Source organism: Girardinichthys multiradiatus, chromosome 7 (assembly GCF_021462225.1).
Source record: "Girardinichthys multiradiatus isolate DD_20200921_A chromosome 7, DD_fGirMul_XY1, whole genome shotgun sequence".
In the NCBI taxonomy this organism is placed as follows: Eukaryota; Metazoa; Chordata; class Actinopteri; order Cyprinodontiformes; family Goodeidae; genus Girardinichthys; species Girardinichthys multiradiatus.
Window position 1 is genome coordinate 30270119 of NC_061800.1, and position 576716 is coordinate 30846834.

General features: G+C 40.1%; 16 protein-coding genes and 1 non-coding gene across 37 annotated transcripts; 10 read left to right on the forward strand and 7 right to left on the reverse strand.

Annotated features, from left to right (window-relative positions):
* Positions 1 to 3198: 3198 nt before the first annotated feature.
* On the reverse strand, positions 3199 to 76908 carry fmnl2a (formin-like 2a). 6 transcript variants are annotated; one of them, XM_047370225.1, is made up of 28 exons: positions 76297 to 76908; positions 52815 to 52898; positions 48746 to 48826; positions 42339 to 42415; positions 34577 to 34660; positions 33603 to 33758; positions 25596 to 25704; positions 25331 to 25407; positions 23869 to 23962; positions 22660 to 22734; positions 19794 to 19904; positions 19424 to 19573; positions 19037 to 19138; positions 18452 to 18773; positions 18079 to 18267; positions 17497 to 17517; positions 15676 to 15800; positions 15397 to 15599; positions 15079 to 15313; positions 14920 to 14988; positions 14753 to 14833; positions 14538 to 14667; positions 14277 to 14440; positions 14068 to 14169; positions 11388 to 11483; positions 10957 to 11080; positions 5703 to 5802; positions 3199 to 5337 (listed from the first exon to the last, which is right to left on the reverse strand). In XM_047370225.1, coding segments are annotated over exons 1-28 (3276 nt in total). In that variant the 5' UTR covers positions 76411 to 76908; the 3' UTR covers positions 3199 to 5336. The 6 variants fall into 6 exon arrangements, with proteins under 6 accessions (XP_047226181.1, XP_047226183.1, XP_047226185.1 ...); XM_047370227.1 differs by lacking the exon at positions 5703 to 5802 and adding an exon at positions 8235 to 8355; XM_047370229.1 differs by lacking the exon at positions 17497 to 17517 and having other exon boundaries at positions 76297 to 76907.
* Positions 76909 to 83013: 6105 nt separating this feature from the next.
* sumo3b (small ubiquitin like modifier 3b) lies at positions 83014 to 89337 on the reverse strand. Its single transcript, XM_047371632.1, has 4 exons — positions 89181 to 89337; positions 88554 to 88682; positions 88337 to 88408; positions 83014 to 84038 (listed from the first exon to the last, which is right to left on the reverse strand). Exons 1-4 carry the CDS (start codon positions 89199 to 89201, stop codon positions 83976 to 83978), a joined length of 285 nt encoding a protein of 94 aa, XP_047227588.1. The 5' UTR covers positions 89202 to 89337; the 3' UTR covers positions 83014 to 83975.
* A 21995-nt stretch (positions 89338 to 111332) lies between these two features.
* pttg1ipb (PTTG1 interacting protein b) lies at positions 111333 to 118395 on the reverse strand. Of its 2 annotated transcripts, none has more exons than XR_007038903.1 (7): positions 117993 to 118395; positions 117642 to 117697; positions 116365 to 116473; positions 114536 to 114638; positions 112513 to 112593; positions 112236 to 112282; positions 111333 to 111920 (listed from the first exon to the last, which is right to left on the reverse strand). XR_007038903.1 is itself a non-coding variant. In XM_047369775.1 (7 exons), the coding sequence occupies exons 1-7, from the start codon at positions 118195 to 118197 to the stop codon at positions 111877 to 111879; spliced, it is 630 nt and encodes a 209-aa protein (XP_047225731.1). In that variant the 5' UTR covers positions 118198 to 118391; the 3' UTR covers positions 111333 to 111876. The 2 variants fall into 2 exon arrangements, 1 of the variants encoding a protein (XP_047225731.1); XM_047369775.1 differs by having other exon boundaries at positions 112528 to 112593; positions 117993 to 118391.
* A 3743-nt stretch (positions 118396 to 122138) lies between these two features.
* myo10l3 (myosin X, like 3) lies at positions 122139 to 205229 on the reverse strand. Its single transcript, XM_047370595.1, has 41 exons — positions 204954 to 205229; positions 178555 to 178653; positions 169059 to 169217; positions 166934 to 167121; positions 166673 to 166807; positions 165138 to 165262; positions 165022 to 165035; positions 164823 to 164907; positions 164541 to 164647; positions 164116 to 164245; positions 161021 to 161139; positions 158142 to 158288; positions 156511 to 156611; positions 156161 to 156227; positions 155532 to 155624; positions 154311 to 154379; positions 151556 to 151638; positions 151356 to 151464; positions 148678 to 148758; positions 146747 to 146871; positions 145504 to 145618; positions 142867 to 142973; positions 139113 to 139514; positions 139008 to 139038; positions 138085 to 138915; positions 136483 to 136606; positions 136049 to 136292; positions 135109 to 135204; positions 134831 to 134924; positions 134482 to 134537; positions 131718 to 131860; positions 131375 to 131569; positions 131100 to 131257; positions 129480 to 129603; positions 128939 to 129236; positions 128641 to 128848; positions 125353 to 125489; positions 125073 to 125196; positions 124530 to 124985; positions 124141 to 124332; positions 122139 to 123690 (listed from the first exon to the last, which is right to left on the reverse strand). Exons 1-41 carry the CDS (start codon positions 204972 to 204974, stop codon positions 123586 to 123588), a joined length of 6297 nt encoding a protein of 2098 aa, XP_047226551.1. The 5' UTR covers positions 204975 to 205229; the 3' UTR covers positions 122139 to 123585.
* Positions 205230 to 218661: 13432 nt separating this feature from the next.
* Positions 218662 to 230498, forward strand: glb1l (galactosidase, beta 1-like). Its single transcript, XM_047371150.1, has 16 exons — positions 218662 to 218882; positions 219104 to 219273; positions 220031 to 220181; positions 222567 to 222627; positions 223882 to 223976; positions 224051 to 224231; positions 224325 to 224383; positions 224466 to 224587; positions 225582 to 225622; positions 225711 to 225829; positions 227032 to 227106; positions 227187 to 227276; positions 227399 to 227512; positions 227671 to 227802; positions 227896 to 228123; positions 229977 to 230498. Exons 1-16 carry the CDS (start codon positions 218823 to 218825, stop codon positions 230178 to 230180), a joined length of 1902 nt encoding a protein of 633 aa, XP_047227106.1. The 5' UTR covers positions 218662 to 218822; the 3' UTR covers positions 230181 to 230498.
* Positions 230300 to 241936, reverse strand: ankzf1 (ankyrin repeat and zinc finger peptidyl tRNA hydrolase 1). Of its 7 annotated transcripts, none has more exons than XM_047371147.1 (17): positions 241822 to 241936; positions 241631 to 241675; positions 241352 to 241482; positions 239817 to 239917; positions 239627 to 239729; positions 234385 to 234593; positions 234181 to 234293; positions 233922 to 234075; positions 232512 to 232734; positions 232316 to 232414; positions 232060 to 232242; positions 231850 to 231978; positions 231469 to 231742; positions 231147 to 231258; positions 230904 to 231071; positions 230756 to 230826; positions 230300 to 230678 (listed from the first exon to the last, which is right to left on the reverse strand). In XM_047371147.1, the coding sequence occupies exons 3-17, from the start codon at positions 241461 to 241463 to the stop codon at positions 230552 to 230554; spliced, it is 2178 nt and encodes a 725-aa protein (XP_047227103.1). In that variant the 5' UTR covers positions 241464 to 241482; positions 241631 to 241675; positions 241822 to 241936; the 3' UTR covers positions 230300 to 230551. The 7 variants fall into 7 exon arrangements, with proteins under 7 accessions (XP_047227103.1, XP_047227101.1, XP_047227102.1 ...); XM_047371145.1 differs by having other exon boundaries at positions 231469 to 231745; XM_047371146.1 differs by having other exon boundaries at positions 231850 to 231981.
* A 2353-nt stretch (positions 241937 to 244289) lies between these two features.
* Positions 244290 to 253953, forward strand: LOC124871588 (hatching enzyme 1.2-like). Of its 3 annotated transcripts, none has more exons than XM_047371012.1 (9): positions 244290 to 245798; positions 250932 to 250974; positions 251062 to 251124; positions 251222 to 251377; positions 251483 to 251600; positions 251724 to 251902; positions 252006 to 252087; positions 253393 to 253517; positions 253630 to 253953. In XM_047371012.1, the coding sequence occupies exons 1-9, from the start codon at positions 245652 to 245654 to the stop codon at positions 253644 to 253646; spliced, it is 930 nt and encodes a 309-aa protein (XP_047226968.1). In that variant the 5' UTR covers positions 244290 to 245651; the 3' UTR covers positions 253647 to 253953. The 3 variants fall into 3 exon arrangements, with proteins under 3 accessions (XP_047226968.1, XP_047226969.1, XP_047226970.1); XM_047371013.1 differs by having other exon boundaries at positions 251237 to 251377; XM_047371014.1 differs by lacking the exon at positions 244290 to 245798 and adding an exon at positions 250740 to 250849.
* Positions 246014 to 246086, forward strand: trnak-uuu. The gene has a single exon. It is a non-coding gene; the product is annotated as a tRNA-Lys (tRNA).
* Positions 253954 to 254479: 526 nt separating the features above from the next.
* Positions 254480 to 258756, forward strand: LOC124871691 (high choriolytic enzyme 2-like). Its single transcript, XM_047371160.1, has 9 exons — positions 254480 to 254713; positions 254830 to 254899; positions 256351 to 256410; positions 256484 to 256636; positions 256718 to 256835; positions 256926 to 257104; positions 257191 to 257272; positions 258153 to 258277; positions 258382 to 258756. The coding sequence occupies exons 1-9, from the start codon at positions 254642 to 254644 to the stop codon at positions 258393 to 258395; spliced, it is 873 nt and encodes a 290-aa protein (XP_047227116.1). The 5' UTR covers positions 254480 to 254641; the 3' UTR covers positions 258396 to 258756.
* Positions 258757 to 260497: 1741 nt separating this feature from the next.
* tra2b (transformer 2 beta homolog) lies at positions 260498 to 267542 on the forward strand. 4 transcript variants are annotated; one of them, XM_047371127.1, is made up of 9 exons: positions 260503 to 260638; positions 263264 to 263498; positions 263836 to 263975; positions 264071 to 264233; positions 264636 to 264824; positions 264910 to 265025; positions 266505 to 266627; positions 266767 to 266837; positions 266913 to 267542. In XM_047371127.1, the coding sequence occupies exons 4-9, from the start codon at positions 264201 to 264203 to the stop codon at positions 266921 to 266923; spliced, it is 543 nt and encodes a 180-aa protein (XP_047227083.1). In that variant the 5' UTR covers positions 260503 to 260638; positions 263264 to 263498; positions 263836 to 263975; positions 264071 to 264200; the 3' UTR covers positions 266924 to 267542. The 4 variants fall into 4 exon arrangements, with proteins under 4 accessions (XP_047227081.1, XP_047227083.1, XP_047227082.1 ...); XM_047371125.1 differs by lacking the exon at positions 263264 to 263498 and having other exon boundaries at positions 260498 to 260638; XM_047371126.1 differs by lacking the exon at positions 260503 to 260638 and having other exon boundaries at positions 260673 to 263511.
* A 3310-nt stretch (positions 267543 to 270852) lies between these two features.
* Positions 270853 to 347660, forward strand: igf2bp2a (insulin-like growth factor 2 mRNA binding protein 2a). Its single transcript, XM_047370184.1, has 16 exons — positions 270853 to 271309; positions 272366 to 272426; positions 312360 to 312408; positions 317278 to 317329; positions 320774 to 320837; positions 323102 to 323392; positions 323543 to 323677; positions 328134 to 328256; positions 332898 to 333033; positions 334877 to 335020; positions 335454 to 335522; positions 336479 to 336601; positions 337215 to 337289; positions 337459 to 337590; positions 338933 to 339046; positions 339891 to 347660. The coding sequence occupies exons 1-16, from the start codon at positions 271135 to 271137 to the stop codon at positions 339987 to 339989; spliced, it is 1842 nt and encodes a 613-aa protein (XP_047226140.1). The 5' UTR covers positions 270853 to 271134; the 3' UTR covers positions 339990 to 347660.
* tmem41aa (transmembrane protein 41aa) lies at positions 347657 to 358933 on the reverse strand. The gene is made up of 5 exons (XM_047370186.1): positions 358487 to 358933; positions 355807 to 355957; positions 355406 to 355567; positions 351368 to 351506; positions 347657 to 349884 (listed from the first exon to the last, which is right to left on the reverse strand). Exons 1-5 carry the CDS (start codon positions 358660 to 358662, stop codon positions 349664 to 349666), a joined length of 849 nt encoding a protein of 282 aa, XP_047226142.1. The 5' UTR covers positions 358663 to 358933; the 3' UTR covers positions 347657 to 349663.
* Positions 358934 to 360804: 1871 nt separating this feature from the next.
* ehhadh (enoyl-CoA, hydratase/3-hydroxyacyl CoA dehydrogenase) lies at positions 360805 to 374767 on the forward strand. The gene is made up of 7 exons (XM_047370183.1): positions 360805 to 360957; positions 363114 to 363217; positions 363391 to 363560; positions 363971 to 364082; positions 368602 to 368706; positions 371346 to 371687; positions 373375 to 374767. Exons 1-7 carry the CDS (start codon positions 360884 to 360886, stop codon positions 374622 to 374624), a joined length of 2157 nt encoding a protein of 718 aa, XP_047226139.1. The 5' UTR covers positions 360805 to 360883; the 3' UTR covers positions 374625 to 374767.
* Positions 374768 to 377970: 3203 nt separating this feature from the next.
* Positions 377971 to 413767, forward strand: zgc:162707 (UPF0524 protein C3orf70 homolog B). The gene is made up of 2 exons (XM_047370185.1): positions 377971 to 378614; positions 410116 to 413767. Exons 1-2 carry the CDS (start codon positions 378431 to 378433, stop codon positions 410784 to 410786), a joined length of 855 nt encoding a protein of 284 aa, XP_047226141.1. The 5' UTR covers positions 377971 to 378430; the 3' UTR covers positions 410787 to 413767.
* An 81656-nt stretch (positions 413768 to 495423) lies between these two features.
* Positions 495424 to 509301, forward strand: nme9 (NME/NM23 family member 9). 3 transcript variants are annotated; one of them, XM_047369937.1, is made up of 16 exons: positions 495424 to 495776; positions 495867 to 495924; positions 496525 to 496628; positions 496731 to 496802; positions 497093 to 497209; positions 501357 to 501441; positions 501597 to 501679; positions 501782 to 501874; positions 503269 to 503423; positions 503708 to 503904; positions 504797 to 504941; positions 505016 to 505123; positions 506378 to 506529; positions 506615 to 506759; positions 508657 to 508910; positions 509102 to 509301. In XM_047369937.1, exons 1-16 carry the CDS (start codon positions 495744 to 495746, stop codon positions 509173 to 509175), a joined length of 1875 nt encoding a protein of 624 aa, XP_047225893.1. In that variant the 5' UTR covers positions 495424 to 495743; the 3' UTR covers positions 509176 to 509301. The 3 variants fall into 3 exon arrangements, with proteins under 3 accessions (XP_047225893.1, XP_047225895.1, XP_047225894.1); XM_047369938.1 differs by having other exon boundaries at positions 495425 to 495750; XM_047369939.1 differs by lacking the exons at positions 506378 to 506529; positions 506615 to 506759.
* A 5759-nt stretch (positions 509302 to 515060) lies between these two features.
* On the reverse strand, positions 515061 to 530556 carry smarcal1 (SWI/SNF related, matrix associated, actin dependent regulator of chromatin, subfamily a-like 1). Its single transcript, XM_047371206.1, has 17 exons — positions 529895 to 530556; positions 529515 to 529824; positions 528722 to 528772; positions 528360 to 528620; positions 528228 to 528278; positions 527958 to 528141; positions 527647 to 527797; positions 524612 to 524773; positions 524429 to 524494; positions 523621 to 523761; positions 523015 to 523233; positions 519931 to 520001; positions 519632 to 519734; positions 518280 to 518462; positions 516109 to 516209; positions 515803 to 515899; positions 515061 to 515666 (listed from the first exon to the last, which is right to left on the reverse strand). The coding sequence occupies exons 1-17, from the start codon at positions 530198 to 530200 to the stop codon at positions 515469 to 515471; spliced, it is 2655 nt and encodes an 884-aa protein (XP_047227162.1). The 5' UTR covers positions 530201 to 530556; the 3' UTR covers positions 515061 to 515468.
* A 4556-nt stretch (positions 530557 to 535112) lies between these two features.
* On the forward strand, positions 535113 to 562810 carry marchf4 (membrane associated ring-CH-type finger 4). 2 transcript variants are annotated; one of them, XM_047369613.1, is made up of 5 exons: positions 535113 to 535445; positions 535780 to 536511; positions 557062 to 557217; positions 559211 to 559403; positions 562196 to 562810. In XM_047369613.1, the coding sequence occupies exons 2-5, from the start codon at positions 536068 to 536070 to the stop codon at positions 562615 to 562617; spliced, it is 1215 nt and encodes a 404-aa protein (XP_047225569.1). In that variant the 5' UTR covers positions 535113 to 535445; positions 535780 to 536067; the 3' UTR covers positions 562618 to 562810. The 2 variants fall into 2 exon arrangements, with proteins under 2 accessions (XP_047225569.1, XP_047225570.1); XM_047369614.1 differs by having other exon boundaries at positions 535979 to 536511.
* Positions 562811 to 576716: the final 13906 nt, after the last annotated feature.

Genomic DNA, 576716 nt, shown 5'->3' on the forward strand with positions numbered 1-576716 from the left:
ACCGCAGCCTCCTGCCAGAGGAGAGAGTCTCAAAGAGTCTGTGACCGGGGTGGGAGGGATCAGCCAGAATCTTCCCTGCCCGCTTCAGGGTCCTGGAGGTGTACAGTTCCTGGAGTGACAGTAGACTGCAGCCAATCACCTTCTCAGCAGACCGAATGACACGCTGCAGCCTGCCCTTATCCTTGGCTGTAGCAGCGGCGTACCAGATGGTGATGGAGGAGGTGAGGATGGACTCAATGATGGCTGTGTAGAAGTGCACCATCATAGTCTTTGGCAGGGTGAATTTCTTCAGCTGCCGCAGGAAGAACATCCTCTGCTGGGCTTTCTTGATGAGGGAGCTGATGTTTGGCTCCCACTTGAGATCCTGGGAGATGATGGTTCCCAGGAAGCGGAAAGATTCAAAGTGTCAATTGTGGAGTCACAGAGGGTGATGGGGGCAGGTGGGGATGGGTTCTGCCTGAAGTCCACAACCATCTCCACTGTCTTTAGAGCGTTGAGCTCAAGGTTGTTCTGGCTGCACCAGTCCAACAGATGGTCCACCTCCCATCTGTACGCGGACTCGTCACCATCAGAGATGAGTCCGATCAGGGTGGTGTCGTCCGCAAACTTCAGAAGCTTGACAGACTGGTGACTGGAGGTGCAGCTGTTGGTGTACAGGGAGAAGAGCAGAGGAGAGAGAACACAGCCTTGGGGGGAACCGGTGCTGATGGTCAGGGAGTCAGAGACGTGCTTCCCCAGCCTCACGCGCTGCTTCCTGTCAGACAGGAAGTCAGTGATCCACCTGCAGGTGGAGTCGGGCACACTCAGCTGGGAGAGCTTCTCCTGGAGCAGAGCTGGGACGATGGTGTTGAAGGCAGAGCTGAAATCCACAAACAGGATCCTGGCATAGGTTCCTGTGGAGTCCAGGTGCCGGAGGATGAAGTGAAGGGCTAGGTTGACTGCATCATCTACAGACCTGTTGGCTCTGTAGGCAAACTGCAGGGGGTCCAGGAGGGGGTCGGTGACGTCTTTTAGGTGTGAGAGCACAAGGCGCTCAAAGGACTTCATCACCACAGAGGTCAGGGCGACGGGTCTGAAGTCATTAAGTGCTGTGGTCCTTGGCTTCTTGGGAACAGGGACGATGGTGGAGGACTTGAAGCAGGCTGGCACATGACATGTCTCCAGTGAGGTGTTAAAAATATCTGTGAAGACTGGAGACAGCTGATCAGCGCAGTGCTTCAGGCTGGCTGGTGAGACAGAATCCGGGCCAGCAGCTTTCCGGGGGTTCTGTCTCCTGAAGAGTTTGTTGACGTCCCTCTCCTGGATGGAAAGAGCCGTCCTCGGCGTGGGTAGGGGACTGGTGGGGGGGAACTTCAGGGTGGGGGTTGGAGGTGCCAAGGCCCCTCTTGAGGTGGGGGTGGTGGATTGTGGCTGCAGCTGTTGGGGGGTATTGTGGGGGATGGTTGCAGGACTGTCCCTTTGTCTTTCAAAGCGGCAGTAGAACTCGTTCAGGTCGTTGGCGAGGCGTCGGTCGTTGATGGAGTGGGGGGCTTTCGGCTTGTAGTTGGTGATTTGCTTGAGCCCTTTCCAGACAGACGCAGAGTCGTTGGCTGAGAACTGGTTTTGGAGCTTCTCAGAGTACAGTCGTTTGGCCTCTTTCACTGCCTTGCCAAACTTGTACTTTGCCTCTCTGTATATGTCTTTGTCCCCACTCCTGAAGGCCTTTTCCTTATCCAGTCTTAACCTTCTGAGTTTAGCTGTGAACCAGGGTTTGTCGTTGTTGTAACTCACCCTGGTGTATGATGGTACACAGCTGTCCTCACAGAAGCTGATGTAGGAAGTCACAGCCTCTGTGTACTCGTCCAGACTGTTGGTAGTAGTCCTGAACACATCCCAGTCTGTACAGCCTAAACACGCCTGGAGATTCTCCACAGCCTCACTGCTCCACTTCCTTGTCGTCCTCACAACAGGTTTGCAGAGCTTTAGTTTCTGCCTGTATGCAGGAATCAGGTGGACCATGATGTGGTCGGATTGGCCCAGTGCAGCACGTGGGACGGCGTGATAAGCGTCTCTGATGGTGGTGTAACAGTGATCCAGAATGTTGTCCTCTCTGGTCGGACATTTTATAAACTGTCTATATTTGGGGAGTTCGTGGGTCAGATTACTTTTGTCAAAGTTGAGGTAGAAACAGATTCCTCCACCTTTCGCTTTGCCGGAGAGTTCCGTGTCTCTGTCCGCTCTGTAGAGCTGGAATCCTGCCAGCTGCAGCGCAGAGTCCGGTATTAATCCACACAGCCACGTCTCCGTGAAGCACAAAACTGCCGATGAATAAAAGTCCCTGTTTTTCCCCAACAACAGTTGTAGTTCCTCCATTTTGTTGGGAAGTGAGCGCACGTTAGAGAGAAATATTCCAGGTAACGGTGTTCGTAGTCCACGCTGGTGAAGTCGTACCAGCACCCCAGCCCGTTTCCCTCTCTTCCGGTGTTTCACCGCGTGAACAAAGGTGAGCGGAACCTTTGACCAGAATGTCCAAATATTCCAGAGCAGTAGGCAGAAAAGTTGGAAATAACTCCTCTGGTGTAGTAGCCCTGATGTTCATGAGTTCTTCTCTGGTGAGAGAGCTCCGGGTACCATCACAGAAGACCGTTTTAAAGCAAAAAACAAAACAAAACAATGCGCACCAACACGCCGAGGCGACCATCTGCGGCGCCATCTTGGATAGATGGTGGAATATCTCACATATGTATAATTAAACCCTTGCCTGGCCAAATACTATCATCAATTAAAAACCAATTACTACTAAAATTGGGGAAGTTTTAAGTTCTGATTTTGCATCAAGAGTTTGCCAAAAATCATTGCCATAGGACATGATGCATCACTGGCTTTACTTGAACCGATTTTTTCCCCCTCTGTTACTATATTATTCTTTAAAACATTTTAACACCCGTAGCTATTTCTGCTGTCAGAATTAGTTTTTAGTTGATTGTAAATTGCCGTTTTTCTAAGGAACCCCATATTCGTGCAGATTAGTTCAATTTTGTGACTCTTTTAAGGTTGTGGTTGTAATACAAAAAGTGTAGTTCAAGCCAAAAAAAAAAAAAAGAATTATAAACCACCAACAATAGAAAATGGACACACATGCTTTAATGTGATTTTGATTACTGGACTCAGGAAAACTGTAAGAATAATGCATAATAAATGTCAGCACACAATCTTTTATTCAGTGTAAATCATTTATTATAGATCTTTAAAATCTCTTATCACCTATTTTAAAATAAGGTTATTTAGAGCCGAGAACAGACCAACTGTCTAAAACACCTCTGTAGTGAGGGGAGAACCAAAATGCCAGTATTACCCAGGTTGGAGCATCATCTAATTACACACTGAAGCTGAAAGAAAAACAAGCAGGATGGCATCACTGTGTCAGTTCATTACAGGCCAACTAACAGTTTTAATGGTTAGTGTGGCCATTACACTGGCAGGTGTTAATGCTTTATATCAGATCATTTAGCTGTTTGTGATGCACCTGCGACCCAAACACAAACTCAGTGACCCTCTGACTCCTGCGCAACAGCAACATGTTCTGATTAAACACATTGCTGTGGATTTCTGGCTGCATTTGGCTTATTTAAATACATAAAAACTGAAAAAAACTATAAGTTAAAAGAACATTCAAGTTGTATAGCACAAGGCAAAGAATACTTGTTTTAACAATATATACAATTTTAACCATTTGACAATGTAAGTTAAAAAAGAAATTGTAGAAAAATATCTATACAGGAACCTTTTATGTTGTCATGCCTTTGACGCCGAAGGTCACACAAGATAAAAAGCTTTAATGGTTTGTTTCAGTGGTTAAATACTATACATTAAAAATACAGTAAAGTGAGAAGATAGTAGCAACCTAATGCTCAATTATGTCAAGTTTGACTAGTCATTGTGTAGGATGCTGTGCAGTTCAAGATCATCATAGGAAATGTCATTTTATAAGCTTCTTTAGTTGTCTTAAATTGTTCCTAAAACCACGTGCATTTAAAACTAAAGCCCAGTTAAATCGAAGTTAACGCAGGACCTCTTATCAGTTAAGAGCTACCAAATCGAATTCAACCCATCTTTTTAATTAGATATAGCAGAAGATATACAGTTCCTTGCAAAAGTGTTTGTATCCCATTTTGACACGTTATTAGGATTTTATATGATAGATCAACACAAAGTAGCATCTAATTGTGAAGTTTAAGGAACATTTTGCCTAGTGTTTATATGTAAAAAAATAAATATATGAAAATTGTGGTGGAAAACCTAAACCACGAACAGACTCTCACATCTCCGCTGTGAAGCACAGTGGTTGCAGCGTCATGCTGAGGGATGCTTTTCTTCAGCACAGAAAAATGTGACGTGCAACGCTGCTAGGGACATGGTTCAAAACACTTGCCCTTGATTTTTATTTAAAACCATGCTTCCCTGTCCTTCCAGTTCACAATTATAAATCAGTGTGTGTGTCAGTCTATCACATAAAATCTCAATAAAATACATCAAAGTTTCTGGTGCCAAAAAGTATAAGCAGTATGAATACTTTTGCAAGGCACTATAGAAAGTATGTGGATGTCTGGAATAAATACAGTTCACATTAGTGGTCTTTCCTCCCTGCACCCCCCCACCCAACATATTTTTTTCTCTTTTTAAAATATATTTTAGTACAAATACAGTTTTAAATATATTTTGCACATTTTTTTCATGCCAGTTCACCCTGATTAAAATAAGAGCTAGATGATTAAAAAACAGATTTGCGAGGAATGAATGAGAGCACCGGAATGTGTCAAACGTTGTTAAAAAAAACAGTGAAAAGAGAGGAAAAACTTCCCATACATTCTACTCTAGTTTTTCCAGGGTAACATCATTTCACATGGCTTCTAAAGCCGCTGCATGTCCAGTTTTACATCTCATTAACATTAAAGCCAGCTCAGGTTTGTATTGCTTAAGGTGGGGTTAATTAAAACATTCAAACTGAATAAAAAAAAAATCAATCACAAAACAACAAAGATATTCAGGCACTTGGCTTGATTTCTACGTTAAATTCAGTCCCAACCACTTCTCAGTCCTTCATTGTTTGATATTAGCGTATATATAGTCCTCTCATTATTTGCTACAAACGCCCGCTATCCTTTGTTCTGGATCAGACTTTCTTTCACACCATCCTTCCAGGTTCCTCTCCTCCCATCCTCTCCTGCACATCCTCTGCTCCCCCTCTTCACATGACCACTTCTCCATTGTTCACCGGCCGCAGGTTCTGATCATCGAAGCGCCTCCTGACACTCCTCCGCACGGCGTCCGCTCGTCTGTAAGGCTGATTTCTCAAATCTGGGAGAAGCAGGGCGAAGAAGGGATGGGATAGGAGAGCTATAAGTTAGGTTATCTTGTCAGTGTTTTGTTCTTTTTTTATGAGCTCACACAGTCAGGAGTGCTGGTAGCCTAACTTCCCAAAGCAACATGAGATCTAAGCACACAGAATAAAACTAGTCTGGCTGAGATGGTTTTTATAAAAACCGTCTGCATGAATCTTCTCATGGATCTGGTGAATCCAAGATGCATACAATTTTATTAAAAGATTAAAAAAAAAAACAACTAAAGAAAGCAAGGTTTCTAATATTCAGGGTAAACAGATGGAAGTGAGGAACCTATAACAAAATGTGAAACAGGAAGGGAGGTAATAAAGAAATGCTTGCCAGGTTTGGGACACATCCACCACTACAGGGGTGCTACTGGAGGACTTCCTTACCCTCAAGTAGACATTTGGAAATTTAGTAATATTATTCTTCTTTAGTTCTGGATGAAGAAAAGACAAAATGAAGGTTAAAAATAAAAGGAAGAAGTGGGTTGACCGGTGCATGTCAGCTCGACATGTTTACTTTGGCTTTGCAAACTGCGAGAGCAAAGCAGAGAGGCTGCAGGAGGAGAGGCTCAGAGAGGACAGAGCTGGATGATGTTAACTGGTTCAACCGCATAAGATGATAGAAGCTTGTTTTATTTCTGTTACTAGACCCAAACTGCTTTAGCAAAGTGGCTACCAGTGTATAAGGAGACAAGCCCATTTCAAACCTCCAGTTAGGAGCGACTGTAAATGAAAAAAGGATGGATCCAAACACAAGGCAGAGTTGTTATATTAAGCAGAACCATCACCAAAAACCAACCAAAGCATGCAAGCAGCCAAGGATACACTGACTAAAAGCAATAAATGAGCATAGAACCTGGTTGCATTCGTCAGAACACACAGACAGCTGTTAGAAACCATCATGCGGAATATACAGTGGCTTGCAAAAGTCTTTATGTCCAAATATATATATTTATTTATTTATTGTTTTTCCCATTACTACCACAAACTGATTTTATTGGGATTTTCTTTTTTTTTTCTGCAATATTCTGAAACAAAACATTGCATAATTGTGAAGTGGAACCCATTATGTAATAGTGAAAAAATATTAAAAGTAAGCCAGAGAAGTCATATTTGTTGTTTGTCCCAAGTCATATAAGGAACAAACATGTGGAAGAAGGTGCTTTGGTCAGAAAGGACAAAAATGTAATTATTTAATCAATACGCAAAACTCTGTGGCAGAAAGCCAAGGCTGCAAAACATCCTAAACTCACCATCCTAATACCATGGTGGTGGTAGCATCACAATGTGGGGACAATTTTCTTTATAGTGCCCTGGACTATCCTGGCGTGGTTCATCTTTACCCTACACTTCTCAAAGAGCACCAAGTTAACTGGACAATGTCATGCAGTCACAACTGCTACTCATTTGGGGAGCTATCTTATGAGCAGCGAGTCCATATGACAAGTTGCTTTAATATCTCTGGTTTGCTGGACAGTCTAGTGGCTATCCCACTGTAGGCTAACTGCAACAAGGGTTAACAAACCCTCTTAATGGGAAACAAACTCTCATCCCTTTGAAGCAGACTGAACTGCTCTGATGTAGAAGCCCCTGAGAGGTTTACTCCCCTCATGTTCTGAATTTACCTTCATAAATCTCCCCATCAACTCTGAGTAGCTTCCCTGTGCATGCTGAGAACCATCCTCCCAGTATGATGCCACCACTACCATGTTTCACCGTAAGGATGGTGTGTTCAGGATGATAAGCAGAGTTCGTTTTCCCACCACAAAGTGTTTTCCATACATTTATATGACCATCGCACCCCCTGCCAAATCTTTGCCATGTTCCCTACATGGCTCTTACAACACGCTGCAGACTTCACTTCTTATGGCTTTCTTTCAACAGTGTCTTTCTTCTTGTTACTCTTCCACACATGTGTGGATAGCACAGCTGGAGTCTTCAGGGGTAACAGAGTATAGGGCACTGAATACATGTGCACACCACACTTTTCAGACTTGATTTGTAAAGAAAATGTGTAAATCAATATATCCTTTTCATTCCACTTCAAAATTATACTCTACTCCATGCCAGTATATCACATAAAATCCACCAAAATACATTCAAGTTTGTGGTTGTAAAGTGTAAAAAGCGTAATATAATAAATAAAACTCTGGGTAACGAATACTTTTGCGAGGCACGGTAACAGCACAGGAAAGCAGTAAAAATGCTAACTAGAAGATCGAGAGTGCATTGTGGGAATGCAGCAAGGTTGAAGCCAACAACATGCAAACAAACTGTATCAACAGTGGTGATGACATGTGATAAATGAATACGCACAATGATTATATCGTTAAAAACATTGGAACACACAAACAAGCAAGTGATAATGCCACAGGCACTTACACATCATAGTATTAGTCATACCTGAGGTGTACATATATACATACTGTATGTGCTACTAAATATGACTGAGCTTCAGCATGCTGACCATGTTAGATAGATGGCCACCAGATGGCAGCACACACCCTGACCTTGGTGTTGCTAAATGAGGGAGAAATGTTCACCCCTTGGGATGGTGATCTTTCTGTGACATTATGGTCTGCTGTGGCGGGTAAAATGATGATGAAAAATGTGGGCGTCACGCTTCATGCAGGTAGACCGAGAAAACCAGCTCCCGAAACGCATCGTCATGCTTAAGAAATAAGAAAACATACACAACACACACTCAGACTTCAGTGAGAGTCCCTGAGAGTCTCAGGAGTCCCTGAGAAACCATAGTGTCCACACTGTGAGAGTGTAAAGGGTTAAAGGGGCTGGGTGGGGTCGAAGAAGCATGCAAGGGCGGGGGGGGGGGGACATAAAGAAGAGAACGTTTTGTTCCAGCAACCTTTAAGAAGAGACAGAGATCTACAAGCTTTAGTAATGGTACTCCTCATTGAGAGCGGGCTCGCAGAAGAACCGAGACCCGCGCTTGGCTGTGCGGGCGGTAAAGGGCACGGTCTTCAGCACTGTATTGAGAAGGACAGGGAGAACAGCCAGGACACAAAACAGGACAAACACAACATGAGAAAAGCAGGTCTTCTCTACAGAGTTTAGCAACGGTTAGCACTAAGCAAGTACCCAACTACAGCAACAGGACCCCTGGAGAAATGTTGACTGTTTGGAAGCTAATTCTAAAACCCCACTATTATTATGCTAATCATCTTAAACCTCAGACATCATAAAACAACATACCAGATGCTCAAATAGGCTCAAATAGGGTAATACGTATTAATTAAAGATACAGTGCTGTGCAAAAGTAACCAAGCTTTGTTGTGATCTCTAGAAGTGGTCAAGTCCAACTGTTCTCTAGAACTTCTGATGATTATTCTAAGTTCTCAGAGTCTGGATGTTTTTTAAAATAATTTTTACTCCAGTACCTAAACGTTTTCAGATAAAATGTAGCTTAACTCTCATCTGTTAAACATTTAAGTATAAACAGGCATATTAGCACGGATTGAACCAGTGTCATGTAAGCACATAACAGACAAGTTAGCAAAGCATTTTTCAATTGGATCTTCAGAGATCTCATTTCCTGCCACAGTTATGTCATTATAGAAAGTACCCCTGGATCAGTGTGTCTGTGTTTCTTGTTTTGCTCTGTCTTCTCAAACCCCAAGTTGGTCATGGCAGATGACCACTAGCACTGAGCCAGATCCTGGTTCTGGTCTGGTTTCTTCTTTTTCCTTTCTGCTGTCGCTAAATGCATGCTAGGTATGAGGGATGGCTTCAAAGTCAACATCTTATTGCCACATTTGCTACATGCAGCCTGTGGTTCTGCTGAGGTGTAATAGAAGCTCAGGTTGCTTTGATAGCGGCCATCAGGTCATCTTCATTGTTGGGGCTGGTGTCACACATCTTCCTGGTAGATGGCTGCATTGACTGTAGACTTCAGAAAACACAGTGGAGCAACACCAGCAGATGATATGACACCCAAATCATCACTGACTGGAAACTTCACACTGGACTTCAAGCAACATGGATTATGTGCCACTCCGCTCTTCCTCCAAACTCTGGGACCTTGATTTTGAAATGAAATGTAAACTATACTTTCATCTGAAAAGAGAACTTTAGACAACTGAGGTTGCCCAGTTATTTTTCTCCTTAGCCCAGGTAAGATGCTTCTGATGTCTCTGGTTCAGGAGTAGCTTGACATGAGGAAGCCCATTTGAAGCCCATGTGCAGGATCCATCTGTGCGCAGTGGATCTTGATTGAGTTGACTCCAGCCTCAGCCTGAATAAATTTTGCTTGACAATCCTCTCAAGGCTGCGGTTCTCCCTGTTGCTGATACACCTTTTCCTACCAAACGTTTTCCTTCCTCTCAATTTTCTAGGAATATGCTTGGATCCAGCACTCTGTAAACAACCCGCTTCTTTAGCAATCCCCTTTGGTGGCTTGCCCTTCTTATGGAGGGCGTCAATGACTGTCTTCTGGACATCTGTCAAGTCTTCTCCCATTTTATGTAATATTTAAATTTTTTGAGACACTGATTTTGGGATTTTTATTATCTGTAAGCCATAATCATCAAATTTACAAGAAATAAAGGCTTGAACTAGTTCACCTTATGTGTAATGATATTCACTTATTTAGATGTACCAGTGTATGTCTTCCTGTCAGTGAGCTCATTTAGCTGATTTTACTGCAGTTTTTTGTTATTAGAGATGCACAGGTCTCAGATTTAGTGACCAAACTCCTCTTTTTGTGAATTGCAGATCTGCCAATTTCAAATGCATAAAACCTCTCTTGAAAAATGATAAATAACTGGATTCAGCATATTTTCTTTCTACTTTATCGTTGAATTACAGATTTTAATCTAAATATTTTTATAGTAAAATCATGATTTTTCTCAAAAAGAGCACACATTCTCAGAGCTTTCTCTCTCTCTGCATCACTGAAAATCTACAATTACAATAAAAAAGCTCCAGGGTACAGAGATATCTATAAATAATGTCCAAGTGTAAACAATGTGAAAGCGTCTCTTTTATAAGACAGACTGCTGCTCCATTATCTATATTATCCATTCATCCACCTTATATAAATTTATGCAAGCCTTAAAACGCAGAATTGCTCTTTATCACTAAATTATGGGCAATTGGTTGATTTCAATCGACCAATTGTCTGGCTGACTGATCAGCGATCTCCATTTATTAGAAATCATTAATAAGTGTCAAATTAGTGTAAAAAAGTGCAATTGTTTCTCCTTTGAAGAGAACCAGAGTAAAAACAGCAAATAATTGAAGCTTCATCTCCCCTCGTTATGAAAGAAAAAGAAAAATGATTTTCTCGTTTTGATTGACTGACTGACATTCAGAGAGACAGTCCAATCCTGGCCCTGCCTGTGCGCAGTACAGATGATGTTACAAAGCAAAGGCGGAGAAGAGAAGATAAGCCATGATCATCAGGAACCTTGAGTTGCCTCATTTGGTCACAAGCTGAACTTCAAAAAGAGCTGAAATCATTGTGTTAGTTGGCTTAGAAACCCTTTGCTTCAAGCTGAGGTTATCCTTCATGCAGAGTTTGAATGTGTGTGATTGCGTGTGTGGCTGCAGACTGGATCTGGTGATGTTACCCGTGATGATGTCCTCGATGGCGCCGTCTTTGCCCTCGTAGACGTGTCGGCTGTCCTTCACCTGCTTCTTCCTGAGCTCCTGGATGAGCTCTTGCTGCTGCCGCTTGCTTTTACGTGAAGGAGACTGTGGAGCACACAGACAACAGGTTTTATCGCCAAGAACCTTCCTCTCCCACATCACATCCCTCCATTCTAGTGTCCTTACTCATGCAAGGTAATTGAATAATCACTGATCCTGACTGATGCTCCTCAGTAGGGAGTCTTACTGTAAGAGCTAAATACAAGCGTGCACAGCAGGCAGCTGCTCAACGAATCCTCCAAGCAGGAATCTGGAGGATGAAGCGGAAGGGACGAAGTGGACCTGGATTCTGTTCTGGTAATTGTGATCCTTTGGGGAGGGAGCAGAAGAGTTTGGAGAAAGATTAACTTACCTTCTGGTCTTCCTCCATCATGGCTTCTTGTTCTAGAAGTTTCTCCATCATGAGCTGCTCCTGCCTCTTCTTCTGCTCGTTGTCCTCCTCCGCTTGCTGAAGAGCCACAGATGAATTATTATGAAAAATCATTATGAATAAAATTCACATCATAGCCTGAAACAGATGAGATTTTACTTCAGTGTAAATTCAGAAAATGAATCAAGACAAATTCCGTCGAGAAGCAAAACAACCGAAAGCAAAGATCTGTAGCGAGACTTGGACTAAATATATGCACGTTTAATAAATCAGTAGAAGAAGGCTAATAACCCACCAGTTCAAAGAGGTTTTTATTTCTTTCAGTATGATTTTAAAAAATGCATAATTTTAACTAAGCTCTCTAGAGGGCACAAGGGAGCTTTTCATAGACACTGATGTTAGGAAAACTTACTGATGAGCTGGTAAATTGACGATGTGTTTTATTTTAATTTTTGGTAGGTTTCAAGTTTTGTAAACTTGTTCACATGCTGCCATGTTACACCATGAACATGTATATTATTGGCATTTTATGTGACAGTTCAACACAAACTAGTTCAGAACTGTAAAGTGGAAGGAAACATTATACACAGTTTCCAATCATTTTTCACAAATAAAAATCTAAAGAGAGTGGCCTGCATTTGTTTTGAGCATCCTCATTCTCTGTAGAACCATCTTTCTGGTTGGGTATACCTACAGGCATGTTTGGGTACGCCTCTACAAGTTGATCTACAGTGTTGAGTTTTCTGCCACAACTAGGAATTTTAGATGTAGGCCAAAAAGTTACATTTGACGCACGCGGTTATAGACTCGTGCCGAGGCCCCCGTCCTTGACGCAGATGTCCCGGGTTAGACTCCAACCCGGCAAGGCCTTTCCTACATGTCTTCCCCTTCTCTCTTCAGATTTTTTTGGTGAAAACATGTAACCTTATCCTTCTACTTCAAAATTATGTTGACCTAAGATGTAAAATCCCAATAATATACAGGTCCTTCTCAAAATATTAGCATATTGTGATAAAGTTCATTATTTTCTATAATGTAATGATGAAAATTTAATATTCATATATTTTAGATTCATTGCACACTAACTGAAATATTTCAGGTCTTTTATTGTCTTAATACGGATGATTTTGGCATACAGCTCATAAAAACCCAAAATTCCTATCTCACAAAATTAGCATATTTCATCCAACCAATAAAAGAAAAGTGTTTTTAATACAAAAAACGTCAACCTTCAAATAATCATGTACAGTTATGCACTCAATACTTGGTCGGGAATCCTTTTGCAGAAATGACTGCTTCAATGTGGCGTGGCATGGAGGCAATCAGCCTGTGGCACTGCTGAGGTCTTATGGAGGCCCAGGATGCTTCGATAGCGGCCTTTAGCTCATCCAGAGTGTTGGGTCTTGAGTCTCTCAACGTTCTCTTCACAATATCCCACAGATTCTCTATGGGGTTCAGGTCAGGAGAGTTGGCAGGCCAATTGAGCACAGTGATACCATGGTCAGCAAACCATTTACCAGTGGTTTTGGCACTGTGAGCAGGTGCCAGGTCGTGCTGAAAAATGAAATCTTCATCTCCATAAAGCTTTTCAGCAGATGGAAGCATGAAGTGCTCCAAAATCTCCTGATAGCTAGCTGCATTGACCCTGCCCTTGATAAAACACAGTGGACCAACACCAGCAGCTGACACGGCACCCCAGACCATCACTGACTGTGGGTACTTGACACTGGACTTCTGGCATTTTGGCATTTCCTTCTCCCCAGTCTTCCTCCAGACTCTGGCACCTTGATTTCCGAATGACATGCAGAATTTGCTTTCATCCGAAAAAAGTACTTTGGACCACTGAGCAACAGTCCAGTGCTGCTTCTCTGTAGCCCAGGTCAGGCGCTTCTGCCGCTGTTTCTGGTTCAAAAGTGGCTTGACCTGGGGAATGTGGCACCTGTAGCCCATTTCCTGCACACGCCTGTGCACAGTGGCTCTGGATGTTTCTACTCCAGACTCAGTCCACTGCTTCCACAGGTCCCCCAAGGTCTGGAATCGGCCCTTCTCCACAATCTTCCTCAGGGTCCGGTCACCTCTTCTCGATGTGCAGCGTTTTCTGCCACACTTTTTCCTTCCCACAGACTTCCCACTGAGGTGCCTTGATACAGCACTCTGGGAACAGCCTATTTGTTCATAAATTTCTTTCTGTGTCTTACCCTCTTGCTTGAGGGTGTCAATAGTGGCCTTCTGGACAGCAGTCAGGTCGGCAGTCTTACCCATGATTGGGGTTTTGAGTGATGAACCAGGCTGGGAGTTTTAAAGGCCTCAGGAATCTTTTGCAGGTGTTTAGAGTTAACTTGTTGATTCAGATGATTAGGTTCATAGCTCGTTTAGAGACCCTTTTAATGATATGCTAATTTTGTGAGATAGGAATTTTGGGTTTTCATGAGCTGTATGTCAAAATAATCCGTATTAAGACAATAAAAGACCTGAAATATTTCAGTTAGTGTGCAATGAATCTAAAATATATGAATGTTACATTTTCATCGTGACATTATGGAAAATAATTAACTTTATCACAATATGCAAATTTTTTGAGAAGGACCTGTACAACGATGTTAGTAACAAAAAGTCCTTGGGTTATGAGTACTTTGCAAGACAGTACATGCAACCAACTTACCCTGTAAGCCCTCACAAATCGCACAAACACCGGGAAGAAAACTGACGGCGGTGTTGTTTTAGAGTTCTCTCCGAAGAATTTCACAGCCTCGTCAAAAGCATCCTTTTTTTTTTGTTTGGAGGGGGGGGGGATGGACGGACAACAAAGCTAATGATTAAATATTTAGACGATCTCTGAGTGAAAAGTGGGTTTCTGTTATTCAGCGTTACCTGTGCAATTTTGGCATCATCCTGCAGCTTTTTTAGCTTGCTCTCATTGTGAGTGATGAAATCTTTGAGCATGGTGTTGTGACCGTGCATGCTGTACTCTCTCCTGGTCAGCTCCATGCCTCTCTGCAGCTCCTTAACGTCCAGCAGGACATTCTCCAGCGACACTGTGACCGACACACGCAGCTTTGTGTCACAAAACCCCAGAACAGCATTGAAACTGCACATGGAAATATTTAATTTACAGATAAAGTGTTTGCTCACCTGCAGCTGCTTTTTCAACATAGTGCAACTCATTGTGGAAGGGAGACGCTTGTGGGTATTTCTCTTTCACAACGTTGGCGATGTAGTGCAGCAATGTTATCTTGCGGTCTGTTGACTTGGTATCAAGCAGCTGAGAGAAACATGCAAGAGAAAAACAATGTTTTAGAAGAAGCAGTGATGAGGTTTCACTTTAACTGCCATCAGAACCCGCTCACCAAGTCTAAACTCTGCAGCTTGAATCCATACACTGCTCCTCTCTTGCTGCTGTTCATGTAGTTTCCAAGAGCCAAAATAATCTGTAGAAAAAGTAAGCAGGGATCAAAAACTAAACCATGCATGTTCAGGACATGAGGCTCTGCTAAGACAAAAATTGTCCAGTTACCTCTAAAATCTTCTTTAACTTCTGTGACGACTTGATGGACACAGACGCTGCAATGACGGCATGCAGTTGCTGCAGACAAGAAAACAGATTGACGCGTCAATTTCATGACTCGGCAACCTCAGAAACTACCAGGAACAACTATGAGACCGTCTTATTCACCGGCGTGAGCATCTGCACGCTTTCGCTGAAGTTTCCAATGAAGGCCATAATGGTCATCTTCTGCATGAGCCGCTCGATCTTGCTGAACTGCATCATGAAGCGGTCCTCGTCAGTCAGGCTCTCGAGAGGCTTGCGGTCCTTCTCGAACTGTCGCAGGACTTTGACCTCGTTCTCGGTGGGCTGGAAACGCATCAGGCACTCCACAAAGTCTACCGGCAGAGTCCGCAGGTCGAATCTGGAAAATGTAGCACATATAAACTTTCATCTAGACATATTCTTATGTATGCATGGATGGATGGATGGTTGGATGGATCTTACAGCTGAATGGCCTTGCAGATCTCCTCGGTTGTCTTGCCAACTTTCCTCAGAGTGATGGCCAGGTTCTTTGCCCTGTTGGAGTCCAGCAGGGCCACCTTGTTGGGTCCCTTATGAGTTACCTTTTGCTTACTAATGGTGACATCGATGGACGGGCCCTGAGCTTTAGTCTTAAACATTTCCTCAAACTCATCAACATTTAGGTCCTAAAAGACATCAAAGTTATATTAGAATGGGAAGTAGATGGAGTTAGAACCCCGGTTCTGAGTGTGTTCCTTGTACCTCAAGTATCCTCTCATCATCGATCTCGTTGAAGACGGTCCCGTTGATCTGGTTTGGTTTCAGAGCAACCCAGTTGAAGACAGGCATGCGGAACTTAGTCTTGATGGGTTTCTTAATCTTAACAGCTGAATGACACAGAGGAAGTACAAATATGACTTGATCGACAGTAAAGGTCCACAAAACATACACAAACACATGCAGGAGAAGGGGAATATGGAACAAGAAACATCTGATCTCTAAAAACATACAACTGCATTTCATTTTGAGCACTTCAGATGTTTTAATGGCAGATGTAGATGTCCATCAAATGAAACACATAGGATGATTTCAATCTTTTCTTTATTGAAGTTGAGCCTCCTGCCTCCTGGCAGAGGAACAAGGCAAAAGGCTACATCCATTCTCTAAATTGTGCATAAGGTCCTGGATTACTCGGCAGGCCTGAGGCTAAACTATTTATTGGGCAGATTAAAGCTATTTGTAGCCACCACATCTGCTCCGTTGAAGCCGAACGTTGAGGTGGTGCCCTGCATTGGCGTACAGACAAGGTGTCAGCAGGAACACAGGGAGAGATAAGGCCGTCATGGGAAAGGTAAAGAGCATTCTGTCTGTACACTATCACTTTAACCCTCTGCATGCCACAGCAGGTCAATGGGTCTCTGCATGCAACAAACGTGTTTTTAAGAAGTGTACACGTCACTCATATAAAGTCTCAGACAGCCAAGAGTGAAGGTAATGCATTCAGAAGTTTTTAATGTGGTTTTGTCCTTTTTTAAAGGGTTCACAGCAGATCCTTATGTTTTGGATACTAATGAAAGTGTCTTGTGAGAATCATCACGTTACAACCACAAACTATTTTACTGGGAAACAGGAAGGAAAATTATATGATTTTTCTTGAAAATCTAAGTGTGCCATGCATTTGTATATAGCGCTCGAAAGTCAGGACCACCTCTACCATCTAGTAACTGAAATATTTGCTCTTTGTTCTTTGCAAATCAGCTCAGGCTCAGACAGACTGGAGAGACTTTTTGAAAAGCAATTTTCAAGTCTTGCCAAATATTCTCAATTGGCTTTGAGTCTTAGCTTTGACTGAGCCATCTCAACACGTTAACATGCTTTGATTTAAGCCATTCTATTGTAGCTCTAGCTGCATGTTCAGGGTCGTTGTCCAGGTAAAGATAAACCTCCACCACAGTCTCAAGTCTTCAGCAGCCTCCAACAGGTTTTCTTTCGGTATTGTCGTCTATTTAGCTCCCTCCATCTTCCTCTTCTGCTTCCCTGTCCCTGCTAAGAAAACGTGCCCCCAGCATGAGGCAGCCCCCACCATGGTAGGGATGGTGTGTTTAGGGTGATGTACAGTGTTAGTTTTCCACCACACAGACACCAAAATAATGTGGTCTCATCTGACCTAAATACATTCTCCCACATGTTTGTGCCCCTATGACTTGTGGGTAACTCTTCCTTCCACTTCAGAATTACACACTTTGTGTTAGTCTATTACAGTAAATCTTAATAAAACACACAAAAGTCTGTAGTTGTAAGGTGACAAAATCTGAATATGTTTAAGGGGTTTCATCGCTTTTGTGAGGCATTAATCAACATCTGAATGATAATAATAATCAGTTAATAATCCTAGTAGATAATCCTCAATATGTGAACCCCGAATGATGCTGCAATCCAACAGAGGAACGAGAAAATCTGTTTTCGGTTCCAGAAGGATACCACATTTAAAACCTATGAGAAACCACCACAGGGGACAGAGGTGCTGTAAATAAGGGAGGGAGGGGTGGGGTGATTGCACCAGACTGAACAGCAAGAACCTACAGAAAAGTTTGATGGGTCCCTCTGGTTGGCAGGGAAAGAAGACAATTCAGAGAGAGAAGATATTAAACATTTGCTAGAGTTAGTGAGAATGATTGCATCAATCAGCATATTGATCCACAGCAAACGCTTTTTACTCAGAGGTTCCAGCTTTGACAGGGCGCCATTTTGGCTTGAGAACATTTAGTTTACTCATACATATACACACATGTATACACAGCAGCAACAATACACCCACATGCATCCAGATCGGACAGGTTTTTCTGGATGCTGAGGTCATTCAGAGTGGTATTTCGTCATATGCAGGATGAGTCAGTCACAAAAACATTCAACCTCTAAATATACCAAAATATAAAGAACTGAGATCTAACTTAAGACTCATTAACAGTAATGTTAATAATGAGAGGGGGTAACATCACATGAGCTTCAATGTTTGCACTTAAGGAATTTAACTCAATTTGTTTTGTTTCCATTTAATCTTTCATTTAAAAGCCTAACAAAGCTGTCAATACAAGTCAAATAAATAAGGTACGAAAACTCTAAAACACTTTTAGCTATATTATGTAGACCAAAGAATAACCTCACCTGCCAGCCCTGAGTTCATGATAACAGTGGGCGTCCCGCATCCGGGCAGAGGGGGCGCCATAGGAGGGGGTGGAGGAGGCAGAGGGGCAGATATCTCTGAGGGGAGCCCAGGGGGTGGAGGGGGAGGGGGAGGCGGCGGTGGAGGTGGGGCAGCTGCAGCTGGAATTTCCATCGATGGTCCATTAAGCACTGGGAGAGACAGCAAGAGATTGAGGAGAACAAATGTTTTCTTTTTAGACAGAACAAAATGATGAAGCTGAACAGCTAAATGCACGTGATGCAAATAATCCTCCGAGCTTGAGTTTTCAACACCGCTATTACTCATCTGGGTTTTAATATTTGAGGCAGGCAGCTGATTCCGTTATGAACCTACGTTGTCCGTTGACTGGCGGCGGAGGGGGAGGAGGAGGTGGTGGAGGTACAGCAGGCATACCTCCTGCAACGCCTGCATGGTTCTGGTCAACAGCTGCACTGTTTGCCCCCAACATGGCACCCGGCAAACCCCCCACCCCAAGAGGGGCAAAAGGCAGGATCGAAATGTCTCCGTCTCCCTTCTTTTGGATCCGGATGGTTCCCTGCTTCTCCAGCTCGTGGATCTTCTTCTCCAGCTTACTCTGGCGCTGGATAGCCTCGTCCTTCTCTTTCAGCATCTGCCTCAGTGAGTGAATCTGTGAGGTGGTATCTTTGTAGACTTCCTGTGTGGAGGAGGAATGACAGAAGAAGAGCTAGAGCTGTTAGGAAGTCAACAAAAGCTGCATACAATGTGCTTTAAAAACCACTTTAATCTAATGGATAATACTTTCATATTTATTTAACTGGGAAAATGTAAAAATGTATTCCCATGTTTGTTCCATTTCACAATTATGTATTACTTTGTGTTGGTCTATTAAAATATATTGATGTTGTGCTTGTAACCTGAAGATTTAAGAGGTTAAAAGAAGTTTAGTGAAGAACTGACTTTGATGGCCTCAAGCTCCTTGTTCCTAGTCATCAGCTGCTTCTCCAGCTCCACAATCTTGGCCATAGCTTCATTCTCCATGTCCTGCAGCTTCTCTGTCATCTGTGAGAGTGAGAGGAGAGAAGCATGTTACAGAGACAGCGTCTACCTCAAAAGGCCAAAGACATCCAGAGCAGTGATGTTAAGCATTTATCATGCTCCTGTCTTCATGGGTTAGAAATTATCAGGAGCTTAACGTTTGGTCTCTGCTTTGACGCTGCATCCACATAGTTTGCTGTTGCAGAGAACATTGTAACAAACATTTATCCAACAGAGGAGAACATCAGATCAGGCAGCAAGTTTGTTCAAAATGTCCGAGCATTGACATCAACACTTGAGGGTTCTCACATGCGACATGTTCTCCTCCAGCTCTTCCACTCGCTCCAGGGCTGCATTTTTGGTCTCTGCATCCTCAAGCAGCGCTCCAACGTCAAACACGTTATCCAAGTAGGCCTGGATTTGAACCTGGAGCTTGTCGCTCTCGGTGTGCTTCAGTTTCTATAAAACAGACGCAAGAAACAATCGTTTTTTGTTTTCCACTTTCTTTTCCAAGAACTGTGCCAATCTCATCTATGCAGATTTACAAAAAAACCCCCAGAAAAGCCATTATTGACGGCTTCTCTGAGGTGGACGTCTCAGGGGTGCAGTAACTGCAGCATAAATTGTGGACTTTAGACTGGAAGTACTCAGAGGGATTTCTGTGTAAACCTCAACTCACGTCCAAGTAGTCGTCCAAGCCCAGCTTGGTGAAGTCGTACTGTAGGTGAACTCTAAAGTTCATGTCCTCCACTGAGTGCACAACAATGTTGATGAACTGCATACATGCAACCTGAAAAATACAAAGGAAAAGGCAGAAGACAGCCAGTTAAACAGCAGGAACAGAAATATATACATATTATATATATAAATATAAATATACATATGTTTTTATGACATGCAGAGGTGATAAGGTGTAATTGAAGAAATATAATGCTAGGCAAGGAGTTTGTTTTATGCTCACAATTGTAACGGACATAGGCCAGCTGGAGATTCTGACAGTATAACAACAATTATTGTGCCTCAAGCATCAGAGGTCTCCACCGTACTTAACAGTGGGCATGAGGTGCTATAGTCTTTAGTCTGATTATTTGTAAGTTTGGGTTTTGGGATTTCTTTGTAAATAGGCTATCTTCTGGTTGCAAAGGGGAACACATACACGGTAAGACAATGATCACAATCGTAGAATTCATTTTGAAAACAGTGACTTTAATAATATCAATAATGCCAATGAAAGATAAATAAATACTGAATATGTCCACTGGTTTTCCGTTTCTCAGCCCGGCTGGACTCTTACAGACAGATGAGTGTTTATCTCAAAAGTGGAAGGACAGGTTGTCTTTTCATTGTTTATTGGAAGGTTTAGTCTGACAGGAGGGTATCTGCAGTGCTGTTCAACATGTTTAAATAGTTGTAGGTGCAAGCACTTGAGAACTCATTAATGTTAGGATTTTATTTAGTCACAGCCTGTTCCTTGTCACTTTCTGTGGACCCATCTCATCCACTACTCATTCTTTATCATCAAAACTCTAAAGAAAGTGAATCATTCAGCCTGTGGATCTTAAATTTATTTTATTTTTATTAAAAATCACATTAGAATCACTATTAATTCAGGGAATGGTGGATTACTTGTTTTAAGGTATTCCAAAGTTTAAATAGTGTGCTTTCAAAACTGCTAAAAGGATGTGTCATACCGTTCCTACAGTTTAAATTCCTTTTAATGACTTTAAACTATCACTAAAAGCACCTGTTGCTGCACAACAATTAGTTGGCTAAGGCATAGCTTAAAGGAGAGACTAATTCAGCTGTTTTGAGACATTTTCAATCCCATTAAGCCTAGAAAGCTAAGGAGTAGGAAGCAAGGAAGAGCTTGCATCACTCTTAATAAAGTAATAAATATAAAGATGCAGCTGGCAGGCTAAGAGCAGCTGGCTACCGGAGTAGACAGCCAACTAACTGACTACCTAAAGGTAGCTTGTTATATTCATCCTAGGAAATTAAAATATAACTGTTTACATTCAAAAAGTGAAAACCATCTACTATTTAGATTCATCACACACAGACTGATGTATTTCAAGTGTTTATTTCTGCCGCAGTAATGGGGGCGTTGTGCCGGTCCGTTGTGGTGAAGAGAGAGCTGAGCCGAAAAGCGAAGCTCTTGATTTACCGGTCGGTCTACGTTCCTACCCTCACCTATGGCCATGAACTTTGGGTCATGACCGAAACAACGAGATCCCGGATACAAGCGGCTGAAATGAGCTTCCTCCGTAGGGTGGCTGGGCACTCCCTTAGAGATAGGGTGAGGAGCTCGGCCATCCGGGAGGAGCTCGGAGTAGAGCCGCTGCTCCTCCACATCGAGAGGAGCCAGTTGAAGTGGCTCCTCTCGGGCATCTATACCGGATGCCTCCTTGACGCCTTCCTCGGGAGGTGTTCCAGGCACGTCCCACCGGGAGGAAGCCCAGGGGACGGCCCAGGATACGCTGGAGGGACTATGTCTCTCGGCTGGCCTGGGAACGCCTTGGGCTCCACCCGGAGGAGCTGGAGGAGGTGTCTGGGAGAGGGACGTCTGGGCGTCTCTGCTGAGTCTGCTGCCCCCATGACCCGGTCCCGGATAATGCGGAAGACGACGAGTACTTCTGTCAATATTGATGATTATGGCTTACAGCTAAGAAAAACCCAAAAGTTAGCTTCTCTGAAAATTCTAATATTATATGCAATTAAAAATGCTATGGCCTACAAAATAATGGGAAGACTCCTGGCATCTCCAGCAGATAAAGAAGATGGCTATTCACAGAGTACAAAATAAAAGCATATTAACCATGGAAGGTTTAGTGAAAGGAAAAAGGTCTGCAAGCAACAGGGACACCTGCAGTCTTAAGAAGATGGTGAAGTAAGCTATTTCAAGAAGTTGGTGGATTTTGGTTCAAGTCAGAGCTTCAAGAACGACCACACACAGACGTTTCTATGACATGGCTACACTAGTCCAACAATGCTGACTGTCGCTGATAAAGAAAACTGGGCTTCCTTAAGATCTTAGCAGAGCCGCAGGCTGATCACTTCCATGCCACGCTGCACTGATGCAGTAAATCCTGCAAAAAGAGTCCCAACCAGGTATCGAGTGCATATACTGTACAGAACACGGACAGTCTCTTATTATTATTGGTCTCGCAATAAAATATGCAATATTCCAATTTTTGGAGAAACTGAATCTTAAGTTTCCATTTGCTGTAAGCCATAGTTATCAAACTTATCACTTGAAAAAACACTTTAAGTGTTACTCTGTCTGGAATTAATATAAATGTTTTCATTAAGTTTAATTTTCTGAAATGAATTACAATACATTTATTTTTAGATGATATTTAGATTTATTAAGATGCACCTGTGTAAAGACATTATTCAAATATATTCATTATTTTTTACCTTTTTCTACATCTATGTACCAAATTCAAACAAAGGCAAACAAACATTTTAGATATTTAGAAGACATATTTGTTGCTTTATCTTTTACTTGTGCATCTGTATAATTATTAGGATTTGTATGAACTCACCATGAAGTCAATATTGTTGTCTTCATTCTTGAAATACTCCATAAGCTTCTCAAACCGCTGTGACTCCATGCATACCTGCGGAGCAAAAATGGTGCAGGAAGGGGTCAAAGAATTGGTGACCGGTAATTATTATGACACCACAATCATAAAACTATAAGGAAAGAGAAAAAAGTACGAAGAGTCAAGATTTCAGCAGTGGCTGCATCATATAAACCACCAGTATAGGTGAAATAACATTTAAAAATAGTCTGCTGATAAATACTCTTCAGCTTTAACCAACCAGGAAAAAAAACACGACCAGTCTTCAAAGCGATCACTGCTGTTATAAATTATTCATACGCACCTGCTTTCATCTTATTTGCAGATAACATTGCATACTTTTGACAAACGTTTTACCCCAAATACAGTATTTTTGGGCCAAAAAGCCTACTTAAAACACAACTTGAAATACAGAAAGATGAAAAAAATGGAACAGAGTGATGTTTGGCTGTTCAGAGAGGTCACTGGGAGGGCAACGACGCAGACTGGGAGAGAGTGTAATAAAGAATTCATTAGAAGTACGAGGCGTGTTTATTTAAAAACCTCAATCTTCTGCCTGCAGCCAGTTCTTTTAAGAGCAAATCAACTCCAGCAAAGTAAAGCGGCCTAAAAATGAAAAAAAAAAATCTCCCAAAATCTGTGACCGTCCTGTTGCGGTTTCACACCATCAGAAGCATTTCTCAGTCTCATTAGATAAGCTCTGCTCTCCCACTAATGCCACCGTTGCTGAGAGCAACACTCAATATTTCATTCAGAGGTGTAAATATTACATAAACTGCACTCGCTCTATATTTTTAAGATGTTCGCTACAAAATGAGGCTGCAGTTAGTTCCCTCTTATCTCCGGCTGCCAGGACACCTCCTCCAGACAGCTAAAGGTCAGGAAGGGCTATCTCGAACATCTGCTGGCGTGCCTTTTCTGAGCTTTGATGCGCCTGACGAATTTTGTTAACATGCAAGGAGCGGTTTTCTCTGATGGCTGTGTGGGTTATCCTGTGTTACAAAGACAAATCAGTATCTCTGATCCCTTTGAGGCAACGCCGAGAGGGAATCTCCTGGAGAAAGCATTCCTCCAGGGCCGAGTGATTGTTTGAAATGACACAGTTGGGATGTAAAGACACAGAGGTCTTCCTAAAGACCCCTGGTTTACCTTTTTCTAAGCAGGTCATACCTCCTTAAAGTTGTCGAAGGCGGAGAGAATGATTTCATGGCCTCCTCTCACGAGACAAACTGCTGCCAAGAGCTCCAAAACTAGAGCTTTGGTTCTGTAAACCACAGAGGAAATAACAGCAGGAGAAGTTAGTAAATTACAATTTACACTTTAAGTTGCCAATAGGGAAGCCACTTAAAGTGTAAAGAAACTAGTGTTAATTAAACGTCATGTCAACAGTGAATAATCAGCACAGGATGGATCTACACAGTAATTACAGTTTATTACAGTGAATATCACCGTAATGAGCCCGCATTGACAACCACTCTATAGTGCCTCGCAAAAGTATCATCAATGTTTCCACAGCACCACATTGCAACCACAAAAAATGTGTTTTTATTGGGAATTTACGTGATTTGATGTTCACAGGCAAATCAAATCTGACTGAAATGGAGCCATTTTGCAAAGAAGAATGGACAAAGATTTCCAGTTTTGAAGCTATAACTTCAGGAAAGTGTTTCTATACAGAACTGAGTCAGGAAGGCTGAACACAAGACAGAGAGGGAGCCACACTTGGACTTTCATTGGTAAAATATTGTAACAAAATGCATAATTTCCCTTCTACTTCTCAAGTATGCACTACTTTGTGTTTGTCCATTACCTAATATCCCAATAAAATACACTGAATGTTGTGTTTGTAATGTGACAATATCTGGAAGTGTTAAAGGGGTGTTGATACTTTTGCAAGGCACTGGTGATTGTGATACGAGCATTACATCATCATCGTGTCATTTGTTTGGAGTTTGTGTTGTTTTCACTTCACTGACAAAGGTTTTCTCTGGCTGGATGAGAGAAAATCAGTCATGTGATGCAAAGAGGTTTCACATCAACCTTTCAGGACACCCTGTGACCTTTGGGCATGATGTGAGAACTCATGCATCAACACACACTAGAGGCTTTCTGGTGATCTCTTAATGCATCGGTCTGTGTAGTCGAGTCTGCAGGCAGAGCTTTTTAGCTTCCTTCCTTCCTGATGGATGGCTCTCAGAGCAACAAACGCACTCCGACAGAATCACATTGCAAATGGACTGACACTACGGTTGTCACAATACTAAAGCATTAAACTCAAATAGATACTAAAACCACTCTGTAGGATACTGCAGAAAAACTGTTAATTGCTACAAAAAAAAAAGAAGAAAAAAACCAGAGGGAATCTGGGCGGGAGCAAATACTTTACTGTCATGGCAGGAAGTTTTAAAATACTTCATCATAGTCAGCCAAGGCTCTTGTGCTCAGCTGATAGGGATGATTTGAGTTTTGGTCTTTCCTCAATAAAGACTGCAGTTCTAACACTGATCTGAAGCCACCGAATAGATATCTAATTAGTTGCTAACTTTTACCGTTGATTAATCTCTAAAAATTAATCTTTCAATTACCCTTAGTCTCAGTTACCTGGATTTCGCTACTTTCCTCTTGAACTTACCGTGGATTTTTATTGTTGAGACTTAGTGCAATTTCATTCACAGCATGTGGGTGTGACATGACCATGTTGAAGCCATACTGCAACACAAGTAAGATGAAGACAAATAAGTGATTAAAAAAAAAATAGAGAAGCCTTTAAATATTCTTGTACATGGTAAATGAACCGTGGAGGGACAGCAGGGTATTAAACTGAATTTAACTCCAGATAGATGGATGTGCTTCTGGCTGAAAGGTCAGGTAGTCCCCTTAGACCAAAGAAAGCTCACCTGATAGTTCATGATAGCACGTAGGCACATGATGCAAACATGGACGTCGTCCTTTTTGCAGACGAGTCTGGAGTTTTTCAGCGTTCTCCTGATTGGCAGCGTGCTGCAGCTATAAAACAAAACAAAAAGAAAAGATAGTGAAAATGGAAATACTGCATGCTTTTCTAAACGGAGTGTCAAGTCGGTTTGTGTTACTGAACACGCGAGTGTGGACAGCTTGGATAAGCAAGAGAACAGATGCCGTTTGTAAATGTGTACCGTTACACAGCGCCTTGTTCGTACAGGCAGGCTGTCAAAGTGCCAAGCCACTTTACAATGCCACACACAAAGGCTGTATGATCTACTGCCACACACGGGGCCACAAGATGGCTTCTTTGTTTTAGCTTGATGTCATTCACTTACGTATCAATCACAGCTAACATAATAGCAGCCAGTCATTTGCATGCAGGACGGTGACTGTGCAACTTTATGAGGACAAGAAAACAAAAACAAGGCCTCTGTAACGACGGAAGTGCTGATCCAGTTAAAGTAAAACTGTTTATATGCACACTTTAATTATCATTAGTTTCAATTTCCGAGCCCCGTACAAAAACATTTCTTCAGACTACTGCTCAACGTGCTGATTCCTGTCAGACTTCCTGCCTGCAGGCGTGACTTATCAGTGGGTCACAGCAGAGCCTTGGAGTGAAATATGGTTTTCTTTAAGAAGGGGACAGCAGGTTTTAGGATGACAATTAATAAGTACGCATAAACGTTAAACTTGTGTCTCAAGATGTGTTGTGTCAGTGTTCAGGCAAGTGTCCCATGCAAAAGCAAAATGTAAAAGCTACATATAGGACAAGTTACCAAAAATAAAAACAGAGCGGCAAAGAAAAATATTGTCCTCTCCCGATTAATGAACATCTGAACTGAGGTGAAGTGAAATTAAGAAAACGTGAATAAAGTCACAGGAAATGACTAAATGATTACTCAACTTCAGCTAAAAGAACTTGATGTGCTTTGGCATGCCTGAAAGAGTTCAACTAATCTATGTTCTCTCTTCTATTGAGCAAATTTATAACTCACAAAATGATGGAATAACTACCGTCAGTTGTAGTCTACTCAAGGTGAATCAGAGCACCTCATATTAAAATCACAGTAAGAGTGAAAGTAAATTTCCTTTGTACATTTTAATGATTCTATACTGTTATGTCAAACATAACATTACTTTGTTTAAACCAAAGTATCGGCCTTGATTGGTCCCGATAAAAGCATTTTTAAAAGATTGTAACAAAACTTAACTTCTGATTAGGAATGCAATTTTCAGACTTTTATCGGCCGATACAGATTTCCGGTTTTCTTTAATCTCTTATCTGCTCATTCCAACTGATTTAGCTCTTTTTTCTTTCTAATGGGTATAAAAAGAGAAAAAACTGCTAAAGTTACTTGGATAGAGGCAACAGCTTCAAGCTAACAGAAAATGAAGGAATTACAAGAATATCCCCATTCATGCTTCGAAGCATGTGTCCTTAATCTTTATTTGAGTTTTGTTAAACCCCGAAGACTGTAGCGAAGTACATTCTCCTTGCCGTTGCGTTTCCAGACTAAAGAAGGTGGAAGTTCCTAGCTTTGATCCAGTTAATTATAATTAAAAATTCAAATGTTTTGGTATTCGACCTGATAATCACAGATGACAGCAGGTCAAGGGAAAAATGTCAGATCCAAATTCTTCGGCAAACTGTTTGGTGCGTCTCTACTCTCAATCCCTGTTGTTGGTGCACTGTCTGTGATTTAATGGCAACTGCACAACCAGTGATCTATGGAGTCATGTTTTACACAGCCCGGTTTTTTAAAGCTGGGCCTATTTACGTCTTTAATAAAAATTAATTATAACCATTTTCTTTTTTACATTCTTCACCTGAATAAATAATATTTTGCATTAAAAATTAGATAAAAAGCTAAGATATTTTAGCCCTAGATCAAAAGCTTTATGAATTGCAGCATTCGAAGATCCAAATAATAATATTTCTGTCCTACTTTCATTTAAATTTAAGACATGCCTGTCATCTCTGTCTTATGTTCACTGCTTTGCACGGAAGTAGAGCAGACTGTCATCTGCGTAGTTGTACAACACTCCATGGTTTATTTTATGCTGCCTTTAAGTCACATGCATGCAGGTGCAACCAACTTCAATAAAACCTGGGGGCAGACTCTGTACATGCTGGTAGGACTGACCTAGGAAAGCCTTGAGATTCCCAGGATGAGTTTTAGAGTGTCACTAGGGAGATGGATCTCTGTATTAGATCTGTTACCACACTACCTCATTTAAAAAAATGGAAGGCAATGGAAAACAGCTAAGAACGGATTCTTGTGATAAAGAAATGAGGACAGGGATGGCCATTGCTCCATTGAAATGCAAAGGAAATGTTTGAGATTCTTAAAACAAAGCTAGCCATTTGAGTTGATCACAACAAAGTTGAAAGTGTGTGAGCATTTACACAGATATGACCTGTTTGAAGAGTTTTAGTCAGGCTTCAGAGCTCATCATAGCACTGAAACAGCTCTGCTGAAAGTCACTAATGATATTCTTGTGGCCTCCGATAATGGACTTTTGTCTGTATTGGTTCTGTTAGATCTCAGTGCTGCATTTGATACAGTCGACCATAATATTCTTTTAAAAAGGCTGGAATATGCTGTAGGGATCAGGGGAACAGCACTAGGCTGGTTTAAATCGGATTTGTCTGACAGATTCCAGTTTGTTCATGTAAATGATAAATCATCTTTAAACTCCAGGGTTAATTGTGGAGTACCACAGGGTTCAATGCTTGGGCCAAATTTCTTCACTATATATATGCTTCCAATAGGTCAAATTATCAGGCAGCATAGGATAAATATTCACTGTTACGCTGATGATACTCAGCGTAACAGTGTACTCACATATAAAGCCCATAATGATCTAGCTCCATCATACATCAGATATCTGATTGTTCCATATGTTCCTAACAGAGCACTTCGTTCTCAGACTGCAGGTTTACTGGTAGTTCCTAGAGTCTCTAGAAGTAGAATGGGAGGCAGATCCTTTAGTTATCAGGCTTCTCTCCTGTGGAACCAGCTTCCAGTTTTAGTCCGTGAGGCAGACACCCTGTCTACTTTTAAGGCTAGGCTTAAAACTTTGCTTTTTGATAAAGCTTATAGTTAGAGTGGCTTAGGTTGCCTTCCTCCCTCCCTGTTGGTTGGAGTAAGGGGGACTCAGGTTTAGCCTAAACCGGCTCAGTTTTGGTTGAGGTGCAAACACACCCTCCATTTCTGCTACCTGTATGACCCCTTCTCTTTTCCAGTGGTTATAATCAGTCTGACAGAGGGAGGTATCCCAATCCTTGTGGTTTTTAGTGACCATCAGTGGGACCCTTTGTGAGGTGCCTTGAGACGACATTGTTGTAAATAAGTGCAGTTTAACTAAATAATCTGAACTGAAACTATCTGTGTAGTTATGCTGCTATAGGCTTAAGCTGTTGGATGACATAATGATCACTTTTACCCTCTTCGCTACATTCTCACACTACTCTCCAATTATGCATTATTTGCTGTTATTTCAGCTTTTAACTTTATGTTCTCTCTCTTTTCTCTACCTAGAAGCTACACCTGGCCTGACTCTGTGTCTACATGTGACACCTTTCTGGAGAGGGGAATTGTCCGAGCTTCTGCTGGCAACAACTTAGTGCTCACCCTCTACCGATGATCCACATGGCCCTGTCTTTCAGTGTTTAACCCTTTCTCTCTCCTAGACATGGCGACTGACTGAGCTTTTACTGTAACTAATTATATGTGCTCTCTTTCAGACTCTAACCTTGAAAACTGGCTCAGAGTTTATCTGTTCTTTCTTTCTAGGTGAAACAACTAAAGGAGCTACATCCATTAACATTTGCTTTTCCTTCCCATAGAAAGTACTCCTGGATCAGTGCTTCTGTGTTCTTTTTGTGTCTCTGCTCTGTTCTCTTAAACCCCCAGTCGGTCGTGGCAGATGGCCGCTCACACTGAACCTGGTTCTGCTGGAGGTTTCTTCCTGTTAAAAGGAAGTTTTTCCTCTCCACTGTCGCTACATGCATGCTCAGTATGAGGGATTGCTGCAAAGTCAACGCCAGTGACTGTCCACTGTCTCTACATGCTCATCCAGGAGGAGTCAATGCTGCAAGTCACTGACTGGATGCAATCTGCTGGGTTTCTTTAGATAGAAAAACGTTTTATCCAATTTTAATAAATAACTGAATCTGACTGTACTGTTCAATGGTTAGAATTAATTGGAATGTATGTACCTGACTGTTGTGAAGTGCCTTGAGATGACATGTGTTGTGAATTGGCGCTATATAAATAAACTGAACTGAATTGAATTGAATGAATCTGGGTTTGTTCCCCTTAGAATGATGTCTGAAGTGCGAGAGAGACCGTGCTGGCTGCTTCAGCTTGCTGTCTGCCTGAACAGAAGTCTGTCCATCTAGGTGAGAGCAGAGAGCAGCTAAAAAAACACTAGGCATTAATATTTAAGATGTTAAATTCACAAAATTTTTGAAGTATGTCAACAGTACTAAAACATATTAGAAGCTAAATTATCAACAAATCATATCAAAATGAGTAAGGATGCTAGCATTAGCCTGGCAAACTCCACCAGATGGAAACATCATAAGCAGGAGAGAGATGTGGGTTTATTAAAGAAGGTAACTGAATATGTAAAGTGAGTCCGATGCATCTTTAGAAACAAATGATAAAGCTATGTGTACTACAGGTGAAATAGTGTTAACATAATCACAACTTCTTACAAGAGCACTGTTTACTAAAACCAGCCGCCACAGAGACAGTTTCTTCCCCCAGGCTGTTTCTCTGATGAACATTCAATAGAGTACAGAACAACAGCATACAGATGTTGCAAATGCACCTTTTCTATTAGATATGTGTATATTGTACATTGTAAATTGTAAATTTGTATATTTTGTAATGCAAAAACAGAACAAAAGAGCAAAGTGTACCGGAGGCAAATTCCTTGTTTGTATGTACGAACTTGGCAATAAAGCTGATTCTGATTCGTTAACCCCGTGACGGAGCAACATAGTGAAGCTGTCCGGCAGAAACTTGAGTTAAGATAAAATAGACATCACTACCAAGAACATGACAGCCCAGCATCTGAAATGTACCTGGTGAGTGATTTAAGTGAGACACAATCATGATACTAATGCTGGCAATCTCAGATAGAGAAAAGTCGTTATTTTACTGCGCTTTACAGCTACAGAGTTTTCATGTATGTACCTTGTTGTAACAAACTGAGCTAAAATAAATGTCTATTCCTAAATGGCTTCACTGGGAACAGAAAATCCTGATTAACAACATGCGAGTTAGTGACTAATTTAAGAAGAGGCTAATGTGCAGTTTGCTCACTAAAACATTTGACTCTTGTTCTAGAAAAGGATAGAAAAAGTTTGAACATAAAAGATTTTTATGTTTCTTTAAGAACAAGTCTGCATTTTCAAATATTCAGACTATATTGAGTAAAAAGCATGGTTTAAACGGCACCACACAGAAACACTTAACACTAGAACTACAGCGACAGGCTAAAAGACACAGGACTAAGATTTCTACATGTTACTAGTATTCCCCTTATTCCTCAGACATACCATCTCATCTGAGAACACTTTGGACAGTTCAGTGACCCCGGCATCCTACAAGAAGCATTTTAAAGAAAACAAATAAAAATGACTTTGGCTTCAATTAACTGGTCATAGATTGTATGTATAAATCATAGATTCAGTATAAATCTATACTGGCCATTCGAGAGTCTAGGCTAAGTTCTCCACAGGAATGTCATTCGAGGAGCAACACAGGCAGCACACAAACAGAAACAATGAGTGGAGAATAAACCATTTACTCCAAGGGAAGCACAGTTCAGTCACAGGAGAATGAGGAGGACTAGGAGAAGGGGGCAGGCTCAGAGAACAAATAATTTACATCCCTGGGAGACAGCAGGACAAATTAACCGGGCAGCTCTAACAGGGAGGTAAGGACTACAATAAGGCAGGGGTGCTATGTATGGGAATGTACATGTGAGCGCCAGTCCGTGGACGCATTGTGTGTGTGTGTGTGTGTGTGTGTGTGTGTCTAAAGAGGGAACAGGGAAGTGGCGACCTGCCTGCTGTCGAAGAGTGGCGGACAAAAGAGCAGATGACTACTGAAGAAGACGGGGACAAAAACAGAAGAGACAGTCAAGAAAGCTGAAGACATTTACCATTTTCACATGCTGAACATAATTGTGAGCAGTGGCACAACAGAGACAGCACTGTTGTTTTAGCTGGTAGAAATAAGACCAATAAAGCACTGGAATAAAGTGTTGGAAGACACATTTGTACAGTCCAGAAATGTGGAGGTTTTGTAGGCAGCTGTGGGATGTCCCAACACTGGACTTCACATTTTGTCATGTTAAAACCTTAAACTTCACATTATTTCCTACTTGGATTTTTTGTTACAGGCCAACACAAAGTAGCAATAAAGAAAGAAAATAACACAACTTAAAAATCTGAAACGTGTGATTTGCATTTGTATTCGTTCCTTTTACTCGGATACCCCTAAATAAAATCCAGTTTTCAAAAAATCCCCAAATCCTCTGGAGGAGCTGCAGATTATCCACAGCTCAGGTGGGATAATCTGTCAACAAGAGAACAATTTGTTGTGCACTCCACAAATGCAGGCTTTATGGAAAAGAGGCAAGAAAAAGTCACAAGAAGTCCTATTAGCAGTTGGCAACAAGGGATGTAGGGAACACAGCAAACATGTGGAAGAAGGATCTCTGGGCAGATGAGACCAAATCTGAACTGTTTTGCCCTACTTGCAAACAACATGTGTGGTTGAAAACTAACCCTCCACATGGTGGTGGCATCATCATGATGGGGGGATGCTTTTCTTCAGCAGAGAGACATGGAAGCTGGTTTAGAGTTGATGGGAAGATGGATGAAGCTGAATACAGGGAACATGATGTTAAAGGCTGCAGAAGACCTGAGAATGGGGCAGGGGTTCACCTTCCAGGAGCTATAGCCCGAACTACAATGCAGTGGTTTAAAATGGTCCAGTTGAAGTTCGGACCTAAATCCAATTATCTAAGACTGGACTTGAAAATTAAAGTTCACATTCTCCAAGAAATCTGACTGAACCTGAGCTGTTTTCCAAAGAGAAATGTTCAAAAACGTCCGTCTCTGGATGTGCAATGCTGGTAGAAACATTCCCAAAAGACCTGTGGCTGTATTTACAATATGTCTACTCGTGGGGGCTGAATAGAGATGGATTCTAGACTTTTCAGATTTTTACTTACCGCTGTGTGTTGGTCTATAACAAAAATAATTTCTTATAATAAATAAATATTTCACTTTTTTCTTTCCAGTTCAAACAGAAAACTCACTATGCATTGTCTAAATATTGTTATGTGCGAAGGTCTCAAGAGGACCCGTGGCCTTTACTCCGTAATGCTCTTTGTGTATGAAGTGTTCAGGTAAACCTATTCAAACTAGAGATTAGAGGCAACAGACGTCAGTAGGACTTCTGTGCTGAAATAATAAAACCATGACAGGGAGGATTAGAAGGATTAGAAATAATGCATGAATGAGTTGGATTTGGGCTTCAGACCATATATTAGCCTGGGCATTATGAATAAACTGCAGTGACATCATCAGTGCGGAAGATTTGGAGTTTGTTTGGCGTTTTTAAAAATTGCCCACCCTTCAAAAAACTAACCCACATAAAGATGTTCAGTGTGTCGTCTGAAAACTTATCAGTCATGTGTCATAATCATGAGTCTGGCCAGCCAAAAACAAACACACACATTTTTCCCCTTGCATGTGTCTTAAGCCATTTAAAGTCTTAGAGACCACATGACTTCACAAAGAGGCAGCTGAGGCATCATAAGAAATGTGTGACTTCTCAAAATAATCACACTGCTTCAGCCTAACACTGAAAACAAAGAACGATCTAAATCTGTAGCTTTGTTTGTCGTACCGTAACGTGGAATGTCGCCCGGCTCGAGTGATGCCGTTCCCTGTGATGTGGGCTGGTAGGGTACCTCCTCTGTGTAGGTCTTCTATAGACCGGCTCCAGGTCTTGGACTTGTCCATCATGGCCTCTGTGTTGTTTTCCACACAGTCACCATCATACCTGGAAAATGAGACATAGAGGAGTCGACAAGCTGCACAAAATCTGTCCCACTTTAATTAGCAATTATTTAGCAGTCTGAAGGCAATCTGTCCTAGGCCACAATGAAGGACCACCCAGAAACCCAACAACTCCACTGAAGCACCAGAGTTATTCCCTAAATGTCACCAAGTTTAAACAAAATACAAAAACAGCTTTGTTAAAATTCGGCACTGCTGCTGGTCAGTTCAAAATGATGAAACAGCTGTTGGTGGGCATGTTCCTTTTCTGCACAAATGTGAGACTTTTGTGTTGTTTGTTGTTGTTTTTAGAGCTGGCCTTCAGTATAGTGTTTAATGACCTAAAAGGTGACAACACTGTGGCTTTGTCCATTTAAACATGCTGAGCCAAATAATTGAAATGTTTGTTGCAGCTGGTAGCAGCTGAGACATTTTAAACCAACCTGTTCCATAAGCCTATGTGCTGCTCTATAGTACTGTGTAAATATAATATGACAGCCAACCATTTATAATGTGGACAGACCATAATCACACATGTTGAAGTGAAGCGATGAATATAAAATAAAACAAAAAAGCTACTGGGGCCCGAACAGGGACTCTCAGGGTGACTAATAATCAGCCAGTCAGTTCATGAATAGCAGCATACGGCCGTTATAATACACAATCTGTCAGCAACGGTCAGCGCGTGACTCCGTGTTTCTGACGGCAGAGACAGTGGAGCTGGCGCTGAGTGGAGAGGCATCAGCGTCTGGGCAGAATAGCGGCGTTGTGCTGATTCGTCTTAAACACTGTGGCCCATAGAGAGTGTATGTAGAGACTCACGTGACAGCATACTGTGCGAAGGAAAGGTACTCCACCAACACATCCAGACCTTTGTTCTCTTCGTTTAAGAACTCCCTCACCCACCTGAAAACAAACAAACATATATATGTTTATTACAAAGTAAGGTTTTTACAGATAAATTGTTGTGGCCATCAACTACATTCTAAAGGGCATCAAAAACACAGATGTTTTGGACAACTACAGGATTATAGTACAAGATGATGCTGCTAGGAACAAAAAGATGCATTGTTTTCTTGTATAAAACGTGGTACAACGCTGTTTTGCGGTTCCTTTTTTTCTAGGGACACTGTGATTAGGCCTTGTTCTGGCCAATATCGCACTCGGATTTTCTATGAGTTCTGACTCATAGATTTTACTTGATACCTATTTTATTTCCTTCTAAGGACTATACGCAAAGTGGTTTTTAAATGTTGTGAGTTCTTAAAGGATGCATTGAACAGGAGGAAAATAACCTTTCAAATAACTGTTTTTCAAAAACTGGCTGACCGATTGGTGCAAATGTAGCTTTTGCTAGTTTTATTGTACTTTTAGAGTTTGGAGGCCTTGACCATTCACAATAGTGCATCATTACTGAGTCAGCCTCTCTTTTTTTCCTGATTCTCTTACACACCCAAAGTAGGCCCTATCTTTTGCAAGCGCAAATCCAAAGAATGCCAGAAATGCTCTTTTTTAAAGTCCTCTTTAAAAGACTAAAGTGGGCCATCCACTCAGTATTCCACAAGCTTTTATTTTTTGTACTGGACAGAGAAAGACTATTTCAATGGATAACTTCTTCCTTCCTTCCTTCCTTCTGTATTTGCTGGCGTTCTTTTCTACCTACAGTGCTTTGCAAAAAGAATGTACGCTCCTTGAACTGTTTCACATTTCAACACAGCGACAGCCACAAACTACATGCATGACATATTTTAATATGATGTTATGTAATAGGTCAACAGAGTAGTAGAATTGTCATGGAAAAAAATTTATACATTCTTTGATTTTGTTTTCTACAATTTAAACTCTGAAAAGTGTGGCTTGCATCTGTATTGAGCCCCTTTTTACTCTGAAGGCCTGCAAGTTTAAAGAAGTATAAAGCCAGACTTGTAAAAATAATATCCCAAGCTTTGAACATCTCATGGAGCACTGTAATCCTCGTACTCGTCGTCTTACGCTATATCCAGAACCGGGTTGCGGGGGCAGCAGACGACTTCCCCGTCCCCACATACCTCCTCCAGCAAACGTCACTCGGCTGGCCTGGGAACGGCTTGGGGGGAGCCCAAGCCGTTCCCAGGCCAGCCAAGTGACATTTGCCACTTGTCCACTAGCTTGTTTTAGCCGGCGCATCTCTGCACCACTTGATTTCGCTCTACTCGGTACGGTAAGTTAACTGTTGTGTTTTCACTGACCCACCAACGGCTGAAGCTATGGTGGCTGAAGCTCTGCCTCCAGCCATGAGTGTAGTGCTGCTATTAATGTTACTGTGTTACATTAAGGTAATCAGCGTAAATGATAAAACATAAATAAATTAAATACTAATAACGTTTGCATTAAAGTATATGCACGAATGTCTTATTTATGTTTTTTATGTCTGAAATGCTCCACTGGGGGCGCGGCGCTGATGGTGTAGGGGTTAAACACGTGACCATATACGGAGGCTACAGTCCTCGAAGCGGCCATCCCGGGTTCGAGTTCCGGACCTAGGGACATTTGCCGAATGTCTCCCCCTCTCTCTACCCCTCTTTCCTGTCTGCCTACTGTCAAAAAATGAAAAATAAAGGCCTCTAGTGCCGCAAAAAAATATATGAAAAAAATAAAATAAAATAAAATGATCCACTGGGATAATTATCTGGACCACAGCCCAGCCAGAACTTATAAAATAAGGCTCAGGGGTTCTGATGTGGCAGGAGAAGCAGAGAGGAGAGACGCTGCTGTCTGGATGGTGAAGTTCCAAAGCTTGCCTGAAGAAGTTACAATTGTGGGCATTATGAAGAAGTTTTTGTCTCAGCCATGGCAATAACGAGGACAAGGAATCAAAAGTGCAAAACCGCAGACTTTTGACCTTCAGAGTTAGTTTTAGGTTGGATTTTGCATATCCATGCTCTGCTGATTCAGCAGGGTCATCCTCCCTTTTGGTCTGATGCAGGCAGTCTGATTACGGGCAGCTGCACTCTGCCTGCTCCCTCCTCCTGCAAACACTGATTTGCTAAAGGACCGTCAATTAATGTCCGAACCAAACACGTTGTTTTATGGTGGTATTGTTTTGTGTGGGTTTTGGGGGAAATGTTTGTGCCTCTGAGCAGCTGATTTTATGTGTGATCAACTGATTTAGTTATTACATACAGTGCTCTGCCTGCGTGTAATTTAGAAAGCTGATTTGTCCCTTTTCTTTTTTGTCAGCCTTCAGGCATGATTTATAATCTGTAAATGGTAAAATTAAATGTATGACATGCTCTGGCAATATTATTGTAGTTGCTCTTGGGTTTATTAACTTTTCCCTGCACTTTCTCAATGAAAACCTTCTGTAATGGAAACGCTCATAAAGCGAGATGAGCAGAGTCGAGTAGGGTCAAATCAAGCCAGTGGAAAAGGGGCAATAGGCCTTTAAGCGTGTCCTGCGTCAACCCCTGGGCCTCCTCCCGGTGAGACATGCCTGGAACACCTCCCGAGGCAGGCGTCCAGGAGGCATCCGATATAGATGCCCGAGAGGAGCCACCTCAACTGGCTCCTCTCAATGTGGAGGAGCAGCGGCTCTACTCCGAGCCCCTCCCGGATGGCCGAGCTCCTCACCCTATCTCTCAAGGAAACCCCGGCAACCCTACGGAGGAAGCTCATTTCAGCCGCTTGTATCCGGGATCTCGTTCTTTCGGTCATAACCCAAAGTTCATGGCCATAGGTGAGGGTAGGAACAAAGACTGACCGGTAAATCGAGAGCTTCGCTTTTTGGCTCAGCTCTCTCTTCACCACAACGGACCATCACAGCGTCCCCATTACTGTGGCAGCAGCACTGGTCCGTCTGTCGATCTCCTGCTACATTGTCCCCTCACTCGTGAACAAAGACCCCAAGATACTTGAAGTCCTCCACTTGAGGCAGGAACTCCCCTCCAATCTTAAGAGGACAAGCCACCCTTTTCCGGTCGAGAACCATGGCCCGGTTGGCCAAACTCCCATGAACCCCCCCCCCCAGAGTATGACCAAAAATGTCAGTCTCTTCTGAACTTTTTGGCCTACTCGCAGAACACTAAAACTAACCCTGAACACATCATACCCAGTTTGACACATGGTGGTGGCAGCATCATGCTATGGGGATGCTCTTCTTCAGCAGGGATAGCGAAGCTGGTCATAGATGGTGGGAAGATGGATGGAGCTAAATCTTTCAGGAAAATAATTTAAACGTGCAACTGGGGTAGAGGTTCACTGTCCAGCAGGAAGTACAGCCAGGGCTACAAAGGGATGGTTTAGATCAATGTTTTTCAACTTTGGTTCTCAAGGCAGACTACCCAACATGTTTTAGAAGTTTCCCTGCTTTAACACACCTGAGTCAGATAATTGTAGTTCAGCAAAAGCCACACAACCAGGCATCAACTGAAATCAGGTGTGCTGAATAAGGAAATCATCTAAAACATGCAAGGCAGTGTGCCTGAAGGACGAGGGTTGATAAACAAAGGTTTAGATCAAACCATATTGCTTTGTATTAATGGCCCAGTCAAAGCCCAGACTAGATCCAGCCAAGGCTCTGCTGCAAGACTTGAAAATTGTTTTTCATAGATCTTTCCCTATCCAATCTGACTTAGCTTGAGCTATTTTAAAAAGAAGAATGGTGAAAAATGTTAGTCTCTAGATGTGTAAAACTGAAACATACCCCGAAAGACTTGCAGCTGTAAATGCAGCAAAAGACTGGTTCTATAAAGTATTGATTTAGAGGTGGCTAAATACAAATGCATGCCACGCCTTAGAGTTTTGTTTTTTAGAACAATGTATAATTTCCCTTCCTCTTTGAAATTGTACACTGTTTTCTGTTGGTCTATGCAAAATAAACAAAAAAGCTCAAGAGGTAAAACGTCTTTTGAAAAGCATCGTTAACTGAATCAAACTATATCTCTACATAGCTGCAAACAAATCTACAGAAGTGTCTTTTTTTGTAGCCACAAAAGCTTTTGAGAAACACTGCATTCATGAAGACGTTTCAGAGATCCAGTAGGTGCATCTTTGATTGGCTCCCCTGTAATGTGACTGCATGGAGCTGAATAATCTTGTAAAGTGGTGCCCGGCAGGGCCTGTTGTCTTAAAACAGACTGGAGTAGTGGCTTCCTTGTCCATATGGTGGTCATTGCCACAAGATGCTGACAGTCCTCCCATTCTCCACATGTTGGTGACCACAGTGCAACATGTCGGACACAGATAGGCAGGCGTGGAGCCATGGTTAGCATCAGCAGTGCACGCTCAAGGACAATCTGCCCATTATATACATAGCTTGATGATCAAATTTAACTCTTTCACTTCTGAAAGGAAGCAGCAGATTTTCACCATCTCAGTGGGTGACACTGTTGCTCCATTCTAATCACCAGCTCCCACCCTTTCCATACACCCCCCCCCCCCCCCCCCCCCTTCATTTGTCCAACAGAGACCGCCTTCATGTAAATCTAGTTTTCTACACGACATCTTCAAAAAGACTTGATCCTTATAAACAGTGATTCAGCTGCGCTGTTGTCTGCGGCTGGAGTTGTGTTTTGGTTTACAGAGCAGAACAGAGTGTAAACAGTCTGTAGGAGTGCAAGAACCGCAGCTGTCAGGCATATGAGATAATCTATGTGAGTGTGGGTGAAACTGACAAATTGAAGTATGTATGTGTGTGTGTGGGAGGGAGGGAAGAGAAGAGAAGAGAAGAGAGGGCTTAGGAGACATAGTTTAGACTGAAGAGTGTTTTTGCTGTTACAATAGTCTTTGGTCACCGGATGCTCTCCTGGCTGCATCCTTCATTCTTTGGCAGGATCTCTAGATCTGCTGCTACCACCTGCTTAAAATGCTCATCTGGTCTCTACCAGGTTATACAATTTTTTAAACCTTATTTCAGGTCCCTAAAAGCAAAGAACAGATTACCCTAATGATATTTATTAAACAAAAAATGAAGCCAAAATGGGAAAGCCATCAGCATGACCAGTGACTCGCCGTTCTAAACGACTTTGCATCTGTCACAGCATTTCAATCAGGTTCACTTTAACTAGGCCATTTTAACATGTTTTACTCTTTCGTTTTTCCAAGTCATTCTGTTGTAGATTTTCTGCTGTGTTTGGGATCACTGTCCTGTTGACCTAAATTAAGGCGAGCTTTAGCTTTCAGACAGATGGCCTCAAATTTAACTCTGAAAAACTCTGGTAGTCAGAAGAGTTCATGGTCGACTCACAGACTGCAAGGTGCCCAGGTCCTGTGGCGGAGAAACGAGCCCAAATTCATGACCCCTCCACCACTGTGCTTAACAGTTGATATGAGGTTGTTAGTTGCTGCCAAACATGGCATTGTCTATCAATGCCAAATATTTGTCCAAACAACATTGTTTCTTTCAGTCTTTCAGTTTCGCTACTCATCCAAACAAACAGTACTTATTCACTCTTTTACTAATTCTACTGTCATGAATTTTAAATTAAAAGTTAATTGGAACCTGTGGAGTTTATGGTGCAGCTCTTCGGGTTTTTGCACAGTCTCACCTTGGATTGCATTTGCTGGGACATCCACTAATGGGAGGAAAGCTTACAGTCTTTACGCTTTCCCATTAAAGAAAACTCTTTTATACTTACAAATGATGGAAGAATTTGAAAATGGATTTGTAACCTTTCACAGATCAATGAGCAAGAACAATAAGTTCCTTGCTGATGTCTTCCTTCCTTGGCATTGTGTTGATACACGCCTGTATGCTCCAGAGCAACAAACTAAAACCTAAATATCCTGCTTTTATAGAGGTGATCACACTTCTAATCCTAATGATCAGTTAATCATAGGCTTTTGGATCATACAAAAGGCATCAAGGGTTTCTTTGGTGTTCCACACAGAGATTTTCCATTTTTGGCTTCATTTATGTTTAATAAATACTGACAGCATGGAATCTGTAGTGTGTTTTGAACCCTTGAAGTTTAGAAACTGCCTTCATATGTAAAACCTTAAGTTTAAAACAGGGTGTCATGTTTTTTTAAACGAATGTTATCTTCAGAGTCATCCACATATCCTTTGTTTATAAATGGGCATAACTAAGGACCATGCTTTTTTCTGAATAAAAGGCTTCCATGTTGTAAGAGATGTGGTTTTAGTAAAACATTTTTTTCTTTATCTGATTTCAAAAGATTTAAGAGCTCTTCCAAACGCTGCATTTGAAGTTTTACTTTCTGTTCTGATTGTGTTTGTTTTGGTAAAGTTTGCTGCTGCGGTTGCTAAGAACATACGCCCCCCCGTTTACACCCAGGTTACAGGTTCCTACACATTTTCATGTAAAGATTTCTGACATTACCAGGCTCACCTTTTACAGTTTACAGTGCTTTATGCTCATTTTAAAATATAAATTATTAAGGAAGGAAGGAAGGACACAGATGGAAGAAAAGAAGGTCAAAAGGAAGGAATGGGGATAGGAATTAGAGGAAAGGAAATAGAAGAAAGAAACGAAAGAATAAAGGAAAAAAGCAAAAGACACAGATAGATGAAAAGGCGGACACAATAATGGAAAGAGGGATTTACACAATGAGGAAAGGAAGAAGGACCCAAGGAAGGGATGGAAGTAGGGCACAAAGATGGAAGGACAGAAGCAAGCAAGGAAAGACAAAACAAGGTAAAGACATAAGGACACAAGAAAGGAACAAAGGACATGAGGGAAGGATGAAGGAAAAAGGGACACGAAAAAGAGAGGAAAGACAAATGAAAGCACAAGGTACAAAGGAAGAAGGAAAAAAAATTTCTGGGGCAGTGCTTGGTATAGAGGTTGAGTGTTGCGCACCATATACAGAGGCATATATATGAGTCTTCAACGCAACCGTCTGGGGTTCAATTCCCGACCATGGGACATTTGCTGTGTGAATTCCCCCCTTCTTTCTCTGCCCATTTCCTGTCTGTATACCATGAAATAAAGGCCACTAGTGCCACAAAATAAAAAGAAAACAGCATTTCCTTCCAACTATAACAGGAATTTGGATCCAACATATCCCAGCATCCATTAGACCTTATTAGTAATGCAACAATCACAGTCCTTAGAGCCCTAGAGGTGTGATCCAAAGCATGAAGAAAAAAAACACAGACTTTCTGGGAGATATTGATCTGCGCTCCAGGCTGACTGTACAGCTCTGAATCTGTCTCTGCTGCCACAGGTTGAGACCTGTTATCTCAAAATACCTGACATAGCAGATGAATGCACCACTGTTTCATCTGTTGTGAAATTATCGTCTGTGTAGCAATATCCATATTGATATCCCATCACGACTGTGGACTGAAACAGTGGCGCAGCCAAACTACAGTGAGGGAAAAAATGTGTTTCCAGAGGCTGCTCATGTGTCAGCTGCTTCGAAACAATCCATCGATTCATCTTTTCGTCGCTGCCACATGGCTTTCGGTGTAATATTAGGTCACAGCGCAGATTGGAATGGTACAGGGGTAGGGGGAGGTTGGGCTTAGCGTTGACGTCTGCATCTTCGAGTGTCTGGAATGCCAGACTTTCCCCCCTTTAAATCAAACACAATCAGGCAAAAGACACGTTACACTACACAAACGTCAGCAGTCTGTAACTCACCCTATGTGATTGGTCCGCAACGAAATTTCCAGTTCTCTCAGGACTTGGGTGGACTCCTGTACCCTCCGTCTGAATTTCTGAGGAGGGAAAATAAAATTGGTGGGCGGTTAAATTTCATCATACCCCAATAAATCAACGTGTGGTAGGAAAATAGATGAGGGATGTCTTGTCGGTTGAGGAGAGCTTTTTTTCTAAAAGAAAGGTCAGACACAAATACAGATATATGGAAGTGAGGAGGAGGAGGGGTTCAGCACATACTGATTATAAAACCCGAGGATAAAAAAATAGGACCGAGTTCTCCCTCAACAGAAACGTAGCTATTAACTAGGCTATTAAAGATGAAGAGCTGACTCACTGGAAAAAAGCTACAGTTCCCTTTTTATTCTTCTTTTTTCCTACATTTTACAACTCATACAGTCAACCTCTAAAGCACAGACACCCTTGCTAAATATCCAGGTTTTTGTGACTTAAGAAAATGGAACGATGATGAATAATTTCAACACTTTATCCACGTCTAATGTGACATATATCCTGTACAATTTTAAAAACTAATACTTGAAGCACCTTCTGATACAATTTCAGCATTCAGTTTGACCTCTTAGAAGGTCTCCAAATATATCAGACTGAGGACATTTCATGTCCACAGCCATTGTCGGGTTTAGTTCTGAACTCTGGTTAGACCATTCCTGAACTTTTGTTGATTTTGTGCTGCTTTGACTCACTGTGATGCTGAAAAAACAAAATTCCTCTTCATTTTGAACCTTCTAGCAGACAACTGAAGGTTTTGGTCAAAACTTACAGCTATTTTTAATAGTTACTAATTTCATCCGCCTTGACTGAAATCCACAGATCTAAAAGAAAAGTAATCCCAAAGCATGATGCTGCCACCACCTTGTTTCACAGTGGGCGTTTCTTTTGTTATGATTGGTGATAAAACCTTTTGGAAGTATGGCCCAGCAGTTTATGTTTGGTTTCATGAGATCAAACATGTTTGAAGAACACAATCAGTACTTTGAAGAAAGCACCACAAGTAAGTACTCTGCAATCCACCATTGTTTTGTTGATATCTTTGTCTGTTGTGGGTTTTAAACTGGTCGGCAGCTCCTATGTTGTGCGCTTGTGCATTAATTTCTACTGATTTCAGTCATACCGCGCATAAGCCAGGGCTTCCCCATTGGGAAGATTTCAGTTTTTCCCATCTACACGACAACGGAGACTGAGACGTTTTCAAACCATTACACTCTGAAACCCGTTCTCAAATTGTAAATTTCAGAGAAAATGGGTGCCAAGGGCCAAAGGTTGGACTCACTTATTCAACTATTTATCTTTTATTTTCATCACAACTGATTTGTTTTTCAGTTGTGTTGTCCATGACAGATGAAAAAAAGGTACATGTAAAAAAAAAAAAAAAAAAAAAACCTGATATAATTTATCACGATCTATTTCTGGCAACACAAAAACAAGTGTAGTAAATAATGCTGGTTCAACTTAAATGAGTCGATCCTTGTTATCTAAGGGCAGTAGATTGTGTCTTGAAACAGCTTTAAGACACTCAGCAGCTACCTAAACACACACAGAGATTCCCTGGTGTGTTACTGGGGCTACAGCTGCCATAAAAGCCTGTGGACAAGTGAAGGTGCGTCCCAGCTCCTGATCGAGACAGAAAAGAGGTTCCTATGCGCTTTTTTCATTCTGACTCGAGTCATCTGCAAAACTGTAAACAAGAGGCCGTTTAGGCTGTTACACAACCACAAGAACAAGAACAAAACAAGCTGAGCGAATGACCCGTGGCGATCAAATGGGCTGTAAAATGATGGAGAGAGAAAAATCCCCTGAAGAGAGGGACTGAAACTGTTTCATGATATAGGGGACACAAGGAGAGCAGAAAACTAAATGTAACTTTGCTTATTGCACTAAATATCTCTGTTACCTTTACAGTTGGGCATGAGTCACATAAGATTGTCACTGACGTTTTAACCAATCTGATGACAGGAGGAAACAGGAATTAGGCGTAACAAAACATTCAGTTCAGGAGAAAGAGACGAGAAGAGATTTTTTGGATCTATGGAATACATTAATCCATCAATGGGAAGACGGACGGATGGATGGATGAAAGAAACAAATACAATGTTTGGAATAACGTTTGGAAATAAATCTACTTTTCCCTTCTCCGTCTTATATTTCAGCTCCTCCTAATGTGAACTAGAATATACTTTGGCTAAATTCCAAGATTTTCCAGACGTTTTCAGTACAAGCAGGAACCCTGTGTAGGTCACCGGTCCGATCCCCCAACCCTGCCCTGAATTAATTTGCCACATCAGGCAAGAGGCACAGTCAAGGAAGATGCTTGTGTGAATGGGTGAATGATCAACACGCTGTAAAACACTCTGGAGGTTTAAACGGTGCTATAAAAGTGTTGACGGAGAAGAAGAGACGAGACAAATCCGCCCCATTTCTTTCCATGATGCGTTTATATCAGGGAGGAAACACAGCTCAAGGCGGTGTCAGCCTATTATTAACATCCACAGAGAAAGCTGTTCCCACAGCTTTATCTCTCCGGTGGATGTCTCTGGGACCGGGCGGCGTGCGTTTGGAACAAGAGGAGATGAGAAACAGAGTGTTTTCTATTAAGGACGAGCTCGTTTTTTTTTTTGTTTTTTTTTAAAGCATGTGGAAATCAGAGAGGACATTTCGGGGTACTGCGCAGGCTCCCTGAGCTCCCACCAAACACCCCGCAACTTTAAGTGCTACCAGCTGCATCACAGAGAGAGCAGGAAGAGACAGGGGGAGAAAGGGTGAGAAGAAGGGAGGAGGGAGTAATGAAGAGAAGACAGCAGTGAGGATGTCAAGGAGGGGAGAGTGAAAACGTGAGGTTTGAGGAGGTGTTAGCAGAGGAGGGGTCGTTCTGGAAGCAAACCAACGGCTGATACATTCTTGGTGACTAGTTGGACTGGAGCTCTTCCTCTTTGGCTGCTTATTGGCTGGGAGCTGCTCGGAGGAATGCACAGGAGCCTGCCTATGGAAAGCAGAGGCAATGACCTCTAGCTCTCTCGCTGTGGCACAAAGTGGTAATTGTATGAGTTGGAAGAAAAGGGGGATGGAGCAGGAATGTAGAAAGAAGCTCATAACTTTCTTTTCCTCCGTCCCCTCTTGTGCTTCGTGTTTTTGTCTCTGCCGCCGTCTGTCCATCTCTCACCCCCCCTCCCTTGATAAATTCTTTAATTCAGCACCTCTCCTTCCCTCCCTCCCTGTTGCTCTGCTCGCTTCGGTCTTTCATCCTGTTCCTGTGTGCCTGTCTACTTCAAGCTTTCAATCAAGGCAAAGAAAAGGTGCCAGACTCATGTAAGGCTGATTTTACACAACAAGCATGTGGCCACTGAAGCTAAAAACAAGATGGAAGAGAACCGAAGCGACCTTCAAACACATCTCTTATAGACTGTGTCAAACACTTTTAATTAAAGTTAACTCTGAATGGAGAAAATGTGGGACATGAAGTATCAGCTCATCTAGATGATCTCCAATGGCAATATTGAATGTTTACACTCAGGAAGACGGTGACCATGTTGCAACCTATTTCAAGGAAAGGTTTACCATGCTTTAAGGATCACACACCTACTCTAACTGATGCTGAGATCAAAATGTTTACTACTTAGATTACCGTTAAACCTACTCTAAACATGTAAAGCTCACTAAATTTAACTACGGAGTCCCAGAGTAAGAATGTTTAAAACCTTTAATTGCTTACTGTAATTTTTTTTATTTAGGCCCAGGTACATCTAAAGCTGGAATAACACTGAGAAGCTAATTTATTTCAGTAACTATGTTGAACAGAACATATATATTCATTACACAAGGAATGGTTGACTTAAAGTATTTACTTTGGCAAATTTTGATGATTATGGATTACAGCTAATGAAAACTCAAAATTCAGTCAGTGTTGAAAACAGGTTTCACAGTGTAGGGCAGGTACCATGTCCCAGAAAATAAAATGAGCATCTCCATAGAGCTTGTCAGCAGATGGAAGCATGAAGAGTTTTTAAAACTTTCTGGAAGACTGACTGCCCAGATGTTGGGGTTGGTAAAAACAGTGGACCAACACCAGTAGATGACATGGCGTCCCAAATCATCACTGACTGAGGAAACTTCAAACTGGACCTCAAAAGACTTGGATTCTGTGCCTGTCAAGTCTGTTTTAAGATTTTGGGATCTTGGTTTCCAAATGAAAATACAACATTTACATCCGAAGAGAAGACTGATCATCTAAAGAGTGGACAGTGGACCACAGAGCAACAGTCCAGACATATATCGCCATTGCCTAACTCAAGAGTGTACGATGGCTTCTGACGCACTGACTCCAGCTGCAGGCCACATCTTGTGAATCTTCCTGCCACAAACTCTTGAAGAGCTTTGCTTCTTTACCTTTTTTAACAACACTTTTTCCCTCCTATCAAATTTCCATTAATATGGTTGGATACAGCACTTTATAACAAGCCATCTTATTTAGCAATATTCTGGCTTTTCTTGTGGAGGACATAAAGTCTGCCTGCTGGAAAGCTGTCTTCATAGTGACTGTGTACTGCCATAAGAAAACATTGCTGTTTTAAAAATCCCTTTAATTGGTCTTGTATGAAGCAAATATGGGGTTTTCATTAATTCATTAAAATCATCAAAATTAACAGTAACATTTATTTTTACTCCGGGTCTATATCATATGAATTTTACATTTTGAATAGAATTAGTGAAAGAAATGAACTTTTCTTTAGTAATTAATATTACCGAGTCGAGAACATAAGGTTAGTATCGCAACAGCAACACTGCATTGTGGACATTGTTACTGCGGGAAAAGGACTTATGCATTATTAATTTCAGTGAGGTGTTTTAAATTAAACCATAGGAAACTGAGATGTTCAAAAACCACTGAAAACTAAACAGTTTTTACAAGAGATGGACATTTCAACATGGCTATGGTTCATTCAGGTTAACAGAGAATAGAGAGTAGGACTTTCAGCAGATAACAGGAAGGCTTAACGGACTGCAGTAAAGTTGCTCTGTTTTATACTTTTGAGGCATCAACCTCGTTCATACAGGAACATGCTGAATTTGGACATTTTGGCAGCCTTTTGGAAATCAAACAGCTAAGAGTTACTGCTGTTTTTGTAATCCTAATCTCGCTCATCACCAATATTAGATGGTAAAGTCGGTTTTTGCAGTGACACACGCTCTGTGACACATAGGTCAATAGCGTTAAGAGATATCAAAATAACTAAAAATCGGGTTCAACAGGTCGAAGCTTCACAAAAACAGATGATCGGAAACCAGCCCCAACACTCCAATCAGTGCATCTCTAGTCTGGAAGTTTTAACACTGAAACTGCTCTTGCAGAAAATATGATTTAACTTCGACACCGTTAGGTCTGTTATGCCTGCTTCTACCTGAAACCCTCTGCTGTCACCTCTAGTCTTTATCAGACCTTCAGAATGGGTGACAGTAGGCAATAGATATGCCAACAGCAGCACTGTAGGCCACGACTCAATCTGTTATGTTCGAGACACCGTGCCGTTAAATAAATCATAAGGTTAGGTTAATAGGATTATGGAAGAGGAAACTCAAATTATCTTGGAGATATGTTGTTAGTAATTTGTTATGTTTTCTTTCCATTTGCATTGCTTTGTCAAGCCTCCAAAATAAAAGTCTGCTGTTTTCCTCTATTTTACAAACATAATCACAGTTCCTGCTTGCTTTAGTTTTTTTCATGCAGCTCTAGTCGTCTCATTGCGGTTGAAACTTTTAACCACAGAAGCTTCAGACTGAATTATTCAGTGATTTGTTCCGGTTTTTTGGAAGTGTGTGTCCCTTAATTTGTTTATCACAGAGGCAGGTCTCCCGACGTTCCTCTCTATGGCTGGCACATCCAAGGCCAAAAAGACTTAATTTAGGCAAAGCCAATGACGTTTGGCTGATACTTGTGCACATGAAGCTCTTCCCTTGCCTCCTACTTTCCTCAGCTACCTCTCATGCAGCCAAAGAAAACAGCCAAAAACTGGGTGCTGAGGCAACAAAAAGGCGTCTTTAGTATATAGTTAATGCACTCCTGATTATTTGTTTCAAGCGCCTGCAAAGCTGAAAGAAATTAGCTTTCTTTAACACAGTACAGCACTAATAAAAACTGGCCAGAGGTTTCTCAAACCAGGGCGTTCCTGATAAACAACTGTCTCCTTTTTCACTAATCCGCAGTGTTTTGCAATTCAAGTTCCTGAGCTGTCTCCCAGGGAACTCCTGAGAGCAATCTTTCCTCAGCTGTGGGGATATCCTGAACAAAAGATAGAAGGTCAGCAGGTTGGGGGCACGGTGAGATAGAGGCTGCCAGGCCCCCGGAACAGGAAAGCATGTTAAGACTGAGTGCTCACCTTTCGAGTCACTGCAGGGTCTAGATAGCTCCTCAGCTTTTGGAGATACGTGTGAGGCGGGTTCTTCACTTGGAAGCGTTCCTGTCAAATGGAGAAAAGAACATGGGATTAGAGGGCTGAAAGGGAAAATGATGAGGGGCAAAAATAGAAAAAAAACCCCCACAAGAAACACATATCTGAATTTTTATTGAGAACTAGATGATTCAGATGACCACACACAAAGTAAAGCAAAAATACATCCACACCCTCATTTATTCCCAGCACGCTGGAAACTTTAACACACAGTGAGTAACTATCCTTTAGAAAGGAAGTTTAGATTGTCTTCCACTTTAAGAAGAAGACAAAAATAAACAGTTCCTCCATTCAAAAGTGGTTGCAGACAAAACCTCACATGACTCGTTTCATCTAAGTAGAAGTTACAGAAGTCATCAGTCACAGAATAATGTTTTCTGATGAGATTTAGTTCTAGTGTAAGGACTTCTGCATGTATTTTGTTAAAGGTGTAGTTCATGATTTTAGTGAAGTTTATTTTTACAATAGAATAGAGTTAGAAGGGAACAGAATTGAACAGACCTTTATTTGTCCCCCTGTGGGGAAATATATAGTATAAAAGCAACAAAGCAAACAGAACACACCACATTGTACACACTAAGTAAACAAAAAAAAAATTATAAAAGTGGATTCAACAAAAAATAATCACTAAAACAACTCCCAGGAGGCTTTGCTGTGAAAATCCTTTTCACTGTGTGATTGTACATGTTCCAAGTTCAACCAGCACCAGGTTTTAACGTTGCACCATTGTGCTCTAAATATAAAACAGGAGATAAGCCCAGGATTTGGATCAGTGTGTTGAGCGGGAAACAGTATTCATTTCAGGCTAAGAACAGCAGCACGGCATATTATGGAGTGGTAAAACGTCAACAAGTGGTAAACTAAAAACAAACAGAATAAAGACATATTCCTAAATGAAGACTAAGCAATTACTTCTGGTTAGTGTTTGCAAACACAATCTCCTTCTGCTCCACAAGCCAGAGAGCAGCGAGGCAGCAGCACTGTCGAAGAGACTGGCTGCAGCTTATTCCAAAACAAAAACAATTAAATCCTGATTGCATATTGTTCTGAGGTTGTTACGTTATGAGACACAGATGTACAAACAGACAGCAAAAAATGAGTAGGGAATGCAATGGATTATGTCTGCATTACTCCACCATTTTTATTCTTTATTATTTTGCATTTCTTTCATTTCCAATTCTTCTGCATTGTGCCCCTTTGCTATAAAGAGCCAGTGACTTATTCCATCATCTTGGAGAAAAATCCAATTAATAATGTAATTTCTCTTTATTTATATAAATTTAAATATATCTCAGATGAACATCCCTAAGAATGGTTCACTTAGAATGGTTCATATGAAGCATGTGGCCTTTAAGCAAATAAGTCCATTAGGAAGTCACACATGCACTAATCAGCTCAATGATGACTGTGCATCTGATTGGCCAACTTCAAGCTAGATAGCTTGCACAAAACTGGATGGGCAAGCAACCCTACTTTAGCATTGTGGTGATGATGTCAAATTCACACTTTTGTATATTGTGACTTAGTTGTAATTCTTTTTACACTAAAATCTTTCAAATTATTTAAAAAAAAACATGTGCAAAATAAATAATAGGATAGAAAGGTAAAAAGACAAAAAACCTTGGAAGTCAGAGTAAAATCAATAATCTAAATTTGAGCCATTTCCAGACATTGAGTTTCTAAAAAGGCTGGTTCTTTTAATCGTGCAGCAGTTATACTGGGTTGTGAGGTCAGAGTTGGGGAGAAACCTCCAATTTTTCCTCCTGCAATTTCAACTTCATCGGACGTCATGTCAATTTATTTTTCTCCAACTTGGGGCTTAGAAATCTTGACACCCGAGCAAAAACCTGAGAGCAAACTCTAACTGCACCTTTAACCAAACATAGCGCAAATGGATAAGAAAAGTATTTCAGTTATTTTCTTATTTCGTCTTTAAGAAAAAAAAATACAAGCAATTGAAAAAGTCCAACTCCTGCAGTATTATTGTTAGAAACCCGAGTATTTACTGAGCTGATACTTGTAGAAAGTTTAAGAACTACTGGTTTAGAAAATCCTGCATCCTTGACTTGAGTCACGGATGTCCACACAGTGCTGCTGCACATGGTTCCATGAAACATGACTGAGTTCATAGTGGAACATCTCCCATAACAGGTGTTTCTACCCACTGCACACAGATAGTAAGAGGAGATCAGCATCTCTACGTTTATCAGAGCTAGAGAGTCTTTTACAGAAAAACAGGAAATACAAGATAGGAGCAGTCAGGACAGGAAGTGTCTCTCAGTGGACAGTAAGGGACAGGCAAGACAACTCAGCCATGCCCAACTGTACCCCAAATGTACCCAATACTGCAAAAATACAAAGAAGTTGACAGATTGCTGTCCAGATCTTGTTTATGTAAAACAATGCAAGTAATGCAAACAAACCTTTAACACACATAGTTCCTAGAAGCCTATATGAGCAACATTGTCTGGGCAGCATGTTGAGAATTAATCAAACTTTTTCTCCCTAAATCTTAAGAGTTAGTTCAAATAAAACAAGTCAAGCAGTGGTTTGCATATTGTAGTTATAAACTTTGGATGTTTACAAGAACATGGTGTGACTGCAGTAGGGTGAAACTGTCTGGAAAATGTCTTGTTAGCAGGAAAAGTTACAGCAACAGGATCTGGCTGTTGCTTTATCTGTGACTTAAATTTTTTTTTAACCTTTCTAATTTAAAAAACTCCTCATGCTTGCAGCAACAGCTTAAAACATAAACCTAAGGGGAGATTGGTGGACAAAAAGGATCTACTTTTTGCTTCTGCTTCACTCTCTCACCGTTGCGTGGTTACTCTAAGGGATTCACGGTAACTATGGACACAAAGGACATCTTATTCCCAGAGCTGTGTAAGCTGTTACAGATATAGGCTGGTAGTGAAAGCAAAGGGGGGGGGGGGGGACGTGACATCAAGCAGCAGACCTATAAGCATTAGCTTAGCAACCAGAGAAGGCCTTCTCACCTAAAAAGATGGATTTCAATAAGCCACTATGCAATCCTGTGGGATAGTGATTTGAAAACTCCTTCACTGGCACTTTGGTGGGCCATAACCAGCTTCACTTTCAGTATGAAAGGTTACTGAAAAGTGTGGCGCCCATGCTGGGTGAATCTTTGCTGGTCACTGGCCCGGTTCTCTTTAGGGTCACCAACTCTTGACACAGTTTGAGTGGGAGGGGGTTATGATCTAGTCTGTCCTTTTCTTCGCTACTCGAGGAGGCAGAAAAACTCTGGCACAGGGGCTGCCGTCACACCGCAGCTCACTGCTCAACATGCGCACTCTGTTATTTCCTACACGCAGCATTGACGCCAATAACAGGCTGGAAGTTTTTTAACTGGCTAGCTGATGTCTGCACCCTGCTGTGCCACTTAACCCACTTGACCAAGAATGTTAAGGTAATCTGTGAGCATAAGGAGGGGCCTGTGGGGTAGAAGCAGAACAGTGAAGCATGGAAATGTTATCAGCACAATACTTGCAAAAGTATTCATCCACTTTTTGGAGAAGTTAAAGGCAGACCTAGGCCATAAAACAATATCTCAGGTCTTCAATCCATTATCTGAAAATGGAAAGCGTGTGGCACAGCTCCAGCCTCTTTAAGACATGGCCATCCACCTAAACCGACAGACCGTACAAGTGGCAAGAAGTTTACCTTCCAGCAGGACAGCAACCCCAAACATACAGCCAAAGCTACAATGCACTGGTTTAGACAAAAGCATTTATGTGTTAGAATGGCGCAGTCAAAGTCCAACGCTAAAACTAATTAAAACTCTGTGAGAATTAAACATTGTAATTCTACAAAGTGTTAATTCTTTGGGCTTTCAAGAGATATGAGCAATCCAAAACACTGTATGTATCGTTAGATTTGTAACAGAAGGTTCAAACAGTCAATACAACTTGCTCCAACTGTGTCCTCGGTGTGAATTATGTAGAAACCACAGAGTATAATACTGAGGAGATATAGTCACCTGATCGCAGATTAGTTCCCATTTCTTTTCACTGTCATACTGCCGCAGCAGTCGAGCCTTGTCTGGAGGAAGATTCATTGAGTTCTGAAAGAGAGAAAAAGATCAGAGTTAATTACCTCAAGGAATTATTTATTACAATTAGAGGGCCTAAATAGTGAATGAAGCAAAGTCTAAAACCATTACCTAACCTTAGAGACGAACTGCTTTTTTAACTTTGTCTAGCAGCGTGAAACATATTTCTACTCATGATATCAAACGTATGTGCCGCATAAACACACGTTTATATTTAGAGAATGTGATATTGGTGCCTTGCGATGGATTGGCGACCTGTCCAGGGTGTACGCTGCCTCTTGCCCATAGACTGCTGGAGATAGGCACCAGCTCCCCCGTGTCCCACCATGAAATGAGTGGTATAGAAGATGAATGAATGAATGAATGAATACATGAATGACATGGGTGATTACTGAGTATAATAAAAACAAACAGTTGTGAAAATCATTTAAAAAAAACAATAGTGTTGAGTGAGTGAGTTGCATGTTTTCCCCGTGCATGCGTGGGTTCTCACCGGGTACTCCGGCTTCCTCCCACAGTCCAAAGACATGCCAGTTAGGTTAATTGGTCACTCTAAATTGCCCTTAGGTGTATGAATGAGTGTGTGCATGGTTGTTTGTGTGTTGCCCTGCGATGGACTGGCGACTTGTCCAGGGTGTACCCTGTCTCTCGCCCATAGACTGCTGGAGATAGGCACCAGCTTCCCCGCGACCCACTATGGAATAAGGGGTAGAAAATGACTGACTGACAATAGTGTTGAGTTTTGTTGTCACTGTGGGATTTAGATGGGTAGAACTAAACAGAGAAACAGAAGTATAAAGATCCGGATATGAAACTGGGAATTAAGCACGGTCTACAAATTGCAACAAACAGATATGATGCTTCAGATTAACTCCAAAATCAAATTTTAGATTTTGAATTCAGACTTTCCTGTCTCTTTTTGTTGTCATTATATAACAGTTACATTTAAAAAAAGCTTTTTTAATCTTAATCTTGGAACATGTTTTTCCTCATGTTACTTTGTTGATGGTTCTAAAGCCCTCCTCCCTCCGAAAATGGGACTTATTTTAAGTATAATTGGACTGCAGTGCAACGTTTCATTTTCAGTTGTTGAGGAGAGCTCACATCTGTGTAGGAAAGTTTACTGGTTCTTACCATTTGTAGAAGTTAGAATCTGTCCAACCCAAAACAGTAGCACATTGACGACCCCCCACACACAAACAGTGCAATATCTGAGAGGAAAACTGTGCATGGATTGCCTCAACTGACAAAACCAATCGGAAATTCATGTGAACTTCCATGAGAAACAAAACGTTTAAATAGTACGTTCAGCCATAACAGTCAGTCAGCTGGGGTAAAAAACCAGAGGAATTGCCATGCAATTATAGTGAATATAAGTGCAACAGTAAATAAATTCTTAATTTTGCTTTTGTCAATATGTTAATGCAGATTGTTATAAAAGAATCCAGCAGAAATCAAAGCTTAAAGTCCTTAAACTGCTGTCCTACAAATCCATTTAGTCTCTGAGAAATTGAGCAATCTATTCTATTGCCTATCCACGGTTCCAGTGATTCATTACTAAGTCCTGCTAGTTGCATTATCTTATTCTGAAAGGTTAAAAGTTCTTCTGAGGGAATCCCAACACAAGCAAAAGAAAGCTGATTTATCAGAGATTCGGAGCAATCAATGATGTTCAATCAATCACAATAAATGCTTCTTTGATCTATATCTGCAGCAAAAACATTTGGATCAATCAGCATCATTTCAGCTAAGCAAAATGTAAGGTATGAACCAGTCAACAACAGTATGTTTCAGTGTATTTTTGTTAGATACTCTATCTCTGTCTTTTTGTAAATGGTGACTGCACTGCATATGTGTCCAATACCATGAGTTTTCATTTTATTTGTCTCCAAGGAAGTCCAAAAACTACCTGGGTACATTTACTAATATGTACAACAAGGTTAGTTTCTATTTGCAAAACAAAACTCTTGTTTGAGTCAAAAACATGGTTTTCTGAATTCATTAAATGTTAAAATGAAGTGAAATCAAGAGGCGGTGAATATGCTGATTTTACTCATTTCAGACGTGATTTAGCAGTGTTTTTAAGAGCTCCAAACTAGATTTTCAGGAAAAGGAGTCTTGAAAAACGTCCCCTGAGGTTTTAGTGTAGATAACCAATGCACAACCTTTTAAAAAAAATAATGATGCTATAATCCCGTTTTTAACCAAACCTGTGACATTCCACGTGTTTTTGTTTTTTGGGTGAATATTTGTCTTTTTATAGCACCTTAAACAGTCTTGATGTGATTACTGTAGCATTTTAACAGGCCAGGGATCAGAATAAAGGGCAATTTTTCTTGATTAGCTCTGATAGGTGATCAGCGGGTCCAACACAGAAGAATCTGGTGGGTTTTATTTGCAATTCACCATTATATTCTTGTAATTGCTTAATTTTCTGTTGGATTCAAAACTACTACCTCTATCAAAGAAGTATTTTTCCCCCTATTTTTTTGTGCTTTAGTCCCTAGATGAAAAAAATAAGTAAGTCTAAATTGTGATTGGCTAGAGGGGAAAACATTTATTCATCTCTAGTTTTGCATGCTTTCGTTTCAGGAAACAATGTTGTGCTTATACAGAAACACAAATACAAAGATGCTGGTAAGACCTTAAAATGAACAGTAGGAACAACACTCAGAGAGAAGTAATGTTTTTGCTCTGCAAATTTCCTTAGGTATGGAAATGCAATGCAGAAATATATTCTGATAAAGCAGTTTCAAAATGATTAATTATTAATGTGTTCTTAAAGAAGTTTGCAACATACTCCTAAATAAAAACTGTTGCCCGTTCAATCCTGAACTAAAATATCAGGACTTCCTCTTCTTAAAAAGGGTTGTTATCAAAATATATTTTCCATATCCTTCAAAGCAGTTTTATCCCTCATGAGCTAAAGACAAAATCCTCTTCCACATCAATGTCAGGTAGTGACGCAAAAGAGATGATTTTTTAATGATATTAAGATCTGCTTCCAGCAAGAACACCTCTGCAGCTTTACAGAGTCATGCTTCTTTAAATACAACCCATATATGGACCACAATAGCTTAAAGAAATGTAAATCCTGATTGAACCACCTCCAGCACAAAACCTTTCTTCTTCAAAGAGAATGAGGGGAATGGACACTGGTTAGTTTTTTTTTCTCCTAATGCATCATCTTACAGTCTGTAAAGTGATCAGCTGCTATTTTTTCTCTTTTGTGTGTTGTTAAGCAACAGCTCAATATTACAGGTAGCTCTGTACACTTGATCCTCAGAAGTCTTGTCGTCGTTTTTGACAACTTAAAGTCACTTGAGGCTATTTCAAATTCCTTTTATCGTTTAGGAAATCCTTCTGAGCTCCGAGTGCTGATGTCAAAATCCTAACTCCATATTATGATTTTTGTCTATGTTTCAACTTGCCTGGATTACTGTATTATTTTAGAACAACTAAATACATATTCTATGTAACTGGTGAATAATCACTACTGACTCCAAAAAAAGCAGCTGAGGGCACTTATATATACATTTTTATTATATATACTTATATAGCAAAGCCTTCAGTTCGATCAATAGCAAAACTTTGCCTGCATTTCATCTCATTTAATTTCATTTGATACATTATATATTACTTTATTTTCATATGATTTTGTAGTTTAATTCATTGTTTGCTGTGAGAAGGACTTTGTGATTTTTATCTTTAAAACGTGATATAGAAACAAACTTAACTTTTATTTAATGCCAGCGAAATGTGGGCCCGGGATGGTTTGGGTGAGTAATTGAGTCACTTTGGGTGAACTGAGCAGCAGGCTTAATTATTAGTGAGCCTCCAACTAAAGCAAAGAACCATTTCTAGCAGCTTTCATTTCAGCTCAGTGCTAACGAGTTGTGACGGCCACTCTGCTCTCTCAGGTTGGGTTACCCCATGTCTACAACCACACCACCCATGTCTCTGTTATTAATATGCAGGGTATGGGGGTGCTAAGGTGGGTCAGGGAACTTTTTTGCCAACACCTGAAGTCAGACCACCCAGAAGGACACAAGCGAAACCAACTAAATGTACTTGATTAGTACATTTACCAGTAATTAAAGTAGGATTGTTCGATGACATAATACAAAAATATATAAATATTTTACAACCACAATTTTAAAATTTAATATTGATACATGACAAAAACAGAGTGAATCACTGTTTACAAAAAGAACAAAATATAGGCAAATATGTCTAAAAAGTCTTTAAATAAAATTTATTTTATTGCACTAATATTATCTCACTGAAACATTTAAAAATAGTCCAGCCTTGGAAAAAGTATTACCATCCTGAAACGTGTGGCGGCCAAATGTATTCAACCCCCTGATTCAATGAATCGCCCAGCTTTGCACACACAGAGACTGGGACAGCTCAATCTGATTGGATGGAGACCATCAGTGAATATCAACTTCATATCAAGTCTTGACAAAACTTCCCAGTTAGATTTAGGTCTAGGCCATTAAATCAGATGAACATGGTTTAACACCAGTCCGTTGCAAGCCATGAATTGTGGATATAATGGGTTCAAGGTTTTAAGTTTTCTGCCAAAGACGGCATTCTCCGTGTAGGTCAAAAAGTCAAATTTTAGTCTCATTTAACCAGTGCATCTTCTTCCTCATGTATGCTGTGTCCTCTACATGTCTTTTAGCAACATACAGAGAGGAATTCTGGATTTCTGTCAACAATAATGCCACTCTTCAATAAAAGGTCAGCTTTATGGAGTGCACAACTAATAGTTGTTCTGCCAACAGATCATCTCACCAAAGCTGTGATGCTCTTCTTGTTCGGCCTCTCAGTTAAGGTAAATGTCCATGTGTTGGTTGGTTTGCAGGTGTTTCATCATGTTTATATTTTTGGATGATGATGACAACGACATCTCCCCTCCTTGAACCGCCACCATAACGTGTTGGAGGGGTTTGAGTGCTCGAATGATCCTAGAGGCCACGTTGTCTGGGGCTTAAATGACCCTGGTAGGGTCTCCCATGGCAAACAGGCTCTAGGTGATGGGTCAGACAAAGAGCGGTTCCAGAATCTTTCACGAGGATTAGTACATCGAGGCACCCGACGTTGCCCGGTACGGCGGAGCCGGGGTTTCACCCTGGAGCCAGGCCTGGGGTCGGGACTCGCCGGAGAGCGCCTGGTGGCCGGGTTGTTCCTCGCGGGACCCGGCCAGGCCCAGCCCGAACGAGAAACGCAAAGCCATCTCCCAGTGGGCCCACTACCTGCAGGGAGAACCGTGAGGGACCGGTGCAAAGAGGATTGGGTGGCGGACGAAGGTGGAGACCTACGCGGCCCGATCCCGGGATGCTTAGGCTGGCTCTAGGGACGTGCAATGTCACCTCACTGGGGGGGAAGGAGCCTGAGCTTGTGTGGGAGGTAGAGAGATATCGACTAGAAATAGTCTGGCTCCCCTTCACGCACAGCGTGGGCTCTGGAACCCATCTCCTCGAGAGGGGCTGGACTCTCTTCTACTCTGGAGTGGCCCACGGGGAGATGCGGCGGGCTGGGGTGGGTTTGCTTGTTGCCCCCCAGCTCAGCCGTCTCGTGTTGGGGTTTACCCCAGTGGATGAGACGGTCGCATCCCTGCGCCTTCGGGATGGGTACAGGTCTCTGACTGTCATTTCGGCCTACGGGCCAAGCGGTAGTGCAGAGTACCCGGCCTTCTTGGTGTCCTTGTCGGGGGTGCTGGATAGTGCCCCTCCCGGGGACTCCATTATTCTGCTGGGGGACTTCAATGCCCACGTGGGAAACGACAGTGACACCTGAAGAGGCGTGACCGGGAGGAATGACCTCCCCGATCTGAGTGGTGCTTTGTTATTGGACTTCTGTGCTAGTCACAGATTGTCCATAATGAACACCATGTTCAAACATAAGGGTGTCCATCAGTGCACTTGGCACCAGGACACCCTAGGCAGGAGGTCAATGATTGACTTTTTTGTCATATCATCAGACCTTCGGCCACATGTTTTGGACAATCGGGTGATGAGAGAGGCTGAGCTGTCCACTGATCACCACCTGGTGGTGAGTTGGATCCGCTGGAGGAGGAGAAAGTCGGACAGACTTGGCAGGCCCAAGCGCATAGTGAGGGTCTGCTGGGAACGTCTGGCAGACCCCTCGGCCAGGGATGTATTCAACTCCCACCTCCGGGAGAGCTTTGACCAGATTCTGGGGGATGTTGGAGACATAGAGTCCGAGTGGACCATGTTATCCACATCTATTGTCGATGCTGCTGCCCGTAGCTGCGGCCGTAATGTCTGCGGTGTCTGTGGCGGCGGAAATCCCAGAACCCGGTGGTGGACACCGACAGTAAGGGATGCTGTCAAACTGAAGAAGGAGTCCTATCGGCTGTGGTTGGCTTGTGGGACTCCTGAGGCGGCTGATGGGTACCAAGCGTGCCGCGGCCTGGGCTGTGGCAGAGGCAAAAACTCGGGCCTGGGAGGAGTTCGGTGAGGCCATGGAGAAGAACTACCGGTTGGCCTCGAAGCGATTCTGGCAAACCGTCTGGCACCTCAGGAGGGGGAAGCAGTGCTTCACCAACACTGTTTATAGTGGGGGTGGGAGGCTGCTGACCTCGACTGAGGACAATATCGGGTCTTGTTCACGAGTGAGAGAAGAATGGAGCGGGAGATCACTGTTGTAAAGCAGGGCAATCACTCAGTAGGGGGAAATACAGCATTAAGAAATAATGATTTTAATAAAACCTAAAAACCGCCATAAAATAAATGTAAATGGAACGTTTTTATTTCATAGTTTATCAGAGTATCTACTTTGAAATAGTATGGCTTGTGGTTGCCTGATACAGAATTATGTGAAACAGGGACCCATTTCTTTTAGCTATACGTTAAAATGAGTAAGACAAGAGAACATGCTATTCAAGCAAGACAAGTGTGTTGATCTTTAGAAGACAAGAAATGGCTTCGAGAAAAGCGATTCTTGCCTAAATTGGTCCGTATGTATAGTCAGAACAATTATAAAAAGGTTTTAAACAAATTAAACTAAAACAAGCAAGGCTGGACCCAGGTTCTTCTCATTAACATATTGAGAAGAAAATGGCAAGGGAGGTAGAAAGAAAGGAAAATCTTAAAAATTCACCATGAGAACCATTATGTGATCATGCCACTGCAATAAAATATATATTTATTTACTTTTGTACATCTTTACCAGGGGTGCCAATATATGTGGAAGGTGATGCAACACGTTCCCATAAAACTTCATATGAATATGAGCATGCAATAAACTGCAACCTTCTGGCAATACATCTGCAAACTGTTCACAGAAATGAAGTGTCATTTTAAAAACTTGTAAAGCAGGATTGTTTTAACGACATGCGACATATGGCAGGGAAACCATAGCAGCTGCATTCCTTCTGGTTTTGTGTCACCAGTAGATGGGTTTGTGCTCAATATGGTATGCCTGAAACACTGTGACAGGACACGTTTTGTATGTGTCAGATCCATATTCGTTTCAAAACACAATTTATTTAGGTATAGAAGGATCTTTTAATTGTCCCTCAGTAGTAAAATCTATTTGCATCAACAGCAAACAAAAGCACACAGTGGCACACTAAAGTTAAACAATTATAATAAGTAAAATAATTGCACGACTGAATTAAAGAATTTAACATAATCACTTATGTTATAATGTCTATTGTTTTGCCAAACAGGCAGGTGACACTTGTCCCCTAACTATTGATTTGGCCAAAATAAGGAAATTAAAATGTTTTCATATTGCAATTAATCATATTTTTTGTTCTCAACTAGAATGACCCCTGTGCCTTAAAAATTTTTTGCCAGTGTTGAAAATGGTATTAAGTATTTTTCTTAGTAACGATATCAAGGTTGACATTTCACTACCATGACAACCCTACTAGACATACATTTAAATTAGGCAATAAAAAATGTCAATGGAACATCATTGATATGAAGCAAAACAACTACAGACCGAGGACAGATCCCTGGGGAATACCTGCACACAACTTAACAGCAGGTGATTTTTAATTCTGTTTGTGGATCAGCTAAAATTGATTCGAAAGGTTTGTTTCTATCTAACGTAAATAAGAACTTGGATACAAGAACTCCATAACTAAAAGTGCTAAATGTTTCATTGTGTTTAAGAGCTCCAACAAAATCACCTCTATCTAGAGGAAATGTTATGTTCTCTAGTAAACTGGAATCAGCTGTCTCAATTGAATAAATAGCTCCGAAGCTAAACATAAAAAAAGAATATGACCGATTATTCATGTGTTACATATTCAGTTGAGCTATCCACTTCTTAATAATCTTAACCATGGTAGGTAAAATACTGACTGGCTTTAATTAGAGGTAGAAAATGGACTCCTAAATCTGCATACTATAAAATGTTTCTCAACACAATAAATGTCACAGTGCAGCAGTCTAAAATGGTTGTTTAGCAACCACAAACTAAACTTTTCTCTTTTCTACCAATTTGTTACCATGCTTAACTCAGAAAAAAAATAAATAGAAAGTATTAATGTTCACTTCTCCACTCATTAGCCAGCTGCAGTTATAAAAGTAGTAAAAATAGACAGTCCTGCAGCCACCCACCACTTTCCAGGAGGTCTACACATATTGGGCGCACAGCTGGCTAGAAAAGCAAACACATAACCCACATGAAGGGCCAGCTTCAGCTAGTAATGCTGTGAAAAAATACAACCTATGTAGACAGAGTAAGAAGAAACCTGCTTTGATAAGGGTAAGACTTCAATCAATTGTTTTACATGCAGACAAACAGACCTATTTGTGCCAGTGTACTGATAGTAGAGTTTGTTAGAGCAAAAACTAAATCTAGACCAAACATTTTTAGAAAAGCAATATAGCTATAAACCCAGCTGCAGCTCAGAAGAGCCCTTCAAACATGTCACTGAGGACTTGCAAAAGCAAAGCACCTGCATGTGTTAAAGCCCTGTAGAAGAAAACGTTTCAGTGGAGGCTAAAGGCAGTCAGAACTTTTTTTCTTTTTTAAATGTTGCCTCTTTAGGCTCCAACATCCTTTAATAACTTGGAATATGCGTTCTGATGAAGCTCTTTTGTCAGATTAAAAGTATCTTTTGAATAATAACCTTTAAGTGTACTTTTCCCTAAGCCCCCATTTCTGTATGTAAATTTTTTTTATTGCTCTGACATAATATTCTAATCTTAAATATCATGTTTTCATTCACTTTAAGAAATAAAGGCTTGAAAACTGTGTGCATATGATGTTTTTCTCGTCATGTATTGAGTTACTGAAATTAATGAACTTTTCAATAATAATAATATAGTGGAGTGGAAGACTGAATGAATTTGCACTGAACTGAAGGGTGGGTAAATGGATGTGAACTTAATGTTTGTTTTGTAATGTGCTTTGAGACTGCTTTTGTTGTAAATTGGTGCTAAATAAAGAAGCTAGCCTGAGAACTGAATTATTTTTTTGATATCACTTTATATCACAGTAATGAGGCAAGGTGTGATCTTAAATGGGTGCTGAAGGCAGTGTGGATATCTGTTTATCAAACAAGCATCACACGTGTAATCTTTTGTCCTCCCCACTTGTTCCTGTTCTCCGTCTCACTCAGATGAGTAAAAGCAGAGGAGCTCTGAGCTCTGTGACTAAAAAATATTTACCAGCAGAAGATCGTTCATTGTTCTTTTAGTTTGAACAGCAGTCACCCTGTCATAAGTCCGGCCCATATGGGAATATGGACATTTAAGGTTACGAGATGGAAGTAAGAAGGGACAAAATGGTAACTTGTGGCCACAATTGTTGGTAAGGATTAGCAAAAAAATACTATACCCATGATCCAGTATATACACTTATTATTCAAAACAACAAAAGTCTACTACAGGGGTTGGACAATAAAACTGAAACACCTGGTTTTAGACCACAATAATTTATTAGTATGGTGTAGGGCCTCCTTTTGCAGCCAATACAGCATCGATTCGTCTTGGGAATGACATATACAAGTCCTGCACAGTGGTTAGAGGGATTTTAAGCCATTCTTCTTGCAGGATAGTGACCAGGTCACTACGTGATACTGGTGGAGGAAAACGTTTCCTGACTCGCTCCTCCAAAACACCCCAAAGTGGCTCAATAATATTTAGATCTGGTGACTGTGCAGGCCATGGGAGATGTTCAACTTCACTTTCATGTTCATCAAACCAATCTTTCACCAGTCATGCTGTGTGTATTGGTGCATTGTCATCCTGATACACGGCACCGCCTTCAGGATACAATGTTTGAACCATTGGATGCACATGATCCTCAAGAATGGTTCGGTAGTCCTTGGCAGTGACGCGCCCATCTAGCACAAGTATTGGGCCAAGGTAATGCCATGATATGGCAGCCCAAACCATCACTGATCCACCCCCATCCTTCACTCTGGGCATACAACAGTCTGGGTGGTACGCTTCTTTGGGGCTTCTCCACACCGTATCTCCCGGATGTGGGGAAAACAGTAAAGGTGGACTCATCAGAGAACAATAGATGTTTCACATTGTCCACAGCCCAAGATTTGCGCTCCTTGCACCATTGAAACCGACGTTTGGCATTGGCATGAGTGACCAAAGGTTTGGCTATAGTAGCCCGGCCGTGTATATTGACCCTGTGGAGCTCCCGACGGACAGTTCTGGTGGAAACTGGAGAGTTGAGGTGCACATTTAATTTTGCCGTGATTTGGGCAGCCGTGGTTTTATGTTTTTTGGATACAATCCGGGTTAGCACCCGAACATCCCTTTCAGACAGCTTCCTCTTGCGTCCACAGTTAATCCTGTTGGATGTGGTTCGTCCTTCTTGGTGGTATGCTGACATTACCCTGGATACCGTGGCTCTTGATACATCACAAAGACTTGCTGTCTTGGTCACAGATGCGCCAGCAAGATGTGCACCAACAATTTGTCCTCTTTTGAACTCTGGTATGTCACCCATAATGTTGTGTGCATTTCAATATTTTGAGCAAAACTGTGCTCTTACCCTGCTAATTGAACCTTCACACTCTGCTCTTACTGGTGCAATGTGCAATAAATGAAGACTGGCTACCAGGCTGGTCCAATTTAGCCATGAAACCTCCCACACTAAAATGACAGGTGTTTCAGTTTCATTGTCCAACCCCTGTAAGTGTGCAGTGCAACATCTCACAACCTCCTCTGTTATCCATCAGAACGACCCTATGAGACATGAGCTGTTGAGTTAGAGACACACTCATTATTTTCTCTTTCAACTATCCCTGCTAATGGAACGCAAACAAAATTGTTCCCATCAAATATGCAGAAATTTGTGATCCAACTCATTAAAACCGGTTTCTCAGCCCTGTAAGCAAACAAGACATGAGGCAAATGTCAAACAAACGAGCTCAACAGTCATCGAGGTCCAAAGCAATGTTCCAATCTAGTTTGATTTTGGTTTTATCACCTCTTCTTGTCCTTTGACCTAAGCCATTTAAAACGAATGGGTGCCACAACAAGAAAATCTCAGATGACATCAGTTTTATCAAGTCGGCATGCAAAATATTCCCAAGTTACTCAATACACCGGAAATTAGTGATTGTCATACTGTTCTTTACAAACGCTTGCTTCATTGACTACTTTTTAAATCATGTAAGCGTCATTAGGTTTGCGCTGCAGGACATATAAAGAAAAAATCTGCTTGACTGCATAGCTGCATATAAATGTTGCATCTAAGATGTTTGTGTTTTTTTATCTTGGTTGTTGTGTGGGGCATCTATGGAGCTCAGATATACAAGAATAGTACAACCCTGCTAAAAGCAACACATGAGTAATGGCCTGCCACAGTCATAGTAAAGGCTCTGAAGCATAAAGGACCTTCTAAAGGGAGAAATGAGCTGCCCGACTCAGACTCTGCGGCATCCAAAGAAGGCGATCCCCTGCTTATTAGCTCAGTGTGGCTCCATAATCTTCTGCCTCCTTTTCGGGGGCACAGGTGTCCCCTGTCTGTCCTCAGATTATCTTTGTAATCCCCAGGACCCCTCTTGACTCGGCTTCAGCTTTCATGTTTGTGAAGCTGTTCATTGGAATGCAAATGTGGATATCAGATGGACTCTTTTTTCCCTCATTCTAACGGCCTTCTATCCGTTTAGCTCTGTGTGATGAGTAATAATCTCACGTAGGTTCAGTCTGTCACAATTTATATACAAGCAACTACTTTAAAGGAAAGCAGCAGAGAAATTTAGTTTCTCAGAAAATTTAACTATTGCATAAGACCAATGAAAATAGGATTTCTAAAGTAGAAATGTCAGCATACTGCAAAGTATGTCCATACACTGTACACTACATGTACATTATACTTGGTCAGAGCTCCTTTTGCATTGCATGTAATTACTGCAGCAGTGCAGCATGACATGAAGGTGATCAGCCTGTAACACTCCTGAATAGGGAGTGGGAACACTTTCCACAATCCTCTCAAGGATGTAGCTACTTGTGTACCTTTTTCTGCCACACTTTTTCCTTCCACACAATTTTCCAATAATATGCTTTCATACAGCACTCTGAACAGTGGATTAGTCTACTTGTGAAGGGTGTCGATGAGTTTCTATTGATTGTTTAGCCCATAACATTTCTGTAATTAACTTCACTTTTTAGTGGTTTGGTGAAATATTCTAGTTTTCTAATCATTTTTCTCACTGCATTTAGTGATACTTTGTAATACATGAGTTTCAGTTTTTGAACTGAATTAATTAAATAAATTAACTGTTCATGGAGTCAACAAAATCAAAAAACCCAGGAAACTAACAGTAAAGGGACTTGAACAGCTGCAAATGGGAGGAATCACATTAAACTTCCTCTGCTTACGGCTTTAAATTCTAAGCCAAGCTGAACCGACAGCTTTTTCCCAATACTCCATAAGATATTACGTTTAGAAAACCTTCACACTTCATTTGTGTGGTGGCTAAATGAACATATGATCACATACAGTTGGGTGAAATGCTTATGTTGTGGACAATAATGACTTTGGCCTGATAAAACATAATCGCTTCATGTCATCCAAACACCGGAAGAACGTTACGGACATAGTTTGGAGCCGCAGGGCGCTTTCCAAATAAAACAAGAGATACATGGAGACACAGAGGGCCAGACCAGATGTTGTGAGATTGCGAAAGAGTCTGTACTGAGGTGGTGTCCAAACTGGATTCCAGCTCTGCAACTGATGAATCAGAAAAACAGTTTATCAAAAACAAAACCTTTTAAAAAGGTCAAGGAGAGTGTAAAAAGTCTGTACATAAGTCCAGGTTAAATACAACATGTTTGGACCATAGCCTTTACATACGTTTCAGGTAGATGGGCCTCTGTGGGTACAATTTAACATAAAGTGAGAGCAGAGTCAGAGTTTCTTCGGACAAAGAGAGGTTTTCAGCTAATAGCCATGTTTTAACATTGCTAAACATTTTCAAATATTCTCATCAATGGGTTTGTAATATACCAGAAAGCTTTACAACTATTTAAAGTGTAAAATTAAACTGCTGATAAGGCTGCCAAAATCTTTAAGAGCAGGTCAAAGCTTTACAAAAACCAAAGATTAGAAATAAATGCCACAACTTTACGTGGTGCATCTTTAAAAAAAAAGTGCCACAGCTTCCGTGGTAGAGATTAATTGTTTTGATTCCAACAGGAAATAATGGGATTACAAGATTATCCCCATTCCCGCACCAAAGCACGTTCCTAACCTTTATCTGATTTTAACCAACCCCAAAACAACATGCACTAATAAACCTGCAGTTTGTTAATGTGTTCACAGACAAAAACATGGGAGTTTTTAGTGTTAATGCATTTAACGAACAGATGCAAAAGCCTGATTTTTTTAGTATTTGGTCTCTCTCATCATTGCTGACCAAGCAAAATTTTGATCATAAAAGTATATCTCCCACTTTTGAAACCATCCTCTTATAAAATTTCAACAATTCTTAACAGAGAAAAGTGAGGTCACTTATTCCATAGAAAAACAACAGTGTTATTACTGGCAATTCAAATGGAGGTGTTTTTGTCAAGCTTTTAAGACTTACTGGCATTGCTTAATCTGAATCCTTAGCTTTAGTTTCATATTAGGGGTACAGAAGCACATAATATGTCCAGTAAGGGCTGAAACAGTGTCCAATCAGCATTGAGATTCATGCAAAAGCAACAGGACCTCCCATCCCGCACTGTAGATGTCAATCTGGCAAGTCACTTACCACCAGAACCTGGTTTTTAGACTCTGACAGCTTCATGAAGCCTTACAATGAGATTTTTATAACCAATAGCAAATACACCAACATGTTCATGATTCTCTGACTGACTTTCGAAACAAACTGAAAACAAACTAAAAAAAACAAGGTCTTTAGAGCGTGAACGGGAACAACCTTGGCGCTCAGATAACGCAGTCCCTGATGCCACAACCTAGTAATTTGTCACAATGACACAGACGTTTGAAGATCTTGCCGAACTTCTTATCTGATAAAACGTAACAGCTTGAAATTTAAATAATTTACAACAAATAAAGCCTGTAAGGGTTCCAACACATTTTCCATCTTAAAATCCCATACTTTTCAAGGCTGTGTAGAAACCCAGCTCTATTGTACGGGTTGGCTTATGGAACAACAGGCACTTTGGACCCTGATCAGATCCTGACCATAATGCACTTCTCCTCTGAGTTGGGTCTCTGTTGCTCTTTTGTGTCAACTTGGACCAGACCAGCTGTATAACACGGCCACTGGACTCTGACACCGAATAAAAGAACTAGGCTGGTCTTTTCAAGGTTGTGTAAGAGAACACCTGCAGGGGAAAAACCACTAAAGCTGAGATAAACATGGGCAAGTCAAAACAGTGACTGGGAGTCGAAGTCAAACTTGCAAGGACATTTCTGTTGATAGTTTCTTTATTATTTACTAACCAGAGTTTTGGGAATTGGTTCATCAGCAGCCATATGAAGGTTAGGTTATCTCATGACTACAAATGTTCAAACTGAACCCACACAGGGAAGAAAAAACCTCAAACAAGATATCAAAACAGAACTGAAAGTAACAAGACTGTTTTCAGCTCAGCATTGCCTAAATAGAGCTGACCCCGAGCCAATCAGAACACACCGTTTGACTATGTATTGTGATTTCAATCAGTAATTTATCTCTGAATGCAGCAGAACCGCACATCCACTCTAACGTTCAGAACACTTGACCGATCTCACCACTCCCCGAGCATTTCATGCTCAACTTAGTTGTGGCTAATTGGAGGGTGAGCATCCAACAGGTCCCACACAGCAGAAACCCACCCACAAGTACGCACATGTACACAAGGGTGTGAGCGGTGGTCTTTCATAGGCTGTCGGCTCTGGGTGCAGTGCCAGGCTCCGTCTTGGGTACCCCCGAGAATAAAGAGCAGCTCTGTTCTGTGGAGCTGACGCACGGGATTCAGCCTCTGCTCACCCTCTGCACCTCAGACAACAACCATTGTTCTGCTTTTTAATGAAGAAGAGTCGACATGGAAAAAAATAAATAAAGAAGGTTAACTTAGTCACTTCCTGGGTTCCATAAACGGGTGGTAAGACAGGCACAGTGGATGTGGGTTACACTGCAGGCCACATTTATTGGCACCCATGCTATGGATGTGTAAAAAGGAAACATAATGTAACCATTAATCAACACAGAATCTTTAACACACCTTTAATGTCAATATATGTATTCAGTGGAAAAACAAAGAAATAATTGTACTGTCATTACTTGGCACAACTCCCTTCTGCCAATAGAACAGTACTCGTTTTCTCCCATAAACTTTCCCGAGATCGGAACGTAGAGACAGATGAATCTTTGAACATTTTTCTTTGCTCAATCCTTTTAGAATATCCGGAGACCTCTCTTACGCCCTCTTCTCTACAGCTCCCCCCAAAAGATTTTGTGTGGTATTTAGGTCTAGGGACTTGGGAGGATGTTTGACAAGGTGTCTGCGGAACTATATTGTGTTTTGGATAGTTATCATACTGCATCACAGATTCACCACTGTACTTACCAGTTGACATGACGTTCTTTTACACATATTCAACCTTTCTTTTATATCAGACCTAATTGTGGAGTGCTTATTGCAGAAAAAAAAACTCACCGTTAGTCTCATCTAAATAAAGTGCACAGTTTGAGTTAAAGTCCCAGAAGAATTTAGCTAACTCTCTAAGTTTACGTTTATGGTTTCAGGATAGAAACTGTCTCATTTGTCCATGCATCGCTGCCAAACAACCTTTTGGTCTGTATATGGTGTCTATTGATAGTTCTGGAGACGTGGTGACCCCAAGAAGCCACTCTTTGGTGCATTAAGTTATGAAGATTTGTTATTTAACTCCCTTATTGTTCTGTGGATGGTGGAGGCTCGAAGTAGAGCGCAGGTAACCAGCCCACTCATTCTGGACCCGTCAGAGTGACAAATGAGGCTTCAGTCGAACATGAAAGCCCACTCTTGTGATTAATCTAGAGTAGATTTCAGACGCAGTACCCCACAACGCAAATACCTCCTGGCACTTCAGCAGCCTTCAAACAAAGCAGCTTAGATGTAATCTGGACAGAATATTGAGAGGAGCAGCAACAACAACAACTGCACCTAAGCCAGCAGTCCCCCATATGGCATTTAAACATGTAACCTCTTTACATCACAGATAGCAGCAATGATATCCAGCTAACTCGAGGAGTTCTTAAGTGCAAACACATAATGGATGTGGGTGCAGTTTAATTTGACGTCAGCTCTGTGGTTACCGGGGCCAGAGAACAGGCGTCAGGCCTGCAGCTAGTTTTTCTGAAGCATAAATTCTTTATAACAGACTGTGAGAAACAAAACAATGCAGTTATGTTTTGTACAGTCAAAAGCTCATTTTAAATAGACCGAGCAATAAATGTAGAGTAAATCAATCTAATGGACAGTTTCTATTTCATCATCAGTAAGAGATAACAACTAGCGGCAGTGTAAAATAAACAGAGCTAACTGATAACTATGTGTGCTGTGCAGCAGATATAAGGAGGTTTAACGTGACATGCAATCTCACAGTATTACGTTAATATATTTCTCATCTAATCCTGTCTGATGAAGCGCTATCCATCATGTCCAGCGTTGAGTTTGAAAATGCTTCAACATATTTTTAATTATCTGTGAGCCATTTTGGGGCCCCGACAGAAACTTGACTGATTCAGCGTCGGCATCACACCCAAAACCATAATTCTTGGATCAGATACTAAGCTGAGAACACTGCTCCAAATGGTCCTATGTTGCTGAGGGATGCAGTTGGGCTGAATTTACTATGGATATTTAACCTGAGCCCTAAGAAGCTGTTTCACACTTTGATATTCTATGACTCATAGGATTCTCATAAAGTGTGCAAAGCAGAGGTTTCATTTATATGAACAGATATTTGTTTCTTCTCCGGTTTGTCAGACAACCTAAACTTTAACCGGGTGAGTGTAGACCATTGATGGTGGAAAGTCTGGTGCTCCAAAATCCTTCACATTAGATTTAAAATATAAAATACTACAATTCACCATAAATTTGTGGTATAGGGCAGGCTGTAAACATGAACAAACCACTAATTAAATGGATGGATGAATGGATGGATGGATGGATGGATGAATGGATGGATGAATGGATGGATGGATGGATGGATGGATGGAAACTGGGATGCAGAAAAAAGTTTGTATTAAGTATTTATTAAGTATTTTTCACTTCTCTGTTTTATATTCCTACTCCTCTTCCTCAGAACTGGAAAATACTTTGGTTAAACTTAGAATTTTCTAGACTTTCCAGAATGAGCAGGAACCCTGGGTAGTGGCTGTCTTAGAATTGTAAACTCAGGGGTCCGATCCTCTAATCCTGCCTTGTATTAATTTGCCAAATCAGACTGGCGATGCAGACAAGAAAAATGCTGTTGAGAATGGATTAATGATAAACATGTTGTAAAACATTGTAAAACTGAAGGAAGGAAGCAAAGAAGGAAAGAAAGAAAGGAAGGAAGATAGGAATACAGGAACATTAAAGGATAGACACAAAGAAGGAAGGAGAGACACAAGAAAGACATGATAAAGAAAGATAGACACAACATCTAGAAAGTGGAATAGGGAATTAAGTCTGAAAATACAAAGCTTATTTTCCTTAACCAGAATTTGAAAACACAGAAATCAAATTACAGACTGCATTGAGACCATGCTTTAAGACTCAAAGTTAAGGCAAAAAAATACAAAACAGCTATTCGTTGTTTTTAACAAACATTTAAAGCTTTGAACGTTATGCTGGATTGTTACAGTACCAATAACTGAGAAGAGAACTGGTAGAGTGACATGCAGGGCCCGATATCAAGTTTTGTGTCATCTTGGGAGCTGAATGTATCTCTACACTCTTGGTAGACATACATCATAGATAGATACTATAGCAACCAGAAGAGTTACAGACTTCCAAGTTTAATCACAGACATTTAGACCCAATCCAGGAGTTTAAGGGAATAACACATCGTCTTTTGGGTTTGTACTTTAAGGCTGCTGCCCTGCTTTTCATCTCACTTTTACTTGGTGCATTATATAGCTTTTTTTGTAACAAAGTCCGTCCTAAAAGGAGTTGTTTTCTTTCTACAGAAGATGCTCCTTCCATGTTTGTTGTCCAGCTTGTTTTTCCATCATTGCTCTACAAAATACCAAGGAATACATGATGGCTGGCAAGCAAATGGTGTTGTACGCCTCAAACTATGAACCTTAAATTCTCTTGATAAATGAACGGACCTGCAAACTAAGCTTTAAATGTAGCCGTGCAAACTGCAAAATGCATACTGCTCCACAGTGTACTTTAAACAAGAGACTATTTGGGTTAAAACCTCTACTAACTTCATGGCCAAGGCCGCATGCGTATGAAATACTCACATCAAGGCTGAGGAATTATAATACAATTTGCCTTAGTCTGTTTCAAAGAACAGGCAAAACTTCCAGGGATTCATGAGACTGACTTCAAGGGAAGCTTTTTATTTGGAGGAATCTGCAGACTCAAACACAATCTTATCCAGGACTGGGCGGGTTAAAATTTAACCTACTGCAGCTTTGTAGGGTTCCTTTGAAGTTATAAACGTCACAGAATCTGGAAATGCATTCATGTGAAGGCTGGTTGATACTTAAATTGCCTTCCCAATAAGTTGTGATTTTTTAAAACTGAACTTAAATAAAACATCACAGACTCTTAGTCCCTACTATTGTCAACAGTGAATGTAAGCTGTTTATTTGTGTGAATATGGACATAAAACTTGGCAAACAACTCTGCTCACCCTGACAGGTTTACTATAAACCTTAAAGATGTAATTTGCTAAAACAACTAATTGACACTGTAGAGAAAATTTGTGCAGAGTTAGACCAGCTGCTTAAGCTTTGAACCAGAAATGCTCCGAAAAATTGGCTGGTGGCTGGAATCAGACGGTTTTCAGCTTAATCAGAGAAACTAAAAGTAAATTGATCTTGTTCTGAGTCAGAGACAAAATAATTTACTGTTTCCTAGTCAGTTAACACTCCATACTGTACATAAACGCTACCAGATGATGGTAGCAATGCTGCTCTTCAGTGTGGAAGTTGTTACTAAAGGAAGAAGCATTTAAGTTAGCTATTTTTAGTCACAGCGATGTGTAAATGAAGTCAGGAAAGATGTAAGAAGCTTTTTAAAAGGAACTGTATTTTCAACAGTCATGTGGGAGTAATACTTGGCAAATAACAGGAAGGGAGTATAGCAAAGTCACTATATTTTATCCTTTTGAGCTTTTCACCTACATTTTCTTTGGAATGTGCTATATTTGGAAATCCTATATAGCCTTTTGGAAATCTCTGAAATAAGGTAAGGATCTATATCTTCTAAGGCAATTGTTCTGAATCTGTGGTACAAGTGTCACTAGTGATGGTGCCTGAAGTGGCATCAACTGTTATCAAAGCTAACTAACTGTGATGTAGCTAATATTCAAGCATTGGGACCTTTACTTTAAACAGATACAAAAGGGAAGTGAAACAGGGAATATATGGATAACTCCCAGTATAAAAACTGAAAGGTTGGTGGGTATGCTGCAGTTTGGATCTGGGAATGATGTCAAACTCAGTTTGTTCGTGTTTCACTTGCGTCAGAAAGAAAACAATTGACAAGATAAGTTAACTGCTATGCTCAATGACAAGCTAGCTGCTATTAGCAAGGAAAGCTAATAACATTTCTCTGTAATAGATGTTACAATGCTGAGTGTGAAAGATTTAATGAGACACAGGAGTGAAAATATCTAGTTAGTTATCACTAACGTTAAACGTGTAGCAGCCATGTTGGATTTTCGGGTTTGGGTTAGTATGGAAACCAACTTGGAATTCCATGTTTCCAAGAATATCTCTGACCATTGCTTTCCAACTAGAAAAGTTTTAAATTTTAAGTATAACTGCCTCTTCCAACTAAACTAATAAGCAAGAATTATGTCTATGAAACAAAAAAAAAAACACAAACTGTTCTGATTTAGTAGATTTCAGTTAGTGGGGTGATACTTGGAAACTCTAGCATTACCCTAGGAGTAATCAGTAGATCAAAGCTTTAAAACACCCTGCGAGAGGCTGGAAGTTAATATTTCAGATGAGGGCTTTTCACATCACACGGTGTGGAAATTCAAATTCAGTGTAGCCTTAATGAGAAATTCAGCAGACCGCTTAAATGTGGTCACGTACAGTCTTTAATCCCATCAGTTCCCTGCTGTGATGCAAGGGCTTGTCAGTTGATCAGACCTATTAAGACTGGCGAGTAAACAGTCCTGCAGCTACTCTTTGATCAACAGGTTCCAAGTATGAAGATTAGAGAAAAACAAGACTGATAAAAGTGCAAATTAGTCAGCTAGATTATTAATAATGGTGGAGGTGTTAGGAAGGCAGGAAGTGATTAATGAGTAGTGAAAATGCCATTGAACAACAGCCAAGTAGAAATCTTGACTCATCAGCACTGGAAACCTCTTAGGACACAAAGAAGCCTGAGAGGGATCATGCTTATCATCTGCTCCTTGGATCAGAGTCACACAGTGGCACTCAAAAGAGCCACCCGACATCAGCCACAGCTGAAACACATTAGCGTTTAGAGGGTGGTAACTAACACTAAACGCTCTGATAATGGCAGCAAATTCTTCTGATGCCGAAGGGCTTCCATCTCGCCAAGAGATGAGGCATCATGCTGTCAGCAGAAAGGGAGAGAGAGACAGAGGGGAGGGGAGGGGAGTTCCCCGACATGCTATATCGGCTTTACTGTCAGCCACCCAGGAAATCCTCAGTTTAGACAGGTAGGTTTGTTTCTGGAAAGCAGCATAATGAGGGATCATCTAAAGTGAACTTTATGGATCCTAATCATTTTAAATCTGCAAATGAGAGGAGGAAGAGGAGTTCTGGACATTCAAAAGGACCAGTACAAATAATCCTTCAAGCAGCGTGATGTCAAAGCTTTCTGACCCCCCCAAAACAGTCTGAAGTTGACTCTGGCAATGAATTGGACTCATCTGTGTCTGACGAGTAGTAATCACACCCTAAACACAGCCCTGGCTGTTTGACCACAATCCCACTTCCACCTCTGAGGTTTTGTTTTTTTATTTGCGTAGGTAGCAATCTTTGCAATGTTTTTATACCTTATTTCAATGTTATCATGAGAACTAAATCTTGCCTTGCAACTGAAACAAAACTGAAAAGTTAGAGGTAAAAAATGCTTACTAAAGTTAAATCTTTCTTATTAACACCTGATGTATGAGACACCAGGCCAGGCAACAATCACGTCTGACCCACATTTTTCCAGCTCTCAAATTTCAACCTCACTATTGCTCTGCGCAGGTCCAAAAAGAGACTACTTATCCACATCAGGGGCTTACCTAATAATGCCTGAGTGAAAAGATGGCATGTTACACTTCTAACCCCAACTACATCGAGAATTTGTGCACACATGCAGCCAATTCAAAGACATGCCCTTGTCTTGGCCATGAACAGCAGCTGGAAGAGTTTTTAACGTCCTCTAACAATGCAAGATAATTGTTGACAGATCAACTGGCACTTTATGATGCGACAGGAGTTTTTGCAAAAACCTGCCATGCTAGGCACTTAAAACTTGAGCCAGTGTCTGGACTCATAAAGTTAAAAAACAAATGGGGCAATAAAGCCAATGACTTTTAATTTTTTTTAACACTAAAGGTATCTCCTGGGTCTGAGTTTGGAAATGTACAGCTCAAAAACGTTTGGTAATACTCCAGTGATATTTAAAGTATTTCAGCTTTGTTTCAGATCAGATTAAATAGTAAAAGAATTATACAAAGCTAGATCAGTTTCTTATTACATTCATTGCCTCTGGAATGAACCACTGACGACCTAAGGATAGCTGAAAGTGTGGAAATCTTTAAAAGTAAGTTAAAAACTAGTCTTTAATTTAGCATTTGAGTTCGTCACTATCCTGTATAGAGTTCTGCATGATTTTAATACAACGTTTTGACTTAGTTTTTTAGAGATGAGGTATAGGAGTAACAATTTTATCCATGTGTTTACCTATCTATTTACTTTTAGATAAAATTCTGCAGATAGATACAAGTCAATCTTTCAGAAGATTTTAAAAGGAGTCCCCCAAGGCAGAATTTTTGGCCTCTTTTCATTTTTCATTTGAAATAATATTGGAAAGAGTATGTTTGGCACTAAAGGACACCATTATACAGATGACACCATACATTACTCAGCTGGCACTAGAGGCAAGTTGTTTTCAGTTGATGTGGACATCTCCGTATGGATTTGAAGTGCGTTCTTAAATTGAAGGACACAAAATTAATGTTTGAAGTTTAACTGAATTTATTTGTGCAGTGCACATTAATCAACGCATTCCTATATCTTCCTATACAATACCGAGTCCCGAATTTTTCCAGAATTTGGTATAGCTGTCCTCTTACTAAATAATGTTCACAACACACCAAAGACTGATGGTTTTGTCTGTCTGAAAAGTTTCGATCTCCCATAGCTGAAGAGTGCCGCTATTCCTAAAGTGAACCTTTTTACTTGACTTATTTACATTTTTTTATGAATTTTGGCATTTTTATCAAACTTTAGACATATAAATAGATAGATAGCTCTGCATCACTGTGTTGTATTACTGCTTGATATAAAGAGGAACACAGTCCAGCTAAAACATTTGTCAAAACAAAAGTCAAAAACAAAAGTTTTTTTCCCCCAAACACAGATAGATTCCTGAAAAGAGGTGATGTTTTTGTTCAGAACAGCCGCTTTCCCCCTAAAATAGCCAAGAGATTTTTCTCAGGCTTGCTGGGCAAACAGAGGTCCACAGCTGTCCTGTCGCAGGACACTGGAGCGTGGAGAGAACAAAGAGAGGAGACACATGGACACAACTTTTTTCTCCTATTCTCTTACCAAAACGTGTGCGAACCTCTCCTCCAGCTCCCCCGGCTCTGGCATGGGGAGTTTCAGGGGCATGTTGTGTCCCCTCAGGTCGGTGTGCTGGTCCATGCTCCCTGCGTTCCCCATATTTGCTCCTTTAAAAAAAAAACACACACAAGCAGGCAGCCACAACTTTCTTCCTTCTTGTTTAGTCGAGAAAAATCCCCCCGGAGTTTATTGGAAATATATATCCCATACACCCTTTGGTTTTCTGCCTATTTACACGGCTCTTATCGGGCTCATCCAGGTCAATGATTCTTCTTCTTTTTCTTCTTTAAAATAAAACACATGAGAGGTGGGCGGCATAATGCGACGGGTCCAAACACCAGCAGCGGAGTTCCCGAAGAGGCATATTGCACAAGGAAGAGCGCTCGGAGCGTGACTCGATCCACCTCTCCTCCTCCTCCTGGTATTATCCGTATCTTTCACAATTTCGGCTCCGCTTCCAGCCGGCACAAATGACGGGCATGATTCACGTTAGTTTCATTCCCCGGTGTGTCTGCAGTGATTTAGCGGAGCTGGATTTCCTAATCCCCACACTGCTGACCAGTTTGTTGGAGAAGGAGGGGGGCTCTCATGGAGCCCTTTCAGGGGGCCAAGCCTCCCACTTCTTGGGGCGTAGCTCCTAAACCCGTATCTAAGGAGACGATATTTACGGTGTTGCATTGTGGTAGTTGGAGTTCATTGGAAAAGAAAACAACTTTAGTGCCCCTCCTGTCCGGCTGCTCGGCTTTGTTTTACTTTTTTGTAAAAAGTACCTATACCTGTCTAAGCACATCTGAGTTTAGCTGTGTCTCTTTCCTGGAGACAGGAATAGACACAATAACTGAGCAATTGCTTTTAATGACTGTTCAATATCAGTCCCATAGAAAGTACTCCCATTGCCGGTTTTTCTTAAGGTTTAATCCTTTTTAAAAGGGCACTGTCGCCCCGTGCTTCGTCAGGATGAAGGTTTGTTTTTGTTTCATTTTTTGATGCCTCACCTATTAACCAAAATGAGTGATGTAGTCCACCTGACTGGAAGGGATTATCAGGAATTTAAGATCTTCCTCTCACTATGAGCAGCATTGGGGAAAACTAAAGGACCCAAGATACTTCTCAGTAAATTGGAACATACGTTTGTTGGATTAAAAGTACGTTTTTAAAATAACTTTCAAGATGGTATTAAAACATACTTTTCATTAAGCCCACGTTTCTATATAAAAAATGTTCTTTTATTGTTCTGATTGAATATTGTAATTTTCTAAGAAATAAATTGTCGCGTTTTAACTAGCCTTAGGCACATAATCATCGTAATTAAAAGAAGGACTGGGTTGAAAACATCAGTCTGTGTGTAATTAATCTATATTCTGTGTTTCACCCAGTGAACTGAGTTACTGAACAAAATGAAATGCAGATGTATGTGGTCTAGATAAAAATCTTGTTTCACAGGTAACATACCTGAGGTATATTTAAATTTAAAACCCTTTTCTGTTGAAAAATGCTTTCATTTAATCACATGCCTATAGTTGAATTAAAGAAGAATTGAAAACTTTTCAAAGGTGGGATTTCAATGAGAACTATCTGTAATAAAATCATTAATCTCTGAGATAATTTATTTTTTTATTTCCATCAGTTTCAGAGCTCAAATGTGTGTTGTAATATTTTTATGTTGTTACGAGACAAATGTTGGTTTATGAAGGCTTATTGGTGTTAAAGTAGTTATTTTTCTAATTGTAAAATCTCTGTTTATAGCACAGTTTAGGATATTAAACTGAGTTCAAGTACAGATCTCTAATTAAGGCAGTAACTCTTCATCTGTGGAGAGAACTGATTGCATTTTCGGTGGAACTCCAAGGACAAACACTTGTGGCCACATCTTTAACATGCATTGAGAAGAAATCTGATCTGTTGTTCAGGGTGGGGACTGGCTTCAATCTCTAGAAGGTGACATCAGCGCGCAGAGATCTGGAGATGATCCAGAAGTTCTACACATGCACGGTGGTTTCATTCAGGCTGCTGGACTGATTCCACAGAAGAGGGTGTCACATTTGAGTAACCTCATGAAATCATTAACATGTTTCTGATCTAGAAGTCCCCTTACTGTGTAATGAGCACTTTTTTATACTTTATACACTAACGTTTAAAGTCCATTGAGGTTGTCAACTTAATGGAGTCTCTTGACTTAGATGATGCTCTTTTAAAACTGATTATCATGCATGGATATATTCAACATTAAGCCTAAATCAACAAGAGGATGGCATTTTGCCCTACCTCTTTAAATAGCCTTTACTTCAACTATTCAACATGAGATTGTTAAATTGTTTTCACTGTAAAATATGTGGCCTGTTTGGGTGTGATGGTGGTACTGGAGTAGAGCATGTGAGACCCATGTTCAGAGGCCTTAGTCATTGATTCAGCCTGTCAAGAGTTTGAGTCCATGCCCCTTGACTTTTGCTTGTCTTGCCCTTCTCTCTCCACCCCATTTCCTGTCAGTTCACTTTCAAAATAAAGGACACAAGTGCAACAAAAATAATAAAAATAAAAAAAAGAAATATCTCGCCTTTTACAATTTAAATATGTTACAGAAATGTTGAGTTGTTGCAGAAATAACAATGAAATCAAATAATTATGCTGTAAATTTCTTGTATGTAGCAGCTATTACTTCAAAGGCAGATGTAAATAAAATAGTCCTTCCTGTGAAGTTCTACATTTTTGCCTTGTGATAATCTGATTTAGCTGAAACAAATTAATTTCAGAAATGTTAAAAATTAAACCCAATATGAGGATCTCAAAAATTATTTTAACAAATCGACAATCATGAAGACACTGCCCTGAGATCATGCAGTACAACACACTTCAAAAGCATACACTGCAACCACAAACACTACATTTTCTAATAGTTTTCACCATCCCCACCATAAAACAAGGAGGTGGCAGCATCATGCTCTGGAGATGCTTTTCTTCATTAGGGAAAAGGAAGCTGGACAGAAGATGGATGGAGCTAAATACAGAATAATCCTGGAAGAAACTCATTTAAAGCAGGCAAACAAACTGAAACTGGGGCAGAGATTCACCTTCCAAGAGGGGAATGACCCTACCAACCAACAAGAGCCACAATGCAATGGTTTAGATAAAAAAATATTCATGAGCTAGAATGGTCAAGTCAAAGTCCAGACCTAAATCCAATCGAGAATCTGTGGTAAGACTTGAAAATTGCTTTTCTCAGATACTCTCCATCTAATCAGACTGAGCTTGAGCATTTATAATGAGAAGAATAGGCAAAACATCAGTCTCTGGATGTGCAAAGCAAAGCCCAAAACAAGGTTGTTAAACACAGAATTATTTCACAGAGGATGAATACAAATGCATGCCACACTTTTCAGTTTTGTATTTGTTTTTCTTTTTTTTCCCTTCACAATTATGAACTACCTTGTGGTGGTCTGTCAGATAATATCCAGATAGAATATATTGAAGTTTGTGGTTGACACCATGACAAAATGGGAAAAAAAATAGTTTAGGGGTGATAATACTTTTGCAAGGCACTGTATCTAACTATGAATGTCAATATTTTAGGTGGTTACATCTACTCATATTTAACCATTTTCCAGAATAAGGCTCCTTAGTGTAAATTAGGGTCAATAATTAAATCCAATGTAAAATATATTTTTCTATATGACACCACACAAGTTTTTCTCAATACCATTATGTGACTGTGTAACTGGAGTCAATAAACGACCTATTATCCTCATAAATAAGCAACCCTTTCACCTCTGTCACAGCAGAAAAAGCATGACACGAGCTGCTCAGTGACTCAACACTTCAACAATAACAATCAAACAGTGTAGCTCTCATACATGCACTATCAAACAAATGAGGGTGTGTAATGGGTCATGAGTGCGCCTGATATGACCAGCAGTCATATAATTGACTAAAAACTCAACGAGTTCACCCATGGTACCTCCAACAGTTTACATAACCAATGTCAATGTTTTTTTTCCATGTATAATTTTAGAAATGTCTCATAGTCTGTCTCTCCAAAGATGTTCCAGAAAGCAACAGACCAACTGTGATCAGTCCATAGCAAAGATTTCTGCTTCAGCCATCAGCAAGAGGTTAAATGTATAGGCGGAGGGGGCATCTCCCAGCTGCTTTTCTGAGCTATTTGGGGAGTTGTGACTGATATTTAAAACCCGTCTGAGGAAATCTGAAATTCAAAAATAATGCCAAAAATAAATGTAACACAATGAGACCTCTATGAGCGCAACCTCAGGGGGGAGTTCACTTGGCTGCTGTTAAGTAACATCTGTGAAATCCGGTTTGCTTAAATAAAGGAGGAGGTTTGTGAAGTTGTAGCTCTTAAGTGGAGCAACAAATATGCTCTTATAGTTGAGGGCTGCAGAATTCAGTGTTTGAGCTGTGACAGAATCAACCTGAGGCATAAGGACGCCCTCTAGTGTATCTTATTCGTAGTAAAGCAAAAAGAAAAGGTCCACAAACATACAAGAAAAACTCAAATTCATTTCCTGGATGCTTTGGAGACGATTCTCTTATATGGAACAATCTGTGGTCATCATCCATTTTGTAAAATAATATCCTTGATCTAGGTCCTGAAAAATCATTTCTGATGTTTTCTCTTGTCAAAATCTTTCTACTGTTTAACAACACAAAGCCAGCCCAAAGCATAAGCCCTAGAATTCTTAAAAAGAAAATAGATCCCAAAACAGTCTATCTGCAGTCAAGCGAGAGAGGAACGAGACTTCTTTAAAAGTCCCTGCGACATTTTATTAGTAATATCAAAATTTGAACGGACTTTGCTTTAAAATTAAAATTTCAAGGTTGCATTTATCCCCTCTTGCTTGTGCACATTTTTCTATTAAACTTTTTTTCCACTCAACTTTCCATACTATTCTTTGATAAAGGATTCTGTTCCCAGTCAGTTTCTTTTGCAATGGTCTTAGTCACTTATTCCCATTTTGAACGCAGCCTTTTCAGATATAAAGCCCTTAATGATCTAGCTCAATCATACATCAGAGATCTGATTGGTCCATACGTTCCTAACAGAGCACTTCGTTCTCAGACTGCAGGTTTACTGGTGGTTCCTAGAGTCTCTAGAAGTAGAATGGGAGGCAGATCCTTTAGTTATCAGGCTCCTCTCCTGTGGAACCAGCTCCCAGTTTTAGTCCGTGAGGCAGACACCCTGTCTACTTTTAAGGCTAGGCTTAAAACTTTCCTTTTTGATAAAGCTTATAGTTAGAGTGGCTTAGATTATCCTGAGCTTTCTTCCTTATTTTTTACCTCCATCTTCTTTCCTACCTGTTGGGTGGAGTAAGGGGGAGTCAGGTTTAGCCTAAACCGGTTCAGTTATGGTTGAGGTGCAAATACACCCTCCATTTCTGCTACCTGTATGACCCCTTCTCTTTTCCAATGGTTATAATCAGTCTGACAGAGAGAGGTCTCCCAATCGTTGTGGTTTTTAGTATAACAATGACCATCAGTGGGCTCTAGATGGACAAACTGTCTACTTTTAAGGCTAGGCTTAAAACTTTCGTTTTTTATAAAACTTATAGTTAGAGTAGGTTAGGTTATCCTGAGCTATCTGTGTAGTTATGCTGCTATAGGCTTAGGCTGCTGGAGGACATAATGAACACTTTCACCTTCTTCGCTACATTCTCACACTACTCTCCAATTTTGCATTATTTGCTGTTATTTCAGCTTTTAACTTTGTTCTTTCTCTTTTCTCTTCCTAGAAGCTACACATGGCCTGACTCTGTGTCTACATGTGACACCTTTCTGGAGAGGGGCATCGTCCAAGCTTCTGCTGCCAACAACTTAATGCTCACCCTCTACCGATGATCCACATGGCCCTGTCTTTCAGTGTTAAACCCTTTCTCTCTCCTAGACATGGCAATTGATGAGCTTAACTGTAACTAACTATGTGCTTTCTGTCAGACTCTAACCTTGAAAACTGGCTCAGAGTTTATCTGTTCTTTCTTTCTAGGTGAATCGACTAAAGGAGCTACATCCATTAACATTTACTTTTCCTTCCCATAGAAAGTACTCCTTGATCAGTGCTTCTGTGTTCTTTTTGTGTCTCTGCTCTGTTCTCTCAAACCCCCAGTCGGTCATACTGAGCCTGGTTCTGCTGCAGGTTTCTTCCTGTTAAAAGGGAGTTTTTCCTCTCCACTGTCGCTACATGCATGCTCAGTATGAGGGATTGCTGCAAAGTCAACGCCAGTGACTGTCCACTGTCTCTACATGCTCATCCGGGAGGAGGGAATGCTACAATTCTCTAACTCAATACAATCTGCTGGGTTTCCTTAGACAAAAAAACTTTTTATCCAATTTGAATAAATAACTGAATCTGACTGCACTGTTCAATAATTAGGATTAATTGGAATGTATGAACCTGACTGTTGTGAAGTGCCTTGAGACGACAGATGTTGTGAATTGGCGCTATATAAACTGAATTGAAACCTTTAGGTGACAAAACTACAGAAAAAATAAAATGTAATGGGGTTAAATACATTTTTACAGTAGAGTATGAAGTAAGATGTGTTAAATGCACATTGTAAAATTAAAACTGGTCCTGCTGTGTTGACCCAGTGGGTTCCTAACACAAACTCTGCACAGTACCCCAAAACAACCTGCTGGTGGCAATATTTATCATAACATCTTTACAACAGCTTCCCACAAATGAAGGTCGGACAATTCAAGAGGTATCAAACTATATTTATTGTGTACAGAATAGGGACAACAAATAATGTACAAATTAGGAAGAAAAGCCAATGTCCCTACTTGTTCCTAAAAGTTACATTTAGAACACCAGAGGACATTCTCATAACAAAAAAGTAATCAAACAATACACAGCAAACAAAACAGTAGATGTGATGAATTCTTTACAAACTCATTCAAAAAATTGTCAACACAGTTTGTATGACTTCGTATGTTTACAGATACGCCAGTAATGGACCGAAAGTTTTTCCACTCTAAAAAAGGTTTGGTTAGATGTGAAGAAGTCAGTTTACAAGTGAAGGACACGCCCCTCCCTCCCGTACGACCAACAACGTACAGTAATGTATAAATCTACAACCCTTAGAGCCACGTTTTTGGTCCAGTAAACCATACATCATCATCCATTTAGATCTGCTTTAAATATAATATGAATATTTAACCCTTTCTTTGAACAAGATTTTCTCCTGTTTATGTTTGAACGTGTTACATGGTTCTTAAAATGTTACCAGACATCAGAATCTGGCTCAAACGGAGAAGGGTTTCACACACAATCTTAAACCAGTACGTCAATTAAAAGACTTCTGCCCGTTTTAAATTCAAATGCTTAGAAATTGGGAAACAGATTAACATAATGAAGCTTATGATTCAAGAGTCATGAGCACATCTTGTCACAAGATCCCCTTCCATTACAACACGTCAGATCTGAGATCAGCCCCAGCTTCAGACAATTGTTAAATAGTTCATTTAGGAGAATAAAACGCTTTTAAAATGGTTTCCCTGCATTATTTAATAGTCAGGATTTGCCCCCTGAATGTCAGCCATAAACATGAGCCTGGCATTAAGCCAAGCACAGAAAAGGGAAAAAAACAAAACTTATAATTGTAGAAATAAACAATACAACAAAAAACTTGACGTTACACCAATAGTCCAAATGCCATCTAGTAGACTCCTCCTGTTTGTTGCTGAAATACATCAATAGTGTCCTCATCTTCCATCTCCAGCTGCAACAAAAAGCATTTAAAAGTCAATCACCCTACAAGTAAACATATACAGAAAGGACAGAGATCTGTTCTGCTCAAAATAACAGCATAAATATTCATACACACAAATGCACCTTTTATTCCAAAGTACAACACAACAAGAAAATTAAATGTGACATCTTTCTACAATAAGTGTGGAAAAGGGTATATTAGGTTGTTCTGTTCTGCATGGAGTTGACCAACCTCTGGGAACAAGCAAACAGGTTTTCCAGCCCAGGACGATTGGACTACAGTCCACAGTTCCTCTTCCTGGTTTGTCCTCAGCATGTTTAATAGCTGGCTGGTCACTCCATAACATTAATCTTATTGGTCCAGGACCAAGATGCTGCTTGCATACAAGTGTGTTGTCTTGTAGAACCACCCTCTCCAGAGACATTTCCTCTTTGGCATAAAGCAACAAAACCTGTTCAAGTACTTTAATGCCTCCAACCTGATCCAGGACCACTGGTATGCGTCAAATAGGTCCAACACCTCGGTGTAGGAAACATTTTGATATGTTTGAGCCAACATGCTTCAGCATATTGTTGATTGAATTCTGCATTTGCAGACGAACTGTCTCGACCCAAAAAGAACAATCTTGCTTTAATTAGTCCACACAATGTTGCACCATTTCTCTTCAGCCCAGTCAGCGTATTATTTGGCACACTGTAGACCTCCTAAACATGTTTTCTAAAAACAATGGCACTTTGCTGGGACTTTCTGACAATGGCGTGGCTTCATCTCCGCATCTTCTAACTGCTACTGAACTCACAGATAACTGGAGACCTTCTGTGATCATCCTGGAGATGCTCATTGGCTGAGTTTTCACCATCTTGGTTATTCTCTGATCCACTCGAATTGAGTTATTCTGTTTTCTTCCACACGGTTCTTGTTTGTTTCTTGTTCTGCTCTTCTTTATTAAGTTTTCCCCTCTCCAATCCACTTTCTCAAAGTTCTTCTCATTCTTCTGAACAATGTCTGGAACGACCCATTTTACTGAACACCTGCTACCTTTGTCCTTAAATTGGGGCCACCTGTTTCCTCAGAGACCTCACTGACAGAACCCCACACTGCTTTTATTTAAAAAAAAAACATGCCTTGCAATCACACAGAATTACCACTGTGCATGTCATAAAATTACTCTACAGCACCTACTAGTGAATTATTTGTCATGCAGAAGTAATTTCTACCAAAAACGGTGACTGGTCCGATTAGTGATGTTTGACTGTCAAATGAACAGTCTGAAATAAAGATGCACAGTCTTCAGGTTGCCATTTTGGAGATGTCTGTCAAAAGGATTCCTTCCGAGAAGGTCATGTGGTTGTTTCCAATACAACTCTGGAAACCTAAGCGCTGATGTCATCCTTTCTACTAAAGAAAGCTTTCATGAAGGGATGAAAGCACACTTTGGTTTTAATGACCACATTTTTTATGGTTAGAAATCCCATTTTAAAATTAAAGTTAAAGGTATTTTTGAAGGCACTAGTGGCCTTTATTTTAAATTTTTTTTTAAAGTAGGTTGAGAGGAAATAGCGGTCCGGGATTCAACCCCGTGAAAGCCTGCACTGAATGGGTCACACGCTTATACCCCTGCGCCACCAGGACTGCGCCCTTTAAAATTAAAGCTACAACTAAAACCGTATTCAATAACCAAGTTTTCTAAGTTCAGGTTTTGAAGGTAGCTTCTCGGGCGCCAAGTGAAACGGGGAATTATTTAACCACCAAAGAGCACCAAGTGTTGAAGGCAGCAAAAACTTGGAGGTTAAAAAGCTTCAAGGGTTCTTAAGAAACGTCCATCTTTCCTGAACTAGCTGCTGAGCAAACAATGGAAGATGGCAACTTTTAATCAAAGGTTTGCAAATATTCAGAACAGTTCTTCTGTTCAACTTTAACGAACCACCAGCGCTGGAGACGAAGGAGCAGCTTATGCTCGGATGGAAAACAGCACGACGCGTTTATTTATCCTGAAGTCGTTTGATGACCATCTAATTTGTGAAACTGTCAATACAGCAGATGAACTGAAGAAACTTCCTGCAAACCCTAACAATAATAATAATATAATTTTCAAGCCGATTTAAACAGCTTAAAGTATTTTCCTAGCTCGTTAAAACAACAGTCTGAAGGCTGAATGCTTTGTAGGCTTGGTCTGCAGTTTTCTCTGCAACATCATTTTATTATGAGCAGCTGTTGAATTTGTTAATATATAATGTAACTAATAATGTTGATAAATACATTTTTTGCTGCTGGCTTTAACGGTGATAAATTACTTTCAGTCTGTAAAAATCCTTTTTGCATATTTCTACACGTATTTTAGCAAACTGATAATACTGGTAAGTGGGATGAATTTGCACACAGTAATCATGATGATAAATGTTCCCACCGTTGCGTGGATAATGTCATCTCATTATATACTAGGATGTCTGATGAAAATCTAAAATGTAGCCCCTAGTTTGTTTTCCTTTCTTTTTTGCAGATTCTGAGAAAAACGGCTGACGTCTGCCCACCTTAGCATTGACCGCACATCATTTCTGAGCCGGCGAGCAGAAAGGCGTGCAGGGTAGGAGGAGTTTGCGGTCCATTTTAAGCAATGCATCAACAGACGCATATGCCAGACGCGCATAATGCGGCACCACGGTCGAGCAAGTGAGGGGAACAGAAAAGGCCACTGGAGTGTTCCTGTTCCACTGCAAGAACGAGGCTATGGACATCAGAGACTCCTCACACTGACTGCATGAATGTTTTGACATGCTGCCATAAGGCAAACTGGACCAAAATACCAGAAGGAGAACCACCAGACTGCTACACAGCTCTCTGCCTCTAGCTGTTAAAATGCTGCCAAGATGTTGCTCAACATATTTTGTGTTTTTACATATTTGTATTTTATCTAATATCGTTTACCACTAATTGCTGAAGATCCCAGAGAAATGCCTTCTCGTCTGGTTGTAGCATATCAGCTGAACAATCGCAGGACTGTGAAACTTTATTTTTTTTATTTTAAAATTAACAAAAGCAGGTTTTTGAGCATAGAGATAAAAATGCCTTAATTCCTATAAAAAGTATGTGACTCTACAGATCTCCAGGCTGGGTATTAACCAGCAACAGATCTCTGGAGGTTTTTAGTTCAAAGCTCATTTATATTTTTAGCAGTTAATGAATACAATTTAACAGTCTCCAAATTCCTGCTGACAAATGCTTTGCCCACAGTTTAATAGAAAAACTCCTCCCTTTCTGCTTAATCATCCCTTCACCAGCTGACTGTAAAGGAACGCACCCGAGAGCTCCACATCATTAAATGGCCTAAACCTCTGCTTTAATATAATGTGTTATGTGCTGCTGTTGAGCTATTATTTATTTCAGATAAATACAAATCTTTTGATACATAAATCTCCTTTACAAAATGCTTACACTGTCTAAGGATAAGGTACTATAAAAGAGTGGAATTTGATTTTAATATTTTCCAGTTCTGTATAAGTTTTAAAAAAAAGAGGAAAAAAAGAAAATATGTATGAAAAAATATCAATAAATGTGTCCTTCCCACCTCCTGTCCTCGTCTCAATGTCTTCTTCTCATCCTTCCTTCCTTCCTTCCTCCCTCCTACCTACCATCCTTCCTTCAGAGTGCACTTCCTCTCTTTCCATGTTTGGGTCTGACCTCCCTTCATTCCTTGTGTAACCTTTCATCATTACATCTTTCCTTCAGTCCTCCCTTATTACCCATACTTGTTTCCTTGTCTGGATCCTTGTCTCCTTTTCAGGTTTGTATACTAAAAGTCTACCCTTCATAGAAGTATCTGGCATGAATCCGTGGTGAATTTTGCAAATGTGACGTTTTCTGTTGCCGAATTGAAATAAATTACCCTGAGATTTCCTACACCCAAAGTTTTTTTCTTATGTATTTGGACACTGCTTTAAAGAGCATCAAAACCTCTTTACAATTGTAGAAATGGCTAGAATCTGGCGAGTTGAGAGCTCATTCGATTCCTTTATCCTTCTATTTAAGCAATGCAAAATAGGTCAAGAGGTAGGGCTGGGTGCATTGCAGGTTTAGTTAAATCATTATGTGTAGATTTGTGGCAAGTTTTCTAGATTTCGCACAAATCAGGACTGAATAACTTTTGCTTTATCGAGTTTGCATGAAATGTAAGCAGTGTCGGACAGCGCCCGTCTTCTTGTTACCATCAAACATCACTGAAGAAGCAGAGGTGTACAATGCATGATGCCGACTGCTTAAAAGACTTAAAAAAACCTTGCTTTCACCACAGTGTGTGATGTTATACCAACCTGTGCAGGTGTGTCTGTTTCATTGATCGGCTGTCCATCAAACCTAAACCTTATCTGACGAATTGAAAGCCCCTGTAAAAAGAAAAAAAAAAAAAAACCAATTCAGATTCAGAAATCACAACTGAAACCAGATTTAATGATGTGAAGTCTGAAGTCCAGAAAACAGTTCTGGAAAGAAGCGGGGTGTACATCACTGTGTAAAGGGGGCAGAGCTTGCCTGTCTTTCGCAGTAAGCCTTCATGAGTTTGCTGAGAGGAGTGTGCCTCTTGATCTTGAACTGGACCACTGATCCATCCTGACCTGCTACCTTCAGGTTGATGTGGTCGTTCTCCGTCTTCACTCCTTCCTGCAACAAAATTAGTCATCATCACCATCCTCATCCTCATCCTGAGGAAACAGACCAGCCGGGAGCCCACAGAATGAACAGCTGCAGCTAATTAGCAGATATGATCAGTGGTGAGGCAAGGTTTCACACATCCATTCCGCAGGGGGGTTAGCTTAGCATGCTAGCCCACGCTGAAAACTGGCGCAGAGAGCCACAATGGCGCAAACGCAGAGGGAAAACGCAAACGCGTTTACCCTATAACCATCCCCTATATTAGCATCTGAAACCATAGCATACTTTAAATGCAGCTTAGTATCTAAAACCAGTGATAACCGAGCAAACAGAGGAAATGTAGGCGGAATGTGCGCACAAACCCAGAATATCCGCAAACCTTTGTTTTCCCCGTCTACGCGCTCAAAGACGGTTGCCGCAGCCTTTAGCGACAACTTACTGGGGAAATTATCAGCACTGAACATTGAACCTGAACGGGGCTCTCGGTGGTAGAACCCTGGTACCAACCTTTGGCTTCTCCTCAGACATCCTGCTACTTTCTCCGGAGCCTGGAACAAACGTGGGGCCTGGTGTCGGTGCTGCTGAGGCGGGTTATTCTCACCTCCTACGGCCCGGCTATTTCGTTTGGGGCAGGAGCGCGCACCGCACAGAAATTTAAAATCTGATTCGCCCTAACAGGATCACGTGTTCTGGAACTTCACGGGGCCGCGGATACGTGAGCGCGGACGGAGATTTTGCGCACTCCCGTGAGAGAGTTTAACGGGATACGGCGCAAGACGAGAAACAGCCCGTCTAAACGCAACATACCCAGCTCCAGCCAGCAGCAGATAAACTGGATCAATAATCCACATACGTCATATTGACTTAAATCAGTATAGCAAGACTGTTCACACTGCAAAGCTGACGTTTTACTTGTTTAAAAAGATGCAATTTAAATAATACAAATGTTTTTTTCTTAGGAGAAATACATTTGCAACAAGATGTTTTCTGTATAAAATAAAAATTCTGCAAAAAAAAAAAAAAAAAAACATACATTTCGTTAGTATTTAGTGGAATTGTGTTTTAACTTTACCCTTCTACAAATCTTCTGGATTTCTTTTTTTGGCCCGTTTCTCCTGAGAGAACTGCTGTAACTGAGTCAGATTTGTAGGCCACCTTACTTGCACACAGCTTCTCAGGACTGCCCACAAAATTCTATGGGATTGACTTCCAGGCTTTGTGATGACCACAAAGCTCTGGTGGTTTTACCTTTACAGCTGAAGTGGTGTCAGGCTTGCAAACGTCCTCCTTTTTGTCCTCCAAATGTAATTATCGTAATTATGGCAAAATGTTTACATTTTACGTTAATCAGGCCATGTCTCCAAACTGAAACTCTTAATGCATGCAAAAACTGTAATCTGGCTTTTATGTTGCTTTTGGAGTTTTGGCTTCTTCCTCGCTGAGCGGCCTTTCAGCCTGTGTTAGTAAGGGATATGTTGCACTGTGGATAACGACTCTCTCCTAACAGCTTCTTCCAGGGTCTTCACAAGATCTCTGGCTTTTGTTCTTAGGTTGATTTGCATATTTCACACCAAAGACTTTTATCTCTGGGACTCAGAACCCGTCAGTTTTCTGAGCAGTATGATGGCTGGACATTCCCATGGTGTTTATACTTGTGTATAAACGTTTCAACAGATGAATGTGGGACTTTCAAGCATCTGGGAATTGTACCCAGAGATGAACCAGACTTGTGACGGTCCACAATTCTCCCTTTTGTTTTAGTGTTTTTTTTATAATGTCCAGGAAGGAGTGTGTTTTGAGGGTGTTCTATAAAACAGGGATGCCCCACGTCCAGTCTTCAAGAGCTAAATCCCTGCAACTTTTAGAAATAATCTCTTTGCCAGCGCACCTGCAGAGCTGGATGACATGCTGATGCCTGATGAGGGAATTCAGCCATTTGACTCATGCGTTGGAGAAGGGATCTAAAAATAGCAGCATGGTAGCTCTTGAGGACTCAACTTGGGCACCCCTATGTTTGTATGTACAAACTTGGCAATAAAGCTGATTCTGATTCTGATTCTACTATAATGTATTGACTCAGGGGGGCTAAATAGAAATACTTGCCACACATTTCAGATTTTTATTTGTTATAAAATGTATCCTTTCCTTCCACTTCACATACATGCTCTACTTTGTATTGGTCTGTCATAAAATCCCAATAAAATAAGTTATAGTTTGTGGATGTAAGGTAATAAACTTACAGAGTGTAAATACTTTAGCAAGGCTATGTAAGTGATTGCTAAATTTAGGTCCAAGTCCATAACCACACCCTGGTTCCTGGCATACTCTGCAGTTTCCAGTCTCCTTTAGAGTGCTGATGTGTGAACTTTTGATCACTTTTAAACACTTCTGTCTTTCCTGCATTGAGGAGGAGAATAGTGGTTTGTTTCAAATACTGTGACAATGTTTTGTTCTCCCACTACCTACTTTTCTAAAGACAAAAAAATAAATAAATAATGGAAGCCCAATGGAAAGGATTTTGTCATTTCTGTCCTTGGATTATTGAGCCAGCCTAGCCCTCGGATTATTCAGCCTGGAGTCACTTCTTACCTGTGCTGTGGAGATCACCCCCTGCCGCCCACTGAGGTTTCCCCTCTGGGTTTCAAGTTCCACTCAAGACAAAAGCAAGTTAGTGGCTTTTCTGATCCCTGCAAAATCTGGAGACTACAAGTCACTAATCCCTCTTTCTCCATCAAGCACTGGGGTCGGAGCTGTATTAAGCCAAAGAGGTGAGGATGATCGTGTTCACCCATGTGCCTTCTTTTCAAGGACTCTGTCACAGGCTGAGCGGAATTACGACGTGGGAGACAGAGAGTTATTGGCTGTCAAGTTGGCGTTGACAGAGTGGAGACATTGGCTGGAGGGGACTAAGGAGCTGTTTATGGTGTGGACTGACCATAGGAACTTGGAGTACCTGAAATCAGCAAAACGGCTAAACCCCAGACAGGCTAGGTGGGCTTTGTTTTTTGGTCGTTTTAATTTCTCCCTATCTTACAGGCCAGGGAGTAAAAATGGCAAACCTGACGCCCTATCCCGGATTCAAGAGCCTGAAGAATCTCAGTCTGTGGGTGAAGAGGAGTTTATCATTCCTGAAACCGTCAGGTTGTCTGTGTCCAGATTGGAAGTGGAAAGGGAGGTCCAAGAAGCCATTAGAGATCTGCCTATCCCACCATCATGTCCACCTGACCGCTGTTTTGTCCCTGAACGCCTTGTGCCTAAGGTACTGGAGTCTTGTCATTGCTCTCGTTTAGTTTGTCATCCAGGAATCAGCAGAACCATTCAGACAGTTCGAACTCAGTTTTGGTGGCCATCGCTGGTCAAGGATGTCAAAGACTTTGTTGCTGAATGCACTCAATGTTGTCGAGCCAAGCCTTCTCGTCGCCCCCCTGTGGGGTTTTTGCACCCTTTGCCAATTCCCCCTCGCCCTTGGTCACATATTGCAATGGATTTTGTGACAGGTCTACCGGTTTCTAATGGTCACTCTGTACTACTAACCATAATTGACAGATTTTCAAAAATGGTTCATCTGGTGCCCTTGGAGAAGCTTCCATCTGCTAAGGAGATGGGTGAGATATTGACCCGAGAAGTTTTCAGGCTCCATGGAATCCCAAATGACATTGTTTCCGATAGAGGACCCTAATTTGTGTTACGTTTCTGGAAGGAGTTTTGTTTGTTGTTGGGAATTTCTGTTAGTCTTTCCTCAGGGTTTCATCCTCAGTCTGATGGCCAAACCGAGAGAGCCAACCAAGAAGCTGAAACCAAACTTTGTATATTTTGTGAGTCACCATGTGGTCACAAAATTTGCCCTGGGTTGAATACGCCACGAGCTCTGTGCAATCAAGTGCCACTGGTTTGTCTCCTTTTCATGTTGTGTTTTCAGTTCAGGAGAGAGAAGCTAATGTTCCGTCCGCTCAAGTAGCTGCCCTAAGGTGCCAAAGAATATGGAGAAAGGCCAGGAGGTCGATGATCAGAATGTCACTGGTTCAGTCAAGAACGGCCAACCGGAGACAGATCCCTGCCCCTAAGTACCAGGTGGGGCAGAAAGTTTGGCTCTCCGCCAAGGACCTCCCATTAAGGGTAGAATCCCGGAAATTGGCACCCCGATTTGTTGGACCTTTCCCAATCTCCAAGATCATCAACCCTGTCACTGTACGACTGAGATTACCCAACTCCATGAGGATTCACCCCATGTTCCACGTTTCTCAGGTCAAGCCCTTCGTGGAGCCCCGACTCTCATCAAAGAATTGGACAGTTATTTTTGTGGACAGTAGAGACTAAATGTACATCCTTCAATCAAACGAGGTGTGAAAACTTTGACAGGTGGGCGGGACCTCCGGTGGCTGGGACATCCTAGGGCGGGACTTCCAGTGGTGGGTCTTCCTGTGACGTAACCGGTTATCATCATTAATCGGATGTTGTCATCAGCCGGATGTTGTCATTAACCGGATGTTGTCATTAGCCGGATGTTGTCATTACAAGGAAGCGAATCTTTCTAATTGTATGTTTTTAGATGTTTTTTACATCTAAAAACAAAACATGTAGTTTATCCACTTTAAAAGGTCACTCAGGTTAATGCAGACACACCACACAAAATTCTGATAAAAAGAGAGAACCTGACAGAATTGTAAATTCATTTTGTTTTAACGCAGGGGTTATTTAGATGCTATTTAGAAAATAAGGATGAATTGGCTTTTGTTGTAGAGATGAACTGAAAAAAAAAAAAAAACATGTAGTTTATCCACTTTAAAAGGTCACTCAGGTTAATGCAGGCACATCACACGAAATTCTGATAAAAAGAGAGAACCTGACAGAATTGTAAATTAATTCTGTTTTAACACAGGGGTTATTTAGATGGATGTTTTTACATCTATAAAACAAGGAGACAAAAAGTAGATACAGAACCTTTCTTCCTCTGCTCAAATGTTTGAGTAATCTAATCTGCACCAGTAAATTGTAAAGATGATCTAAAACAGAGAAATAAATGAACTGAAAAAATAAAAAATAAAGGTTATAAAATCCTCAGTCACTGTTTATTGAATTAAGGCATCGCAGCTGTTTCTTGTGTATTGTCTCAGTCAATATACATCCACTGTTTAATGAATAGGTGACCAGACCTCAGACATCCGCAGCTGTTTCTTGCGTATTGTCTCAGACAGTCTTCACACCAACTGTAGTCAAAGTAATTAAGATGACCGTGCTCCTTCCTGGCCCAAAGTGTCGAGCATTGTCTGACAATTCCCATTCCCTGTTTATTGAATTAACACGTCTGTGCTGTTGCTGGGGTGTCTCGGGGGGGTGTGGCCAAGGGGTGTAACTATGCGCGCTGATAGGATTTCGTCATTAGGGGGCGAATCTAGAATCAACGAATTAAAAAAACAGAGGGGCGTTCTTCATTGTTTGTTTTAAATACTAGCGGAAAACGCAACAATTTACCTGCAGCATTCGCTGGAAAAGAACGCTTGTTGAACAATGGTTAGAGTTAAGAGAGTTTTTCATCAAACCGGGGAGAAAAGCAAGGTGTGCCAAGATGATGAACAACCATCTACATCATCTATTTCCTCGTCTGAGATACCTATCGGAATTCCTATCGTAACATACTCTGCAGATGATGATTCAACTTCACCAACAACAATGGATGAAAAACAGGCCTCAGGTCAGCTAAGACGTACATCTCTTCTGTGTGAAACCCCAGTAACCGTCTACAGGTATACGCGCCGTGAATTGGATGCCCTGAAGAAATCAACATATTACCTATGCAAGGTACAAAGGCCTCCATTTGACACTCTGCAGGAAGAGTGGTCTTTGGAACCATATGGACTGAGCGGTAGCTGGGGGTATATTTTCATGTACGAAATAGGAGAGCTCTGCCTATATCAATTGGATCAAGACGAGGTATTTAATGGATCATTGGCTCTGTGTACTCTCACCCACAACGACTGGGCTGTGTTACGGTTGGCAATCCCACACCTTAACGATAACCCTGAATCAGTCTCAGTGTATGAAAGGGAGGATGAAGATGAAAGCTCTCCTCGACCAGCAAAAAGGATGAGAATGTGTCCTTCCGATGTTGAAATAGCTGCGAGAGAACCTCTCTTTAGTGCAGTGTGGGGGTCAAAAACCACAGCAAATGGCCGCTGGTCTTTTCAGGCAAGCAAACGCAAGAATAACCAGACGACCCCCTCAGATCTGTTTGTGTTGGAGGCATTCAATCAGAACTGTGGTGCATTCAAGACTGTGCTGGCTCTACCGTATGATGCTTGGGTTGAGAAGATGAATGAAATTGGACAGCGTCTTTCCAACCTTTTCGAAAACTCACGCTGCTGGATTGATGTTATGTCAGTGAAAAGAATCCTGACGTTCCCTGTTGTGGATCTAAACCCCACCCTCTTTTGAGGACCCACCCTCTTTTGAGGACCCACTCCCCTTCTTGAGGACCCTCCCACCTTCCTGCGCTATATATCAGGGTCTAACTGCGAGCTCACAGACTCTTCTTCTTCATAACGGCGGGCGGCAGACCTTGAGAATGTATGGAGCGTACGGGAAAACACCATATTGGGACCTCTACAACCAGCAAGAAGAGACCGTCTTCTCTCCTGATCATGATGATGAAAGCTTCAACACCGGGCCATATCATCCACCTTCTCCAGACCTCTACTCACCAGCCACCTCATCGTCGCAGCTCTTTGAGTCCCTATTCAGTCCAGGGACACCGACAGGATACAACCTCAGATCGTATCATCCGCCTTCACCCGACCTCTATTCACCGCTATGCGTGGCTGAGTCTGTACACACAGATATCCAACCTGAAGACAAGAGGGTGATCGTGGAGGACGAGGCAACCATCAGCTACTCACCCTCCCCACAAACTCCAGACCCGATACCTGCCCCTCAGCCTTCACCAGAGGAGGAGGAGAGTAATCAGTGTGATGAAATTGACGGCTGAATCTCAAGCGCTCTCATCAATACGGTGAAAACAGCAATACTTCATTTATTCAACATAACCTGTTTGAACTATATCAAAGAAACCTGTTACGGGTGCATAACAAACCACCCGAGCCAACGACAGCATCAGTGCCTGGAGATATTGGAGGAGGAGGATTACCAAGTCAACTTTCAACGCATCGTGCGACAACTCGTAAACCCCAAGCTCCTTCCTGCTATTTGGAAACTTCTGACACTTCGACGCATACAAGCAGATGACCTTAGAGTGAAAACGATTGCAGAGACGGTTTTATATGAACTGAAATCGGTACAAGGCTTCCATAGTGCAATCACTGATATGTACGATAAGATGAGCGGTAATGACTGTCTCAAGCAGCTCAACTCTGTCTCAGAGTGCTACGATCCGATCTCAGATGATTGATGACTTGTTTTGTCTTTTCTGTATTCTCTCTCAGCTTTCTACTGGTATACATATATAACAGTTTTGTTTTTTTAAAGATTGCAATGTGTGAATTGATCTTTATTATCTAAATGTGTTTTTTTTTTTTTTCTGTTTCTCTATTAAATACGGGTACCAAATAAAAAAAGAAGTATAAATATACCCTCAGGTGTTTGTTTTTTTCATTATTTAACAAGTAGTCGTCAGAGAGCATAAAACTGGGATGTCTGAAAGAAGAATCATGAAAAATGTATATTACAACCCATCAAATCCGGGAAGTTCAGGGGGTTTAGAAAGGTTGAGGAGGGTTATACAAGATGAAACGGGGAAGAAGGTAGCGGTTGAAAAAGTTATAGATTTTTTATCGGGAGAAGATACCTATACTCTACATAAACCTGCAAGAATAAAGTTCCCGAGAAACAGAGTTTTTGTCACCAGACCATTGAGACAGTTCCAAGCTGATCTCTGTGACATGCAAGCTCTGGCCAAGGAAAATGACGGTTACAATTATTTATTAACAGTCATTGACATCTTTTCAAAGAGGGCGTATGTACGTGTTTTGAAGAGGAAAACTACTACAGAGGTGCTAAAGGCTTTTGGATCAGTTTTTAAAGAAAGTCAGGTCCCAAAAAACCTTCAGACTGATGCAGGGAAATAATTTTTTAACAAGAAATTTAAGCTTCTAATGGAGAAACACGATATTGAACATTTTGTTTGAGGTTTTACAGGTGAAGTGTTTACAGTGTATGAGCGGATACCCTGATCTCCTCCTGTATACAAACTCAACGATTTGGATGGAGAACCTATTGAGGGTTCTTTTTATGCTGAGGAACTTCAAAAAGTAAAAATATTTAAGGACAAGATGTATCAAGTGGAGAAAATATTAAATCAACGCACCGTCAAGGGTGTCAAACAGGTTTTTGTACGCTGGAAAAATTGGCCTGAGAAATTCAACAGTTGGATCAAGTTTGATGAACTACAAAACGTATAAAATAGGTGTGTGCTAAAACCTAACGATTCATACAGCATCATGGACAGCAAGGCAGAGGATGACGGTTTTTACATTACCCTTCCCTCTAACGCTAGCATGGAAGTGTTTAAAAATAATAACAGTTCGAGTTTCTGTGTAAATTTAGCTCAGCATATTGATTTAGAAGGCCAATGGATGGTTGCATTAGCAGAGATTTCATACCTTCATACATGGCATAATTTACCGGATTATGATGCCTACTTTGAATGGAGGAAGGTTGGCGATGTGGAGATCAATACGCAAAGGATCAGAAGTGGCTACTATAACAGCGTTATTCAACCCGAGACAGAGATGGAACTGTTTTTCAAAAAAATGAACTCGGGTATCCGCATTAAATTCAGCAAAGTTCAAAGGAGATTTGCATTTCAAGCAAGCGGTCCATATGAAATACGCTTCTTCAACACTCTAGCTTATATGATGGGCGTGAAACCAGGGGAATGGATTCACGTATCTGAACCAAAACTGGCTCCTTTTCCGGCAGATATAAAGGCTGGTTTCTATCACCTATACTGTTACAGCGACGTGGTCAGCCCGCAAATAGTAGGCGACACTTTTGCGCCTTTACTGCGGACCGTCAAAGTACAAGGCGACTTCAGTGATATGGTTACTCTGACGTTTAACCCCGCCCACTACCTTCCAGTTTCCAGAAGACATATTGAAAATATCCATATAGAAATTAAATCGGACCAAAATGTTCCTGTAAATTTAGTCTATAGTAAGATCATCGTGAGACTACACTTCAAACCGGTGATATCACAACGTAGCCTGAGATACATTTTATTTGTATAAACAAGATATATATAACCTCTAAGACTGATTGGTTATTATTCATATTACCCTGGTCCTTCAACACTGCATCAAGCAGGCAAGAGAGAACATGGCACAGCTAAGTCTGAGACGTGATCCAAATCGCTTTGTAAATTACTATGTAAGTCAATCAGGCGGTAATCTGCCAGGGTTTTATGGGGCCCCGGTCATGTACGGACGCGGAATTGGATCATTATTTTCAAAATTATTCCGCTTCGTATCCCCTCCGGTTAAAAAGGGATTTGCTATTGCAAAATCCTATCTTAAATCGGCTGCATCAAATATCGCTTCGGATGTCATCGGTAGAGCCGTGAGTAAAATGAGTGGTTCTACACACACCGAAGGTCAAGAAGGTTCAGGAATTATGGTTTTATCCAAAACCCCAGAACAAGTCCCCCTGGTGATTGTTTAAGGACGGTTAAAAAACAACGACAAACGCGAAAAAGGAGATCAGTTGGAGCTGACAAACGAAGAGGAAGGAAGTCATCCGCAAGTTTTAATATATTTAAATAATGGCTCTTTTACATAACAAATCATCAGAGTGCACGCTGGCAGAGTTGGACTTATTTTCTGCCCCGATGACGCAGCTATCCATTGAAGATAAAATTTACACCGAGATCCAGCCTTTATCGGCAATCACCGATGGAGGCCCGATCGAGTTTTTCATTCCGGGAGATGGAGAAAAGTATCTAGATCTCAACGATACGCTGTTGCATCTCAGAGTGAAAATTACTAACGAGGATGGAACAAACCTGCCGGATGATGCACCTGTAGGGCTCATCAACTACCCGTTAAACACCATCTTCAGTCAGTGTGACGTCACTCTCGGAGATCGATTGATTTCACAATCCAGCGCTACACATCCATATAGAGCCATGATTGAGACATTGTTAAACTTTTCTGAGGATTCTTTAAAAAGCCAGTTTAGCTCTGGTCTTTTTTATAAAGACACTGCAGAGACTCTGAACTCTATTGTTACAACTAACGGCCCTAACCAAGGTCTTAACAGCAGAGCAGGCTTTACGGAAAATTCCAGGGAGGTACATCTCCTGGGCCCCCTGCATGCAGACATATTTTTCTGTGAAAGACTTCTTTTAAACTCTGTTGACCTCAAAATTAAACTTACAAGAGCCAACGATGCCTTTTGTCTCATGGCCGCAAGAGACTCTACTTTCAAACTCAGGATATTAGGAGCATCTCTTTTCATCAAAAAAGTTACCGTCTCTCCAGCTGTACGACTGGGTCACACTACAGCTTTAATGAAAGCAAATGCTCTCTATCCACTTTCACGTGTGAATGTAAAAACATATTCCATCCCTGAAACTTCAAGGGTATGCAACCAAGAGAATCTTTTCTTAGGCGTCTTTCCCAAGTATGTGGTGATTGCATTACTGGATCATGACGCTTTTACAGGAACACGCAATCTCAATCCGTTTGACTTTAATCATTTTGATATGGAATATTTAGCTTTGTGTAAGGATGGCAGACAAATTCCAGCTAAGGCCTTCCAGCCCAATTTCAACCAAGGTCATTCAGTGAGAGAGTATTACAACTTGTTTACGGCTACAGGACGACATCTAAAAGATCTTCCGCTGAGTATAACACATCAGGAATTTAATCAAGGATACTCTCTATTCACATTTAATCTTAACCCGGGTGAGGACACAGATGCTCTATCTCCAGTTTCCAGTGGGAATTTAAGACTGGAAATGCGTTTCAGAAACCCGTTGCCTCATACCACCACGCTGATCATCTAGGCTCGTTATGACTCTATTTTAGAGATTGATTCAAAGAGGCGTGTGCTGGTGGATTATTATTAATCTAATCAGACATGAATAATCATGAAATTGAGAACCTGCTGCATCATCTGCTGGGAGATTTGTTTTGTGGTGTATGGCCGTCCGACCAGCTCCCGCTGCTAGCTGACAAATTCCCAGGGCCGGCCTACTTTATTGTGAATACACATCCTTCACACATGCCGGGAGAACACTGGCTAGCTCTGACATTGGATGAGAATGGTCAATCCAGCTTTTTTGACTCTTATGGATTCTCTCCGGATTTCGAGTTCTACCCGTCAAGCATCGTAACATTTTTAGAAGACAGATCCTCAAAAATATTGTATCATAATAATCAGCTTCAAAACACTCTGTCCACTGTGTGCGGTCACCATTGCATTTTTTATCTATGTCATAGAGCGTGCGGATTATCACTGCAGCAAGTGTTGTCGAAATACACCGGAGATGTGATTAAGAATGATTTAATGGTATCTAACTTTGTGAAAAAATATCAGAAATGTGTCATTAATCAAAGTTGTACATTTTATACTCACGGAACATGCTCTTTGGAGATGTTTCTGGATTGTTATGGAATTTAAATTGTCTTTTTTTTTTTCCATTGTTTGTTTTTTCTTATGATTTAATATTTGTGTAATGACATCATATGTTAGTGTGTGAAGTAGAGAATGAAGCTAGACTTGAAAATATAATCAATAAATATTTTATTGAATAAAAGAAATAGGCTACATGTTTCATTTTCTTGTAACGGTTTATGGTGAAAATGTAATCCATCGGGGTGGTAGTGTCGTCTTACGAAGATACTTTTTTGACTTCCCATCAGCATTTTTATCTTCCAGCTCGGATCTCGACCAGTAGGGAGAATGAGTTATCTGCCTTCTTCTTGTTCTTCTCTGGTTAACGCTGGGGGTGTACCCCCATTTTCAATAGATTTACCCCCTGTTTTGAACCGTCTATATTCATCACGAGCATAAGGGTTAATGACTGAAGATATGGGGATGTTTACCTCTGACAAGGTATGTAGAAAGTCTGACCACCCTTGGGGTAGCCATGCTCCAGATTTTTTAAACGGAAGGATGAGATTTTTCAACAAGTCAATCATGTGGGACCCCTTTACAACATTGCCTTTATATACAAATTCACCTCGCGAAGTCCAACTCTCACTTTTTTCGGATAATTTCATCAAAATGTACTCAGCATTTTTACGGTTATGCTTCGGTAGGCTTTTCAGTACATCCGTAACAACCTGATCCTTAGGGGCCTCGTCCTGCCCCGGGCCTTGTTTTTCTTGGGACTGCTCATGCTCAGGAACCTCTGTGTCACGCTGCAGCGTCAAACTCACCCGCTGTTGTTCTTTTACACCTTGCTTGAGTAGAGTCAAATACCTCTGCAAAAGCGCATCGTATTTCTTGATTTTTTCATAAGAAGTCAAACTGGGCTCGTTTAATATCGCTCTCATTTCAGCATCCAAATTCTCCTCCGCCGTCTGTCTGATGGACGTGTCTGACTGGGTCAGACGCTTGAATTGATGAGGTGAAATGAGAAACATCTTCTGCGATGTTCTGAGAGACATTATCTCCTGATTTTACCACCCACTAGATCACCGATCAAGGGAGCAAGAGCCGTTAAGATGGGGAGAATAAAACCACCTCGTTGCCTTTTGAGAGCCAGCTGTTTAGTTTTTATTCCGTTTTCTTTATCACCCAACAATCTGATGATTTTTCTTTGCTTCTTCAATTTCCGGTGTTGAGAGGGTGATAGTTTAATGTTACCTTTTAAAATATTCAGAGCAATCTCACACAGAGCCTGAAGAAAGTCGGGTGAGCAGTGTGCGAGAATATCTTTACGTTTCTGCGGAGTGGCCTGGTACAAAGCTCTGAATAATGGTACATTCCTTTTTATACGTGCAGACATGATGACTTACTTTGTTTTGGGCACATACACAGCAGGCCACTGGTGAGGAAGTATGCCCGTTCTTAGTCTGAAATGTTCTGGGCAGGTAGGCGTAAAATCGATGATTAAATATCCATGAGCTTCTCTCGTCGCATCTTCAAAACTCTCCAAGAAGAGACCCTTTTGAGATGGAAACATTTGACGGGCCAGTATGTTCAGCTGGAGTTCATCTCTCGGGTTTTTAAACAACACCATATAATTACAGTTCAAACTAATAGTGCGACTGAACTTTCCCTGATGAAAAACATTCTGAGTCAACATCATGACGCTCATATTACGATGGTGACGAAACTGGGTAAAGACCTTCATCACGTTTTCATCATCTGAGGCTTGAACGATAACATCGTCTAGAATAATCAGATGATTCTGATCAGGAGGAAACAGGTTTTCATCTTCAAAAGAATGAGGCAATCCTTCCACAAATTTAATATTTTTATTCATCTTCTGCAATTCAGCATACATTGGCTGAAAAGATGTGTAAATCCACACAATATTTTCTGGAACAACATCCATGACATGGTTACAGTTCTGCAAAACACTTTTTACAAAAAAGGTTTTTCCACAACCACTGGGTCCTATTATCATACATGAGAAAGGCGCTCTAAATCTAGGATCAAAATCAACCTCCTGCAAATCCATGTGACTTTTTATTTATTTTTTTATTTTTTAATTTTGTCTTTCTTCTTCTTCTTCTTCTTATGCTCTAATAACCAAAAGGCAGAGTTGTCCTGTCAGAAAAAAGGCATCTCTTGTCATACACCAACCGAAACCTTTTAACAAATGCAGAATTTCTTAAAAGGAAACTCTTTTTATCCCTCCTGATCGTGTGCTGAGGGATTTCAATGACACTCTCAGTTGACCCCTGTAAGTAGCCCTCGACCAGCCCTTTGATGCTGTCTGATGCTGCATTAATGCGTCTGAGTGATACCCTTAGCACGTATCACTAGCTTTTTCTGGTTTTTGGTTTGATATGCATAACTCTTGGGTCCTGTTGATGCAAACTCCGAAATGCTGTCTCCTGCGAGCTCGTCAGTAAGATCACCCAGATAATTCCCCAATTCCAGAGGAGTTTCACCACTTTTTGTCACATAAATCAAATTGTCCGTGTCAATATAAATCAATCTGTCCTGTAACTTCTCCATGCTGCTGAGAAGCATAAGCGGTGGTGAATGCTGCAATAAACACATTGTTTACCTTGCTTGGGGGGGAGATGACACATTTGCTGTTGTTCCACTGCACTACACACATTTCAGTGTTGAAGAAGTGGAAGTAGTTAACCCTGTATTTACTCGAGAACATGAAGCTGAAAAACTCATCGGGGTTAGTGATGACTGTGGTCTGAGACAGATGAATTCGCTGCACAAACTTTCCCCAAAAGCTGTTTAAGCACAGTTTTGCTACCTTTCTTTTGGCAGGGTTCACCTCGATTTTGCCTGCGTCTAATTGGATACCCTGGTGGAGTTTGTAGTCTGCTACATACTTTGACCTGCTCTCCTCATCCACCGCTTCAGATGGGTAGCCTGAAGCCTCCTGCTTACCCTTTAAAAAGCAGTGAATGTAACCTTTAAAGATTGTGTCACTGGTCTTCTCAAAATGCCAAACTTCAGTGATTTTGGCGAGGCGATAACCACACTGCATCGCTTTACAAAACTCTACACTCACCCACACACCTGTCAGAGCTCTGTCCTCATCATTATGCCTGCAGGGACCTGACTGGTTATTCATTTCAGTGCATGTGCAGCAGAGAGTAAACACCAGTTTACCTTGGGATGTTCTGTAAGGCAAAACAGGGAAAAAGAGCCCTCGTGGGGTTAGACCACAGCTCTGACGAGGCCAAAGTAGCTGCTGGGGTCATCAAAATTTTTGTAAATGATGGTGGGGTGCCCGAGGGGAAAGACGCAGCTAGCATTTACATAAGGGTACAGAGATGTGTAATCCACATAGTGTACAGTTTCACCTGGCCCCGCTGTGTACCTCAACCTCATAGGACAGGTGCGTCCACCATACAAAGCATCTCGGGGTGATAGCGGTTCGGGTGCATTAACTTTCTCAAGAAAGCTGATCACCCCTGGGTCTGATTTTTTCATTTCAGTCCACTCATGCTCCCAGATGACCTCGAGACGAAGGCCATACACAGTTTGGAGTACCTTGCTTCTCTCAACAGTGGCTGCATAAAACTGTTCAAATGCGACCCCTCTCAAAGGACACTTGTCATGAGGCATGTAACACTTTTTACAGCCGTGGAAAAAACAGCCGTAAAATTCAAACGCAACTTTGACACCGTTAATCTCTGCATACCCATCCACAGAATATGGACCAATTTTCTTTTCCCCCATGTTTAATGCATGTTCGATGTCAATTGTTCTGCTGTCTGAAATCCAGCCAAGCCATTGAATGGACGTGCTGGAAAACGTCTTACTACCACGCCTGTAGTCCAGAGGTGAGGGGATGGCCAAGGTTTTAGGAGGAAGGAAATTGGTTACAAAAACCTTCATGCAGGCTGAGGCTATCGTGACGCATTTAAGCGGATCCACACTTGTCTCCTTAAAGAACTCATCCCTGAATTTAACACAACCTTGATAAAGAATGTCCACATCATTTTTACAATAACGAAGAGCTTCCTTCTCAAAGTCAAAGACCCCTTTGCTCGCTTCTCTGTACCAGCTGTTAAACACCTGTTGTTCTCGAAGGCTCATGCGTTCTACAGCGTAGGAGGATGGAGGAGGAAAAGACTCCACATACTGGAGATGTTGTTCAGACGAGAATAGGTGGGGGAAAAAACCTTTGGTCTTATCACTAAAACCTAATGCTTTCGGCATCACACTAAGCTTCATACAGATGTAGGTCAGGCTATCAATGTATTTTAACCTGTAATCAGGGTCGGTTAAACAGAGAACTTTACTTCCCTGCATGATGAGATGAGGTTTAATGCCTAACTGCAGCATAGCTGTGAGAATCAGGTAGCTGTCATATCCACGCGCGTTATGAGCTATTAAGGTAAAGCCTCTGTACAACGGTCTCCTGAAATGGAGAAGTAATTTTTGGGTGCAATTCAATCCATAAGCATGCCATTCCTCACCTTTCAGCGTTTTAACACAGACCAGATAGGGGATGTGCACACCGTTCTCGTCAATGAAGCATTCAAAATCATAAAAAAACCAGTTTATCATCTAACTGATTACAGGCTTGGGCGGTTTGAATGTAACACAGATGACCATCGCACGTCACATCTAAATCAGGAGGTATATTCTCACCGCAAATATGGCATTTTACATTACACACGTGTGGTTTATCCTGCTTGCTGATTGGAATAACGTATATCCTTTTGCACACCTTGCACAGTTTTACCAACTCACATTCCCTCATGGGCCTGTCAGCACTAGGTCTTTTGCGAGGTTCCCTGTGTCTACTGACACAAGAAGAGTTACGACAGATTCTGTGACAACCTGCACAGGCGACAGGTTCGTTAATTTCACGCATACACTGGTATGAGTGACACACCGGACAATAGCCTTCACAATGGTGTGTGTCTGGCTTTTCATAGCTCCCGTAACAATATGCACAGATGTATCTCGATCCTATAAAACCCTTGAGATTTTTTATCCCATAGTAGTGACCTTGAAATAACAGCAGAAAGAGAGGGTTTGATCGATCAGGGAAACTGGTCTCAGATTTACACAGAGCTGCAGAGTCTGTAACGGTTCTGTGAAACACTACAATTTTTCTCTTTAGAATGTTTTCAAATTTACCAATGTCGCTGAAAGTTACTGCTGTCTGATCATCTAAACCAGCCCTGTGTTGCCACTCCCTCCCCAGCTCTAAAGCCTGATTATCAGTAAGGTTAGAGTCAGAGACGTGTGCAAGACTTATGGCAAAGCATAACTGATTACTGGTATTATCTACAATATACAGGTGATGCTTTTTCTTATTAATCAGTTCACAGTTCCTTTAACCTTACGTTTTGACCCTCCTGCAGGGTCATTAACTACCTGTAGAACAAATTCCAGGTTATTATCTGCAGGCATTTCAGCGTTGGACTGTACTAACTCATCCAGAAAATTCTCAAAAGCAGGCAGAATCATATTCCCATCATCGTTAATGGTAAACGTGACGTTACGGTTCAGATTTTCCCCGACTAATTCTAGCTGCACAACATCGTTACGTCTGGCTAAAGATCTTGCAGTATCGGCTAATTCAGTGAGAATATGCATGATGTTTATATAGATTGCAGCGAGATCAGGGACATTCCCAGGGCAGGGATGGTGAAAGTTTCTCCGTATTTCAATGTTATTAAAACGTTCACGTTCAACAGTCGCAGGAGGATCTCCCTCAATCTGATCAGGGTTGACTGCAACCTCTGGATTGAAATTGCCGCCATGCTGCCCAGTATGATCAGCGGTGTGTGACGTTGAAGGAATTTGTAAGTCAGCTGATTCATTTTGCTGAAGGCTGGATGGAGACGGTGTTCTATTTAAATCTTCAACAGCCTGTTCTAATGAGTGTAAAAAGTCATCGTGCACATTTTGATTTATTACATTTTCACTGTTAGCAGGAGATGCATTTAACCCGATGTTATCTGCTACATCAGCATTAACAGGAATTTCATTAAGTTGAGCAACAACATTCCTTATATCATTCAGTGCATGTGTGATCTGGCTTTCCATATTAACATGAGTATCAGAAGAAGCAGAAGAAGACCCAGGGATCAGTTTAAATTACCTTGATATCAGCGCAATGTTTCAGTAACAATGTCTGACATGCTGCCAGAAGCGTTAAACATGATGCTTTATTACAACGGTCACGTAAGGATAGGGGAACTCTCTGTCTGCGCTGTTGCTGTCCAGGTCTCGATGAAATCTGCTCCACCATCAACGTTGCCTCTGGAAAGATGAAGAAAAAAATTTATTAATGAAATATGCGAATTAATTCAGTAGGTAAATGAGTATAAGAAGAATTAAACTTACCATTCAATAAACCTCTAACAAGCCTCGCCCTGGTATACAGAGCACAGAGTCGCTCTCTTTTCTTCAATTTAAGATATTCTGTGAAACAAAATAAAGTTACCTTACAATGCAGGTCTTTTTGAAAAAAAAAAATCTGGTTTCTGTGAAGATTTGGATAGAACAGAATTTGAATATAACTATAACTTACTCCGTACACGGGGTATTTGAATGGTTCCGGGCGGTTCCAGCTCTTCCTGCACTGAACTGGTACAGTTCTGCTGAATGTTATCCAGACTTGGGTTCTGGATTAAATCATTCGATATATCTGTAGAATATTTTAGATTCAGCTAAACAAAGAACTCCTTCAATATTACATCCTGCATGGGAATACAGCAAATACATCTTGAAATCTTTATTTTTCTGAGAGAGTCTAACTATCAATTATCTAGAATGCAACCAAAACACATAAGCTCTTAGAAAAATTAACCTGTGGATGTACAGCTTTGTTCTTAGGTGATCCACAGCTGGGTTCTTGATCAGTAGGTGGAGACATCTATAGTTATATATAAATGAATGACAGACTCAGATGTTAAAATACCAAAGAGACTTATGTATGCATAAACCTCTAATATCTCAAAAACCAATACTTTACCCTCTTGCGACATCCAGCAGTCGTCAATTTAAAGGGGTTTTGCCCTGTCAATACATAGCGCTCTCCTTGATATCTCCAAGATCGTTGGCGGCCATCATTCCTCCTCCTCCTGAATCAGCTTTCATCAGAGAACAACACTGAGACCCACTGGACCCTCATCCAGCGTAAATGCTCCCTAGTCCATGCAAGGAGATGATGTCTGTGCCTAGTGGCGTGTTCAGGTACCCTTGCAAGTCGTGCACCACGCAAACCACGCTGATGTAAATGGCGTCGAATGGTCTGACGTAACACTTGGGGGCCTCTCACCTCCTTTAAATGTGCCTGGAGTTGAGTGGCATTCATCATCCGGTTACACAGAAAACTGTAATCAATGAAGCAGTCATTAGTGTGGGATGTGGCCAATGGACGTCCACTTCTTTGCCTTTCTGTGACTCTTCCAGTCTCTCTGCATCTCTGTTGCAACCTGGTGATGACACTCTGTGACACTCTAAGCTCAGTGGCCACTTTTGTCTGAGAACATCCTGTTTGAAGCCTTTCAACGGTGAGGTACTGTTGATCAATTGTTAGGTGTCATCTAGGTCTCACGATGTCAAAATGTGACCAGCATGATGAGGAGGACTGTTTAAATACCAGTTCTGATTGAACCAGGAAATGTTTTGGTCACGGGCTGTCAAGCTCCTTGAGAAAAGCAAATTTTGCAAAAAGTACTGAAACACTGAACAGTTGGACATGTGCATTCAAAAGGTCACATTAAGTTCACATGTAAAGGTCAAAGTGCATTTTATGTTCATCCTGAAATTCCCTAACTTTTTGTGATTAGTGTACATTCTGAAATTAAATTTAAAGTCTTGGTCCCCATCAAATGTGGGGCCTATTCCCTCCCTGCCCCACTACCTGTCAGTGGTTGGTCTCTCTGGTTGTCAGTACCTGGGGCTGGGTGCTTTGGTGTTTGCTGGCTCACTCCCGGTGGCTGCTTGCCGGAACCTGGACCCCTGGACTTTGTTGGGCCTCTGCTTGGGGAGTGATAAGTCCCGGGGTCTTGGGTCTCTGGGTCCATGGCTGGTTCTGCTCGGGTGTAGACGGCTGCCGGCGGGGCCTGTGGGCTCGTTGCTGCGGCAGGGGTTCTCCTGGGGTTCCTGTGCTCTGGGGGGGCCTTTGGATGTCTGTGGCTCGGATCTCCTCCGTATCTGTCCCGGGTCCAGGGGGGGGCGGGTCTGTGGTTCCTCACACTCATTGCATATTTTTATGGATAAACCTTGTATACACAAGCGTGCTCACACTCAGACCCACAGGTGTTTAGATTCAGGCGTTAACAGATACACAAATGTTCTATATTGAGCCGCGTTTACCACTAAATACATCTTGCATTGATAAGTACCGTGCACCTTTTTGGTAAAAAAGCTGTTAATATGAACGTTTCTGTAGGTGTAGAAGCAAGCAGGGTGTTATTTTGTATTCTCTTCATCCTTCTTTCTTTCCTCCATTCTTTTCCCCTTCTCTCCACTTTTCCGTTTTGCCCCCCTTTCTCTTTTTCATTTCTGTCTCCGAGTCCGTAACAACTAAAATAATCCCAAAGCAGTTTCTAATAAAGTTTCTTTTTAAGAATATCAAGCAGAGCTTTAAAGCATTAACTGTAATGCTCCACTTGTGAAAGTAAATCTGTTGGGCTTTTTCTTGGCACTCAGACAACAATTGTGAGCACTACTCTGCCAGACAGGACACGGTTAAACAAAATAGACCTTTGTCCCTTCCCACGCACCTTGGAAGTAGGTGAAGTTATTTTGGATATTACCCTATCACACTGACCAAGAGCAATATAATTTTGAAGCATCACAGAGATTTTATGCCTACATCCAAATCACCAAGAAATTACTTCAGACAATTTGCTTTATAGATTCAAATTGCCAGACTCCACAAGAAATTCTGTGAACAACCCTTAAGAGAGCTGCTGATAAATGATTTACACAAAATGTCCCTGATTTTCTGAATTTAATGGTGACATTTATTTAAAATGGTCCCACACTAAAAAACTCAGAACAAGGTGGACTGAATGCTGATTCCACAAAGAAAATTAGAACACTAAAGCTACCACATTCTTTTATTGTATGCTCTCCATCACATAACATATTTGATATTTTTTGTGCAATTAAATTGTTAAACTTCTAGATCACCTTTAAAAAGAACAAAAAGTCAAAAATGACTTAATTTAATCTCAGTTCCTACATAATTTTAACACATGTTGAATTGTAGGGACACTGGACTGTACAAAGAGGCATGCATTCTACAATGAAAAACATGATGAACAACTCTTAGCATCCTCTTTCCAACAGAGTGAGTCAACAACAGTTTTTTCAGTGAGATACTTCTTCAGATCCACAGCAACACAGACCACCATGGGAGGTCCTTCATGCTGACAACCATCACCATCTATAATGACTCTTTGAAGAAACAGAGCATGTGTCATATATGTTTAGAAATAGATGCACAGACAAGACGGTGGCAGCACCATTTTTGTGGTGATTTTATTTTGAAGAAGGAGCTCACAGAACAAAAGAGAAGATAACTTCTAGGAACAGCAAAGCAACAGGAATGCTGGAAAACTGTTATGGAGAACAGACAATGATAAACAGAAGACATTAGTGAGTAAGTGAGAAAACATACAGGCTTAAGTTAACTAATAGGAGAGTTATTTAGCCACATGAGAACCAGGTTTGACTAAATGGAAGGATGAGGAACAGCTGGGAAAGAACCAAACCAGGAGACTGAGGGAAGATGACAAATAAACATTAAAAAAAAGAGGGAAAAAAGATATTACTAAACCAAAAGAGAAATATTTACAACTTCAGCTAATGACTTCTTTACAAAAAAGAAAGAAATGACTGATGTGTTTTAGTTCTTCTAAAATCAGAGATCAATAAATAATTAAGCTCATTGGATAAATCAAATTATTGTTGTAGCCAAGTCTCTTACTTAATTTCTGTATGCTGTATCGCTGGTATGTCCTTATACAGTCAAATATAACTCTGCTGCGATAATATGACAGTATAAGCAGATGCATCTCAATAAATTAGAATATAATTAGAAAGTAAATCTACTGTATGAACATTGCACAAAACCAATGAAAGGCTTGATTCTTATTACAGAAACATTACGTCATGGCTATGCTATGGACTACACAGTCATAGGGAAGGTTGCTGATTTGACCCTTCTAAATAAGCTGGCTGTTCACAAATAGCCGAATCCAAGAATATTAATGGAAAGTTGAGGGGAAGAAAATAGGGCTACATAAAAAGGGACACTTAAGACAACAGGGATAACCACTGTCCTGAGAGGATTGTAAAGCAAAACCCATTTAGGGGTTCGGGGAGATTCAAAAGTCAATGCAGCATGAGAAGCATCTTACCTGAGATAGGGAGGAAAGATGAGACTAAATGTTCCATTTAATGTGGAAATCAAGGTCCCAGAGTCTGGAGGAGGAATAGAGAGGCGCAGAGTTGCTTTAGTTCGAGTGTGAAGGTTTTGTGGTAAGTGATAATTTATGAAGCCAAGTCATCTAATGGTGGTCCACTGTTTTATCAAGTCCAACATCAACTTGAGACACTTCATGTTTCCCCCTGATGACAAGCTTTCCAGAGATGATTTGTTTTTTCAGCAGGACCTGGCACCTGCCCATGCAGGCAAACATCCAAATACCAACTTTAATGACAATTGTATCACCGTGCTTGATCTGACTTAAACCCCATAGAGTATTTACAGAGTATTGTCAAGAGGAAGATGGGAGACATCCCAATACAGACAAGCTGGAGGTCACTGTTAAAGCAACCCGGGCTTCCTTTATACCTTAGCAGAGCCATAGGCTGATTGCCTCCATGTCACACCACACTGATGCAGTAATTCATGAAAGAATAAGGTCTGACGAAGTACTGAGTGCATATACTGTACAGTTCATGGACATACTCTTCAGTAGGCCAACATTTCTGAGTTAATCAACTCAGAAATGTTTCCGAGTTAATCAACTCAGAAATGTAATTAATATATAAATCAAAGAAAATAGGGCAAACAATTGTTTATTCTTTTTATTTTCTTATTTATGATTACCTGCACAAAGATCTGATTCACATGTGATTAAAGGACAATGATGCCCTGTATTCATTTTAAAACTTATCTAGTAAGGGTAGTAATCCAGACAAATAAAAACCTGTTAGGGGCCCAGCAGACGGCAGCAGTGCTGATGCAGAATGAAAGTGAAGGTTTTGAAACCTGTGAACAATGGTGGACCGTGTCAGAAGTTACAATACTGCATTTTGTGTAAAATCCTTCAACATGAATGTTTTAGCTTATCTTGGATGACAACATTGTGCCTCAACATGTTTTTTCTTACAGCTTGTTTTACATGTGCCCAGAAAACCATATTAGTTAAACAATCCTTTTAATCATATTAGAGATCATTTATTTGTGAAACAAACATTAAGAAAAGAGAAGATTTTTGTTTTTAATGCTGTCATGCTGAAATTAATCCAGGAGATCACAGTTTGTCAACAGATACTGGTATGGCTGTATCGCATTGTTACTGGCATCAAAAGATCCTCTTCGCTGACAGTCCTCCTAATGATCATCCATGCGAGCGTATGGATTTTCCTTTGCTATACCTATAAAAAATTTGAACAAAGAATACAATATAGAAAAAAAATTATGGTTTAATAATAATAAATGTGGATAAAAAAAAAGAGTTTCATTGATAGGAGATTTACAGTTCAGTCTTTATCCACTAGATGGCAATGCTGACTATTTAAAAGAAATTTGTTTTTTGTATTCTTTACAGATTTTGTTATTGTTTCTCTTCTCTTTCTCTACCTACTTAAAACTTGCACATTAATAAATTGGCTATATCCTTAATCCCTCTCTGAGTTTTCAACTTTCATCAACCCTCTTGATAAGACACACATCGAAGGAACAGGTCTCACCGTATTTCTGCCTGATTTCATCATGCCTCAGCTGGATCTCTGTTTTCCTAAAGGGAAGGAAAACAAGGACAAACTATTGACTCTGATGGCTTGGATGGGTTTATTTGCACACCAAGCCATAACTTCATATGTAATTCACAAGGTTTACTGGATGTGCAGAGTATATTTGAAATAGGGAAAAAGTGTCATTAGTGAAAAGTATGTCAAATTAGAGGTCACACCAAAAGAAAATGGTGCAAACTGGAAAGAAAACATGATTTGATCAGGTTCTACCTACTCAACAGCCATTCACCTGGCTTTCTGACGGGCCTTCCTCGCTCGGGTCTGTCTCTCCACCTGCGCATCTTCTCTTTTGTTTCTGTAAAATATAAATCATGCATTAATATTCATCACAGTTTTCTTTATATATACAAAAGCTTAAATGTTTTAAAGCTAAGATAAAATCCTAAAGAGATCAGGTGCCTTTTGAACCTTTTCACATTTTGTCAGATTACATCCAAAAACTTAAATGCATCTTTGCAGGGATTTTATGCAACCGACCACACAAAGTAGTTCTTGATTAGTGAAGTGGAAAAAATATATTTTTTTACAAAGAAAAAGCTGAAAAATGTGACTATTTCTATTCTTAACTCTGACACCTCTAAACAAGCGTAACTATGTGCTTTCAGACATGTCATGATCACTGAACAGGGTCAGCCTGTTTGTAATTTAATCTCAATATCAATACTGATGTTCTGTGAAGGCCTTAGAGGTTGGTTAGAGAACATTATAGTGAACAAACATGAGAGCACTAACCATTGATAAGCTTTTTATTTGTTTGGGTAGTGTGAAGTGGCCTGGTTATCCTTTCATGAGCAGCACTTAAACTTTTAGCACTCTTTTTAAAATCAAAACTTTTTTTCTCTCAGGTGAGAAGTCAGGGATAGAGTTTTGGAGAAGTTTAAAGCAGGGGTTGGTCCCAAGCTTTGAACACTCACAGAGGACTAGTCAATTCATTATCTAAAAATGCAGAGTATGGCCCACAGCTGTAAATCTACTAAGACGTCACCATCCACCTAAACTGTCAGGCTGTGGTGGTAACTCTGTAGGAGCTGCAGAGATTTATAGCTCAGCTGGGAGACTATTACGAGACATCTATCAGTCATGCACTCCACAAATCTGATCTGTATGGAAGAGAGACAAGAAGAGGGACATTGTTGAAAGAAAGCCAACACACATCCTCCGTGCCACAAGCCATGTAAGGGACTTCTGCTCCAACGAGGTCAAATTTGAACTTTTTGGGACAACATGCATAGTGCTATATGTGCTGTGGAAAACTAACACTGTACATAACCCTGACTATAGCATCATCAACATAAACTATAGTGGTGGCAGCATCATGTTGTAGGGATCCTCTGCTTCAGCAGAGACAGGGAATGGTTGATGGGAAGATGGATGGAGCGAAATGCAGTGCAGTCCTGGAAGAAAATCTGTTAAAGATTTAAGATGGCGGCAGAGATTCATCTTCCAGTGGGACAACGAGCCTAAACATACTGCCAGAGCTACAATACAATGGTTTAGATAAGACCTAAACCTTTTTGAAGATCCATGTCAAAACTTGAAAATTGCTGTTTCATCCATTTGTACTGCACTTGAACTGTTGAAGGGAGAAGAATAGTCAAAACTTTAGCCTCTAGAAATCCAAAGATGGTAGAGACACCAAAGGTCTTGCAGCTTTGGTTGTAGCAAAAAGTATTTGAGGGGGCTTGAATACAAAATTCATAACACACTTTTCAGGTTTTTATTTGTAAACAATTTCTGACTACAATTCTGGCTACAATTACATAATACTTTGTGTTGGTCTGTCATGGAAAATCCCAATGAAATACATTAAAGCTTGTGGTTCAATATGGAAAAATGGAAAAAAGTTCAAAGATTATGCATTTTTAAAGGCACTGTGTCTTGGACTTTTCATGAATCAGATGTTGTCTGATTAACTATTCTTGGCTAACAAATTAGATTATCCTGACTCTATCAAGGAATGTTGCTAAAAAACAGGAGGCCTATTATTTCTGACATTGAAAAAGTTAAAAACACTGAGCAAAAAACCCACATTACAGTGAAGTTCTTCTTTTATCACCCATTCTCTTACAAGAGGCTGTTCCTGAAATGCAACAGTGAGAGAAAGTTCTTTGGAGATAGTGGTGTCAGCCCAGCCCTTCAGAATAATGGCCCATTGTGTCCCCCTCACCACCACTCCACCTCCTTTCCTTATGAACCAGACTTCACTGCCAGTGTGTTTCATGTGACTCGTAGCCTACCCAATCCGCTCACACTTGCAGCAGCAGAAGCAGCAGATGAGAATGGCGATGATGATGACTCCAGCCAGCACAGACATTGTGATGATCAATATCTGGAAGTTGACTGTAAATTTAAAAAGAGAAACGAGTAAACTCACCTCATAAAAAGCAGCCAGCTATGCAACAATCTGATCTCTGACCTGAGGGTTTATGACCCCACTAGCAACTTATATGACACCAGTCTCAAATATAAAATATTTGATTTTAAATTGTCAGAAAAACAGTAGCAATTCTCTACAAAGTTGCAATATTTTAAGGCACATTTTCATCTTATTTTTCTGAAACTGCTGACAAGGTTTGAGAGACTGAGAACTGCCACATTATCTGAATAATTCTGCCAATAGTTTGACATTCCAGGCAGCGCTTACACATGGGGCCCATATAGGCAGTGTAGGCTTAAATGGGCCCCAGATGGGATAATCCATGCCTGACATAATGCCCCAATTTGCCAAAACAGTTTTGATGCAGGGCAATTCTGGGTAAAAGAGTCTCATCCACATGATTTCTAGGTGTGTTGCTCCGTTTGAACGGATTTTCTTAGTACCCGTGAAGACCTAATGAAGACCAACAGATGATGTCCAACTGGTTTCACGGATACAGATTGCTTCATTCAATCCGAGCGGGTCCCATTCAAGAAACCCATTGTCAGCCGAGATCGAGCTGGAACCTGTGCGGCCAGATTATAATCCATATGGAGCACACATACTCATACTGGCTGGTACCAGCCACCAAAACTCTTGCCACCAAATCCTCGGTTTATCATTAATCAGTTTCACAATGAAGTATCAGAGCTCAAAGACACTAAATGTGGAGTCCCACAAGGTTCAGTGTTGGGGCAAATTCTATTTAATTTTTACTTTAATGACATTTGCGAAATACCTACTTAGCCACCTTTTTTGTGAAACAAAAACTTTTTTGTTCTGGAAATAACTTTAAGTTATTGTAAAGAAACATGTGGCTTGTGAAGTGGGGAAACTCAAGAAGTTGATGAATGTTAAGTTATTTTTAAACTGCAATAAAATACAATTTTTAGATTTGTTTGGTAAATGAAAAAAATGAGGATTTGATTTCCATGGTGATAGATGGACTTTAAGTACAAAGAGTATCTGAAATTCTTAAGAATTAATTTTTCATTACGCACCTTAATGGAAATCTCATACAGTATATAAACCAATCAAAACACTAAAGCATTGCAACTCTAAAGGCTTTTCAGTCATTAATACTTCATATTTATTTATTTTTTAAATTCTACAGTAACTCTTCTTTGAGTTACAGTATAGAAGAAATTTGTGTTTTAAAAAGAGGACCCACAGTCTGTTCAAGTCAGATGTTGAAATTTCAAATTGTTTTAAGTTTTGTACAAAGCTCAAAAGAAACTAATGCCAAATAATTTGCAGAAGATCTATGTATTAACACCCAATAACAAAGATCATAATATTAAAAACCGACTAAAATTGTGAGAAATTGTATTAAGAAAAAAAATTACGAGACATTATGAATAGTAAAAATGAGAAAGATGATATAGTTGGCAGTTCCTTTGTTTTGGAGATAGTTTTAAACAACAATTTGGATTAATTATGCTGTAAATTGTTATTAGATGCACCTGTTAGATATGATTTTTTTCTTTATTTTGCTCTTTTTCTTGTAAGTTTATACATTTGTTTTAATTTGGCCCAGTTTGAATTTGTGAGGTGAATACACCCACTATTTTAACTAAAAAACATCCTTCATGCTTGCAATATACTAATAAAAAAACAACACAGATATGTGAAAAGCTTTTTCAGTCTTACCCCAACAAACCCCCCATCGTGCGTCACTCAGGGGGCAAACACTGCTGGGGGGCAGGATGTTCTTCACCGGGTAGTCAATGCACTGTTGGGTCGAAGAGCACCACAAGCACTGCAACAGCAAATAAAGCCACAAACATTATCATTGGTATGTATGGCAGGTCTAACTATGACAGGTTGATGTGATTAATTAGATTTTTTCATCAGAATCCTGCAGTGAAAAACACAAAAAGACGAGTCGGTGTTGGATGTGTGCTATAAAATATAAAATAACAAATTCAAGCCATTTTTACTTTTGTGCCCATAAACAGATATACATTTTGTTTGATATTTTTTGTATATGTTTTATAAAAATAAGGTCCCTTGTGAAGAGAAATGAAAAACTGACAAGTTTCTTTATTTATATTCCTAGACAGACACCTGATTCTGTGACCATCATATGCTGTGGTTATAGTAGGAGCTGTTTCTCCTTGAGGTTGGGGACCTTTTTTTCCACTAAATAAATGTATATGAACAAGAACATAAAAATAAACACATATATAAAAATATGATGAGTCTGGAGGAGGTTTGTTTTTTTTCTTGTAATAGAGATTGCCAGATTCTTTAGTGTCATTGTAAACTGGATGTCCACAACACCCGGCCCTACCATATATGGGCAGCGACATCATGAGGTGAAGAAGGTGAGGTGTGGAAGGTGTCAAAATATAATCAAATGTGGCAATTTTTTCTCATGTTTTATTTTGTATTTCAATGTAATGTTTTCAAATTAAAGTCAAATGTACATTTGGTTTTATTTTTATTTTAATTTATGGTGGGTCCAGTTACCAATGAGCCATTGCCAAAAAAAAGGTAGGGTTGAATGTTTTCAGTATAGGGCACTATTGCATAAAAAAATTCAACAAAATTAGTTGAAAAACATGTTCCTTCAATCAAACTGATTAAACCTGTAGATGTTTGTGTCTGTCATGTGTTTTGGTTACTCTATATTTGTTTTGTGGTGAAAAATACAATCCTGCAGGTGTACAGAGGAAACAGCGCCTCCTACAGTCACGGTACATACAAGTTGCAGAATTAGGCGCAAGTCTGAAAATATTTTAAAAAAGCATTAACGACTGTTTTATTTGTTACTTTTGGCAGGTGATCGTTTTTTTAATTATTATTTTAAACTTAAAAATAGCACAAAAAAAAAACAGAAAAAAGCACAAATAAATTTTTATGAAAATAAATCGCAGTTATGGCAACACATAAAGAAAGTGGAAAGTGAGGGGTGGGAAACTTACAGCCACATTCTGCAAACATTCATTGCAGCTACTGTTGGATTTCAGGCTGCAAGGATCTGAAACAGAGACAATCTGATATCTAAGAAATGAAATGCAATAAAACAGAAGCTTGTGAATGTTTGACCCTCTGTTCTTTGTCTGTTGGGTTGACTCCGACTCCAAAAAAACAAGAAGGTTCACTGTTGAATGCAACAAAAGCCCCGTTTAAAAAGCTTATGAGCAAAATAATCGCTGAACTTTGTTTTTACTCTGTACAAATCTAATTTGCTGATGTCATGTGACAACCGCCTGATCACAATGACTGCACATGAAAAAAAAACAACAATTCACAACAGCCTGAAGAAAACGTACCTGCAGCCGGAGTTGGTGTCTGCGCCTCTGCTGCAGCAATGATAACAATAATGACACAGATGTTAAAAAATAACGCAATGGCAGATGAGGGTGAGGTGGAAAACCCGACCATGGTGCCACCAGTAGGATCTGTGGAAAGGAAAAAAGGCTTCTGTGGGGAGTCAAAGTGAAGGCTGGACGTCTGCTTTACGACGGTGGACGTCATGAGCAGCTGACGCTTCTGTCATGAAACAGCTGCAGAGATAATAATGCTTCATAGGGTGAAAAAAATGCTCATTGTAAACCAGCACTATGCTTATTTCCCCCAATGGATTTCAGACTAATAAAAACCTAATTGTCAAAAATGAGAACTTCACTTATTTTAAGTACAGGGATCATGCTGAACCAATTTAGGGTGAACCATAAAACACACACGTTTCCAGCTGTAACAAATAAACCAATCTGCTGAGTTTAAAGACGCAGCTTTTTATTGATAATGGGTAAAATATTAGAGCAAAATGTAAAATTTCAGTTTTAATAGTTTATTTAACACTAACATGTCATTGGTCAAAAGATGATTGATAAAAGATTATTCAAAGCCTGTCTATATCTGCAGACAATGCCTATCAACAGCTTGCATGAATAACATCAACATGCCTAAATAGTCCTTCTGTTGATGACAAGTTGAAGCTAAATTGACATCAAGAGAGGTAATGATTTTACCTGCAGTTTTAATTGGAAATTATCTGAATGTAAAACATTGGTAAAATACTGACTTATCTATTTAACTGTGTTAATCTCCTAAATGAAGCCAGTAAAGGAGCTACTGCTCCTATTAACCCTTTGCTTTTTCTTTAGAAAGTACTCCTGGATCAGTGTTTCTTTGTTTTTTTTGCGTATGTTCTGTATTCTCTGTCTCTCAGTAGGTCCTTCTCAAAATATTAGCATATTGTGATAAAGTTCATTATTTTCCATAATGTCATGATGAAAATTTAACATTCATATATTTTAGATTCATTGCACACTAACTGAAATATTTCAGGTCTTTTATTGTCTTAATACGGATGATTTTGGCATACAGCTCATGAAAACCCAAAATTCCTATCTCACAAAATTAGCATATCATTAAAAGGGTCTCTAAACGAGCTATGAACCTAATCATCTGAATCAACGAGTTAACTCTAAACACCTGCAAAAGATTCCTGAGGCCTTTAAAACTCCCAGCCTGGTTCATCACTCAAAACCCCAATCATGGGTAAGACTGCCGACCTGACTGCTGTCCAGAAGGCCACTATTGACACCCTCAAGCAAGAGGGTAAGACACAGAAAGAAATTTCTGAACGAATAGGCTGTTCCCAGAGTGCTGTATCAAGGCACCTCAGTGGGAAGTCTGTGTGAAGGAAAAAGTGTGGCAGAAAACACTGCACAACGAGAAGAGGTGACCGGACCCTGAGGAAGATTGTGGAGAAGGGCCGATTTCAGACCTCGGGGGACCTGCGGAAGCAGTGGACTGAGTCTGGAGTAGAAACATCCAGAGCCACCGTGCACAGGCGTGTGCAGGAAATGGGCTACAGGTGCCGCATTCCCCAGGTCAAGCCACTTTTGAACCAGAAACAGCGGCAGAAGCGCCTGACCTGGGCTACAGAGAAGCAGCACTGGACTGTTGCTCAGTGGTCCAAAGTACTTTTTTCGGATGAAAGCAAATTCTCCATGTCATTCGGAAATCAAGGTGCCTGAGTCTGGAGGAAGACTGGGGAGAAGGAAATGCCAAAATGCCAGAAGTCCAGTGTCAAGTACCCACAGTCAGTGATGGTCTGGGGTGCCGTGTCAGCTGCTGGTGTTGGTCCACTGTGTTTTATCAAGGGCAGGGTCAATGCAGCTAGCTATCAGGAGATTTTGGAGCACTTCATGCTTCCATCTGCTGAAAAGCTTTATGGAGATGAAGATTTCATTTTTCAGCACGACCTGGCACCTGCTCACAGTGCCAAAACCACTGGTAAATGGTTTACTGACCATGGTATCACTGTGCTCAATTGGCCTGCCAACTCTCCTGACCTGAACCCCATAGAGAATCTGTGGGATATTGTGAAGAGAACGTTGAGAGACTCAAGACCCAACACTCTGGATGAGCTAAAGGCCGCTATCGAAGCATCCTGGGCCTCCATAAGACCTCAGCAGTGCCACAGGCTGATTGCCTCCATGCCACGCCGCATTGAAGCAGTCATTTCTGCAAAAGGATTCCCGACCAAGTATTGAGTGCATAACTGTACATGATTATTTGAAGGTTGACGTTTTTTGTATTAAAAACACTTTTCTTTTATTGGTCGGATGAAATATGCTAATTTTGTGAGATAGGAATTTTGGGTTTTCATGAGCTGTATGCCAAAATCATCCGTATTAAGACAATAAAAGACCTGAAATATTTCAGTTAGTGTGCAATGAATCTAAAATATATGAATGTTAAATTTTCATCATGACATTATGAAAAATAATGAACTTTATCACAATATGCTAATATTTTGAGAAGGACCTGTACATGGAACCAGGTTCTGCTCGAAGTTTCTTCCTGTTAAAGGGCAGTTTTCCTCTCTACTGTTACTACATGCTCGTTCAGGAGGAGAGATTCCTGCCAAGTCAGTGACTCGAGCAATTGTCTGGGGTTCCTTGGAAAACTTTACCAATTTGATGATAAACTGAACTCGACTGCAATGTTTAATAATTAGGATCAAATTGGGACGCTTTTAATTGACGTTATATCTGATTGAACTGAATGGAATTCAAATTTCTGTTTATCTTTTATCTGTTTATGGATCTGATCTGTTTTTTAAAGTCCCTTGAGGTGACATTTGTAGCAAAATCTGCACCTAAATGAAAAAACTGAACTAACTTAATCTGTAACATAATAATCTGTAACATAATATAATTAAATATGATGCAGCTGTGCATTGGTGTGTTAAATAATCTGAGCAGATGAATGATTGAGCAACACTGGTTAAAACCTGATAATTCAAAGCTATATATACAGTAAAACACTGACAATCTCTGTTTAAAACAATGATGCATATTTTGACTGATCTTTACACCAGAATATATCATGCACTGCACATTGTCTAAAACCGATAACCATAAGCATGGCATTAGATTAGTCAGAGCTGGTTTGATGGGACCTTGAGCAGAACTTCATTTTAGGGCCCACTTCCAATTAAGCTCATCACCCACTAGTTAGCAACACTAATCCCTATTTTCTATTAATCATTTGGGTTTTACCAGATTCATTTGTAAAGCCTGCCTAAGGCAGCAACATCTGCTATAAATACATAATGAGATTTTGTATTAAAAAATTTAAAGCTAATGTAAATGATTGTGAACTCTGGAACATTAAGCCAAAACAAAGTTTGAGAATTTTAATGAAAAATGTGTAGGAATCCTGAATTAAAGATATGGTCTCCTTTACATTTTTAAAGGACTTATTAATAACCCAGAGGCAGAAACATCAATTAATTCCGATTAAAAAAAAGCCTCTCCATACATTTGAATTTATTCAAAAGGTAAACTGTTACTGTCATTCAGGTAAAAAAGTGAAACATGTATTAATATTTCCAACATTTTGATGGGCTTTATTTCATAATTCTCTCAAAGCTGCAGTCACAAGCAACTTGGATGTTGCTTGTGAACATTTCTTTGTATACAGTTTTTCTTCTACTAATATTCTTGGATAAATCTGTATGTGAACACCAAGCTTATTTAGCAACTACCTTTTGTGGCTTAAAGATTGTGTCAATAAATGTCAGACAGATAACTACTAAATCAGCATATCTACTCTGACCGCAATGAATCTATACATATGTCTTACCTTTTTGCTGTGAAATAATGAAACAAATAATTTTTTTGGGATGATATTCTAATTCTAACATTGTTTACATGTACTTTGTATGTATCCAAGCGATATTAGCTGTGACCTGTCATTGTTGTGTTCGGGATAATTAAAAAAAATAGTTTTCTAATATTTTTTCCTGTTTAAAGAAGAATAAATAAATCTATGAGCGCATAATAAATAAATCAGGTTTAATTTAATTGTAATTTAGTCATAGTTGCTGCTCGGTGTTCAGACATGTCCAACCTTTTCTTTACTATATTGTCAGGCATGAAATCACAACACAAACAATGTTTCAAATACAATAATTTATTAAAGCATTTTTAAATTCTGATATAAAACATTTTCCGATTTTTTTTTTTTTTTTTTTGCCTCATCAAAACAATCAGAAGTCTGAAAAATACAGTCATCATCAACGGCAAGGTGGCTCGCTCTCTGGTGTGGCCGCCGGCAGCTGACCAGAGCGCCCACAGAAGGTGAAAATGATCGGGACACAACGGAGGACCGTGATCTAGTGAGAGGTAAATACTGAGCTCATTATGTTGAGATTATATTACTCTAAATATGAACTATACGGTAGGTTGGTTGGCATTGTCTTGATAATAAAAAAAATAGTTTTCAGTATGTTTCTAACAGCCAGAGAAGAAACACGGCACAAAATGGAGACAGTTCAACATTTTCACCTCAGCATCATTTTCTGTGTCCATAAAAGCGCAACTAAAACTAACAAATCATTTGAAGGACATTTTACTTCTTTGTCTCTCAAATCCATTGAGTGTTTTAATAAATAAATACTACATCCTCACCTCGCTGCTGAGATGCGTAAAAGCAAAAAAACACACAAGCAAACTATGCTCACAAATGCAATGAAATGCTGTCGTGCTTTCGGTCTAAAACACACATTTTGGCTATCTTTAAACATACATTCAGTTCACATTTGTTCTTATTCTGGGACATAAGCTCAAATATTCTGATATTAGTAAATTTCAGCCTTGTTAAAAAAGGTTTAGACTTTTAATTGATGCATCCAATTCCAATCAAGTTTGATCTGTTTGAGTTATATTTTTAACCTGTTAGAGGAGTGTTTTTGCCTCACACATGTAAAAAAAAAAAAATCACAAAGTAGTTTATATTCTGCTTCTACAAGGCCACATTCACGCTCTTAGGTAAGGCAAGATTAAGGGACTTGATAAATACCCTGAGGGGATCTCCATTAAGAGAACATTCATTAGAAAGGGGCCCAATATTCTAGCAAAAAAATTAAAAGATCTAGTAAATGAAGGTGCCATCTCTGTCAGTGTGCGTTTGCCACTGTGGCACATTCAAAGAAGTTGTCTGAGATTTACTAATTTGGTGATTTAGATGTAAAGGTGTTTCAAATTATGTCAAAAGAACTCAGGATGTTTAAATAAAATTAAAAAAAGATACCTGATGTCTTCTTATTAAAGAAACAAGTGAAATGACCATTGTAATTCTCTCTTATGTTTAAGGTTTTTTGGAGATTACATGGAATGAAGCAACATTATGAAGATTCAAGGAGATAAACATTTAGAATCTCTGCCCAAAAAGGTAGGAGAAGTAACATGTTTGAGTAATATTAGGGAGATTTCTGAATGGAGTATGTTAATGTCAACTTAAAAGCTTTGCAGCAATATCCCAGGTTGTTGTTCTTCTCGTCTCTCCATCTCCTCCGCGTGCTGGTTATGCAGCTGGGTAGGTGCGGCGTCGGTCTCCAGCGGATTACCGGATCCAGTTGGTTCCATAACTGGACACAGATTTGACGCTGCAGCGCTTCTTCACGATCATATTTATGTAGGCTTTCATGATCTTTGTGATCTCTCCGACCTGACAAAAATGCAGCGCTTCAAAGTGAGGGCAGTGGCTATGCATGTGTAAAAAATAAAAACGGACAAAACTGCACCTCAAAAGTGCAACGCCTTGCAAAGTAATTTATACCCCTTCAACTTTGTACATTGCACAGCAGCAACCACAAACATCCATGTATTTTATCGTGACTTTTTGCTCCAAGCCTTGCAGGGGACACAGCAATTATATGTCATGTGTGTCACATCACATGAGACAAAATTTGAACTTTACAGGCAGGATGCAAAACATTGTGTGCAGGTCCTTTTAAGAATGATACAGTCTTGTTTTCAGCTACCATGTAAAATTCGAATAAAAAAAATACAACACAATGGTTTACGGTTGTAATGTGACAAAATGTGAAAAAGTTTAAGGGGTATACATTTTTTCCAAATCACTGAGACGATAAAATGAAAGAAAAAAAAGGTATACCTCTGGTGTCTCGAAGAACATTTCCCTCTCATCCACAGTGATCTTGTAGGTGCAGGGTTGTGGAGCACCGAAGAAGATGATGTGCTCATACGGGAACGTCTCCAGAGGCTTTGGCTCGCCTCTCTTGTAGACGGACACATTCTCGGCGCTCACGCTTAACCAGAGGTCATGTGGGAATCCTCCTTCTTTACACTGTGAAGACACAAACATGAGACTCTCATCACATAAAAAATAAGAACTTTATAGTCAGACAGTTTAACAACCTACAGGAGTAATTTAAGGGAATTATAAAGACTGATATAAATCTACACTTAGGGCTCAGTTTTAAGGGTTAGACAGGATCCAGATCTTCTTAGAAGTAGTCTACTGTCATGGTACATGAAAATTACCTCAACATCAAACAGTGTGGATCCATATCCAGGCCATTCCTTTATGATGCTCATGTATTTGAGCATGGCCTGGTGCTGATCCAGACCCTTGACGTGGGACCACTTCTCCACAATGCTCGCCCTGGTGGAGGACATCTCCTCCTTTATCCACATCTCCAGCATCTGCTCCTCCTCCATGCGCTGCTTCTTCAAGGATCCCGTCTTCAGCCCCCGGCGCAGGGTCCCGTCCAGGAAGCTGGTCCTCCTTCGCTCTAGAGTCTGGCCCGACCCGGAGGCTCCGCCCGCCTTGGTGAACTGCAGAATGCGGCTGCGCAGGCGGCCCACGGGGTAGACGTTCTCAAGGCTCCAGGTGATCCGGGCTTTGTCTCCAAACAGGAACTGCAGTCGCAGACCGGCGAGGTGTTGCAGGGTCTCTTCACGAGCAGGAAAGTGGCCATGGGTCAAACTCTCATGGGCCTGACATAAACCAAAACACATACTATCGTAAACATAACTGTATTTTTAAGCATTTTAAAATTCTTTTATTAAATCAGTAAAACAAACCTGCTCAAACATGAAAGCAAACTCCACTCCTTCCTTTGGCATGCTTTCAACATCCAAGAAACAGTAGAGTTTAAAATACAGCTTCCACTGGCCCTCATCCCGAGCTTCCTCACTGCCAGCCAGTCTGGGGGGAAAAGCCGCAAACCTGTCACTCCCAGATCTGGTTTTATCTCATTTTATTACCTTATCTTCATATTATTTTCACCCAAAGGACAAAGATATCTGTGTGCCTGTGATTAAACAAAGACAATATCTGGGGGAAAAAAAAGTTCAAACAAACCTTTCAAATTTAGCCAGAACATCAGCTACAAGCACCCTGCTTTCCACAGCTTTGTCAACAGTATTGTTGTGCTCAAAGAGAGCAAACATGTTTCTGCTGTCCTCCATGGCCAGACCTCGTATCAGCTTCTCCACCACCTGACAAAGAAGAGAAATGCAATCATATGTTCAACAACGCAGCTTTCGCTCTCAGCAACACCCCTGGTAAAGATGTGTAAAAATATTTGAATAAATTTATGTTTTTTGTAATAGAAATATCTCACACTGTAAGGTTTAAAAATGTATTTAGTGTAGGAAAAATCAAATTTTATGAGATAAAATGTAACAACATTGCTGGTCATTAATATATTCTCTATCTTTTAAGCTGATCAGATGTTAGGAACTTGAACGTAGTAATCTATATCATCCTGTTTCCCTGGTGTATACATGACGTAACACAGAGCCCCATTTCCAATAGAAACTCTTTAAATTGGAAAGACAAGACAATATGTGAGGTGAGAATGGTAAGCTAGGTAGAAGGAAATCTCCAAAACAGTTCTTAGATACTATGTACAGGGGTTGGATGATGAAACTGAAACACCTGTCATTTTAGTGTGGGAGGTTTCATGGCTAAATTGGACCAGCCTGGTAGCCAGTCTTCATTGATTGCACATTGCACCAGTAAGAGCAGAGTGTGAAGGTTCAATTAGCAGGGTAAGAGCACAGTTTTGCTCAAAATATTGAAATGCACACAACATTATGGGTGACATACTAGATTTCAAAAGAGGACAAATTGTTGGTGCACGTCTTGCTGACGCATCTGTGACCAAGACAGCAAGTCTTTGTGATGTATCAAGACCCACGGTATCCAGGGTAATGTCAGCATACCACCAAGAAGGACGAACCACATCCAACAGGATTAACTGTGGACGCAAGAGGAAGCTGTCTGAAAGGGATGATCGGGTGCTAACCCGGATTGTATCCAAAAAACATAAAACCACGGCTGCCCAAATCACGGCAGAGTTAAATGTGCACCTCAACTCTCCTGTTTCCACCAGAACTGTCCGTCGGGAGCTCCACAGGGTCAATATACACGGCCGGGCTGCTATAGCCAAACCTTTGGTCACTCATGCCAATGCCAAACGTCGGTTTCAATGGTGCAAGGAGCACAAATCTTGGGCTGTGGACAATGTGAAACATGTATTGTTCTCTGATGAGTCCACCTTTACTGTTTTCCCCACATCCGGGAGAGTTACGGTGTGGAGAAGCCCCAAAGAAGTGTACCACCCAGACTGTTGCATGCCCAGAGTGAAGCATGGGGGTGGATCAGTGATGGTTTGGGCTGCCATATCATGGCATTCCCTTGGCCCAATACTTGTGCTAGATGGGCACGTCACCGCCAAGGACTACCGAACCATTCTTGAGGACCATGTGCATCCAATGGTTCAAACATTGTATCCTGAAGGTGGTGCCGTGTATCAGGATGACAATGCACCAATACACACAGCAAGACTGGTGAAAGATTGGTTTGATGAACATGAAAGTGAAGTTGAACATCTCCCATGACCTGCACAGTCACCAGATCTAAATATTATTGAGCCACTTTGGGGTGTTTTGGAGGAGCGAGTCAGAAAACATTTTCCTCCACCAGTATCACGTAGTGACCTGGCCACTATCCTGCAAGAAGAATGGCTTAAAATCCCTCCGACCACTGAGCAGGACTTGTATATGTCATTCCCAAGACAAATTGACGCTGTATTGGCCGCAAAAGGAGGCCCTACACCATACTAATAAATTATTGTGGTCTAAAACCAGGTGTTTCAGTTTCATTGTCCAACCCCTGTATATGCCGACCATTTGTTTGGGACAAACAAACCTGTGGACTTGAACTGGAACTGTGTGCTTAAGTCAGATGGATTCAGCTTGGCAGAGGATCTGTCATGATGTGGGCATTTTCGTTCGTAAAATCTTAGTCATAACGTTCAGAGATTTACATGGACATACTCTTTCTTATGTTGCTTATTTAATTTAGCCATCCACTTTGCTTCGCAGTCTGCGGTCATTTAATCAGAACCTTTTAACAGTTCCTCATATTTGTTTCAAGACATGAGGAGACTGATGTTTCCAAACAGTAGGACCCAGACTGTGAAATGCATTTCCTTTATCTTTAAAAGTTTCGACTCTCTGGATATTTTCATTCATTGTTTCAAAATTGCTTTTTGTTAGACTTTTACATTTCTGAATTATTTGTGTTGTGCATCTCTGTTTTATGTATGATGTTTGTGTATTTTATTGGGTTACTTTCTATTAAGCACCTTGAGACTTTTTTTTATGAAAGCTGCTTTATAAACAAAAGACTTTCAGTGCTTATTCCTGTAATGATTAAGGACTAAGGGTTAGACAGGATTGTGGAATTACTCTGATGCTGTGATAACATACTAAGCAAAGTAAGCAGCAACAGTGCAGAGAGCGCAAAGCAATCAGATGATCCTCCGGTGTCCATCTAACTTAAGAAATAGATTGGTTAGCAGAATATGATCACGTAAAATGAAGAGAATTGAGTACTTGTCAGTACTTTGTATCTGTTTATAACGCATTTGGACACCCTGCATGAGAACTGAATACTGAACTCAGTCTGAATACAGGGGAAATCCCCTAAATGTTTTTTATGCATATTGTTCAGTAGAATGGTGCTGGATTGGAGGACCTACCTGTTTGGTTCCACAATGCCAGCTGCATGTTTTTAAAGCACACACCACCTATGATTTCAGCAGATCAATTTAAAAAATGGCACAAGGACCCATAGAGGGGTTTTGTGGTTTATTTCTAATCAGAATGATGGTCTTAAAGGGGCTATTGACTGTTTGAAATACCAGTATATCATAAATAAAAATCTGGTGACCTCTACCAGAAAACAAAGGAGCTCATCATTGGGTCTTTGATCAGGACAATGATCCAACCTACATGGCTAAATCCACCTAGACATGGTTTATCAGACACAAAATCAACCTTCACCCCAGTCCCCAGACCTAAACCCTTTAGAAAGGAGTAGGCAAAGCCAAAGAGAACATAGCAAAAGAGAGAACCCAGGACTGGACAATACAGACAGAGTGCAAAGAGGAAAGGTCAAAGATTTCTCTATTTGTATGCTCCAACCTTGTGCACTTAGTTTTAGGAAGAGACTAAGCATTATCCTGTTGGCAAAAGGAGGAATTATAATCTTCTAAAACTGATTTTGTAAAGTAAGATTTGTTTCCCTACCAACAAATTTACTGTTTAAATAAATGAGCAATGATTGCAGCCTGCTTACCTCTCCAGCAGTGGTGTGAGAGTTGATGGAGATCTTGCAGGAGCCTCCTCCATGGCAGTAGACTGTGGTAGTCATTTCCTGTCTGGTGAGAAGTGCCATGATCTCCTCCTGCGATGGAACAAATTCTCTCGTCTTTGTCTTCTTCAGAGACTCCCCAGTGAAATGAGCAAACATTTCAATTTCTGTCCCAGGAAACAGCTCCTTAATCCTGAAGAATATGCATAGATACAAAGAAAGAAGCTTAGGCCAGAGCTTAAGCTCTTTATCTCTTTACTGCTTAGTCCCAACTGTTCTTCACCTTTTCAGATGAAACCTGAGGTAGCGCAGAATTCCTCGGCTGGGCAGGAAGGTGCAGCTCATGCAGGTTAGGAGATGCCAGTGGGCACGATTGGCGGGACTGTTGGGGTGCGGGACGTGATTAGTTTGTTTGATCAGCTGACAGTAAACCTCATCTCTTAACGGCCTCAAGTCTTGACAGGTCTGCAGGATTCCCTGGATGATTGGGACAGGGTCTGAAACAGCCTCCATCTCCTGCAGAGAGTTAAAAATCTTCACGGCTTCATCCTGCAGGCTGGTATAACCCTTTTCCTTTTGCACTGAGAGATAGAAAGGGCTAAAGTTATTTTTTCCAAAGCAATAACAATGGCTGAAAACCTTAAACTAAAACACCAGACATACTAATAGACTTAGTAAGACAGAATGCAGTAAGAAAACAATGGAAAGGTAATGATACACAAAACATTACGTCGTCTGTGAGCACAAATGGTCAAAGTCAATACAAAGTAAACTTTTTTAAAACTCTTTCTGTGCAAACAGTGGCTCCAGGGATGAGAACTCACAGTGGACACTGACATCTCCATAAGGCAGAGGTAGAAGAGGGGAGTGCAAAGGATGCTGGGTATATCTCAGGATGGGGTTCCTCCAGTACGTCTGCTCCACAGCCTCCACATTCAAACTGCTCTCCTGTCCATCAAAAGAGCAGATTAGTGACTATATGCCTTTATTAACTGATTGTTTCTCACAAAGCACACTTTACACCAGATTAAGAATGTCCTAACGTCGCCACAATTATTCGAACATGGCTGGAATGCCGGGAAATTTGAAAATATCGTTTCATTGTGAAGGCAATCATGACACTGCTATGTTCTTAGCAGTCAGCAAATAAGTTTCCTGTGCTACTTTCCCAGCCATCCTCCCACAATGATACAGTTAATGGTATCATGTTGAAATGAGTTTCCTAACAGATTTTAATAAATGTACCTATTTACATTGGAGGTTTCTGCACCACCACCATCAACGTCTGCCTTGCTGAGGATTATGCAATAATTTTAACAACCTTAGTCTGAAGGACTCATCCAGATAATAAAAATTCAAAAGTCTTTGTATGTGTCACTGAATATAGTAAGCCAATCAAATTGGGGCTCCAAAGACTGAAGTTTAATTTTGAGTTAACTTGTGATTATTACAAAAATATTTCACAAAACCTATGATATGGGGCTGGCACTTCTTCTTCTTCCACCTACCCTTTCATGGCTACTAATGAACATGAACCTATAGCTCTGGCCGCATGAAAGTTACACTACACATTTGAACTGTCTGAAAAACACTTTCTTCTGTCTCACAGCAACCAGCACAGCCAAGTCTGCACGCAATTTGAAGGTTTGTGCCCTGGAAGCCAGTCTCCTTTGGTGAGGCGAGTGAATACCAATTTGTATGATGTGCAAGGTCTCTAAGGGTAGTGCAGCATTCATTGTTGTGGAGATTGTTCACTGCAGCACATAGCAGTTGTGGTGCCAAGAGAGTTACAATAGTTTTCTTGGAGCACCTCCGGGCCATTGTGGGTGTGATGAGGTCGTAACCTTGGAATGAGGCCAATGCAACCCTGCTTTAAATTTCCTGATGATTAATCCACACCACAGTACTGCTGCCACCAACTCCCACACAGCTCACCAAGTACCCTGAGATGCTGCCACTCTGATAATAAACCAATACAACCTCTGTATAGAAAGGTTCTGCATGCTAAAAACAGTCACACAGAAAGAAGAGCACACTGCATTTTTCATGAGCACTAGAAGACTTCCCCGAGACCCTGTTGAGCTCTTCGAAGTTCTAGGTCATTTTCAACATTATAATACAATCTTAGTCTGGTGTAAATAAGACATTTGTCCTAAGACATAATTAAAAGAATTATTACAGAGGAGTTTAATGTCAGAAAAGTCTGAATTTATAAGAAGAAAGTGGTTTTGTTTTGGAAAAGCAAAACTAAATGCACAGCACACAGTTTAAGTACCTCACTTCACAACCGTGTTTGTCCCTGCCAAAGGTTTGCTAGACTAGAAAGAATATTTGTCATTGCTCATATCTTCCTGAAACGTTTGGCATTATCAGTTCTGAGAAAAATCAATAATCAATACATCAGGACTGTATCACAAAAAAAGTCAAACGGAAAGGTTTATTACCTTAATGTCTCTGATGAGTTGCTGAGTTGGTGTTTCGATGGGAACTTTGTTGTCTATCACTCCCTGTATGGCATTGGCCCACCGCATGGCTTCATTCAGCATCTTAGTATAAAGTCGATACGAGTGTTTACGCCCATAAACAATAATATTCCAGTAACCTAGGAGGAATGGAGAGAAAAGACACAGGATGCATGAAGGAGTGAGGTCAAGATTTACAAAAAAGATTGGAAATGCTGCAAAATCTGTATTATAGTGTTGACTGATGTTATACTTACCAGTGTCCTTGAAGACTTTCTCATCTGGTTGCACCACAGAACAGAGGCTGTTTAGGACCAGCGTTCCCAGTTTAGTCGCATTGCGCTCTGATGACTTGTAATAGTCGAGAGAGTTTGTGGTGAGAACAAACCAGCGCTTCTTCAACTTCAGAGAAGTGCTCTTCACTCCTGACTTCATCTCTTTATGCAGCCAACCTGATAATTAAAATAGACATGAGGTCTTGCTTCTTGAAAGGAAACTTATTTCAATATTAAATTAGATTCCTCACTTTAATTTGTTTTATGGAAATCTATCAGTACACATAAACAGGAATTATCTCAAACCCAGGTTTATCTGACTGACCTCTGACTAGGAACTCCTGCCCATCAACTCTTGTATCTCCTTTAGATTTCTGCAGCAGGCCAATCCAGTGATGCATCTCCTCAGGTGTGTCTGTGTTACAGTGGATCACTCTGTTGGCTGTGATGATCACAAAGGAGTTTGGTCTGGAGAGAGAAAATTTTATTTTTCTTTAAAAACAGTGTTTTTCAACTGCTAAACCACACCCTATATCTATATATTTTCCTTCTAAGCAGCGAGACCTTCTTCATATGTTTTAAATGGTCTTGTGAAAGAGTTCTTTAAGCTTTCAGAAGGATTTGGTTTCTTAACTATTCGTTTTTCAGTACCTGACCATTTTCAGGGGAATGTTTTTTAACTGTTAAGCCACTTCAGGTGCTAGTCATTTCATCACATTGCTATTTTGTTCTAGTGCAGTTTTAATAGTTTTGTACTGACATTTTCTGGAACTGCTGCTATGAGACGATTTCTAACCTTTTTGGGGGGGGGGGGGGGGGGTTTGGACCCATCCTGACAATATTTCATTTAAAGTCATTTTCTCCAGGCTCCCTAAAATATGTTTTGCTTATTTTGGTTGTAATATATAGCAAATGGTTGTATAACAAATCTGGGTGTAAGATAAAATCCTCAAACAGCAATTTGCAACCAAAGTAAATTAGACCAGATATGAGCTTCTTTTTTCTCTGCAATTTATCTAAATTACCTATCAAGAAAAAATAAACTAAAAGCTTTTGACGTCTATTACAAGCCTATTTTTGTGCATACGTCTTGCAAAACTGTATCATAGACATAGTCCCTAAGTTTTTAGATGTGCAAACAACTTAATGAAGCTAGAAAACAACTCTTTCTGCATGTTTCAGCTGCATGTGATTTACTGGTACTGCACTGAAACATTGTGTCAGCTAAATAATCAACAAGTCATTAAACAGAGAGGAAACATGCTAATGTTAGCATTAGCTTGGCATTTCAGTAAACTGCTCTGGATGAAAACATTGCTAGCATTAGATTAGAAAGATGTAAGTTTTTAAAGACTGTTCCTGTGTTAGGAGACTGTCAGAGAATTAAAGGTTTCCTGCAGTTCCTCTAGTTTTGAACAACACATCTGTCCTGTCAATAAAATAGTGATAGTGATTGCAGCCTTGTGAACAAAAGTGGGAATTGAGTGGAATGGGCCAGAGTCACATTACTGGTAATGTGTACCGTATTTTCCGCACTATAAGGCGCACCGGATTATAAGGCGCACCTTCAATGAATGGCCTATTTTAGAACTTTTTTCATATATAGGGCGCACCGGATTATAAGGCGCATAGAATAGAAGCTACTGCAGTCAAATGTTTGACTGGGGTTGCGTTATGCATCCACTAGATGGAGCTGTGCTAAAGAGAATGTCAACAAAACAGTCAGATAAGTCAGTCAGTCAAACTTTATTAATACACTACAAACCAGCGTTCTGATAACTCCATTCACTCTCATGGTAAGGTCTCCTCTACATAGAATTCTATTGAATAGAGCCAACCGCACGTTAGGAATGCATTGGAGTCTATGAAGTTGAAGTTGAAATCAAACGTTAGTTAAAACGTGAAAGGGAACTTTTCCCTGATTCAGTAAACACGTAAAAGAAACAGTTTGATGCACTAAATCAAACGTTAGTACTGTTAACCTTTCCTGTTTCTGTCCCCTGACCGTAGTCTGATGACACAGGGGAGACGCTTTCTCCAGGGCCGAAGTTACTAGTTTCCTCGGGGTTAACTCCCTCACTCATACGTTGCTGAGTTGAGCATGAAGAAACAGCATCAAAACACTGAGTTGTTGACGAGATTCGGGGTTCTTTTTAATGACTTTGCAGCACGTAAAAACACAGGGTTTACAGACTCATACACCGCTGCTCCGGTCGCCGTCTCTACCCACCCCACACACACAATAATACCGACGTCACTCCTTCACTCTTGATTCTCAGCTACGGCAGCACACAGCGCCACCTCTGTCCGGAGGAGTAATGTCAACATATTCCATACACACACATGAAACATACACCCCACACACTGAGCTTCTAATCACATATAGTTCAGGCAATTCCTGCAACAGTACATTCAAACATTATACACACACAAGTGGTGTTGGACTAGGAGTAAGCACAGTACAGGTGTTTACCGCTATTACTTCGGCGACGCCCCTGACTACGGTAGCCGTAATGCTGCAAGCGGTGCGGCTTTGTAGTTTACCAGTCGTACTGAAACATTTTGACAGAGCGCCGTGTACAACCAGTATGGATCAACCAATTAACCAATTGATCCATATATAAGGCGCTCCGGATTACAAGGCGCACTGTCATTTTTTGAAAAAATTAAAGGTTTTTAAGTGCGCCTTATAGTGCGGAAAATACGGTACTACATATATAAGGCATGGATTTTAATGACTATATTGGCAAATATATTTTCTTAAATGAATTCGATCATGACAGCTCTGCTTTTGGATACTGTTTATTCACTATAATTATGCCTTTGTCTTCCCTTTGTTTACTTTCCACATTTTAATAGGCCAATCAACCATAACGTTGTCATAGAGAGGTACCAAAACATGATTAAACGTGAATGAGAGCAGCCCAATTCTAAATAAAAACTTTGAAATACCTTCATAAACCCTGGGAAACTGTTGATCAAGACCAAATTAAAAGATTAAAGAAAATCTGATTCCTTGGCAGCAAAATGTAATGAAATTAAAGCTGTTTTTAAAATCCTGCAAGAGGAATGACTATTTAGAAACTCACCTGTCTGGGTTGTCTGATGCACAAACAGAATCAATCAAACCCACATCTAGTGTACCCTAAAGAGAAAAGGATCATGTAAAAAAATTAACTGCATTTTCAAGCCAAAATATTATCTTTAGCTACTGTCTGCTATTAAAGGCAGCAATAGAGAAGCTGTATGTCAAATAAATGAACCTTGGAGCCGATCAGAGATACAGTTTCAAATTCTTCGAGTAAAATTTCCTAAATTACAATCTAACCTCAAAACTGGACTGGACATTCATACTTTAGCAGAATCAATTCCATGTTTCTTCACTACTGGCTTTAAAATAAAAAAAATAATAACTGAGGCTGGAGCCGAGGCACTCACCACAGCATTCTTTGGGTTGGCCTGTTCGTGGTGCATCTCCAGGAGCTGCTCCGGGCTGGCGCTGTGAACCCGACTCAGCACATTGAACCAACCACTGAATGGGTCAGAGGGAGTTCAGAAAGCACAAAGTCAGCAAACACATAATTTCAAATTAAACCATGAAGCTCCACCGGGCAACCACAAGGGGGAACTTAATTTCCACCCTTTTAGGTTGAGACAATAAAAAATCAGCACTTGGAAGAGAGCAAGATGTATGGGAAAATGGGAATATAATTTACCTGGCATCTTCAGGAGACTCTGCATAGATGTGATAAGTCCTTTCCTCAGTGACAATATTCAGTGCATTTTCCTTCTCATGATTGTCCACAATCTCCCTTCATAAAGACCCAGAGTTATTTTTTGACACAACCAACACTGCATTACCTTGAGAAACAGTTGATACCCTTTGAACTTTTTAGCATGTTGTCCAGTTACAGCCACAAATTTCAATCGATTAGATTGGGATTTTATGCGATAACCAACTTCAAAAGAGTGCACAATGATGTACAAAGAAGTGAATCATTGTGATTTGGAAGGAAAATGATGCATCGAACTTTTTCAAATAAATATCTTTATTTGAATTCAACATCCCAGAGCCAGTACTTATACCGAATACTGTAGAATTTATATTCCCACAGCATGATGCTGCCACCACAGCATTTCAATTGTATGCTAGGCATGGTGTGTTCATGGCGATGTGAAGTGTTAGTTGCATGTTGCCCAAAAAGTTTAGTTTTGGTCTTATTTGACCAGAGCACCTTCTCCTACATTTTTGCTGTGTCCACAACATGGCCTGTGGTAAACTGCAAACAGGACCCCCATACCATCAAGGGCAGATTTTTTTGAGAGAACAATTTATAGTTGTCATTCTTACAGATTATTGACTAAAAGGTTACCTTCTAACGAGAGCTTGTTCCACTTGATTTAAGGGTACTAGAAGAAAAAGAGGTCTGATTACAAATGCACGCCACACTTTTCAGATTTTTACTTGTAAACTATTTTGGAGCCCTATTTTCATTTACCTTCCACTTGAAAGTTATGCACAACTTTGCGTTTGGTTATCTCTTAAAATCCCATTAGAAGACACTAAATGTTTGTGGTGTAATGTGTCAAAATGTAAAACAATATCATGGGGCGTGAATACTTTACACTGTCTGACATTTATTCAACGTGTCTCACTTGGCTGCACGGATGTCTATTGTTCCTTTCAGCTTCTCTTCGCTGTCATTCTCAAAGTACATGAGTTTTGCCTCGCGCAGAGCAAACCAGCGCATCTTCCAGTTGCGGCGAGACAAAGTGGACATCCCTCCTCCTTTTTTGTAAAGCCAGCCGGACTTGAGAGAGTCCTGTTTGGCCCGGAACCACATGAAGGTCTCGTCTTTGAGCACGCACCAGCGCCGGCGCCACGGGATCATGAGTCCACCTGTGATTTTAATGCACAATTTCATAATATATAATATTTGACATAAAAAAAATGCTTCAAGTAACTAAAGATTAAAAAAATATCAAGCAGCAACAGAGTCTGCAAGACACAGCCAGGCTACACATTTAAGCTGTGCTCCAGCTGTACATTAATCATTTGCATGCCTCCTGGGCAGCGGCTCGGTGCTCACCCTTCATGTAGAGGTAGCCATGGAAATATGGAGGCCCGCTGCCATTCAGCAAATTCACTCTCCCATTAGAAATTTCCTCATCTGTGTCCACATAGCCATCATTTTCCTCGTCACTGTCGATGAACTGAAACACAGCAGCATTGTCATGTTGCTTCACTGTGGGTGAATGTAAAATACACAGCAAATCCTTTTTTCATGCATAACGTAAAAAAACGGCTAACACACAGAAATGTGACCAGCAAATTTAATGACCGCTTAAATTAGACCTGCACAATTTTTGCAATTTCACTTCTGTCTGAACTTGAGGACAGAAATCTTAGAATGCCATCCCTTCACACCGGCACTGGTGCATGTTCCTACATGCCAATACATACTATCGTTCTTTTCCTTTGACATTATGCTGATGTGACAGAGTTCAGACTGAGGGCTCTGCTAAGCCAACAGTGTCTTGCATTTAGGCTCAGATGCACATCTGCGGGGCCAAAGCAAATGATTTCAACTCAAGTTTCATTGTTATTACATGTGAGCTGAGCCTTATGGTAACTACAAAAGACTACACAGCAAAGGACCACGTGTGGAGAAGTCATATGCAAAAGCAAAATAATAAACAGGACATTCTTGGTGTTTCGGTGTAAGTAAAACAACCTCAAGGATCTCATGTTTAGGTAGGTCAAACTTTATTATATATTTTTTAAAGCTGATTTCAAGTTTCTTTACATACGATTTACTCTTTTAGATTTCCTTGCCTCAGATTTTACTTCAACCAACTTGAATTATACAACATTGACTCGCAAAGGTATTTAAATCTAACCACAAACCTCTATCTATTTTATTTTGATTTTATGTGACAGACCAACCAAAACTAGAGCATGACTGTGAAGTTTAAAACATTTTTTTTTTCTTTACAAATAAAACTTGTTATACCGCCAAATAATATCCTTTCATCCAATTATTCACCGTGCAGAAGTCACCCAGTAAGTAAATCGAGTCCACATGGGAGCAGCTTGATCACGTTATAAATACAGCTGCTCTGTGATGGTTGCAGAGGTCTGTTGGAGAACATTAGTGATCAAACTACATGAAGACCTAGGAAAACACCAGACACATCAGGGATAAAGTTGTTGAGAAGCTAAAAGCAGCATTCAGTTAATAAACAGTATCCCAAAAGTTGAACATCTCACAGAGAACTGTTCAAAATGGAAACCGTGAGGCTCAACGGCAAACACCTAAACTGTCAGGCGAAGAGAGACTCAATCAGAGAAGCAGACAAGAGGGCCATGGTCACTCTGGAGGAGCTGTCGAGATCCACAGGTGAGAGAACCTCTTGCTAGGACAACTATTAGTTGTGCACTTCACAAATAAGGCCATGGGGGAAAACTAACACTGCACATCACACTGAACACCGCAGCCCCACAGTAAAACATAGTTGTGGCAGCATTATGCTATGGGGAAGGAAAGGAAACTAGTCAAAGCTGAAAAGTAGATGGATGAGCTAAACACAGCGGTTTTGGAAGAGCCCTAAACAATGTGGCAAGAAAGGAAAATGGGTGTAAATTCAAGACAATTATTCAGTAGCACTGAGCAATATTTGCTGTTTCTTACCGAGTCTGAGCTGCCCCTGAAGGAGTCCAGGCTGTTTTGGGTGCAGGAGGATTCCCGTAGCACCTCCTCATCTGTGATATGGCCATCGTTGATACTAACACCTGAGCTTCCATGAACCTCCTCAAACTCCTCCTGATCATAGTCTGATTCTGCGTCTGGCAATTTTGACTGCGATGGCACATCATTCAAAGGCACAAAATCTGATGTTCTACTGGTTCTCTGGCATGGCTGCCTATCTCCGTTAGTCACTATACGAGGAGACTGAGGAGGGTGGCAGGTTTGGGAGTCTGTAAGAACGGAGGTGTGATTGAATCCATTAAGGGTAGCGATGGTGAGTTTTTCAGATGCAGAGCGAGCAACGGGGGATGGGGAAACCAGGACTCCTTCTGCAAAGCCAGGAGGAGGAGGAGGAATACTCTGAAACACGTCCTTATCAAGAGGAACCGCAGCTGGGGGAGGAAAGTCTGGTAAGGGAACACACTCGTCCTCGGTGGGGAAACCCTCATCCACCTCGTCCTCAGCCAGAGGAGCTGCAGATTCATTCGCTTCATGGAGATTTTCCTCGCTTGAGAGTGATGGCTCTAACCCTCCAAAGTCCAGCAGCTCCAGGAACTCTGTTGCCACACGAGAAGCCTCCTTCTCCAGCCTGTAGATCTCAGCGTCCCTCATCTGACGCATCTCCTCGCGGGAAACATCCCCAAGCAGGGAAACGCCATCCTCCTGCTGCTTCTGCAGACGCTCGATCTCCCTTTCGAGACGCAGGATCTCCTCCATCTGGCGGCTCTCCTCCTCTGAGGTGTCATTGTAGGATGGAGTCTGGGTAAGCTCCTCCTGTTAACCAGATGAGTTCAAAAAATTCAAACATCTGCCCACAAATCTTGTCTGAGTTATTATTTTAGTTACAGGAGATGAAATGGAGTTACCTTAGGGCAAGCGCCATTCACAAAGGAGTTCCTACAGATAAAATATTGATTTAGAAGTCAGACCATAAAGAAAGACACAAAGGAAAAACAAAAACTACACTCTACCTTGTTTTATCCCCTTTAGCTGCCAATTTCTGCTGTTTTTCTTTCTCTTTCATCAGTCTGTGCTCCTCCTCTTCTGCTCTCCTCTTCCTCTCCTCTTCCTCTTTTAGTCTCTCCTCCTCTTCTCTTTTTCTCCTTGCCTCCTCCTCCTCCATCCTTTTCCTCCTTTCCTCCTCTAGGCGCCTCCTCTCCTCTTCCTCCTCTCTCCTTTTCCTCTCCTCCTCCTCCTGCCTCCGCTTCTCCTCCGTAAGCCTGTGGCAGAGGGAACGAGCAAGTTGTCCCCTGTGATGTTTCTGCAGGACGACGGCAGCAAGGCGCAGGCGCAGGAAGGTGCGTCTCCAAAAGTGAGCGCGGTAGTTCTTCTGGATGGTAACAACGCTGGACAGGACCCTCTTGTATTGTTTCCTACAGACAGAAAATAAAAAAATAATAATTGGTGAGAAAAAAACAAATGTCAGAACACGTCGATGACATCACAAACATTTTAGGTCATATGCGTCAAGAAACCGGTTGTTGACCAGAATCTGACAATTTCCAGCTTTCACGCTGTTCAGTGTGGAAGTTCTTACTGACAAAAGACTCAACGTTAGGTATTTTCAGGTGTTAATGTGTTTAACAATGACATCATAAGGAGTACAGAAGATGTAAGAAGCAATTTCAAAGACAACTTTGGGTCTTTTTTTGTTTTCTTTCTAATTATGTAGTTAACATCTATGTTCAAACTGTCTACTACTTCACTGTATACTGCACTATATTGGCTTGGAGGGGAGTCTGAGGATTTTTAAGATAATTAGAAACCATGTTCTAAATGTAAATTTAAAACATTGCCAAGTTTAAACAATAGAAAAAGCTCTAAAGAATGCCATAAATAACAACGTAATAAGTCAAGTCCCTGACCACGAGTCTAAGTCAAGTCTAAAGTTTTTGCTTTTGCAACTCAAGCCCGACCCGGATCTGAAGCTCCAATCACCATCTCTGACAGTTTCAAGGGAGTTCACTGAAGGACCTCCGTTTTAGTCAAACTAGCAGCACAAATGCTAATTTAAAATGCTGCTGATGATAATCATTTTATCTTTGTTTTAAAATAGCAAGACCCTTTTTTGCAGCAACTGCACTCACACACACATCATGACATCGCATCTGCTCCTATTACAAATAATTAATGACCACTCACAGCAGTAAAAATGGCCTAAAGGCTGTTCTTAAAAGTTCTTATTTTGTTGTTTTTAAAGAGAAATTAAAATTGTCTAAAATATGTTTTGACAAGTCAAAGCTTTACAAAACCTATACAATTCTGATGGGTTCATCCTAGTTTCTGCTGATGATCTCTGTTTAAATAAACACCCTGGAAAGAAAAAGGCCTGTATGTCTGATGAGGTTGTGCCGATCATCTGTGGGCTGTAATGTTTAGCATTGTGACTCAGCCCTAACACCCACACACAGCACATGCATTAGATGCATATAAGCATGGACATGTTCAAACAGCACATGACTTTCTGAGGACCACACACGCACACTGCCCCGACACTGTGACCCTCAATCTGACCTATTCTCCAAATTAATCACAGCACTGGCTTTCTCTGGTGTCAGGACAGACTCTGAGCTGATATAATGTTACATGTAATAACACAAAGGCTGTACTTGTGTCTTTAGGGAACTTCCCAAGGCTCTGCCTTCAGTATGGACGAGTCAGAGGGGAAGGAGACCAACAACCTGAATGCTGTCATCAGCCCCATTATACTCTCGCAGCAGAGCTTTTCACGGTACTGTATGTAACCTTATATATGGCTGCATGCAGGTGGAGTTCAGTTAGATTAAATGCCTATGGGGTGCCTGCAAGTGCAGATGTTTAACAACCATTGTGAAGAGAAGAGAGTCGAGCTGTGCAGTTAGTCAAATGTTTATTGCATTTTTGCAGATTCCCCTTTAGTTTCCACCATATAGAAATCCATTGTAAAACTCTGAACATAGAGGATTTTGTAAATAGATGTTATCTGTCGTCACACTGTTCCTCTCTTGGCATGGATGTTTACATATTGAAAAATGCAAGCTGGGTCTAAAGGTGGGGAATAAAGTGTATTTTGTGAAACATAAAGTCTACAAAGTCAGTCAGTCATTTTCTACCGCTTATTCCATAGTGGGTCGCGGGGGAGCTGGTGCCTATAGACTGCTGGAAGTCTACAAAGTATACATGTCATTTCTATTGCGTCCCATTTTGTGTAGTTCATGGATACTGGTATGATGAGTGTAAAATTCACAGAGGTGTATAGTGTTAGGACACATTACACTGCTTTTGCTTTGATATCATCATTTTGTTGAATTCATTTTTTCATATTTAAGGATCAACTGACCATCTGGGGATAAATGTTTAATGCTACATAAGTGCTCCAAAGTGATTGGATAATTAATCGGAAAGTAGATCAGGCTGCTGACAGTTGGAGCAGATTCAATACTCTGGGTGCACAATATTAAGAAAACATTTAATTGTTATACTATTGCTGAGTATTACAATGATGATATTGATGATCATAAACCCACAGTTTTCTGGTTCTTTTCTTTATGACTGTTATCACAATGCCCCGCCACTCTGGGTGAGCTTTAGCATCTCAGCAACTAATAAGAATACATCCATTGTGGGTAACAATAGCATGAAAAGTTCATCCAACATGCTAAATGTATCATTGACATGATGAATTTCCATGTCTGGTACTGGTAACTGTTCCAAATATTGCATCCAAACAGAAATTACATAGATGGATATAGTGATTGTGGAGGATTGCTACTACCTCAATTTAGCATGTAAACGTTTTTGGCCTAAAACTTTACCCGTATTTTGCAAAACAGCTCAGAAAGGTTGGAATTGGTTCTAAGTTGGATTTAGGACCGGGTTTTGACTGGGCCACTATGACACTGCAATCTGCTTTGATCTAAACCATTAATTTATTGATCTGGCTGTATATTTATGGTTATTATTCTCCTAGAAGATAAAACTCTGACACAGTCTTAAGTCTTTTCCAGCCTCTATCAGGCTTAGTTCCAGGACTGTCCTGTATTTAGCTCCACCCATCTTCCCACTATCTTTAACCAGCTTCTCTGTGTCTGCTGAACCAAAATATCCTCACAGCATGATGTTGCCACCACTCTGGCGGGATGTCATAAATGTTGTAAATGACCACTGTTAGGTTGTTGTGATTGGAATGAGTTCAGTGTTATGAATACTTTGGCAAGGCAATGCTTATAGGTAACAACTTTTTAATTAGTAACAAAACAGGACAGATTTTAACTAGTATGCTTATTTGATTCTTCTAAATAGGAAGCATCTTCAAAATAATTACTGTTACTCTAGCTGTCCTGTGGTGTATGCTAATAGAATAAAGAACACAAATAACCATGTTAAGTCAGGCTGTTAGAGCTTTATTTATGGTAAGTTTGGAATTAAATTGCACCTCAAAAGATCCCAAATGAAGGCTCTCAGGAGACAACCAGAAGTTCTGCAACAATGATTGGCTGTCTAATAACTTGGCCATGTACAGTTCATCAAGATCCGAGTCCACAAAGCACTCATGTACATACAGGGAAGAGATAACTCTGCCAAAGTCATGCATGAAAACACCTAATCCACCCTCCACCTCCCCCATTTATACACACACCCACACAAGCTGCATACCTCCACCACAAAACAAACACTGACAACTGCCGCTGCCACTCAGTCATCCAACCCACCTTCTCCTCACCTACCCCCTGCCCAATCACTCACCTTGCCACATAGCTAAGGATGTGGGCGCGGATCACCATGCCAGCCCTGCACCGCTCCTCTTCCCTCTCCTTCTCCAGCCTCTGCTCCAGCACCTCCTTCAAGAACACCTGCAGAACGGGCAGCGCCACGGCCGATGTGGGGGTGACAGGGAGGTGGGATGGAATAGGGGGGTGACAAAGAGGATGGGTTAATTCCTACTCCTGGTAAGCCTGTAAATAAAAAAGGGGGGCCCACAGAGATGTGAAGGGCGCCTGTTTTCTGTTGGTCACTGCAGAGAAAGCTGTGCTGCAGCTGCAGCTACCAGGCAAGCTGCTCTTCCTGACTGCAGAGCAGAACAGACAGGAAAGCTGACTGAGAGACTGCAGCGTTAGTGCTGCTGCAGAGCCTCATTGTGTTCAGGGCGTCCTTCCTGAGCTTTCCTCTTCTGCTGCTACCGCTGCCTTGGTAGCTAGACTGACGTATGCAGGCAGAAAGGCACAGAAACTGAAGAGTGGAGTAGCAGGGAGAGGGAGGGATGAAGGGAAATGAGGGGGAGGGTTAGTGGCTGTTGTCCAGATAGAACGCCACACCCCTTCTTGGTCTCATGAGGGAAGGAAAAAGTGCCTTAGTTAACCCTTCCCTAACTCCTTAAAACTTTTTTCAACATTTTCACCTTTGCTGTAAAAGATTGGAAAGCCTGCAACTCTGTCAGAGTTACAAAACAGTTTGTGTGATAATTTTACACCCATGAAAGAGAGTTTTCATGGGTGTAAAATGTTTGTATGTTTGTTTCCCAGATGTTCCACTAATCAAAGGACCCCACAGCTGCAGCTCTGCCCGACTCTGTGGAGGAAGCTTCCCCTTCATCTACATCCTTCCCCCATCTATAAAACAAACGGCTCTCAAACAAATGCACAACCCGGCAAACACCAACCCTAGTCCCTTAATTCAGGACGCACACTTCCCCCTGCACACAATCAGTGCCTTCATAATTACACACAGCTGGTTCCACCAGAAGGAAACATAGACCCCAAGCCTCATTCCCATAACCCACACAATATAACCAGGAACCCAGGAATAACACACTGCCACCAGAAACACAACTTCATGAGCTGAGCGATACATTAATGCAATAGATTCAATGTATTGCACTGGGATTTTATGTGATAAACCAACACAAAGTACCACATAACTGTGTAGTGAAAGGACAATATACATGATGTTAAACCTTTTTTTTATCTCAACAGAGTCAAAACTGTGGCGGCCGACATGTGCACACACGCAGCAAACACATATATGTTGCAAACGCCAGACAAATGCAAAAGAAAAATGTGGTGTGTTCATGGGGGATGTGCAGTATTAGTTTTCCACCACTTCCAATTCACAATCATGTATTACTTGGTGTTGGTCTTTGACAATAAATGCCACAAAAACACATTGAAGTTGTGGTCGGAATGTGACAAAATGTGGAAAAGTTCAAGTAGTATGAACACCTTTGCAAGGCAATGTCAGCTTAAAGTTGACCCGCCTCCTCTGGGTGCGTGTGTGAGACATTTAATTTATGTGCACATTAGCGATCATGCACCAATTACATATTCAAAGCAAGCCGTACATATGGCTTACATCATTTTTTATGTCTTACCATATATTTTGTCATGCCATGTGTGCAGGCTGACACTGTTCATAGAATGTCAGCCAAGTGGGATATTACAAGAAAAGTGTCCATAAGGGAATCTGAAAAGTCTCACAGCCACACAAGAACCACAACTGAGAGCCGGAAGGAACAGGGGTTCAGATGCGGATTTAGCTGATTTCAAAAGAACTCCATAAAAGCTGTTTTCTTTATGACTTCACTTGGCTTTGCGCAGCCTGATCGAACAAACCGGTCAAAGTTGATCTTTCTTTGAAATGAAGAGCCGAATGTGCTTCAGACTGCAACACAGAGCTATTAAAACTCTTCAGAAGCAAAGGCATGCAGCATGTCGTGACTGTAGGTCTGCCTCCAAGTCACTCACACGAAGAGTTTGTTTAATGCACAGCACTGTGTGTGGAGAGGGGAAACACTGGAGCTCCTACAGGATTGTCTCGAGATTACTGTAAGTCCCTGTTCTGGGTTACAGTAACAGTAACAGATTCGGGATTTTCTTTTTTGGAAGAGGAAGTCGTCAACATGAGAGTTGCAGCTTAACCACACTGGTCAGACAAATCTTTGGGACATGACTCACAGAGACTGTGGTGCACATTAACAGTTTAAGAATGAGAGAAGCTTTGAACATTTTCTCAAACCTTCTGCATTTTATTTGGCAAAAAAGGCTTGTTTATGGACTCTGGTGTATAAAAAAGAAAGTCTTTTGTAGAACATGTTGCTAACCGAATGGTATACTGTGGTCTTAAAGAAAAACATAAACTGACTGTTCAACTTCTCCCTGAGCCTATCCAGTTAAACCTTCCTGTCCATTTTGAGAGACCAAAAACTTAAAGAGCTAATATTTTCTTTCTTAGCTAAGGTAAAATGTGATATAAAAAGTTGAGCTGCGGTATTGTTTGTGGTTACTGGAAGTAACCAGGGCATGAATCTACTGCAAGTCACTTCAAAGTGACAAAAAAAAACAAGTCTGGGCATGTTTTTTTTTAAATGTGTGTGTATGGGAGCTTCACCTTTGTCTTCCCCAGCTGCCACTCTTTCTTGGTTTTATCATGAAGTGTGAGGAGCTCTGAACAGCAGGTCTTCTCTTCATCTGAGAGGTTTTTGTTCTTCTGGATCATTTTGTACCTGTGGAAACACACAAATATGGAATAAATATTTTTGAACACCTTATTTCTTTTCCACAAACAAAATCTTTTTGTATCAATCAAATGTTGTAAAAAATTGTCACTAAGTGACGTAAGATTGAAATAAATTGTTAACAAACTGTAAACAAAATTTAATGGAAAACCTTTAGATTTAAACAGAGGCCATTTTTCTTCTTAATAAGATGCCCTAGATTTGTAATGCAAATTAAATTACAGTCTCATCCTTAACAGAATAAAGTAGAACATTATTCTTCACTATCGAGTTAAATTTTTTATACTGTGGTGCCCAAACTGTAAATAAAATTACAACAACTAGGGTGGTCTGCAATTGTTGGCAGCCCGAGAAAAGGTGTAAAACCTCTTAAAATTAATTAGTTTTTGCTGAAGCAGTATCGTCCCACGGCATCTTTTATTATAAGTTTAACATTTTATAGATCCATCTATTCAGTGGGGAAAACTGCCTCTAGATTTGTATTTAAAATATCATGCTATTGTAAAGACTTCATACTTCTTTCTATTAGAAACAGGACCACAGCATCACAATCCTCCACCCTACTTAACAGCTGGCTTGAGATACTTTCAAATATTGTTTTTTTATCCAACCTGAAAAAGCTTAATCTTAGTCTCACCAAAATGCATGATGGCAGTTAAAATACCAGAAGCGTTTATCAAACTCTACACATTTACATTTTTGTTATTTAAGTGGGTAGGACAGACAAGGCTTTTACTAGACATGCAGTTCTCTAGCAGAAAGCTTAAAAAGTTTCTCTTACCATCCTCCTTAGTGTGCGCGGTGGCAAGTTAAATTTAAGTCCTCGTCCAGGCTTGTTTGTAAGTAAGTTTGTAAGTGTAAACTTAAAAAAATCCTCTGTTACATTTATTTTAAAACAATTGTCAGGGATGCCAAAATTGACGTGGTTTTTTTGAATAAATACTTATTCTTATTACTTACGTAATTTAAACCTTAACACCCCTTTACTAACACTAAGTAGTTTTCTTTTACAAGAAAAACCTAGAAATGGCTCAGTTGGTTTCATCTCTATAACAAAATAAATGCAGCCTGATGTAACTGCACAGTCTGAGAGTGGTTTACATCCAGTTTTCCTACCTGCTGAAAAAGTCTTTAAATGTTCTGCGAACAGGAAATCCAGCCTTTCGAATCTTTACAGTTTCCAGCATCCCAGAATATCTCAGCTGGTTCAAGACGACATCAGGGTCAAACTGATTAGCCTTCTGTCAGAGACAAACAAGCAAAAAAACAACTTTTTTATTCACGTCCAGCAATAGAAGCAGCAGTAAATCAGTTTTATGATGTCATTTTAATAGAAGAGTGGTGCAGTGTAAATGCATGGCTGGTGTTTTAGCATGCAGACATGTCCTCTTTCAAATATAACCTTCGCCTCTCAGTGCAGCTAAAGAAAGTTATGACACAGCCAAATGCTGCAGGCAACACCCACTCAAACTACCTCTCTGCTGAGTCAAGTTTAACTTGAACTAGAAAGTAAATGACCACAAAGAGCTCCATCATTTTAACATTAACAGTCGGGTTACTGAAGGGAAACACAAACACCATCAGATGGGAAACCTGAGCTCTGTTAGGCAAGACCTTGGCAGCCTGGGCGGTCTTCTTCTTCCTGGAATCCTCAGCTGTGTGTTACCAATAATCCTCGGGTCTGCTTACCGGTGACGATCTGCGATATCTGCCGCCTCACTTCAGAGGCTGCCAGATCACTGGGGTCCACATGAAGGCCGTTTGTCACACGGAGAGCCCACAAGGGATGGTGGCATCCTTCTACAAGCCAGTCTTATTACAGGCTGAAAGTTGTAAGCATGGACATTTGCACCTTTGCATGTGTAGTGTTCATTATTGAACACACATTTATAAACAAGTGGCCCTTTGATTTCTGAATTTTGCTTCTCTGCAGAGGATTTCGGAAGCCTACAGAGGTATGACATGTTGATCTGGTAGCATAAAAAATGAGCTCACCCTCTGACATTCATTCCAAGAAACTAGCATGTAAATCACACAAACACGCAGTTTACATTTGTGGGTCTGCACATATTTGCATGCTTTTCATTTTGTTGCAGGGCAGGTTTAACAAATAAACTCCTTGTGTCATGTTGACCAACCAGAGCCAGATAAGGGAAGGTGAGGTGGGGAAAATGACTGGGAGGTGTCTATCAGAGAGCAGCGAGAGGTGGGTAAGGAAAAAAGGAGAGAAGAAACAGGAAGAGAATGTGCTTAATCATATACAGGTAGGAGGAAACCACTTACAGTGTCAATGCCACTAGGTTAAACTATCAATACATAAAATAAAAACAACAACACAATATAATTAACCATCTACATTTTAATTACTGGAAATTTTAAACAGCTTACATCAATGTTATAAATACAAGGTTCCTACACATTTCTATGTAAAAAGTCTCTCGTTTTGGCTCATTTAAAAACTTGTCTTTGACAAAGATCAGAAGTTTCAGACAAAGGGACATCAGTAAAGTCTGAAAATGCTACTATGGATTTCATGGTCTATTTCCTTCTTCCTTATGTTTCCACACTTGGAAAACACTAAAATCCAACTCCAGACCTTTCCAGATTTTTCCTGACTGAGTAGGACTTATAAAGACCATGTACGTAACCGTCTAAAACAAGTGCTGTGTTTTTATCTCTGCATTCCACATATACAGCCCGATCTGCAAAGCATCAACTACAACTGGAGGAGCCAGTCATCATCTCTGACCTCTGGATAGAAAGATATAGTGATAGGAATGTGTTGGGACAATGAGAGTATTTGCACCAAAACAGAGGTCATGTGTCAGTAGAATATCTGCAGCTAAACAGAAAAGCTATTTTGGAGTGAGAAGCTTTTATTTGTTTTTTGGAGTCATCAGAGCACAGAGCCTGGATCAAACATATAAGCTCTGGGTGCAAGAGGAACTAAGAATAGCACCAAGGAGGTTTAACTTCGCATACGACCTTGACGAGACCTGGCAGGGTTTCAAACTTTTTTTCTCTGCAATTAAATTTGCATGACTTACCTTCTCCATGTTTGGTTTGATGCAGCGCACAAAAAAAGGATTAGAAGCACTCAATGTGGCCATCAGGGAATGGAGAGAGTCCTGAAAGACATCGGCAGAAAGAGAGAAAAGATCAAAAATATATTTTTTAATGGAGTTTGTATTTTGAGATCAAAATTACATTTTTTGGGTAAAGTAGAGATATGTTTTCTTATCTACATTCCACACCCAATTTTAAACTACAAATTGTTTTCCTGAACATTTTCCCACTCTTTACGGCATTTCCCATACATTTTAAATAGGAAAATTCAGTCTTTTTCAAGCTCAAGTGTCTGTATATGTTTCAGCAGATGATTGGACCACTCTCATGTATAAGTTTAAATATTTAAAGTAAATTAGTTTAAAAAACTCAAAAAATCAGTGCATGTGTCCAAAAAATCCTGTGCATCTCTGTTTCCCTCACCCTGTTCCCTGATCCTGCTATTATAACGTTTACCTGTAGGCATTAGAAATGAGGCTGGGAATTTTGTTCATTAATAGTGATGGATAAAAAAATCTAAGTTATAGAGTATGAACAAATGCTAAGGCCTGGTTCATACTGCAATATTTTTATGCAGGTTTTTGTCCCGATTTTCCCCTTCCGACATGCCTCAATCATCATAATGGTTCTTCAGATAATCTTATGAGATATTGCTGCTGTGTGTGCTGTGTTAAAAGTGATCTAGTCTGCTCGGCGAGCATGTTGGATTGTCTTGGCCCGATATCCTACCCTGTGGGGACAAACAAGCACACAGCCTGCTAAACGTGATGTGTAGCCAATCAGAAAGCGAGGTGACAGAAACACGGAAGGGAATTACTCTGAACTCACGTTTGATCTCCAGAGGTTTTGCGAGACTTCCCGTCTGACATCTGAATGTCTGTGAGTATAATATGTTCGTGTGCGGTGTGTTGTGCTTGTCGCGTGGCTGCATACAACACACTGTAGGACCAAACCTGTTATGTCTACAATTTTTTATTGCCATGTGTGGAGCCTCTCAGGTTTTGAAAATCAACAGGCAATTTTAAAATCTTTTTGTGTGAACTAGGCATTAGTGTGTGGAAATCCAACAAATTTAAAGATAAAGAAAACATTTCACTTATTTGTTATTCAGTTTGTATATGTATCTAAATATACTTTATGAAAGAGAAAAAGAGACAAATACACACTCTGACAATCCTTGAACCTCCTAGACTTTTGTCACTACTTCAGACACTCGGTGTCCAGCAGGACCTGGCCTGACAGAGCAGGGCACGATTGGCCCCTGGTCGGCCCCTCTCTGCCCAGCCATCAACCCTAATCCTCTGGATTTTTTGGACCTGTATGCCAGGGCGACCTGCCAATCCTCCCCTGCTCGCTCACTCCATGCTGCAGCTAGGACATGTTTAAACGGAGTTCCTTGTGGCATCCCCTCCTCCACACACTGCACAGCTTACAGCTGCGTTTTTCCTCTAATTTATCACCCATCATCTTCTGGATACACAACAGTCACCATTCTCCTCCCCCTCTGAGTGTTTTACTTCTCTAGTTTAAATCAGTCTCAGTTTTTTGTAAAGCCTTGACCTGCCTTCCTACAGATTTCTCCTGTTTCTGTTTTTTGACAAACCTGAATGTTTAAGATCAGCAAATTTTAATTTTGGACAAAGATAACCTGAGTGAACAGATAAAACTGCTTTCAATTGATGATTTCCTCTCTTAAGTGAAAAACTATCCAAACCACCCTGTGAAAAAGTAATTGCTAGCTATGGCCCCACCAGATTTCTGCCTGAGCTATAGAATCAAGAAATCAATTAAACTGAACATGTCTGACAACATGAAATACGCTAAAAGTAAAACAAAAAAAGTCCCCACCCAAAGAGGTTTAAAACAGAGTCACTGACGTCTATCTGGAAAGGGTTACAAAGACATTTCCAAGGCTTTAGGACTCCAATGAACCAGCATGAAAGCCATAATCCACAACTGGAAAAAACATGGAACAGTTGTCAAACTTCCCATGGCCAGCCAACCAAAATTACTTCAAAAGCACATCCACAACTCATCCAGGAGGTCACAAAGAAGCCCAGAACAACATCTGAAGCAAAACAGGTCAGAGTTCATGATTCATAAAAAAGAAAGAGACTCAACTGGAGATGCGCAAACACAAATGCCTGTCCGATATTTGCTGAAAAAAACCATCTTGATTATCCAATTCTGGAAAGTAGGGCGGGTTAAAACTCCTCCACGCAATGTAAGAGACTGATTGCCAGTTCTCACAAGCATTTGATGGCTGCTGTTACCGCGAAGGGCAACACAACAAGTAGTTTTGTCAACAGAGGACCAACGCGCAAAAGGATAAAACACAGATTTCTTCTTTTGTGCATCCTATGTATTAATTTTCAAACACTTACCTAACTGGAAGTAACTTTGAGTCTTTTTGCCTCAGTAACAACTTCCACATTGAAAACTGTTTCGGTTTGGGGGTCCTGGCAGCACTTATGTAATCTGATTTTTGAGTTTTTTACTGGCGGATCATCGGTGGCATCCAGTTAGACTGAACATGAGTCACCAGCAGATTTCGTGGTGCATCACTACAATGTGCTTGTTGTCAGTGTGATCTACAAATACTACAGATATGAAAAAGGAAAACTAATGTTATCCAGGGCCTTGGATGCAGCTGCCTCACCCTGAACTGAGAGCTGACGGTGGGCTTCCGACGAGCAGTCCCCATCTTCAGAGTCTCGTCTCCACTTCTGCTGCCGACGCGCTCAAAGAGGTCATAGATGAAGTCAACCCTGAAGATGCACCAGAATAGGACCGACGGTTAAAGAAACTGATATTACTAGTGTGCAAGTATACCGGATTCAACAGAGGGCTCATGCTCACCTGCTGTCTTTGAGTATGAACAAGATGTCATCTCTGAAGGTGTCTCTGTTCTTCTCCAAGATACCTCGCACATCATACAGCACCTAAAAAATGAAATAACAAAATATATTAGCAACAGTGATAAAACCAACATAAAAATATAAAATATGAGAACAAATGTGCAATTCTGAAACTTCAAATTTATCCTGGTTCAAGTTTTGCAAATTTGTATTGTAGTCTGTGTCTAATCTGAAGATATAAAAAACATAAAGCAATAAGTCGTTAGGACTTAACTTTAAACTCGTTATATCGAAACTGCTTGGCACCACGATGTGGAGGGAACTTGTATAGAGTTTGCATAATGTTCAGGTGAACTTATGCTCTTGCAAACCTTGTGATTATAAATGCTTTCATACAAAGTTACCTTTTCAGAACCATAACTTCAACACTGAGAGTTTCAATGTTATTCTGTTACAGAGTGGTCCTAAATATGCAAAAAACAAGGTTGTCTTTTAGGGGGGGGAAGCAAATTTTAGATTAAATATAAGGTCAGTCTAGCAAGCAAACACAAATGGTTTGAAGTATTTAGCTTTTTATTTTTCATCAAGGTGTGTGTCACTTATAATATGCAAACAATTTGTTTATTTGCATATAACACATGCCTCATTTCTGTAGATGTGTATTTGCAAGCCTGGAGGCTCTAGATCCAAACTTGATGAAAGGTGTACACACAAATCACAGAGGGACTAATTAATTTCATATACACCGCTGTTTAAAAAGGAATACACTAATAAATGTATCTTCGGTTCCACTATGTTAACTGGCTCATAATCAGAATTTCAGAATAAAACCAAGTTACTGAAAGTGAAAGACAATTTAATGAAGCAAAAATGGCTGCAATAACTATTGGATCCTTTACTAAAATACTTTTATATGCTTTTTTGCAACAAGTTACCTGGAAAATGCAGTTTTACTTTTAAGACTTACAGTTCCCTGCAAAATTATCAACACCACTTGTATGTTTTCATATTTCTTTTTTAATTGCAACCACAAACATTAATGTGTTTTATGGGATTTTTATAATCTTCCAACAGGAAACTTTGTATATTGTGAAATGAAATGATACTGTTGCACCTTCAAGTCTTTATGGGGTATGTCCCTACCAGAGACTATCATTTTTGTCCATTCTGCAAAATTGCTCATAGTCAGTGAGATTGGATGGACAGCACCTCTGACAAGCAATTCATGGCTGGACTTTGACTGGACCATTCTGCTGCATGTAAATGCTTTGATGTAAACAATTCCATTGTAACTCTGACTGCATGTTTGGAGTGTTGTTGTCCTGCTGGAAGGTGATCCTCTACCTTAGGTTTAAGTATTTTGAAGCCTCTAAAAGGTTTTGATCCAGGTTTCCCTTGTGTTTATCTCTATGCGTCTTCACATCAATCCCAATTCGCCATGTTGTCATTGCTGAAGAAAAGCAAACCCACAGTTTGACTTTGTGGATGATCTGTTAAGGGTGATGGGCAGGTGTTAGTTTTCTGCCACACATTGTGTTTTGTATTTAGCCAAAGAATGGGCTCTGGTCTTATCTACATGCCTGCTGCGTCGCCTATATTTGGGGTAAACTAAAATCGAGACATCTTATGGTTTTCTTTCAACAACGTTTATTGTTCTTTATTGCTTCTTTATTGCACAAAGGTCAGATTAGTGGAGTGTGAGACTAATAGTTGTCCTTTGATAAATATTTCACCAAAACGTAGACCTCTGAAGTTGACTGTTTCTCTGTTTAATGCTTTCCCTTGTCTTCATGATGGGGTTCTTCACCAATGTTCTCTAACAATCCTCTGAGCCCTTCACAGAGCAGATGGATTCATAGTGATGTTACAATACACCCAGTCTGGCTCCTATTTACTAATAAGATGACTTTTACAAGTAATTGGTATAATTTATCTTTCACCTCACGATAGTGCACGCAGATTAAGTTCGTCTACTACATAAAATCCTAATAAAAATACATTTAAAGTTTTGGCTGTAACATGAGGAAAAGTGAAAAAATTAATTATAGTTATCCAAACCATTGATGACTTTGGTTAATTTCTTAAAACAAATTTCTTATAGAAAAGCAGAATATATTTGATTTCAGAGAGCAAGCTTGCTTGAGGTATTTTTTGTTTGTTCTGTTTTTATTGTTTTATATTAGTTCACATGTGGTGTGGATTTAGTAAGAATTACTTTTATATTTAATACTTTGTCAATACTTATCAACGGTTGTTTCTAAGTGGTATACACTGAAACTTTTTTCAGATAACAGAAAGAGAAAAAAACCTGCTGATTAGACAGAGGGCCTGGCCTGCCCTGGCCTTTCGTATCTGAACCGGGTCATTACCATGACTGTCTCTGCTTTCTGGTTGAGTTGCATGTTTTGCACTGAGGAGACCTTGTAGGAATCACAAATCCATTCTTTATAAAGCAAAACCTTATCTGTGTATTCGCTGATACATCTTTCTCCTCTTGCTCATTTCCTCACTTCCACCAGGAGTAATTCCTGTTTTAATGCCAGCAGAGGAAGGAGAGGATGACGACGAAACCGTTTGTCCTGACTCAGGGAAAACAGACGTAGGACAGGTGAGACATCAATATCCTAGAGACGATTTTGGCAAAGAAACCCTTTTTGTTCATCCAGCAGTTACCTAACTTCGCCTGCATTGAATCCACAAAGAAAAAGACGCTGATGTGTGTCTCTGCATGTGTTGGTGCAAGAGTTGTTAATCACCTCTCCAGCATAGTGCTTGATGCCAAACTGGTGGTCAGTCACTCTGGGTTTCACATAGTACGGGTTTGTCTGGGAAGAAAAGACAAGAAGACCACTGATTTCTTTTAGGCATTAAGTCCATGTCTGCCCCATGAGCTGATTAGGAAAGACAGAACTCTGGGTTCTCCAAGAGTTCAGCAGGCAATTTAATGATCCTGAGGGCTGCAGCCAACACAACTGTTTCACTGTGTTTTCTAAAAGCTGTTTTTTACAACCTTTGACTGTGAAATTCTTCATATCGTAGCTTGATTTCTTAAATATTGACACATTAATACCGGTGTTGTTGTCTAAGACATATGTAAGACACATGTCGCTCCGTTTTTTTAGGTTTTGGGTTTCTTTAATATAAGTTTACACATGCTAAAGTCTTAAAAAATATGAATACATTGAAAAATCTGGACTGATTTACAGTGCTGGTGAGAAATTTACATACACCCATCAATGTTCTTTGGTTTGAAAGCTTTACCTTGACTCTTCTAAACATTTTTATTGCCAGGTGATCAAATAGGCTCAATTTTTGTCTCCTCTGACCATAAAACCTATCCAGCCAGATATATGGCATGGTCTTGTTGATGGCTATGACATGTGACTACCAAACTAATAAACAAGGTTTGTTGTGTGAAGATATACTATATTTTTACCTGTGTGTACAATCGTGACCCTATACGATTAAGATAAAATTCACAATAAATTCAACAGTGACTGAAGCTTTATGTTCTATAAAAAGAACGCTTAAAATTAATCCTTGAAGCCCCCAGAATAAATTAAATGTATGTGTGTTTAAACTTCTGACTGGAAAAAAAGCCCAGCACAAGGCTCTACAGAGTGGGGAGAGACATCGGGGAAAGCTCAGGTCGTTCTTTTAGGTCTTTCCGTTTAGTCACAAAAAAAAAAAAGTTCTGAGAAAGGTCTTTTCTCTCCTGCACACAAAGCTCATCAGAGCTGGAGAATGGCTGATCAGATTTCAGCATTGTTATGTGTAAAAGCGTGCAGGGAGGGGTTTGCACCAGGTGCAACAAAGACTTTTCAGCTCAGCAGGCGAATCACCGGCCAGGACGGAGGTTTAACCCCTTGAGGATGCCAAATGAACTCCTTCAGCTTCTTCGGAGAGTTCCAGGTGGATTGTTTTGGTTGGAAACTGCGAGGGTTTAGAGATAAACCTTTTTTACAGTGTGGACTTACTGCGTGTCGGCTGTGCAGTTTCTCCAGAAGGGTGTAGTCGGTGCCTTTTGGGAAGCGGCTCTCCTCATTGATAAGAGCCAACATGCCCAGTTTCTAAAGCAGAGACAGACAGAAAAAGAGGGTGAAGCACTCTGCAGTCATGATTGAACTAGTTATAATCATAGGGGGCCACATCTGGCAGCTTCTGTTATAACAATACTAGAAGGAAACTGTTAAATCATTTCCTTTTATTTCCTCTGGTTTGATTTATATTTTTGTTCATGCACAAAATTCCATTAATGCAGCAGAAAAAAGGAAATAGAGCAATAAAAATCTGAGGAATGTGCAGAAGTAAAATGACTACATCGTTCGTAACCTTTGCAAACACTCAGTTTCAACATAATTTCTACCTCTGGTGGTAAGATAACAAATTGTTGTCGAGCTTTACCTCAACCCTAACTCCATCCACTGACTGGTGTGTATTACTGTGAAAACAACATGCAAACTGAGACTCTGAAATGATAGATTGGAAGAAGGAGTCAGTGTATGTAAACACAGTGTGTCGTCTGGGTCGGCCTGCTCCAGCATGGCGGGCGGTTAGCGGTCTATGCCGGCGGTGACTGTGCTCGCTCACGTTTGGACTACTTTACCTTCTCTATGAGATCCAGACACTCTGCGTTATCCATCCAGTCTATGGCTTCCCACTGGATCCCCTCCCTGTCAGAACACACACACACACACACACCATGTATATACACACAAATACAACAGCAACCAGAGGACACAATGGCTGTGTTATCCAGCATCACATGTGGAGTAATGAGCCATGTCCATGCTGCTGGTCTATTATACTAGAAAACAACAGCCCGAGGAAGAAACTGAGTCTGCTCCAAATGCCTGGTAGTTCACCCTGAAGAGTCCTAGCTCCACTTTAACTAACGGGTCTGTCTAAGTCTTGTTGTATGTTCAAATGATGTGTATCGGTGCGTTTTGTTTGGACCTGTTGTACTCCAGCTGCTCCAGCGAGAAGATGTGCTTGTTGAAATACTCCTGCAGCTTCTCGTTGGCATAATTGATGTTAAACTGCTCGAAACGGTTCACCTGCCGGTCAGAAGAACTTCATTGAAAGCAAATCAGTTCAGATTAAAGGTAAAAAACAGTTCAGATAAAAAAAACAACTATATCACTTTAACATTACAACCACAAACTTTAATGTATTTCATTTGGATTTTATTAAAAGTATTAAAAGCTGAGAAATGTAAATAAAAAGAAAAGATATTAAGATTTATTTTACAACTAAAAATAAAAAAAAATGAGTTGTACATTTGGATTCCATCCTCTTGGGTCAAACTCTGTTAAACCACCTCTTGTTGCAGTTATAGCTGCAAGTCGTCTGCACATCTAAAGACTAGAATTTTTGCCCATTCTTCTTTACAAAAGCGTTATAGTGTCTTGGAACTATAATTTTCAAGTGTTCCTGCTAGTTCATCCTGACAAGGCTGGACTTTGGGCCATCCCTGTGCATAAATATGCTTTGATCTTAACTCCTCAATTGTAGCTTCCAGCTGTATGTTTAGTGTTGTTGTCTTGCAGGAAGGTTAACCTCTGCTCCAGTCTTTAGTGTTTTGCTGCATCTAACTGGTTGTACTGCAGTATTGCCTTGTATTTAGCTCATCCATCTTCCACATCAGCTTTCCAGCTTTCCTGTACATGCTAAAAGAAACCCGTCCCCACAGAATGATGCTGCCACCACTTTGTTTCAAACATGAGAATGATGTTTGCAGGGTGATGGGCAGCATTGGTTTTCTTCTAATTATAGGTTTGTTTTTTGTTTTTTTACATAGGCCAAAAGTACAGTTTTGATCTTATCTGACCACTTTCTTTCAAATATTTGGCTTGGATTTGTAGAGTTCAGGGCTAGTAGTTATCTTGTTATATAAACTAACTGCATCAGACTTCTCCACAACCTTCTTCCTGACCTGTCCACTGTGTTCCTTGTTCTTCATGACGCTGTTTGTTCACTAATGTTTGTAATAAACATAGGTAAACTCTTTTTACTAATTAGGTGACTCCTCAAAGCCATTGTATCATTTTCCTTTTACTTCTCAGTCGTGTACTACTTCGTATTGGTCTATCAGCAAACAGTAGCATATTAAACTTTGTGGTTGAATCATGATAAAATGTGAAAACGTTAAAGGTGTGTGAAAACCTTTTAAAGGTACAATAACTACATCTTTAATGCAAAAACAGTTTAAAAACACTCTGATTTGGAGCAAACAATTTCAGTTTTCAGATATTTCTGATGAAGACAAGGCTGCAAGGAATGAGGTTTGGAAATACAAATATTTTTCCATGCTCCTTTTTCATTTTCCATACCTATTCAAATCTTATTCCAGACATTAAGACTGTTTAGGAACCTTGTTATGAACTCTGTGGAAGATGTTATTTTAATAAACATAGAGTAACATTGTTAACTCTATTTTGTGAATTTCCAGGTTATTTCTGTCTGGTGATAATTGTTATTGGTGCTTACATCTTCTATGTTATCTAAAACCTTCTGGAGGAGCAAAGAGAGAAATTGAAAAAATAAGCCAAAAAACGCAGTAAAATGTTTTGTGTTGCTCTTTTCACCTCAAAATTCTCAAAGCCGAATATGTCCAGGATGCCGATGGATTTGAAGTTGTTTTTCCCTTTTATCTTCTGGTTGATCCTCATTATGATCCAGGAGAAACACTGAGAATAAAGAGCCATGGCAACAGAGTCCCGCGAGTCCACCGCCTGCAGATGATAGCACAAACAGATAGCAGATACAATGAACACCACATAATGCATATTTTACAGGAAAGAGAAGACTGTAGACAGTTTTGCAAAATCAGATGTAAATCAACACAGAGAAGATATTTAATTGGTTCTGACAGATGGTGGTGAAGTAGATTAAAACAATGATTTGTCAAACTGATGCTGTGTGAGGCCTCGACAAATAGAGGTTTGGAGACAAAGGTGTGTTGTGGCAGCATCTCTCTGATGTCTGTTGTCACAACAGAAACTGTTTATCACCTACATATCTTAGGAATCACACACTACAGGTATGTACTGCTATAAAAAAAACAACAAAGACATTCAGAGAAATGCATTAGTAAGCTTTCATGACTTTCATGCTTCAGTCCTTTCTGGTACTTAACACAATATAACGACAGATCTTTATTTATTTATATTGATTTCCTACAGGGACAAGAAGAGCTTATAATGGTAGACAGCAATCTGGTGTGTCCCACTAATAGCTGTCCTGTCATCAGATTCTTCCACCTTAGCTAAGGATCTCTATAGCTCCTCCAGAGTTACCATGTTGCTCTTAACTGCTGCTCTGATTAATTCTCTCTGTACCCAGCCTTTCAGTTTACATGGTCTGCTGTGTTGCTTGGTCTTCATGACGCTGTTTGTTCACTAATGTTCTCTAACAAACCACTGACATCTTCACAGAACAGATGGACTGATGCTGCGTTCCTTGGAAGTATGAATTTCCGACCTCTGAGTAGGAAATTTCAACTGGAATGCTCGCGAAAGTCGGAATTACAAGTTGGAAAGTTGAGGCAACACTACCATACCCGACTTCTCCATTCAAGATGGTTAATACTCGCATCCAAAATAGTAAAACTTTCTTACTGTGACTGTTTTCAGCAGTTCTTTACATTTAGTCGGTCGTACGCGTACTACTTTTCAGCGTGTATAAGACGAGATGTTTCAACGCTGTTTATATGCACAAAATACTGCGTAGAATAGTGTTATTGTCATTGTTACTGTTGTAAGACTGCTGTTACAGTAGCTAGCAATACGAACGTAAACAAGCAGGAAACTGGAACTCTACAACTCGGAGATGACGTAAACTCCGACATCCCGGTTCTGAGGTTAATGGAAAGCAGCATTATACTGAGATAAAACTACACACAGCTGGACTATGTTTCCTGATTAGTTGTCTTCTGAAGAAAAATGATTGGGATGGATTTTATTTAGGAGTTACAGAGTGTATGGGTCTGAATAGAAACGGCAAGCAACACAGATTTGTATTTGTAAAGCAATGTGAAAACCATCATGATCTTTCACCTAAAATCCCAATAAAATACATTAAAGTTTATGGTTGTGATGTGAAAAAATTTGAAAAAGTTCTAGGAGTGTGAATACTGTAGGCAATGTAAAAGAATCTAAAATATAGATTTACAAGACCTCATTCTGGCCTCCACTATTCCGGCTTCCTTTCCTAACCACATTATGAACTGTATGGAAACATGGTAAAATCAAAAAATAGAAAAAACAAGAAAATAAAACAAAAACAAACCCCCAGTTAGACTGAACCCAACAGTCTAAAATCTGATTATTCCCAGGCTCATTGAACCTGACCTTCCAGCCAAGCTGCATCTATTCACAAAAATAAATAGCTCAACCTTCCCGCTTACACTTCCTTCACAGGTATTATGCTGCAATTGAAAACAAAAACAAAACGAAGGTGGCGTGTATTTTGCTGTAAATGAAGTGACAATGCTCCAGGACTTCTTCGTAATCCATCAAGCTTCTTGCTGCTTGCAATTATGAAGAGGACGCTGGTGGCTCCAGGATCTCCGTCACAGGGGTGAGAAGAATGGCTGTTTGTGCATGATGGTGGGGACTAAAGACGTAGACAGGGGGGTATGGTGGGGGTGGGGGGTTGTAGTGGGGTGGGGGTGTGGGGGTGACCTATGGCCATTGTGAGAATAAGTCCTTCTTGTAAGATTCCAGGACTAGAATAATGAGGTCTTTTAGGGAGAAGTTGCTTTAAAGGCCAAGCACAATGAGCACAATGAACAGCGGCAGGACGACAGTACCAGCTCTTTGTCTGCTCATGAAAAGCTGTCTTGTGGCTTTCGTGTTCCTGTGATAATAGCAAAGGTTTGTACTGCATATTTACTGACATTTATAAGCATGAGTAGGCTGAGGAGGTTCTGCTCTGGCCAAAACAAAAAAAAAAAAAAAAAACATGGGTGGTGTCATGGCCCAAAATGTTCTTTTGGCATATGGTAAAAGGGTCACTCGCAAATGACGACTTAAAAAGTATTCACATTAATTACAGGCGACAGCGTGGAAATTCAAGGCTTCAGAGAGACATTTGTGAATTATGGTGCCAACTTTTCGGTGCCTGGCTGCACTGCCTCCAGAGGAGATGACTCTTACTTCACTGCCCCCCTATTGTGCATTTGACTCAGATCACTATCGCCAAGGCTTTATTGTGCTGGGAATCTGGCAGACAAAAAGCAGGAAATAACTGGGAGTCACGCAAGGGATCCAGAGAGGCATGTGGTGCAGAGGGCAGCAGAGTAAGGCTCAGCGTGTTACTGTGTGAGTGCCAGGAGCGTACACAGAGGGACAACAAATACGCAGATCAACTATCATCCCATCCTAACAGCAGACACCAAACAGGACTATTGTAAAGCCAACCTTACAGGGTTGTTTAGTGGAAGATGGGTCAGATGTGTCGTTACCTGCTCCACAGTGAGGGGGGAGCAGATCTCCTCTCCTCGTAGGATCATAGAGCGCTGGGTCAACACCTCTGACAGCTGGAAAGTGTCCAGACCGAGCAGCTCGCTGACATTACTGACCACTGAAACACAAACATTGTATTGAATGTATAAGTAATGCAGAACACAGGCGGTTCACATGTACAGATGATAAACAACAGATATAGAGCACAAACCTTCAAAGTCTAGAGGAAACTCTACTCTGCAGTCTGGGCACCACTGTGGTTTACAGGTTCCTCAAAAAAGAGGTCAGACGCACCAAACAAAAAAGCCTTGAGCTCATGTTACAGCCTGTTCAGGACTTAGTCTGCCTGTGTGAAGTCAATCAAACGCAAGGGAAGACTGGCTCAGTGGTCCAACATTAATACAGTCTTCCTAAACACACTTGTGTGTGTATGAAAAGTATTAAATTTCTTGTCTGTATTTCCAAAAACTTTTTTTTACCAAAATTTCGAAAAATGTGTGGTTTAACATGATTAGTATGGATGTTTCATATGCTAGCTACATCATCAGTGTTAGCTTGAGATACAAGACGGTTTTTTTAAGGAAATCACAACAGGTTTCTGTGTGCACAGTTAGCAAAACGTGACAATAAGGTAGGGGTGTAGGAAAACATCTAGCTTTTGAGACGAGACAATACATGATACTGTCACAACAAGACAGCATCAGATTTTAGCAAAGTTTTGGGGAAAACTAAGAATAACAGTTTTTTAAATAACCTACTAAATGTAAAATAATTCAGTCTAATTTTTACTAGTCCATATAATGAAATTCGTAGGCTTGTCTAATTCTGAAGTGGCCCTAAAGCCATAAAGGTATTGAAAATGCTCCTGTTTGTTTTCACATAAGATTCATTTATATAAGGAACCTCAGTTCAGTGCCAAATTATCCAGTTCAGGTTCAATCACTTCAAATATTTTAAAACTTGAATGACAGAGGTTCAAAGGCAGTCCTATCTAATTGTTTTTTGGTTGTGTCAATTCAACACAGTAAAGCAGGAAGTATAAATAAGAGTCTTAAACATAGATGGAACAGGGTTTCAAGCTAACATTACCGTCCTTGATACCAGGGGTTTCACCAGGCAAAGTCACATGATGACATCAACTAAATTACTGACTCATGAAATATTATGCCATTTTCACATAGCACAAGATCTTGGCACGTCTACTATAAGTCTTACAAAATATGTTGGTGCTGTAAGAAATCTATAATTTCCCATAAAATTGAAAAATGTCTCCCTTCTCTAAAATAGACTGAATTTGGTGCTGCAGCTTCCTGCCTTTCTGAGTCATGTGACCTTCTCTGTGCTAAATGACGTTCAAAGCAAAGCACTAAGTTTATAAAGCAAGACAACTGCTTTTTCTTTCAATTTTTCCTATCCATGTTTATCTGGAACTGCACTGAAATATGTAAGGAAATAAGTTGTAAACAAGTAATCTCAAAGCAGACAGGAAACACGCTAACATTAGCTTAGCGCTTCAGATAACTTTTCTGTGTGAAAACATCATTAGCAGGAGCAATTTGCGAGTTTATTAAAGACTATAGGCCTACCTGTATGTGTAGAGTCAGAAAGATGTTTAAAAACAAATAAAGTTATATACGTTTTAGGTGATGCATTGCCAAAACATTATAGTAGTGTGTTTGGACAGAATCTTAAGGGGTTGTTCCCCAGAAACTAGAAAATATCTGTCGCCAAGAAAATGGAGCGAGTTAACTGGGAGTTTGAAGCTACTGAGTTTTCAAACATAGAAAAGGTTTTATAAACTTTACTGCAAACAGTAAGATTTTAAAATTTTGAGGAGCATGAATATTAAAATATTCAGTTAGAGTTCACATAGAAATCAGGTGGTGATTGGAATCAGCTTGATCAGCCCCAACGAGTAACCAGATCGGAAATTGGAAGTGAAAGCACCATTTTACTACACAATGACTCTTCAGGGTGGAAGTTGTTACTGCACGAAGAAGGTTCAAAGGTATTTTTACTGTCAGTGCGATATGTTAAAAAGAAGTCAGAGAACACATAGATGTAAGAAGATTTTCTTTAAAGGACACGGTTTCTTCTCTGCAGGCATATGTTATGGCCCCAGGCCTGTGTTTTCTTTCGTCTCATCTAAAGTGCTTCTCCACATGAGAAGTTTCCTGCTCCAGGTGCTGATTGGCTGCCACCCTCTGCTGGTGGATTTCCTGTGAAGACTTTCAAGGATTACCTGTCCAAAGATGATTGGCTGGAGCAAACCTTGGACAGCACCACCCTCTCCCCTGCAGCTGCCAATGAGGGAAAGTCAGGCCACATTAGGGAGCTAATAAAAGCCACCTCAATCTTCCAGTCAGTGCTGCTGTGCTTGAGGTGCAGTATGCCACTGGGTTTTTTGAGTGGATTGTCTTTGTTGGGGACTGTATTGGTTATGGCTGTTTAGAAATCCTTGGTAGTCAAGACTACAATTTTGAGAAACCCTATTTCTGCTTTAAGTCAGTAGTTTTGGGTTCATCATTTTAGTTATAATAGACTTCGTGTTTTATTTTCCTTTGGGCTTTTCTATTTGGGGTTTTGCCCTGGTGACTTTTCCTAGTCTATTTCTTTATTTTCTCTTTTTTGTGTACAACAGTTATGCAGTGTTTCAGCTCATTTGTGGAGGAAATCCTCTTATTTTTGTTGTATTTTGTTTCTAGTGCTTTGCTCTGGAATTGTAAAAATAAACTGTAACTTACTTTTTTTCACTACATTTTTGGGTCTTGTAGTTTATGCTGCGTCCTTCACGAGCCAGGGTGTAACAGCATATCATCTGTTAGTTTAGACTGCTACAACAGGCTAGATTTCTGTGGGTGCTGGTCCTTTCACACCTTTACCATTTTGTACTAAGTTTTGTTTTTGCCATGTAGCTAACTTTTTACATGAATATCAATTCACACTTGACTTGGGATGTTTTGTGGAGTTGGCGAAGACGCAAAACGACCCAGAGTCGGTTTCAGTAAATACCAGGAAGGCTGACATATTAGAGTGTTTTCACATCTGCCTCTTGTTGAACATTGTGGATTTGGATGTTGAGGCTTTTCTCTACCTCCATTTGAAGTGATCTGAGCTCCTCCAGCAGTCATGAATTCAATGTTTCCCATCTGGAGGACAGCAGACAGCAACCTGAACACATCTCTGATCTCCTCCTCACTGAATTCCATCACCTTAAGAGCCTCCTGTAAAATAACACATCATGTTACATTTCGGATTTTTCAGACACAGTAAATATCTCAGGACATCTGCTAAACCTTGTCATTTCCTCAGAAGAATTGAAGCACTTTATTTAAACTGCATTTAAAAATATTGATGATTAATATTTTTCCCATTAACTTGTGTACCCTGGAAGTACAGGCAAGTCTTGCTTGATAGCTTTTCTTTATCATCAAGGTATATGGCGTCCCCTGGGGGTGAAAGTTAAAACTGCAGAGAAATAAATAACGGCAGAGCACAGAAAGTTTTTCATCTCCTCACCATCACACTGTTAAAAAGCTGCTTGTCATCCAGACTGCTGTCCTGAACGCAGCCTGCTTGGCTCAGATAGTGATATGACTCTGGACCTTCAGACAAAAGGTACGTGTCTACAACACAAATGAGGAAAAACAACATGTGACACCTTTCCAAATTGGAAATTGGAAAAATTGGAAAAGCAGCTTTTTCCAAAATTTACAAACATTTTTTGGTGACAATAAAACAGTGGATTGGAGTTGTTGAAAAGACCAGACCAGATGTGACTTAAAATCAGGAGGAACCAACCTCTGTGGTCTTTGTCTGCTCCTGCCAGCAGTGCGTAGAAGATGTGGTAATTTCTCTCACCTGGATTTTGCCGGACCACGCGGTTCTATTGGAAAAAACATGATTAGAATCCAGGATCCTTTGTTTCTATTATTCTAATTACCGTCTGTGATACTACAAAAAAAATCCCTAAATACTTCTACACTCTAAAAAAACTCACCTTTTCAAGTAAATCTGATGACTAGAAGTCAAGGAAAATAAATTCAAATGAATCTATCAAGACCCACATAATAAACCTGTCTTTTCAGTATGTGCTGGTTATGTTATGAAGGATACAATCAATGATGCAGCCTCCCTGAATGTTCCCGTTCTGTGAAAAGTGGAGTTGTATGAACTTCCCGAAGCGACTGGAGTTGTTGTTGTAGACAGTCTTTGCATTCCCAAATGCTTCCATAATGGGACTGTGGACAAAAAAAACCCCCACAAAATGATGCAGATCGAACACTGATGTCTTTGTATTTTCACTATTAGGATGGAAACCTTTGGAATGCGTTCGTTGACTAGACGCCGTTGCTGATGTGAATCCAAATCTAGATTCAACATATCTCTATCATTTTGATGAAGCAATTCTCTGTTATCTGGTATGTCAATATCATGTATGGTATTTAAATGTCATTTATTTATACTGGAATTAACGACATCTGAGCATGTTGCAACTAAATACAGAGATTTCAAGTAGAAATACTTTTTTTTCTTTAGAAAAGAAAGTGATTTAATTGAAGTTAATCAACAAAAGATAACCGTATTTTACACATTAAATAAAAGATACCAAAAGTGTATTCGGGCTGACGAAAACGTCGGGTCACCCTACCTCAGTCCTTGGGTCAGTCCTCAGTCCTTGGGGGATTTATTGGTATGTTTGGTCATTGTCATGTTGCAAGGTCCAGCTCTGGTTCAGCTTTATTTATTTATTTTGTTTAAGATGCTCTAACAAAGGATCCCCAAATCATGACTGTTTCACCTTCATGCTTCACAGTGGGTATAAGGTTATTTTCCTGGAATGCTGTATTTAGTTCATGTCAAACACGTCCTCAGTTCTGGTGTTCAAATAGTCCAATTTCAGACTCATCAGTCCAAAGAACATTGATGTTTTTCTTAGAGAGCAAAGGGTTTCCTCCTTGCACACCTCAAATGAAAGTAAAACTTGTGCAGACTCTTTCTGATTGGACAGGCATGCATGTTCATATCAACAGCAGCCACGTTCTGTAGATGACATTTTAGGATTTTTTTAAGGGTTCTTTTTGCGTCTTGCGGCCTGCTTTCAGGGTGAACTTGTTTGGACGGCCAGACCTGGACATGTTGGTAGTTGTTTTGAATATCCTTCACTTGTAGACTATTTTCTGTACAGAGGGATGGATGATTTAGAAGTATTTTGAGATCTCCTCAAGACCTTTACCAGACTCCTAAGCTGCTAGTATCTTCTTTCTGAAGGCTTCAGACAGCTCTTATAATTTCACTATTTTGTTCACTGTCGCTTACAGTCAGGAGCACACCAAATAAAACTTCTGAGGTTTAATTAGGGCAAACTTCCTTCAAAATGATGAGTAATGATATTCTAATTATGTGCACCTGATAGACACACATGAGTGTATTTTTAACTACTTCAAGTGGGAAAAGGTGGGAGTGTACTAGTTTATTAGTCTTCAGAAATAACCTTTTTTAATAAGATTTTACAAAACATTTGTAGGGGAATTTCTTCCATTTTATTATATATGTATTCTTGAATTTTATAAATGTTGATTCAGCTTAGACTAAAATGCTGCTGCATGCATCATGTCAGATGTTTCGGGTAAGGGTTGTTCCCTCCGTACCTGCTCTGGACGAGCGCTTGCTCCACCCGGGTTGTCCTCTCCGAGAGAGGAGTACCAGACGAGTTCTGGCTCATCACTGAGAGGAACTTCAGCAGCAGCTTGGTGCTTTCTGTTTTCCCAGCACCGCTCTCCCCACTAAAGATTCACAGACACACACAAAAAAAGTTTTTTACCTTGTAATCTTTCTCATTACACACCTAACCTTGATGGAAAAAAAAATCCCAGAGGAGTTGCCTATTTCACAGGGTAGTCCTCACTGACCTGATTAGAACGCACTGACTGTCGTGTCTCTTCCACAGGCAGCGGTAACACTCGTTGGCTACAGCAAAGATATGAGGAGGGAGCTCCCCCATCTGGTGCTTGCTGTATAGGTCAACTGCAGTGGAGTCATACAGGCCTGCTATCTGTTTGTAAGGATTTACAGCTGCCAGAATCGAGCCTATATTGGTCTGTGTGAAGGTGAAAGGAGAAAGCAGAGAAATGAATCAGTGAAAGATAACAGAACACTCATGCTCAGCATTTGGAAATACTTGGTCAAGCTTTGAGCTTTTGTATGTAACTCTCCAGTAAAATTTGTTTGCTCTACTTTGCTCAGCTCTGTAGATAAACCCTTCCTCCGATACAACACCCAAAGTCAGAGAGACTCTTCAGCTACTCGGTGTGTCCTAGTTTAGAAGGCTGCTAATATTTTAGGATCCACTCGTCCTGCTCTAGTAATGCGCTTTGGGGAAAGTGCCTCTTGAAAGTGTGTTTGTGGGTCATCATGCCACAATGCTGGCATTCTGCAGGACAGACTGGGTGGACGCTCTGAGATGAGATTAGAACATAGGATTTCTGAACGAAAAATAAAAACGCATCATGTGATTATTTTAATCTGCAGTGTTTCTGCAGAAACACTGAAAGTTTGGCATTGAGAGCAGATAAGACAAGCAAGCAAGGAGTTCAGAGATAAATATTCAAATAAAATCACTTTATTCCAGGGTTTATCTTGATTTTATAAAAGTTCCAACATCTTTAACAAAACATATAATCATAAACAAATCACAATTGGCGTTTACATTTTTTATGGCAGAAAAGTAATTTTAACAGTTCTTGTTATGTTGATGTATTATCTGCATTAAAATGGACTATTACTGCACATTGGGGAGAAACGTTTTTGGAGAAAGAAGGCCTTTTTATTCAGAAAATGTTAAAATGGATGTGTGGCTACTTACTTTCATCACAGAAAAATTAAGTGAGCACTTTTTGCAACAAGGGTCATCTATGTAGGAAATAAAGAGCTCCATAGCAGTAAACAGGTGAAGAGGACAGATTTCTCCTTATCCACAAGGAAAGCAGTCTCTCTGTTGGAAACACTTTTGTTCCAGGATTATGAAACAATTGAAATCTTGGATTTGAAATAAGAAAACAATGTTGTTCATAACATGGCTAGGACAGATAGCTCAAGCACAGACAATAACTCAACCACGAATGTTGTTTGCAAGCTTACCGTTTATAGGGTACTGCTTTCATTTTTTGTGTATGTTCTGTCAACACAAAATATCTGCTGATGTTCGAAGATTGCATTTAATCAATAACCAATCTCTCCAAGTGACCCTTCTGCATGTTAAGCCATGATAATAACCTTCAGCGGTAACTATTTTTTTCCTTGTGCCTGAGCCAAGTAAAGGAGAGCGTGTCAGTATTCCTCAGTTCATCAGCTCAGTATTTTAAATTTACTTCCATGAACCACATGTATAGCATGAGATTGAAGTGACTGATTAGGATCAAGCATGTTGCTTCAAGGAAACTAACTGCAGTAGACCTATAGATGTTGACTGGCATGACAGATGGTGTCCTCAGAAAAACGTTTTCACAACTACAGCCAAAGTCCAGGTAAATTTGGTCTGACCATGCAAAGAAAACTACTTTATGGCTCGTTAAGATAAAGCAGGCCTATCTGATGGGTTGTTGGGAGAAGCATACTGATGAGTAATAGTGTTGATCAAAACCAGAGCAAAAATGACAATAATTATCTGAATGCTGCAAAAATTGTAATGTGTGGTAATACAGTTTGTTTACAAGTGGGCATTTGCCAGGCAGACTGAGTTTACAACAAAGTTTTTAAAATGCCATGCAAATGAATATAACTACTGTGAGCTACAAGCCTTATCAAAGTTGAATCGGAAAGATTCCAAATATTGTGATATTTGCCCAGTCAGCAAGTTTCTGCAATCATTTTCCATCAGTGCAATTCAGTTTTTTATACTTCACTATATAATCAACTTACAGCATAGGATGCTCTTCTACTCCCACCAGTGCATATCATCCTGCTCCAAACCCACATACATATAAATTGTTCCTCCTGATTAAAAGATACAAGTGGACTCACTGATTAAAAACTCACATAGATGTTGTTTTTCTGATAGCGCAGAAAGAGGTTGTGCATAATGGCAGCTTCATGCAGCTCTGCCAGTGTGGACATGTCTTCGACTCCATTGATGCTGCTTGGGTGCATCGGGTACACCGTCTCCCTGTTCAGCTCCTCTCTCTGTAGACAGATCACCTGCATCGGCACAAACAAACATTTAGCGTTAAAAAGACGTAATTTAGAGAATTTATATATCGCATTTGTCTTATTTGACCAAGAAAAGGCCAAGAAACTACTGCAGATTGACAATCCGTATTGTTCAAACTGTTTCCCAGCTCCTAAAGCCAGTATTTAATTTTTCTTGTCTCCTGTCTGAACCTGTATGTAATGCATTTATAGACAGAAAAAGCTACAGCACTGTGTGATTAGAATAAAACATGAGGCAATCCTGGTCAAACAATCCCACTACTTAGTAAAAAATAATAAATTAATAATAATAATAATCATGCATTATTTACAATAAAATCGTTTTCTAAATTCTGTCTGATAGATAGTGAATATATATATATATATATATATATATTTTTTTTATTGTTTTACTTTAACCTGCTTAATTAACACATTTAGGCCCCCAAATACCCAAATTTAATCTAATAAATATTGAAAAAAATGTACTACTTCTGAAAACAAAAAAAACCAAATATGGGTAACGCTGAAATAAAGTAAAGATATATTTAAAAATCCCATAACAACATATACCTTTTTAACTTGTCAGGTTGACTTAAAAAAAAAAAACTATAAAAGTATAGAGAACATAAAATATAACCCAAAGTAAACACTAGGAGATTCAGTGTATCTATCTCTTGAAACTGCTGGGCAAGTTTACTCATCTCTGTTGAGAAAAAGGAAGAAACAAAAGGCTAATCCCCATCTCTGGTTTTATGGTTTTCCTCGGTTGACCTCCGGTTTCACGATTTTGGCGCCCCCTTGTGGTTTATTTCAGACCATTGTGGTATAGTCACCATGCACATCATGTAACGCCTGCTCATCTCATCCAGCTTTTATGCTTGAATAATAAATCCATGCAATCAAATTAAAGAAATCATATCTCTGGTTTTAAATGGTAAAACCAGATGTATCAATACCAAACTAAAACATGGAAAGAGTTTCAAATCTGCCTTTCAAGTGAAGATGAGAGCAGTTTGTTTTTGAATTCGTCAGGCTACAATAATCATGTCGGCGTGACTCCCAAGACTTAAATCCAGATATCAGGAACCTTTCAGAACCAAAAAACTGTATCAGAGCATCTATAATGCTGAATGTTTACTGTCGCATTTAAGGGGTCTGAAACATTAGAGACAGAAAAAAAATATGTCAAAAAAACAGTTTTCATTCTAATGATGAGAAAAATAGATTTAAATAAATATTACTTCTACTTAAGTGTCATTCTGTTGAGGAAATTTAATGCAATTACTCCATGAAAATAACTGAAAACTGCTAAAACCTGCATTTGTTATATCCATATTTCAAAACATAATGTTTAGCCAAAATTATTAAAAGCCATTGTGGAAGGTCCAAAGAGTCACTTGTGACTCCAGACCCCTGTCCTAAGGCCTATACATACTCTACAAGGACCCAGAAATGTGTCCTTTCTCCCAGAAAGAAGAATGACGATTCGTCTCTCACAGCTATTGTTTGGGACTCTCTGAGTTTGTTCTAGACACATCATCTGTGCAGAAACTTCTTCCTTTGCGCTGTACGACCAAGGCTGTGTGATTGGTCAGAAATTCAAGGTGGGCATGGTTAATGCGGAAAATGTCTCAGGAGTTCTGCACTTGAGTTTCTCATGAAGAATAAAAAAAATAATGAAGAATTGTTCTTGCCACAGATTTTAATTGAAAATAGTTCTTGTGTGACTGAAACTAGTAATACTGCAGTACAAAGATAAACAAGATAACTGAACCTGTCTTTTAATAATAATTGTGCTGTACAAATTAGGCACAGTACAAAGAAAATACGCACTCTGTCAGTTCTCAGTTTTGTATAAACGATCTGGTCTGCATGGTGGAATCCAATACAGATTCATAAACAGTGCACTCTTATATCTGAGGTCTTCATAAAGCATGCAGGTTTTTGTATTAAAAAATGGAGAATCTGATAAAACCCACGCATGCAAGGCATGCAAACTCCACGCAGAAAGGGCCGTTGAACTGAGATTCTACCCTCCTGCTTTAAGGAGACACCACACCACTGTGCAGCTGTAAACTCATATTAAATTACACACACTGTTGATCAAGGGATAACTTTGAGAAATTATATCGGGGTTATAATGGCAAAGAAATATGACCAAAAGCACCATCATAGAGGTTGGTGCTGGTGGAAAAGTCGTGAAGGTTGATCATTTTTCTGGCACCACCTCCACATTCTTCTGCCCGTATTAATAACAGGCTGACACACAAGCTCAAACAGGAATGACTGAGGTTAAATAAAGGTAATTCATGTAAAGCTTGTTTGTACCCGCTGTCATAACTTCAGTCCTTGAAGGCCGGTGTCCTGCATGTTTTAGGATTGTCCCAGCTCCAGCACAACACATCTGATTCAAATTACGGATTTGCCTCACCAGTATGCCATCAAGGTCTGCAGAGGCATACTAATTAAACACTCATTAAGAGATTCTCCACGGAGTCTCTGCTAAACAAATCTTACACCATGTGACTCGGCTTTCACAAATCAACGTAGATAAAGCAGCAAAATAAACTTTTTTGATGGCGATAGATGAAGAACTAAGAGACTGTCACCTCTGAATTATGGAACGAAGTCAGAGAAACATCCACATTAACCAACATTCAACCACAAACAGTCTCATGGACCTTGTGGCTAACAGAACACTAAAGTCCCAGGGATGAAATCAGAGGACAGACAGACCATCTCTGTGTCGGCCACTTGATGGGAAGCTGAGTCCAGATCGATACTGATGGACTTGAGGCTAGGATTGTGGCGTCCCAGAGCATTACTGCTGGCTCTACTGGCCTATCAAAGTGTATCCCAGTTGAGGGGGAAGGCATTTCATGGAACTGCTGAGTCAGCACAGATAGGATGCAGAATAGCTGATGATAGTTCCTGTTTAGAAGGACTTGGTTGATTTTTTTTTTTTTTTTGAGGACACAATTAATAGGTCTGGGCTTCAGCAGTTATTCTGTAATGGATGAATTATGTTTGATTTTGAGTCAGGCAGAACATAAATTAACACAAAGGTGTGTAAAAACTATTTTAACCACATGAGGGAAGAACAGGCAGCACTCACCTAATACATTTCTGCCTTGTAAAATCAATATGATACACCAGACATGGAGCAGGTCATTTCTAGTCCGCCAATAAATGGCTAGTATTGACTTCTGTTTATGCTTTTTATTGGCATTCATTATCTCTTTAGGTTAACAACAACCAGCTGTAGATTGAAGCTGGGCAGCGTAAATAAAGGTTACGCTCATCAAAATTTTATTTATTTAAATATAACTCCTTAGGGGTGCTAAAATCATATTAAGGTGTACAAAAAACATAAGATTAAATTAAAAACAACAGGGGTATGACATGAAATCTGTCAGCATTCTTTACATTCCTAAAAGCTGAGTATAAAGTAGCATTAGGGTCAGGCAGCAGATACGATTTAGTCCAACAGAGAACTGAAAGTGCTAAAAGGCAAGATTACGCTCTTAGTTTCAGCTCAGGTTTCAGAAAGAAGTGGTAGTGACTCCAATGAGTCCTGCATATTGCTCTTCACTCCATCTCACAACAGTCTTGCTTACATTATTAAGTCTCCTGCTTTATACAACTGGTTGACAGAAAGAGAAAATAGCAGAAAACAACCAATTGCACATGAACATTAATCATTAAAATCAGAAACTTTAGTGTTTTCATTAGGATTTTATGCGATATTCCTCGACAAAGAAGTGCTTAATTAAGTAGGGGAAAAATGAAACATGGTTTCCATTTCTTTTTAAATCTAATAATCTAAAAAATCTGGCATGCATGTGTAACCCCCCTAAATAAAGTCCAGTGCAGCCAACTGCCTTCAGAAATTGCGTATTCCGTAAACAGAGTCCACTTGTGTGTAACTTAATGTCAGTTTAATTCCAGCTGTTCTGCGAAGAGCTCAGAGGTTTCTTAGAGAACATTAGTGAACATGCATCATCCACGAAGACCAAGTAACACAGCAGATCAGAGATGAAGCTGTGGAGAAATTTAAATCAGGGCTAGATTAAAAAACTGTATCCCAAGCATAGAACATGTAATAGAGCACTGTTTAGTCCATCTCCTGAAAATGGCACGATCAGGAATTTTCATGAAAAGCTGATCTGGAAATTTTGAACTTTAAAAAGGCTTAAATTTTCTTCGTTTGTTGTCAGAGGGGTCTGAGTTTCACAGTTGGTTATATCTCAGTGCGATGGGTCATTGAACTGTGTTACTGTAGCTAGTCATTGTTCTTTGCTATCTAAATAAAAGTAATCGAATATATAAAAATTATTGAACAGGATCTGAAATAAAACTTTCTACAAGCTTGTGACATTCACTGATGTTTACGTAGAACCATAATAACTGGTTCTCGCTCTACTGAGAAGCTACTTCAAGAAAACAGAAGCTCTTCAAAAATCCCAGCCACCTCTGCGACATGAGATGAACGTGGTTTCATGGATGTTGGCGATTAGATGTGGTGTAGTGGCAGCCAGATACTGCTTCAGGCCATTTACAACTACATGTGATTTAGGATTGATTGGTGAAGCTGTGTGATGCACTATTCAATTCTTTCCAAACAGTGTTGACTCTGAAAAGCTGGAAACCTACACTGCAGCACACATGGAAACAGACATAAATGTGGAGTTAGCTCCATCAGACTTGTGATTTTACTCTTCAAGAATCAATAGGTTGTTTTTTCTTCTGATTGATTTATTACCATTGTCAATTATTATATATATATATATATATATATATATATATGGAAAATAGATTTACATGATATTAGTAATACATTTGATTATGACACTGCTGTTAAATATTACAATGTCAATATTGATTACAATGAATCCACATTTTCCTGACTCTTTTCTGTCTTCTCTCTGATTAATATTTCCCTACCATTTTCTGTTGATTTTAGCATCTCAGCCAAATATTTTGTGGTGCATTTAAACTTTATAGAGAATGTGATGTTTTTCTTCTTTTGTTCCCGGGTTCCTGAAGCCCCACCCTGCTGCTGCGCTTTGTTCATCCAGTCCCACTTAATATTCACACATGCTGTAGGTGGAGTCGAGCTCTGCTGCTCTGACATGTTTTCTTTAAATTCAGCCCTTCAGGAGGGACGCATGGACAGACACAAACACCAACAAGCTCTGGGCCACGAAGACAAACAGTCTGTCTTTGTTTGTCTTCTTTTTTTCTAAAGTGTTTCTGACTGCCCTCCGTCTTACAGTGACTCCATCAGCTGCAAAAGGGATCCCGCCTAGACCCTGGAGGAAAATGAAAGGGTGATGGGTGGAGGTGTAAGAAATAAATATTAATGGTAAATAATAAAATAATAAAATGTAAGAACAGAAAAAGACAGAGGGGAGAATTTACACAACAACATTTGCTTTAATTTGACCAATAGAGACGCAGATGCAGGAAGCAAGTCGAGTCTTTTTATCCACTCATGACTAAAGCCTGATTGGCTTCCCTCAAATGAGTTACATGTTGCACAAATGTTGAGAAAAACATCCAAACATCTTTACTTCATACCAAATATAATGTAAATGGATCACAATAATGTACCGCTTTCATTATTTAAAAAACTATTATTATTATTCATTTTTTTAGGTGTAATCAAACGAGATATTTTTTAGGAAAACACCTACAAATAGGAGAGACATCACCAGTTCTTTAGTTCAGGCGACAGCTCTGCTCCTTCTTTTCTTTATACGCACTCCTCTGGGAATAATAACAACACTGTCAGTCCAGCTACGTCAGACTCAGAGAGCCATCTGGCCACACAAGACATGCAACAGAAAGTCTGATTCTTAAGACAGACGCTCTGTTGGGCAGGTAGAAAAACTGAAATCTAACTTAGCATTGAGGTAAGTAATGGATGATGTTGTATCCCACCCCTCCAAGTTTACATTTACAAAACACACATCTGACATGCTACAAAGATGTTAATCGTAAACATCGTAGACATGGAGCACAGGATGTCAGGACTTAACAGAGAACATGGGTTCCAAAGAACTCTGGTTCACAAAATACTGATAAATCTCTGATAAAACTCACAAATGGAACGGAGGATCACATGAGGTCAGTGGAGGATACGGAAGATGGAGACGGGCTGCTGCTCAGTCTTACATTCCTCCCATTCCTATTACAGAATGTTTGTACAGCAGAGAAGCCCATATGTTTGGCCTGATAAACAAAATGATCTGCTCAGATGTTGCAATAACACGAGGCGTTCCAGGATGGGGTCAGATTCATATGTTTTCCCATCAAAAAAACATCACCATTAACTCACTGAACATTTACAGGTCCTAACTGAGGGTTTTGAAATTATTTTCAGCTGAGAGAAGCGTAGTTTTCTGCTGCCCTCTCACACTCCAGTTATTCCTACCACTGACCACAGAGACATCATAAAACATCTGAAAGGTCACATGGAATATATGTGTGCTCTGTCTCGCAAGTCTTTTACATTCAACCTGACAGGAGACCCTCAGTGCAACTACTGTGCAATAACTTACTGACAGTATATGAGTAGTGAGCTTCAGTGCATGCAGGCTTCACTTATTACAGCAGAGTGAGGAACACGGAAAATTTGTTTTTCTACAGATCAGTAATGGATCAAAGGAAGAATCTGAATCCTTTGGGGTAAATGTGTTGCCTCGTAAGAATTAAAAATTAACTTCTAGATCAAACATCCACCACAACTACTATTCACTCAATGCATGTAACAGCGAGAGATTTCAGTAGGAGATGATGAAAGGATGCAGGGGAGCATGATTTTGGAGTGCACGACAGAGACAGTATGCTAAAAAAAAAAGGCTGCGTTCTGGAAGTATCTTCTTGTTTAGAGCATGAAAAGTGTCCGACACCTCTTTATGGCTGGTTGCAGTTAACGACAACCAGTGTTGTGCATGAACAAGTTCAAATGAATGGAGTGAAGCACCATTTTTTGAGAACTATGAACTGAAAAACTCTGTTTGTACGTGATGAACCTTGAAGTAAGTTCAGCTCATCCAGGCCTCATTTAAAGGCACTCTATTGGGCAAAATTCACACCATGTTAAAGGTAGCCCAATTTTATCATTTAAAATGGTGGGAGATACAACAGAGATGAGCTGAGAAGCTGCAGATGCATTCAGTCACTTCTAACATTTGTGTCAGACCACCTTACAGATAAGTACAGACCAGAATAACGGCACAGATGTTTTCTTTTATTTACATAACTTAAAGATTTTGTCAGCTAATGTGCCTGAACAGAATCACAATTTTATTAAACCGGAGATACATCGTTGTAGTGTTTTAAAAGTAAACAAATTTTATTTAAATGAACCCATTTATGGTCAAAATTTCAGACTCTTTTCTTGCTTTCCAACAACAAAAACTTTACCACATGTGTTTTGGAGCAGTTGTTTTAGAAATTCAGGCATTATAAAAAACAGTTTATGGGATCAAGGACATCAGGAGAGAACGAAACAAATGTAAAGTGGGGAAAAAATGGTAGGTGATTATACTATTAGTATGCTAATTGGGCCTTCAGTTAAGGTTTTAAATAGCCACCAGAGTCATGTTATTATGTCTCTGAAAACATTGTACTCCAGCCTTGGACAAACAGTGTGGAACTGATGATTCCAGCTGTAGAAAAAGAGCGAGCTGGTCCAGCTTGTGCCAGCTCTGGAACCAGATCTAGATTTTCTCAGAGCTATGTTACACCTAACCTCTAATGATATAGTTGGGAGTTTATAGTCAGCATTATATTTCCTGAGATCCACAAGTCCATGCTCTTTGCATTCAGAAACAAATTCCTGTTCCTTTATCTGGGCCAGGTACCACACCTCCCCCTTTGTAGTCTGATCTATTGTTATCCAGAATTAGTCCAACCACTGGGGTGTCATCCACAGCTTCGATGACGCTCTAAGAGCTATCAACAACTTTGTTTGTGTCTCACTTAACAGACTGGAATGTGTTATTCAGGAAGTTCAGTGTCCAATTTCTGCCAACGTCCTGAAGACAAACATCTTGGATTGAATGAGCAGTACTCCCACAGTGTTATTAAAGCAAGTTGTTGCTGCGGACGTCTCCTCTGAAGTAATGTTAATACATTCAGCAAATTGGGATGGGTCAAAATGTGGAAGATAGTCCAACATTGTGTAGGCATGGGGATGACAATGGAGAGGAAGTTGTTGAAGCACAACACATCAGAATTCATTGACATTACATGAAGGTTAATGTTTAACAGCATGTAGAAGCAACAGTCTGGGTCAGTGACAGGCTGAATATTATGGTCAGGGAGGAATAACAATGTGCAGTGCATCTTTTCTGCAAATCTACACTGGATGAGTAATGCATTTGCAGATCAGAAAATTGAACGAAAATTAACACCAGATCTATACATAGGATTAGTTTAAAGGATTAGTTTAAAGGCCAAATATATATACATTATGGCCAGGAGACAGAAGAAGATTGAAAGCATAAAACATAGACAAATCACGATTGGCCATACCTCTGTTTTTAAAAACAGATAAATAATTTCAAAAGACTTTTAGGACAAAAATAGCCTTTCAGAGACATGTCTCTCTAAAACAGGGAGGCATAACCATATATTGGTGATCATATGGCATGGAAATAATTATAACCATTATGTGGTTCAAGCCCTGGGAGGGCTTTTGCTTCTCCATATTTCAAACTTTCCCATCACGTTTTATTGGACTTTTTCTGTTACATTAGAAATAGTGGGCATATGATCATTATTAGGAAGACGCTTTAAGTCTAAATCCTGTGACCAGAAGTCTTTTTTCCCTGAGTCTGAACACTCATAGACTTTGTGGATTTAATTGCACACTGTACAAAGAAACTCCATGAGGTTATTATTAAAAGCTTCTGATTTGCAGCGTTTGACACACAGACATCTCTCTGCTTCTCTAACAGGATTTCCTCCAGACACAAAGACTACTACATACTGCCAAACAGATAAGCTCAGCTCAATGACTTGTCTGTGTGACTTCATTCTTGCCATTCTTGTTTTTTTACAAAAGTTGTTGATCCCACTGCAGAGACATCAAATGAAACGCATATGAGAAAACAATCAGCTCGCTAAGCAAACATGCACAATGGTCAATTTCCCCTTCACATTATAACAAAACTGAGCGGAAATATTTCATGCACACAATGCGTTAAAGCTGCAGCTTGGATAATAAGATGCAGTTTTGTTTGTGTGGACTTGAAAGAACTTCTTGCAAGTCATGTCAGTGCATCAGGCTATTGAGCAGCAGTAAAATGAGGAAGAACAAAAATCGTCTTACCTTCCCATAGTCGGTGGTGAGAACCAGGGACAAGTCATCATAAGAGCTGACAGTGGAGGGAAGGAGCTGCTCCTTGTGTCTCAACCAGACACGGGCTCTCTGCAACACAATAACCAACACAATAAACTTAATATATGCACACAGTCTGTTCTCATGTTTTTCTCAGGAAACAGGGTTTTTGCACTAAAAAATTAAACTGGAAGTCTTCCATCTAACATGTTAACAAAAAAATTATGCTTTATGGTTGTAGGTTTTCTACCACCACAACCTAAATGTGGCACAGCCAAAGGTGCTCTTCATCAAATCTAAGAAAAAACACAATGTTGTAAAAGGTCTTCAACTTAAGTCACATCAGACATTTTATTACAACTACTAAACTACGGCTCTGATTTAAAGCTTTGATGTTTACCAGAAAAAATAAGATTGCAAGTCCCAGAATAGCTATCTAGCACGAATATGTGTCTTATCCCACCAATCTTTGTCAATTTGTCAATTTGAGGACCTTCTGCCTAATTAAATTTTATTATTATTATTTTTTCTTTTGTTTGTTTGTCAGAAATTAAGAAACGCTGAATATATCCTATTTGTTTTTGTCTCTAAATAAACTAGAAGTAGTGAGCTAGGCAAAAACAAAAAACTATCTTCCAGCAGTACTAATAGGAATCTATATGTCTACTTTCACTTTCAAGGAGTGTGGCTTACTAATAATCTTTTAAAGCTCCCTTCATGAACACACGATAATAAAACACAATGATGGCAAATCATGCTTTGGGGATACTGCTGTGGGAATCTAGTTAGAGATGATGGGGAGATGGATTGTGCTAAAATCAGGACAATACTGAAAGATAACCTGCAACCTTAACCTGTCTTAAATAACCTGTCTTTTGCAACCTCAAAGGTTGCAAAAGACTTGATATTCATGCATTAGAATGGCCCAGTCAAAGTCCAAACCTACATCCACTTCTGAATCTGTGGCAAGACTTGAAAATACATGATTACAAACATTATAGTCCATTCAGACCTAGCTTGAGCCATTTTACAAAGAAAGGGTACACATCTCAGTATCTAGTTCTGCAAAGCTGGTTAAGATACACCCCAAAAGACTCTCAGCTGTAACAGGAACGGTGATCCTACAAAATATTTAATAGGAATTTTCAGCGACAAATTTTGCACTCCTTTGGCTATCACAAAAAATCTCAATGATATAAATTGACGTTTTTGGTTATATGACACTATGTGAAAACATTCAAGCTGCATGTTTACTTTTCATTGCATTGTAAATACAATATAATAACCTTCTAGAAGCAAAGACAAACAGATCCCATTAAAAAATTCTATCAAAATGGTCAGGGAATTAACAGAGAGTGAGCAAAAAATCGGCAGTCAAGGTAAAATAAAACCTATAAAACAATGCCCGTAAATCCTGAAGAAATGTCGCTCAAGTCAAATTTAGAAGATCACGAGAAAGATCGGCTCCATGGAAGCAACATAGAAAGAAAGGATGGGTTAGTTAAAAATTTACATGTAGGATTTTAGCTAAACACCCAAGTTTGGTGCATCTCAAAAAGCTTGTTTCTAACCAACCATCAATCATCAGAATTGCTGCCCATGAGGCGGTTGGGGGAGCGTGGAGCGTAAATGAATTGTGTGTCCAACAGAGCATAAAACTGAAAGGATCAATATGCATGGATTCCACTAGGAAACCTTAGACGAGGTCACCACTTCCAGACATCAATCCTCATTAACAATTAACAACAGGCTGCCATGGAAGCATGCACTCTCATCCATGCTCATCCCATCCAAATGTATCTAAGAAGAAATATCAAGATGCTTCTCTATGATATCCTTTGATGCTTAAGAAACCCTAGCTACTTCTGCAGTTTTTCTGTTACAAAATCCAGTAAATGTATTGCCTTAACAAAATCCAGTAAATGTATTGCCTTAACAGCAGAGAAATGATTGGCCTTGCATTGTTGTTTAACTTGAAATTTAGTCCTGTTTTATGGACAAAGAACTGCTAAGTTCAACCAGCCAGTTTAAAAACCCTCTTACATCAAGCACTTTTTTTCCTTTCAGCTGGCTAATGGAGCAGAGCTAAAAGTGGCCCTCAAGCCTCAGGGGACGACAGACAGTGGGTTAAAGGGGATGCTATAAATTAGGAAGAGGCTGAAATGGAGGAGTGAGGGTGAGGGTGAGGGGAAAAAGGAAGGGTGTGTGGAGCTGAGAATGTCCCGCCTCCTATTGTATGGAAAAGGAGACAAACACGTGTACAACGGAGGTATTCTGCAACATGTGACCTCACATTAACACGAGTTCATTTCTTTTTTGTGACACGATTAGTGAGGTCCACATCAGTGTCGGCCTGGTACCATCTCAGTGTACAAGGCTGAATCCTGGAAAAGCTGCTTCACGTGAGACAAGCGAGGGGATTAATCGAGTTCACTGTGAGGATTTTAAGTAAATCTGTTAGTGTTATGTAACTGTAGAGACGAGGAGCTTTACTCAAGCAGACAATTATTTTACTTTTCATCTCCCACAGGTTCTTTGTGATAATGACACTGGTTATAAAGCTGATAAAGAGGAAAAAGATGGACTTATGTTGTAATGCTGAATATTAAAAGGCAAGCAGACAGCAACAGTGGGCAAGTAGTAACTTGGAAGGTGTTAAAATGGCTCATGGATTCATTTTCCACTCCCAATATCCAGTGTTGAATCAGTAGAAAATTCCAATCATACAGACATTTGGGAAATTTTTTTGTTTCAGGTGACTCAGTTGCTGAGAGACAGACCCAGATGTTTTACGATCATCTTTTTTTTATTGCTGGCTACATCTCATAAACAAATGGTTTAAACAACAAGATGGCGCCAGTGTGTGTGGTTGCTCGTCTGTCTCTGCTTGATTGCTTTTTGTTAGTGCTGCTTCTAAATCTGGTCATAAGAAAAACTGGTGCATGATCGCCAAACATTGCTGAATCTCCAATGGGACCCATCGCCTGTGCCCCCTCCAGTTCAACGTGCGACCGGGAAATCTCCAAAACCTGAGGCCACTGCACCATTGTTCCCAGCTTGAAGAAGCCTACGCACCAGCTCCAGCTACTGCCAGGGTTGGTCTGGCAAACACCAGATCCCTGGTAAATAAAACTTTTATTCTTTAGAATTTCTTCCAGTCCCATAAACTGGATTTTCTGTTTGTCACATGGTTGAGGCCTGTGCTCTATCTAAACTTTTATGAGTAGACTGCTGCTCCTTTAATTCACCACAGATTTCAGAGAGAGGAGGGGAAACAGCGACTGTCAGCCTTCGATTTTCAGCTTTGAACCAACCTCGTTAGAGATGAGTTGTACAAACCTGGTTTTATGTGCTGTTATCTAAGGCCACACTAAATACAATAGGAACTTCATAAATGATTTGGAAGGCATTCTTACTGGATTCATGCAGAACTAAAATTATGTTGTGATTGTTGGAGATTTTAATATTGTGATGCGTTTTAGGCCTCATTGACTCTGTTAATTTGGTATAGTTAGTAACTGGCCCCACACACAAACGTTGACACACTGTTGGGACCCACAGCCATGGATACAACATTACACTCCAGTACGGACTTTTCTGGAACTTTCAAAATAAAGTGCATTAACCTCCTTCTGGCACAGCCAGGAAACGGGATAACTGCGGACTTCCTGTGATGCCACTACTCAAATAAAAGCACAGCTTTTGCTACATCCGCCCTCTTTCCACACGGCCTCTAGTGGGACTGGTCAGGAGAGGCCCAGCGCGCTAATGTCTTTTGCTGGCAAAAAGACATAAACTCTTCAAACTGGATCCAAGAGTGTCATAAGATCACGTGATCATATGCACAAGTTAAGTATGAGTGAAGCACTGTTTGTGTACCCGGTGATTTCATTCATAAAGAGGGAAAATTAAGGTATAAGCATTGCTTACTTTCTCTCCGAGGCCTGCCGAAACTGTGTCGCAGACAAATCCCCAGTAGAGAAGCTGTTTCTACAAGCCGAGTCTGAAGGAAGGACAACGGCCTGCATCACCGTGGGTACGGCAATGAACAGCTGGTTGACGGACAGAACGAGCAGTCTTTCAAGCCACAGCTCCGGAGGTCAGGTTAGTTGAAAGCTAACTGCTTGTTGACTGTGGACGTTTCTTCAAACTTTGCCCCTTGGACAACGTTCCCTCAGCATGGTCAGAGGTTAGGTTTGGGCAGAAAACTAATAGAAAGATTTAGATTGAAATGATCTAAACGTTTTCATCTTATGAAGTTTGTTTTGTTTGTGTGAAACTCGGCTATCTTAGTGCTAGCAGGCTATCTGCAGCACACGTGCCCTGTTTGTGTTCTGTGTTTTTAAAGTTAAGTCAAACTTTACTTCAAGGGTGATTTTAAACACAGAAGATTGCTCATAACGCGCCGTCCGCGCTTATGCATTTTAACCCTTATATTAACCGAGGTATTTTAAAGGTATGTGTTTGATTCTGGTGCTAAGCTATCAGCTTCTTTAGTTACCTCAACGCTAACTGGTAAGAACACGTGCTTGCTGCTACAGAATATTTAACAGAAAGGTTGTTAGTTTTCAAGCTAGTGAATAATAGTCCCTAAACATTATTTTACTAAATCTGATAACTAAGTAAACATCATTAAGCCCCATTTCTCCAGAAAGATTTGGCTCTTTCCAAAATATTCCCTTAATAATATTTCTTTAAATATTATTTCAATCAGTAAAGGCAGCTAATGAGACGCCGTTGAGAATTAGTCATCCAGAAGGTTGGTTTTATTCAGCAGATCATTCTTAAAACATTATTTTATTAAAATAATATTTTATCTGATCTTGCATTGTGAATGGTTGTCTAAAGGTTTGCTGATTATTGCCTAAGTTAGTGCCGAGACTAACTTAACTTCCAGATTCTTCAAGATAATCCTTGGTTCTCAAACATAAATAAAATTTCATGGTAATGTTGCATCACTCTTTTGATCATGATTTCAATCATCTTTAATCAACTTGTTTATATTGTACATAGCTCATTAGTCTTCTTTATTCTTTCATTCTGCTTGGTAGTTTAGTTGGATTGTTTTAGCATAGTGAAGAGTTTGTTGATTGAAATATGTTTGACTTTGAGTTGACTTATTTTTGTTAATAAATTCTTGTATTTTAAGAAATTGTGTGAATTCATTCCATATATGTGCAGAGTTTATGCTGTTCAATAATGTCAGAGCTAGTCTCACAACTTTCTATTTTGTCCTAATACCATCACCTTACGGGGCTGGTATTCAGAGGACAACCCTTAACAGACCAAAATATTATTTGATAAAATATTAAAATATTAATATTAAATAATATTCTCAGATTAATAATCACAACAACACACTGGATCTGTTTTTTTCATATGGTCTGCCTGTGTATGACATCTGTGACTCTGGACTACCTGTGCAGTTTACAGTTTATTTTAAAATTCTTACTTTAGTTTTTAAATGTGTTACTGATCATGCCCCACCATAACTCTCTGAGCTTCTTCATCCCTGCTTACCTTCTCGCTCCCTCAGGTCGACAGAACAGCAGCCCCTTCAGGTACAAAGGTGTATGAGGAAGCTCAGAGGGTGCATGGTCTTCTCTACTGCTGCTCCCCAACTGTAGGATAACCTACCCCTGCACATTATAGAGGCTCCTTCACTGCCTACTTTCAAAACCTGTCCTAAAACCCATTTTTGTTGGCTTTCAACCTAAGCAAGACTTACTTCATTTATTTTAATTGGTTTTATGGTGTTTAGTCTTTTATTGTTTTTATGCCATATTTATATATGCCCTTTCTTTTAATGTGCATTTATAGTTTGCAATTATGTGCAGCACTTTTTCAGCTGTGGTTGTTTTAAGGTGCTTTATAAATAAAGTTGGTATCGTATGTCTGGTGAATACTTCCAAAATTCATTAATGACAGGAACACTTGTGAAGTAAACAAGTCCATATTCATTAATTTTGCCATATTTTGTCATTTTAAAGCCACATACATCAAATTTTGGGACACTTTATGTGATAGATTACCACAAAGGAATCCATAATGGTGTTAGTTTTACATCCTCGCCGGGTTTAAACACATTATATAACAAATACATCTGCCAGTCTTTTGGGTTATTTTCCTAGTTTTGCATCTCTGACTGAAAATTTTACCAATTCTTCAATTCAAAAATGGCAGAAGCTCAGTCCGATTTCACGGAGAGCACCTGAACAATTTAAGCCTTGCCATTGATTCTCAATTGGTTTTAGGTCTGAACTTGGACTGGACCATTATAACATATCAGTGTACTTTGAATTAACCCCTTAACATTCCCCCCCCAAAACCCCTAAAAAGAAAACCCATTTCAATTAGATGCAGTGGGGCAAATGTAGAAGCTTGGTCTCTTTTTAAAGGTAACCCTCTGAATATTCAACCTGAGCAGCCAAACCTACTGTAACTTTAAATATTTGGTACTTACTAAAGGTGGATTACACTGAAATGTATTATTTTTATTTTTGATTTTATGGAACTGTACATGGAGGGCTAAAGATATGGACTCAGAAATTAAATGAGGCATGAGATACCAGTCCTACTGACTATGAGTTCAAATTTGATAACATAGCAAAAGAAAGACGATTCTGGAGAAGTGTTTCTGTGGGTATGTACTTGCATTTACCAAAGTGATCAAAGAAATATATAATATAATATATATATATATTTATGGACACACCTTCTCATTCAAATAGTTTTCTTTATTTTCATGACTATGAATTTTGTGGTAATGTGTTTCCCACTTTTTTGTTCAGTATATAATTCCACATGTGTTAATTCATAGTTTTGATGCCTTCAGTGTGAAGCTACAATATTCATAGTCATGCAAATAAAGAAAAGTCTTTGAATGAGAAGGCGTGTCCAACCTTTTGATCTGTACTGTGTATATACAGGGGTTGGACAATGAAACTGAAACACCTGGTTTTAGACCACAATAATTTATTAGTATGGTGTAGGGCCTCCTTTTGCGGCCAATACAGCATCAATTCGTCTTGGGAATGACATATACAGGTCCTGCACAGTGGTCAGAGGGATTTTAAGCCATTCTTCTTGCAGGATAGTGGCCAGGTCACTACGTGATACTGGTGGAGGAAAATGTTTCCTGACTCGCTCCTCCAAAACACCCCAAAGTGGCTCAATAATATTTAGATCTGGTGACTGTGCAGGCCATGGGAGATGTTCAACTTCACTTTCATGTTCATCAAACCAATCTTTGACCAGTCTTGCTGTGTGTATTGGTGCATTGTCATCCTGATACACAGCACCACCTTCAGGATACAATGTTTGAACCATTGGATGCACATGGTCCTCAAGAATGGACGCGCCCATCTAGCACAAGTATTGGGCCCAGGGAATACCATGATATGGTAGCCCAAACCATCACTGATCCACCCCCATGCTTCACTCTGGGCATGCAACAGTCTGGGTGGTACGCTTCTTTGGGGCTTCTCCACGCCGTAACTCTCCCGGATGTGGGGAAAACAGTAAAGGTGGACTCATCAGAGAACAATACATGTTTCACATTGTCCACAGTCCAAGATTTGCGCTCCTTGCACCATTGAAACCGACGTTCGGCATTGGCATGAGTGACCAAAGTTTTGGCTATAGCAGCCCGGCCGTGTATATTGACCCTGTGGAGCTCCCGACGGACAGTTCTGGTGGAAACAGGAGTTGAGGTGCACATTTAATTTTGCCGTGATTTGGGCAGCCGTGGTTCTATGCTTTTTGGATACAATCCGTGTTAGCACCCGAACATCCCTTTCAGACAGCTTCCTCTTGCATCCACAGTTAATCCTGTTGGATGTGGTTCGTCCTTCTTGGTGGTATGCTGACATTACCCTGGATACCGTGGCTCTTGATACATCACAAAGAAAAAAAGGCCTTGTAGTGAAAAAAGGCCTTGTACCACTTCGTACAGTTAAGTAAAGCACCACTCCCTCCCCCGTGCACATGCACACACGGATAAACATAAAAACATCCCACCATGCGCTCAGAGACGTATTTATTTGCATTTTTTAAAACGGTATATCTCAGCTAAATAATCCACAGCTGTACATAAATGTTTCCACTTACTGGTCAAAGATAAAATCCTCTCCTTCTAAGTCTTCTTCTGCCCAGTTGGCAAATATTAAGAGTCTGGTTTGGTTCGGTCCTTCTGTGGAAGGTTTCTCTCCCTTCTCTGCCTACCTCATTAGGGGTTCAGCTGTTCTTAACAAAATGTTTTGCCATGATTTGTTTGATAAAACCCTTCAAAAGTTATCTAGTAATGCTATATGCACAATTACGCACTGAGGGTGCAGAAAAAAAACAGTTTGTGTTTGTGTTTTTCAAAGCAGACTTTGAGATCGGCTCCTCTTTTTGTCTGTAATAATGACAAGAATTTCACTGGATAAGTCTAATGATAAAATGTTTCTGCATTTTTGAGATTTTATGATCTGGGGTTACTTCAAAATGTTCAAGTCACATAATTTCAAAAACAACCATCACACCAACTCTTTGGCCCACTTCCATGCGCTGCTTCAGAAAAGCCTCTAAGCAGCATGCTGCTGCCATCACTGTGATTCAAAGCGGGGAATAGCATGTTCAAGTTGATGCGCAGAGTTAGTTTTCAACCATACATGACGGCCAAAAAGCTTAGCTTTGACTCATCGGGCCCTTCCACATGCTTGCAGCGTCCCCTACATGGCTTGTGGAAAACTGCAGAAGCTCGGTCCGATTTGACAGAGAGCACCTGAACAGGACTTATGAGAGCTTTCTTTAAAAAGGTCACATTTATGGAGTGCAGTGTTCTATTAAGAAGATTTTTCAAATTTAAGCACATTTTACCTGCACTGATTCAGCAAAGAACTGTTTAAACATTGTGACTTTTAAGTAGCACTTTTAGTACTATTTGTCCATTTATTGGTGTCTCTGTAGGTCTGAGCGTGTGTGTGTGTGTGTGTGTGTGTGTGCGTGTGAAGAGTCTGAGGCAGGAGGGTAAAAAGTCAAGATGAATTGTCTCAGCAACAGATGGCCCGAACAAAACTTCTCCCTGCACTCGTCTATCCATCCTCAGGGGCTCTGTCACTCAGTCAGGACAAAGGCTGCCTCCTTTAACTGGGTTCAGAAGTTAACCAGGCGGAAATGTCGCAACAAAGACCAGCTGGGACACAAAGGGGGCACGGGTATCAGCTCGTGTTTTTAAGTCCCTGACGCTTGAATTACCTGCGGCTGCTGCACGACCAACCATTATAACCCAGTAAAACAGACACTTCTTGCATGATAATTCTTGGAAAGTACAGCTCACATTTGATAATGAAGCAGTCACCTCTGGGTTTAATTACAGGGTGTCATTTGACTCCACTTCTATGTTTCTTGTAAGCAGATGTTTTTAAGGGCTGTATTGAAAAAACTAAACTAAACTGTAGCCACTTTATTTTCAGCCAAAACTCATTTTAGATGTGTCCTGACCACATGCAGCAGCACTGAGGCTAAACCAGTTGACAATAGTAACTCAAGCCACCACAACAGGCGTCACAGCGACGTCCCATCATGCTTTCTGACACAGAAACCACTCTGACTGAAAGACGTGATGCCAGAGCTCAAGGCTTGAGTTTCCACGGCTTGTATGATGACATCCAGCTCTTAGATTTTCTAATGAATGCTGCTTTAATATTCAAGGACATACACAGCACAAGGTGCCACTGCTCTCTCTCAGTGTTCAGCCAGTATCAGGTGATCAGATGAGTCGCAACAAAGGAAAGCTAATTAACTCATCTTGAGGTGGACACGTTTGAACAGTTAGTTATGAAGGGCTAATTTCTTGGATCATGGGGTGGATTCAGGGAAGTGATGAATGAGTTCCTTGTTTAGCGAACACCATTCAGCAGCTGCAAGTGCTGCAGAATGAAGCCTGAGTGCACACAGCTGGTTCCCTGAAAAGTATTTTAATTGGGGTCTTAGATGTGGTGGATCTGCTTCAAATGTATTTGGAAATTTGCACAGTAACTGTTTTTGATACTGAAGAGAAGAAGTGGTACAGTCATGGAACACGACCTTCTGAACGGGCCTAATTCACTGCAGTTCACGAGATGCCTTTTTGAGGTCTAGATGTATAGTAAAATACGTTGATTGGCCGTGGACCACTTCAGGTTCTTTGGAACCACCATCTCTGAGGACCTGAGATGGTCTTCACACATAGACACTGTTTGAAAGAAGGCCCAGCAGAGACTGTACTTCCTGAGGCAACTCAAGAAGTTCAACCTTCCACAGGAGCTGCTGGTCATCTTCTACACTGCCATCATTCAGTCTGTCCTGTCTTCATCCATCTCAGTGTTGTTTGGCTCATCCACAAAACAGGACAGGTCCAGACTGCAACGAATAATCAGGACTGTAAAGAGAATAATCAGGGCTGACCTTCCCTCCATCCAGGACTTATACAGGTCTAGGGTCAGGAAGAGAGCTGCTAAAATCTCTGCAGACCCCACACACCCTGCGCCAGCTGTTCATTACAAAGAGAAACATGCAAAGCCTACATCCCTTTTCACACCTGCCATCAACGTGCGTCCTGGCTGATCAGGATGTAAGTAGACGAGCCTAACAATGACCATTCACACCTGGCATTAAAACCTGTCCAGGGTGATCAGATCACAGTTAGCCACTTTACGTGAAAATAAAGATATTTCCACGTCAGAATGAGCCAGCTGAGCAATACATGAATGGATCTACCGATGGTCCTGCAACATCACATACAATCACTTGAATTATGAAGTTATTCAGAAATTAAGACTGTTATAATTCATTTGATTCATACTTTTGTGGAGTTATTTAAGCTAAAAACCTCTTTAGAAGTGTAATAGTTTAGCTTAACAGCGAGGAAAATGAGGACAAACCAATGAGGCTCTAAATAGCTCAGCATCAGCTCACAGACATTAAAGATTTTTTTAAAAAGCAGCAGTGCATTAAGACAGCTCACTTGCATTCACCTTTAGAGTTTACGCACACTGTGCTTTATAAAGCACCTTGAAAGTCCACATATAGAGAGATCTTGTGTTTGTGTGGTTCACTTTCTAATGTGACCTAAGCGGGTTCAAGCAACTCCAGAAAGAATGTAATTAAACTGCATAAATATTTGCCTGGAATCAGGGATTCTGCTATTAGTCGGCCTTACCTAGGAAGTCTCCTAATTGTGGATGTATGTGGTGAGGGTGTAAATGCACCTGTAAATATTTAATCCTGTTATCTAGCTGTAAAAAAAACTGTGGTGAGCTCTGTTAGTAAGCTCACTCCTATTAGTTCCCCTACATCTTTAAGGTTATTTTAATCTCCATAGAAAACCATGCATGGAGTCAAGTACAAACAGAAAGCAGAAGCTGTGAACCTGTTTGATGTCACTGCTGAATGAACCCTTAACCTAAACTACTCCAGGTTACATAAGGATATTGTAATTTTCCAATGGAAAGCAAAGATGAAGCTTCGTTCACATAAAGTCAATTTAAAAAATCTACTTTCTATTTATTTGTACTAGTAGAATATTCAAAAATGCATCCATCAGCTATATCTGTGATTCACAACCCGGTGGGCGAGCTCCCCTAAGAGGAGCCATGGATGGGTTTAGGTCTCCCTGGGCGTAAATGCTAAAAAGCCTGTTAACATGTTTTGCACATATAAAAAATATTAACAAACCAAATAGATGAAAAGGAAAAATGAAACTTTAAGCGCATCATGTGCTGCTTTTACACAAAGTTCTGGCTATATGGAATGGGTTTACTGAGTTAAAAACAAGACCGAAAAACAGAAAAAGAAATAAGAACATTGTATCTAATATGTTGAACTCATATTTTTTATATTACAACGGCATTGCATGTGCTCATATTTACTCTTCATAGTGAGAGGAACAGACATTATGCTGAATCAAACAATATGGAAAAACAGGACCAAAAAAGTTTGAAAAACATTTCATGCATGCATTTTTCAGCACAGGTTTGTAACATGATTTAGGAGAAAATTAAGTCTCATTTTATTGAGTTTAATGTGGTTATAAACACATAAAATAATTGTTGAAAGAAAGACATAAGAGTTCCTGTCCATCAAGAGCTTTAGGACTGAATTGGAGAAAGAAAAAAAAAAATTCAGAAGGATATCAACAAAAAGGCATGCGTGTGCTTTAAATTGGAAACAAGAGCAGAGAGAATAATGGAGGGATGGTAAGAGCATCTCCTGATTTCTGTTAGAGTGGAAGGAGCAGAAATGTGCCAAGTAGCTGGTGAGATTAATTAAGTAGGCTGAATTAGACTAAGAGGGGAATCTGGGCAAAGGTCCCACTGGAGTTAAGATTTTCAGTAGGTCGAGAACTACATGTTCTACAAAAAGCAAAACTTTACTGGCTTTCCTTGACATCATAAAAATAGGAGCTGTTCCACTAACTTTAAATAATTTCTCAAACATGTGATGCTTATCTCTCACATTTTTCCATTTCTTTGTTTCTGTCCCATCTGCCTCGTGTACGCAGCACAGCCAAGCGCTTTTAAGCTAGAAATGTGATGGGGAGGGGGGAGGTTGGTGACGGAGGGGGAACATCAGATGATTAAAGGCAACCTCTAACATCTGTGCAGGGAAGATGTATGAATTAATGATAGAGTGAGCAGCTGATCAGAGAATTTGCTAATGGAGTAGGAGGAGTCCCCATGGCGCACAGGGCTTCCCTGAGTCTGCGTCTGAAAAAAATCATCAATTGTTCCTCATACTTCACAGCAACTAGAACCCCCCCTGCTGAGGAGACTATAAACATGTTTAGAGGACCGTCTGGAGGCGGCAACCGTTCTTTTGTGGTACAAACTGATATGAGTCTGATCTCATTCAGAAAGGGTAGAAACTGATTAACATGTGTCACATGCTGGAAGACAATCAAACACATTTGACACAGCAGCGTTTTTCAGTTGTCTGTATTTAGACCTTGTTAGATGTCTGTGTGTGTGTCTGTGTGTATGTCAGTGAACAGACCCACCCCGTCTGGAGCGGGTGAAAGGGGTTAAAATGCTCCACCCCCATCATCATCCGATGGAGCTAATCTACTGTGTTGTTAATAAGTGTATTGAAGATCATTTGCATAACAAACCATGTCTTTAGGAGCATGGCAGACATAAGTGGAGTACTTGACTCCCTGCCAGGCTCCTGGCTCGAGGTCCTGCCTGTTATCTTCTGTGAACATATTTTCAACCCATAGAAATCAGAACATTAAACTGTATTTTTATATATATATATATATATATATATATATATATATATATATAACAGAGAGGTTTGAAGGCATGGGTGAAGCAGCCAGAAATGATGCGATTACTATGAGTTTGATTGGATATTCAGCTAAGCTTCATGAGTTCACCGTATCTACAGAACCAACTGGCTGACCCCTTTCTGTCTGTCTTCTACATATCTGACCTCCTCTGGACCCACCTGACTTTTACAGAGGGGGGTCACACAGCAGGGATCCTGGAGGTATTCCAGGAATGCTGCTCAGCTAGAACTGTCAGAGACTTTGGGTGTGTTTGGCTGACTGTGGGAGACATTTGGGGCATGGTCAGTGGGATTGTGGGAGGTGTCAGTGGATCCATAACAGGTTAACCTGCCTCCTGCTGTTCTGTATATGACATTAAGTCATGAATAAAGTGGTGCTGTTCTGTATTTTAAAAGATAATGTGATTCTCAATTGGTTTTACCTGGACTTTGACTGGGCCATTGTAACACATGGATATTCTTCAATCCAAACCATACTCTTGTATGTGTAAGGTGAACACCCTCCTTGTCTCAAGTTTTTTGCAGCTTGATAAAATTTTTTGTTACAGGTTTGCCCTGTATTTAGCTCCATCCACCTTGCCGTCACATCTGTTGAAGAAGAGCATCTCCGCAGCGTGATGCTGCCACCACTGTTTTTCACGGGGGAGTTTGGTGTGTTCTGGATGTTGTGCAACGTTAGTTTTCTGTGTTTTGCTTATCGGCTGAAAATTTTTAAATTAGTCTGACCAAATCACCTTCTTCAACATATTTAATTTATCCATTACATGGCTTGTAGCAAACTTTAAACTGAAACTCTTATGGCTTCTTTCAACAATGGTTTTCCTCTTGTCACTCTTCAACAAACGTCATCCTCTGTGCAGCTCCTCCAGAGTCAACAAAGGGCTTTTGGCTGATTATTAATCTCCTTGCCTGGCCTGTCAGTTAAGGTGGATGGCCATGTTATGATAGGTTCAGAGTACCACAGTATTTCTGTAGTTGGAAAAGAAAATGTAACAATAATCCTTGAAATGTTGAAAGCTTGGGATATTGTCTGGTATGTTTCTTGGTGTTCATGATGCTGTTTGTTCACTAATGATCTCTAACAAACCTCTGAGACCTTCACAGAGCTGCTGGATTTATACCAAGACTACATAACACAAAAGCGGACGCTATCCACTAATTATTTTTGCTTTGGGAACATATATGATATGTCAAATTGTTCCTGTCATACAACCTGCAAACCAAGACATTACATTTAATTAATAAAACCCTAACCATAACCCTATTTTTTAAAATATTGCTGATTTTGTTTTAAAATCGGAAAAGGCAACAAACTAGAGGATCTAATTAACACAAAAAGAAAGCTATCAGATAAAGGAGCCACTACTACGTGCGGAGATGAAATACACCTTTCAACTCTCATATATAAGTGGGAGACATGCATTTACCACCTGTCCGGTTTTCCTACGCAGAGAAAGATCAGTTCATAATGAGTGATGTTGCAGTGAAAAGAAAAGGAAAACTAGGAGTGCACAAACAGACAAAATATCTCCATCAGCACTGTGTTAGTGTCTCACTTTAAATTACAATGTACAGTTTAATAATTGAACAGACTGAAAGGAAACACAAACTAGCTGCCAAAGAATGCATTAGTCCAAGTACCCAACAATGTACATGGCTTTGTTAATTTTGTATGACTAACAGAAAGCAGAAATACTGAAATGTAAAGTAGAAATGCTCCACTAAGGATTTTAATTACATTTGTTCCCATTCTCAGCACTCATCTCCTTTCTTTTCCAACATCATGATGTTTCCATCCATCTACAGGAGCTGTAGCACTCACTCATATAAATCTTTATCTGTTGTTGGCATCAAGGACCGTGAGCGGCCATCCAAATGGTCAAAGTATCTTATTGTCATTTACAGAATTTATTCATGGCATTTTGAAAAACGTTTCAAGAGCTGTTGAGCTATAAATGCAAATCCTTGGTTTGGAAGTTGTTACTGAGTGAAGAAAACTCATTTTAGTATCAGTAAGACCTTTCATATTGAGTGATGGGAAGAACAGAGTTGGAAGGCACGTTTTAAAGGAAACCACATTTTTAATGAGGAGATAGACATTGGCGAGTGCCATTTTGTATTTTTGACATCATGGTGGTTTCATAGCTGACTTTTTGCCATGACAAGTAACCATAAATTTGTACCCTGCTTGGTGATGTTTTTTCAAATTGATGAGGGAGCCAACTTCAGTAGATAAGAGGACGGATAAACGTATTAGAGCAAATTCAATCAGTTTCGTCATTTGAGCTTTCACCTCTGTCAAAATACAGACTGGATTTAATAATGTCTAAATCCCTTTGGAAATCCCAGAGATAAGGTAAGCATATACATCCTCAGTCCAATACACACAGACACTGCTCCTTACAGTTAATGATGCTAACCAGGCTAATTGGGCAAATCCCTAATACCAACATGCTAAAGATGGTTTAAAAGTCAGTTTTACAGCAAGTCCTCTTGTTCGCATTGTTGCCTCTGCAATAAATCATTATTGACTACTCACAGCAAATGATTTACAATGAAGGAAGGAAAGATTTATAACTAATAAATATTTAATTTATAGAGAAAATTACATCATTATTTTCAGAGGAAAACTTTACAAAACTAGAAATCAGCCACAAATCTTAAATGATGCCTCTCTAGCTAACCTAAAACAGTTTAAACAAAACCTATTGACATAAACAACAATGAGGAAATGAGAATTTTGTATGGAATAATTTACACTCTTAAAGCAAATCCAAACTTTAAAGTAAACCCTGGATCTGAGTAAGAGGGAAATTTGTAACAAATACATATTTTTAAATCCTAATCTGCAGTTGTGATTAGATGTTTAAGAAATTATGGGATTATGCAATTTCAGGAAAAACAGGAGAGATTTTGGAGAAAATTTTAAGTATGAGCAAAACGTATAGTACTAAGATATTTTTTCAAAAAGTATTTTTGCAATTGGTTTAAAACAACAGGTTTCTTCTGGGTTTTTTTGGTCACACTTAATGTGTTTTTAAATGAATCAATTTATTGCGGGGGAAAAGAGCCAACCGAGCCCTCTGAAACATTTCAATGTGACACAAAAAGCAGAAACAAGAAAACTGTAAGGGGTAGAGAGGGGTGTACCTTTTCCAGCACTGTACAATGACATCTTCAGATCACAGCAACTGAGGGTCATTCAGAGAGATACTTACTTCAACCCTGATGAATGTTTGGCTCACCGCTTAGATCTGAAACTGCAGCTTTGGCAGTAATCTCATCATGGGATACAAATGCTTACAAATGTTTTTTCCAAACCAGGCTGTATTTCCATGGAGTTAACCTACACTCATGGGATAGCGTAAGTTAGAGACACACATGCCCCATCCTATAATAAGCTGCCTCTCCACTAACGGAGTAATCATAGGAGGTTAAATAAGGAAAGTTAACATCTGGGCAGGAAGCAGTAATCACAGGTCAGCTGTTATTAAGCTGCTTGACGGGACTTCTGAACCAGAGGATTTAAGAGACGGGTTACCGTTACACAGCGTCTGCATGTCTGTAGGTACAGGACAGCAAATGTGATGGCCAGCAAGCTTGTTTTTCTTGTGCTGATAGGATAAAATACAGTAAATGTCACGTCTCATTTCCAAACATAAATCATGGAAAAAAAACTAACTGTGCACAAATCTGGAAAAATTTATTTCTGAGAGTAGATTCAAGCTCTGTTACACCTGCCTCTGAAGTATGAAGGGATTGTGGAAAATCATTTTGAGGTGTGAAAATGAGAAAAGGCTGTTTCAGTTATCCTGCAACTTTTAGATGTAACCCTTTACCAACACACCTGAATCAATGGCTGAATTCCCTCATCAGACTGTGTCCCTCATGATGCCCTGTGGGGGGTGCTCCAGGAGTACGGAGTCGGAGGCCCTTTATTAGGGGCCATCCGGTCTTTGTACAAGCGGAGAGGAGTTTGGTCCGCATTGCCGGCACTAAGTTGGACCTGTTCCCGGTGCATGTTGGACTCCAGCAGGGCTGCCCTTTGTCATCGGTCCTGTTCATAACTTTTATGGACAGGATTTCTAGACGCAGCCAAGGGTCGGAGGGGGTCTGGTTTGGGGACCAGTGGATTTTGTCTCTTCTTTTTTGCGGATGACGTGGTCCTGCTGGCCCCCTCTAGCCAAGACCTACAGCATGCACTGGGGCGGTTTGCGGCCGAGTGTGAAGCGGCTGGGATGAAGATCAGCTCCTCCAAGTCCGAGGCCATGGTTCTCGAACGGAAAAGGGTGGCTTGTCCTCTTCAGGTTGGAGGGAATTCCTGGCTCAAGTGGAGGAGTTTAAGAATCTCGGGGTCTTGTTCATGAGTGAGGGGAGAATGTAGCGGGAGATCGACAGACGGATTGGTGCGGTCACCGCGGTAACGGGGACACTGTGCCGGTCTGTTGTGGTGAAGAGAGAGCTGAGACAAAAAGCGAAGCTCTTGATTTATCGGTCAGTCTACGTTCCTACCCTCACCTATGGCCATGAAGTTTGGGTTATGACTGAAAGAACGAGATCCCGGATACAAGCGGCTGAAAGAAGCTTCCTCCGTAGGGTGGCCAGGCACTCCCTTAGAGATAGGGTGAGGAGCTCGGCCATCCAGGAGGAGCTCAAAGTAGAGCCAGTAATCCTCCACATCGAGAGGAGCCAGTTGAGGTGGCTCGGGCATTTATAACGGATGCCTCCTGGATGCCTTCCTCGGGAGGTGTTCCAGGCATGTCCCACTGGAGGGAGGCCTAGGACACGCTGGAGGGACTATGTCTCTCTGCTGGCCTGGGAACGCCTTGGGCTCCCCCCCAGAGGAGCTGCAGGAGGTGTCTGGGGAGAGGGACGTCTGGGCGTCTCCACTGAGTCTACTGTCCCCGCGACCCGGTCCCGGATGAAGCGGAAGACAACCAGTATGAGTACAAGTAAGTCAGGGAAACAAGCTTTGATACATAAATGAGGATAATCCATCAATCCCTTAATTTTCAGACCTACTGATTTAAAATCAGTAGGTCTGTCAAATGAAACCAATGTTTGTTACTTTTTATTGTTGAATTAAAATAAGTTCACAAAGTTTGTATGTGTTAAAGCTGAACCTCATAAAAACAGGAATTGGTATGGGTCAGTAAAAGTCCGATTAGTGAACATCAAGCACTGGCTACATTGTGGTCCCTTTTATGTTTGCCAAAAAATAGCGCAATTAATTAATAGCTTTCTATCAACCTGGGTTTAATAAGATCTTCTCCAGATAGATTTGGTCATTTAACTCCAGGCAAGATTTATTTATAATGTAGTAGAGCATAACACTGAAAGGTGTCATTACAAAATAAAAGAAAACACACAATCACATGCAGACACTGGACCTGGGTCATGGTCCTCCGCTCACAATGAAGGACCCAAATGCAAGGACGAAACAGGAGACAGGTAGATGAAAAATTAAAAATTTTCACAAAAAATCTGGAGCTTTCAAAAGCTAGAGTCCAAGGAATATCCAAAATAGTAAATCATGAGAAGACCAAAAAGACACAGGCTGGTAGCAACAAAAGGAGGATCTGGCCAAGAGCTGACTAACTGAGAGATTTTAGCTGGAGAGTCGATTACTAAAAAAGGAACTGAAGTTGAACTGAGGCAATGGGAGGAAATGGATGAAAGACAGAATACAAAGGGGACCAGGTAACCACAGAAACAGAAACCAGAAAGTATAAAAACCAAAAAAAACAACCCATCATAAGAAGTAAATAAGATTCAAACCCCAACGTGACAAAAAAAGCACAGAAACAGAAGCAACCAGAAAACATTGTAAACAGAACACAGACCTCAAAGACATGCCGGTTTTCAGAATAAAACAAAAACTAAACTCTACAGAGGACAACTATAACTAAAGACTGCATCTAGGAGTGGATAGGTTAAATAAAATACTACAGTACAGAACAAAAGCATGAGAACTCTTAATTGGGTGCGATAGAAAGATATGTTAAAGGTCATTAAAACAGAGGTTCCTACTCCATTAAGGTGGAGTAACGTCTACCAGATGCAGCCTTGGTCTAATAGAGTCAATCGTGCAATTAGAATACCATCTGATGCTTATTGTAGAGGAAAGCTACTCAGGCACATGTAGGCAACCAGATTCTCCACATGGTATGTACGCAAAGTTCCCCCTCCCCGCCTGTTGATGTGCTCTGCCAGTTAGCTAGCTGAAAGAAGGCTACTACTCTTTTTCCTTGCTTAAAAAAGAGAATTTAGTTTTGTATAAATATTTCCTGATAGCGGGACAGTTGGAAGGTCGAAAAACTGAAGGAGCACCACCTATCTCTTAACATAACACTGCAGTATAGGTTCCCAGCAGGCTAAGAGCAACATGTGCATAATGCAGCTGACTAAATTCTCTACTTGAGCACTTCACCAACTACCCTACCCAGTCGCTGTTTTTTTCTATATATTTTTGACTATGTCTCTATATATAACCAAAAATAAATGTGAATAAATAAATAAATTGTTATAAATGTAGTAGTCATTACATCAACAACGGCCGATGCCGAGCCGAGAACATTAAAAAAAATAATTTTATAGAACAATAAAGTTGTAGCTTTAAAGCAAACATTTGTCTATAAACAGCTTCAAATTTATAATAAAACTCCTGACTCTTCTAAAACTCTCTCCAAGTGGATTAGCGGATGTGACCAAGAGAGACTCCAATTGCGGCAATTGTTTGTCCATCATCAAGACCCCAGCAGACAGGAAGCCACGCAGTCTGTGCTCCGTTATTTGTTACTTGTGAAAACCTGTTGAAGGACGAGCGTATATATTTTCCTGCTATGAGCACAAACGCAGATGCGTTTGTATGAGGAGCTCAGAGATGTAGCTGATAAAGCCAAAGTCAACAGCTTGGTGTCAGCGGGGGGTTATCATAGCATTGAGCTCCTGACATAAGGCTGAGCTCACTGATAGACGTGGGGGTCAGATTACTGATACAGTTATCTCAAAAGCAAATACAAGCTGCCCTGCTGAAATTTATCATTAATACTCAATGGTCCGTAATATTCATTACATCTCATGAGCTACACCAGCTCACCTGATTGCCGTTCTGAGTGAGGATTACCCACATTTTCTGGTTTGTGGTTAGACAAATGTTTGTTGCTAATTAGCCTCTGCGCTCCTGTGACAGATTACACCAAATCTGGACTAGAACAAAGCTGCAGGATAGCTGCTGACGCACACACAAACTACCGCCTTGGTAATAATGCCCTCCATTGTTAAATCCTAAACAATTAGTGCTGTAAATTCACCACAACTTCAGCAGCACAGTTTGACAATCCCCTAATTAGACCTGATAATGCTTACCACAACCAATTCATGAGTAATTAAGACTTAGCAGAGCTGTTTAAAGTAGATTTACAGGAATGCAGGCCCCATTTTCTAACCTTTCCTTCCTTACTTCCTTCCTTCATCACATCTGAGCTTCACTTCGTGACTGATTTCCCCACTTCAAGGACCATCTGCATGGAAGTCTAGTCAAGATCATTTGCATAGCGTCATTCATACAGAACGTATTTCAAAGTGCTTTATAGGAAAAATAAAGGAACAAAGATAAAGAAAATTACATTAAAAAACCAGAGAGTAAAAGTACAATTTAAGCATCACCTATAGAGCAAGAGACTGTAAAATGCTAATTTAACAAAAGTAAATAGATAATCGATCAAGTAGAAACACTGAGGGGTCTAAATGGTTCATATCTGACCAGTAAAGTCTAAGTGCCTTACAGACCAAGACAGAGATTTTAAAGTACAAGTACAGTACAGTTACTGGTATAATATGATGAATTTTGCTGGTGTTGGTCAGGATTCTGGCAACAGTACTGACTTAGTACTATGCTATTGGATGTTAAAACGTAGGTTTCTTGTGTATTTTGTGGTTTTTATCCTCACTATGCCTGAGTTAAGAGATATAGAATATATTTTGAACTGGTGGAACTGCTGGAAGCATTTAGATATAGAATAAAAGTGACCCACAAATCGAGCTTTAAGGAACCCCAACTGTGATCTTTCTTTACTGCGATTTTTATAATTATTAAATGACTCAATGTAGCACCCATCTGGACCAATTTAGAACAGCACCAAAAAGTACCACATTCCACTTAATCAATCCAGAATGTTATAATCAAATATGCAAAAGGCAGCACTGAGATCCTGTAATAACAAGACAGACGCTTTAGATGCATATGTAAAGATAATGGTTTTAAATGAAAATATTATTTTCATTTAAAACCTTTGCAGACTCAGTGCTGAAGCACTAAAGAAACCATTTTTCTTTATAAAAACGCAGAATATTTGTTGATTAACTGTCTTTAAACGTTGTCTGCCAAGAAAATGCTTGGAGGTTGGAGCAGAGATCTCAGATTCTCAACACTTAATAGCAGGAGATGCAAGAAATGACAACTGAACAGAAAAGATGCCGCCACTGAAGGAGAAAAATAGCCCAGCGGCTACATACAGGTTTCACACATTATCGGTGTCGTGAATGAGTTTTACACAGAGCTTGCAGGTCCATAACTCTGACTTAGGAGAGCCAGGCATAATCAGCTCATCTGGTTCTTAGGGCTGCTTTAAGTATGTGAGTCTATATCTGTGTGTGGAAAGGTGGCGGTGTGAAACCTAAAGCCTTGCCACTACAGCACTACAACGCACGGATGACAGAAAGCCTTGACCTGGAATTTGGGGGGTCCGGGTCGGGAATTTGGGATTCTCTCTGTCAGAGTATATTTAAGTGTTAGGAATTTGCAGTGTAATGTAAGGAAGGAGTTAACGGGCGTGGTAAACTCTCTGTGTGGCTTTACAGTGTGCAGCTGCTGCCTCTGCTATAGGAGAATTGACAACCAAGTTTAGAAAATAGCTGAAATTTTACTTCATCAGCAGGAAGTTTCACAAAGGAATTTAATATCTAAGGGGTCATCTCATCTGTAACGGGTTAAAAGTGAGAAAAAATTAGATCTTTAATGAAATCTTCTAATGAAGTCAGATATATATGCTACTACCAGATCTAGCAGGTGGTGGGCTTTAAAGTAGAGTCACATTCACTCAGAGGATGGATTGGGTGTCGAGGTTGGTGGTGCTGAGGTGCTGAGATTTTTATGGTGTCGTGTCAGCTCCTGAGAGCTTTCGCTGATAGACAGGATGGGCGTTCAGGATGAGCTCTTAGAGCACACGCCCTTGTAGTCCAAACACCTCTTGAAAGACTGCCATGATTGCCGCCGTGTAACTGTCTTCCCTGACACAAAGAGCACCATGTAAGGAAGAAGTCAACCTTCGCAGGATGACATGGGGCGTCTCTAGAACCCTTTACGTATAAAATCTTCCACAATTATGGCACGTTGGACAATTTAATAATGGTGAATTCAATTAGTTAATTGAATAGTTATTAAATTAGCTGCTTGTCCTTATCTATAATAGGTAATATTGCAATTTCAACATATTTGAGATAAAAGATCAAAGGCTAATGTACGTAGCAAAAATAGGGTTCGGTTATAAAACAAAATGTTGAATCCATTTTCTGAAAATAGTTTGGCACAGCACTAAACCTACCAAGACATGGATGTCCCCCTAACCTGACAGGATGGACAAGTATAGTCAGAGATCTACAGTATTATAACTCTGGAGGAGCTGCACGTTCCACGGCTCAGGTGGGAGAATCTGTCAACAGGAATGCTGCGCTTCACAAATCTGGCCTTTATAGAATGGTGTCAAGCAGAAAGCTGATGTTGAAAGAAAAACATTAGATGTCCTGTGTACAGTTTGCCACAAGACATGAAAGGGACAAAAGAAACGTGAAAGAAGGTGCTCTAATCTGAACTTCTTTCCCTGCATGTAGCGTGTTATGCATGGCAGAAAAGCAACACTACACATCACCCTGAACATGCCCTCCCCACAGTGAAACATGGTGGTGGCAGCATCATACTGTGGGGATTTTGTTTGTTGAGGAAGAGGCAGAAAAGCTGGTCAGGGCTGATGGGGAAGATGAATTAAGCTAAATAAAAGGTAATCCTTGAAAAAAAAAAAAACGTTGTTAGGGATATACCTGAAAAGACTCGCAGTTTTAAAAAGTATTAATCAGAGGGATAAAAAAAAAATACATGCCACACGTTTCAGATTTGTATTTGTAAAAAATCAGCAAAGCCATGCATAATTTTTCCTTCCATCTCACACTTTAATGCCAAACTCTATTTTCACCTATCAAATAAAATCCCAATAAAATTATTGAAGTCTGTGGTTGTAACGTGCCAAAATGTAAAATCCAGGGTGAAAAGTTCATGGGGTGCCAAAACCTTTGCATTCATCGTAATGCTTGAAGAGCCTCAGTTTCACGCACACTATTTACAATTAGAACAACATTATTGAACACAGTGAAAATAATACTAGATAATTTATGAGACGATACTGGCCACAGGTCATTAGATTTGGGTTTGTGAAGGTTGTGCTGGAAAGATGAGCAGACTGCAACAATTATATTACAACTTTGTTGCTTTTCAGATTGCAAGACCATCATTAATGAATCCTGCTTATCCTGTTGCACTTAGTTTGACAGTGTTGAATTTAATCTCTCTTTTTGCATCTGAAATTCCTGCTTAATTAAATCCAAACTGTTGCTCTGCAGCGTTCAAGAAGCTGGCTCCCTTCCTTTCCAAAGGTCACTTAAAAAACCAGGACAGTTCAGTTGATTTATCTCTAACACAGTTTTAATGAGAGGCAGCGGCAAAAAAACGGCTTTGTTGGATGTTCCCACAGTTTTTTTTCACATATTCTCTGTAACAAAATAATGTCAAAGATTACTGTTAACTTTAAATAGCCAGAAAATGACCCAAAACACAACAATGATTTCATGTAAAAAAAAAAAAAACATTTAACTAAAGCTTAAATTAAAGATAAACGTAAAACAAAAATCCAAAACACAATAAAATCGTGTTTTTAAATAACACCAACTTGTTTTTGCTTGTTTCGTGTACTTTTTAAAGTGATGCACTGAGCTTGGAGTCAGTCCTACATAAAAGGAAAAAAATACACAGGATAAACATTAAATTACAGATGATCCTAAATATTAATCTTCTTCTGCATAGGATATCACTCTAATAAAGTCAGATTATCCAGCATAATCCAGCTCAACTCCATCTGTTCGCAACACAAGACAATTTAGACAGCTACATTTTGTTTTAAAAAATGTAGCAGGGTTAAATTCATAATTCTTTCATTATTCTAAGACATTAGAGAGTATAAAGGAAACCCTGTTTGGAAGTCACGTTACTTTAGATTAAGAGAGCCTTGCTAAACCATTCAGATCAGTTGAACTTTTTCAGATTTTATCCAGTTACAACCACAAACTTTAGTGTATTTCATTGGGATTGTCAAGAAAATATATTGCAGATGCTGCATTATCCCACATTTTTCAGACTCTCTTTTTTTTCTTCCTTGCCATTACACAATGTCCCCAACAGTCTCTAAACTTCAGCATCTCAGCCACTAGAAAGAGACATCAGGTGTAAGCATTCAGGGTGGAATCCAGTCCGTTCAACTGGAAAAGAAATGTATAAATATGCAGAGCTTGAAAGCATGAAACTTGCAATACAACACCACACCAAACAATGCACCAAGCAGTCCTTTGTGATTGCAATATTCCACACATTTGATATTTTGTGCAGCTCTAATTGTGAAGTAGAAATAAAACGTTTTTAATATTATTTACATATACAAAAGTGTGCTGTGCATTTGTATTCAGCTTCTTTACTCTGATACCCCTAAATTAAAGATCCTTGAAACCTCCTTATTGGTAGCAGAGTCCGCCTTTGTAAGATCCACAGTTCGGGTGGGAAAATCTGCTAACAGATTCCACAAATCTTGTCTTTGTAGAACAGTGGCAAGTAGAAAGCTATGTTGAAAGAAAGCCAGGAAGTCCTGCATCCATTGCCACAAAAAATCAATCCATTTTCTATATCCGCTTCTTCCATTCAGGATCACGGGGGAGCTGGTGCCTATCTCCAGGGGTCTACATACGAGAGGCGGGGTACACCCCGGACAGGTCACCAGTCCATCGCAGGGACACACAAGATAAACAACTGTGCACACACCCATTCACACCTAAGGGCAATTGAGAGAGACCAATTTACCAATTAACAGTCATGTTTTTGGACCGCAGGAGGAAGCTGATGTAAAGAACCCCAAGAAATGTAGGGGACAAACCAAGTATGTGATCATGTGGACTTTTGCATCCCAAAAGACTCGCTGTTGTAATTACAGTGTACTGTAAAAAACTTCCCAAGTTTGTAAAGCTGTAATAACATGTTAGAACCTCTGATATTGTTCAGCTGGTCAGTTTTAGACTGGTTAGGAGACATCTTTTTTGGTAGAAGCATGATCTGTGAGCCGACGTTGAGTCAGAAGTCAGCATATCACTGAGAGTCGAGGCTGATGCTGCCAACTGAAGGTACAAGAGGTGAACACTGGGAGGAGAATCATACCAGTACCAACACACTGTCTCTGTTTGAGAGACTGGGCTCTCCTCTGAGTCACAGGGGGATGACAAATCAGACCTACAGCCATGATTTCCAAACCACCCTGAGGTGTTAAGAGTGAATGGCGCATGACTCCAGTCAGCATGGGACATGCTCAGGTACTGCCAAAATAGTATAAAATATCCTTTAAATCAGGTTCAGATAATGGCATTAAGTCTGTTGGTCCTGTGAGTGGCTATTCTTCAGTAGTTAGATGCTAGTAAATAGTTGAGTTTATTGCATTTTTATCAGAGGCTTTTTGTGCTTCTTATCTTCCATTACAGTCCAGCTCGGAGGAAGCACCATGTGTATAAAATATAATAACAAATGAAAAAGTATCACAAGAACCAAAAAACCCACAAGCTACTAATAACAGCCTATAGAAAAAGACACACGACTGTTGCGATAGAACCAAACAAAGAGCGTGGGGGGGGGTCCCACAGTCACTCAGGATTCACACTAAAAGTGACGAGCTCCTAAAACTGCGTTTAATGTGAGGGAAACTGATCTGACTTACCTCTGCAAAGAAGAAATCCATCTCCAACAGAGCCCGACCTCTCTTCTCTTTGTAATCTGACCTTAGGGTACCACAGCTGAGGAGGAGAAAAAACCCAAGTCCCGAATAATTCCCATCCGCCTCCTTAGGGCGAATAAAACTTATTCTTTGTTATTACGCTGCTTGTTCACAGGACTCTGTTGGTTGAATACAGTCTCTTTTCCATTCCCACTCTCGGACACTTTAAGCTGTTCCACTAAGCGGTTGTCCAGTGTCCCGACTTGAGGCAGTGAGTCTGTTTTTCTGCTGTCTAGTCATTTCAATGAGGCAGCCGGCATATTATGCAGAGAGGAGGAGTCTGCAGGCAGAGCAAACCTCCCCTCGGCATACGCCCTCTTTGTTTCTGCTCTATGTAGGACTCAGTTATAGTAAAATAAACCACGAGCAAATTCAACACGTCATTAAATATTACCTCATTTATGCAGAAAAAATGTTCACCTCAATCTAAATCCAGATTAGGGTGTGCAATTAAGGGGATTATCAATTTGAATTCTTGTTATGATGAAGATTTACTGAGAAGGAAGAGAAACAAATCGCAGGTCGGTTGTTGCTTTCCAGTAGCACAATGAAATCTACCAAAAAATATTAACCAAAACAGAACAGACCCATTCAATAAACAAAAATATATTTAAAAAGTTGACTTATTTCAGTAACTTCGTTCAATAAGTGAAACATAAATTATATAAATTAATTACGCACAAGCCTTTATTTCTGTAATGATTTCCCGATTCCAGCAAATGAAAACACGACATTCAAGATCAGAATATTACATCAAAACAATAAAACAAACATTTTTAAAACGGAAATTTGGGTTTATTGAAAAGTATGTTTAATACCTGCTGAAAGTTGTTATTTTCAAAAGGTAATTTTAATCTGACAACCGCTTTTTTACTTTATTGAATATGACTGTACTTGTACATTTGGTTATTAGGCTATCATCATGTGTTTTTGTTTTATATAAGCATCGCTGTATTTGGGCTAAATTAGAAACTACATTTTTAAATTCTGATGCATTAAACAATGTTTCTCTCCTGAACTTTAAATATAGCTTCATTGCACAGAGGTGTTGGTTGATTTGCACAATATGGCTCTCCACGGAGGGCGCCTTCCTGCCATGGGGCGGTACCAGCACTCCAAAAACAACTACCTATTCTTAAAGACCAAATGATCTGTTCGGTATTTGCTTGTCCATTCAATGAGGAAAGGGCGCCCCCAACTAGTGTGTGCAGTGTAAAGCACTATAAAAAATGGATGTGTATAGGAATGGTGAAGAAGGCACGTGACTCACGGCTTCTAGCTTAGTACAAAATTAAATGACTGTTTCAATGTTTCAAGGACTCTGGAGTGCATCTGATTATCTCTAGTTCAAAATCTAAAATATATAGAGTGATCAAACCTGGACTTTTAGCGTTAGAACCACTGCAGTGCATAGGCTGGTTTATTAAGTTGTAGCCTATATAAAAGGTACAAAAAGGAGGGGGCTAAAGCCAAAAACTGCTTGGTGACCAACCCTGATAGACAATTCGATAGGATACATCTGTCTAATGCTTTAGCGTGCTCAACTGAACTCACCTGAAGCTTCTGTGATAAACTATTTGTTATTTAATGTACTTTTGAATCTCTATTAGTGAAGATTTTGATATGGTATCTTGTGCATAGATTAGAGGTTATGATGTTATATATAGCTGGTAGCCTGGTCTCAGGGTAATGCAGGTTCACCAAGCTATATAGCTAGTCTAGATTGAATGATGTGTCCAATTTACGCTCTCTAATCAGAATTTATGAGTTTTGAGTTTGAATATTTAACTATAAGCACCCACTCAAATACCATAAGTCATAGGAAATGTTTATATTAAAGGAAACAACCTTTTTCTATCTTCAGGTCTAACAGTTTTCAGAAAAGCCACAAATGTGCACTTTAGTTAATAATGCTTAATCAGCAGCTAGCCTTCTGATATCTTTATGTTATTGTTAATAAACAAAAGGAATTAACATGTGTTGACTTTGACCCCTCCTTTTAGGGTAGGTCCTCACACCACGTAATTATCACACTGGTTGAGAACACATTGCTACTTAATTAAAGGTTCTTATAATGTTTAATACATTTTGCGTCTTTAAAAACATTTACAAATCTCAATAACAATAAAACATATAACTTATTTTTCTTAGTTTAATTTGATTGCAGGTGTAACATCATTGATTCAATAAAGACAAATCTGAGCACTTACCCTGTTGAAACACTTGGGTTTGTCCTTTAAATGCTGATGATTAATCAGAACTGATATTTTGAACAGTTTATCAGATCACCATTAAAGCATAACCATCATTTTTACTCTCTTTTTATGACACTGTTAAATTATAATCAACTTGTTTAGGTACAGGAATGGAAAAGCTTGTTGTGGTGCATTCCTAATTGTTGATTTTAAGGTTACAGTAAAAGCAGCTTTTCAGTGAACAGTCAAGCCATGGCTTTGTGTTCCCGTAAGGATTAATACGGGATCAATTCTTGCAGTGCCAAAAGTAGTCTGCCTCTGGGAGAGCTCCAGACTGGTAGTGATGACAAATAACTCGTCACAGAATCATCTGATTCTCTGCTGAATAGAAACCTCTGTCTGGTTCTTTGCCATTTTATTCCCAGTAACATTGTAGTAACTAAATAAACACAAAAACAATTAACACATTTTAAACTTTTCTACAAAATATCAAAATATATATAATATCTGGTGAGAAATAAATTAGAACCCTCTCAAATTTATCCTATTTAGGATGGTTGAAATTACACACATCCATATCACATCAAGTGAGAACATCATCACTCAATATTTTGAAGGACGTTTGTCTTGATCAAACCTCAGACATTTAGTTTAGTGTGCTGTTAAAGTGAGACTGAACACCATGGTATAATCCACAGAACTGTCTGGAGCCTTCAGAAAGAAAACTGTAGCAGCACATGAGTCTGGTAAGGGATTTTAAAAGATCTCAAAGAAATTTAAAATCAGCCACCCCACTTTCTGGAAAATCTACAAGTCTACAAGTGGAGGATCAAAAACAACAAACAATTGCCAACATGCCCAGTTCTGGCATTCAAAGAATAATTCACCCTGAAAGCAGACTGCAAGATCCTAAAAGAAGTCTTTAAAAACACATAAAATGTAATAAAGGGACCCACATCTGGCTCATGCAATTGATAAGAACATGCATGCCTGTACAGCAATAAGACTGCACATGTTTAACAGCCATGGGAGGCGCGGAAGATCTTCCTTTGTTCTCTAAGGAAACATAAGTACCAGACTAAAGTTTGCATGAGAGATAGAGGGCAAAGAAGAGAACTCTCAGAATTATGTTCATTGGACAGATGAGTCTAAGCTTGAATTACTTGGACATCTGGACAATTTGGGTTAAACCAAATACAGCATTCTAGGAATATAACCTTATAGCAGCTGTGAAGCATGGAGGTGGAAGGGTCATGATTTGTTTTGGGGTTTTTTTGGTGCAGTGGGACCTGTCCAGGTCAGCTTGAAACTCTCTCATGGATGCCGTCTTTGCTTAGTTTATTTCTAAGTGTTGTATCATGAACAATGACCATGAGGCCTGGAGCTCTTTAGATGTTGTTGTGGGATCTTTCGTAAGTGCTTTGGGAATAATTTGGGTCGGCCAGCCACTTCCGGAGAGGTTCATCACTGTATCATCCTTTAGAAACAGCTTTGTAACCCTTCTTCATCTGTTCTTGAATTTTAGGGCATGATTCTATGGGTATTAAAATCTTAAGCCTACTTCATGCTGTCAGGTAGGTGTTATTTAAGTGATGTCTTGATTCTACAGGTCAGGCAGTAATCAGTCATGGGCATAGCTGATAAAACTGGATCCAGTTTTCCAAACAATTTGGTTATATCAGGATCTGTCTGTGTTAGGTTTTGAGTTTTGGTTCTTTGTTGGTTTCTCTGCACTTCCCTGTCTGTGTTTTTCAAGTTACTGTTCATATTGGATTAGGTTCATGATTTACTTTTGTGTAGACTACTTTCTGGATTCCTGTGTTATTTGAATTCATTTATATTTTCCTTATAGATCAGGTTCCCCCTTGTTAATGTTCTTTAGTTAGTCTCATTGTTTACTTGCTCCAATTCATTTAGATGTTTTTCTTTTACCTACCTGCTCATTTGTGTTAAGTAGTCATTCTCCCTCAGTAGTCTTTAGGCTCCGTTCCACCAGTTACTACCGATTCTCTCCCTGATTATCCTCCTCAGTTCATTATTCCATACTCCACTCCACTCCCCTCAGTATTTAAACTCTCTGCTTTTCATTATTTGCCACTAGTTCCTCATGCTGTCTACCCTGAAACTGTTCTCAACTCTTTTGCTACCCTGGATTCTACCTCGCCCATGTTCAGTGTCTTGCCATCTTGTAAGTTCCTTGTTTATTATTATTATTAAAATAACTCTTCAACTCACCATGTGGCTCCCTTGCTATGCTCTGCACATTGGTCCAACTTCAAACCAGCATAACGTGACAGGTTAATGCCAATTAGTTCATGATTTAGCAAGGAAAGAATTTTATGTTCAGATAGGGCTAGGTTGGTTTGGATAGCTTTTTCATAGTTAGTAAAATAAATAATAATTTGAAAACTGTTTGTTATATCTATTCAGTTTATATTTGTCTTCTTTTTAAATTTGCTTGATGATCTGAAACAAAAGACATCTGTAAGGGGCCATAAAGGTTTTCACAGCATTGTACACCATTATACAATATTAATTTAAGGCAGTTACTTAGGCCTATGGATCAACAGCGGGAAACTCCCCTTGCCCACATTATAGTGGACCCAAGGCAAAGTCATACAGGTCACCTTAAGGCCCCTTTTGATAGCTCATGTCAAATAATTGTTAAGTCTGACCTTGTGACGTCTGCTGAGGCCTCCGGCTGGCTGAAAGTCAATGGTTGGTATCTCTAAAACCTTAGTCACAGTCAAACCATAACACTGGTGTGCTGGAAGTTTTTGGTTACATAAAGCCCCCCCGTCCATGTTTGCTGCCTAAACAGTGGATGCTATTGATCCGGATTGAGTTATGTCATCATAGCAGCAGCCGCTTGTTGTAATTTATGGATCAGGTCAATAGAGGCCCTCTCAAAAATGAGCCTTTTTTATTTTACACACAGAAAAAGCAAGTAGTGGTATGTTTCAAACGAAATATCACAAAGGAGCGTGACTGATGCTGAAACTGCAGACTCTAAAGTGGCTCAACATATATTACGGGCATGATGATGGAAGACGTTGAATTGACTAATTGGTGACTTCGCACAGAAACTGGAGTACTGATGTAACGATTGTTCCTTGCTAATTTTATTAGTGAAATTAACAAGGTTCATCGGTCCAGACTTGATTATCTCTCACAGGATGGGACCCCCTGGAGTGAGGGGAGCAGTGGATTAAACTATTGGACACACCCACAAAACAAAACAAACAGGAGGAAAGGTGGCGAGAAGGTCAAAGCTGATTGAATCTGATATAATTCGACAAAGCTAGAAGAGGTAAAAAAAGAGCAGACACCCTGAAATATAAACAGAACACTTAACAGAAGTGATTCAATACTTATTGCATCACTCCAGCAGGCAGCAACACATTAAGGTGTAAATATGGTCGATGATAAATCTGTCTGCATCGTTTATTAAATTACACGGAACATGACAGGGCCAGGCGGTCTCCAATTGAAAACATTACTCACACCTATATCAAGAATATTTGTTGGTGTTATGAGACAGCGAAGGGTCCATGAAGGGACATAAATATTGTGTAAGTAAAAACAATTAGATTATATTTGATTTTTTCCTTAATATCAAGGCTTTTGCTGTCTTCTGTTTGCTGCCATAGAGATCCACATATTAGCAAAATGACCTCTGAGAAATAGAACCGTACAGGTTGCTTACTTTACACTTGAGGCATATGTCTCATTGTACAATCTTCTGAATGTTACGTCCTGCATAAAGGCAGCAGACAGTTTAAACACATTTCAGATTGAAATGACCAAGTTTTGGGTCTCAAAACCACATAAAACGTTTCTTCTTAAAGTGGTTCAGTGTTTTCACCTGGTCCTCTTTAGGTACACCTGTTCACAAAAGGTCAATGTGCCAATTCAAATGTAAACAACGTCATGCAGTAAGGCATCTATTTACGTTCAAGATGGGGACGAAAGGGCATTTCATTATCTTTGGACATGGAATAGTCGTTGATGCCAAATGAGTTTGTCTGAGTATTCCTAAAAACTGCTAATCTACTGCGATTATTTTTTCTTCACACAATCATCTCTTGGGTTTACAGGGAATGGTCCAAAAAAGGCTTTCCCTTTATCAACACAGCACCCTCAAATGGCTGCCACAATGACCAGATCTCTATCCAATAGAGCCTCCTGGGATGTAAAGGTATGTTTTCAACACCTTGTTGAATATATGCCATTAAGAATCAAAGCAGCTCTGAACCCATACAGGGTTAATTCCAGTACTAGCAAAGTATCTAATTAGGAGAAAGCTGAAAAGGTGTACAGTCAGTTACTTTTGACCTGGCGTCACTGTCTTTTTCTATTTTTTCAATTTTTCCATATTTAATCATTAGCTGACCATCTTGGGCTGGAAGTTCTGTGCTTTTACACAGTACGTGAGCATAAAAATAAAAGCGATTAAAAAAAGTTATGTTCAGGTAGAACTTGTGTAACATTTGTAAACGTGGTGCATATGAATGATATACAAGGTGTCTCCGAGTAAAAATCTCTTTCAGCTTTGCTTAGCTGGAGATTAAATGATGTACACTTTAGTATCTGTGCATGAAAAGACAATGTTGGTACAATATTTACTTCAAGCCATGGATTCCCAACAGAAACACAATAATGTTAAATAGGTCTTACTAACCTCAAAAAGTGCAAGGCAAAAAAGCTAAAGTTTCTGTGACATATATCCATTACATAGGAATGATCCAGTTTTCCAGCCTGCATCTGTCATATTTCCAGCTCTGTGTTTTAACTTTCAGCATTTTCTTGTGATCAGCATAAGAAAATATGGGCATAAAGTACTGCCCTGTTCAGGCTGACATGAATGTACTTAAATGTTCATATAATTGGCTTAAGAGCATGAGATGCTTGACTAATACCAAGTCAAATATTGAGCCAATACATTTCAACATCCAGTGGCTGAAGCATTTTAATGAGATAAATGTAAGTGAACTGTTAGCTTAATGTATTTACTAATTATATGTTTAAAACTTTATGTTTCTGTTTTAATGGTCTGACAAGTTCAACAGTAGAGCACTCCTGCTGCTGTGGCAGCAAACTAACAAGAAAACTGGGCCTTACAGTGAATATCATTTAATATTCAGTTCATGTTGCTCACTGGAATTGGATCACCAGATCCTCACTGGTGCTTGAAAATTGGAGGGGTATTTCTCACTGGTTGGGCCATAAAGAGGAATTCGTGTGATTCATTCAGGCAGTAGAAGAGCTTATTTTGTGCTATGATTAATCTCTGTGAGTTCTGTGGAAATAAATTTCAACCACAAACAGTCCTTTTTAGACATGCACGTTCCCCAAAGCCATACCATACCTTCCTGAAGACCGAAGAATGAGAGGCAACTCATATTCTTCCCATGCTCCCCTACAAGTTCAGCTTCCTGTTTGTTTGTAGAGTCGTGTGTTTTAAAAACTCCCACACTGAGATTGCCCTCTAATTCTAATCTGTTCATATTTATGTCTCAATTACTCGAAGAAACCCAGAAAATGATGCCTGATCTGCAAATGTCATAAAGCACAAACATAGCAGGGGCATTTATTATTGGTCTGGTGAGTTTTTGTTTGTTGTTTAGTTTCTTGGAGCTTATTCCTCATATATTCCAGGGTATTAGCCCAGCAGTGACTCAGGGGCCATTCAGAGCCTGAGAACATAGAGAAGGTACATTCCTGATTGTATCCTGAGCTCAGGACTGATATGGAGACTTGTAAGGAATTCCCCATCTCTGTTTTTCACCGTGTGATTCAACTCCACTGTAATCACTTCAGTGAATCAGTGAATTTAACATATGTGTTCATATTATGATAATCGTGCACAAAGATATTTCGTCAATTATTATTGGCCGGATTATGTCTCTTTCTGGGTAAAGTGATATATATGACTCTAAGATTAAAAAAAGATCAAATAATTTATCATAAATAAAATAAAATAAGAGTTTAGAGCAAACTAACCTTAGGTGACTTTATAAGCCATTCCAAAGAAATTTGACCCTAATTGTAAATGTTCAAACAATCAACTCTGCTCCGAATTGGAGTAAAAACACCAAGAACTGTACGAAAAAAAACAATAAGGTTTGTCCATGATACAAAGTACTAAATATGTTTTAAGCTTCCTCAGACCTTAAGAAGAGTAAAGCTGTGTTGTTTTTCAGCTGTGTGAGCTGCAGCATTTTGTTTATTTTTCTTGTACTAAACCTAATTTGACTTCAGTACTTTAATCTCCATTTATTGGCTTCAGTGTAAAAAAAAGTCTTCAAATAAACTAATCTTTTATTGCAATAGGATATTCTCACACAGAAATACAGTAGGACAATCCAACCTTTAATTTAATTGTATGTATTCAGGTGGGGAACAAAATATTCATCGGTAATAAATAATCATTCTCAAAAAAATCACCACTGCCACAGTTATTGACACCTCCACAAAATCTTTGAAATGTCAGGACATTTAATAAAAATCAGGTGTGCCCTGGCAGAAAACTGAAAAGATCATGATTGGCATTTCAGCAGAGTAATGATCCAGAGCTTATCCAAATCAACATGGTTCACCAGAAACAGGTGTATCTTCACCAAATACAGCCTATTCACAAGGCTGAAGCATGTCCTCAGCATGTCATCAAGTCCTGCAGAGGCCTGGTTATGACCCATCCATTTGGGTCAAGAGTGTTAAACCAGAAAACATCTAAAACACACCTTCTGATTGTAACTAAGCAAAGAGGAATGATCAAAAATATCTCTGCCTCTATGCTCCAAACATCTGAATTGTTAATGGAGAAGACTAGTGTGCAGGAGTTTTATAAAGTATTAAGTACAGAGATGCCAATAAGTGTGGCACTGGTTATTTGTGGAGAGTGTTGTACGTTTCTTAGCTGTAAAATTATATATTCATTCTTTTAGAGAAATATAAACATTAAGCCAATAAAAGCCATCCTCACAAATCAAACACATGCAAATATGAATCTCAGAAAGCCATGCCAATCCATGTGGTGAATTATTGTAAATTAGTCAAATAATTTGAACTGCAATCAGCAATACAGTCACAAGGTGTTTAATCAAAATCTTATCTGGACAGTCTGGGATCAGTTTAATTTATTTATAAAGCACTAATCTATAAGAAATGTGATCTCCTGGTTCTTTAAAATACAAACAGGTTCAATTAACATGCAAGCATACAAAGAGATTTGGATTCAATTACATTCATTCCATTTCAGTCCTAGTTGTAATTCATTGCAGTCTGATTCAGTTTTTAATGTCAACTTGGTAAGATGTTCAATATCTACGGCAGGGGTGTCCAAAGAATGATACAAGAATGATACCAATTTGGCCGTCAGCACAGTTGGTTTATGCAGATGGATACTTTTTGTTTTTAATTAAAGCAAAAATATTTTTACAGGGCTGGATTAGTAGGTAGCACTGTGCTTTTCAATATCCTTCTGCCTGTTCTGCCCGTGAATGTGTGGATTCTCTCCGGGTACTCTGGTTTCCTCCCACAGTACAAAAACATGACTGTTAGGTTGATTGGTCTCTCTCAATTGGCCTTAGGTATGAATGATTGTATGTATGGTTGTTTGTCCTTTGTTGCCCCGGAATGGACTGGTGACCTCTCCAGGGTGTATCCCTCCTCTCATCTATAGACCGCTGGAGATAGTCACCTGCTCTCCTGCGACCCTGTACTGAAGAAGCCGGTATCGAAAATGGATGAAGAATATTCTTTTAACACAGTGCTTCTGCAGCTTTCTGCATTGTCTTTAATTTTTAAGTAAAAAGGACCACATTTATCCAGCAACTCTTGCTCAAAATGAAATTTGTGCACCAAAATCTGCTTCTAATTCATTTATTGAACTTGACTAAATACAGCAAACCTTCTTAAATAAACAGTGATTAAAATCCTGTTCTTATTGCTGAGAATAAACAACATTGTCTTTTATTTTCATAGTTCCTAAAAGAATTTACAAACTGGTTGCCTTTCTTTTAATAGATCATAAACTTTTTAAGTATCGAATCTACACTGTTTAACCAATCCCTTTCCTACAAAACAATTTTGACTTTATTTGTTTAATTTAAACAAATAAATGCACGGTTTATTGTTGAGTCGGTAAAAAACATTCACAATATACTTTTTTGTGATTTTAGTTTATCAAAAATATGGGGTTTTTTTTGGTGTGCGAATATTTTGACTTGACTATTTTGGCCAACGTGAAAAAAATGTTTGGACTAGTTTAGGACTAGTTCCACCGAAGAACCCTAAAAGTTATTTTTAAAGGACAGAGAACCCTACCTGATGCTGCTTTAAAGACTGCATATTTTTGGTTTAATTGGATAGTTCCCTTTATTTATCCTTATTTGTCAAGGTAAAACAGCAATGCAATAAATGTGTTGCCCTGTCAATAATTCAGCTGATTATACATTTTTCATTTATTTTGGAGCAATGCTAGATCCCTGTTTATATACTAAGTGAGCTTACTGGTTTCTCTTATAAAGGGGTATTTAGATGTAAACAGTGGGGGTCTCCTCTAACATCAGCTGCTCCCAATAAGCTGGACTGTACATGTGGGAGGTAGGGGCTGAACGTTTGTGAATACACCTGCTTCCAGCAGAGACAATAAAGAGGCCCTCACCATGGGGGTGGTGGCATAGAGGGGTGGGTCCAATATAATTACAGACTCTGGGGATATGACTTCATGGAGGTGACGCCCAACCCTCGGGTCAGTGTTTTCATGCTTCTGCTTGCAGTAGCAATGACAAACTAGACTATAATGTACATGTACAATTTTGTGTTGTTTTTAATCATGTACAATCTCTATTAGTCATTCTACTTCCACTTCTTCCCTGGTTGTTCAGTAAGTGCTAACACTCTCAGTGCATTAGTAACTGCAATGTTTTTGTGGTTTGAGCATTCATCGGGACATCTTCAACAACGGCGTATGCAGGCAAGGTCTCATCAGGCACCATCATGCTAATAACCAGATTACAGGGCAGCATGTTCTGTTGGTCCTGTCATTCACAAGACAATAAAGTGCCTCTAACAGTGGGCTAATGAGCCATGAAGCCATAACATTTGTCCTATCTGCACTCTAGATCTTGTCGTTGGCCATTAGAGGGCAGGAGGATTGGACTCTTTCAGGACTGAGCGTAATGAATGAAGAGACAGATAATAACATTAGAGTTTATGTTACTGGGAAAAATAATGATGATGGAACTGAAAAAGAAAGAATAAAAGCATATTTTTTTTAACTATAAATACAAGCAATTTGGGTGATGCAGCCATTTATGCCTTGTTATTACAGGTCACACTGAGATAAACTATTGTTCTTGTTGCAAATTAGCACAGTGGCCGATTCCCTCCCACCTGAGAGCTCTTTGTAACCACAGCGGTGAGCTCATGAGTTCTGGGAGCAGCTTGGACTTATTTAATTGAGAGAAAACGCCATAACTCAATCAAAATTGTAGATAACATATATATATTTTTTTATTTTTGTTCCAAAAAATAGAACATTTTTGTTTAATTTTTACATCCTTTTTACGATTCTAGACAAATTTTATTTTGTAGCAGCGGGGGCAAACATGGCTTTTTGAATTGAAAAGGTTGTTGACCCCTGCTCTAAAGCATCTAGATTGTCCTCTTGAAGTATTAAAGCGCCATCTAGTGTCGACCAAATAGCATACAGATGGCTCCTCATAATTCTGGTTGGTGACATTAACATTAAATATTACCATGAATTATATGTGTTTGAAAGCAACGTTTAAACGTACAGATGAGCACGAAAGCTATATAAAGAACAAATCTTTTGTTAAATTACAGGTTTAGTCAACATGTTTTCAAGCACCCTTAAAAGGACGTTCAGGAAGAAAACAAAACCAGCTCTGAAGCTAAAATAAAGCAAAGTGTTCCTGAACTGGCTGCTTTGTTATTTTCCCATGGTGAACATAAAGGCAATTGTCCTCAACGTACATAATACATAGCTTGACAGCAGGTTGGGTGAGCATTATGTCATATAGTGGCTAAGTGTTCCCTTCATCCATACAGCTGATTTATTTAGCTTTAAACATCTGTTTCAGATAGAGCAACAAACGTCAATGTATTTTATTAGGATTTTTGTTGATAGTGAAGGAGAAAAAGATGGAAAAAAAAAAGATGCATACACACAGTTAAGCATTTTTATAAATAAAAATCTCAAAGGTCTGGTGTGCATTTGTATTTAGGAAAGAGCATGTCACAACAGCACATATGGTCATCCAAGGAGCAGAGGTGGGTACTAACTAGTTACATTTACTTGAGTAACTTTTTTAAAGAAATATGTACTTGTAGGAGTAGTTTTACTGCACTGTACTTTTTACTTATACTTGAGTAGATCTGAAAATGTTTGTTTCTTTTGCCTGGGTTTTTAAATTATGATAATATTTAATTATTTAAAAACCAGAACTTACAAATAACTATATTTTAGATATCATATATTTTATTTTGTATATAATTTCAGATATATATCTGTCTGATTCACCCTCTTGTACAAATTCAGTCAGATGTTATGAACAGTTACTCAGTACTTAAGTAGTCATTTTAGCAAATATTTTTTTTCCTCTTACTTGAATAAGTTGGTGGATAACTTTTTACCTCTACTTGAGCAAACATATATTGAAGTAATGCTACTCATACTTGAGTTCAAGTTTTGGCTGCCGTACCCACTTCTGCCAAGGAGCAAGGAAAGCATTAATTAGAATTAATTAGGGAAGGAGCTAAGAGGTCCATGGTAACTCTGGAGGAGTTGCAGAGATCCACAATTTAGGTAGGGAAATCTGTCAGCAACACAACAACCAGTACTGCACTCCAAAAATCTGGCCTTTATGGAAAAGTGGCAGGATCTAAAGCCATTGTCATAAGTAGACATGCTAGCATTTTGCCTCAAGCCATGCAGAGGAGACAGTAAACATGTGGAAGAAGGCGCTTTGATCCTATGATCAAAAATGTTACTACAACTAAAATGCTACATGCTGTTCAGTAAACTACCACCGCACACCACTCTATTAACACCATCCCCACAGGGAAACATGGCAGTAGCAGCATCATGCTGTGGGGAGTTTTTCTACAGCAGCAACAGAGAAAGAAAGCTTTTTAGGAAAATAGATGCAGCTAAACACAGGGAAAGGATCACTGGAACCCTTTTTGAATCTGCATCTTTAAACTGCAAAAGTCCATGTCTAGAGGTGCAAATCTGGGAGAGACATAACACTAAAGACGACTGCGGTGAAAGGTTGCTCTACAAAAGATTCACTCAGAGGCTGAATACAGATGTGCAAAAAAGAAAAAACTCAAAACCAGGCATCCCTTTCCCTCCACTTCAGTTATGTGGATTAACTGGCGATAACAAGACAGGCTTTAGGACCCTGTCGCAACAGACAGTGATAATCACATGACAGTTGCAGTGAAGCGGGCAGGACATTGACTGAAATGTTGCTTCCGCAGTAAACACACATGCAGGTGAAACAGAACAATCAGTCCTGTGGAAAGAGGACGATAAATGGAGTGATGTTTGTGTTTTAGGTCAAACTGATCCAAGGAGGCAGCGGACATGGCTGCTTCATTCCTCTTTGCAGTGACCACGGTGCTTTCAGCTCTCTGTGGAAGTTGGGTAAGAAGGAAACTTTACATACACTAAGGTCCTCTGAGTGTTTTTTTTTTCTAACACTAAAAGTAAACACCATGTTACAATCCTGGTTTTACCCACTAACAGAGATTTAACAGCACTGACCAACATCTCTGTGCTTCCCTGTTTAAATTATGGAAACTACACCCAGAAGTGACAAGATGCAGAACTTCATATCACTTTGCGTGCCGTTATCTTTCTCGCAGGTCTCTACAACAAGATCTTTTTCTATAGACTACAAGAACCACTGTTTCCTAAAAGATGGGAAGCCTTTTCAGTACATCTCAGGTAGTATCCACTACTCCAGAATCCCACAGTATTACTGGAAGGACCGGCTGGTGAAGATGTACATGACTGGACTCAATGCCATCCAAGTGTGAGCAAAACATCCAGCTTCATGCTATAAATACAGATCAACTTATTTTCTGCCTGTTGTGCAGTGCTTTGCATACGCCTTTAACTTTGATCCATTTTGTCTGGTTACTACCACTAACTTTAATGTATTTTATTGGGATTTCATGTGACAGAACAACACTAAACCGTGGTTTATTGTGAAGGGGAAAGAAAAGGATACTTGATTTTCTTATTTATTAATATAATAAAATCATGCATATCTACTTAGTCCCCTGGCTACTCCTGGTAAGAAAGAGATTGTCACAGCATGATGCTGCCAACGCCATGTTTCACAGCAGGGATGGTGTGTTCAGGGTATCGTGATTCTTTTTGGTCTCATCTGACTGGAGCGCCTGCGTTCATGTGTCCGCAGTGTCCCCTACTTGTAGCAAAACCACAAACAAGACTTTTTATTGCTTTTTTTGAGGCCAGATTTGTAGAGGGGCACAACTAAGGCAATTATCTGAACTAGATTTTAATCAGAGGGATCAGATTAAAGGAATAAGACTGCACTTTTGTTTTTCTACTTTTAATTGTAAAAAACATGTGAAACCATATTTAATTTTCCTTCCAGCCTACGGTTATTTTGTTGGTTCTATCACATAGGATTCCAATAACATGCATTGACATTTGTGGCTGTAACAAGACACGATGTTAAAAAATTCAGGGGATATAAATACTTGTGCAGGCTACTTGCATATCTGTCCTATAAGTCTTTCGTTTTCTCCTCGTGTTTTCAGATATGTCCCCTGGAACTTCCATGAAGAAGTTCAGGGAGTCCACAACTTCACAGGACACAGAGATTTGGAGCATTTTCTGAATCTGGCCAACCAGACAGGCCTCCTGGTGATCCTGCGTCCAGGACCATACATCTGTGCAGAATGGGAAATGGTGAGAAACGTAACTTTGGTCATGTCCTACATTTAGTTTTTGACACCACAGGCTAAAGAAGTAAAAACATATCAGTACAACAAGGCCTACGTTATACAGAAAATAACAAACATAATACAATCCTTCTGTCAAGTTATTGTTACAGCCATCAAACCATATCAAAGGCTACACAACATAAACAAATAAAAATCAACAATTCAATATTGAAGATGACAAGGAACGATGTGTTTTTATAAAGCTGCAATGTGCTGCTAATGTGATGCAGGAGAGAGTACAAAGATGATTGGCCATCCGGCTGAAAGCTCTGAAGCCTGTGATAGTCAGACATGCAGGTGGTACAGTGAGAGAAATAGAAAAGGTATACCCCAGAGTCTGTGAAGGTATGTCAGTGTGCAGAAGATGAGAGAGATACACATGTTAGAGGTTTATGGAGACACTAGTAATGTTTTACAGGAAGCTGATGAAGCTGTTGGGAGTACCGAACTACTACAGTACAGACCAAAAGTTTGGACACACCTTCTCATTCAAAGAGTTGTCTTTATTTTCATGACTATGAATATTGTAGCTTCACACTGAAGGCATCAAAACTATGAATTAACAAATGTGGAATTATATACTGAACAAAAAAGTATGAAACAACTGAAAATATGTCTTACATTCTAGGTTCTTCAAAGTAACCATCTTTTGCTTTGATTACTGCTCCGCACACTCTTGGTATTCTGTTGATGAGCTTCAAGAGGTAGTCACCTGAAATGGTTTTCACTTCACAGGTGTGCCCTGTCAGGTTTAATAAGTGGGATTTCAAGCCTTATAAATGGGGTTGAGACCATCAGTTGTGTTGTGCAGGAGGTGGATACAGTACACAGCTGATAGTCCTACTGAATAGACTGTTAGAATTTGTATTATGGCAAGAAAAAAGCAGCTAAGTAAAGAAAAACGAGTGGCCATCATTACTTTAAGAAATGAAGGTCAGTCAGTCCGAACAATTGGGAAAACTTTGAAAGTGTCCCCAAGTGTAGTCGCAAAAACCATCAAGCGCTACAAAGAAACTGGCTCACATGAGGACCGCCCCAGGAAAGGAAGACCAAGAGTCACCTCTGCTGCGAACGATAAGTTCATCCGAGTCACCAGCCTCAGAAATCGCAGGTTAACAGCAGCTCAGATTAGAGAACAGGTCAATGCCACACAGAGTTCTAGCAGCAGATACATCTCTAGAACAACTGTTAAGAGGAGACTGTGTGAATAAGGCCTTCATGGTAAAATAGCTGCTAGGAAACCACTGCTGAGGACAGGCAACAAGCAGAAGAGATTTGTTTGGGCTAAAGAACACAAGGAATGGACATTAGACCAGTGGAAATCTGTGCTTTGGTCTGAGGAGTCCAAGTTTGAGATCTTTGGTTCCAACCACCGTGTCTTTGTGCAGCGCAGAAGAGGTGAACGGATGGACTCTACATGCCTGGTTCCCACCGTGAAGCATGGAGGAGGAGGTGTTATGGTGTTGGGGTACTTTGCTGGTGACACTGTTGGGGATTTATTCAAAATTGAAGACATACTGAACCAGCATGGCTACCACAGCATCTTGCAGCGGCATGCTATTCCATCCGGTTTGCGTTTAGTTGGACCATCATTTATTTTTCAACAGGACAATGACCCCAAAGAAGTTTATGTCGTAAACCAGAGGGCCAATCAGAGCATGTTCAAGAATAACAGTACTGTTAACAGTAACATGGAAGCATGCAAACTGGGCTGCTATTGAAAATATAAAGTCCCATTAAAAATGACACCAAAGCTCTTAACTTGGCAAGAAAGAAGGATGGGTTAAAGAATGGTCAACAGAATGAGATAATTTACCAGGCTTACACAGAACAAGTTCCCAGGAGTTTTATTGTCATACTTTAATTTAGGAAAGTTACTAGATGACCTTTATTTAATTTCACATAGACGGTATATAAGGGAGGAAAGATAGAAGAGTGGAATTTGGTTTTGGAGACATTTGGAGCTAGATGTCATCAGGTATAAACATGCAGAGGTGTACCATATTTCCTAATAATGTGACCAAGAGGTAGAAGATAGAGAATAAAGGGAAGGGGCCTTGGGACAGCCCTGGGGAACTCCACCGACAACAGGTGAAGAATGTGATCGGAAATGTTTTAACAGAACATAAGTACTATTTGAGAGATGAGGTTTAAACCAGGTGTGACGAGCCAATACCAATTCAGTCAAATTTCTTTAGGAGAATTTTATGACACATCGTATTAACTACAGAACTCAGATCAAGAAGCGGGGATATGGTTTCCAGCCCAGAGTCAGCTGCCATCAGGAGATCAGTTGTGATTCAGCAATCATTTGCAAAAACCAAATGTCTTTGCTGAATTTATGTTCCAGGGTGGATTACCAGCATGGCTTCTTCAAAAACCAAACATCATTCTTCGCTCAGCAGACACAGGTAATCATGCACCTACAGGGGTTAGACAATGAAACTGAAACACCTGTCATTTTAGTGTGGGAGGTTTCATGGCTAAATTGGACCAGCCTGGTAGCCAGTCTTCACTGATTGCACATTGCACCAGTAAGAGCAGAGTGTGAAGGTTCAATTAGCAGGGTAAGAGCACAGTTTTGTTCAAAATATTGAAATGCACACAACATTATGGGTGACATACCAGAGTTCAAAAGAGGACAAATTGTTGGTGCACGTCTTGCTGGCGCATCTGTGACCAAGACAGCAAGTCTTTGTGATGTATCAAGAGCCACGGTATCCAGGGTAATGTCAGCATACCACCAAGAAGGACGAACCACATCCAACAGGATTAATTGTGGACGCAAGAGGAAGTTGTCTGAAAGGGATGTTCGGGTGCTAACCCGGATTGTGTCCAAAAAACATAAAACCATGGTTGCCCAAATCACGGCAGAATTAAATGTGCACCTCAACTCTCCTGTTTCCACCAGAACTGTCCGTCGGGAGCTCCACAGGGTCAATATACACGGCCGGGCTGCTATAGCCAAACCTTTGGTCATTCATGCCAATGCCAAAAGTCGGTTTCAATGGGGCAAGGAGCGCAAATCTTGGGCTGTGGACAATGTGAAACATGTATTGTTCTCTGATGAGTCCACCTTTACTGTTTTCCCCACATCCGGGAGAGTTACGGTGTGGAGAAGCCTCAAAGAAGTGTACCACCCAGACTGTTGCATGCCCAGAATGAAGCATGGGGGTGGATCAGCGGTGGTTTGGGCTGCCATATCATGGTATTCCCTTGGCCCAATACTTGTGCTAGATGTATCCTGAAGGCAGTGCACCAATACACACAGCGAGACTGGTGAAAGATTGGTTTGATAAACATGAAAGTGAAGTTGAACATCTCCCATAGCCTGCACAGTCACCAGATCTAAATATTATTGAGCCACTTTGGGGTGTTTTGGAGGAGCGAGTCAGGAAACGTTTTCCTCCACCAGTATCACGTAGTGACCTGGCCACTATCCTGCAAGAAGAATGGCTTAAAATCCCTCTGACCACTGTGCAGGACTTGTAAATGTCATTCCCAAGATGAATTGATGCTGTATTGGCTGCAAAAGGAGGCCCTACACCATACTAATACATTATTGTGGTCTAAAACCAGGTGTTTCAGTTTCATTGTCCAACCCCTGTATATGTTGTGTTTAAGAATATATTAATACATTAATAATTTGCTTTCCTCTGTTCCAGATTATTTGGAGGCAGTCAGCAGCTGGCTTGCTATTCTCCTCCCCAAAATTAAACCTTGGCTCTACATCAATGGTGGTAACATCATCACTGTCCAGGTAAAACGGCTTAGTAAGCACTGGTAATGTTTAGCGCAGGACGGCAGGCCCTAATGAATCAACTTTAACGACAGATTGAGAATGAATATGGAAGCTATTTTGCCTGTGACTACAACTACATGCGTCACCTGCGGACACTGTTCCGCTTCTTTCTGGGCGAGGACGTCGTTCTCTTCACCACTGATGGAAACACAGACAAGGAGATGACATGTGGCACATTGGATGGGTTGTTTGCCACGGTGGACTTCGGCACAGGTTGGTGGTTTGTGACTATGTGTATCGAAGATAGCAGCATCATATTTTCTTTATCGGTAGAGATAAAATGCATAATTTATTGTTTATCCCCAGACACCAACATAACTGTAGCCTTCAACCGCCAGAGAAGATTCGAGCCTCAAGGACCCCTGGTTTGTTGCATACCGGTCTGTCAATCATCATCTTCTCACCTGGTGATGATTTATGTATGTAACCTGTTTAAACGTCTTGCAGGTGAACTCCGAGTTCTACACAGGCTGGTTGGACCACTGGGGAGATCAGCATGCCGTGGTCAGTGCTCAGAAGGTCAGCAGAGTGCTTGAAGAAATGCTAACCATGGGGGCCAACGTCAACATGTATGTCTCCCTGAACTCCCAGGCTTCCAGCTTTCCTTCTCTCTGTACATTCTTCATTAGTCAGCAGTCCGAGGCATGGAAAGAGATTATCTGCGCCTTCTGGGCCAGCTATATACTTTTAGTAAATAACTAGTATATATTATTCACATATGTTAGGGTATACATTTTTAGAAAATAATGGAAAGAGCTAAATAACTGGAAGTGAAACAGTATTGTAGTGTTAGACCATTCCTAATTTCTTTATCCTTTGCCTTCAAGCAGTCAGACTTTCTTGTTATATTTTTAAGTGCCATTAATCTACACTTCTCCAGGCTTTCTGAAGGTATTAAAACATTTTACTTCGGACTTTCTTCATCATTTCCTACCCAGTCGTTGTACTAGATTCTTAAGGTGTCAGACCTAAAAAAGTAGTTGAGCAGTATCTAAAAGTCATGAAAAAACCTGATCACAGACACAGGAGCCACTTCATCCTTAAGTTGGTGACTTACTGTTTCCCAGGTTTTTATTCCCGGGGAATCAGCTTGTTCAATCCTAAATGACTCATGGACGTTTTTTAGAGTTAACTTAAATGTGAAGAAACCTGGTTCCTTGATAAACTGTCTTTGTGTATACACAACACAGATTCATCCCTGGGGTTTTGGGGGAGGCCTTTAATGTCTGAATGTTGCATATGCTAGGGTTCAGTAGTTTAAACCAGCACAGTGAAGCTTGAAGAAGAAAATCTGGCGTTTGGAATGCCATATATAAAATAATATGCTCATTATATTATTTTAAGGACATTGTCTGCCCTAATAGGCCCAATCAACACTTGCAAAGGGGAGCAATGCAGAATTAGCATTGGCATTTTAATGAGACTGCATTTGATAGTAGGTTAACAGCCTCATTTTCCACCAACATGAGGTAAATTTGGTATGAAGACAGAGAAAAATCCTTACAGCTTTTATCAATGGTATCTTTCTCAGAAATCATGTTCTCTACCCCTCTTTCCTCTCAGGTACATGTTTGAAGGAGGAACTAACTTTGGCTACTGGAATGGTAAGTATCTTTTATTTTCATTATCATCCCTCAGTTTATTTAACTTTGATGCAGTGATCTTATATACTGATTCACTCCTCTCATTAAGGAGCTGATCATGACACCAGTTTCCGCTCTGTGGTAACAAGCTATGATTATGACGCCCCACTGACTGAGGCAGGAGACCCCACAGAGAAGCTGTTGGCTATCAGAGATGTCATAAAACAGGTGAAACTGACAGAACCAGTCAAGTTACAAGTATTTCTCAATAAATTATATAGTCGCAAGGTTCATTTATCTAATCTAAAAAGGTGAAACCCGTGCAAAAATTTTGTTGCACACTGAAAAATGTGTTTCAGTCATTTATTAACTATGATGATTAGAGATCACAGCTAATGAAAATCCAAAATTTGAATGTTACAATATGACAATATTTTTAATATGGCCTGCACTTGTATAGCGCTTTAACAAGTCCCCAGAGAGTTCAATTTAATTCAGTTTTATTTATAAAGCGCCAATTTATAACATGCCGTCTCAAGGCACTTTACAAAGTCAGTTCAATGGAATCATATAGATTTCAGGCCAGGTACATACATTCCAGTTAATCCGGTTTCAGTTCATCATTCAAATTGGTTAAACGTTTTTCTATCTAAGGAAACCCAGCAGATTGCATAAAGTACTGATTATAGTGTAAAGCCCCAAAGCGCTTTACACTACAATCAGTCAACCCCCCATTCATTCACACTGACAGTGGTAGACTACATTGTAGCTACAGCTGCTCTGGGGCAGACTCACAGAAGCAAGGCTGCCATACAGTCGGTGGCACCGGGCCCTCTGACTTCCATCAGCAGGCAAGGCAGGTTAAGTGTCTTGCCAAAGGACACGACTGAGACACACAGAGCGGGGGTTCAAACTGGCAACCCACCGGTTACTTCTACCACCTGAGCCACAGTCACTCTTACCTACTGAAACATATGTTCATGTACTGTAAAGTACATGTGCTCAGAATTTGGTCAGGACTTCTTTTGCATGAATTACTGCATCACTGTTGAATGGGCTTTGCTTCACAATCCTCTCAAGGCTTTTTCAACACTAGTTTTTTCTTCCACTATATTTCACCATTGATATGCTTGGTTATGTGAACAGGAAGTGTCTTTAGCAGCGATCTTTTGAGGCTTACCCTCCTTGTAGACGGTCTGCTGGAAAAATGTCTAGTCACTAGTTTTCTCATGATTGCGTAGGCCACTCAACATGACATTTCTAAAATAAAAACTATTTATTGGTGTAACATTCTAATCTATTACTGAAAACTGAATTTTGGGTTTTCAATCACTGTAAGCCAAATTTATCAAAAAAGAATATAAATAATTTTAAAACTAACTTTTCAGTGATATTTTGAAATATTGAGATGTCCTGATATGTTTCATTAGTTTAGAGACGTCCCCTCCGGCTCCATGCCACCAGCAACTCCTAAATTTGCCTATGGCTTTGTGAGGCTACAACAGGTAAAAATAATTTAATAAAGGTTTTGGCCAAAACACATTTTTTTATGTTTATAGTGTCTCATTATGATCCATTTTTACAGGTTGGAAACATTAACAGTTTGCTAGACACACTTTCTCCTGTTGGGCCAGTCCAATCCAAGTATCCTCTGACCTTTGAAGAGATGAAACAGGTATGGTGCTGGTCAGGGCAACAACAGAGAAAAGGCTAGCAGTGTAGAGACAGTAGATCTCTTGAAACAGAGTAAACTTCTAGATTGTTGTGTCTGCAATCTGTCATGTTTATTGTGTCCAGTACTATGGATACATGCTGTATCGGACCGCCCTGCCCCAGGACCTCTCAGAGCCCACGCCACTTATCTCTCCACTGAATGGGGTTCATGACCGTGCATATGTGTCGGTCAATGGGGTAAGGGCTTTCTTTGAACTTTTGTTTGTCTAGCCACCCAGGTTTCCAGGTCAGTGGGGAAAGCACAGGTTAAAGACAAGCTTGCCTATTTATGTTATGAATCCAAATACAGTATGCTGTACTTTTGTAGGTTAATGAGTGTAAATGTGTACAAACAGGTTTTCCAGGGGTTGTTGCAGAGAGATACTATACTGGTGATGAATGTAACAGGAAAGCAGGGGGACACACTGGATATTCTTGTTGAAAACATGGGCAGAGTTAACTTTGGCAGCAAGATCAACGACTATAAGGCAAGGCTACAACGTTAAATATATGACTAACCTGAGTAAAACTATGCATATAGAAACTAAGGCTGTCTGGTTAACACCATTTCTGTGTTTTAGGGCCTGCTGAGCAACTTGATCTTAGGTAAAGACATACTGACAGACTGGAAGATGTACCCACTAGATATTGATGGAGCCATTTCTAGAGGATGGCCTCATTCAAACGGTCAGAAGTCCATCCCATCCCTACAAAGAGAACCTTCAACTGGACCAACCCTCTACATGGGGACCTTACAACCTAACGGACTAGCATGGGACACGTTTCTCAAGCTTAATGAATGGACAAAGGTAATTCGTTATTCCTACAATACCCTGCACAACTATTGGCTCCTGTGGTAAAGATGTGTAAAAAGCCTTAAATACCTCATACCTGAAAATTTGGATAAATCCAAAGTTTAATTTGACTACATTCAGCGGGGGAAAAACCTGATTACCAAACTAATTAAAAAAAAATAATAATAATCACAGATACCACATTTATTGGCACCCTTAATAATTCCTACAAAATAAATGTGTCTGTATTTCTAATATATACCTTGATTTTCAGTTGATCAGGGTTCAAGAAACTATTAATTAGTAATCCATGACTTCCTGTTTCTCTAGAATATAAACATGATTTGGGGGCCCATCTGTGGACGCCTGTTTCTGCTATGCAAGACAAAATAAAAGCCCCACAAGGAGTTGTAATTATGTGTTTTAAAGTCATAATTACGAGTTTTAAACTCATAATTACAACTCCCTGTGGGGCTTTTATTTTTCTTTCATAGCGGAAATGGCCTTCAATGCATTTCTCTTTGCCACTCTTAGAAATGAGAAAACACAACAACGTGCTATTGAAGGAAGGCAGTATATGTTGATCTGCCAGAGGAAATGGCTATAAGAGAAAAAACAAAATCTGGAGTGATGATTAAAACAATTACAACTGTGACAAAGAAGGCTGCACATGAACCAGAGTTTATGTTTACTGCCATGCAGAAGGTGAAGGATGATAAGGAACACAAAGGTCACTTAGAGAGTTGTTAGAGAGGCATGCCAGGAACAACATTTTTCTGTTCTACCACCACAGATGCAAACGTGAAAGATTCTTTAATGTGTGCTTAGGTTAGCTCAGAGAAAGGTTGAGCTTTTCAACAACACTCCACTTGGATCCATCTGGTATGAAACAAACTATGAATATGGAAAATCTTCCTATGCCCACAGTTAAACATGGGGTAGGACCTGTAATGCAAAGGCCAGTTTTTCTTCTAAAGGCCGTGGGACCTTTGCCATTATAAACTCTCAAAAAAAATGGGTCATTATTTGGTTCTTTAGCAGGTTCTTCAATGATGTTTTTAATTTTGACCTACCCAGATACGAGGGGAACCAGCTTCATACTGAAAATTCCCTTCTGAACCTAAAGTTAGCTTGGTAAAGCACTAATACTAATTCTTGGTACGCTCCTTGAACTGGTCTGGAAGTAAATCAAAAGATGGATACGTGGAAAAAGCACCTCATGGCCACTGTTAAGTAAGGTGGAAGATCTGTGATGCTGTGGGCCTATTTCTCCTTCAAAGGACCTTGCTAGAGTAAAAAACATCATGAACACTTTGAATACCAGGACATTTTAAATAAAAGTCTGCTGCTCTCAGCTGGAAAACTGAACATGGTTCACCTTTGGGACTTTCAGTCCAGTAATGACCTAAAACATATGGCCATGTCAACCCAGACGTTTTTCACTAGACACAAAACCTTCCTCAATTGCCATCTCAGTCCCCAGACCTAAAGTCTTCTAAACAACTTGAGAGGTGAGCTGAGGAGACCATAAAAGAGCCCAGCACATTGTCCAAAGATCCTCCTCCATGGGGAAGACAGAGGGTCGCCCTTTTGACAAATGGAAGCTCTGCAAAGTATTAGACATTCAAAACAAATATGATACATGTCATTTCTGAGAATTATTTCTTAATGTAGGATCATTTCTCCGTTGGCTAATTATACTGAGCCCATATGTTGGATTTTTCAGTGTGAGATAATGCTTCTGCAACAAAACACAAATTTTAAGGCTGTTTACACATTTTTACCAGGGGATCTAAGACGTGTGGAGAGTTATAAATGGCTTTAAAATGTGTTTTTCTGTGAGAATGATGATAACTGTTTCTAATCAGGGCCAGATTTGGATTAATGGGGTGAATTTGGGACGATACTGGCCAGCGAGGGGCCCCCAGCAGACTCTATATGTCCCTGGACCCTTGCTCAGCACCAGTCTGCCCAACAACATCACATTACTGGAGCTGGAGGGAGCCCCAACACACCTGCTAGTTCTCTTTATGGACCGGCCTCAGCTCAACGTCACTGCTGGGAAATCCTGACTCCTGTATTTGTCTCAGCTCCTCTATAGAACACCTGAACACATTAGGTGTGTCTAATGTGAATTACAGGAGGACATATTCTTTGCTTCATTGTTGCAAATTCTTCATCAGCCCCAATGTCTGGTTCTTCAATCAGCTTTATTATCATGTCACCTGAATATTACAGTATTATAAGATTCTTTGCCACAACACATTCTGTAAATATTCTGTATAATAATTTCATTACAGTTTTTAAAGTGAGTTTATCCAACTATCTTAAATCCTTTTACAAATTTGACTTTTTTTCCTTTACTAAAAATAAAAAAGGTGAAAAAGCAACCTGAGCAGCCACAGTCACATACTTTCAGCCTCCCACCACCTAGGTTCATGTGCTAGGACTTGCTTGGAGGAGCGTTTTTTTTCCGATGTGCTTGAACACATCGTGGCGTGCAGAATGAATACTCCAGGTAGTTAAACGGGATCTTCCCGAGCAGAGATTCCCCACATGACCAGCACCTCCTGTTGAAGAGGACAAATGACACCAAATACCAGAAACATTTTAAAGATGCACCTGTTAAAGATTGTCGGGAACTTACTGGACACTAGAGAGGCTGACTCCTGATGCGGCCGCTTGTTCTGCCAACCTTTTCTCTGCTGCCAGAGCTCTCTGTGATCAAAGAGCAAACAGTTAACATATTCAAAGTCGTTTTGTAGAGATTACAATTTCGATGAATCTTTGCTCACCTTTTCCCGATCTGTCAGAGATGCAAACCTTTTCTTCTCCTCTGCCTCAAACTCCTGTTTCCTCTTTTCCTCCTTCTGTTCTTTCTCTCGCTGTTTTCTCTGAGCTCTTTGGGCCTTTTTCTTCTCCACCATTTTGGATTCAGTCGCTGCTGTTAGTGGCCCAGGGATCTGGATTTGCACAGCGGGGAAACAGTCAGCTTTCCTGTTTCCATTTGAAATTCACAGAAGTCCAATTATTCTCACCTGTGCCTTGCTGTAGTCATACTTATCAGGTTTTTCACCCATGTATTTACGGAAGACGTTCCTTGTGTCTTTGTCAGGGGCAACTATATATGGCGTCTGGCATTTGTTGTCCCTGTAAAGAGATGTTGCAATGTCAGTAAACTGGTTACAACCATAAACTTATTCTATCAGGGTTTCCACACAGTCTTGAATTTCATTTCCTTTGTGTTGGTGTGTTACATAAATTGAAGTTTGTGATTTGCAACATGACAAAATGTGAAAGAGCTCAACGGGTACGAACACATTTGCAAAGCACTGCATGTGACTACAGAGTTCCTGATACCTGCATGCAGGATCTGCTCCTGCCTCTAGGAGCAGCCTGACGACAGCCTTCTGTGCAGCAGCTGCAGCGACATGCAGCAAAGTGAACCCTGAGGAGTCGATGGGTTCATTCAGGAGGCTTAAAGGGACCCTGGAGGAGTTTCCCTCCATCTTTTCAGGATGGTCCACCATTTCCTGAGGTAGCTGAAGGAGACTGCAGAGAACACCTACATCTCCAACTTTGCATGCAGTAAACAGAGCATCCCTGAGGCCATAATCAACTGACTCATCATCAGCTTCTAGAGAGAGGTGGAAAATAACAGATTTAATGAACACAGTTTTAGGGCTTTGCAGTGCTGGAGAAATCGAGCTATAACAGGCAGATAGAGGTATCTATACTCACCATCTAGTTCTTCTTTACTGGCTGGTTTCTTACTTGTTTTTACAGATTGTTCTTGTTGAGGGACCTCGTCCTCGTCTTCTGCATGTGTAGCCTCAGGCACCCTTTCTTCTACATTCATTCTTCCCGTTTCTGCTGGATATGGGATTTATAACCTCCCATGTTATGAACAAATGTTAAAGCCATCTAGAGGTCACACTGACGTAGACCAACCTTGACTCTGCACTTTGGCCTGCACCTTCTTTTTCTTTCTCTTCTTCCTCCGCCTGGAGGGATAAATTTCAGACTCTCGGAGGTCCAGGGTTCCTATCGTGAGCTCCACCATCTCCAGCTGGATCTCCTCTCCCTCTTCATCTGAGCTTTCCTCATGTTCTTCCCCTGATGCCAGCAATATATCTATGTTTATGTTTAACAAATCAAATATTACTCAATATACCAACACAGTTCTCTCATAGAGGTTTTCACGTACCTTTTTCTGTACCTGGGATTTTCTGTGCAGCAGGTTTGGCCGTGTTTTTCCATGCCTTCTTAGACGGACTAAGAACAGCAGACATGTCCACGTCTTTCCCTGCACAGTCATGGTTTGGATTATTAATAATTACACCCTGGCTTTACAGAAATGGCCAGACAACATGGTGTTGTTCTAAACATGTAATTAAACATACCATACACCTGGACAGTAGAGAGGACCTCATGCACCCTTTGCACTTCCCGAAATGTCGCCCTGCGCGTGGCGAAGGGCAGCGAACGGATCCGGGGGTCATTCTTTTGGAGGGGACTCCCACGGCCTCCGAAGAAGATGGTCTTGTTGTAGCTGGGAGCTCGTACAAACACGGCAGAGGCCCCGTTCAAATGTTCAGTCCAGGTTACTAGAAGATCCTGAATGTCCTGCAGGGAGTTAGGGAAGCTTTGAATAATCTCCATGTTAAACAAAACCAGACCTTATAGAGGTGCATCTTGGTAACTTGGAATATCGTTACAAAGTTACAATTCAAAAATGAAACCTCATTTAGATTCGTCACACACACAGTGATACATTTCAAGTGTTTATTTGATGATTATTGATTACATCTCATAAATTTCCAAAAATTTAGTTTCCAAAAAATGGAATATTACTGTGTATATTATAAAATAAATAAGAAAAAAATACAACCAACCATTTTTAGTAAAGAAATATAATGACCTACAGAATCATAGGGAAGACCGCTGACTTAACAGTTGTACAGAAGACAGTCAGTGACAGTTTCAACAGGAAGGGGAAGACACAAACATGTATTGCTAAAGGTGCTTTTTTACCAACTGCTGTATCCAAGCAGTTAATGCAAAGTTAAAACATGTGGTTTTATGTAGTCCAGTCAGAGCAGCCATCAACCAGAAAACTTTAGAACCCTTCATGCCTCTCTCTGCTGACAAGCTTTATGGAGATGCCGGTTTTATTTTCCAGCTGGAAAACCACATTGCTACAGGTACCAATCCCTGATTTAATGACCATGGTGTCACAGCGCCTGATTTGTCAGCAAACATGACTGATCTAAACCACATGGAGAAGGAAGATCGGAGACAGCAGACCCAAAAATGCAGATGAGCTGAAGGTCGAAAATAAAGCAACCTGGGCATCATTAACACCCCAGAAAAGCCACAGGCTGATGGCCTCCATCTCACGCTGCATTGATGCAGTAACTCATAAAAAAGGAGCACAGAGCAAGTACTAAATGCATATACTGTAGGGTATAAGGATGTACTTTTCATTAGGGCTGATATTTGAGCAGTTCTAATTTTCTAAGAGGCTGAATTGATCAGTGTTTCACCCATCATACAGCTAGTGTTAATTGCAGTAAAGTTTTTTTTTTCTACAGCTAAAACAAAACTGAATGTGAAATTAAAGTGGTTGTCTACATGAATTTCTTTTCACCACAAAACAAAGAGAGCTGAACAGATCCATTAAATATCTAAACCTGGATGACTTCGGACAAGGAAGACATTGACATACTCAAAGATAGGGAATTATTTGAATTATAATAATGCATGTTTAGGGTAATCAGCTTTGATAACTTTGGAGTGCACTGCAATCTTGCCTTAACGAGCGCTGCCTCGTTGTATCTCCTCAGAGTCGCTCCTGCGGATTTCGCCATGTGGCTGCGGTTCTGGGAATCTCGCAGTCCTTGGGCAGTGCCTCTCTTGGCTCGCACCGTGTATCGATGGATAGTCTTGTGATGGAGAACTTGTTTTCTAAAACACAAAAACACCAGGATTATTTAATGATAATGCACTGTTTAGCCATCTATTGTGCTCGCAATTACAGTGATCAAAAAGATGAACAAGCGTCGGATTCACCCTTCAAAGACGGCTCCAGCAAAGTGTCCCCCGCCTGTCATGAGAATGACGCAGACAGTTTTCTGATTTATAGACTTCAGAGAGGAAACTGCATCATGCTCATCAGAATCTGACTGAAATATGAGATTAGAATAAATCAGTCCACAATGAGCAGTAGCAGTGTAATGAGTAGTACCAACATGAGGTGTATGTGCTGAGCCTCACCTTTCCCATGAGCATGCAGCGATACACCGACAGATATTCTCCTGCAGAATTCTGAAACACCACCTTACTGGAGAGCCGACCAGTTAAATAAGGCTCAGCTGAACTCTCGTCGTCTGTTCCATTGATGGTAGTCCCTGTTTCTCTGCTGTCACCGTCTACGTCCTCCTCATCTGAGTCAGACTCGGAGCCTGAGATACTCGACAGGTCTCCTGTGAAGTAAAAGAAACAGTCGTGTTTCCTGTTTCCTTCTGATAACCTCCGGACTGTGGAAAGCTGATTGTGTAAATATTAGATATCTTTGATATCAGCCATCATTTTTGAGACTACGCTGCACTAGCTAGACAGTTGCTCAAGCTGCAGCTCAATATTTTGCGGCACTAGTTCAAAACGGGCTGCACAGGTTGGTGCAGGTGGTAACACTGTTGCCTTGGAGCAAGAAGTTCCTGGGTTCTCTCGGCCGGGGGTCTTTCTGCATGGAGTTTGCATGTTCTCCCCGTGCATGCATGGGTTCTCACTGGGTACTCTAGCTTCCTCCCGCAGTCCAAAAACATGACTTTTAGGTTAATTGGTCTCTCTAAATTGCCCTTAGGTGTGAATGAGTGTGTGCTTGGTTGTTTGTCCTGTATGTCTCTGTGTTGCCCTGCGATGGACTGGCGACCTGTCCAGGGTGTACCCCGCCTCTCGCCCATAGACTGCTGGAGATAGGCATGAAGATAGGCTCCCCTATGACCCACTATGGAATAAGCGGTATAGAAGATGAATGAATGAATAGTTCAAAACAGATTCTCAGTGGTACGTTTTTAAAGATTTTGTGGCACTTGTGGCATTTGTTCACAGTAATCAGAAAAGAAATGGGCAGAGACAGAAAGGGAGAAGACATGCAGAAAAGGTCACGAGGTCAGGAATTTAACTGCTGATGGTTGCGTGAAGAACCGACATGGATATACAGGGGTTGGACAATGAAACTGAAACACCTGTCATTTTAGTGTGGGAGGTTTCATGGCTAAATTGGACCAGCCTGGTAGCCAGTCTTCATTGATTGCACATTGCACCAGTAAGAGCAGAGTGTGAAGGTTCAATTAGCAGGGTAAGAGCACAGTTTTACTCAAAATATTGAAATGCACACAACATTATGGGTGACATACCAGAGTTCAAAAGAGGACAAATCATTGGTGCACGTCTTGCTGGCGCATCTGTGACCAAGACAGCAAGTCTTTGTAATGTATCAAGAGCCACGGTATCCAGGGTAATGTCAGCATACCACCAAGAAGGACGAACCACATCCAACAGGATTAACTGTGGACGCAAGAGGAAGCTGTCTGAAAGGGATGATCGGGTGCTAACCCGGATTGTATCCAAAAACATAAAACCACGGCTGCCCAAATCACGGCAGAATTAAATGTGCACCTCAACTCTCCTGTTTCCACCAGAACTGTCCGTCGGGAGCTCCACAGGGTCAATATACACGGCCAGGCTGCTATAGTCAAACCTTTGGTCACTCATGCCAATGCCAAACGTTGGTTTCAATGATGCAAGGAGCACAAATCTTGGGCTGTGGACAATGTGAAACATGTATTGTTCTCTGATGAGTCCACCTTTACTGTTTTCCCCACATCCGGGAGAGTTACGGTGTGGAGAAGCCCCAAAGAAGCGTACCACCCAGACTGTTGCATGTCCAGAGTGAAGCATGGGGGTGGATCAGTGATGGTTTGGGCTGCCATATCATGGTATTCCCTTGGCCCAATACTTGTGCTAGATGGGCGCGTCACTGCCAAGGACTAGCGAACCATTCTTGAGGACCATGTGCATCCAATGGTTCAAACATTGTATCCTGAAGGTGGTGCCGTGTATCAGGATGACAATGCACCAATACACACAGCAAGACTGGTGAAAGATTGGTTTGATGAACATGAAAGTGAAGTTGAACATCTCCCATGGCCTGCACAGTCACCAGATCTAAATATTATTGAGCCACTTTGGGGTGTTTTGGAGGAGCAAGTGAGGAAACGTTTTCCTCCACCAGTATCACGTAGTGACCTGGTCACTATCCTGCAAGAAGAATGGCTTAAAATCCCTCTGACCACTGAGCAGGAATTGTACAGGTCCTTCTCAAAATATTAGCATATTGTGATAAAGTTCATTATTTTCCATAATGTCATGATGAAAATTTAACATTCATATATTTTAGATTCATTGCACACTAACTGAAATATTTCAGGTCTTTTATTGTCTTAATATGGATGATTTTGGCATACAGCTCATGAAAACCCAAAATTCCTATCTCACAAAATTAGCATATGATTAAAAGGGTCTCTAAATGAGCTATGAACCTAATCATCTGAATCAACGAGTTAACTCTAAACACCTGCAAAAGATTCCTGAGGCCTTTAAAACTCCCAGCCTGGTTCATCACTCAAAACCCCAATCATGGGTAAGACTGCTGACCTGACTGATGTCCAGAAGGCCACTATTGACACCCTCAAGCAAGAGGGTAAGACACAGAAAGACATTTCTGAACGAATAGGCTGTTCCCAAAGTGCTGTATCAAGGCACCTCAGTGGGAAGTCAGTGGGAAGGAAAAAGTGTGGCAGAAAATGCTGCACAACGAGAAGAGGTGACCGGACCCTGAGGAAGATTGTGGAGAAGGGCCGATTCCAGACCTTGGGGGACCTGCGGAAGCAGTGGACTGAGTCTGGATTAGAAACATCCAGAGCCACCGTGCACAGGCGTGTGCAGGAAATGGGCTACAGGTGCCGCATTCCCCAGGTCAAGCCACTTTTGAACCAGAAACAGCAGCAGAAGCGCCTGACCTGGGCTACAGAGAAGCAGCACTGGACTGTTGCTCAGTGGTACCAAAGTACTTTTTTCGGATGAAAGCAAATTCTGCATGTCATTCGGAAATCAAGGTGCCAGAGTCTGGAGGAAGACTGGGGAGAAGGAAATGCCAAAATGCCAGAAGTCCAGTGTCAAGTACCCACAGTCAGTGATGGTCTGGGGTGCCGTGTCAGCTGCTGGTGTTGGTCCACTGTGTTTTATCAAGGGCAGGGTCAATGCAGCTAGCTATCAGGAGATTTTGGAGCACTTCATGCTTCCATCTGCTGAAAAGCTTTATGGAGATGAAGATTTCATTTTTCAGCACGACCTGGCACCTGCTCACAGTGCCAAAACCACTGGTAAATGGTTTACTGACCATGGTATCACTGTGCTCAATTGGCCTGCCAACTCTCCTGACCTGAACCCCATAGAGAATCTGTGGGATATTGTGAAGAGAACGTTGAGAGACTCAAGACCCAACACTCTGGATGAGCTAAAGGCCGCTATCGAAGCATCCTGGGCCTCCATAAGACCTCAGCAGTGCCACAGGCTGATTGCCTCCATGCCACGCCGCATTGAAGCAGTCATTTCTGCCAAAGGATTCCCGACCAAGTATTGAGTGCATAACTGTACATGATTATTTGAAGGTTGGCGTTTTTTGTATTAAAAACACTTTTCTTTTATTGGTTGGATGAAATATGCTAATTTTGTGAAATAGGAATTTTGGGTTTTCATGAGCTGTATGCCAAAATCATCCGTATTAAGACAATAAAAGACCTGAAATATTTCAGTTAGTGTGCAATGAATCTAAAATATATGAATGTTAAATTTTCATCATTACATTATAGAAAATAATGAACTTTATCACAATATGCTAATATTTTGAGAAGGACCTGTATATGTCATTCCCAAGACGAATTGACGCTGTATTGGCTGCAAAAGGGGGCCCTACACCATACTAATAAATTATTGTGGTCTAAAACCAGGTGTTTCAGTTTCATTGTCCAACCCCTGTATAAAACGCCCCCTCTACTACTACACCACATGCTGTCCTGTAGTAGCAACCTTTGGCAACTAGTAGGAGCAGTACTATCACAAAGGTTATACCTTACTTGCTTTTTGACACACTAGTCAATGACTACATCATACCCCAATTTTGTAACTAGTTCTTCCTGCTGGTTAATTATTGCATCAATGACACTTTAAAAAAAAAGGTTAAAAAAAACCAGAATAACATCTAAAGCACTGCAGGCCTCACTTGCCTCAGTTCAGGTTCAAGATTCAACAATAGGAGACAGACTGGGCAAAAATTGGCATCCATGGGAGAGTTCACACTACAGACCAAAAACCACAAAAAGGAACATCACACATTTGCCAAAAACATCATGATCCCAAAGACTTTCAGTAAAATATTCTGTGGACTAACAAGCGGAGCCTTTTGGAAGGTTTGCTTGCCTATACATCTGGTGCAAAACTAACTCATAATTTCAGAAAAAGAACAGCGTACCTACAGCCAAACACATTGGTGGTAGTGGGATGGTCTGGGGCTGCTTAGCAGATTCAGGACCTGTAATTTATGGAAGGATGAATTCTACGCTCTAGCAGGAAATCATCGTAAAGGAGAATGCCTAACCATCAGTTGGTGACCTTAACTTTAAACACATTTGGAATATGCAGCAGGACGATTCAAAACACATCCGCAAGCCTACCTCTGAATGGCTACAACAATTAGGTTTTTAGAGAGACCTTGTAAAAGTTTGTACTTAGATTTGACAGAGATGCCGTGCTGTGACCTTTAACGGGCTGTTGATGCTCGAAAACCATCGAGTTTGGCTACAAACAATTCTGCAAAAAGAGTGGGCTGAAATTCCTCCATAGCCAAACCAGTAAACTAAAAAACAAAAGAGCCAAAAATGTGCACTAGTTGACTAGTAATGCTTCTATTGATGCTGATGATAAAAAAAAAAGTGCCCACTTTAGGCTGTAGTAGTTAACATTTTGTCAAAAAAATAATCATAGTAGTAATAACTTCTGATGCATTGGTTAACTAGAATTTTTTTTTTCTTGAACTACACATTTAAGGGTCAATACTAAACTAGCAGATAGAATATGAACAGACCAGTTATGATGTTAGGGTTTTTAATGACAACTAGTTAACTAGTATGACACAGTCATCAAATTGTTCAGCTTAGTTGTCAACTTATATGTCAAAAAGCCTCTTAGTTGGCACTTTTGTGGTAATAGTGTGGCCCTTTGGCTGATTAACAAGACTTTGGCTCGTAATACCGTAGTTAAAAAAAAAGTGTTACTAGTAATAGTATATTAGTTAAGTGTGGTCGAGAACTAGTGGCTGAAAATGACACTTGATGTCCACTATATGTAATATTTACACAAACAGCTTGTCTACGGAGCACCGTTGTTTCCCCACCAGCTCTGGTCTTCCTCTCAAACTCCTCTGCTGTGGCGGGAGGCCATCCTGCCATCTTCTGTCTCAAATTAAACCGATGCCAGTCAAGCTTGTAGTGCTCCCTCTGCGAAACAACAACACAACCCACTGAAAACTGGTGTTCAGCGACTACAATTTGTTTTGGGCTGTGTGTTTAATCGGATGTGGTCACCTGTTCCTCTCGGTTAATGAAGGAACATTTGCAGGCTGAGCAGACCATTGTGTCTGACACCTCTCTCTTCTTGTCTTCATCTGGACCTCTGACTTTCACACCTGCAAAGCAACATGAACTAGAACTTAAACAAGAAAATTCTCTCTTTCTTTCTCTATTTCAATAAATTAGATAATCATTGAAATTTTATTTCATTAATTTAATTCATAAACAAAATGCATATGCAGATTTACAGAAGTGCTCATTTCTGTTAATTGTGACTGTGGAAATTTCACATTGGACCTCAAGCAACTTGGATTATGCGCCTCTCCACTTCTCCACCACACTAGGACCTTGATTTCCAAATGAAATGCTAAATTTTGTTTATCAGAGAAGAGGACTTCGGACCACTGAGCAACAGTCCAGTCATTATCCTCCTTAGCCCAAGTAAGAAGGCAAGGAAAGGTAAGTTTATTTGTATGGCATGTTTCAGCAATAACAGTTCCAGGTTCTTTACATGATGGAAACATAAGAAAAGAAAACACATAAAGTACATTGTAGTGACATAATAAAGTAAAGAAAAGCTGGACCACAGACTGAAATTATTGATGTTTTAGTTCATGGTTTAAATAGAACAATCAAAGACATTCTAAACAAATGATTTAAAAGGTCCATATCAGTGGAGCATAATCACTGAATGCCGCTTCTCCATGTTTTGTTGTGATTCTGGGGGTGCAGAGTAAACTTGAACAAGAAGACTTGAGTGGTCTGTAAGGTTGATACAACAATAAATATTTAATGTATTTTGGTGCTAAGCCATTCAGTGATTTATAAACTTAAAGAAGCATTTTAAACTCTATTCTCTGACAAACAGGGAACCAGTGTAAGGACTTCAGACCTGGGGTAATGTGCTCTACTTTTTTAGTTTTAGTGAGGACGCGGGCAGCAGCGTTCTGGATCAGCTGCAGCTGTCTGATTGCCTTTTTATGCAGACTTGTTAAGACACTGTTGCAATAATCAATTCGACTAAAGATAAACACATGAATGAGTTTTTCCAACATCCTGCTGGGACATTAGTTCTTTAATCCTGGAGACTTTCTTCAGGTGATAGAGGTGAAGAAGCTTCTGACAAGCTGCAATCCAGGCCTCATGAATCTCCCAGTAAATTCTTGAATGGGATTTCAGCAAACGTTTTCCTTCTACTCAACTTTCCTTTAATATGCTTGCAGCAACCACCTTCTTTGGCAATGACCTATTAAGGCTTGCCGGTTTGTAAAGGCAGTTAATGACTGCTGGACCACTTTCAAGTCAGCAGCTTCTCCTTTCTTGTGATGGCAGGACCATAACATTTCTGTATTAAGAAGTATTTCCTATAACTTCTACGTAATATTCTAATTTTGTGAGAAATTGAGGCTATAATAATCAAAATTAACAGGAATAAACACTTAAAATACACCACTCTGTGTACAATGAATTTGTTTGAGACAATAGTTTTACTTGAATTATTTTACTGCTATTCTAAGCTACAGAGCTTCACCTGTACAGTTCATGCTTACAGTCTGTGGATGGATCAGCCTCCTTCAGGACAGGGTTTACCTCCCTCAGCTTAAAAGCTTCTTCATTTGTGCACAAATCAAAGATGGAGCGGAGGTCTGCGCAACTTGTCATTGTTTGTATATTTTATTCCCTGTTCAGATCACAGAAACAGACAAAAATATCATAAACCAGGGTAGAGGTATTTTAAAAAGTACGAAGATACAGAAGTAGCTTCATACGTAAGCCATTCTACTCTTAGTATATAATAATAAAAACCTAACCTAATAATGTAAACCAACCTTTTGCCTTTTAAAGCTGTCGTTGCAGTTTGATGAAACTGTGTCCTATAACGACACGTGTAGAAATGACCGATAATGTTAATTCTTCTCAAAACAAGACGCGACTTTCTTCCTTATTTTAACTGTTCCAACATATCATCCGAGCTAACAAAATCCTTTAATAAATGACCTAAAAATAAATTGTAACTCACCATAAAAGGAAGGCTGGATAAGGTAGTCAGAAAATGTTATGCTTCCTCCAACCAACTACGGAAGCCCACGAGTGTCATTTATGCAGCAGAGCAAAGGTTGCTAACAAAAAGAAAGGTAATAAGCTACTGTACACAGGCGCAGTAAACCAATGGCCAGCGAGGCGCTGCTTTTAAACATAAACCCATACTCTGGCACAAGATCTGAGAATGAAAAAAGCCCCGATCAAATTTTCATTTCAATTTTTACATATATAAAAATGTACCAGTATGCTAGCTTTTGCATTTGTATAGCCCAAACACATAAATCTGAATGGACTTCAACATAGATAGAAGGGAACAAATATTACCTGTTTCCTCCTAAATGTATGATCTAAGAAGGGCCGGTCCAAAGTTTTATGGGGCCTTAGCAGAACTGCATTTTGGGCTCCTCTTAGAGCTAAGAATAACACACATATAATAGTCGGAGAGACTTGGGGATAGTTTGATGTTTACCTCGAGGTTAGATGTTTAAGCTGACTGTTATTTGTAAATGCTTATAATGCTGTGGGCCTCTTGGAAGCCTCCCAGACCCATTCTGTCTTATTTTTAGTCTTAGTAATGCCACTGTTTACCCAAACTTTAATAGGCTGGATAAATGCGATTTTAGACAAGTTTGGATAAGTGTGCTTACAGGTTTCTGTATTTACATCAGCAAATTTTACTGGGTGCAACAGATGTATAATACCACTAGAAAGTATTCACATCCTTCACTTTTTCCTACATTACATTGTATAGTTATTCTAAAATATTACCCCATATTGATGAGACACCATATTTCTCCTGGTCTGGCTGTCTTTAAGGTAGTATTTGGCTGCCACGTGCCTTTTAGAAAGGACTGACTCCGGTCTGGCAACTCCACCTTAAAGGCCTTATTGGCGGAGTCCATTAACAGTGGTTGACCTTCCAGATGGTTTTATCTCCATTTGATAGCACTTGAGCTCTGCCTTAGTTAGGTTCTTAGTTAGGCCCTTCTTTCCTTATTAATCAGTTTGGTCAGGTGAACACAATCTGGTCAGGGTCCTGGTTTCTCCAAACTTCTTTAATTTCCAAATAATGGAGACCACAGGTCTTTTCATGTTCAGTGGTTCACCATTTTGTGTTTCCTTCCCCAGATTTTTGCCTTGACAGAATCAGATCTCTGTGGTCCTCAAATAATTTCTTTCACTTCAGTTTGGTTTCTGCTCTGATAAGCTCTTTCAGCTGTGAGATCTTACACAGATAATTGTGTTTGGGTGTAAATATTGTTTAATCCACTGATCCATCGGTCATTTTGCTGTAACATGAAGGATGATTAGTGGAAATCAGATGTAGTTCATAGAGTCAAGGAAATGGGTGTGAATACTCAGCTATTATTCAATGGTTAGGATTAATTGGAATGTATGTACCTGACTGTTTTGAAGTGCCTTGAGACAACATGTGTTGTGAATTGGCGCTATATAAATAAAACTGAATTGAATTGAATTATATGTTTACAGATCACATTTACAAAAAATGTGAAAACACATTTTCACTTTGTCATTATGTGTTTTTCTTGTGTAGGGAAAAATAGGAAATAATGCTCAAATCAGTTTTTAAATAAACCTGTTTCAAGCCCAGCATCACCTTTGACCTATTTGTCATCTAGTGATCAGTGTGACCTTTAGTCATGGTTTGCATAAAGCAACTAATTTTGACATGTTAAAGCTTATTCGTTAATGAAAAAGAAAAATGTAATACTTCCTCTTTGCTTTCCCGAACTCTGACTTCTCCTCTTCACACTTTGAATCTGGATTAGAAGTTTGATTTCAGGCATTACCTGAACTTTGGCAAACAACTTTTTCTTATTCCAACATATGCAAGGAAAAGTGGACAAAAAAAATTGGTTTGATAAAAACTAAAACATTTTATTGGTTTGAAAAAAATATGTAGGCAGAAAAGAAAATAAGTCACCGTGGAAACACCAAATTACTATTTTCTTGGTTTTCTTTTGGCTTTGCTAGTTGGCACAGACGATGAAGCTTGTGCTGCAAACAAAGAAGGACAAGGTTTTTATTTCCATTAGATATACCTTTAGCAGGGTACAAACAGCCGGAAAACTTTCTATACCTGCACCATCACAAGCCTTGAGCTCTGCCAAGCGCTCTTTCACCTCCTGGATTTCAGCAGTAAGACTTTGGACCTTCCTTGAAGCACTCTTGCTCTGCTCCTCCAAAACACTCCTTTGATTTCTTAAACGTAGTCAACGTATACTGTCAGTTTGTTAACTTATAGGTTTTTCTTTCAGCAAACAGCACTCCCAGTTACCTGTGTGAGGCAGCCTGTTCATCCAGCTGTTCTAACCGATGCTTTTCCTCCTCCAGAAGATTTCCTAGTTGGTGCAATGCATTAACTATTTCACTGTTTTCCATCACCAGCTCCATTCTCAGCTCAATTTCTCTCTTACTGCAGATGAAACCAGAGTTTAAAACCCACATGAGATCTGAGTAATCTGACATTAAACCAAATTAATGACTGAAAATGCTTAAAGCCTTGTAATTTGTGGCTGGGTGCCTTTTTCATTACTTTATTTGCCCGTTCAGCAAGCCTTTCTTAAAAAAAAACACTGTTTTCATTGGTCGTCTTCCTGCCAAAACATGTCAAGAAATACCTTCTGTGGATTTTGAGGTCCATCTACTGCTGAATGCAGCAACAACCTTAGTTGGCAGATTCTGTTACATTTGATAAGAAAAATAACAGGCATGTGTGCTTTTGTTCCACTCAAAGATACTGCTTATCTTAGCTAAAACACGTTTGTTGTTAAGGAAGTTTCTGGAAGTTATTACAGAGGTTCTTAATACCATAGATTTAATTGGATACTAATAGGATCACCCTCCCTCAAGATTTATATTAAAAAAAACACTCCAATTGCACAGTTTAAAATATCGAGGTTAGAAAAAGCTACATTTCTTTTGCTGCATTTCAAGAAGACATATCAAGCTATTTTTCCCTGAACTAGGTAAATAAATAAATGAGTTGGACATTTCCAGGCAGGCAGAGATGCAACAAAGACAATTTTTTTTCCAACCTTTCCTTTATCTAGATTTTTAGCCTATATTGCGTTTATTTTTATTATTTTGCTATTTTTACTTGCATTCTTCTATCGTCTTTTTTATGACGTTTTAACAACATTTTATTTTCCTGGACACCTTGCGTCGAACATTTGGTAAAGTTTAGTTGCTTTCCAAAGTGCTTGTTTACGTTACATGTTTTTTCATGTGATGTAAATCTACCAATTTACATATAGGGTAAAAGGAAATCGCTGATTTTGCCCAAAAATTTAAAATGTATCAGATTCAGAGTTGCAGCAAAATGTTGCCACTTCCAGGCTTATATAATTCCCAACAAATGTCCTATTTGCATACAAGGGATGAGGAATCTATTAGAAAGTATTACAATTTGCTGACACTAATAAAATATACGGATTCAATCTTAATTTACACATTTGTGTGTCCCGGGAACGCACGTCGAACACAAAATGAGGGGAACCTGGAGGGTTAAGGACATTGTGCTTCAAATTGATGTATTTTAAAACTATTAATCGCAACTAGTTGAGCGTAAACTTAAATGTTTCCTCAATTCGAAGAACCCCGAGTCAAACAGGTCTCCAATATAAACTTGCTACCAAACAATATGGCGGACTTGCTGACGTATTCTTTATGGACCAATCGCGTGCAACGTTTAACGTCTGCGGAATGACGTCAGGAGGATAGTAGCGGGTATGAAAAGTGTTGTCAAAATGTTTTTAAAAGCAGTCATCGGAATGCAACAGCGGTATGAAGATGAATCGGAGCACAAAGTTGGTACCAGCGGGCGGTCTCCTCCTCGGCTCGAAGTCTCTCCTGCCGCACCTCCTCCAGTTCCTGAGTGGCTTCACTGACAGCACGCTGCAGTTCTTTAATCTGTTTCTAGAAGAGAAAAGCGTATGTTTCTTTACTAACCATTTCCATGTTAAAAGCAACTTGTCAACATACAATTTTACGTCAACAACTCAACTTACAGATGTTTCTTCCTGAAGATCAAAAAACGCTGTCATTATTCTCGCGGTCTGCTGTCACCATACAGGTTAAAAAATGAATACCGATGCATGACTCATGACTTCCGCTTTATTAATGACACTTCCGTATATCTATGTAGAGCCCGGATAGCTCAGTCGGTAGAGCATCAGACTTTTAATCTGAGGGTCCAGGGTTCAAGTCCCTGTTCGGGCGGTAGATTTTTTTTTTTTTTTCCTTTGCATTTTCTGTGTTTCTCTTTTAGCATCTGAGAATCGGTTTTACTGGCCAAGATTGTGTGCACAAACAAAGAATCTGACTTCGGATTCAAGTGTTCACAGCGTACAGACATTTACGCAACTATATAAACTGCAGAGGAAATAAAATAAAGATTTCTATATGTATGTGTACATTCTGCGATCTTTTTAATATATAAAGAAAAGAAAAAGTCTCACAACAGAGTAGATGACTACTTAGGCTATAAGGTGTTCATGAGAGACAGCCTGGGGGAAGAAGCTGTCTTTGTGGCGGCTGGTTTTTGTAAATAGCGCAAAAACAACAAGTAAAACAGTTTGCGCCTTGTGTTTCTGGTGAGGAGGGTTCGGATGGTGACTGGGAACAGTTAAACCCAAATACCACAACTCTTTCAATTGTTTTGGTTACTTTATTAATCTTTATTAATCTCGCCTCCTTTCTTCCATTACATTGCGAGTCGAGCTGTGACGTTAGTCTAAAAGCGTTTCATTAGAATGAAAGTAATGATTTATTGGTCTCACATAATTCACATTACTGAGACAGGGAGGTGTTACACAACTATGGGATACAGAAAGAAAATGCTTTGTATACTGAACAGAAATAAACAATTAAAATAACTATAAAATGACAAGACATTACACAAGCATAAAAAAAAACAAATATGTACAAATTACTTTGCATCCCACACACTGCAAAAAGGAGAGGCATCCATTGGGGTTTTAATTAAAAACGGATTTTAAAATGATGAAAATCAGATTATTTGAACCAGCTTTAATCAAAAACAATGTTATCACTGACTTTACCATTTTACGTAATATTTAAACAGGTTTTAAAGCAGTTAACCTGTAAAGCTTAGGGTTCACTGATAAACTCTAAGATCATAAAAACCCTTGATGGAACATACACCTGATCATAAAACATTTTTTCAGATATTTTTCTAATTACATTCAAGTACAAAAATGGAAAATATCTACATAACAAGGTTGCAAAAGTCTTATACTTTTCCATATTTGGTCATTTTTTTAATCACAGCCTTCAGTGTATTTTAATGGGATTTTATGTGAGAAACCAATAGAAAATTGTGAAACAAAAAAGAAAAGTATACAAGGATTTCAATTTGTTTGTTTTTTTTACAAATAAAAATCTAAAAACATGGCATGCATTTATTTGGATACAGCAGCCTTTACTCTTATACGCCTAAATGTAATACCCCTAAAATCCAGTGCAATACCTGTCTTCAGAAGTCACTGGATTAAATGAATACAGTCCATTGTGTGTAATTAAATCTTAGCATAAATCCAGCTGTTCAGTGAAGGCCTCAGAAGTTTGTGAACAAACAGCATCATGATGACCAAGGAACACGGCAGGCCAGTCAGGGATAGGGCTGTGGTTATAAAACAATATCCCAAGCTTTGAACATCCAATAGAGCACTGTTCAATTTCTCATCTGAAAATGGAGTAAGTATGGCCCAACTTTGAATCTACCAAGGCATGGCTGTCCACCTAAACCAGGGATGTCAAATTCCAGTCCTTGAGGGACGGTGTCCTGCAGCCTTTTAATGTGTCCCAAGACCGAAACTAACAGGCCGGGCAAAAAAGTGTTAATCAGAGAAGAAGCCAAGATGCCCATGATAACTCTGGACAACTGCAGAGATGCACGACTCAGGAGGGAAAATCTGTTAAAAGGACAACGATTAGTCATAGACCCCACAAATTTATCCTGTATGTAAGAGATGCAAGAATAAATCTGTTGTTGAAAAAAGATAGATCCCCATTAGTGGTTCACCACAAGCCATGCAGGGGACACACACCAAACACTGTGGTGGAAAAACACACAACCTGAACACACTACCTCCCAACAAGCACAGTGGTGGTAGAATTATGCTGTGGGGATGCTTTTCTTCAGAAAAATGAGAACCTGTTTGGAGTTATAAGAAGAATGGATTGAATCAAATTTAACAGCAGGGGACAGAGGTTCACCTTCCAGCAGAACCTACCTAAAGATACGCTCAGAGCTACAGTGAACTGCTTTCAATCATAGCATGTACAGTGCCTTGCGAAAGTACTCAGCCCCCTTGAACTTTTCAACCTCTTGTCACATTTCAGGCTTCAAACATAAAGATATAAAATTCAAATTTTTTGTGAAGAATCAACAAGTGGGACACAATCGTGAAGTGGAATGAAATTTATTGGATGTTTCAAACGTTTTTAGCAAATAAAAAACTGAAAAGTGGGGCGTGCAATATTATTCGGCCCCTGTACTTTCAGTGCAGCAAACTCACTCCAGACGTTCAGTGAGGATCTCTGAATGATCCAATGTTGTGCCAAATGACTGATGATGATGAATAGAATCCACCTGTGTGTAATCAAGTCTCCGTATAAATGCACCTGCTCTGTGATAGTCTCAGGGTTCTGTTCAAAGCGCAGAGAGCATCATGAAGACCAAGGAACACACTAGGCAGGTCCGAGATACTGTTGTGGAGAAGTTTAAAGCCGGATTTGGATACACAAAGATTTCCCAAGCTTTAAACATCCCAAGGAGCACTGTGTAAGCAATCATATTGAAATGGAAGGAGTATCAGACCAATGCAAATCTACCAAGACCCGGCCGTCCCTCTAAACTTTCATCTCGAACAAGGAGAAGACTGATCAGAGATGCAGCCAAGAGGCCCATGATCACTCTGGATGAACTGCAGAGATCTACAGCTGAGGTGGGAGAGTCTGTCCATAGGACAACAATCAGTCGTACACTGCACAAATCTGGCCTTTATGGAAGAGTGGCAAGAAGAAAGCCATTTCTCAAAGATATCCATAAAAAGTCTCGTTTAAAGTTTGCCACAAGCCACCTGGGAGACACACCAAACATGTGGAAGAAGGTGCTCTGGTCAGATGAAACCAAAATCCAACTGTTTGGCCACAATGCAAAATGATATATTTGGCGTAAAAGCAACACACCTCATCACCCTGAACACACCATCCCCACTATCAAACATGGTGGTGGCAGCATCATGGTTTGGGCCTGCTTTTGGTCAGGAGGGACAGTGAAGATGGTCAAAATTGATGGGAAGATGGATGGGGCCAAATACAGGACCATTCTGGAAGAAAGCCTTTTGGGAGTCTGCAAGAGACCTGAGACTGGGATGGAGATTTATCTTCCAACAAGACAATGATCCAAAGCATAAAGCCAAATCTACAATGGAATGGTTCACAAATAAACGCATCCAGGTGTTGGAATGGCCAAGTCAAAGTCCAGACCTGAATCCAATCGAGAATTTGTGGATAGAGCTGAAGATTGCTGTTCACGAACGCTCTCCATCCAACCTCACTGAGCTCCAGCTGTTTTACAAGGAAGAATGGGCAAGAATTTCAGTCTCTCGATGTCCAAAACTGATAGAGACAAACCCCAAGCGACTTGCAGCTGTAATTGCAGCAAAGGGTGGCGCTACAAAGTATTAACGCAAGGGGGCCGAATAATATTGCATGCCCCACTTTTCAGTTTTTTATTTGTTAAACAAGTTTGACACATTCAATAAATTTCATTCCACTTCACGATTGTGTCCCACTTGTTGTTGATTCTTCACAAAAAATTAAATTTTATATCTTTGTGTTTGAAGCCTGAACTGTGGCAAGAAGTTGACCAGTTCAAGGGGGCCGAGTACTTTCGCAAGGCACTGTAATTATCTTAAAATGGCCTAGTCAAAGTCCAGACCTGAATCCAATCGAGAATGTGTTGCAAGGCTTTATAATTGCTGGTCAGAGAAACTATCCATCCAAAGCTTGAGCTATTTTGAAGAAAAGAATGGACCAAACTTGACATGAAAAGCTGGTAGAGACACAACCTAAACGGTTTGCCGTTATAACTGCAGCAAAAGATGGTTCTACAAATCTGTTAAACCATGCATTGATTTTTTCATTTCAGGTTTACTTTCAAGTGTTGATCTGTACAATCCCATTAAAATATACTTAACATTGTTGTAATGTAACAAAATGTGTAAATGTTCAAGGGACGTGAATGCTTCTGCAAGACACTGAATCAAAGAGCAGATGTTTATCAAAAGCTGAAAATATGTAAATGGTTTTCTTAGCAAATAATGAGTTTGCAAAAGTTGCAAATACAACAACAATGTCTTATTATTGTCTTATTCTCCAAATATACATATGAACCCAAAATCTTATAAGGAATTTTGTATGTATAGTAGTCTGAAAATAAACTAATTCGGTCTTTATTCAGCAGAAAAGATGAGGTTTCAAAGTGTGTGGCTAATAATATGCTATGATGTGAAATTCGCAGCACAACACAGCATGTGAACCATGAGTAGGCTTAGTTTCAGTAGAAAACAAAACAGTACTCCCGGTGAACGTATACACCATCTAAATCCGAAAATTGCACCGATACAGTGCCAAACATTAGACCGTTTAATTAAAATTGTAGTCGAGCTGTTATTAAATCATGTAGGACCTCACATTATGCTCCTGTTGAAGATTCTGTTTTTGGGGAAAAAAGTCAAACTAATTAGGGGATTAAACTCACTGACAAACAAATAACAGCAGCCCAGTAATTTACCTGGGATAATCATGGGTATTATCTCCGGACAGCGGCCTATAAAAACTGGGCGTTAGTGTGGGCCAAATGGCAACACTGAAGAAGGATCTGCCTGGAAAAGATGGAGCAGATTATCCTGCTGTGTGCGCTCTCAGCTTGTCTCTTAGCTGTGAATGCTCAGGTAAACATGCAGAATGGGAGTGAGAATGGGGGTTCTACAGAAATTTGCTTGCAGCTGCTTTGTGTTTCTTTTCTTCTTGCAGAACTTTTTACTCAGTCCCAAATGGGTTCCTGTTGGTTTCAGAGGTACTTTATTTGAACAATGTCTTTATATTTCTATAAATGCAGCTGGAATAACTGCACAGCTAATAATGTCCAACTCTTCTTCTCAAGGGCCTGAAGGAAAAAAAGAGGGAACTGCAATGGATAAAATAATTAAAGTAAACGAGTTATATGGTGAGTTGTTTATAATTCTCTATAGTGTCTGTGCAGTTTGCAACATATTTTGACATTTTAATTTGTGTTGAATTGCCCTGAATGATTTTTGCATAAGCTTCCCGCGTCATAGATGGCTCCACCACCCTCAGAGAGGGAGACATCGCTGTGTCCAGTGGAAGCCGCTCCAAGATCTGCTTCGCCCGGAGCTGCCTCTGGTCCAAATCTGTGGATGGACACGTCTATGTTGCCTATACACTCTCACCTGAATACTGTGGGTTAAGGGTTTGGTAAACCTATTAACTGTAAAATGCCTCTAGAGATTCCACGTTAGTAAGCTTTTCTGTCCCCTGTGTACATTCTTTGAATAAATAAACAGCTGACATTGAGACAAAGCTGATAAAGGAGGGAATGGACAACATAGAGGACAGCACCTGCATCCGTTTCGTTCCTCGGACTCACCAGAGAGACTACATCGACATCCAGCCAAAGTCAGGGTGAGATATGACAAGAACATGTCATTACAATTTGCCATTGTTTAATAAATTATGTCTTTTTTGTTTTTACAAAAGATATTCATCAAATGGTGTTTTTCAAATGTTCTTGCTTGTAAAATGAAGGTGTTGGTCCTACCTTGGCTCTCGTGGTGGAAAACAGACCCTGTCTCTCCAGAATCCAGACTGTATGGAGATCGGAGTGATTTCCCATGAATTTATGCATACTCTAGGCTTTGTGCATGAGCAGTCGCGCTTTGACCGGGACAACTATGTCACCATCATGTGGCCGAACATTTGGAGGGGTAATTTCAAAAGATACAGTTGACCTTTAACACACATCTAAAATGCTTTGCTCTGTGTAACAAATACAATCAGTCAAATCTAATTATTATTTTTCTCTGACAGATCGGTTAAGAAACTTTGAGAAGTTTAAGACCGATAGTTTGGACCTGCCATATGACTTCAGCTCAATTATGCACTTTGGGATGTAAGTAATACTTGCTTTAAAACTGCATCACATTTCAATCTTGAGGAAAATCTCAATGACGACAAATTATTTTATTTAAGTAACTTACTAACCGTAGTAAATTCAAAATGTGAAACTGTTAATTTAGATTATTATGGCATACAGTTCATGAAAAGACAACCTTTAGTTTCTCAAAAAATTAGGACATAAAACCAAAAACAAGGATTTTTAACAGTGAGATGTTATGTCGTGGCCAGCCATGTTACGGTCTAGGAAATCATATGGATAACATATTGAGCATATTAATGGAAGGTTTAATGGAAGGAAGAAGTGTGGTGCGCAAGCAAAGCAAATTCAAGAGTTTGGGAGAGATGCACAAATCGTGGACTGCAGCTGGAGTTAGGGCTTTCAGAGCTGCCACACGCAGACATATTCAGGACACAGGCTTCAACTGTCACTTTCCTTGTCCTCTCATGAACCAGAGCCGATGTAAGAACAATCTCACCTGGTGCTAAGGAGAAAAAGAACTAGACTGTGGCTCTGTGGTCCAAAGTCTTCTTTTCAGACGAAGAGTCTGGAAGAATAGAAACATAAAATTTAAGGTCCAGTGTAAGTTTCCATAGTCAATACTTAATTGGGGAGCCATGTAATTTGCTGGTGTTGGTCCGCTATGTTTTCTGAAGTCCAAAGTCAGTGCACCCATCTATCAGGAAATTTAGAGCACTTCATGCTTCCCTCTGCTGATAAGTTTTAATGGAGCTGCTGATTTAATTTTCTAGCAGGAGCTGTCACCTCCCTACACTGGCAAAAGTACCAATACCAGGTTTAATAACCATGGTATCAGTGTGCCTTCAAACTGGCCTGAACTAAACCACCTAGAGAAACTATAGAGCACTGTCAAGAGCAAAATGAGAGACACCAGACCCAACAATGGAGAAGAGCTGAAAGCAGTTATTAAAACAACCTGGACTTCCTTCACATCCACGCAGTGCAATAGGCTGATCACCTCCATGACAATAATGCAGTAATTCATGTAAAAGAAGCCCTGGACAAGTATAGGTTGCATATACTGTACAGTACATGGACAAACCTTTTAGTAAAAATCTGTTTTTATTGGTCTTATATGTTAAAATGAGTTACAGATTTTTGGGTGTTTATTAAATTAAACTATAATCATCAAAAAAGGAACATATGCTTCAAATAATTTAATCTGTGTTTAATAAACCAATATAATAAAAGATTCCGACTTCATTAAAATACAGAAATAAATACATGTTTCATGATATTCTAATTTAGTGAGATTTACTTGTAAATTTCTATGTTAAGGTATGCCTATTCGATGGGCGGAGAACCAACTATCGTCCCAAAGAACGGCAGGAACGTCAAGTTCGGACAGGCATCGTCTCTCAGTCACGTTGACAAGCTGAAAATCAACAGACTTTATCAGTGCGGTTCGTACAGAAAAAAATAAATAACCACTAGCATATATTTGAGAGCTACTATGTACATTTAAGAGTAGGTAAACAAAAGCTAAATAGTGCTTCATTGTGTCTCTTTCTGCAGCTGTGAATGATGATTAGTACCCGAACCGAGCCGAGGTGAAGCCGGACTCCTCTGAAAGCAAATATGATACATTGCTGCTGAAATTCCTGCAGGAATATCTTAATACAATCGCCTAATAAAGCTTTATTTGACCGGTTATTCTGTGTAGCTGAACTTGTATTTGATAAAATGAGACTTTCTATTTAATGGTTTATTAGACAGAATTGGCATAAGCCTTTGATGTTGTACAGTGAAAGATGAGTTGAACTTTACTGACCTGTTTTATGTAGTCTTTTAATTCCCCTGCTCACTTACTGCAATAAAGATGTTTATGAATCACAAAAATCCTGCTTGCATCCTTATTATTGCAATATGTTAAGGTACCTGAGGATTTATGGTGATAACATTAAATAAAGAAATATTTGTAGTTCATTAGACTTGTAGAGAACCAGTTCAGTCTATACTGAAATAATGCCTCCTTGGATTATTTTTAGTTAATTTTCTGTACTATGATAACCAGTACCTGCATATTTCCCTGTTAACATTCACCACTCCTCCTTTGGTGTTTGCCCTTCGAAACTGCCCCTTAATATAAAGAGAGAAGGATATTTTCCTGTGTATATATGTTTACCTGTGCTGTTGTTATCATCTGATAGTATATCACTAAATCACTGGTTACCAGTCCAGTCACACTCAAATTGCTGGTCTTGCTGGACTGGGTGGACAGTTTTTCCTCTGAAAGCAACTGCTTTGATAGCAAAACACCTCTAAGTGTCTCATTTAAGAAAGTGCTGAATAATGAAGGTCAGCAGTGGGACCACCTGTTGCGGATCAGTAGTGGACTTGAGTAAATTACACCCACTGGATGATGAGAGGTCTCGGGCCACACTCTCATCACAGGAGTGGGGCCCAATCAGTACAGAGCTGCGGAGGAGAAGTGGGTATATAGATTCAGTAAAGGTGGGACCTTTAGTGAGCTCTCACATTTAAAGGCAGCAATCCAAAACTGGGGGAACCAACCTGAAAGACAACTATGGCTTCTACCCTTTTGCTTCTGGGCATATTGTTTGCCCTGCTCATCCCAGCTGACATGGTGCCTGTCAAGGTCAGTACCAAGACAAAATATTTTATAGAGAACAGGCTCTTAGATTTATTTTGCTCTACAGTTTAGGATTTACCTTTTTTTTTTTATAAATTACTAATTTATAACTTGACTGACAGAATTCAACTGGTGTACACGAGGGCAAATTGAGACTGAAGAGGAAGTACTCTGATGAGATCTTTGAAGAAGGTATTTACATACAGCTGCATCTGAGTAAATTAATACAATCAAAGAGTTCATTTATGATGGTAATTCAATTCAAAAAGTGAAACTCATTGAGAATCACTACACCCAGTGATACACAATACAGTGCGAAATTTTAGGCAGGTGTGAAAAAATGCTGTAAACAAAGAATGCTTTGAAAAATTGAATCATTTGTTTTCATCAATCAGCAAAAAGCAGTGAATGAACAAAGGAGAAATCTAAATCAAATCAATATTTGGTCTCACCACCCTTTGCCTTCAAAACAGCATCAATTCTTCTAGGTACACTTGCACACAGTTTTTGAAGGAACTCAGCTGGTAGGTTGTTCCAAACATCTTGGAGAACTAACCACAGATCTTCTGTGGATGTAGGCTTTCTCACATCCTTCTGTCTCTTCATGTAATCCCAGACACACTCCGTGATGTTGAGATCAGGCCTCTGTGGGGCCATACCATCACTTCCAGTAAGTTTTGTTCTTCTTTACGCTGAAGATAGATCTTAATAAGTTCTGCTGTACATTTGGGTTCACTCACTTAGCATTTTGTAATTTGATAAAAAATAATCATCATTTATATTTCTAAAAGCAATTTTTGTTCACAGCATTTTTTTCACACCTGCCTAAAACTTTTGCACAGCACTGTATTTGAAGTGTTTATTTCTGTTAAAGTACAGAAATGTCAGCCTACTGCAAACTATGTTCTTGTACTATGCAGTATATGAACGTAATGCTTGGTTGGGGCTCCTTTTGCAGGATTTACTGCATCAGTGGAGCATGGTATGGAGGCCATAAACCTGTGGCTCTATTTATGTGTTAAGAGAACCCAAATTGCTTTAATACTGGCCTGCAGATGGTCTGAATTGTAAAGTCTGGTGTCTCTCATCTTCCTCTTGACAATATTCAATTGAGTCTCCATGGGGTTTTGGTCAATCAAGCGCAGCCATTGCTTCGGTCATTAAACAAGGTATTGGTACATTTGGCAATGTGGGCCAAGTCCTGCTGGAAAATTAAATCAGTATCAGTTTCTGGTATACTCTGTGAAGAACCAGAATCTTCAGCAATTACTTTTGGTGGCTTACCCTCCTTATGATGGGTGTCAGTGACTGTCTATCACAAAGGACAGGAATCAAGTCAGCAGTTTTCCCCCGACTCTAGGCGATACTGTAATCATAAGACAACATTTCATTGGTCTAATGTAATACTCTGTTTTTCTGAGAAACATGTTATTTTCTTCGTTTATCAGCCTTAATTCATAATCATAAAATTAACAGAAATAAACACTGGAAATATTTCTAGAACTAGTTTAAGTTTTTGAATTCAGTTTTCGAATATAAATCACTTTCTAATTTACTGGGATGCACATTTGCATGACAATAATATTGTACATTTAGTATTATGTTTTCAAAAAAGACGAAGACCACTGTTTCTTTGTGTCAAGATGAAATCACAGACCGAGATGAAATGACTACAATGGATCAGATCCTAGAAGTCAACAGCTGTAAGTAGGATGTAAATTGAAATAGGTTGTGTTGATTTACGCTTTGTAAGCTTTGTTAAATGTTGTACTTCAGTGCTGCGAGCGCCCAGAGGACTGTCATTCAGAGAAGGAGATATTGCCTATTCATACGTGCGCAGTGCCATAAACTGCCCTGGGAATGCCTGTCTGTGGCCTAAGTCAATTGATGGATTTGTTTACATTCCCTATATCCTCTCTCCTTTATATGGTATGAATCCATTTAAAGAGGTTTACAGATCAGCACACTTTACACCGTTTTTAACTAAATGGTCCTGTTTTTCATCTGTAGATGACATGGACAGAATCACAATAGAAACAGGAATGCAGGAAATTACCTCTGGAACCTGCATCAAGTTTGTTCCTCGCACTCATGAGGCCAGCTTCCTCGACATCCAGCCTAGATATGGGTGAGACAGACTCTTTATTTATGGTTTTGCTTTATGTAGCTCTGCATTGTGTGAGGAAACGCAGTAAGATTTGCTCTGTGCACCCCCAAGCTGCTGGTCGTTTCTGGGGCAGACCGGAGGAAGCCAGACCTTGTCACTGCAGACTCCTGGGTGCATGTGGTCGGGGATTGCTGCTCACGAGTTCATGCATGCCCTAGGCTTCGTGCATGAGCAGTCCCGCTCGGACCGAGACCACTATGTCACCATTGTGTGGAAGAACATCATGCCAGGTTTGGATGAATGGCCTCTTCCAAGAATTCCCAGTACGGTACATTTAGACTAAATATGACTTATGTCCTTTTTTTCTGTTTGACAGACCACATACATAACTTCAGGAAACAGGTGACAAACAATCTGAACAGCCCATATGACTACAGTTCTGTCATGCATTACGGACGGTGAGCTGCTGCTTAAGACAACATAGAGTGATGAGAAAAGTATTTCCCCCTTACAGATTGCTTCTGTTTTTGCTTTTTTTCTGTCACCTAAATTTTTAAAACAACTTTTAATGTCAGATAAGAATGAGCTGACTATGTAAAAAAGGTAGCTTTCAAAGAAAGATTTTATTTATTAAGGGCGAAAATCTATTCAAACCTACCTGGCTGTATGTGAAAAGTAATCATCTGCTTGTTAAATCATGCATTAACTCTGATTAATGACATTTTTTGGTTCAGTTTCACTAATCACACCATGGTCTGATTATAGCCTGTCCTGAAGCTCATAAACATCACTTAAATGGAACATGTTTGACAATATAAAGTAGGATAACAGATCTCAAAAGTCAACACATAATTTCCCTATGTAAAGAAATTCAAGAACAGATGAGAAACAAAGTCATTGACATCTATCAGTCTGGAAAGGGTTGTAAATCAATTTCTTAATCTTTACGACTCGATTGAACCACATTAAGGCCATTATCCACAAACTGAGAAAACATGCAACCGTGGTGACCATTCAAAGGAGTGACCAGTCAATTAAAATTACTCCAAGAGCACATCCTGGACTGGTCAAGGAAGTAGCAAAAGGACCCAGAACAATATCTAAAGCACTGGAACCAACTTCATTGGAATTCAGGTTGTAAATAAAATTATCATTTGATAACTAAATATTGTATTCACTTGGGGTAATTCATGATCTGAAACATTTCAGTGTGACCAAAATAGCAAACACAAAAGAAACTTGCAATGTGGCAAATATTTTTTCTCGTTGCTGTAAATACGCAGTTTTTGCTTTAATGCCTGCTGGAGCAACCTTACGTTTTTCACATCTCTGATTCAGATACGCCTTCTCTGAAGACGGTGGACCAACAATCATTCCCAAACCAGACCCTTACATTCCTATTGGCCAGCGAGATGGACCTAGTGCACTTGACCTCCATAAAATAAACGTCCTCTATAACTGCGGTAAGCAAAATGACACACAAACAAGTCCAGAAAAAATATGTATTTACAATCATTTTAATCTGCTTGATTTTGATTTATTTTTTTGTTTGTTTTCTTACTTACAGGCGTTAATGAGTAATGAATGTAGACGTCTCTACTATAAGGTCCTGCTCGATGTGTGAAGTACTTTATATCTTCTTGAGTAAATTAAACAGATGATGTAATGGAAGATAATTCATTTTGCGATAGATGTGCTTTTATTATTAAAAAGTCGATAAAAAAAAAAAAAGTGTTCATTTACCTTTTAGTGCAATGCCATTTAAATACTAAATCATCAGCTAAGATATGCATCTCTCAAATATAAACACGCCATGAATAAGCTTTTCCAATGCCGAAGTTCTTTAGACAATTATTTCCAGTGTCTAAAAAATTATTCTGTACAATCTTCTCTCTCTTTCCCATTGTTTTCTCTGCTAAAATAAAGAAAATACAACAGAAAATCCTGTGGTCAGTTTCATAATTTGTATGTTTTTCAAAGATGAGTTAATAAACCAGATCCTCCTATAAACTATGTGCAGCATTAAAAATGGTGACAACCAGCACTGAAAATAAACATAATCATGGCATTAAATAAAAAGTAAATTAAATGGACTTTGTTAGTTCTTACCACAATTGTTGCACCCCTGATTGAGATGTGTAATAGCCCTAAGAAAATTGTTCATGAACAAAATCGGCTTTGGCTCAATTGTAGGTTTCCCCTGCTGTTAACACTCTTCTGCCAACAGAACTGGACAGAAGCTTTTACCTATAATATTTCATGAGACTGGAGCATACAGACACAGGGATGTTTAACCATTCCTCTTTGCACAAGCTCTCTAGATTGTCTGCTAATTTTGTTTAAAAATGTTATTTCTTAACCTGTGACTTTCTTTCCTCCTCACAGAATAAATGCGCTCAGTTTAAAAGTTGGATTTTTTTCACTACTTCAGTGGGATTACGCAATTGCATTAAAATATTTATTTTCTATTTTTTCACATCTTTACCAGGGATACCAAGAAATGTTGCCAGCACTTTATGTTTAGTAGGCTGTTAAATGAAAACAAACTATGCAAATAAACTGCAAATGTTATGCTGTCTGGCATCCATATGAAATGCAAAGACTAATAACTGTTTCTGATTTGTTTGCAGACAGGCACTAGAGGGGATTGTGGATCTTAATCACAATGCGGTTAATAATTTCTTCTAAAAGACTGATGGAGTTCTAAGTTTAAATATCCAAATAAATAACATGTTTTGTGAAAAAAAATTTGTATTTTCAAAAAATTGTAGATTTGTTTTTTTTTTTAGAAAAGGAAATTAAGAACTGGAAAACAATAAATTATCTTGTCACTTGGTGAGTTATGATTAATATGAATTCCTAAAAGTTTTTTATAATATATATTTTCTTCACAATATATGTTATGTATATTTTTTGCTCATATTTTACTGTAAGGAAGTGTAACGATATAACTTTTCTTGGCACAAGGTCTATAAACCCTAAACTTGATGTCCCGCAGTGGCCATAAAACCCATCTCCAGCTTAGACGAAATCAGCAGAACATTTTAAACTGTTAACATTATATTGAAAATATGTTGACATTTGTTTTGTTTTTTTAGCACTGTAAAATATTTCAATTTGGATATTATGAACTCATCTAAACAAATATAAAATAAACAAATTCAATTCTAATATTCTGTGTGAAAATTTAATTCATATCTCAGCTCAGTGTAAATTTAACTTGTGTGGGTAGAGCACCAAAACCGCCTCTAGCCCAGGGCCCAACAGCCTCCTAAATCCGGCCCTGCATAAATGTGACTTATAATTTATTCTCTGAAATAATTTAAATCAGAAACAGCTTTACAGACATTTGAAATATACATTTGGTGGGAAATAGAAATTATTTTCTAAGAGAAATTTGTATATATAAAGTATTAAATTATTAGAATTGTTAATAATTATTATATTATAAATACTATAACAATTAATTATATTACATTATACAGTAAATGTAAGGATTAAATTCATCAAATAGCCATACTGTTCCTGCATTAGGTATCTTTCGACTTTATCCCAACTTTAAACAAATATATAGATTTCTTTTTTTTTTTTTTTTTTTTTTTGGGACCATTATTTTGATCGACTTTATTAAATTAGATACGTTTTTACATAATTTACTCTTGTGGTTGTGAGAGCAGCAGAAAAAGGGAGGAGCCACAGTTCTATATTCACACTCAGACACTCACGACCGCCGTCGTTAGCTTCGCAGATTAGTATCGAGCTAAAATATTCCTCAATTTATTTTATTCTCTAGCACTAAAATGAGCGACAACGACAAAGGCCGGGTACGTATTAACTTCGTTGCAGCGCTTATACTCTTTATAATGCATGGATAAAAAACAAAGCCTTTTGACGAGAAAAATGTGATATTAACGGGTTTTGGCTATTTATCAACTGACACCACCAGCAATATGCTCCCCTTGGTAGCTCACAATTCAGTTGTAATCTCCAACGTTTCGTTTTTCTTAACGCATAACCATATTGATGTGACTCGGTTGCAATGTAAATAAATGTGAATGTATAAGAATTTACTGTAAAAAAAAAAAAAAAATCGCATGTTGCTAAATTTAGCTACCTGGCTAATGCTAGCATGTCAACGTTAGTTAGGCCTCGTGCTAACGATGACGAAGCTAGCTTCCGATTCGTAGTGAGTGATTCGGCTGTTGTATGTAGTTCTGTTATATTAAAAGTATGTTTAGCCACACATTAGATTAGATCCAGTGATAAGAGAATAAAAATCAAACTCAAAATTACTCGTGTATGAAATACCTGAGCCGGGGGTGGGTCGGTGGCTTGTGGAGTAATAAAAATTGTCCTTTTTAATTTTGGCACCACAAAATAGTGTTTTAAATGAACGTAGACGACATTTGGCATTTGAATGCCTTATATACTTTAAACTAAAGCATATACAAAGCAATACTGACAAATAAAGAGCCGTAAAATAGCTGTTTAGTTCATAAACAGGGACCTACGAATCGGAAACTAACTTCAGTGTCGTCTCAGGCCGGGGTTAATCATTTTTCTTTCGATTTAGGAACTTTTGGGTAGACAATAACCTTAAACAATCAGAATATTTGGGCATTAAAAGTCAGGCTATCCAAATTGCTGTTTATATTTTAGAAAGAGCGGAATTGTTTGGAATCTCGATCCCTTGATAGAAATTTCTAGAACGTCGAAGTGAATATGCTCGAACTCCCGTTTTGCTCCAGATGAAATTATATCTTGTACTTTATGTAATAATGCATTTTAGTTGGCTACTTTTTTTAGAGTGGGGTTTAAACATGGTACCTGAAAGATATAAATTGCGTTTAATAATGTTGACTGAACGTCAATGTGGATTTCCTTATTGGTTTTGGCGCACCTAACCCGCGCCATTGAATCGACACGGAAGAATAAAAATAATTAATCTTTTATATGAAGCAGCCTCAAGATTCTTCATTTGTATCATCTCGGTCATGCAGCTTGAGATATTCACCGTTTAAACAGGCGCTTCAACGAATTGCTCGGCTGAGGATACGACAAAGCACGATGCTGAAGTTAGCATCCGATTCGCAGCTGGAGATTGCTGTGTAAAGGGCTATTTCACCAAATTCAGCGACTGCACAATCTTTATTCCGCTAAAATATAACGTATGGTTAAACCTATTTTATGCTCATTACATATTCTTAAGAAATACACCTTGTCATATGTGTATGCTTTCTTTTTATTGTGGGGAAAGAACAAGGGTGATTATTTAGTTTTTTAGCCCCCCATTTGAAATGCATTGCCAGTTATACAAATCAAAAACGGTATTTTTGTCGAATTTGTCATTAGTGTTGAATTATTTCTCCCAGGTTTGACCTGTCTGGTGTAGTTTAAGAGGTACGCCATGTCAGGTGGCTTGAAGCCTATTAAAATAGTTAAAGAAAATGCTTTATCCCTTTTTGAATTGAATGACTTTTTCACAAATTACAATCTGTGTTTTATGGAATATGTAAAGAGTTTAAATTAATCCAGTTCAAGGTTTGGTACTCTAATCGTTTCAGATTTTAAAATGGTCAGGATCAAAATGTTCGAGTTGTTAAATGCGGTGAAATGGCCCCTTATTCAATGAAAAAAAAAAAACATCTTGCAGTTTGATGCTAAGTTCAGTGTCGAAAGTGAAGTTGTTCAACTTTAGTGGTAGGTTTACAAACCCTTCTGCTGAAGTATGAACCAATTACTGGCTTTATTTAACAAGTGATGTCCTTTCATCTTGTGAACAGCAGTGAGTTTTAGCCTCAATCACCTTGTGACTTGTTGAAAGCCTGGTTAATCAGTTAGTAGTATGCCGAAGGGTACTGCCATATCTGGTTTTCAGGAAAGATAATTACATATCGTCATTAATAAGATGTCCATGCAATTCACCTTATTCTTATTTTACATTGTGTTCTGAAATATGTAGTTCAAGGGTCTCAGGTTTGTTCAGGTGCTACTTGGTGATGGAGGTGAATACAAATGAATAGTAGCTTCATCTTGAGGTTGTTTTGGTTAACCTAGATTTATTTTATTTTGGAGAGAAAGGGGAGATTATGGGTGGATTTAATTTTGATTATGACCTTTTCACATTCAGTGGTGTTATGTTCACTGTGATGAAAGAAAAGTAATTATTTGAACAAGATTACTTTCTTTATTGCAATGAGTAAAAGATGTAAGCTGAGCAGCAGTTCACAAGACTGTTGAATCTTTCGTTTTCATTGCAACCTTATGCTTTATGAAATTACCAGTAAGACACAGTAGTGAATGTGGAACCACTGAAAGTGAAATTCATTAAACTGACAGTTGATCATTTGTAAACTTTAACATTTGTCAGAAAATCCTGATGAAAATTTGAAAAAGCGTGCCGTTTTAATTGTAGTCATATATTCTTCATCCTTTTCTTTTCCATTAAGGTTAAGGTTCGACGAAGAAAATGCAGAAGAAGTCTCATGTCCACTTTATTTTCAGTAATATGAAGCTCAGATGTGTGAAGCTGAATTGTTGAATGCATGCTAAACATGAGGAGGGAAGAACTTTGAGCAGTGTGTGAGAAGGGGGAAGTCAGAAGATGTAAGAAAATTGAAGAAAGAAGAATAATGTGAAGTAATGAAGTTACAGAAATGAAGTTAAGGAAGTAATCTGGATAAGGTCACTGCGCTAAGTAATTTTCTGGTCTATTTATCAAATGCGTGCATGTCATTGTTATTAAATACATCACACTTTAATTTGTTAGTGCTATTTTATTTCGCCTTTTTTATCTTATCTAATTATTTATTAATGTAATCCTAGTGATGTCATACTTTCATTGGTTAGACAAAATAACATTACCCTACATTCATAATTGCCAATTTCCACATCTTTTCTTTTTTTCCTTCAAATTTTCCAGGATAGTCTTAATTCTGAACTGCAGAGTTGTTGTAGCACATTTCTTCATTTCTATCACCTCACCTGTGATAACGTGTTGGTGTGTGTGTGGTTCGTTCAGGAGTCTCGCTCCGCTTCCAGGAGCGCGAGTCCCCGGGGCTCTGGGAAGACGGCAAGCCGCTCCCCACCTCGTTCGCCGGCCCGTTCAAAAGATGGATCCCACCATTCCCGCTCTAAATCCTGGTCTCGCTCCAGGTCAGGGTAAGTAATGGCTGATGTTGAGCCACAGTGACACAAAAATCCATTTCTTCAAGCATTGGATTGAATGAACGTTTAAAGGTTGTTTTGCCTTGCAGCTCCCATTCTCATCGTGGCTCTCGCAAGCACTACAGCCATTCCCGGTCCCGCTCCAGGTCCTACCGGCGCAAATCTCACAGCAGATCCTACAGTGGAGAGCGCCGGCACAGAAGCTTCAGTCATTCACCCATGTCTAATCGGCGAAGGCACATTGGCAATCGGGTGTGTTATCCTTTTATACTTGAATGCTTTTTTAAATTTATTCTTACACTCTGACTATATTAGGGCTGCACAATATCAGATTAATCAAATAATGATGCAGTTGGTAATGTTCTCCTTGTTTATTAGCATTTTCACAATTTCTCCACCTCTTTGTGAGCTTGAACATGTTGTCTGAAATTCTCCTAAGTTTGTGCTTCAAGTGAAAGTCTAACCAACTGGCCCCATGTTTTGCATGCAGAGCTTTAAATTATGTCCCTTGAAATCTAATGAACTACCAAGCATTAGCATCTGTCTGAAGATATCAGATCTAACATTACCAGAACAGAGTTTTATAGACTATATGAACTCTGGAATCATTCCAATATGTTTAAATCCAAACCTTTAATTTGCTTAAACTTTCAGGCTAATCCAGATCCAAATGCATGCCTGGGAGTGTTTGGCCTGAGCCTGTACACCACAGAGAGGGACCTGAGGGACGTCTTCTCTAAATATGGGCCCCTGGCAGATGTTTGCATCGTGTATGACCAGCAGTCGAGGCGCTCCAGGGGCTTTGCTTTTGTTTACTTTGAGAACAAAGATGATGCTAAAGAGGTAACATAACATTTTTAAATCAATTATTATTTAAAATAAAAATACTTTGGATTTGATAGGAAAAACTGATTTTGTTTGCTGTCAGGCAAAGGACCGAGCTAATGGCATGGAGCTGGATGGTCGCAGAATCCGTGTGGATTTCTCCATCACAAAGAGACCTCACACCCCAACCCCGGGAATCTACATGGGGCGACCCACATAGTAAGTCAGCTAAAGCGTGTAAGCTGTTTGGGTGGAATAGGTCCAGTGCCTTGAAAGGGCATTCATTACCCCTTTTTAGACAAGTGTTTTTACATTTTAAAACCACAAATTTCAAAATATTTCAGTGATTTTATGTTGTAGACCAAAACAAAATGGTGCCTAGTTGTAAAAAGGAAGGAAACATTTGGTGTTTATAAATGTTCAAAAATCAAAAGTGTGGCTTGCATAAATATTCAGCCCCCTGTACTCTAATACTCCTAAGTCAATTGTCTAAAGTCATGTCATCAGTATAAATGCAGATGTTGGACATGATACTGCCTGTTGACTAATGACCTTTAACAAAGCTCTGAGGGAGCTCTGTTAAAGGTCATTAGTCAACAGGCAGCATCATGGGAGACCAAAAACAAACCAGGAAGGTCAGGGATAAAGTTGTGGAGAGCTTTAAACCAAGAATCATTTCTAAACCAAGCTAGAACATCTTATTGAGCACTGTTCAATCATCCAAAAAATGGAAACAGTATAGCTAACTACCTAAACTGACAGATGGGGGAAGGAAAGAATTAGTCAGAGAAGCAGCCGAGAGGTCCATGTAACTTTAGAGGAGCTGTAGAGATCCACAACTCAGGTGGGAGAGTCTGTGGGCAGTACTGCTTCGTTAGTTGTGCACTCCACAAACGTGTCCTTTATGGAAACATGGCAAGCAAAAAACCATTGATGAAAGACAATAGAACTCTCATTGGAGGTTTGCCTGAAGCCAATAAATGCAACTGTGTGGGTTGTGCAATCCAGCAGGGACAATAATACTCCCAGTCAGAGGGTGGCGCCAAACACATAGCAGATAAAGATGAAGCCAGTTTAAAACATTTGCAGAAGAAGGAAAAAACTTTATCTTTAATAAATAGGGTGAGGAGAGATCTGCTTTTCAGGAACGCTGCATCCGGTCTCATGGAGCTTGAACATGTTTTGCAGAGACTAATGGGCTGAAATTTCACACTCTAAAGCTGTGTCGAAATTCAGAGGCTGCATCCTTCGAAGGACCCGGTCTACTTAGGCCGGGTCCTTCGAAGGATGCAGCCCCTTAATTTGCACACAGCTTGGATCTGTTAAAAGGCTAGAGACATACTCCAAAAACGGGCAGCCGTAATTGCAGTGAAAGGTGGTTTTCTGTAGCATTAACTCAGGGGGGCAGATTTGTATTTGTGAATAATCCTTCCCTAATCACAATTATGCACAACTTTGTGTTGATCTGTCACATAAAATCCTTTTCCAAAAAGCGAATTGAAGTTGGTGATTATGATGTGGAAAAAGCTCGACAGGTATAAATCCTTTTGTAAGGCTCTGCAGGTGTTTAAATTTAAGCTCCGATAGGCATGGCTGCCTACAATGACAATAATATTAAAGAGTGATAAAATGAAACGGGAATATATCACTTGTGTGCATTGTTTTTGGAAGCTTGAGTAAAGTTTTCTTCCTGATCAGTGGCGGAGGCGGTCCCGGTGGACCACGGCGCAATTCACGTGACTACGACCGTGGATATGACCGCGGATACGATAGAGGCGGATATGATCGTTATGACGACAGGGATTACTACAGATCATACAGGTGACATTTCCAGTTTGTTCGCTGGCATTTTGCTGATTGCCATTAAAAAATCGAATCTGTTTCTTCTGTCCTGCCTTCATTGTTTTTATTTTTATTGCTAAGAATTGTTTTTGTTTTATATATTTGTTTTTAATTTTAGACGAAGGTCACCTTCACCCTACTACAGAGGAGCATACAGATCCCGGTCAAGATCCCGGTCCTATTCTCCTCGTAAGTTCAAATATTATCAGCCGTCTTCTTCCACTTGTTTGTCATGTTTTGACTAATGACTACTATCTTTCACAGGTCGATATTGAGCAGTTCAGGCAGACATAAATCTCTTCTTTCCATGGACAGATGAGATGTTTCTCCTAAAGATTTGTTTGACTTTATTGTAGATACTGTATTCTCAAGGGAACAAATTTGTTTCTTTGATATGGAGTTTAATGAGGAAATTATGAAGTCCAGTGAGAGCAGAACACCAGCAGTGTAAGCTAACTGACGTGAAAAAGGACCGCCGAAAACCTTTTCACTTACCACCCCTGAGGCAGTTATCTTTCTGCACAATGTGAAACCAAGGAGTTGCCTGTTTGCTTATTTCTGTTTGTTTTTGTGTAATTTAGTGTTAAAAACATTTATTCTGATGTAACCTTTGAGAATTCCTTACACGGCGCTGGGCCTCCATCTCCAATTTAAGAGACCAATTTCTCATCCAACTCCACATTAAAGAAACCAAACTGTCCCACAAAGATAATCCCACTCTTCCTTATGCTTATCAGTGAAAATGGAATGACATGTGAAGGAGTCCCATCATTGTTTTAAATGTACAGCCCAGGTCTGTTGTAAATAATTTATGGGTTTTGTTGTGTACCTACTTGAGTGAAAATTCAACAACTTTGAACAAATTAAAAGGGAGTTGGGTTTTTTTTCCCACCACGACTCGTCTCTTTCTTTGAAGCCTCTTTTGTCTGTTAAGGTGAAAATGTATTTCATTCATAAGATATACCAACAGCATAGGCTACAGCTATTCATTTATTTTTGTTAGCTCATGAACATTTTTAAAATCATATGTTTATTTTTGTAGAGCTAAAATGACATAATTAAACATTGTAAAACATGCAAATGGGTTTTAAACGGTTTCTGCCATGTCTGTTGAGGTATTAAATCTAAATTGCAATTAGACCTTCCTTCAATCGTGGCTTCTACCCCTAAAAGTGGTTTATTGTATGTTTAGGCATTTAAAGTAAGGAACTTCTAGCTCCTAAATTGTCTGGAAAGCAGGGATTTCAATAGTTACTGTGACTGACTTATGAAGGTTGCTGCATGTAGTCTCATAGAGCTGTACACATCCGTTTGAGTTAAGTTGCTGAAGTTAGGGTGAATTATATTTGTAAATCCCAAGCCAAAGCTTCATCCATCTGCAGAGGACTGAAGTTCAACAACTACCCCTGCTGGTCACTATAAACCTCTGAAAACTCCTAAGGTAAAAAAGCTCCATAATGTTGCTGTGTTATTCTGTCTTTTCTACTTTATATCTGAGATTACACACATGTTTATGTAATAAATTAGGTAAATTGGTTCTAATTAACATTACATTTGTATCTTTTTTTTTTAATGACCTCAATAAGTAAACTCTAAAGCTGTTTGAAAAGGTGGCAGCTTTACGATTTTTATGTATTTAACAAAGAAGTGGGCAGTACCATATTCACACCAACACACCAGGAGGAAGTAGTGTTGAGAAAGTGTTGATTTCCTTAGTCCTTGTTTAATGTCCAAGTAGTTGTTTTAATACTTGCAGAAATTTACATTGAATTTAATAGATCTTTGTTATTGTTGTAATTTTTGCTCAAACTTTACTCGATTAAAGTGAAGCTGGAGGTAGCATAAAACATGACGGGTAATTATTAATGAAGGCTGTGAAAGCTTATAAAAATAGATTTACGTGTTGGTTAGAAAAGCTGCTGCAAGATGTAAATACAGTATTATAAAGTGTAATATATGAGGGCATTGCAGCAGTGAGGAGACAGAAACCACTCGTTGCACAGCTGACCACACCTTGGAAATTAATTTCCATGTTCCACCACAAGTCCACATGGATGTGTGTCTCCACGTTCCTCCAAATGTCACATGCATTTCCATTCAGAGTGGAAATAATCTGCACGATCTGGAAGCACGGTGACCCAATTAGCAGAAATCTGTTAAAAAGCAGATATTTTCTTTTTATGAATTCAATTGGATTTAAAGCTGTTTTTCTGCATGTTTCACTGTTAATTTGTTGGTTGGCAGCAGAAAAGGCCCCAGAATAACTGAGCGTGTGTGCATGCCATCAGGAAAAGTAACTAAAGAGCTGTTTTGTAAATAGGCTGCAGTTTGGACATTCCTCTGTTCACACACTGATGTAAACAAGGCAAGAGAGAAGGAGCTGATCACTCCTGCTGCTGGCACTCTGCACAACAGTGGGGTGGCAGTAATACTCCAAAAGCTCAGGGAAAAAAGTCAGATGTAAAAAAAAAATTATAATTGGGCTCCTCCTCTTGGGTAACTAGGTATAAAACTACACATCCACAGCTGCCACAACCTTGCAAAGCTTTTGTTTGCAGTCCGCCTTAAAACCTGCTTCCCTCCCAAACACACCCATTTGCAAACACTTACACAACCGCCATGGCAAATAAAAGGATTCATGTGTACGGCTCAAGAGTGGCTCCTTCAGGAATCCCCTTCAGTTCTTATCAGCATTTGTTTTTTCTACAATTTATGTTACGTGAAAACTCCAGGCAGCAAATAGAAATTTGAATAATTTCTACAAGGACAAAATGTACAAAGGATGACAATGTGGTTTCACTTTCTTTATTGCTTTTCGTGTATTTGTGTAATTTCTTGTGCAGGAATGTTTTTACCTGTGACTTCATGTAAATGCTAGAAATTTCTAATATTTCTCAAACAGGTGCTGACTGCAGAGAAAGGATCCCAGAAATCCATATTTATGGCACACTCATAAATAATTAAAAGCCTCAACTGAGGGAGGGATCAGTGGTATAGTGTTTTAAGTCAACAAGTCCAGTGACCGCAACTAGGATTTTCCACCCAGAAACTCCTATTTATTACTTCTTTCTCCTGTGGCACCAGAGAAGGGGAGGGATCGACAGGGGTCGCCTGGCCTGACACCCTCATATCTTTTGTATAGAGCTGGACGCTATAGAATATAACGTCGTTGTACATAGTGCAATCAATTTTCAGATGTTCCCTTTAAAGCAGCACCATCGTGCATGAAAACAGGACAAGGTAAAGTTCCTGAGGAATGAAGAAAAGATAAAAATATATATATTTAAATTCAATTCAAAAATACTTTAATCATGCCAAAGGGAAGTTCAAGTACACTTGAATGAGAAATGCTAGACATATCAGTGCTCATCCACCCATCTATCCATCGTCTAACCCTGCTAATCCTTTCAGGGTGACGGAGGGGGCTGGTGCCTATCTGAGCGGACATATTGCAGTTAAAATCTATATTTTAGGCATGAATTTAAGAGAGAAAAATGGACAAGCTCTGATGAGATGTGGCATCTATGTACTTATATTGACATGGTTTCTTAATTATTCTTTGTTGTGCCCTGAAAGGATATCAGGATCCTGTATCTATTTAAACAAAATAAGGACAGTCACAGTAAAATCACAGCTTAGAAATGTTGCTATCAAATCAGCTGATTGTTGAAATATAAGCACTTAAAAACATTTACATACAGACTATTACACTATAAAAGCAATTTAGGATGGTAATAAATTTAGAAAATTAAAAATAAATAATCATTTTTTTTAAATTATTAATTAAATAAAACACATTTTAATATATAGGCCAGGAAATCCCTGTAAGTCCTAAAGTCCATGCCAGGTTTTCATTATCATATTTTGCCACACAACCTCAAAATTATTAGTGGCCCCCATATGGCCGCCCCTCATCAACCTTTCTGGAAGCACCCCTGCCCTTCCCTTCCCGTCTCTAAACCAAGCCAAGCCCCTTACTCTAATGCAGCCTAGAGGCCCTTATTATGATTTGTTGAAATAACCCCCCTTGCCTCCTTTAAGCCCAGCCCTTTCGTTGAACGCAACCTAGTGATCACCATGCCCCTCTGCACGCCGGACGAGCGGCACATGCACCTTCAAACATTTTTTCTTATGATTTTTCAGGGAGATTTTATTTAGAGGCGGCGCTTGTTGGCTCCGGAGTAATAGCGTCGTAACGACACTTTTTTTTTTTTAACCTCACCTCACCACCACCACCCCCTGCCCCCCCAGTCCCCGTTGAGAGTTTGACCAGGGCCAGAGTTGGTTGGTACTGGGGGGCCGCTCATTTTGCGCACTAAGAACCTGGAGGGTGATTTAAAAAAATATATATATATATATATTTTATTGTTTTTATTATTTAATTTTTTTGAAAATTTGGTTTCTACTACTCTCAATATCGCTTCACTCCTGAGATCTGACAAGCCTTTCGAGATCGCCCCCTTCTCTTCTTCAGGCTCTTCAGATCATGAACAAACTATATGTTGGGAATTTAAGTCCTTCGGTTACAGTCGAGGACTTGGAGCAGCTCTTCGGGGAAAGGAAGCTGCCAGCGCCCGAGCAGGTCCTGTTGAAATCCGGCTATGCTTTTGTGGACTTCCCCGACCAGAACTCGGCCATAAAGGCTATAGAGACTCTCTCTGGTAAGTGTGTGGATTTTGATATTTGCGCTGAGTGATGCTGCTCGCTGCTGACAGGGGAAATCACACTCCAGTGGGTCAAAGTGAAGTATGCAATATTTATTATTGTTGCTATTGTTGCTTTAAAAAAAAAAAACGTGTTTTTGCACGGGACGGTGTTTGTGATTAGAGTTGGAGATATTGGATAAATGATCGATCCCACGCAGGACACACTCGGAAGATATATTTTTTAGAGGAAAACACGCACAGTCTTAAGGCAAATTTCCACGCTCAGAATCACCTTTTAATTCGTCTTTTTATTGTAAGGAGATTCCAATGGTGCATGGCGCTACTTTCCTTTACCTTTTTTTTCGCGATCAGCCGCTGGAATGTATATGGGATGGTCTCTGACTGACTGACTGGGTTCGGGTAGGCATAATTATTTTTCACTTATTTTTCGTCCTGATTTTATTGAGGAGCGCAGCGCGGCGCCAGTGCGGAAAACTTGTCGGATCCGTGTTCCCCCGGTGTCCGGCTATATTTTTACGAGGTGTCTTGGAGGTGGGTCACGGGGGTCCGGAGGAAAAGGGCTCATAAACAGGTAGCTGAGTGTTGGAGGAGGAGATGGAGAGAGATGGTGGGGGTGGGGGGAGGAGGAGGACGAGGTGAGACGCTAATTCCGTGCTGCGCCAGGCGACGCACTCCTATTTGTGCGTGATAGTAACCAAAAATTCAAGAAAGGAGGAATCACCTACCTAGCATCTGTTTGGGGGTTTATTTTTATTTATTTTTTTACAGGAGAAACACATATACCCCCTCATTGCACAGCTTGTGGGAGTGGAAAGCATGGCTGCCCATTCCCCTCACCTCCCCACCACCTCCACTCATACCCTACTACTATATAAGCTCAAGCTTCGTTTTGGCGCACAAAATGCCCCCCTCCAAAGTGCTTAGATTGCGCCACGGTGCGCGCAGCGTACTTTCTTTAAAAAATGTGAATGGGGACGCAACTACTTCATGAAGTGTTGGTGTGCATTGTTGCAAACACATGACTTACACTGTCCATTCTCGCCCCTGCAGGTAAAGTTGAATTGCACGGAAAGCTGATAGAGGTAGACTACTCTGTTCCCAAAAAGCTAAGGTAGGCGCTTACACTCACACCCACACACCTATATTGTGCCTTTCCCTCATGTCTGTGTGTGTGTGTGTGTGTGTGTGACCTGTAGACTTCCGCTGTGAAATATAGTAAGCCACATTTCCCTGTTTTTCTCGTGAGATTTGAGCCTGCCTGTTGTTGTTGTTGCTGCTGCTGCTGCTGTTGTTGCTTGGCGATGGAAGCTCCTAATTGTTCGTGTGTCCAAACATATAACAGAAAGAAAAGCGACAAAAAAGAAACAGTTTAGTCCCAACATCCGCAGAACACAACCGTGGCTGCTGCCATGTTGCGTGATCTGCAAGCGAGGCCCCTTATCCCAAGCGCACACACTCACACACGCATCAGACATGGCATGTTTGGGCCCTGATTTGGTTTATTTTGCGTATATAACGTGATCCACCTTAAATGTTCATTTCTACATATGTAGGCGATAAGGTTAAGTTTCATTATTTGCTGGAACTGTATCGCACAATGAGTTGCAGTCATCCGCCCTTCTTCTTTGAATACTATATAGTCTTTGGACTTAATGCATTTCTGCGCCTGAGCACTTTACAAAAGTATATAAATCCTTAAAAGTTTTTAAAAGGTTGAGAAAATACTGTTTCCATGGGCGTAACGCCTTATTACGCAAACTACACAGCCACATTCCTACATGCTTATATAATTCTTTATCTATAAGGAAAAAAAGTACATTGCGTGACAAAAAAGGTAAATATTCAACCCCCTTGTGCAAGAACACGTGATCCCCACTTCATGTGCGTCCTCCCCCTTTTTTTTGGGTAAAGCCACACTTTCCTGTATTAGAGCCCATTTTCTTCGCCCTGCAGCCCCTTCATAGAGCGTTATTTACGTCTAAAATGCACAGCAGTCGAGTAAAGCGTGCAGTTTCCCCTCTTTACGGCTCGATTTGCGAGGCGCAAACATGGTGTCAAAGCCTGCGCCACTCCCCTGAGTTAATGTGCACGTAGGTCGTGGAAATGCTGGAGGAGCCCTCCTATAATGGCTGCCACGATGATGATCCCTGCTTTCTGCTGCTGTCTGCACGGCTATAGGCCGACACCAGCACGCAGCAAAATGTCCATAGTGCATGTGACTGGCCGCATGCATCCAATCGGCAGGGTGTATGTGCAGCTACTGGACCTGGAGAGCCTGTTTCCCTGTAACAAGAAAAACGGGGCCTTAAAGCGAAATCTCCGCCATGTATGCGAGGTCCATGAGCGGTTGATACGTACAGGTGTTCTTTTGAAAACGCAGAGCCAACTGGTTGAACTGGAACGTTCGCTGCTTCCTATTAAATGCTATATAATGATTTGGCACGTTAAAACCAAAAATAAATGTGAAAATTCCTGAAATCACGCCCGAAACGGTGGATTTACGTTTAATGGCAGAAATACTTAAATACATAAAAAAGCGTAATTAATATGTTAAATTATGACATATTTGAGTAAGGTTGCGTTTAGGTGAAAAAGCAGGAAACTTAAAGGATATTTGCATTATGATTAAAATGTGCCCTTTTGGAACATGTAATTACCTTTAAGTAAAACTGTAGAAAAGCACAACTTAAAGTGTTTTTAATATATTTGTGTATGTCAGAATGAACATTAGTACACAGCAAGTATATTTGCAGATTAGTTTACTTGCAATGTGTATTTAAAATAGAAGTCAGAATAATCGTCGGTGTACTTTAAGTATTTTTGCAGATTAGTACACTTAAAGGATGCTCTTTTGGAAAAGCTAAGACCGTTTTAGTTTAACTTTAATTACAGAAAAGCTTAAAGTGCTTTTAAAATACTTTGCTCTTAAGTGGTACTATGCTAGTGTATAAAAGTACAGTTTACTGGTATTTTGCATACACCAGCGGTATGATGAAAATCATCCTTGTCCTCTAAATACATTTAAAATGCATTGTAACCCAACTATTGATTTTTAAGCAATATGCTAATTGCATTTTTTTATTAATTCAATTTAATTTGATTAATTTCAATTTTTGTCACCTCAGGGTCATCTCATCTTTTTTTAAGAAAAACAGGTCCAGTTATACAGAAATACACAATAAATTGAATCCAATCTAATACAACACATGTTGGATTCGATGACACAGTCCAGTCTGACCCTTAATGTAAAACAACAGTCTAATTTATATTTAAATGAGAAATTAGATTAAATTCAATTAGAATTTATATTGCCTTTAGTTTTGTTTTTTGTTAGATCCTGTACATAAATTATAAAAAAATAGTTTCACTTTAAAACCTTGGTACATGAAAATATATCGTCAAACAGGCCTTGAGGAATGATGATACATCTTTAAATCCAGTTTGCTGAGCTTTCTAAGTTGTTTTTTAATTCAGGCCTGCTGTAGTTTTAGCTGCTGTTTGCTGTTTTTACTGCTTGTTTATCTTGTTTTGCTGTGTAGCGTCTAGCAAGTGCACATGGGTGTATTTTCTTCACTAAAATTAGGTCTGCTATTAAAGAAATGAAAAATAAAAAACATGAATCAGACTGGGTGAGATGATATGTTGGTGGAAACATGTTATTTGCTGATCCCATGAGGAACTGGGCCTGTTTTAAAATGTGGTTTCTAGGTGTTAGATCAGGAGGTTTTCACATTGAATTTATCAATTTAATGAAGCTTCTGCTTGTGCTGTTTGATGCTTTTGTGTTTGAAATTAATTCAGAGGTAAATTACTGCGAACCCAGGAAGCTTTTAAACTCTTACACAATAACCTTTAAAGCCTCTATTTAATTGAAAATATAATAACTTGATGCAGATTATTTGCCAAATTTATCTTTATCTTTAAATTACTTGACAGTTTTAGTCACTTCCATATTATTTTAGTTATGTAAAATGTTAACAATAAAGGGATCTGTCACTACATGCAAAAAGGACATTTAAATTAAATTAAAACATATTGTGTCTTGGTTATTGGTATCATTGTGACATCTTATTGATATAAAACTGTAGGTTTAAAATACTCAATTTGTATAAATAAATGTTGCAACAGAACAAATTAAGTAATAGGTAAAACAAATAAAAATATTAGACAGTTTAAAGAAATATAGAAGAATTGTAGAAATTGCCTTTATTCTAAGAAATAAAGAAAGTAAAATTTGCTTTCCTTAATATTAAAAAACTTCTTTTTTGTGTTTTTGTTCTAGTATATTTAATTGTAGCTTGTTTAAGGAACAAATGAGAGAAAGTGGCTGTTTTTGGAAGTGCCTTGAAGTGATCCTGGTGTGACCTGAATTATATGTTGCTTGACTGATTGTGAAATAGGTGAACGAAAGCTGCAGCTGTGAGCTTGATCAATAGTCGGTTATCAATATTCAGCAAGACGCTGTTGTTGAGTGATCAGAATGGTAGCTGCTGGCCTGGATGAGCTGAAATGTTTGTGATTACCTGTCTGATCTAACCCTTACAAGCCTAAATCAAACAAGTGATAAACTTCAGATGGAGTGCTGGCTCTTGAGATGAGGCAGAAAGAGAATAAGCACAGCTTTTCCGTGCTTTTCATTTAAATATGAAATTGCCTACTTTTTTTTTTCTTGGGTGTAAACATCTGCACTGCACCACAGAGCTGGCCCCTTGTGCACATGTGTGTGTTTGGCGTGTCAAAGAGTGCACGCTGAATCTAAACAGCGAAACACGATAGCCATCCGTTGATCCACTTTCAATCCATTAATACTCCCGAGTTGATCCTGGTGGATGGAGGGGGGGGAGCTCTCCCGGTTTGGGCTCTGGTTTTGACCCCGGAGCCACATCCACTGCTCACCTGGCTGAAGGAGCTGTGATGCTTGAAGGTGTTTAGAGACGTCAGTCATGAAGAGCTCTTGATATGCTTAACGTTGAAGTCATAGGAAACAAGGTGGCTCTACGTTAGTGCATACATAAAAATAAAATAGTCATAAATGAGCTATAAGCATTTAGTTTGACTGCTGCATTTAAATTCAGCCTCTTTAAAGTTTTATCTGTACAGCAATTATTTACTTTTTCCAGAAAGCAGATTTTTTTTTTCCCCTCTTCTGTCCTGAAGTGAAAAAACGACTTTCTAGTGCCAACAGAGTACATATAGCTTAAGAGGAGCAGCGAAGATCAGATGTGAGAGAATTGTAAATTCATTGTGTGCCTATCAGACCTGTGAGATCGTAGACTAAGCTCCCTGAGAGCTGGAAGCGCTCTAATGTTTTTATCCAACCCTTACACTGCAGCATCTGTAAGGATCCATTTCCCGGGAAGCTTTTTTTTTTCTTTCGTCTTGCATTACAACCTGTTGCATGACTAATACGTTACTGTGGCATTACACTCATTACAAGCAGGATTTGAATAAACAGCCAAGCGGCTCTGAACAGCAGCAGCAACAGTAGTGAGGAGGTGTGGAAGGCGTGGCTGGAATGAGGAGGATCCCTTTGAAATGATGACTTAGCTTGTGACTAAGCTATAGAAATATACAACAAAGCGGAAAGTTTCTATCTGAGGGAAATTCATGTGATGATCAACAGTTTCAGCCATATGAGTCATGGTCTTCTTGTTTAATCTCTGGATTGTTACATTAATGTGGATACAGCCTGTCACGGGCACAAAATAAACCCTTCATTGATTAGAGATGAGAGTCATAAACCCTACTGGAGCAGAGCTACTGAAGCCATTTTTCTTCACAGTGCCTGCAAGAGAATCTGTCCCTGATGATTTATTCTTATTGGCTAATGGAGGTCAGCTTCTGTGTGCAAAGAATAAAAGAGAACATTTAATTCTGGGTGCGCATGGGCCGGTCACTTGTGTCCAAAAAGCACAAAAATGTTCTGTCTCACCACTACTACCGTTTGATGTACATTTAATGTTACGCAGGAAAACGTGCCGGTGTGACCAGAGTCCTCTTCGACTGCATGGCGTATGGAGTAAGGCAGTGCTGCCCCTCCACCACCTGTTGCTGCACACTGTCTATCAGCATACCGAAAGAACGTCAAATTCTTTTTTATCTTTAGTTGAAGCCAGGTTTCTCGCTGTATAAAAACATATATAAACATTATTAAACTCCGATTTTAGGTCAGTTAGGATCATCAGCAGTGTTTCTATTTGCTAAATGCTAAAATAATGAAAGATAATTTTAAAAGATTTTTTACTATGTTATTCAAATTGAGAAATTTACATAAACTAAGTCTAAGATCTGAACTAAGACTAACCCAGTGCCTTTAAAGAATTTGGAAAAACCCATCTTATGATCTGTTTTGACACGCACCTTCCTTGCCTGACATCATGAAAAAATCAGAATATTAAGTTATCAGGAGGAGAACTGTATACCTCCACAAGTGTGGTTCCTCTTAATTGTCCAGTCATACTGTTTAGGAAAGGAGAGGTGTTCTGTGTGTCAGAGATGAACATGTTTTGGTGCAAAGCATGTGAGTCAACCCCAGAACAAAAACAAAACAGCATGTAAGGATGCTGGCTGAAGCTGGTAAGATAGTGTCATTATTCATGGTGAAACAAGCCCTGTACCGACATGGGCTTAAAGACTACTCAGGGACGAAGAGCCATTATTCCAAAAGGAACATAAAAGCCAGAAGACAGTTTGAAAATGCATTGTGAGGCAAAGATGCAAAATTTGGGGGACTTGTCAAGTGGTGTATTTGGCCATGTTGCCCATTATTACATTTGGAAGAATAGGTGAAGGTTCTAAGACTGAGAACGTTATCCAAACTGTAAAGTACGGAAGTGGCTGTATCGTGCTATGTGAGTGTTTTGCTGTAGGTGGGATTGGTGCATTTCACAAAATAGATGGCAACACGAGGAAAGAAAATAATGTGGAAATATTGAAACAACATCTGTAGACACAAGCCAGGAAGTTAAAGCTTGGGAACAAATAGGTCTTCTTACCACCAAATTAGTTACAAAGTGGGTCAGGGACAACAAAGTCAGTGTTTTGGAGTGGCCTTTATAAAGCCTGATCCTAATCCCAAAGAAAAGTTGTGGTCAGAGCTGAAAAGGTGTGTGAGCAAGCCAACCTACAAATCTGATGCAGTTACCCCAGTTCTATTAGGAGGAATGGGTCAAAATCCCAGCAAACAATAACTAATTCTACCAAACAATAAGGAAATATCTGCAAGTTTCAGAATTTGAAGAAATTTATTCTGGCATTCAGCAAATAGAAATACATTTGTTAATCTTAATTACTTTAAAAGTTTAGCCTTTAGGTGAGGAAAAACAAAAGGTCATGCAGCTTTTTATACAATAAATGAAATATCTGTTTTTAAGAACCTTTACGACGTGTCCTAAAATACTGTACATAAGGTAAAAAAGAAACAACGATAAAGTTTAAGAACAGCAACACACAAATATCAGTAAGTTTAGCACAAATGTTTAAAAACGTATCGTAGCAGCTTCATAGACAGCAGTCCCAGGCACAATCTGTGCAATACAAGATTATTTTATCTCTGTGTAATCTCATCATGTCTTGGTCAGAGTGTGATAGTTGTGCATGAGTGTGCATCTGTGTATGATTCTGTATAAAAAAGTCAGTTTTCATGACTATTTTCAAATAAATGCGGCAAAATCATGTTATACAGTTTAGTTTTAAATCTGTGTGTGAAAACTGTGAAATTATGGTGTTTTTCCTGAAGGTTTTCACGCTCTGACAATCTCATGAAATCCATGAAACTCTGTTTTCTCATTCCCTGGAAATCTCTGATACTCTCAGTGATACATTTGTCTATGAGGATCGCAGCACAGTTAGGGAAAAAAGAAAAGTGGGGCCGCTCTCATCTGATTTAGACACTAACGTGAGCAGATGTTTGAGGTATAGCTGCTAATCAGGGTTTGATGAATCGCTGGAATCCTTAAATGTGTTGCATGTGATTTAATGAGATATGAATCAGGATTATGAGTCCATGCCTAAGTTCTTTTGTTGGGGGCAAAATAAAATTCAAAGAAGCCACAGCTGCTTGGTCTTCCCTTGCATTTCAGCGACCCCCTCCCGTTGCTCAGTTTGAGTCCGTGTGCGGCATAAGAACAGAGGAGTCATGTAGAAATGACACTGCAGAGACAGAAATGGTAACTGCTTCATTTTGGATATAAAGCAGAACACCACTCAGCCTTCGGAGAAGCTGATCCTCACAGCGGGCTGATGAGGGTGTGGCTTTTAGAGAGGGTGGGCAGCTGAGGCGTGCAGCAGGTGGCATTTCTCACACAGGCAGACCGCCCCCACCCCAGTCCTTGTGCCATATCACCACCATATAAAACTGCTTGGTTGGTACAACCCGAGACCCCTGATGGTTTTCGAACAGGTGAAAAATCTAGAGGAGCCAGTCAGGGTTTGAGATGGAGTGAGGCTGGGACGGAAATGCTTTGAGCTGCTGGCTGAGAGATGTTTTCTGGGAACGCTATTGACCCAAAGCTGGTCGCCTCCCTTACCTTTTAATCATAAATGATGTAAGATCCCAAAGTGGGACAGATTCCTCTTGAAATTATGTGAAAGGTATTTGGTTACTGGCATCTGAAATTGATCACACAGTCTAATGGGACAGACGAGAACTAGCGACTCAGTCCCTGCGCTCTACACCTGCTGAAATTTGGGACAAATAACTTGTGTTGTATGATATAAAGAAATAAGATCATTAAGATGACAATATCAATCGTGATTAACCAACATTTTTCTCTCTTCTCCTTGTTTTCCATCAGGATTTTCTCTGTGAGCTTAAGCATTTTGTTGAAGTATCAAGTTGTTGATACCTTAACATTAAGCATCCATCTAACTGGTTAGATTAATTATTTTCATGCAAAGTGTTAATGCATCTCCCTTGAAATAATACAACCTACCAAATATTGCGTTCAAGCATTTCTTAGCGACTGGGATCATGCAATTTGATATTGTGATGCAGTTAATGGTGCAGCTCTACAAGTAACCCTAAAAAACACAAAATGCCCAGAATAGTTGCAAAATATTTTCTAAAATGGCACTTAAAGACAATAAAAGCATGATAAACAATTGCTAAGTGATTCAAAATCTTTAGAATAAACACAAATATTCGGGGCGTTGTGTGGTGGAGCGGTGGAGAAGGCACCCAATGTGTGGAGGCTATGGTCTTCATCACGATATTCGATTATTTTCTGTCTGGTAGCTATCAGTGAAGGCCACTGAAAAAAAGAAAATGTATTTGTTCATTGTTGTTTGGCTTTTGTCACCATTTCTTTCTTCTGAGTTATTCAGACCTCCAGACCGGGACTGAATTTACATCTCGTGTGGAATTTAATTCAGGATTCAAGAGCCCTGCATTTTGTTCCCAACAGAAGTAAACAGACTTACAGTATAGGGGCCTAAGCTGTACTTATAGACTGAGAAATGGTCACTTTGGGTATAGCCACAGAGAAAGAATTCTCTTTTTGCACCTCATATTTCTGCTTGTAACATTTGATAATATATGCATGATAAAAAACTGATCAGCAACAAAGCGCTATGGGAAAGGTGGAGCAGCTACTAGAGACAAGTAAGGTAGAGCTCGCTAGGATACAACAGAAAGCACATTAACAATGCATTGCGTTAATTGTGCAGAATACTGACTTGTCCCTGCATGTAAAAAAAAAGTTAGCAACGGGCTCAGTAAAAAAAACAAGGGCAAAAAAACTTTTAAAACAGCATCAGCACAAAGCTCAAGCTATACAGGCAGAATCAGCTCCTCATCCAACGAGCTCTCGCAGAACAGTTTCCTGGCAATTGCAAAATCAAATCCATGTGCCAAACTGATCACACAATATCACGGCGCTCGCTGAAGAGAAGACGCCACCTACACTATTCAAATCAAGCATTCTTCTTCAGAGAAATAATGGCACACACAGAACGTGTTGTTAGGGCATTGATTGGGAAAACAAATGAGAATGTTTCCTGTGTGTTCAGGATGAGTTCAATACTACAGATGCCAGTGCACCTTTTGGGATTTATGGCAAAAATCAAAGGCACTGCTGCTACAATCTGAGTTCACAAAGGTGAAGTTATAGAAGAGGTTTTGGGTGGTGTTTAGGAATATTACTTTGTGATGAAATTTATTAGGCTGTTGATCAGAGATACATCTTTGGGACCAGAAGATTACTTTAATATCAAGTAGTAGATATCTCATGGAGGATTGGGCCGATATAAGATTCTTATGGTAAATAAACAAAATAAAAATGTATAGCATGATCTAAATGCTTTTACCTAAAACCCAACCATAGAATAACTTCATTATTTTTGCTAAAGTAGCATTATTTATAACAATTTGATTTTCAAATAAGATTTAAAGATTAAAGCTCCTTTAGTTTATAAGCCATGACATCCTTGTTTTTTGTTTTGTTTTTTTGAAACAGTAAAATGTTTCTGTCTTGTAAACAAGGGAAAAGTGTAGTAGTCTTCTTTCAGACAGCTGGCTGGCAGTGTGCAGCAACAAATGGGTGAGCGGGAACACTATGCTACTGAATCCCTCTGGGCAGCGGGAGAAAACAACGGTCGTTTCGGTCGTTTCTCTTGCAGTTCATCACGAAGGACTGTAATCTGGAATCAGAGATGTACAAAATAATCAGCCGGTGACTGGAGTCGGCAGTTTCAGTTTCACCGACGTTGACTGTTGAGCAGCAGGTCAGAAACTCAAAAATCCTATATCTTTTCCAACCTCTGAGTGCTACCAACAGCAACTCTCCAAACATAACAGTAAGGCTGAACCTATAACAGTAAAGTTGGAGCTATTAACCCCCGTCTGTTAAAGAACATGCTGTATTTTGAAATCTTGGCAGGCATTTTGAAATGTCAAAGTTAAAATACAGACCCACATTCACGCACAGAATGCTGAATTAGTGATGCTAGCTGTGCTAACCACACCAACTGCCAGCAGACTTGCAGTGTGCAGCAGCAGCTATGCTTCATTCAGCCAGGAGATTTTAAATCTCAAGAAGGGTGTGTGAAAATATTTAAAACCATAGTACACCTTGATACCGGCAACCAGCTAATGCCTTAGAACAAAGAACCAGTTTATACACATCCTAGTCCCGATCACAGAGAAATTTCTACGCCTCCAACTAGTTTCAGGAAAATCTAGATGTATTGTTAAAGAGTAGCCCTAAGCACGGACAATTGTTGTACAATCCTTCTATGTAGCTGGAGTAGATTTTCTTGATATCAGGGACTTTTTTGATGCTGGCTCTTTGTAAAGCCCCAAAATATTGAAGGATAGTGAGGCAGCGGTCTTCTGACATTTACAGCATCCTGATGTGTGAGCAAAGCTGCACCATTGAGCTCCAGGATGGGTGTGTGCTTCCATGTGTGTGTATTCACTTCCAGCTCTTGCAGGTTAGGTTCTCCGCTTTGCCATGGGAACCAGTTTTGAGTGGTTAGCTGAGCTTAAAGAAAGAAAGGTTGAAGGATGGAAGCTTTTTTTTTTTAGGAAAAGCTGCATCAGTGCTCTTTGAGATTGGTTAACCATTGCAAACACTGATTTCTATGTGTGGTTACAGGTTAGGTTTGTAATTTCCACCTATCCTTAGATGAGAGGAGTCAGTGCCTCTGGATCAGGGTGGTGCAGTGGTCAGCGCACTGATTTTTCATGACAGTGAGCACATGAAGGTGCCTATGTAGAACTCTGTGGGTCCGAGTCACAAACGCAGCCCTTCTGCGACCCCTCTTTATTCATTTCCATCCTTTTCCATATGTATGCGACGGAAGCTGACGCCGGCCCTAACAGAACATCCACACACAGCCGGACCTCTGACAAAACCTTTCAGCACAGTCTGACCATTGTGCTTTCTCTTTCTGTGACGGAAGAGGAAGACCGAGAAAAGGACTTCCGAGGACAAGACCAAAACATGCACGTCCAGCTCCCCCCGTTGGGGTAAGATTGTGTGTTTCTGCTTCTGATAGAGGGCAGCATTTCTTCTCCCACGGCTCAGGGGCTCAGTGCATACGGCTGTGAAGTGTCCTGCCTCAGCAGGGTGTGTGGGAGCTTTTAGATTCTGCTTTGGGATGGATTTGTAAGTCATATGCAATCCCATTTCAGGTCTTCTCCATCCTTGACTGACTACTACCAGCTCAAATATATCTAACCTTCAGCTTTCAGCTTCACATATGAAAAACCACAGCACCTTTACACTCAGCAGGTTATATAGTTTAAGAAAGTTAATGATTACTCCATGAACAGGAAGATGTATTTGAAACTCCACCCTAAATCAGAAGCTTCTTCTCCAGATGTAGCTCTTCTTTTTATTTGAGAAGCACACTTTAGATTTCAGACGCCACTCGGCTCCCAGATTAGACTTTTTCTCCATCTTGAGTGTTTGCAATGTTTCTGGAATCAGTAAAACGTGCACTGATCAGGGTTTTTCTAGCAGATACAGATTTCTGGTTTTCTGGAATTTTGTTTTCTAAAGACTACGACACGTAAAACAGAGAAAAAAAAGGGCTTTTGTGCTTTTTTATAGAGCCAGTAATTGTAAATCCAGCAGGAAACGAAGGATTAACAAGATAATAAGTTTATACACCGAAGCATATCTCCATAACCTTTATCAGATTCTTATTAAACCCTAAAAAGTTGATCATAGCACATGCTGCTTATTGATGAATTGATTGACCAAATATTGTTGGAGTTCTCAGTTATGATGCATTAATGAAGTGGAAAAAGACAGAGTGATCAGTTTTAGAGTAGATTAAGGGAAGAACTGTTGGATTACAATCTGGGGCTGTTTGATTGGTGCATCTCTTATTAATCAGGTTAGAAATGAAACCAAAAAAGTAACACTGCAAGTAACGAACAAATAAACTAAAAAAAAAACACACACAACCAAAAGTAAATGTAAAAGAAACACTGTATTTATCAACAAAAAACAATTTATTGTAAAATAATTTTAAAGGTTTTTTGATTTATAGTTTTATAAACACAACAGTAAATTTTTTTGTTTTGGCAAATGTGTTTTCATTAGCGTTTCTTAGCATAGTTATTATAATTATGATTTATTTTTGTTTTTTTATTTGTTTACTCTGTTATGCAGTTGTGTCTCATTAAATAATTTTCTTTACATTTTTCAATTTATTTGATTTTTGTGAAATATCCTATTTTTCTTGTGTTTTATGAAATGTTGTATGTTGTGTAATTTTATTTTCAAAACTGTTTTGAAACAAATTAAAGAACTATCAAGGTGAAGACCAGGCAAGTAAAAAACCAGACAATATTTGCAAAAGCATTTGTTACACCAGAGCTTGTTGTGTTAGTAATACCTTTAATTTGGCTGTTTTTTTTTTTTTCTCTTTGGTGTTGCTGTATTTTGTCACATGTTTAGTCTGTAACTACGTTCAGGGCCACTGTTTTTGCAACATTCCTGTGTGTTCCAGTGCCAGTCTGGTCTCTGCAAGGTAGCGCGACGCTTGCGGGCTCTCCTGTAGTCTCAGCAGAAGTGCTGTTTTGTATTTGGCTGCTGCGATACGCCGTGAAGCCTGTTGTTTTACGCAGCTGTGCCTCAACCCGGCTCTGATTTGCTGAGGCCAGAGATGAGCTGGGTAATGTGGGCCAGGCAGGTGCTGGAGAGTAGGACGACTCCATCTGTCTTCCTGCCAAGTGGCCCAGTCAGTCACTTTGGGAGAGAAGGACAGAGCATGCTCTGTGTGAGAGAGAGGGACAGCGAGGAAGACGAGGGTGAACAGAGAACAAAAATAGGAAGTCGCAGGGTGAAAGGGTGACTTTAAGGGTCGTCTTATTATTTTTTCAACATTATCTATTTGTTGGAAGAGTGGGAGATTATGATGTATGATGGAGGTGCAATAATACATCATAAAACGAGAACATAATGATCTGAAGGTGTTGGTGACAACTTGTTAATACTTTTCAAAATACACCCTAGATAGTTCCTAGATATCACCACTACTGCTGTAGTGGTGATATATGGGAGAAATCAATAATACTAACTACTGTTTGTTAGTCCTGAGTTGTTGTTTGATGACCTTAAACAAAAATATCACCAATTTGTGGAACAATTGTGTTTCAAACAAATTAAAAAAAACATTTTGCTTGATCTGGTAAACATAAAACAATTTTTATTACTGCAGCTAAATAAATATTTCATGTAGGTATGGGCTCATACGTACTGTATGATAGTGGGTGAAAATAGCACGGTTTCATGGTATTTGCACTAAAATTTAAAACCAAGTAGACTACTCTAAGCTTCTCTGTGGCTGAAATTCCAGTAAAATATTTTGAAGTTTGAAGTTTTTCAAACGATAGCATTTGTTTTCTGTATTTTGGACATGATACACAACTGACTGACAGCTTGCTGCAGCAGATGAGGAAGGGGGAAGCACTACTCTGCACGTTTCAGTGCGCAGATATGATGTGTTTTTTGGTACTAGAAAATCTTGAAAAGAACATGTCCTGTTGTCTTTTGGACATTATACACAGCTGACTGATAGCTTGCAGCAGCAATTGACTGATCACTGCAGACAAAATGCCTGGAGAAAAGCTACAGGAGAAAAAATCTCTGGTATCTGATTAAAAAGGGTTCAAACATTTTATTGCCAAATGATATGGACTTTGAAATTGTGACTTCTTAAGCCTTGATTACTATTTTTAAAGCTGCCCTTTTACAAGTTCATACACAGACAGTGTCAATCACTGAAACAACACATACAAAACTTTGAAAACATATGTAAATGTTTCCAATATCAAGGTCCACTGATTGATCGGTTGTGTTTGTGTTTGTGTGGACATCCATCCAGAAAGGCCGCAAACTGTCCCACTCCTTCCAGCTGTGCTGCATTTAAGCAGCATTATGACGAGCCCTGATGGGTTGCCCATCCATGCCGGGTTAAATCAAGCGGATGCTGACACTTATCCAATTAAAACTGAAGACTGTGTCCATAGCTCTGACTTCAAGATTAAACAGTGGGTGTTAAAATAAGGTAAAACAGTGGGCATTCTCAGCTCGCCAGGTTAGTAAATGTTTGATGCAACCACACATGCTTTCTAGCAGAGGGCAGGAGGTTGAGAAAGTTAATGAGGTCATTGCTTTAAGGAAAATCGTGCTAAAACAGTGTTTTTTCTCTTTACCTATGATTGTGTGTCCGCCTAAGTCATTTTTATTCTAATTGTGAATAACAAAATGTAGCTGCAGTGACTGTTCCACTGCCTTTCTTGTGCAGCACTTCCTGCCTTCCCTCCCTCCCTCCTCCTCACATGTGTTGTGTCAGCATACCACCTAGAAAGATGGCGTGTATTATTGTCTCTCGCTTCCTCCTTCCAGCTCTCAACGTCACCACTCGTCCTGCACACGCACAGGGGAACGGCAGCGCATGCATGAGGGGGTGTAAGCAGCGTACAACTATATGTTATGTACTATAAGCTGAATGTGAGCCGCCCTATCAGATAGTGTAACCAAGACAGGCAGGTTATTCTTAGTAGAGTTGTGGGTACCGCTATTCAGATTCCTCAACAGTACAGTAGATGCCTGTGTGTGTGTGTGTGTGTGCCACTGGTATCTTACCAAAGTGGGAAGAAGGCAGTCCATTTTTGAGATTTCGTTTCAAGTGGTGTGGGGACTGACCCCAGGCGGCTTGGTTTCCGCCAGTTTGACGTTGTGGGGCGATAAATTACAGAGATGCCGAATGACAAGCTTCAAAGACGTGTTTGATGTGAGATAGGCAGCGGTGGAGATGTGGAGCCGCTAAAGATCATGCATTAGATGTGATGCATTTTAGGAAAACAAAAGAGTCTAATCTACCCGGACTCATGATTGTTTTTCCAGGTTTTTTCAGGCATAATTGTTGCACTCTTTTGATGGATGTACGCCCACCTCAGGCATTTGCTTATTTATTGAGCATTTAAACATGATAAAAAACACTTTAGATGTGATCTTGCAGGTTCTCACTCAAACTCCCAAACACAGATGGGCTTTTATTTTTTATCAAACATCAGCACTCAGAGAGACAAATCCCACGAGCTCCGACTTGCTTTTAATTTCTGTCTGACCTTTTTTTTTTGCCCTTAACAGTTGAAACCAGGTAGAATTTACACACACTGCATAAAAAGACACTTTCATTTCACTGTCTGATGTTAAATCAGACTAAGCCTTTCTTGTTTTAGGTCCGTTACTAAACTTGTTTCAGCTTGCTTAATTTAGAAATAAAAGACAGACTTTTACAAAACATTTCAAATTCAGAGGTTGGCACCCAATTTCTCATTGAAAACTGATTTAGGTCAAACGTTATTGGGTATTCTTCCACCAGTTTCCTAGAATAGATTCCAGGAATTTTGGCCCATTCCTCCTTACAGAACCGCTGTAACTGGGTCAGATTTGTAGGCCACCTTTCTCACAAACACACCTTTTCACTCGTTTGTTCCCAATCTTTAACTTCCTGGCTGATGTCTTCAGACATTGGTCTAATATTTGCACATAATGTCCATCAATGCCATTTTGTTTAAGTGCGCCATTCCCTCCTGCCACCTCCATACATGATAGGATGGTGTTCTCGGGCTCTCAAAATATTCTCTCTCTCTATATATATATATATATACATTGTGGAGGTCCACAATTCTCTCCCTGATATCTTTTCTGACCTCTTTTGATTTTCCATCATGTTACACTAGGTAGCAGTATATTTGAGGTGTTGCCTTAAAATACATCCACAGTTGTTCCTTTTTTTTGCTAGACAATTAAAGTTAATTCACTGTAGCACACTGTCCATGGTCGCGCCCACATTCCTGTGGATTCTTCTTTGTTGGTGTTCAGCGACTTCTTTGGTTGGCATTCTGGGTATCGGAGCTGGAATTGAAATTTAAAAATTTGAACGATTCCGAGAGAATTGATATGTTAGTGCCGGTTCCAATCGATTCTTGAGACTCGATGCCCAAGTAGTCTGATTCAGTATTAGAGAGAGAAAAATATTGTTTTTTTTTACATATTACATTTACGACAAGCTCAAAAGACAATGATCTCAATACATTTTGCGTGTCTGTCAGCTCTCCTTTCAGAATAGACCTCCTGGATTTTCAGAGCTGTCTTCACTCCTAATAACCCCCTCTTTAACTTCATCTGGGTGTTTGTGAACATGGCACCCCAGCCAAATGTGTATTCTGCCAGGAAAGATAAAAGCAGCCGGCCTTTAGATTTGTTTTGGTGTTTCTGTGTGGAGGAGGAGTGTCGTAAGACCGAGAGGGGCTACAAATACTCGTGAAATCGGTGGGCCGAACCCTTGAAGGTACTTTCTCATAAATCAGGAGCCCCCCACCACCCCCACCCCCTTGCAGTGTGATTAATGTTTTGATTGCAACTCAGGTGGTACTTTGCAATGTTCGCATCAAGAGAGGGGGTTATTTTTAACTTCTCTTTGTCCTTGAGCAAATGTGATATGAAGCTGAGATTTCAACCCTAATTATTCTGCTTCTTTGTGTTTTGTTCATCACCACACTATAGCAGTTTACTGTTTTCCATTCTTTTACCCACAGTTCCTTACCTACACAGACACAACCTTGGAAAGTGATACATGGTTAGACTCTCAGTTGAATTTAGGTCCTAACTTGTTCAAACACATGTATATGCTTTAATGTTGACCATTCTATGGTAGCTTTGGTTGCATATGGTTGTTCTCCTGCTGGCAGGTGAAGCACCGCTCCAGTTTGGAGTCTTTTTGCAGCCTCTAACCGGTTTTCCTCTAGGTTCGCCCTGTATTTAGCTCCACCCAGCTTCCCATTAATTCTGGACAGGTTTTCTTTCCCCACAAAAAGGTACAGTGTCTTTAGCAAGACGCTGAACTTTTCTGTGTTTCTGTCAATTCACCATCGGCTGAAGATGTCACCCTCTTAAAATGAGATATTGATGTCAACTCCAGATATTTAGTGAAGTACTTATTATTTATTGATCAGCACTAAAAGTTCCATCTGAGATAATTGAACACAATAAAATAGCATCCTTACGGAAACAATCACACACACACATTAACAGCTCCTCAACCAGCTGCGGTGCCTCATTTGGCCGGTCCGCATTCGGAGCTGCAGGATTACGATCCGACAGGGAAAATGCCACTTCAGCCACTTGTGAGTCACATGACACAAGAAGATCTACGGTTTTCTGAAGAGCAGCACTATAATGTAATTAATGCAGTGGACAGTTTTACTGTCCACTTATTTTGTAGTGCTCAGCAGAACCAGAACTGCCTGTTGATGCATTTCAGAATTTAAACCTGTTATTCCCCACCACCCTACCTGCATAAATCCTCCCTGTATGCATAATCCCACCACCATTTTAATCTCTGGATGTCTTATAAGACTTAATTTACTTTACTGGACCTCTACTCACTTGTGTAAAAGGGCTGTTTGTCTCTGCTCCTTGTTCAGATGGTTCTCAGGCATGTTCCTCTTGAAGAAACATAAATTTTCTTTTTAAAATTCGGTTTTCTACAAATCCAGTGACATTCAGTGTGAAGTTAATCTGTTGTTCACATACAGCAACCTCCACAGTGATGTGTAAAATGGCTTAAAATAAACTGATCCTTTATTGCACAAGCGTAATGTTGCAATGAAAAAACTGCTGCCTGTGAACTTTAGAGAGCATTTTTAACTTCCCTTACCATCTTCTTCACTATGTTTGGTGGCAAGATAAACATAAATCCAGTCTTTTTGTCATAGCTGCAGTTTTTCTTATTTCTTTATTGCTCTGAGTGTACATATTAGGAGGATAACTGTGTGCAAAAATCATGGTACAGTATGAACCCCGGTTTTGAAGAAAACATTTTTGTTTTTCTTTTATCATTTAACATTGGACAAAGTATGAACTTGATATCTTCTTGGCTAAGTAAAAACTAACCATGTAAAAATGTATATTATCTACAGTTTTTACAAATATATAAAATAATGATTAAAGTCCACAGTTACAAAATGTACTTTACTCGACTAGTAATGTTTTTTGTATCCAAATTTGAAGCTTTCAGGTATACTTAGGCCTGCACAAAGCAAATATTTAATAAAACAAACACTATTAAGGTGTGTTACACATTAAAAAAGGCATGTATGACAGAATGAACATGGCTGACCCATCTGTATTTCTATGACATCACTGTAGTTGATGTAGAAACCATAAAAAGCAGACAGTGTTCTGCACATAAACCATCTAAATGTGTAGATTTTAAACAGCACCTTATTCGTTAGGTACACGTGCCTGCCAAACCGACACACCTTCGCCTTGTGGATGTTGTCTTGTCTTTCCCATTTTGAAGAAAATTGATGCCTATGAAACAGTAACTCATGAAGATCAATAGTTTATCAGCACTCTGACCAACTTTTAAATAAAGTAAAAATAATAAATTAATTCTCAGTAAAATTTAAGGCCTGTTTTTTTTCATGTGTTTTTTTAAAGCCATTTTTTTTTTCTTTTCTACATTTGGGAAGAAAATCTGATTGGCTCAATTGCATGTATTTTATAAAAGTTGTCAGAGATTTTGCAGTGTTGATTTTGTAAAAACGATTATTTCATTGCATGATTTTTTTTTTTTTTTTTTTATTCCAGTGAAAAAAATGCACTTAAATGTTTGATTCTTCTAGATTTTTACTGTTAGATTGTGCTACTGCAATTAAAGATATTTATTTTAAGCTTTTAAAACATCTTTCTCAAGGGTGGTTGTATGTCTGTGGGAAGGAAGGACCGTAGTAGAAAAAATTATCTGAATAAATGTGATAAAATTGCAGAAACTTTAGCACAAGTTTTTAATTGCTGCAACTCTTCTCATTATTAGCTGATCTGCTTATTAGATTTTATGACTGGACTGTTTGTAATTTATACCTGAACTGTTCGGTACTGGTCTGAGATTACTGGAATTACCTCGACTGAATTGGATTGCATGTAACTGGATTTGAACTGGACCTGTTTGCTTTCATGTAAAGTGCCCTGAGAGGACTTTGAGCCCAAAATAGACTTAAATAAAATTATTTTAATTTAGTTCTAAACCTTTGAAAATTTTTTTAGTACTTGTGGCATTTTAATAAACCTTTTTGTACATTATTTGTATATACCTTTTAATCTGACATTAAACAGGTCTGTGGAAACGTTATAAACCGCAATATAAGTGCAGACAGCATACAGTTAAAAAGCAAAAAGATATAAACATATCTTCCAAATTTATCCAAAACGAAAGTGAAACTGGATTGCATAACAGTCTTTCTTTAGAACAAAACCTCATGCCTGTGTTTGGGCAGCCAGGACTTCTCTGTGACAGCGGCTCCGACTTACAGAGGTGTGTTTTTATTTTCTTTTTTTAATTACGCTTCTGTTTCTCAGAGGATGAATATCCACTCACCTCTAGCTGGTTGCAGAACAAATTTTCACTCTCTGTTAGAAGAGCTTTCCTACACACAGGGGGAGGGGACAGGTAGTGTGTGAGTTAGTGTGTGCGTGTGTGTGCATGTGTGAACAAGTAAAGCTGACTGACTCCAGGGGGAGCAGGAGGAAGAAGGGAGGCGGGCAGAAAGAGACGACACACAGGCCGAGCAGAGTACAGCAGACCAGGCGGGCAAACAGTTTGAGAGCTTGTTGATTGGTGTGTGTGATGTAAGTTGACCCCACTGGGGCGTGCACCTATGGGCTTAGCACCTCCAGCTCCGGTGTAATACCTCATGGCTGGCAGATTAAAGGATGGGACCCGAGGAGCAAGACGCACAGCTCGACCTAAAGCAGCTAGAGCAGCCATGAGGAGCAGCCAGCAGCGGGTCAACAGTGCGCCGCAGCAGCATGAGCTGGTATCCACCTGTCAGTAACTCCAAGCACTGAGGTGTGTGACACAATCAGTGGGTCTGGGAGGCAGCAGGCGGCTGGCTATACGTTAGGGTTTGTGTTTGGAGCTGTATCCATGTAGGCTGGCTCTGTGTTCTGTCAGCGGCTTTGCTGACTGCATGCTTTGTGGAGGGCATTCAGAGCGGAGCGAAGGAGCCGGTGTTACACCAAAGGCGCTACACCACTGGCGGGCATTTTCTGTGCACAGGACGGGACAGCACATGGCACTGCACGCCCATTTCAATCATTTCTCCATGTGTGTTTTCTCTGGCTTTGTGTCACAGGACGGTGTTGCCCAACCGTGGTCCTTGTCACTGTGTGCTGCATGTTTTTACACGTCTCCAAGTCCAACACACATGATTCAAAGGCGTAAAATAACTTAACAGTTCGTTGCCAATGTGTAAATTACTAAATAATGATTGTCATATGAGTTGAAGCAGGGAAACATCTAAAACATGCAGGACAGGGTTGCTTTGAGGCTGGAAAACACTGCTATAGGAGGTGATTCCCGTACCAGCAGATGTCCTTCAGAGTATCTCTTCATACCTCAGTCATGAACAGGCCTGCGCAGTTTTCCCACTTCATGCAAAGCAAGATTCAACATGATGGATGATCCAATGTTACAGATTTGCTGCTTGCTGTTGTCTGAACATTCAGCAACACATCAAGTCTGTCCATTGACTTTAACACAGAGTGACGTATGAGTAAACACTGAAAGCAAGGAAAAATTGAGTGCATGTATAGGATGCACTAAAATAGGAGCAACATTTTTTGGTCAAATTAAGTTGTTCTTTTTTACTATTAGCCAGGACATCCAATTCGTTTTCTATTTTTATGTATTATTTATAATTTATTTATAAATTAAATATACACTATATAAATGTAAAACATATTATATATTTATTTAACATTATATTTGTACATTATTATTATTATTTCTATTTAAATGTATTATGTTATTTATTTTAAATTTAATATATGTGTTCCCCAAATATTGATTTTTTGTTACAAATTTTAATTCTGACATGTATTTATTACATGGAGCGGGAGATCGACAGACGGATCGGTGCGGCTGCCACAGTAATGGTGGCGCTGTGTCGGTCCGTTGTGGTGAAGAGAGAGCTGAGCCGAAAAGCGAAGCTCTAGATTTACCGGTCGGTCTACGTTCCTACCCTCACCTATGACCATGAACTTTGGGTCATGACCGAAAGAACGAGATCCCGGATACAAGCGGCTGAAATGAGCTTCCTCTGTAGGGTGGCCGGGCACTCCCTTAGAGATAGGGTGAGGAGCTCGGCTATCCAGGAGGGGCTCGGAGTAGAGCTGCTGCTCCTCCACAACGAGAGGAGCCAGTTGAAGTGGCTCGGGCATCTATACCAGATGCCTCCTGGACGCCTTCCTCGGGAGGTGTTCCAGGCGCGTCCCACCGGGAGGAGGCCCAGGGGACGGCCCAGGACACGCTGGAGGGACTATGTCTCTCCCGGCTGGCCTGGGAACGCCTTGGGCTCCCCCCGGAGGAGCTGGAGGAGGTGTCTGGGGAGAGGGACGTCTGGGCGTCTCTGCTGCCCCTGCGACCCGGTCCCGGATAAAGCGGAAGCCAACGAGTACGAGTTTACGTAAAACACATTTACTGAACCAGAATTGCCATTGGGAAATCACTTTCTTTTAAACAGTTTTTCAACTTTGTTGTTTTTTACTATTCATTCACAAATCATATGCTGGATCAGGGTCATTTCTTCATCTCACAATTTTAACAAAGTTAAGAAAACCCAGCAGAAATTCATTGGAGTGTTTTCATAATTAATTTCCTCCAGCTCTTCACCAACTTACTTAAAATTCGGCCTTGCATTTTTTTGTACTGTACTATAGCATCCCTTTCAGTACAGTTACAACTATAAGAACTCACTGAACCTATGCTCCAAGGATTTTTACTAAAAAAGCTGTTTGATTTAGTATTAATCGGAGGAGTAATATGAATGCCCCTGAAAGAACATCCGCATTTATAAATATTTTTATTTGTTTGCTTGTCTGCAGACTGATTCTGTGTTTTTTTTTCATGCAGAGCTTCCCTTATTGCACCCGCTAAACACAATTACACTGCAAGTTAGCGATTTATTTATTTATTAATAAACCTGCTTCCTTCTTTAAATAATACAACATGACGCCTGATTTTCAAAAGTTCTTATGGACAGTTAAGGTAAAATAAAGCACCAAAAATAAAAAATCCTGCAACAAAAACAGTGCAGGGGTTAAATGTTTTAATTTCTATTGCTATCTTTGTTGTTTCAGGAAAGAAACTGTAGAGAGGTAAGGTTCAACAAGAAATTATGAGGTTTGGATTTTTCTCCCAAGATAACCATTGTTAACTTTGCAATTATGTGAAAGTGAAATGTGTATTTGAAGGATCTCTATAGGCACATAACACTGAATATCCATTATAGTAGTCCTATTGGTGGTATGGGTTAATCTTTTTCTGTGAGTAGACACAACATCTAGTGTAGTCATGAAAGTTTGTTATCATTTATGACTTTTCCTATGCAGTGTGATTTGATTCTTCTCTCTACTCCCTGTTTTCCTGCTGAATTGAGCAGAGGGAAATTATTTAAATAGGACATTTTGCAGAAAATTACGTCCTTGTGTTGAATTAAATGGATTGAACGGATGTATATTACAGCAGCGGGGTGCAGAGAAATGTTTTGAGCTGAATTAAGAGAGAAAATGTGTTTTGTTTTATTAGAATGTCATGCAATGGTCACTGCAAAGCTAAATACTTAAAAGTTAAAATTCAGCATAGAGCCACACCACTCCTGCGATTTAGACCTTTTTAATAAGATAGAAACTAGAGGAGTGACCTAAATTTCTCTTGCTGTAAAAGTCATAGAGTAACTCAGGGCTTCCAATCCTGCACCTGATGCTGCAAACTGCCAGTAAGCTGGCTGAAACAAGAGTCCTACCATTTTTTTCAGTGTTTACGAGAAAGACAAGTTCAACTTTCTGATCAAAGTCTGAATAACAATACATGTTACACATAATATTAGTATCGCTAATCCATTTGTTGCATTATTTTAGCAGCAGTAGTAATAATCATTGATTTTCTTTTGTACATAAAAGAAGTTAGGCCATGATTTTGTTTTTACATTTTTGTGTAAATAGCCGCTCTGTACTGTCAAAAATCTAAACGGTTTTGTTTGTGTTCTTTTCAAAATATGTAGTTATGTGGTTAAAACAACTTTATGTCTTTTTAATGAAACATAAAATAATATATCTAAGGTTCTGTAACACATGCATTGAGCTGGAGCATAAATTAACAAAATGTAAAATAAACCTGACTGTGGCCTTAAATAATTATTTTAAACTCCAACGCACATTACTATACGTATTAAATTACCATTCCTTAACATGTAGCAATCATAAAAATAACTGTATTTACATTTTTTTATTAGCCAGATGAGCAAGTGAGGACAGCAAAAAGGAGACAAATGTCAACAGGAAGGCTGTGGCTTCCATTAGAGACGCATGCGTCTCCCTGCCTGGCCGTCACACCGAACACTATCGTGTGAAGTAGGAGACGGGCAGGTGAGCCTGCTGAATCCTGATGAGACCTCGCTCACTGAGGTCTAGCAGTGAAACACCTGAGTGCTACATGCTGAGATAAAACGTTTAGCGACACTGCGGAGCTGCAGCTTTGCTTGCTCTGCGGTGCGGAGTGTGAGATGTGTGTGGTTAGGGAAGAAGAGCAAGTTCACTGTGTTTTCCAACAGGCTCGTGGTGAATGTTTCTTTTTTAACATCTCAAATGAATACCTGGAAGAGCACATAATATTCAGACAATTCAAAGGGAATAATATCACTAATATATATATATATATATATATATATATATATAAAATGGGCAGAGAGAGAAGGGGGGAAGAAATGGAAGAAATGCAACAATTGTCCCAGGGTCGGGAATCTAACCCTAGGCAGCTGCGTCAGGGACTCGTAGTGTCTGTATATGGTGCCTTCACACTACTGCTTAACAAACATGTTGCTAGTAGCAAACAGTGTTACGAGAGTGATGGGTGGCGTTTCTTTAGTTTCTGCGCAACGGCAGTCTGTGGTTTTTAAAGCAGCAAATATTTCCAAAAGCCAAAACTGTCCTCCTTGTAAGCGAAAAGGAAAGTGTAGTAGCTTTATTACACCTAATTAACTGGCAATGTGCAGAAACAGGCAGGGGAGGGGCAGGGGTACACTAGTCTTAGCTCTACACAGATTGAAAATCTGGTTACACTTTTGTTTTGGAGCTACCTTTTGTAGAGATCTCTAAATTGTGTTTTTCAGGTGCACAATTTTCCCTTTTCCATTTCATACCTCCTGACTTTTTCTATCAATCAGTCAGTTGATCTTTACCATCACCTTTCTAGCAGACAACTGAAGGTTTTTTGGTCAAAGCTGAGCTCTCATTTAGGGCTGTTCAGAATTTCCTCCATCTTTAAGTGCTTTTTATGAGTTGTTTTTCTGTTACACTTGCCTTTTGGAACAAAACTTCAAGTTAAGTTTCATTGGACCATAATGCATTCTGTCACAATGAGGAGATAATGCCTCACAACCCTACTCCATAGCCTGGGAATATGGAGAAAATAGGAGTATATCACGTGCTGAACACAACTAATCTTTGTTGGATATTCCTGCAGCTCCTACAGTATTGCTATCAGTCCCTTGGCAGCCTCCCTGAACAATTTATGTCTTGTTTATGTTATTGTTTTTGCATTTCACAAAGGCTTTTATCCAAAGCAACTTACATACGAGGATAAAAAATGTAGTTAATATGAAAGCTAACAATAAGCTACCTAGAGGGAAGACCACCAATCAGGTTCTGGTAGGTGCTAGGCTAGGAGATGCTCTCTGAAGAGCTGGGTCCTCAAGATAGACAGGGACGGCCCTGTTCTGGTTGCGCTCAATTGGTCATTTCACCATTGTGGAACAACACATCGTTTTGTCCTTTAGATTACTAGACAATTATCATTCTTGTCCTATACAGGTCCTTCTCAAAATATTAGCATATTGTGAAAAAGTTCATTATTTTCCATAATGTCATGATGAAAATTTAACATTCATATATTTTAGATTCATTGCACACTAACTGAAATATTTCAGGTCTTTTATTGTCTTAATACGGATGATTTTGGCATACAGCTCATGAAAACCCAAAATTCCTATCTCACAAAATTAACATATTTCATCTGACCAATAAAAGAAAAGTGTTTTTAATACAAAAAACGTCAACCTTCAAATAATCATGTACAGTTATGCACTCAATACTTGGTCGGAAATCCTTTGGCAGAAATGACTGCTTCAATGCGGCGTGGCATGGAGGCAATCAGCCTGTGGCACTGCTGAGGTCTTATGGAGGCCCAGGATGCTTCGATAGCGGCCTTTAGCTCATCCAGAGTGTTGGGTCTTGAGTCTCTCAACGTTCTCTTCACAATATCCCACAGATTCTCTATGGGGTTCAGGTCAGGAGAGTTGGCAGGCCAATTGAGCACAGTGATACCATGGTCAGTAAACCATTTACCAGTGGTTTTGGCACTGTGAGCAGGTGCCAGGACGTGCTGAAAAATGAAATCTTCATCTCCAAAAAGCTTTTCAGCAGATGGAAGCATGAAGTGCTCCAAAATCTCCTGATAGCTAGCTGCATTGACCCTGCCCTTGATAAAACACAGTGGACCAACACCAGCAGCTGACACGGCACCCCGGACCATCACTGACTGTGGGTACTTGACACTGGACTTCTGGCATTTTGGCATTTCCTTCTCCCCAGTCTTCCTCCAGACTCTGGCACCTTGATTTCCGAATGACATGCAGAATTTGCTTTCATCCGAAAAAAGTACTTTGGACCACTGAGCAATAGTCCAGTGCTGCTTCTCTGTAGCCCAGGTCAGGCGCTTCTGCCGCTGCTTCTGGTTCAAAAGTGGCTTGACCTGGGGAATGCGGCACCTGTAGCCCATTTCCTGCACATGCCTGTGCACGGTGGCTCTGGATGTTTCTACTCCAGACTCAGTCCACTGCTTCCGCAGGTCCCCCAAGGTCTGGAATCGGCCCTTCTCCACAATCTTCCTCAGGGTCCGGTCACCTCTTCTCGTTGTGCAGCGTTTTCTGACACACTTTTTCCTTCCCACAGACTTCCCACTGAGGTGCCTTGACACAGCACTCTGGGAACAGCCTATTCGTTCATAAATTTCTTTCTGTGTCTTACCTTCTTGCTTGAGGGTGTCAATAGTGGCCTTCTGGACAGCAGTCAGGTCGGCAGTCTTACCCATGATTGGGGTTTTGAGTGATGAACCAGGCTGGGAGTTTTAAAGGCCTCAGGAATATTTTGCAGGTGTTTAGAGTTAACTCGTCGATTCAGATGATTAGGTTCATAGCTCGTTTAGAGACCCTTTTAATGATATGCTAATTTTGTGAGATAGGAATTTTGGGTTTTCATGAGCTGTATGCCAAAATCATCCGTATTAAGACAATAAAAGACCTGAAATATTTCAGTTAGTGTGCAATGAATCTAAAATATATGAATGTTAAATTTTCATCATGACATTATGGAAAATAATGAACTTTATCACAATATGCTAATATTTTGAGAAGGACCTGTATTTTGCTTAGCAAACATCGTATAATTTGCTAAAGGATACAAATGTTGAGAAAATCCAGTCAGGACAGCTGAACTGACTGTAGCTGTGAATTGAAGAAGACTGACTGCTGGAAATGAAACAGTATTTCTCTAAAGTTGCCCTCGTTTATGCAAACAGATTTGTTTGTTTTTCAGTGCAGTTGTAGCATATATATATATAAAATTATATGAGGAAAGAGCTTTGAAATGGATTATCATGACCTAATTTGGAATTTACAAAAACCTGGCGATTTAACAGGGTTGTGAATACCTTTGAGGACCAGTGTAGAATACTGTAACTGATGTTTGCTTTTTTTTGTTTGCTGTAATAGCATAATATTTTTGTATAAGGTTTACAGTCAGTCAGAATCACATACCAGCTCATGCCAACCTACTGCACAACCAATCTAATCCTTAGACATTGAAGGGAATTATAATGCCTCAGAAACAATACTGTAGCAATTACTAAGCTTTATTCTCAGAATCATAATACTGACACTTAATTTGGAAACTGGATGATTCTTATTAATCATTACAATTATAAATTGTAATGATTAATTAAATAAAACAACAAAACCTGATGAACAAATCTAACCGCTTGAAGGACAATTCTTAAGGGACTTAACAATAAACACTAGAGCATCATTAGCTGACTAAATATGTTATTGTCTTTTTCACACAGAGTTTCGAGAAAAATTTGGATTCCAAATATTGGACTGAGAAAATGTTTAAAAAAGGGGGAAAAAGTGAATTAATAGGAAGGAATGCTTTTCAGGTTCAGCAGGTTCTGACACCGATAACAGTGCCTTACTTTTGACCTAGGTCTTGTTGCGTTACCTCTCAATGGACCGGGTCCCTGGCCCTGCTGTCCTGAAGGTCCCCTTCCCCAGCTCAGTGTACGAGGGAACCTTGGCACAACATCTCCAAGCCAGCCTCAAGGTTGTCTCTCCAGGAAGGCACCGGCTTCTGGCACAGGTGTCGGATGTTTGGCTGTTCAGAACCACATTGTATCCATGCAAAAGAAATAATCTAGATTCTACTGCAGGTGCAGGAGGGCAAAACAAAGCAAAGTTCGCTGGAAGATCAGCCAGTGTACATGAATTTACAAACAAAAACTGAAGCTAAATGAAAACGTTGCAACTAATTTTTTTAAATAAGTCGGTCAGGCTTGTCCTTTGATTCGGATGGGGCCGTTGCTTGGCGCTGGTTCTTTTAGTCAGCCCATTATTCTCTTGGTTTGTCTCAGTCCTGAGCACACAGAAATCACTCCATTGTGATGTCATCAGGCGCTGAGGAGTTTAGTACGTATTTGCTGCAAGGTCGAAGATAACACTGGCTGGAGGCAGACATCTGATAGAAGGTTATCAACATGAACTTCAATATAAGCAGTAACAGCTGAGTTTTACGCTACCAGAAAAAGAGTTATACTTGGACTGCTATTGACATGTATCAAAACAAACAGTTAATAATGATAGTTTTATAGTCATAAACATTACCTGTGGACATGGCTTAACAATTGAAAGATCATCGTCTGCAGGATAAAAGATTATTTCAGCTCAATGTGATTTCCTGAAGGAGGCATTTGACCAAGTTTTGGTCTGAGTGTGAAATGTTTTGCATTTCTGTATGTAAATGTATGAAAAAGATCTGTTTTCTGACCCTCTTTAACTCTATAGTAGCACAGCATCATCTTTTGTTTAAGATCCCCAAATATCTTAGGAAGAAAAGTGTTGATGCATTCAATTTATTTTTCTTTATAAGTTGTTTCTTAGGTCACGTCTAAATTTCTACCTTCAAATAATAAATAAATATAGTTTACGTAGGCAAACAGACTCTAGGTGATGGGTCAGACAAAGAGCGGTTCAAGAACCCCTCATGACGACTACAAAATCGAGGCACTTGACGTTGCCCGGTACGGCAGAGCTGGGGTCCCACTCTGGAGCCAGGCCTGGGGTCAGGACTTGTCGGAGAGCGCCTGGTGGCTGGGTTGCTCCTCGTGGGACCCGCCGGGCCAAGCCCGAACGAGAGACGCGAGACCATCCCCCAGTGGGCCCACCACCTGCAGGGGGAACCGTGAGGGACCGGTGCAAAGAGGATTGGGTGGCGGACGAAGGTGGAGACCTCGGCGGCCCAATCCCCGGATGCTTAGGCTGGCTCTAGGGATGTGGAATGTCACCTCGCTGGGGGGCAAGGAGCCTGAGCTGGTGCGGGAGGTCGAGAGATATTGACTAGAAATAGTTGGGCTCGCCTCCACGCACAGCGTGGGCTCTGGAACCCATCTCCTCGAGAGGGGCTGGACTCTCTTCTACTCTGGAATGACCCACGGGGAGAGGCGGTGGGCTGGGGTGGGTTTGCTTGTCGCCTCCCAGCTCAGCCGTCTCGTGTTGGGGTTTACCCCAGTGGATGAGAGGGTCGCATCCCTGCGCCTTCGGGTTGGGGAGAGGTCTCTGACTATCATTTCAGCCTACGGGCCGAGTGGTAGTGCGGAGTACCCGGCCTTCTTGGCGTCCTTGTCGGGGGTGCTGGATAGTGCCCCTCCTGGGGACTCCATTATTCTGCTGGGGGACTTCAACGCCCACGTGGGAAATGACAGTGACACCTGGAGAGGCGTGATCAGGAGGAATGGCCTCCCCGATCTGAATCCGAGTGGTGTTTTGTTATTGGACTTTTGTGCTAGTCACGGATTGTCCATAATGAACACCATGTTCAAACATAAAGGTGTCCATCAGTGCACTTGGTACCAGGATACCCTAGGCAGGAGGTCAATGATCGACTTTGTTGTCGTATCATCAGACCTTCGGTCGCATGTTTTGGACACTCGGGTGAAGAGAGGGGCTGAGCTGTCCACTGATCACCACCTGGTGGCGAGTTGGATCCGCTGGGGGAGGAGAAAGCCGGACAGACTTGGCAGGCCCAAGCGCATAGTGAGGGTCTGCTGGGAACGTCTGGCAGAGCCCTTGGCCAGGGATGTATTCAACTCTCACCTGCGGGAGAGCTTTGACCAGATTCCGAGGGAGGTTGGAGACATAGAGTCCGAGTGGACCATGTTCTCCGCATCTATTGTCGATGCTGCCGCCCATAGCTGCGGCCGTAAGGTCTGCGGTGCCTGTCGCGGCGGCAATCCCCGAACCCGGTGGTGGACACCGGCAGTAAGGGACGCTGTCAAGCTGAAGAAGGAGTTCTATCGGCTGTGGTTGGCTTGTGGGACTCCTGAGGCGGCTGACAGGTACCGTGGGGCCAAGCGTGCCGCAGCCCGGGCGGTGGCAGAGGCAAAAAGTCGGACCTGGGAGGAGTTTGATGAGGCCATGGAGAAGTATCTCGGGGTCTTGTTCACGATTGAGGGAAGAATGGAGCGGGAGATCGACAGACGGATCGGAGCGGCTGCCACAGTAATGGTGGCGCTGTGTCGGTCCGTTGTGGTGAAGAGAGAGCTGAGCCGAAAAGCGAAGCTCTAGATTTACCGGTCGGCCTACGTTCCTACCCTCACCTATGGCCATGAACTTTGGGTCATGACCGAAAGAACGAGATCCCGGATACAAGCGGCTGAAATGAGCTTCCTCCGTAGGGTGGCCGGGCACTCCCTTAGAGATAGGGTGAGGAGCTCGGCCATCCGGGAGGGGCTCGGAGTAGAGCTGCTGCTCCTCCACAACGAGAGGAGCCAGTTGAAGTGGCTCGGGCATCTATACCGGATGCCTCCTGGACGCCTTCCTCGGGAGGTGTTCCAGGCGCGTCCCACCGGGAGGAGGCCCAGGGGACGGCCCAGGACACGCTGGAGGGACTATGTCTCTCCCGGCTGGCCTGGGAACGCCTTGGGCTCCCCCCCGGAGGAGCTGGAGGAGGTGTCTGGGGAGAGGGACGTCTGGGCGTCTCTGCTGCCCCTGCGACCCGGTCCCGGATAAAGCGGAAGCCAACGAGTACGAGTTTACGTAAAACACATTTACTGAACCAGAATTGCCATTGGGAAATCACTTTCTTTTAAACAGTTTTTCAACTTTGTTGTTTTTTACTATTCATTCACAAATCATATGCTGGATCAGGGTCATTTCTTCATCTCACAATTTAAACAAAGTTAAGAAAACCCAGCAGAAATTCATTGGAGTGTTTTCATAATTAATTTCCTCCAGCTCTTCACCAACTTACTTAAAATTCGGCCTTGCATTTTTTTGTACTGTACTATAGCATCCCTTTCAGTACAGTTACAACTATAAGAACTCACTGAACCTATGCTCCAAGGATTTTTACTAAAAAAGCTGTTTGATTTAGTATTAATCGGAGGAGTAATATGAATGCCCCTGAAAGAACATCCGCATTTATAAATATTTTTATTTGTTTGCTTGTCTGCAGACAGATTCTGTGTTTTTTTTTCATGCAGAGCTTCCCTTATTGCACCCGCTAAACACAATTACACTGCAAGTTAGCGATTTATTTATTTATTAATAAACCTGCTTCCTTCTTTAAATAATACAACATGACGCCTGATTTTCAAAAGTTCTTATGGACAGTTAAGGTAAAATAAAGCACCAAAAATAAAAAATCCTGCAACAAAAACAGTGCAGGGGTTAAATGTTTTAATTTCTATTGCTATCTTTGTTGTTTCAGGAAAGAAACTGTAGAGAGCCGTGCACAAAGTCGAAAGGAACAAAAAATATTTCTACATGGTGTTACATGTTCTGTGCTGCGTAAGGTTTTTATTTCTCGTTGTGGAGCAACACATCTCAACAGCTGAAGGACGACATTCAAGCACTTCCCTCATACAAATCCTTTTATCTCTGCTCCACAACAACTGCACGGACCTCGGAGAAGCGCTTAAGAGCGCTGCCCGGAAATGGACTGTCCTCTGTCTTAATCCGGCAGCGGAGAGGGGGAACACATTGGGAGAGCTGCCCAACCCTGAGAGGAGAATATGCTGGATATCCTCTGCAATGAAGGGGTCTCCTTCTAAATATTGTTGAGCTGTTGCTGCCTCTTTGAGATTTAAGAGCATTTAGGCGCTTAAGAGCTTAAGGGCCAAACCAGAAATTGGGTTAATTGAGATTAGACGAATCTGTCGTCGGCGTACAAGGACCACCGGCTCTATTTCCCGGACCTACCTGAGTTGCATCATGTGCTTTGTTATACTCAGGCTTACTTAGCTAGTATGAGCCAGACTGAAGACATATGAGAGACATTAGCTCACATACATGCAGTTGTAAGTGTAAATGCAGCTGGTCGTTAAGATGATCGCATTATTCTGCACTTAGCACTGCGCTACAGGAATGAAAGGAGCAGGAGAAATGAGTGTTGCTTACACTGTGCCTAGTCGGCAATGGTAATATGAGCATGAAAAAGGTGCATAATCACATACCCCCGGGTTATTTGTGACCGCAGTGGTTTTCAGCTCATAATTTATCTGTTTAAAATCATTTATGGCAGACGGGTCACCTTCTAATCTGTTATAAAATATTTTTCTTTACTGATGAGAAGTTGTGGTAAAATTTAGACTGGGCCACCAACCCCTAAATGTCCAGATTTCAGGATATTTATAAATAAAATTATTATTTTTTTATTAAAATGTAATCTCCTTAAGCATTTAGCAGTAAATCGTATCCGTACGTGTGTGAAACAATGCTTAGGCAGTTGTAATTTGAGTTGACTGCAAGAAGAAGCATCATGTCCAAGTGTTGACTGCCAAATGGAGGCAGGAGAGAAGGAAATGACAGGAAAATGGAGGAAATCAGACTTTATCATTTAGTTGTGAGCTTTCTGGCTGTGCAAATGAAATGTTTGTGGAGTTTTACTCTGTACAAGCTTGACTGAAAGGCCATTTGGGAAGCTCTTTCCGTGGGCCAGAGAGAGGCCCCACGCTGTGTGCAGGACGGTTTGCCTTGTGAGGCGTCTCTGACATCCAGACAGAAGAGCAGGGGCAAACAGAGCTGTTAAAGGTCTCGTTAGGTTTAATGTTGAGTGCATTAGAGAATCTTTAATTAAACCCAACCTCAGATGCTGTATAGTTATGTTACAGGGAGTTTTTAATGACAATAGTGTTTTATAAGTGTTGCAGGTATGAGATTCTCCCAGTAGGGAAACCTTGTGAAAAAATAACATGCATCGCAATATCAACGCAAACATTTTAAATACAAATGTATAAAATAGTGAAACTGCAGACGATCAACAGTTATTCCAAGTTATGCATGTTCCAAGCTGCTGTAGACAGCAGTCACTGCGATTTCAGTTTGGAAAATCATTTGAGAAATTGTCATGGGGGAGGTAAATCAAGGGGACAGTCACATTTGTTCCATTTAAAGCAATTTAAAGCTAAAAAAAAATAAATAATAATTTTAGTTTAATGCTCTGTTTGATTTTCAGCAACACATCAGATCATTATTTACTGTAGATTGTTTTGAAAGATGGAGATTCTTCATCCATTGCGACATGTCCGGTGTGCAACACTGCGATGCGTAGCCTGTCTGCACCCGGCTGTGCAACTACTCATATTTATACTGGAGGTCAGCTGTTCTGCAGCAATCTCCCAAACCAAGAATGTTCCTTTAAAATAAAGTTCTTTTTTATCAGCCTTCCTCTGCTCATGGTTTGACTTGTGGCCTACATTGCCTGTTATGTAAATGGTGTCACTTTAACAGTGATGGTTTTATTGTAGGCATTGTTGGCTTGAGCAATCAGAGCGCTTGAAAAAAATCTGGGCAGCAAGCGATTATCTACAGAGGGACCTGACCTGTGGGTCGGTACCAATGATAAAATTAATGACATCGGCTTCACAGTTAGGCAGACAAACAAGCAGACCAGGAAGTATGACTTAAAACAGCTTAAATAGATGCAGAAGGGCTTCAAAGTAAAAATCCACAATATTGCATTTACTTGGAGGGCTAAACCTTTTCTGAGATTTGAGTGATTACAGACAGGAGAACCTCCAGCAAATATAGGACTTTGCACTTATTATTAACAACTTTACTCAAACTCTCTTTGTTGAAATCTGAACTTATGTAGAAACTGTTGTGCACCGAGAAAGATCAAAGATCAAACCATGATGTGTAAACTTTAACCAAAATCAAACAAGAGAAGCACAGACAAGTGGGATAGGTCAGTAAACATGAGCCGTTATTGTTGGCTTTTTATGTCTAAAATCTGCAGACAGGAGGCTGGATTAGGCCCAACTTTGGTACGTTGGAGTCTGCTAAAATAGATCCTCCGGTGTAAATGGTCCTGCAATTCTTAAAGAAATCAAATGGTTTCCCAGAGTAGCAATTTGCAGTAATCTCTCTATTTTTTATTCGTTTGTTATGATTCATGGCTTAAATTCTGATTATCTTCTTACTCTCACATTTGGTTTTTAAGGAAAAGAGGCTCTTTAGAAAAATTGAAAAAAGAAAATAAAGAAACTTCTTTATTTTTTGCCTAACATTTCCATTTCTCTTTATAAACAGGCCTGTTTGCCATCCAAATACAAAATGCAGTTTTAAACAATTATTTTAGGTAAACTAGCCCATCTTATTGCTAGCAGACTAATATGATTACTTTAAGCTGTTCTAAGCAGTTCTTTTAGGCTATATTTCCATTTGCATATTAAGTTGAGGTTATTTGATTTTCTGTGCCTCATTTTACAGCAGTCGTCTCAGATTGTTTTGTCTAAATTTACTTTGCCCTTTCTGGAGGAAATAACATTTCAAAGGCTTTGAGTTGTGAATTAATACTGTCAAAATGCCGGTGTGACGCATGGTAGGTGGAAATGCATCATTTTAGTGTAGCGTTGCAGGAAGAGAAAAAAGAAAGGGAGCAGGTGTGTGAAACAAATAAAAACTTACTGAGAAACTCCATTTAGTTGGAAATCTAAGCAACAATCCATGGGAACAACAAGGCTGGTGAAACAGGAGAGGAGCTAAAGGAGGTGGACGATGGACAATGTGAATAGAAGAACTGACAAAAAGGAGAGGGAAAGATGAAACTGTGTCTACCCATACAGAGGCTGGCATGGCGCAGATGCACGTATGGGGTAAGAACGCTGTCAAAAACAAACTGTATGTAAAGACAGAAATGTGTGCATATTAGTCAATAGTTGTGCATAAGTAAAATCCAAACGAGGTATTGTATATTTTTTCTATAAGAATACAAAATAAAATGTTACAGCTTCAAGAAATTACAAACACAAAGTTCAAATTTACAGTTGTGGTTTATTCTTTATGAATACAATATGCTATAACAGTTTGTGAATACGATTTATTTTCTTTGAGAATACGAATTTACATCAGCGACTTGGTGTCACGTGATCTCAGGCTCAGAATATAGTGGGTGGAGTTATACAATGATGTACAGTAGGTGGCAGTATGCACCTCTGAATTTGTTGCGAACCGCCATCAGAAGAAGAAGAAGCAGCACCAGCGCCAAAAGAACGGACCAAGAGCATATATTAACGACATTAAGACATATATAAACTTTTTCACATTACCTGGCTTTGTACCGTAGTTTCTTGGTCCGTTCTTTTGGCGCTAGTGCTGCTTCCTCTTCTTCTTCTTCTGCTGGCGGTTCGCAACAAATTCAGAGGTGCATACCGCCACCTACTGTACATCATTGTATAACTCCACCCACTATATCCTGAGCCTGAGATCACGTGACACCAAGTCGCTGATGTAAATTCGTATTCTCAAAGAAAATAAATCGTATTCACAAACTGTTATAGCATATTGTATTCATAAAGAATAAACCACAACTGTAAACTTGAACTTTGTGTTTGTAATTTCTTGAAGCTGTAACATTTTATTTTGTATTCTTACAGAGAAAATATACAATACCTCTTTTGGATTTTACTTATGCACAACTATTGACTAATATGCACACATTTCCGTCTTTACATACACATTGTTTTTGACAATGTTCTTACCCCACATACGCAACTAAACTAAGATGACATACTTTTTTTCAGGGTTTTCATACAGTTTTGAGACAATACGCAGTTATGAGTCAGGTCTGTGGAGTCTAGCCCTGCTAAAGTCTTCAAAAAGTGAAAAATAATCTTCAAATCGCTTTACTAGTTTGTCGACATTCCGACAAGCTAGCAATACCCACAGACATGAGGTATAGATCTTGACAGAAAGAAAAAGATCCTGCATACAAGCAGCTAAAATGAACTATCTCTGTAGGATGGCTAGGATCAGCTTTAGAGATACGGGAGGAGCTTTTAGATCCAAGAGGAGCTTTGAGTAGAGATGCTGCACCTTACTTAGAGGAGTCAGTTGAGGTGGTTCTGGGAACTGATCATGATGTCTCTTTGGAGGTTTTTGGGGATGTCCCAGGTCCAGAACTCACTTGAGGGACTAGACTATCTGGCTTGGGAGCTCCTTTGAATCTTGTAGAAGGAGCTGGAAAGTAAGGTCTGGAGAAAATGAATGGATGGGTAATTTTGTGAGAACCATCCATAGGGACATCACAAACATCTAACAAGGTCAACTATATTTGTTCCATATTTGTTCTTACTCCTCTGTCTGTCTACAAAGGGGCTAAAGGGATAGTTCAGGATTCTTGAAGTGAGTTTCTGTTAAAAGGTTATAAAGATGTAATATCTTTGCTGCAGTGGAAGACTGTCTTAGCATCTTTATTTAGTACAAATCTGGATTACCGGATCCTATTTCTGTATTTTGGGGGGAAAACTAGAAAGTCAAAAACTTTTTACAAATCACAACCTGTGTTTTAAAGAATTTAATCAGTTTAAGATATTGAGGTTCATGTTCAACTAGTTCATATATTTCTGTATTTATGCTTGAGGGACACTCTAAAAAGCATTTAAAATACACTTTCTTAGACTTAGAATAAAGTTTTAATGAATATCAAACTATGGTTTTAAGGAATCCCTGTTCAATGCAGATTTATCCACTTCAGGTTTGATCTTGCCTGTGAATGTTCCACTTATTCTTTTATCTGCTGAGTATCAAAAACACTTGCAGATTAGATTTGCAAACGGGCTGACAATGTACGGTACATTTTCTGTACCAGACACTCTTCATGGGAAGTTAAGATGTGGGATTTTAGAAATTTTCCAAATTTTAAACCTTTAGAAATAATGTGAATGAATGAGAATTTATGGGAATAAATTGAAAATTTAGGAAAATTTAAACCATATCCACCATCGTACCTTATCCAAACGCCTTATTTTACCCTATTTTTTTCACAGGAAGACATCCATTGGACATTTCCGGTACCATACATCAAATATATTTACACAATACTATAATCTTGGCCCCAGTATAATGTGGCCCCAGTTGTCCAGGGTTCTAACAATCATCTGTGCACGTGATGGAGGATTGCACAGTGCATAGGAGGTGTAGCCTCCTTACACCTGGTGTGAGCGGTGTCCAATATGCATGTAATTAAGGAATAGCATGAAATCTACTTGTTTTTGTCAAGTTTATGTTTAAATATGCATTTTCCCCAGCTATATTTTCAAATCTCCAGGTTTATTCTTGTTTATTTCGATTAATTCCCATTAAAACTAATGAAACCTTTTTAACCAGTCAGTCAGTCATTTTCTACTGCTTCTACCATAGTGGGTTGCAGGAAGCTGGTGCCTATCTCCTGCAGTCTATGGGAGGGAGGCGGGGTACACCCTGGACAGGTCGCCAGTCCATCGCAGGGCCCTTTTTAACCATTTTCTAGATAAGTTATTTAAAATTGGTGGGGCTGGATTGGTTGAATGCTTTTGTAACTGAGTTAGTGCTTTTAGCCAGTTCAATGGTTGTCTTTATTAGCCAACTCTATCAACACAACAGGGCCACAACTCTCAGAATACCGCCTTTTATATTTCAAAATAAGAGTCTCAAACAGAGCATCAAGCTCAAGAACTCTGCCTTGATATCCAAGGCTCAAAACAGCAGATTGGCCTTTTTGTCAGTGGATATCTCAGCCTTATAATAACTGAATGAGATATTTTTTACTTTGACAAGAAGTCTCCTGTTACATCCCTTTTTTATAATCTTTTAACAAAACCTCACTCCAGAAATCCGAACTATCCCTTTAAAATTCCTTCGACAGCCCAAAATTCATGAATCTGCCAGCCTTTGCTCAGACCTGGTTCCTCGCTGTGTACAGGTGTGGGTGCAGTAAATATTAGCTTTTCAACTGAACACGGCCCCCCTCAGATATTTAAAGGCACAAATCAAGAGGAGTTTTTTTTTTTTTCTCTTGGCAGACTGTTTAAAACCAGCCGCAGGCAGCCTTAAAGGTTAAATAACATTGACTTGAGCCTGTATCTTCTGACATGGTTAATTTTCAGATTTTCAAAAGAAGAAGCTCAGAGAAGGCGCTGAGTTCAATTTTGAATCCAAACAAACTAGATGTCAGCAGACGGCTGATTTCTTCCTGGTTATTAGGCAGCTTATATGAGTTCAGGACAAACAGCTGATGTCTGCAGACGACCCTGAAGGCTTCAAGGAGCGAACAGCAGATGTGGCAGAATGGCATGTAGTGTGAGCCGCTTCCTACGCCAGAGACACATGGAAAGACAGAAAGTGGTGGACCTCTGGTCAGCCGGTGGCCACAAATATGCTGAAAATGAGACATTAAAGGATTGTTAGGAGGGGCTGTCACATTTTCCGCAACATGCCCGTTCAGAGAGCTTTCGCCCGTAAGTGAGAATGACAGGCAAGCGAGTGAATCTTTAAAACACAAGGTCACTATTTGAAGCAAACACAGCTAAAGAAGCCAGAGTGATGCGGTCTTATTGAAAGAAACTTTGTTTTAAATCCCACGGAAGCAGAGCCGAAAAGTTACAAAGGAGGCTGCAGTGTGTGGCATCGCATTGTCTTGCTCAGCATCAATATTACAACCGGCATAATTATTTGGCAGAAACACAATAGAGGACTGGCCCTTGGATTTGCAGGATATTTACACAGACAACGCTGAATGAAAGGAGCTTTTAGTTTCCATTTGAGGCAGCTCAGGGATGCCAGCGTTTGGGGCTGTTCAGGGGTTTCAAGTTGGCCATAAATGCTTTTTAGCAATTGGCTGCTTTTTGCTTGCCATGTGGTTGTTTACTACGCCGGAATAGGTGATGTGTTTCGCCCGTGTTTGGATATTGGCTGCCAAAAGAGCTCTTTCATCAAGCCTCTTGCTTTAAAGATCTGTCAGTGACAGAAAAGTTCCAGGCTGCAGTGTGGTGCAATCCTCAGGGAAATGTTGGCTTGTTTGTTTGGCTAGTTTGAATGTATGGTGGATTTTCTCTTATCCAAACTGCCTCAAAGTATAAATAAAGGCTCAACTACATACCTCCACCTAGACAGGCACTGATCAGAATGTTCTGGCCAATTTCCGATCCCCAGTTTTTGTAAACTTTGAACTGTCTGATACCGAGTTGTTCTTTTTTTATAAGAACTGCAGTAATGATATTTTTTTTCTAGTTTTCTTGCCATGAGCGGTCATTAAGTATTTATAATAGGAGAATAGGTGTTGTCATGCTGCTCTATGTGAGAGAGAAATCTCTGTAAAATCAGGTTTTATTCATAAGAGGACATTCATGCCCATCATTGAGCTTCTGACCGCAACTGTATTCGACTGTAAAATTATGTATGATGTTATGTAAGTGTGTTTAAGATTACTTTCGTAGTATTTTAAAAGTCAGTCAGTCAGTCATTTTCTACCGCTTATTCCATAGTGGGTTGCGGGGGAGCTGGTGCCTATCTCCAGCAGTCTATGGGCGAGAGGCGGGGTACACCCTGGACAGGTCGCCAGTCCCTCGCAGGGCATTTTAAAAGTTTTACTCTTTATTGTGTTCTGTTGTATTACTGAATGTTTGAGTGGATGTATAAGAAGAGAGCTCCTTCTGTTTGTGTCCTTGAGCAGCACAGTTAGAGACATGCCTTTCTGTCCTGCTGTTCCCACGCTGCAAAAGTCCAAAGATGTTTGCACTTTTGCATTTAGAGAGAATTTGTGTTGCTGTCTGAGCATGTGTGTGTTGCTCCTCATGTTACTGATTCTCAGTAAATTTCCTCCTGCAATAATAGCTCTGATATCCTTTTTAAGAACGTCTTTCCAGAGTAAATTCGCTCCACAGTCACGGCAGATCCGCACCACTCTCTCTCATATTAATGCCGTTGTTAACAGCTTGTGGTCACGGGTGGTTTGTGTGGCTCTGCCTTTTGAGCTGAAACACTCGCTTAATAAAAGGAAATGTCTTGAGAGATGTTATGTTGTGGGTTTCTTGCAGTGTTCCTGAGATAATATTATCTGACAAAAATTGCTGGGTAGACACACTGTTTCCCTAAGCACATCTGGGTCAGGTCTTGATTGGTGATGCTGAACGTTGGGTCTTCTTCTAGCTAATTGTGAATTATGTGTACATCAGAAATGAGGCCTGATTCTGAATTTCTAGCTTTTCTCCTCAGCCACTAATACAATAAATCTGCACACTTGTATATACATAAACTATACATTGAGGGAAGTTGCAGCTGACTTTACTGTAAAGAGATGACTCTAAGTGTGTGTGAGTTTGTGGTTCAGGTCCGTTAAATCCACTCCGTCTGTGTCTCTCATCTCTGCAGGAGTCGGAAGATCCAGATCCGGAACATTCCCCCTCATCTACAGTGGGAGGTCAGTTGTTTTCTACCTTTGTGTTTGTGTGTCTGTGTGTGCGTGTGTGTATGAGACGGCAATGCCCAGTTGAACAGCAACAGGCGGCACATAAACCAATTTCCCAACAATGAGTCACCGTCCTTTGTAGTTTGGTCCTAAGTGTTTGTGAGCACATGTTTCCGTCAGTGTTTGTTACCGTGGGGATGACACTGTGTCTTTGTGTCAGCATCTGTGACCCCATGGGGGTCTAAGTGAGTTTTTTTTGTTGTTTTTTTTAGTGTTCATGCTTACCAACACTCCCGTTTCTGTTTGAGTTAATATCTGCCAGTTGTCTACACGCCACAGAGGAACTCACAACATTTCATTTGGGAATTTAAAAATATCAACATTAGTTGAGGAAAAATGTTTTGTGTTTGACAGATCATGACACAGTGCAAGATACATTTCTTCTAATGTTTCACAGCAAGCCAAACCTTTATGTTTATATTGTCCCTAGGTTTGTTTTGCTCAGTGATTTACGTGATTTCCTTATTTTATCCAGATTTTTACTATATGCTGTCTATAAATAATTTTATTGGCATTTTATAGATATTTTTGAACATTTTGGAGCAAAAAAGTATAATATCATCTAATTTATTGTATTTTAAATAGAAAAACATAAAAAATAGTCCCACTGCTGCTCAAATAATAGAACATGATTCTTATAATCCCATTAAGCAATACCTGATTCTAACAGATATTTACACATAAATTAATGTTAAATCTATATGTAAGCCTAATTTAGACCTTTATATTTCATCTATGTTTATACCATGCTAAACCGCTTAGTTTAAAAGTGATGTAAGCTTAGAAATTCACAAGATGTGCGTAAAAGTCTGTAACTTGTGCAAAATGCCAGGAAACATACACCCAAATTCAAACTTTATTTAATTCAGTATGAGTGACTGTTATCTATTTTTAGCTGTTACATTACAATAAAAATGTTGTTTGTAGAAAGCTAAAAATTGAGAACATAGAGGTGAATGTGATGACCTATTTATATATTTTTATTGTTCTGAATAATGGAAACAACACAAATTTACTGTCAACAACATTTCACTTTCTCAACATCACCATAGACAAAGATTTCAGTTTGTATTTATACAAATACAGTTTCCAACCAGATGTACACACTTTCATCCAGCCGCAGCATATCTGCAAATGAGTTGATGATGCAGAGCTGACAACATGTGTTATTATTCAAGTTTTAAGTTGCTGTTATTCAACTTCTTGGCTAAACGAGGTCTATATGTTGGCTTTTTAAAAATATCTAAAAATGTAGAAAAATTATTGACATTTAGGTGTATACTAATTTAAGCTTAGGTGTCTATGGAGCATTTAGACATTTAGATTAATTTTTAATAGAAATTGCTCATTCAAATAATCAATGACATTTTTTTATTGTTATTTTGATACATAAACTAAAGGAGAAATACAAAATAAACAGATGAGTAAATTATTAATCCGAATATTTAACTGTTTTATATTTCTGCTCACACAGAGTATAACAAGCTAATATTAACTAATTAATTTGAATATCTGCAAAATGTGTCCTTTTATTAAGCCAGAAAAAAAAATATGAGCCTTCTTTAAGCCTTCTGGCCTGCAGTGCACATGACTTTTTAGGGATGGGAATCACTGCATTTTGCTCCATATAGCCAGAGAAAACTCCAGTCGTTTTGGGCCCTTTCTGGCATCCCGTCTGGTATTAGACTGAATTTAAACCATAGGGACTCTATGATGGAACATTGTCAGGGTTTATTCCCCTGTAACCTTTTGAAACCATGTATACCTTTACCAGGAAATCCTTACAGTCCCCCTACAGTCAACATCATCTGAAAGCTTGGAGTTAAGCTACAGATCCTTGTCCTGGTTGCATTTTTATCGGGGAATTACAGTTTTCACCTTTTGGAAGCTCTTGCCTGCTTATTCTTACTTTGGCCAATATATTTCTAATTTCTGGTTCAAATTTATTTTTGTCTGTGTTCATAGAAAAAGTGACAATTAAAAGCTTAAATTTTCTCCAAGACGACAGCAGTATACAGAGTTTTATCTGTTACTGGAAATCTAAAACCAAAGTGCTCCAGATTTTTGGACCATGGTATCTATCTGAAAAAGGAAAACAAACAACAAAAACAAGCATATCTCCATTATAAGATAGATTATAGCTCCTTAATCTCAGAACATCTCAAAACATAAACGTGAACCAGATTACAGAACAGACATCTTTCCTGCAAGCCCTTAATTTAAAATACATTTCTGAAGGGTTCAACATATATGAGCAAAAAAAAAAAATCTGTTGGACTGCTGATTTAGTCAGTTTAATGTAATTGTATACATTTTACATGTTTAGCTTCCATCACATTATTTTGTTATTGTCTTTGCATTTCTATGACATTTATTGAGACACAGCTTTAAGCAAATAATCCTCCAGCATTCCCTTTCTAAGCATCTAAGCTGTACCATATTTACTTTGACTTCCAGCAAAGCCAGACTGCCAGGGAATGTTTTGAAATGTCAAAAAATGTTGTGGCCTGCGCATTGCAACTTGGACATACCACATTTCCACACATTACATAAGGGCTGTTCTAATGTTGTAGCTAGGACCCGATTATTACACAGCCTCATCTAATGCATTATGATGAAACCTTTTGCACCTCGGCATGCTAAATGCTTAAAGTGGCTGACAAGATAAGAGAGTTGGACCCATTTTCTGATTATTTCAGCATTATTTGACCAGTTGGGGGGACGGATAAACTGTGTATAAAGCTCTGAGCCTTGAGTCCAAGATAGTTAGTTGATCATGATGGCTGGAGAAACAAATAAGCACAACAAAATATTAAGGACTCTGTCTTCACACAGTAGCACACTGTAAAGGTTACACCCCTAAACCCAATATTTATGCAATATATGTAACGGGACTGATTCATATATGTTCCAGAACATGGTGTTTCATAAAATATGTTTGGAAGAACGTTTTTTTGTCTCTTGGTTTCATAAAGTTAGCTTGTGTTTCACTTGTTAACCTGGAACCTGGATGTATAAAAGAAGCTTTCACCCTCAGTTTTTTTGAGCAGATGAATCAGCTTGTATATTTTTACTCTTCTTTTGCTTCCTCTGGTTTCATTTGTAAGGATTTTACAGATGTAGCAAACAAGTAAATGAAAACTACCACCAGGAAGACATGCTATTACCAAGAAATATAGTTTTGAGAAGCTAAAGGGCCTATCACCAGTCAAGTATCTAAAAATGGGCAAGTTCCTTCACCTGCAGAATGATCGGTGCATCCTTAATTTTGACAAAAGACGTTTGACCCAAACCTTAATTCAGTCTTTTTAAAGCAAAGAAAACTTACCATATGTATCCATACAGTTGTCTATTGTACAGGAAAAAGACCTGCCACGTTAGAATAAGCGGCATTGCAAAACCTGATGATAAAAGGTATAGTTTGTTTAGAAAGTATTCAAGTTGTTTAAGGCTTCTAGCTTTTAATGAATAATTATTGGCCAATTTTCCCAAAAGATGTTTGCTACATCTGTCAAAAACTAAGTAGCTGTACCAAGTGTCAGTGATGTGATTTTAAATTTTTGATTAGAAATTGGGTGCATGTGTAACTTTGAGCAGCAGAGTAAATTAAAACGCTGTTAGTACTGATTAAACGACTGCGTGTTAATTATAAGAAATCAGTAACAACAAACAAATACATCAGTGGTACAGTAGAAAAAATGCATGTCTATGTAAATTACATGAAAACAAACATACCAAGGCTTTCCAGACAGCTACAACTTCAGTATCTTAGCAACTAATCAGAAAAATCAGAAATGCTTGTAAGGGCCTTAAAACCGACTCACCAGAGTTTTTCCACATCAGTAAAGTATATGTCCATCCAGTGGATGGTAACTTTCCCTTTCCCCCTAATTTCATTAAATTCTACGGATTTAAAATGAATTGTACACTTTTTGTTTCTGCTTTTACTTGCTTAAAGAAATGATCTGCATTTATTATTTCTTAAAAAGTTAATTCAGACAACTAAACTCAAGGTGCACAAAAATACTGAGACCTGAAGTTTTAAAACAATGCATTATTTATTAAATGATCTGGATTATTTAAGCATAGGTTGTATTGCTGTTAAAACAATGTCATGACAGCATCTGTGATAGACATCCACACCCTGCCACAGTTTAGGGCTGTGGTTTTAAGTGTGTTTTTACATTGAATTATACTCAAACAAGTTTGTTCATTCATTCGAATCCATTTTCAACTAAATATCCTGGCTCAAAAATAAAAGTTTCTGTATTTATTAGGATACATTGTTCCAAAATTATCTTCTGTGTTATTTACAAAACTAAATTAATGATGACAAAAGGGATTATGTCAGCCTTTCAAAATAAAGCTCATTCATCCCCTACAACATTGAAGTCTCATTTTTTGATAGTTGTTTTGTTTTCTTATTTTAAAACTAGGTTCCATATTACAAATGAACTTAAACTGGGCGTGAAAAGTGGTTCTGTTGGCTTGTCAAAATAAGGTTCAGAGATAAGTCACTCTTTTTTACAGTTTAATTTCTAAACTGTTTGTTTCACAGAATGCGCTTTAAAACCTAAAGCTGAGGCTTTTGGGGCCTAACTCATCAACAGAACCTTTATTATGGTTCTGAACGGTGTGTGCTAGGTCTCTGGCACCAATAAAATGTTTAGGAAATCACCAGGCCTAGTTTTACTCTACCATTTTTTTTTGGGACATTGTCTTTTAAAAATTGCCCCAGATAAAGTCATATTGCAAGATGTAACAAGTCTGTTCGATCTGTGTTTTTATGTCTCTAACCTGAACTCTGGTCTCTCCCCTCAGGTTTTGGATGGGCTTCTTGCTCAGTATGGTACTGTAGAAACCGTGGAACAAGGTACAGAACCAAACCCCTTGATCATCACATCTGTCATATTCAGTTCATCCTTCTACTGTTTGACACATGTGTCTTTTTAGCGACACACACAGACCTCCCAGTGAGTCACGACCCCCTGTGTGACTCCGCTTCCTCATTATCATCACCACACAGATCCATTATCTAAACATAACCCTTTTCTGCATATGAATCAGTCTTTATCATCTCGTCTGTCTCTGTGCGTTGTTGTTTGACCCGGAGACGGGATTGTTTGAGGCTCTAAATAAGAAAGGTCTGCCACCCTTGGGCCTATTAGACTCGGCGTACGGATTGAAGTGGGAAGACATGGCGGAAATCCAGGAATAAGGCTCCTCTGTGTTTAAGTTTTTCATCTTTTGGGATGCAGCATTGTGGTAACGGGGGATTGCAGAGCAGGCGCCTGGGGTGAACCTTCTGAACTCTCAGATGGTTTGTGTGTGTAGATCATTTTGCTGTCTGTACAGAGATGCATGAGCAGACATGCAGGAGGGCAAACAGACACCTAAAAATGCAAGCATGGAAAAAAATCTTGGCACTTGCTTACTGACGGATTCTCTGTGTGTTAAAACAGCCAAGATTAGATACCGCCCACTGTTGTGATGACAGGTGCTGAAAGAGAGCCCAGCAGAGAAATTACTTTATGCTTAAAGATTTTAAAAGTTTGCCTCATTCTCTACTAGACACCACCAGGGAATTTCCTCCTCTGTTTGACTCTTAAAACAACATCACCAGTTATTCTGAGTTACCAACAGAGCCACTTCCTCTTCTTATTGTTCCACTGTTCCCGCCTTGTGTCACTTCTCCTTGCTTCAGTTCCTGCCCTCTGGTCACTATTTTCTGGAACAGTCCCATATATGTGCGTAGTAGCAGTGCTGGCTGTGAGAGCGAGCACAGTGCCAGACTCTGTTCATGTATCCTTTCTCTGCCAGCTAGGCACCAGCACTGGATTTAACCCTTCCAGACTCAACTTAGACAAACTCACAATGTTTTTGGCCCTTTTATGATGTCGGCTCTCTACTTTGATCATTTTTTGTGAGTTTTGCTAACTGGCCTTACTATTACGAAGGTTTGAAGAGATCAATTTAACATTGAGGGGATTTGTCAGTGTGATCTGGTAGCACCTGTGTGTTGTGTTTGCTGTTCAGAATAAAATTGGTTATTTGAGTTTCTGACTGGCTTGGCAGCGGTCAGGTCTGATCTAGGTGAAAATTGGCCAGGTTATGTCACCGGCTGTTTTCCTGGTTCATCCCTACAAAATGCTTCAAACTTTAAATGTAAGATAAGACACAGAAGTACTGTACTACATAAAAGATTTTAATCATCTCTCTTTTTATCATCCAGATCAATAATTTCTTAGACTTTTTGGAGGCTTTTCAAGGTTTTTCGTTGGACTTTGTCAGCTTTCAGTCCATTATATTACCATTATTTTATAGACACCATTAGATCCAGCCTACGAATCCTTCAGCCATAAAATTCCTCCTAAATTCAAGTAATGAAGCAGTTTTGTATCAACACATAGTGTTTTTGGCACTCTGTTACCAGCAGCCAGTGAAGAGGCCAGATGTGATTATGCTCATCGAATCTGGGGGAAAAAACAACGGTTACCTGGTTTCCTAAATAGAAAAAACGCATTTCTGGATCAAAAGCCACTTCCTGACTTCAAGACAAATCTCCTTTACTTGATTGGCATGTATTCTTGTCTTTCCCACTTTCAGAAATAAGGGAAATAGTCCTCTTTATCGCATCATATGTAGAACAAAATGGAAATGTACTAAACTGGATTTGAATTTGAGAGATTTACGTTGTTTGTTCATAGCCTAAGAAGCTTTATGTCATAAACTGGATCTAAGTGTTTTTAAAAAATGCATCTTCTTCTCATGAAAGCCTACCGAGAGATTGCTTCATTAAGTTGATGTAATTATTGTGTTGGTTACCAGTATTTGTATTTTTGCTGATTTGCCAATACTACTGCAATACATTTTAAGAAAAGAGATACAATTGATCTTGCTAAAAGAGTTTTACCTATATGGCCAAGGAAGAGGACAGTTGATTCAAACTCTGAACTCCCCTACTTACCATGATTCAGTGGTAAATCTCATACTTGCTCACTGCAAAGTATTTGTTTAGTGGAAACATTTATGATGAGTTAAAGTTTCAAATCTGTGGAAGCAAACAAATAGATTTGAAGGGTCTGTGTTCTCATACCTTTCCCCTATTTTATGGATCATATTTATTCTGTAGCAAAAAGATAAGTCCAGGATTAGTAATTCAAAGTTTCTGGATACAATGATCAACTTAATGAGTTTAAATTAAAAAAGTTTTCAGTTACGTTTTTCAGTTAAACAGTTAGTGGTGCCACTAATTGTGATACTGGTGATTTAAAAAAAAACAAAACTATTATTTCTTTATGTGGGAGTTTTTTAATCCTCTTAATTAATGATGTAGATTTTTGTAACATGTTCAGCATTACGCAGCTGCAACTGCAAGGTGAATTTAATTTTACATATCTTTAGTGAGGTTGTCAATACAAATGGAAGGTGCTGTACTGTTCATCTAATGCAGATAACACTTTTTCTATTTTCCTTAATTTTCATAATTTTTAAGTGTAAACTGCACAGTATGTTTGCATGATCAGCTACATGAACTGCACAAAAGGTAAAAATGCAACCAAAGTCCAAAGATCAACCTTAAAAAACACCCTTCAGAAAGTCTGAAGAAATGTTGCGAAACCACTTTTTAGAACTACAATACAGTCTGTCTACTTTGAAGCAAAAACAAATAAGTGTTGGTGGAAAACTTGTGGACAGAGGTGACCATTAGATCGTTGCAAATTCAACATAACAGGGACGTATTTTTGCACTGCAGTCTATACTTTAGCATTAAATTCTTTAAAAATGAGTTAAATATTCAGCTCATCAGCCAAACTGATCACTTGATTAAACAGATAGTGTTGTTTGCATGTATGTATGTATGTAATGGATTCTCTAATCAGACCTTGCTTGATCTCAGTGGGACTGACAAAGTCTGTCCTGCTTCGTCTTTAAAGGACAACACTCTGCCACCTATCTAGTCAAGGTGTGCCTCTGTTGTGAGCTTTATTTGCTTTAATCGGCGTTTATTTGGCCTGTTCAGGCTGTTATGTCAGACTCAAATCCGTTTTTGTGAAAGTGACAGCGAGGCCTTTGTGTTAAGCAGCTCCATTCTGTAGAGGAAGCAGCAGGGTTTGGAGAGAAGCCAGCATGGTGATGGCTTTAATGGATTCACATGGACAAGCAGCTTTCTGGGTCGCCAAGGGGAACCTGGACGCATGTCCAACTCACCTACAGAAGCAACAAAAGCCTGATATGTGCATGTGTACTCCTTTGTTTACTGTATCTCATGTTTTCCTCTCTCTCTCTCTCTCTCTCTCCTTGTCTTGTTCCACAGTGAACACTGACACAGAAACAGCAGTGGTGAATGTTACATACGCAACTAAGGAGGAAGCTAAAGTGTAAGCAGCACAAATAATGTTACTTATGAGCTGAGCACCATGTCCAAGCCTCATGTACAGACAACAACTGCAAAACCAGTGCATTTGTTCATTGATCCAACTGTGTGTTCTTTGTTTAACTAACCGTGTGTCCATAACTGAGAGATCAGGGCCAATTCGCCTTCACTGTAAGAACATGGATGCAGATATAAACACATTTAAACAGGACAATGGACCTGTCACCTGCATGCAGAATCTGGCCATTAAGACCACTTTTTTATTTCTTAATTAATTTTAGAAATAAAAAAATGTAACTGTCTTAAGGTATCTGTATAGACACCTAAAAAGATACTTTGGAGAAACACGTTGTGTCTAAGGTGTCAATTAAAGCTGGGGACACAGAACACAACTTTCGCAGACGTCACAAATTATGAAACGACTAGACGTTTACACTAACAAACTGACTGCTTTTTATATTTGAGTCCACAAAAGTAAAATATCTAACATGAAAAGTGGGTAGGAACCCTGTTGTAGAGGTAGCAAGGTGTTTTTAACATCTTGAACCTTAAATGATTGACATTCTACTTAATAATAATGAGTAGAGTAGTCATAGTTAGCATGCACAGTGATGGAAATCCTAATATTTATTCTTTGGCTCTGTAATATACAGAGAACAAGATTTCCCAACAGTTTCTGTCTGTAATATTAACTCAAATTCAAGGAGTCAAAAGAAATCACTATAAACAGTTTATTTTAAATGTATGCATTGTCATCCAGAATCTGCTCAGAGAAACATAATGTTTTTTTTTCAAGTGATGGGAAGAAATATGTTTTAAAAATATCCATAGCGATGCAGTTGTGGCAATAAAACACACAATTTTCTCTTAGTCATCCGTGTCATTGTAGCTCACGTTTTGCAGAAAGTTTTCTGAAATCAGACTCCAGATTGTACAGATTTCTGTTGGTAAGTAGCAAGAGACTCCCAAGGACAGATTTCAAAAAAAAATTTTTTTTGCTCCATCACTGTAAGTGTTATGAGACATACTAGGCTGAGTTTGAGTGTTTTAATGTTTTTTCTAACTTTATGTGCTGCCGGGTTTCTGGGAAATATTGTTCTAATTTTAAAGCGTGGACCGATTTGGGGAAAATGAATTGCAATTGTTTTAATGTTTTTTATTTATTTATAAGAGGCAAACATCCTGTCATGAGATCTTGAGAAAGATTTATTTTCTGTATACATTAATAATCAGTGGGTAAGCCACAAATTTGAAAGCAAGAATGTCTTGATGAGCCAATCAGTCCAGATTTTAAATCAAGCCACTCAAGAAACAATCTCATAAAAATATGCAGGTGTGTCTCTGTGAATTAGAATATCACTAAAAAGTTAATTTATTTCAGCAGTTCAGCTACAAAAGGGAAACCTGTATAGAATAGTAATAACAAAGTGATAAAGTTAAATTATTTTATGATTAAGTTTTGAAAGGTTTTCAGTGAGTGAAAACCTGAAATTTGGTTTCTCAAAAATTACAGTTATTTTAGAAAACAATAAAAAGAGATTTTAAAACAGAAATATTATGTAATGGCCATGCTGTGGTAGACAAAATCACAAGAAAGATTGATGTCACAGTTGTCGATCAGTCCGTCATCGACACCCTCCACATGGAGTATAAGCCACAAAAAGTCATTGCTAAAGAAGCTGAGTGTTAACAGGGGGCTGTATTCCAGGATATTTTAATGGAAAGTTTAGTGGAAGGAAAACGTGCACAAGCAACATGGAGGTTTACATAGCCAATTTTGATTGGAACAGTGCATGGGATCGCTGTGGCTCAGAGGAAGAGTAGTCATCTTGTAAGTGAAAAGTTAATGCGTTGATTACAGCTCCCCCCCTTCAACATGTTGAAGCGTCCTTGGGCAAGGCAATGAACCCCAATTTGGCTACAAATTTGACTGGTGGGTTAATGTATGTGTGTTTGGGTAAATGTGAATGTAGAGGTGCTTTGAGGGGTACATAGGACCAACAGAGTGCTGCTTATGTTCTTATGTAATTTTCTGAGGAATTGAATATTGAGTTTTCATAAATTGCAAGCCATAACCATTCAAATTATCTGAAATAAATGCTTGAGTAATCACAGCTATAAAAAAATTGAGCTTCTCTTTTTGAATAGAAACATTGAAATAAATAATCTTTTCAGTAATATTTAGATTTACTGTAACATGTAGTTACATTAATTTAGTTTAATATTTCCTGGTTCTTCCTCCCCGCCTTCATCTCTTCCTCCCCTCAGAGCCATTGAGAAGCTGACAGGACACCAGTTTGACGACTACTCCCTAAAAGTGTCGTACATCATGGACATGGATGCTGCCTCGCCCGTTCAGACTCCCCGAACGCGGCGCGGGGGACGGTCCTCCCGGGATCAGGGCACCCCTCAGCCTGGACCGTCTGGAAGCTTTGGTTCGCCCCGTATCAGACAGCCGGACTTCCCCCTGCGGATGCTCGTGCCTACTCAGTTTGTGGGAGCCATCATTGGCAAAGAAGGCCTGACCATCAAGAATGTCACCAAACAGACGCAGTCCAAGTAAGCTTTTTTAAATCAGTTCAAAGGTTTCTGTTGTCAAGTTGGATTTATTGTCTGTTAGCCTGAAATAGGAAGCATATTAATTATATTCACGTCAAATCGACATACTGTGAATTTGAGATGCATCTAATCTCCACATCTGTATTTTAGGGTGGACATCCACCGGAAGGAAAATGCAGGCGCAGCAGAAAAACCCATCACCATCCATTCAACACCCGAGGGGTGCTCCTCCGCCTGCCAGATGATCCTGGACATCATGCACAAGGAGGCCAACGAGACCAAGACGTAAGCCTGCAGGGATCTTCCACAAACAAACGCGTGTACTACTGAGCGTAAATGTGCCTATCTGCAGCCTGAATGCATATACAGATTAACCATCATCTCTGCAGGGCTGTAATCTCATCCTTTAACCCGGCCTGCACACTTTTTAATCTCACTGCGCGTTCCTTTCGGCCTGGACCACTAACACAGTAAACACAGCTGCTTACACAGGCCGGCATGTGATCACAGCTTAGTGTCTAAGAGTCCAGGCCGACAGATCTAATTGGGTTTGACACTTTTAACGAGACGCTGCGCCTTTTTATGGCTCTTTGAGTCTCTGCTTGGTGTAAACAGCAACCTTTATTCCAATGTTTGTCTGCTTTTATTTGTGAGCATGTTAACTGTGTGAGGGAGCGGCATTCTTCTCAAGTTACACCTGAGATTCTTCAATTTGGGAGAAGATAGAAGCATGTGAATATAGAAAAGCTGCACATCTTTTATATGTGTTTAACACAAGGCACCACAGTACATTATAATTAATTTTCATGTGTCGGAGTTTTCTTGTGCTGGTTTTTGATCAAGCCTTGTGTTTCTGCTGCAGCGAGCCTATTCATATGCCTCTCTTTTAAATAGAAATTATTACTAGTGGTTTGGTGTGTAAAGGTGTCAAACTTAGATGAGCAGCATAAAAAAATTGGTTTTGGCGCGCAGAAACAAAACAACAAGAGCCAATTTAAACCAGGATTTAAACCACTGAAGTAATACTGTGATGTGTTTTGAAATACACTCAAAGCTAGAAACACCAGAGAGGTGGGAGTTGCATTCTGCTCATTTTCTACAATTTTATAAATTGTAAGCAGAATACGACTGGAGCAATTAATGTGTTTGGACTAGGCATCGGCAGTGGAGGTCTCATGTGTTCGCTGTAGTGATATCCAATACAGATGGTCACAGATCCACTGTGACATTTCTCCAGCGTATTTTCAAGGCTGTCAGTCCTTTTGTGGACTTTTATTGATCACTGGCCTCATTGTCTTAAGATTCCTTTATGTACAGCAGCCTAAATCTAACAAAACTAAGCTCTGTGGACTCATGTTCTTTATGCACATCTATTTATTCACGCCTGTTCATGTCTCCAGCATCTGAAAAAAAGGTCAAACTACAGTTTATAGTTTGTGCTTCCAAAATTTGCCCAGACACAAAATGCTGTGTAATATTGTGTTTGTCTGTCAGATCATTCATCAGTAGGTAAATATTATAATCCTGTCAAGCAAATGAAATCTATATTATAAATTAAGATATTAAAATTAATCTATCATTTAATCAATATACCAAATGCACAAGGATTCATTCAGTTTAAGTTGTTAGCCATTGTCTCCACCAGGTGTTTGTGGTATAACCCTGTTTCCATAGAAACAGCCAAATGGAAAGAATTTGACATTGTTTAAAGAGGGGTAAAAATTACCCTCTCTGTGATTTCGACATTATGTTTTTCATGTTCAAAAGTTTTTTGAAACCAATCAAATCTATATTGCATTATATTTTAGCTTTTTTGACCTTTTTACAAATGTTATTTATTAAACCGTTCAAACCAATAACCTCAGCATGGAAATATCTTAATTATAGTTTTATATCATTTAGTAAATAAACCAACTCAGCCACGTTTATTTTCTCAGTTTTTCTCATTTAAATAGGTGTTCGTGCTACGACCTGGTTTCCATGGCAACGACTGAACAATAACAAGACACGTGGCAGCGATCAATTATACGACAGAAATTTCATTTAATTATTATTTATTCTGAGTTACAAATCCCTCGGCTGTGCCCTTATTTAAGACATGAGAGTGATGTAAGAGTTTTACATTATTTTCCAAAGAAATAATATAAAACTAAAATATGCATTTTGTTTTTGACATACAAACATAGGATTTTACAAGCTGCACGTATTTCTGAGTGTTTTAATAGAAAATTAACTAGTTTTGGTTAAATCTCACTGTTAGTGCTATAAGTTTTTTTATTTTTTTATTTATCATTATACGCAAAGAGAAAGCAAAGGAGTTTCAGGGTTTCCGTTGGTGTAATCAACCTCAATCAGTCAAGCAATAATCCTGCTTTCAAAAGGTACAATAACGCCCACACCTCTGAGATGTGTCAACAAAGCGACACCACTCTGCCTCGCCTGGGTGCCACACCTGCAGGAATTAAACCGGTCGCCCCTGCCACCCTCCGCCTTGTGAGTTCACTCAACCTGAACTCACTGAAACTCAAACCACAAAACCAACACATCTGCCATACCCTCTCACTTCACCCCTAATTTCTCCCTGCAGCATTGATCTGGATTTACACCCCCAGCTCTAAAGACAGACGAAGAAACCTCCAGCATCTGGCCAGCCTCCACCACACCCCTTCACAACCCCGATTCACATTCACACCCTGTCATTGACACACAAAGCAGAAATGCAGATAATGCAGACGTTGCACTCCACCTCTTCCAGGAAACGATCATACATACCATATGCTAACATCAGACATTACAGGTTTTAATAGTACTTCGTCATTGGCAGAGTGAAGGAAGCTTTTATTATATAATTACAGAAATATTCCCTGCAGATATGTAGAAGGAAATATTTAAACGTAGATTTGTACTAAAGCAAACTTGTACATTTCAAAGTCCTAATTATCTGTATTAAACACAACCTTCCATTGCTTTTAAATTACACGACACACAAAATTTGTTTTGCTCCTAAATATTTTTTTTGTAAACTCACCAGCCTCAGAAAGCTTCTGGACAAACATGAATGATCTGAGTCAGGGTATTATTTTTTTATTCTAACGTTGTTTATTCTAGTCTTCAATTTGGCTCAGAAGTAGTCTTTTTTTTGCCCCAAATTACCCACAATTTGGGTTTTGTTTCTCTGGGCTCTCAGAAAGCTGTTATGAAGCAGTACATAAACTAACTAAGTTCTTCTTTTATGATAAAAAGTAAGAAATGTTTGATAGGTAAGGATGCAAAAACTGCAGTTTCTTATATAAAATAAAATTGCTTTGTTGTTTTATCCATTATAAAAAGAAGCATTTCCTTAGCTGCACTACCTACCACAGCATATTGTTTGTTTTTAACTTTTGAGCTCAAAGTAAATCGTATTAGAACCAAATCAAATCATAAACCAACTCTAGAAAAATGACATCCAGCTTCTTCTCCATATCATGTCCAATATGATGTGAGAACGTTTCATGGACTAAAAGTTCTGTGTCCGTTTCTATTCTAAGGTTGGACTCCTCATTTTCTCCCCTTAGCTATACATCAGATAGAAATGATGGTACCTTGGTACAAATTTTGCCTGACAGCACAGCTGTTGGTGCAGATGGATATTTTATTATATTCTTTAGGTTGAGATTTTCACTCATGCACAGTGTTTAAAAAAAGGATGGAAGCAAAGTAATATATTTTTAGAATGGAAAACGTTAGGCACAATACAAAGTATCCATCTTTTATTAAACCCATTTATTGCTTTCATTATAATTTCACAGAATATTGGACCCATTCAGTAAACTTGGTTAAATACAGAAACCATTTCTGATGGGAGATTGAAGCGCCTTCTGATCTTGTAGATGAGAATAGAACAAAGAAATTCTCGGGTAAAGAAAATTGAACACAATGAATCCAAAACATTTTGGAAATTGGCTGCAGGTAGTATGTATGAAAAGGGTCTCACCAACATGCAAGACTTTTTTCAAATCTACAAACAATTACAGATCTGTTTTCTAGAGAAATCTACATGAGTTGCTTATTTCATTAAAATATTGAGCATTTATTTTATTGTTGAGCAGGTAAAAAATGAATATGCATTAATTAAAATAATATTATTTTTTGTGGCCCAAGAGTAAACTGTTAACTTGAGATAATCACTTTAGCATTTCAAAGACTGTATGTTTAAACCAACTGGAAAAATCCCATCTTTATTATTTAGAAAACAGGATGGATGTGTTATTCCATCCTAGCACAAGAATAAAAGATTAATACATTTTAGTACAGGTGGTTGGTTATCTGCAGAAACTCTTGCCTACATCTAAAGCATGCTCGTATAGCCTCAAAAATTGTCATTCAAAAGCAAAGGACGTTGGATGACAGCTCCAAAAGATTTGTAATCAGATTCGACCTTATAACAGGTGTTACTGTTCTGTAAACACTTCACATCAACTAAACCACAAGAATAACAGCTGCAGGAATCTAAAGGGGTTACATCTGATCTGCTTTTCATAAATGTCTCTGGCAACACAAGGACATAAACCATTTAGCTTATGCATCAGAAGAAGTCTTGTACTTAGAGCAACATTTGCTACGACTCAGCTGTCCACATTCCAGCTCATCCCTGTCACTCCACGACATTCCTCACAAAATCGGTGAGCTGAGAGCGACACTCAGTGGAGCCAGTCCTCTATCATCTCATCTAACCTTTCATGTGTTTGTGTATCTGCAGGACGGAGGACATCCCTCTGAAAATCCTTGCCCACAACAGCCTGGTGGGTCGACTGATTGGGAAGGAGGGCCGCAACCTGAAGAAGATTGAGGAGGAGACAGGGACCAAGATAACCATCTCCTCGTAAGTCAGCCGTCACAGGCTCAGTTATTTACACGTGGTTAAAGGCTCATAAATAATTTATTTACATAGTTTAGGACTCAAAAAAATCTCAACAGGGTTCAGACATTTTTCACATGAAAGTGATACACTTTTGGATGGATGGATGGATGCGATACATTCAATGCTGTGGTATTCAATAAAGGAATACATCCTAGAATATATTTTTCCATACTTAACCAGACCTTGAAAATACTTCCAAACTACTCCAGGCTTTTCCAGGCTGCATGGTGACACTGTGATCAGTCCCTTTGATCAGACAAACCTACTCGTTATTCCCTCTCATTTCCTTTTACCCACAATTAAATAAATGATAGCCTAAGTTCACTTCGATCCGGTTCTGTCCGCCTCAGCCTGTGTGCCACAATCTGCTGGGGTGAGACTTTTTATACGCACAGGAACTGAGGCTAAATGAACCATTTTAAAGTCTTATATCACTGTGGCATCTGCAAACACATTTAAAACACTTTGCATGATATGAGGCCATTCAAGTGGAAAGTGCCGAATCATTTTTGGATTCATATAGCAGGATCTTCAGACTTGAGCAATCTGCAGGTACATTTCTGCTCCTGGGGACATGCAAACACATCCAGGTGTGTGAAGCTGTAAAAAAATCTGTCTGTCTGTTGATTTGAAGCTTACTCGCTATTAGAGCAACATCACAGTGAATATTTTCTTCACTAAACCTGGTTGTGAACTCCAGAGAATTGTCAGCCTCCAACCAAAATTAATAAGAATTTAAAGAAAAAAAAGTAAGCTGTGATCGAGCTTCCAAGCTCCCTCTTTAGGAAGCGGGACTCATCCTACTGAGCTCAACCACAACCACATTGTGGAATGGTGAAAGATATGCTTCTGGTGCTTAGATATTCAGCCATTCATACTATGACTGCAGAGAAAAAGTATTTTCTGTTTAATGCAGCCACACCCTCCTTCCTGCATGTTCTTCTCTTCATCTCTTACTGTGTAGTTTCACTCAACTGAGTTGTTAAAAGTGAAAATGAGTAGATCTGATAACGGCTCTTTTTCTCCAGGACGTTATCAGTGAGGTGGTGATTGCACTCCATTCGATTCGTTTGTTCGTTCTGAGCTCCACTCTGAGAAACAGATGGAAATCATTTTGGACAAACTGGTGATTCTGTGAAATATTCTGTTTTTCTAAAGGAAAATTTACTGAAAAGTGTAAACTGCTGTTTAATATTCAGGGAAATTTTTTTTTATAGAGCAATAACTTCGGGTATTGCTTTGATTTTGTAACAATCTGTGTAAAAAGTGCCATTTTATTAACAGTGTACTGGTCTGCACTCGCTTTAAAGGCAAGAGTGAATTGAGCATTGATTTTATTAAATGTGTGAACATTTTCTTCTCTGAAAGCTTTTTTTATGAGCATTTTGTCTTCATAGGCTATAAAAAGCAGACACAGGATACCTCTTTCTAAATGCTGCAGTTGCTCGGCGGATGGACGAATCCTTATCTTCTTTTTTCTGCGCATCATCGTGTTGTCGTTCCCAGACCGACCTTGCCTCATTCGTTGTTTTAAGACTCATTTCACAATATGTTGCACAGAAAGGTTGTTATACTCATCCTGCAAAGTCCTCGGCCTGAGAAGGGAGCTGGAAAATGTCTTCACAACTTGTCTCCAGAGAGGCTTTGAAAACAAACGTTAAAAAAAAAACCCTCGTTGTGTCAGCGGGGTTATCTTAGTTATGGCTAGTGGACTGCAGATGGTGTATGTGTGATCCTAAACTTGTAAACAGCATTGGTGCCGGCATCCAGATCCAAACAGGTCTGAGAGGAGTCCTTGCAAAAGTATTGCACTTTTTCATGTTTTATCAGGATGCAACTATGAACTTCAGTGCATTTTTTTATGTCATCTATCAACAGAAAGCAGTGACTAATTATGAAGTGGAGGGAAATTGAAACCTGATTTTCAAAACTTTGAAAACTGTGGCACTGATAGGTAATCAGAATGACATTTTTAATCCATTTAGCTTTGCAAAAAATCTTGAGTTCAGTCAAATTGGATGGACAGTGCCTGTGGATGTCAGATTTGCAGTCTTGACGCATCCCTGAAGCATGATGCCGACACCACTGCATTTCAGTGAGGGGAAGGGATGTTCAGGGTCATAGGTGTCAGACAGAATTTATCATGAAAGCCAAAAAGTTTAATTTTCAGCTCATCTGACCAGAACATCATCTTCCCACGTTTGCTGAGTCCCCCACATATTGCCTACTGCGAATAGGAGCTCTTCTGGCTTTCTTCTTGCCTCTTTTCCATATTTGTGGATTGGCTAACAGTTGTCCTGTTGATAAAAAATTCCCACTTGAGCTGCGAGTCCCTGCAGCTCCTCCATTGACTGTAGTATTAAACGGTCCTCTGTGAGATTTCCAAAACGTAGGACACTGATAAGCTAACCCTGCTTTACACTTCTGCTGTGTTACATGGTCTCCATCAAACTGTTTGTTCTCTAATGTTCTCTAACAAACATCTAAAGCCTTTACAGAACAGCTACTGGTCCTTCTCAAAATATTAGCATATTGTGATAAAGTTAATTATTTTCCATAATGTCATGATGAAAATTTTACATTCATATATTTTAGATTCATTGCACACTAACTGAAATATTTCAAGTCTTTTATAGTCTTAATACGGATGATTGTGGCACACAGCTCATGAAAACCCAAAATTCCTATCTCACAAAATTAGCATATTTCATCCGACCAATAAAAGAAAAGTGTTTTTAATACAAAAAACGTCAACCTTCAAATAATCATGTACAGTTATGCACTCAATACTTGGTCGGAATCCTTTTGCAGAAATGACTGCTTCAATGTGGCGTGGCATGGAGGCAATCAGCCTGTGGCACTGCTGAGGTCTTATGGAGGCCCAGGATGCTTCGATAGCGGCCTTTAGCTCATCCAGAGTGTTGGGTCTTGAGTCTCTCAACGTTCTCTTCACAATATCCCACAGATTCTCTATGGGGTTCAGGTCAGGAGAGTTGGCAGGCCAATTGAGCACAGTGATACCATGGTCAGTAAACCATTTACCAGTGGTTTTGGCACTGTGAGCAGGTGCAAGGTTGTGCTGAAAAATGAAATCTTCATCTCCATAAAGCTTTTCAGCAGATGGAAGCATGAAGTGCTCCAAATCTCCTGATAGCTAGCTGCATTGACCCTGCCCTTGATAAAACACAGTGGACCAACACCAGCAGCTGACACGGCACCCCAGACCATCGCTAACTGTGGGTACTTGACACTGGACTTCTGGCATTTTGGCATTTCCTTCTCCCCAGTCTTCCTCCAGACTCTGGCACCTTGATTTCCGAATGACATGCAGAATTTGCTTCATCCGAAAAAAGTACTTTGGACCACTGAGCAACAGTCCAGTGCTGCTTCTCTGTAGCCCAGGTCAGGCGCTTCTGCCGCTGTTTCTGGTTCAAAAGTGGCTTGACCTGGGGAATGCGGCACCTGTAGCCCATTTCCTGCACACGCCTGTGCATGGTGGCTCTGGATGTTTCTACTCCAGACTCAGTCCACTGCTTCCGCAGGTCCCCCAAGGTCTGGAATCGGCCCTTCTCCACAATCTTCCTCAGGGTCCGGTCACCTCTTATCGTTGTGCAGCGTTTTCTGTCACACTTTTTCCTTCCCACAGACTTCCCACTGAGGTGCCTTGATACAGCACTCTGGGAACAGCCTATTTGTTCAGAAATTTCTTTCTGTGTCTTACCCTCTTGCTTGAGGGTGTCAATAGTGGCCTTCTGGACAGCAGTCAGGTCGGCAGTCTTACCCATGATTGGGGTTTTGAGTGATGAACCAGGCTGGGAGTTTTAAATGCCTCAGGAATCTTTTGCAGGTGTTTAGAGTTAACTCGTTGATTCAGATGATTAGGTTCATAGCTCGTTTAGAGACCCTTTTAATGATATGCTAATTTTGTGAGATAGGAATTTTGGGTTTTCATGAGCTGTATGCCAAAATCATCCGTATTAAGACAATAAAAGACCTGAAATATTTCAGTTAGTGTGCAATGAATCTAAATATATGAATGTTAAATTTTCATCATGACATTATGGAAAATAATGAACTTTATCACAATATGCTAATTTTTTGAGAAGGACCTGTACATTCATACTGAGGCAAAATTACACACAGGTGGACTCTACTTACACATTCTGTGACGTCTGCAGGCAATTAGGTGCACTGGATTTTATTTAGGGGTATCAGAGTAAAGGGGTCTGAATACAAATGCATGCCACACTTTTCAGATTTGTATTTGTAAAAAAAATGTTTAAAGCCAAGTATCCTTTTTATTTCATTCCACAATCATGCACTACTTTGTGTTTCGTCTGTCACATAAAATCCCAATAATCCCACAGATTCTTTTGCAAGTCACTGTTTTTCTGACTAGGTGCTAATATGGTGTAGCCACCTACAAAAACACCCCACACCTTAACATGTACCACAACTAATGTCTTGATTTGATGGATTCAAATCCAGTTTTAAAAAGAAACCTGTTTAAATATCCGAGTTTTAGAGAGAGACACTGATACTCTGAAACAGTTCTGAGTATTTCTACATTCTTCTTTGATTGTGTGTGCGTCTCTGTTTCAGGTTACAAGACTTAACCATTTACAACCCTGAGAGGACCATCACAGTGAAGGGAAACTTGGAGGCTTGTTGTAAAGCCGAGGTGGAGATCACGAAGAAGCTGAGGGAAGCCTACGAGAACGATATTGCTGCTATAAATGTAAGTCCAACAGTTCCCATCTGCAGCCCTCTGTGTTGTTTCTGTGCTTTTCGTGTGGTGATTATGACCATCAGATGACTCACACAGACTGACAGGTGAGCGGTGGAGGGGAGTGGGGGGTTTGACCACAGGACGATATTAGCTTCCCCTGTAGTGTGTTGCCGCCAGCATTAGTAAGGCCTGCTCTGTAAACAGATAACAGTAAACGATCGCCGAAAAGCTCATTAAGTAAGTTGAGTGTTTGAACGCAGCTTGTCTCCGTGCCTCTGACTCACACTCCCTTCCCTGCTGTGTGTGTCTGTGTTCCTGTTGTAACACACCGCGTTTCCCAGCATCCATCCATCTGATATCTGCAGGCGGCTCTTTCACCCGTCTCCTCTTTCACACCAGCCTATAACCTCAGGAGCCGGTGAGGTCAAGCCTCAGATGAAGAGGAGCAGCAGGAACGTCACACATTGCGTGCTCTCTGTTGCACCGCTGATGAGCATGAAGGGAGTGGATGAATATAGATGATGCTCATCAAGGTCAACAGCTGGAACCCATAGAGATGCACATAAAAACCTGGTTTTTCAGGCTAATTTTATTCAGTGTGTTAGTGCAGCTGGTTTTCTATTGCTGTTATTGCTTTACTATTAAATTATTATCAGGACGTGTCCCTCAGCATGCGGCTATATCGTTGTGGCTTGCTTTTGTTTCTGTGGCTCTTGTCGGGTTGAGCTGTGAGCGAAGAGGGCCATCTAGCGGTAATCTTTAGACAGTACAAAGAACATTTAGAGGAACCTTCAGAAATAAAGGAAGACAAAGGAAACTGGAGGTTTCGTCATGACCCCAGAAACATGAACCGCAGACTTGGCTTTGAGGGCAAATTCATTTTCAAAGCCATGACCTTATCCTCTAGGTTTTCCCAAATTGTTTAAAGGCATAGTAATGTTAGTGTGTGTCAACATTTGAATTTGAAGGAAGTAATATAAAATTCTCTCTCATGTTTTTTGGGTATTTAGCAAATATAAATTATTTTGGTAAGCCTAACTGACCCAAAACAGAAAAGGTTTAGTTTGATTTAATGTATGAAAGAAATAAATGTTATAAATGTGGTGTCAACTCTCTGACATGCTTTTCTGCACCAACTTTAAAAACAACAGCAACTGTTCATGAATGAGAAGTTTGGCAGCTGGCTGCAGTGTTGTTAGCCTTGTTGCCTTGCAGCTACTGCACAAGGTCCTGGATTTAAATCCCAGCTGAGGCCATATGTGGATTTTGCATATTCTCCCTGTGTATGTCAGTTGGCCTAGGGGTGAGAGTGTGCATCTATGGTTGTCTCTCTCTGTGATGAACCGGCAGGGTGTACCCTGTCCCTTCTGCATTGACTGCTGGAGGTAGGCACCAGCCAACTTAGATTAGTTAGATAAAGTTGTATTTCTAAGGGTTGCTGCAAATGTTTTGGGACTTAGACATTTTTCCATTATGGTCTTTTTATTTCCTGCATCATTAAAAGCTTTGTCTCACTCTGCAGTGGTATAAAATAAACAAAATAAGAAATTTTGTTTCTCTAGTTATATTTATTATCACCTAAGATTTCTTACAAATAAAAATTATAATTTTTTTTTTTCCATTGTATTAAAAAATCTGACTTTCACCCCACAGTGGTAGACAAACAGACAGTGCTTAGATTGGCTATATACAGGGACATTTCTGAAGCTGGTAATTATGTTGATGGTGTCCACTCAATGCAAGATGATGTGAAGTCCTTGTTAACAGCTAAGACCTTCTCTAAGCTTTGTCTTAAAAAAGGAAAAAAAAAAGAGTTCAATTAAATTAAATCCTAATCAATCTTGGTTTACAGCAACAATCCAACTTGATCCCAGGTTTAAACCTGAACGCTCTGGGCATCTTCTCCTCTGGCCTGCCGGTGCTGCCCCCTGCTGCTACTGCTGGACCACGTGGTGCAGTGTCCCCTGTAGCACCAGCAGGATACAACCCCTTCTTAGTAAGTCCTCTCTTCTCTTCTCTTAAACTGCCATGAATGCATAGCGAGGGGAAAAAAAACCTTAATTGTCCTTTTGGATTAGTTCTGTCTGTGCTTGAAGGATATGGTAAATCATGTTCCCCTTTAAGTGCTTTTAGAGACAGCAGTACAGGGTTGACTCAGGTCTTCCTGCGTGACATAGTTTGAAACGAGCAGAATTCCCCCATCTTATTTGGAGATGAGTCAGTTTGTCTGTGAAACAAAGTCTCCACTCATTTCCCAGTGTAAGTGGTGTGAGACAGTGTGTGAGAATGCATGAGTGTGCTTCATGGTCGAAACGATCAGTGTGTGATTCACTGTGAGTGTGCGCCCTGAAATCCCCCCAATAATTAGCCCAGTTTGTGTTTGCGTGGGTGTTAACATCCCATCTGATTGGCCTGTTTGTCACTTTCAGAGTCACTCTTCACATCTCAGTGGCCTCTATGGGGTTCCTCCAGCAAGTGCCATGCCCCACCAGCACTCAGTAAGTTCCCTGGCCTCTGCACGGCAGTCAAGTTTACTCACTATTATGGGTCATATTACAAAACATATGTGACAGAAATACAGTAGATGGTAAAAGAGTTTCGGCTCTTGAACTTCCTATCATCAGTTTGTGACATTAAGCTCAAGCGCATTTTTGGGAAAGTCCACCACATAAAAAGGTCAGAAAATAAATAAAAAATGTAGGTTTTAAAGTGGAATAGTCCAGACTTAAATATGATCGAGGTGACGTTAAACAGGCCATTAATTGTAAAAAACAAAAACCTCCAGTGTGGCTAAGTAGAGTGGGCCAAAAATCATCCGCAGGGGGCAATTACTTTTCCCTTGCCTGTCTCATGTTTGGTACCAGGGCTTTGTCTAAAGATACAACTTCCACATACTGTTATGCTTCTCCAGCAGTTACAAACGTCTTATTCTGTTCTCCACTTTTCTCATTTTTTATGCTCTGGTACAAAGACAGGACAGAAAAAGAGTGAAAAGGCAGCTGAAAAAAAACTTCTGAAAACTTAAAGGAACTGGTAGTCAAGATCACTTAAAAAGATTAAGACAGCCTGCTTCCTTTGAAAGAAGTTCTGTATATGTAAGTGATGTAAACAATAGGCGACTACAGCTTCGTAGAGAGCGTCTTATGTATGGGAGAGACGGTGGCTCTGCTGTTTCTCATCGCCTAGTCACCAGAACACGACAAATTATTCTTGGTGGGGGACTTTTCAGCCCAGTTATACGGTGCTGTCTTAAAATTCACTTTAAAAACCTCAATACTTGAGTTGTTACCATGCTAGGAAAAGATAAACACAAGTTAATCACAGTTAATAGGAAATAATCATTTTAGACATTTCCCCATTTTAACTCAATTATCAGATGAGTTACATAAAATGTTTCTGTGCTTTTTTGAGTAATATTTATAGTCATATATAATATCTTTTTTCTGTGGTTCAGCAACAAGCTGCAGAACAGGAGGTCGTCTACCTCTTTATTCCCACTCAGGCAGTTGGGGCCTTGATAGGCAAGAAGGGCCAACACATCAAACAACTTGCCCACTTTGCAGGAGCTTCAATCAAGGTGGGTCTGTTCTCACCACTCGTTCTTTGACCCTTAATGAAAAAGAAGACAAAAACATTCAGAGTGGCTTTAATCATCGAGCACGGTGGAGTCTGTGCTTTTTAAAAAAGCTGCTGGCCAATCATTAAGTGGATGTTGCACAGTATTTTTGTTTTCCTATGCTGTAAATTTGCCCTTCCTGTACAAGTCTCTTATTCTTACGTTCAGTTTTTATATTTTTACCTTTGTGTAAATGTGCATGCTTTGGATTGCCTGACAATTTGCTGCTGGTACACCTGCTTCCCACTGAGGGGCAATAAAGGCTATTCTATTCTATTCTATTCAAGTTGAATCATTTAATAATTGCTGTCTGAGTTAGCAGCACGTTGCTAACTGCTGCCCGGCCAGCTATTGTGATTAAACAGCAGATGACTCAAGAGTTTGGCACTTCAGATAATATAACCAGGGGCAATTCATTTATTTGACGTTTTATATTGCTTTTGGTGCATTTATGTGTAATGCATTTTTTAAATATTTGTCAGATGATTGGGTACTTAGGCACTTCCAGTGATGTTGGACCAAAGGAATTCAGACATTTGAATATTTCTCACTCATTTGTTTGTGTCCTGGTCAGATCGCCCCAGCTGAGAGCCCAGATGTTGCTGAGAGGATGGTTATTATTACTGGAACTCCAGAGGCTCAATTCAAGGTAAAAAAAAAATAAAACAAATCTCAATGTAATTAAATCAAAAAGGAAATTTGGATCTTTTTTGCAAGAATGACATTTGTGGTCTGTGTTATAGTAAACCGCAGTGGAGCGTTCTGTGTCCCCGTCCTTCCCAGTCTCTCCTTGCCTCACACCCTCCTTTGTATTCCAGGCCCAAGGTCGGATATTTGGGAAGCTGAAAGAAGAGAACTTCTTCTCAGGAAAGGAGGAGGTCAAACTGGAGACGCACATCAAGGTTCCCTCAAGCGCAGCCGGCAGAGTCATTGGCAAAGGTGGCAAGACGGTGAGCAAACTCTTAGTTATGCAGAAAAAGTTATAACTGCATATTTAAAACTTAAATTTTAAACTTTAAATGACACTTTTTTATGTTTTTCAGTCAGAAGTTTACATTCCGTCATCATGGGCAGGAATCTCATTAATTTTGGGTTATTAAAGATGTATTAGAACAAAAACAAGAAATGTGTGCAGAAGTTAGACTTTATTGTCTCTAACCTACACAGGATCAGCATTCAGTTAAATGTCCCCTAGCTAATTGCATCTCGATCTCACTGCTACTTATCTGGCTTTTAAGCATAGTAAACATTTAGCAGGAAGGTCAAATGTCTTCTGCACAAAGGTTTTATAGCCAGACGAAACTAAAGGTTGAGCTGCTTGACCACACCGACGAGAAACATCTTTGGAGGAATGAAGGCGAGGCTTTCAAATCTGGCAACACTATATCAGTTGTCCTGTATGGTGGTGGCAGCATCATGCTCGTTGGTCAAGAAACTAAAACTAGTTTGCAGTCAGAGCTTAAATACTTTGCTCTCTGCCAGGCTTTAACTCTCCATTTCCTTTACTGCAGCAGGTGGTGCCTCAGGCCGATAAATAAATGATAAAAATAAATAATAAAAAGATATAAAACCTAAGAAATAAAACAATACTAAATTATTATTTGAAATGTAATAATTATAAACTTGGGTCTGCTGGTAATGTTTTCTGTTCCAGCCTTTATAACAGGTCCCCGACCTTAACCCTATTTAATATTTATAAACTATGCATAAAAGCCAGATTTATGCCATATTAAATATATAATTTCTCCAAGCCTAAAGCCTAAAACTAACATGAGTGTATGTCGACTCCTGACTAGTGCTCAAACAATTAATTGGAGTAATTGTGATTAATTGATTATTGAAATAATCAACTAATTTAGTAATCGAATAATCATTAACTAGAGCATACAGACTCTAAATCATGCCATTTGCTGAAAGAACAACCCACTCAGAGCAGTAATAAGGCCAAAATTGAACAAAAAATATATACATTTCACATTTAAGATGAAAAACCTTATTTGTCTGTAAATATGCTCTATCCAGAACTCCTCAAGTAGCATAGTTTTAGTTTCACCTGGTTCAAATTCTATAAAACAAATCTCCTATTAAGCACCTTTTGCTATGCGATTATTAATCGTTTATTTGAAAAAATGGTCGACAGATTAATCGATCAGCAAAATAATCATTAGTTGCAGTCCTAGTCCTAATCAGCCCTAATGTGTATGACTAAGATAATGTCTGTGTTTTGTAAGTGAGGCTGGAAGGGATTTTGATTCAGGGTCTTAATCTGCGAGGTGTGCGTTTGTGTTTCAGGTTAACGAGCTGCAGAACCTGACAAGTGCAGAGGTCATCGTACCGCGGGACCAAATTCCTGACGAGAACGACGAGGTCTTTGTGAAAATCAGCGGGCATTTCTTCGCCAGTCAGGTACACACAAACCAAACCTGCACAGCTGTAGTCAGCTATTTAGAAGTCAGCTACAACAGGCTATACCTAGATCCAATTTTAGTGTTTATGTCCATCTTAGTAGGAGTAGTTATATGTTTAATATGATGACAAAAAATGGAAGCATTGTTATTTTCAGCCATCTCTGCATACATGTTTAGGTGATTTTATTTTTGGGAACTAATTTTGTTTCTCTAAAGGTTGAGAGAAAAATGAGATCATATTGTTTCAGGCAGCAGTGCTAGAAGATACTTCAAGAAAGGTGTAAAATAGTTTGCAAGTTGGGTTTCTATTGGTGAAATGACATAAAATACAAGACAATTTAAAACAATTGCAAGAATTTGAATTTTACACTGTTGGATCTCAAGGAGGTTATAAGTAGAGCTTCACAGTGCTAAACGAAGAAATGGAAGCAAGAGACAAAACATTTTGAACAGACAGTATATTGACAGCTGCATTTAAACTCAAACATTCATTTGTCAGCTGATCAAAAGGGTTAAATTTGGAATGAATTTTGTCAAACTAAGGCCGTAAGCTTGGTTTAAGGTGTCTACCAGCACCAAGAGTAATCTTTCTTTTCTTGAACATCAATCTTGATGTCATTCTTTTAGTTGTAAAACCTTAAATTTAGATGTTTAGAATTTAAAATTTATAAATACATTGATGGTTTTCATGGATTTGCTTATGGTTTTTTATTTAATTTTTGTCCGGGCACACTGATGGATGGAATGAAATAGTCTTTGAATTGGGATACCCTTGTTTTCATAAATTTTGTTAAACATTTTGCATGTTTGTCATTCTAACCAGTTCCTGTTTCCTCCTTCAGACTGCACAGAGGAAAATCCGGGAGATCATTCAGCAGGTCAAACAGCAGGAACAGAAGCACCAGCAGGGCGCCGCCGTGTCACCGCACCACTCCAAGTGACCCGGCCAGGTGGCTCCAGTGGGCACCAGCCAATGAATGTAGCCCTCCCAAATGGACAGAGACTTACCCAGACTGAGGCCGAGGCCAAGCGGACGTGCGGGGCAGACCAGCAGCAGTGGCACCGGGATCAAAACCAAAGAACTTCGCTACGGGGGAAACAAGTGAGAGCCAAAGGCTGAGGGCATTGTGTGCACTGCCAGCCCTGCGAGAGCAGACAGAGTGGGAGAAAATGTACTCATAAAAAGACCAAAAAAAACAAAAACAGCGAGAAGAAAGGTGGAAATGGCACAAAATTTGGAAAATAATGTCTTATGGGTAAAAAAAAAAATACAGGAAATGATGTTTCGCCCTGCATAACGTTATCTCTTTAGTTGGACTAACATAGGCCTAAACTGATCAAACAAATAAACCTATTAACACGAGTGCACACAAGGCATTTTGGATTGACAGAGTGAGTTAGAACAAGAGCGAGTGGTAGAGAGCGACTCCTCTTTGTGAGAATATCCTTAGCAGTATTAATACAGCGCAGAGACGTACATCGATACACACTGAGAGTATGCACTGTTATCTTTCTTCTATCAGAATGACAGAACAACTTGGTACGGTTTTAAATATGTTTGTCGCTTATTGAGATTGAGCTGAGACAGCCACAGAAAGCAATCGATTTTACCCCTTTGGTTTGCTGAATTTAAAATCCCTGAAAGTAAATCTGATGAATGGTTCTGAGTCTTTGTAACAAGCCTGTGTGTGTGCCAACGCAAAAGATAACGTCCCCTTCCTGGCATCCCTCACTGTTCATTTCTCATGCTTTGCTCTTTTTTTATTTTTTTATTGTTCCTTTCTTTTCTGCTAATTACTGCCTTCATTGCTCTCATCTGGCATTGGGTTCTTAAAAGGTTACACATTTTTGATGCAAAGGAACATATTTTCTTTGTAGCCTTTTTGGAAACATTGAACTGACTGCCACTTTAGACAGGAGAAACAGGGGGGTTCATATCACCCTCCCATGCTGTGCAGCGATGTCAAAAACGGCCCTTATAACAAAAACAAAAAAAGGCATTGACGATCAGAGAAAGAAAATAAATAAATCAACGTCTTAAAGAAGCGGCGCACCTTAGCTGGTGAACAGGTAATCATTTGTTTTGAATGTGCACTGTCACACGCTTGGCCTTAAGGGGACGTCACAAGGGCCAACACAAGGTGAGTAAGACGAGGGCCCAGATGAGGGGACGGGGTTAGGGTGGGAGAGCAAAAATATTTAACGGATCAGAGAATAGACATGGGCCGGTAAGTAAAAAATGCGGCGGTATTATGGTATTTACACCAAAATTTTGAGCACAAATGTATAACATGATAAAATTATTTCTATTTAAATCCACAAAGCAACAAGTAATTCTACTGCTACTTAAATACTGTAACATATATTTACTATTACAGATTTATAAAATGTTATCTATACCATATATTTAATATTATTTTGAAAGATAGAATTAAGGAAAGGTTTATTATAAGTGCCCACAAAATTTAGTTGTAGTTTTCCGGAAAGCTTTTCTGGTAAGTTAGGAAAAAGTTTGGGAGCCTTCTTTCACCTAGTAACAGGTGGGGGATGGGGGACTGCTGAGCTACTTTATGCTCCATACAGCCAGCGAAAACTCAGGTCACACTATTAGTTTCTCTAGCATCTTATAAAAAAAAGACTTCAAACAAGACTCTTTGGTGTGGAGGTTGTAACCGAGTAAAGAACCCTTAAAGTGAGTTATTGTCACTAAAATTAATGTGTTTAATATTAAATTATTATAGCACAAAGAAGCAATTTGAAAATAAACAATTTTGTACTTTTTTTGTTAGCAGTACGTTTGGCTGCGAGAGAGTGAGAGAGAGCAAGACAACAGGATGGCTGAATAGAATACTTTGAGCTTTTAACCTCGGTTATGGAAAATTCTGGATTCAGAAATGTTGGTAGTCTTTAAAAAATCTCTGGGTTAAAATAAGGGTCTACATTCTCTATAGAATAACCATGAAGACCGCTCCTATGATGATGCTAGTTAAGCTAGCTACACTACCTGCACCAATCTCTAATGTAGGTTGCTAAAGACCAATTAAAATGTCAACTTTGCTATCATTTTTGCATTTTTCCTCCTGATAAGTGGTTGCTTTAACACGTCAAGTTTGATAAATTAATTAAAGGGGGAAAAAACACGTTGGGCTTTATATGCCCATTCATTGATTCAGTCATCAACCACAATGTATTTGAATTGAAAAACGTTGCTTAATGTGTCAGATAATTATTTGATAAAGATGTGATTGATTGAAATTATGATTTGAATTAGTTTAGATAAATATTTTTAATCACATCAGACCTCCTGAATATAAATAATTAATGGACATTCACAGGACGGCTAGAAAAACATATTTTGAATCTTGTTCTTATATCTTATTACATTATAGTTCTTAAAAGGAAATCGGAATCGGCTTAAATCAGTATGAGCAGGTCAAAGGTTTACAAAAACTGGAAGTCGGCCACAAAATTTGACGCTGTATATCTCTAGTAGGAACAGATAGACGGACAATTAAAGCGATTTTTTTATTTTTTACTTTTTAAAATCTTGCTATGCCTTGCTACGGGTAACCGGCCCATGCCTATTGGAGGGTAGGAGGAAAGGTGATGGGGCTTGACACCGTATGAGCTGTGGTACACACACAACCGCAAACGTGACCGCATCCGCATTTGGCTTTAACCCTCTCTTTGTTAGGGAGCTTTCTTAAAAAAAAACAAAAAAAAAAAACAGCATGACAGCTGTGAATGTACAATATGCAGCCTTTTTTTAGACCACATCACCACTGTCGTGTCCAGCCGGTTGGCCCGACCACACACAGATTGTCACCCTCTCTTTCACTCTTTCCCCTCCTAACTTGGCATATTTTTCAGAATTGTTGGTGGCCGGCTGCTTCTATGAGCACTCTGGACTCGCAGGTCATGGTGTCTTTTCATGCTTTACTTTAGAGAGATTGTGGAAGCTTGTTGCCTTATTTTGTCACCTCTCAAACATCACCCATCAGCTTCATCTTCCAGACACAAGGTTATTGCCAATACACACAGCTTCCTCCGTGTGTGTCTGTGTGTGTGTGTGCACGCACGTACGTACGTATGAGTGTGTATGTATATATATATAAAAACAGAGTAATATTTATGAATCTATTTTTTCCTATTTTGTGATGAGATCTATCGATATCGATAAGAAACAAAAAAGAGAAGTCCTCTTCTGTTTTTCTTTCCCTCCCTCAGTGGGATACTGCCATATTGTTTTGAAGGGAAGTGTTTATTTTCTTGAAAACTAAGACTATGAAAAATAATATAATAAGAAATTATAAAAACCTGAAAAAATAGGAGACAAGTCAAGTGAACCACAGCGTTAACTTTGGTTGGGATGTGAACAGTGCGCATGTCAGTATTGTGATCTACCTCAGGCTTCAGGGTACCTCAGTCCAATCTTTCATTTCCCCCCTTTTTTTTCCACATTTTGTATGCCTTGTTAACTAATAATTTTGAGCATTTAAAAATTTTTTTTAATGAAACAAAATCTGTACACCTTCAGGTCCAACCGACTAGTGAAACTTTGCAAAACCATACTCCGTTGGACTGAGTTTGCATGGACACCATGCAACCTCTGAAGACCATTTTGTTACAAAGGAACGAAGCGTGGGATTTTAAATGGTAGACACCTAAGAGATCATGGGTAAGAAAGACAGAAAGATACAAATCAGCAAGAACCTAACCAACTATACCTCCTGTTTTTCCCAATTTTACCTTCAGGTTTTTTTTATTTTTTAAACTGTAAATGAAAAATAAGGACGTTTATTGACTTGTGAGATATAAAATAGTGTTTTATACCAACCAGACCTAATCCTACCAGCTGTTTGATAAAAACACACTTAAAACTGGGGCGGATTTTAAAGGAAACAACAAAGCTGCAAAAGTACACTGACAGGACCCTTGAACGCGGTGTAAAACCCTAGTCTGTGCAGAATGTCAGAACAAGTCTAGTCATTTGAAATGTCACTGTGTACAACAAGAAAAACTGTATATCTGTAAACATGTACAATAGAGTCATGTGTATATCGTTTTCTGTCGTTCTGTGACACAAAGCATGGCGGGAGAGTTTAGAGTGACACAGCTTTCCCGAAAACTGACCTCTAAATTAGATTTTTTTTCATTGTTAAGCTGTACATTTCAGAATCACCATGGCTGACTTTTGATTCTTAAAACAGATGTGGGGCAAAAAAGGAGGTAAACAAACAAATAATATAGTGAAAGGTTTTTTTTTTCTTTAGAGCTGATTTTTCTTAATTTGTGCTTATAGGCAGGCGGACTTGTAGTCTTCAGATGAGGTGGATCATTTTTGTCCCAGTGAACACAAACGTGCAGTACTATATTAAAGGTCTAACAAACTCACACAATGCCTGAGGCTGCCTGCTGTTGCTGCAAGCCTCCCCACAGCCGGTACAGTACCTCATACTGATGATGAGAACTCGCCAGACTTGATTCAAAGTACCCTGACCTAGCTAAAATGCAGTACGGTGCTTCGACTCCTCAGACGGTCTGCTTCACCTTTACTAGGGCATGTGTCGGAGAAAACTACTTTTCATTGTAGCGCTGAGACTTCTACTGCTCCTTGCAAAGGTACCAGCTTGCCTTTTAAAGCATTTTGTCACGTTGAAACAACAAGAACGTATGTATTTTCTTGGGATTGTATCTGATTAAAACCACACATGGTAGTGCCTAATTGTGAGTGCAAGGAAAAGGAAACATGGTTTTCTCCATTTTTTTAAAGAAAAAAGCTTGAAAAGTTTAGCATTCATTTGCATTCAGTCTTTTGGGGTAAATTAGAGCACATTCTTCCATGTTTGCCTTGTGGCAAATTTTATATTGAAATTAACATTGCTTTCTTGTTACTTTTTCATAGAGGCAAGATTTGTGGAGTCCGAGACTAAAGTTGTCCTGTAATCAAAATCTCCCACCTGAGCTGTGGATCTCTGCAGCTCCTCCAGAATTACAATTTCCCTCTTGGCTACTTTTTTGATTAAAGCTCTCCTTGACCAGGCTTTGGAGAGCCCACACAGGAGGCCTAATATAGGCCAACTACAGCTAGTTAATGTCTGTTTAGAGTCATTGTCGTGTTGAAGCACCTGGTATTTTACTATCCACCATCTAACCCAAACGACGACACTTAGATGTAATTAAAAACGTTTATGAACAGAAAGAAAAAGCCAGAGTTGATGAGAAACAAGGTTCGGTACAGAAAGATGGATGGTCTTAAAAACATATTTATCAGTGACAACCTTAACAAAACAGAAACAAAGTCTTTAGGTTTAATATCCGATAGCCCACGTCAGCGGTGGGACAGTGCTGTGAAAGAAGGATGGCTTCCCTTTTACCATTAGAAGGCCTGAAGATTTACATTTACTAGGGTTTGATGATGTGGACCATCAGGGCTTAGCCACAAACTTTCTCACAATGGACGGCTATGTTTTGGTAGGTTAGCAGTTCTAAAACCAAATTCAATGTATTTTTAAAAAAACACAAAAAGTAACTAGTTCTACCTTAATGCTGTACAATGAAACAATAAAAAGACATAGAACCAAGACATGAACATACAGCAGAGTTGTTAAAAGAAATATATCATCTTAAGCTGTGCTAAAAGCTATTGAGAATGGATGTCTTTTTAAAAGAGACTTAAAAAGAGCAAGGGAAGACGCCTGTCTAATATCTGAAGGCCACTTGTTCCCAGGGTTTGGAACCACGACTGAATAACCCTGATCTTATCACATAGATATGGGGCAGCAAGACCAAATTAGGTATTTATGAGCCAAAAGAAGGAATTTGAACTCCGTTCTGCGGTGCACAGGCAGCCGGTGGAGAGAGAACAGCGTAGGTGAGATGTGCTCATGTCTGCGTCTTCCAGTTAAAAGACTGGCAGCGAGCTGGACGTGCGAAAGGGGAGACCAGACTGACCTCGGAATGAAGTGCACTGTGGTGGTCCAGACCAGTTATGATGAATACATGTATTATTCTCTCCAGGTCTTTCCTCTACAGAACTGGCTTACGTTTAGGTATTTGCTAACTGAAGGAAGCTTTCCTGCAAAGCAGAGCTGATCTAAATTTTTTTTCATTTAAAATCTGGATCCGTAATTAACCCCACATTAGCTAGAGGTAAAGCTCAAGAGAACCAAAGTTGACATGAAGGATTTGTGAGGTACTGATAGGGCTGAATAAAGTAACTGATTACTAATTAGGTGACCTCTGAAAGCAACTGGTTTCACTGGATTTAATTTAGGGCTTTTAGAGTAAATGGGGCTGAATACAAATGCACACCACACTTTGCAGACTTTTATTTGTAAAACATTGAAAGCCTGCATTAATTTCCTTCCACTTCACCACGGAAGCACCACTTTGCGCTGGTTTGTCACACAAAATCCTCATAAAACACATTGAGCTTCTTGGTTGTAATGTGACAAAATGTGGGAAAAGGGTTTGAATACTTTTGCAAGGCACTGTAGTTTGTTTTGAATCTTCTTTGGATATGTTTTATAGAGCAGTTTTGACGTTGCGGCTCTTTTTCCTGCATTGCAGAGGACTCCGCAGGTCTCTGTTTCTCTTGTGTTTTTTGGCTCTTCATAGGCGCAGGTTTCTCTCGAACTTTGAACAGTAGACCTGGACGTTTGTTCAGTACGAGGTGAAACCTGCAAGGACCGTAGCAACCTTTTTATTTTTTATTATTTTGAAGGATTGGTATTTCTAGGAATTGTGGGGTGTTAGGCATTAATTTTCAAGTACCATAAAGAAAGAAATCCAATAATTACACACATCACTAAGGGTGTACAGTGTTGTTAGTGATATCACAGTAGTTTAAATAGCTAAGGTTTTCTTTTGTTGTCTGTTCTGATCTGGTTTCTTGTATTTCACACTGATTAAAATAATGTAGTCTGGAGCTGTAGCTGGGAATTTCTAACACTTCATTCCTGTTAGATCACTACCAATATTACTAGTTATGAAATGGTGGTGGGAAGAAAAATCATCCTAGCTAGGATTTTTAAACAGATAAAGTAAAATAGATGCACAGCTGGAGTGTTGAGAGAAAGTACCTGGGCCTGACTTAAATACGCTGATAGAAAAACTTGTTCTGCCTTTAGGAGAAAACAGGTCAGAGGTCGTTCAGCACCGTCTGAAACTCTCTGGAGCAGGTCAAATGTATGCAGAACCACAGCAGTGTTTTTTTGTTGCCCTGTCATGTTGCTGAGTGGAAAACATTGCATGAGATTGATGCAGGATATCCAGTATGTACTACACCTCACATCGCACTAAACTTGGAGTTTTGTTTGTTTTTTTCTTACATGGATCCAGTTCCTATCTGCATTTTCACCATCTGGGAGATCCCTTTTGTTTCTTGATAGGTTAAAACCCTCATTGTTACCCACAGGCCAACAGGGCTCCAAAAACCTCAAGGTAATAATAATCAGTGGCTGTGCTAGAGGGACATCTGATCCATTTTTTACTACAACACACGTGGATCCATGCCTTTCTGGTAACAACCAAGTTGTTGTTTTGAGTTGTGAGTGTACTGTATTGCTGAGCAACCTGGATCTGAGCAATAAAGAATATCTGAAAGAAAAGCTTGTTTTGTTTTTATTACTTTAAACACTTGCACCTGGAAAACCGATCATAGCACAAGAAAGTTCTCATATTACAACAGCTCCCCCGACAGGACGAACCCTCGGAACACAATACTGCTAATCAGGTCTAACTCAGGTTTAAATAAAAATAAATAACGATGGTCCAAATGCAGTTTTCTCGCTTCAATCTAAGTCCACACATACAGCACCGAGTGGGTTTGTTGGCACCCTTGTAAAAAGTTTGTAAAAAGTTGTAAAAAGTTGGAGAAACGTAATCTCACACTAAATAATTTTAGAAAAATCCAACCTCTAATTTGAGTACATCGCACTTATTAGCACACTTATACCTAACGAAGACAGCGCTTTATTTTCTCCTGTACCATTTAAGGTGTAGGAACTGAGAAGCCCATAGAACAAGGTAAATCTGGTATCCTATCAACCATACTTGTGCTGATTTGGCCTCATGGTGTAATTTTTATTTCAAATCCTCCAGACACTTTAAAGGGCTCATGCTGGCATCCACAAACAAGACCTCCAGGACTTTTATAAGAGAAATACAGGTTGTCTGATTTTTGTATTTTCCACATATCCATCCCTTGTTTACACCCAAGACCCACATGAAGACATTCATTTTATACGAAATGTTGTTACAGGTATCGCTAACTGTTGCAGCTGCAATTTTGCAAAAACACACACAAAACAAATTACAAGACGGTTATTATTTTTTCTATTCTCCCACACTAAATAGATGTACTCAAATTAAATGATGAGGTTTTTCTAGATTTTGGATGTTAGATTTTGCTGCTGCAATAAAAAAATACTTTTACAGGGATCCCATTAAATCTGGCAGGGCTGCTAGATTAAAATGTGATTTGTTGGTAAATGTGAACATTACCCTTAAAATCATTTACATCTCGATAATAGAGAAGGCAGATGCAAAACATTCTTCCAAAACCCACAACAGAAAGGTTTTACACTATACCCAGAATAAACAGTTAACAGGCACATAAAAAGAGACAATGAAGAGAAAGTCTGTACCTTAGTAAAGCTTCCCAAAGTCTGAAATAACGTTGTATTTCAGATACAGTAAAGTATGCAGTGAAATACTGTGATGATAAACAGGCCTGATTCTCCTGAACATTAAAATGAGACCAAATTATTAGTTTATGTCTGTCTTTTGCATTTCCATAGGCAAAATTACATTGAGATAGTTAGATAGGTCAAAACATAAAATAAATTCTACCTGTCTGCCCCTGTACTGAAACCTTAGGCTGTGAAGATTTTTCTGCACCACTAAAACAGCCCCGACCCTTCGGACTACAAGGAGGGGTACTCTCGATGTCCTGAAGCGGCAGTGGGGTGATGGCTGTGGATCGTGCAAATGGCTTTAGAGTCAAAAGGTTGGCCATTCAATGCCTGGTATGTTTTAATGTCGTGACTGACTGATCTTTTTTTTTAAGACTAATCAGTTTTTCAGTTACAAACAGAAAAAGGACATGTATGAACCCATAAAACCATCATCTGAACTATCTGTAGAAACATGGGAGGGCCTTCCGCAGTTTTAACATTAATGTTTCAGTGAATCCATGGAGGTAGAATTTAAAGGCCAGAAACTGCACAACAGGCACTTTGAACGCAAAGTTTAAACTGAAGAGGAACTCTTATTGGTTATCATGAGTACAAAAACATTTCCCTAAAAGCCTCCCCTGTCTTTGTCATTACTGTACATTCATCCGATGCCCAAATACTGTAGCCACAAAACACCAAAATTAGAAAACGGCAAAAAGAAATCCATCAAATGCATTTGTACGATTTAGAAAAGCAATAAATTCTGTTCATCTCCAAACGACTCCGGAGGGGCAAAAGCACTCCAGGACCCGAAACAATGACACAGTCGGGTGTCAAAAGTTTTTCTCAACAGCTGACACTTAGAACACGTTTGCTCTGAAGGGCAGAAGGCACCAAAAACTGAGCCGATAAAAACCTATAAACACTCCAGCGGGTCACTGCACCTTCTTATCTGTGTCAAGTCTGTTCTGGGGCTGGACGCTCAGTTTGAGACGTCTCTGGCTGAAGCGTCGGATGAGGGCGCTGGGCACCAGAGTCACACAGGCGATGGCCAGCAGCTGCAGGAGGCGCTCCCAGGAAAACAGGTCATCCAGCGATGACACCTCGGACAGCATGACGCCGGTCTGCACGCAGATGAAGTTGTAGGGCAGCAGGCCTAAAAATGAGTTGTGACAAAAACAAACCATTCTTAGCAAGTTCAGTGCTTGTAGAAGTGCTTAATTCACTTCTCTTATACTAATACTAATACTAGAATTAAGGGACAGCAGTAAGCAATAGAATAAAGTTCATTTATACACAACAGGACTACATGTAGGTCTGCAGTATAGCAAAGTAAATAAAATAAGAACAGGGAAGTTCTGGCTAAATTAAATGCAGAAATCCCACCTTAAAAAAAGAGATTGATTTTAAATCTCTGGTGGCAAAACTATCATCACTGTTAAGTACAGTGGAGGGTCTGTGCTGCTGTGGGCCTTTTTCTCTTCTAAAGGCCTAGGAAAACTTGTTAAGAGTGCAAATACCAGGACATTTTAAATAATAATCTGGTGGACTCTACCAGTAAGCAGAAAACGGCTCGTTATTGACTCCTTTCTGAGAATAGTAATGCGAAATGTATAACAAAATCAACAAAGAATTAGTTCACAAGATGCAAAATCGACCTTTTCCAATGACCATCTCAGTCCCCAGACCTGAATATTAAAGAAAACCTGTAGGCTGAGCTGAAGAGAAGTAAGAAAAAAAGAGGATCCAGGATTGCAGGTGATTTATGGTAATGGACAGTCATCCCTTTGGATAGACTCAAATGAAATGCTACAGAAGACTAAATGCTGTCTTATTGTTAAAAAAGGGGGTCGTACATAAGATTAACAGCAGACAGGGTCATCATAAATGATAAATAGCCTGCACTGGCATAACGATTTGTGAAGTGTGAGGACTCCAAAGCGCTTTCCACTACAATCAGTCATCCACCCATTCATTCACTGACAGTGGTGAGCTACATTGTAGCCACAGCTGGCCTGGTGCACACTGACAGGGGGGAGGGGGGCATACAATTGGCACCACCGGCCCCTCTGATAACCATCAGCAGGCAAGGCGGGTGAAGTGTCTTGCCCAAGGACACAACGGCTTAGACGGACAGAGCAGAGGTTAGAACCAGCAACCCACCAGCTACTTCTGAATGGGACTTTTTTCCCCCCACTGAATATATGCATTCAGATTAAAGGTTTATATTATACTACAATAATAAAAAATAATGCTTTTTAAAGTTTTTTTCCATATCTTTAACAAGACTGCCAACAAGTGTGCAGGGCACTGTAGCGTCCAATCTTTTCTTAATCAATCTTTTGGAGCAATTAAGAATGAAAAAACCGAGCTGAGTGTAAACAAAAAAAAAGGAGTAAAAGCTAGTTCAATACTGCCAAGACTACACGGGATCCCTGGCTGTGTCTTATTTTCTCACTGATCATGTTTACATCAAAATGACCTGGAGGATCTCTACAGTGCCATTTTCAGAGCCGATTTAATTCTAAACTCTAAACAAATCATCTTAGTTTAGAGTCAGGTTTGACCGACAGCACAACACACAGTGAGATCATTTCAAAAACAAGGCAACAATCAAGAGACCCGCAAACAGCACCTACCAATAAATACTGAGCAGAAGAAGAATGTGATGGGGATGTTGACTATCGGGGCAGACATGTTCAGGAACCAGTTGGGAGTCATAGGAAAGAATCTCAGAAAGAGCAGAAAGAAGAACAAACAGTCCCGGTTGTCCTCCACCTGGAACAAACCGCAATGAAACGTTAGATGTGTGATATTCGCATCCTTAAATTTTGCCACACTTTATTACATGACAACCACAAACTTTAATGGGTTTTATTGGTATTTTGAATTTGATTTTTATTTCGAAAAGTGTGACGTGCTTTTGTATTCAGCCCAATTTATTCTAATAAACTCCAGTGCAAACGTTTGCCATCAGAAGTCATCTAATTAGTAAGTAGAGTCCACCTAGCCTTGAATCAATACCTTAAAGAGCCATCTTTTGCTGTAACAGCCTCAGGTTGGGATATGTCTCTACCCGCTTTGCACATCTAAAGACTGAAGTTGTTGATCAATCTTCTTTGTAATGTAGATCAAGCTAAGTTAGCTTGATAGAAACATTGTGAAAAATATTTTTTTTATCCTAACACATGAATATGCTTTAATCTCTTCCTTTCTATTTTAGCTCTGGCTATACGTTTAAGGTCATTGGAAGGTCAGCCTCCGCCCCAGTGTTTTTCAGCCTCCAACAGGTCTTCTTTCAGTGTTGCCCTGCATTTAGCCTCACCCAGCCCCCTGTAAACTGACCAGCTCCCCTGTTCCTGCAAAATAAATCCCCACAGCATGATGCGTCAGACTTTATTTTGGGTTATCAGAGTTAAGGCCAAAGCAAAATGCTTTTAATGATTTTAATTAGCAAAAATGTTTAAAACTCACAGAAAATCTAAATAAAATCCCTTAAAGTTTGTGGTTGTGTTTCCTCGGTAGAAGAGACTAGAGTCAAGGTTTTACTCCTTTTTAAATCTAATTAAAAACAATACAATGAGATTCAGGTCAAAATAATCAAACTTAATACACTCGATTAGTCTTCCGCTTCATCCGGGACCAGGTCGCGGGGGCAACAGACTCAGCAGAGACGCCCAGACGTCCCTCTCCCCAGACACCTCCTCCAGCTCCTCCGGGGGGAACCAAAGGCGTTCCAGGCCAGCCGAGAGACATAGTCCTTCCAGCGTGTCCTGGGTCGTCACCTGGACCTCCTCCTGGTGGGACGTGCCTGGAACACCTCCCGAGGAAGGTGTCCAGGAGGCATCCGGTATAGATGCCCGAGCCACCTCAACTTGCTCCTCTCGATGTGGAGGAGCAGCGGCTCTACTCCGAGCTCCTCCCGGATGGCCGAGCTCCTCACCCTATCTCTAAGGGAGTGCCCGGCCACCCTACCGAGGAAGCTCATTTCAGCCGCTTGTATCCGGATCTTGTCTTCTCGGTCATGACCCACAAGTTCATGGCCATAGGTGAGGGTAGGAACGTAGACCGACCGGTAAATCGAGAGCTTGCTTTCGGCTCAGCTCTCTCTTCACCACAAACGGACGGCACCAGTGCCCCCATTACTGTGGCAGCCGCACCGATCCATCTGTCGATCTCCCGCTCCATTCTTCCCTCACTCGTGAACAAGACCCCCGAGATACTCTAAACTCCTCCACTTGAGGCAGGAACCTCCCCTCCAACCTGAAGAGGACAAAGCCACCCCTTTTCCGGTCGAGAACCATGGCCTCGGACTTGGAGGAGCTGATCTTCATCCCAGCCGCTTCACACTCGGCTGCGAACCGCCCCAGTGCATGCTGTAGGTCTTGGCTAGAGGGGGACAGCAGGACCACATCATCTGCAAAAAGAAGAGACGAAATCCTCTGGTCCCCAAACCAGACCCCCTCCAGCCCTTGGCTGGGCCTAGAAATCCTGTCCATAAAAGTTATGAGCGGTGACAAAGGGCAGCCCTGCTGGAGTCCAACATGCACCGGGAACAGATCCCGGCAATGTGAACCAAACACCTGCTCCGGTTGTACAGAGACCGGATGGCCCCTAGTAAAGGGCCCCCGATTCCATACTCCTGGAGCACAGCACCACAACTTCCAAAGACTTGAGGTACTCAGGGCGGATCTCATCCAACCCCGAAGCCCTGCCACCGCGGAGCTTTTTAACCACCTCGGTGACTTCAGCCTGGGTGATGAAAGAGTCCAACCCCGAGTCCCCAGCCTCTGTTTCCACCAGGGAATGCGTGATGGCAGGATTGAGGAGATCCTTGAAGTACTCCTTCCACCGCCCGATAATGTCCCCAGTCGAGGTCAGCAGCTCCCCACCCCCACTGTAAACATTGTTGGCAAAGCACTGCTTCCCCCTCCTGAGGCGTGGGACGGTTTGCCAGAATTGCTTTGGGGCCAACCGGTAGTCCTTCTCCATGGCCTGACCGAACTCCTCCCAGGCCCAACTTTTTGCCTCTGCCACCACCTGGGCCACGGCACGCTTGGACCCACGGTACCCGTCAGCCGCCTCAGGAGTCCCACAAGCCAACAACAGCCGATAGGACTTCTTCTTCAGCTTGACAGCGTCCCTTACTGCCAGTGTCCACCACCAGGTTCGAGGATTGCCACCGCGACAGGCACCGCAGACCTTACGGCCGCAGCTACGGGCGGCAGCATCGACAATAGATGCGGAGAACATGGTCCACTCGGACTCTATGTCTCCAACATCCCTCAGGAATCCGGTCAAAGCTCTCCGGAGGTGAGAGTTGATACATCCCTGCCGAGGGCTCCGCTAGAACGTTCCCAGCAGACCCTCACTATGCGCTTGGGCCTGCCAAGTCTGGTCCGGCTTTCTCCTCCCCCAGCGGATCCAACTCACACCAGGTGGTGAGCAGTGGACAGCTCAGCCCCTCTCTTTCACCCGAGTGTCCAAAACATGCGGCCGAAGGTATGATGATACGACAACAAAGTGGATCATCGACCTCCTGCCTAGGTATCTGGTGCCAAGTGCACTGATGGACATCCTTATGTTTGAACATGGTGTTCGTTATGGACAATCCGTGACTAGCACAGAAGTCCAATAACAAAACACTGCTCGGATTCAGATCAGGGAGGCCATTCCTCCCAATCACGCCTCTCCAGGTGTCACTGTCGTTTCCCACGTGGGCGTTGAAGTCCCCCAACAGAATAATGGAGTCCCCAGGAGGGGCACTATCCAGCACCCCCGACAGGGACGCCAAGAAGGCCGGGTACTCTGCACTACCACTTGGCCCGTAGGCTGAAATGATAGTCAGAGACCTCTCCCCAACCCAAGTCGCCAGGGATGCGACCCTCTCATACCACTGGGGTAAACCCAACAGTAGACGGCTGAGCTGGAGGGGCGACAAGCAAACCCACCCCAGCCCGCCGCTCTCTCCCCGTGGCCACTCCAGAGTAGAAGAGAGTCCAGCCCCTCTCGAGGAGATGGGTTCCAAGGCCCACACTGTGCGTGGAGCGAGCCCGACTATTTCTAGTCGATATCTCTCGACCTCCCGCACCAGCTCAGGCTCCTTCCCCCCCAGCGAGGTGACATTCCACGTCCCTAGAGCCAGCCTAAGCATCCGGGGATCGGGCCGCCGAGGTCTCCATCTTCGTCCGCCGCCCATTCCTCTTTGCACCGGTCCCTCACGGTTCCCCCTGCAGGTGGTGGGCCCACTGGGGGATGGTCTCGCGTCTCCTCACTTGGCCCGGCCGGGTCCTGCGAGGAGCAACCCCGCCACCAGGCGCTCTCCGACAAGTCCTGACCACAGGCCTGGCTCCAGGGTGGGACCCCGGCTCCGCCGTACCGGGTGACATCACGTGCCTCGATTTCGTAGTCGTCATGAGGGGTTCTTGAACCGCTCTTTGTCTGACCCGTCACCTAGAGCCTGTTTGCCATGGGAGACCCTACCAGGGGCATTTAAGCCCCAGACAACATAGCCTCTAGGATCATTCGAGCACTCAAACCCCTCCACCACGTTAAGGTGGTGGTTCAAGGAGTTCAAGGAATACACTAAATACAAAATAATATAAAGTAAAAGTGTTTTATAAGTTTCAGAAATTGTATGTGCAGAGCTTCTATCATTGTGATTTTGAGTAGGTTACCTTTTTCTGTAGCATGGAAACTTTCTCTGGGAAGATATTCACGATGTAATGTTTTCCAAAGGCTTGGGACAGGAGGTAGCACATGGTGGAGCCCACCGTGGTGAGCACACAGACAAGGAGCAATCCTTCATATGGTCCAAAGATAGCTCCTGCAAGAATGTTCTGTCCAATAGCAAGCAGAGATAAAAAGGCCTGCTGTTACTACATAACTTCACTCCGAGTGGGAGATGAGTGAAATTAGGAAAGCAGTTTGATGTGTCAGGTGATGGACGAGGCCCTTGTTTTTGTTCTCATTTTTCTTACCTTACATTTTTAGGCAGAAATTGAGTCGTTGCATTTTTTTTTCTGAAACATAACTAAATGACCTAAGTTCATTAGCACTGCTGTTGCTCTCCACTCACCAGGAAAGACGATCCAGGTATGGCAAAGGACTGCTTGTAGAGATATGCGCTGCAGAACAGGAGCAGAACATATCTGGTGTGCTCCGCTTTGTAAAACTGCAGGAGCTCAGCCAGTTCCCGCAGCTCCTCCAGGTCTGATGGGAACTTCAACCTGTGGGAACATTCACTCTCAGGCTACACTGAAAAAAATATATATAAACACAACACTTTTGTTGTTGCTCCCATGTTTTAATGAGTGGTAACCCAAAGAACTAAGTCTTTCTCTATGTACACAAAAGGTTTACTTCTCTCAAATACTGTTCACAAATCTGTCTAAATCTGCAATAGAGGTGCGTGCCATCAAGATGCTGATTAGACAGCATGATTTTTGCACAGTGTGCCTAAGGCTGGCCACAATAAATCACCCCTCTAAAAAGTGCAGTTTTACTGAATTGGGGGACCAATCAGTATCTGGTGTGACCACCATTCGCCTCACGCAGTGCAACACATCTCCTGCGCATTGAGTCGATCAGGGTGTTGATTGTGGACAGATCCTTGCAACATGGGGCCGTGCATTATCATGCTGCAACATGAGGTGATGATTGTGGATGAAAGGCACAACACTAGGCCACAGGATCTCGTCACCCTATCGCTGTGTTTGTTGTCCATAACATAAGCCTGCCCATATCATAACCCCACTGGCACCGTGGGCCACTTGACCCACGTTGACATCAGCACACCGCTCACCCACACGACACCATGAACGCTGTCTGCCATCATGCCCTGAACAGTGAAATCCAGGATTCATCTGTAAAGAGAACACCTCTCCAATGTGCCAGACACCATCGTCAGTTACAAAGACCAACTGAAGTCAGGTTGAGACTCTGATGAGGATGATGAGCTTACAGATGAGCCTCCTTGAGACGGTTTCTGACAGTTTGTGCAGAAATTCGTTGGTTATGCAAACCGATTGTTGCAACAGCTGTTCCAGTGGCTGGTTTTTAACGATGGAGGTGAAGGATGCTGGATGTGGAGGTCCTGGGCTGGTGTGGTTACACGTGGTCTGCAGTTGTCAGGCAGGTTGGATGTCCAGCCTAATTCTCTGAAACGCCTTTGGGGGCATTCTATGTTGAAGAAATAGACATTTAATTTACGGGCAACAGCTCTGGTGGACATTGCTGCAGTCAGCATGCCAACTGCACGCTCCCTCAAAACCGGCGACATCCATGGCATTGTGCTGTGTGATAAAACCGCACTTTTAAGAGCGGCCTTTTATTGTGGCCAGCCTGCGGCACACCTGTGCATCATGCTGTCTAATCAGAATCTTGATATGCCACACCAGTCAGGTGAATGGATTATCTCGGCAAAAGAGAAGTGCTCGCCAACCCAGATTTAGACAGATTTGTGAACAGTATTTCAGAGAAATAAACCTTTTGTGTAAATAGAAAAAGTCTTTAATCTTTGGGTTCAGGTCATGAAAAATGGGAGCAGCAGCAGTGTTGCGTTTATATTTTTGTTCAGTGTAGATCTAAAAATACAGACGAATGAACTGTTGTTATTTTAACAAGGCTGTCGTCTGTATTCTTCCTTTCAGAACTTAAATATACATTTTTGTTATTGCGTATTATAATGGCTAAAATAAAAGTAGACTTATCTTTAATATGTAATAAACTGGTAAACCTTGCTAAAAGGTTTGTGGTCCTACACAGGCGTGCAGCATCCAATAAAGGTTTGTGAAAGTGTTATATCATTCATTACAGAACTAGAAAAACAAATTTACTAAACAGGTCTTGAATGCTTTGTACTAGGTTGACTTTTTGGAAACATTCTAGATTTCAGAGGGGTTTCAGAGAAGTTCCCTGAGGTATGTTCTGCATCTGATCAGAGCGAAGCCTGATTTTACACACATCACACTAAGACTACACACATTTGGCAGTACCAGAACTTATCTGAGGGGCTATGATACACAGATCAGGCATAACATTACACCCACCAACATGTGCAAGAAGGACACTGGTTAGGGCACTTGTTAGTAGGTGAGATATATTAGGCAGCAAGATGATTGAGTCAGAGCATCTCCAAAAACTGCAGCTCTTCTGGTGTTTCTTCCAATCTGCAGTGGTCCAAGGAAGGGAACCGTGGAGTAGAGGTGATAGACCCATTGATGCACATGGTGATTGATGGCTGGCCAGTTTGGTCTGTTACAAGCAAACAAACAAGGAACTCTAGCTAAACTTTCTGAAGAAATGAATGCTGTTTCTGATCGGAAGGTGTCAGTATATATAATGCATTGCTGTTTGTTGTGCCTTGGGGGGCGTATGGTCTGATCTATGAAAGCACCAACAACAGTCATGCGGACGAGAGAGACCTCACAGTTGGGATTGTTATCCCCGCAGCCTGAGCTCAGATATGCGCAAAACAACGGATGGATGGTGTCGAGATTTACAACTGGTGCACTTCTAATAAAAATCCAACGACCCAGTCAAACATCCAGTGTCTACAGTCGCTTTAGAGCTACCTAAAGACTGCCGGTTTGACGAAAGTACTGATCTCAGGTTGTGCTGAGTATTTCATAAGCCGTAAAGGAACAAATTAATAATTCACCCTCCAGAATGTATTTCAACAATACACAGATAAAGAGTTTTCCATCAGCCACTGAGATATTTTAACCCGGCTAGCTGCTTACACCGGGGGTTATTACCTGCTGAGTTCCCCGGAGGTGTCACTGCTCTGCTCGGACTCTCTCCCCTCCACATGTTGAGCAGCTGGACCCGGCTGAGGACGTCTCCGTGGCCCAGCAGGGAGGTACAGGGACAAAGTGTAGAGGTACAGGCTGGCTGCGGCCACAACAGCAGCTAGTCCGACGAGAGAGCGCATTCTCCCCGGTGTAAAGACAAACCTTGCTTCTCTCCTCTTGTCCTCCCTTGTTATCGCTGAGCAGAACGACGGCCAACCGCCGCAGTGACGTCACGCCACGGCGTCATCAGACCCGCGTGAATGGCTTATAGCTGGTAAAAAAAAAATATATACCACACTATTTAGCAGTTCATAACTGTTCATTATGATACCCCGACATATTTATCAGCTGAAGAGGGGGAAGTTAAATAGGCTCCACCACAGATGGGGGCAGCAGTTCACAACGGGAACCGTCGAGGGACAAAAATAGTGGTGAAGGACGACGCTGAAGCTGGTATCAGAATCGGTGTTAGCTAGCTCATCATTTCAAATGCTAAGACTGTTTAAATCTGACCTGAATTATCGTTCAATGAATAAATATTACTAAAATACAGTTTGTGATCTGCGGAAATATTAATTTATTTGTAAAAAAGAAAAATGAAAAAAAAGACACACTCACTCACACACACTATTATAAAAGCCCCTTAAATATCCAGTTCCTAATGAAGAAATATTCACATAATATAATCTTATTTTATATCTCTCAAAAGCAAGGTGCTTGAAATGCACTTAAAAAACAGAATTATTCTTCTTTTACGCAACAAAAAACACTAATCAATAAACGTGTATTTTTGTTAGGGAAAGTTAGGGCATCCTACTCCCATCTCAGTGAGATGTTTCTTGTAGCCATTTAGCAGAGTCTCTGTCATTGGTCCTCTGAAGGTTTGCCCCACTCCTCATTGACAGCTGAGATGTTTGAGTTGTTTCTTGCATCCACAGCTTGTTTCAAGTCACTCCACCGCATCTCAATGAGATCAAGGTCTAATCTTTAATTTGGTCTAGGACGTTTATCTCTCAGCCAATCCTTGATGAATTTACTGGACTGTTTTGGGTCATCTTTATGTTGCAGGGCCCAGCTCCGCTTCAACTCATTTCTTTTCACAGACTGCCTCACATTTTCCTCACACACCCCCTGATACACGGTAGAATTCAAGGCAGGTTCAATGATGGTGAGATAACCAGGACCTACTGCACTAAAGCACTTCCAAACCATTACAAGTTCACCTCCATGCTTCACAGTTAGCATGAGGTTCTTTTCCTGGAACCTTGTATTTATGCCAAATATGTCCTGTTCTCTGATGTTCTAAGAATAGACTAATTTGTCCAAAGAACATTATTCTAGACGTCCTGCTCTTTTTCTATGTTCTCTGTAGCAAACTTTGGTCTGGGCTTTATGTCTTTTTTTAGAGAGCAAATGTGTTCTCCTTCAGCACATCCAATGACAGGTAAATTAATGCAGGGTATTTCTGATCGTACAGGAATGCAGTTTCATATCAGCAGCATTTTAAAGATTTTTGGAGACTTTTCTGCGATCTGCTTTTGGGTTAAGTTGCTTGGACAACCAGACCTCGGGATGCTGGCAGTTGTTCTAAATGCCCTCCACTTGTAGAATATGTTTGGTACAGTGGTATTTTAAAGTTATTTTTAGGTCTACTTAAATCTTTTACCAGATTCCTAAACTGCTACAGTCTTTTTTTCTGAAAGCCTTAGACATCTTCCTAGATTGTACCTCAGTGACCACTTTCACTTTAAGTGTCAGGAGCTCACCAAACTAAACGTTTAAGGGTCAAACGTGGAAACCAATGTGATTTTTAAGTTGTAATAAATGTGAGGGTGTCCTAATTTATTCATTCACTTGTCAAAACTTCTTTCTTTCTTTCTTTCTTTCTTTCTTTCTTTCTTTCTAGGAACGAATATTGTTTAAAACCATTGTTTTATTTTTAACAAAGAGTATGTAATTAATGTAGAATTATCCAGTCCAAGTTTGATTTGTTTAAGTATTGTATTGTTCATGCAGGACCTGATCCAACAAAAAACTTTTACGTTGTCCTTTTTTGCATTTTTAGAAATGCATGAAAAGTTTCCCAGACCATATTTACTCTTTTTTGGAATATACGTTCAGATTAGACTGATTAAGTACAGGTTTGATCTGTGTAAATGTTTTAGATTTTGAGCTATTGCTGATTCTAGGAGGCCCAGCCTCCTGAAAATTAGTGAAACCGCCCTTTACTGTGGCTCCGTGAATCAGATACTAACTTCAGCGTCGCTGATTAAGGCGATGTAGTCCTGCTAACTGTTTCAAAGTTCATTTGGTGAACAGGAAAAGAAGTTCAACAACAACACGAAGGACCTGTTGGACATCATGGCTTTTTACAGTCGAGTCTCAGGCTCTGTTGGCGTGATTACTCTGCAGAATCCTCCCGTCAATGCACTGAGGTGAGAAACAAAGAGCTGCAGACCTTCAAGTCAAGTTCACATTCTCTATTCTTTCATATAAATACCAGATTTGTTGCACAAATCTCCTGTTTCCTAATTTGCTAAAGATGTAAATATATAAGACTGAGTTGTGTCAGATTACATTTTGTGAGCAAGAGATCAAATGTTTTGACAGAAAATAGGAAAACAAGAGTCTAAACTTACATTTTTAATACTGCTCAATGTAAGGTGCTGCTCGGTAAGGTACTTCATTGATTGTCATCAATTTGACCACCTCTTTAAAAATAAATAAAATGTTTAACACACTGCCAAGATGGGAAGACAACAGCAATGAAGGGTTATAAGGTCATTTCCAAACAACCTGGCGCGAGTCCATCATTCTACATTGTGGAAGATTATTTACAGGTGGTGAACATTTAAGACAGCTGCCTATCTTCCCAGGAACTGGTGATCCAGCAAATCCATCTTAATGTAAGAGTGGGCAATGCTCTGAGAAATCGCAAAACGTGTTATGTGTTGATGTTTTTTACAGAACAATCATGCAACAAATCAAACAGTAAACAAGCAATTACATCAAAATGTACAGAAAGTTTATTAAAAATAAGATTTGTCAAACATGCATTTGCAAAAATATATTTGCAAAAAGAGTTTAAATGTTAAGTAATTATTTACAACATTGTGCGTTTTTTTTTTTTTTTTGCCTCTTGATAGTTTGTATGTTCTGGTAAGATAAAGAATAAAGTTTCTCTCTTGAAATAGCTTAGACAACAACTTGAATCTTACTGGGATTTTACGAATACATTTCAGGAAAGCTCTGAAAAATGAACACATCAGAGTTTGAAGAGCTTCTGTTTGGTGAAATAGACTAAGAATAATTTTTTTTGCCAATATAAGTGAGATACTTGTTTGCTGCCTTATCTAATTAAAGAGGTTGAATTCCACTTCTAACTCTAGTGTTTTGCTCTGCCCATCAGATTGTTCCTTTAGACAACACACCATCTCCCTGAGTGCTCACAACAAAACACTCTTATCAATCATTTACTGATAGCTGCATGAGTGCAAAGCTTTCGCTGTCAGGAACACCCTGTTATCATTCCAACTTTTATACATTAAGAACATCTTAAAAGCAGAGTTGTTAGATTTTAACTCTGTTCTGGCCACCATTTCCCTATTATTTTGAAGCTCATTATACATTGGATGTTTGTCTTTTGTTGAAAAAGTAAGCAAGATGTATGTGTTCAACAGTTTTTACAAATAAAAATGTTTTAAAGCTTTGCATGCATTTACAGCCCTTTACTCTGGTAACCCTGAATACAATCTAGCGCAACCAACAAAACAATTTCTCAAGCTTTCTTAGAGAGCACTGCTTAATCTACGATGTGAAAATGAAAAATATTGCAACCTGTGAACACCTGGCCGTCCACATTTGCTGACAGGCCAGGCAAGGCGAGCATTAATTAGAGAAACAACCAAAGGACACATGGTAACTCAGGAGGAGCTGCAGTGATCCACAGCTCGGGTAAGAATAACAGCTTGCCGTTTCCCACAAGTTCATGGAGGGGACGTGGCAAATATGTCAAAGAAGCCACTCTAGCAGATGAAATCAAAGCTTACAAAATTCAAATGATGGTGGCAGCATCATGCTGTGGGTATTCCTTTCCCCAGCAGTAGCAACATACCCCAAAAACCTTTTGATAAGTAATTTCACTGAAAGGGATTATACAAAGTATTAATTCAGGAGGGACCATTTTCATTAGGTGGTTTCTGAAGGCAATTGGTTGCACTGAATTTTATGTAAGGGTGTCAGAGAAAACAGGGCTAAAAACATCTGCCTGCCAAACTTTTTGTTTGATTTTCATTTGCCAAGAAATGTGTAAAACATTGATCCTTTTCCTTCCACTGCATGATTATGCAAACCTCTTGTTGATCTGTCTCCTAAAACCCTAATAAAATGAACTGAAATGAAATGTGTAGTTGTAGCATGACACAATGTGTAAAAGAACAAGAGGAATGGAGACTTTTGACCTGGCACTGTATTAGTAATGATGGTAGACAGGAGAATAGCAGTGGAAAGACTCCAGTGTTACTGAAGCTCAGTTTGGAATACCTTACAGCAAACAAAGTTGAAAACCCATGGTTTCTGTTTCTTTCTGCAGTGCAGCGGTGAGGCAAGGCATTGTTCACACGATGCACAGAGCTCTCAGTGAGCCAGAGGTGAAATCTGTGGTAATCTGTGGCCAGAATGGAAAATTCTGTGGAGGTACAGACACCCCTCTGCAGTCAGTGATAAAGCAATGCTAAATATTTCAGGATTCACCCTGTGTCAGAAAGTTAAAAGGAAAAAGTTATACATTCTGTTCTGGAATGTTCTACTCCAGCTGATTTTTCTTATGATTCTATGACCTGGTTTGTCGTTATGTTTTTGAATAACAGGAGCAGACATCAGGGAGTTCGGGGCCAACATGAGAGGGCCTCCTCTGGTGCCAATTATCCATTTGATCGAGGCAGCAGAAAAACCGGTGGTGGCAGCCATAGAAGGGGTCGCTTTAGGCGGAGGCCTCGAGTTAGCGCTCGGTTGTCACTATCGTATCGCGCACTCTAAGGTTAGTTCACGCTTTAGGTCCCTGTGTCTCTGTTAGTCAGTGTCTTCATGCTGACAGTGTAGAGCTGCATCAGCATCCAAGTGACAGGTTTATATTTCATGATACTGGTACTTTTTACTCAGCTGGCTTTTAATAAATCTTACCTGACTTTCCATGCTTATAAAGTAAACTGAAGTAGAATGAGCTTTATCAATATAAAAAATCTTCTTCTTTAGTCTTTCACCTTCTGGTCACCAGTCGGTCGAACAAGTTAACATCTTCTGATTTCAGTCACTGGCTAATACAGTAACCATACTAGTCTCAAATACAGTAGGATGCTTGTTAGGTTTTATTTGGTGTACACATACCTGCATTGTGAGACTGGGTTCAACAACCACAGCATACTTTATCCAATGAATAATTTGATTCAGGCCAGACTTGGACTTCCAGAGGTGACTTTGGGTCTGCTGCCGGGTGCAGGAGGAACTCAGCGTCTGCCGAGACTCATTGGTGTCCCAGCTGCCTTGGAGCTCATCACCACAGGTAGAAAAATCAAACAGATGCTCCTGTTGCTACGAAACGATTGGGTGTGGTATTGTGCAGAAATGCAATTGGATTATTTATATAAAAGTTAAAGAACAAAGCTTCTGAAAGCTTTGGATTCATCAGGACTTCTGGATTAATTAGTCATCAGTGTTGGTCTCATCATTGAAAGTAACTAAACTAATCTTATGAAACAGTCAAATGTCTACACTAAGGAGATAAGACGAAAAGCCTGGGTAGCAAAGTTTGGAAAAGATGCTGTTTTCCCCCAGGAGTGGTTGTGTCAGTAAAGAACTTGGAGAAAGATGCCTTTTAAATGTCACTTTGCTGTAAAGAGCTACAAAGTACAGGTCCTTCTCAAAATATTAGCATATTGTGATAAAGTTCATTATTTTCCATAATGTAATGATGAAAATTTAACATTCATATATTTTAGATTCATTGCACACTAACTTAAATATTTCAGGTCTTTTATTGTCTTAATACGTATGATTTGGCATACGCTCATGAAAACCCAAAATTCCTATCTCACAAAATTAGCATATTTCATCCGACCAATAAAAGAAAAGTGTTTTTAATACAAAAAACGTCAACCTTCAAATAATCATGTACAGTTATGCGCTCAACACTCCTGATAGCTAGCTGCATTGACCCTGCCCTTGATAAAACACAGTGGACCAACACCAGCAGCTGACACGGCACCCCAGACCATCACTGACTGTGGGTACTTGACACTGGACTTCTGGCATTTTGGCATTTCCTTCTCCCAGTCTTCCTCCAGACTCTGGGCACCTTGATTTCCGAATGACATGCCAGAATTTTCTTTCATCCGAAAAAAGTACTTTGGACCACTGAGCAACAGTCCAGTGCTGCTTCTCGGTAAGCCCAGGTCAGGCGCTTCTGCCGCTGTTTCTGGTTCAAAGTGCTTGACCTGGGGAATGCGGCCCTGTAGCCCATTTCCCTGCACACGCCTGTGCACGGTGGCTCTGGATGTTTCTACTCCAGACTTCAGTCCACTGCTTCCGCCAGGTCCCCCAAGGTCTGGAATCGGCCTTCTCCACAATCTTCCTCAGGGTCCGGTCACCTCTTCTCGTTGTGCAGGCGTTTTCTGCCACACTTTTTCCTTCCCACAGACTTCCCACTGAGGTGCCTTGATACAGCACTCTGGGAACAGCCTATTCGTTCAGAAATTTCTTCTGTGGCTTACCCTCTTGCTTGAGGTGTCAATAGTGGCCTTCTGGACAGCAGTCAGGTCGGCAGTCTTACCCATGATTGGGGTGTTGAGTGATGAACCCGGCTGGGAGTTTAAAGGCCTCAGGAATCTTTTGCAGGTGTTTTAGAGTTAACTCTTGATTCCGATGATTAGGTTCATAGCTCGTTTAGAGACCCTTTTAATGATATGCTAATTTTGTGAGATAGGAATTTGGGTTTTCATGAGCTGTATGCCAAAATCTCCGTATTAAGAACAATAAAAGACCTGAAGATAGTTCAGTTAGTGTGCAATGATCTAAAATATATGAATGTTAAATTTTCATCATTACATTATGGAAAATAATGAACTTTATCACAATATGCTAATATTTTGAGAAGGACCTGTATGTCTAAAGTTCTGTGCTTTCATTAGTAAAGTAGAGAAAGCACACCACTGTTGCTCCATCCTGTAGGGGGCAGCATCTGCAAAGATCACAGGGAACTTAACCTCAGAAAACCGGATCCAAGAATCTTCTTTTTCTTTTGGCTTGTCCCTTTCAGGAGTTGCCACAGCGTGTCATCTGTCTCCATCTAACCCCATCTTCTCCATCTTCGTCTCTCACATCAATTTCCTTCATGTCCTATTTCATTCCATCCATAAATCTTCCCTTTGGTCTACCTCTAGGCCTTCTGCCTGGCAGTTCCAGCCTCAGCATCCTTCTACCTATGTACTCACTATTCCTCCTCTTTACATGTCTATACCATCTCAGTTTGGCCTCTCTGGCTTGTTCTCCAACACATCTAATGAGTTGTCCCTCTGTTGTACTCATTTCTGATCCCATCCATATTCATTACTCCCATAGAGAACCTCAGCATCTTCATCTCTACCTCCAGCTCTGCCTCCTGTCTCTTTCTATGTCCCACCGTTTCTAAACCATTGCTGGTCTCACCACCATCTTGTACACCTTACCTTTCATTCTCACTAAGAGTCTTTCATCACACAACCCACCTGACACTTTTTTCCTCCCGTTCCAACCTTCTTGGACACATTTCTTCACCTCTTTTCCACTGTCACCATTGCTCTGCACTCTGGACCCTAGGTACTTAAGAACAACGACTCCGTTAAATCGTTTAGTTTATTAACAAAGGTTCCTATGTAGTCTGTATAGAAAAGTATAGAAAAGTATGCAATTTGACTAAAGGGGGTTTAATAAAATGCATGAGCATTTTTTAACGATTTTTATTTGTAAAAAATAAATAAAAAATAAATTAAAACCACGTATCACTTTGATTCCACTTCACAATTATGCACACAATTATGGTCACATAAAATCATCCAGAAAATCCACTGAGTTTGTCACAAAATGTGGAAAGTTAAAGGGGTGTAATTACTTTCTGAAAGGCACTATAAAGGACTCAGCATTCAGTTAGTCAGACTGGATGCCTCAGGCCCAGGCTAGTTTTTGTTTTTTCGTCAGGCCAGCGGCCCTTTATAAAAGATCAGATGATGCAAATAAAAACAGAATGCTTGAAATAGCAAAATTCTTAATAAAGCAGAAAAATCCAACCTAGACCCAGCATGAAGTGCTCTACTAAGTTCTCTGGTCAGAGATTATATTTTTGTTGGAAGCAGAGTTTTTCTCCCAAACAGCAACAGAACATTACTGGAGGCTGCTCAACAGACTTCAGCAGTTATCTTCTCCTGCGGTAAGATTTATGTTGTACAGTAAAGAGATAAACTAGTGCGTAGTCTAATTGTGTCTGCCTGTCATCATAATTTAGATTGTCATACAGCATTTTAAATGCTCTGAAATTAAGTTGAGCTGCTCAAACGCCTCTTACTCTGATGACCAGCAGGTGTCAGCATATGGTAAGTTTTACTGCTTCGATTTATAAGGCAAGGATCTGCAATCTTTAAAATCCAAAGAGTCCTCATTTTTGACAAATAGCTACAATAGGAAATGTGTTATTTTTAAAGGACCGCCATTTTATTTCTATTTTTAGGTTTTAAAATGAAAAACCTTAAAACATTTGCAAGAAGAGGATGAATACATTTTCTTCTATGGGATGTCGATACCTGTGGAAAATTATGTGAAAAAGCACATACTCCTGCTCTAAGGTGTCTGCTCCTTTCAGCTTATATGAAATTAGCTCAATAAATCAGACACCCTGCAGTTTTTGGCCTTAATGTAAATATTGTAAGCATATAATCCTTTAAAATATGTGGCTTATGTTTGAAGGTTACTTTTTAAAGGGATGATTTTGGTTTATACTTTCAGTAGGTTTTGAAGGTGTAGCTTAGGTGCAGCTAGTCTGCATCTCGTACAGCTTTGTGGAAGAATGTCTTGTGGTCTGATGAAACCACACTTGAACTTTTGGGGCATAGTTTAAAATGGTTTGTTTGGCACAAAAACAATTCTGATTGCCACCAAAAGAACACCATACAAATAGTGAAACGTGGTGGTGGCAGCATCATGCTGTGGGGTTACCTCTCTTTAAATGGAACTACACTTTTTGTCAAGGTGGATAGAGTTGTGATCCAAAACCTTTAGGTGTCTGTCGGAAAGCTGCAGATGAAGAGGGATTTTATTTTTCAGCCTAAGTCGAAGCAGGCATTTAAAAATAAACCAAAAAAAATGGCTTAATGAGAGGAAATTTAAGGCTTTGAAATTGTCTAGATGAGGGGTCTCCAACTCCAGTCCTTAAGAGCTACTGTCCTACAACTTTTAGATAAACCCTTGCTCCAATACAGCTGAATCAAATAATTGAATTACCTCTTCAGCATGCCATCAGGTTTGGCAGAGGTCTGGTAATAAGCCATTAATTTGATTTAGGTGTGTTAAAGCATTGATGCATCTAAAAGCTGCGTTACAGTAGCTCTGAACTGGAGTTGGAGACCCCTGGTAGCCAGATTCCAGAACTAAATCTGTCAGAAAATCTGTGGGGGGATCTGATTAGAGTTTTGGTCATTAGATATCTTCACAATGGGGTATATTTGGAGATACATGGGCAAATATGCTAACAGACTCCAACTGAACAAGACAAACTGCTGAAATTGAATCAAAAGACGCTTCTACAGTCAGTTTAGAGGGTGCACAATATTGCCTATGAAATATGTCACTTTTAAAAGAGAAACAATTGTGAAATCATTTATCGTAGTTTCATTTTTAATGTCATAAAAACCCATTCTCACAGTGGTGTGTAGACTTTGATATCCACTGTAATAAGCAACCCAGTAACAAAGTCCCTTTACATGTTATTTGGCAACCAGTAACTCCAATATGTCATGTTATACATAATGTATTGAGGACTTCTGTGTGTCCCACAGGCCGCCATGCGACTGCAGCTGAGGCTCTGCAGCTTGGAATAGTGGATGAGGTGACGGATCACAGCACTGTGGATGCAGCTGTGAAGTTTGCTCAAAGTGTGGCAGGTAATATGGAAAAAAAGTGCATCCTAAGGTTTTTAATGGAGTGATAGAAACTTTCTTTGCTAAATTAAACAAGAACTCAGTGGAAGGAGGGAAAACTTCTATTGGAGCGGTTATTTTAGGTGAGGCTGACATCAAGAAGTGTCGACATGAAGCCTGTGGAAGGCAAAGCGAGCAGAAGACACGGCAGCCAGATCCTCCTTCAACACAGTCCATAAATGTTTTATGGATCTGTCAGATGGGGTCTGATGTCTTCACTGCTTTTGCTGTATTATTCAGGAGGGCGAAAAGGGACAAACCTTCCTAGAATATTAATATCGGGACCCTCTCCAGTCAATTAAGGGGACGAGGATTCCCGCCCGCACGTGAATCTGACTCATTTACAGACCGAGTGGATTCCTGAAGTGTGCCGCGTCCCTAGAGTGTTGGAGGAGCTATCTCCCAGTCTGAGTGAAGAATAGCTCATTCACTTTGGATGAATTGTGATAAAAGTGAAAAGGAAAGCCAGTGCTCTCAGCTCAAGAATGAAGTAAAAAAGGCTTTAAGATTCCTTGTCTGCTGAAGAAAGCAATGTTGTTATAAGCTTTGGAAGGGGGGGGGGGGGGGTTCTTGGTTAACAGTTTCTGGATGCTTCATATCTTTCTGTTAAGCTAAAATGACCTGTGGGCTCATATTTAACATGCAGAAATAAGAAGCATGTCTCCTGCTTCTGTTTGAGCTTGTATTCTTTCGCATGCAGTGGCGTGAACACACACCGCCCACTCGGCTGTGTGGTTCTGTGTGTTGGAGTACGCACAGGGGGAAAGGTGTGTTTTGCCTCAGTGGGGTCCCGCTTTATGGGAGAGCTTTTATTTTTCTGTGTGATACAAACATGAATTAAAGTATTTATGACTGCACTGTAGGCTTCTCGTCACCTTGTGTCAGATATGTCATCTCAAGCTGTCTGTTTGCTGGTTTCTGAACCTTGACATCTTTTTTCTGAGGCGTTAAAATCAGCATCAAGTGTGTTTGTAACTTAATTTTGAGCCTACAGCTAAATAAATCTTTTTGTTTTCTGTGGAAAATGTCAACTTTTAGGTCTGAAAGAACCCATTTAATACATCATAATATTATAAAGTAATATGTGGAAAACAATTCAACAGGTCTGTTTAATTATGGAAAAAATGTCCATCCATCCATCCATCCATCCTTTTATTTCACTCCCTCAACCCTTCTTCCTTCCTTACTCCCATTTTTTTCCCCCCCTCCCTCCATAATTAACGTTTGACCTCTGTAGAAATGTCTGGTATAAAATCTTCATGAATTTCTGTATTTATACTTCAACAGTGTGCTGAAGAGGACTGAGAGCTTTGGAGATCAGAGTCTGATAAAGTGCCGTTTGGACATGAAGCCTGAGAAAGGGATTTGTGTTCGTAAAGCTGAGTCTTTGTATCAGTCAGATGCCTGAATTAAATAACGGACATGGAGTATTAGGAGAGCAACCTTAGTTTTTGGTGCATGTAGAGGAAAAGTGAAACATTTATGAGCACAGGATGCACATTAAGATCCCACGTCTCCATGTACATGCCAGACTGGTACACATTTATCTGGGGGAAAAAAATCAGTTTGTGCATTTAACTTAATGCAGGCGTTGCCAGGAACAGATCTGAGTCTCTCACTGGTGACGAGATTAACTTTTTTTTCTTTTTTAACCCAGCGGTTGCAACATCTGCCCACTACATCTGTCGGGGTGCAGCCAGGATTCCCATCCGCTGCAAATCCACTGCTCAACCATTTACAGATTAACTGCTGCAATAATGCCTCCTAAATCACACTGAAACCGCATTGCGCTGCCACAGAACCCCTTGCTGATAATTGTTAACTGAGAATATATTTTCCTAATGTATGACTTCCATCATCATCTCTCCATTGGTTATACCCTTTCTTAAAGAAATGTGTATCATCTCAGACAAAGTGTATAAGATAAATTAAATATAGTTCTTGTGGCTTTAAGGCTCACCATGGTGACCCAGTTTCTGACCCAAACTCTCATGTGAGAGTAATTCAGTGGAGCTGTGAAGGTTTCTGACTGTTGTCTCTTGTAATCACATCAGAGGAGTCAGGATTGGGAATTAAGATGCTTTTAACAAGGTTTTAGCAGATTGGCCATCTTTTTCTCCCTCGTTTCCAACCTTTAAAATCACAGCATGCTTAAAGGCTTGTGCTATACAATTGTTGGATTAAATCTTGTATGAATATTTTTGAAGCCACTGTAGGGTATATCTTTGCTTGAAAGCCCAAGAATCACTGAACTTTGCTGGAATTGAACCTTTTGTTTTTTTTGTTGCGCTCAGAGCTGCAGCATTCAGGCAGAGTCCCTGCGATTATCTGGAAATAGCCTGTCGGATCAGCCTGCTCTTGGAAGCTGACTGAGTGGATGAGTGTGCCTGAAAAATGAATTATATCCACACTTCCCGAGTGCTGGTTGAAAATTTCAACTGAGTGGAGCACTACTTACAAAAAGGGAGCACTTTTTAGCTTAAAATTCAAATTACACACGTGAACATGGCCAGAAACTAAATTGAAGTGTGTGCTTTCATTAATTTCTACTTTACACTAGCTGTAATTTCTTTAAAGAGACTTTTTCATTGTTTCTCGTCCAGGTAAATCTTTGGATGCGCGTCGTATCAGCACCTATCCACGTCCACGCTCCCCTGATTTGGCTGAGATCTTTGAAAAAGCGATGAAAGAGGTGCGACGGAGCGCCCGCGGAGCCATAGCACCAGTTACTTGTGTCCAGGCAGTTCACGCTTCTGTCACCCTGCCCTACGCTAAGGGTATGGAGCGGGAGAGGGAGCTGTTTTCCACACTCTTCACCTCAGGCCAGGCCCACGCTCTACAGTACTACTTCTTCGCCCAGAGAGCTGTCAGCAGGTGGAGCACGCCCAGCGGAGCCCGCTGGGACACCAGCAAGCCCAGGCCCGTGCGTAAAGCAGCTGTCATCGGTGAGCGCTTTAGGCTTTTAATTTGTACTCGGCTTTCAATTAGCACATGCACACTGACTCATCGAGTTATCTGTGTGGCATCTCCAAAGTCCCGTTGCCTATGGAAACTAAGCCCTCATTAACAGTTTATCCGAGTTTGGTAAATGGACTCGCTCTTCCCTGCAGGGAGGATGGGATACACCACAGTTTGGATATGCGAGGCTCAGCAGCTTGTGCATTAAAATTGCAAGCTCTTGAAAATCATTTAATTTGTGAAAGATAATATCAGAGAATATGTTTTCTCCCTACACTATGCTGTCATGATAACTTAGTGGGTCAGAACAGGGTACCTGTGCAGTCTGGAAAAATATGGAGTTGGGTTTAAGTATTTAGCAGATCTGGATAAGTATGGGAAAACATTTCAGTCATTAGATTCATAACACATAGAGTGACATTTTTCAAGCTCTGATTTTTTGAAATGTTGATGATTATGGGTAATAGATAATAAAAGGTCACTGCCTTTAGAAAACATGAACATTCATATCAATCAATATAAAAAAATATATTTTAAACTGATATTTCAGGCTTCTGAAAGGTTTGTTCATTTCAATGCCCTTAATACTTGGTTGGGGCTCCTTTTTCATGCCTTACTGCATCAATGCAGCGTGGCTTTAAGGCATTTTGCCTTTGGTTCCGCTGAGGTGTAATCTGCATTGTTGGGTCTGGTGTCTCTCATCTTTCTCTTGACAATACTCCACAGGTTTTCTATGGGGTTCAGGTTAGGCAAGTTTGCGGGACAAACAAGCACAGTAACGCTAAGCATCTATATGAAGCTTGTCAGGAGGAGGAAGCATTTAAGTGCTCTAAAATGTCCTGGTAGATGGTTGCGTTGACTGTGGACCTCAAAAAACACAGTGGACCAACACCAGCAGATGACATGACACCCAAATCCTCACTGACTGTGCAAACTTCACACTAGACTTCAAGCAAAGTGGATTCTGTGCCTCCGTATTCTTCTTCCAGACTCTGGGGGCTCGATTTCCAAATTAAATGCAGAACTTTCTCTCATCTGAAATTAGAACTTTGGACCACTGCGCAACAGTCCAGTTCTTTTTCTCCCTAGCCTAGGTAAGATGCTTGGATTTTTGATCAGATAATCCTCTCAAGGCTGCAGTTACCCATGTTGCTGGTGCAGTTTGTCCTACCATGCATTTTTCCTTCCACTCAACTTTCTATGAATATGCTATAACTCAAATTTTCTGAAACACTGAATTCTGGGTTTTCATTTACTGTAAGTCATAATCATCAAAATTACAAGAAAGAACGGCTTGAAATATTTCACTATGTTTAATGAATCTATGTAATTTACTTTGAGTTTCATTTTCTGAAATGAGTGACAACAAATGTTAAACTTATTCACAATCATTTGTTTTAGCTGAACCTGTATATTTAGATCCATCCCTCTCAGTCCCTCTATCCATCCATTCCTCCATCCATCCATTGAGACGAAGCCCTCATTTGCAGTTTAGTGAGAGTAGTAGTTGCTCCCTGGATGGGGGATTGGATTCCTGATAATCTGGATATGTTAGGTTCAGCAGCCTGCTTTGGAAGAAATCTCTACACTCTGTGAAACTTTTTAAAGTTTTATCAAATTTATTTGTGCATAAAATATTAATTGTGTTTAAATGTAGGATTTGTGTCCTCTAAGGGCTTGGCACCATGGGACGAGGTATAAGTGTCTCCCTGGCCCAGGCCGGGTTGTCGGTGGTTGCCGTGGAGACCCAGGAGAAGCAGCTGTTGGAGGCAAAGCAGGCGGTGTCTGGCATGTTAGAGAGGAGTGCCAAGAGACGAGGGGTGCCCCTGGCAGATGATAAAATCAAATACAACTGCAGCGTCCAGGCTGTGGCAGATGTTGACCTAGTCATTGAAGCTGTGTTTGAGGACATGGCTCTGAAGAAAACCATCTTTCAGCAGCTGTCGGGCATATGCAAACCTGGAACGCTCCTGTGCACAAACACCTCTGGACTGGACATAGATGAGCTGGCTTCTCAAACCCAGAGCCCAGAGCTGGTCGTTGGGATGCACTTCTTTGCTCCAGCTCACGTCATGAAGCTGTTGGAGGTGGTGTATGGGCCACGTTCATCTCCTGAAGCCTTGGCCACTGCCATGGAGATGGGAAAGAAGATGGGAAAAGTGAGCGTCGCAGTTGGAAACTGCCGGGGTTTTGTAGGGAACCGTATGCTGAAGCCTTACCTGGAGCAAGCCTTCTTCCTACTGGAAGAGGGAGCCACACCTGAGCAGGTGGATCAGGTGCTGGAAGAGTTTGGGTTTGCTATGGGTGTGTTCAAGGTGTCCGACCTCTCCGGGCTGGATGTTGGCTGGAAAGTCAGGAAGGCAGATGGTTTAGTTGTGCCTGGCTCTACAGGAAAGTCTGCTAGAATACGAGGAGGCAGCAGGTACAGTCCTTTGGGAGACCTGCTCTGTGAGCAGGGAAGGTTTGGTCAGAAAACGGGCAGAGGATGGTATCAGTATGACAAACCCGGTGGTCGTGTGGCTAAACCCGACCCTTGGCTGTACGGATTTCTGGAGGAGTACCGAGCCCGGCATGGCTTGGTGGCGCGCCGCATAGATCACCAGGAGATGCTGGAGCGATGCCTCTATGCCATGATTAATGAGGGTTTCCAAATTCTCCAGGATGGAATAGCTGCAGGACCAGAAGACATCGACGTCATTTATGTCCTCGGGTATGGATGGCCCCGCCACCGCGGGGGTCCCATGTTCTACGCTGGCCTGGTGGGTCTTGACAAGGTTTTGAAGAGGCTGGAGCACTACCACCAGGTGTACCCTGATATTTTAGGTCTGAAGCCCTGCAGCCTGATCAGGAAGCTGGCTGCCAGCAGTAGCCCACCGATTCACAGATGGAGGGAGTTCATCCAGAAACCCCGTAGCCAGCTTTAAACATCAGCTCACCTTTAATGTGTGAGCAGATTTTTCTAATAATGAACGCTAATTAACCAAATGATTTAAAATGTATTTTGCACTCAAATGTACCTTTTTAATAAGCTCCATTAAACTATATTAAATTGCATAAATAATTCTGATCTATCATCTGTACGCCTTGTATTTGTCTATGCAAAGGTAACAATTATTAGGAGGGCTCAATCTACACTAGTAAAGTTAATTGAGAACCTACAGTGCTGAAGTATTTGTCCCTTGTAAAGATTTGTTTTTGCATTTTTTGTCGCACTTTAAAACTTAAATCACATTTTAATATCAGATAAACCTAACCTGGATGAAAACAAAATGCTGTTTTCAACCGATGATTTCATTTATTAACGTAAAAAAAAACCTCTGCAAACCAACCTGGCACTATGTGAAAAGTACTTTCCTGCTGAATGGGTTTTTTTGGTCTTGAATGGCCTGTTTAAGGCTACCCCACAACATCTCAGTCAGAGTTAAATCCTGACTTTGACTAGACTACTCCACCAAGCCCTTTTGCACCATAACCCAAATGGGTGTGAATTTAACAGCAGGAACTGGCTGGACATTTCCTTTGAGGATTTCTGCTAGAGAGGAGAATTCATGGCTTATTTAAATTACTGCAAGTTGTCCAGGTCCAGAAGAAACAAAGCAGCCTCAGACCACCACACTACCAACACTGTGTTTGACAATCTGTATAACGTGTTCATTTTGAAATCTTTTAAAACTAAAGGTTTACTTTGACTAAACCATCACATCCAATTGACCAGCTGAAGCAGGCAGAAGAGCAAATAATCTCTTTTAAGGTATGTGTAACTACACTCATGTAGTGGGAATAAATTGCTGTATTATGGGCACAGTGGGACCTGATACACTAAAATGCACAAAACATACCAATAAAAATCTTTATCTTGCAGATATTATGTCCAAATCAGATGTATACCCGGCTCACAATATCAGAATCTGAGCTTTTATCTGTGCTATGCTTTAATTTAATAAATATAATTACACTGTCTAGAAAGTTTTAAAATTGTTAAAATGACAGATCCTGCATGCAGTACAGATTGCAGTTTCAACAACAGCAAAGCATTAACAAAATACAAAATGTGCAAAGCCAAACAAATTAAAAACATAATTGAGTCAGTGAAATTCCCGGTGGTTTTCCAGCAGGGTGTTTAGATGCGGATCACTAGTCATTTAAATGTAAGGTGACAGTAATGGGAGTAAATTGTTGAGGTTGTGAAAGTTGTAGCTGCAGCCTCGGCAGAAATGGGGGAAAATCATTTTAGCGGACGGCTGTAAGAGAGAAGGACCTCCTGTCTCGTTTGTTGGAGCTTTAAGTTATTAATATTCCCTAAACTCAGAGGCTGTAATGGAAAGGAGTTTTTGTTCAGTCTCCACTGTTTCAACAAATTATCACACTTCTGCATATGAGGTTCAATGAAACTGATTACCCATGATACAATATTAAATTCTGCATATGGACCTATCAAAGTTATTACAAAAAAGCAATGTCAGCTGAATGTTTTTTTTTTTTTAACGTTTTTAGAATCGTTTTGTATTTACATTTAGAAATAGCAAAATAAAACCAAAGAAAATATTTAATAGCTAATCTGACCAAAGTTATAGTTACAGAAAATGCAAATGGGAAAGACTTTCCTAACTATTAAAGTAATGTCTAATAAACTGATATACTGTACAAGAACATGAATTCATTGTTCTGTAACAGAGATTCCTACAAAGTCAGATTTCAAAATGCATTGCCAGTTGTTGTCTTTTGCCAATATATTGTATCGGGATTTATTGGAGTAGACCAAAACAATGTTGTGCTTAACAGTACATTAAGGTAGAAATTTTTACAAATAAAAATATGAAAAGAATGGCTGCATTCTCATCCTGCCCAGTTTCAAGTCCTTTGCAGCCTCTAACAGTTTTTCTTCCAGGACTGTCCTGTAATTACCTTCATCCATCTTCTCGTCAACTGTGACCAGCTAGCTTCCCTGTACCGGCTGAAGAAAACATCTCTACGCAACATGACGCTGCCGCTGTCATGTTTTACTGTGGGGATGGTGTGTTCAGGGTCAAGGGAAGTGTTCGTTTTAATGTTGATCTCATCAGTTTTAATGTTGTACACCTTCATCCACATGTTTGCTGTGCTCTTGCTTTGCTTGTAACAAACTTTAAAATGGGCTTCTTATGGCTTTCCTCTTGTTACTTCAAGAAAGAACTCAACGCCCTTCTGTTTAAAATAGCTTTTAATGTCTAAATCTGCCTTTTGTTTTACGTGTTTTTAAGTGTTATGTTGTACTGTTTGATTTTTATTGTTGTACTTCTGTAAAGCATCTTTGAGTTCCTAGAAAAGTGCTATACAAATAGAATGTATTATTATTATTACTGTTTTATAAAGGCCAGATTTGTGGTGCACACAACTAATCATTGCCCTGTGATCTGATCCTTCCAATTGAGTTGCAGATCCTTGCAGCTCCTCCAGAGTTAACGTGAGCCTCCTGGTTGCTCCTCTGATTAATGCTCTCTTTACCTACCAAGCTGGTTGATAGGTTTGTAATTGTGCATTCGGTTTCCATTTGTAAATCATGCATTGAGCAGTGCGCAGTGACGTGTATTAAACTTGGCTTATTGTTTTATAACCTAATGTTCTCTAACACACCTCTGAGGTCTTCCCAGAAAAACCTAGAAGCTTGTTCTCGTAACTTGACAAAATGTGATTAAGGGTAAGGTGTATGTACCACTTTTTGTTCTTTCATTATGCATTTTGCAACATGTGAATTGTGATCAAATCCTTGAATAAAAACATGCTATGTATATTGTTTTGAATTTTTGCGTGTTGTGTTGCTTCTTTTTATGATTTTTGTTTGAACAAAAGAAGCTCATTTCTTTTTCCCCTCTGTGGTCCATATCTGCTGTTTTCTGCTGGGTCAGCTTCAGCAGTGACAGAGGAGAGCAGAGGGAGACCCACAGCTTTAAACTGCTTTAGCATTAATCAATGGCTCATTCCAGGTAAATCTCAGTCTGACGTCCAACACTGAGCAGATGTTAGGGTTGCCACCTAGCGGCTGGAGAGCAGCTGGAACATTTTGCTTTATAATGCTCCCATTTTCATAATTATTTACGCATTTTCTGCATCATTTATTTAATTGGTTGCAAGATTCCACGCATAGCACCAGTTTTCTTTTCAGGAATGCTTTGTGGCTCATATTTACCAGTAATTAGAAGATACCCTCAACAAATGGAGACTTTTAAAGCCCAGTTGGTTAAGGTTTATTGGAGACGATGAATTTCATACGCAGACCCTGATCTTTGAAGTTGTCTGAGGGGCTGATGAAAGCCTGTGGTTGTGGTGTTTGAAGTGCGCGCAGCAGCTGGCTTTGTGTTCGTGGGGCTCCTCCCGTTTCTGTGATGAAGTTCAGATGCGCGTCACCAAGCAGCGCGCACAGCTGAGGAGCTTCCCCGACGCCACGGCACGGCTCGAGAGATGGGGAGATGCGTGGATCACGATCACGGGAGGCTTCGACTGTAACACCACCCGTCGTTTGTACTTTCACAGAATGCGCCGCCACCCTTTGCGTGAGCACCGACCGAGCTGATCTGGATTCAGAAGACCCAGCTGCATCCATACCCTCTCTACAAAGCTTCCTTGGCTGCGTGGACCGTGAAAAACATCTCTCCTCGGTCCCTGGCGTTGTCTGTGTTTTAGTTTTACTCTAAAAGGTCGTACGTGCTTTTTCTTTTTTTTTTTTTTTTTATTGGATCCGGGAAATGTTGGCATGGCCACCTCGGGAGCTCATAAGTGTCCGAAGAGTGAGAAGTTGGACGAGGCGCAGGCTTTGGCCAAGAGCTGCGCGGGGAGACCAGACTTCCTGCCGTGTGATGGACTCTCCATCTGCGCGACGCACAGCCACGGGAAGTGCTTCAAACTGCACTGGTGCTGCCACTTGGGCTGGTGTCACTGTAAGTTTGTGTTTGCATGCTTTAATGACCAATCTGGATCAATAAGACTGAAAACTTAGCGTCTATGATGGCTAGAAATACCCGATATTCAGGCCATGTTAAAAATACAGAAAGGCTGGACATTTTATTTAGACTAATCTATAAAGATTACAACGAAAAAAGGTATTTGATGACCACGTAAAGTGTTTATTGATGTGCGTCTCAGTAAATTAGAATAGCATCTGAAGGGTGTTTCAATTAGATTCAAGAAGTGCGAATCATAAATTGTATATATTATTTACACACATATCAACGAGTTAACAAATATGGAATAAAATAATTGGTAAAAGTATAGATTTTATGTCGGGTGACAACTGGAAATACAGTAATTATTTGTCTATTAAAGTGGACATCATGCATCTCTGGCTGTTTTACCTGAAAGTTTCACCATTTCCGTTACTATAATGTTATTGAAAATATTTCAACCACAGTATTTATTTCTGCAGTAAAAAAAATAAAATATTTTTGTTAGTAGACTGCAACTTTTTTGCTGTAAAAAAACTAATCTTTGCTATCAGACTGTGACTTTTGATATTTGGTGTAAGTGTTTTATTTATTATCAAAACAATATGTTCTGAAGGTTACTTCAGTTAAGGGAGTTATAGTTATTAGTTTTTTTTTTTAAAAGGGCTGAAATGACAGTGTTAGTGGAGCTGATGGAATACATCTAAATAAATGGGAGTATCATTAAAAAGTTTTCTTATTTTAATAATTCAAAACAGAAAGTGAAACTCGTGTCCTGATTTATCAGACACGTTTCTTTTTTGATGATTAGGACTTACAGGTAACAAATTTATTGTTTTTCAGAAAATTTTAACATTTCATAAGAGTTATTAAAAATGATTTACTTTGTAGAAATGTTTTACACAATCATGGGAAAGCTGCTAACTTGACAGTTGTCCAGCAGACATTCAGTAGACACGTTCAGGTTGTAGTTCCGTAATAAACCCGCAACCTCGAACCCCCTATGATGTATCCCTGTGTCTTTTCACATTATACGGGTTGATCATAGCCCTGTGTGCTTACACAGCATGCGCTGTGATTAAGGAACCAAAGGGGTGTGGTTTACAACACGCAGCTTTCGCCTGATAGAATTGAGGACTTGAAAAGCACAAATGTGTGTCTTCTATACAAAGCCTTTTCAGATACATTCAGTGCTTTTCTTCCAAGCACAGTTGTGCACCATCCTCAACATTATATTGTCGGCATCAGATTCTGCTGGGCCACATATTTCTCAGATCATACGGTCCATCTGCTTCCACTGAGCACCACAGACTCCTACTGCTTGTGCAGGTGTCTTCACTTGTATTACATCACTGCGTCTCACCTGTTCTGCAATTCCACTAAACCCCCTTTCTACCTCATGGTGGTTAGGGGGTTGTGATTACCGCCTGAGGTGCATCAGAGCCTTAATACTGGTAATAGGACGTCAGCCCCCTATTCCATGTCAGGATCTTACAGTTGATTTCGAAGTGTAAAGAACATGTGTAGATCACAACACAGAAAGATTACCTGAAAATGACACTTTTCTGAAGGAGGATAAGCTACAAAGGTCATTGTTAAAGAAGCCAGTGCTTCACATAGTGCTGTATGTAAGTCTTTTAGAGGAAGGTTCAGTGGAAGGAAAAAGTGTAACAGAAGGTAATTTACAAGCAACACAGTTAACCTCAGTTTTAAGAGGATTGTAAAGCAAATAGTTTGTGGGAGATTAACAAGGTCTGAACTGTGGAGTCTGTGCTTCAAGAGCAACCACATACATACATATCCAGGACATGGGCTACAACTGTCCCATTCCTTGTGTTACGTCATAACTAAACCAGTAACAAAATCAGAAAGGTCAAACCTGGGCTAAGAAGAAAAATTACTGGACTGTTGCTCAGTAGTTCAAAGCTTTCTTTTCAAATGAGACCAAATTTTGCATTCCATTTGGAAATCAAGATCCCAGAGGCAGTGGGGAAGAAGAGTGAGTAGTGTCAGTGATGATTTGGGGAGCCCTTTCATTTCCTGGTGTTGATCTGCTGGGTTTTATTTAGTCCAACATCAGCGCAGTCATCTAGCAGGAAATTGTAGAGCCGATTTAGTGCTTATGACTGTAAATAATTAATTATTTAGAGTCATGTTTAGAGAGAATACATTTCCTGACATAAATTAACTTTTCAATGTTATTATTTATTGAGATGTAATTGTATTAGCTTTACTACCCTTGTAATTTCATTCAACAGTAATGGTCAAAATTTCAAGTTAAAATTGTGTCAGTCATGCACGATTCTAATTTTAATGAACAGTTGATTATTTGCAATTTCTGCCCAACATAAAATCGAAACATCAAAATTTTAACAGTTACTTTAGTCGTTAATGTCATACCTTTGAAGGACTAGCAAGATGCTATCGAGGCGTTAAGCATTTCATGCTGACTGCCTGCCATGTGGATTATTTTTGTGCACTTACACTGGATGCCTGGTAGGTTCGAGTTTATGGAGTGATACTCCAGAGTCCAGTCAAGTTGCTTATAAGCACCTAACTAAGGCAGATTAGACTGTTAAATAATGTGGCAATAAAGTGGACGCAAAAGTTTATTTTTATACTAGGAGCATATTCTATCCTCAGAGAACTTGTGTTTTATATTTGACATAATTTCTACATCTATTATAAATACTCTCTTGTATTATTCATGATATGAAAGCTAATTTACGCTTCAACAGATTCAAACCCTCCAATAAAGAACCCCTTAAAAATAAAGTCTGTCGTCCGAACATAGAGGCAGCTCATGAGCAGGATGGGATTTTTATGTTTGAGATTCTGGTTCTGTTTTTCTGTTTCTGTCTCTGTGACAAATTTATTTTCTTGATTCATTCTGATGACTCTGTCACACGTCTGAATCATCACTTTCATTTCTGCTTTTATAGGCCATGTCTGGTGATTTCCTGTTAATGTCATATTAAGTATTACAAAAACATCCTTTCTATCTGGGTAAATACAGGTAATATACAATCTTTTGGAAGCTGAATTAATCTCAGTAGTTGGCCACCTGTATTTAGCATGTATTTAGACTCAACATGATGTGTTAAACACTCAGCAGGCCAGCCAGTGTTTATGTCACGGCTGAAAATGGTGCTTCTGTAGAACTTGTACTGAAGCTGATAATGGGCATGGACCAGGTATGTTGCACAGGTGTACCAATGGTTTGAAAATGGCCATTCCTAAATTGCTAAAATAAATTTGTGCTTCCTTTAATGTCATTTTAAACTCCTTATACTGAAAATAACATCGAATTTTCTTTCACACTGGGACATATAATGGTTAATCTGGTTTATAGTCCTTTTAAGAAAATGCCAGTGACAGTGCAGGAGTGACAGGAGTTTTTCCCGGCTGTATGGAGCATAGAGTAGTTCAGTGCCGGCCCTCCCCCACCTATTGTTGCTCACTGATGGACTGCTGCCTGAAAGAAGTGTCTCACGCCCACCACTGGTTTGGGAAAAAAAAGTTTATTTAGTCATGGTGAGCAAGCTAAAGGTGAGCCACCAATCACTCTCATTTTAATCATGTTGTTTACAAACTATAGTTAATACTACATTTAGAAAGTTCTTAATTCTTTCTTAAGTCTAAGTGTTAAAATAACAAAAACAAGTGTTACATTAGTATAACAAATAATCAGCATATTAGATTTTTTAGCAGCGGAGTAAATAATTGTTGCTTTTCTGTTTTGCATAAAAATGGATCATATCATAGATTTTTGTTTAAAATATTCCTACAAATACCATTACACTGTGGTGTTTTTACTGAACACCATCATACCATAATAATCTTATACTGGCCTACGCCTAGCTAATACATATGTATTCATCAAAGAATTTTGTTAGGGTGCATGTTATAATAAAAAATATCAGAACTGAACAATAAAATTTAACCTTCTTTAGACCATTGTTGTGGAATCGCCTTTAGCCACTTCTTATTTTATTGCAGCAAAGGTGCCTGCTAATGCGTATTGTAAACATACCTAGGATTGTATTGGAACTGCTTGGCAGACATTTATTGGCCAGAGTGTGAACAACATCCAAGTGTGATGTTCAGCTGTAAAGGATCAGAATGGATTGTGCACAATATAATGTAATAATTTAGTTTTAAAGCCCTGTTTAGCAGTAGCATCATCAATAAAACAACCTAGTTATTTGACTGGAAAATCTGTTTTTACTACCATGCCCAATTACTGTATGTCTAATGTTGCATGAAACCGAAAGGTAATTTTATATCTGTTGTTTGTTCAATAATTACAGTAAAAATACAATTAATAAATTTTTTATACATATGCAAATATATTGAGTCAGTAAGGGGTGAAGTACACTTGAACAATTATAAGGAATTGCAGCAGTTTAATATCCCCTTTTAGGCATTCATCTTTTCAGGCAGAAAGAGGACTCAGGAGCTCTAGATACTTTATAGGTTGGAAATTGTCAGTAAGAAAAAGTACATTTCAGTGTTTCTGTAGTTGTTTCCTTTCAGACATAAAGCATTTGTTATCTCACTGTTTATTGTCTATGTTTGAAACGTGCAGCTCCAAATGTACCAGTTGCACTTTTTTTTGTGACTTTGAGAAGTGTCGGTGGCATTTTCCAGCCTTTTCTACCTCTAACACCCTATCTCTCCGTTTGAACCTTTCTCAGCGTGAAGATTCTAAACTAGTCCCCTGTAGCGTACGCCCGACCCCTGACAGCGTGTCCATCTCTTTGTGCTGTCCCCAATTTATCCCCATCTGACTCCAGCTGCCCTGAAAATCCTTAGATCAGTGTAAAACACAATCACCATCTTCTCTGCAGCAGCCACACAGGGGCTTACAGCATGCAACCGCACAAGTCACATTGTAATCTTTTTTCTGCGTAATCGTGGGATTTCAGATGCCCCCAGCTCCATTCCAGAATGAGCCACGCGATTTTGAAGTATTAGATGCGACAGAAATATGAGGAATCCCTTTCAGTGTTTATTGCAATCTACAGAAAGCATTTAGGAGGCCATGCAAAGCCATTACAGTGTTGGTTTATCTGTGAACATTTAGACTTGCTGTGCCCTTGTGGCTGAAAATGTGCTGCAAATCAGTTACAGAGAGCTGATTTATTTAATTCAACCACAGCACCTTCTAAAGAAATTCATACCCCATAAACATTTCACCTTTTGTCACATTAAACTACACACGTCAATGTAATTTACTGGGATTGTATGCAAAAGGTCAGTACAAAATAGTGTTTAATATAATCATTAATAAAAATCTGAAAAGTGTGACATGCAAATGTGTTTAGCCATGCCTGGGTCTATTCTTTGAAGAACCACCTTCTGCTGCAATTACTGATGCAAGTCTTTCCAGGTACTCTGCCAGCTTTATATCTAGAGACAGAAATATTTCCCCATTCTTATTTGCAAAACAACTCAGCTAGTTGAGCCTTTTTTACTTAAGCTCTGTTAGACTGGACTGAGAGCATCTGTGAAAGTCAATTTGTAGGTCTTTCCACTCAGTTGGATTTAGGTCTGGCCTTTGACTGGACCATTCTAACACATTAATATGCTTTGACGTAAACCATTTCATTGTAGCTCTGACTGTATGTTGAGGATCTTTGTTCTGCTGAAAGGTAAACCTCTACATCTGTCTCAAGTCTTTAGCGGCCTTTAGCAGGTTTCCTTCCAGGATTGCCATTTAGGTCTATCTATTTTTCCATCAACTCTTCCCTGTCCCTGCTAAAAATAAGCATCCCCACAGCATGATGCTGCTGCCACATTTTGCATTTGGGATGGTGTGATCAGAATGCTGTGTAGTATCAGTTTTCTAGTAACTGAAGTTTTTTGCATGAAGGAGACAAAGTAAAATTTTGCTCCCATCTGATCGGAAACATCTTTTACTTTTCTGGAGCCCGTACATGTCTTGGGATAAAATTGACCTCTTTTGGCTTTCTTTTAGCAATGACCAGATTTCTGATATTCACGACTGATAGTTATCTTGTGAACAGATTCTCCCACCTGAGCTTTGGACCTCCGCAGCTCCTCCAGAGTTAAAATTGGCCTGTTGGTTCAGTGTGAGTGGACAACCATGTTTTGGTTGCTTGCAGTTTTTCCATACTCTTTCCATATTTAGATGATGGATTAAACAGTGTTCTTTGAGATGTTCAATGCTTAGAATATTGTCTTATGACCTAAACCGGCTTTATGCTATTGGCTGCATATGATTGTATTAAGGGGAATCAGAGTAAAGGTGCTGAGTACAACAGCATGCCACACTTAGTAGATTTTTGTATGTAAAGAATGTTAAAAACCAAATACTCTTTTCCACTCAGATATGCACTGCATTGTGTTTGTCTATCACATACAATCTCAATAAAATACATTGAGGTTTGTGGTTGAAACATGACAACATGTGGAAATGTTTAAGGGTTAAGAATATTTTTGCAAGGCATTCTTTATTCAGCTGTAAGAAAAAATAAGTGTCTCACCTTCACATGACTCTCCGCTTCCACTCTCAGCTTCCCTGTGCAGGACAGTCATGCACCACAACTGCAAATAAACCATCTTTGGCTGCTGAATCAGACAGAACCAGGGCGCCCACTGAGAAAACTGTATGCTGCTGCTTTCTCTGCTCGCCTCAGCTTGGCTCACTTCCTTCTTCTCTCCAGCAAAGCGTAGTAATGCTGAATGCAAAAGAGCAGAACTCTGCGGCGGCTCCGTATCTAGCCGCATTTTCATTTTGAATGCTCCAGCAGCTGCTGCCTGTTAGCATAAACTTGTTCGAAAGCTGATGATTGTTCGTCCACCACAGGGGAGCCTAGCTGGGCTGCCTTTTTAATTACATTTTTAATAGGTTTTCAGGAAAACAAACAAAAAAGATTACTTTGCTCAGCGTTTATGTCCTCAAACACAAATGATTACCATTATCTGGGAACAGCATGGAGCGATGATTACCTGTGAATTAATTCCTTCTTTTATTTCTGTCGTGCCAGCCGAAAACTGAGCAACACCCCAGTGCTGCGGCTTTGAATGTGTTCATGTTGTATCCGTTTGGCTGCAGCTTTTTTGGCAGAGAAAATGGAGAGGAAGGAAACAGAATTGGATGTAGGTGGAGGCAGTGTTCCCAGCTGGTGACAACAACATCAGTCCAAGCCTCTCATTAGCAGTAATTAGCTGTGTTTAGTGTCACCGCCAATATGTCACATCTGATGACTGCCTTTGCTCGAAGCATCACTGGAACCACCTGGTCTAAATGTTTTTTTTTTTCTTTCTCTCAGTTAATTCTTCTTTAACCGATTACACTCGCCAAACAGAGTGATGGATTACTCATTAACAAAGTCTATCAGAGGCCATAATGAGCACTTAACAGTCTCGCCAGTCTGCTTGTTCCCTGTCAGCACCAATTTCTGATGCTGGGACGCGGTCTCTCATGTTGATACAAGAAAGTGGGATCTCTGTCAGAATATCTCAGCAGTCTCATCTGTCAAGGGACACTGCTTGCAACTATCCTAAAGTGAAACATGGAGGTTTGCTGGGGTTCCTTCTGTCCTGTGCAGATAGATTTGCTGACTGATTCTGAATTAAAAATCGCTTCACCTTTTGTTAAAGGATCAGTAACGGGCCCTGAGGGGAGGTTCTTGACTGATTGTTCGTGCTCTTTCGATCATTTTAATTGCTGCTCTGTTGGTGATGGGAGCTGAGCAAGACCAATAAAAGAAGTCTGAGATATTACACTACACTCCCTTTTTGAGTTGCTGTCCTCCCACCGCAGCTCAGCTAATACGAAAAGAGCTTTGTTTTATACCCTCTGGATTTGTCTAAGACAAATGAGACAACTGGGAAACCGAGTTGATGGGAACAAAGATGGAAATAAATGCAGGTCAAAGTGGATGAAAACCCTGTTTACCTGCAGAAGGATAAAACCCCTAATGATACAGCTAAAGGTATTACACCTTCATTTGTTAGGACGGCCCAGTCAAAGTCCAGATTTAAATCACAGAAAGTCTACAGCCAGACTTGAGAATGTATGTTCATCAACACTCTCCATCCGACCTGAACTTGAGCTATTTTGCAAAGAAGAATGGGCAAAAATGTCAAGTCTCCACTGACTAGCTTATATTTATTTTGATAGCTTAAGGCGTCCTCACTGTCCACGTTTAAAACTCAGCGAGACTTAGTTTCACCTAATTTGTTTTAATTGGTGTCATTGTTTTGAATTTTTGTTGGTCTTAAATCCCACTTTTAGGTATTTTGTTTTTTTAATGTATGTCTTTGTCTTAATGTATGTGGTCAGTTTTAGCCAACTAATAAAGTCCCTGTTTTCAAGCCAAATACACACTTTCTAGTAGCAAAGGAGCTGGAAGCAAAAACATCACCTAAATATTTAGATTTTTGTTGCCTAAACACACAGTTAAGCCTGTTTCAAGATAACGGTTATTTTTGCAGGTTTGCAAGGTGTGTTCAACATCCTGTAAAAAATGTGTTTTTTATGGCCAATTGCTTTCCTGAATTGTGGGGATTGAATTTTTTTTATCAACTCAAGGACATCCACCTCAGCAAGATCTTTAAACCATGGAACTGGGCATTTCTCGAAAAACAAACCAAAAAATCTAAAAGAAGCAGTGTGTGAGTTAACAAAAATTTTAAGACTTAACAAAATCTAATTTAAAACCTAGCTAGAAAGACCTGGGTGTAGATTATTCTTTATTATTATATTATTATTTATTATTTTTTTAAGACTTAGGATCCGGGGTTGCAAAGCATTAACTCTGGGGAACTGAATACAAGTGCATGCCACACTTTTCAGATATGTATTTCTAAGCCCTTACATTTTTTGATTTTCCGCTCAAAATTATGCACTATGACCCTGAGGCACAAAGTCCAGCTGGAGGTCAAAGGTGACAAGGTGGAGAACAGAGTACTAGCTTTGGCGTCACATCGAGCCTATCTACTGACAGTGCGGGTCCCTTCTAAGGTTGAGCAGTCGTTTAACTACTTGGATAATCAGGGAATCAGCAGTGGGCCCACCACCTGCAGGGGGAACCGTGAGGGACCGGTGCAAAGAGGATTGGGTGGTGGACGAAGGTGGAGACCTCAGCGGCCCGATCCCCGGATGCTTAGGCTGGCTCTAGGGACGTGGAATGTCACCTCGCTGGGGGGGAAGGAGCCTGAGCTTGTGAGGGAGGTCGAGAGATATCGACTAGAAATAGTTGGGCTCGCCTCCACGCACAGCGTGGGCTCTGGAACCCATCTTTTCGAGAGGGGTTGGACTCTCTTCTACTCTGAAGTGGCCCGCGGGGAGAGGCGGCGGGCTGGTGTGGGTTTGCTTGTTGCCCCCCACCTCAGCCGTCTCGTGTTGGGGTTTACCCCAGTGGATGAGAGGGTCGTATCCCTGCGCCTTCGGGTTGGGGAGAGGTCTCTGACTATCATTTCAGCCTACGGGCCGAGTGGTAGTGCAGAGTACCCGGCCTTCTTGGCGTCCCTGTTGGGGTGCTGGATAGTGCCCCTCCCGGGGACTCCATCATTCTGCTGGGGGACTTCAACGCCCACGTGGGGAATGACAGCGACACCTGGAGAGGCGTGATCGGGAGGAATGGCCTCCCCGATCTGAATCCGAGTGGGTTTTGTTATTGGACTTCTGTGCTAGTCACGGATTGTCCATAACGAACACCATGTTCAAACATAAGGGTGTCCATCAGTGCACTTGGCACCAGGACACCCTAGGCAGGAGGTCGATGATCGACTTTGTTGTTGTATCATCAGACCTTCGGCCGCATGTTTTGGACACTCGGGTGAAGAGAGGGGCTGAGCTGTCCACTAAAGAAGGAGTCCTATCGGCTGTGGTTGGCTTGTGGGACTCCTGAGGTGGCTGACGGGTACCGTGAGGCCAAGTGTGCTGCGGCCCGGGCTGTGGCAGAGGCAAAAACTCGGGCCTGGGAGGAGTTCGGTGAGGCCATGGAGAAGGACTACCGGTTGGCCTCGAAGCGATTCTGGCAAACCGTCCGGCGCCTCAGGAGGGGGAAGCAGTGCTTCGCCAACACTGTTTATAGTGGGGGCGGGAGAATGCTGATCTCGACTGAGGACATTATCAGGCAGTGGAAGGAGTACTTCGAGGATCTCCTCAATCCTGCCATCACGCATTCCGTGGTGGAAACAGAGGCTGGGGACTCGGGGTTGGACTCTTTCATCACCCAGGCTGAAGTCACCGAGGTGGTTAAAAAGTTCCGCGGTGGCAAGGCTTCGGGGGTGGATGAGATCCGCCCTGAGTACCTCAAGTCTCTGGATGTTGTAGGGCTGTCATGGTTGACACACCTCTTCAACATTGCGTGGCGGTCGGGGACAGTGCCTCTGGACTGGCAGACTGGGGTGGTGGTCCCCCTTCATAAGAAGGGGGACCGGAGGGTGTGTTCCAACTACAGGGGGATCACACTCCTCAGCCTCCCTGGTAAGGCCTACACCAGGGTATTGGAGAGGAGAGTCCGACCGATAGTCGAACCTCGGCTTCAGGAGGAGCAGTGTGGTTTTTGTCCCGGCCGTGGAACACTGGACCAGCTCTATACCCTCTACAGGGTGCTCGAGGGTTCATGGGAGTTTGCCCAACCGGTTCACATGTGTTTTGTGGACCTGGAGAAGGCATTCGACTGTGTCCCTCGTGATGCCCTGTGGGGGGTGCTCCAGGAGTATGGAATCGGGGGCCCTTTTTTAGGGGCCATCCGGTCCCTGTACGAGCGGAGCAGGAGTTTGGTCCGCATTGCCGGCACTAAGTCGGACCTGTTCCCAGTGCATGTTGGACTCCCTTTGTCACCGGTCCTGTTCATAACTTTTATGGACAGGATTTCTAGACGCAGCCAAGGGCCGGAGGGGGTCTGGTTTGGGGACCAGTGGATTTCGTCTCTTCTTTTTGCAGATGACGTGGTCCTGCTGGCCCCCTCTAGCCAAGACCTACAGCATGCACTGTGGCGGTTCGCAGCCGAGTGTGAAGCGGCTGGGATGAAGATCAGCTCCTCCAAGTCCGAGGCCATGGTACTCTACCGGCAAAGGGTGGCTTGTCCTCTTCAGGTTGGAGGGGAGTTCCTGCCTCAAGTGGAGGAGTTTAAGTATCTCGGGGTCTTGTTCACGAGTGAGGACAGAATGGAGCGGGAGATCGACAGACGGATTGGTGCGGCTGCCACAGTAATGGGGGCGCTGTGCTGGTCCGTTGTGGTGAAGAAAGAGCTGAGCCGAAAAGCAAAGCTCTCAATTTACCGGTCGGTCTACGTTCCTACCCTCACCTATGGCCATGAACTTTGGGTCATGACCGAAAGAACGAGATCCCGGATACAAGCGGCTGAAATGAGCTTCCTCCATAGGGTGGCTGGGCACTCCCTTAGAGATAGGTTGAGGAGCTCGGCCATCCGGGAGGGGCTCGGAGTAGAGCCGCTGCTCCTCCACATCGAGAGGAGCCAGTTGAGGTGGCTCGGGCATCTATACCGGATGCCTCCTGGGTGCCTTCCTCGGGAGGTGTTCCAGGCACGTCCCAACGGGAGGAGGCCCTGGGGACGGCCCAGGACACGCTGGAGGGACTATGTCTCTTGGCTGGCCTGGGAACGCCTTGGGCTCCCCCTGGAGGAACTGGAGGAGGTGTCTGGAGAGAGGGACATCTGGGCGTCTCTGCTGAGTCTGCTACCCCCGCGACCCGGTCCCGGATAAGCGGAAGACGACGAGTACGAGTACGAGTACGAGAATTATGCACTATGTTGTGTTGGCCAGTGAAATACACTGAAATTTGTGGCTGTAATATTTGAAAAAGTTAATTAACTGTTAATACATTTGCATGCCCCTGTATTTAGATTTTTTCCCATTTATACAATACCACATTTTTCACCAACCAGGAAAAAAAATTTATTACACCTTTGCATTCAGTGGGCAGTTAAGTAGTTCCTAGAGGCTAACAAGTTCACAATGGTGGTCTACTTAATCTGTCAATTGATGGTCCATAAATCACAGCTGGATTATCTTTAAGATCACTATATATTGTGGTAAACATCCATTACCAACCAGTATTGACAGTAAGATTGAAATCTGTGACCTCACTCTCTTTTAGTTGGAGGGTTAAATTATGTCTAATAAGTAGATAATAAAATTGTTTCACTGACGACACTTAGATGGTTCTACAGCTTTTTCAGACAAGTAAGAATAATAAGTCAGATCTTGTGGCTCCTTAAACGTATTGCCACCTTTTTAAAGATTTAAAAAGCCGCAATTAGTTTTGGTATAGCAGTAGCATAGTCTCACACCATAAAATCAGAATCAGTTTTATTTCCAAATCCGTACATAAAAACAAGGAATTTGATTCCGGTACTCTTTGCTCTCTGGGTTTTTTTCTTTTTTTTTTTTAATGCGTTATAAGATATATTTATGCATATGTCTTTATGTCCTTAAATATACATATATACAAAAGTGCATTTGCAACTTCAGTATGCAGTTGTTTGGTACTCTATAAAATGTTCAACAGAGAAACAGCCTGGGGGAAGAAACTGTCTCTGTGGCGGTTGGTTTTAGTGAACAGTGCTCTGTAGCGGCGGCCTGAAGGTAAAGCTCTAAACAGTTTATGTGCAGGGTGTGTGTGGTCTGCAGAGATTTTAGCAGCTCTTTTCCTGACCCTAGACCTGTATAAGTCCTGGATGGAGGGAAGGTCAGCCCTGATTATTCTCTCTGCAGAACTGATTATTTGTTGCAGTCTGCACCTGTCCTGTTTTGTGGATGAGCCAAACCACACTGAGATGGATGAAGACAGGACAGATTGAATGATGGCAGTGTAGAAGATGACCAGCAGCTCCTGTGGAAGGTTGAACTTATTGAGTTGCCTCAGGAAGTACAGTCTCTGCTGGGCCTTCTTTCGAACAGTGTCTATGTGGGAAGACCATCTCAGGTCCTCAGAGGTGGTGGTTCCTAAGAACCTGACGTGGTCCACAGCTGACACGGTGTTGTTGAGGATGGTGAGGGGGGTGTATGGGGGTGGTGTTCTTCGAAGTCCACCACCATTTCCACAGCCTTGAGTGGGTTGAGTCCAAGGTACTTCTGACAACACCAGTGTACCAGTGGATCCACCTCCTGTCTGTATGCAGACTCATCACAGTCCTGGATCAGACCAATGACAGTGGTGTCACCTGCAAACTTCAGGAGTTTCACAGACGGGTCCGCTGAGGTGCAGTCATTTCTGTACAAGGAGAAGAGGAATGGGGATAGAACACACCCCTGGGGGGCACCAGTACTTATTGATCTGGCTCGGGAGAAGATGCTCCCCAGTCTCACCTGCTGCTGTCGGTCCGTCAGGAAGCTGTTGATCCACTGACAGGTGGAGGCTGGGACGTTGAGCTGGGTGAGCTTCTGGTGGAGGATGTCTGGTATGATGGGGTTGAAGGCCAAGCTGAAGTCTACAAACAGGATCCTGGCGTACGTCCCTGTATGTACACATGTAAATGTCTACATGTAAATGTAGACATTTTTAACCTTTAAGTTAAGGACATATATTTAAAAGGAAATATATACCATTTTAAGAAATGATTGTTTTTGTCAATGTTGTGGGTGCTACAATTATTTACCCTCTTGGTGTTACAACTTTGTACAACCTCATTTTGCCAGTGGGTCAGCACTCATTCTGTTGTAACATTTCACAAGGTTGAAGCATGCAGAGAGATTAATCTTTCAAAATTTTTCTTTATACAATCTCTCTAGATTGTCTGCAGATCATTTCTTATGTTTTCTTCTCTTTAGCTGACCCTACATGTTTTTTATATGATTCATTTCTTTTTTTCTGTCTGGTGAACCATTTCTGTGCTGGTTTGGCCATAAGTTGTGTGTCATTGTCTTACTGAAAGAACCAGTCAAGATCCATTTTCAGTTTCCCGCCAGAGGCCACCGGATTTCTTTTTAAAATCTGGTATTTTAAATAGTTCATGAGCTCATGCAGTCTAACAAGGGTCCCAGGGCCTTGGAAGAGAAACAGCCCCACACCATCATACATCCTCCACCAAACGTAGCAGTGGATATGTTTTTCCCAATATTCATGCTTTCTGTTATGTCAAACCCACTGTGAGTCCTTTCTACAGAAAAAGCTCACTCTTACTACCCGTACATACATTACAAGAATGGTGAAATTTGTTCTTTAATTATAGGTGGCAAACACAACAACAAAGCTCATTCCAGGACAAAGCAAGAACAAAGCTCATTCATAACCAGGACATTTTACACTTAACAAAGAAATCACGTGCAAAAATTTTGGAAGGTCCTCATAGATCCATCCAACTGCAGAATTTGCATAATAGTTGTTGGACAAGAAACATGTTCTGTCCAGATGATGTGTCAAGAAATTGCAGCAGGAAGTCTCAAATCTTGGCTGTGAGAACTAAGTTGTGTCATTTGTGTTCTTGCAGACCTGGGAGAGAGAAGACATTTGGTTGTTGTTGTGGAGTACATATACAGGTCTTTCTCAAAATATTAGCATATGGTGATAAAGTTAATTATTTTCCATAATGTCATGATGAAAATTTAACATTCATATATTTTAGATTCATTGCACGCTAACTGAAATATTTCAGGTCTTTTATTGTCTTAATACGGATGATTTTGGCATACAGCTCATGAAAACCCAAAATTCCTATCTCACAAAATTAGCATATTTCATCCGACCAATAAAAGAAAAGTGTTTTTAATACAAAAAATGTCAACCTTCAAATAATCATGTACAGTTATGCACTCAATACTTGGTCGGGAATCCTTTTGCAGAAATGACTGCTTCAATGCGGCGTGGCATGGAGGCAATCAGCCTGTGGCACTGCTGAGGTCTTATGGAGGCCCAGGATGCTTCGATAGCGGCCTTTAGCTCATCCAGAGTGTTGGGTCTTGAGTCTCTCAACGTTCTCTTCACAATATCCCACAGATTCTCTATGGGGTTCAGGTCAGGAGAGTTGGCAGGCCAATTGAGCACAGTGATACCATGGTCAGTAAACCATTTACCAGTGGTTTTGGCACTGTGAGCAGGTGCCAGGTTGTGCTGAAAAATGAAATCTTCATCTCCATAAAGCTTTTCAGCAGATGGAAGCATGAAGTGCTCCAAAATCTCCTGATAGCTAGCTGCATTGACCCTGCCCTTGATAAAACACAGTGGACCAACACCAGCAGCTGACACGGCACCCCAGACCATCACTGACTGTGGGTACTTGACACTGGACTTCTGGCATTTTGGCATTTCCTTCTCCCCAGTCTTCCTCCAGACTCTGGCACCTTGATTTCCGAATGACATGCAGAATTTTCTTTCATCCGAAAAAAGTACTTTGGACCACTGAGCAACAGTCCAGTGCTGCTTCTCTGTAGCCCAGGTCAGGCGCTTCTGCCGCTGTTTCTGGTTCAAAAGTGGCTTGACCTGGGGAATGCGGCACCTGTAGCCCATTTCCTGCACACGCCTGTACACGGTGGCTCTGGATGTTTCTACTCCAGACTCAGTCCACTGCTTCCGCAGGTCCCCCAAGGTCTGGAATCGGCCCTTCTCCACAATCTTCCTCAGGGTCCGGTCACCTCTTCTCGTTGTGCAGCGTTTTCTGCCACATTTTTTCCTTCCCACAGACTTCCCACTGAGGTGCCTTGATACAGCACTCTGGGAACAGCCTATTCGTTCAGAAATGTCTTTCTGTGTCTTACCCTCTTGCTTGAGGGTGTCAATAGTGGCCTTCTGGACAGCAGTCAGGTCGGCAGTCTTACCCATGATTGGGGTTTTGAGTGATGAACCAGGCTGGGAGTTTTAAAGGCCTCAGGAATCTTTTGCAGGTGTTTAGAGTTAACTCGTTGATTCAGATGATTAGGTTCATAGCTCGTTTAGAGACCCTTTTAATGATATGCTAATTTTGTGAGATAGGAATTTCGGGTTTTAATGAGCCGTATGCCAAAATCATCTGTATTAAGACAATAAAAGACCTGAAATATTTCAGTTAGTGTGCAATGCATCTAAAATATATGAATGTTAAATTTTCATCATAACATTATGGAAAATAATGAACTTTATCACAATATGCTAATATTTTGAGAAGGACCTGTAAACCTTTAGTCTCATCTCATTAAAGCACATGCTTTCAGTTTAAGTCCCAGTAAAGTTGAGCAAAATCCATTGGCTTACATCTATGATGGAAAGACAAAAAAGGCACCAAAATCCAAACAATCAGTTGACATGTAGATAGCATCTGATAGTTGTTATGGGGACACCATGATGCCTGTTAGCTCCAGTGAGCTTTGGAGATTTTTTTCTATCTCTCTTACCATCCTCCTAACCTTTTGTGACAAGATAAACTTAAGTCCCAATCCAGCCTTGTTTGTCTCAGTTCTAGTTGTTTTAAACGTTTTAACTATTGTTCTGGCTTTAGATAAAGGCATGTTTAGGTGAGCAGCTATTTTCTTGTGGCAATTGTGGGATCAACACATATCTGCTTTACTTGAATGGCGTGTTCTCCTGTCTTAACCATTTTGTTGAAAAGAGGAAGAGGCCTTCGTCATGTCATATTTATACATCAGAGAAACAGGAAGTCATGGGCTTTTTTATAAACTCAAAAAGAGAAGCATAAATACGAAATACTGCAATAAAAATTTTTCACCAGGAATTATTAGGAATGAAAATAAGTAACAAAACAGTTAATAAATTAAATGTTGGATTTTCAAAATGTTTCTGCATGAGATCATGCTTCTGCAGGAAAAAAAAGGTCACCATGGGTACCAAGAAGTGGGAAGGGTGCAGTAGATTGCATGTTCTGATGTCAGCTGAGTTGCATCATATAATGGTGGAAAGAAGGGTGAGTTAATTGGACTTCTGTTCGCTGTTTATCACCTGCTGCTATGACTTATGTATTTCTAATAAAACCTTTTCACTTGTTTCAACATTTTACTGAGCAGGAAGGAGAAAACTCTCATAGAGCGTTCGATGTGTAGCTGTATCGTCAAAAGAAAGATTGTGGAATATTGTGCCCCTGTTACCTTAGATAGATAGATAGATAGATAGATAGATAGATAGATAGATAGATAGATAGATAGATAGATAGATAGATAGATAGATAGATAGATAGATAGATAGATAGATAGATAGATAGATAGATAGATAGATAGATAGATAGATAGATAGATAGATAGATAGATAGATAGATAGATAGATAGATAGATAGATAGATAGATAGATAGATAGATAGATAGATAGATAGATAGATAGATAGATAGATAGATAGATAGATAGATAGATAGATAGATAGATTCACATCCTTACTGTAACTGTGCTTTCCCATCCACACACCATAGCTTTCTGGGTAGTAGTTTCTATATATAGCTAAACACATCTTCGCTTGCATGTGTGCTGGATTTATAGTAATCACGAACACCCGGGGATAACAAACACAACATTTAAAAACCCACGCATGGACAAAAGGACCGTGTGAAGATCAAGTGTTTTAATTCCTCAAAAAGAAGAGTAGAGCTCGCCAGTAAATAGGCTCTGCTTTGAGAATATAAAGGAGGTTTTTCTGGCTAAACTCTCTCAGATCTTCCCTGCCAGTTTAATGCTCGGTCCACTTATGCCTCTGTGTTGTTACCCGCACTTGACAACCTTGCATGAGGCAAAAAAGAAACAAACACAGCTGACCTCCAATAAAACAAGAAAATTATATGTAATCATACACCAAAATGGTGAGTTTTAAAAGGATGCATCCAAATACTGTTTTGGCATGTATCTCAAGTTTCGGGCCATGAATTGGAGCAGATATAATGCAACAGCGTAAGGAAAGAAATGCAAATGCATTGGTTTTCCATTTACTTATTTTGAACTGAGAATAACTGTCACCTATGCAGGGAAGGAAAAATAAGCCACCCCTGCTAGTGAGGAGGTTCTAAGAGTGCAGGTAATATACTCCAAAGCAGAGTTTGTGCATTGGTCATTTTCTTTTAATGAAAAATGTTTTACAAAAGTCTCATGCAATTTGATGTGTCAGACCAAAAGTTTTTGGAGTCCAGAAGAAGGGTTGGCAAATAGCATCTTTTAGACTCTGTATACTCTCCAAATATTCAGTTACTAAATTAGTTGACGATTATGTCAATAATTGATTAATTACAATTAATCCGATTGATTGTTCTAGCCGTAGTTTAAATACAAAACTACAAAAATAATTAGGCTGTAAATTGTTATATGAACTGTGTGCTTGTTCATCCTTTTGTAGGCCACTATTACCAGTCGTCTTTGCATTAGTTTGGTGTGAAGTGCTTTGAAATGTACTTGTTTTCTGCCATGGCATTTAACAAAAGGAAAAACAGTGATGTATTTATTGTCTGTTGATAAAATTTTATTTTTTTTAAATCATGCCTATTGTTGCTGAGATAATGTTGAGCTAAAATTAATGACTGAGAAATAAAAGAAATTAGAAATAGATAATGAATTAACTTCAACAAAAGCTGAACTGAACAAATACATTTTTAGTTGACAAATAATTGTAATACTTGGCATATATTTATGAAGAACCTTGACACTTACTATATCTTTGCAAATAGAAATGGGAAAATCTGTATTGTTATCATGACAAAATATCAGCATAGTAAAAGCTAGTCATCCTAATGATAATGATAATAAAGATAAACCCAAACTAATGATGTTTGCAAACCCCAAAAACCAGGCTAGATTATTCCCTAATCCATCCTATTTTTGAAATGCAGCAAGCATTTTACTCTATTATGATATAGAAAGAGAGGATTCATGAACATTTTAATGCAGCTTTAGAGTTTTTCTTTTTGTTGCCTATTTTTGCTCCTTTTGCCAGTCTTCATTCTCTGCTGTTTGAGTGAAGGAGTTGTGTGCCTAGCACAAGTTTTACTTGGACCACAATGAATTTGCTTTTGAACTGCCAAGTAGCATCAGTGCCCGCACATAATTTCTTCTCATCACATTCCATCAGAAATAGTGCATATTTCCACTAGTTTTGTAGCTAAATTTTAGCAGCAGTAAAAGGTTTACATGAACAAAAGGAATATTTCATAACAGCTTTGTAGGTGTTAATGAGCTCAGGATTGCTATAGCACTTCTATAGCCCTACTATTTAGCTGAAGTACATTAATAAAAAGCCCATATTTTGACAGGGAAGCAACTTTTATGGAAGGAAAAACATCTGTGAATAGACTGAAACTTAACAATAGGGTATTATACACAGAGAGAACTTGGTTTACTGAGCTAACAGTGAAATTAACAGTGGCTGTATACATGTGGAGCAGCTTCTGGCCCAGTGTGCTTGAAACAGGAAGCAGGAAAGGAGTTCACATGATGCTGGGTCAGAGCGCCGTCCAGGATGAAACCTGAAACTTGCGTTGCTGCCCTTCTCTGTTGGAAAGATTTAAACACAAAGACCCAGCGGACGTTCGAGCAGACCTTCTCTCCCAGTCAACGGAGGAGATTTGGCGAGCTGCACAAACAACAGATGTTTATTGTTGGGTTTTAAGAAAGTACTACTATTAAGTGTGTGCATGATTTCAGTTTGAACATAAAGATTGTTTAGACATTCAAAATCTGTGGAGCTGCTTGTAGATGTGGTTGTGGTTTTGTGCTTACATGTTGAGCTTGTTTACAGTCCCAGCTTCAGCCTGTAGGCAGTCAGGCAGGCTGAAAATTGGACAGAGTGATGTTGGAGCTACATAATGGAGAGTGAGGGAGACAAATGAGCGGCCTATAATATTTTCCAGAGACTCTACCTTGTCCATTAAAGCAGAGAAAGCAGCTTGCAGCCAGCCACGAGCCCAGGAGGGAGGAGAAGCGACATGCAAGCTGGAGATGTGCGCTAACAAAAGAATAATCCACTACCTCCTCTGGGGATGAGCTGCATGCCCTCCCACTTACCCATTAACCTCCTTAACTCTTTCTTCAACCATACATGTCTCTAAAAACAACTTGTGGCTATTTACAGCATTCTCTTTTTGCTTTTCCGCTTGTTCCAATGCTAAGAGGAGGCAGTTTCAAATATCCTTGATACTTTCTTTAGATGTTCTTTTTGCACATGGCCCATGAAGCTATAAAAGACAGTCATCTCCATTTCTATGTTGTAAAGATCCTGCATAAGCAGTTACAAATTCTTTAATTTTTAATATTCAATATTTACAACTGCTGTACAGTCATTAAAAAAACTAGGACACCCCATTAAATATTAAGATCTTTCAAAAATAAATGCTCACATATCAACGTCTAAGTTTTTTTTTTTTTTTATTAATCTTTGGAATATTATTTAATTTTAAGGTAAACACCAAAAATGTACCTTGTGTTTCTTGTTTTGCTACAGATATCAACAAAAATATGCATTGTAACTAAGCAAAGTGTTAGGAGAACCCTACCCTCTAATAGCTAGTTTTACCCTCTACCAGTCTCACCTTCAGATGAGATGTTTGAGGGGTTTCTTGCAGCTACGGCCCGTTTCGAGTCACCCCACAGAATCTCAAAGAACTCTAGATCTGGTCCTTTTGCAGCAATGCATCCCCAACCTATGACACTTCCACCTCCATGATTCACAGTTAGTATGAGGTTCTTCTTTTGGAAGGCTGTATTTAGTTTATACCAAACACATCCTTTGTTCTGGTGTCCAAATAATTTGGGTTTTAGACTCATTGAGACTTAGATTTAGACTACCGCCACTCACTTTCAAATCAACAGGAGCAAGAGTCTACTTGAGGTAGACTCTCTCCACACCTCCCTCAACCACCTGGAGAGGGGACACCTATGTGAGAATGCTCTTTATTGACTACAGCTCAGGATCCAATACCATAATCCCCTCCAAGCTGATCACCAAGCTCACTGCCCTGGGACTGGAAAAGTCCATCTGCTTCTAAATATTGGACTTTCTTACCAACAGACCACAAGCGGTGAGAATCAGCAGACACCTCTCCTCCACACTAGTCCTTAGTGCCAGTGCACCTCAGGGCTGTGTTGTTAGTCCACTCCTCTACTCACTCTTCACGTATGATTGTACTGCAAGGCGCAGCTCAAATGTTATCCTCAAGTTTTCTGATAACACCACCATCTTGGGCCTCATTACAGACAACGACGAGAGTCCCTACAGGAATGAGGTGAAATCACTGACCAGTTGGTGTCAGGAAAATCTCTCTGACCGTCAGCAAAACTAAGGAGATGATAGTGGACTTTAGGAGACAGCGTGGAGGCCAGCGTTCCCCCATCGATATATTAATAATGCTGAGGTTGAGCAGATAAGCAGCTACAAGTTCCTCGGCGTTCACATCACTGAGGACTTATCCTGGACTGTACATGCAGACACTATGGTCAGGAAAGCTCGACGGAGACTCTACTTCCTGAGAAGGCTGAGGAAGTTCAGTATGAACAGCAGCATCCTCACAAACTTCTACAGGTGCATTATTGAGAGCCTGCTGATGGGCTGTATCACAGTGTGGTACTGGAACTGCACCCGTCAGAGACGGGAAGCACTAATGAGGGTGGTGCGAACAGCAGCGGTCATCAAGCTGTCAGATTGCTGAACTCTGGACAATAATGCTGCACCAAACCAAATTTGTGACACTTTATTAGCTTATTGCTGCTGCACGTTGTGTACTTTTTTATTGCACGCCATTAGTACATTTGTTTTTATAGTGAGTTGAACGGTTCTTCTTATCCCAAGCATTTCATTGCATTGTGGACTGTGTGTTAACCTGCATGTGACAAATAAACCAATACAGTACAATACAATACTATGATGGTACTATGGGTGACGATATGCTTTCAGGGTAAACTTGCTTTGATGGCCAGACCTGGGCATGTTGGTAGATGTTTTGAATTCTTTCAACTCATATGCTATTTTCCATAAAGAAAAAAATGGCAGATTTCAAATTCTATTGAGATCTCTGGAAAATACTTACCAGACTCAATAGCCGCTACAGTCTTCTTTCTGAAGGCCTCAGATAGCATTTATTATAGTGTTCACTTTCACTATAACAGGAGCACACCAAATTAAATGTCTTAGGTTTAAACAAATGAAACCTCCTTCAAAATGCTGAGTAATTATGTTTTATTCATGTACACCTCGTAGGCCTTTGTGTAAGTTCAGCCATTTTAAGTTAAATTAAATGTTAGGGTGTCCTAAATGGGACAGAAATTGAAAATGTTAATAGCATTTTACTGAAATGTTAAAGGTTTTATCTTCAGTTTTAATTGATTATTTATATTACTTGAATTTCTTTAGTATTCTTAAAACTGTTGCTAAAACTCCATATGTCCAGATATGTTGGAAAAACACACAGGCTTTCATAGAGGGTCCTATTTTTTTGCACAACCAAGTCTTTTATCAGTTCTTTGCTTATTTGATGCTTTTAGCTGCATTTAATTAGAATGTGATGAAAGGTTCTTCCGGTCCTCGCTGAAACTGTAAGATGCACTGCAGCTGGTTGAATGAGTCCTGGCTAAACAAAACACTGTGTCTCTGTTTGCAGAGGAAAGCTTACTAAAGAACTGACTAAAATATTTGACATTTACAGTTAATTGAAGAAAAATGTCAAATAAAATAAAAAAAACCTGTCAGTCTTCATTCTGAAGCAGGACAAGAAATATCCTGTAGTATCACAAATATGTTGGTGTTTAGCCAGTTTTCAGGACAAAAAAAAAACAGAAAATAAAAAAAGATTCTATATATTTTTAGGTTAATTTCTCAATTAAACATCACTACTGAAGAACATTTGTACTTTTGTTTCTTCCTGCCTGTAAATTAATTTAAAAACAAAGAATTGGTCTTACACTGGCAACAATTGCCAATTCAAACTAGCTTTTTATTCACTGCCACTGGATTTGTTATTATTCTATTATTGTCAAACAACTAATAATGACGTTATTAAAGCACAGTATTGCACACAATGTCCTAAGAATTCATTAAAATGATCACAGACAATCTGAGCAGATCTGTGTTGTTTATTTTCTAATGTATTTCTCCAAAGTATTTATAGACAGAAAGACAAATGGAAAATAATTTTGCCATTCATTTTATGTTATGTTCAAGTTATGGGGAACAATGCACAAGCCTTGCACCAGGATGGCTTATCCTGTACAAACTGTCATTCATAATTCAGGACCCTCCCTTAAGGATGGCTTCATTTAGGTTGGTATTTCAACATTGCATAATGGGGCTGCAAGACATTTACCTCTATTGTCTTTTTCCAGTATTACAAGGTTCCCACCACTTTTCCATAGCTCCAGCATCTTCACCAAAATTTATATCAGCTGTGAGCATCAACAGCAGTGAAAGTCCATCAAACTAACCTAAATATTGGACTGCAAAGCATGATTGCAAGGCACCTGAAAAATAAATAAATATTACATGCCAGTCACACTTTTTGATTGCAATTTTACCATATCAACAATGTGATGCGTGCAACGAGTGAGGAAATATCAGGAAAACATTAAGAACTTAACAAGCCTGAATAATATGTATATTTAAAATTAACATGTTTTATGAAACTGAGAATGTGATGTTTTTCTGCTATTTCTAATACTTGTTAGGGTAGCGTGTCAAAAATACTAATTGTGATATACTTTGATGCAGAATGTCAAACTAGACATAATAGTTGGAGAGAAATGTATCTATATATTTTAAATATTGTTGATGCAAATTACACCTCTTCAATTTGATTGGTCAGATTTGTCCAGCCTTTCACCCTCCCCTTGGATTACTATTGTTAGGGAAGCACCTACAGAAAGTAAACAACGGAGAAGGACCAAGACATGAAAAAATATACTATCATATATACAAAAAAAATCCTCACTGAACGCAAAGTGTACTTGAGTCAAATTCCTTGTTTGTCCGTACAAACTTGGCAATAAAGCTAATTCTGATTGTGATTCTGTTATGACTTCATTAGACCCTGCAAATTCAGCCAAGGCTGTTTTCACACAGTATACATATATATAAATGTATATATATATATATACATATATATATATATATATAACGTGTGTAATATTTAAACTTTAAAGTCTGCTGCTGCATAAGGACAGAGTAAAGTTTTCATACTTAGTGTCTTTCTGACCATCTTATAGTCAAACCTTCTATGCACTCTTTATGACTGTTCCTTATTGGTCAAACAAATATTGTCTGATTGTTAATTAGCTGCATTATTCAGAAAGGATGTCCAACTCCCCTACCATGTCAGTCACCTCAAGCATTCTGCATGCTAAGTTGAGTTAATCTTCATCAGCGCAGACAAAATGTCTGCATAGTGTTGGTTGAGATTAAGTAATGCTAATATCAAGTCACTGTCACAGCATTTTAATAGTATGTCAAGTTGTGATCCTTGAGCCATATATATGTTTTATTTAGTTCAAAATAAATCAGTGGCAGCCTGGCTGGATATGAAAATCAATACTAAGATCATTCAGATTTTCATGCATTGCTCTAGTTTTAGAAGGTATTCTTTTCCTTTTGAGTTTTGTGTGAGTGGTGTGTTTCTACCAAAGCAGTTTCAATGATGTTAAGTGACATAAAAAAACCAGAGCTGCAGTAGCACCAACTCAACAAGAAATGATAAAGATATGTTTTTTTCTGGGTGGCTGCATAGGTAACTAAACTCTTACAAACTCCATGTATAAAATTATGTTATTATATGATTAAACCCAAATTGAATAATAGGGAAGAAAAAAAACTGAGCTTCATCTTGAAAGTGATGCTGTATCAAACTCCCTGTGCTGTGTTCCTAATATATAAAGAAAAAGAGGTTCAAATAAGTTCAAAGTGACCAAATGATGAGGCACTGTGGTGGGTGTCTTGCTGTGAAGAAGAAAAGAAACAGCTGTTAGCCCTTTTTGATTACATCCAATTAAAATGTATCTCTATCATAACACTAAAATCACCCTAAAACAGCTTTGGTCAAAAGATGCCATCACAGTGTCCACCATTTTGACACTTTCTATATTTGAGCTTCACTTTTTTTGTCTCTCGTTTACAGTATGACCATTTCTATTTTCCTCCATGCAGGGTTGTTTGCTGTAAACCTACAGAGCTGACTGCTTGTGTTAGTTTTTCCATTCAGCAGCTTTCTTTAACAATATCAGAACAGATTCATAACACAGGCTTGCTTTTCTATTTCACTAATAAATGTGTCTCCGTGTCACATCTGGGAAAAATTTGCATATTCTTTTCTCCTCTGTCACTTCCTTTGTAATGTCTATTGTGTGGTGATGGTGCAGACAAACAGAGTGATATGCAAATGATTAATTAGGGGAGTGTCTGCACCCATTCACAGTGAAAAATATAAATATAAATCAAACTTATGCATATAAATTAATTTTATTTATCATTGTTATTAAAATTAATAAAGGAGAATCACACCTACGCACAGTTTTATGTATGTATTTTCAACGTTTTAGATTTCTTCTGTTTTTGCTTTTTTTTGTCGCATTTAAATGTTTTCAGTTCTATGTCAAAAAGTGTTTTTCTCTTAAGCCCAATAACATAGCAGCAACACCTGTCACCAAGCGTTAGCAGTCAATCATTTATTTAGCTGGGGAAGTATTGTGACCCACTTTTCTTTATACAATTCTTGTAATTTAGTCACATTGAAGAATTTTAAGGATGGGCGGCCTGTTTAAGAGAGGAAATGGAAATTAATGAAGAAGCAAAGCAGTCCCGAACTATCACAATACCACCACTATGTTGGACTGACTGTATTGTGTTTTACTGGATTTTATACTAATTTCTAAACTTGGGCTTTCTACTGATGCAAATAAAATTATACTTTAAATACACACAAAATAGCAATACATGAAGGATGAAGAGGTATGAAGAGTAAAAAACATGCTTCAATGAGCAACAGATATGAATTCTGCAGCAAACTGGTAAAAGGTGTGTAAATAACTACATTTACGCTTATTTATTTTTTCTTTGTGACTTAAAACTACTACGTTTTTGGGTACAAAATGGTGCCCTATACCACGGGATGTTTCATGTCAGCCATGTGTCATTGTACCTGCCAAGCCACGGCACGTTTCATAAGCTGCCTTGACATCCGGTGAGTTAAAACTAATTTCTTTATTACTCTTCTGGTCTTCTGTAGCTAAAAGTAGTTATTTCACTACTATAAATAGTATTTACCTGCAGGAGCCTGCTCAGATTTCATTTGATATGATCAGGGCTTATAAACTCTTCCATCCTATAAGAATCAGCTGGCCCAGACCGGGACCAGAACCTAAATAAATTGGAATACAAAGTTTTCAGACAATAAAGTACTATTAAATTAAATTTCACCACAAAAATAGTTCATTTGCCAACCTTTTAACCTTCTTCGCTGCTTAAACTTTCTGTCAATTACCCCATGAATGACTACAGGACTTGTGTTTTATTTCTAGCAAGTTCCATTTAGGTTTAAATGCAAACTAAAAGCAACTACATTCTTTACTCATTGTTTCCACCTTGCTTATATTTAAGCTCCATGTTATACATTTTACTTTTTTTCACAAGCCTTTTTTACATCCCAAGTCAAAGCATTTGTCTTTGTGGGTTTTCCTCTTTTTGTTTTAGCCAGACCACTGAACCAGATTGTCTGCAGCTTTACCATAATGTTCCTCAGGCAGACCAGAAACAAGCATGTATTTAGCTCAGACTGTAGACATCCTAGAAATTTACATACTCACTGTCTTCCTTCTGCAGAGCTGCCAAAATCGTCCAGTGTTGGTGTAGCATTGGCTCCATATGTCTGTGTTTGTGTGTTTTGTGTGTCCGAGCAGGCATCTGTCTGTCCCTTACTAGGGCTCTTGGTATTTGAAACTCCAGATGGATGAATGCAATTAGATGTAATATGCTAAAAACTAAATGTCAACAAGTTCGCCTTTTCACAGTGATAGCTCTCATTTGTGGGCGCTCTCTTGTCTGGCTGAATGGGCTCATCTCATTCTGAACATGGACCACTGAGTTTGCCTCATTTAACTGACCCCGGCTGCTGCTTCCCCTCTTTTGTCTGCATCAACATCAGCTCCAGTGTTTTCTGTTAACAGCATTTACAAAATGTAAAGCTTCAGCCTCTTTTATCCCCCTCACACTGGTGGTTGATGGAGACTTGCGTCATTAAATAACGATCCGGATAGGAGAATGAAAACCTTTCTGTGACAGTGAAGCCGATTTGTAAATCATTTTGCCCTTTCGCTAACACAACGTTGAGCCACTTCCCTACTTTATGTGTTCGCTGTGACCTAAAAAAAAAAAAAAAGGTTTTGATTCAGTAGATCTTCATGCCAGCGAAACAAAAGACGAGGATACAAAGCAGGGGAAAGTGATGTGTAAGCTTGTCATCTTCTGTAGCTTCCCTGCCTCTCCTGGGGGCCTGTTAGACAGACAGTTAAACTTCAGTATTCATGCATCACTGGGGTCAATCAGCTGCAAGCAATCAGCAAAATGTTGGAAGTATTGCTCACATGGAAACATGTAGAGGAATGTGTTAATTTATAAGATAATGTGAGTAATCCTGGTGTAGATAAATATATTAGTGACTTGAAGCTGCTGTTTGTTGTCACAGTAGCATGTTTCAGATCATCAAATTAGTGTTAATTTCAGACATAACTTGAGTACACAAAAAATTTTGTTTTTAAATGATGATTTCATTTTATTGGGAGAAAAAAAAAGCTAATCAAACCAACCTCGCCCTACGTGGAAATGGTAATCATTTATGGCATGTTTAAGGTCATCTCATTTAGATGTCTTATTCTGATAAATCCATACTTTGATTAGGCCATTTCAAAATGTTGTTGGTGTGCTAACAATCATTGTTTCCATGCAATACCAAAGTGTACTTGAGATGAAGGTCACAAACTGATGGCTGGACATTCTTCCTTGAGATTTTCAAAGAACAGAATTCATAGTTCCACCATGAAGCCGCAAAGTAACCCCAAACCATCACACTACCGCAGCCATGTTTGACTGTTAGTATGATGTTCTTTTTCTGAAATGCTGTGTTATTTTTATGCCAGATTGTGAAACACACCTTCTAAAACGTTCCAATTTTGTGCTGTCGGTCCACAGAATGTTTTCTCAAAAGTCTTGGGTATTGAATGATTAACTCTGAGCTTAAATGAGGCCCGTGGTGCTTTAAATGTTGTTCTGGGGTATTTTGTGATATGACCATATTTCCGTGGTCACTCCTGGGATGGTCCACCACTGCTCCTTGTTTTCTTCATGTGTGAATGACTCACTGTGGTTTGCTGGGGTATGTCTACTATGGCTTTAGAAATTGCATTTTAAAGCTTCCCAGATTGATAGATGTTAATTACTTTGTTTCTCATTTGTTCTTCAATTTCTTCAGGTTGGAGAATGATGAATTGTTGGTTTTGAAATCTTTGGGGCAATTTATGTGATTTCTTGACTATCAGTAATCAGGCCTTTGTGTGGCTATAATATTGAACTGAGCTTTTCACAAAATATGGTTAATTAGAGTTAATTCATGTTGTAGCGGTGGAGACCTTTTGATACTGCAAGAGGTTGGTTTGGATACATTATTTCCCTTAATAAAAAGGAAACATTTTTTGAAAGCTGCAATTTACATTTACTTTGATATCTTTGATTTTAAAATGAGTTTGTTAATGAAGGAGGCAAATACTTTTTCAAAGCACAGTGGTTGTGAGCACTCTCTACATGCCTGAGGTGGGCTATGCATCTAATTGTCAGGCATCAAATTAAAATAACGTTTTACCTTCAGCAGCAGAGAGTGCTTTTGGATAGGCTACGAAAACTGACATTGACCCAAAAGATAAAAAAGATTGTTACCATAGACAGATTATTCAAAAGAGGCATCCTTGGCTAAGATTGACTGAAAGCATTTTTGTTTTTATTTTTGCTATTTCCATTTTACTCTCATAGTGTCTTGCAAGGTCGAGACCAAGTGCGCTAGAAACCTATTCAAAGTTTTTTATTGGATTATGATGCAAGTAAAGCACACTGGAAATGCAGATTTTCTGGGATGCAGCAGTAGGCAACTCTCCTCCAAGGTTTCACACTAGAAATAACATAATAATTGTCATTTATTTAGAATTTCACAAGCTAACCATCTATGAATAATGGCAGAATATGACTGACTGCTGGAGAATCGTGCATCTTGGGGCCTATAAATCACTAATAGGGCAACATCTTCAGTTACCTATATAAGAATACTGAACACAGTTGCCACATTAATTATTTGTAAATATTTACCTAAATGGTATGTGGCAAAAAAACAATAAACAATCATAAAAAAAGCCCAGAATTATTGAAGAGTGGCTGATAGGAGTTTTGATGTGGTGCTGTTAGCAGCTAGCTCTACTGTGGTGCTAATGCTAGCTTGTTGCTGAGATTTAGTTTCAGCTATTCATTTTTTCTCAACAAATATAATACTGCACTAACAGTCTATCTAAAGTATTTTAAGCAGTGAACAGCTATTGTACAGCAGTCAGCGACAGTCTCTGGCTTTGAGGAGCTGTCTTGGTCAAGGGCACTTTGTCAAAGGCAGGCAAATTAACTGAGCGTGTTTTTGATGCTGGAAGAAACCAGAGCTCCCGGAGGAAGCCCGCATAAGCTCTGCTTGCTTCAGGGTCCTCTTGATGTGATGTGACAGTGCTAACCTTGAAGCCACAGAGATGCTCATATTTGCTCTCTGTCTTTAACCCTGTGTTGGTTTTCACCAGCTCCTGTGGAAAATATCAGGCCCCTGTGCTGCTAAATGCCCTGTTCTTCTACTCACTGACTGTGTTGTGTTCCTGGTCGGTAGTGTTGTGGGTTTCTAATAGATTTAGGCCTGAGGCAGCTTTTAGAAAGGCTTAAAATTTGCCTCGAATCCTGAGGGTTTTTTCTCAAAACTTTAAACTTTAAAAAGTTTCTCTCTAAATAAAAATGGTTTGTCAGTCTCTTAGAAAGGAGGGATAAATATTTAAATTCTGATGTTAATTATTTACTTTTTTTGTTATGAGAAGTAAAAGCTGAATATAAAAGTAAAAAGTCACTCCTAATGTTTCTTGAAAGTTATAATAAGTAGCTTTTGTTCAGTCATTTTTAGATAACCTAAAGACCAGGAATTATTCACTTTAATGGGTAAATGTAGATCTTTTAACATTATGTTCATGGTTAATTAAGTATCTGTGTCTTTTTGTCTCTGTCTCAAAAGAAATACCTTATAATATGTTTAAATTTATGGGCAGGGATTTGGTTTCTGTATAATATTGGGAAAAACATAAACCTATAACCTTAAACTGTACTTTTGAGGGCGTTTCACTTCCCGTTTTAGGACATTACAGATTTGAATTGTCATTTGACTAGGCAAGGCTGGAGACAGATTCCAACAATGTTATAGTCTTTAATAAAAATATCACATTATTAACATAATTACACAAAGCGTTAAACCAAATTATATAACATTAATCATTTACTTTTGTTCAAAACAAAAAAGTAGCAATTAATTTACCTGCTGCAAAATAATCTAACATATTACAGATATAATGTTATTTATAACATTTATTTGTTGTTATTATGATACAGAGACTTATGCAGAAATACAGCAAAAACAATTTCTGAAATTAGGAATAGTTTTCAACTGAAAGTGTTACAGTTCTGCTCTTTAAGGAGTGACACAGAGAGCACAACACGCTCACATTAGCTTGTTAGTTAGTTGGGCTGTCTGCTCAAGTAGAGCCTGCAGTCAGCTGCTTAACAAATACGTCACTCATACCTTGCCTAATAGGCATAGGCCAATTTCTGGCATCAAGGTATAACAAGGTTTTATAAAGTAACCGTTTCAAACCACAACAAATTTCCATCATACAGTTTCTACAATCTAAAGTCCTTTTAATCAAGAGGCCAGAGTAACCAGATTTTCTCTTTACTGCGGTCGATATCACCCCTTACTTGTCAGTCTTACACCTTTTTTGTTGTTTTCAGCTATTTGGAAAATCATCTTGCGGTCTGTTTCAGGATGAGCTTTCTTGGATGGCCACATGTTGGTAGTTGGTTTAAATGTTCCACTTGTAGACTGTTTTCCAAAGGATTATAAATTCTTTTGAGACATTTTTAGATTCCTTACCAGACTCATAAGTTGATACAATCTTCTTTCTGAAGGCCTCAGACAGCTCTTATAATCTGACTATGGTGTTACTCCTTAATAGTCCCACCAAACAAATGTCTAAGGGTTAAACAGGGCAAACCTTCTTAAATATGCTGAGTAACAATTTTCTCATGATGTGCACCTGGTGCTATTCACATGTGTGTGATTTCAGTTATATTAAATGGGAATAAATGTGGCAGTGTCCTAACTTCCCTCACCAGAGTTAGCATTTTTTGGTACATTATATGTAAAAATTTTAAAGCTCTTTTGTTCAGTATTTTTGAAACATTTTTCACTGTTTAAGCGGACTGTAGAACATTAAACAATAAGGAAACATAATTAGACATTTTTTGTGGAGTAATGTTTTTCTTTCTTTCTTTCTTTCTTTCTTTAGGTAAGTACGTGTACCAGCCCATGACCAATGTGTGCCAGCTGCCCAGCACATCTGTGCCGCCTGTCGGATCAGAGTGCAACGACACTATCAACCTCTCCGTCTCTCTGGCCGAGCGCTTCCTGAAGCTGGCGCCCAGCTTCCAGTCTCCGCCTCACCTGGAGTCGCCCAAGTACTGCGTCATTGCGGACCTGTTTGTGGACGACTACATTGTCAAAAGAATTAACGGGAAGATGTGCTATGTGCAGCGACCCCTGCCTCCCTTACCAGAACCTCCTCAACCTCCCACCCCTCAGTCGCCCACTCCAGCTGCACCTCAGATGCCCCCTAATCCCAGTCCGCCACAGCCGCGGGTTAGCCCACAGAGGCAGGCTCCTGCTCCTCCTGTTCCTCCGGCGTACAGCGACCAGAAACACCTCTCCACTGTTGAGAAGTTAAAAGGCCCCAAAATGGACCACTGCTCCTCCCCATCCAGCTCAGAGGACTCCGGCATCAATGCGCTAGGCCTCCACTACCTGGAGTCCTGTGAGGAGGGAAGTGAAGATGAAGAGGACGAGTTGAGCACAGATGGAAATTCGAGCCCTGGTAGTCTGTGGGATCAGGATGACTGTTCTCTTCTCTCCCCCTCCAAGTCGATGATAGAGATCATCGAGAAGATTGAAACAACTGTGTAACTGACAGGCAGAAACCACTCGTGGAGAGGATCAACGGAGCAGTGTTTGCTAACAGAGAAAAACACTGCAGGATATTATTTTCCACTGACTCACAGGGAGCAAACCCCAAATCTAGAGCTTCTGTGGTGTTTGCAAGGTTGCTTCAGGCTGAATTTGTTCTCCTGCAGGTGGCTGAGGACTATACGGCCACAATTTCACAGAGCCTCTCTTCTGTCCAATCCCCCTGCATGGAATTCATTTCTGAGACTTACTGGAATCAAAGAGGAAGTACATCAATCGCAAGAACATGAACAGTGGACAAAAAATGACTACAACTGAAGAAAAGAGTTAATGCACTTCAAAACAGTCATGAAAGAAATAAATGATAGGCTTTTTTGTGATTTTCTTGTGTAGGTAAGTAACAGAAGCTTCATTATATATGAACAAATATGATATGTTCTCTGGCGACAAGAACTGTGAGGTAATTCTTAGTGTTCTCCAATTGTTAGTCCTCAGTCTAATTTAACATCCAGGTGGCAGATAAGCACGTCATCTCTTATTCACTGGTCAGCGACTCCACCCACACACATATTATTAATTCTGACACTTAAGCATAATGACTGCAAGGCCTGCTACCTCTCATGGGCCTCAATCACATAAGCCTTTTAACCTGTTAAAGTCTCACCTCCAAGCTGCTGAGACACCGCCTGCTTCTGTCGCGTTAGAAAAAAGCTTTCAGAGGCCACAGTTGGTCTGCACTTTACCGACACCATCACAGGCCGGTAGGTTGGTATTTGACAATCAAGAATTACACAGAAGCACATTCCTACACTGTACCTGCCACTGAGGACCTATTTACCCTGCATCAATATGTTCTTCTGACCACCTTTGTTTGATCAAACTTAACTGCAGATCTGTTCAAGGTTAGAGGCATAGTTCAGATTTTTAGAGGTGGGGTTCTGTGGAAGAGTTTGAGCAGTAAGTGTGCTACACTTACCTGGAGTTGTGTAATTATACAACTCACTAAACGAAACAATATTATGTTACGTTTACGAGAACGAGATGAGAAGAGATTTTAGCTGAATTCACAGAATCACCATTTGTTTGATTTTACATATAAAGTAAGTAAAGATTTTATAAACCACAAACTGTGTTTTAATCAGTACCAAATATTCCATTCCATGTTTTTTTGGTCCTTATATGTTGTTTTTTATACATTTAAAACGCTCTTTTTTGTGTTTGCGCAAACAGAGTTAAGATTTCTAAGTTTGCAATTGGGAATTTTAATTATTTTGTTAGATAGCGGTTCATCATGCAAGCTAGGTTTGGACAAGAAATATTGAAACATTTTAATATTTTAAGATCTGTGCCATACGATCTCATAATACCACAGCGGTAGATCTCTGTTTTTAGATGGCAGAAACCAACTTTGGTATGGGCCCAAATCTGCTGACTGGAGAGCTGATTACCGATATGAAGTAATACCAAATTTGTTGTATTTTTTTTTCTATATAGGTTTTCCAGTATAGTATTGAAGTATAGATCAGTGGAGTGCTGCTCCCCTCCCACCAGTTGCATTGCTCATCAGCTGGCTGAAAGAAGATTGCTGTCATTTTTCACTCCCTTACTAAAAAAGACAAATTAGGCTGTTCAGGAGACATTTCTGGTCACAAGGCAACACAATAGGAGCATCCCCCGTTACTCTTATTAAAGTAACACAGCTTTAATCTACACTTTGCAAGCTATGAGCTGTTTGTCTGTTAACTCTGGCTAATCAACCAGTTATTATAAGGTTGTGATTCTTGTGTTTTGCAAAAAGCTATAACCTGTGCAAAAGTAATTTGAAAACTAAAACTAAATTTTGGGTGTTTTAATTTTAATTACTTAATTTAATATAAACAATACAAACACAGTAGCATATACCAGATGCATTGTTTTTAAGCACTATAACAGACAGACATGCTAATTTTCAGCACTTGCCCATAGGAGGCTTTTCTCGATCCAATATTTTTGCTTAGAATTATGTATTTATTTTCACTTAAATAACTTAAAACCCTGGTATTTTTACTCCAACTTACCGTACCATGAGAGTCTCATTCCGGCCTCTGCTTAAACAAGTCATTAGCTCAACTCAATGGTAAGAACCAATTTAAATTTTTCCAAATTGAAGCCGCTCAGGTTGCTATCTACTACACGCAAGATACTGACTGTTCATAACAACTCCACAAAATCCCGGTTTAAATAATAGGAACCATCCCTCTAAAATAGTTCTGTGTAAGAAGCCAGATATTCAAATTGCTTCGACATATCTCTGACAAAGTAGAGACTTTGACATGTTCAAGACTATTAATATACATGATATAAGGGCAATTTCTCTAATTTATTCTTTCAAATCTATATAATAAAACAGCTGCATAGTTATTTGCTTTTGAGGCTATATATGCATCTTTTATGATGACTGAAAGAGTAGGCTGGGAAAGAAGTAGATTAGAATAGTTAGTTTGTACTACTGGAAAGAAATAATCACTTATTGCACCTTTAGAGGGATATTACAGTATGAGATAGGATGTTGAATAGGTGTTGTGATGTAGTTGATATAACAAGAAACGAACCAGCCTATTTATTAGTTGGTCAAATTAAGCGGGCTGGATTTTTTTTTTTAAATAACAATCTTTTGTCCTTTTTTCGTACCGTTCACTTTTTCAAAAGCTATCAGCAAAAATTACCAAAATTTTCACAAGTGTTGGTGATATTCTTTAAGCACAGAAAGCAGAAGTCATTTTGCATGACTGCGTTTGTTCTAACAAATATATAGGTATATATATGTATATATATATAGATATATAGCTTAACAAATTTTGTGATTCTGTGTGAAAAGAACAGACAAATCCTAAATCAGGGTGACATTACATGGAGCAGAATCCTTATTAATGCAGTTCAAAATGTGTTATGTTCTTATTATTGTTATATTATTTTCATATGAATAAATCTTATGAAACTGAGTTTTTTCCTCTCTTTTGTGTGGTGCAGCTTCACTTTTTGATGATAATGTCATCGACGTCACACACAGACAATTAAAGTCTAACAGAGCATCAGAGAAACTAAACGAAAGACAGGGATCCGTTTAAAACCAGTTTAGCTGCAGCCGTTTCCTCTTGACAAATGTCCTTGATTTTTCTATTTTCACTCTTTTGAAACCTTTCTTTTTAAAATGTGCACAGATAAATATTTCACTTAGAAAAGGAACTAAGCCTGTAGACGGTAAAATATGACCTGTGCAACCGCTTTATGTAAGACATGAAATATTGATCAGAATGAAGTCTCTCCAGCTGCGACGGCCAAGCCTTCCCTTCACTGATCAGCAGTGCAGGTGGAGCCGTGCCATGTTCTTTGGGCCTCCCTCGTCGACACTCTTCTTCACACTTTCTGTGTAGGAGCTGAATATATGAGAGCACATGCAAGTGAGTTTCTCATCTTGACTTCAAGCGAAGATTGATTTCTTCATGCTTCTCTTTTCAACTTGCATTGTTTCTATGGATTCTTTTTCCCAGAACAGAGAGAAAACAAAAGCATGGATGAAATCCTAATAAGTTTATATGAACGTTCACTTTTCTGTAAAATGTGGAAGAGGAAGGGTGAGTTGCAAATGCTGCAGAGAAAAGCTAGTGTTGTGAAAAAGGATTTCTCTTTTTAGAGATTTCTTCTGTTTTTGCTATTTTTTCACTCTTAAATGTTTTAGATCAACCAAATTTTAATATTAAAGATAATCGGAGTAAATAGAAAATGTATTTTTAAAATGTTGATTGTTTATTAACGGGTAAAAAAAAATTCAAACTAACATGGCCTTATGTGTTGAAGTAATTGCCACCTAAACCTACTAACAGGTTCTGTCACACTTGGCAGCAACAACTGAAAGCATTTGGGATATGGGACATTGTCCTGTTTTACATTGTTATGGAGAAATTTCAACCCACTCTTCTTAGCTATTATTTCAATTCCACCACCTTGTGGGCTTTAGAGCACAGGCAGCCCATATAAGTTCTTACAACAATGACTAAATCAAATTTAGGTCCAGCCTTTGACTAGGCCACACCAAAACTTTAATTCAGTTTTTTTTTTATCATTTGAGAGGTACAATAATCAGAACACAGAATACTTCTTCAAGTGTTTTGGGTGCCATCAAGATGTTTCTTTTGTGAAGTGTGAGATGGACCTTTGTTTTCTTGGTCAGCAGTAGTTTTGACCTTGGAACTCTCCTATGGATGCCAAGTAACCCAGTGTCTTTTTTGTTGTTGAATATGAACACAAAGCTCACCAGAAGCAGTTGCATTACTTTAGATGTTGCCCTAAGTTTTTTTCTAACCTCCTTGTTGAGTCGGCGATGCCCTCTTGAAGTAATTTTGGTAGACTGATCTCTCCTAGGAAAGTTAACCACCGTTCCATGTTTCTCTCTTTGTGGAAAATGTTGTCCCAAAGCCTTAGACGTTGCTTTATAACCCTCTCAAGCGTGTTAGATGTCAGTGACTTTGTTCGTCATCTGTTGTCAAATTTTGTTCTTGATCTTTTAGCAGGTCAGGCAGTCATCAGTGAGTTTGGTGAGTAAAACTCAGCTTTCTAAAAATATGTGGTTAATCCAGGTGAATGTTTGAATCAAATATGGACATGATTTTTCTTTTAGATATTGCTTTTCCTTCAAATTACAACTTAAAAACTACATTTTCTATTACACAGGGTGTGTTTGTCTAATATTAAAATTTGTTAGATGATCTGAAACATTCAAGTGAGACATAAAAGCAAGCAGAAGAAATCTGTAAAGGGTGGAAATACTTTTTCACAGCACTGAATAACAAAAATGACGTGTAATAAAGTCAGGTAACAGGGAATAGGTATTAAACATGTGAAAAAAAGGAGCTACAAAAGGCACAACAAGCCAGGAAACTGTCAATATTTAGAAAGCAGTCCTGCACCCTGTCAGTGTTAAGAGTTAGTCTTAAATAATAATCTATAAAAAAGCTTTCTTATCACCAAAGTATAGCACAAGAAGTATTCCATGAGGGGTAAAAGCAAATAGCTCTCCTAAGATCTCTACCTCGTTGTTAAAAACGTAGTGATGGCTATGGTTATGGATATATTTCTAAATTTCTTGCTATCTTCTAAAGATTACTGTTGTAACAATAATCAGAACATGTAAAGAATATAATTTCACCACAAATCAACCATGACTTGGAGCTCCTCACAGGAGTCAAAAGAATAAACAGAAGAGTTGTTCAAGAGCCAATGACCACTAACAGAGTACTGCAGAAAACCCTGGAATTAGCAGGTAAGCTTTTCCTATGAAAACAAAAGTAATGCCCTTAACCGAACAGCCTCTATGCACACTCACTGCACAGGAGTCGACTGATAAAAAGAAACCATGCTGATGCTCATCTTAAACTTTGCTGCAGAACATTTGGACAAGCCAATGAAATAGTAGAAGAAAATAGTCTGGTCAGATAGCACTGAAATGAAACTCATTGCACACACTATGTTTGGAGGAGAAACATGACTGCAAATAACCCCCAAAACACTGAACTAATAGTTACTGTTGTACAGCATTTCATACTGGTGGATTTATTATTGCTAAACAAAAAGGCTGAATGGAGAATTTACTGAGACATTTTAACAAAAATCTGGAGATGAAACAAGCTTGGATTTTTCAGCCACACAGTGATTCCAAACAGGCTGCTCTAATTACCCATAAATCGGCTAACCTGAATCTAGCTGAAAATCTATGGACAGAACTGATCCCCAGAACTTCAATATCTGAAGACAGTTTGTGTAGAAGGGTCAAAATTACACCTGAACAGTGCATGCTTATTTTTTTTCAGGCTGTCATTACCCAAAGAGGTCACTAGTACAGGGACCATATGAATACCAGGGTTCTGTACTTAAACATTAGTAGCATACTGTCATTTATGCAGCTGTGTAGCTCATAAAGGTGTGTAGCTCATAAACACTCCTCTCTGCAGCTTCTGTACTGCTACCCACCCATTACCCTATTAAGACAATGTCTTGCCCGCGGCCAAAATTGAATAGATTAAAAAATAATCTAGAAGGAGGAAATCATGAAAATCACACTCAGACTAAAAAGAAAAATAAAACAATTAAATGTGGCTTACTGAACATGAGATCTCTCTCTTCAAAGACTTTGCTAGTTAGTGACCTGATTTGTGACAATCAGATTAATTTATTTTGCCTCACAGAAACCTGGCTGCAGCAAGAGGATTATGTTAGTATAAATGAGTCAACTCCTACTAATTATTTAAATTTTCACATTCCTCGAAATACTGGGCGAGGAGTAGCAGCAACCATCGTTCAGTCCAATCTATTGATTAGTCCTAGACCAATCAATAGCTACAACTCTTTTGAATATTTAATCCTTAGTTTTCCTCATCCAAATTGCAAAGCACTAAAACCACTTCTGTTTGTTGTTTTGTACCGTCCACCAGGCCCTTACTCTCAATTATTAGATACGTTTTCAGACCTTTTATCAGATTTAGTGTTAAATACAGATAAGGTTATTATAGTGGGGGATTTTAACATTCATGTTGACACTGAAAGTGATAGCCTAAATATAGCCTTTAATGCTATCTTAGACTCAATTGGCTTTGCTCAAAACATTAACAAACCTACCCACCTTTGTCTTCATTCTCTGGACCTTGTTCTGACATATGGCATTGAGTGTAAAGACATAACAATATTTTCTCATAACCCTGTCCTGTCCTGACCTTTGAGTTTAATTTAACAGGGTACTCCACACCTGAAAGAAAGTTTCATTATAGTAGATCATTTTCAGACAATGCTGTAACAACCTTTAAAGAATCTGTTCCCCTTTTAATTTCCTCATTATCACAGAAAAACACAGTGGAGGGCAATCATTTTGTTTCTTCCCCTTCACAAATTGATTCTTTTGTTCATTGTGTTACTTCATCATTGCGTGATGCATTAGACAATGCAGCCCCCTTGAAAAAGAAGGTAATTATTCATAGGAGACTGGCTCCCTGGTTTAATTTAGAGCTGGGCACTTTAAAGCACATTGTTAGAAAATTGGCACTCTACACACCTAGAGGATTCCTACTTAATCGGGAAAAATAGCCTTCTGTTGTATAAAAAGACACTCCGCCAAGCCAGAACAGCTTATTTCTCATCATTACTAGAAGAGAACAAGAATAATCCTAGGTTTCTCTTTAGTACAGTTGCTAAACTTACACAGAGTCATAGCTCTGTTGAGCCATCCATTCCCTTAGCTCTCAGCAGTCATGACTTTATGGGATTCTTCTTAAATAAAATTGATTCTATTAAAAATAAACTTTTTGACATACTCCCGAAGATGATTGCTTCATCCTCAGCAAGTGAAGCAACATTGGAAGTAACTGTAGAACCTGATTTGTGTTTGGACTGTTTTGATCCTGTGGAGCTTTCTGAGTTATCAGAAATATTAGCTTCATCTAAACCTTCAACTTGTATGTTAGACCCAATCCCAACCAAATTATTTAAGGAAGTGTTCCCTCTGATTACCAGCCCCATTTTAGATATGATTAACCTATCCTTAGTAAATGGATATTTACCACAAGCTTTTAAGATAGCTGTAATTAAACCTTTACTTAAGAAATCTTCGCTTGATCGAGATGACTTGAAAAATTACAGACCTATATCCAATCTTACATTCTTATCTAATATTCTTGAGAAAATAGTTGCTAATCAAATATGTGAGCATTTACACAGCAATGACCTGTTTGAAGAGTTTCAGTCAGGCTTCAGAGCTCATCATAGCACTGAAACAGCTCTGCTGAAAGTCACTAATGATATTCTTATGGCCTCAGATAATGGACTTATGTCTGTACATGTCCTGTTAGACCTCAGTGCTGCATTTGATACAGTCGATCACAACATTCTCTTAGACAGGCTGGAATATGCTGTAGGGATCAGGGGAACGGCGCTAGGCTGGTTTAAATCTTATTTGTCTGACAGATTCCAGTTTGTTCATGTAAATGATAAATCATCTTTAAACTCCAGGGTTAATTGTGGAGTACCACAGGGTTCAGTGCTTGGGCCAAATTTCTTCACTATATATATACATCCAATAGGTAAAATTATCAGGCAGCATAGGATAAATTTTCACTGTTACGCTGATGATACTCAGCTTTACTTCTCCATAAATCCTGATGAGCCCAACCAGTTAGATAGACTACAAGCATGTCTTGAAGACATAAAAACTTGGATGACTCTAAATTTTCTTCTTCTAAATTTAGACAAGACAGAAGTTGTCGTCTTTGGACCGGAGTCTTTGAAAAAGAAACTGCTTAGTCAATCACTTAACCTGGATGGCATTAAATTGACCTCCGATAATAAAGTAAAAACCCTTGGTGTTATTTTGGACCAGGACATGTAATTTAAATCCCATATTAAACAGGTTTTTAGGATTTCCTTCTTTCACCTCCGGAACATTACCAAAATTAGAAATATCCTATCCAGGAGTGACGGTAAAAAACTAGTCCATGCATTTGTTACTTCAAGGCTGAACTATTGTGATTCTTTACTATCAGGATCTCCACAAAGTGCAGTTAAAAGCCTTCAGCTAATTCAAAATGCTGCAGCAAGAGTTCTGATGAAAATTAAAAAGATAGATCATATTTCTCCTATTTTAGCTTCCCTTCATTGGCTCCCTGTTAAATCCAGAATAGAATTTAAAATTCTCCTCCTCACATATAAAGCCCTTAATGATTTAGCTCCATCATACATCAGAGATCTGATTGTTCCATATGTTCCTAACAGAGCACTTTGTTCTCAGACTGCAGGTTTACTGGTTGTTCCTAGAGTCTCTAGAAGTAGAATGGGAGGCAGATCTTTTAGTTATCAGGCTCCTCTCCTGTGGAACCAGCTCTCAGTTTTAGTCCGTGAGGCCGACACCCTGTCTACTTTTAAGGCTAGTCTTAAAACTTTCCTTTTTGATAAAGCTTATAGTTAGAGTGGCTTAGGTTATCCTGAGCTATCTCTGTAGTTATGCTGCTATATGCTAAGGCTGCTAATGACCACTTTCACCCTCTTCGCTACATTCTCACACTACAACCCAACTTTGCATTATTTGCTGTTATTTCAGCTTTTTACTTTATGTTCTCTCTCTTTTCTCTTCCTAGAAGCTACACCTGGCCTGACTCTGTGTCTACCTGTGACACCTTTCTGGAGAGGGGCATTGTCCAAGCTTCTGCGGGCAAAAACGTAATGCTCACCCTCTACCAATGATCCACTTGGCCCTGTCTTTCAGTGTTTAACCCTTTCTCTCTCCTAGACATAGCTACTGACTGAGCTTCTGCTGTGACTAACTCTATGTGCTCAGTATGAGAGATTGCTGCAAAGTCAAAGCCAGTGACTGTCCACTGTCTCTACATGCTCATCCAGGAGGAGTGAATGCTGCACGAGGACATCCGTGGAACTGCTGAGAATGACATTCCAACATACCATCAAGAACAATGGCCTCTGGGACTTACTTGCACACACACATGTTCAAGATAAACATATGCACCCACTTACACCGCCTTCACCGATCCCGGCATGATGTTGTTTTGCATATGTGTTGCTTCTTTGTGCCGAGGTTTTTTGCAATCTCAAACTGTATCCTGCTAAGGATAAAGTGTGAAATATGATTTTTTCCCTCTACTTACCTAATGTGGCCTCTTTTCTCATCTAGCAGTGGCAGCGCCTGTGAGTGGGCAGCAAAGCTTCGGTGACCCGTCCCCCCCCCCCTGTCTTGTGTCATGATGTATGTTTGGATCGGTTGTACTGGAATTCTAATTTACCCTCGGGGATCAATAAAGTATCTTAGAATTGAATTGAATTGAATTGAAGTCACTGACTTGATGCAATCTGCTGGGTTTCCTTAGATAGAAAAACTTTTTTTTCCAATTTGAATAAATAACTGAATCTGACTGCACTGTTCAATGGTTAGGATTAATTGGAATGTATGTACCTGACTTTTGTGAAGTGCCTTGAGACAACATCTGTTGTGAATTGGTGCTATATAAATAAACTGAATTGAATTGAATCTGGAAGAGATGCTGTGCTTCTAATCCATAAACCCCAGGTTCAATATGAGCTCATTCCAGTTTTATGTTTCATTTTAGAAAGCAAGTTCAATACTTCTTCCTTATTACACATAACTGCTAGATGCTTTTTAATAATTTTTTTGTATGTGCGGATTACTGGGGTTGTTGCCGACAGCTAATGTGAATCAATAGGCTCATTAAAATATATATATATGCTCAGAAATACAATGAAGTGTTCAGTACTTATTTTCCCCTCTGCGCGGTGTAGAGAAGAGGGGGAAAATGGGACAGGAAGAGGAAGCTCAATTAAAAATGTGATGATGCAAGAAGACGCAATGTCTCGGCAAACGCTCTGGATATCTGCGTGCTCTGCTCGGATCTGTGTGAAGTTGAATATTATTTTCAAAGCTTTAGATATACTTGAAGAGATTACTGTACTGTTAATCCCTCCCAGCAAAGTGATTCAGATGGCAGGTACCTTGAGCACACAAACACCTACAGGATGGAAGACACACGCCATATCAAAAAATGCCCCTGTTCAAGGACTGCTTTGCTGGCACGATGGCTACACGCTATAGGGGTGTGTTGTCAGTTCCACTTTTCTTCATTTCAAGGTGTTTGCAAAGATGTTGCTCTTCATTTCATGCAATTTCTGTTTTTCCTCCAGGGGGAAACACAGGAAGAACCCAATTACTCAGGAGAAGTTAGAAAATAAAGAATGTGATAAACTAGCATTTCAGAAGGGCTCAATTTTCACATTTAAATTTGTTCAGAGATGAGGTATTATTCTCTTAAAAATGCATAAATAATATCTTACGGTGATTGGATAGCCTCATAGGTGTCACCGGGTTTAAAGGTGCATGAAATGTGAAGCACAGAGTGTTTTGCACTCACGTTTAGTCTGTAAGAATATAGAGTTTACTTAGAAGACGATGACCTAATGTCAGAAATAAATACAAATTTGAAATATACATTTAATATTCATTTAGGAGCAGAAATGTAATACAAAATGTAAGAGTTTGAGTTTGATTCCTCAGACCTTGTCTCAGCACAAAGAAGTCACACTCTTGTGAGCATCAGCTTTGTTGACAAAGGTTTTTGGATGATATCTAAGGATTCTCAGAAGTTTCTGAGCTCTTAGTGTTGAAATGTAGGCAGTTAAGAGTAAAGTCTATGTTTTAAGCTGAAATTTTAAAAATGTACATGAAACAATGCAAGTTAAAAGCGTTTTTCTCTGCATATTCTGCTTTCAAACAGTGTAGCAACATGTTTATTACACATATGATGCTAATATTATTCAAAACATATTAATGCTCTTTGAACTTTTTAAATTGTACTCATTTTACAACCACAAAGTAGTTTCTTAGGTTTGATAGACAGTGTTGGGCATGTTAATTTAAAAAAGTAATTAGTTAGTTACTAGTTACTTCTCCCAAATAGTAACTTTTAATTCAATTCAGTTCAGTTTATTTATATAGCGCCAATTCACAACACATGTTGTCTCAAGGCACTTCACAACAGTCAGGTACATACATTCCAATTAATCCTAACCATTGAACAGTGCAGTCAGAGTTAGTTATTTATTCGGATTGGATAAAAAGTTTTTCTGTCAAAGGAAACCCAGCAGGTTGCATCGAATCAGAGACTTGCAGCATTCCCTCCTCCTGGATGAGCATGTAGAGACAGTGGACAGTCACTGTCGTTGACTTTGCAGCAATCCCTCATACTGAGCATGCATGTAGCGACAGTGGAGAGGAAAAACTCCCTTTTAACAGGAAGAAACCTCCAGCAGAACCAGGCTCAGTATCCAACTGGGGGTTTGAGAGAACAGAGCAGAGACACAAAGAGAACAAAGAAGCATTGATCCAGGAGTACTTTCTATGGGAAGGAAAAGTAAATGTTAATGGATGTAGCTCCTTTAGTTGTTTCACCTAGAAAGAAAGAACAGATAAACTCTGAGCCAGTTTTCAAGGTTAGAGTCTGAAAGAGAGCACATACAGTTAGTTACAGTTAAGCTCAGTCAATTTCCATGTCTAGGAGAGAGAAAGGGTTAAACACTGAAAGACAGGGCCATGTGGATCATCGGTAGAGGGTGAGCCTTAAGTTGTTTCCAGCAGAAGCTTGGACGATGCTGTTGGAATAATTTAATATAGATTTATCTTATATTTTCTCCTATCTTTAACTTGACTATTTGATCTTATAACCTTTCATGATGTTTGCGTGGGTAAAGGATGTGTGAGTTGTCTGCAGGCAAAGGTCATAAATGGAGCTGAGAAGGAAGCAGCCGCAGTTGAGGAGGTCATAAAGATGAAGGCTGATTGCGCTGAAAGAAGACGCACTGATCCTAAGATTGGAGGAGACTGTGGAAGTGTTTAAAGATAATGGTGTTTATGACCTGTTTACGATGCAGCTGTTGTTTCCCATCCTTAGAGAATGACGTTCTTTGTAACTAGGGACCCCCGAATGATAATAAAAAGAGTGGAACGGACAGATGTTTTTCAGAGCGGTATGAGATTTGTAACTGAACACATCTTGTCCGTTCTCCTCGCAGCGAGTAAATAACTAATTCTTTGTCTTTCTCTTCTTTTTGTGATGTTATTAAAACATTTAGCAGAAGAGGGATACAAAGTCAGTAAAAAGAAACTTTAGTTGTGTAAAAATGAGGTTAAATACCTAGGCCACAATCTTAGCGCAGGGGGACGCACAATTGTAGAAGAAAGAAAGATTGCAATATTACAAGTTCTAAAACCAGTAACAAAAAAGCAAATGATGTCCTTCCCTGGACTAACTAATTATTGTAGAAACTGGGTGCCAAATTATGCAGAAATAGGAACTCCATTAAAAAAATAAAAACTAATGTATGAGGAAGAGCTGAAAATGACGTCTGAACTGAAATGGAGTGTAGAAGCTGAAGATGGAAATTAACATGATTGTCAAGATGTTATGATTTTGGGTTGTTTGGTTTTTGGTTTCGGGTTTTTTCCTTATGTTTTAGCAGAAAAAGAAGCAAAAAACTAGAAGTGATTTGTAGGATCACGAAATAGTATGTGAATGACTTCTCCAAAAAAAAAAAAGATGAGAGAGGGATATGCATTGGTGAAAAAAAATAATATATATATATATAAATATAGTGTTAAAAGAAATGCAACAACAAAGCCCACTACAGGAGATAGAAATGTGGAAAAAAACATGAAGCTGCATTAAAAGATGAAAACTATTTGACCAAATAAACCTGTCCTACCAAAGAACCTATATAAATGGGCGGCAATATTTGAGCCATTGTGTTTCACTATGTCTCAACAATAGGAATGGTAGGACATATATATATTAATATTATATAACATATGGATTTAATTCTTATTAAAAAATGTTTTTGTAAAATATGTTTAACATGTGCAAAACATAATCCACAAGGGAATTTAAGACAACGAAGGAGACAATTTCCAAAACCAAAATACCCCTTACAAACAATTCATATGGATTTTCTTGAGTTAAATCACAGTGAAGGAAAAAAAGTTCTGTTTAGTCATTATAGATGCATTTTCTAAACGGATAGAACTATTTCCAACTAAACATTACAAGCACCTCAGGGCTAACACCTTATGAAACGTTATTTGGAAGACCATACAGATTACCACAGTTAAAAATCAGTGGGAGTTAGATGAAGAAGCTAACCTAGCTGATTATATGAGGAGTATGTTAGAAAAGCAACAGAAACAAAATCAAACTAATGAGGAATGTTCTATTTCCCAGCAGGAGAACCAACTAGTGGAACCAGGAGACTGGGTGTTAATAAGGAGTGTAGAAAAGAAACATTGATATTTCACCTAAGTGGGAGGACCCATATTAGGTTAACCACTGCAAGGGCAGTAAAATAGCTGAGAGATCAACCTGGATACACCTTATACATTGTAAAAAGGTCATTTCGGTTGAAAGCTCCGTCAGGGGAAGTGATTTACAGACTGATAATAGGGTGGACCCAGACATTTAGAGGCTGGAGAGACCCGAAAGTCAGTGAAGACAATTAAGACACTGGAACCACTTAGAGGAGTAAAAATTTCAGCCAAAATGACTTTTATATGGATGAACAATGCTTTCCGGTGCTGGGTATTTATATTTTTCCTCATATTGATTTTTTTATTTTTCTGGTATTTCTGGGAACCAGTCAAGATAAATCAGAATGTAATAACACCTGCTATGAGTCATATGAAACAAGTAGCGCTAAATAAAGGAAGGCAAGATAACCTAACAATGTGCACTAAACAAACTTCTTATACTTATGGCATTCAAGTGTGCGTGAAATCTAAAACCATAGCTGTGGTACTGATCCCACTCATTAGCTTGACCAAATGAGGAAGGAAAGGACAGGATTATAGGAGTTATAAATGGTACTTAACTAATGACAGAAGAGACACCTCATGGTCCATGATGGTAGCTGATGAAGGAAATAATTGGACACCAGAGTGGTGCACCACTGCTTATGCTAGTCATCAAAAGAAGTTGTTTAAGCTCCATAAAGCTGATAATGCAATCTAGGTAACAAAGGGAAGAGAGTAAAAATTATGTTAGGAAACTTAACCACAGATGACTAGTGCCAGGTTATTACTGGAGTATCAGGAACAAATAATAACTGGTTATTGATGGTAAAGCAAGCGGCTAACAAGACCAAAAGAGATTGTGTTGTGTGTATGGGTCCCAGGCTTTGTTACAAATAATTCCAGCTTTGATACCACAACCTTGTGTGATGGAAGTAATGAATCAAACTAATCCTAATGAAATGTGTCAGCACTGGGATTCTGTTTTTCCTGTAACTACAGCAGATAAAAACAAAAGAGTATTCCATAAATGGGTCACCACTGGAAACTACACATGTATAAATATGACAGTATGGTGTACTGCAATTGTAAAAGTAAATAAGTATTTTAAACCAGTCTCTAGAGGAGACATTTAGTGGTGGTGTGGTGACGACAGGCTGTTTGATCGATCACCTTCAAAAGTAACAGGACTCTGTGCTCTAATTACTTTACTGTTACCAGTTTCAGTATATTCTATGTAGATGAAGTAACAGATGGACTATCTAGTGTAAATCCACATGATTGGTGTGATAGAAAGTGCAGAGCAGCAGCTTGGCAGATTGAGAGAGACTCTACATAGATGCTATAGATGAAGATAAATTAACTGATCAAGTAGCTGCAGGATTTGAATCAAGTATCTGTAGGTGGTGTATGAGGAACAAAAACGTAGACAGGATCAACTATATTCACTACAGTGTACAAAAACTAGGAAATTGGACACAAAGCGGGTTTGAAGCTGTCCATGACTAATTGGCTTCAACTTCCCTGATGGCATTCCAGAATAGAATTGCTTTGGACATGTTGTTAGCTGAAAAAGGAGGAGTTTGTGCAATTTTTGGAGACAAATGTTGCACATTCATACCTAACAACACTCACTAAAGCCATAGAAGGTTTGAGATCTCTAAATGGCAAAATGAAGGAGCATTCTGGAGTAGACACCTCAATGTGGGACTGCTGGCTGGATGTGTTTGGGAAGTATAAAATTTTAGTATCATCAGTAATAATTTCCTTTGCAGTGTTTGCTGCAATTTTTGGCATTGTGTGGATGTTGTTGTATTCCTTGCCTCCGTTCTCTGCTTAACCGTTTAATCACCACAGCTATTTCTCCTATGGAAGACAGAGTTACCCAACTCTATCCGTTATTTAAACATCAGGATGATGAAGATGATGAGGATGCGACTGACCACTTTTCTGGCCCGTATCCAGATCCATTTCTATATGAATCTGTGATTTGAATGTCAGTAAGTGCCTCTGAGTGTAATTATATTTGTGTTCATGAAAAATTATCATGCAGTTAAAAATCTAAAAGACGTGGCTGTTTAAGCGATATGAGAATATGAGCAAATATCAGATAAACAGGGAGGAAATGTTGGAATAATTTAATATATATTTATCTTATATTTTCTCCTATCTTTAACTTGACTATTTGATCTTATAACCTTTCATGATGTTTGTGTGGGTAAAGGATGTGTGAGTTGTCTGCACGCAAAGGTCATAAATTGAGATGAGAAGGAAGCAGCCGCAGTTGAGGAGGTCATAAAGATGAAGGCTGATTGCGCTGAACGAAGACGCACTGATCCTAAGATTGGAGGAGACTGTGGAAGTGTTAAAAGATAATGGTGTTTATGACCTGTTTACGATGCAGCTGTTGTTTCCCATCCTTAGAGAATGACGCTCTTTGTAACTAGGGACCCCCGAATGATAATAAAAAGAGTGGAACGGACAAATGTTTTTCAGAGCGGTATGAGATTTGTAACTGAACACATCTTGTCCGTTCTCCTCGCAGCGAGTAAATAACTAATTCTTTGTCTCTCTCTTCTTTTTGTGATGTTATAAGTATTTTAAGTTGTTTAAACCTGACAGATGCCCCTCTCCAGAAAGTTGTCACAGGTAGACACAGAGCCAGGCCAGGTGTAGCTTCTAGGAAGAGAAAAGAGAGAACAAGGTTAAAAACTGAAATAAGAGCAAATAATGCAAAATTGGAAAGTAGTGTGAGAATGCAGCGAAGAGGGTGAAAGTGGTCATTATGTCCTCCAGCAGCTTAAGCCTATATAGCAGCATAACTACACAGATAGTTTCAGGTCAGATTATTTAGTTAAACGGCGCTTATTTACAACAATGTCGTCTCAAGGAACCCCACAAAGGGTCCCACTGATGGTCATTGTTATACTAAAAACCACAAAGATTGGGATACCTCTCTCTGTCAGACTGATTATAACCATTGGAAAAGAGAGGGGGTCATACAGGTAGCAGAAATGGAGGGTGTGTTTGAACCTCAACCATAACTGAGCTGGTTTAGGCTAAACCTGACTCCCCCTTACTCCATCCAGGGAGGGAGGAAGGCTCCCTCCCTGATAACCTAAGCCACTCTAACTATAAGCTTTATGAAAAAGGAAAGTTTTAAGCCTAGCCTTAAAAGTAGACAGGGTGTCTGCCTCACGGACTAAAGCTGGGAGCTGGTTCCACAGGAGAGGAGCCTGATAACTAAAGGATCTGCCTCCCATTCTACTTCTAGAGACTCTAGGAACCACCAGTAAACCTGCAGCCTGAGAACAAAGTGCTCTGTTAGGAACATATGGAACAATCAGATCTCTGATGTATGATGGAGCTAAATCATTAAGGGCTTTATATGTGAGGAGGAGAATTTTAAATTCTATTCTGGATTTAACAGGGAGCCAATGAAGAGAAGCTAAAATAGGAGAAATATGATCTCTCTTTTTAATTTTCATCAGAACTCTTGCTGCAGCATTTTGAATCAGCTGAAGGCTTTTAACTGCATTTTGTGGACATCCTGATAGTAACTGAGTTATTAACTGAGTTACTCCACTATAAAAGTAATTAATTAACAGGGAAAGTAACTATTGCACTGCCTTTTTTGAAGTTTAAATATGTCTACGGATTTAGATTTTATTTTTAAGGTTTCACAAGCCCGTTGCATAAAATACAATTACATAGACAAGTACTTACACCGAACTTCTAATATATACTTCACATGTACGTTCTTGCCTTTTACCTCAAGGAGAATAAAGTAGTGTCTGTACTTCCATTTTGAAGACGCAATCTTTCCCTCCAAACCCACCATTGTTGCAGCTACATCTGCTGGTTTGTCTGAGCAGGGCTGCTGTGTCTGTTTGTGAGTAAATTGAATACTGCCTCTGACTGGCTTACAATGAAAGCCTACTCTACCTTAGCCAATCATCATCAGTTATGCGATTGTCTGGCATCTCACTCCTGCTTTCGCCAAAGAAAAAAAGCTTAGGTCCTGTGGCTGTAGTACAGATGACAAGAGCTTCAATGAGTAGCTTTGGTTTTTAACCCGCCCCATTTAATTGTTGTAACCATGGAAAAAGTAATTTGTTTGATTTCTCGTTACTGAAAAAAATAACTCCGTTAGTAAAGCCATTTATTTTAATGTCATAATTCCCATCACTGGTGATAAACCACCAAAAGGCATAATTGTAAAGCGTATCAAGTGTGAACTTTGACTGGACTGTTTTAATTGATGAATATGATTAGATTTAACCTATTCCACTGCAGCTCAGAGTGCATGTTTAAGGTTGTTTTTCTGGAATTTGAACCCTAGACTAAGTGTTAGGTTTTTTGCAGCTTCTAATATGCTTTCTTCAAGGATTACCCTGTATTTAACTCTGTCCAACTTCCCATCAATTCTGACAAGTTTCTTTGACCCCCTGAAAAAAAGCCTCCCCACAACATGAAATTACCACCACCATGTTTTATTTTGGGAATGGTAAGTTCAGGGTGATGTAAAGTGTCAAATAATCACACATAGATTCTCTTACTGCTTCTCTGAATAATGCTCTCCTTGCCCATCCTGTCAGTTTAGGTCAGGGCTCTGCAACCCGTGACACCGGAGCCACATGTGACTGTGTTGTTTTATAGCCTAACTTCACGTTAAACCTCACCACCTCTTTATCTCTGACCTGTCTGCTGTGTTCCTTGGTCTTCACAATGCTATTTATTCACTAATGTTCTCAAGAAGGCCTTCATGGAACCGCTGTGTTTATATTGAGAATAAAACGATTCGTTTGGATTATGGGGTTGAGGTGGGGGCAAAAACCTGCTACTTTCTGAGTTATAAATCCAACTACATCGTGTGCTGCCGTTTCTTTTTAAGTGATAACTTTGAAGGAGTAACAAAAACATAAAAGGTAGGCCTGACAGAAGCATAAATACCTTTATGGAAAGGTAACCAGGATGAGGGAAGTATGTCCCCTGGTATATTGTAAAGCAAGGCTGAAAAAGTCCATTCAGTCAGTGGCCCAGTAGCACGTCATGCTTTGCGGAGGAGTTTTTAAATAAACCTGCAGGGCTTTAGCTTGTGCTATAAGAAACTTTTCAGTTTTTATTAAAACAGTGAATGTGCTCAATGCAAATTCACAGTTTTAATAATGTGTGACAGTGAGTCAAAGTTCAATTTAATGTTTTTTTTTTAAACTAATATCTGTTGGGGGAGTTCAGCAAGTTTTTAATTGAAAGCTTTATGACAAACTCATATCAGCATCGCATAGATATCCAGACCACATTTAAATCAGAAAACCTCTTCCTTATAACTGGATTTTTTGAGCTAAACCTCAGCAGCAGCGCTCCTTTCATTTCAAAATGGCCATTTATGTTGCAGCCTGCTGTCGCTGTGATTGGACCAATGCAAGCAGCATGCCGGTACCGGGGAGGGACGGTGGTGTGGACCTAGGAGCACTCTGCTGATAAACAATCAGACATATGGCCTGCTTTGGCCACGCTGGATTGGAGATGGCTTTCTGATAAGCTCTAAAAACACCAGATTGTCACCTAGAGTGCAGCTTTGCTCACCTCACCTGTAAAATATTCATTACTTTTCAGTCGGTGTCTGACACACGTTTTTGAAATGCATTTTATTCCTCTTTTTAGACGCAGAGCGTGACTACGGTTTTGAGCTTCAGTGTCTCTGTTTGAAAGTATACCCTTTTTGTTGCTGAAAGCTGCTCGGTGATTCATTCTCTCAGCACTTCTGTTGGGAAGCTGGAGAGTGTTATTTTTTATGATCTCAGAATGAGTCACAGTGGTGTAGCGTAATGTGATCTTTCTTGCTGTTAACTGGCCGGCATTCGTCGATAATTGTGTGGATGAAGAAGCACTTGACAAGAAGTTTATTTAAAATTTGCTAAATGGTTTCAAAGGTTTAATGTGGTATGAAAAACTCCATTCACTGACAGTAATAAATGGTCTCATTAGTTTACGTTTACACCAAAGAAATGTTTTACTTCTTTATTTCCTTCCTTGATAGAGAGCGTTTTCCAGTTTGCTGAGTAAAAGTCTGAATCCAATCTTTTCCCCAGTTATCGTAAAAGCAGGACAAGAGACTATAAGAGGAAAGTGTCAGTAAAACATGATTCCAGTTGGTCTTTCTTGCTTGAATGAATGCATAGCACTGAACGTGATTTCCTTTGAAAGGTGCAGATCACTAAAATTGAGGCAGTCAAACATACAGTACAGACCAAAAGTTTGGACACACCTTCTCATTCAAAGAGTTTACTTTATTTTCATGATTATGAATATTGTAGCTTCACACTGAAGGCATCAAAACTATGAATTAACACATGTGGAATTATATACTGAACAAAAAAGTGTGAAACAACTGAAAATATGTCTTATATTCTAGGCTCTTCAAAGTAGCCACCTTTTGCTTTGATTACTGCTCCGCACACTCCTGGCATTCTGTTGATGAGCTTCAAGAGGTAGTCACCTGAAAGGGTTTTCACTTCACAGGTGTGCCCTGTCAGGTTTAATAAGTGGGATTTCAAGCCTTATAAACTGGGTTGGGACCATCAGTTGTGTTGTGCAGGAGGTGGATACAGTACACAGCTGATAGTCGTACTGAATAGACTGTTAGAATTTGGATTATAGCAAGAAAAAAGCAGCTAAGTAAAGAAAAATGAGTGGCCATCATTACTTTAAAAAATGAAGGTCAGTCAGTCCGAACAATTGGGAAAACTTTGAAAGTGTCCCCAAGTGCAGTCGCAAAAACCATCAAGCGCTACAAAGAAACTGGCTCACATGAGGACCGCCCCAGGAAAGGAAGACCAAGAGTCACCTCTGCTGCGGACGATACGTTCATCCAAGTCACCAGCCTCAGAAATCGCAGGTTAACAGCAGCTCAGATTAGAGAACAGGTCAATGCCACACAGAGTTCTAGCAGCAGACACATCTCTAGAACAACTGTTAAGAGGAAACTGAGTGAATCAGGCCTTCATGGTAAAATAGCTGCTAGGAAACCACTGCTGAGGACAGGCAACAAGCAGAAGAGACTTGTTTGGGCTAAAGAACACAAGGAATGGACATTAGACCAGTGGAAATCTGTGCTTTGGTCTGATGAGTCCAAGTTTGAGATCTTTGGTTCCAACCACCGTGTCTTTGTGCGGCGCAGAAGAGGTGAACGGATGGACTCTACATGCCTGGTTCCCACCGTGAAGCATGGAGGATGAGGTGTGATGGTGTGGGGGTGCTTTGCTGGTGACACTGTTGGGGATTTATTCAAAATTGAAGGCATACTGAACCAGCATGGCTACCACAGCATCTTGCAGCGGCATGCTATTCCATCCGGTTTGCGTTTAGTTGGACCATCATTTATTTTTCAACAGGACAATGACCCAAAACACACCTCCAGGCTGTGTAAGGGCTATTTGACCAAGAAGGAGAGTGATGGGGTGCTGCGCCAGATGACCTGGCCTCCACAATCACCGGACCTGAACCCAGTCGAGATGGTTTGGGGTGAGCTGGACCGCAGAGTGAAGGCAAAAGGGCCAACAAGTGCTAAGCATCTCTGGGAACTCCTTCAAGACTGTTGGAAAACCATTTCAGGTGACTACCTCTTGAAGCTCATCAACAGAATGCCAAGAGTGTGCGGAGCAGTAATCAAAGCAAAAGGTGGCTACTTTGAAGAACCTAGAATATAAGACATATTTTCAGTTGTTTCACACTTTTTTGTTCAGTATATAATTCCACATTTGTTAATTCATAGTTTTGATGCCTTCACTGTGAAGCCACAATATTCATAGTCATGAAAATAAAGAAAACTCTTTGAATGAGAAGGTGTGTCCAAACTTTTGGTCTGTACTGTATTTCATTAAGGATTTCTACACAATAATATCATTAATACAGAAGAGTAAAGGTTGTTGAGAAATCATATCCTGAACTTTAATTTCACTTTATCTGAATGCATTAAATTCAGGGGGAAGAATTAACAGCCTGGAGTCCTACGTTAAAATCAAATAGCACACTAATCACCACCCCATTATAAATAACATTAATATTCCATTGCATTTGCATAAAACATCTAGAAAAATGCAACCTTTATTTCATTACATTTATGAAAAAGGGAAAACAATCTCTATGCCTATAAGACAGCACATAGTTGGCTTCTATAAAATTTCACAAAGTTGGAGCATTCAGAGAGAAGGATATTTCTTTCTTTCTTGATGGATTGTGCATTATCATGTCCCCAGACCTAAACCCTATTGAGCATCTGTGGGGCATCCTCAAACAATAGGTGGAGGGACACAAGGTCTCTAACATCCACCAGCTCCATGATGTCATCATGGTGGAGTGGAAGAGGAATCCAGTGGCAACCTGTGACGCTCTTGTGAACTTCATGCCCCAAAGATTTAAGGCAGTGCAGGAAAATAACTGTGGCCACACAAGTTATTGACACTGACTTTTGTTGCCAGCGGTGTAGACATTAATTGCTGTGTGTTGAGTTATTTTGAGCTGACAGCAAATTTATACATTGATTGCTTTACATTGTATCAAAGTGTCATATCTTCAGTGTTGTTCCATGAAAATATTTAATGAAAGAGTTACAAAAATGTGAGGGGTGTACTCACTTTTGTGAGATGCTGCATATACAGTATATGTAGTGTGAATTTCATGAACTGTGTGAGAAAGCCCTTTAATCCCTTTGCGTCTAGTCCAGTAAGGCACTGATTGGGATCACTGTGGCAGCAGGCTACAGGCCTCTCTGGCAGCACATTAGACAGATGTGGCTCTCATAAATTAGTGTTTTATAAAGCTGCCTCTCCAAAAATGCATTGTTCTCTGTTTTAATACAGTCTAAGGGATTTCCTTTAATATTAGAGAGGGGTAAATCAAGGACAGCACTGGATTCAGATAGCTCCAAGCAGATATATCTGAGAAAAAACAGGGTTAGAAAGCTCATGAACCATTAAAACAAACATTGGTTTCAGGGGGACCTGCTGCTGTAAATGACTTCAGTCATTAAACTGCCCCAGGATGGGTTTGGTAGATTCAATAATGTAAACTGAGATCTTGAAGGAAACATTGGTCTTCAAAGAGTCATAATCCTTCAAATAAAGCCCATAAAGCAGCAATAAAACTTTGAAACTTTCCAATGCCTGTTTGAATTTTTCTCTGTCAGGGTTAGTAAAATGCAACCACGGACAGTAATTGGTTGCTTCACAGGTGATTGGTGTTATTACTGGCTTTCTGCAGCCGTGGCTCTTTGAGGCTATTCTTTAGCCTTATTTTCTGCAGGCAACTAAGTTGCACTGCACCCACGCCAAGCCTTGAGCTGCATCTAAATAAGAGACATTACACCTACACCATGCAGTGAGAGAGTGGAAAATGAATAAAGGTTGCTCATGTTGTGGCCTTGAATTCTTCTCTCACATGTAAATAAAGACCTTTCAGTTCAAGTGCAGTTCATGTACTAATGTCCTAGTAAACTTAAAATACATGAGACAGTTATATTGGTCGAAAACGACATTAAGACAAGCACTGCAGGAAATGAGCAGACACATTTAAATATGAAGAGAGGTTTGGTAGTCGGTGTGTGCCAGAGGAGTAGGCAGAAGAGCAGTGTCCAGTCGACATGTCCGAGCGAGCAGGACGTAGATGAACTCTGGCTGCACCAGATGAGGACCAGCAGATGGTTTCCCTCTCTGCAGGGTTTCTGCACTTTACTACCAACAATAAAAGCCTATCTGTAACAAGTAACGCAGTGCAACCCCTCAGCTTTGGCCTCTACCTCATCATCTTCACCAATGCCATTAGTATGTAAATGATTGTTAAACCCCTTTGGCCTCAGCTGTCATAGAATGCTGTACCTCCACCTTCCTGATGCATTGTTGTGGGATTATGGAGAAGGAGGGTGCAGGTTGCAGAGAGATGAGGCTGGCTGGAGTCCTATGTGAAGGTTAACGGTTGTAAAAATTGATGCAACTAATGCATAACAAGGAATAAAGAATGGAAGAGGAGGTGATTGCTTAAGTGCATGAGATTTAACCACTGTCATTTTTTTCTGCAAAGTCTTGTTAATGTTGTTAAACCAGGTGCCTTGCAAAAGTATTTAAACTCTAAAAGCTCTTTCCAGATTATAGAAGTTATAACTGCAAAAGTTAATGTGTTTCAAAAATAACAATCTAAAAACTGATGTGCATATGTATTAATACTCTTTCTTGTGATACCACCTAATAAAATCTAGTATGAACAACTTCCTTCATGAGTCACATGACAAGCAAATAAAGGCAAACTCTGCTCGTCACCCTAAATATACCATCCCCACTATGTAGCATGGCAGTGGCAGTATCATGCTGTTGGAAAGTTTTCCTTCAGCAATGAAGGAAAACTAGGATGCTTGTCAGAGCTGAAGGGAAGAGGAATTGAGCTAGATTTCAGCCAATTCTGGAAGAAAACCTTTAAGACTATGCAAAAGACTTGCTTTGGGGTGGAGGTCCACCTTCAAGTAAGACCACAACCTTAAACAAATCTCCTGAGCAAAGAATGTAGTGTTTTACATAAAGAATACTTACATGTTAAAATGGCCATGTCAAAGTCCAGACCTAAATCCAAGTGAGAATCTTTGGGGAGGGTTGAAAATTGATGTTTACAGATGCTCTCCATCCAATCTGGCTAAGATTCAGCAATTTGGGAAAGGAAAATTAGCAAGAATTTTTGTCTGTAGAGGTGTGAAGCTGGAAAACACACATCCCAAATGACAGGAAGCTGTAACTGAAGTGAAATACGTTTCTGCAAAGTGTTTTCTCAGGGTAGATCCCACGCTCTCTCACGCTCAGCCAGATTCTGCTGGAGGTTTCTTCCTGTTAAAGGGATGTTTTCCTTTTCACTGTTGCTACATGCATGCTCAGTATGAGGGATTGCTGCAAGAATACAATGCAAGCAACCGTCAGTTGTCTCTACATACTCATCCAGGACAAATGAATACTGCAAGTCAATGACTTGATGCAATCTGCTGGGTTTCCTTGGATAGAAAACTGAACAAAACCTGACTGCATTGTTTGATAACTAGGATCAATTTAAAATATATATAATTGACTGAATCTGTCTGTATGATTGGACTGAACTGGCTTTTTTAGTGCCTTAAAATGACATGTCTGGAGAATTGGTTCTATATAAATATACTGAATTGAATTTCAAAGACAATGTATCTTTTTCCTTCCACTTTACAATCATGCACCACTCTGTATTGGTCTATTACATAAAATCACAAAAAATACACCAAAGCTGTTGCTGCAGTGTGACAAAATATGACAAATATCAGGGGTTTAATATACACAAAGCATTGAAAACACACAAATGACTAAAAATGCAAACTTTTAAGAGGTAAATGTTATTTTTAACATTTTTTATGCCTCCTCAAATTTTCTCTGACAGCTAGAGGACGCCGACTGTGTCTACACAACACCCTCCCATCATTTAGATGTTCTGCACTTGTTCGTCTGAATCTCTTAATCATCAAATCATTGAAGTTAAAAGATGAACTGCCCAAGTTTATGTTGAACAAAAGGCTTCTGTTGTGAGCTGTGCCTCAAATGGAGAGAGCACACACACACATACAGACACACAAAGGTACAAAACAGTTTAATTCCCCAGAACTGTGAAAACAGACCGGAGGTCGGTGGTTTCAGGCAGCTGGATAACAAAGCACCAAAGGTTTCGCTCAGAACATCCCTATCTCCTTAACTGCTCTGAGCTTGCTGTGGCTGCACTAAATTATTCAGAAGACAGCAGTCATCCCAGAGGAAACTGAACAGACTTTGCACTAAGCCCAGGAAGAGGCAAACGGGAAGTCGGGGCACCGCTGCTAGAAATAACAGCAGAGACATTTGAGTGTTGTGACTTCAGCATATATAGTTTGTATCTGGTTCAGAGACAGCTGAGAATGGAGCATTTGTTAGCAGATGGGAAGGGTAAAAGGTCTGCAAGCAGATGTGCTGATGCAACAAAGAACAAAGGCTTCTGTCCAAAGAGTATTTTGATGATGGATGCAGTTGACTATCAGTCCCTGTTTTAACCTCTGCTGCCTTCTGTCTCTCTGCGAGCACCTCCCCCTCTTCACTCTACAGAGACATTTCTGCTCTGAGGAAAGTGACAGTCAATCTTTTCCTCTGTAGGCATGACCGATCAACTCTGAGAGGAGTGATGGATGATCACTGACTCCTGCCACTTCTGCTCTCACTACCTGACTAGTTCACTCCTTTGTTATCAACCTGTCAACCTGAAAATCCTTGTTTGCAGAACCAAACGTTTTTTTTAGGTTCAGCCTCCTGAGGAAAAACGCTTTCCTGTACTAAAATAAATGCAGCCTTTGCCCATTGGTCAGAAGATCCAGATAATATTTTAGCATGATATCAATTCTTAGTGCATCCCAGTAAATTAGAGTGGAAGGAAAAAGTGTAGTAGAAAGAGGTGCACAAATACCAGGGATGACTGCAGCCTTGAGAGGTTTATCAAGCAAACCACATTCAAGAGTTTGGGACTGAAGGTGGAGTCACCCAGGCTATGTGGACTTCTTTAACACCTCAGCAGTTCCACAAGCTGATCAAATCCATGCCACGCCGTATTGATGCAAATGTTCATTCAAAAGGAGCTTCGAAAAAGTGCTCAGGAAGAAGGATTGATGGACTCAATTTAAATGGCTGGCATTCCATTGATAGCTTTTTACCAACTGGCAGTATAAACTGAATTTCACTGAACTGTATTATAAATAGGATTAAATTGGTATGAACTGATTGCATTTGTTGTTAAATGGTGCAATATAAATAAACTGAATTCAATCTGAAAACACTCACAAAGAGAGGGTTGGCAATTAGTTTTAATGATGTGAAATTACATAATTATATCTTTGGCGCTCGGACCTGGGAGGAAGACATGAATGCTGTGAATGATATGAGCTAAGATGAACATTTGTAAGGCTTAGATTTAGAGATGTCTGCCCCCGATCCGACACTGGTGGTGGATTGGCGGCCAGGGAGCGAGGAAACCCGGAGTAGATGTGAAGGAAGATGGTGGAGGTGGGATGAGCTCAGCTGACAAGCGAGGAGGAACACAGCCGAAGGCCCTTTAAAAACCAGGCGTCGGAAGGTGATTGGATGATGAATCAGGCGGACAGGATGCTGATTGGAAGGCCGGGAGACGCATGGGGAAGTCATTGGACGGTGGAGACGGCGAGGGTGAGTCTTTCATTCTGAATTTTCGTTTAAAATCCATTTCAATTCAAATGAATATGCATGAACATATACATGATACATGAACATATGTTTCAATAATATAACAATTTATAACTTTTTAAACTTTTTAATATTTATTTTCTTTCAATTTGCACTACTTGCCTGCACTGTTTTTGTTCTGTTTTATTTTGTTTTGGAAATTTCGTTGCACCCATGTGGAGCAATAACAAATAAAAAATTCTATTCTATTCTATTCTATTCTATTCTATTCTATTCTATTCTATTCAATAGGCAAAATAAATTACCAGACATAGATAATTGAAGTAATTTACTCTGTGTGTAATAAATCTATATAATATATGAGTTCCACTATTTGAATTTAATTACTTCAATAAAGACTTGTTGAATTTCCAATGTATTGGCCTGTACTTCATTTCTGTGTAAACATTGTGCTCAGTTTCTCAGCTGTACTTAGAACAGTTGTCTTAAAAGTGCAGCCTGGGGGCCACATGTGGCTCTCAGAATAATTTCTGGGGCTTGGGACAACAATTAAAAAAGGGTTCAAGTCTGACACACCAGTACAGGTAGTCGATGCTGATGGATACTTTTAAAAATTGTCATGTTTGTAAGGCTCTAAAGGACCCAAGTGCAGAAGCAACCTAATGGAAACTTTAACATATAAAAAGAGAACTTACAGGGGAATTGGAGGAGGAACATCATAAAACAAAGGCAGAACTGGAAAAGTATTTTCCTAAAGTTTTTTTTTTCTCTGCTGATTAAACTCATGTTAAAGGTTGCGTGTACCTAACAAACTACAATAAAATATGATGGATACATATGCAAGATGAATATAACTGCAACATCTACGTCATCAATCTTTTAACATGAGGCTTCAGAGTGGCAACATCAAATAGGAAGCACTTGCTATATCAATGTCTACACCTTTCAACAAAGCTCTGAGAGTGGTAGAGTCCAGCAACTGTCCAGAACGTTTGTCATTCTCACTCGACATAATCTTCAACCATTAATCTTCTCTCGGTATGAATCCATCTGGTCAAAACTATTTCTCTGCATTTTTCCCACCTTCACCTTCACTGCCTCAGGCTGCATGCAAGCAAGCTGCGAACGCTGCAGTGAAGCAATAATGTAAAGCCTGAGATATTGACTCCAAACTCTCTCGGGATAGCCTTCATGAAAAAAATTGCTACAAAGAAAAAAAATTATAACTCTTCTCCTTGTGGTCTCAGACATAAGCTTTATAAGGACAAAATTCAGACAAATTGCTGCTGTTTTTTTCACACTTAAATAACAATAAATAATTTTGACCATGTTCTGCAATCACTGTATAAAAAGTAAAGACGTCTTTTTTAGTGGCTTTCCTTCCTTGATTTTAAAAATCCAAATTAATCCACATGTAAGGCGGAAAACTGAAACATTTACAATTTCCCCAGTTGCTGTTGTAGCTCAGATTGTGGGTGGTTTAAAAAATGTTGCAGGTTTCCAGCCTTTTATTCTCACAACCCATTAGCCAATTTAATTTCCAAACAGCTCAGGATGGGTGTGTCCCTTGATTTATGCTGCATTCTGCTCCATCAACAAACATTATAGGTGCTGTAATAAGCCTCCCAGCTTGTCTCTACCTTTCATTTACTCTCTCAGCCGTGCTATGTAAAAATAGTTGCGCTTTTTTATTATGTGCAACAGACCTTTTTGGCAACTGTGGTTTCTTAAAAACCATGATTAGACTCTGGCTGTTTACTTTCCTCTGCTTCCCACAGCTGTTTAAGATTCACACTTATTAGAGGAAAAGTCCAGCATTTAGAAAATGTGGGAGGAAGACAAAAAGAAGGAGGAATCTTTGCTGATGTGTATTATAATGAAATAATCCTTACAGATGTAGGTGGGGGTGTATTTAAATGGCCTATGTGTATGTTAATATTGAGCTTACTGGAAATTACAGAATCAATGATTGTGCCTGTCACACAGCAGTAACACCAGAAAAAAAAAACATAAGGCTGTTTGATTATTGTTAGACTTTTGCTCTTTAACTGATTTGTGATGGTTTCCCTTAGAATACCATAACCAAGGGCAAATTAATAAGTAATAGAGTAAGATCAGGCAGCTGAGAGGCAGCGTTATTAGCAGTCTAGTAGTTCAAAAATCATCTGTAAACCAGAGATCAACAAAATAAGTCTCCAAATAAATCATAAAACTACACCAATGATTATCACAAGCAAAAGGTAGATTAATAATAAAACAATCTGGCAGAGCACCTTGCAAAAGTATTCAGATCTTGAACTATATCACATTCTGCCTTGATACAATTCAAAATTAAGTTTATTTTATGTAACAGACCAACAAACAGAGGTGCACGATTAGGATGTGGAAGAAAACTGATATTAGGTTTTCAGTTTTTTGTCAGTCTGTTTTAACGCCCTTTACTCTGATGCCCCTAAATAAAACCCATCGCTGCCAAATCCCTTCAGAAGTCACTTAATAAACGGAGTCCACCTGTGTGTAACTCATTCTCAATGTGAGCTGTTCTGTGAAGGCCTCAGATGCATGAAGGTCAAGGAACACAGCAGATCAGTCAGTGATAAAGTGGTGGAACAGCTGAAAGCACAGTTAGGATAAAAAAACAATATATATATATATATACCAAGACATGGCTGTAACCCCATCCCCGAAACCAGGATAGTAGAGCTTTATTTGAAGAAGCAGCCAAGAGACCCATGGTAGCCCTGGAGGTTCTGCAGAGACCCACAGCTCAGGTGGAAGAATTTGTCAGGAGAAGAACTTTTAGTTGTGTACTCCACAAATATGGTCTTTATTGAAGAGCAGTAAGAGGAACACGGTTGTGGAAAAAAGGCTTGTCACAGCCAAGCTGGATAGTGGGTACATCACATTGCAGTCATCCTCGCAATACCCGAGTGCAATATAGCAGTTGCAGAAAGAGAAGCTCTTCTGGATGCAATATTTGAAGCACTGTACATAAAACCTAAACAAAACACACCTTTAAGCAGAAACCTGCATGATGATGTCAAACTGCTCATTTTTTGGAACAATAGCTGAAGCTATTTCCTCTTTGCTGCAGCTCAGACCCACTCCTCATTTCTGCCAAAATATTATTGGAGACGAGGCAAGACAGAAAAATGACTCAGCTTGAAGCCAAATGTGCGTTTTGTTCTTTTTAATGTAAAAGCTAACATTAGCACTGCTGCTAGCTGCAACTGGAAGTTAGAAAATATCAGTTAAAAACATCCTCCTGCCCTTTCTTCAAATGTTGCATAATGGTTTGTAATCCATTTATGGATTGCATTATTTAAGCAGATAATTAATGCAGTGATTGAGTTCAATAGTTTTTAACACCCCTGTTGTTGATAAAGTTAAATTAATGTTGGTGACTGTATGTATCGTTACACCTCTACAGAAGGTTTACCTCTTAAAATGGTTCTGTTTGTGAGAAGAAAGTTATTTGAAGTGTACCAGCTTCTCCCTGGGTCTTTTCTTGTTCTTGTTCTAGTTGGTGAAATCTTCTAATTTAAACTTATACAGAAAAGGCATTGTTAAACATTTGCACTCAGCCTTTTGTTTATTGTCGGTGAGTGGGAGACAGACAGAGCGCAGCTTGAGATCAGGCTCGAGAATTAATTATGAGACTAATTATGAGATGGAGAAGTGATTGTGAAGACAAAGCAGTAATCACAGAAATACACTATAACTCTCTTTGACAGTGATCATATTCTAAAGCCTAAAAAAAACATACGAAGCAATACTTTTCAGCAGAAACCTCCATGATGATCTCAACCTGCTGATTTGTGGAACAATAGCTAAAGCTATTTCCTCCTTGCTGCTTTGAGTGCTAAAGCTCAGATCTGCTCCTCATTTCTATTTAATAAAGGTTGCTCAATATTTCAAGTGAAAATAATATGTGATAAGCCATATGTTGGACACAAGAAGAAATAAAGTTAGTTTACTCCTTCAAGAAACAAAATTTAAGCACAAAAAAGCTTTCCAAATGACCTAATGTTTGGCCAACCAGCATACTTTGGTGTTATACTGGGTTTGTAATATGTACATTTCTCTCAACCCATCATTCACATGGTCATGTGCTGCCAGAGGTACCAGGCACTTGGACCTAGCGATCTAATTTATGTCCAGAAACATAGACTGGGAGCTCAAGTTCCTGACTGCTGTGCAGTCATTAAAGAACTTTTCCATATTTTGTCCTTTTGCAACCACAACAATGTGTTTTAGTGGGGTTTTTGTTATGGCCTACGTGTACGTGTGTGCTGGGTGTGCTTGTGTTCTTGCTCCAGAAGCTGCCGGGGCTGGTATCTGCAATCAGCTCATCTGGTTCAGAATACTTAAAGAGCTTACTGATGATCATTTGGTCAAGTCAACCATTAGATCTTTCCTGAGATTTTCTTGAACAACCCCTTTGTTCTTGGCTGTTCATGTTTTTGTCCTTTGCTCTTTTACAGAATAAGAGTTTCCGTAAGAATGATTTCCACATATAATTTCCCTTACACTTCAGAATTGGGCTCTACGTTGTGTTGTTCTAACACATAAATTAAAGATATTTAAGTTTGTGTATTGTTTTCTTTGCATGGAATTTGTATGTTCTCCCAATGCATATGTAGGCTCTTTCTGGGTACTCCAGCTTTCTCCCACAATCTGAAAACATGACTATTAGGTTAGTCAGTCTCTCTAAATTGCCCTTCGGGATGAATGGTTGTGTACATGGTTGTTTATGGTTTGTGTCTCTGTGATGGACGGGCAACCGTTCCAGTCTGTGCCTCACCTCCCGCCCAATGACTGCTGGAGATCTCTATAAAGATACTTTCTTTGCTACAGCTAAGCGTAGTTGTAGTAATAAAATCTGAAAGATTTAAGGCAAAATTGGTCAGATTCACTTAACTCAGAAGGACAAAACAGATGCATTTTTGTGTTTTGATCAAAGGTTAAAAACCTGCTCACCTCTTGAACTAATATATAATAACAGAAATCTATTATTTATGGTAACAGAATGCCATGCCACATAAACATGTCTGCTGGAAAACTGAATAACCATAATAGAAACATAATGGTAAATGGATACAATATCCTTTATTCAAGAGATATATCAATATTTATATCTGTATCTGCTGATAGTCTGACCTTCAGTCTCAAAGCTTTGAAACGGTAGTAACTATATAATTGAGTGACAGCTCTTAATAAATTATGTAAATTAAATTAAAAAATACTTCATTAATCCCAAAAGAAAATTAAATGTTGTTGTAGCTCATATTATGAAGGTCTCTTCAAAGAGCCGTTGATGCTGATGGCTGTGGGCAGGAAGGATCTCCTGTAGCGCTCCGTCTTACAGCACATCTGAAGACGCCTCTGACTGAAGACACTCTGTTGCTGTAGGACAGTTTCGTGAAGAGGATGGTCAGGGTTCTCCATAATGTTCTTCATTTTATGAAGAATCCGTCTTTGCACAATGATCTCCAGATCTTGCAGATCCCACTAAAGGATAGACCTTTTTTTGCCATTTCTCTGTCGACCCAATGTTTGATGAATTAACAAAAAATTATTCACGTACTCGTACTCGTTGTCTTCCACTTCTTCCAGGACTGGGTCGCGGGGGCAGCAGACTCAGTAGAAACACCCAGACATCACTCTCCCCAGACATCTCCTCCAGCTCCTCCGGGGGGAGCCCAAGGCGTTCCCCAGGCAGCCGAGAGACATAGTCCCTCCAGCGTGTCCTGGGCCGTCCCCTGGGCCTCCTCCTGGTGGGACGTGCCTGAAACACCTTCCGAGGGAGGGATCCAAGAGGCATCCGGTGTAGATGCCTGAGCCACCTCAACTGGCTCCTCTCGATGTGGAGGAGCAGAGGCTCTACTCCGACCTCCTCCCGGATGGCCAAGTTCCTCACCCTATCTCTAAGGGAGTGCCCGGCCACCCTACGGAGGAAGCTCATTTCAGCCGCTTGTATCCGGGATCTCGTTCTTTCAGTCATGACCCAAACTTCATGGCCATAGGTGAGGGTAGGAACGTAGACCGACCGGTAAATCGAGAGCTTTGCTTTTCAGCTCAGCTCTCTCTTCACCACAACGGACTGGCACAGCATCCCCATTACTGCGGCAGCCGGAACGATCCGTCTGTCAATCTCCCGCTCCATTCTCCCCTCACTCATGAACAAGATCCCAAGATAATTGAACTCCTCCACTTGAGGCAGGAACTCCTCTCCAACCTGAAGAGGACAAGCCAACCTTTTCTGGTCAAGAACCATGGCCTCGGACTTGGAGGAGCTGATCTTCATCCCAGCCGCTTCACACACGGCTTCAAACCGCTCCGGTGCATGCTGTAGGTCCAATTGGCCTCCAAGCGATACTGGCAAACTGTCCGGCACCTCAGGAGGGGTAAGCAGTACTTCGCCAACGCTGTTTACAGTGGGGGTGGGGAGATGCTGACCTCAACTGGGGACATTATCGGGCGGTGGAAGGAGTACTTCAAGGATCTCCTCAATCCTGCCGTCACTCATTCCCTGGTGGAAACAGAAGCTGGGGACTCAGAGTTGGACTCTTTCATCACCCAGGCTGAAGACACAGAGGTGGTTAAAAAGCTCCACGGTGGCAGGGATCCGGCCTGAGTACCTCAAGTCTCTGGATGTTGTGGCGCTGTCATGGTTGACACACCTCTTCAACATCTCCAGGAGTACGGAGTCGGGGGCCCTTTATTAGGGGTAATCCGGTCTTTGTACAAGCGGAGCAGGAGTTTGGTCCGGCAGGGCTGCCCTTTGTCACCGGTCTTGTAATAACTTTTATGGACAGGATTTCTAGGCGCACCCAAGGGCCGGAGGGGGTCTGGTTTGGGGACCAGTGGATTTCGTCTCTTCTATTTGCAGATGACGTGGTCCTGCTGGCCCCCTCTAGCCAAGACCTACAGCAAAAAACAATTCTGTTATATTTTATTTTATTTTATAATAAAGCAGATCCAAATTAATCTGTCTGTTAATGTATCTCACATTGATTCTTCATCTCTACTGTCACAAATGCCTACTCAAAGTTACATAAAATCAAAAAATGCCTTAGTTATACATACATGTGTTCAGAATGCTTCAGAAAGATAGATTCCATTGAAATAATGCATTCATATGCCATGTAAATTCATAATGACTGGATTCAAACTTTATTTTACACAGGTGAACACATAGCAGATGCAAAGCAGTAAAACTTTGGCCTTTTTAAGGTCAGCAAAAGAGAATACCACACATTTTTCTGGTTGTAGTTAATTACACAAATTCAAAAACTAACTGAAGCTTCCCACTTCACAGCAGGGTTAAAATCATGAGCCCATTTATAACTGATGCAATCTTATCATCTTTATTGTTTTATTGGAATGAAAGTGAACATGTCTGGAATGATTGACATGAGAAACTATCACAGCTCCTACCTCAGAGTTCCTTTACAGTAGACAAATACCCTGAAGTGCTCTCCATGACCTACTGTACATGACCTGATAGAAAGTCAGATTTGGGTGAAGGTAATCATGTCGTTACTGCACTCACGGAAATAAACATTTCCCTGCAATATTCTGCAGCATTGCACAAGAAGATCACACTTGCATAGAGTTCCTCCATCTATACTTTCTAGCTAGTTTTCTACATCATAGAGCAATTTTCATATGCCATGAAGGGGTTCTGTAGTTCTGAAGCTTGCAAATGATATTTGGCAAGACCAAAGTTGAAAAAAGAATTCTGAGTAGTTTGACTTTCGTAAATATTGACATTGAACATCCCAGTTCAGTTTCAATACAAATTGCCTTCCTGTAAATCAAAGGTTAAAGATTTAGGTTTTTACCATCTCAAGGTCTGTCAACAGCTGCTGTGAGGATGCAAAATACACTTAATGAAAGCATAAATGTATTGCCAAATATGGTGTCTAAATGAGAAAAAATGTTATTTCAAAAACCCCCAGTGGGCCCACCACCTGCAGGGGGAACCGTGAGGGACCGGTGCAAAGAGGATTGGGCGGCGGACGAAGGTGGAGACCTCAGCGGCCCGATCCCCGGACGCTTAGACTGGCTCTAGGGACGTGGAATGTCACCTCGCTGGGGGGAAAGGTGCCTGAGCTTGTGAGGGAGGTCGAGAGATATCGACTAGAAATAGTCGGGCTCGCCTCCACGCCCAGCGTGGGCTCTGGAACCCATCTTTTCGAGAGGGGTTGGACTCTCTTCTACTCTGGAGTGGCCCACGGGGAGAGGATGGGGTGGGTTTGCTTGTCATCCCCCAGCTCAGCCGTCTCGTGTTAGGGTTTACCCCAGTGGATGAGAGGGTCGCATCCCTGTGCCTTCGGGTTGGGGAGAGGTCTCTGACTATCATTTCAGCCTACGGGCCGAGTGGTAGGGCGGAGTACCTGGCCTTCTTGGCGTCCCTGTCGAGGTGCTGGATAGTGCCCCTCCTGGGGACTCCATTATTCTGCTGGGGGACTTCAACGCCCACGTGGGAAACGACAGTGACACCTGGAGAGGCGTGATCGGGAGGAATGGCCTTCCCGATCTGAATCCGAGCGGTGTTTTGTTATTGGACTTCTGTACTAGTCACGGATTGTCCATAATGAACACCATGTTCAAACATAAGGGTGTCCATCAGTGCACTTGGCACCAGGATACCCTAGGCAGGAGGTCAATGATCGACTTTGTTGTCGTATCATCAGACCTTCGGCCGCATATTTTGGACACTCGGGTGAAGAGTGGGGCTGAGCTTTCCACTGATCACCACCTGGTGGTGAGTTGGATCCGCTGGGGGAGGAGAAAGCCGGACAGACTTGGCAGGCCCAAGCGCATAGTGAGGGTCTGCTGGGAACGTCTTGCGGACCCCTTTGCCAGGGGTGTATTCAACTCTCACCTCCGGGAGAGCTTTGACCAGATTCCGAGGGATGTTGGAGACATAGAGTGGACCATGTTTTCCGCATCTATTGTCGATGCTGCCGCCCGTAGCTGCAGCCGGAAGGTCTGCGGTGCCTGTCGCGGCGGCAATCCCCGAACCCGGTGGTGGACACCGGCAGTAAGGGACGCTGTCAAGCTGAAGAAGGAGTCCTATCGGCTGTGGTTGGCTTGTGGGACTCCTGAGTCGGCTGACGGGTACCGTGGGGCCAAGCGTGCCGTGGCCCGGGCGGTGGCAGAGGCAAAAACTCGGACCTGGGAGGAGTTCGGTGAGGCCATGGAGAAGGACTACCGGTTGGCCCCGAAGCGATACTGGCAAACTGTCCGGCGCCTCAGGAGGGCGAAGCAGTGCTTCGCCAACACTGTTTACAGTGGGGGTGGTGAGCTGCTGACCTCGACTGGGGACATTATCGGGCGGTGGAAGGAATACTTCGAGGATCTCCTCAACCCTGCCATCACGCATTCCCTGGTGGAAACAGAGGCTGGGGACTCGGGGTTGGACTCTTTCATCACCCAGGCTGAAGTCACCGAGGTGGTTAAAAAGCTCCGCGGTGGCAGGGCTTCGGGGTTGGATGAGATCCGCCCTGAGTACCTCAAGTCTTTGGATGTTGTGCGGACGGGGACAGTGCCTTTGGATTGGCAGACTGGGGTGGTGGTCCCCCTACATAAGAAGGGTGACCGGAGGGTGTGTTCCAACTACAGGGGGATCACACTCCTCAGCCTCCCTGGTAAGGCCTACGCCAGGGTATTGGAGAGGAGAGTCCGGCCAATAGTCGAACCCCGGCTTCAGGAGGAGCAGTGTGGTTTCCGTCCCGGCCGTGGAACACTGGACCAGCTCTATACCCTCTACAGGGTACTCGAGGGTTCATGGGAGTTTGCCCAACCGGTCCACATGTGTTTTGTGGACCTGGAGAAAGCATTCGACTGTGTCCCTCGTGATGCCCTGTGGGGGGTGCTCCAGGAGTATGGAATCGGGGGCCCTTTACTAGGGGCCATCCGATCTCTGTACAAGCGGAGCAGGAGTTTGGTTTGCATTGCCGGCACTAAGTCGGACCTGTTCCCGGTGCATGTTGGACTCTGGCAGGGATGCCCTTTGTCACCGGTCCTGTTCATAACTTTTATGGACAGGATTCTAGGCGCAGCCAAGGGCTGGAGGGGATCTGGTTTGGGGACCATAGGATTTCGTCTCTTCTTTTTGCAGATGACGTGGTCCTGCTGGCCCCCTCTAGCCAAGACCTACAGCATGCACTGGGGCGGTTCGCAGCCGAATGTGAAGCGGCTGGGATGAAGATCAGCTCCTCCAAGTCCGAGGCCATGGTTCTCGACCGGAAAAGGGTGGTTTGTCCTCTTCAGGTTGGAGGGGAGTTCCTGGCTCAAGTGGAGGAGTTTAAGTATCTCGGGGTCTTGTTCACGAGTGAGGGAAGAATGGAGCGGGAGATCAACAGACGGATCGGTGCGGCTGCCACAGTAATGGGGGCGCAGTGCCGGTCCGTTGTGGTGAAGAGAGAGCTGAGCCGAAAAGCGAAGCTCTCGATTTACAGGTCGGTCTACGTTCCTACCCTCACCTATGGCCATGAAGTTTGGGTCATGACTGAAAGAACGAGATCCCGGATACAAGCGGCTGAAATGAGCTTCCTCCGTAGGGTGGCCGGGCACTCCCTTAGAGATAGGGTGAGGAGCTCGGCCATCCGGGAGGGGCTCGGAGTAGAGCCGCTACTCCTCCATATCGAGAGGAGCCAGTTGAGGTGGCACGGGCATCTATACCGGATGCCTCCTGGACGCCTTCCTCGGGAGGTGTTCCAGGCACGTCCCACCGGGAGGAGGCCCAGGGGACGGCCCAGGACACGCTGGAGGGACTATGTCTCTCGGCTGGCCTGGGAACGCCTTGGGCTCCCCCTGGAGGAGCTGGAGGAGGTGTCTGGAGAGAGGGACGTCTGGGCGTCTCTGCTGAGTCTGCTGTCCCCGCGACCTGGTCCCGGATAAAGCGGAAGACGACGAGTACGAGTACGAGTTATATCAAAAAGATTGAACATCACCTTTTATTCTTATAGTTACACTCAAATAAGTCTTAACCAAACCCTTACAAGCTGCTGTTGTTATGATTGAAGGTTTTTTATTTTTAACCCAATGCATGAACACACTGGCTGCTGTAAAGTAAGGTAAAGGTAAGGTATTCTGTACAAAATGAATAATGTCTGAAAGTCTCTGAGAAGTTGCAAAGCTGGGAATGAGGAGGAGGAGGAGGAGGAGAGGAATGAGGTTAGAGCAGCTCTGGGGAATTAGTTAGAATTGTGTGTATTTCTATTTTCCCTTACTTAGATTGTGATAGTTACCATTGGAGATCCAGGGGTTGGTGAGAACCTTGTGGCAGCAAGTAGTACAGGAAAACACAACTTCTGATTCCAGCTGTAAAACATGAATTTACAAAACTGTATTTCCCTAAAAGCTAATCATACAACTTTATCTCTTCCCTGTCAACATAAAATAATAATAATAATATTAATAAAACAACAACAACAATAATAATAAAAATAATAAACTGTTAAAATTAAGTTTATTTTTCTTCTGGAACAATGACATGAATTTGCATTATTAACTACATCATTAACATTTGCTAAACACATTTATGACCTCTGCTTCACAGGTTACTTTGGAAAAGATGTTTTAGTCCTGGTTAATGGAGATGCTCACCTCCTGAATATTTAACGGTAGCCATGTTTGTTTGTCTCTGTGTTAAACCTTTGACTGACTGGTTGTTGGCTCCAGGTTTATCCTGCAGCTGATCTAATCTGCACTAATCTGTCATTTATATTCCGGTAATTTTCACATCTCCAGATATTGTTTTTCTAGCTTCTGTGTCCCCATCTAAATGGAATATAATTAATATTGTGTTTCATGAGTAGGCTTTTACCATTATTGACCTCTTTTAACCAGTGACTGCGGACCAGTAATTTGACAAATTACAGGTTGTTCCTACCAATAACATCTTTTTTCTTGTCCATTATCTTCTGAAAGCAAAGAGATTCATTTGGAAAAACTATAACCAAAATGAAGGAAAGGTTCATATAAGTTATCCAATTCAGTTTAAACAAAATTCTAATTTTTACAAGTTATAATTGATAGTTATGGGTTTTATGCAAATCATTATCTCTTAGGGGAACAATTCTCAAAGATCTGGACAGAACCTGCCCTCATGTCCAGAACCAGTCAGCCCTTTATATTAAGGCACGCTGAGCAAGGGGTCAACTGGCAGCTGTGTGAGAAAGACCTGAGCACAACACAACATGCTGTTCTAACACAAGATGTTATTCATCACAATGTTCAATACGATAACTCAAAACCTTAAAGGAATTGCTTTACGAGCTGAATTATCAAGGAGTCAAATTAAAACATAGAGAAAGCAAGCAAGCGTTGGCCTAGCATCTCTGTAAACCTCTTCCTGGGCAAAGTTCCTCAGCAGGGTGAGATGTACGTTTAGCTCAAATGTAAAGAAATAATCAATATCACTAGCAGTATCATAACGAGTGCCTACTCTGTAGTACTGCAGGAAAAAACAGGTACCAGTAAAGGAACGTGAACCCCAACGTTTTCTGAGAAAGGACATTTTTATCGTAGTTGGAGGAAAGTTTGTTGTGAAAGGTCAGATCAGTGTGTTTATAAACACTGCAATTTGTTAAGAACGTAATCTCATCTAAAAATAAAATTTTGACCTTTCAATTGGAAATTTTAGGACCATATTTTGCAGAGTGCACAGCCATCAAGCTAATAGACAGACATGAAGCAGTGATATTGTCAGCAGAAACTAAAGACACTAAAACTCAGCTGGGATTAAAATATGAAGGTTTTGCTTATATGATGCGTTTGATCAGCCCAAATTCTAGTTTAAGGATTACAGTGTGCAAGCTGTAACTTTTCTAATTCCTCTCTTGTGGAGTTGTAAATTAGCATGTGGTTATGGCTTAGGTGTCAGGAAAGAAGTTCCCCTTTTTCCCTGTGGGGGTTTAGATGTGAAAAAGGCTGCACATAAAGGCAAAGTGAACTCTCCTTGGGCAGGGGATGGCACATTTTACTCTGCCTTCCTTTAAAGTTGCAGGTGAATAATCTTCACTTGTCAAACGTTGTCTTTTTAAAATTCTCCCCTTCCAGAACTAACACTTTAAAGGTCTCAGTTCATTCCTCTGACTTTTTACCCCACAGAGTTTGGATGTTGCTGATTCATCCTGTGCCCTGCAGAGAAAATAACTACAGTCAGAGTCTTGTACTTGCAAAGTAGAGCTCTGCCTCAAAGAACAGCATTTTTGACTAGTCTCGTAGGGTGAGCCTTTGTAGGAGATCATTAGCTGCTGCAAGAAATGTCACGGCAGTATAAACGAAATGTGACATTATGTAAATAAGGGCATAGGAGGTGTACCTATACCGTTATGTACTGTGGGTGGGAATGTTTTTTGCAAATACAATTTGTCCTATCTGCGTCTTATCTGCTTTTAGAAGCTTACTGTAACATAAATGTAATGTCCTTAACCTCTTCACCCTGTAACCTTAACTGTGTTACCCAATATTTCAAATATCGGACTGAAAGTGGTAGAAATCCTAGATGTACAGAAGAAATGGCAGCTGAACTAACAGCACAGCCACAGAGGAACGGGATGTCCCAGACGTCCCAACCACCCAGAGCTGGCTCCGTTCCTTCACCTTCTTTGCAACAATTCAACAGTAGCTTGCACAAATTAGATCTACGGGGAGCAAAACAGACCAATGTGCAGCAAACAACTGTCACTCAGATCAGCTTCTGCCAAAGACAGAGGGGACACTGCTGCATATGCAAGGTGCTCCAGCAGTAGAATTGGCCACGAGGGAGCAGATGTTTCTCTGCTGTGATGCCTGTCTCGCTAAACAAGTTCTTGGCACTCTACTGCTACATAGCACCCACATTTGTGTTTGCTTCCTTCTCAATAAACTTCAGACAAATATATTGTTGAATGTGCAGAAAAGTAAGTGTTTGAGAGCACCTAAATCATGTACAGCTTGTAAATGTATTTATACTCCTTTAACTCATTCACATTTTAAAAACTACATCCACAAACTTATTTTATTTTGTTGGATTGTTTATGTGATTGTAGCGCACAAAGTAGTGCATATGTGCATAATTACATACGATGCAACTGCAGCTGCAGGTTTTTTGAGGTTTTCTCTACCAGCTTTAAACAAGTAGACACTGAAATTATGCCTACTCTTCTCTCGTAAATATCTCAAGCAGTCTGGACAGAGTGTCTGTAAACATCAATTTTTAAGTGTTGCCACAGATTTTCTATTGGAGTTAGCTCTGGACTTTGACTGGGCCATATACAGGTCCTTCTCAAAATATTAGCATATTGTGATAAAGTTCATTATTTTCATTAATGTAATGATGAAAATTTAACATTCATATATTTTAGATTCATTGCACACTAACTGAAATATTTCAGGTCTTTTATTGTCTTAATACGGATGATTTTGGCATACAGCTCATGAAAACCCAAAATTCATATCTCACAAAATTAGCATATTTCATCTGACCAATAAAAGAAAAGTGCTTTTAATACAAAAAACGTCAATCTTCAAATAATCATGTACAGTTATGCACTCAATACTTGGTCGGGAATCCTTTTGCAGAAATGACTGCTTCAATGCGGCGTGGCATGGAGGCAATCAGCCTGTGGCACTGCTGAGGTCTTATGGAGGCCCAGGATGCTTCGATAGCGGCCTTTAGCTCATCCAGAGTGTTGGGTCTTGAGTCTCTCAACGTTTTCTTCACAATATCCCACTGATTCTCTATGGGGTTCAGGTCAGGAGAGTTGGCAGGCCAATTGAGCACAGTGATACCATGGTCAGTAAACCATTTACCAGTGGTTTTGGCACTGTGAGCAGGTGTCAGGTCGTGCTGAAAAATGAAATCTTCATCTCCATAAAGTTTTTCAGCAGATGGAAGCATGAAGTGCTCCAAAATCTCCTGATAGCTAGCTGCATTGACCCTGCCCTTGATAAAACACAGTGGACCAACACCAGCAGCTGACACGGCACCCCAGACCATCACTGACTGTGGGTACTTGACACTGGACTTCTGGCATTTTGGCATTTCCTTCTCCCCAGTCTTCCTCCAGACTCTGGCACCTTGATTTCCGAATGACATGCAGAATTTGCTTTCATCCGAAAAAAGTACTTTGGACCACTGAGCAACAGTCCAGTGCTGCTTCTCTGTAGCCCAGGTCAGGCGCTTCTGCCGCTGTTTCTGGTTCAAAAGTGGCTTGACCTGGGGAATGCGACACCTGTAGCCCATTTCCTGCACACGCCTGTGCACGGTGGCTCTGGATGTTTCTACTCCAGACTCAGTCCACTGCTTCCGCAGGTCCCCCAAGGTCTGGAATCGGCCCTTCTCCACAATCTTCCTCAGGGTCCGGTCACCTCTTCTCGTTGTGCAGCGTTTTCTGCCACACTTTTTCCTTCCCACAGACTTCCCACTGAGGTGCCTTGATACAGCACTCTGGGAACAGCCTATTCGTTCAGAAATGTCTTTCTGTGTCTTACCCTCTTGCTTGAGGGTGTCAATAGTGGCCTTCTGGACAGCAGTCAGGTCAGCAGTCTTACCCATGATTGGGGTTTTGAGTGATGAACCAGGCTGGGAGTCTTAAAGGCCTCAGGAATCTTTTGCAGGTGTTTAGAGTTAACTCGTTGATTCAGATGATTAGGTTCATAGCTCGTTTAGAGACCCTTTTAATGATATGCTAATTTTGTGAGATAGGAATTTTGGGTTTTCATGAGCTGTATGCCAAAATCATCCGTATTAAGACAATAAAAGACCTGAAATATTTAAGTTAGTGTGCAATGAATCTAAAATATATGAATGTTAAATTTTCATCATTACATTATGGAAAATAATGAACTTTATCACAATATGCTAATATTTTGAAAAGGACCTGTATGTTCACACAGCAGGCAAATATGTCCAAAATCCGATATTTTTGCTCATATGCGACCCAAATGTGACTTTTTCATGGCAGTCAGAATCACTCAAAACTCTGTGTGATGTCAAAATTCTACTTCTGCTCATGCAGGGTCTTGAACCGTTCAGGCTGAACTCTATTGACGGTTGCAATTATATGCTAATGTGTACCATTACACCAAAAATATCGAATTTCAACAAAAGATCAGAAATGAACATCAAAAACGTAGCCAAACACATGAAAATGCTTTGATCTGTCATGATTCTGTTGTAAGTGTGTTTCTGTGTTGCTGTGAGTCCTCATCCCAACAGAGAATCCCTGCTGGTGGGTATAACTGGTTGCTGCTGATCGCACACCTCTTAGTTATTCCCTCATCAAGCTACTGGAGAATATAAGGAGCTGCAGGACAATCACTCTTCGCCTGATGATCCGTCTATGTCGGTAGAGTCAAGCCTTTATGTTCTCGTTGCTATTTTCCAAGTCTCCTTGCTACCTTCTAGTAGAAACTTTGATGCTCTCTCACTACCAAAAGAGTCCAAACCCGGATCTCCATTTAAGTCCTTGCTGTGACATTCTCTGTTGAAACTTAGTTGCCTCTTGATTGTCCACTGCAGCCTCAACCTCCCCAGGCCCCTGCCTGCTCTCTCCAGTGTTAAACTCTCCTACCATGCGCAAACCAAGCTCACCGAGCTCAAAGCCGTGAGAACTCCTGCAGGAACTGAAACCAGACCACCATCATTCATTGATGGATTCTTCGCTCCCTCCTCAACGCCTTTCATCCTCTTCCAGACAGTAAGCTACTTTCAACTAATTATCCTGCAATAATAATCCATAAAGAACTCCCCTCCAGAATCTAACTTTCCCTCGCAGTTCCAGACACCCTGGACCTGAAGTCCTTCTCAGTTGTGCTCATTTTTCATTTTTGAAACCTTTTTAATAAATATGCTTACCTTTTATCTACTGCATTCCTTGTATGATTCTGCATGTGGATCAGGAAACTACAACAAAACATAACAATTACATTGTAGCTCTGGATATGTTTAGGGCTGTGGTCCTGCAGGAAGGTGAAACCACCGCCCCAGTCTCAAGTCCTTTGCAGGTTTTCTTCCAAAATTGTATTTAGCTTGATCCATCTTTCAGTCAATTCTGACCATCTTCACTGTACTTGCTAAAGACAAACATCCCCACAGCATGATGCTGCCAGCACCATGTTTGAGTGAGGGAATGATGTGCTCAGGAGGATGTTTTCTGCCACATAGATTTTGGAGATCAGTCAGAACGTCCCATTTTGTTTAATCTAACCAGAGCAGCTTCTTCTACGGCCCCCCCAAATTGGTTTTGACAAACCTTTTCCCACTTTTCCAATAGGGCAGACTTGTGGTGTGGACAGCCAATAGTTCTACTGTCAACAGATTCAAACCTTCATCTCTAGTCTGCTGTGTTCCTTGGTCTTCATGATGCTTGTTGTTCACAAATGTTCTCTAATAACCCTCTGAGGTCTTCACATAAAAGCTATATTTATGTTCAGTTTAAAGTGCACTATGTTTTATTTCTGGTTGTGAAGAATAAAGGGGGCTTAATTCAAATGCACGCCACACTTTCCAGAGTTTTATTCCTAATACATTTGAAAGTTCCCATCTTTCCATTTCACAATTATTCACTACTGTGTTGGTCTATGACATGAAATCCAAATGAAATACATTAAAGTTTGCAGCTCTAACTTTAAGAAGTGGCAAATGTTCAGAGGGATTTAAAATGTTTGCAAGAGAGACTAAGCTGCTCTCATTGTCTGCACACACACATCTGGGACACAAGGTGACAAGAGCCAAGGAGAGAGAAAAGGAGACAAAGTAGTATGTCTCCCCACGACAGGACGATGGCAGCTTTCGCAACTTTTCAAATGGCAGGTGCTGCCTTTGCAACCATGATCGAGTTAGGAACGCCACACATCAGTGCAGACGGCCGGATGAGCTGCCAGTTGTTGTCTTTGTAGAGACGCTTTGGCGAGCAGAAGGTGTCAAATTTGACTAGAGAAACACAACAAACTCTTACTCTTCTGCAAGACAAGTAGTGATCCCCAAAAAGCAGAGGACCGTGTGTATATCATGGTGGAGCGGTGCAATTCAGCATGTCAGTGTATAAACTGGATTCTCCACACTTATTAGTTACACATTGTATTTTATGCAGAGAAAAGGATTACGCATAATACTTCAGCTGGTGAATACATTATTGTGTTGTAACCTGAAAGTGCCTAAATCAATGGCATAAAAGCAACCCCTTGAAAAGACAGGAACGTTTTTTTCTGAAGTTCTGGAGAGCAAATAAAAACTGCTTTACAACACAGATGAAAGTAATTAGACAGTGCATACAGAGTGCAAAATTAACACATTAGAAAACATCCACGCTTATTTAAACAACAAAGGACTTTGTTATTTTGCTCTTTGCCACTCTTGGAGTTCAAAAGATGGGGAAAACACGTTTCTTATCTCTTTGCCTGCTGCCATTGTTGAGGATGGTATACAGTTTGTAATGGCAACCAATTACTTTGGCCTTTCATCCAGGAGACAGCATCAAACGGCTCGACTGTCAGGCTTTGTTGCTAGAGGCAGGCGGGCAGTGTGGGAGGAAGCTGATGCACACTTTCTTCTTCCTTTCCTGATGTCCATCTTTAGAGGATAAAACTCCTTCACGGGGATCAGTTTAACTTCATTTAAATTGGGACCTCTGGCAAATGCTTAAAGGTAAGAATACAGCAGAAAATACCAACTAAATGTTTAACTTCTAATCCACGAGAAAAAAAATCAGATCAATTTAAAGGTGTTTGTAGATTAAAGGGGTTGTAAATCCAATATGTTTGTCACCCTGTTGCTACCTAAGAGGTTTTTCTCTAGCTTTCTCTCCTGGGATTTGACAAACACAACAGACGAAGCCTCATAGCAAAGAAAAAGCCCCTCAGGTCTGTGTTTTTCTTCAAACAAAGCATGCAAAAAAGTGCACAGATATAAAAACAGGAAGGGACAAATGAAACCTGCCTGTGAGGGCATATATTTAGATTCTTGCATAATATGCTTTTAAAACAACACAGAGTGGATTAATTTTTAATGCCTGGATGGAGAAATAGAGAGACAGGGGAAGAGAGAAAGGAAAAAAAATCAGTAAAGTTAAGCATTTAATCTGTGCAGTTGCTTTGGGGTGAGACAGAGATCTGAAAGCAGCCTATCAGCGTCAGGCACGTGATGCCGGCTGGCTACCGATGCTGCAGCCATGGATGGCTGCATGTGCACGAGAAGGGCTGGCGAGCAGGAAAAAGAGGCAAAATATTTGGGAGATGCATGAGGCAGAAGACTGAAGAGAGGGAAGTTTGCATGAATGAGTGAGCAGGAATAACTATGAGCCATGTCAGCACTGTGCCGGTTTTCCCAAAGGGATCAGAGTACTGCAGCTTCTCTGGCAAAGCCCCTCCACTCGGATGTGAATGTTTACCATGAAAAGACAAGACCAAACATGTATACCACAGTGCCTGGCTAGGAAAAGGATCTTCAGAGTTACTGAATAAAAAGAGCAATCATCTGCCACTGAAGTCAAATTTCCTTATTTCTGTTTTATATCATGTTCATTTATTGGTTTCATCTCAGATAAAATAAGCAGAATAAGAAGAAAATTGCACAAGATGCTGCCAGAAAGGCAATGAGAACAACTAAAAATAGAAACAGAACAATTTATTTTCCTAGTCTTAGTATTAAAGTGTGAAAAGGCTTTTGCACATACATTTTCTTTGAGATTTATTGTTCAGAGAATTCATGTTTATTCTCAGTTGTTTTTACCACAAGGAATTGGGAAAGCACATATATTTCTGACAGCATAAACCAACACAGACACTTTACAAACCATTCTTTATGTTGCACTGAGGGCCAAAAACAGCTATGACTTAATAAATAAATGAAACAGAATTAGTTTAATTGAACCACATCTGATGGTGTTTGAACAAGAAAGGTTTGTTTGGGGTCATGCCACATTGTCAGGTTTAAGAAACATGCAAAAAGCTGCTCAGCCATAATACAAAGGCCTGATGGCTGTAATGCTGAAAAAGACAGACAAGAGTTTACTTCACATCCATGTCAACAAGTTGAGCACGTTTTTGTTTTAAAGGGGACATATCATGCAAAAACCACTATTTTAGCCCTTTAAATATATTTTGTTGTGTACTTGGAGTCTGTAGGAGTGCAGAAAATTTTATTTTAGTCTCTCCAGGTGCTGCGTAAATATCATATTCTGTTTGGATCATATTTTGCAGTCCGATCAGTTTTCTCTGTTCTCTGTTACGTTTTTTTTAACAATTACATCACAGTATTTGCAGTTAAACAAAGTCATAGATTGATTTTGTAGAATAAGCTCAAGTATGCTGAAGCTGCAAGATCATAACTCTAAATGTTTGGTTGTTGGGTGTATTAACCCACACAATTCATTACACCGTCACCAGCATCAGGACCTCTTCAAAGTGCCACATCAGTGGAAAAATTCCTAAATTTAAGCAAAGGTTGCTGAAGGCACTTTAGCAACCTCCGCCAGTATCAAGAAGGATTTGCTGAAAGACTTCATCTGATTAAGGGGTCAGTTCCTTTTGCTTATTAAAATGACGGACACAATCAAGCGGTAAGCTGCAAATAACACTAAAATGACAAACAATATTTTAGAAATGAATTTATTGTTTTGTTATGACATCCTGGCCATTGTGTTGATAGCAGTAGCATCGTGCCTGCTGCTCCTGTTAGTGGTGTGCTGCTTTTAGCTCCTTGAGGACAGAACTGTACTGTGTGTTTTAAATAGGATTATTACATAAACAGTTTTACATTGTAAGGCTTTCTTTGTTGACATCTTTCAATAAATTTGGGAATGAAAAGTTTCTACACCACTAGATAATTATATCCCTGTTATCAAACTACATAAATGGCTGAACGGGTTAAAGTGGAGCGCTCTTTGACCTGTGTGAAGGGCCTCTCCACCATTTAAAGAGACGGCACCAAAACGAGTTGCTCTCAGATGCACCTCAGAACATGGGTAAAAGAGGGGCCTGTGGAGCTACAATAACAAGGCGTTCAGACCAAAGCATTGCAGTTCCGCTTTTTATAGACCACAACTGAATGATTTAAATGTGAAAGGAAGGATTTAAAAACACGATATGCCCCATTTAAGCTTTACATTTACTTTCACCAGTTGTATAAATACCATATACCATATAAATTCAATATTAAATCATATTTATGTCTGAAAACAGGTCTTACTACATCTAATGTATCAAACTGAATTGTTCCCTAGTCCTGGAATATGATCCCAACACTGTTTGCAAAAGATTTCAGACATTTATTAAAATAAATACCACAAAAGTCTCTATTATTATTATTGTTGTTCATATAACATGCAATCTAACGCTTGAAATTCCCCATAGTGACACCTGGGTAGAGCAAACAGGAGGCAGCATGGGATGCAAAATGTGAGCTGAGGGAATTCCAGTGTTTTGTTTACAGCTCACCTAGTAGGGTGAATGAAGCTAAATACGTATTTTAAATATTATCTGTTTTTCTGTCTTTATTCACATTATCTTCAACATCTGCAATGAAAGCGAGAGAATCAAAACATAGGCAAATAGAAAAAAAGTACAAAACAGAAGCTATTATCACGCCAGAAGCACGAGAATGAGCTCCTCTATGGACACTCTGCCACCATTGAACCATTTATGAACCAAACATTAAAAATTGCTCACAAATATGAAAAAAACCAAGCAATTACCTAAAATTGCATCATTTTTTCAATCAGAAAACAACAAATCAAACTGCAGGTTAATGCCTGGGATGGTAAAAACGTTGCACAATAAACAAAAATAAACCACCTCTCTCTGTTGTCCACCTTTTGCGACATGAAACATGTATGTGTGAACATCAGGACTTCAGGATGGAAAATTACTAAGGAACCTGATGAAATAATCAGTGGAGATGTGAAACAGCTGTGGCAAAATGAAAGCAGGGAAACTAAGGGAGGGAGACGAATTCACACAAAGGGAGCTGAACTAAGACACAAAAGGATCGACAAACCAAGAGGGAAAAAGCCTGACCCTAACAGAGAATGAACAAAATGCAAGGATGAAAGAACACAAGAAATAATAATAATAATAAAAAGAAGAAACTAAGCACAAAAGAATGAACTCATATGGTAAAATCCTAATGGCAATAATGAACAATTAAATATGGTGAGACCTTTTCTAACAATAATAAGCCCAGAAATGATTAGAGAGTAACACAAAAGAAAACCAAAACACAAACACCTGTGGATCTTGACAATGGTAACAACGAAGGAGCTACAGAGATCCACAAATTAGGCGGGGGATTCCGTCGACAGATTTCTATTAGGTGGGAACTTCACAAATCTGGTCTTTATGAAATGATGGCAATAAGAAACACTCAAACCATATTGGGGACACAGAAAACATGTAAAAGATGCTTCTTTGACCAGTTGACATCAAGAATGCACTTTATGACCTAAATACAAAATGTTATGTGTGCCAGAAAACTAACACAGCACATCACCCTGAAGAAATTACCATAGTGAAACATTGGGGTGGCAGTGTCATGCTGTGTGGATGCATTTCTTCAGTAGGGACAGGGCAACACACTGGCCTTCACTTATGGCCCTGACATGACCCAGGCAGTGAAACATGGTGGTGGCAGCATCGTGGTGTGGGGATAGTACAAGGAAGTTGTTCTAAAACATGAAAACATTTGCAGGGTACTGTATATTTTTACTTTAACGTGCCAAAATGCTTTTCTGCAAATCTTCTAAGTTTACTGTTGCAAAGCCCCAATTATCTATTCCATCAGTAGTCTGTTTTTGTTTCGCACAGCACTAGATGCAGATTCAACTCAAATGAATAAATCAGGGAGGCTTTCAAAAGCACAGACATTTATGGATTTAAAAATGGATAAAGTTCTTCATGCTGCAGTCCAGCACCTTAATCTTCTATTTGCTTGCAATTACAGGTTAGGAAAAAATAGATAAATAAATCTGGAAGGTGCAATCATACATCAATGTGTAAGGTGAAAGCATTACCATCATCTTCTTATGTGTTGACGGCTGTATGTTCGACATACTGGCACATAATATTTCATCTTTGTGCTGAGACTAAATTAGCAACCCGTTTCCCTGCCGTTGGCCTGGAAGCAAAAAGCAAAAAAGCCACACAGGAGTCTTGAGACTTCATGGGAACACCTGCCTCTAAACATGGTGAGCCAGTTCCTCCTGGGAGCTCCAACACCTACTAGATGACTCACTACACGGTTTTCCTCTCAGCGTTGCTGCTTTCCTCGTAACAATAACACCTGGGAGAAAGTAAGATGACAGAAAACACAAGACAAAAAGTTGTTTGGCTTCTTCACAAGTTTCCCTGAAAACATTGTGACAGCCAGAGTCTAAATCTTGCATAGCTTCTATATTTACAAGGGGCCCAGATATTTTTGTGGCGATGACAGTCGGAAATGACAGATGGTCGATAGAGAACTTACTTTGCTGTGCGAAGGAATCTAAAGGGTCAGAGGATTGGAGAAGGATCTGCATGGTCAATCAGCAGATGTATAAGCTAGCTGCTATTAATCCTGCCCATATGCTTAGATCTCCAGCAAGAGGCAAAAAGTGACAAAGACTGTAAAAGATTGTCGAATTACTTCGGCTGAGGGCCATAAAGGAAAAAATAGTCTGCCTAAACTGAGGCAAATCATAGTTCCCTCTCAGTTATGCCTTTAAGCTGCCAATTAATTTTCTGTTCACGCTGCAGCTCTTCCAGAGAAAACAAAAGTCTTTGAACTGTTTCACCCAGTGGAAAGTAAGGGTCATCTATTGATCACTTTTAGAAAAATCACACCGTTCTGAATAAGTGATGGAAATCTCTTTCTTTGGATATAAAGTTCCGAAAGCGCTCAGAAAATCTAAATATAAGAGACTGCAACTGACTCCATGATTTAATATGAGCAAACTCTTCACCCTCCTGGTAAACCTTTGAGCTCTTCACCATTAGCTAAATTGCTGGATTAACATGGGATCGTGTTATATTTCTTGAATAATGTGTAACATTTTCAATTTTTCTCAGCAAATGAACCATTTGGCAAAACTGCTTTAGTGCATTTTGAGAATGTTTGAGGGTTTATTTTAAACTCCCACATGACCTTCTCCTTAATCTTCTGAGCTGTGTTTATACCGTAAATCTGAATTGGGTCCAGTTTAATAGAAAACTAACTAGTGAAAAGTGTGAGTTACTGGTTTCTACATGTTGAAAATGTATATTTACATACAACAGTATGAAGATTGTTCTTTTACCTACTTTAAAGCCACAGTGTTACATAAGTTTACTAAAATTACAATGTGTTTAAATAATTCTGGAAAGCCCAGAAGATGTTGTCATGGCTTTGTAAGCTTCTGATAGGTTGTTTCCCAACATTGGAGTTAATTGGCAATTATTTAAAGTTAATTGGAAGTTAATTAGAGTTGTTAATTGCAATGTGCCCGATCCATGTGCCACATTCATCTGTTAAAACAATTATACACGATTTTAAACATTTCAACATTATCGGGCGGTGGAAGGAGTACTTCGTGGATCTCCTCAATCCTGCCATCACGCATTCCCTGGTGGAAACAGAGGCTGGGGACCCGGGGTTTGACTCTTTCATCACCCAGGCTGAAGTCACCGAGGTGGTTAAAAAGCTCCGCGGTGGCAGGGCTTCGAGGGTGGATGAGATCAGGCCTGAGTAACACAAGTCTTTGGATGTTGTGGGGCTGTCATGGTTGACACGCCTCTTCAAGATTGCGTGGCGGTTGGGGACAGTGCCTCTGGACTGGCAGACTGGGGTGGTGGTCCCCCTTCATAAGAAGGGTGACCGGAGGGTGTGTTCCAACTACAAGGGGATCACACTTCTCAGCCTCCCTGGTAAGGCCTACACCAGGGTTTTGGAGAGGAGAGTCCGGCCGATAGTCGAACCCCGGCTTCAGGAGGAGCAGTGTGGTTTTCGTCTCAGCCGTGGAACACTGGACCAGCTCTATACCTTCTACAGGGTACTCGAGGGTTCATGGGAGTTTGCCCAACCGGTCCACATGTGTTTTGTGGACCTGGAGGAAGCATCCGTCCCTCGTGATGCCTTGTGGGGGGTGCTCCAGGAGTATGGAATCGGGGGCCCTTTACTAGGGGCCATCCGGTCTCTGTACAAACGGAGCAGGTGTTGAGTTCACATTGCCGGCACTAAGTCGGACCTGTTCCCGGTGCTGCCAAATCAATGAGTTTAATTTCAGACAGCGACAAAAGATTGTATATGTCTTTTTATACATTTGTTACATAATTATCTGCTTTTAGTTGTAATTAGGTGGCATGTAATCATGTGCTTAATATAAACAAATTGTAAAACCAGTGGCTCACACTACTCACCATTTAGTTTTCTGTATAACTGAACACAATAGAGCTTTGCTGTCAAAACACAATTAGGAAGATTAACGAAAACATAGAACCACAGTGAACTACACAGAATGAATTTCTAGTGCATTAATCAATTAATACAACAGAAAAAGTTTTTGAAACCACTGTGAAAAAAGTTGACCTTATATAGTGTACACAGTTTGAACACAGTTTAAGAATATTGTCACCTCCATGTCCATGTCCTTGTGTCTAAACCAGGCAATAACCATATAACAGAAAAGTAAAATCACAATTTTTTCAATCTAAAAATAAAATAATTTCCACGATAAACCTCTACAGACGGATTCCATTGCCAGCTCTCTCTGGCTCCAGATGGAGTCCTGCAGTTAAACTTACAGAAATATAAGTAAAGCGAGCTCAGTCTCATTTTCTCTTGATCAGGCAGTATGTAGGTGGCATGTGTGGAGATATATTATGTGTGTGCATCATTATTATTATGTTCATAACCAGTGTGGGAAATAAAATGTATAACCTGTGTTGGTATAAGACATTGTGGCCTGCAGAATTGTTATTGCACAAACTTGGCCTTGAGTGTGATGAAGCAGAAAAATACTGAGAGCTGAAGGAGTGTGTGAAAAGTAGAGACTGACTTACTCCCTGCTTATAACAGTAGATACGAGTGCAGGTGCTGGAACAATGACTGTCTAAATATGGTAAAGCCGGAAAAAGTGTATACGTGACTACATGTGAGAAAATATTGTAATCAAGGGCGATGCCCATTTTCATGTGTGTTTTAATAAAAGCAATGTGCCCAGTGAGAAGCTCTGAAGTCGTCTCGGTGTGTGGCCTGATAACGAGAGCTTCCCTGGTCCAGGTACTTTGAATAACATACAGCTGTCTCCGTGTGATTTATTATAATGTGTGTAATTCCTCCAGGTTATGGTGAATAAACGAACGCGCAGAAGGCCTCTTTAAAGAGGAACTTCAACACAAGCCACGTGCTAAAATTATATATTGACAGGATACGTCCAACGAAAGGTCCATTAGCAGCAGTGTTTCAGTTAAGTCATGAGGTTCTCCTCAGTTAAAATAGAAAGAAGCTAGAAAAGACCACTTTTTTGAAACCAGAGAAATTTACTGGTGGAATCCAAAAAAAAGGTTTCTTTCACCTTAACTTAAATATTTTACCCATAGTTAATCTAATTTAGATTCGTTAGGTTTAGGCAAAAACATTTGAAAAAATAAATAATTGTACGTAAAAAATGTTTTATTTTTAATACACAGAGTTGTAATTGAGATAAGCTATAGACTATCAAGACACATCATTCATCCAATCACTTCCTCCTTTCTGAACACCTAGACCTGCCTCCACTGTCATCCTCCACATCCTGGCTCCACATCAACTCACCATTACTCACCTGCAATAATTACCCCACTTCTCCTCCTCAGACCCCAGCTGCCAAAATTAACAAGGATCCTTGAACTAAACTTGGAATTTGCTCTAATTTGTGACATGAACCACTGTGGTCTTGCAATCTGAAAGGTTTGGGTTTTATTCCAGCCTCCTCCTGTGATATCTCTATGTGCACTTGGGAGAGGCACTTAACCCCAAGGTGCTTACTGATGTGTGCATTGATGTATGACTGTGTGTGAGTTAGTGAGTCCTATTGGATGAATGTGGCTCTAGTTTAAAGCACATTGAGTGGTCAGAATCACTGGAAAAGCTCTATATAAATTCAATCCATTTTCCATTTATTAACATCGTTTTATGGATCATTAGTTCCTGTTTGGTTCTTGCATTTGGGTCAAACATGACTGACGCATTTTTCTTTGCAAATAAAAATGTAAAGTGTGACATCCATGGCGTCCATCTTCCCATTAACTCAGAACAGCTTACCTGTCCCATTTCCACTGCATCATGGTACCACCATGTTTTGCTTTGGGGATGATGTGTTCAGGGTCTTTCTGCAACACATTGTGTTTTGCATGTAATATAAAACACTGCTTTTGGACTCATCTGACCAGAGCATCTTTTTTCTCACATTCATTGTTTCCACTTCAGCTTTGCCACTGTTCTAAAAAGGGCAGCTTTGTAAATTGTCCTATGGGCAGATTCTCCCATTTGAGCTGTGGATCTCTGCTCTCTTTGCCTGGCCTGTCACATTAGGTGGATGTCATGGTAGGTTAGCTGTTTTTTGCCATACTGCTACCATTTTTTATGATGATAGCCCTGGTTTGACTTCTCCACAACTTTCTCCATGACCCGTCTGCTGTGTTCCTTAGTCTTTATGATGCTGTTTGTTCAACAAAATTCTCCTCTGAGACCTTCACAGAAAAATTGGATTCATACCAAGATTAAATTACAAACAGGTGGGTTTTATTTAAAATTAAGGCTTTTTAAGATATTTTATTGCACTTGATTTTATTTACAGGTATCAGAGTAAAAGGGTCAGAGTCAAATGCATGGAGCATTTCATACACTTATACGCTTATTTGTACAGAAAAACTCAAGCCATATTATCAGGCTGCTTCCTGTTGGTCTATTACAAAAATCCCATCTCATTTAACTAGAGTAAATTGATTGTGTGGAAAAAAATGAGAATTACAGAATTGCTGCATGGGTTTAAACTTCTTGTGAAACTGTTATTTGGAACATGGGCTTTACAGTAACAATCCCAATAAAAACATTTCTGGCTGTAATGTGACAAAATGTAAAACAAATTCAAGAGGTATAAATACTTTCCCTTGACTTGACCTAATTATCTAGTTACAATATGTGATCAATAATAAACAGAAGGGTTACAGCCATGATCATCACCTGCTTCCTCCAAATAAAGGTTTTGGCTTGCTCAACATTATTTAGTTTATATAAAGCAATGAATGGTCTACAATGTTCCATTAAATAGAGAAAAAAAACATGTGTTTTTAAAAAACTGATAATTCCTGCATAATTATGTGACAAAATCGATAGTGGGCGCTTTGAATTTCTTGTGCAAACTGCTTTATCCAACAGCTAGATGATCTATGAAACAATAATAAATTCCATGATAATTTTATTTACTCTTTAATAAAGTGAAAATTCATCTTAAATGAATGTTTTCCATTATTCCTTGATATACAAATGAAAATAGTGGTAGGACTGATAATTGATGGATAATAGAAAAATAACTTTTTTAGGAACTGTACAGTCTGCATTTTTGTTTTGTTTTCCACCTTAGCTGAGATTTCTCTGTGGGATCAAATATATTTGTAGACACTGAACAGGGCACTTTTTCAAGCCTCATATTCAAATTATACTCAGGCCCATCCGTCTGAAAAGAAGGAGAGGCTTCCTCCACAGTTTGTAGACAGAACAGATGCAGCTGCAGCATACAGAAGCAGCACTGCTTTCTATTTACATATTTTCTATCTCTGCTTGAAGACGAAGCACCAGATGTGCTGGTGTCATTTCCCGTTCAGATGCTTAATTAGGAGGAGAGAAAGAGTGGCAAAAGAATTTTTATATTCATGGGAAGGTTTTATACGTGAGGAAGCAGCTAATCCAAGACCACCCAGCATATCATGTGCTGCATTTAAATTGACACTGACTAGCAGGAGAAACAAAGTTAAAAGCAGCAGCTCCTCTCCTGACTTTGCTCGCTCTTACAGCTGAGTTTGTTTTGAGCCTAAGGATGCGTGAATTGCCATCCAGGGCTCATCTGGCCTTTGACGGACCTGAGGCAGCAGCTGTCACCACCCGAATGGACCTCCTGCTCCTGGCTGAGTTTTGCGACGAGCTGGGGCTGGCTAATGAGGACATTATCAGATCAGAGTCCTCACTCTGACACAAACAGAGCCGCCAGCACAACCTATGTGACCTTTTCACACCTGCTCACAAGATAAATGGCAGGGAACTTCACACGAAATTGTCACATCAGATGAGAAGTCACGGATATTGTTTAATACTTCCAGAAAGTAAATTACTTTAGACAGGAAATAGGAAAATAACTGTGTATTTGGTTGTATTCATGAGCTCTATGGTTCAGAAGATTGCAACAGAGTAATTTTCTAAAACTGAACCTCGAGTTTTCTTTCTATAATATTTTGAGCAAATCATTTCTGAGGATGGTTTCTTACAAGTATTTTTTAGACCTATTTGCTGGTTCTTAGCCCATGCAGTTTGTCAGTTTTTGTACTTATAGTTTCTGTAATGCAACCTGTTATAGCTGACTCTCACATAGCAGCAGAATATTTGTTCATAACAACAGAATATTACACTTTGAGTTGAAGAGACACTGTGTTAAAACTGTGAGCCTTAGCATTATCAATGACATCATACTGAGCTAACTAACCACATACACAAAACGAGGCTAGTACTATAGTAGCACAAAAAAGTATTGGCTCTGTAACAGATTTTTCTAGTTTTGCTTTTCAAATATTGTTATCAGATAAAGATAACTCCTGAGAATGACCGTGTGTCATGATCCTCAACTGTATGTGTTTTTGTTAATTACACACATGTTTTTCATGTAGCTCTTTTCACCTCAGTTGTATTTAAGTTCCTGTTTTCTCTCCGGTTATTGTTTGGTTTTTAATTAACGTTTATTCATCCACCATGCGCCTGCTGATGCTCTGTTGCCGCTATGGTCCAAACTCAAAATGTGACACTACAACTATCCCATGTTTCCTACATTTGTGAATAATGTCTCTGACTGTGATTCAGTGTCCAAAAGCTTTAGAAATAGCTTTTCAACCCGTTCCAGACTGATAAATGTCAATGACTTTGTCATCTGTTCGTGAGTTTCTTTAGGTCTGTGTATGATATATTGCTTTGTAAGATCTTTTAGCCTGCTTCACGTTGTCAGACAAGTACTGTTGAACTGATTTCGTGATTCTACTGATCAGGTAATCAGGACTTGGTGTAGCATTGATATACAGCCAAAAATTGTGGTATATCAGTTAAATTATGATACAACAATAGGTGTAATTACATTTTCACATAGAGCCATGTTTCTACTTTGCATTTAAAATGTGTCAAATCTAAACAGTACATATGTTATAATGCAGGGGGTCCCAAACTTTTCCATGCCATGGCCCCCACAAACAGCATTAGTTTCTAGGCAGGGACCCCCTTTTGCAAACCAACAGATGATGCTAAAAATTATGTAAAGACATTTCAACTTTTTAAAATGTTGCTTATTTACTATTCAATAATCAAAACATTTATTTAATGAAACAAATATTATTAAAATATGTTAACACAATTATAATCCCACTAATTAAAATTCAACAAACTGTTGAGAACAAGAACAGTGTCTTTTTTTTATCATCCCCTTAACCTTTCTGAGGCCCCCCTAGTGCTCCCTGGCGGCCCCCCAGGGGGCTGTGGCCCCCATTTTGAAAACCACTGTTTTAATGTACAATTATAAATCATAAAACGAAGAACAAGGCAAAATGTAGCAAACAAATATGAGAGATTGTTGAATTTCTGAATGAACGCAACAAGATGTGCTTTTCATTTTGAAAACTTGGATGTATTTTTGTCTGTAATGAGCCTAACATGAAGAAAATAAGATTTAGGAGGTCAGTGAAGTGATTTTGTTTTAAAATGACCCAGATAATTTTTTTAAGAGAGCTCAGTTTGAGGGAAATCTATGTGCTCACTATTACCAATCCAGAGTTACCATGAACAGATTTTCAAAATCTGTTTATACCTCAAGGTCGGCCAAAATCTTGGGCTAATGAGTCAAATTCACGTTTTGGAAAAATAAGGTTAATGTTGTGGATATAAACAATAATCGGGGTGACTCCAGTGTTGTTTATGAGCACAAAGTTATGAGGTGTAAAAGGCTTTTTTCTAGCACTAATTATCTGCTGCAGCATATAAGTCAAATAAGCCAAACATGGGAGACAACATTTGGCTGCAAATGTGCTATCTGAATATTTCAGCTACCCTCCCAATCTTCACATGCTTAGCATGAGCTCATTTAGTGCCAAAGGACATAGTTTCTTGGATAAAGTAACTGAGTGGTGTGACAGACAGTGTCCTTGGAATAATGTAATGACCACTTCTTTACTGTAGTGTGGCTAAACTATCAAGAGTACAGTGATTTTGTGGAAAAAATGAGAATTACACAATTGCTGCATTGGTTTAAACCTCTGGTGAAACAGTTGTTTAGAAAAAATGGGCTTTACAATGACAATGCTGATCAGACTGGAGAAGAAATTTTAAGTTGTATCTGAATGTTGCCAGAATTTTTGTGTTTGGAATAACAGTTTTAGTAACCAGATGTCTTTGCTTTGACTGGGCTTGTCATAGAGTACATTTAAATCCCTGAATAGGTGCTGTTTGTTCGGTTTCCAAGCTACTGCACTCAGAAAACATTTCTCCTGATTTCCGCCTCCTCACTGGAGAAATTGTCACATACATCTTTACTTTTAAAAGTCAAATTTGAGTTGAAGACTCGACTATTTTTTACGTTTCTCTTTTCGAGTTCGGCGTTCGTTTTCTTGACTACCATGCGTTTACATTTTGTCAGTCTTTTGTACCTTTTTGTTGATTTTATGTGACTGAAATATTATGACTATAAAAATCTGAACATAAATTAAAATAAAAGATGAAAGAAGATGATAAATGCCCTAAAAGCCTCAACAGTCAGAAAGATTTTATTAGATAGATAAAAAGATCTCAAACAAGTTAGAACAGTCATGTTGCCCTCTGTTAAAGCCCTTAGTATCACCAATATTACTGTCATACACCAATCCTCACTTACCAGCTGGAAACAGTGTTGGTTCTGCTTTTAGACGTCTTTGCACTTGGGGCTCAAACCAAGTGTGAAAAACACCTGTGATTGCTGTTTATGTGCTGGTGAACAATTGCTTGAAAGACCTAAAAACTAGAAATATACAACAGCTGTGGCCAAAACAACAGTGGAGGACCATCTGTTCTGCCATCACTTCTGATGTGACCCAAAGCATTTCAGAGGATGGACAGAGCACCATTTCATCAGCTGTTGCACAGCATGAACCTCTGCAGTAAAACATCCACATTATTTGTGCAGCTAGAAAAGCCACATTTTCAGTTTTGGACTATTATCAGCCCTGTGACACAGTAGTGTGTATAGAAAATGAAAAATGTTTAAGTGTCAGTTGTCATTGCCACAGCAGAAATATGCTGTCTTTTTGAATAATAGACGTTAGTATGCACAATGAGCGCCACTTCGTCTGTGCCAGCAGGGAGAAAATTATCTTCAAGCACTGCCACTGTAATGGTGTTGTGTAACATGGGTTGCGAGACTGGGTGTTGTTTTTCCGGCACACAGGCAAGGACTGAAAACAATAGGTAACATAAGGTTTTATTCTCCATGTCCTTGTATTTGTTTAAGCAAACATGATCTTTAGCATCCCTCAGAAGCAACAGAGGACAGCTTAATGTCCTGGATGGCAGCAAATTTAACTGTGTGAGAGTAACCAGTGTGTTTATTTCCCTCACAAAGATCAACACATCTTAGGTGGGAGGAAAACTCGTTTTTTCCAGAGTGCATGTTCATCATGCCTTTCTAAACTAAGATTAGTCACAGAGGCTGGGCTATTTCTAAACACCTGCATTTTATAGTTATTTTTAGGGGATGCTTAATGAGCACATCAGCCTGAATGTGTATGTAAGAACCAGACAAAATAAAGGAAACACATAATAATGGAAGAGTGAGTCCAACAGCAGAGAACTGATTAGCCTTGACAGTGTCCCACATCTCTCTGTAAGTGCTTGAATTTACCTCTATTCCACATTTCAGCCAGGTACAAATAAAGGTTATTAGCCAGATCAATAAATAATAAAAGGAAATATGTGAAGTTATTAAGATTCTGTATACCTGGTGGTTTAGAGTCATTGCCTTCTAACTATAAAGAATAATGCACATACATTTAGAGATCTTTAAAGTATCCAAAATTGAAGTTGCAAATAAGAAATACTCAGACACACAGACAAGAGTAAAGAACTTCTCTCCATAAAATACTGAATCATAAATCTAAGTAGATGATTTTATGTTCATTGTAAGACTAAATGCTTCAGTTCTGACCAGATTTAAATGCCTATACAGATCATGTGTTAAGGTCATTGTAGAATTAATAATATTCATATAAACCTTGCGCATGTTTAAAGGGAGAAGTGACTTTTGCATGTAGAATGCAATAAAAAACTTTGTAAACAACCCAAAAGGTATTTGCCACAATTTCTTCTGTTTTTGCATCTCTGCCACACTTAAACATTTATTTATCAAAACACATTTTGATATCAAAGATAATCCAAGTTAACACAAAAAAGCTGTTTTTCAAGAGTTATTGTATTTGTTAGAGGAGAAATGCTACCCAAACCAACCTGGCCCCAAGTAAAAATATAAAGAAATCACTTAAATACAACCTTTGTGACAACATAATGTAGGCAAAAACGATCTCAAAATGCAACACATCTTAGACGATCTAAAGAATTCAACAACAAACAATCAGCCTGGAAGAGGTTACAGCACCATTTCTAAGGCATTCAGACTCCAATGAAACATAGGGAAAGCCTTTATCCACAAATGGAGAAAACATGGAACAGTGGGAAACCATCCCAAAGGTGAATGTCCTGTCAAACATTGCTGCAAGAAGGCTTTGACAACTCATCCAAGAGGTCCCCAGAACATGTATAACTCTGAAAGCCTCATTTTCCTCAGTTGAGGTCAGCGCTAAATAAACAACGTGATCAATGTACAACTTACTAAGTGACATAAAACTGAATATTATTAGAAGCGTATGCATATATTTGAGCTTGACTGTTTAATTCTGAACCTGCGTGGACCAGAGGAATCCCACTGTAAACTGATATGATGTTCATGCTAATCTTGTGTGGAAAAACTACTAAAATTGATTGTTCTATTTAGTCTATGTATTGACATATTATAAATGTGTCCATTATCTACTAAGAGCACTTTCAACCTGCTTTTAGACTTCAACTTCAGCTTTGTTAATCTCATAGCAATCAGAGGTCTTGTTAAAACATAATTTAAAAAGAAGCCTTACTTACTAATCACTAAGATCAACAAGATGCAGAACTTACATGCTTTAATCAGCCTCTGTTTTAGTTAAGTAGTTCTTAGTTCATCTGCTGGGATAAAATATATCTTATGAAAGCGTACACTAGACTTTCTGAGGCGCACTTAAGAGCCCAGGAAGCTTGTTGAATGCCATTGTCTGAGGGAATCGATTAGAAGGAAGTGTTTCTCCACACCTCGACTGCTTTCCAATGTTTCAGCATACTGTAATTCAGTTTTCAATTTAGCCCATTTTAGTTTATGTATGTAATGCCAAGTCACGACACGTCGTCTGAAGGCACTTTACACAGAAAAAGGATAAAAATCCATTTTCATGATATGGAAAAGTTAATGTTAAGGCTGTAAGTCCATCACTAATCCCAAATTCTGCTTCTCACAGCAGGCTTCTGCTAATCTCATAAACAAACCGTCACAAAGATCTCCTTCCTCCTCACTTCCGCCCCAAACTGACCCTGTTTTCAAAGCTTACACACATACAATGCCTTTCAAAGTATTAATATCCTTCGAACCTCGTTGTAACATGTTGCCATGTTACAACTACATATTCAATTCAATTCAATTCAGTTTATTTATAAAGCGCCAATTCACAACACATGTCGTCTCAAGGCACTTCACAAAAGTCAGGTACATACATTCCAATTAATCCTAATCATTGAACAGTGCAGTCAGATTCAGTTATTTATTCAAATTGGATAAAAAGTTTTTCTATCTAAGGAAACCCAGCAGATTGCATCAAGTCAGAGACTTGTAGCATTCCCTCCTCCTGGATGAGCATGTAGAGACAGTGGACAGTAACTGGTGTTGACTTTGCAGCAATCCCTCATACTGAGCATGCATGTAGTGACAGTGGAGAGGAAAAACTCCCTTTTAACAGGACGAAACCTGCAGCAGAACCAGGCTCAGTATGAGCGGCCATCTGCCACGACCAACTGGGGGTTTGAGAGAACAGAGCAGAGACACAAAAAGAACACAGAAGCACTGATCCAGGAGTACTTTCTATGAGACGGAAAAGTAAATGTTAATGGATGTAGCTCCTTTAGTCGTTTCATCTAGAAAGAAAGAACAGATAAACTCTGAGCCAGTTTTCAAGGTTAGAGTCTGAAAGAAAGCACATTGAGTTAGTCACAGTAGAAGCTCAGTCAGTAGCTATGTCTAGGAGAGAGAAAGGGTTAAACACTGAAAGACAGGGCCATGTGGATCATCGGTAGAGGGTGAGCATTAAGTTGTTACCAGCAGAATCTTGGATGATGCCCCCCTCCAGAAAGGTGTCACAGGTAGACACAGAGTCAGGCCAGGTGTAGCTTCTAGGAAGAGAAAAGAGAGAGTACATAAAGTTAGAAACTGAAATAACAGCAAATAATGCAAAATTGGAGAGTAGTGTGAGAATGTAGCGAAGAGGGTGAAAGTGGTCATTATGTCCTCCAGCAGCCTAAGCCTATAGCAGCATAACTACAGAGCTAGCTCAGGATAACCTAAGCCACTCTAACTATAAGCTTTATCAAAAAGGAAAGTTTTAAGCCTAGCCTTAAAAGTAGACAGGGTGTCTGCCTCACGGACTAAAACTGGGAGCTGGTTCCACAGGAGAGGAGCCTGATAACTAAAGGATCTGCCTCCCATTCTACTTCTAGAGACTCTAGGAACCACCAGTAAACCTGCAGTCTGAGAACAAAGTGCTCTGTTAGGAACATATGGAACAATCATATTTCTGATGTATGATGGAGCTAGATCATTAAGGGCTTTATATGTGAGGAGGAGAATTTTAAATTATATTCTGGATTTAACAGAAATCTCTGGATAAAAAATAAAATTCATATCATCACTGTAAGATATTAAGTAAATATAGGTTTCCGAACTAGGGCAATATGATTAGCTATTCAGATAGCATACTTGTGTACAAAGTGCTACCTGGACTAGCTCTACCACCCATATGAGACTTCATTTAATTAAAGTAACATAGAAATACAAGAGCAGTTAATAGGGGAGATTGTAACACACCATTTAGGAAAAATTCTTTTGGTCAGTCGGCCTATTTAGTTTGTGCATCAGACTTTTGTGAGTACCATTAGAACTGAGGAACTTTTCATCAGTGAACATTTTCAGTAAAACCCTTAAACAGTGGCTTTGGAATAACCAAAATTGCACTCATGGTTCTTACTTTTTATGAATTAACAAATGTCTGAATTTTACTTGTGTTTGTGCTGGTTTTTGTGGATGTGATTTTCTTTAGAGTTTATAGAATGTTCTTATATTAACTAACCTTGTTGTCTTTGGTAAATATTATGTCCTGTTGTATATGTGTCCATAAGCTTGTCACTGCCATGGGACTTCAAATTAAAATTAGCCCTTTTGGCAAAATCTGACAATTACATGACGTTCTAATGTACTCATGTTAAGTAAATGCACTGTCCCTTTATTAAATAAATAAACATGAACACAAAATAGTTAATACAAGGTGTTGTATTGGTCTTTCAATATAATCTAGGTTGTTTATTTTACCCTGCTGCCATGATGTACATTTGAAAATAGTTTCTATTTGCCAGAATAAGAAAGCATTTTTTAGAGATTTTTGTTTGTACTTTTGGCAAATTGAGAAGTTGACAGAGACAAAGATTAATATGCCTTTAAACGTTTTGGGAAAGCCCAGATGATGTAAAGGCTTTCCCAAACTTCATTTTTTTGGAAAAATCAAAAGAAATCAGCCAAGATATCAAGAAGAGCATAATGTACCTCCATGGGTCTGGCTCTTCCTTTGGTACATTTTACAAATCCCTGAAGATGCCACATTCACCCATTTAAACAATCATAAACACTTATAAACACCACGGATATATCCAGCTAAAGATACTGAAGCTGGTAAGATAGTGTCATTACCCTACATTGAAATAATTCCTGTACTCACATGGGCTGAAAGGCCAATCAGTGAGGAAGAAGACATTTCATCAAAAGCTATTTAAAAAAAGAAACGGGGATGGAGGCTCCATGTGGTGTGGGTGTTTTGTTGCAGGAGGGACTGGTGTACTTCACGAAATAGATGGTTTCATGAGGAAGACAGGTAAAAGATGCTTCGGAGTGGCCATAACAAAGCCTGATTTTAATCACATAGGAAATCCATGGGGAGAGCTGCAACGATGTGTGCGAGCAAGGCAGCCAAATGACAGTTAAAAAAGCTATTCTTTTAGTTATCACAAAATTAAGGTAAAAAATACTACAACTAAAGTAAAAGAAACAATACAAAAGCAAAATTTAATTAGCTAAAGTTTAACTAATTATTTTTTTAAATAAATCAGATTGTGTACAAATAGACCAACATTGAGGCAGATTTATGAAGTGTCTTTGTGAATTGAAAACACTTGCTGTGCCTTTTGTTTAATACAGCAACACTTCCCACTGTGGGCCAATAGTCTTTCGTGTTGTTTGTGTGATTTATTAATAATACAACAAAAGAACATTGTCTATGCAAAGCCAACATGTTTGGCACGCGTTGTCATGTGCATCATGTTATTCTCACTGAGTCCAAGTCAGCAAGAAAACTGCTCTCAAAGCAGAACAAGGCTGCATGCAAGGCAGCCCTGATATTAATAGGAATGACTTTTAGGCTTCAAAATGTCACTGGGTTTGTAGAATTTATACAGACACCTCGCTGTGAAATAAACCTTTTACACTAGACCCTCTGAGGAGTGCTTAGGAACTTCTGTAGGTATTCCTCAAAGACTAGAATAATAAGGTTAAAGCCAAGAGGAGCCATTTTAATTGCTCAGTCACAGCCTGAGTCCTACAAGAACAGCTGCAAAGGCAGAAAGGTCAAATACTTAGAATTACCAGACCTAAAACAGCAAGATCCCAACAGGCACTTATCCTAATTAGTCATGTTTTACCTGCAGTGCCTCAGTTAGGATGCAAAGCAGCGACGTGGAAGCACATCTAAATAGTAACGGCAACCTAATCCTCTAAAGAACCAGAAACTAATTAAAATACAATGGTAGAACATCATCACGGGTTTGATATAGTTGCAAATTGTTGTGGTAACAACCTCGCCAAGCAGGGTGCAGTCTCCCACCACCACAGCCTTCCTTGACTCATCATTAAACTGCAGTCATGGACCGGAGGCTCTGCAAGGCCTGTCGCCGTGGACACGCTCTTGAAAGGAAAGGCTCTCTTTTCTTTAAGTGCCCCTCTGAAGATGATTTACATTCAGCTGTTTTAATTGTGTCGTCTGATGTTCAACGGGCCAAGCAGCTTGAGAGAAAGTTGCTGATCTCATTTGCATGAATGATTGATGGGGACTGATTTTTTTCCCCCTTGATCTCATGGTTATGCCGAGTTCAGAGCTCTGGAGGTGGCTGCAGTGGCTGGAAGGGAGAAGAGAAAGTGGAGAAGAGTGCTAGCAAAAAAAAAAGTTATGTTTGGCTCAAGGGGGACCAGCTGCTCTGTTAGATGAAGTTCATTGATAATCAGACAATCAGCTTTAAAACACTCGACCAGCTCTGTTCATGATTGTAAAAAGTTCAGTAATCTAAGAAAAGGGGCTTTTAGCTCTCACTCCAGGGGCCTGAAATTCACAGTGACTCAGTGCTTTTAGAACTTCCTGCATAATTTGACAAATGCCTTGTTCAAGAGGGATGTTAGATAACACACTTACCTGTAGTGGAAAACACATCTTATGAAGAAAAGCAGTCATTAAAAAAAACACAAAAACTTAGTTTTGTCTAGAAAGAAAATAAATATTCCCTTCTTTTTTCCCCTTCTGTCCCCTTATCTTTCAAAATGACTCAATGGATTTAAAAGTTTTGTTTTACACAGGCATTAGGCCTTTCTATTTAATATTAACTGTTGATAAAGCAGTTCTTTAAATGAGTCACTTTTTGCAAAGAATTATCACTTATAACTGCTGCACCCATGGGTTTTTACAAAGCCTGATAAAGAGTCTCAGCTTGATTAGCTGTCTGGTTCTCGGTCTTGGTCAACTGCTCTCTGAACGACAGCTGTCTGCAGCAAGACATTTTCCTAAATTGGCGTCGCGTCAACCAATCAGGGACTGGATGTGGCTGTGACGTAGGGTGAAGGACCAAAGCGGAGAAGAAGCAGTTGTCAATGATGGAGGACCAGATCAAAGAAGCCACCTTTTGCTTTGATTACTGCTCCACACACTCTTGGCATTCTGTTGATGAGCTTCAAGAGGTAGTCACCTGAAATGGTTTTCACTTCACAGGTGTGCCGTCAGGTTTAATAAGTGGGATTTCAAGCCTTATAAATGGAGTTGGGACCATCAGTTGTGTTGTGCAGGAGGTGGATACAGTACACAGCTGATAGTCCTACTGAATAGACTGTCAGAATGTGTATTATGGCAAGAGAAAAAAGAAGCTAAGTAAAGAAAAACAAGTGGCCATCATTACTTTAAGAAATGAAGGTCAGTCAGTCCGAACAATTGGGAAAACTTTAAAAGTGTACCCAAGTGCAGTTGCAAAAAACATCAAGCGCTACAAAGAAACTGGCTCACATGAGGACCGCCCAAGGAAAGGAAGACCAAGAGTCACCTCTGCTGCGCACGATACGTTCATCCGAGTCACCAGCCTCAGAAATCGCAGGTTAACAGCAGCTCAGATTAGAGAACAGGTCAATGCCACACAGAGTTCTAGCAGCAGACACGTCTCTAGAACAACTGTTAAGAGGAGACTGTGTGAATCAGGCCTTCATGGTAAAATAGCTGCTAGGAAACCACTGCTGAGGACAAGCAACAAGCAGAAGAGATTTGTTTGGGCTAAAGAACACAAGGAATGGACATTAGACCAGTGGAAATCTGTGCTTTGGTCTAATGAGTCCAAGTTTGAGATCTTTGGTTCCAACCACCGTGTCTTTGTGCGGCGCAGAAGAGGTGAACGGATGGACTCTACATGCCTGGTTCCCACCGTGAAGCATGGAGGAGGAGGTGTGATGGTGTGGGGGTGCTTTGCTGGTGACACTGTTGGGGATTTATTCAAAATTAAAGGCATACTGAACCAGCATGGCTACCACAGCATCTTGCAGCGGCATGCTATTCCATCCGGTTTGCGTTTAGTTGGACCATCATTTATTTTTCAACAGGACAATGACCCCAAACAGACCTCCAGGCTGGAGAGTGATGGGGTGCTGCGCCAGATGACCTGGCCTAAACAGTCACCACACCTGAACCCAATCGAGATGGTTTGGGGTGAGCTGGACCGCAGAGTGAAGGCAAAAGGGCCAACAAGTGCTAAGCATCTCTGGGAACTCCTTCAAGACTGTTGGAAAACCATTTCAGGTGACTATCTCTTGAAGCTCATCAACAGAATGCCAAGAGTGTGCGGAGCAGTAATCAAAGCAAAAGGTGGCTACTTTGAAGAACCTAGAATATAAGACATATTTTCAGTTGTTTCACACTTTTTTGTTCAATATATAATTCCACATGTGTTAATTCATAGTTTTGATGCCTTCAGTGTGAAGCTACAATATTCATAGTCATGAAAATAAAGACAACTCTTTGAATGAGAAGGTGTGTCCAAATCTTTGGTCTGTACTGTATGTTTCATCTTTACTGATAAAGAATCCAGAAATAAATAATCCAGAAATAACATCTACGTACTTGCTACATACAAAGGTTGTAGCAAAATACTTCTTTCCATTTTTGAATGATGGATCGAACAGTAAGATTTTCATAGCTTCATCGCTTGTTGAAATTTTGTTTGTTACATTTGTTTGTGTTTGTAATGTGATGAAATGTGGAAAGGTTCAATGGGGTATAAATACATTTGCGCTTCTCTGCATATTTCTGAACAACATGCAGTTCACCATAGCCTTACAGAGGAATATTTCTGCAGATCAGTATTGTGTGGACAAGTTTTTGCTGTGCTGTTCTTCATTAGTTCGAGTGTACATATTTAATCATGTAGAGGGTCACAGGGGCTATTCTTTCTTTGTTTCGATTTTGTTCATATAAAAAACAACTCTATTAGAGTTTGTTTTCAGATATAAACAGAAATTATGTTGCAAACTTCACTTGTTTCTTCAGCCAAGCTAATTCTCACATTTTTTGAGATGTCAGTGATTTAAATGAGAATATGTTTAATCTCCAGAGTAAAGAAGATTAGCTCAGCTGAAGGAGGCTTGGGTTTGCTGCTTACATTGTTTACAGATAAAAGCATAACCAGCTGAATCAAACTGGATGTGGCAGTCACTTTCAGTTCACTTTACAGACAAGGCTAATTCAATTAACTTTCATTTTTATCATATACTTCTTCAGCTGTAGCTGCTCAGTGTGAGTACAGTCTGTCTTTGCAGAAAAACACAGCCTTATCACTGCTCCACTCCCTAAAGCAAAAGAAAATATTACAGCAACACACATTTTGGTTGCATATTTGAGTCTTTTTAATGATAGATGCTTTGACAAAGTGGAATTTTAACAGGTGCAGTTTAGATAAGTCTAGTGCTTTAAATGAAAGCCTTCCTCTTGCTGATTGAGCAGCGTTGAGGCAAAAAGCTGACTCCGAGAACTGGCAACGGCAGGTCCACCTTCCAGGGTGAGTCAGGCACATCATCTTTTCAAAATGCAGCTTTTTAAATAATACATGCAGGCTATAGACACATGCATCAGCTGCCTCTGTGGCATTTCTTCTTAAACTGCAGGGAGCCCATTTGCAGGCATCTACTGTGAGAAAGACGCCAGCAGCACAACTGCGACAAAATACCCTCGCTGCTAAACAGTTCTGTTTATGAGAAAAGTGTTGTCAGCAATGCCTGAGCCCAAAACTGGTGGTTCAGCACCATAGCTTTTTTTCTTTTGGATGCCAAAGATAATGTTTTTTTTAAACACGCTAACTATAATTTGTTATTCTTGTTAAAATATATGACATTTTTCTATTGTTTATTTGTTGTATTTCGGGGACAGAGTGTGGGATAGAGGTATTGCAGTGCAATACTATATATATATATATATATATAAAATACAGACCAAAAGTTTGGACACACCTTCTCATTCAAAGAGTTGTCTTTATTTTCATGACTATGAATATTGTAGCTTCACACTGAAGGCATCAAAACTATGAATTAACAAATGTGGAATTATATACTGAACGAAAAAGTGTGAAACAACTGAAAATATGTCTTATATTCTAGGTTCTTCAAAGTAGCCACCTTTTGCTTTGATTACTGCTCCACACACTCTTGGCATTCTGTTGATGAGCTTCAAGAGGTAGTCACCTGAAATGGTTTTCCAACAGTCTTGAAGGAGTTCTCAGAGATGCTTAGCACTTGTTGGCCCTTTTGCCTTCACTCTGTGGTCCAGCTCACCCCAAACCATCTCGATTGTGTTCAGGTCCGCTGACTGTGGAGGCCAGGTCATCTGGCGCAGCAACCCATCACTCTCCAGCCTGGAGGTCTGTTTGGGGTCATTGTCCTGTTGAAAAATAAATGATGGTCCAACTAAACGCAAACCAGATGGAATAGCATGCCACTGCAAGATGCTGTGGTAGCCATGCTGGTTCAGTATGTCTTCAATTTTGAATAAATCCCCAACAGTGTCACCAGCAAAGCACTCCCACACCATCACACCTCCTCCTCCTCCATGCTTCACGGTAGGAACCAGGCATGTAGAGTACATCCGTTCACCTCTTCTTCACAAAGACACGGTGGTTGGAACCAAAGATCTCAAACTTGGACTCATTAGACCAAAGCACAGATTTCCACTGGTCTAATGTCCATTCCTTGTGTTCTTTAGCCCAAACAAATCTCTTCTGCTTGTTGCTTGTCCTCAGCAGTGGTTTCCTAGCAGCTATTTTACCATGAAGGCCTGATTCACACAGTCTCCTCTTAACAGTTGTTCTAGAGATGTGTCTGCTGCTAGAACTCTGTGTGGCATTGACCTGTTCTCTAATCTGAGCTGCTGTTAACCTGCGATTTCTGAGGCTGGTGACTTGGATGAACGTATCGTCCGCAGCAGAGGTGACTCTTGGTCTTCCTTTCCTGGGGCGGTCCTCATGTGAGCCAGTTTCTTTGTAGCGCTTGATGGTTTTTACGACTGCACTTGGGGACACTTTCAAAGTTTTCCCAATTGTTCGGACTGACTGACCATCATTTCTTAAAGTAATGATGGCCACTTGTTTTTCTTTACTTAGCTGCTTTTTTCTTGCCATAATACAAATTCTAACACTCTATTCAGTAGGACTATCAGCTGTGTACTGTATCCACCTCCTGCACAACACAACTGATGGTCCCAACCCCATTTATAAGGCTTGAAATCCCACTTATTAAACCTGACAGGGCACACCTGTGAAGTGAAAACCATTTCAGGTGACTACCTCTTGAAGCTCATTAACAGAATGCCAAGAGTGTGCGGAGCAGTAATCAAAGCAAAAGGTGGCTACTTTGAAGAGCCTAGAATATAAGACATATTTTCAGTTGTTTCACACTTTTTTGTTCAGTATATAATTCCACATTTGTTAATTCATAGTTTTGATGCCTTCAGTGTGAAGCTACAATATTCATAGTCATGAAAATAAAGACAACTCTTTGAATGAGAAGGTGTGTCCAAACCTTTGGTTTGTACTGTATTTAGTATTTTCACCTTATTTATTTTTTCTTACTCTATTTAAAAATGTTATTTTTATATTTTTTTATATTTATTTTTATTTGTTCTATCTATTTTAAATGATTTAAGTAATTTATTATTAATTATTTATTATTTTTTTTTATTTTTTCTTCTTACTGTCTTCTTACTGGCAAATGGCTGGCTTACGAGAATCAGCTCATTTTCATATTGATCAGCCCCCACTGGCAACCAGTAGGTCAAAAACTCAGAAATCGCATTTTCTTCCTATCAGTGAACACACCATACTAAGCTCTAGCTGGTCACACTGAAAATAACACTGTGTTTTTTGTAGATACTGTTGTTGATGGGGGAAGTTAACTATTTTCAGCATCAATGAGGTTGTTAAAATGAAGTCAGAAAAAACACAAAGATGTAAAGAAACTGCAACATGTTTAAACATTTCTGTAGTTGATTCAGGCTGCAAGAGGAGGAGAGAGAGCAGGCCTTTAAAGGGCAGAATATAGTCAGGCATACTTGACTTCACGCAGAGTCTCAAAGAAATGCAGGATTGGTATGCTTGACTATGAAACCTCAAACGTCCACGGACAGTGCACGCTGGGTCCGCGCCGCTCACAGAACCCCAACTATGTTCTGCCCTCAAACAATAGAAGAGTTTCAGCCTCTGTCTGTCATGGAGCATAATGGGAGTAAAAAAGTTGACAGCCTTTCAGAAATCTCAGAGTTAAGGTAGCGATCTACAGTCATATTCCAAAAATTAGAGTATGCGTTCAGATGATGCTCGCTTGTCAGATTAAAAGTACCTTTTAGAAATAACAACCTTTAAGCAGGTATTAAATATAAAAAATGTTTAACTGTACTAGAATGTCAAATAGACAAGGTGAGAAAAACTATACAGTCATGAAAATGTGCAGATTTTCGCAAAATGTACAAGTAAATGGCCTGGACCTGTATAACGCTTTATCTAGTTTGAGGTCCCCAAAGCGCTTTACACTACAATCAGTCATCCACCCATTCACACACAACCAGAGGTAGACTACATTGTAGCCATAGCTGCCCTGGGGCAGACTGACAGAAGTGGGGCCACCAAACCCCCTGACCACCATCAGTTCAAACAGAACGATTGCCCTACCATCGTAGCCTTAGTCGCCAGTAGCCAGTGTAATAAGTTAATGGAAACAAAGGGTGCATTTGATTAGAGCAGTGATGGTTTTACAGTCTGAGAGCCGCTGGGAGGAACCTAAAGATAACACTCCCTTGTGAAGCTGTTGCAACCAAATGTTTTGTTTTTATTGTCTCAGCCTTTTCTGTCATTTCATCTTTTGTAGTTTGAGCCAAATTAAACTGCTGCCCTATGGCAAAGATCAGAGGACTTTGCAGCAACATGACTGTGTCTGAGGCTGCTCATTATTTTTTGTCCGAAGCTTTCTTTTTAAACTCTGTGGCTGCATGAATACACCTTTGAAAAAGAAGGCAGCAAACTAAAAATAAAAGCCCAGTTTCTGTCGCACAGCTTCGTTATCGACCTCTGCTTTTTGCTTCTTTTTTTTTTTTTTTTTAAAGCCCAACAAATGAGGTGGCTGGGACTGGCAGTGTTTGCTTGTTCTGCTTCATAACTCACAGAGGCTCCAGTTGGCTCATAATGCTCTCATCAGTGCTGCTGTTGTTAAAGCACTGCAGACCAATAACAATGCCGAAGAACACTATACACTAGAAATTCAATTTTAACTTCAGAATGAAGAGCATTAAACCCACAACTCTGACTTCTACTCTCATATAACTTAGAGACAAAGGAAAGTGAAAACAACAGAGAAAAGGAATTACACCAGTGAGGAACCTTGAGCAGCTGTAGAAGCAGACTGTTATCAGCAATCGTTTGGGCGAAATAAGACCTTCAAACCACAACCAGATCCTCTGAAGACTGTCAACTTGCTAATAAACTGACTTTTTTCAATTAGCACCTATCAGACTTTACAACGATAACACAGAACCAATTACATTCTGGGCTGCTGATAACTCATCCTTCCTCCTCCCTTTCCATCACCACAGCCCCACGGCTTTTTGTTTTCTCGCCAGGACAAGGAATCACTTTGTATAATCAGTTCTGAAAGTACGTCATAGATAACAGACCAGCCAGTTTCCTGAAGGCCACAATGGTGTTTGTGTTTCTTAGTAAGTGTTGATGGCAGCTTTAGCGGTGAGACAGTCAAAGGTCAATCTTTGGTCTCATCTCTTAACACTTGGTTTCACAAATCATTGTCCTTCTTGTTTTTTTCTTGGTTAATGCTCTCAGTTTGTTTCTTACAAGTCCACTAGAACTACATTACCTTGTCAAAAGTATTGACTCATCTGACTTCACAAATATAAACTCATTATTCCATGGTTTTCATCCCACCCTCTGCAGCAATAAACAACTTTTCTGGGAAGGATTTACACATTGTTTCAGTGTGTTTATGAGAAATTCTGACCATTTTTCCAGAAGCATATTTGTTTCTCGTTCACTGATCTCCTTAGAGCTGAAGAGGTCTGACTGGCACAACTAAATTTAATGATTTGGGTGGGCGATTGAACACTTTTGGCAATATAGTGTATATTTATTGTGTGTATTTTATAGTGTATATTTATTGTGCTTGTATTTGTTTGTATGTAATGATCAGTAACACCCAAACAAAACATGCATAACAATACAACAGACATCACTAATATCCATCTATTATCTTCGGCTTATCAGAGACTGGGTATAAGAAGCTGAAATATGCTTTCTTTGTAAGATGGCCCAACTCCGCCTTAGAGATACATTTAAGAGCTTCTTTATCCAGGGCGAGCCCTAAGTAGAGCTGCAGCATCAACAGTAATCAAGGTGGTTCAGCCAATGTTAGTTCCTTTCGGATGAATGCTTTTGGTTTTATGGATCTGTCCCAGTGAGATGAGACCCCTCAGGTTTGTATGGTAAAGATCAGATCTCCAGGATGATAGCCACACTGTTCCTTTTAAAAATGATGAAAGCAGATGCCCTTGCTGTTCATGCTGACAAATATTCGACTCACTTCCACTCTTTTTACTGATTTGTCATTGGTGTTATTCTAAATTATTTTTTGCAATTTTCTCCAATGTGACTCTATTAGAAACAGATTTGCTTTTAAAATAAACTTAGCACAGAAAGTCATTAAATCTGTGCTTCTTTGTTGTTTTCTTTCTTGCCCATTAGTACTATACCGTTGGGAATGCTGTTTATTCCCCCTTCAATTATATCACATTTGTAGGGAAATTGCATTTCTGAGTTGCACCCATAAAAGCTTGCCAATTCCTCTCTGCCAATGTCAAACAGCTTTTGGTGGAGGCAGTGCAATGGTGTGGTCAACTCTCTCACTGGATAAGCAAGGCTTGACATTATTTAAGGCTACTAATGCAGAAACATATCAAGATGTTGTTTTGCAACCAGTGGCAATCCTATATCTCCACTATCTACGACTAAACTCTATCCTCTATCCAAGGTGACAACAGCCACCCCCACAGAGCGGGGCTTATCAGAGACTACCTCAAGAATCTGGAGGGGGTTTTACTACCTGCAGTTGTGACCTCAACCCCGATGAACATTTTTGGGATCAGCTTGAGGATTGCTGTATATGCCAGAGTGACAATCACATTGGCTGACTGAAGATAGTGATGCTGGTGACCAACATGAGGAGGAGGTGCCAGGCTGTAATGGATTACTAACAGACTGCTGAGGCTTCTGTTTGTTAAATAATGCAATTGTTAAATTGTTAAATATTCAATGACAGAATAAACAGTTTGCCGTTAACAGAGACAATTTGGTACGTTTTTTATGGGTGCAGCCAATATATTATGGGTGTTCAAGCTACCCATGCATTTTACTTAAAAATGTGACACCATTTAAAGGGGGAAAACAGGTTTACTAATAGAATAGGTTTGCTAAGAATGATTGCAATAACAAAGAAATAATCCACCAAACACAAATTTCCTCCCTTTTTTTTTTTGCTAACTCTATATGTCAAAGCCCACCCTCGGAAAGTCCTTGTTTATTAAAAAATGTCATTTCTGGTTTTTACTCAAAGTCAAACCCATGATGGTCGAGAAAGAGAAAAAGTGAGCTGCCTTCAGTTCCTAAAAACAGGGCCTTCTGGAAGCAGCAGAGCTGAATAAGTACAGCGAAAGAGTGCAGATTTGAACCTGGAGCCGTTTTTAAGGTTTGACAGATGTGGCCTGCCTCTAACTAATGATGCAACAGTCACAGCAACAACCTGGCAGCCTAATTGTGAGCAGCAAAAATTGGAATTTAACTACGTTTAAGCCAGAATCCCAGCCAATCAGCCATAACTTGGATTTTTACTGCAAACAAACAACGAGGATAAACAGTCCAACAGGAAAACGGTAATTGCCTAATTTGGCAGCTTAACAATGGTAATTATGACTTTCCCAGCAGGTGTGTATAGCCTTAAGTGATGAGGCAACTCATCTCTTGTCTCAGTCATCATTTCAGCTGATTTTTTCCCCCAGCTCTTTCTTTGTCTCTCTCTGTTTTGAAAAAGAAGACAAAGGAAAATAATTCCCATTTGGGGCCAATTTGTCTGAGAGGGGAGGACAAAAAGAGATGCTGGATGCATTTATCAAATATGGCAATTTGCTTAATGGACTTTGACAAAGCCATTGGCGCTCTTTATTTAGATGCAGATGACTTCCTCCATACTGGCTTCCTCTGTCACAGTTACAAGCGCCTGTCAGGGAAGAGAGAAGGAAGCTCCCCTCCTGTTACAGACCCACATTTAATCATCAACGCAGTCTGTCGGTATATGAGAGCGACAAACTACACACAGCTTCCTGCGGCCCACATTTTGTATAAAATCTTTTTGTAACGCAGCAAAAACAAAGCCAGCCATCACTCAGTTCAATTTCAAAACCAGTTATGAAATGCAGAAGACAAATGGGAAGGGCTTTGCCAAGAAAAATATTGACAAGTCTAAAACGGTGTCTATGCATCATTACATTCAGCACACCACCACTCAGAAGCATTGCTGAAGCTCCTAAACAGAGCCTGCTGAGAGTGCACCCTAAATTAATATTTCCAGTTCCTTTAGTTCAGTGCTGCTTAATATTATAGACTATGACTGGATGAGAGCTGAAATTAGGCTGTTTTGTATTCCACTGTCCTAGAGGAGCTGATAAGAATGCAAACTGGAGGCACATTAGTTTTTCTGCTATTAAAAAACTCACAGAGCCTCAGCCTTTGCTGCTGGATGTTCATCCGTTTAATCACACAGTTTTGTCTATGAGCTGCAGCTCGTGTTGCTCCAATCTCTTCACGAAATGAATATCATGTGGTATAAAGTATGTAAAATTCTGAAAATATTCACTCGTTATCGAATTCAGTTTGATTAGTTAAAGAATGAAATGTTTCCTCCTATTTGACCATCAAATTATTGTATGATTCGTCAGATATACTGGTGTAGATTCTCATTAACACAGGATATAACAATTTACAACATCTTACAAATGTATATTCCACCTCTCCTCATTTTGTCACGTTACAGCCACAAACCTCAGAGATTTCATGACATGTTATGTGAAAAATTATTCTTGGTTTAAAATTCAAGTTAATTTTTTTACAAATAGAGATCTTTCAGATCTTAATTTGTATTCTGCCCCCTTGTAATCTGATGCCCCTAAAGATGCACTGCAACTGATTGCTGTGCTTTGAATTTTCTGCTCATTCTTTTTTGCTAAATAGATTAATCTCACTTAGGGTGTATTCACACTTGCCACTTTTGGTCGGCTTTAAACGGACCAGAGTTTGTTTCCCCCCTTGGACCTTTTGTTTAGGTGCGAATACACTCAAGCGAACCCTGGTCCGGACCAAACAACTGAACCGAGACCCACTTTATGAGGTGGTCTCGGTCCGCTTCCAAACGGACTCTGGTGCGGTTCGCTTAAGGTCTGAATACAAACCGGCCCCGATCCGAACCAACTACAAAAAGCGTACGTCTCTTTGGACATAAAAAGCCACCGTAACTGGTAGCAAAGGTGTGTGTTGTAAGGTAATCATACCTGATAAGCTGTGTGTTGCTTAGCAACGCTACTGGCTTGTTGGGACAAGGCACGTAGAGAACGTCAGCGTTCAGAACGTATTCTCCGACGGGGTTCCAACATTATAAATGGAAAGTCTCAAAGTCTGTGTTGAATGAGCTGCTCTTCACTCTCACAATAATATTGCAGCTGTAATGACGGCACAAATATGCAGAACAGAGGTGCTGCAGGCAGCAGGTCTACAGTTGTTTTCCTACATTTTCGGGTCTGTGTTCTGTCCCGCCCCCGTCATTTCTGTCCAATGGGAACAATGATGGTCACCCACGTGGCTTTGTTTACAAGTAATAGTTCACTTGCAAAAAGTCAGTCATTTTCTACCGCTTATTCCATAGTGGGTCGTGGGGGAGCTGGTGCCTATCTCCAGCAGTCTATGGGCGAGAGGCAGGATACACCCTGGACAGGTCGCCAGTCCATCACAGGGCAACACACAAACAACCATGCACACACTCATTCATACACCTAACAGCAATTTAGAGAGACCAATTAACCTAACAGGCATGTCTTTGGACTGTGGGAGGAAGCTGGAGTACCCGGTGAGAACCCATGCATGCACGGGGAGAACATGCTAACTCCATGCAGAAAGACCTCCGGCTGGGAATTGAACCCAGGACCTTCTTGCTGCAAGGCAACAGTGCTACCAACTGCTCCACCGTGCAGCCCCTTGCAAAAAGTACAATGTGAAAACAAACCGCAGCAAATGAAAACAATAAAATTCCCTTTTGGTGCGAACCAAACAAGCGGACCAAAGGACTTTCCTGGTGTGAATACACCCTTAAAATGGATGTTGTACATATGTGAACAGCAATTTTAGGCCTCACCACAGATTCTCAATTAGATTCAGGTCTGAATTTTGACTATGCTCTGGCTACATGTTGAGGGTCCAGCCCAAAGTGTTTAGCCACCTCTAACAAACTTTCTTCTGGAATTGTTCTGAATTTAGCTCCATTCATCTTCACTATCAACTCTGACCCCTTTGTTCTCCTTGCTGAAGAAAATCATCCCCACAGCATGACATCTCTCCAACAATCCCACTCTGAAAAACTTAGATTTGTTAACTGTCCAACTAATAGTTGTCTTGTCGACATATTTTTCCACCTGATCTGAGAAGCTTCTACACAGTTACCTACAAACCTCTGAACTAACCATCACAAATTCACAGGAGCTGAATACGTTTGCATGGCAATGTATGTGTTCAAGAGTTGCAGGTCACTGGTGCACATCTAATTCAGACATAGAAAGCAGACAGAGATGCTTGGGGTCTTAAACTCACTTAAAATCTACTATACATCATCAGAGACTAAGGGAATTTGGAGTGGTGATTCTGACTTTCGTTTAAAGCTGAAACGGGAAAATGATTGGCTTGTGTATCATAGCTGGTGCAAAAGATCAATGGAGGAATGGACATTGTCCAATAAAACCTGTTTTTCTTAAAAATGTGAACAGTTTGATAGAAATGTATTTTTTTAGGAGAAATCCTGCTGCAGACTTAGCAACTGATACTAGGGGACATGATCAAAGGTCTTGTGTTCCTGCAATGCCTTCAGCTGTGATTTTAATCAAATAATTACATGCAGATTAAGCAATAATTAGGATAATTGTAAATTGCAACCCTGCGGTTCAATATATAAAAAAGCAGAAGCTGATAAGATTTATGTTGTGTTGGAAAATAGGACAGAACTAAAGAGCAACTGGAATTTTCATACATTTATTTTTTGAATAATTAGACCCGAGTCCTTTGGGGCTCAGTTTACAGCTGAGATGAAGCATTTTGCAAAAATAAATATAGCAGACTTAAATATAACTTCTCATCTTCTGATTCACTAATGGAAACTAATCCTCAGCACGGTGGATGCTTTAAATTCATGTCTCCCCGTACCTTGGAGAGATTAACGGCAGTCCACCAGGGAAGAGTTTACATCAGTGCTGGAAATCTACCGAGAGGCTGGGAAATGGCTCGAGAACCCCTCCAGCATCAGCATAGAAACCAAATTCAAGCACAGACCTTTAAAGACTATCAGACAAATGGCCTGTGGCAGAAACTCTTACAGCCCGCATAAAGAGCTTCTCTGAATTCAGCCGTGGGTCAGCGGCGGAGCGCTGCTAGATTTAAGGTATTTTGCTTGATGTTAATGAGGCGCAAAGTTTTTAGGCTGAGAGAGACATAAGTCCTACTTCTGAGATGTAATTTGAGCGGACGGATGTACAGAGGTTTGCCAGTAACTCCGCGAGGGACCTAAATGAGTCAGACGTCATTTTGAAACCCATTGTTTGTGGTGTGACATAAAGAATGATGTCAGTGCATGATTATTCAATTCAAGGGAAAACAAGAAAGCATATTAACTAGAAGTGAGCATGTCCACTCTTCAAGTAAACGTCCCATGTTTCTTTTAATAGTACAGTGTTGCCTAGATGCTCTTCAGAACAACTGAATAGTCCATCTACAGTTTGAAGCACATATTTCTGATGACATCTGACACAGAGGTCATTGGTTTAATAAGCTGCATGAGACGAACATATGAAATCAGTGTTCGTCATTGACTAGATAAGACAAAAGCAATCACTGTCATGCATCTCTCTGATAAAATGAAACAAAAAAACACAAGAATGCAGACAGAGCAGCGAGTGAAAGGGCTTCATCAGAAAGCTCACAGCTAACATAATGGAAGGATGTGATTGTTGGCCCTATCTGCATGTGTAATGAGCTCAGAGTGAGAGGCATTCGGTTACAAATATAAACTTCATATACTGTCCTTACAAACCAAAACTATCTATCTACAGTCTTTGGCAAAGGTAATTATATCCCTTGAAAGTTGCCACATTTTGTCACATTACAACCTCAGACCTTTGGGTATTTGAAAGGGATTTTAAGCGATAGACCAACACAAGTAGTACATACAGCAGTTGCCCATTCTTTTTAGCAAATCAGCTCAGTCTGATTGGATGGAAAGTGTCTGTGAAGAGCAGCTTTCACATTTCAACATAGATTCTGTACCACAGTTTGTGGTTTGTGATGTTTTTCATCAGTGTTTTTATTCACTGTTGTTTTTTATTTTGTAAATAAAACGTATTATTGCTATTAGTATGTGAAAGAGTTCGAGGGGGACAAAAACGTTCTCAAGGCATTGTAAACGTAAAAACAGGAAAGAGTTGATAATGCAAAAAGATGACATAAAAAGTCAGGTACATCTTTCAGAGTGTCCGATTTTACAATTTTCTGTTCCACTCACTGTCACTGTTCACTCTAATTTGTCCGTTTGTTGAATAACTTCAGTTGTAATGCTGTTTTCCTGTGCCTACTTCATGACGGAGGAGGCTGTGGAGCTGAACTGCCTAAGTGCAGCAGTTCATTGAAATTCATGTGGGAAGAGCATAGAAAAGAGTTCGAATGAGGGCCAATTTTACCATATAAATAAACTCTACAAAGTGAGAAAGTATGAGAACTCCGGTGTTATTTTTGATTCTGCTGCTTCTGTTTTTGCTCAGAAACATAGAGGAACATCAGGACTGGGCAGAGACTGAGCAAAAGCTGAGAGAGACATGAGATAACACTTCAGGTTCATGCAGAATGTGAATGTCGTGTTACCATCAACTGCAAAAATAAAAGCTAAAGTGGCGTCTTTTGAAGCCACTTTTCACCATATTTTCACCTGCACTATAATAATAATAATAATACATTTTATTTAATAGGCGCCTTTCTGGCACCCAAGGTTACCTTACAATGAATACAAATCAACATTAAAAACAAGAACAAATAAAAAAATAAAATAAAAACACAGCAATCAAGCAGTTAAAATGAGTGCAAAAAAATTAAGTGCAGAAGGCAGTCCTAAACAAGTGAGTCTTTAGTGAAGATTTGAATTGTGAGAGTGAATTTATGTTCCTTAAATCAGGCGGTAGAGAGTTCCAGAGCCGAGGAGCAGAGCGGCTGAAAGCTCTACCCCCCATGGTGGTGAGACCGGCAGAGGGAACAATCAGGTGAATAGAGGAGGACGATCTGAGATGCGACAGGGAGTAGCGACGTTGAGAAGATGGGATAGATAAGGTGGAGCGAGATTATGGACAACCTTGAAAGTGAGAAGAATGATTTTAAAGTCTATACCGAACTTGATGGGGAGCCAGTGGAGCTCTGACAGAACAGGAGTGATGTGTAGGAAGGAAGGGGTACTAGAGATGATACGGGCAGCTGAGTTTTGAACTAGTTGAAACTTATGAAGAGATTTGTGTGGAAGACCGAAAAGGAGGGAATTGCAGTAATCAAGATGAGAAGTGACGAGGCTATGAACGAGGATGGCAGTAGTATGTGAAGTGAGGTAGGGGCGAAGACGACTGATATTTCGCAGATGAAAATAGGCGGACCGGGTCATGTTATTAATGTGAGATTGGAAAGAGAGAGTGCTGTCGAGGATGACACCCAAACTCTTTACTTGAGGCGAAGGGGAAACAGAGCAGTTGTCAATATCAATGGAGAAATTGTTTGTTTTGGATAATGTGGTTTTTGTGCCAATTAGAAGAACCTCAGTTTTTTCACTGTTTAATTTGAGTAGACTGGTGGAAAACCATGATTTTATTTCAGCCATACAGTCAGTAAGGGAGGTGGACGGAACGTTGGGAATGGGTTTGCAGGAAAAATAGAGCTGGGTATCATCCGCGTAACAGTGAAAACTAATATAGTGTTTCCGAAAGATATGGCCAAGGGGAGTGGGTAGATTATGAAAAGAAGGGGCCCCAGGACAGAGCCTTGGGCCACACCGGAAATGACAGAAGAAGACTGAGAAGAAAATGCTTTTAGCTGAATAAATTGAGAGCGATGGGAGAGACATGATATGCACTGTGAATGTTTTCAAATAAATGTGTGCATAAAAGGTTTCTTGAAAGTATTCTCTTTCTGCATTATAAAAAAGGCATAAAAGACAGATACAGCTTCATGCATGAGGTGTGTGACATTGTCCAAGAGTGATAATGGAAATATAACATCACTCTTATACTGGCCAATGTCTCCTACCCCATGCCTGAAGCTGTTCCAGAAGTGGAGAGCAGCTTAAGTGACAGACTGTTGCATCCCATGTGCCCAAAGGAGCATTATTGCAGGTCCTTCCTTCCAGCAGAAGTTAGACTTTATAACCATCGCTGCTCCCAACAAGCTTAATAAGTGTTTACATCGCTGCTGTTATTTGCACAGTTTGTCCATGCACAAATATATGAACATGTGGTAAATTTTTTAATTTCCCTACTTAGTTGCAAATTTTTTGGAATCTGAACTATTTTAAATAAACCGTGTTTTTTCAAATGCTGTATATTTGCCCTTACTGTACAGTCTCTTTCTGTTTTTGTACTTTTACCTTTGTGTAAATGTGCATTCCTAGTCATTTTGCTGCTGGTACACATAAATTTTGCCACTGAGGGACAATAAAGGTTATTTCTATGCCATTCTATTCTAAGATGAGAAAGTGTCCACATGACTTGAGTGAGTTTAATGCAGCGATGTTTCAAAAAGATGTAATAAAAATACACCCAGTGGTGACAGTGGGTCTGTTTTGGGGCTTTTTAATCATTTCTTTGAACCATTCTTTTTTATGAGTGTAATAACAAAACTTCGAAAACCATAACGAATTTTAAAAGCAATAGTTGTCTGCACAATATTGAATTGTTTGTGAGCCTCAATAGGCTTCGTCACTTAAAAAATACTTGTTTCCACACATCTTGAGAACCATATGAACGAATATTTAGTAATTAAGCTGCAATTTTTTTTTTTTACCTTATGTGTATAGTCTGCGTGATTAAATTATATAAAAATAAAGTGTCCAAAAAATGATTCATACTCATTGAACTTTTCCCTATTTAGGTATGTTAGAACCACAAACTTGGTCATGAATTAGACAATGGTTTTCAATATGCTTTTTTTACAAATAAAATCTGAAAAGTGTGTAATTATTGAGACATAGTAGAGGCAGGATCATGCTATAGGGATAGTTTTTTTCAGCAGGGTCAGGGAAGCTCCGAAGAAACCTGTTAAAGGCGGCAAAAGATATGAGACTGGGGTAAAGGTCACATTGCAAGTGGACAACAACCGTAAACAAACAGATTCCAGAGCTAAATCCTCTTGAGGATCTGTTGTAAGACTTAAAAGCTGCTGTTCACATATTATCTCTATCCAACCTGATTGAGCTTAAGCTAATCAGAATGAAAAATGGAAAAAAAAAAAACAGTCTCTAGATGCACAGTGTTAAAGACATACCCTAAAAGACTTTGCAACTGTAATTGCAGCAAAAAAATGCACACCACATACATAATTTACCTTCCACTTCACAATGTTGACATCTCAAGTGTTGTTCCACCGCATAAAATCCCAGTAAAACATATAAAAGTTAATGATTGCAATGTTATGAAATGTGGAAAAGTTTAACTCATAGCAATCCTGTACAATAAATGTAAATGTTTTAATGTGTTCTTTGGAATGCATAGGTAAAACTTTAAAGGGTACAGTAAATTGTCAATGGACTAATTGTTTCAAACACATGAAAAGTAATTACCGGTAATACTTTTATTTTTTTATGTTAAAGTTAGAAACTGTTACTGCATTATTGACCTTACCTAGCTTCTAACAACCCCATCTTATCCAACTATGCACACAGACAAATAAAGGCTTTTACTCATCATCGTTTGATAAATATTGGTAGCTTAATCCACTAGCAACAAACAGAGCTTATTTGGATCTCACTGCTACTCTTATTTCCCCAGAATATTTATTTAATTCACTTGTACTTGACAGCCTTGACAATCTTCCTCTTCCTTTTATATTTTCCAGTGTGGCTACAAATTTAAGACATAAGTCAAAAAACTGAGTTGGTAGTGTTTTTGTTTATTTATTTTAGAAACCCCATTTTATCTGAGGACTAATTACTGTTGAATGTACAGTACACAGATATATACAAGTGTTTATTTCTGTAATTCACTGTGATTATGGTTGAGTTTGTGATGGCTGCACTGACTTTAATGTCAATGAAACCCATTGGACCAGCACATGACGCTGACTGGGAAAACCTCACACCGGATCTCAAGAAATTTGTATTCTGTTGTTTATGTACTTTTTCCTAATATCCATTTTCCTTCCACAAAACTTTCCATTAATATGCCAGGATACAGTATACTGTGAAGAGCCTGCTTTTTTTGGCAATAACCTTGTATGGTTTATTTTGCTTATGGAGAGTGCCAGTAACTTTATGCTGGACAAGTGAATTTATACAAGTTTCAGTCTTTACCTGAATCACTGGAATAATTTTACTGTTTCGATTAGGTTCTAATTCATTTAGATGCGCCTGTTTATCTTTCATATAGACAAACAAAGGCACTTTATTAAATTTCAAGGGATTGACAACACTGACCCCTGGCGGACATGGAGAGTTGTGCAAATGCTACATTGTTCCGGAGGGTAAAAGACAAAAGAAAGCAACCGAAAGAAATGCGAAGTTTCACTGATAGCTGCTGTTAGCTAGAAATGTTTCATTTTGCAGCCATGACAACAATTTATATTGCTATGGCATAATTATGTTAATTATGGCTAAAATGAACAAACTCGATCAGGTTCGAAAAAACTGTTGCTTAGCAACCAATCGTCAAACAGTCGCGTGAGTCCACAGGAAAACAGGAACCCAGTACTTTAGCCGTTTAGCTAGCTTGAAAATAAACTGAGTTTCAGGAATTGCCTTGCCATTGGTTTTATATTATTTGTTTAAAATATAGGTTCAGTCACAAATGGCAGGTAAGAAGAAAGAGGCGAGCCTGCAGGTATGATAGACATTGTATAGTTTGTTAGTTTTACAACTTTCATCACCATCTGTGTTTTATTAGACTTTAATTTGTAATTTTGTTGTTCAGACATCTGTAACAAACCAAGAACAATGGGAGGAGATGCTTACTACCAAAGGTTTAACAGGTAAGCTTCGAAAAATTGTTTGTATTTTTATTTATTTATTTACTTTATCCCGCTTGTTTGTGTCTCAAATATACAACACTATCTATAAGGGATAATTCAGAAGTCGTGAAGTCAATGGTTAACTGCTGTTATGCGTTGTATTCTGCTGCCCCCTTGTGTTCATTGGGATAACTGCAAACTAAATAGATTCACCAGTCTTACAATCTTCTAGATTTCTGTCTCTCACGTACAGAGGCGAGCAAATTTGTTGACCCCCTGGTAAAGTCATCAATAACTCAATAAATTAGTATTTTATTGCAGTATCATAATCTCACACTTAAATGTTAGAAAAAAAATTTAATCTGAGACAAACTATCATATTTTAGGAAATGATTGTAACAAAACTACCAGTTGCAATATTAAAAAGTACCCCTAACAATGCCTTTTTTAGTTTACACTTTACAGTTTTTAAATTAATCTTATTTTCTAGGAAATTGTGCTTATGCTACTGCAGTAGAAAGATGAACTTAGTTTAATGCTTAGTACATGTCTTTACTGGGGGTGCCAATAAATGTGTCAATGTCTGCGCACAAACACACACTGTCTCTGTTCTCCTTGCAGTTGTAGACGTTTACCAACAATGGTGCGGCCCCTGTCGAGCTGTCGTTAGTCTCCTCCGAAAAATAAAGAACGAACTGAGTGATGACCTTCTACACTTTGCCACTGTAGGCTCCGTTTTAGTTTTAAAATGTAGAATTTAAAATTGAAGGCGGCACTTTCAGAGGAGCAGTGTTTTAACTGTGTGTGTGTGTGTGTGTGTGATGCAGGCTGAAGCTGACAATATTGATGCCCTGGAGAAGTACCGAGGGAAATGTGAACCCACCTTCCTTTTCTTTGGAGTCAGTTTGTGTTTGTTTAAAAGAAATATACTTGTTTTAGTAATTACACCTTTTTATGAATTATGCCCTAATTTTCTACAAAACTGGTCAAATTATTTATTTTGATTTGAATGCTATCACCGTGTTTTTTCTTGTGTTGCCTCAGTGGTATAATGTTGCATTCTGCAAATGAAATACCATGACCATGTGCCTTGTAGCTTAAGAGGTTACAGTCGTCTATAGTCTAAAGTAAACAGGATTTAGGTTATAGAGACATTTGCTGAACAGCTCGGTTTGTGTTGTATGAACAGGGTGGGGAGCTGGTGGCTGTGCTGCGAGGGGCCAACGCTCCGATGCTCCAGAGAATGATCGTGGAGGAGCTGGCCAAAGAAAAGCTGGTCCTGGTGCAAGGCAGTGGGCGAAAAGTGGTAAGCAGTGGCACATTAATAAGCACCTGCATTGTTGGTTAAATGGCATTATACTTTAGATCCATAAAACCTGTAAATCCTGAAAGTATGGTACATAAATAAACCTGTTTTTATAAATTAAGTTTGATTAATAAATGATTTTCAATGGAAATATGTGACTACTGTGTGGCTGCTTATTCAGTTTCAATTCAATTCAGTTTTATTTATAAAGCGCCAATTCACAACACATGTTGTCTCAAGGCACTTCACAAAAGTCAGGTACATACATTCCAATTAATCCTAACAATTGAACAGTGCAGTCGGAGTTAGTTATTTATTCAAATTGGATAAAAAAGTTTTTCTATCTAAGGAAACCGAGCAGATTGCATCCAGTCAGTGACTTGCAGCATTCCCTCCTCCTGGTTGAGCATGTAGAGACAGTGGACAGTCACTGTTGTTGACTTTGCAGCAATCCCTCATACTGAGCATGCATGTAGCGACAGTGGAGAGGAAAAACTCCCTTTTAACAGGAAGAAACCTCCAGCAGAACCAGGTTCAGTGTGAACGGCCATCTGCCACGACCGACTGGGGGTTTGAGGGAACAGAGCAGAGACACAAAGAGAACAAAGAAGCACTGATCCAGGAGTACTTTCTATGGGAAAGAAAAGTAAATGTTAATGGATGTAGCTCCTTTAGTCATTTCACCTAGAAAGAAAGAACAGATAAACTCTGAGCCACAAGAGACCAGACAAGAGAGCACATACAGTTAGTTACAGTAAAAGCTCAGTCAATCGCCATGTCTAGGAGAGAGAAAGGGTTAAACACTGAAAGACAGGGCCATGTGGATCATCGGTAGAGGGTGAGCATTAAGTTGTTGCCAGCAGAAGCTTGGACAATGCCCCTCTCCAGAAAGGTGTCACAGGTAGACACAGAGCCAGGCCAGTTGTAGCTTCTAGGAAGAGAAAAGAGAGAGAACAAAGTTAAAAGTTGAAATAACAGCAAATAATGCAAAATTGGAGAGTAGTGTGAGAATGTAGCGAAGAGGGTGAAAGTGGTCATTATGTCCTCCAGCAGCCTAAACCTATAGCAGCATAACTACAGAGATAGCTCAGGATAAACTAAGCCACTATAACTATAAGCTTTATCAAAAAGGAAAGTTTTAAGCCTAGCCTTAATAGTAGACACGGTGTCGGCCTCACGGACTAAAACTGGGAGCTGGTTCCACAGGAGAGGAAGTTGATAACTCAAGGATCTGCCTCCCATTCTACTTCTAGAGACTCTAGGAACCACCAGTAAACCTGCAGTCCGAGAACGAAGTGCCCTGTCAGGAACATATGGAACAATCAGATCTCTGATGTATGATGGAGCTAGATCATTCAGGGCTTTATATGTGAGGAGGAGAATTTTAAATTCTATTCTGGATTTAACAGGGAGCCAATGAAGGGAAGCTAAAGTAGGGGAAATATGATCTCTCTTTTTAATTTTCATCAGAACTCTTGCTGCAGCATTTTGAATCAGCTGAAGGCTTTTAACTGCATTTTGTAGACATCCTGATAGTAAAGAATTACAATAGTCCAGCCTTGAAGTAACAAATGCATGGACTAGTTTTTCAGCGTCACTCCTGGATAGGATATTTTTAATTTTGTCAATGTTCCGGAGGTGAAAGAAGGAAATCCTAGAAACCTGTTTAATATGGGATTTAAATGACATGTCCTGGTCAAAAGTAACACCAAGGTTTTTTTACTTTATTATCGGAGGTCAATTTAGTCCCATCCAGGTTAAGTGATTGACTCCGGTCCAAAGATGACAACTTCAGTCTTGTCTGAATTTAGAAGCAGAAAATTTAGAGTCATCCAAGTTTTTATATCTTCAAGACATGCTTGTAGTCTTTCTAACTGGTTGGGCTCATCAGGATTTATGGAGAAGAAAAAGCTGAGTATCATCAGCGTAACAGTGAAAATTTATCCTATGCTGCCTGATAATTTGACCTATAGGAAGCATATATATAGTAAAGAGAATTGGCCCAAGTACTGAACCCTGTGGAACTCCACAATTAACCCTGGGAGTTTAAAGATGATTTATCGTTTACATGAACAAACTGGAATCTGTTAGACAAATAAGATTTAAACCAGCCTAGCGCTGATCCCCTGATCCCTACAGCATATTCCAGCCTTTTTAAGAGAATATCATGGTCGACTGTATCAAATGCAGCACTGACCAAGAATTATCTTAAAGAATCAAGAAATGAGGTTTGTGAATACGATTTATTTTTTTTGAGAATACGAATTTACATCAGCGACTTGGTGTCACGTGATTTCAGGCTCAGGATATAATGGGTGGAGTTATACAATGATGCACAGTAGGTGGCGGTATGCACCTCTGAATTTGTTGCGAACCGCCAGCAGAAGAAGAGAAGAAGAAGCAGCAGCACTAGCACTAAGATGACGGACCAAGAGCATATATTAACGACATTAAGACATATATAAACTTTTTAACATTACCTGACTTTGTACCGTAGTTTCTTGGTCCGTTCTTTTGGCGCTAGTGCTGCTTCTTCTTCTCTTCTTCTGCAAATTCAGAGGTGCATACCGCCACCTACTGTACATCATTGTATAACTCCACCCATTATATCCTGAGCCTGAGATCACGTGACACCAAGTCGCTGATGTAAATTCGTATTCTCAAAGAAAATAAATCGTATTCACAAAGAAAATAAATCGTATTCTCAAAGAAAATAAATCGTATTCACAAACTGTTATAGCATATTGTATTCATAAAAATAAACCACAACTGTAAACTTGTTTGTAATTTCTTGAAGCTGTAACATTTTATTTTGTATTCTTACAGAGAAAATATATAATGCTTCTTTTGGATTTTACTTATGCACAACTATTGACTAATATGCACACATTTCCGTCTTTACATACACATTGTTTTTGACAGCATTCTTACCCCCTAGTTTCTGAAAAGTTCTTACTGGCGTTTATGTTGTAACCCATGGCTGGGTACTAACATGACACATGCCTATGTGTGCCTTTCCCACCGGGATGCATTACAGGCAAACTAGGCTCCCCACAGAGTTTTTGAAATTCAAATACTTTTGTAAGTTCTGTATATAATACATAGAGAGTAAAAACTTTCAAAGGGTGTCGGTTTGTTAGGTGTCCAATCAACTGCTCTCTGACATTTTTTCCTGACTTTCTCCTCCATGGAAAAATCGGCATATAAAACTTAATTCCATGAACTCAGATTTAAGAGACGGCTTTTGCTATTGTTACGTTTGTCTTGGGTGGCCATTGTTTTATGCAACGCTGCCTGAGTTTGGCGATCCAAACGCAACATTTACCACTCGTTCTTTTGCAACTTTCTGCTGCATCTCAGGCTGTTTTGGTGTTTTTAACGCTTTCAAACATGGACAGGAATAACACTGAAGCCTGAACCCAAATGAAAAGGACTTTTTGCAAAATTTCCTTTTCAGGAACGCTGTAAGTGTTTTCAGCAAAAACAGGCTAACTTGTCAGCAGCACGAGCATTACTAATATGATTACAAATGTTTTGTTTCAGTGCTCGTACCGTGCTCTTTCTGTTTAAAGTTGTCTCAGAGAAATAGTCACGATACCACAATTTTCTAATTGGTTATTTATCATTAAGAACAAAAAAAATGACATAGGATGAACTTTTTAGGTGTTGCACATTTTACTTAAATTAGTTTTTCTAATTAGGCTGTTGACTCGCTTATATAGTAAGAAAGGAAGTTGAGTTTTTTAACTTTTTCAAATGACTGGAGGAAATGACCACTTGTCTACTTTTTATTTCATAAAATGTCATTACATTATGACAAAACTTAACGAACAGTATGAGGAACTGTAAGAAGGCTTTGCTTTGGGTTTCAGTGCCAAGCAATTAAAGTTCATTAATCAAAACGTTTGCGCTTTTTTAGTCAAGGCAATTTATCTCCCACAGTTTTAAAGTTGTAATTCCTAATTTGCTACAAAAAAGAGTGTTTTCTATTATTATTGATGATCATGTCTCTATTGAGTTTCAATAAATTCAGCCAAAATAACACGAGGAATGTTTGTTCGATTCATATAAACATGTTTCAAAGGGCTAATATCAAGCTGTTTTTAGGTCTAATTTGTTTTTATCACAATCTGTGTTTCTCTCTCAGGTAAGAGATGAGCGTCTGTTGGATGAAGAGAAGAAAGAGGAGAAGGAGGAGCTTCAGCAGCCAGAAAATGAAGAAAGTATAATTGGTACTGTGGAAACAATGTTTCATACAGTTCATCCCCATAGCCTGGAGTTCCCCGGCCAGATTTCATGTTACTGTGATGACATTTTTGCTGCGTACTGTTTTGCATTTTAACAGCAATAATGATCATCAGTCAAACTCTGCTTTCATTCCATGTAGTTCCAGCCAGTAAATCCTTCACAGTTGCCATCATTAAGCCTGACGCAGTTGCTCATGGCAAGGCAAATGACATCATTATGAAGGTACAGAGAGATTAACCATGTTCACCCTCCAAGAAGACAAGATTTTCGCCAGCCTTCCTGCTGGCCTTCATCCATTGTGTCGATGCTTCTCCTTCTGGATAGATCCAAGACGCTGGGTTTGAGTTACTTGCACACGAGGAGCGAACTCTGACTGAGGCTGAGGCTCGAGATTTTTACCAACATAAAGCAGCAGAGGTATGCTATAATAGCTGAAATTATGAGAACAGCGCAGGAAATGGTGAGCAAAGCACATACAGCATCACACATGTCAGTATGCTCTAGTCGGGCTGAGGAAAACTGTTGATGATGCAGTGAATGTTTCTGGGGGTGGGGGTGATTGATATTCTAAATTAATATACCAATGGGAGTCCAAATAGACTCTGTGATACATTTGACACCCATCTGCGTTTCCTCAGAGGGCTTAAAATAGAGTTGCTAAGTAAGCCTATTTTTTTTCTTGCTTATTGTGCTGTTTGTTACAAGGCCAAACTGAGATTCAGCCAGGCAGCGTATATAAGAAATAATTTGCAGGTATAGTAGCATTGTTCAGTACATTCAAATCTGCATGACTTTTTATGTGCTTTCAAACTAGTTCAATGTGTTTTTCCATTGAATGAACCATCAAGGTATGAATTAAAACATGTTTTTCAGACTGGGAATTTCCACACAGTGCCTTGAAAAGCTTCCAAACTTCTCCATAATCACATCCACAAACGTTTGTTTTGATTACATGTAACATATAAACGCAAAGAAGCACAAACCCGTGAAGTGGAGAGGAAATTTTAAAAAATCATTTTCTGAATGTTTTGCAAATAAAAATGTGAAACTGTGGCTTATATCAATACTTTGCAGGAGGATCTTTTGTTTTCCCTGCAGTTACAGCTGCAAGTCTTTAGGAGTATGCCTCCACCAGTTTCTAGAGACTAAAATATTTTACCATTCTTCTTTGCAAAACACCTCAAGCTCAGTGAGATTAGACAGATCATCTGTGAACATCGATTTTCAAGTCTTGCCACAGATTCTCATTTGAATTCAGGTCTGTGCGTTAACTGGGCCATTTAAACCCATGAAAATGTTTTGGTCTACACTATTCCACAGTAGCTCTGGCTGTAGGTTTAGGTTCCTTGTCCTGCTGGAAGGTGAATCTTCACCCTAACATTGCTGAACTCCAGCTATCTTCCCATCACCTCGGACAGCTCCCCTGTCCTGGCTAGATAAAACAGTCCCTATGGCATAATGCTGCCACCTCTGTGTTTCACTGTGTGGATGATGTGCTCGGATTGATGTACAGTTATAGTTTTGGTTGATAACCAAATACTGGAGGTTCTGTTACCAGAACAGCCTCATCAAAACGTTTGCTGTGCCCCGTACAATATTCATGGCAAACTACATAAAGGTCAGATATGTGGCATGCACAACTAATAGTTGTCCTGTCACCAGATTCTCCCAACTACGGATCTCTAGCTCCTCCATAGTTCCCATGGGCCTCTGAATTTGTAAATTTACAAAATGTGATGAGGTTCAAGGGTCATAAATGGTTTTGTAAGCCACTTTAAGGCACAATTCTTGTTTCCTCTCCTTTCTTTCAGACTAGCTTTGAGGACCTGGTGCAGTTTATGTCCAGTGGCCCTTCCCATATTCTGGTGCTTTCTCAAATAGAGGGCACAGCCAATATTATACCTGCATGGCGTGAGTTCATTGGCCCGGCAGACATGGAGGAAGCCAGGCGAGAAAAGCCAGAAAGGTTAGTTGACAGAAATTCCAGATATTGCACATTTGGAGAAAAGAGCAGAAAAAGTAACAACTGAATCTTTGGTCTGATAAAACATATCATGCGTGTATTTATTTCTGCACTGTTGATCAGAATATTTGGAAAATATCCCAGTTCTGAGTTTGGAGCAGGGAATGAACAGCACATTCTCGCCTGCTTGATCAGACACACCCAAGCATTATGCTTCTCTTTGGTTGAGCACCAGCCGAGCATCCATCTGGTCCTCTCTTCTTCCTCCCCCACCCGACTTCCTGCAGCTTGCGGGCACAATACGGCACAGAGACGCTGTTCAATGCAGTGCATGGCAGTGAGGACAGTGACCACGCCAGCAGGGAGCTCGCCTTCTTCTTCCCCAACTTTAGGACGGCCTCCGAAGCAGAGCAGGATGGGGAGGAAGAGCATGTGGAGAGGACGCTGGCCCTTATTCGGCCCGACGTTGCCAGGAAGAACAGAGGTGGGGCTCAAGCCAACAGCACATGCACAAATGCTCCTGAGTGGGGGCCCAAACACATGCACAGTCACTGTTCTTCCTAACATTATAGGGCTGTGATTAATTCTCACCACAAAGCTGTTGAGTCACTACACCTTTTGTACTCTTGAAATAGTAGTTCAACTTTCTAAAATATCACAACTTTTGACTATATTGTCAAAGTAATAATTTTGTAAGAATATAGCTCATTTTAACTTATTTAAACTATTGCAGAAGACTGTTTTATTTTTGTATTATTTGCAAATTAGCCAATGACTGGAAAGGCTACAGTGCCTCATGAAAATATTCACATACCTTAAACCATCCCACATTTTGTTTAAACTAAATGCAACAGTGTATTTGGCTGGAAATATGTATGATAGACCAATGGAGTGTAGTCCATAAATATGAAGTAGAAGAAAAAGGATACAGGATTTTCAAAGTTTTTTTTTTACAAATGATCTCAATAGTGCCCCTTGCCTTGGTATTCAGTCCTCTTTACTCGGATGCCCTTAAATTAAAGCCAATGCCAGCAAAAGCATATTCAGGTATATTCAGAATGACCCAGTCAAAGTCCAAACCTAAATACAATTAAAATCTTTGGTAAGACTTGAAAATGTATGTTCATAGATGGTCTCCATACAATCTGCAAAAAAATAAGGGGTATAGTTTCCCTTCCACTTTGCAAATATGCAACACTTTGTGTTGGTCTATCACATAATATCCCGCTTTTTAAGGTTTATGGTTGCAAGGTTCAAGGGTATAAATACTTTCGCAAGGACTGTATGTAGAGAGTAAAGACATTGACAATGTGCTATTCCTAACAAAATAAACATCCATGTAGGTACGTTTGCTATTACTACCTGTTGTTCTGCAGATGAGATCTTGGCCCAGATTCACAAGTCAGGCTTTACTGTTGCCCTCCAAAAAGAGGTGATGTTGACAGAGGAGCAGGTCAAACAGTTTTACTTCCAGCATGTGGATAAAGACTTTTTTCCTGCACTTCTGCAAAACATGACAAGGTAAATTTGACCTGTGCTGCTATGACTCGAAATATAACAATGCAGAAATTTATTCTACATCTCTGTAATTCCAGCGGAGCAGTGCTTGCTTTAGCTCTGGCCAGGAAAGGAGCTGTCCATCACTGGAAGAACATGCTCGGTCCCCCTGACCTTCACAAAGCCAAAGAGGAGGATCCTGAGTGGTTGGTGATGCGTTCTTATCCTTATTCAGTAGCTGAAGAGAGAGCAAAAGGTCACTTTGGTATAATTACCTGCAGAAATGCAGTGGGTGTTTCACTGTGATTCTATGGGAGTGCTTGTTAAATAAAGCTCCTCTTTTGACCTCCCTGTTTCACAGTGTTGTGTTCTGATAACAGGATGAAACTCTGGCATTTTGTTCTAAAATCAAATGAGAAAAAGAAAGCAATGCATAATAACTTCAGTTCCAGCAGCAGTACTATTACACCACAAAATTGTTTTATCTGTTTTCAATGTTGTGTCTTTTCCCACCTGCAAAAGCTTTTTTTATGTGAAAATTACTAGATGGTAAATTTACAGGGTGATCAGATGTGAATAGTAGTGCAGAAAATTACTCATTTTTGCCCACCAAAAAAAATCTGACTCCTGAAATAACATCTGAATTATCCTATTTCTTCTGGAATGTTCTGGAAACCATGAAGTGTTTATTATTCTTCATGGATAGAACCTAACCTTCATACCTCTTCAACTTTTACAAAATTTGTCACATTACAAAGACGAACCTTAATTTATTTTATTGGGATTTTTGTAGCAAATATAGTTTTCCAATTTTTCACATAAGGCATGCATCTGTATTCAACTTTAATCAGATAACCATTCATAAAATCTAGTGCAACCTAATGCTCTCGGAAGTCATATATTTAGTAACAATGTGAGTTAAACAGGGTGGTGGCAGCATCATGCTATGGGGACGTTTTTCTTCAGCAAAGATAAGGAAGCTGTTCAGTGTTGATGGGAAGATGATTTGAGCTAAATAAATGGAAATCCTGGAAGCAAACCTGTTAAGAGGCTGCAAAAGATTATTTAGATCTAAGCATGTTTAAGTGTTAGAATGGCCTACTCAAAGTCCAAACCTAATTTAATTAAGAATCTGGGGCTATAGTTGATTGATATTTACAGATGCTCTGCATCCAGTCTGACTGAGTTTGAACTATTTTGCGAAGAATAACAGGCAACAGGTTCAGAGGCATATTCCAAAGAAATATGTCTCTACATATTCCCACATTTTTCTGATTTGTATTTTTTTTAAATCTGGAAAACCACTTATCTTCTTTTTTCCACTTCAGTGTTTTACACTGCTCTGTGTTAGGCTATCTCTATTAGCTTGAAGTTTGTGGCTATAACATGATAAAATGTTCAAGAGGGATTGTTACTTTTGCAGTGCACATAATGCAAGCCTCTGTCTCCCTCCCACACAGTCTAAGGGCCCAATTTGCTGTGGAAAATGAGCCCATCAACCAGCTTCATGGCAGCAAAAATCCTAAAGAGGCAGAAAGAGAGCTCAATTTTTTCTTTCCTAAACAACGGACACTGGCAGTCATCAAACCTGATGCTCTGGAGGAACACAGAGGTTCTCCCTGGTCTTTCAGTACAACTGAGCATGTCTAGTTTTCTTTTGTTGACCTTCTTCTTTTTTATTTTCTCATCACTGACAGATACAATTTTGGAAGAGATCAGTGGAAGAGGTTTCACCATAGCACTGCTGAAGGAGACTGTGCTCTCAAGAGAGATGGCTGAGGAGTTTTACAAAGAGCACAGGGAGAAGCCCTTCTTCATCCAGCTGGTGGATTTCATGTGTCGGTTGGTTTGTCCCCACACAGACGTACAGGAGCAGGGCAGACACAGCAACTCCTTTTACCACTGCCAGTCTCAACTTCAATTTATACTGTGATACTGGAAGCTTAGAGTCAAGGCAGCCTCAGGCCAGAGTCAGTCTGAGTTTCATTCTTTGCTCAACATCACATCCAGTTTCTAGACGTATCTTCCGCTCCGATTAGCCCCTTCACCGGGTTGTTACACAACCGTTTGGGCACTGGCAGAGGAGAGACTCTGCACATCAGACTCAGACTCTGGGTTGCTATGGGCTTACATTTAATTATTGTTCCTGTTTTGCTGAGATTAAGTCAACGAGTAACATACTATAGCGACACAGCTGAACCGTTAGAAGGGAAACGTTACCCTGTGGAGTATTTTTCAGCTGCTTTTTAGCATTTACAACATTTTAGAGCGCTGAGGGTCAGGCATTGGCTGGTATGAGAATCGAATGATAAGATAAACTGGAATAAAAATGCCATAATTATGAAATGAAAAAATTGTAAACAAATATTTATAACATGTCCGAATGCAACAATTATTCATACTACTAAAAAAATAAAGATAAAATGAAGACAGTATGCTAAATGTAGCCACAGTTTTCAAACGTATGCTGTTCTGCTATTCATAGAGTAACACAGGCATAATAAACTGATATTAGCTGGGCGATTGGCTCCAGTAACAGACATAACGCTTGCTGAATGTGGCTTTGAAAAATAGTTAGCTTAATTAGAGTGATAGCTGAGGCTCCTTTGGTTTCCACATCGTTACTGTTTGTTTTTCTGTGACTGGAAATATTTCCAAACAACCTAGCTAGAGAAAGATGCGGTTGCATTTTTAGCCAGCTGACCGGCCATGTGCAGCAACAGACAGAGGATGGGGTTGCTTTGCTTCTCTGTTCTCCACTCAGCCAGAAAAACGCTGGTCACCTTGACATTTTCTCTTGTATCTCATTACAAGGACCTTTCAGAATGGTGTTTTGGTATTTAGTTATGAGACTGTAACTTTTAAAAACCTCAGTACACCTTTATAACGGACTCAAGCCTAGTTGTAAGCGTATGTTGCAATAAGGATTTGAAATCAATAAATACAAATCTGCACCAAATGCTCCAGAAATATTTTACCTGCAGTTGTACCAGTAAAGTACTTCTTAGCTTATTTAACTGCAAGTTACTTCTGCATTGAAACGTTGTCGTGCAAATACAAAACTGTGCAAATTCCTGTCGTCATCCCACATTTTATATAAAACCAGCTAGGCTATCTTATATTCATCTCAAACTAGCCTTTTTAATATTTACTCTGGCTTTGTGGAGATTTTCTAGGTTTTCCGAGGATGTTTTTCTCTCATTTTCACTTCAAACTTCTTGCGAAGACACAATTTGTTCCTATTTTATTAAGTGAATCTTTGCAAAATACCAAAGATAACACAGTAGGACAGACAAAAAATAGTGTTCCAGCACTAATGAGGCTTTTGTCAAAAACATGGAATCCAGAAGCTGAAAGATGTTGCATCTCTCGGGTCCTGTGGAAAGTTTTTGTAGTCCTGAACACTTCTCCTTTTGTCCTCTTTCTGTCCACTGTAATTTGTTTTAGGAAGTCACTGAAATATCTGCTGTTACTGTCAGGTACAAGGACTAGGTCTGACAGACAAGCAGCCTAAGTCCAAAGAAAATATTTGAGAGACTGTCTCTCTGTACTAGAACTATTCATCGAGATCACTTTGAAACATCGAATGAAAGTTTGGCTCATTAGAAGTCAAACATACAAAAAGAAAGTGGTGGTTCATTTGTTCAAAAACAAATACTGTATTTAGAATGCTGAATCAAAATTCATATTACCCAATATTTAGCCTTCTCCATAAACATCTTCTTACTCTTTATTATAGTGGGCCGTGTATGATGCTTGTCTTGACCAAGGAGAATGCAGTGGAGGAGTGGCGGGCCATGATGGGCCCCAGCAATCCCGAGAAAGCTAAGGAAAAATCCCCACAGTCTCTGAGGGCACGCCTTGCTGCCAACATCCTCCACAACGCCGTTCACGGCTCCTCCAACGAGCAACATGCAGAGGAGAAGATCCGATTCATCTTTGGTGACATCAGCACAGATGCAGCTCCCACCGCTGACAGAGGAACCATTTCAGGTGTCCTGACGATACGCTTCCTTCTTGTTTTTATCACTAGAATCACATTGTTTATTGCCAGCAAGCATTTACACTTCTGTTGTGTGTTTTATGTTTATGTTAGTAAGCGGGTATTTATGGCAGTTATGTTTTTATTGGTTGAAAACAGGTTTAGTAAATTTGCATTTAATGTTGAAATCTACTTATTTCAGCTGAGGATCCGGGCAGTTCTAATGATGAAAACGAAATATCAAGATGTACAACTGAAGAAACCTCTAATGACTAAGGTCAGCATGGAGGTATGAGGTTTCTGTATTGAGAGGACTAAAGGAACATGTTTAAAAATCATCTCCATCGGTTAAGATGTGCAAAGCATAAAGAAGGTTGGAATAAAAACAAGAAGCTAAAACAAACCTGGATAATAACCGAGTCTGTCATTTTTCTTTCTTTAACGAGGTTACATTTCTTGTGCAGGTTTCAAACAGAAGAAAGAAAGAAGTACTACGCAACCAAATTGAGGCTTTCAGATAAATGTTTTACTAAATCTTTTCAGTTAGAGCTAAAAGTCAGGTTTATTTGTATAGAAACATTCATGTGCAAGATAATTCATAGTACAGAAAATATAAGGAACAAAGGTAAAGACAAATCATTTAAAAACAAGAAATACACTAATTATAAAATTATGCATGATCTAAAGAGAAAAAAACAGAAACAATCTTAATCAAATAGCTATGATTTGATTAAAATTACCTGATAAAACACTTCGGAAAGCTGCAGTAGAAAATGCTTTCAGTTCTTCCACAGCTCAGCTTTTCATGGATGGTTCCTGATCTAAGGAACATAGAAACTAAAGGCCTCCCCTTGTTTAGTTCTGGTCCTGGAAACACTGAGCAAGATCAGGACTGAGGGGTCAAGATGGTTCATACTCGTATGTACAGCTCTATGTCCAAGACCATTCAGTGCTTAATAGACTATCAATAAGATCTTAAAATGAATCATTTTACAAACCTGGTGTTAGGTAGTTCTTTTTTATGAGCTGCTGCTGCTGGACTGATTTGTTTTTACAGACACCAGAAAAGGACATCATTACAGTAATCTTACCCATAGAAAGTAAAAGAACACCCAAGTTTCTTTGTCCTGTTTTAACAGGAAACCTTTTTGGCACTGTTGTAAGTTGGTAGTTGGTAGTCTTAGTAATAGACTTTATATGGATGCTGAATTTAGATCTGAGTCCATAACCTTGCTTAGGCTTATTACCTGTTCTCTGTTTATACCCTTGAGACTGAGTGCTGATCTTTAACCTCTTTAACATCTTTGAAAGCAAAAATAATGGTTATAAATGGATATTATGGATAAATTGACTCAGTGACTTTGGTAATGTGTTGACACAGAAATATATAGGGATGTGTGTCATCAACATAAACGGTAAGAGATATTGTGATACTTTATCTCAGACCAGGGTGCCATGAGTATCTAAAAAAAAAAAGTGGCCCGAGAGTAGTGCCTTGAGGAACCCCACATTACCTTTGTTTGCTCAGATTTATACCTGGCAAATGACACAAAATCGTCCTGGGCTATTAAGTAATCTTTGCAGCTGGTTAGGGGCCCCCAAAATACAATCTACATAGAAAGTAGAGTTTTGTTAAAAATCACTGGTGATGATTTACTGTTCAGTGATACCTCTTCAAACATGAGACCAGATTTAGGAACCTCTAACCCCTCATCCTCACTACATGAAAAATACATAAACATGCCTTTCATTTCTGAAAACAAACATTTTGTTAGTATAAAATTAACAAAAAAGACACATGGACTGAAATCTCTACAAATGCGTTAAAAAAATTAGATGCAAAATTAACAGAGCATCTTCGTCGTCTTCCGCTTTATCCGGGACCGGGTCGCGGGGGCAACAGACTCAGCAGAGATGCCCAGACGTCCCTCTCCCCAGACACCTCCTCCAGCTCCTCCAGGGGGAGCCCAAGGCATTCCCAGGCCAGCCGAGAGACATAGTCCCTCCAGCGTGTCCTGGGCCGTGTCCTGGGCCTCCTCCCGGTGGGACGTGCCTGGAACATCTCCCGAGGAAGGCGTCCAGGAGGCATCCGGTATAGAAGCCCGAGCCACCTCAACTGGCTCCTCTCAATGTGGAGGAGCAGCAGCTCTACTCCGAGCTCCTCACCCTATCTCTAAGGGAGAGCCCGGCCACCCTACGGAGGAAGCTCATTTCAGCCGCTTGTATCAGGGATCTCGTTCTTTCGGTCATGACCCAAAGTTCATGGTCATAGGTGAGGGTAGGAACGTAGACCGACCGGTAAATCGAGAGCTTCGCTTTTCGGCTCAGCTCTCTCTTTACCACTGGTCCCCAAACCAGACCCCCTCCAGCCTTGGCTGCGCCTAGAAATCCTGTCCATAAAAGTTATGACCAGGACCGGTGACAGAGGGCAGCCCTGCCGGAGTCCAACATGCACCCCGAACAGGTCCAACTTAGTGCCGGCAACGCGGACCAAACTCCTGCTCCGCTTGTACAGAGACCGGATGGCCCCTAATAAAGGGCCCCTGACTCCGTAATCCTGGAGCCCCCCCACAGGGCACCACGAGGGACACAATCGAATGCCTTCTCCAGGTCCACAAAACACATGTGGACCAGTTGGGCAAACTCCCATGAACCCTCGAGTACCCTGTAGAGGGTATAGAGCTGGTCCAGTGTTCCACGGCCGGGATGAAACCACACTGCTCCTCCTGAAGCTGAGGTTCAACTATCGGTCAGACCCTCCTCTCCAATACCCTGGCGTAGGCCTTACCAGGGAGGCTGAGGAGTGTGATCCCCCTGTAGTTGGAACACACAAGGGTGACCGGAGGGTGTGTCGTTCCAATAGTAAATCATTTGGACACATACTGATACCTCGTGCTTCTGTTGCAGGCAAGGGCAGAATTAATAATGTTGATTAAATACCAAAAAACATGCTGTTAAAAAGGTTCTATATCTAAGCATGACTAAAATACCATAAAAAAATCAACAAACTACTAAATCAGCTATAGATTATGGCCATCAAACCTACCAGGTAAACATAACATCTAAAGCCTGTGAATAATGAGTCCATGCAGGGCAGCTCTTGTCTCATAGAATCTGAAGCCTTTCTGCAGAAGGCCTGGATACAAATCTGTAAAAATATCTGAAACATTTCAGCTCAAGCAGACAAGCTGTCTTACTTACTAAAATGGTGCTTCTACAACAAGTACACTGTACAGGGTGCCCACATTTGGCATCAGGGCCATTCTATTTTTTTATTTTGAAACAAAAAAACAATGAGCAGAAAATTTAGCCTTTGCATGAATTGTGCAATGTCTCTAAACTTATGGAGCGATTTAGAGAAACCGATGTTTATCTTCACACTGTCACAAGCTAGAGAGGCTCCAAGTGAACAGATGCTTATGTGAACAAAGTAAAATTAGCCCATTTTTTCTTATAACATGTGGCATCATGGGAACAGAACGCCTTTCATTTCAATAATTGTGATGAAAAAACAAGACAAAAATATGTTAGGTTTACAGCATCAGTAGGTGGTGTTTGAAGGACCTGAGAAACTGAGAAAGGTGGTATTCCTGGTTTAACGCAAGAAGTCTGATAATACATAGAGGAAAAAAAGGAAATTAGTTTCTAGTCTTTAGAGAGGGCTCTGGTGGATCCTGAAGGCAATGTGTTCCTGCCAGTGAACAGTTATACTTAGAGGTTTACATACACTCGCATCATTTATTTTTGGTCTTTGATGATATATTTAAACGTATTACCTTTTCAGCACAAATTGCTCTAATATGCACTCCTGATTACAGATGCACGATATATCGGCAGCAACATCGGTATCAGCCGATATTAGTCACATTTTAACATATGGGTATCAGTCCGATAAGTAAAACTGGGCCAATTTTATTAACCGATATTTGTTAACAACTTGCCGATGTCTGTGTACGTTTTTCTGGTGTGGGAGGGGAGGGGGTTTGGACAAAAGTTAGCAAACACCTGCCTCTCACACTGGACCTATAAGCTAAACCTGCAAATGTATGTCTGTCAGTGTTGTTTAATGGACTTTAAGGACAGGCTGCGTTATCAATAGGGACTTAAGCTGTTGTTAATATGTAATGCTGGTTGTTTGGCATTTTCTCCTCTTTGCAAATCATATACTCTTTAACAATGTTTGTAGGAAATAGAATAGGACTGTGAAGACTGAGCCCCCATATGTTTTGACAAAGGCTGACAATAGCTTATTGCACCTTTGGTTTCACAGAGAAGATGTAATTGAGAGTTGATTTTTCATTAAATTTTTTATTTAAGTAACTGTCTGAATGCCGATCTGGCTAATAATGCAATTTTCACGTTGCTTGTGAACAGAAGTTGTGTGTGTAGTTATTTGTACAAATTGCCTAGTTTAATTTGTATTGTTTGTGAGAACTATGTTAGTCCAAGGGAGAACAAATGTTATAAATAAATTTGACATAATGCAGTATTTTCCTTCCACTACATAGGGAACTACAATCTCTGTAATTGGGAACTAGAGGACAAATATTGGCATATCGGTTATTGACCACATGAGTTGTAAAATATCAACATATTGGATATCGGCCAAAAATCCAATATCGTGCATCCCTACTCCTGATACAATCCTGGTTGGATATTTGACTGCTGTTCATACCAGAAATACAGGTCCTTCTCAAAATATTAGCATATTGTGATAAAGTTCATTATTTTCCATAATGTCATGATGAAAATTTAACATTCATATATTTTAGATTCATTGCACACTACAGTTATGCACTCAATACTTGGTCGGGAATCCTTTTGCAGAAATGACTGCTTCAATGCGGCGTGGCATGGAGGCAATCAGCCTGTGGCACTGCTGAGGTCTTATGGAGGCCCAGGATGCTTCGATAGCGGCGTTTAGCTCATCCAGAGTGTTGGGTCTTGAGTCTCTCAACGTTCTCTTCACAATATCCCACAGATTCTCTATGGGCTTCAGGTCAGGAGAGTTGGCAGGCCAATTGAGCACAGTGATACCATGGTCAGTAAACCATTCACCAGTGGTTTTGCCAGGTCGTGCTGAAAAATGAAATCTTCATCTTCATAAAGCTTTTCAGCAGATGAAAGCATGAAGTGCTCCAAAATCTCCTGATAGCTAGCTGCATTGACCCTGCCCTTGATAAAACACAGTGGACCAACACCAGCAGCTGACACAGCACCCCAGACCATCACTGATTGTGGGTACTTGACACTGGACTTCTGGCATTTTGGCATTTCCTTCTCCCCAGTCTTCCTCCAGACTCTGGCACCTTGATTTCCGAATGACATGCAGAATTTGCTTTCATCCGAAAAAAGTACTTTGGACCACTGAGCAACAGTCCAGTGCTGCTTCTCTGTAGCCCAGGTCAGGCGCATCTGCCGCTGTTTCTGGTTCAAAAGTGGCTTGACCTGGGGAATGCGGCACCTGTAGCCCATTTCCTGCACACGCCTGTGCACGGTGGCTCTGGATGTTTCTACTCCAGACTCAGTCCACTGCTTCCGCAGGTCCCCCAAGGTCTGGAATCGGCCCTTCTCCACAATCTTCCTCAGGGTCCGGTCACCTCTTCTCGTTGTGCAGCGTTTTCTGCCACACTTTTTCCTTCCCACTGAGGTGCCTTGATACAGCACTCTGGGAACAGCCTATTCGTTCAGAAATGTCTTTCTGTGTCTTACCTTCTTGCTTGAGGTTGTCAATAGTGGCCTTCTGGACAGCAGTCAGGTCGGCAGTCTTACCCATGATTGGGGTTTTGAGTGATGAACCAGGCTGGGAGTTTTAAAGGCCTCAGGAATCTTTTGCAGGTGTTTAGAGTCAACTCGTTGATTCAGATGATTAGGTTCATAGCTCGTTTAGAGACCCTTTTAATGATATGCTAATTTTGTGAGATAGGAATTTTGGGTTTTCATGAGCTGTATGCCAAAATCATCCGTATTAAGACAATAAAAGACCTGAAATATTTCAGTTAGTGTGCAATGAATCTAAAATATATGAATGTTAAATTTTCATCATGACATTATGGAAAATAATTAACTTTATCACAATATGCTAATATTTTGAGAAGGACCTGTATTATTGCTGATGCAAGCAAGTGTATGTAAACTTCTGCCAAGAACTGTATGCCTAACAGTGTTACTTACCAAACTTTATTAGTGCAGTGATGGATACATAATCTGTACTTCACAAATGAGCTAGAAGGAATTGGACAGGAATACACATACAGTTTGACCAATAATGAAAGACAACACCTGAGAGCTTCAGGTGATCCACCGTCTGTCTCAAGTGAACTAGAGTTTAAGACTTAAACTGAGGAACTAATTCTATTTTACACAGTTAGCTTTTATTAAGGTATTTCCTTTATTAGTAGAAGATTAAAAGGTAACTTTAACATATTTAACCTATTTTACATTTGAAAAAGAACTAAAGTATTGAACTTAAGTCATGATAGACACAAATAAGGAGCAAGATTTGACACCAGAGAACGAATACAGTTGATGTTAATGTAGTTTCTTAATTTACAGAAGCATTTCTGGAGTCATCTGGTGAAAAAGTCTTTGATTGTTTTTTTGTTAGGGTCTTGGCCGACACTGGTGCCAGTGGAGTATCGAGCAGGTGCTGTTTCTGGTGAATTGTCCTCCCAGTCTGCAGCCTCCAATAGGATGGCCTCGTCAAAGTCGTCTTCTTCAGAGAAAGATCTCTGGAACATTTCCATGATGCTCTTCTGATTCGGGTCCTGGACGAATACAAGCGATAATAACGTTCAGCATTGGATCTATAAAGCCCAGACATGGATCATCACGTGCAAATGTGTTTTATAAGCTAGCTGTGACTGGATTGAATTTAAAATCATATACATGTATGAAACCTACCTTTAAGTGGAAGCTTGCATTCACAGCATTGTCCAAAAGGTTTGACTCTGACAGACCCACCTTTTCCAACACATTCATTTTAGCCTGAATCATTGGCCTGGATCAATACATAAATAATCAGTGAAATCTGAGCCTTTCATGACATGCATATCAGTCAGCCCACATTACCTCTCCCCCCTACTGCTTCAGTTTTTGGTTTAGTGGTCAATAAATGCATAAAAAAGGAATAATATGAGATAATATTGTCTGAACTTACATAATTATCGTGGTTCAGTTATTTGTTACTTCCAGCCAATTAAGACATACCAGAGATGATCATCAGCAGTTCCTTTGGCAACCAGGTAGTGAATGTTGACATTGTTAGTCTGTCCAATACGATGAACCCTGTCCTCTGCCTGAATGAGAACCTGCAGAAAAAAAAGACAACACTTTCAATGTTCTGCAGTGTTTTTCAGCTCCATGTGTCTGTACTGACCCAACTTAAAGAAAATATTAAATCAAAACACAATGAAGTCAACATTTCTGCGGGCGGCAACTGAACTAAAGTCAGCGTTAGGTTCTTTAGTGAGAATGAAGGTGAGAAAAAACTGCCCTAATTAGCTGAACCAAAACAAATGAGTTATATTCTGCTTGACATATTTACTGAACAAAAATAATTTCCAGACAATATGGATAAGAAATGTCATCTTAGCAACATCCTGTTCCAAAAGTGAGAAATTAGTGCATCTACTGTGAAATACGGATCCTTTTCCCAACATCTTTAGACATCTCTTCTGGGGAACAGGGTTATGGGTACTAAAATCACTAATAACTCGTGTTTTGTTATTCTGAAATAGAGGGCAAGTCATTGGGGTAAAGTTAATGCATTGAGACATTCATGGTGTGGTCAAATCCATAGAATTAGAACCAGGTTAGGCACCAAAACCTATCCTAAACTTCTGTGTATTTTTATAACTATTAGTTTCTGACTTTGCCAGTCAATCATCTCAAAGCTCCATTTGCAAAAAGAACTACCGATCTATGGCTATGAGTTGGTCTAGAGCATCAAACCGATCTCTAGGTTATATAAAGGTATTGGTGGACAATATGGCAAAAAATAATATTCTGCTTCCTAAAATGTTTTAAATAACAGACTGTTCAGGCCAACAGATTTTCACTCCTTTGCATAATTTTGCTAACTTGTGTCCCTCACATTTAAATTTTAATACTGAAAAATACTCTTTAAGCCAAACCTAAAAACTGTATTTATGAAAAACAAAAAATTAAACACCGAGGTATTGTATAATCTAGCTACATAAACTTTAGGTTAAGAAGCTAAAATGAAAAGTTTGAAAAAACAACGGCTTTAAAAGCACAAAACAACAAAAGGACAGAATCCTTTTTATAGACGATATCCCAATATTCCTGCTTTGGCAGATCGGCAATATGTTTTACTCCATCTGCCAATACTGTCATATCTCCAGTACCTAGGTTGTGGTATAGTTACAGAAAGATCTAAAATTCTCTCTAAGAAATAAATACTATTCCTACAGATACTGACTGTTTACAGAGTGCTGCATTCAAGCAAATTAATAGAAAGTTGAGTGGAAGGAAAAGTGTGGTGGGTGTGCAAGCTACAGAGACACCCATAGTCTTGAGTAGATTGCGAAACAACTAGTTTATTAACCCAATGTCATCTATAATGAATCAATTAAGAGCTTAAATCAGACCTCTGAATTAGCTGAAGGAATAATTTTACTAAAAAGAGCAAAAATGCAAATACATTTTCAGTAACTTCACATCTGCCAGGTCTTATTCCAGCAAATTCAAACCAGAAGCAGACATTGGATGTAAAAAGAAGTCTTCAGAAACTGTTGGTACAGGTAAAGCCTTGCAGATGGAGTTCCTATGATTCAAGTTTAAACTAAAACGATATTAAATGACAGCTTACTCTCCATAGGTGATAGATACAAGCCTCTTGGACAAATGGTGCCTTAACGTTTCCCTCAAGAGATTCTTGGAAGTTTTGATCTTTCCTTTTATTAAATATTTAATCAGTTATTTTTCCTCTTCTGATTCTGTCTGAATAAAACAAATTCATTAAAAAGGACCGTTTTTAGGTCGTTTCTACTGCTGCGCTGAGTGTGTTTGATACAAGGCCATCATTCATCTCATGCCTGGCAGCCTGGATCCACCGTTTACTTTTATCACATAATAATGGCCGGGTATTGATCTTCTGGGGAGCATTTATATATTTTATAGCCAAAGCTTTGAAAAATATGCCACACAAAGTGATACATAAAAGGTAGCAGCTGAGATTTCAGCATCTATGCTAGAGGTGAACCTGTGTGGCACATTTGAAACCAACTGAAGACTTTTCCTATTCTACTGTAAGTCTATGAGCCTAAAGGAAGTTTAACTGAATACCTGCAGCCAAAACAATATTCCTAAACAGAAATACGGTCAATTCTTACAAACATCTGACTGTGAGGGCTTACCCCTGGGTTCCAGAAAAGCTCAGCAAAGATCACCAGATCTGCAGAGTGCAGAGTGAGACCCATATTAGCTGCAGTGATGGACAACACTGCCACGCAGGACTTGGATGAATATTGAAACTTTTCACACAGCTGCTGCCGCTCTGCTGACGGAGTCGCCCCATCGATGCGGATGAAGCTGACACTCTGTTGGAAGTTGAAAGCTCTCAGTTTTTCTTTAGGTTTTGAAATTTTGGACCAAGAAAAAGAAAAACTATTCAACCGACATTATTATGAGAAACATCACAGTGCCTTGCAGAAGTATTCATACCTCATTAACATTGCAATCATAACCCTTAATGTATTTTATTGGGATTTTATATTATCAACCGGTCTAACATGATACATGGTTTTCAAAACATTTCAAAATCCTGTATGTTATTTAATCTCAGTATAAATCCAGATGTTCTGTGAAGGCCTCAGAGGTTTGTTAGAGAACATCAGTGAACAAATAGCATCATGAAGCCCAAGGAGCACAGCAGACAGGTCAGAGATAAAGCTGTGGAGAGTTTTGAAGCAGGGTTAGGTTGTATAGCAACATGCCATGGTTTCAAAGATCTCACAGAGCACTGTTCAATCCATCTCCTGAAAATGGAAATAGTACACAACAGCTGGAACGCTACCAAGACATGGCTTTTCATCTAAACTGACTGGTCAGAGAAGTAGAGCAGTATACAGAGAAGTAGTCAAGAGGCCCACGGGGACTCTGGAGGAGCTGCAGGGTGGCACAAGGTGTTTGGTTAGATGAGACCAAAACATTTTGACCTACATGCAAAACACAATGCATGGCAGAATACTGATGCTGTGTATCACCCCGAACACACAATCTATGCTGTGAAGCATGGCAGTAGCAGCATCATGCTGTGGGGCTGTTTTCCTTTACCAGGGAAAAGGAAGCTGGTTAGAGTTGATGGGAAGATTGATGGAGCTAAATACAGGGCAGTCCTGGAAGAAACCCTGTTAGAGATTCCAAAAGACTTGATACTGGGGTGGACGTTTGTAAACCTACAGCTAGAGCTATGATGAAATGGTTTAGATCAAAGCATATTTATATTCTAAAATGACCTAGTCAAATCCCAGACCTGTAGGAAGACTTACAGGTCTGAATACAAATGCAAGCAACACTTTACAGATTTTCATTTGTAAAAAAACTTTAGAAACCACGCACTTCCTTACGTTGGTTTATCACATAAAATCCTAATAAAATAAACCAAAGGTTGTGATTGTAATGTGACAAGACGTAAAATTTTTTTTTTTAAATGTTCCAGGGGTGTGAATACTTTTTCAAGGCACTGTATGCTCAAAAATTGATTTACCTTTCTCAGCAGTTCGGCGGTGATGTGATCCAGGACTAATTTATGATGGGCAAACACGAGAAACTTCTCCCTCCCACACTCCAGCATGTCTGTGATATACTCCCTGACCGTGACACAACACACAGAGCCGAGATTTACCGGAATATTTGTTTACAAAGTCTTTAGCCCATCTCTGATCCCTTTGATCACATTGTTCTGACAAATGATCCCGTTTCATCTTTACATTTTTATCTCCATACCCATCAAACGTGCTCTAATCTGACTCCATGATCTCCAACATTAGAGGCGACTGTACTCACATAATGGCCTGCAGCTTGGCTTCAGCTGTGTGGTTGTAGAAGATGAGCAGGGCCTCCTTCTCCTCCATTTTCTGAAAACAGAAAAAAAGATAAGGAAGAGCAGAAGATAAGAAGTGACAGGATTCTGTTTGATGATTTGATACGACTGCCATTACTGTGATGAGCGCTGTGATTATGCACAATCATGCTCAGCAACTCGCCCCCATTAGAGGGAAATAGGGCTCGACCGGAGCACTCCTCGCTTGAACCGACCTCCTCTTGTACAGAGAAAAAAACTCAAACATCTGTTTTCTTTGGCCTAAAGAAAGACTGAGCGATTAATCTTAGAGACTTTGATTTGAACGCTTTCACTACAACACTGTGCTACACTCATGAGACGATTAGATCTGGAAATATTCAAGAACAGTGGAACTGTTTTTGTTAAGTTTATATTTTTTATTCTTTGTAATTCTAAACTATAATATCAGTACAACTTTATTGGTAAAATTAATAAGGGCAGAAGGTGCAGCCTGTTACCTTTGGTCTGATGTTATCCATCTGAGGAAATCAGCTTAATAAACAAAGTATTTTTTTCATGAGTACAAGCAATCGGTTCTATTCTTTTTGCGGGAACTCTATTGGATTGCTAAATTTAATTTACTCGTACTCGTCGTCTTCCGCTTTATCCGGGACTGGGTCGCTTGAGCAGCAGACTGAGTAGAAACACCCAGACTTCCCTCTCCCCAGACACCTCCTCCAGCTCCTCCGGGGGGAGCCCAAGGCGTTTCCAGGCCAGCCGAGAGACATAGTCCCTCCAGCGTGTCCTGGGCCGTCCCCTGAGCCTCCTCCCAGTGGGACGTGCCTGGAACACCTCCTGAGGAAGGCGTCCAGGAGGCATCCGGTATAGATCCCCGAGCCACCTCAACTGGCTCCTCTCGATGTGGAGGAACAGCGGCTCTACTCCAAGCTCCTCACCCTATCTCTAAGGGAGTGCCCGGCCACCCTACCGAGGAAGCTCATTTCCGCCGCTTGTATCCGGGATCTCGTTCTTTCGGTCATGACCCAAACTTCATGGCCATAAGTGAGGGTAGGAACGTAGACCGACCGGTAAATTGAGAGCTTCGCTTTTCGGCTCAGCTCTCTCTTCACCACAACGGACCAGCACAGAGCCCCCATTACTGCAGCAGCCACACCGATCCGTCTGTCGATCTCCCTCTCCATTCTTCCCTCACTCGTGAACAAGACCCCGAGATACTTGAACTCCTCCACTTGAGGCAGGAACTCCCCTCCAACCTGGAGAGGACAAGCCACCCTTTTCTGGTCGACAACCACGGCCTTGGACTTGGAGGAGCTGATCTTCATCCTAGCCGCTTCACATTCGGCTGGAAACCTCCCCACGTCATCTGCAAAAAGAAGAGACGAAATCCTCTGGTCCCCAAACCAGATCCCCTCCGACCCTTGGCTGTGTCTAAATTTAATTATTAGAAATTATCAATTGATTAGTGACACAAGCGCTCACACAGAGTTGTGTAAAAGTGTTCATACTTTTTGAAATTTTTTCACATTAACCACAGACTTCAATGTGTTTTACAGGGTTTTTATGCGGCAGACCCACACAAAGTAGGTTAATAATTGTGTTGTGGAAGGAAAATGATGCCTGGTTTTCAACAGTTTTTACAAATAAAAATCCAAAAAGAGTGGGGTGCATATGCATTCAGCCCAGGGTTATCGTTTGCATACATTTTGCTGAAATAATCACTGCAAGACGTTTTGGGCATGCCTCTACCGTTCTTCCATATCAGGTTCATCTCAGCCAGTCTGGTTACTTCACATTTTTCCTGTAAAAATTATACTAGTATATCATACTTCTCCTGGTTGCAATTCTGGCTTCAGATTTCCAATTAGATTTTGGCCTTGACTTTGACTAGGCCATTCTAACACATGAATATGCTTTGATCTAAAGCATTCATCATAGCCCTGGCTGTGGGTTTAGGGTTGCTGTCCTGCTGGAAGGCGAACCTCCACCTTTTGGCAGCCTCCAAGAGGTTTTCTTTCAGGACTGCTCCATCTATCATCCCATCAGCTTTAACAAGATTTCCTGCTCCTGAATCCCCACAACATGATGCTTCCATGCTTCACGTTTCCCCGTGGTATGTTCAGGATGATGTGGAGTGTCAGTTTTCTGCCACACAAAATAACTTCACCAGGAGAACCATCGTCAACATGCCACGCTTTTCAATTTTTAAAATCAAGACATTTTCAACGATGTATCATTCTCCTTCCAGTTCACAATCACGCACGGCTTTGTGTTAGTCTCCAACAGAAAATCACAGAAGGTTTAATTATGGTTGTTACAAGTTTGAGGGTTATTAATAACATTTTAAGCCATTGCAGATACCAGTTTCAGACCGTTTCTGGCACTTATTCATACAATAAACTGGTGCCCTATATTTATTATCTCGTGTGTTTGTTGTTGCAGGCTTGATTCTACGATCAGCTGCTGAATGAAACTAGACAGGTTTCATCTCAATGTTCAAAATATGGTAAAATATGATCAAATAAAATACAGGATTTAACATTTCAACACATCTTGCAGTAGATTTATTTCCTCGTAAATATTACATTTGACACACTTTCAAATAAATGAAGAAAATAAGCAAGATGTGGTTTACTAAACTGCAATCTGTTTTCCCTCTTAAGTCTACAAAACACGCTTTCCTGATAACACAGAGAGAGACAAAAAGCCAAAAGTCTATAAGCTGTAATTTACTGTAATTATTTTTGAATAGTTCAATTTCTAATGGAACTAAACATGTTTTCAAGTCTAATAATTATAATTTCTAGGGAGAAATCAGAATCGTTATCAGCACTTTAAATGTAAAACTGCAGAAATAAGACATTTAATGAACATTGTTTTCTTTGACTCTGTGTGGGTCATACTGGTTCATGGATTTCATGCCACAAATGTTCCCCACATTTTATATTTTGCAACAGCAGGATATGTAATTAAAATGGAATCGTGCAAGAAATATGGAAGCTCTTTGAAACAAATGAAAAAATATTTTTAAACAGATTAAACCAAAAATATTCATCCTCATGACTTACACTCCGATGATCTTTGGCCAGTTGCTTGGCTGCAGCTGACAGAGCAGCTTTGGTGCGGGTACTGACCCCTTCTATGGTCACTGTGACCACCTTACGCTGCTTGGACGGAAGCTGGGAAAGGACATCAGCCTTGAGGCGGCGCAGCATCAGACACTCCTCCAACAGCAGCTTTAGCTCTCCGAGGTTAGAGGAGCCTGAGTAGTCCCAGCCCCAGTTCTTCTACAGGTGATGGAAGCAGAGAAAACCAGAGAACAAACGTGATGATGGGACAGATTAATAGATGGAGAACAGATACAGATAACATAAAAGGGGCAAATTGGATTTTAGTCTTGAAGCCTTGATAAGTAAAAATCCGATATCAGTTTTATGGCCTAGGTAATAATCCAACCATCTTTTTTTATCATGCGTTTCTTTGCTTGATTTTACTAAATTAAAATATTACCTGTTAAGGTTTTAGCAGAGATGTAAATGAAATAATCAAATCTGACAAAGGCAGATGAATGAAATATCAGCCAGCTAAAGCCTTTGAATTTTCTTGAATGTTCTAAAATGACAGGGAAATTAAACCTGATGCCTTTAAGTGTTGATTCATGAGATTTAAGATACCTCGCGGGCGTCACAGTAGCGAACCCCAAACTCATGGAACCGAGGGAAAAGTGCAGGTCTGACGGCCAGAATCTGGGTGTAGAGCTCGCAGGGTCTGGACATTGCAGGAGTCCCTGACAGAAGAATCACCCTCTTTGCTGCCTGAGGATGAAAGAACAGCATCTCAGACCGGACCCACCAATAAACAGGTAGACTTCTACTTTGTAGAACCACCTTTTGACGGTGGTCTTTTGGCCTGTAGCTCTATCAGCTTTGCAACTATGGACAATCTATGTTTTGACCACCATTCTTTGCAAAAAACTCAAATGTAGGAAGAGTGGACAGAGGAAGACTCTGGATGGAAAGACATCAATTTTCAAGTCTTGCCACACATTCTCAATTGGATTTAGGTCTGGACTTTGATTAGGACATTCTAACACATGAATATGCTTTGATCTAGACCATTCCTTCAAAGCTCCTGCTGTTTGTTTAGGGCCTTTGTCCTACTGAAAAGTCAACTTCCGCCTCAGTCTCTCAGTCTTTTGCAACCTCCAAAAATGTTTCTTCCAGGGTTGTATTCCATCCATCTTCCCACCAACTCTGACCAGTTTCCTTCTTCTAACTGAAGAACGACCATGATGCTCCCACAGCCATTATTTTACATTTGGGGATGCTGTGTTCAGGTTGGTGTGCAGCAGGTCAACTTCAATAATTTAGCTAACTTAAGGGACAGGAACTCTACTTACAGTACTCTGCTTTGTGAGTAGATGTAAAGAGTCTGGTAAAATTAGTCCATCTGTTATTAACAACAATTATGTTTTATTATTACCTTCAGCAGAGGTAAGGCTGCTTTGCAACGGGCAGTCTTCATGTTCTTCAGAAAGTGAGATTCGTCCTGCACAGAACGGTGCAGATTTGTTGTTTAAAACACAAACTAAAAGATCTTCAGACTTCATTAGGATTTCCAGAACCAAAAACTGATTAAACTGGAGCCAGTTCAATAGCAGCTCACCATAATGAGAACATAGAAGGAGTGTCCTGGGTGCTGTTTGTCCATCCTGCTCAACAGGTCGTAGCTGACAATGTTGACCAATCCAGACCGCATGTCGTCTTTGGCCTTTACCACCACGTTGATGCTGCCGGGACTCAGGGAGGGGAGCCAGCGTCTGAAGGCCTACAGGCATGAATCATTAAGGAAACACCTCAGAGGAACCACATTTATTAGTCTTGTTTTACTCCCTTGACTGGGAATAATTTGGTCTGTGTAGGGTTATTCACTTCCAAAATGCCACACCTTTCCAGACCAACAACCTTCTGGGAATTTTTAAGTTTAAATTATTTACCAAATAGGGTTTTATTTTCTGTATCTTCAACAGTCCATGAAAAAACCACAATGATGATCCTGGCTCTACACTCTGCAGTAAGGGAAAGGGCTATTCCACCATTCAAGCCGCATTTCAATATACCTGACAATTAGACTTAGATTTAGTCAAACCTGGGATGGATTCTCCACCAATAAACACAAATCACTCGCCATTTACTTGTCAGCCCCTTTTTAGACTGACTGACTGTCCAGACAGGAGACAAGTCTCACAGGGAAAGTGTCCTCTTCAAGGGGAGGTTTACTTTATGATGTCTTACTAGGAAGGCTGTGTTTGTTCAGAGAGAAGAACAACTTATTCAATGGAAACAAGACCAAATAAACAGGGTTATCATGCAGTCTTAAAATATATTCATTGTATTTCTCATGTTTTCTAGTTCTAGATAAGTATGGGGGAAAAATAAGAACATGAAAAACATTTCCAACATTTACACTAAAAACTCATGACCCTTTGCTGCATGTCTTCCCTTCTCTCTCTCCATCCCATTTCCTGTTGGCCAACTTAAAAAATAAAGGCCACTAGAGCCACAAAATAAAAAATAAAAAATGCAAAAACTCTTGATCCTTTTTCATTGTTTCCTTTATTCTGAAAGCTCAAATTGGATACAGACTTCCATATTCAATTAGAAAATTGTATTTACGCAGCTTGACGAAAAGCGGAAGATCGAGCGGGCTCACAGGGCCCAGCGGGTGCACCTTGGGGACAGTGAACCTCCACAGCACCTGATTCTCAGGACACACTACTGCAAAGCTTTTGAGAACATCCTACCCAAGATTATGAAGACTAAAAGCCTTATGTGCCAAGGCCAGCAGCTTGAAATTTTCAGGGACTTTCCTCCTGCTGTAGTTAAAACACCAAGCTGCCTTTACTCCAGCCAGGACCCAACTTAGAGACAAACCCGGGGTTAAATCCTGACTTTTATACCCGACTAAGCTGAGAGTGACGCACGTTGGGAAGTTCCCACAAAATGCATGCTGGTCCACAGATTGGGAAGAAGGGGGAGAAATGAAATGAAATGTGAATGGTATTAATGAACCAGTAAAGAGAGGTAGAGGGCTCACACACCTGAATAATGACTCACAACTTCGATGCAGCTGGATCCAACAGATTTACCATTTCAAATTCTGCATGAAGGCTACAGGCGTAGCTATTTCGATCTCCTGGTGAAGTATTCCTTTCATTCCAAAGTACACAATGCGTATACTAGCATAGACTTGTTGCCATTTTCTTACAGTGCCAAGTACCACAGTATTGTCATCTCTGATCATAGTCCAGTATCATTTATGCTTTCTGAAAATAGGCCTAATCAGACATGTTGGAGATTTAACCCTGGGCTTCTTACAGAGACCAAGTTCTGTGAATATTTGGAAACACACATAAATCTCTTCTTTGAAACCAATAATAAAGATGACACCTCTCCTACGACGCTATGGGCAGCCTTTAAGGCCTATTTGAGCGGCTGTATTATATCTTAGCAGTCATCCCTCAAGAAACGCAATAGAGCAAAGCAAGCAGAACTAGAAGAGCAGATCCGCCAATTAGATATGGATGATGCTCATCAACCTTCCCTGGAGAAATACACTGAAACTGCAGCACTCAAACAAACAAAGCTCAATAAAATCGCGTCTGACAGACAATATTTAGAGCATTTACATTCCCTAAACAGAAATCTCTCAAATTTGGTGATAAATCACATAAAATATTAGCAAGGCAATTATGAAAAATTGAAAATGACAGGACTATTCATCAAATTAAATCAGGAACGGGTATTATCTTCACCTCCTGAAGAGATATTAATGATCGATTCAAACAGCTCTATGAAATGTTTTGCAATTTAAAACAACATGCGATACAGCTCAGTCATTTCTAGATGGATGTAAACTCCCTTCATTAAGTGAAGAGGAATGCGAGGCCCTAAATGCAGACATTACATGGGAGGAATTACAAACAGCTAGTAGGTCACTATATAATGGTAAAAGCACAGACTCTGGTGGGTTTAGGAATGAGATATATAAAACGTTTGGTCAGTTGCTGGCTCGCTACCTGTGCAAATTATACATCCAGTCATACAATGAAGGCACGTAGCCGCAGACACCAACGGGGGCCACCATCACCCTACAAGTTAAAACAGGGAAAGATCCAGAAGAAGTGGCCTCTTATAAGCCGATTTAAATGCTTAATACAGGCTGAAGACTTTTAGCAGAAACATTAGCCAGGAGACTTAGCACCGTATTGAATAAATTATTACACCCTGATCAAACTGGGTTCATCCTTTTCAGAGCCTCAGGTGTCTTTTTGATTTTATGCATTGTCCCAGGCCGCCCATACCAGATCTTATGTTAGTTTGAATGCCAAAAAGGAATTAGACAGGGTTGAATGGACTTACCTATTTGCGGTTTTGAACAAGTTTAGGTTTGGCTATAGGTTTCTGTCCTGGATTAAGTTACTATAAAACAACCCCTGTACCAGGATTCTTACTGATCAGACTCTTTCCGCCCCATTTTACCTTGGTTCTAACTTAGCAATCAATAAACTAAAAATCAGTACGGCTCTACCTTATCAGTAACAAGTAAAAGTAATGTTCGGTTACCTTTCTATGGCCATTGTTAAATAAAAACAAATGAACAGTGTGAGTTAACCTAAACAGTGAAGTTTATGTTTGTACCTCAGCCCAGGTGAATCGAACAGATGACGGTGCCACCACTAATAAAGGCCACTCATTCCTGTAGTAGGCTGCTATACAGATGGCCTGCACTGTCTTTCCCAAGCCCATGTCGTCAGCCAGGAGGAGGCGGCCTTGTTTAGACACTGCAAAGCTGCAGGCATGTTTAAAATATTCAAAATTACAGCTTAACACACATCCAAGAACTGCTCATAAACTCCATAAGACTGAGACTTTTACAAATGACTCCAGGTGTTTGACTTATTGGGTACATTATGCTGAGAGAGCATTAGCGGCTGCCCAGAGACACCTACTTGACTCCCTCCTTCTGGAAGGGCATGAGGCTGGAGGTGAGGGTGGGGTCGATGCTTGAGAGGTCCGTCTCAGGGACGTCTAAAGACTTGGCTTCACTCCCATCAAACCTGGCAGCGAACGCCTGGATTACTGGTCTGGGAAGAGGCTCCACCTCCACTCCTGCTATCCCACTGAGCAGATCCACTGAGAAAGGAACACAACATGGTTGGACAAGATGGTGAATGTAAAAGACACAGAAAGGAAAGCAAAGATAAACTGGTTTCACTCACTCAGTCTCTTGTAATCCTCGAGTGAAAAGCTCCACTTTCGTGTGGTCATGTCTGCAATAAATTTAGTTTTGAGAAAACATTTAGACCCCAAATCATTAGGAAAGACTGAAATTAATGAAAAGGCTATTGTACCATAGTTTTTAGTTGGCATTTGCTTAAATGTTGCGATGACATCAGCATGGTAAAGGATGTCAACCTCAAACTTGGTCCGAGACACCAGAATGCACTGCCCTCGCAATGTGGCGCCGGGTTTCTGCCAGCCATTACAGAGCTTCAGCAGCGCCGCTAGCACTGCACCGTCACAGGGTCGGCCGGGTGCTGCCGCAGAGTCCAAAGCTCCGATTCCCTCCACAGGTCTCAGAGATACAGAGGGAATGGCAGCTGCCTGATCCACTGCAACAGGTTGTCAAAATACGGCAAATACCACAAATCATGTTTTTGACCTTTGAGTTTACTTAGAAGAACCGATATGTTCCTACGATGAGTTTCCATACTTAGCTGTTTATAGTCATCCAGACTGAAGTTCCATGTTTTGGTAGCAGGGTCTAGGGCAAAGAAATATATTTTATTACTCCAAAAGAAAGTACAAACTTGGAATACTTTTTAAATGCAAGACAAATATGCAGACGTACAATAAGCAAGGTATCTAATGTATTGCATCTATTAAATATTTATTTATTTTCTTCTTCAGGTACGTACACAACGCCCTCAGCTGTAAAAAAAAAAAAGAAAAATGGGTCGTTGTGAGTTAATTTAATTTTAGCTCATTAATTAAGTGTCACAATCCATCCTCTCTCTAAAGCTGATTTCACATTTGATTGTGTTTTTGTGAGCAATCATGATCCATCACTTGAGATCAGATGGTTTCCAAAGTTTCTAAAAATCTTTGCAAAACAAAGTTCCACATTTTTAAGACAAAAATTTCCACTGTTCCCTTTTTAAGCCCATTTATTTTAAACGTAAATACGAAATACACCGTGAATGTATGGCATACACACAGAGATGACGCTTTGTGCAGAATGGATTGATGGATAAACAAATGCATGGGCAAATACACAGATAGATAGATGAACAGATGCATTCACAAATGAATAGATGGTATGATACAACTTTTAGACAATGGGATAAGGACTAATGTCTGGAGCATGTTTTCTTTTTCCACACTTATCCAGATCTGGCTAACATTTTTATCATATTCCAGACTGCAAACTAACCCATGATACTAACAGGAAAATGTGTTTTCAAGGTCTTCCTCAAAGGTCATACGTGGAAGGGTCAGATACTCACCATAGTTCTTTGAGGGGATGGACTTAAAAACAGCAATAAGCTCTGCATGGTAGCCCACTTCCACCTTGAAGCGATTCTCTGCATGAAGCACACATTTCCCTCTCACCGAGATGGCGGCCTTTTTTGTGTTGGCGCTTGAAGGAGGCTGCACGGCAGAGACTTGTCCAGGTTTGCTGGCTGGCTTGTAGAATGAGCCAGCTGCACTCCCAGATGTGACAGATGTGGCCTGAACTGGCTTGATACCAACACTTCTTCCACCAGATGATCCAAGGCTGTTCAAGTGCTGATTTGTCCGAGGAGGGCCACTGACCTGAATATATAACTTATCAATTAAAGAGAAAACACTTCATGCAGGTTAGACCTTTAAGCAAATTGCCCACCTGTCTGGGCGGATTATTCAGAGTATTTTGGTTGAGTTGATTGCCGGAACCAGGCTGAAGCTGATGGTTTGTTCTGTCTATCTGGTTGCTGCTCATCTGAGAGTCTTTTTTGAAGGGTGGGACAAATCGTGGTGGTGCAGAGAAAGGGGGATTTCTGTGATTTTCGCTCTGTTTGGAGAGATCTGCCTGCGCCGAAGCACCGTTACAGCCCGCTGGAGGCTGCTGTCTTTGGGCTCTTCGCTCTAAAGCCTTCCGTCTGTTCTCCTCAATCTTCCGCTGCTGCTCTGCAGTCAGCTGGTTGGACATGGTGAAGGATTTCTACCTTAACACGCAGTTACCTGTAAATTGGTGATCCATGGTGGAGAAAACTCCAGGCGTGGGCAAGCGTTTAGCTTGACGGCTGCAAACAAACTGTTGCCAACAGCTAAAGAGACTAAAATCCACAACGGTCAAACTTAACAGAGAAAACTTTCATATATTATCACCGCGGGTTTACAGACAATTAAATTTTCAGTTCGCCCAGTTTTTATAAGGCCAACAGCATACTCAAACTAATACATTTGCTCATAAAAACAAGCTGCAACACCTGTCACTACATGCTAACTTTTTAGCTGGTTTAGGAACTGCCGCGCAGGAAGTGACGGATGCTGTTCAAGAGTGAACGGCGGTTGCTAGGAGTGATGGGTGGCGCGGTTGCGTTCAGAGATCCGACTCTTTTGGCTCGGCTCTCTTAACAGATGGATCTTTAGATTCCCAATAACTGTTTATTTACTTTCAATCACTGGTGACATGTTTTTTTTTGTTTTTGTGTGTTTGTTTGTTTGTTTGTTTTTGCATAAATGAGGAATTATGAATGGTTTTATTGTTGGTAAGCAACTGTTATTTTCATTATTTTATAAAAGCCTTATTTTTTGGCATAAAATTTGTTTAGAGCTTTAAACTTTAAATCCGGCTCGTACCACGTTTTATTCCTCCAGCTCTTGGCCATGTCGATTAATGGCCAGTTGATTAAACCAAAGTAACTCTAAGTGACCTTCAGATAGCAGATATTAATCAGTTTCACATAACTGCATTTCAGTAAAAAAGTTATGAGTGGAACATAGAAAATTATTTTAAATTGCCAGAAGTCAAGTGGGTAGGAAAAATCCCCTGGTGGCTGCAAATTGACACATAATGAAGATGTCCTGTTGGCTCCATTTCAAACCCAATAAATAGACGAAATTTTCAAAGATATCAAACGATGAAGGGGTGAAATGATTAGCAACCTTCTGCTTGCCGTCCTTCTTTTGCATATTGATATGACTGACTGTGTACCTATCAAAATAAAGTCATACACCTACCTCAATGGATCATCAGCAGAACTGAACAGGAGCAGCTGAACATTCGGTTCTTCCCAATGGAAGTTGCTCTTCTCGTTCAGTACAAAGAGTCAGCTCTGAGAGCAGACTCACTCACAAATGGCCCATCATTAGTTGCTGGGTTTAATCATGTTGGCTTCCTAAAGAATCTCTGTAAAACAACTTTTTTTTAAACAACAAATGATTCAAATAAAAAAGCAAATCCATCTTCTATGAAAACTGAATTTAAAAATATTTGCAACTGAACTGGTAAACATTAAATGTCATTAACTAATAGTCAGCCAAGTAGTTTCTGCAATTGCAGGTTACTTTTTAAAAATAAACAGTAAACAGTCAAATAGTTTTCATTAGAAGACTTTGCTTAGTGAATAATATTACAATGTTGGATTGGACATTAAAATGTTTATACAAGCACGCAATACAGTCAGTTCTGCTAGAATAATTATTTTGTAAAAAATAATCAAAATCTTTATCAACATATATTTAGTCCCCCAAAAAAGCTAGGAATGGTTGTTTCAAAATAACTCATTGAATTGAAATTTGTGATAAATCATGAATCTCTGGATAATAATATTACCTAAATAATGTTTTGGATATCCTTCCACAAACTTTTCGCAATAGTTTTCTGGAATTTCGCCTCATTTCTCCTGACAGAACTGGTGTAACTGAGTCAGATTTGTGGACCGCTTTGCTGGCTATAAGTAAAATCTGAAAAAACAAGGAATGGCTTGACACTTTTGCACAGTGCCTCAGTAATTTTCAGCTTGCATTTAATCAAGGACCACTTTGGACATGAGATTTTACAAGAGCAATCAGTTGCACTTTCCCACCAGAACAGAAAACCAGCATGAGTAAACTCTCCGTGTGGCAGTTTACTGTTGCTCCCTCATTAATATTCACAGCCTGACGACTGTTGTATTTGAATTCTTCCCCAGTTTTGCCGACTGGTACAGTACAGCTACAGGTGTTAATTGATCCCCCTCTGTGTCTCCGTATGCTCTTCAGCACTCCTTAAAATGTTCACTTTATAATTAACCAGTTTTTTCTTTTTGCCAAAAGTGAAGATTGCAAGTTATACCAAAACCCCTTTTTGTAGAACAAGTTGTAGATGAATATAACAAACAGAGGTCCAAGTGAAATAATTGGACAACATTTCTCTCAATTACAAAACATAAATCTAAACTTGATACCATGATTAGAATATTTTGTTTTAAATTAAGGATTGCAGAGGATTGGTTAAAATTATGGCCTTTTATCAAAAATAAGGTCTTAGGTTGTAATTTATTCAACTGTTTTGGTTCTAATACAATCTTAAAAGTTGGTTTTAGTTTTTGTCCTGTTAGAAGCTGACATCCTGTCCAGAATTTGTGCTATAATAGCTGCAGCTTCCTACTTAACATAGTAAAAAGAAACTATCTATGTTCATGCTGTTTGCAGCAGCTCTTCTCAATGTACAGAGTTTCAGAAACTTTATTTTCTGTGTTGTAAAGGTCCAAAAACTTTACATTTTGCACGCAACCATATAAAATACACCAGATCTTCTGCAGGGAGATGTGGTATCATCTAACAGACTTCTTGTAGAGCCAGTAGGTAGATTTTCCTTCCAAGCCTTTGGCTCAGAAACTGTTGATATTTAGGACCTTGCTCATACTTTGAATGTTTACCAGGACTTCAGAGCTATAGACACTGGATGAGGGATCCCTGTTCTCGATAGATTAAAAGGTTTGCAGTATTTTTACATTGTCTACACCAGATGGTCTACAGGGAAATTGAATTTCATTTGACAAGTTATTTGTCAAAACATTCAAACCATTCTAGCTTTTCTTCTTTTTTATTGCTGTGTGAAATGGACATTACCAAAAAAAAAAAATTACCTATAAGGTAAAATTCTGTAGATCCTATTGATGACATTTAATTCAGACTAGTTCTGAACAATTTCTCTTTTAGGGGTTTTCTGAACATCAACAACAGAAACGTTCTATCAAGAAATCCATAAATTTGATTTCTTTCACTGATCTCAAGGAAAAGATGATATACTATATTACAGATAAATATACTGTGTTGACAGAAGTTAGTTCTCATCTTTTAGACCTATGAGTGTAACACTTTATGGTTGCTGAATTACATTTGTGATTCAGATTAAGAGGCTACACTTTTGACAAACTGACATAAAAAATGTTTTCACAGCTTTCCGTCTTTAAAAGAAACTAAAAGTAAAACAAAAACATTTTTATTTAAACACTGTGGTAGTATGAAGGACCGTAAGAGTTATAATGACTGTGATATGTAGGGTGTGGAGTACATTAGAATAAAATACATCCATGCTTGTTGAATGTTATTGACACAATGAGAAAACCACATATGAATATGGCAAAACACTTCTAAATTTGCACAATACTAATTCAGACACCCTTCTGACTGTAATATCTTGCAAAAGTGTTTATGTTTTCCCATGTTGTCACATTACAACCACAAACTTCAATGGATTTTGGTGGGGACTTCACAGATGGAAAGAAGATGATCCATGCTTTTCTTTATTTTTATTTTTTTTGCACATAAAAAAATTTGCAGATTGAGACAGTTGTATTCAGCCGCCTTCACTTTGATACGCATAAATAAAATCCAGTTCAATCAATGGTCTTCAGTGGCCATCTAAGTAATAAACAGAGAGTTGTAGAGAAAATAAAAACAAGGTTACAAAATAAAACAATTTCCCATGCTATGGTCATCTGTTATGATCCAATAGACTATGTGTTGTTCCCCAGCCGTTCTTCAAGTCCAGGGCCAGTGTCCTGGAACCTTTAAATGCATCACTGCTTCAAAACACCTGAATCAAATGGCTGAATAACCTCCTCAACAGGAAGCCAGATTCTACAGACTCCAGCTAATAATTTAAATATTTAAGTGTGTTGAGGTACAAACATATCTAAACGTTGCAGGTCACTAGTCATTGAAGACTGGAGTTTGTGACCCCTTCTCTAGCCCCCTACTTCCCCCTCACAGCTGCTGTTAGTAATCCCTCACCTGTTTTTAGATTTGAGCAATCAATCCCTAGCATTCAAACCCCTCTGCTCAGCCATGCCCTTGTCAGAGCCTTTCCTTTTCGATACATGTTTTCTCCCCCACGTCTTGCAGGTTGTTCCTTGTTTTTCCTTCCTTAAAGACAAAACTGAATACAGTCCCTTTCTGGCAGGTTGTTGCAGCTTTGCAGAGTTTCTGTGTTGTTGCTGAAATCTGCTTGTTTGTTTCTTCTTCTCCTGCTTGGTTGCCACCTGCTGGTTACACTCTTCATCTGTCATCCTGAGCCCATCAGACTGGAGCTCAGGTGTCAGGTCTCATCAGGTGTCTGCAAACATCCCAAATCTCCAAAGTGGAGAAAACCGACTCTACATCCATTTTGATGACATACACCATGAAGGAAATTAGATCATGTAAGGTGATTATGCTATATTTGTTAGTATTTTTTAAGACTGCAATATAACGCAGTTGTATTTTGTGATTAATCCAGTCTATATTGGGAGTTAATGGTTTATTTTCTTTGTTATTAAACGTTGTAGATACATTACATCTAATCCTCTTAATGTAATCGGATTGCCTATATAATCAATCAATATCACAGTTCAACATATTGCATTTGAAGCCTTTTAAAATCCAAATTTCTCTGGCAGATCAAATGCCACCAATAAACTATACATGCATGTATTTTCAAAGCCGTCTAATTCAGCTCTAGGATATCCAGCAGCTCATTTTATATCCCTTATATACAGAAAACAAGTCCGGGCTAATTATGCATGTTCCTGATTTTTTTTTCCACAGTTGTAGTAATGAGTTGGCCGCTTGCAACACTGTGCGGCGGTGACGTGCGGCGTCTGGGAGCTGTCCCAGGAATAATGGTGCTGAAGCTGCAGCACCCATCCAGCAGCCAATGATCACAGGAGACCCCGGGGGCTCAGTGCGGGCGCTTTTTACCCGGAGCAGGACGGTCCTGTTGGGTTTTTTTCCTTTATACCGGATGGATTTAAACCCTCTCTTGCTCGGTCCTCGGATGCGGAGCGATTTAATGATTTGGGAACGTAAAGGCTTCCCGGAGAGGCGTGCAGCTGAGACCTGCAGTCTGGATGGGAATCTGCGAGGGAAATAGAGGAATTGCGGATCGTGTTGCTTGAAATCGGTGTATATGTATATTTCTTCAGGTAAGACCGAATCTGCGTCCTAATATGACAAACCGTGGGTTGATTTAATTTGGTAAGAAAGGCTTACAAGACATCGACATCAATCTGAGTTCTGCTGGTTTAAATCGCATTGTCTTTCTCTGTGAGAATATCTTCATTCAAAGATAAAGTGCTTAATATTTTGTTTTTGAGTCTTTTTCAAAGGCAGATTGTAAATCAGGAGGGAGATGTCTGTCCAGATAGTTCATATTGTAGCAGGTAGTTTTAAATATAAGGCCATGAAAGGAGTGACAATGCAGCCTTATTAAATAAATTCATATTTCCGTCTGTCTAACGTTTGATTTCCCTCTTTTAGCTGTTTCATTCTAATGGACTTAATGGCTTCAGACACTTGTTTGCATCGATGGGATTTATTTTCATTTTCTGTTTACATTTTCGTGGGAAGACAATAAAAGTCAAACCTTTGAAATAGTGATCCTATTGATCATAAAATAAACTAAAAAAAAGGCTCATTTAAACCCCAACCATCGTGTTTCATCCAACCACGTATGCAGAGGTGTTTTCTTATGCTGGGGGACACAAACAGCACTCGTCTTCCAGCACCTAGGCTCGGTGCTGTGATCTTCTGGCCGGACGCAGCCCGATGCAGCGCGGCCGGGGCATGCTGAAGAGCCGCTGCTGCGTCCTGCTTGGTGACCTGAGGGTGCTCCTTCTCGGGCCACGGGCACCGCCGACACCGCTGCCTCCGCTGACCCCAATGAGCGGCGAAGCTTTGGAAAGCCATGAGGCGAGCGTCACCTTCCCCGACAACAACAACACTCTAACGCGGAGCCACCAACAGCAGGAGCAGCACGGAGGGGACCGAACTGTGCCGTCTGCGGCCGAAGCCGCCAGGGCCCCGGGTGCAGAGCGGCCGGTGAGGGGCTGGGTGGATGCCGCGGAGCTGTCCGCGGCTCTTCGCGGCTGTAGCAGCTCTTCTGATGACTGCTCAAAGGGGAAGCTGGAGGAGAGGTTCTCTCTTACCAGCTACACGGAGAGCGGCTTCAGGACGCCTGTCTGCAGGATCTGCTTCCAGGGACCAGAACATGTAAGTCCTGGGAAAAGGTTCTGCTTAATTGCATGCAAATACCATGACAAACTAATACATCTGATATCATCGCTGTAACAAAATATGTCCCCTTACAGATTTCTTTTGTTTTTTCCTCTTTAATCACGGTTAATTGTTTCAAGTAATAAAAATATATATTAGGAAAAGTCATCTTTAAATACAAAATGCAGTCTTAGTCTAGAAAAAAGCAATGAACTCTATTTAAACAATTTTTCTTTAAAGAAAGCTAAGTTCACAAGATTTCACTAGCCACACCCAGGCCTGATTACTGCCAGACTTGTACAATCAAGCAATCACTGAGCTCGAACCTGTCTCACAGCATGAAGCAGGCAACACACCACATCCCAATCTAAAATATTTGTGAAAACGAGCTGAGTAAATTTCCCCCACAGCATGTAAAAGATGTAAAAAGCCGTTGCCAGTTGCTTGTTAATTGGTTTACGGGACATTACTTTTGTTGCTTTTTGAGATCTTCTAGCCTACTTCATGTTGTCAGACTGGTTCCATTTATGGGATTTCTTGATTCCAGACCACTGCCATAGTTCCATAGGCCAGAGTGCCATAGGCTGTATTCATGAGTGTGGCTACTGAAGCTGAACGTAGCTTTAAAACATGTGGTTAATCACAGTTAGTTCAGGTTTAAAAAGGAGAGGATTACTTTCACACATGGGGCCAGGTTGCTTTGTAAAGCTTTTTTTCTCTTAATGAAGAAATCAGCAAAAGGTGCTTTTTGTATTTACTCATCTATCTTTGATAACCTGTTTGAGGATTTGAAACATTTCAATGTGACAAATTGAAAAAAGAAATCTGTTTAGGGACAAATCCTTTTCATAGCTACGTATAACTATTAGCATAATGTTTGTCTAAGGCTGAATCCCATTTCACCCCTTGCTCCTCATTTTTATACCCCAGTCTTGTGTTTCCAAGGGATTAGGGTGTCCCAAATATTTATGTAGCACAAAAGCATAAAAATACTGTTTGATTACTGCTTACATGACATTTACATGCATATGAAGTCACATATGTTTATGTATTAGGAGCCAGAACAGATGATGTCCAGCTTTTTCAAGAAATCTCCCATTTCTCAGTGGGACATTGTAACTATTACCTAAAAAGAGGCCGAACAATGGGATTCCACCTATGTCTAAATACCATTTCACCCTTTAACCTTCATTCTCAGCCCTTAATCCTACAGTCGTAAATAGCAGTATGTTCCAGTTGCTTGTGTGATGTTCAGAGAAGGCAAATAAACTTGGCTGTCTAGCCCTTAAAAACGGCCATTTTTCAGGGGGATAAGTTAAAACAAAGGAGTAGGAGCTGCTCCTGAAAAATTGCTCCACAAATTTAAATATTTTCTCAGTTAACATATTTTTGATTCCTCAGTGACCACTTATTGTGATTTTGATGTGTTCAAGTACCCTACATTTGGTATGTAAACACAAAAATTAACTATTAAAAGGTAGGCTGTCGTGCTCAAGTGGTATTAAGGGGTCCAAAATGTGCCAAGAATATATCCACCACACCACCACCACCACCAGCCTGAGCCCTTCATACAAGGCAGGATGAGTCTATGCTCTCATGACGTTCAATGCTGCAGTTTAAATCGACACTCATTGAACCAGGCAATATTTTTCCAATCTGTTTTTTTGCGGCACTAGTGGCATTTATTTTTTTTAAAGTAGGCAGACAGGATGTAGGGAGGAGAGATGGGTAAGGCATGCAGGACAGGTGTCCAGGGTCGTGACTCAAACCTGGGACATCTACATCGAGGACCGAGGCCTCCTTATATGGGTTGTGCTCTCTACCGCTACGCCATGCGCTGCACTCCATACTGTCCAATTTTGTTGAGCCTGTGTGAACTGTAGCCTCAGTTTGCTGTTGTTAGCTGACAAATGGGGGACCCTGTGTGGTCTTCTGCTGCTGTAGCCCATTAAATTCAGACCACTGAAATGTTGTTCATTCAGGGATGGTATTCTGCATATTTTGTTTGTAATGAATATTAGCTACTGTTGCCTGTCTGTAATCTGAAATTAGTTTGCTCAGTCTTTTTGGACTCCTGACATCAAGACATTTTAATCCACAAATCTGCTGCTCACTGGATACTCCAACTTTTCTCAGGCTTCTCTTTTTACACCAGAGAGATGATTGTGTTTGAAAATCGCAGAATATCAGCAGTTTCGGAAACACTCGGACCAGCTCATCTGGTACCAACAACCATGACAGATCCAGAGTCACTTAAATAAACCTTTTTCCCCATTCTGATGCTTGGTTTGAACTACAAGTCCCAGTTACCTTGTCCAGATCCCTAAATGCGTTGATCTGCAGAATTATCGGCTGTTTTGCTATTTTTATATAACAAGCAGTTGGAAAGATTTTCTTAATAAAGTAGCTAGTGCACCTTTAGCACCAACTCACAACAAATGTCATCTTAACATGACAAACATGTTCAGTTCATATGTAGTTATATAAATACCAATTCAGCCCAAATTAAATTCCAATTCAGATGATTTCCAGAAATAATGGCATTATTCCCCAGTTTGATTGGGTTCTTAGCAATGTTTCTTTGCTTGTATAAGTGCTTGCGTGTTTCAAATCTTTTGCACTGCTATTTTGTGGTTTAAAATCTAAAAGATTTGAAAATTACTGCTGTAGTAGACCAGAAAATCAACATTATTATCTTAAATTGAGCAGAGTTCAAAGGAGGGTGAAAGTGTTTGTGAGATTGACACCTTCAAAGAGTAAACCACATATCTAATGAAGCTGCATCACCGGATCACAGTGCAGAGACGCAATTAAGAGCACAACAAAGCACAGCTATTGCAATGAATTCAGGTCTGTGAAGAAGCAGCTTAAAGTTTTTTTTTTTTTTTTTTACTTTTAGAGATTATGTATTCTTCTCTAGCCTATGACACTGAAGTCTCCTCATTTGGACCTCCAAGATCTCACTGCCACTCGGATTTGTCACTAACTAGTCTAGCTTTTAATTATCAAACTTAAGGAAAAAATATATGCATAGTTAGAAAACACCCTACACTTTTATTGCTACATAAGGGTTGTTGGAAATGATCAAAGGATTCAGTTATTTTGTACTATTGGAAGTTACTGCTCCAACTTCTTTTCCAAATAAAAAAGAATAAAATGTACTTCTAGTGTCTTATTAAAGCAGCCACACAGCTGACGGACTGGACTTTTTCCACCTTATCCCGCTGCATGGCTTGTAAGCTGCTGCTGCTGCTGCCGGAGGGATAATGAAAGACCTTGCCCTGACGGCTGACAAGTGTGGAGGATACGCAGAGATGCAGAATCAACTCATTACAGTCAGGCACATCAAAGCGTTACCTGCATGACAAAATCAAATAATACATCTGCCTCTGCTCCTTATGTTTTCCACCTGTAACAGAAAAACATTAATAATAATAATGTAAGATGATGTTTGAGAGCTTAAGGAAACAGCCTTCGGGTTAATCAAGTTGCGCGTCTACACATTTGGAACCATATTGATGATAATGCTACACCACATCAAACAGTGTAGGAAAAATGTGAGAGCAGGTGGCTGAAAAAGAAAAATAAACTAGAAATTATAATTCCTGCAGGAACGTAGTAAGAATGCAGTAATCTAGAGGGGTTAGATAATCTGCTGAATAGGCTGAACTGAAGCAGAAATACTTGGTGAAGGGTACAAATTAGCAGAAATATTAGAAAAGCAAACATTTTAAAAGAAATATGTTAAAGAAACCCAGTCAAAATGATGTCAGAAATATGGGCAAAGCACCAGGGTAAAAGGAAGGATCTTTCATTTACTTCTCAGAAAACCATAACTGATTTTCACATGGGCTCTATGGAAAATTTTATGTGATTTTCTTGCTTTAAAGGCATGCAGTTCAAATTCCTTAAGACACTCATTTGAAAGTCACACTGAGTGAAAAAGACATGTTTTCCTTTGTTTTGATGTTTAAATTACCGGTACTAGAGTTTCATCATAAGATTGCCAGTGGGAAGAACCAGCTTTGAAAACATATGGAAGGAGCCTAGCTAGTAGAGTGGGTGAGAAAAAAACAGCATTTGATCAAAATGTCATTAAAAGTGTCATGGAATATGTTTTGCTGTTATTTTATGAAATCAGTAAAACATTTTAAAGAACTTAAGTATTTGGACTAGATAAGTGTTCTATCATCGGTTTAAAGCTGAATTGGTGGTTCTAGCTGAAAGTAAGGGGAATGCAAATACATGTCTAAGAGCACAAAGTCTTATGATGATTTAAAAACACCATTTTTATATATAGAAAAAATTGTTTAGAAAATTTTAAGTATTTTGAAAAATATGAAAGTTATAAAAAGCAGGGACCATAGCCACTATGTCTTGACATAAATTAACGTTTTGATATTTGAATGGTTGAAATGGCCTAAAGCACAGTGCTATAAAAAAGCTTTTTTTCCACATTTAAATTTTTCACATCATTAAACATTTTAATATTGAACAAAGATAACCTAAGTAAATATAAAATGCAGTTTTAAAATCACAACTTCATTTATTAATGGAAAAGGACACTATCCACACCAATCTCTCATGTGAAAAAGTAATCTTTGTTAAATCAATAAACACATTTTTTTAGAAAGCTACACTAATCATACCCAGGCCTTTTAAATCAAGAAATCACTTAAATAAAACCTGTTTGACAACATGAAATAATCTAAAAATATTTCAAAAAGCATCATGTTAGCTAAAGAAATGACAAACAAAGTCGTTGATATCTTTCAGAATGGAAAATGTTACAAATTCATACTTCTTGCTTTGGAAATCTAGTGATTCACAGTAAGAGCCATTATCCACAAATGGAGAAATCATGGAACAGTTGTGAACTTTTCCAGGAGTGGCCGGCTATTAGCATCACTCTTAGAGAACATCAGCAGCTGATCCAGGAGGTCACAAAACAACCTAGCACCACATCGAAAGCACTGCAGGCCTCACTTCCCTTAGTTGAGGTCAGTGTTCATGATTCAACAATAATAAAGAGACTGGGCAAAATTGTCCTCCATGAGATATCCTGAGTTCAAAGACCAAAAATTGCTGAGCTAAATGAACACAAATGTCTGACATTTGCCAAGCAACATCTTGGTCTTCCCAATGCCTTTTTTAACAATATTCTGAAAAGTGAAACTTTAGAAGATGTGTGTCACATTACATTGAAGGAACATCATACCAATTTTCAAACATGGTGATGGTCTGGGGCTACTTTGCTGCTTTACAACCTGGCATGTTGCAATAGCTGGAACCTTGAATTCTCCTCTCAACTTGAAAGTCCTGAAGGAGAATGTCCAGCCATCAGTTTGTGAGGTTAAGCTAAAGCACGCTCGGGTTTTGCAGAAGGACGATGATCACAAGCTCACTTGCAAATCTACCTCTGAATGGCTAAAACAAATTAAATGTTTGGAGTGGCCCAGTCAAAGTCTGGATTTACATTTGATTGAGATGTTGTATCATGACTTTATACAGATCATCCATACTGTGGCTGAATTAAAACAATTCTACAAAGAAGCCAAAATCCATCCACAACAATGTAAAAGACTTAATGACTGTTATTACAAACGCTTAATGGCGAGGTTGGGAAAATCAAATATTAGGTTTAGATGGAAATTACTTTTTCAAACAGAGCCAGGTTCTTTTGGAGAGCTTTCCTTTTATAAATGAAATCATGATTTGAAAACCACTTGTCTTTGTCTAATTATAAAATTTGTTCCATGATCTGAAACATTTGAAAGTGACGAAAAATAAAATAAATCTGTTAGGGAGCAAATACGTTTTTACGGCACTGAACTTGTGAACAGGGAAAAGTTTCAGCTGCTGTAGGATCTCTTTAATGTGAGTTTTTACAGCAGTCACACAGTAAATTAGAAAGAGTCTCAGATTAACTGGTCACACTTTTTGCCAGCGCTCTTGAGACCACCCTGATGAAAATGTCCCCACCTCATCCATTCATGGAAAATCTCAAGAACCAAGACAACCAAGATGAAGAATTTAACTTCTAACCTGAATGAATTCATTGTTCTTTCTCCCTTAACTCAGCAACAAATTCACTGAATCACTTCAAGCTCTTTCCACTGTGTATAATCTCTCTATGTGTCATCTACTAATTACTACAACGGCAATTTTGCATATCAGTCCACCTCTGGGCTCAGCCTTTGTAATTATTACTGGCATGGGGTCTATTATGAGACTTGGAGACAAGGCGTCGTCATTGTTTTCTCAGAAACTTCACAGATAGTCAACAACACTCTGCACTGCATACAAAGTACAGCCTTGTGAAAAATCGCAGTATTTCCCATGGTCTCCTCCAACAAGTCTCATTAAAGCTTCCCTGAAACATTGCAGCAAGTCGATAGCACTTGATTTCATTGCATCCCATCAATATGCACGTTTTTATCTTTTTCCTGCCGTCCGTGAGTTATTGCTTTGGGTGAAGTCCAGATATGGATCTGCTGAGGTGTAAAGGCCTATAAGGCTCTATTCAGAAAGAAAGATGAGTGGACTTTCTGGGTATCCCTGTATGTTACAAGCAGTGCGGGCATTATTTATCCATTTCTCTTAGCCTCTAGGATGTCACCCATACTACGTCAGGTGGAATCTGATCTGACAGTCCACCTCCAAAACACTTCCATCCCCACGGCTGAGACAGTCGACAAAGAATAAAGATGGCCCAGGTTTTCCTCCAGCATCCCACTGAGGAAGGACCTTGAGTGTCTGAGAGGGGAAGCCATTGAAAGATGATTGTATTCTGATTTAATATGACGCCACAGAATGAAAAAAGCTTGTGTAATAGAACCACTCAGTGTTTTTGAATGCATTTTCTGTGAGGTGAGCTTCACAGTTTGGATTCTGCGGCATTAAAGGGTAGGTTTGACTTTCATTATCTATTTGTCAGAGTATTCAAATAGTCAAATGCAGATTTAAAGAGTTTTTGTCATGGCAACGAATGGATCTTTCTTCCAGGAGAAGCAACATTTTTAAAGATTTGCTTTAAAAGTGGGCATAGTTTAAAGAAATGCCTTCTTTAAGATCGGACCATTACCAGTGCAAAAGGAAACCACTCTTTTGAATCAAATACAGCAATGGCATATGAGTAGCGTGCCTTGCAAATGTTTTTAAGCCCCATGGATGTTTCCACATTTTGTTTACATTATAACCTCAAATTTTACGAGGATTTTTTGTGATAGACCAACACAAAGTAGTGCGTCGAAGGTAAATGACACAAGGTTTTTTTTTTTTTCTCCAGTTGGAAATGTGAAAAGTGTGGTATGCATTTGTAATAAACCTCTCAGGGTTAATACTTTGCAGAAGCAGTCTTGTTTGAAATTTCAGCTCTTTCGTAGTATATCTCTACCAGTTTTGCACATTTGTAGACTAAGGTTTTTTGGTCTTATATTTGACTTGTAGCAAGCTGTGACTGGGCCTGGGAGCAGCTCCTCCAGAGTAAGCCAAGGCCTCTTGGCTGCTTTTTTGAATCATGCTCTGTCAGTTTAGGTGGGCGGCCATGTTGACTCTATTCATTAATTAGAACATTTAGTTGCACTGGATTTAATTTAGGGGCGTCAGAGTGAAGTTGATTAAATACAAATGCATGCCAGACTTTGTCAATTTTCTCTTCATAAAATCCCTATAAAATTAATTAAATCATCTTGATGTAATGTGAAGTATATCTAAGCGTATGAATCCCTTTGTAAGGCACAATTCTTCCTCCTTTAACCATACAGATAGAAATACAGAAAAGTTGTACGTTGCAGTTTAGCTATTTTGTTTCCATATCAGTTGATGGTCACAATCTTTGTAAAAAACTAACCTAAAACATATTTCAACCAGTTATTTATTCTATTTAGGGAAAGGTCAGTGAGAGGCTTAACAGGGGGTTCTTTCTTGCTTGCTTGCAGTGTTTGCTTTTTCCCAGCCTATGCATTTAGACCTGACCTTATCCTGGATCATGTACAGAACTAGTAATTTTACTGCTTTTAAATCCAGATCCAGCACATTTATCAGGAAATCTTTGTGCTATGCAGGTTGTGATTCAAGGTTACTTCACTAGATTTGTTTAGCAGTGGTTCAAAACATTCCCACATTCATACAAACATCTTAACACACCCAGAACCATTCCAATAAACATGATAGTGCTCAACATGCACCAAGCTCCATAAATCAAATCAAAGCAGGGCACAGAAGAGGATAGCAAGACTTAAAAATAAGACAAATACGTGAGAAACAATCTTAAAAAAAAACAACAAATGAATAAAAATGAAATAATCTAGTCTTAATACAATTGGTTAAATCCATTAAAAGCCACTGAGAGTGGCAATATCATTTCAGCTTGTTTGGTCCTACAACATCTAGTCCTACATTGTAGTACTAAGACTCTTCTTCCAGAGGGAAGCTGAAACTAAATACTGAGGAATATTTACATGTGTGACAGATCTTAGGGTTTCTTTGGTCCTTCTATTGTGTCTGGTGTATATTAAAACTATGGGAAATGAGTACGCTTTTATTCCTAAATCCTAACAGGGAGAATGCACTGGGATAATATGTTTGTCCGAGCACAAAGACAGGCCTTAAGGGTCAAGTTGGCATCATTATTTCTATATGGCCTCCCAGCATACAGGCAGTCTGTATGCTATCTGTAGGCATGATGGCTGCTCAGTCATTGGTTAGGAATGGGAGCTAAATAGGTTACATAAATACGTTACTGTAGGATCTCTGCTCCTCCCCTTCTGGTTGGTTCTGGCAGCTCATTGTCTGCAGCTGCAACACATTTTCCTAATGAGCTCATGGGCTTCTTAAGGTAGCTGCTGATACAGACCTTTGCTGGAACATAACCTCAGTTATGTGGACTCCTGTCTATCTGCCTATCTGTCTGCCTGCCTGTCTGCCTGTGGACCTGCCTATCTGCCTATCTGCCTGCCAACATCTGGTAATACTCCCTCCTAAGGACTGCTCTGTAAATATTCTCATCACCAGTACTCTCTCTCTCTCCTTGGATTCCTGGGTTTACCTCCTCTGGCGTCTGGACAACTCCAACTCAAGATTCCTTAAACAAAGTCTACAGTAGAAATAAACCTCATTTACCGTCTTATCCTGTGTGCTGAGTCTGTTTCATCCTCTGGTTTTGTTCTACTTCGATTATCTAAGCAATTCATGATAGTATGTTCCAGCCAACTAACATGTCGAAGAACAATTCAGATGATGAACAGACTTCCTTAAAGGAACACCTACAATCTACTGAAACCACTCTTCAACAGCTACTGCAACAACAAAGGACTACGGATTCTCATCTCACAGAACTTGGTGGTATGGTTCATGCTTTAAGCGAAATCATAACCAAACTCTCACCTGCCTCTTCCAATCCTCCAGCTCATTTAGAGAATCCTCAGCCACCCACAATTCTATCTTCTGGGATCCGAGAGCCTGACTTCCATCCGTCTGAACTGTTTGATGGTAATCCTAATAACTTTGGTGGTTTTTCTCTCCAGTGTGAATTAGCATTTAGTCGTTCCCCCTCCCTTTTCCCTACTGCTGCCTCCAAGATTACTTATATTGTTACCTCGCTAAAGGGATCTGCTCTGCGCTGGGCGCACTATTTGGCATCCAACCCTGTTGAGTCTCTTAGTTATGCCATTTTTTTCAGTCACTTCAAGAGAGTCTTCGATCAACCACTTCAGCAGGAGGCAGCGGCTAAGAAGATACTCACCCTCAAACAGGGAAGGAGAGCGTTGGCTGAGTTCGCCATTGACTTCCGGGTGGCAGCGCAGGAGGTGGGTTGGGATGAAGCGGCACTCAAGGGCATTTTTGTTCATTCCCTTGCAGATCAAGTAAAGGACCAGTTGGTTTTGAGAGATGAACCCGATAGACTGGATGAATTAATCAACCTATCGATCCGCATTGACAACCGTCTAAGAGAGAGACAAACAGAAAGGAACTACAATTCACAGTGGCAGCACTCTCTGGCGCCTCGAACCATTTTCCTCGACGCACCCACTTCCTCTTCAGAAGGATCTGCGCAACCGATGCAGATTGGTCACACTCGACTCTCCCCAGAGGAACGACAACGTCACTTTGAGGGTGGTCTTTGCCTATATTGTGGACAAGGAGGACATTTTATCACAAGATGCCCCAAGAAGGGAAAAGAGAGGGCTCGTCATTAGGTCAGGGGACTTTGATGAGCATATCCCATTCTTCCCCTGTCTCTCGTCTGTGTTTTCCGGTCACTATTATTGTTGGCCAAGAGAAGTTTCCTGTTGACGCTTTTATTGATTCTGGTGCTGAACAGAATCTTATTTCCTCGGATCTGGTTGATAAACGTCAAATACCCTCTCAGCCTCTCAACCATTCCCTTTCTGTCACTGGCATCACTGGTCAAACCATGTCTCAAGTGAGATTTAAAATGCCTCAGCTTCACATCATCACCTCTGGTAACCATCATGAATGGGGTGAGTTCTTTGTTGTCTCTTCCATCTCTCCACAATTAGTTTTGGGGTTTCCCTGGTTGCAGAAACATAATCCTGCTATTAATTGGGTGGAGGGCAGAGTAGAGAGATGGAGTAATCTCTGTCTCCAGAACTGCTTAAGAACTGCTGTCTCTCACTCTATCAAACAACTCAAACCTTCTGAGCCTGTTGATGTGTCCAAAGTTCCACCTGAATACCACAATCTCGCACCTGTGTTTAGCAAACAAGGGGCTCTTTCTTTACCTCTGCATCGCCCCTATGACTGCTCTATTGATCTCCTCCCAGGCGCTCTGCTACCATCCAGCAGACTCTTTAATCTCTCCAGACCCGAGAGAAAGGTCATGAAAGAGTACATTGAGGATTCTTTAGCATCTGGGATCATTCGTCCGTCTACCTCCCCTGTTGGCGCCGGATTCTTCTTTGTGGGTAAGAAGGACGGCACATTAAGACCCTGTATTGATTATAGAGGATTGAATCAAATCACTATTAAAAATAAATACCCACTACCACTTATTGATTCCATACATGAACAATTACATTCTGCCAAGATCTTCACTAAACTCGACCTGCGCAATGCTTACCATTTGGTCCGGATCCGAGAGGGTGATGAGTGGAAAACAGCTTTCAAAACCCCCCTAGGACATTTTGAGTATTTGGTTATGCCTTTCGGGTTGACTAATGCACCCGCTGTTTTCCAGGCTCTTATTAATGATGTTCTTCATGACTTTCTCAACCTCTTTGTTTTCGTTTATCTGGATGACATTTTGATTTTTTCCCAGGACATAGAACAACATCGCCAGCATGTCAGAACAATTCTCCAGAGGCTTTTTGAGAATCAACTCTTTGTTAAAGCCAAAAAGTGTGAATTCAGTGTCACATCTGTGTCTTTTGTGGGTTTTATTTTTGAGGCAGGCAGGTACAGAACTGATCCTGAGAAAACCAAGGCAGTGGCAGAGTGGCCTACTCCAACTGATCGCAGGCGATTTTTATAGGAGGTTTATAAGGAACTACAGTCAGGTCACTGCACCTCTCACTCAACTCACCTCCTCTCTGAAAACGTTCCATTGGACTCCTGAAGCAGAAAGGGCATTTGGGGAATTAAAGACTCTATTTTCTTCAGCACCCATATTGACCCATCCTGATCCATGTGCACAATTTATTGTAGAGGTTGATGCTTCTGACATTGGAGTAGGGGCTATTCTTTCTCAACGGTCTCCTCTGGATGATAAGGTACATCCATGTGCCTATTTTTCTCGTCGCTTGTCTCCAGCAGAGCAAAATTATGATGTGGGCAACCGTGAACTGTTAGCCATCAAGTTGGCGCTTGAGGAATGGCGGCATTGGTTAGAGGCTACTGAAGTCCCTTTTCTCATTTGGACTGATCATAAGAACCTCTCCTACATTCAAAATGCCAAGAGACTTAACCCCAGACAAGCCCGTTGGTCTCTGTTTTTTGCTCGTTTTCATTTTTCTATCTCCTACAGACCCGGTTCCAAGAACATTAAGCCTGACGCTCTCTCTCGCCAGTTCTCTCATTCTGACCAACTCAAGACTGAAGCTTCCATCCTACCGGATTCTTGTATTGTGGGCGCCCTCACCTGGGCCATTGAAAAGGACATCAGGGAGGCACAGAGGTCCGAACCTGACCCAGGTACTGGCCCAGTGGGCAAGCTGTTCGTTCCCAACTCTGTCGTCAATAAAGTTCTGGATTGGGTGCACAACAATAAATTGACTTGTCATCCTGGGGTGACTCGCATGACCACATATACCAAGAGGTATTTCTGGTGGCCGACTATGAACCTCAACATTAAAGATTTTGTTGCAGCTTGTCCCACATGTGCTCGAAACAAGAACACTAATCAACCCCGTGCTGGTCTTCTTCAACCTCTGCCCACCCCTAGCCGCCCCTGGTCCCACATTTCCGTTGATTTCATCACTGGTCTCCTGCCATCTGACGTTAACACAGTCATCCTTACTGTTGTTGACAGATTCTCTAAAACAGCCCATTTTGTTCCTTTACCCAAGCTTCCGTCTGCATTGGAGACTGCCCAACTCCTGGTTCTCCACGTTTTCCGCATCCATGGCATACCTTTGGACATTGTTTCTGACCGAGGCCCGCAGTTCATCTCGCAAGTTTGGAAGGAGTTTTGCAAAGCTCTTGGTGCCTCCATAAGTCTTTCGTCTGGATACCACCCCCAATCTAATGGACAGACAGAAAGATGCAACCAGGAACTTGAAGTCGCCTTGAGGTGCGTAATAAATGACAACCCCTCTTCTTGGTGCAAACATCTCACATGGATCGAATATGCTCACAACACACATACTTCCTCTGCTACTGGTTTGTCCCACTTTGAGGCTTCACTGGGCTATCTACCTCCGCTGTTTCCCAGTGTTGAATCTGACATCACCGTCACCGTTCTGCTGCACCTGTCTACCGCATCAATCAGAGAGTCTGGCTTTCCACCAGGAATATTAAATTAAAAGATACTTCTAGAAAGTTGGCCCCCCGTTTCATTGGCCCTTTTCTCATCGAGAGGATCATCAACCCATCTGCGGTGAGACTCAAACTACCATCTTCCATGCACATTCACCCTACTTTCCATGTTTCCCAGATCAAGCCAGTCTCGGAAAGTCCCCTGAGTCCTCCCACCAAGCCCCCTCCTCCTGCTCGACTCATTGATGACCACCCTGCATATACGGTCAATCGTATCCTGGATGTTCGGCGTAGGGGGTGTGGTTTTCAATGTTTTGTGGATTGGGCAGGATATGGACCTGAAGAGAGAACCTGGGTTCCCCGTTCTCACATCCTGGACCCTGCTCTCATCACGTCCTTTTACAAACGCCATCCTGAAAAGCATTCTGGATTGCCTGGAGGCAATCGTTGAGGGGAGGGTACTGTAGGATCTCTGCTCCTCCCCTTCTGGTTGGTTCTGGCAGCTCATTGTCTGCAGCTGCAACGCATTCTCCTAATGAGCTCATGGGCTTCTTAAGGTAGCTGCTGACACAGACCTTTGCTGGAACATAACCTCAGTTATGTGGACTCCTGTCTGTCTGCCTATCTGTCTGCCTGCCTGTCTGCCTGTCGACCTGCCTATCTGCCTACCTGCCTGCCAACATCTGGTAATACTCCCTCCTAAGGACAGCACTGTAAATATTCTCATCACCAGTACTCTCTCTCTCTCTCTCCTTGGATTCCTGGGTTTACCTCCTCCTCCTCTGGCTTCTGGACAACTCCAACTCAAGATTCCTTAAACAAAGTCTACAGTAGAAATAAACCTCATTTACCGTCTTATCCTGTGTGCTGAGTCTGTTTCATCCTCTGGTTTTGTTCTAATTCGACTATCTAAGCAATTCATGATAGTTACTTCTTTTTTTCATTATTTGCCTTTGCAGAAATAAACAGACAAAAGCTGTGAATGTATTAAGTTAGATGAAAAGCCGCTTCTTTTTTAAAATTTCTTTAAATGTGACTGTTATTCCAACAGTTTTATGTGATCTTCAGTTTAATTTATAGCTTTCTTGGCTCATTTTATCTCTTGTAGACTATTAAAATCTGTAGAGGAACTGGTTTTTAATGTTTTTATAGAATAAATGCTTGCTGCCTGGATGTTAGTGGCCATTATAAAAATCACTTGCATTCAGTTTCTGTGTGAGCCAGTTTATTATAGTTTTCCTCAGTTAGAGTTAATAGAGTTCACTCGTATTAATTCCAGGCTCTTATGTGAATAGCCTGAACTAATTTAGTTTCAGTCCATTGTATATATATATATATACATAGCAATGGGAGCTAATTTTATAAGGAGAAAATTAGATGTTCTGGGTTGTTTTGGGATAATGCTGCACAGAGAGGTGGAATTATGCATCCAAAGCAGTTTGTTGTCTTCCCCCTATTTCTATTTGATCAGCAAAAGGACAGTAAGTTTCTGCATGCGTGGGCTGTAGTGCCACGTTTGTTATCGGACTCCCCTGCTTTCTCCAGCCACTGTTGTATAGGAGTGATCCGGGTTTCAGCTCTTGGCTGCGATCAGGCCAGTCGCGGTGAGCGGCCTGAGTCCCACTGGACTCGACAGAAGTGTTCTGGTGCTCCTGCCAATACACTCCCACCCTGGCCATCTGTAGATGAGCCTTTTCTCCTGCAGCTCACTCGATTTTCCTCTCTTCCCTTAAAACTGGGGTGCTGCTCCATCTGTCGGAGATGTCAGCACAATAATGGGGAAATATTTTGGAAACTTGCAGCTTTTTTTTGCACGTTGTTTCTGTTTCAGTCTTTCTGGTCATTATAGACAGGAAGAGGAAGAGCTGCATTAACCTTAGAATTTAATAACTCAGCTAAAAGAAGAGAGAGGAAAGAGGTTGTGATATCAGACAGGGTGGGCTAATTTATATATTTATTCACCAAAGCCCTTTTTTTCTTTATATTGGATTCCTCCCCAGTCTCCAGTTTTTTGCAGCCACTAATAGCTTTTCTACCAAATATTTTTCTCTATTTAACCTTATCCATCTTCCATCCACTGTGACCAGCTTCCCTATACCTGCTGAAAGATATTATTCATGCAGCATGATGCATCCACCACGTTTCACTGTAGAAATGTTATATACAGGGTGCATTGTGTTAGTTCTGCAAAACAACCTTGTAGGCTAGAAAGTTCAGTTTTGATCTTCTCTGTCCACACCAACGTCTTCCACATATGTGCAGTGTCCCATACAGGGCTTGTGGCAAACTTTAAACAGGACTTCTTTTGTGTTTCTTCTAAAAATGGGTTTCTCATTGCCACTCTTTTATAGAGGCTAGATTTATGAAGTGCACTAACTAATAGTTGTTCTGACAAGAGATTATCCCATCTTATCTATAGATTTCTGCAGCTCTTTCAAAGTTACCATGAGCCTCTTGGCTTCCTGTCTGGTTAATGCTTCCCTTGCCTGGTCTGTCTGCCTAACTGGACAGTCATGGTTTTCAGATGTAGCTGTGAAAAGTGCTCGGAGAGATGTTAAGCACTTGGGATTTTGCTTTGGACCTAACCCTGCTTTAAACTTCTCCACAGCCTTATCTCTGACCTGCTGTGCTCCGTGGTCTTAATGATGTTGTTTGAGCATTAATTTTCTCTAACAAAACTCTGAGGTCTTCACAGAGCAGCAGCATTACGCTAATATTAAATATTACACACAGATTGACTGTGTACGAGTACGAGTACGAGTACTTCTGAAGGCAGTTAGTTGCACTGGGTTGTATTTATGGGTATCTGAGCAAAGAGGGGGAATACAAACGCACATAATAGTTTTCAGATAAAAAACAATATCCCTCTACTTCACAAATACTGCTGCTTCTCCACTGTGTTGGTCTATCACATAAAATCCCAGTAAAATACACTGAAGTCTGTGGTTGTAATGTGGCCAACGTTTAAAAGCTCAAGGTGATGTAAATGAGCTTGGAGACCAGGGCAAAGGCTTTCCTCAGTTTTCTAAACCTCAATTAGCCCTTGCAAGCAGATTTGTTTAGAAGTAAATATATTAATGATATGACAAATATAATGAATGCTTTCAATTTATTTAATGGCTTTCTGAGGCCTTGGGGAAAACATATCCAAATGTCTTGCTAAACCCATCTTGAAAAGCTAAAAATGAAGATAAAATTGCCTCTATTGGACCTAACACAAGCATTAAATGAAACCGGTTTGGAGGAGTGAAGTAAAGAGATGTTTTCTTTCAGCTACTTTATCCACCACCTGAATGCACTGCACTGTAAGTTAAATACATTATATAAGCCCTAATAGCTTTGTTTGTTTTACAGTTGAATTGTAGAGGATATATGGCACATTATACCTGGAAAATGATTTATTGTGGCCTGATTTTGTATTTGACAACGACCCCTTCAGACTAATCAAATCTCAGTTCCCCCTGCTGATGCTTAATCACACTAGAAGCTGCTAGGTTTCATGTTTCCAAGTAGTATTTGCAGTAATGAGGTGCAATGTCTTACTTGAGACAATCCCTTCAATTATTTTGTGCTACTGCTAACCAGTGCTTTTCTCTTTACCCATCACTGGTTTCAATGCTTTGTCCAACACTTTGTTTATTTAACAAGCTGCTGCATCAATGTAAGTTTAGCTCAGTATTTAGCAGCTTAGTTATGCTTAGTTGTGCTTTCATATAGTCTTCTGTGGCTGATCCTGTAGCAGTAATCAAGTATTTTGCTTGTAGAGTAGGTGTAAGGCGAAGCTTTCCTTTTACACCTGAATGGTGCTGCGAGCTGTAGCCTGCTGTGTGTATCCATTGCACCTTGAAAGGCCTTGTAAAATCAATAAGCCACAGTGAAGATATATATCTGTGTATGTAGTGTAATTCAGAATATTGCATGTAGGCGGGTAACAATAGTGGAGTAAATTAGATGAGAAAATGTGTTGCCTGCCTGTCACTGATTACTCTAAGCAATGTCTTCCTCTGAATCACAGGCTTCAGTCAAGGTTTATATAACAAGGAAATACAGCATGTTTTAAATTTATCCACAGCGGAATCTTTTTCTCTGGATTATTCAGGGTTCCAATGCGGTCCTGAAAAGTCTGGAATTTGACTGGATAAATATGTAAAAAAGACAAAGGAGTAGAAAATGAATGACTGGTCAGACTTCACTTGGTTTTCTATTGACTAAAAGAGCAATATCAGATTTTCTGATTAATTTGTCACAAAAACTAATTGGACCAAAACAATTAATTGTTTTAGTCCAATTAATTGATAGTTATGGTTTTTGAAATTACTGACAGAACCCCTATGCCGTATATTTGTGCATTTGCCCTTTTTTGGCACATTAAAATCAAAAATGTCATTTATTTTATTTGGATTTTATGAGACATTTCAACACAAAGACAATCCACAATCTGATTAGTGTGGTGTGTATTTTCATTCAGCTCTCTTTACTTTGGTGAGTTCAGTTGTGTGTAATATTTAATCTTAATATAAATCCAGCTGTTCTGTGAAGGCCAAGGAACATAGCAGACAGACCAGGTAGGACATTGGAGAAGTTTCAAGCAGGGTTATATAATGAAACAACACCCCAAGCTTTGAACATGCCATGAAGCATTGTTCAATCCATTATTTTATGATGGAAAGAGTATGACACAACTGCACACCTACCAAGACATGGCTGTCAACCTAAACTGAAAGGGAGGGCAAGAGAAGCATTAATCAAAGTAGCAGCCAAGACACTCGTGGTACCTCTGGCGATCCAAAGCTCAAGTTGGAGAATCTGTTGACAGGAGAACTATAACCCATATGTTCTGACCCTTATGCAAAAGTGGAAAAAGGAAGCCACTAAGAAAGACTGAAGACATCCCACTTGTCACAGTTTGCCACAGGCCATGTAAGGACATAGGAAATATGGAAGATGGCACTCTGGTCAGATGAGAACAGAGTTTACGTTTTTGGCCAACACGCAAAATGTAACAGTGTAACTGGAAACTAACACCCTGAAAACATGATCTGCACTGGGAAACCTGATGGTGGCAGCATCATGCTGTTTTACTTCAGCAGGGACAAAGAAGCTGGTCAGAGTTGGTAGGAAGATCGATGTATATTAATGTAATAGAAAGGCCTAGTCAAAGTCCAGAACTAAATCGAATTGAGAATCTGTGGCAAGACTTGAAAAAGTATGTTCACAGATGTTATCTATTCAATCTGAGCGACCTTGAGTTAAATTACAAAGTAGGGCACAAAATGTCAAAATGTCACTTAAATATTTATAACAATATATAACAATAAAAGTGATCATAAAAAGTCTTTAAAGGGGACATGCAATGCTTTAAAATCCTTCCTTTTCACCCGTAAATCATTCAGTTGTGGTCTATATAAAGTGGAACTGCAACTCTGTGGCCTGAACTCCTTGTTATTGTCGCTCCACAGGCTCCTCTTTTACCCCTGTTCAATAAATTCATGTCTAAAATGTGTTGTCATTTTATTTGCAGCTTACCGCTTTGCTGTGGCCGTCGTTTCCATAGAATTCCCCACTGATTAGAGAACATTTCCATTAAAAATAAAATTTAACCAGACACTTCGAAGAAGTTCTGATGCTGAGGGATAGTGTAATGATTTGTGTGGGTTAATACAGCCAACAACAGAACTGAACTTATCCTCTTGCAGCGTAGGCAGACTTGAAATTGGATTTCAAAATCACAAACATTGATCAGCCAGAAGTCAATGACCTTATTTAGCTGTTCTGAAACAAATACTCTGATGCAACAGTTGGAAAAACGTAACAGATGATAGAGAAAACTGAATGGACTGCAAAACATAACCCAAACGGAATATAAAGAAATCTATGTAGCACCAAGAGAGACTAAAGTCAACTTTTCTGCACACCTAAAGACTCCAAGTACATAACAAAATGTATTTAAAGGCTAAAAAAGTGGATTTTGCATATGTTCCCTTCAAAAATCCATTATAGAGTTTATGGCAATAGATTGCATGGGACTGCACAACATATCCTCACAAACACATATACTGCTGTTAAAAAAAACAATAAAAAAAAGAAATCAACAAATAGCACTATATTAATCACTGCCTACCTCAGGACACCAATTACATTATGTGTTATTTCAATTTAATTCAGTTTATTTATATAGTGCCAGTTCACAACAAATGTTGTATGAAAAAAGTAAATTCAATCCAATCACACAGTCAATTACATACAGTTAAAATTGATTCTAGTTTTCAAACAATGCAGTCAAATTTAGTTTATAATTGGTCAAAAGTTTTCTATCTTAGGAAACCCAGCAGATTGCACCGAGTCACTGACTTACAGCATTTGCTCCTCCTGGACCAGCATGTAGATACAGCATTGTGTCGTTGACACTAGAGGACACAATAACTGCAATTAATCATAAATTTTAAAGTGTTCATATTTATTGCTTTTCTCATGGAACCAACTGTAAAAAACTAGGAAAAGTAACAATCCCAATAACACAGAGTTTTTGGAGTATGTAAAATCACACTGTCAATTTTCTAATAACGATAAAAAAAAAAAACTTTTTGACATTTTCCCATCTTTTCTGTAAGGTTTTGATGCTACATACAAATGCATGCTACACTTTTATATGTAATACATTTTAAAATCATCCAATTAAGTGTGACTTTGTGTAGCTGCATGACATAAAATCCCTCTAACATATAAGACTGTGGTTGTATTGTGACTAAGTGTGAAATCTCTGTAAAAAAGCTTCAAAAAAGGGCAATTTCATTGCTTTTGTGGCTATAGAGCCTCTTAGATCAGGGTTTTAAACTGCATCATTGGTTCTTCTGACAATCCTACATATTTTATTTTAGGAAACAAAATACATTTATCACAAATCATAAACTGGGCTGCACGGTGGTGCAGTTGGTAGCACTTGCCTTGCAGCAAGAAGGTCCTGGGTTCGACTCCTGGCCGGGGGTCTTTCTGCATGGAGTTTGTATGTTCTCCTCGTGCATGCGTGGCTTCTCACAGGGTACTCTGGCTTCCTCCCACAGTCCAAAGACATGGTTAATTGGTCACTCTAAATTGCCCTTAGGTGTATGAATGAGTGTATGCATGGTTGTTTGTGTGTTGCCCTGTGATGGACTGGCGACCTGTCCAGGGTGAACCCTGCCTCTCACCTGTAGACTGCTGGAGATAGGCACCAGTTTCCCTGCGACCCACTATGGAATAAGCGGTAGAAAATGACTGACTGACAAATCACAAACTGGGATTTAAAGCATTTATATTTATTGCAGGACAACATAGATGAGATGAAGTGTTATTGATTTTGAAATAGAGCTGATCTTCTTGGTCCAGAAACCAAAAACAAACTGTTAGAAAGCTGTTACACTTTCAAATCAGAAGCCAACTTTGGCATTGTGTTGTTTCATGATTTCTCAAACATTTAGATAATAAAAACCCAACAAGGTATTTTTTGTCTACTTCGATTTCCAGAATGTTAAAGAAACAGCCAAAAAATATCTAGAAATATGCATCTGGAAAAGTATGGAAAAGGAAAATCCGTGTTAACACTCCTTGATAAAGTGTTTGTCCCTTCTGCAGGGAGAGCTCCTTAGCCCGTGTCGCTGCAGCGGGTCGGTCCGCTGCACCCACCAGCCATGCCTCATCAAATGGATCAGTGAGAGGGGCTCCTGGGCCTGCGAGCTCTGCTACTACAAATATCAGGTCATTGCCATCAGCACCAAGAACCCATTACAGGTAAGCCTCAGGAGCAAAAAGCATCACTGCAAAATGCTTTTCAGATTTTATCACATTCTCCTAAAATGTTTACAAGTCAGGGATTATTAAAAATAACAGCAAACACCGCCTCAACAAATACAATAAATGCTGGGTGTTAAAATATTTATTTCCCCTCATCTCATTTTAGAGCATATTTAGTCTTCACATCAAATTGTTTGTCAAATGTTAAGCCTGGAACTCAGTTTTTAGGACTTGCACTGTAAAAAAAAAGCTGCAGCTCTAGTTTTGCTTTGATCATAAACCCACTAGAAAAAAATGGGCTTTTTGAATTAAAGAAGTATTTTCCTCTTTGATCCTTAAAACAGAGAGAGCACAGTTTCCTCTCAGATTTAGCTTCTGGTGATGTGACAGAAGGGTTATTGAGAGAGTTCGTGGTAAGACTGATTTCAGAACAACAGTTTGGGTGTTATACATAATTCTGGTAAAATACAGCTCAGGTGGGAAGTTTAATTTTGGGTCTTTCAGAGAGCATCTGAATTGTTCTTTTAAAAGTGAGGAAATGTGATAATAATATTTATATAAATGCTCCCTGGCAAACTGGAGAGAAACCCCATCATTTCCGTTGCCACCAGCAAGCTTCTGGCATAGTTCTGACCACTCATCTAAACATAATTGTTAGAGGTTAATGACACTGATTGATTTTCTGGCTTTAAGTATAGTGCACACAATTTCAATAGATTATAATGTCTGGGTCATTTTAAGCTTAATGTTAGCATTATTATTTATATCCAAAAACCAGTTTGATCTGTGCTTGGGATCATTGTCATGCTGGAACATCCAGTTGGGTCCAAGTTCCAACCACCTGACCCAAACGGACCCCCTCAGATGTAGGAACACTGGTTAGAATATTCAGCAACAACCAAGGAACCACCAAACCTCAGGACTGCCATTAACTGGAAGATGTTTAAACACCACTCTGACTATTCACCATGCAGCCAGTTATGAATCAACTTGGGCTGGGAGGGTGCCAAACCTCACTGAAACTGGGACCCAGTTTGATGTTCCAACAGTAGAGTGATCCTTACCATACATTAAAACTGGTTTTCAAATAGACATTACAAAGTTTCTTTAATGGTTCTGACCTTAGCATCACTGAAGATTTATGGATTATGCTAAAGAGCCGGGTTAGTGCCAGGACTCAAACAAGCTCAAATTAGATTTACCATTTATGCCAGGAAGGGTTGTCGAATATTCAGCCAGTGGCTTGTTGATGGCTAGAAAAAGGGTGGCTTGATGTGCAATTTAACAAGTGGAGCAACTGTACGCCTTTTAAAAAAAATCTAACAAGTTTGATCTCCCATATTATAAAATGATCAGGCGTTCACGTGGTGCTGTGTCTATATATTTAAAGCGGTATTTCTCATTTTCATCTAAATTTAATTGAATTAGAGAAATCTACTGTCGCTGCATGCTCATTCAGAAAGACGGACTTGCTGCAAAACTGGCGACTTGATGCAGTCGGTTTTCCATAGATAGCAAACCTTTTTTATCAACTGCCATATTAATCTGAACATGACTGCATTTATAACTAGAAATGAATTTAACTATAATTGACTGAATCTGTCTTTATGATTGAATTGACCCTATATGTCTGTATATAAATAGGCTATGATAATTTTGATATATTGACATATGTTGAGAACTCGCTCTTTAAATAAACTGAGTAGAATGTAATTGAACTGCATAATAAATTTGTTTAAAAATCATAAAGTTTTATGCTGTCTACTTCCAGGAAAAAGAACATCTAAAATAATTAAAAACCCTAAACCATAATGGCACCAATTTCTGACATTTATCTGTCTTTTTGCAAATAATCCCATTTATTTCTTTTGAACTAGTGGTTATTCAAGTTATTTTTGCTTTGTTCAGTTTTGTTTTCATGTTTTCCAGTGAAGTCAAAGGATCGAAAAGAAAAGCAAAGCTCTGAGGTGTGTTTTGTGTCCTCTTGCAGTGGCAGGCCATCTCCCTGACTGTGATAGAGAAAGTGCAGATAGCAGCAGCCATACTGGGTTCCCTGTTCTTGATGGCCAGCATCTCCTGGCTGGTCTGGTCCTCTTTTAGCCCGTCGGCTCGCTGGCAGCGCCAGGACCTGCTTTTCCAGATATGCTACGGCATGTACGGTTTCATGGATGTCGTCTGCATCGGTGAGGAGCCAGACAGAAAACACCGATATTTAATGTTCTTGCTGAAGTGTCAGACAGTGATTTAGAGTGATACTGAGTGCTTCTGGTCTGCTCATGTTAATCCAGGTGTGCTCAAGAGGCAGAAGTAAATGTCGCAAGTGTTCAGGCTGTGAATGCGGTAAACCATTTAAACTATTGAGAATCAATGCCATTAATCTATACAGCAGTCAGTTGCCTCATATTCATTTGTATTACTAAGTTAAGGATTGCATGGCCACAATTTTACAAATACGACTTTAATCTCTACATCAAAGATGAAAAACTGCTGCATCAAACTTCATCTAATAAATAAAACATGAATGCTAGATATTAAAAAACGGATACCTTGCACCAACTGAACTCCGTTTTTATCTCTAATAAAGAGCTGCAGCCTGAAAGTCGGAAACTTTTAAAGCTTGCTGTGTGCTGTCATAAAATCAAAGGTAATAAGGTGCAACGAGGCATCTTTTAGCAGTTTTTCTGAATTTGAGTGGGTGTCCAAAAATGAAACTTATCCCATCTGTACTGTAAGCTGGCTCTTCGTCTCTACTGCTCGAGGGTCTGCGTGCTTTGGATGAAAGCCACATTAAGAAAACTCCAACTTGTGCGACAGCAGACAGCAGCGGGGCGAGAAGAGGGAAGAGGAGATTGATTGTCTCCGGTTTGGTGCCGAGGATTGACTGCGCAGTCATTAACTTGGCACTTTACAGAGATTAACTTGTCACCTGGTAGACGTAAAAGAGCAGAGACCTGATTAGCCAGCGAAGAGAGAGCAGGAGAAGGGCACAGTTAAGTAACGACTCAGATCTAAGGATTTAAGTAGTAATAATACATCATAACTAAGTTCTGTTATTTTTGTAGAGAGTAGTAACACTTTATTATTCGCCATTCACATTTATAGTGTCTTGCGAAAATGTTCTATGGCTGTTTTGCAATTATTATTTATTGGGATGTGATAGGCCAACACAAAGTAATAAATAATTGTGAATGGGAAGGAAAAGGATAAATGGTTTTAATTTTTTTACAAGAAAAATCTCGAACGTTTGTCTTGCATTTGTATTTAGTCCCATACTCCTATACCCCTAAATAAAATCCAGTGAAACCAAATGCCTTCAAAAGGGACATAACTAGTAAATAGTCCATCTGTGTGTAGTTTTGTCTTAGCATAAATGCAACTGTTCTTAGAGAACATTGTGAACAAACTGGATGATGAAGACCAAGGAACACAACAGCCATGCTTGAGGAGAGATTTATCCCAAGCTTTGAATTTATCACAGATCATTGTTCCATCCAAAACCTGAGAATGTGAAGAGGAGGGCACCACTGCAAACCTAAGAAATCATGCCCACCTATCTAAACTGACAGGCTGGGCAAGGGGAGGAGAAGCAACCCAGCAGGACAACAACCCACAACATTCAGCCACAGTTACAATGGAGCAGTTTAGATCCTGGGTGGCCAACTCTGGTCCTCAACAGCCGGTGTCTTGCATGTTTTAGACATTCCTCTGGTTCAGCACACCAAACTCAAATGAATGGGTCATTACCAGGTCTGTCCAGAACTTGATAAATTACTGAGGAGGCATCAGAGCCAATAATTCAGCTGTGTTGAAACTGTAGCACGTCACATGCAGGACACGGGCTCTTAAGGATTCGAGTTGGTTACCCGAGGTTTAGATCAAAGCGTGTTTGATCAGTTCAGAGAAAGCTTCAACGTAAGTTCAGTTGGGAATCTGTGGCCAGACTTGAAAATAGGTGTCCAAAAACACTCTGCATTCAATCTGACTCAAGTTGAACTCAATGAACAAAGATTTTAATCTCTAGATGTGCAAAGCTGTTAGACACATACCCCAAATGACTTGTAATTGCAGTGAAACGTGGTACAACCAAGTATTGACTCAGAGGCTGAATACAAAACACACAACTCTTCTCAGATTATCATTGGAGAATAAATTACACAAAGGTGACCTTATTTATTAAGTAGGTAATAGCAATTCTGAAGGTAATCAGTTGCACTGGATTATAATTAGGGGTATCGCAGTAAATGGGGTTGAATACCAATGCAGGATACACTTTCAAATTTTTTTTTGTAAAAAAAAAAAAGACGTCTACTTTCTGTTAGTCTGTTGCACAAAATCCAAAAATAAAATACACAGTTGTTGTAATGTGCCAAAACATAAAAAGGTTCAAGGGGTATGAGGCCCCAGATAGGCAACAAAAATGATTAAAATAACATTAAAGAATAGACAAAAAATAGTTGTAAATTATTCCAATGTTCCAACATTCAACAACATCCTGTTAAAGGATGAATACATACAAATAACTGTCACTAATTAAAGGAATAATATGGTTCGTTCTGTTTACCTTTACACCACTTGATCTTGCACATCCTCTGGGTCCATGTAACTGCTGGCAAGACTGACTCCAATTTTCCAGTTACTGAGTTCAATGAACATGAATCAATAAGCAATTTTGGGCCGAGATAAGATGTTATCGAACAACTGGAGAGAGCAGATGCGTCATTTTTGCCGACCTAAAACCAGTGATTGTTGCGGTGTCATATGTTGCTCTGTGGCTACACTTGATCGTACAAATAAAGATTTTATCTCAGCTTTATGGTGAGGTGCTTGAAGAATGAGTTTGTTTTTTCTGCCTCTGTGTCAGCTTTTACTTTCTGCTGGCTTTAACACAGTGAGAACACTGCAGAGATATCACTCTGTGGTGTCATTAAGATAAGCCAGACACTGACTTGTCTCACCGCCACTCTCCTTTCCACAGCATTAATTGTCCACGAGGGACCCTCGGTGTTTCGCATCTTCCACCGCTGGCAGGCCGTCAACCAGCAGTGGAAGGTTCTGAACTATGACAAATCGCTGGACTGCGATGACCAGAAGGAAACTGCCGTGGACAGGACTGTGTCTCAGCCCAGTCAGGGCTACCAAAACGGGATAGGACTGTCCACCTCCAACTCCTCCCTGATGGTGGTGGCCTCCACAGCCGACGGCTCCACTTCCACAGCCGTGGTGACGGCCTCAGGGGAATTTGGAGCTCAAGTAGACCCCGACAGCGGCACTGTGGTGCCCGACCAATACTGTCCCTACAATATCCTCCACCTACTCACCCACCTGAGGCAGCCAGAGGCCCGCAGCCAACCCAGCAATAGCACAAGAGAGCTGGTCATGAGAGTCACCACAGTCTGAGCAGTCAGTTGAGGCCTTATTCCACGCGGAGCTGAAAGATTTCTGAACCAGCTGACAGTTAAAAAAAAGGAAAAAACTCAGTAAGTGCTGTCTTAACTGCACTGGATTGATAACATGTTCTTGTTTATTTTAAAATGCATCTTTATTGTCCTGATATTGATTGAATAAAAGTCAAAGTGGTTTGATTTGCAAACTGATTGGAAAATAGTTATTTTCATCGTCAAGAAGTGCATTTTTTAAATGATATGAGCGTTTTTAATTTAGCGATACATTATGCGGCTTGTTCTTGTTTTACAATTTTTTTGTGTTTTCAAAACTCCAGCTGCAGCAATTGTTGCAACAATGTTTCATGTAGGCAAAAAGTAAAGCATTTAGGCAAAAGTCACGCAATCAAATTAAATAATAAAATTTCAAAAACAGTTTACTCAATATTTAAAGTTGTTACATCTTGTTCAAAAAAAGTGCAGAATGATGTAACATAGATCTAGCTCCTAATTTCTCCTCTTTTAAAAATATTTTTGCCTTGACTCACTGTTAGGCAACAAAAAAAAAAAAAGAAAAATAAGAGATGGAAGAGCACAATCCTCCAATTTCTTTTCTATTTTATTTTTTACAAAAAAATATCCTTGGCTTTTAATAAAGATGTAGTTGCTGTAGACAAGATGAGGGTTTTAAGGCCATAGTTACTTTGCCATTCGAAAATAAATATCTTTGAGAATTAGGAAAAATACTATCATTAAAAAACTGAATCATATTGAAACCAGACATTTAGGGACTACATACCTCCAACACATGTGCTGACTGAAGCCATATAAAAGAAATCCTATATCCTGATCACCACCAAAGCTTCATGGATTCTTCCTCGGGTTAAGAGACACTGGAAAAAATTTTATAAGAATTTTTCTGTGACTTTTTCTGTAAATTTGCTAACACACACACACACACACACACACACACACACACACACACACACACACACACACACACACACACACACACACTCACACACACTGTTTTGCTATATGTAGTGAGGACCATGTGTTGACTCCCATTGGCTTCCATTGATTTTCAGTCATTTTCAACACTTTCTATGCCCTAACCTTGACAATAACCCTAAACCTAACCATTACCAGTGCATGCCTAACCCTAACCTTAACCGAAACTCAATTCACACCTTAGTCCTAAACCTAACCGTTAGCAAAATAGGTCGTGAAGACCAGCAAAATGTCCTCACTTTGGTACAAACGGTCCTCAATTTGATGGTGAAATCGGGAAAATGGTTCTCACTGTGATACCAAGACAGGAACACACAGACAGACAGACAAACTCAACTGAAAACATAACCTCCTTTGCAGAGGTAATTAACATATATGGAGGACCAATCCTGCCATAATTAAAAATAAATACAGAAAAAAATTAATGACTCAATAAAATAATTACTAATCAAACAAATAGAATAAATTAGTGCCAATAAATGCAACAAAATAATAAAAAGAAGAGATTTATTCAATAATTTATCAATTTATCAGATATATATATATTTTATTTTCTATTTTAATCCACTATTTTTATTTAAACACCTAATTTTCAAATCATATATTTTTTCTTGAGCTCAATATTTTTCATTTGTTTTTTAATACAAGTGAATTTCTTTCCGTTTTATTTTTCCTAACCCTTTTATTTCTTTCATATTTATTACCACTTAAATTTATTTAAAACATGTTTTTTCCTCAAAAATGTATTATCTTTCAAATTATTTTACTCTCCTTTTATTTCTTAGGCACTGATATATTTTCACCCTCTAATATATTCCTGTAATATTTTTTTAACTAACACATTTCCCTGAGCTGATGTATTGTCTTTTCCTCCTCAATATGCAGCTAGAAATATAAATACGAATAGCGTCACCGGCTCAGCTTCTCTCCTATTGGCTGAGGTCAAGCCTCTAGGAAGTAGCGGCTGAGCCTCATTGTGGCTGCCTGGTTCTACAAAGGAGCTAGCAGAAACGGCTAACTTAACTTCTGTCATGTTGTTGCTAAAGAAGTTAGGAGCGTTGTAGATTTGGTGGTAGATAGTGCTGTTAGTCAAAATTGTTGACTGTATCCTGTAGACTCTAACTGCAAGACTACTTCAGTTTGCCAAAGTACCAAGAGGTAGTCACGTTTACGGACATGCTTTCAAAATAAAAGCATGACTCAATGACTGTTTTCACAATGTTACCAGAGGAAACCCATATTTGAATAACTTCAATGTTAAATTAGCATCCGAGGAGAAAAGTAATACTTTATGCCCCGATCAAAAAAGAAATAGAAGCAGAGACAAAGTCATTTACATCAATTAGTCTGGACAGGATTACAAAGTCATGTCTACACCTTTGGAACTCCACTGAACCACAATGAGTCATTATACATAAATTGTGAAAACATGGGAGAGTAAGGAAACTTCCCAAGAGTTGCCAGCCTACTGAAATTAGACAAGGAGTGCATTCATGAGTCTTCTAGGAGTCCACATCAGAAGCCAGAACTGCATCTAAAGCCCTGCAAGATCCACTTGCCTCGGTTAAGATTAGCGTTCTCGATTCAACAATAAAAAAAGGGAATGAGCCAAAATAGCATCTAATGTAGAGTTTCAAAGCCAAAACCAGTGCTGACCAAAACAAACACAAAGGCCCATCTCATATTTCCCAGTAAACATCTTGATGATCTTCAAGACGTACGAAAAATAATTTGAAAACCGACTTAAGAAAAGTGGAATTCATTGGAGGGTGTCCTTTTATATCTGAGATGATGGTAGCAGCATTTCAACAACATCTTATATCATAATGTACGGTCAGACATGGTGGTAGTGTGATGGTCTGCTTTGACTCTTCAAGACCTGGACGAACTGAGATAATTAATGGGACCATAAATTCTGCTCAATAGTAAAAATGTGAAAGGACAATGTCCCATAATCTGTGTTGTGTGACATTTAGCTTAATGAGTTATGCAGCAGTCCACCTCTAAAAGGTTTAAAGGAAACAAAACGAAGGTGACTTAGTAGTTTGAATTTAAATCCTATTTAGTTGCTGTAGCATGACATCAAACAGGCTCTTAATGCTTGAAAACCCTCAGATGTTGCTGAATCAAAGCAATAAATTGGTCCACAGTAATATAAAAAAAATTATTACCAGTTATCACAAACACTTGATAGTAGTTGTTGCTGCCAACAACCAGTTGTTGGGGGTGTTAGTTTTTTACCTTAATAACTGAAATCATCATTGAAATTTATATTTTTTAAATACTCGGGTTTGTCAAATATTAAAGCCTGTTTGGTGATGTGAAAGATTTGAGTAACAAAAAAGCAAAATAGGAGAGCTCTGAATGGTAGCCACAGCTTTAAATCTCCACCAAACAGGCGCAGTGTTAGTGGTGTAGGGGTTAGCGCGGGACCACATATAGAGGCTATAGTCCTCAAAGCGGCCGTCCCGGGTTTGAGTCCCGGACCCAGTGACCTTTGCCGAATGTCTGCCCCTCCTTCCTGTCTGCCTACTATCAAAAATAAAGGCCTCTATTGCTGAAAAAATTAAAAAAAAAAAAAAAGATCTCCACCAAACACGAGAAAAACTAAATACATTCACAATTACCCATCTCCAAACCAAGTTTGATGAACTGCTGTTTTTGATTTGTCTCATCAGTGGGACTCCATTCCAAAATATTCTATCCAGTGTCTGATCAGAGCCGACCACAGCAGATTTGGTGGGGATTAAAGAGTCATGTAATTTAGGGAAGTAAACAGGCTACTAGAAACCACATTTTAAGATGAATTTTCCACAACAAACTCAAATGAGACAAATTCCCTGTTATTTGCAGGACAGTTGGCTATGTACTGTTTCTCCTCATTTTCTTTGCAGAACTCATTCTTTAATTTTGTAAATGAATTAGCAGACATTAAGCCCTAATTTTGCAACACCTAATCTGAAAAATCACAAAGCTAGAACCTTTTGTAGTAATCCTATCAAAACATCTGAAGATGGAGTGAAACCTAAGTAAAGGAAATAATCAACTGGTTTGTTTAATCACTTCAGCCTGTTTCCTGATTCACATTTCTGCTCCAGAGCAGTGGTGTTACTTACAGTCCATTAGACTGAAATTCAGGCTCACAAAGCCAATGTTTTTTTTTTTTACACCCTTCTCTTGGCTCTCAGATTCAGTTATGCTCTTTGATATTTCCTCACAGCTCTGGTTTCATGTCAGAGATCATTTTTTATCTTAGGGGGCACCAGATCTCTGAAGCATGTAGCGGGAGGGGAGAAACGATGCTGAAAACATTCCCAAAGCAGAATGCGATGATGGTGATGGAGAGAAACTGATATTACCCATGTTTTACTTCACAACAAACTGCAGGAGAGATGCGTCGTGGTGCCTTTACTCTAGATAATTGGGCAGATTCTGGTCTGGGTGCATCAAAACACATTTGCATTTCACTTTATTTCGTTTCATTTCTGACCTTATATCTAGATCAAAGATGGCACATGAATAAAAAGGCATTTTATAGTTGTGGGGGAAAGTGGTATAATTGTAGTAGAAAAATTACTATGTGTAAATCAGTAAAGGACTCTAAATACCTTAACATTTTATAATCGTGCCAAGCTATTAACAAAGACAGCATATCCCTCGGGGATCAATAAAGTATCTTTGAATTGAATTGAATATAGCTGATTCCCGAAGGAACTGTTGTCATGGTGGAAGTTAAACAATTAACAATATTGAAACACCAATAACAAATACCACTGAATACACTACTTCCAATAATTATCTGCCACATGCTAAAGATTATGAGAGGGATCCTAAACAAACCAACGCATTATGAAGCAATAGCATAAGGGAGTTTTAAAATGCTACTTCTTCAACTCCCTGTAGTGGCTAGTTTTACTAAAGTGAAACACTAGCTTTAACATAAAAAAAAAGCAATGTGGCAATTGTTGGTTTTGTTGCTCTCCTTTAACACACATGTCATGAACTAATCAAACATATCGCACCACTTTTGAAGTAATCATGCAATGGAGTTTGTAGCTACATCTTTTCCTTCCTGCACCAGCTACAGGGGTTGGACAATGAAACTGAAACACCTGTCATTTTAGTGTGGGAGGTTTCATGGCTAAATTGGACCAGCCTGGTAGCCAGTCTTCATTGATTGCACATTGCACCAGTAAGAGCAGTGTGTGAAGGTTCAATTAGCAGGATAAGAGCACAGTTTTGCTCAAAATATTGAAATGCACACATTATGGCTGACATACCAGAGTTCAAAAGAGGACAAATTGTTGGTGCACGTCTTGCTGGCGCATCTGTGACCAAGACAGCAAGTCTTTGTGATGTATCAAGAGCCACGGTATCCAGGGTAATGTCAGCATGCCACCAAGAAGGACGAACCACATCCAACAGGATTAACTGTGGACACAAGAGGAAGCTGTCTGAAAGAGATGTTCGGGTGCTAACCCGGATTGTATCCAAAAAACATAAAACCACGGCTGCCCAATTCACGGCAGAATTAAATGTGCACCTCAATTCTCCTGTTTCCACCAGAACTGTCCGTCGGGAGCTCCACAGGGTCAATATACACGGCCGGACTGCTATAGCCAAACCTTTGGTCACTCATGCCAATGCTAAACATTGGTTTCAATGGTGCAAGGAGCGCAAATCTTGGGCTGTGGACAATGTGAAACATGTATTGTTCTCTGATGAGTCCACCTTTACTGTTTTCCCCACATCCGGGAGAGTTACGGTGTGGAGAAGCCCCAAAGAATGTACCAACCAGACTGTTGCATGCCCAGAGTGAAGCATGGGGGTGGATCAGTGATGGTTTGGGCTGCCACATCATGGCATTCCCTTGGCCCAATACTTGTGCTAGATGGGCGTGTCACTGCCAAGGACTATCGAACCATTCTTGAGGACCGTGTGCATCCAATGGTTCAAACATTGTATCCTGAAGGCGGTGCTGTGTATCCGGATGACAATGCACCAATACATACAGCAAGACTGGTGAAAGATTGGTTTGATGAACATGAAAGTGAAGTTGAACATCTCCCATGGCCTGCACAGTCACCAGATCTAAATATTATTGTGCCACTTTGGGGTGTTTTGGAGGAGCGAGTCAGGAAACGTTTTCCTCCACCAGTATCACGTATTGACCTGGCCACTATCCTGCAAGAAGAATGGCTTAAAATCCCTCTGACCACTGTGCAGGACTTGTATATGTCATTCCCAAAACGAATTGACGCTGTATTGGCCGCAAAAGGAGGCCCTACACCATACTAATAAATTATTGTGGTCTAAAACCAGGTGTTTCAGTTTCATTGTCCAACCCCTGTATCTGTGCTGCAGAGCTAACATTAACTTTGAAGGATTAGTTCACTGGAGTTTTAAATTGTTGCTTTTCTAACTTCCTGTAGCAGCTAGATGCGCTGCTTTTCTAATTATTTGATTTTCTTCGTCCACACGATTATCACACAAGCTTCTAAATTATCTTAAACCCTTGTTCAACCCAGCAATATTTGGTATTTTCCAGTTATCTAAGCAAAAATAATATATTTTTGTTTTTTTTCTTAATTGTTTGCAAGGAAACTTAAACCAGCTAAACCATAAACCACATTTTTTATAAACTGATCTTTATGTTTTTGTTCAACAGTTCATTTAAAATTGTATGATAATGACTTTAAATGACTTTAAATTTGCAACAACTCGAAGTGACATGTTTAACTCCATTATACACAGTTTAGATAAACAGCCTTCCTAATAACATGCATAACAAACAAATAACCTTAAAGCCGTCTATGGTGATAACCTTCTTCAGGAGCTTTTTCTCAGAAGCCTTTGGACCTTTAAGAACATGAATCACATTAAAGCACATCATTAATGTAAAAATGATGATAAGAATTAATTTAGGTGATGCTGGGGCTGTACCTATATTTTCAATCTCTGTGGGTTCCTCAAGAGGAGAAGATAATCTTTTCAAACTAACAGTTCTGCAACATCTTTAATTAACAGCTACAGTGTTATACACGTACAAAACATTTAGATACATAAAAAGCGTTCACGAAATTTATTGTCCTCCCTCAGTCCAGCCTGATGGTGTTAATTTAATCATTCTCAAAATGTAGGATGTACTATACTATTTGACAAACCTGCCTGTTCCTATTGTAATCAAATTCCTGGATTAAAACATCAGCAAAGACTCAAATAGTACCTTTTTTTCTGCTGAATAATTTAAGCCCTGAAGCACTGATATCAATCGGAGGGAGCTGCCATACAAAACAAACTTGCAAGTAGCTGTCAGGTTGCATAGAGTTCAGGATGAATATGCTTGGCTCGGCTTTTCTTCGCACCTTATGGGATAAGAACGCTGTCAAAAACAATGTGTATGTAAAGATAGAAATGTGTGCATATTAGTCAATAGTTGTGCATAAGTAAAATCCACAAGAGGTATTGTATATTTTCTCTATAAGAATACAGACTAAAATGTTACAGCTTCAAGAAATTACAAACACAAAGTTCAAGTTTACAGTTGTTTATTCTTTATGAATACAATATGCTATAACAGTTTGTGAATACGATTTCTTTTCTATGAGAATACGAATTTACATCAGCGACTTGGCATCACGTGATCTCAGGCTGGTTAGTGGAGCACAGAGTTAGTCGATTCGCATTGCGCATACGCTGTCACACTCCTCACCGCCAGTAAACGTAGTGCCAGAATGGGAGATAATTCAGTCTAAAAGAAATATTAGGAACAGAGGGGAGATAGGGAGGAAATCCAGAGTATTACAAATAAAGCATTGTTTTTATTTTTATGAAATACAAAACTAAAACATAGAATATAGTGGGTGGAGTTATACAATGATGTACAGTAGGTGGCAGTATGCACCTCGGAATTTGTTGCGAACCGCCAACAGAAAAAGAAGAAGAAGCATCAGCAGCACTAGCGCCAAGATGATGGACCAAGAAACTATGGTACAAAGCCAGGTAATGTTAAAAGTTTATATATGTCTTAATGTCGTTAATATATGCTCTTGGTCCGTCATCTTAGTGCTAGTGCTGCTGCTCCTTCTGCTGGCGGTTCGCAACAAATTCAGAGGTGCATACTGCCACCTACTGTACATCACTGTATAACTCCACCGACTATATTCTATGTTTTAGTTTTGTACTTCATAAAAATAAGAAAAATGCTTTATTTATAATACTCTTGATTTCCCCCCTATCTCCCCTCTGTTCCTAATATTCATTTTAGACTGAATTATGTCCCATTCTGGCACTACGTTTACTGGCGGTGAGGAGTGTGACAGCGCAAGCGCAACGCGAATTCACTAACTCTGTGCTCCACTAGCCAGCCTGAGATCACGTGACACCAAGTTAGGCATGCATCGGTGAGCTCCTCCCAACAACTGTTTGACCAGGATAGCTGCCATTGTTCAGCAAGTCATGCAGTGGTTGTGTAGGTCTCACTTACCTACACATTGTCCTGTGTTTAACTTGCGAGAGTTTAGCTACACTATAGTAAGGTAGGTGTCAAAACATCACTCCGAGGACACTATCAAGCAACATGTTGTTTGGCCCTAAAAAGTCACTTCAGATTTATGCTGCACAAGTTGGATGACAGCAAAGCTAAAATGCTTGAATACAATAACACCACTGCCAAACACTCTCTTTCATTTGGCTCAGACGCAGAGAAAAGACAATTGCAAATAAAGCTAATTATCATTACAAAATGTGCATGATGATTGTTTAGACAGAGAGGTTATTGATTTAAGTCATCTGTAAACATTACTGGTGGTTTTGTATTGACAGAGATCACATAGAGTCAAAACTGCTGTAAAAACAAGTAACAGCTGCTGGTGCCTCTGTAGCCTGGCTGTTTATCACTTGACGCTATCTGTCTTAGCTGTCACATTTCCTGCACAGATGATTGTTGTACCAAACGTGCTCACCATATATTATTTCTGTGTCACTTTTGTCATCATCTATATATGGTACTCACTTCCTGGGGGTTTTGTTGTTATTTAGTCATCGGAGATAATTTTGCTGTATTTAGACAAAAAACAAGGTAATCAGGTATGTTTTATATTGTACAACAACAAGCAATCTCTTGGAGTTCGTTGTGGTAAAACCCTTTAATCATTATCAGAAAAGGATTTTTTCAGAGAATAGTGAGGTGGTTTTGAAATTTGGAAATGACTAATGTGCTATTTGAGCAGATCGTCTGAAGTCTGAAGCACAAAGCCTACAGTATATTCACTCTCTGGACCCCTTGACTCCTAAGATGAAAAAGAGCATTTTCAGGAGTTTGTTTTCACTGAGGTGAGATTATTTGATTAGTTTCAGAAGCTGGAAGCAGAGATATGAAATATCTGTCTTTTTTCCATTCAGGGTCAGAGGCATCTGAAGTTTGATCAAGCTTTTATTGGATGTTTTTCTGAAAAACACACATGTGGGCAATTTAGAGTTTACAGTTTGACTGTGGTAGGAAATCGAAGGACCCTGAGGAACGCTCCACACACACAAACAGGAAATCTAGAGCTGAGAATCACGCCCAGGACAGATTGTGAGGATGACAAAGCAAACAACAGTCTGTTTCACTAAAGCTTTTAGATACCTTTATGTCGTCAAGAGGCAGGAGAAATGATTCCTCATGAGTTTTAATTTTTCTCCCAAATAGATATTTACAGGAGAGGAACAAATGGAAAAGATCAAATGTTCTTATCCTGTCAGGACTGTTCATCTGTCAGTGAAAAGATAGTCTGTCATGTTTTTGCTGCATTTGTTCCCCCCCTGGTGGTTGGTTTATATGCTGCTCATGACAACTTGCAAAACAGAGTACCTGAAAAAGAAAACTATCTTTGAATTTTATGCAGAAAAAAAACCTTGGATCCATAGAGGCAGGAAATTCAATGAAGCAGCTCCAGTGTGGATAACGTCACAGAAAAAGCCTTTTTCTGCTTTTCTGCTATGTTTATTAAAACACTTATTAATGCGTTTACATAACCTCATTAATGTACTTACAGCTTTAGGGTTTTACAATTCGCATTCATTTTCAGTTGCAGCAGACCTTTAGAAGTGCTAAAGCACATACAGGTCCTTCTCAAAATATTAGCATATTGTGATAAAGTTCATTATTTTCCATAATGTCATGATGAAAATTTAACATTCACATATTTTAGATTCATTGCACACTAACTGAAATATTTCAGGTATTTTATTGTCTTAATACGGATGATTTTGGCATACAGCTCATGAAAACCCAAAATTCCTATCTCACAAAATTAGCATATCATTAAAAGGGTCTCTAAACGAGCTATGAATCTAATCATCTGAATCAACGAGTTAACTCTAAACACCTGCAAAAGATTCCTGAGGCCTTTAAAACTCCCAGCCTGGTTCATCACTCAAAACCCCAATCATGGGTAAGACTGCCGACCTGACTGCTGTCCAGAAGGCCACTATTGACACCCTCAAGCAAGAGGGTAAGACACAGAAAGACATTTCTGAACGAATAGGCTGTTCCCAGAGTGCTGTATCAAGGCACCTCAGTGGGAAGTCTGTGGGAAGGAAAAAGTGTGGCAGAAAACGCTGCACAACAAGAAGAGGTGACCGGACCCTGAGGAAGATTGTGGAGAAGGGCCGATTCCAGACCTTGGGGGACCTGCGGAAGCAGTGGACTGAGTCTGGAGTAGAAACATCCAGAGCCACCGTGCACAGGCGTGTGCAGGAAATGGGCTACAGGTGCCGCATTCCCCAGGTCAAGCCACTTTTGAACCAGAAACAACGGCAGAAGCGCCTGACCTGGGCTACAGAGAAGCCCCACTGGACTGTTGCTCAGTGGTCCAAAGTACTTTTTTCGGATGAAAGCAAATTCTGCATGTCATTCGGAAATCAAGGTGCCAGAGTCTGGAGGAAGACTGGGGAGAAGGAAATGCCAGAATGCCAGAAGTCCAGTGTCAAGTACCCACAGTCAGTGATGGTCTGGGGTGCCGTGTCAGCTGCTGGTGTTGGTCCACTGTGTTTTATCAAGGGCAGGGTCAATGCAGCTAGCTATCAGGAGATTTTGGAGCACTTCATGCTTCCATCTGCTGAAAAGCTTTATGGAGATGAAGATTTCATTTTTCAGCACGACCTGGCACCTGCTCACAGTGCCAAAACCACTGGTAAATGGTTTACTGACCATGGTATCACTGTGCTCAATTGGCCTGCCAACTCTCCTGACCTGAAGCCCATAGAGAATCTGTGGGATATTGTGAAGAGAACGTTGAGAGACTCAAGACCCAACACTCTGGATGAGCTAAAGGCTGCTATCAAAGCATCCTGGGCCTCCATAAAACCTCAGCAGTGCCACAGGCTGATTGCCTCCATGCCACGCCGCATTGAAGCAGTCATTTCTGCAAAAGTATTCCCGACCAAGTATTGAGTGCATAACTGTACATGATTATTTGAAGGTTGACGTTTTTTGTATTAAAAACACTTTTCTTTTATTGGTCGGATGAAATATGCTAATTTTGTGAGATAGGAATGTGCTTTAGCACATGGTATACAGGTCCTGTATACCTGTTTGGATCCCAAGCGCATCTCCACAAATGGTCTTACTTCTTGTGTCTACAAAACTATTATTGATAACTTGCCAATTTATGAGAAATGCTCAAAATGGACTGGAATAATGTAATCACAATAACCTAAAATGTGTATGTACATTTGTGCAATGAAACAACAGACTACTACAGATCTACAAAAATGGAAAAACTGTGCAAAAAATCGGGATGTATTGTGTTTGCTGGGAGCAGTGATGATTATAAAGTCTAACAGCTGCTGGGAGGAAGGATCTGCGATAACCCTCCTCTGTGCACCTAGGATGCAGCAGTCTGTCATTGAAGGATCGCTCCAGCTTCAGGCATTGGGTGGTAGACATTGTCCAACGGTGATGTTATTTTTGACAGAGTTCTTCCCACCAGCTGCTCTGGGTTGAGGGGCCATACTTGGACAGAGCTGGCTTTCCTGATGAGCTTATTAAAGCACTTCCTCTCAGCTGTAGATAAGCTGCTGCTCCAACACATAACGCCATCAAAGATGGCTGTTGACACCACAGAGTCAAAAAAGGTCTTAAAGAGCACCTTCTGCAATCTAAGAGTCTGCTCTGACCCTTCCCGAAAAGAACATCAGTATTTTGACACCAGTCCAGTTTACTGTTCAGGTAAACACCCAGGTACATAAGAGTCCACTATCTCAGTTCCCTGGATGCTCACCGATGTCAGTAAGGTGGGTCTTCGCCTTGATCAGGAGGTGGTTTCGCTGGCACCAGTTCACAAAGTCCTGTGTCCAGGGGAGTTGATGGAGAAGTCTGCAGTGTAGAGGGTGAACAGGAAGGGTGCCAGCACAGTTCCCTGGGACGTGCCCATACTGCGGACCAGCCGGTCAGAAACAAAGACCCGGATCCTCACATACTGCAGGCGGCCAGGGAGGTAGCCCAGTATTCACTGGGACAGATGGTGGTCCACTCCTGACAGCTCCAGCCTGTCCCTTTTCTTTAGAGACAAGAACCAAAGTTATGCTGTCTACTAGCACCCCCCCACCCCCCCCCCCCCCCCCCCCACCACCACCTTTTTAACATTTCTGTGCATACTAAAGACCAGCACTCGATAAGGTCATTGTGATTGCTATTAGTTTAAGCTATTAGTTTAAGTAGCCTAAGAGAGAAAAGAGAGAAAAGAGAGAAACAGAGATGCTGTTTGCATCAGCTATGGCCTAATTTCACACATTACCGGTGATGATAAATGCACAGGAGAACAGAGGAGCAAATTGTTGTGAGATTAATTTTAAACGCTCATTTACAGAGTAGGGATACAATGTTGTTGCTTTTACTATAACCAAATTAACATTTCTAAAGTATCAGGAGGATTTTTTAATTTATTAATTATTTATTCTCCTCTTTGTGTGTAGCTCACATATTGAAAATTTAAGAAAACGTATTTTTTTTTAAATACACTGGGAAAACTCGCTGCCAGACTTTCTCTCATAACCCCTCAAGGTAGTTATCAACAGTGTCTCTTTAGCATTGAGCAGCTCTTTTACTTACTTTCTGTCTATTCTGCAGCAGATAAACATTCCCTGAAAATCGTGTCTTTAAGAAATAGCCAAAAAGATTCAGTAAAGATCTGACACAGGACAGATAGTGAGTGAAGTTTGAGGCTCAAATTCATTAGCAACAACAAAGACTCCAGACTTTAATTGGACTTGTGGTCTGAGACTCTGATCCTACATACGGTCTGAATCTCATATAAGGAAGATTGAAAGCAAACTGGTCTGTAAACTACAGATCACAGTTCTTCCAGCGGATGTGATGTTATGCATGTTTTACTGTGCGCAGGTATGCTTGATGTACAGTACAGACCAAAAGTTTGGACACACCTTGTCATTCAGAGTTGTCTTTATTTGCATGACTATGAATATTGTAGCTTCACACTGAAGGCATCAAAACTATGAATCAACACATGTTGAATTATATACTGAACAAAAAAGTGTGAAACAACTGAAAATATGTCTTTTATTCTAGGTTCTTCAAAGTAGCCACCTTTTGCTTTGATTACTGCTCCGCACACTCTTGGCATTCTGTTGATGAGCTTCAAGAGGTAGTCACCTGAAATGGTTTTCCAACAGTCTTGAAGGAGTTCCCAGAGATGCTTAATGCTTAGCACTTGTTGGCCCTTTTGCCTTCACTCTGCGGTCCAGCTCACCCCAAAACATCTCGATTGGGTTCAGGTCTGGTGACTGTGGAGGCCAGGTAATCTGGCGCAGCACCCCATCACTCTCCTTCTTGATCAAATAGCCCTTACACAGCCTGGAGGTGTGTTTGGGGTTATTGTCCTGTTGAAAAATAAATGATGGTCCAACTAAACGCAAACTGGATGGAATAGCATGCCGCTGCAAGATGCTGTGGTAGCCATGCTGGTTCAGTATGCCTTCAATTTTGAATAAATCCCCAACAGTGTCACCAGCAAAGCACCCCCACACCATCACACCTCCTCCTCCTCCATGCTTCACGGAGGGAACCAGACATGTAGAGTCCATCCGTTCACCTCTTCT

Bases quoted from the DNA above. Each gene is read 5' to 3' on its own strand.
- fmnl2a (XM_047370224.1), bottom strand. From the start codon at position 76,410: ATGGGGAACGCAGGGAGCATGGACCAGCACACCGACCTGAGGGGACAC. The intron at 15,314-15,396 runs GTAAGATCCATC...TACATTTTCCAG, and splicing joins ATCTGCAAGGCCATTCAGCT to ATTCGACCTGCGGACTCTGC. The intron at 11,484-14,067 runs GTAAGTTGGTTG...GTGGCTCTTCAG, and splicing joins GATTTGTGAGGGCTTACAGG to CAAGCGGAGGAGGACAACGA.
- sumo3b (XM_047371632.1), bottom strand. From the start codon at position 89,201: ATGTCTGAGGAGAAGCCAAAG. The intron at 88,409-88,553 runs GCAAGCTCTGCC...TTCTTTTTACAG, and splicing joins AGGCTTACTGCGAAAGACAG to GGGCTTTCAATTCGTCAGAT. The intron at 84,039-88,336 runs GTTGGTATAACA...TTTTTGTTGCAG, and splicing joins AAACAGACACACCTGCACAG to CTGGAGATGGAAGATGAGGA.
- pttg1ipb (XM_047369775.1), bottom strand. From the start codon at position 118,197: ATGACGTCCACCGTCGTAAAGCAGACGTCCAGCCTTCACTTTGACTCC. The intron at 117,698-117,992 runs GTACGTTTTCTT...TCTCTGTTTCAG, and splicing joins GACACCAACTCCGGCTGCAG to ATCCTTGCAGCCTGAAATCC. The intron at 116,474-117,641 runs GTAAGTTTCCCA...TTGCTGTTGCAG, and splicing joins AATGTTTGCAGAATGTGGCT to TGCTTGTGGTGCTCTTCGAC.
- myo10l3 (XM_047370595.1), bottom strand. From the start codon at position 204,974: ATGGATTTCTTCTTTGCAGAG. The intron at 169,218-178,554 runs GTAAGACGATTT...GTGCCGATGCAG, and splicing joins TCACCACCGACTATGGGAAG to GTGATCTGTCTACAGAGAGA. The intron at 164,648-164,822 runs GTTGGTTCCTCC...TTTGTGTTGTAG, and splicing joins AGCAGACAAAGACCACAGAG to ACACGTACCTTTTGTCTGAA.
- glb1l (XM_047371150.1), top strand. From the start codon at position 218,823: ATGGCTGCTTCATTCCTCTTTGCAGTGACCACGGTGCTTTCAGCTCTC. The intron at 219,274-220,030 runs GTGAGCAAAACA...TCGTGTTTTCAG, and splicing joins GGACTCAATGCCATCCAAGT to ATATGTCCCCTGGAACTTCC. The intron at 227,107-227,186 runs GTAAAAATAATT...CCATTTTTACAG, and splicing joins GCTTTGTGAGGCTACAACAG to GTTGGAAACATTAACAGTTT.
- ankzf1 (XM_047371143.1), bottom strand. From the start codon at position 241,463: ATGACAAGTTGCGCAGACCTCCGCTCCATCTTTGATTTGTGCACAAAT. The intron at 239,730-239,816 runs GTGACCACATCC...GTTGTTTCGCAG, and splicing joins TCATTAACCGAGAGGAACAG to AGGGAGCACTACAAGCTTGA. The intron at 230,827-230,903 runs GTGAGCAAAGAT...CTTTGATCACAG, and splicing joins CTCTGACAGATCGGGAAAAG to AGAGCTCTGGCAGCAGAGAA.
- LOC124871588 (XM_047371012.1), top strand. From the start codon at position 245,652: ATGAAGATGAATCGGAGCACAAAGTTGGTACCAGCGGGCGGTCTCCTC. The intron at 245,799-250,931 runs GTATGTTTCTTT...TTCTTCTTGCAG, and splicing joins TGTTTCTAGAAGAGAAAAGC to AACTTTTTACTCAGTCCCAA. The intron at 251,125-251,221 runs GTGAGTTGTTTA...TTTTTGCATAAG, and splicing joins TAAAGTAAACGAGTTATATG to CTTCCCGCGTCATAGATGGC.
- LOC124871691 (XM_047371160.1), top strand. From the start codon at position 254,642: ATGGCTTCTACCCTTTTGCTTCTGGGCATATTGTTTGCCCTGCTCATC. The intron at 256,411-256,483 runs GTAAGTAGGATG...GTTGTACTTCAG, and splicing joins GATCCTAGAAGTCAACAGCT to TGCTGCGAGCGCCCAGAGGA. The intron at 257,273-258,152 runs GTGAGCTGCTGC...TCTCTGATTCAG, and splicing joins TCTGTCATGCATTACGGACG to ATACGCCTTCTCTGAAGACG.
- tra2b (XM_047371125.1), top strand. From the start codon at position 260,615: ATGAGCGACAACGACAAAGGCCGG. The intron at 264,234-264,635 runs GTGTGTTATCCT...TTAAACTTTCAG, and splicing joins GAAGGCACATTGGCAATCGG to GCTAATCCAGATCCAAATGC. The intron at 264,825-264,909 runs GTAACATAACAT...GTTTGCTGTCAG, and splicing joins ACAAAGATGATGCTAAAGAG to GCAAAGGACCGAGCTAATGG.
- igf2bp2a (XM_047370184.1), top strand. From the start codon at position 271,135: ATGAACAAACTATATGTTGGGAATTTAAGTCCTTCGGTTACAGTCGAG. The intron at 323,393-323,542 runs GTAAGCTTTTTT...TCTGTATTTTAG, and splicing joins ACCAAACAGACGCAGTCCAA to GGTGGACATCCACCGGAAGG. The intron at 335,021-335,453 runs GTAAGTCCTCTC...TGTCACTTTCAG, and splicing joins CAGGATACAACCCCTTCTTA to AGTCACTCTTCACATCTCAG.
- tmem41aa (XM_047370186.1), bottom strand. From the start codon at position 358,662: ATGCGCTCTCTCGTCGGACTAGCTGCTGTTGTGGCCGCAGCCAGCCTG. The intron at 355,958-358,486 runs GTAATAACCCCC...ATGTTCCCACAG, and splicing joins ACCTCCGGGGAACTCAGCAG to GTTGAAGTTCCCATCAGACC. The intron at 355,568-355,806 runs GTGAGTGGAGAG...GCTATTGGACAG, and splicing joins TACCTGGATCGTCTTTCCTG to AACATTCTTGCAGGAGCTAT.
- ehhadh (XM_047370183.1), top strand. From the start codon at position 360,884: ATGGCTTTTTACAGTCGAGTCTCAGGCTCTGTTGGCGTGATTACTCTG. The intron at 363,218-363,390 runs GTACAGACACCC...TTTGAATAACAG, and splicing joins GAATGGAAAATTCTGTGGAG to GAGCAGACATCAGGGAGTTC. The intron at 371,688-373,374 runs GTGAGCGCTTTA...GTGTCCTCTAAG, and splicing joins GCGTAAAGCAGCTGTCATCG to GGCTTGGCACCATGGGACGA.
- zgc:162707 (XM_047370185.1), top strand. From the start codon at position 378,431: ATGGCCACCTCGGGAGCTCATAAGTGTCCGAAGAGTGAGAAGTTGGAC. The intron at 378,615-410,115 runs GTAAGTTTGTGT...TTCTTTCTTTAG, and splicing joins CCACTTGGGCTGGTGTCACT to GTAAGTACGTGTACCAGCCC.
- nme9 (XM_047369937.1), top strand. From the start codon at position 495,744: ATGGCAGGTAAGAAGAAAGAGGCGAGCCTGCAG. The intron at 496,629-496,730 runs GTAGGCTCCGTT...TGTGTGATGCAG, and splicing joins ACCTTCTACACTTTGCCACT to GCTGAAGCTGACAATATTGA. The intron at 505,124-506,377 runs GTTGGTGATGCG...CCTCCCACACAG, and splicing joins AAAGAGGAGGATCCTGAGTG to TCTAAGGGCCCAATTTGCTG.
- smarcal1 (XM_047371206.1), bottom strand. From the start codon at position 530,200: ATGTCCAACCAGCTGACTGCAGAGCAGCAGCGGAAGATTGAGGAGAAC. The intron at 523,234-523,620 runs GTATCTTAAATC...CATCACCTGTAG, and splicing joins GCTACTGTGACGCCCGCGAG to AAGAACTGGGGCTGGGACTA. The intron at 515,900-516,108 runs GTATGTCTTAAT...GTATTGATCCAG, and splicing joins ACTGCTGATGATCATCTCTG to GCCAATGATTCAGGCTAAAA.
- marchf4 (XM_047369613.1), top strand. From the start codon at position 536,068: ATGCAGCGCGGCCGGGGCATGCTGAAGAGCCGCTGCTGCGTCCTGCTT. The intron at 557,218-559,210 runs GTAAGCCTCAGG...GTCCTCTTGCAG, and splicing joins GCACCAAGAACCCATTACAG to TGGCAGGCCATCTCCCTGAC. The intron at 559,404-562,195 runs GTGAGGAGCCAG...TCCTTTCCACAG, and splicing joins CATGGATGTCGTCTGCATCG to CATTAATTGTCCACGAGGGA.